Source organism: Vicugna pacos, chromosome 2 (assembly GCF_048564905.1).
Source record: "Vicugna pacos chromosome 2, VicPac4, whole genome shotgun sequence".
In the NCBI taxonomy this organism is placed as follows: Eukaryota; Metazoa; Chordata; class Mammalia; order Artiodactyla; family Camelidae; genus Vicugna; species Vicugna pacos.
This window is the reverse complement of record NC_132988.1, coordinates 52,540,184-53,116,899: the sequence shown is the minus strand read 5'-3', so window position 1 is coordinate 53,116,899 and position 576,716 is coordinate 52,540,184. Positions and strand designations below refer to the sequence as shown.

At 34.4% G+C, this 576,716-nt stretch overlaps 1 protein-coding gene, 2 long non-coding RNA genes and 1 pseudogene across 23 annotated transcripts; 3 read left to right on the top strand and 1 right to left on the bottom strand.

The window, feature by feature from the left end:
• Positions 1 to 105,844: 105,844 nt before the first annotated feature.
• STPG2 (sperm tail PG-rich repeat containing 2) lies at positions 105,845 to 542,482 on the bottom strand. Of its 20 annotated transcripts, XR_012060155.1 has the most exons (16): positions 542,141 to 542,482; positions 535,346 to 535,458; positions 530,020 to 530,178; positions 527,146 to 527,307; positions 519,963 to 520,075; positions 516,902 to 517,013; positions 452,797 to 452,904; positions 449,788 to 449,947; positions 444,828 to 444,985; positions 437,890 to 437,982; positions 377,729 to 377,888; positions 305,441 to 305,556; positions 226,842 to 226,944; positions 202,728 to 202,850; positions 114,849 to 114,969; positions 110,945 to 111,018 (listed from the first exon to the last, which is right to left on the bottom strand). XR_012060155.1 is itself a non-coding variant. In XM_072940179.1 (14 exons), coding segments are annotated over exons 1-14 (1,713 nt in total). In that variant the 5' UTR covers positions 542,250 to 542,482; the 3' UTR covers positions 105,845 to 106,311. The 20 variants fall into 20 exon arrangements, 9 of the variants coding, with proteins under 9 accessions (XP_072796280.1, XP_072796288.1, XP_072796337.1 ...); XR_012060157.1 differs by lacking the exon at positions 114,849 to 114,969 and having other exon boundaries at positions 110,932 to 111,018; XR_012060156.1 differs by lacking the exon at positions 202,728 to 202,850.
• LOC140686395 (uncharacterized) lies at positions 342,645 to 345,599 on the top strand. The gene is made up of 2 exons (XR_012060182.1): positions 342,645 to 342,803; positions 345,193 to 345,599. It is a non-coding gene; the product is annotated as an uncharacterized lncRNA (long non-coding RNA).
• Positions 421,129 to 422,072, top strand: LOC102530641 (ester hydrolase C11orf54 homolog pseudogene; annotated as a pseudogene).
• Positions 427,548 to 435,729, top strand: LOC140686398 (uncharacterized). Of its 2 annotated transcripts, none has more exons than XR_012060185.1 (5): positions 427,548 to 427,730; positions 428,091 to 428,261; positions 432,441 to 432,564; positions 432,839 to 432,895; positions 435,455 to 435,729. It is a non-coding gene; the product is annotated as an uncharacterized lncRNA (long non-coding RNA). The 2 variants fall into 2 exon arrangements; XR_012060184.1 differs by having other exon boundaries at positions 432,406 to 432,564.
• Positions 542,483 to 576,716: the final 34,234 nt, after the last annotated feature.

Genomic DNA, 576,716 nt, shown 5'->3' with positions numbered 1-576,716 from the left:
CAATTTTTAAAGTTTGTATCAAGATACTTATACTACAGGAGGAAAAAAGGAAAAAAAGATAAATTGCTTCTGTAACAGGAACAGCCACTATTATTTCTTTGAGGGCAGAGATCACACCTTATTCATCCTTCCCCCTCAGCATCTAACACAAGGTCTGACACATAATAGAACAACCAATTAACTTTGATTAATAAATAAACCACAAAAAGCAAAGGTTTATATTTTGAATGTTCTCACTCCCCAGATACCTCCTACATAACTTTTGGGTGTCTTTTAATACTCTGCTTCAAAGCTATATATTTACCAAAATTTTCCTAGGTACCCTCCACTCAAAGTTAAGTTCTTTCTTCTCTAAATTCTTATGGCCTATTTTTACCACTGTATATAGATCTTAGTGTGGCCTGCTACATTTTAAATCTAATTATATATGATTTTATTTTCTCTGCTAAATTAAAAGCTCTTAATGGTTAAGGGCATGCAATTTACTCATAACTGTGGTCACCATAGAACCTATAGGATAATTTTCATACTTACATGATCAATAAATCATTGTTCAATTTCAGTTGAAAGCACCATCTCATCATTACCTATTTCATTTCTGTCAATTCATGCTTTTAAAGGTATAAGAATGTCAAACATCTTTACATCCACTTTAAAAGCCATACATAGTAAGAGCATACCTTTACCTCATTACCTTTACTTATTTTATACTATAGTGCATCAAATGAAGAAATTTTCTCCAGGGAACTGATTCAGCGTATTTGAATCAGTTATTATATCAGTCATTATTTGAGATTTCAATATATGTTACACGCACTTGTTCGTGGCCCTGGATATAAATGAGTTATTTTTCCTTTCCTTATCAAAGCTGTACAGTGTAAATGAATCTTTTTGATACAAACACATTTTCAATGCATTTTCAAAACATTTTTCTCCCTCTTTGTCCTCGCTGAATCCTCACCTTACCCCTGCCCACATTATATTACTGCATGTCATATCCTTATTTTCTCCATCTAAGTGACCCATTGAGATTTATGGAGACTGAATGGTAATGGCTTTAATAAAAGATTTGACGTGAAACCGCCTCTGCAATTTAAGAGTATACCCCCCCCCAGTCTTTCCTGGAAACTAAAATAATCTGGACGTCAGCCTTACTTCTTCATGTACAAAGGCAGACAGTTGGAATTTCAGATGAAGTATCTAATTTCCCCCTGCTTCCAAGACTCCCTAAGCTCAAAGCAAGCGGCAATACTACCTGCCTGTGACACTAACATTGTTATGCCAGGACCCCAGTGAACAGCAGCTTTTCCAAAGTCCGATGAAAAAATACCAACAGAAAAGCTGTCAAAAAGAATGGTATCCAGCTTGACTCCGACATTTCTGTCAGAAACAATCCACATTGCTGTATTTCAGATAAACCAAGTCTAAGACGTTTTACAAGTAAGTGCTAAGTTTTTAGGAAAGAGTAAAGGAGTTTTAAAGCCAAGATGAAAAAAGTTTGAGAAAAATGAATTTGGCTGGAAGATACTGAGAAGATAAAATCCTCTCTCAGATGAAGATCCTCTCTGAAGAAAGAAAATAGTCTCAATGAAATGAAGAAAACATATCATTTACAAATACAATACCAGTACATATATCTTGTGATAGAGTTTGTTTTAAACCACACAGTGGCTACGGATATGGTTTCATAGACTAAGGATTCAAATATTTCAGATAACATTTGTAAACATTTTTCTTCTAAGAAAGCATAGGAGAAATAACATTTTGAGACTCAAATTGCTCATAAAGAAAACATCTCCACATCCCTCTGTAGAAATCAGTGTGGAAGGGAAGTAGTACCTCTTAGAGATAATGAAAGAGAATATGCTTTTAAAATATGGACTGTGGTGTGCTGGAGTCAGCTCATACTGTTTGATGAGTATTAAGATAATTCTGTAAGTATTAAGGAATTCTCTTAAACCATGGGTAACTTGAAATTGTCCACAGTGAAGGAATTTACACCATGGAAATTATTTACACATAATTATTTAGCACATGCTAATGTATGGAGCATTGTTTAGCCTACTGTGAGCTATTTTATAAATACTCGGAAGAAGGAAGTACATATTTAACTAGTCTAAATTAGCTTACTTATAGTTAGCTCTCATTACAGAGGTTTCACTACACAAGTTGATAGTTGTTTTGTAATTGTTATCCTGTTGTTTCATGTGTCTATGTTTTATTTCCTCAACTATCTTCTAAGGGTGTTATAATCAAGAACAATATTTTCCATTTTATATTCCTGTCTAGAAGACCTGCATGCTCTACTAGTTGTAAGATTACAATGAATGCTTAATTTATGTCAGATAATTGAATACATATTTTAAAAAACAGTAATATTCTCAAGAGGCAAATAAATGTAATGTTGTTTTGTGCATCTTGAGTCAAAAACTTAGTTTCAAAAGCAATAATGTTAAGAAAAATATCCTTTATTATTGTGGTAGCTATAAACATACAAACTTACCCTCTTTGGTACATATCATCCTTTATTTTACTAGGCTGTTCTCTTGAAGCAAAGCTGATATTTTGTCTTTTTGACAATTGTCTATGCTAATCACCAGGGATGGTGCTTTGTTGTATTTGTTTATCAATAAGTGTTCATTAAATGACATATTAGCTCTCTCTCTTAATAGCCACAGCAAGAATAAGAGACCAAATGTCTGAGTTCCTAAGCTTTCATGGGCCAGTTTCTGTGTTCTCAGTTATAGTTTTTAGTTGCTTACTGCTAGATCAGAAAAATGCTAATGATATTTGCAAGATTTTTTTTCTCTTCTAAGAAAGGAAGCATTTTCTTTTTTTAACATTTTTTATTGATTTATAATCATTTTACAATGTTGTGTCAAATTCCAGTGTAGAGCACAAATTTTCAGTTATACATGAACATATATATATTCATTGTCACATTGCAAGATTTTTTGTATTCAGCAAAATCTCTTTTTCACTTTAATAACTTTTTGATTCTGTTGAACTTTCTGTGTAGATAATCATGTCAACTTTCTATATCATGTTAAAATAAGAAATATTTTTTAGACCATGTAGATTTTAGCCAGGACCTCCAAACCTGCATTGTATAGTTGCAGTTCTATAGGAAACTATATTGTCCTGATCTTTAAAAAAAAAATGATATTTGCTTAAAATTCTTTAGTAAATACTCTATCAAGTGAATGTCCTTTTAGTTCACAATTTTCTTTTTTTTATTAAGGCATATCTAATTTACAATTTTATATTAGTTTCAGGTGTACAATGTAGTGATTCACAATTTTAAAAGGTTATTATACTCAATTTAAAGTTATTAGAAAATATTGGCTATACCCTGTGCTATACAATATATCCTTGTGGCTGATTTATTTTACACATAGTAGTTTGTACTTCTTTTTTTTTCATTTTTAAAGAGACTTTTATTGTGATATGGTCTCTGTACAGTAAGCTACACATATTTCAAATGTACAATTTGATGACTTTAGATAGATGTATACACCAATGAAACCATTACCACAATCAAAATAGTTATTATTGACATCTCTCCCAAGAGGTGCAATTTTCAAATTCCCAATTTATCCCTCCCAACCCCTTTATCCCCTGGTAACCATAAGTTTGTTCTCTATGTCCATGAGTCTATTTCTGTTTAGTAGATTAGTTCATTTATGTCCTTTTTTTTTAGATTCCACATATAAGTGATATCTATGGCATTTTTCTTTCTCTTTCTTGCTTACTCATTTAGAATGACAATCTCCAGGTCCATCTGTGTTGCTGCAAATGGCATTATTTTATTCTTTTTTATGGCTGAGTAGTATTCCATTGTGTGTGTGTGTGTGTGTGTGTGTGACTTCTTTATCCAGTCATCTCTTTCTTTCTTTAAACTTTTTTTTTATTGAGTTATTGTCATTCTACAATGTTGTGTCAAATTCCAGTGTAGAGCACAATTTTTCAGTTATACATGAACATACATACATTCATTGTCACTTTCTCTTTCACTGTGAGCCATCACAAGATCCTGTATATATTTCCCTGTGCTACACAGTACAGTCTTGTTTATCTTTACTTCTTAATCCCCTATCCCTATCATGCTTCTCTCTCTTCCCTCTCCCCACTGGTAACCACTATTTTATTCACTATATCTGTGAGTCTGCTGCTTTTTTTGTTTTATTCACTAGTTTGTTGTATTTTTTAGATTATATATATAAGTGATATCTTACAGTATTTGTCTTTCTCTGACTGACTTATTTCACTGAATATAGTACCCTCCAAGTCCATCCATGTTATTGCAAATGGCAAAACTTCATTCTTTTATGGCTATATATAGCCATATATATATACACACAGCATCTTATGTATCCATTCATTTGTTGATGGACACTTAGATTGCTTTCATATCTTGGCTATTGTAAATAATGCTGCTATGAATATTGGAGTGCATGTAGCTTTTTGAATTGGTGTTTCTGTTTTCTTTGGATATATACCCAGGAGTGGAATTGTGAGATCACATGGTATTTCTATTTTTGTTTTTTTGAGGAACCTCCATACTGTTTTCCATAGTGGCTACGTCAATTATTTTCCCACCAGCAGTGTACGAAGTTTCCCTTTTCTCCACTTCTTCCCCAGCATTTATTATTTGTGATCTTTTTGATGATAGCCATCTGACAGATATGACATGATATATCATTGTAGTTTTCTGATGATTAGCAATGTTGAAAATCTTTTCATGTGCCTGTTGGCCATCTGTATGTCTTCTTTGGAAAAATATCTATTCCAGTCTTTTGCTCATTTTTTGATTGGATTGTTTATTTTTTGATATTGAGTTATAAGGGCTATTTATATACTTTGGATATGAACCCCTTATTGGTCACACTTGCAAATATTTTCTGCCATTCAGTAGGCTGTCTTCATTTTTTTTTTTTTTGATGATTTCCTCTGCTGTGAAAAAGTTTTTCAGTTTACTTAGGTTTTGTTTAATTTTGCTCTTGTTTCCTTTACTTTAGGAAACTGATCCACCCCCAAAAAAGATATTGCTGTGATTCATGTTAAAGAATGTTCTGCCTATGTTTTCTCCTAGGAGTTTTATGGTTCCAATCTTGCATTTAGATCTTTAATTAATTTTGAGTTTATTTTTGCATACAGTGTGAGAAAATATTTTAATTTCATTCTTTTACATGTAGCTGTCCAGTTTTCCCAGCAGACTTATTGAAGAGCCTGTACCTTCCCCATTGTGTATTCTCACCTCCTTTGTCATAGATTAATTGACTGTAAGTGCATGAGTTTATTTCTGATCTCTGTTCTGTTCCATTGATCTATGTGTCTCTTTTTGTGCCAGTACCAAAATGTTTTGATTACTGTGGCTTTGCAGTATAGTGTTAAGTCAGGTAATGCAATACCTCCAGATCTGTTCTTCCATTTCATGTTCTCTTTGGCTATTTGGGTTCTTTTATGTTTCTGTTCAAATTTTAGAATGTGAAAAATGCCATTGGTATTTTGATAGGAATTGCTTTGACTCTGTAGTTTGCCTTGGATAGTATGGTCATTTTAACAATATTAATTCTTCCAATCCATGAACATGGTCTGATTTCCATCTGTTTGTGTCACCTTCAATTTCTTTCATCATTGTTGTATAGTTTTCCTAGAGCAAGTCTTTTACCTCCTTAGTAGATTTATTCTTAGGTATTTTATTCTTTTGGATATAATTATAAATGGGATTTATTTTTAAATTTCTCTTTCTGATAGTTTGTTGTTAATGCATAGAAATGCAGCAGATCTACAATCCTCTGCTCTACAACTGAGCTGTCGAAGTTGTTAGTTTATAATTTTCTGGTCATTTTATTATAAAATTGATTTTGAATTTTATCACATATATTGAGATAACCATATTAATTTAATAATTTAGACCATTTATGTGTTAAATTGCATTAATACATTTTCTGGTGAACCATCTATGCATTCCAGAAATAAATCCTACTTGGTAATGCTATATTGATTTTTAATATAATATTGTGGTCATTTTTAATAATTAACTTAGGAATTGTCTGTTTTTAAGTTAAGTAGTCACAATTTTGTTTTCTTATCTAGACTGCTCAGACTGCATTAGCTCCCTACCCAATACCATACCCTACATCTTCTTCACTAAAAAATACCAATTTACTCAATGCAGCAATCTTCCTAACTGTTCAAGAATCTTGATTTGTCTAAGCCAGCAGTTTTCAAGCCTTTTTTCTGCAGACCTTCTCATATTTTAAGACAGTATTGAAGACCCCAAAGAACTTTTATTTCTGTGATTTGAGTCTATTGAGAAAGGTCCAAAACACAGAAATGCATAAGCATGCATTCCTGGCCAACTGATCATTAACATTATAATTATCACATATCATGTAATCTGGAAATTCCACTGTACACTTGTGAAAAAGTGAGAGTAAAAGAGACAAATAACAGCTTAGCATTATTATAAAAATAGTTTTGACCTTTCAGATCCTCTGAAAATGGGGAGTTCCCAGATCACACTTTGAGACGACCTGATCAAAGTAAATCAAAATAGCCATGTCCCTGGTTTTCTAAAACTCCTTACAGCTAGCTGTGTCCCAGTGGTCTGATTCAACAGGGTTTAAGTGAAAGTCAACTGAGGAGGTTTCTGGGAGAACTCTTATTTTAGTGATAAAGAGTAGGAATGTACCTAGCTCTCTATTTCTCCCTTTTCATTGTCTTGAAGATGGTTATGGTATGTGGAGTTGCAATAGCACTTCCAACCACAAAATCTCAAGGATAAGGATGAAAGCCAATGTGCTATGATGGCAAGAGCGGAAAGATAAAAACAGTTATTTCATCATTAAGTAGCTGAATGAGTAAAAGATAATCATACCTCTGGATGTCTTTTAGAAGGGAAAATAAACCTCTATTTTTTAAACTATTGTAAATCAGCATTTCTGTTACTTGAAGCTGAACACATTCTCATTTTGATCTGTTGTCTTTAACCAGATCAGGAATCAAAGTTTTCCTAGTATCATAAAATAAGTTAATAGCTTTCCCACTTCTCTTTTGTAGAACAACGTGTAGAAGATAGGGATGATATTTTGCTGGAAAATTTAGTTGATATTACATGCTAGATATTACATATAAAACTGGATCTGGAGTCTTTTTGCATAAGGTGTCTCATAAGGTTTGCCCTTTAAATTACATTATTGCCATGGAAACTTCTTTCATGGTTTTGATATATTCAAGCATTTATTTATTCTTGTACAAATTTTGACATATATTTTGGAAGAAATGTTTTTATTTTATATACTTTTCAAATTTAATGCTGTTCTCAGTATTTTTTGTCATGTTTCATTGAACCTCATTATGTTCTCTTTTAACATTGTTTATTTATTTACATCTTTCTTTTTTTTTCATTTGTCTTGCCATAGGGTTGCCTAACCTATGACCCTTCTGAAAAGTGAATTTTCAATTTTCGATATCTGTTCCACATTTCTCTCTCTCTCTCTTTTTTTTTTGTTTGTTTATTTGCTGTTTTCTCATTTGGGGGGTTAAACATTTGTCTCTTGTTTCCATTTCTTCTAAAGCTAAAGCAAAATCTACAGATGTCCCTCTATGTACTCTCATGTCTCAAATGATTTAACATATAGTGCTTTCAATATTATTTAATTTAAATATTTTAAATTTCCCACTTCTTTAACTCAAAGTTATTAGTGTTTTTTTCAGTTTCCAGATATATAATCTTTTATTTATATGTAAAAAAGTTTACCACTTCTCTATTTCCAGTTTTATTGCATTATAGATAAAAAATTGTATAACATTTTTGTCATTGTTTGAAACTTTATGTGCAACCTTCAACATGGTCACTTTTTTGACTAGGCCATCCATGTGTGCTTCAAGTGGATATATCTTTATTGGGATTTTATGTTACTAGTTTGATTTTATAATTGATACCCTGTTTTTTTGTTTTTTGTTTTTTGTTTTTTGAAATTTGCCTGGTATGTCTTTTTCTATGTACTTATTTACAGAAAGATAATGAATACACAGTATTACCAAATAGAAAGTGGCCAAGTGTGAAAATATTTGACCAAGACTGAGACAAAACTCAAATATCACCATCAAATAATAAATGTGATAATCTAATGTGTCATAAGAATTAATGTTTTATTACAATTTTATTTAGTGGTCAGGTTGGAAAAGTTAAAACGTTTAATGCGGAAGCAGTTTCTCAGCACTATTGGCTGCTAGACTGCTCCTGCAGTCATGATTCTGCACACTTGGGATTTTGAAGTAGATGCTCACTTTCTGCTGAGGCCAGTGGAGAAGCAAGAGTGTCTGATGGCAGGTTTTTTCAGCTGTTGATGGTAAAATTGCCAACAAGTTATTTTACCCAAGTAAAAAAACTCACTTTTTAAAACTCAGATTTAGACAAAGTGATGGTGCAATACAGTTTATGCTATTTTAAACATAAGCTTCATTATCTCTTTAAATAAGATTTCTAAATATTTTAAAATCTATAATTAAGATTGTTGCATATAACATGTAGATATAGATTATTGATAGATAGATAGATAAATTAAAATTGACTCAGAATCTTCCCTAACAGAATATGACAGGAACACTTACTTGTGCAGCTAGAATCATGAACAAATATCTGAACTATTAAGGCTAAGAAATTTCAGCACATACCATCTACCAAACCACTTTTTATGTAAGCAAGGATTTGTTGTTACTAAATTTTGTTAAGCTGTCATAAAGAATGTATTTCCTTCAAGAAGTCTTTTATATATATAAAACCTGATATTTCATCTTGTTTGAACATCTTACATATATATATAATACAAATGACAAATTCTACTTTCTTTCAAAATTTGGGCTCCTATAACTTGGATGTTCATCCTTTTCAGTCTATCCTCCATACCCTAAAAGGTATTCTTATCTTTCTAGCCATTCCTAATGTTCCTAATGCCGTCTGTGAGAATTCCTCAACCTAATCTCCCAAGTCACTAATTTCTTTGTTGGCTTTATCCATTCTTCTTAGGGCTTTTTAAAAAGTAACAATTTTATTGAGACATAATGCACATACCATACAATTCACCCTTTTAAAGTGTACAACTCAATGGTTTTTAGGACGTAAACAGTTTGTGCAACCATCACCACACTTCCATCACCCCGAAAAGAAACTCAGTACTCATTAGCAGTCATTCCCATTTCCACCGAGATTCTTCAGCCCTAAGCAGCCACTGATGCACTTTCTGCCTCTATAGATCTGCCTATTCTGCCATTTTATATAAATGGAATAGTATAATATGTGGTCTTTTGTGACTGGTTTCTTTTACTTAGTATAATGTTTTCAAGGTTCAGCCGTGTCATAATATGTATCAATACTTTATTTCTTTTTATTGCTTAGTAATATCCCATTATATGGTTATACCACATTTTATTTATCTATTCATCAGTTGATGAGCATTTTTTTTTAGTTTGTACTTTGGGGGCTATTTTGAATAGTGCTATTAAGAATATTTATGTACAATTTTTGTGCGGACATGTGTTTTTCTTTTCCTTGGGTATATACCTAGGAATAAAGTTTCTGGGTAATATGCAAACTTCACCTTTAAATAGTCTGCCACTATTTTCCAAGGTGACTGCACCATTTTACGTTCCCATCAGCTAAATATGATGCCTCCAATTTCTTCACATCCTCACCAACACTTATTACTGTCTTTTTTGATCATGGCCATCTTTGTGTGGGTGAATTGGCCTTGTGATTTTAATTTGCATTTTCCTGATGCCTATCAGTGTTGACCATTCTCCATGTGCTTATTGGCCATTTATATATCTTCACTGAAAAAATGTTTGTTTAGAAGATTTGTCCATTTTTTAATTGGGTTATTTGTCTTTTGTTATCGGGTTTTCAGAGTTCTTTATATATTCTGTCACGTGTGAGTTAATAATGAGGTATACATTTTCTCCCATCCTGTGAGCTTTCTTTTCACTCTTTTGATGATATATTTTGACATGATGAAAATGAATAAATATTTATTGGATAACATGCATTAACTCATGAAACCCCCTAGTTATTTTTTATTTCAATTAATACATTCTTCATTTATAACCTACTCTTTTCTTGTGGGCTTATATTCCTCTGGATGTATCATTTGCAATGGTTATTAGTCACTTGGTGAGGGAACCAAACATGACACAGGGATTTTGCCCTTCTGGTGACTGAGTGTGGATATGTGGGAGACACGTCAGGTAAGAGAGTCTCTGCCTTTGTGATCTGCTCATCCAGCCCTGGTCGACTTCCCTCCCACACTCTACCCTTACAAGATTACTCCGTCTCAAGGAAAAATTCCCATATGTTGTTCTTCAAATTATATTTCTGTTAAGTTTAAAATCAGTATCACAGCTTTTCTTTTTATTGAATTTTTTCTGAAATATCTTGTTTGATTCCAGGCATTGTTCTTTGCCCTGAGCTGCTTCTTTCAGGTAAACTCACTTAGACAAAGAGTGGGGAGAAGAAAATTCTCAGCAGCCACCCACCTTGTTAGCTGTAGATACTATCTGCTCCCCACCTCAGCTGGACCCTTCTCTGTACTGATGTTACTCTGTCACCTCTGGCTGGTTCCACTGTGGTGCCAGCAGGTTTCCTGTCCCAGAATGGTGCAAATACAGGTAATTATCCCCCCATGCTTAAGTAGGGGAGAGAGAAAGCCACAATTGTAAAGCTCTCACCCACTTGGAAACATCTAATTCTCCTCTGACCTCGGCTCCTAATGTTCCCATTACAGTCGTGCTTTCAAATGTCTTCTCTCTCCCCAGGAATTTCTTACCATTTGTCTTAGATTACTGAGTCCAGCAGTGTCATTTTCTTTTCTATTTCTGGCTTTAGGTTTAAAGGATAAGCCATCAGCCATGCTAGATCTTCTTGTCAGGAATCAGAAGCATTTTGCTGATGTTGTTAATTATTTGTGAGTGGAAGTTTCCTCATACTTAAGTTTCTAATTCTGTATCACTGAGTATAGTTGCCACTTCCCCTAAAGGCTTAATAACATTTAACTAAGATCTAGAAATAACCTTTAAAATACTGTTATAAAGATGTCACCAGGAATTCACTAAAGACTTGCACTTAAAATACTTTTATTAACAATGTAGGAAAGAGAGTAAGAATGGAAAGGAAGAGCTTGGGAGACAGTGTGAAGAGAAAGAACAATCTTTTATCAAAGACATATTGTGGATAAAATTTTAACTGATGATAATACTTTAGGGACAAAAAATTGGGGGAAGTAGGGGCAATAGGGCATAAGAAATTTTTAGACAGGTTGCCCTTTTAGTGTCCTTCAAATATTGAATGTTGGCTATATTGTTTATGGAGAATTCTAGTTTGGTTACTGCATTTAGAGTGAGCTAGAGAGTTATATCAAATGAAAACTGAATCTTATTTCTAGTAATTTTTCTCTTATAGTTATTTTAAGAATTCTGCAGTCCATTAAAAAAAGTTTCAATTGAAGAACAGCCACGTTCTCATTCAAGTTATAAATAGTATTTTATGAATTTATTCTTCCTAGTAGGTTTTTTAATTTGAAAAAGAGGCAAAGTCTCCAGAAGAATGGATCCATCTGAGAGATTTTTTTCCCCTTTCTTTCAGTGGCATATAACACACTTGTCAAGAAATTGTTATGCAATTAATATTGAAATAAAAGCTACAGTTCTGTAGGGTTATTTATGTACCACGTTCAAGAAGAGAGGAGAGGGATGTGCCAGTTAGAATTTCAGGTTGTCTCCCACTACAGTAGATGATAGATGAGTTCCAGGGTTGTAGCTGCATATTGATAAAATTGACTTAGAGACACCCTGGATTTATAAATATAGAGTTAAGTCTCTCCCTTGGTATTCTGTGTACTTGGCTATTTCTATACCTCCCTAACAAGACAGGATGATTTTCACTCTTCATGAAAAAAAAAAATGTAAACCTTCATGTGGAAGGCATTCATTTCTGGAATCTTTTATGTTATTTCTGTGATTATTTACATCTGCCATAAAGTGAACTAAGAATCTGGGTAAAGGATATTCTACCATAAACCATAATCTGTGTCTTTTATTGAAATGACCCAAACTTTTTTTGTTTGTTTTATTGAAGAATAGTTGATTAAAAATGTTATGTTCATTTGAGGTGTACAGCAAAGTGATTCAGATATATATATGTGTGTGTGTGTGTGTATTCTTTTTCAGACTCTTTTCCATTATAGGTTATTATTAGATATTGACTATAGTACTCTGTGCTATACAGTAAGTCCTTGTTGTTTATCTGTTTTATATATAGTAATGTGTATCTGTTAATCCCAAACTCCTAATGTATCTCACCCTGCCCCCACCTCCCCCTTGGTAATCATAAGTTTGTTTTCATAAATCTAATTACATAAACAAATCTACATTTTCCAAAACTTGAAATATCTGTTACTACATGAAATTATAGTAACACAGAAATTTTAAGTAATCTATGTTCAAGTTTTTTCCCATTTTTTTCTAGTTCCATCTCTAAACACCAACATAAGCTGGTAATGCTAGTTGGTTAGTTGTTTGTTCATGAACTCAACATGTTTTTATTGAGCCAGAGATTCTTCCAAGTTCTGAAGATTTGGCAGTGTACAGCACAGTTAGAAGGTCCCTTTCTTGTGGAGCTTACATTTTGGGGGGAAGAGACAGACAATTAGCACGTACATAAAAAATGAGATAATTTCAGATCATGATTATAACTATAAAAAGAAGAAAACAATCAAATGATATATTGGTGTGGGTGGGCAGTGGGATAGTTGGCAGTGGGAGGGCTGTGGGGTGGATGGCATTACATAAGGTGCTCCAGAAAAGAGCTCTCTAAAAATTAGATACAACTGCTAAAATTTGAGTAAGAAGGTGTCAGGTATGTGCAAATCTGAGGAAAAACATTCCAAGTATGAAAGGCAAGAATATAAGAAAAAGAATCAAAGAAATCGAGCAATCAAACAAAAATTCCAAACTTGATTGAATTCAGTAATTATCTCTTAGTTACAGAACACTGTGCAGGCATGACCATATGCGTTTATTTGGCTGGAACAATCTGGGTTTATGCCTACTGCAGGCATGGTTACCCATAGCTCACCCATTCACTCCTAAAATGTTCTGGTTTCAAGAACAAATGATGTAGTCACTCTGATTATAAATCTGAGAAAATTGTAGCTATTTATAGGACAATATTAGAAAATATGAATGTTAATTTTATTGTACTATAAACTCAGAACTCAGAAAACTGCTTTCATTCATTAGAATCAACTGTCAGAAAAATTCTTTAAATTTAGAACAGTCCAGTTTATTTACCATCTTCTCTTGTGATCCTTATACTCTCCTTGTTAATTATCTAGTCATCTACTATAAAGCTGCAAAAAGCAAAAACAAAATTAAATACAAAAATAATTTAAATGCCTCCTTTTATTAGGTTTCTTTTATTACATTATCACTTTCTTCTTGTCTTCGTAATATACTTGGGAAGTAGGACTATGCAAATCAGAGTAATTGGTTAGACGTTTACCATGTTCCTTCATGTGTGCTCATCCATGGGTTATTTCCCAGTTTTCTGCATCTACACACAGAAAAATCCTGCATAATTGGAAGCCAGTTTGAAAGTATATAAAATATTGAAAACATCAACACAACATATGCCCCACAACTGGACTTGGAGCCCAGTAGTTAAAAAGTGGAATGTATGTCCAGCACAAATATGCCAAAGGAGCATTTTTTTTCAATTTTCAAGCATTTTAAAACCCTATTTTTTAGGAGAAAAGAATTGTGGTATATTTTAAAGACATTGTTTTATATATATATATATTTGCAGTTTCTGTCAGACCCCAGGTACAATAAAAGGCAAATGACATTAATTATTTTTATGTTTGAAATACTCAAAAATCCAGAGAAACCAAAAAGCATAAATGTTAAAATACACAATTCAAATAGCAGATGTGGACAAAATATTTCTGTGGCACTTTAAGGTTTGATTTATATCACCAACCAAAACATTGCCCACATTTAAGATTTTTATATTCTTTTTTCCAGAAAATTCAAAAAATTTAAAAGCTCTCATATGTGCCCTTGGCTTAAAGATTCCAGACGGATAAATATGGCAAAATCATACAGTTATATATCCTTTTAACATTCCATTTGTGCATATGCTAGATATTCAGAAGCTAAGCTATGAATACAGAGGTATAATTAATCTAAAAATATAATCTGTTTGTCAAAGGGCCAGTATGATCTTAGTCTGCATCAATTGAAGTACATTCAGCAAAATAACAATTCCTTAAATCCTGTACCCTACTATTTAGGAGGAATGTGAATATACAGGCAAAAAATTACTTACATAGATATTTTAAAATACAGTACTTGAAATATCAAAAATACAGTACATAGTATATTAAAAATACTGTATGTATCTAAAATTCATCCTTCAAATTATTCAGTATCTACTATGTATGAGACGTTTTGTCTTACCATGATTAGTAAATTCAATACTATTCACATAGAGTTTACATATTAAAAAAATCAGGAGTGTCTTCTATAGGAAATTAAAACTGTCTTAAACCATACGAAAGACTACATACGGAAGAGGGATTGTACTAATTATGTATTGTCTCAGAAAAGAGACTAAAGATCAAGAGACCTAGGCTAGGACTGGTAGGAGGGAGTAGAGAGGATAACCCTGTAGTACTTTTAATATCAAGGATTTGATTGACTCTATGGAAAATATTATCAATTTTTTATTGATTCAGCACACATTTATTGGGCACTTATACATCAGGATCCTTGGTACATACCAGGGGAAAAATAATATTCTCACATTTGTGCATTCCTAATTTTTATTTCTAAAATTAACTTCTTGGTTCCCACTAATAAACATCTGTCGTCATTAGGCTGTGGGTGGTACAGAAGAACATATTTTTATTACCAGTTTTATATAAGCTTCCTGCTATAAATTCACTTTCTTGAAATCAAAAACACTGAAGTAATTGTGTTGCCCATGTTAAAAGTGTCAAAGGTACACTAAGTATGAAACATGTCACACAAAGGGCAGGAGACACTTTGAGTGTTCCTGGGTATGGCAACTTCTAATGACTCTTGTTATTCTATGAGGAAGATTTGGAAAATTGGAGTCTCTGATACAATTTAATGCTTACCTACTTATCTAAATAAAATTCTAAATTACTTAATACATTTCTGGAAAAATAAAATCAATGAACAAGAGGTGGCCAAGATGGCAGAGTAGAAAGACCCTGAACTCGTCTTCTCCCATGGACACAGCAAAATTAGAACTACTTATAGAGCAACTATCTATGAGTATAACCTGAAGACAAGCAGAAAAGATTTTCCATGGCTAAAGACATAAAGAAGGAACCACAGTGAGAAGGGCAGGAGGAAAACTCACACAAGTGTAGGCTAAAGAAAATGTTACCAAACAACATGTTACCAAACAACCAATGCGTCATTGAAGAAATCAAAGAGAAAATTTTTAAAAAAACCAAAAAACTTGAGACAAGTGAAAATGCAAACACAAAAATCTAAAATCTATGGGAAACAGTAAAAGCAGTTCTAAGAGTGAAGTTTATAGCAATATAAGCCTACTTTAGGAAACAAGCAAATTTTCAAATAATCTACTCTTACACCTAAAGGGACTAGAAAGAGAACAACACCCAAAGTTAGTAGAAGGAAAGAAACAGTAAAGATCAGAGGGAAAATAAATGAAATAGAGACTAAAATAATAATGGAAAAGACCAATGAAACTAAGAACTGGTTCTTTGAAAAGATAAACAAAATTGGTAAACCTTTAAACCAGACTCAAGAAAAAAGAGAGAGGCCAAATCATAAAATCAAAAATGAAAAAGGAGAGGTTACAACCCACATCACAGAAATACAAAGGCTCATAAGAAATTACTACAATTATATGCCAATAATATGGACAACCTAGAAGAAATGGACAAATTCCTAGAAATATACAATCTCCCAAGACTAAATCAGGAAGAAATAGAAAATATGAATGGACTGAATACCAGTAATGAAACTGAATCATTAAAAAAAAAAAAAAACTCCAACAAACAAAAGTCCAGGACCAGATGGCTTCAAAGGTGAATACTATCAAATATTTAAAGAATTAACACCTGTCTTTCTCAAACTATTCCAAAAAAATTGAAGAGGAAAAGAATGCTTTGAAACTCATTCTTTGATGCCAGTATCATGCTGATATCAAAACCAGACACGAACACCACAAAAAAAAAGGAAATTATAAGCAATATCACTGATGAACATAGATGGAATAGTCCTGAACAAAATATTAGCAAATCATGTTCAACAAAGCATTAAAAGGATCATACACCATGATCAAGTTGGATTTATACCAAGAATGCAATGAAGTTTCAATATCCACAATGTAATTGGTGTGATACACCACATTAACAAACTGAAGACTATAAACCATATGATTTCTCAATAGATGCAGAAAAAAGCTTTTCACAAAATTCAAAATTCATTTATAATAAAAACTCTCTACAAAGTAGTTATAGAGGGAACATACCTCAACATAATAAAGGCCTATGTTATAAACCTACAGCCAACATCATACTCAATGGTGAATAGCTGAAAGCATTTCCTCAAAGATCAGAAACAAAACAAAGATGTCCACTCTCGCTACTTTTATTCAACATAGTATTAAAAGCAAATACTCACGTATATAGTATTTATAAATACTTATGTGGAGATCAGTAAGATTTGAACAGACAATTCACAGAAGAGGAACACACATAGCTATATCATTAGATAATCAAACTCTGTAAAATTTAAAAATAGAAATCAAACAATGATGATTTTCTAGATTACTTGTATTTGAATATTTATTGTGTCACATATGTACCACACAGTATGTAGCTGATTGGAATTTCAACTAGACATATTTGGTAAAATTCCTGCAATTATGTAATAACCTTTAGGACAAGAAGTAGCTATCTAGGTTCTTATTGCTGGGGACCACATTAGCAAAATGCCAGTAAACAAGCTTATGTATTTCCTTCATTATTTGTATGATTATTGCAAGTAAATAATATGGATGTGCCTCTTATAGAGACTTCAGATTCACTTTTAAGTGGGCTAAAAGGTAGTAAAGTACTGTATTATGTTTCTGAATAATCATTTGGCTGTGCGAGACATTGGCAGACTTTCTCTTAAATGCTAGATAGCAAACATTTTACATTTTGTAGGCCAGAGGATCTCTGCTGTGACTTTTATTTTAACATTTTTTATTGATTTATAATCATTTTACAATGTTGTGTCAAATTCCAGTGTTCAGCACAATTTTTCAGTCATTCATGGACATATACACACTCATTGTCACATTTTTTCTCTGTGATTTATCATAACATTTTGTGTATATTTCCCTGTGCTATACAGTGTAATCTTGTTTATCTATTCTACAATTTTGAAATCCCAGTCTATCCCTTCCCACCCTCTGCCCCCCTGGTAACCACAAGTCTGTATTCTCTGTCCATGAGTCTATTTCTGTCCTGTATTTATGCTTTGTTTTTTGTTTGTTTGTTTGTTTTTGTTTTTGTTTTTTAGATTCCACATATGAGCGATCTCATATGGTATTTTTCTTTCTCTTTCTGGCTCACTTCACTTAGAATGACATTCTCTAGGAGCATCCATGTTGCTGCAAATGGTGTTATGTTGTCGGTTTTTATGGCTGAGTAGTATTCCATTGTATAAATATACCACCTCTTCTTTATCCAGTCACCTATGATGGACATTTAGGCCGTTTCCATGTTTTGGCTATTGTAAATAGTGCTGCTATGAACATTGGGGTGCAGGTGTCATCCTGAAGTAGATTTCCTTCTGGATACAAGCCCAGGAGTGGGATTCCTGGGTCATGTGGTAAGTCTATTCCTAGTCTTTTGAGGAATCTCCACACTGTTTTCCACAGTGGCTGCACCAAACTGCATTCCCACCAGCAGTGTAGGAGGGTTCCCCTTTCTCCACAGCCTCTCCAGCATTTGTCATTTGTGGAATTTTGAATGACGGCCATTCTGACTGGTGTGAGGTGATACCTCATTGTAGTTTTGATTTGCATTTCTCTGATAATTCGTGATATTGAGCATTTTTTCATGTGCTTTTTGATCATTTGTATGTCTTCCTTGGAGAATTGCTTGTTTAGGTCTTCTGCCCATTTTTGGATTGGGTTGTTTATTTTTTTCTTATTGAGTCGTATGAGCTGCTTATATATTCTGGAGATCAAGCCTTTGTCGGTTTCACTTGCAAAAATTTTCTCCCATTCCGTAGGTTTTCTTCTTGTTTTACTTCTGGTTTCCTTTGCTCTGCAGAAGCTTGTAAGTTTCATTAGGTCCCATTTGTTTATTCTTGCTTTTATTTCTTCTAGGAGAAAATTTTTGAAATGTATGTCAGTTAATATTTTGCCTATGTTTTCCTCTAGGAGGTTTATTGTATCTTGTCTTATGTTTAAATCTTTAGTCCATTTTGAGTTGATTTTTGTATATGGTGTAAGGGTGTGTTCTAGCTTCATTGTTTTACATGCTGCTGTCCAGTTTTCCCAACACCATTTGCTGAAGAGACTGTCTTTATTCCATTGTATACTCTTGCCTCCTTTGTCAAAGATGAGTTGACCAAAAGTGTGTGGGTTCATTTCTGGGCTCTCTATTCTGTTCCATTGGTCTATATGTCTGTTTTGGTACCAATACCATGCTGTCTAGATGACTGTAGCTCTATAGTATTGTCTGAAGTCTGGGAGAGTTATTCCTCCAGCCTCTTTCTTTCTCTTCAGTAATGCTTTAGCAATTCTAGGTCTTTGATGGTTCCATATAAACTTTATTATGATTTGTTCTAATTCTGTGAAATATGTCCTGGGTAATTGGATAGGGATTGCATTAAATCTGTAGATTGCCTTGGGCAGTGTGACCATTTTAACAATATTGATTCTTCCAATCCAGGAGCATGGAATATCTTTCCATTTTTTTAAAGTCTTCTTTAATTTCCTTCATCAATGGTTTATAGTTTTCTGTGTATAATTCTTTCACCTCCTTGGTTAGATTTATTCCCAGATATTTTATTACTTTGGGTGCTATTTTAAAGGGAATTGTTTCTTTACTTTCTTTTTCTGTTGATTTATCATTAGTGTAAAGAAAGGCAACTGATTTTTGAACATTAATTTTGTAACCTGCTACCTTGCTGAATTCTTCAATCAGCTCTAGTAGCTTTTGTGTGGACCTTTTAGGGTTTTCTATATATAGTAACATGTCATCAGCATATAGTGACACTTTTACCTCTTCTTTTCCAATTTGGATCCCTTTTATTTCTTTCTCTTGCCTGATTGCTGTGGCTAGGACTTCCAGGACTATGTTGAATAGGAGTGGTGATAGTGGGCATCCTTGTCTTGTCCCAGATTTTAGTGGGAAGCTTTTGAGTTTTTCACTGTTGAGAACTATCCTGGCTGTAGGTTTGTCATATATAGCTTTTATTATGTTGAGATATGTTCCCTCTATACCCACTTTGGCGAGAGTTTTTATCATTAATGGGTGTTGAATTTTATCAAATGCTTTTTCTGCATCGATTGAGATGATCATGTGGTTTTTGTCCTTTCTCTTCTTGATGTGATGCATTACATTGATTGATTTGCGTATGTTGAACCAGCCTCGTGTCCCTGGGATGAACCCCACTTGATCATGATGAATAATCTTTTTTATGTGTCGTTGGATTCTATTTGCTAAAATTTTGGTGAGGATTTTGGCGTCTATGTTCATCAGTGATATTGGCCTATAATTCTCTTTTTTTGTAGTGTCTTTGCCTGGTTTTGGTATCAGGGTGATGGTGGCTTCATAGAATGAGTTTGGGAGTATTCCCTCCTTTTCATTCATCTGGAAGAGTTTGAGAAGGACTGGTATGAGTTCTTCTTTGAATTCCCCGGTGAAGCCATCCGGTCCTGGACTTTTATTTGTAGGGAGGTTTTTAATTGCTATTTCTATTTCCTTTCTAGTGATCGGATTGTTCAAGTGTTCAGTTTCTTCTTGATTCAGTTTTGGTGGACAGTAATGTTTCCAGAAACTTGTCCATCTCCTCTAGGTTATCCAGTTTGGTTCCATATAGTTTTTCATAATATTCTCGTATGATATTCTGTATTTCTATTTTGTTTGTTGTAATTTCTCCATTTTCCTTTCTTATTTTGCTAATTTGTGCTCTCTCTTTTTTCTTCTTTGTGAGTTTGGCCAGAGGTTTGTCGATTTTATTTACTTTTTCAAAAAACCAGCTTTTGGTTTGGTTGATTTTATCTATGGTCTTGTTAATCTCTATTGTATTTAATTCCTCTCTGATCTTTATTATTTCCTTCCTTCTGCTGCTTTTTGGGGCTTTTTGTTGTTCTTTTTCTAATTGATTCAGGTGGTGGGTTAACTGTTTGCTTGAGATTGTTCTTCTTTTTTGAGGAATGCCTGTATCGCTATAAACTTCCCTCTTAGCCCTGCCTTTGCTGTGTTCCATAGGTTTTGAGTGGTTGTGCTTTCATTATCATTTGTCTCAAGGTATTTTTTAATTTCAGCTTTGATTTCCTCATTGATCCATTGTTTTTTCAATAACATACTGTTTAATCCCCATGCTTTCCTTTTTTTCTCCTTTGTTTCTCTGTTGTTGATTTCCAGTTTCATGGCATTGTGGTCAGTAAAGATGCTTGAGATAATTTCTATCTTCTTAAATTTGTTGAGGTTTCTTTTGTGCCCAAGTACATTATCGATCCTGGAAAATGTTCCATGTGCACTTGAAAAGAATGTATATCCTATTTTTGGGGGGTGTAATGCTCTGAAAATATCCACCAAATCTAGTTTCTCTATTGTAGTATTTAATTTCTCTGTTGCCTTGTTTATTTTCTGTCTGGAAGATCTGTCTAGTGATGTTAATGCAGTGTTAAAATCTCCAACTATGATTGTATTTCCATCAATATCCCCCTTTATCTCTGTTAGTAATTCTTGTATGTACTTAGGTGCTTCTACATTGGGTGCATATATATTAACGAGTGTAATATCTTCATCTTGTATCACTCCTTTAATCATTATAAAATGTCCCTCTTTATCTTTCTTTATGGCCTTTGTTTTAAAGTCTATTTTGTCTGAAATCAGTACTGCAACACCTGCTTTTCTGGCTTTTCCATTTGCATGGAATATCCTTTTCCATCCTTTCACTCTCAATCTATATGTGTCCTTCTCCCTAAAGTGGGTCTCCTGTATGCAGCATATTGAAGGTTCTTGCTTTATTATCCAGTCTGCCACTCTATGTCTTTTGACTGGAGCATTTAGTCCATTAACATTTACAGTCATTAATGATAGATGTGTGTTTATTGCCATTTTGAACTTATCTTTGCAGTTGAATTGGTATATCCTCTTTGTTCCTTTCTTCTTCCTTTTGTGGTTTGGTAATTTTCCTTTGTATTATCATGGATTTTATTTAATTTTTGTGACTCCCTTGTAAATTTTTGACTTGTGGTTACCCTTTTTTGTAAATCTATTAACCCATTACTATAACTGTTTTTATTAAACTGATAGTAACATGATCTCAAATACATCCTACTGTTAAAAAAAATTTTAAAAAGAAAAAAATATTCTATATTTCTCTGCCTCCATCTCCCACTCTCAGTGATTTGTATGTCTTCTTTTATAAATTCATGTTTTCTTTATTTGTAATTTATGAGTTATCACCTTTCCTTTTGTGAGTTTCTCATTTCTGTAGCATCGTGCTGCTTTTCTATTTAGAATAGCCCTTTCAATATTTCTTTTAGCATGGGTTTAGTGTTGCTAAACTCCTGCAGCTTTTTTTTTTTTTTTTTTTTTTTTTTTTTTTTTTTTTGTCTGTGAAACTCTATTTCTCCTTCTATCCTAAAGGATAGCCTTGCTGGATAAAGTATCCTAGGCTGCATGTTTTTTTCATTCAGGGCTTTGAATATATCTTGCCACTCCCTTCTGGCCTGTAGTGTTTGTGTAGAGAAATCAGCTGAGAGCCTTATGGGGGTTCCCTTGTAATTCACTCTTTGCTTTTCTCTTGCTGCCTTTAGAATCATTTCTTTATCCTTGACTCTGGCCATCTTGATTATGATATGTCTTGGTGTGGGTCTATTTGGATTCTTCCTGTTTGGGACCCTCTGAGCTTCCTGTACTTGTATATCTGATTCCTTCTTTAAGTTTGGGAAGTTTTCAGTCATGATTTCTTCAAAAACCTTTTCAATCCCCTTTGATCCTTCTTCCCCTTCTGGGGCCCCTATTATACGAAGATTGGACGCTTTATATTATCCCATAGGTCCCTTATGCTATTTTCATTATTTTTTATTTGCTTATCTTGTAGTTCTTCTGAATGGGTGCTTTCTATTGCCCTGTCTTCTAGATCACTAATTCGTTCTTCTGCATTATCTAGTCGGCTTTGCACAGCTATTAGATCATTCCTCATCTCTTTCAATGTGATTACCCATTCTACTTGGCTCTTCTTTATAGCTTCAATTTCATTTTTGACATATTTTATATCTCTAAACACTATCTCTTTCAATTCCTTCAGCAATTTGATCACTCCTTTTTTCAAATCTTGATCTAGTTGGCTATCAATGTCTATTTCATTGATTTTTCTTTCAGGGGATTCCTCTTGTTCTTTTAATTGGGAAAGGTTTCTCTGCTTCTTCATCTTGCTCATACCTCTCTGGCACTGTGGTTTATGGAGTATCAGTTGTCTATTTTGGATCTTAAGGATTTTATCTATCTAATGCCTATTTAGGAATACAACTTAGGAAAAAAAAGAAAAAAAATAAGAGAGAGAGAGAAAGATTTTTAAAAGAAGGGAGAAAGAGGGTTTGAAGACAGTGTATAATGAATAATAGAAGAGCGAGTTGAAGCAGAGTATTAATCGGGTTGAGACGTCCTTTTAAAACCTTTAAAAAAAAGGGGGAGTGGGGAGATGAATAGATGTATTTGAAACCTGTGTCTAATCAATAACAGGACATCAAAACCCAAGAGAAATAGAAATGAATTAAGAAGTAAAAATTAAGAGAGTAATAGAAAATAGAACAGGTAACAACAGATTAAAAAAAGGGGGGGGAGTTGTCGGTGTTCTCCTGGAGTCTGTGTGCTTTTAATGTGAAGTCTTTCTGTCTTCGTCCTGTTTTGGAAGCTCAGCTTGTTTTCAGAGGCCCTCCGTTGGCGCCCTCTTCTCTGCTGCTCCCAGCACCTGTCGGCAAGCAGATCGCGCCTCCTCCTAACACGGGGTCAGATGCAGCGCTCCTCTGCTGTGGGCGGGCGGGTCACTGCCCCACCGGATGCCACAGTCAGATGTTGCAGACTGGCCAGGTAGGTGGGCGGGTCGTGCCCCCTCCCAGCACCTCTGTCAGGGGCTTGTGTTCCTGCCCGACAGGCGGGGGGCGCTCTCCCTCTACCTGCGCCGCCCTCCCTCTACCTGCGCCACTGGTAGCTCTGCTGCTCTGTGCGGCTGCGCGCTCCGCCCTGGTTGGCGCTCCGCCCTGGTCGCGCGCCGCAGGTGGGCTCGGGGAAGACCTAGGGACAGCCTAGTCCCTGCTCCGAGCCAAAACCCAGCTGCTTGTTTGTCTTTGTGGAGCAAGTTCTCTGAGGGACCAGGATGGAAGGATCCTATCTGCCCCGGGCTGTAGGCCAGTCTCAGTCTGGCCCTTGAGGCTGCTAAGCCCTTCGGTGCAGATGCAGGTTTCGCCCTCGCCCCCGCCTGGGTGCTGAGCGCTGGAGGATATGGCGGCTGTGCCTGAGCCCCGCCTCTCTTCCCCTGAAAAGTTTCCGCGGGTTTTCAGCGATGGGGGTATGCACCCTTCCCCCTGAGAGCACATCAACCTTGCTGTTTTATGGAGGGCCCAGGTTGTTCTGTCCTGTACACCCACAGCCACGGCGCCCAGCCCCTTGCAGTCCCCCGGAGCTGCCCCCGTGCAGCCGCCCCCGTCCTCCGCCCGGCTTGTGCAGCCTGGCCCTGCCCGCCGCTGCCAGCCCGCGTCTCAGGCTGGGTGTCGGGGGGACGCTCTGTGCCCATTTAACTTAGTTCTGTCAGACCAGGGCTGCTCTGTACAGATCTGAGCCTCGGAGGCTCCCCCTCCGTCCCGCTGGCCTCTCAGTTGGAGAGGGGAGACCCAGCGAGCGGGCGCCTGTCCTCCTTTGCCGCTCCCTCCCCACTGGACCCGTCCCACGCTGCTTTGCCTTTTGTTCTTTCTTTTTTCCTTTTCTCCTACCAGATTTTTGGCGTCTTTATCTTTTGAAGAGGGCGATGATCTGTTGGAGTTCCGCAGGTGCTCTGGTTGGCTGAGTGGGTCTGTAGATGTGGGTCTTGGTGTATTTGTGGGAGAGGGTGACTTACGAGCGTCCTTCTACTCCACCATCTTCTCATCTCTCCCTGCGACTTCTTGACAGTGCAGTTGTCAGGAAGGAAAACTTCCCCATAACCCTCTTAGATTTAGTACGTGGGGCCCTGTGAAGTAAACTGACAAAAGACAGATTAGCAAGAGAAAAGACAGTTTACTCATGTATGTTCACAGGAGAGCTCACAGAAACCCCGTTAGCATGTGGAGTTATATACCATCTCAGTAGGGGAGGAGGTGGAGGAAAAAGGGCATTTATGGGAAAACAAGTGACTTTTTAGGAAAGATAAATGGGCCCTGAGGAGAAAAAATGGGAGATATGATAGTTTTGTGACAGTTTCTGTTTAGGTGATTTCTTGTTCCCATTGACAACTTCTTGCCAGTGATTGGAGTCAATCTTCCCTGGTTGTGAAACTCCAGGAAGGGGATTTATGACAGTTGAATTCCTTTGGGAGGCTCTGCTTTTTAGGCAGATAAAGGGAGTTCACAAAAGCCTCTTCCTTCATTTATTGATTCTCAACTGTCTTCAACTCAAAATAATCCTTACACTGCAATGATATATTCTGGAACCCTTTATAGTTTTATCATGAAAGCAATCGTAGACAATATTTAAATGAATGAGGATGGCCATGGTTCAATAAATCTTTATTTACAAAGTCTTTGGCTAAGGGTTCATAGTTTGCAGACCCTGCTGTAGACTTTTAATAGTTCTAGAGACACATACTAAATATTGATAATGCAGTTAAGATTCATCTTGTTAACAAGAAGTTTTTTACTTAATTTCCTGTACTTAGTTTGTCAAGAGCCTTCAATATTATATTTCTATAGTATTTATAATGCTGCTTTTGGAAAAGTAGGAAATAATAGCATTTAATTTTCGGATAATTAGATAATTATCTACTTGAATGAACATAATTTTGGAAACAAATATAGCTCAGATTTTTGGCTCTGCCATTTACTTGTTGTGGGAAAATAATGTCTCCAAAACTCAGTTTGTTCATTTATAAAAGGGAAAGAATAGTATCTATTTCATAGAGTTATTGTCAAAATTGAATAGAAAATACATAAAATAAGTTAGCACACTCCCTTAGCATATAGTAACTTCTAAACGACGAATGGCTAAGCTGCTGTTTTTGTAGTTTATTGCTTATTAGTAAATAGAGGCTTTATTGGACAGACAATGAAGAAATGAGCATTTCAGTTGTACTGACATCCCTATAACAGATTTGAAATCTGCACCTTGAAACATTCAATTTTAATGATGATAGTTACCACTTAAAAACTACATGCTCTAAATTTTATAACCAGGAACATATCCATATTATTTTGTTCAGAACTCTGAACAAAAAGCTACTCCTCAACCCTCTTAGATTCAGTTCCTAAGATGAAAGTACTGAAATCAGAGTACTGATGAAATAGACCCAAGTGCCAGTTTGAAAACGTTATCATTTGAAAGATACAGAAGAGTCTAAATTGGCATTATCGTAAGTTCAGGATCCTGACTCTTACGTCCTTTTGTCTGAACTTACTAGCTTTATATAAGGTTGACTGGTGACTGAAAAAGAATAGCACATTAAACAGATTAGAATAGTGCATTGAATGGTTAAATTACAATATAATGAAGTAAATTGCTATCAAGCATGGGAGAAGCTGATGACATCACAGTCTCAAAACATCCTGTAACAGTCAAAAATGCTTTATTCATCCTTCCCTCTCATCAGAGAGCATTGACGACCCTAATGACATCTGGGTTTCTTTCAAGCCAGTGGGTTTTGGACAGGGTTGAGAAGTTTTTACTTTGGTTCACAACCCCAATTAGGAAAAGAATTAGCCACTATCAGGGGATGAACAATTCTTTTCACAGAAGACTTCTTCTGAGTATATTTGAAATGCAAATGTTAAAACCCCTGAAGAAAATGAAGGCAAAATAAATAAATAAGCAGTGCAAGTGTTCTTAAGAGCAGCAGTAATTTATTATGAAGCAATTAGCCTTGCAAGAAGCTCCCTTTCTCAGTTTAGAATATTTCGGTCAATATTGAAAGTATAATTATAATAAAGGTTGAAGACACAGTGCAGTACTCAAATGTTAACCATTTACAAACAATTTGTCTTTAATGACAGACAGGAGAGCATCTAATTACATTCAACATTTCAAGAAAGGCTGACTATTTGCCGAACAGCTCTCCATTTGATTGCCTGTAAAGTGCAGCCCTGGGTTGTTAAAGGGAAAATAGAATTTTTGGCTCCAGGTAATTAACTTTCCCGCTGTTCCTTTCTTAGACCCTAATGAAGGCCCTTTGAAGTCTTCATTTTACCAATGGGTATTTGTCAAGGCCAAAAAAATAATGTACAGCCCAAGTCCTTCAAATAATAGTTTTCTTTATCATTCCTCTGTAAAAATCTTTGAAATGACTAATGATGGCCTGAAAGGTGCAAAAGAGCAAGGCTCTCTGCTTGAAAGGTGGTCAGTCATCTGGAGGGCTGGGACAGGACAGCCTTGGAGAGGAAAGTGATACTGAGCTGAAGCAAGGTGGAGACGGATTATTTGAAATCTAGATACTTTCAACAAAGGCTCATTCTTCAAAGCATTGTGGAAGTGTAAAGGAGGAAAAAAGTATGAAAAGTAAAGATAAGTGAAAAAATTTAAAGCGTATTTTAAAATACATACATGATCACAGGAATTCTTTGTGGAGTGTGAATGGGCCTGTATTTAGAAGCATTTGCTTGAAATAGGAATAAGGGTGAGATCAGTCACAGAGTTGGCCTGCTGCATTTGTCTCAGAGATCACTAGATATCTTTCTAGCACTTCTTTTTCTCCTATGAGTCTAGCATTTATAGAATCCATTCGAAGAGAACTCAGAAGTGCAGCGTTTCTTGGACTCTTGATAAGCTGTCTGAATCAGGTGCCATTGTGCCACAGATTTCCTCAAGCAAGCCCCTTCCTTTATTAAGGTGCACGAAGAGACTTTGAATTACTGATTTGCTTTTGTTAAGACTTCCCTGCCTAGTTTCCTAAGTGGCCTATTTGAGATGAGTTTTCTTAGAGCTGATAATGAGCTAATTCTGACACATTGTGGGGTCTCACATTCTGATATATGTATTGCAGATTATTCAGAGAAGAGAGAACCAGCATTAATGGAATCCTCACTGTGTGCCACATTACCACTGTGTCACTTTAACCTCCCAGCTTTTGTGAGGTTGAAGGGATAATCTTAATTAGTTAGTCTCCTCCTGGACTCACCCCTAGTACCCTAAACTTGATTTACTTAAACCATTACATAAACCACTCTCCCAACAATGTCTTTAACACTCAGTACAAATATGCTTCCAGCAAACTCACTTGGAAAAATCTATAAACGTTTGAATAATGGAACCATCTGCTTTCTCCAATGCTTCACTCATAGCTTATTCTAGCTGTAGTATGTTCAAACGATGCCTCTAATCACTTGCTTAAGACTTGCTTCCCTTCTCAACATGCGAGTGTTCTTTAATTCCCCCACATGTAATTGTCAAAAAAGAAGACAACAGGCCCCAAACAGAGTCACTGAGCCGCACATCACCAAACTGAGACTTCAGTTGATTACAGTTTTGGCTCTCCCAGAAATGGAATCTTAAACCAGTCAGTGAGGAATCACCTGATCAGCACTGGTGAGGTAATCTTCCCAGTTACCTGCCATCCCCTAAATGAAAGTATCCGTGCAGTAACCACTCTGCTTTTTTGCCTAGTATAACTTCCTTGCTCCAGCTCCCTTCTCCTACAAAAGTCTTTCATCTTGTGCAGCTTCCCGGAGCTCCTCTCTATCTGCCAGATTGGAGCCTGCCCTGTTCAAATAAATTTTTGCTCAAGTAAACTCTTAAAATTTTTAATATGCCTCAGTTTATCTTTTCACATAATACATCTTCTTGGATCTTACATTCTCCTCTAAGCATCATCTGATCTCTCCTTCACCAAAAAGCCTGTACATCAGAAAGAGTGCTAAACACATGCTGTCCCCATTGCTTCACCTGCTATTTAACTAGCCCATTGAAATCTGATTTGTGTGCCTCACTGTCACATCATCTCTGGGCCTCTCTGCAACTCCATAACTATCCCTTCTAAAACCCTTGGGTCCCAAGATCTGATTTCTCCATGTTCTCCTGCCTTGTTGGCAGTTCCATCTCAGCCTCCTCTTCCAGAATGTTGTTTTTTCTGTATTAATAACTTGCATTCTGATATTTTCTAAAATCAATCCCTGGCTTTTTTCTCTCCTTAATTTGACCTCTTTCTGGGGTCTCCTATGTTCCCTGATGGCATCCATTTTTGTGGTCAAAGCCAGACCTCGCTTTGAGGCTCTGGACACAGACTTTAAACTTGAATTACAGCCATAGGAAATCTCTTCTTAGATTTCTTGTCTTTCCTACCCGCCCCCCAGTATATTTCTCCTTTATTATTCACAAACCTAATTAATGACACCATCATCCACCCATGAGCTAGTCTGGTAACGGCTGAAAGCTTAGAGATGACAAAGACTCAGCTTGTACTTTTCCACATTTTACTCCTGAAGCCACAATAAGAAGGGCAAAGTATACAAGTGGTAGACATAGGTCCCAATTTCTTCCTTGTCCTCATGTGAAGGAGTGCTCAAAATCTGGTGGGTTTGTTAGTTTGTTTACAGCACACATTTAGCTTGTTTTATTTGTTTTATGAGGGGGTGATAATTGTGTTTATTCATCTATTTCTATTTGGAGGAGGAAGTGCTGGGGAATAAACCTGGGACCTCGTGTACGTCAGGCATGCGCTTTACCACTTGAGCTATATGATCCCCCAAAATCTGGTGTTCTCGACCACCCACAGAGGAAGAAATGCCTGCCAGGTCAGGGAAACGCAGAATTCCGGGCATACTGCCGCTCTGCATGTTGCTGCATCAGCACTCTGAAGCAAATTATTGTATGAGAAGGCTGTGACCTCCTTGGGGTGCCTGCGCATGAGCAGTCTTCCTAGATATATGCCCCTGCACCAGGCCCTAGGAGTTTTCTCCGTATGTCCTTTTAGGAGGTATTTGTGGACAAGCCTTGTCATGGCCCACCAAAACCCAAGTCAGAAAATGTACCCTTGCTTTCTCCCTCTCCCTCACCTCCTATATTCAACAAAGGATTAAGTTCACCCACTTTTATTCACCAACGTCTTTTGTCTATCTATTCTTCCTTATTTCTGGTGCTATTGCCACCATCATTCTCAGATGAGATACTGCAAAATCTTCAACCTGATCTCTGCCCTCAATCCCTGCCCTCTCTCCCATCCGTTCTCCACTACTGTCAGCATTAGCATCCTACACTATAAATATGATACTTCCTCACCCCTTCTCAAAAATCCTTCAATGACTCCTCTTCACCTTCAGGATAAACTCTAACCTCCATAACACAGCAACAGGTCCAATATAAGCTGGGTCCTTTTGAGCCCTGAAATCTTTCTTATCATTGGCTTTTCTTCTCCTCTTCCTGCAAGGGATTTCCAGTTCCTCCAGCATGTGCTCTTTCCTTAACCTCCATGCCTTCTAATAGGTGTGGAATGCTGTCCCTTTCACTCCCACCTGCACCACGGCCCTCTTCACGGTGATGTTCACTTGTCTGACAAAACTAATTTCAGGTCTACCCACATACCTCATCTGCAAGTCTTGGATTCCATTTTCATAACACATATAGACTCCAGCTGCTTCTCATACTAGTTCAGGTGACTGTGATCTCTCAGATAGATTCTTGTAAGTCTGTTGACTTCTGCCATTGCTTGCCCCATGGTGTATTCCCTTACACAGCAGCTAGAGGGACACGTGAAATTCTGTTATATTGTATTACTCCTCTGCTTACAACTAACAGACTCACTTAAGAAAAAGCAAAAATTCTCACAAGGGCTTTAATAGCCTACATGATCTGGTCTCTAATCACCTCTCTGATCTCACATGACATGTTTCTCCCAATCATTTTATGTAGGCAATACTGTCTTGTTTGCTGTTCCAACACACTCTGCCTTGGGACGTATTTCTTCTGCCCAATCATTATACTGTCAAGTTTTTTATATATGCACACATATATATATGCACATCTTCTGATGTATGCATAGATCCATATGTATGGCTCGTTCCCTCATTCCAAACGCTACCTTACAAAAACACCTTGTCTGATAACTCCAACTAAAAGAACAATCCTTCCTTCAGTATTCTCAATCTTCTTATCTCACTTCCCCTTTTTTCACAGCATCTTCCAACGTGTCCTATATTTTGTGTTGTTTTTCTCTTCACTATCCCAATAAATATAATCTCCAGGAGAGGGACCTTCATTATATTGTCCACTGCTGTATCCCCAAAACAGGGGATAATGAGTAAATGAGTGAACAGATGAAAAAGTAGATGGTTAGATGAATCTGTTGTCTTTCCTTTTGTGTCCTTCAGACACTATAGATTCCAAGTAAAAATGTATTATCACTTTTTTATGATTCTAAAGACATTTTGCTCCCAATTTTGAGATATTTGGAGACAAAAGGTATCACATTCCATAAGTTACTATTACCCAGTAACTTGTAAATACATGTTATTTGTTTGTTTCACTTCAAAGAGCTTACATTTCAGGAGGATGCCATGTTGGGAGACCAATAACACTTTACAGAGCAGAGGCAATCTTTAAATATCATTTTGCTTTTATTTTCTTGCCTGAATCATTTCTATTTTAGAGATAACCCCAGCAACAAAAATAAGACAGCTTAAACGTACTAGGTTTAACATACTAGATGTTTTAGTTTCCTAGTACTGCCCTAACAAAGCGTCACAAACTGGGTGGCTTAAAGCAACAAAAGTTTATTCTGTCACAGTTCTGGGCACTAAAAATCTGAAATCAAGATGTTGGCCGTACCTGGCTCCCTCCAAAGCCACTAGAGGAGGATCTTCCTTGTCCCTTCCAGCCTCTGGTAGCCTCAGGTGTTCCTCAGCTTGCCGCAGCATAACTCTAATCTTTAGCTCTGTCTTCATGGCCATCTTCCATCTGTGCCTTTCTTCTTCTTATAAGGACACCAATCGTATTGGAATAAGGGCCCACCCTTCTCCAGAATGATCTCACTTTAACTAGTTACATCTGCACAAACTTCTTCCAAGTAAAGTCAAATTCTTAGATGTTCAAGGAGTCAGAACATTAACATATTATTGGGGGGGGGGACTCAATTCCACCCGTAGCACCAGGGAAACCAAGTCTTATACATTTCCTTCCATTGAGGTTGTTCCTTTATTCATTTCACGGACATTTACTCAGCAACTGTTTTTTAATAGACGCAATGCTAGATTGTGAGCAACAAAAATGAGTTAGACCTAGTCCTTACTTAAAAGGAGGTATAGAAACAAACACTTAAAATTCCATTTTTAGATGTGATACCAGTGGTATAGATCAGAGTGCCATGGGGGCATAGATTAGTGTGTGATTAATTCAGCCTGTGAGACCAAGCTAGCCATTACAAAGATAATTTTCTGAATTTAATATTAATGGAAGTATAAGAGCTAAGAAGGAAGAAAGATCAGAGGAGATCTTTCCAGATATGGGTCCATTCAACACATGTATATTGAGCACCTGGTATGTGCTAAACATAAGAGTTAGGTGCTGGCATACAAATATAATTTGGGTTGCTTTTAGGGAATACAGACATTAAATGTTTCTGTTTTATGGGATACTAATTTAGTGGGGAAGACAGAAAAGTAAACAGACAATCATAATCAAATGTGATAGGTACTATGATGGAGCTATACATGAATAGAGGAAAACAAATAATTTGGTTTGAATACCATGTTAAATGCTTTGGCAATGTCATGCAGACTCATATAGATGAGTGACATGATTAGACATTTTGCCAGAAAGAAAAAAACAAGACTCCTATAGAGTATTTTATTACAGTCTGAAGAATATTTCAGACAGTGCAGTGTCAATCTCTCTTTCATTGAAAGTCCAGATTTTTATATAAATATACCCATATGCTCTTTGCTAGATGTTGCTTGGATGTTGTGTTTTTATCACTATCCATAAATTAGCCACCCAGGGTCTAAAACAAACAGATGATAAGAAAGGAATAAAAAGGAGGGCCAAGTTTCTTTCTCTTGGGCATCAACCTATAAAAAAAAAAGAAAAGAAAAGGGAAAGAAAGTACCAAATCAAAAATTATTTGAATCTAAGGTTTTTCTATGCATTATGAAAACATAATCTCCTTTTAAATCACTGGATTCTGTAGTAAGAAAGGATGTGGGGAAAATCCTCACTTACCAGAGTCCACAGTTTTTACTAAACACAACGTTTTCTCATGGTCCCTTTTGTTTCAAGGGTATCTCAGAAATAACAATTTGACATAAATGGTCATATATGAAAATTGTAAAGAAAAGATTTACATATACATATGAGTATACATTTATAACTTTATCTTTTTAAACGCATATAAATGAAATTCTATAATATATTGACCACTGGAAGCTGACTTAAAAAATGGCAGAGAGTACTTTTGCTAAAATTGTGAAACATAAGTATAAAACCCCATCTTTGAGGAAAAACTTTTCCTCTACCATCATAAGTTAAGTTCTTGAGGGCCTGCAAATTAAATTGACAAAAGGCAGATAAGCAAGAAAAATAACAAATTTTAATCACCTATTTACATAAGGGAATTCACCAAGAAATGTGACTGGTTCGAATGTAGTGGTTAGAATTTAGAACACATAGGTGAAAGGGATGGGGAGAAGAAGACGTATGGGAAAAGAAAATGAAGAAAGGCACTTCTGGGAAAACAAATGACTTTTTGGTGAGCCCTTAGGAGAACAGACGGGACATAGGATAGTTTTGTGATAACTTCTTTTGGGTGTGCTGCTGACTTCTGTTTGCCTCTGGTGATAAGAATCAACTGTCCCAGGTTGCTTTCCAGGAGGGAATTTATGACAATAGAGTTCTTTTGAAGAAGGCTCTACTTTTAGGTAAATAAGGGGTTTCGGAAACTCTAATGCCTTCAGCTCAAAATAACGTATGCTACAGTGGCATATTCTAGATCCCTTTAAGCAGAGAACAGAAAGATGTGTACAAGTTCTCAACAGGAAAGCAGAGACAATAGGATCCTCACTCTGTGCTGAGCACACTAAGGCTGAGAAGAAGAATCTTTCTGTGCTTTCACTTTGAAACTAGGTGGCTACCACGTCCAGTGGAGCGTCTAAGGATAGACAGATCTCACCGCCAAGGTTTAACTCAGAGATTAATGGACTAGGAGCTTTTGCCCTTGTCCCTCTCCTCTTTCTTTTCTCTTTGCTTTTTGTAGGAAAGAATTATAAACAGCTTAAATTAGTCAAAACCCTCTTTGCTTCGGTTATTTTCTAACTACCTCTGCAGATAAAAAAAAGATCTACTCCTGATAGTTAAGGAATTTTAATTAGGACTTTGAAATCCAAACACAACAACAGCTCTGTGTGTGATTAAAAACTAAGGAGACCAGGGAGAACCCAGGGTGTGCGCAGTGAGCCTGGGTCTCTGAGATCGGAGAGTGATGGAAGACCTGGAGTGAGCCACCCCTCCTTGTGGCAAGAGGAGGGGGGCCTTCAGTGGCTCCAGAGCCAGTGCCAGGTAGCGGGAAGCGTGCAGTGCCCGCGTGACCTTCCCGCCTCACAGGCTGATTGATACCCCTACCATCGAACATTCTTTTAAATTATTTGTACTGAATATAGGTAATGCAAATCATAATCTGAAGGGATTTTTTTCTATAAAAATATTAAAAATGCGTTTGTCTTTCTTTAATGGACCATTGCCATCTTGCTCTCTGTATTTCTATCATAAATTCTGTGGTTGTAGCTTCTATTCACTTCTTTTCTATTTTTTACTCACTTTTATGTACAGTTGAGAGGTTTTAAAGGCACTCTCATTTGCTGAATATAAAAACTGAAGTGTAACTGAAATCCTTAGAAGAGCAAACTATGTCTGTCACGCACCATTACCTTCTACATTGTTTGTGATTACTGGGCTTGAACGTAACAAAAGGCTTCGTTAGAAACCAAGGGCAGGATCCCACCTTTTTGAAAGAATCTATTAAACAAAACAAAACCCATGAGGATTGGGGGAAAAAAACAAAGAAAGAAACACCTGACCCATTTTTAGCATGCTAAAATAAGCCACCAGCACCACCTATCAGGAGATTTCAGACAATGGCACTAGCACAAAGACTTCATCCAAATGGAAAGGTGATTTGAGTTGAACCGTTGGGATGCCTCAGCCTTTAAGTAATTCATTAGTTTAATTAAGTCATCAATTATGGCCCAGCTCAAACTTAAAAACTTTCCTTATATGCAAAATATACAAAAATACATGTGCATGTGTGCACGTATATATGTGTGTGTGTGTGTGTACATATATCTACATGCTATAGAGTGGGGCAAACACAAACACACACAAACACAATTAAGCCACATTAAGGTGAGTCTAAAAACACATATTATACAGACTTTTTCACATGTTAGGTAGGGCTGTTAGATTTTTAATGACAACAAAGAAACTATGATCAGTTATAAGATTTACAGTGGCCAAATAGTTATGAACCTATTTCAGTTAAAGCATTACCTCTATTTTGAACAAATAAATAACTTTATAGAGCCCATGACAGATCAGAGTTGCGCTCTGATTGTATCATCCAGCATATCCAGCAAGTTTTTATGTACTACCATTGAAATAGGAAAGTAGTGACTTAAAATTAACATAAGAATTACTGAAGATAACCATGAATGGCCTAGCTGTCATCACAAATTCTAAAACTCTGATGATTGCGGTCTTTACCTGAGTTCCTTTCAGAAAATAAGGTTTTGCAAAAAGAGAGTGTATAATACATGCATATAATTGTTTAACTTGTAATCTGGATTAAAAAATAGAATGACAGCAGGTTTTGTTCTTTTTTTTGGTTTGTTTTTACTAGTAAAACTTGTTGGTATTATTGGTTACATACTTCTACCTTCCTCAGCAATTTTCTCTAAACGTTCAGTTTGCACTTATCCAATCAAATGAACACACAGCAGGAGTGACTTTATAAAAATGATCCTTCACCCAGTCCCTTATGTTATCCTGGCCCATGTCAGTGTTTTGAAGGTATGATTTTAGGTGGCAAGAAATAAGTGAAAACACTGAAACTCCAAGCCAAAGCATTTTATTCATTCTATGTATGAACTTACTCTTGTCATAACTACCCCCAGCATTTGGGGAAGAGGTGCAAATTAGGACTATAATCCCAAGAGTTGTGCTCTTAATACAGATATCCGTAGCAGCTACAACATCTATTGTAGAAGCTGGTTAGAATCAGCACTACTTAGTTTTAAAGAAAGATCAAAATGGTCTTTATTGTCTTGCTTTGGTTCTGTATTAAAAGTGAGATATTTTATTCAGCAGTTTTCCATCTTGTTTTGACACAACCAGACTCATGATGGGTGATGGACAGGTGGATGATTGAGTTGTTTTTGAGATAAGAACTGCTTAGCGGAAGAGTTGTGGAGCAAAGCACCAATAAAACCATCTACAAAGAATAATGGACAGTGATGACAGAGCTATAAGCACAGCAGGAGACAGTTTTAGTTCCTTTCCTGTCTGCACTTTCCTCTGCATTAGCAAGGGTTGGGTCAACACCTGCAGTATAATGCACTTTAAATCTCATGCAAGATCACCCTGCTCAAGAGAAAAAGGTTCTATCAGATTTGCCTTCAACTTTGTGGAGCCTTTGTGATTGTGTCACTACCTAACAAAACACATAGGTCTGGGCATCACAAGAAGAGATAAGCCAAACTATGACAAATTCTTAGCATCTGGTAATCCCAACCTATTTACATATAGAGATTAAAAGATCTAATCAAAATGAGAGAACCTTACTTCTCCCTCAACAGCAAACAGAAAAAGTGCCGAGTGGACACACTTTTAATTTCTAAATCCTAATTTTAGTTTCATCTCCACATTCCCAAGTTATTGAAGAGAGAAGAGTAATCAGAGTACAGGAGAAACCCTGGCTTGAGCCTCAGCTGCTGGTGCTCTTAGGCAAAATTGGAAATTTGAAGAGAAGCCTAATTTTATGAGACTAAAAATTTCCTGGGAAATAACTCAGGCTGAGAGATACTAACAAAACCTCTTTCTTTGGAGGGCAAGAGCAAAGAAAGTCAGTCATTAAGATTGTCCCAATGGATATGTCGCTGAGTGAATATTTCATAAATTGAAACCAGAAATTCTGCTTTGCTAAGAATTCTACAAGACACAGACAAACCATCATGGGATGTAAGAGTTTCCTGGGCTGGTTTTATTTGTTACTTCTTCAAACAGGTTTAAAACATTTTTACATTCAGTGTCCAGTTAATGAGGGCAATGAGAAATTGATTTGCTCTTTAATTATGTAAAAAACAAAAGGTTCACTTATTACTTCATTTCCATTGTCTGAATCAGACCTGGCATTCTAGAAGTAGTTTACAAACCATCTCCGTTTTCTTTTGTACTTGTTCTTTTTCGGCATTATTGTGATTTTTCAAAACTTTAAGGAGGCACATTAAGCCATTTACAACTTAGATAATAAAAGAAAAAAATTAGTGTCAGTAAACAGCTCCATGCCATGTATTATTATTTTTAAGTTTTCAGTTAACTGTGATCACTGGCTTTCAACTAAGAAAGGTACTTGACCTTGTGAAAAGAATCAACTGAAACAGATCTGTGTTAGCAAGGAGTTGCTGCTGTTGCTGCATTGTGATGCCATTTGGATCACTTTTATCAAATTCCAGCCAATGGTTCAGTACATTTCACAGGGAGTAAATATCATAAGATACCAGTAATGTTTCATTTCTCTTACATGCAGGTAGCAGAGTTACACCCTGGTTGGCCTGCTCCTTTCTCAGACTCTTCTCCAAGACAGAGTAGTACCATCTGAAGACCCTCTATGTTAGAGCAACCTTTTAAGATGAGACCAGTTAATCCCCAACTTTGCCTTAGAGCCCTACACAGGGTTAGGGGCTATCTAACCTATTAGATATTCCATTTTCCTATTAGATGTCCCATTTCTCACGTTTACATGAGTTTCTTCCTCTAGCCTCTCTGTCCTTCCTTCAGTTCCAGTTCCTCCTCTCCATGGAAAAAGGACTGACTGATTTGATTGGTGAGATGAGGAGGATTTGGTGCCCATTATTCCACTAGTCTGTGTTCCTCCATTGGTTAGCAGCCCATGCCCTGGGCCTCACTCTGTGTCCCTGCTCTCAGAGCCCTGTGGGTATGAGACTCTGGTTGTCCCTTGCTGCTTATCTGTGTAAACAACCTGCAAACCCTGTATTTCTAAAAGAAGTTTTCCCAGATCTCAACTCAGGCAACAGCTATTAGGAAGTCCGTGCACAGTCACAAAGCCAAGCTGTCTTTTCTAATCCACTTCCAGTGATGATTAAGCTGGTATTTTAATCCATATTTATCAAGCTCCTGTGTGTTTTTCATCTGATTTTAAACTTGAGGAGGAGGGGAAGTGTATGCTATATTGGCTCTATTTAAACTCCCAATTCACAGGTCTGCCACCTCCAAAGCTCCAGGGTATTGTCCCCAGAGAAGATAATGGACCTGACAGGTTCCCAGGACCTCACACAGGGAGACTATGGCAGGAGAAAAGGTAAGAAACTGTGGGTGACATTTGGCAGTTGATTGAAAATGTTTATGAGCATGTGAAAGACATTCCTTGGAAGCTCACAGAAACACTCAGAGGAGAAAATTCAGGAGGAGGCGTGGTGAGCTTGTGAACTGTGGGTTCAAGCCATTCAAGCCATTCAAGCCATTATTATATTTGGGATTTCAGACTAGTGAAACCTGGGGAAATTTAGGTTACCTGTACGTACATCAAATAAGTTGTTAAAAGCAACGTATTTGTTTAAAGTACTTTGCTTTGGATTATATAATTTAACTGTAAGAATATGTCTGTGGTAGACAAGATAACCATAACTTCTCTATTTCACATGTACGAAACTGAGGCATGGAAGGCTATGAAATTGCCCTATGTTATATAGCTGGCAAAGAGTGGAGAGGAATTTTAAAATATGTATGTTCTCTCATTTATAGAAAGATTCAATAATACATTCTGTAGAATTTATCAAGCCTACAAATTCTCCATCAGAGAAGTATTTGTACAAAATTTTACAGGAATACAGAGTTATTTAAATGTAACTGGCTTCAAAAATAGAGAAATCGTTTAGGGCTTAGTGATTGTGATGGACAGACTTTAAGATGGTTCCCAGTGATCCCTGCCTCCTGGTAATCACACCTTTGTGTAGTCATCTCCCTTTGAGTGTGGATGGCACCTGCAACCTGCCTCTAGTAAACAGGATACAGCAATGATGTTGGGTGTGACTTCTGTTATTATATGACACAGGGTTGTAGTTTCCATTTTCTAGCAGACTCCCATTATTGGCTGTGTCTCTTGCTGGCTTTTATGAAACAAACTGCCATGTGAAAAGTCCTACATGGCAAGAAACTGAGGAAGACCACCAGTCAACAGCCAGCAAGGAACTGAATCCTGCCAATAACCATGTGAGCCTCAAAGTGGATCCTTCCTCAGTCCAGCCTCAGATGAAACCCCATCCCTGATGGACACCTTGATTGCAGCCTTGTGATACGCTAAAGCAGAGGCCTCAGCAAAGCCATGCCACAGAAACAATTAGGAAATAAATGTGTTGGTTTAAGCTGCTAAATTTGTGATAAAGTATTATGCAGTAATAGTAATTAAAATAATAATTTATCTATTTTCTTTTCAATAAAACAAGAATCCTCCTGTAGGTTAAAGCTATAAGCTGACCTAATAACTATGTTTGCTGTTATCCCCCTGTTTCATATGCTACCCTAACTTTTACCAGGTAATAGAATGAGTACTTGTGCCTGGTGATCTTGTACAGCAGACGTAGTCGTCTTATTGTGTTAATCTCTTACCTCCCTGGCAGAATTTAACGCTCAGCTGTCTACTACCAGGCACTGCAAGGCCAAAATCATTTATCATAGATTGTTTAAGAATATTTCTGTATTAACAGGTCCTTGTGGCATAAACATTAATTGAAAGCATAACTCAATCTCAAGGTACCTTATGGAACATTTATCGTGAATAGCTTTACCAAAGCCTGGAAACAAGTGATCAGAATTCTCCTCTGATGATGTATGCAGCCCAGGACTGTTGTGACAGATGAGGGAAAGAAGGGAAAGAAGAAAAAGATATCAATCTCCTTATATTATTCCCAGGCAACTTTTCATTTGGGGCATCTATTTTATTAAATGTCTTTTATTCCTCTTGTTTTCGTGCAAGAAGTGGAAATGAGAAAGAAATTGGTTTAATCATTTTCTGAGAAATCAGCTAAATTCTAATGTTTGATCACATGCAGTTGCAAAAATGTCAAGCACATTTCCATTTAGAGTGCTTGCTTAAACAGCCGTGCAAAATGGGGAACACCCGAAAATCAGCATATATCATAAGAGAGTTTTGATTTTTTTCCAGGACACACTTGCATTAATCCACTCTGTTACTCTTGAAAATAATGCATTTTTCCAGCACATCATTCCTTAAATGAGGGTGATCCATCACCACTGGAGATTCACCAGTGAGGCGCATTAATAAAAGCAGACAGCTTCAGTTGTGTTTTCTTTGGGAAGGTTTGCTCCTCATGAGTACATTTGGCTGCTTATGCCAAAAATCCAACCCAGATGTTTCTGCCACTTCTATTTTCCTTTCTAGGACATTTCCCTCGATAATAGTCTATCACAATTCAGTCTACTCTTCATTAAGGAGCTGTTCATCACAAAATATTCTGCGTGACGTAGTGGGATGGAATTTTTCTCCCCTCTTCTGAAAACTGAAGAATTAAAAGTGTGGTACTAGACATCCTATTCTATGATTAACTCAGAACTATTATGTGATTAAAACACACATTCAAACATCCATTTGAAGAATCATCAATGAGGCTCAGATGTGGAGTTTAAACAAATTTCACATTTTTATCGCATGGTTTTCAAATCTTAAATATTTCTGGATCATTTGCTTCTTGCAAATGGGTAATAATGTGCTATATGGGAGAACTGAATATTTAAATTTCAGTATTTAATTAGATTAAGAATTAGCTAAGTGATGTTTTATTCAATGAGAAATTATATGGTATTTCTTGTCCTAATCAAAACCCATTTTTTTCATTCCAAAATATCTGTATAAGTACATCACATGTTCAGGCAGTACCACTGATTTTGCAGTTTAATCTTTAAATCACACACTATATTTTAGAATCTAGACATTCTGTAGGGTGGGGTGAATTCTCCAGCATAGCTACATTTTAACTTTAATGAAAAGATTTCATTTTCTCTGAGTATTCATTCTGACGATTCCATACTTCAGCTATATATAATGATTGAAATGAATGTCTATGCTTATAGTGTTGCATCAAATATCTACTCACCTCAATAATACTGAAAGTAAAAATGTCTTAATCTATAAATTAATAAATAATCAGCACTCAATTATATGTTTATGAAATTTAGAGAAATATAAAAATATAACAATAAGATACATAGAATCTCCCTAGAACATACCACCTTTTTTTTATGTTATTCTTAGTAAATAGATTCAAAGGAATTCAGTCAAGTAAAGACAATTGATGAAACATGTGTTGATTAATCATAGCAATATACTTCCATGGTAGATCTATGAGGCCATGCATTATTTGAAACATAATTTACAAAATATTCTCAGTAGAAATAGTGTTGAGTATCTAATTGTGTGAAGTTGCCAAAAGATGGGGAGGAATTTATTTTTTTCTTCCAGTTTTATTGAGATATAACTGACATACAGCAACTGTATAAACTTCAGGTGCGCAGCATAATGGTTTGTGTGACAAACCAGCACACAAATCAGCATAAGCTGATTGTCACAATAAGTTTAATGAACATCCATCATCCCATATAGTTAAAAATAAAAGAAAAAGAAAAAATTTTTTCCTTGTTGTGAGAACTCTTAAAGTTTACCCTCTTAATTTTCATATACAACACACAACAGTGTTAATAATATTTATCATGTTGTATGTTACAGCCCTAGTACTTATTTGTCTTATAACTAGAAATTTGTACCTTTTGATTGTCTTCATCCAGTTCCCCCTCCACCCACCCCTGCCTCAGGTAACCACAAATCTGATCTCTTTTTCTATGAGTGTGTTTGCTTGTTTGTTTGTTTTTAAAGAATAATTGATGTACACCACTATGGTAGTTTCCAGTACACAACATAATGATTTGATATTTCTATACATTATAAAATGATCATGATCAGTCTAGTTACTATCTGCCACCATACAAAGATATTACATTATTATTGACTATATTCCCCTCACTGTATGTTTCATCCCTGTGACTCATTTATTTTGCAGCTGGAAGTTTGTTACTCTTCCTCTTCCTCACCTATTTCACTCATCAGGTTTTAAAAGAGAAGAATGTTACAATAAGACCCAGACTTAAGATCAGGAAGAGTCATATGTCCTCATATAAAGAAAAGCTGGCCTAAAGAAAGAAAGAATACATTCCAACCAATTGAGGAAGTCCACACGAGAAAACCTACTAAATAAATGAGTTGGAATGTTCAAAGGCAAATGCTTAGTATGAAAGGGAACATGTTGTGAAACAAAGGAGGCCCCTGGGAACAAATAAACTCGTGTACTTGGTTTTTCCCTCCAATTTCCTGAGGTTGGATATGAATTTCATAATGTCTCAGAGCACCAAAGTTCAAATTAGTAATACTAAATTTTTTATCAAGGTAGAAGTTACTACAATATACTGAATATAGTTCTCTGTGCATATAAACTTTTTTATCTCTTTTATATATAGTAATACTAGTTTTTAATCACCACTAGAGTTATTCTCTAGAAGGTGACAAGCAAGTGTCACTCTATCCAAACAACTAGAACATCCTGGTTAAGCTACAAAATCAGGGTTTAAGAAATCAGAGAATTGAGTATGTAAAGGAACAAAAAATGAACTAAAATCCTGAAAGTTATGAGCACTTGTGCACCTGATTTCACTACTAACAAAGATAGAAGAAGAGAAATATTTCAGAAATAAGTGCAAGACATGTAGAAATCTGAGCAACTTTTAATTAACTTTCCACATCAGGACATAGATCAATATGATGGATGAGAATCAAAAGCATCTCAGCCGCACAGTGGTCTGCACCCATTCACTCAATCTTTCCCCAAGAATTAATCCATGATGGGGTACACTGAAGCCTGGAGACAAAGCGGCAGAGTTGAGAGAGATACCACTCAAGGTACCTGGGCCTTTTCCAAAGGCAAAGCAGCTATCTGCTGAGAGCTGGGTCTAGGAGGGAGTAATGAGAGAAATTCAGAGGTTCTCTGGGCTTTTGTCAACTACATAGAAGCAGCATGCCAAAGGCTGAGGACAGGACAGGAGAACAGAGAGAAATCCCTCTGAGAAACTCTGGCCCTTCACCAAGTATACTGCAGTAGTACAGAAGCCTAAGTAGGCTGGGCTGCAGGACAGAGAGATTTCCCAAGGAGTAGGACCAGAGAGCAAAGGGAACTTCCAAATGGCCCAGAAAGTTGGAAGCTGGATGTTAATGAAAAAGAGATTAGCAGACTCTTTCCAGTGCTCAAGATCCCAAGCCTTTCTAAAGGGAAGCATTTTAAGTCAGATCTTCAAAGTATTTTAAGTCAGTGATGAACTGAATTTAACTAAAACTGCAAGAAAACTCCAATATAGATTAGGCTGAGTTAGCCCTCATCACAAATGGCTGACATTAGACGGCCATTTGTCTTTATGGAGATAAATATTATTTACTTTGGTCTCTTATGTACAAAGTCTGTCATATAAATAATAATAATAATGAAGACAAATAAGCTATATGACCTTTGATGAAGAGAGGAAATAATCAATGGAAACAGAACTAGAATTGGCCGTGATGCTAGCTAGCATTATCTATCAGACAGCAACTTTAAAATAACTGGAAAAAATATGCCTAGTGGAAAAGGCATGTACAGATGACGAATTTTAGCAGAGAGGTGGACATTATAAAAATGAAGAAAATGAAATATGCAATGTCAGAAATAATTTTTTCTACGGGATTAACAGAAGACCAGACACAACAAAAGAATCAATGAATTTGAAGACCTGTCAACAGAAATTACGTAAAGTGTAACCCAAAAAGGGGGAAAATGGCACAGAACACCTGAGGCCTGTGGAACAATATTAAATGGTAGGGCATTTTATGTGTAATTGAGGTCCCAGAAGATGAGAAAATAGAATCTGGGCCAGAAGAACTATTTGAAAAAACTATTGCTGAGGTTTTTTTTTACTCAAATTGATAAACTATATCAACCCATAGATTGAGAAAGCTCAACAAACTCAAGCAGTGTAAATGCAAAGAAAACCATAACTGGTTTCATCATTCACAAACTGATGAAAACTAAGTATAAAAGAAACAGCTAAAGAAAAAAGAATCATTACATGGAGATATATTGGTAGCTGACCTCTCAGAAACAATGAGAACCAAATACAATTGAATGACATCTTTAAGTGCTAGGGGGAAGAAGAACCATCAAAATGGAATTCCGTATCAAGTGAAAATACTCTTCAAAAATGAAGTCAAAAAAAGACATTTTCAGACGGACAGAAGCCAAGCAAATTCACTGCTAGCAAACCTGTACTGGACGGAATATTAATAACCTTCAGGAATCAACACCATAGGGAAGTCAGATATGAAGGAACCATTAAGGGCACCAGATAGTGTAAATATGGGTAAATATAAAATATCTTTTTACTTTAATTACATTCACACATAAAAATTTATCTTTAAATTTTTTTAAAAAATTGAAGTACAGTCAGTTAGAATGTGTCAATCTCTGGTGTACAGCACAGTGTCCCAGTCATGCATATACATACATATATTTGTTTTCATATTTTTATCCTTAAATGTTTTAAAAAGAATATTGGCTTATTAAAGCAATATGTTTCTAGCATATATAGAAGTAAAATATATTACAATAAGAGCATGGAATTATACCATTGTACTTTTTAGCATTGTTATTGAAGTAGTATAAACGGGAACAAATGTGAAGATTATAGACAAACTCAACCATAATATATTAAATTAAAATGAGTTTGATTATATGCTGTTCCAAGAAACACAGTTTAAATAGTAACAAAGATATTGAAAATAAAAGCATAAAAAGATCCACATACAAACACTAAGCACAAGGAAGCTGCCATGGTTATATTAACAAAATGGTGATTTTCACTAAAGACATTTCATAATGATAAAAGAGTACACTCATTAAGAAGAGCTAGCAAATTTAAATTTATAATTACATAAGAACAAAACTTTCAAATATCTGAAGCACAACTTAAACACTAAAGGAAGAAATAGACTAAATTCATATACAGTTGGATATTTTAAGACCCTTTCCTCAGGAGTTGAAAAGACAAGCAGAAAAAAATGTCAGTAACATTATAGAAGACTTGAACAAGAGTATCAACGTCTTTGGCCTGATTGTTATTTGTAGAGCACCATATCAACAGCAACAGATACACACTTTTTCTGTAAGCACACATAGAATATTCATCAAGAAAAACAATACGCTTGGGGCATAAAATGAATCTCAATAAATTTCAAAGGATCAAAACAATACAGACTAGTGTTTCTGACCATGATAATGTTAACTAAAAATTAATAACAATGTATCTCAAAAAATCAGAAAATATTTGGAAATAACACTTTTCAATGGCCCATTGTCAAGATGCAGAACTAGATCAGACTGGCAAGCTTCAGATGCTATTAGGAAACAAGATTTTGGGTATATAGCTGTATAGTTGAGTGGACCTTCCTTTCAAACCACAAGGAAATGATTAGACCTTCTAATGTGAAACAGAAATGTTCTTATATGTTTCATGATCACTTACAGGTTAATTAATACTTTTTGGTGCCTTGATTAACTATTTGTCTGAAATACTCTGGAATATTCTTTTATAATTACTTCCCATCTCCCCTATTTTATTCTTCATCCTCAGTAAAACAATGTATAGCATTACCAGAACAGAATGGGCAGCAAGTGGCTAATTCATTTAGTTCCCCCAGAAGTCCACAATGCTATAGTTATCATTCTAAGAACAGAAAGTTTGTAAGGGAACGTAGGCACCAGGAATGAATGTTATTAATGTAGTCAACTCATGATCACACTTGTAATTTAAATAATAGAATGTTGACATAGTTAAAAAATAAGTTCTCTAATATTAAACATAATAAAACAAGACAAATGAATGTAAAGAATGACATATTATGCAAAAATGAAACATAAAAGCCATAATGATTATTCAGTAAGTGCAGCTGCATGAAATTAATGTGCATAAAAATATTTTACTCTGATGTCTCTTTAGACTTGATGAAAATTGGTAAAGTATACAAAAGTCAAAAGATTTTACATCTGACTGTAATACCTGCATCTATAGAATGATATCTGATCACAAATATTTTGTGTTAAATTACTAGTAAGTATTGGGCCTATTTTGCATAAGTAATAAATTGTCTCCTTTATTTGGAAGTTGTTTTTACTCTTCAGATTGCTTCTGTAATCAAAGTAAACTTGCTGTTCTATTTTATAAAAGTAATGCATGGATATTATTATATATATCATATATAGAAATGTCTAAACTGAAGAATTGTATAAAGGAGAAAATGAAGTTGTTCCTTAAATCACCCTTCACTGTTCAACAGTCAGTAAATATTCATTCAGACTTGTTTATGTACATAAACAAAAATTGGAAATATATATGTATATATGTGTATTAAACATTCATAAATGTTCATATAACTATAAATACATATATACACATATTATCCTATAATCTGATTTATTCACATAATTATGCAATGTAGTCGTATTTCAAAATGTAATATAGGTAATAAAATCCAATGTTTATAATTGCTATATGCAAGATATCTTTCTCAGCACTTGACATAAATTAATTCATTTTATCTTTGTTATAATCAGTGTGTTAGATACAATTATTATCCTCATTTACAGTTGAGAAAAATGAAGTGCAAAGAGGCCAAGTAAATTGTCCAGGATAACATCACTAAGAAGTGGAATAACAAAGGGTCTTCATCCTCTTTAACAATTGCTTGACAGCCCAAATATAAATACACCTTGGTTAATTTAATTAATCCCATATAGATGAACATGTAAGCCACTTCTACTCTTAAAATAGATGTTGCAATAAACATTCAGTACATATAGCTTTGTATATTTGTCCAGTCATTTTCATAGGATAATTTTGTAGGATAAATATACCGGGTAGGCTCTAGGAAATTAGAAAGAGAGAGAGATACACATATATATGTACATATATGCACATACAGTTACACCTTGATCACATAGTGGGGCTCAGGGGCACTGACCTCATCCATGTATAACATTATACCAGGCCCTCCGTATTCAAGGTTACTCTATATCTGTGGTTTAGCATCTGTGTATAGTGTAGTACTGTAGTATTTATTGAAAAAAATGCACATATATGTGGACCCATGCAGTTCAAACCTGTGTTGTTCAAAGGTCAGCTATACATAATAAAACAAAAGAAAAACAGTTTTCATTCCTTGAAAGATTATTGGTGAGGGTATGTATGGAGAAATACAAACTTTGATGATAAATTTTATATATACATATAGGTATGTTATACAGGTGTGTATTCTTACAAATAGCTTTTATACAGACACATACTTATGTATCATGTAAGTATTGTGTATGTATCATGAGCATATCACATGTATATGTAGGTATATAAACATAAAATTTTAAATCAAAGTGTATTTTTCACACACATCTTTACCAATAACCTTTGCCAAAAAATCCCCATGAAATTGTGTTTCTTTTACTATTAGTGATATTATGCATCTTTTCATAGCGTTTATTAGCAATTTGTTCTTTCTTTCCCAAGGATATTTGATCCTGTGTTTACTTCTGCTCTGGGAGACTGCTGTTTCTACATTTGTGGTTGAAGTTGGGTAACTATGCTTCTCGGCTACTCATTGCTCTCAAAAGGAAAGTACTTGTTCCCTATAATTCATCTATAGTTAAAATAAAAGTGCCTGAGAGTAGGCCTCTGTGGGAAGAACACCTGCCTGGAATGCAGGAAAATAGATGCATAAGCCCCCACGTGTGATGCGCCTGCCTCTATTCGTAATGCAAAGTTTGTTAATAAGAGCCAGCTGTCTCTTACAGAGCCAGAGAGTTCCCGCTCAGAGCATGTTTACTAAAAGGCCCTCTCAAGATGACAACCAACTGGGCAAGTGTCCTCAAGCTGTTTTTAGATGAAAGAAAAGAAGGTAAGTGGGGGTTAAACATAACATTTTTTAGAACTCCTGCTGAACAACTTCAGAAAGCTTTCCAATAAATTTAAGGTGGTACTCAATAAAGGAAAACTTAATTCTACTTAGAAATTGCTTTCAAGACCCTTAAGAGCCTTCATTTTTCCCTTCATTTGGACCATTTCATCAAAGCAAGTTCTAATCAGTTTTAATCTAGTATGACGCAGATCTCTTTACTTGTTCAAAATATGGATCAATTACCTGTTTTTCAGTCTTACAGGAGTGTTTAAAGATCATTTTTCCTGGATATAAAAATGAATGTCTTGAACTTTTCAAAGTAAAATGTTACTCTTACCCAATGTGTGTGTGTGTGTTAAAAGGCTTTAAACAAAGGATAACATACATTTTATCTGGAAAGACACAGGAGGCCAGTAAGAAATGCTGTTTTTCATAGGAGGAAAATTGTGGAAGAGAAATTAAGCAAATTGTTTAATGTATGGATTGTAATTTGGAATATCCTGAGAAACTGGACCAGATAGAAGAGATCCTTTAGAAGGAATTGATATGGTAAACCATGTCAGCTCAAGCAGCATTTTACTTATTAGGAAGTCACAGATTCTGAGCAGTCTAAACTATTGATTTTCAACTTGTAGAAACTTTGCAGAATTCTATGGATATACTAAGTTATTGCACAAATTTGAATGAGATCCAAATGCAAATCAAAATGTAGTATAACAGAGTTGTTGCTTTACATTTAAAGACTTCTTAAAAATTAGTAACAAAAAAATGATGGTCCAAAGGAAAATATAGTGAGTAAAAAAAATAAAAGTATGGAATACATTTTATAAAATACCAGTTGCCAGGACATGAAGTTTTGAAATTTTCCTTTTCAGTGTGAAAGGTTGAATGATATATTGTTGAGATCACTAGCTCATAAGTGAGAAAGACTTAGGCTCTAGCTTTGTGACCTAAACCAAGATACTTACGGCATTTCTTTATTTATAAAAGAAAGATAGTATTAGTTCTTACCTCAGAGTGTTCTGTGCATTTTTTTTAAAGGAATGCATTGGTGGCTAATAATGAGATATTTTTCATTCATTATTTAGCCAAAGAATTAAGTGATGCTATTCAATGTTTGCATGATTTTGAGAAATGGACACACTATATTACATGTAGAAGTCCAAACTGAATCATCCTGCCATACTAGAAGGCAAGTTGGCAATATGAATCAATACGGGAAGTAATCCCATTTGTAGAATCCATAATAAAGAAATAAGAAAAGAATGAGGAGTGTATTTGCAAGGTTGTTTGCTAAAAAAATTCCTATAGCAGCAAAAAATAATTCTGAGGCTATAAAATTCAGGGATATAACCCATTGTACATGTACATAATGGACTATAACACACCCAATAAAGATAGATGGTGGATTGATTTAATTACATGGAAAGATGTTTGTGCTGTATTGTTCAATGAAAAAAAGATTAAAACAATTCACATAGGATAGTCCCATTTTTAAAAGGTTTAAAATACATACTTTATTAAAGTTTAGAATATATATGAAAAATCTTGTCAGTTATTTCTAGATAGTGAGATTTGAGTTGTATTTTACTACTTTTTCTAATTGTTCAATAATCAATGTATTTTATTTATATACTTTTTGAACTGTGTACTATATATTACAATGATGACATATATAATACATACTATATATTACAATAACAACACGCTTTGCTATGTAAAGCCGTACCTGTAAATACCTGTTTACATAGATTATATAATTCTATGACAATAGCAGTTAAATTAAACCTATTGAACTGCTATTTCTTAATAATTTCTTGAGGTCTATTTGCCCTGTCCTTAGTAAGATAAGCTAATTACAAAGATGGAGGAAATTTTTTAAAAATCTGACCTCCCCTCCTAGCTCAACCTTTCCCCTTGTGAGAAACATCTGAGCATTTCTCATGTTTTGAAAATGTTGGAAAACACACTGGTCAGGTTGCAAAGAATAAAAGTTTATCTTGATAATTTTGCTAAGGTTTCCTAACTCTCTTTTACTTAAAAGCATAAAAACCAATGCTAGGTCACGCTTCTTTTTATTGATCTAAGAAATGTTTATGGAATATGTACTGTGTGCCAGGTACAGATGTGGAGTCGAAGCCTGAGTGTAAATGATGCCTGGATGCATCAGTTGGTATCTAAAACAAGAGTGATACTAATGATTAAGAGAACCTGGTCATGAAAGAAAGAAATGGTATTTGCATTATTTTCCTCCCAATCACTAAGATACAGGAAGCAACTCAAAAAAAATTTTTATTCAAGGATTGATAGTCTGCTGAGCTTATTTAACAGTATTTTTTAAAAATTTTCTGTTGACCTTTATTTCCAACTGACAAACTTTTGACTACCAGATTTTATTTGAATATTATTTAAAAAGTTACAATGATAGCATTCCCATTACTCATACACAGAGAGTGGAGAGAAACAGGGAAAGGATGAAACTATCATAGTATTTGGTGAGTCCCAAGTGAGATGCTTTACATATATCAAAATCCCTTTCTAAGGGATGTTATGTATAACTTCAATATACAAGAAGAACCATCTTACCTAATCATGACTGGCTGAGCTAGAATTTGTGAATTCTGTACAATGACTTTTCTTAGTGAATTTGTTGCTTTCTTTATAAAATGCAGATTGTGAAGAGAAATGAACAACCACAGGAGGCTCAATTCAAGTTTGTTGAGTCAATTTATTTAAATTCAACAAATGTTTATTGAACACCCACTGGGTGTCAAATCTTGGTGCTGGAGTAATTGATTCATAATAGTTTGGATGGTCTTCAATTAAGAGAGTTTGCAATATTTTCTTTGCTGTCAGTGTGGTTGGGTGGGGTTCTGAGATAATTAACATATAAAAATCTTATGAATTCCTAGAGGAATGATACAGAAAGATAAACAAATGTTATTCTCTGCACTCATAACTATTATTTCTTTTGTGACAACATATTTGTCAGAAAATTGTGCCTTAAAAACAAATATGGAAAACTCGTAGTTGATAACAAATGCAGATGAAAATCAAATTTGCAAATTATTTTGAGACTTTACAAAAATCTTGACAAATCAACATCTGCTCCAAGAAAGTTAGTCAGACATGCTAATAAATAAAGATGAAATTATGCATAAAATCATGAGGCTAAATGAGACTTTAGGATGTATCTTTATTTTTTGTCCTCTCAGAAAAACTATATCAAATTCTTCACAGAAGATTTATTTATTCTATTCATGCAAACTTCCAAAAGAAGAGGTTTTTTTTTCAAAGCTCTGATGGGAGATTCATTTTTTTCACTAAAGTAATATTTGTTGAATTCTATGGCAAGCCACTTAATATCTCCTCATATGGTCAAAACCTATTAAATTTACCATTTACCTACCAATTTCTTTTTTTATTATGATTATTGAATTATCACTTCTCACAGATTATTCTAAAATGTTTCACACCCTTGTGCCTCTCTTCAGTACCCTTTTAAATCTACTCTTAAAATTCTCCTGTAGTTCTTTTAATATGAACAAGGTCTAAGCACCTAGAATTCAACCAGTGTACATGGTCATCGTAGCTCAACTCTTACAATAGCAGAAGCACAAAAAACAGGAATCCAGGTTTGCAATTTTATGTCCAGTTTTGTCACACCAATGGTTTATCTGAATTCTAGTCACTGTGGAAGGAAACTACTAACATAGGATGCTTGGATAGTTCAGATCTGGCACGTAAGGTTGTACTCAGGTTAAGCGAGGTGCCCATGGGTAAAAAGGAAGAAAAGTAATTCCAATAGAAAAGTCTCTGAGAAAGCCATTGACAACTTCGCCTGCTCATTTGCTTCCCATGACACCATTTGTTTTAGAAAACAGGTCTGCTCTCAGCACTGGGCAAATCCCAAATCCACCCCAACGAAAATTGTATATGTTTGGTTTTCACTAAGGGCCTATAGAGATAGGGCTCCCTTCTGGGACCTCAAATACTCAAATTCTGATACTCAAACACTCTCTACCCTCCCACTCCCCACCCTCTGCCAAAGTCCCAGAAAAAGGATTTTGACTGCCATAAATAGGCATAGCTTGGCAGCAGCTCCAGAAGTAACCACATGATAACACATTTACTCCAGAAGAAAGGGATTTATGCATTTTAGTGGCACAAGTAAATGTCTGGCATCTCTTTATGTACAAAGACGGAGGAAAGCCGTGATAGGGACGAGGTTCATTAGCATAGGAATGTTTCTGCCTTCTGGCTTACCTTAATCCTTTCCTTTCTAAGGCAATGATAGAACTTATTGTATATTTTATAAATAAAGAAATGGGATATTGGGAGAGGGTGGAGGCAAGAGTGAAGGATTTGATTTCAGGGGCTAAATCTATCAATGCAATAAAAAGCTGGGAGTGAAGGGAGAAATTGAGAAAAAGAAAACTTGGGATGGAAAGAATGGTGGGTGAGGTGTGAGAGACTCCAAAGGACTCGTGGAGAATGAATGGGCTATTTGAGATGTGTCGCCGTGGGCTCTTCAGGAGACATGAGTAAAGAATGAAGTTCTTTTTCCTTACATGAGTTGTTGTCCAGTGCTTCTCTAAATGTGCCTGTGCAGAAGCAGAACCCCAGCGCCCCAGGGTTTATGGGCTGTAATGTAGTACTCAGTCTATCTGTATTTCTCCCTTTCTAAATTTTAAACTTTTTAAGGGCAGTTCTGTTTTACTCATCTTTGATTTCTGGCCAGCAATGAATAGATTGTGTGATTACTTCAACATGTTGGATGCTACATTGACATTTCCAAATGCAAACCTTTTATTACAATATTTTAATAATAATTTTCTCTTGAAAGCGTTAATATATTTGTGTTACCTTAAATATATAAATGTATTCACATATATAGATATAGACATAGGCATAGATATAGTCAATGTATGTCTTAAAGGTATATATGTTGAAGGTATAGTCAGAATATTAGACTTTATTCTTAAGAAACATTACAAAGTTGTGATGATTTTGTGCTTGTAAAATCATATCTTCTACCTCTGAAGTTATACTATTTGGCAGTTACTATTTGAATAAAGGTATAATGTACATACTCTAATATTGAGGTTCTGAAACATTTTAAAATACCTTTTAAGTTTTATTACATTCTAAGTCTAGAATATCACCTAAGAAAATAATGTTTAATTCAGAAAATAAATTTATGTGCAAAGATATTCATTGAGCATTGTTTCTTGATATTGAGAAATTGGAAATATCCAAAATATCCTAAAAAGAGAATAATAGTTTAGTTAAATTTGGTATAATTTTAAACCAAAATAGCTAGAAAATGTTTTGTTATGATGTTGCTGAAGAAGGTAAGATTAAACGAATATAAGTGTATATAAAACAATCTTAGAGAACTTTAAAGTATAGATAGGAAATGATTAGAAAGTTAATGCAGTTGAATGTTAATGGTTTTTTAGTGTTCGTTAAACTGGGTTATTTTTTCTTTACTTTTACATTTCTATATTACCTATATTTCTATAATTATATAACTTTTGAAATTAAAAATAACTAAAAATCTTATTATTAAGGCGTAATTACAACACTACTTCAATTCTATTAGTAAAATTTATTTTTCACATTTCTTATATGCCTAATAAATTAACCTGCATAACTATCATTCAGTCAACATATTCTGAGCGCATTCTGTGTATGAGACAGTGTTTTAGATGCTGAGGGCACAAAGTGCCAGGCTTTGAATTAGTAATCTCTCCTGTGTTACTTCTTGAAATAATGAAAAATGACAAGATAATTATATGTATTATGGGAATTTAAAAAATGTAGTGTACTACCTTTTTGCATATGTTGGGTATTAAAAATACATGTAACATTCACAGTAAAATATCAAAAAAAAATTAGCTACAATTAAGTTCCAGATGATATTTTAGAAGTAAGCCAGCCTAAAAGTAAGTAATAAAAAGCATCCTTACACTAAACCTTCCTCATCAAGAGAGAATCAAACCAAAAGACACAAAGAATTTAAGAAATAAAAAGTCAACAAACCAAAATCAACCTTAGAGTTTAGTATCTTCTACTTCTTGTACAGTCTATACTCACTCCTTAGGTGATTTCATCCAGTTCAGTGGGTTAAATTCCATCTTTAGGTTCATGTCTCCAAATCTTATATATCTGGTTTAGATCACCCCCTGGAGTTTCAGACATCCATCCAACTAGCTCTTCATTCTCTTCACTTGGATATCTAATTGGCACCTCAAACCTAACATGTTCAAAACTGGCATCCTGAGAGATTCCCCCAGAACTGTTCTTTTCACAGCTTTTAGTTCTGTGTTCTCAGATACTTAGGTCAAAATCTTGATGGTCTCCCTTATCTTCTTTTTTTATTCATTCACACTCCTGTCTGATCTGTCAGCAAATCCTGTTGGCTCTACCTTCACAATATTTCCAGAATCTGGCCAATTCTCTCTACCTCCACTACTACCACCCATCTCTTACCTGAGTCATGATCTCTCTGTTTCTGTCCTTAGACTCTTCTCATTCTTTTCTCCAAAGAGATACCAGAGTGATGGTGTCAAAATCTAAGACAATGCCTCATCACCGTTCAAAACCCTCCACTGGTTTCCCCTCTCACTCAGGGTAAAAGCTGAATCCTCACAAGGCCCTCGAAGGCTCCCTGGGATTTGCCTCTCTCCCATTGCCTCTTTGACTTCCTCTCTTATTCACCTCATGCTGGTTCACTCTGCTCTGCCACACTGTTCTACTTGTTATTCCTTAAACAACAAGTGCTCACTTCAGGGCATTGGCGCTGTGCCTGGCTTCTTTCTTTTAATAGCTACAGGCTCACCCCCAATCTCCCTTTTGATCTCCCCTCAAATGCCCCCTTCTCAAGGAGAACTTCTCTGGCCACCCTGGCCAAAATTGCAACCCCCACCTCTCTCATTGATTTTTTCCTTACCCCTCTCCTTGCTTTGTTTTTCTCACTAGCATTTTTATTTAATTATTTTAATATCTTATACCCTTCCTTCCCCAAAATCCTCTGCCTCCCCAATATCCTCTGCCCTCATGAAGGCAGATATTTTTGTCTGTCTTGTTCATTGCCACATCTCCAGTGCCTAACAGAGATGCTTGGCAATAGCTGATACACAACAAATATTTCTTAAATTAATTAATGAATGACCCATGGGATGATGGTGGTAACTTGGGTAGAAACCTGAGTAGAGTCAAAAGAGGGACTGAAGAAACATGCTTGTTTAAGAATTGGGGAATATAGCTAAGTTATTTTTCCCATCAAATGGATTAATAGATGGTGAAAATAAATCAATAATGGCCAGTTTGGGTTATTTCACATTCTCTACCAACCAGCCTCACTGTGAAAATTGGCTCATATCTTCTGAGATCGAATTGCTTTGGATTGGTCAGTTTCTGACAGTCTTGCCACAACCAAGTTGTTCTCCCAGCTCCTGCTCCCAGATGATACATGAGTTAGACATGGGGCTCTTCAACAATATCTGGACACAGGGGGACATTTTTCAATGTCTTTGAATTTACACACTCAAGAGTAAATTTCTAAAGAGTATAAACACAATTATTGGCAACATCTACATTTGCAGGACTTTGAGCTGGAAACAATTTGGAAAAGATATAGTATATTCAGTGTTGAGGGATCTAACATTTTCAGTAATTGGCTGAAGATGGAAACATAATAAGAAAATTTGATTTAGAAGTTACACTTAGTTTTATATTTCAATAAGAATGATAGGTTCTTTTTTTTTTTTACTATGTTTTATAAAAATCAACTGTTAGATGCAGTAAGCTCAAGCAAACATATATATGATCTCTTTTTTCTATCTCTCAGGCTCAAGTGACAATGATTCAGAAGTGCCATATTCAGAATATAATTCACAGATAATTATGTTCCATATTTGTAGGGAATCTAGTACATAAATTCTTAAATGGAGCAGTTTAACCAACTTTAAAAGAATGGACAGCTGAATGGAATTGTGATAATATAATGTAGAAGCATAAAAATTGAAAGAGTATAGTCGCCTTGTAAATTTGCTCCATTTCATATTTATGTTCTCTCCTCTATTTATTGTATCATATATCAAATGATTCAGCTTCCTTGGAAACCCATTTTTATAAGAATAGTCCTAGTGATACAGCCATGGTAAATCTGGAGTAAGAACTTAAAGATACATGACCTCCTATATACTCCAGATGGCCTTGTATGATTTCTTCAATCGTTTTGAAATGCAAAGAAGCTCTATGGACATCAGTCAAATGGTGACATTTAAATGTTCACTAACCTAAGATTTTCTTGGATGAGGAAGGCGTCTGGATAAATGTGCACATTTGGAAAGCAATGGAGTCCCAGCATCTGCCACACAGCTCTGTAAAATAGCCAGAATGAGTCATGAATGATCTGATGAGCTCCCACACAAAAGCAAATCATGTTGAGTCAATTCTTCATCTTGAGTGTCAAATTAAAGTGGTTAATATATCCATTGGTCTTAGCAATGGCTTGATAACTGTTGATAAGACTGGATTATTTAAATTGCCACTGAATTTCCCCCTTCAGTTACTTTGCCATGATTAGTAAAAGGCTCACTACATTTTGTAAGGTGTCTAAGGCTATGTTTCATGATGAGATGTATGAAGCATTTAATATTACATTACTAAAAATATAGTTTCATTCAGTTCTTATATATAATTTTAAGATATATATAAAATATATTATTTTATTCTTCTGCCTGTTGCTAATAACCACTTTGTACTTTGAGTAACCATTAAAGAATATTTATATTTATCCTTCTATTATATATTTTTGGTCTCCCTTAATCTCATTCAAGCATATTCTTTAATTATAGAAATAAAAATGATTATTAGCTTATGTCACAGAGAAAGTTTTTTTCCTTTATCTGTAAAAATAATTCAGATTGTAAAATGTTTATAATTTACAAAACAGCTGTTTTACAAAGCAGCCATATGCCAGGAAATTATTAAAGCCAAAGCACATCTTTGCATGGCACTAATTTTACTCAAAGGTGAGTATAAAACAAAATTTTATTACACCTAATGCAATATATTAAAGAACAGAACTAAAAAGTCATATGTATTTTTTATTTAAAAACTGGGAAATCAAGGAAATTTTGTGTTTGGGTAGCTGGTTCAGACTTAGCCCAAGAGTCCCAGGGTTACATATCCATACCCTAGAAACTTAAGACTTACATAGAAACTATGAGACACACCAAATGTATTATTTAGGTTTTTAAAAAATCACTCTAACAACTGTTAGGTAGGTAGGGCAGACGTTTAACAATCTCATTTTACAGAAAAGGAAGCCAAGGCTAAAAAGAATTCCATGATTTGCCAAAATGATTAACTAATTATTAAGTTTTGAGACAGGGTTCCAGGTCTTTAAAGTCTGAATCTCGTGCTCATTTTAATAATAGTGATGAAGGATAAAACAATACAAAAAAAAAAAAGTAAAAACATGGACAAGAATAGACCAAACCCATCAAATCAGAAATTAACTTTCCTCCCTGATTCAAATATATACTTTCTCTGATTTGTAAAAATTGTATTTAAAAAATTTCTTAGTATAGAACTTTTAATATGGCTCATTCATCAAAATTATCTAGTATGGCTCACCCACAAGAAGTATGTATTTATCTATCTGCCTACCTACCTATGTAGTTATCTATATGTCTACAGTTAGTGAAGTACAGAAATAAAAAGCTGAAAGGAAATATTTCCAGGCCACAACAATGTTTACCATAAAACTGTTCTCTGCAAGACAGCCACAGCCTGGTGTGATCTGTATTGAATGCTATAATATGAACGAAATGCAGTATATTAGCCAAGGGATCTCAGCAGCTTATGCAGCTGTTAATTGACAAAAATAAATTCAGCTGGTACATGAATTCATACCATGAACAATGTTTTATAGTCCAACAATTTATGTGAAACTGAATGGGGCCCACATGGCATAACAAAACAACGGTGGTTAGAAAAATTGCCTCTTCCACCTCCACTTGATTTGTAATATTGAAGTGCTCCTGCGGATTCATACTTCATGCAGAGTCACTCCTTAAATGGAGATCAATGAAGAAGCAAAAAGAAAAAAATTGTTGAAGAGTTCAATCATTTTATAATGTCTTCTAAATAAATAAATGGCAATCTAGTTCAATCCAGTTTTAAAGAAGGAATTATTTAAAATGTAAGCTTTATGTTTGATATTTCTTATCATAGAAATTTGTGAAATTGAAATTTTTAAAATCTGGTGTCATGGGTTAATAAAGAATAATTTTAAATGAAATGTGTATTCAGTAAAATCTCTTTACAAGGCATGTTTTGTGTCTATTTGACAGACTGGTTTATGCTGCAGATACCATGCAAAACAGACACTATTTTTGTCCAGATACTAACTTTGACTCTTGCCTGAGGATCAGAAGGATTTTTTTTAAATAAAAATGAAAAATGTATAAAATAAATCATGTGTTTTCTCACTGTACTAAATATATTACATGTATTTTGTTATTTAATTCTCACAGAAAAACTATTAGGTAAGTAATTTTATCTTTATTTTCTATAGGAGTAAGTGGAGGTTTAGAGCAATAAAGAAACTAGTTCCAAATCACACATCAGAACTGGTATTTGATTCCAGGTTCTTGTAAATATTCCAAAGTCAGCACTTTTAAGCAATGCTTACAATGTTTGCCTTTAAATGAGTATAGGAATTTATTTTATTTTTAATCAACCCAAATCTGGTTATTTTTTAATTTTCTGAGTGTGGAAAAACAATATAAAATCATGAAATTTTCAACTGAGTGTGACAGACAGACCCAAGGTGACCCCAGTGGTCTCTGCTGTCTGGCATTCATGTCCTTGCATAATCCCCTCCCCTTGACTGTGGATGGGACCTGTGACCTGTTTCTACTAATAGAATATGGAAAAGATGATGGGATGGTGCTCCTATGATTATATACATTGTATAAGTCTTGCTAGCCAAATTGCTTCACAGCTTCTCCTTGCTGGCTTGATGGAGTAAACAGCTATTCTGAGAAAGCCGATACAGCAAGGTGGTCGGTAGGACCTGAGGGCAGCCTCAGATGAGAGCCAACAGCCAGTAAAAAATCAGGGCCTTTTGTCTTACAGCCATGAGGAATTCTGCCTGGATTTGCTTAAAAGGAGATAATATTCCCAGCTGAGCCAGTTGAAAGCACCATTCGGACAGCACCTTGATTGCAGCCCTGATTTATCCTGAGCAGAGAACACAGTCCTGTGCCAGGTCTTCTGACCTATAGAGACTTGAGGTAATAAATATGTTGTGTTAACCACTAAGTTTATGGTAATTTTTTTTATGGAGCAATATAAAACTAATGCTCTGGATGAGAAGCTGGATTGGCAGGAGTATTTCAGAAAGGAAAATGACATCTCTGTTTTAATTCACTTGCATGTGAACCATATCTGTGTGCATTTTCCACCTGACTCCAGACTTCTGGAGTTACCTCAATGATCTTGACCTTGAGGCTTCAAGCAAATCCCAAAATGAATAGTGCTCAGAGTACCATCATGCCAAGAGGACAGAAGTTTCACCTTCTCTCAAGTTTAAGTATTTTTATTCTGCAAGTGAGAAATCATCTCCTGAGTCATTATTATTCAACATCAAATATGTAATATTTGAGTTGAGATTTTGCTAAAGCACAAGGAGGAAAAAAGACAGTATTCTTTTATTTTTCTTATTGTCCCTTGATTTTCTTGGGTGCCCTTTAAAAAAGTCAAGACATACACAGGGAAAAATGAACTTCAGAAACTTTGGAGTTATGTCGCTTAATTTCAATGACTACTAAATGTCAGGAAACCATCCAAAGGGAAAGATGATGTTGATGTTAAATTCTGAATAGTGTTTGGAAAAAGTTTAGATGTATTTACAAAGTGTTCCCTGATTTATTATTTACATAGTTTCTATCACTACCTTAAAAAAATCACCACAATCTTAGCCATTCAAACAACACAAATGTATTGTCTCATAGTTCTGTAGGTCAGAAATCCAATAGGTTTGGCTGATTGCTTTACTTTGGGTTCCACAAGGCTGCAATCAAGGTGTCATCAGGGCTCTGTTTTTTCTGGAGGTTCTAGAGGAGAATCCATTTCCAGATCCTTTATAGAATCTACCCACTGGCAGAACTCAGTACCATGGGTTTGTGCTACTAAGGTCTTCATTTCCTTGCTGACTGTTGGCTGAGCTCCTCATGTAACAGGGAAGTACCTCGGTATTCTAATTTAATCACCGAAGGAATGTTGCCTGTAAGCTTAGATTTTGCATAATAGTCCGTGCCTGGGAACCTTGCCTCCCAGGTGATGAAGGTTGAGCTAAAATACCTCTGATTTGCTCTCCAGAAACATCCTGACTAGGCCCACCTGTGAGCGACAGTGGACAGGAATAAGTTGAAGCCGGAACCGGGCTTTAGTCCCGCCCCTTTCAGTATAAAAGCCGCCTGAATTCTAACTCGGGGAAGATGGTTCTTTAGGACGTTGGTCTGCTATGTTCTCGGTCTGCTGGCTTTCCGAATGAAGTCGCTATTCCTTGTCCCAATACCTCGTTTCTCAATCGATTGGCCTGTTGTGCTGTGAGCAGTATGATCCTGGACTCAGAAACGCTAAAGGTGAGTTCATTTCTTGGCTCCTTCCATCTTCAAAGGGGCTCAAGCCCTTCTCACATTTCATGTTTTTCTGCCTCATCTATCCACTGCCCTTCTGTTGCATCTCTCTGACAACAGCCAGCGAATTTTCTGTTTTTAAGGGTTCATAGGATTGGGTTGAGCACAGCTGGATAATCCAGGCCAATCTCCCTGTCTCAAAAACTAGTATCTTAATCATATTTACAAAGTCCCGTCTGCTATGGAACAAGAACATATCCTCAGGTGTGGGGGATCAGAGAGCAGCCATCTTTGGGGGGGTTTGTTATTCTGCCTACCAAACTAGTCTTCCAATAAGCTAAATTATAATTTAATAGACAGCTGCATGGGGCCACAAACAAACATCTTTAAATTGGGGGGAATGGTGTCTCAAAGGAGTTTTCGGTTGTGTAATTTATGTGATCTTTGTTTAGAACTGATTCCATCAGCCCAAAGTAGGGCATGCAGTCTCGATTAAACAGTAACAGTTCAAAGCAGAAAAGCACATAACTTATTACATCACTTTCTTTTCCTCTCTTGCCTGTTTGAAAGCTTCCCTGTAGTTATCAACCTTCAAGTTTTGTTCTTAGTATCAAGTTATTTAACAATGACACATTCTTCTTTTTTTCACTCTTTACTGACTCTTTTTAAATTGTGATAAAATTTACATAACATAAAACATTAAATTTTAACCATCTGTACAATTCAGTGGTATAAAGTACACACACAATGTGTATCTGTCACTACCATCTATTTCCAGAACTTCATTATCATTTCAAATGAAAACTCTGTAACCATTAAGCAGTAACTCCCTACTGCCCCTTCCTCCCAGCTGGTAAGAATTTCTGTCCCTAAGAATTTGCTTATCCTACATACCTCATCAGTGGAATTAGACAATAGTTTTTCTATTGTGTCTGGCTTATTTCACTTAGCATAATGTTTTCAGGGTCCATCCATGCTTCAAAACATCATTCCTTCTGATTGCTGAATCACATGTGTGTGTGTCACATTTTGTTTATCTAATCTGTTCACAGGCACTTGGGTTTCTTTTACCTTTTGGCTTTTGTGAAAATGTTACTATGAATATAAGTGTACAGATGTCTCTCTGAGTCCATATTTTCAATTCTTTCAGGTATATAACTAGAAGTGTACTTGAAGAATTATTATTAAAATAATTCTATTTTTTTATTTTTGAGGACCCACCATACTGTTTTCCATAGCGGATGCACCATTTCACATTGCTACCAACAGTGCAATTCCAATTTTTCCATATCCTTGCCAACACTTACTTTCCGGAGTTTTTTTGGTTATTGTTTTATGTTTTTATGATAATAAGCCATCCTACTGAGTGAGGTAGTATTTCATTATGATGTTGATTTGTATTTCCCTAGTTATTAGTAATGTTATCTTTTCATTTTTTATTGACCATTTGTATATTTTCTTTGGAGAAATGTCTGTCCAAGTCCTTTGCCCATTTTATAATTGAATTGTTTTTTTCCTTCTGCTGTCAAGTTGTGGGTGTTTTTTAGTGTCAATATTAAAACCACATTAGATATATGACTTGCAAGATGTTTTCTCCCATTCTGTGGGTTGTCTTTTCATTCTTATGCACAATAGTTTTTAATTTTGATGAAGTCCAGTGTATTTTTTTCTTTGTGATTTTTGATGTCATTTGAAAAATCATTGCCAAATTCAAGGTCATGAAGATTTTCCTCTTTTTTTCCCCTAAGAACTTTCTAGTATTAGCTCTTGAAATGGATCAAAGACCTAAATTTAAGTTTTCACTTACTCTTAAGCTTATGGTTTACTCTTTTGTTTTTCAGTATTTCAATTCAGATAGCAAAAAGTGTTGTCTTTTTTTTTTTTTAATGGATTGCTAGCAAAAAGGATTTCCCCTTAAGTTTTAAATGAAAACCTAGGGAATGAACAGTGTTTGATTACTTGAAAGCTGTATTTATTTTAATAAATGTAATGAAGAAGGAAGATACAGATGCTTTATAAACTATGGCCACTGACCTTTTTTCTCATTAGGTTTAAAAATGTACACATGGAAATCTAAGGAGCTAAATTTTCTTACCCTTGCTAAGAAAGTTGTTAAATCTGAACATTTATTATTGTATAATAAAGGATTTGGCTGGCCTTGTCCCCAGTTCTTAGGAAATAACCTCAAAAGTCTTGGAGCTTCCCAAGTGATAGGAGTATCTTTATTATCCAGGGTGGGCCCCTGGACCACATTTGATAGTATATGCTAACAAGGTGACTCATGGTACCCATTAGATAGTTTATGGTGATGAGGTGACTTAAAATAGGGGTTGGCCATGCCAGAAAGACCAATCATGAGATTGGAGAGTTTTGAGCCAGGTGATTTCAATCCTAACTCTGAGGAGTGTAGGGAGCATGGAGATTGAGTTCAGCCACACGGCCAATGTTTTGATCAGTCACGCTCACAGAATGAAGACTCAATGAAAACTTTGGACACCGCAGCCTGGGTGAAGTACCCTGGTTGAGAATACTTTTTGAGTATTGTCACACTTTGATTCTGAGAAGGTAACATATCCCTGGAAACTTTGCATTTGGAACTTTCCCCAATTTTGCCCTATGTATCTCTCCTTTTGGCTGGTTCTAGTTTGTATACTGTTGCTCTAATAATAAAACTAATGCTAAGAATGGTGCTTTTAATAATAAGTTTTTTGAGAAAAAGACTCACTGGTAAATTTAAAGGAAGGTTAATGGAAATAAAAGACAATTAATGGAAGAGAGCAGAGATGGAGTCAAGGGTTCAAGTGGAGAGTTAACTCTTACAATTAATGTATGAGAAAGAAAGATTACTCTGGGCTTCAGTGATCCAAGAGAACTTCCTGGAGGTGTCAAATCTCATTCAGGACCTTGAAGGTAGACCAAAATGAATGAGAGAGAAGATGTGAGCTTTCCAGGCAGGGAAACAATGTGAGCACAGTCACACAAACTGCTCATCAGTTTTAAGAGAAGCTTCATGATGTGAGGATCTAGAGGCGCAAATTGAAACTGAGATACAGTTTTACTTTTTCCGAGAATTTCTCTCCTAAATTAAATGATGAAAGTCTGATAGCCAATGGAATGGACTAGGCATATTGCTGTGTTTTTCTTATTAGTGTATAAAAGACTGAGCATTAAAAAGATCGTATGCCACAAACATACCACTTAGGCTCACCATGGAACTAGGATACTTAGGGGATTTTTTCCTTTTTATTTTTAATTGTAGGCTAATTTAATTTTTTTCTTATAAAAGTGTACAAGTATGGCATAAAAGCTAATTGTAATAAAGATTATATAAAGAAGCAAATAAAATCATTTATACTGCTTCAATCTAGAGATAAGTCATTATAGATAATAACTGTCTATTTTTAGGTAAATATCCTTCCAGTCTATGCATTTTTTTACATAATTGAGATATAGACAGAAATAGAGAATTCTCCTTTAATTGCATAAATTTATATATATGCAGTTTCCCGTGTCTTTAAAAATAGTCTCATTTTGAAGGACTGAAAAATATGCTCTAATATATTTAGTCATCTGCATATTATTAAATAGTTTGTGTTCCATTTTCACAATTCCAAATAATATTTATGTACATAAATTAATATATATTCTATACATCATTGCAGATTATTACCTTAAATATCTAGGCATTATATTACAGAAACAATGGGTGGAACTGGAACAAAAATCTTACTTTGACAATCAAATATTTGCAGAATTTGTTTTATATAATTCAGTGAATGACCATGAATCAAACCCATACCCTCAGATACACAAAGGGAAGACTACTTTTCTCCTCTTGGAGTTATCTCTTTGATACTATAATGTTAGAATGAGCTTGTGGAAAATTATTTTGTGAAAGCACTTTGTTCAGCTGAGCTAAATGAAAAGAAATAGTTTTACCAGATACCTGGAACACTGGTGCATATTGAATATAATGCAGGTAACTAAAAATGATTTATAATGATTTATAATTTAGAATGAGAAGCACATTCTATCAAGGAGCATCCACGGGAGAATGCTTACCAGGAATCTCAGTCTGCCTGCACCTCCCAAACCCACTGCCAAAAACTAAGAGTGAGCTCCTTATTACCCAGTAGCTTAATGTAAATCCCGTGACAAAACTCCTAGGTTCGTAGGTAGGCAGGTAGGTATATCCTTTTATATATCAACATGACTAGATGAGGGTGTCCAGTTTTTTGGCAATATCAGTTTAGATACTGCTGTGAAGGTATTTTTTAGATGTGATTAACATTTAAATCAGTAGGCTTTGAGTAAAGCAGTTACCCTCCATAATGTGGGTGTTCCTCCTCCAGTCGGTTGAAGGTTTAAGAGACAAAAGGAAGGCTTTCTCCCTCTAGATTGAACTTCCAACTCAAGTGTACAGCATCCACTCCTCTTGCTGGGATATAGGGATTTACCTGTATCTATATATTAATCCTATTAGTTCTTATTTAGTTATTATGTGTGTGTGTGTAGAGAGAGAGTGACAAAGAACATAGGATAGGAGATAAATCTAAATTTATTTATCCTTTTGTTTTTTTTCTCTGGAGAACCCTGACTAATACAAGTAGTTAAGTGAATGGAAAGATGGCCAGACAAAGAGGTGTTGCTCCCAAGTGATATGACAATGTGTGTTGAAAATTCTTTGGAATAATAGTCAAAAGACTGGGGTTTGAGTGTTAACTCTAGCATTTACAAGTTGTTCAGCCACAGAAAAGTCTTTTAACCTCTCTGAGTTAGTTTCCTCATCTATAAAATAAATCAATAGTCTCTCTGCCCATCTTGCCAGGCTGTTATGATTACTGATAAAAATAACAGGATAAAGTCTGCTAATATTGATTGCGTGCTAATGATGAGCCATGCAGTGGTACTCATTTTGCACATATTATCTCATTTAATCCTCAACAAAAACCTTCCAGGTAGATACAATTATCTTCATAGACAAAATCTCAGCCCAGATGTTATTTGCTCAGAGACCTTCTCGATTTTCTTACCTAAAGTAGGGCCCCTTCTATGCAGCTTTCACTCATCTCCCTATTTCATTGCTTAAGAGCACTAATCACAATTTAAGATTTTCTTGCTTAAATGGCTTTTTTACTGTTTCACTATTAGTCTGGCAGAGAGGAGGCTCTCATTTAATATTTGAAATATGAATGAGTGAATGAAACTTTGGGAAGCTATGAGTATAATGATAATTCAACATATGCAGCCATTCTAACATTTAGAAGTAAAGACTCTAGAGATGAGCAGTCCTGCAGTTACACTGATGCACTAGTGACGGGGCCTGAAAGATCCATCTCCACTCCTTCTGAAGGAGCCTGAAACACAAAGCCTCTTCCCTAGTTCTCACCTCCGTTATCCTCTGGAACCTGAGGGCGAGGAAGCCTGGCTAAGAAGGGAGTTGCACTCCAGGACAGTACTTTTCCCAGTGCAGCCTCACTCTGGAGAAGATATTTAGTGCATGGTGATTTTGGCCTCTTCCATCATAATAGCCCTTGTAATGTACCCTAGTCCTTCAGTAATACAGTCCTTTGGCCCTGCTGTCTTGGCGTTATGGTCTTAGTTTTCTTTGAAGGAACCTGATGACAAGGAGGATGACCTCCACCTCTCCACTAACTCCCGTGGACAGTTTGTGCCTGAGAGAGGAGGAGTTCTGGAGGTCAGCATCACCATAAGTGAAGGCTCCAGAGATGCTGGGCACATGTGCAAATCAAAAGGACCAAGATCTGCATTTCCCCACCACAGTCTAGGGTGAGCCAACCTAAAAAACAAAACAGCGGCTGGAGGAGGAGTGTGGGAAGAGGTATTTAAACTGCAGTTTTACTGGTGGGGAAACTGATCAGGCAGGTCATGAGTTGTCCAGGTTTACATGTTAGTGACCAAGGGTGGTCTAAAACTCTTAATTCTTTCCACCGTATGGTGCTTCACTTTTTTTCTTGATTGACAATGAGTATTACAAAGCTTGTTCTCAGTGAATACACTTAAATAATAAAGAGAAGAAGTGATATTTCAGAATATGATAGATGAATACCTGCATTTGGCAAGACATTCTCTTCCCAGAGGCTTAATTAGGTTATAATTTCAAAAGATTCTTCATGTGATTTTCTGAAGGTGCCTCTACTATATTTTCATGCTTCATTTCTTACCCACTGAAATGGAGTTGCAAATAGTCTAGCAGCTGTTACAATCAGGCATCACATTTGCCTTTTATTTATAATCCTGTAGAAATTCTGATAGTCAGTCTTATCTTTAAATGCAAATTCAAAGTAAAAATATTTCCCACCCTCCATGATTAATGCTTTTGGACACAAGTTGTGGGTGAAGGTCACTTTCTGTTTGGCTCACATTTGGTGTCTTATGGGTTGAATTTCAGTTCTCATCCAGCAAAATTAGGCATTACCAGGTAGCCTGGTGGTTCTCTTCCTATGGAAATTGTGCCTTAAAGTTGTGTGAATGACTAGTGACACAGTTGAGACCTTCAGGCTGCATGAGACAAACTGAGCTCAGATGGATGTGACACATGCTGGCCCCTCTGTGTTGGAGGGCAGCTTGTGAGCAGTTGGTCTCATGGCTGACATATTTTTGATGAAAACTCATAATTTCATCAGCTCTTCTTCACTATACACATTCATAACCAGAATCCCTGAATCCTTCCTTTCTGTTATTTTATATCACTTTTGCACTATTTTATCATTTTTACCTCCTATGCCCTTACCCTAAACTCATTTTTCATCATTTTTGAACAAATCATTCATATAAAGAAAACTTTCTTTTAATGCATATTTGACATGCTGTATTTTTACAAGAGTGTAACAAAAATGTGGAAGCTGCTATGAAGTATGCATGGATTCCCATAGGACTTACTTTTATATTTCTTTTTATAAGACAGGATAATCCACTGAAATAAAATTTTTCACAGTGTAACGGTGAGAACAGTAGCCATCTAGTTAAATCTTTCCCTAGGTGAACAGATATCAGGTCTAGGTGGGCTCCAGGTAACATTCAGTCCACTCTTTCTCTAATTTTCATTTATCTTACTTTAAACAAAGAGGGAGGAGGGATCACTTATTTGGGGAAGTCTAAAGAAAGCTGTAAAAGTAGCCACCAGTGACAGGTGAAACACGTTCCATAGGATGAAACAGAATGTACAGAAACAGCAAGTGCCTGTTGTTTCAATATTCCCTTCAAATATGTTAATGAAAAGACTGAAATGAGGCAAAACTAATGTAAATACCGTGCTCTGTACTGAGAGGAAAATATTTATAAATCAGGATCACTCTTGGGAGAATATGCTTATAAAAATGGACCACACCCACATGAATGTTTTCAGAAATCCTCAGTCTCTCAAGATACATCCTGCCAGTGACCTGATCTCACCCACTTCCCTGCTACCACCTTAGACCAAAACACTGTGAACTCACACCTCAGTTACATCAGCAGCATAACTGCCTTGGCTCTGCCCCTTTCCTTTGCAGTGTTTTAAAGGATCCTTTTAAAATAGAAATCAAGTCTTATCAATCTTTAGCTCAAATTGGCAGTCCCTATCACTCAGGGTGAAGGCTTCCCAATGGCCTAAAAAGCCTCACTGGATATAGAACTTGGTGTTGTGATGAGCTATTGCTGTGTAACAGAGTACCCCACAGTGATCTTTTTATTTTCGCTCATGGTTCTTTCTCAGGTCCTCTCCGGAGTGGTGGTGGGGGCTGGAGTATCTGACGGGCTTTCCCAGTTGGAAGTCTGACAACTAATCCTGGCTGTCAGTGGTCTGTTAGCTGCAGTGCACACGCGGCCTCTCCACATGGCCTGCACTTCTCATAGCCTGGCAGTTCTGTCCATCCAGGGAACAATAAGCAGAAGGTGCCAGTTTCTTCTGATGACACTAGGTCTGACTGGACCTAGAAACTGGCACAGTGTAACTTCAGCCACATCGCTAGTCAATCAGTAGACCTAGGCCCCACCTCTCCGTGAGGGGAGTGTCAAAGACTTTGAGAATTATGTTTTAAAGCCACCAGAGCTGGCTATCCCCTAGACCTCACCCCTATATCTCATCTCCGCCCTCACTCAATTCTAGCCATACTCGCTCCCTTGCTGGTCCTTGAACACAGGAGCCAGGCCCCTTCCTTGAGCCTTTGTACCACTGCGCCTCCCCACCCCCCACTCCCGCCTTGACCACATGCATTGTGTAAATTCCACAGTGTTCCTGAAAGCTAACTCTAAAATTTCTCTCTTGAAACTGCTATTTTCTATACTAGCTTATTCATTTCTTAAAGAACCTTCATCTAACTCTTCCTTTGATATGCTTAATGAACCAAGTCATTACTGAATATAGAGTGGGTTGAAGGGTGATTAATCATTGATATTTATAATAATGACTTAGAGTACAGAAATAACCTTGACTCATCAAAAATTAAATTACATTTGGTATGATACAATTAGTAAAGCAAGGCCCATGTTATTTTCATGTTAAGATTTTCAATAATGAATATTGATATGAAGAGAAAATTCTGGTTAACTAAGGGTTAACCTGAAAATGATTTAAAATACTTCTTTTAGGTTTCTTTTCATTCAAGTTTCCACTGAAATAAACATGTAAAGCTGTATCATAATAGATGAAAATTGTATCTTGTGTTTTATCTTATTTATACTTGAGTATTATGTTCAAGGCTTTTTGCTGGAAAGTGATGTGATAGTTTGTTCAAAGATACATTTTCTTTTTGCTGTCTTAGGAACTGACAATCAAAAACATTATAAATGGATGAACATTTTCAGGCCTTTAACAAGGTAATTGAGAAATACATCCTTGGTGAAGAAGTATGAAACACAGGAGAGTAACAGTGTTACAGGAACGTCCTTTGATGAACGATGGAGGAGGAAGGGCTAGAGCATAATCATCCTATGTCGCTCCTCATGTCCAATTAACGCTAAGTGCTCTCTGTTCAACCTCTCCAATCTGTCCCCTTGCTTCCACCAGAGCACCAGCACCTTGAATTATGGCGTCATCATTTTGCAGTCCACTATGCTAACAATTTCCTAAATGGTTTCCAAGACTCCTGTCTTGCCCCCTGAAGTTCACTTTTCACATTGTCACCAGGATAATATTTCTTAAAACAAAACTGAATCATGCAGTGACACCATTCCTGTCTTAAAACCCTTCAGTAGTTCTCTGCTGGCCTAAATGACAGAAAAATTTTAACTCCCCAGTGTGACATCTAGTCTTTTATGGCCTTGCCCCTGCATCCCTCTTCAGTTCCACCCTTCTCCCCTCCCTCCCACGCTGGCCACTCAAGATTCACTCATCCTGAAACATTAGAAGTTCCCTGAAAAAGCCATGCCTTCCTTACCTTCCAGCCTTTGCTTTTGTTACTCCTGTCAAAACACCTCTTCACTTCCCTTTCTTTTCTGTGGGAACATGTAAATGTGTTAGCATCTGCCTATTATCCAGCCTTCTCTAGATACATGAATTGGGAGCAGTGAATACACAAAATTATGAGCAAGTCAGATGCTTCCAGACGAACTAGGACCAAAACCAGGAAGGACTGATCAGGTGAGCGGGCACACACATTCCCAGGATTAAAGGAAGGTCCAAGTGTGTGTTGCAGTGCAAACTGAGCCTTGGCTCAGCTGCAGCAGGATACACACTCCCTTGCTCTCAAGTAGGAATAAATGAATATGTGTTGTCTCCAGCTTTTGCTGATAAAGAAGGCCCAGTACACATGAGGTCCCTAGGAAGTTCTTCTATAGCTACATGGGATTTGGTGCTTGTGACTTGCTACCCTACAGCAAGAAACTACTGGATTGCAGTCAGATCTGAGGATTGATAGTCACCTGCTCTTGGAAGACTTTGCCCACTTCCCCCCGGCCTCTCCTTCCCAGGCTAGGTTAATGCCTCTCTAGGTGCTGGTGGCAGCCTGTTTCTTTCTCTGCAGAAGACATCGTCAACTTCTATGTAAATTTCTGTTTTACCTCTTCCATCTGTCTGTATGGTCTTTAAGGAGAAGAAATATAAGTGATTCCTGATCACCTAGCACAGTGCCTGACACGTAGTAGACTCTGAATAAATAAAACAAATGATGTCCTGAGACCTTGAAGGACACCACAGTTTGAAACTATCACTACTATATATTTATCTTCAAATGCTAGTGAGAAAGATAAGACATGTAGAGGTTAGGACTTCCCTGGACAAGGATACCTTAGCTTACTTGGTGAGAACCTGTGATTCCAATATTAGATAACAGCATTATGTTATAACAGTGGTCAGCCTGCATCCTTGCATTATGCCCAGTATGATGATGGCTGTAGGTTTTTCATAGATGCCCTAAATTAGACTGAGTAAGTTTCCTTTTATTTCTCATTTGCTGAAAGTTGTTATTAAAATGATTGCTAAATTTTATCAAATGTCTGTTCTGAGTCTTTTGAGGTTAATTTGTGATTTTTTCTTGGTAAAAATTGGTAAAAAAAAAAAAAAGTTAGTGCTGAGCAACTTACCATTTCTGAGATAAACTTTGCTTAATCATGATAGATTACCCTTTTTATGTACTGCTTGATTTGATTCAATATATTTTGTTATGGATTTTGTATCTATGTTCACAGGTTTCAGATTTGATGACTGATTATCAATTCAAGTTCACTAAATCTTTCTCCACCTATGCCCAGACCACATTCACTCATCAAATTAATTCTTTATTGTTTATATATTTTTTTATCCCTAGGAATCCCATTTGGTTCCTGTATAGTTTACATCTCTCTCTATTCCTTTAAGTTGCTAATCTTTCCTCTAGAACACTTAACATTATTTCTCATAGTTATTTAAAGTCTGACTGAAAATTTCAACAACTGGGCCATCTCTAAGTCTCATTTTGACTCTTTCCTCTTTTAACTTTTTTTAAACTTTTTTATGTGTCTTAGAAGTTTTTGTCACACGACAGTAATTGTGTGTAAAAACAACAACAACCAAAGTAGGACATTAAATAAATAGTATTTGCCACCTAGAAAAGTTTGTGTCTTGGGAAAGGGAGTCTCGTGTTTACAGTCTTTTGACAACCCCCCGCCCCCAGCCTCATAAGAATGGCTCTTGGGCCTAGAACATTTCCTCATCAACAGAAAGGGAAGCTTCCTTCCCTGTTGGTGGAAATATAAATTGGTGTAGTCACTTTGGAAAACTGGGGATTTCTCAAAAAACTAAAAATAGAACTACCATACAATCCAGCAGTTTCATTCCTGGGTATCTATCTAAAACAAAAACACTAATTTGAAATGATACATGCACTCCATTGTTCATAGCAGCGTTATTTACAATTACAAAGGTATAAAAGCAGTGTGTCCATCAACAGATGACTAGATAAAGATGATACATATATATGTATCATCACACACACACACATATGTGTGTGTGTGTATATGTGTGTGTGAGCGTGTATATATATATATATATATATATACACGCACACACACACACAATGGAATACTACTCAGCCACAAAAGTAAATGAAATTTTGCCCTCTTCAGCAACATGGGTGGACATAGAGGGCATTACGCTAAGTGAAATAAGTAAGTCAGAGAAAGACAAATACTGTATGGTATCACTTATATGTAGAATCTAAAAAATACAACAAAATAGTAAATAAAACAAAAAAGTAGATTCACAGACATAGAGAACAAACTTGTGGTTACCAGTGGGGAGAGGGAAGGTGGGAGGGTCAATATAGGGGTGGGGCTGGGGATAAAAAGAGAAAAAAGGGTTACTATGGGATTATGTGAAATCATGGGTATGAAACTTTTGAAAATTGTAAAGCACTATAGGATGTAAAGAATCTTTCATTTGGTTAAAAGAAAAGTTTAAAAAAAAGACTTGAAAAAAAAAGGCCCACACAGCCTGCACCACTGATCACTTGTGTGTAAGTATCTTTCCCTGTTTCAAGCTCAGCAGGCGCTCTTTGGTTCTGCTCAAATGTGTGTGCCGTAGGGCACTTGTTCAACTCACTGCTGTATCTGCCCTTCACAGGGAGGGGCTCTTCCACTGCAGCGTGAGAGGGATGCGCATAGGAGAACTGCCCCACTTCGGCTGCTGAAAGAGACCTGCAGGCCGTAGGGAGCCAACCCACACTATAGAAGCTGATCTTGCTCCGTGCCTTCTCTGTGTAAGTAAAGCATTGTTTCATCCGGTGCTCGATGCATTGTTTTCCTTTGACTCTCCGATACCGAGATGCAATGGGTAGAGATGTTTGGATCTGGTTCCTGGTGGTTGTCACAGTGATGATCTCTGCTCTCTTCCGTGTAGCTGGGGAGTCTTCCCCTGGGACTGGGGACAAGTGTACGGTGTTCTTCAGGACGTTAGGCCTCTTCTTCTCTCAAGCTGTTGGTATCGGGGTCTGAGGAATTTATGTTTTATTTTTAAGTCTTGTACTTCTGGTTAGATTCAGTTCCCCGTTGGCTTCAATTATTTGAGGGGAATATCTTCTTTCCTTCAGAAGTTGAGAGGCTAGAAATGCAGGGCTCTGTTTCTGAAAACAGCGTTATGATTTGAGAATGATCTTTGGAGGATGTAATACATTTTTAATATCTTAGATGTTTATTCTTTAAATGGACTTTTGGTAGTTTAAAAATAAATCGCCATAAGTCAATTTGGTTAAATAAAATTTGTGTGAACAAAGGGTAAAATGTTGTGATTACAGTCAGATAATGTGGCCCCAAGGGGAAGATACTTATTTCTTGGGGTGCCTTATGATCTGTTCCAAAGCAAAGTTCATAGCAGATTTCAAGCAATGACAGTCACTTTGGACTAGGTATACTACTCAGGGCACTACTTTGAAAAAGGTCATGTGTCTGAATCAGTAATTTGTTCTAGCCTAGGGCTTCTCACAATATAGTGTGCATACAGATGACTTGGAGATCTTATTAAAATATAGGTTCTAATTCGGTAGGTATGAAATAAAGCCTGAGATTCAGATTTCTACTCAGCTCCTAAGTGATGCCAACCCTTGGATCACACTTTGAGTGGCAATGATTTTGTCTTCTGGTCCGGAAGTCAAAATGCCTGACTCCCAGCTTAGAATAGCTAGCTTCCAGCATGGCCCTGCATGATCTGTACCTCCTGGTATTAAACCTTGTATGTTCCCCGACTTTGACCAATTAAGTATGACGGAAGTGATGTACCATTAGGTTACCAAAGGCACTGTGGCTTCTGTCTTGGTTTCTTATTTCTAGCTCACAGTCCTCACTGTGTGGACACTGTCATATCATGAACATCCCTGTGGGGAGGCTGACCTGGTAAGGAACTGAGGCCTAAAGCCAACTGACAGGGCAGAGCTGAGAGGGATTCAGAGGGGATCCTCCAACGCTATTTAAGCCATCAGATGACTGTAGCCTCAGACACCAGTTTGCCTAAAACCTCATGAGAGACCCTGAGCTAGAACCACCCAACTAAGCTATTTCTGGGTTGCTAACCCTCAGAAGCGCCTAAATAATGAAGGTTTATTATGTTAATTGGGGGAGTCCTTTCTTAAGGGAGTTACACAAGTCGCTTCACTTCTCTATTGGAAATACAATGGTGTCAGTGAATTTTGGAGAAACGAGAACCAGAACTTTTTATTTTGGGTGCTTTACTGGGTTTAATTGTGTCACCTTCCTATCCACACCCTCCTCATATGTTTAAATCCTAAGGCCAGTACCTGTGAACATGACCTTATTTGGAAATTTGGCTTTGCAGATGTAATCAGGTTAAGATGAGATCATTCTGGGTTAGGTTGGGCCCTATATCCAATGACTGGTGTCCTTACAAGGAGAGATTCTGAGGCACAGATACACAGGGAAGAAGGCCATGTGACAACAGAGGCAGAGAACGGGGCACTGCGGCTGGACAGGGAGTGATAATGATCTCCAGCAACCCCCAGAAGCCAGGAAAAGGCAAGGGAAGATTCTTCCTCTCCAGAACTTTCAGTGAGAGCACAGCTCTGCTGACATCTTGATTTTAGACTTCCAGCCTCCTGAACTGTGAGAGAATGCGTTTCAGTTGTATTAAGCCACCCAGTTTATGATAATTTTTATGGCAGCTCCAGGAAACTAATACAAGTGCCCATCCGAATGATCTCTGAAACATCTAAAAATATACATGCCATGTTCCCATTCTTACTCATGCACTGAATAAGAATCTCAAATTTTTGTTCATATAGCTGGAGCTCAGATATACGTGCTTTAGTTACAAAGCTTATTATAATGTATAGGTGAGCTTGCAAATCACTGGACTAGATGATTTTGAAGTCCTAGCTTTAAAACTTAATGACTTCAAGTCCTGGTGGACTATTTTAAAAGAAAAAAAATTTAATATGTTAATTTATAACCTACTTTAATTATTCATGCAAACACATGAAAGCCATTTGCCATCGTTTGCAGGGGTACAGGCATGAACTCAATTAAATGTTTAGTACGTAGACATTCTAGGTGTTGAATTGTTCACATTAAATTGTTTTGGAGGTAATATCACTTTTAGAGGCAACTACATTTAAATATTTAAAGATTTATAATGATCCCAAACAAGAACAGCATCTGGTTTTGTGCCTAGAAGTGCTCCACAAAGAAAAACTGCCTGTATTTTGCTGCTGTTCTGAATTGTGTGATAAAGTGGAAAATTATCAGGATATGGCTCTTCAGTTTTTGCTAAAAGAATTGCTGAAAAAAACTGAACAGATGCCGGATATAAATAAATTTCATAAACTCAGATATTTAGAGATCTTCTGTGGATTCTGGGCACCACTTGTAGAGATATATTTATGATGGCCTCGATGAAACAGTTATTTTATACTTTTCCAGGTCAGTGCAATGAGGTGAATCTCTCCTCCTAAAAAACACCATGGCAACATGGAGCCTGAATGTCAGTTTTTATCTGGCAGTAGGAGGGCAAACAAGCCGCAAATCCCATACAGCCAGATCCTCGGTAGTCAGTCCTAAATGTGTTCCAACGTAATACTGCTCTCCTTTTTCTGTTCTCTACTGGCATTACCCAAAGCACAGGAAGCAAAATTTCCCTACTAAAAATAGAGTTCTTAAATTCGTTGCTATGATGTACAGAAGAAGAGGTGATGCCAAAACAATATGACCACACAGATCTCAGTACACTTGGTGAGGGTTTGGTGAGAAGGGCTGCCACTTCCACTGCATCCTCAAATTCACCAAAGAGGAAGATAAGGCCAGTGACGAGTGCCGTTCTTGGGAAACTGAATTTAGAACGGCTATCACTGCCACACTCAGGGTAATAATGGTTTAAAAAAAAAAAAAGATGAGAACACACAGAAAAGTTGAAAAGGGTTAAGACTGTGTTTCTAACAACAGACACTCAGAGGGCAACTTTGGATTTACGATGATTTGTGCATATTCAGGCAGAAGGAGTCAGCATGCAGCAGAAGATGGAATTCACATGTGGGCTTCAATTAAGGCTATCAAAGAGCACCAAGCGAACAAGATACAGGGGTAGGAAGGTAATTAGAACTTACTCTTAACATTCCTTAATTGCAACCTTTATCAGTAGCAGATGGTAGGTGAGCTGGAATTTGGGGTAATAGCCACCTTTTTGACATTACCTCTAATTAAAAAGGCTTTCTCAGTTATCAGGACAAACTTCGAAACCATTGTATTTTTTCCCAGGTCAATATTAACTTAGAAGGTGTGATAAAGTCTGTTCCCCTTCTGTCTATCATTTCCTGTAGCTGCTTCCATCTGCTCTAAGATGAAACTATGAACTTTCCAATGATTCTAGTCTGGGCTGCGTGCTCAGGGGCCCCCAATGACTCATGAGTGTTATTTTTCACTGGATAACTTTTAGGGGAGAACCATCCTCACTGCACCACTGAGATAGACCTGGGAGAGTGTAAAATGGGCTCTAATAGGTCAGACCACCATTATGTCACAACATAGGAATTTGATACAAAACAACAATGAAGCAAAACATTGCTACTTAGCATTAAGCTTGAATGCAATACTGTTTTGGAAGAAGAAACCATCCCAGGCCAATATAAGACTAGTGCAAACCAGGTGAAGATGTTTGTTTACCTCTTGACAAATCCCTTGACAAGACTCCAGTGTTAGATAATAATTCTGCCTAAAGTCTTTTTCTTAAAGGTCTGATAGGTGTCTCTGTTAAATGCCTCTGATAAATGTACCTGATAATGACATGATCACTTTGATAGCTTCTCTTTTTGTAGAACATATGTCAGTTACTCTATGGCAGTGATTCTCAGTGTGGTCCTCAAACCAACAGTGTCAGCATCACTGGGGAAATTATTAGTAATGCAGATTCTCAGGCCTCATCCCAGATCCACCGATCAGAAACCCTGGGGGTAAAGCTCAGAAATCTGTGTTAACAAGCCCTCCAGTGTTTCTGATGGAAACTAATGTTTGAGGCTATATTAGGAGGAGACACCAGTTATGGGTGATGCCTGTCTACCACACTAAACATTTCATAAGCATTATGTCAGTTAAGCCTCACAGTTACCATGAATATCAAGTTTTATCATTTCTCACATTGTGTCGGTCAAGAAGCAAAGATTCATCACTGTAAAGTAACTTGACCAAAATTGTGGAATTAACAAGTGGGAGATTTCTATCCGCATGCTGACCAGTTTAAAGCTCATAATCTGAACCACTGAAGAATATCCAAGCAGAAGCAGACAAGACAAGAATTTCCCCAGTGCTGTGCAAAGACACACTCTAGGCACTACAGGAAAGTCAACTGTAGGCCCCAAACAGAAAAGGCTACATAGAACTTTTCAAAAAACAAGCAAACAAACAAAAACAAGGCTCTGAGGTTAGTAATTGACCTAATGGTGAGGAAAAATGACTTTCCTTATAGACAAAAATTTCTGTATTGTGGAATACAATAGCTTTACCCCCATTTTAAGGCATGATTTAAGGTTGTATTAATAAGCATTTTCCCAATTTTCAGTTGGGAAGCCACTAATCTGAAAGTTTTAAGTTATGGTTTTGGAAACTGTGACAGGTGGCTCCCACATCCCACCTTTACTCCGTCTAATGACTATAGGAAAGTAATATACGTTAGCTTCATTCAGGACCACCTGTAACACATTGTATTTCAGTGTTAATCATTCAATTTAAAAAAAGTTGATGAAAGCATTTAAAAACCAATTCAGTATTTGTTTTTTGGATTTGTATTAAGGAAACATTGAGTATATTATTCAGTGTCCCTCTGAGGACCTACATTAAACAAGACTTTAATATGACTCTTCCATAAAGATGATTCATGGAGAATCATTAGTTCTACAAGATTTTAGTGAGTTTTCCAGAACACATTTTTCTGCTGTTGAGCGGGTCTGCAAATACCAGATCACACCTGGTTATACTTATGCCCTCATTGTACATCACAGAGCCTTTAGCATGCTGATAACGCTTGTGAATTTCCAAAGATACAACATGAGTAAAGTTCCCCAGTTCATTAAGCCATAGATCCTTTTCTGAACGATCATTCTGAGAGACTAGAGTTCTCCAGAGTAAGTGCAAAAACACCTTCTTATAATTAAATACCAAGAGGAATGCCTTCTCGAGGTATCATTATGCTCCATTTTTGCCCTACATTCTGAAACTCAGAATCAAGTCAGATATTCAGTTGTGCAGAGCCATAGCAGAACGTGGAGGGAAAGCATTCCTTCCAAAGCCTGTCTACCAACACTCAAATTCCAGCTCTATCTCTTGTTAGTTGTGTGCCCATAACGAGGTACTTAAACTCTCTGTGTCTCAGTTTCCTCAACTGGAAAATGTTACTTCTTTTTCAATAAGAGCAACCTCTTTGGAGTTCTTTTTTTCTTTTTAATTAAAATTTGCAAAGGACTTAGGAGAGTACCTGGCATATGATTAAAACTGCATGAGCATTTGTTAACTAGCCATTAAACTAGCTCTCTTGGGGCTAATGCTGTTGCTTTCTTTTTTGATCCACCTCCTGCTTGTTGGCATCTATTTCTCCTTTATTAATTTGAAGGTACCCAAGTCACTTGTGGGTGGCATACTTTTTTAGAATTATATAAATGATTAAGGGTATGTTTCAAAAGGAAGCAGAAGGGATAAAAAGGAACTTTCAAAATAAGCCTGGTCAGTCAGTGTTTCTGAGCATAGGGAAATAAGTGCTCCATCAGTTTAATATGAATATATTTAATGGAGACCTTCCAGAGGACTTGATTGGTCATTGGAGGTGACACACCTCCAAACTCAGTATCATCTAACTCTACTTGCTCTGACCTTAGTTTTCCAGGAAGACTTTCCTACTGGGATAGCTATTATGGGAATATTCCTCTTAACAGTATTTTGGTTTGTCTTTTGTTTTCTGACATTGGGTGGTGTACGTTAATTGACCAGAGTTTGAACACCTTGGGTAAACTGACAGAAGTGTGTTTTCATACTGACAAGTGTAAAGGTAGGAAAAGTTGCAGACGAAGCTGAAACAGAAGCAGTGCCCAAGTCCAGGGGTCATGGTCTTCACTTTACTAGCGAGTCAACTCTGCCTTCATACCAAGGGCTCCACAGACACTTGCTGCCAGAGGGCTGTGCTTTACAAGTAGATCTGGTGATGAAGGCATGTTATTTGAAGAAATGGAGAAAAAGCGTTTGCCACCTGACAACTACAATTGTGAGACAATAATTAAGATGGAGACCAGGTTTGGAACCTGCAAGTGTTAATGAAGATTTATTCACTCATGACATTTGACCAGATCTACAGGGTGGATTCTTAGGTTTCATTAGTTAAAGACATAAAGTGGTCTGTCTGATTAAAAAGGGGAAAAACAGTAGGGAGCACCCATAAATTATTATAGCTCAATTAGGTGCAGACAGTTTAGTGAGTGTTTATTACTAGTACAAAGGAAGATTTTCCAATTAGATTAAAAGGTTTTGAAAACAACAGTTATAGTCACAGTGATTTAGACCAATTGCTAGAATAATGCATCGTGAGAAGCTTTATTGATTAAAAGTAAATTGATAAGTTATTTGTAGTGTTCACGGTTTTTCAGTAGAACCCCTGCTATGAAGTACAATTTCCCTCACAAGATCAGTGAGAGGAGTGGGCTAATTTCTTCTTGCTCTGAAAATTGGTAAGAATATAAAGGGCAATGCTGAAAATACCAGCATGATTTATACAGGTTAATCATCAAGAAAGTGACATCGCATAAGTCATTGGGAAGCTACCTTCCCAGACTGGGCCCTTTAGGCTGATTTCACTGTCAAAAGTTGGGCCAAAGAAAGAGAAAACGAAACTTAGGATTTTTTCAAAGCCTTTAGCTCACTGAGCTGTCATAATCTGTTGTAAAACCTAGAAATGGCAAGAAACCAAAGGGAAGTTGCATAGACGCCTTCTCTGATAGTGCCCACTAGAATTTATGGCAGTAGTTTGGTGGGATGAAGTCTAAGATGCAGGTAGCTCATGTGTCTCTTTGTCTTGAAGTATCGTTTTGACTTCTGGGAGTGCTGGAAATGCCCTCCACCTGGCCAGAGGTCTTGGAGTAGGTGTTTCATTGGCCACAAACTACCACTTTCTCACTATGTGATTAAATATGAAAAGAAGAAAAGGAGAGCAAAGAATTGATAGCTGAGTTTCTGGATTCTGCAGATGCAAGCAAGACTAATGTATGGTATATGCAGATATTGATGCAGGAAAAACGGATGTGGGGCATGAGGAGAGCCATATCCCAGGCTTCAGTTGAGCCCCTGGGACATGCCCCGTCAAGTGTGGGTCCTTGGCTTCGCACAGGAAAGAATTCAAGAGCGAGCCACAGTTGAGTAAAGGTAGATTTATTCAGAGAGATACATTGAAAGGCAAGAGAAAGGCCACAAGGTGGGGGGTTGGGTGCTCAGATTAAAAGTGGGTACACACACTATAGGCAGAGCACAGGCCATCTCCGAAGAGAGAGAAAGAGGGAAGCCCTGAGGCACCATGTTGCCAGTTTTTATGGGCTCAGGGGCTTCATATGCTAATACGTGGAAAGATCAGTCTAACTAGCCTGGGGAAGGGGCTGGGATTCCCAGGAATTTGGCCATTTCCCACTCTGTGACCTTTTGTGGCTAGCCTTGGGACTGCCATGGTGCCTGTGGGCATGTTATTCACCATCCTAATGTATTACAGTGGGCGTATAATGAAGCTCAAGGTCTACCGGATGTCAAATCTCCCACTATCTTGAGCCTCAAGGCCTATTGGGGGTTGAATCTTTCACCATTTTGATGTTAATTGCTGTATCATTCCTTGAATGGCTGTGCCCTGCCCCCTTTCGTGTCTCAATATAATGATGTATATTACCAATATTCTGCAAAAGAATGGAATAAACAAGTACTGTTTCCCTTAAAACTCTTGTTCTTTAAAAAGCAGTTTAGAGATAAGCCCTATCTGGTTTTCATTTCCTTATTGAATGTACTGAATTTGTCTTTCTGATAGATTTGCTCCCTTGTGGTTCTATTCTTTCTCATCCACTTTTTCTTTTATTTCCTAACTGAAATTTTAAAGCTAGCAGCTAAGGGCAGAATAAGACAACAAACTAGCATTCCATCTGTTGTGACATTTAGTATTTGCTTTTCCTGAGAAATTGCTTAGTGAATCAATTTCATATTAGCATTAAGAAATTAAAATCTTTGTTCACATGATACACACACGTCTGTTTCCCCTGATTCTGGAATTCAGTTGCCTTGTTTGAAAACTGAACTGTTCTTCTTAGCTGTATGTGTGTGACATTGGATGAGTCTCTTAATGTCTCTAAAGATCAGTTTGCTTGTCTGTTAAATGGCAATGACAGTTTTTAACACATATTGTTGCCAAAGGATCGGCCCCCATCCTGGATGAACCAAATAACTCAGAGACAAAGTCTGGGAGCTTAGAAGAAAAGAGGCAATTTTATTGCTTTGCCGGGCAAAGGAGCCTTGCAGCAGGTTAGTGCCTTCAAAACCGTAAGCCCACCTTGGGGATGGGGTTGGGTGGTTATATAGCCATAGCTCAAACAATACAGCATCGATAACATTCAACAGAATCATCTTCTTATCAGAAGACAGAATGGCGTCATGATGCTTCTAGGCAACCAGTTAGCAGTTAGATTTCTTCATCTCGTAAGCACTCAAGATGTGGTCTTCTTGGTAATTCAGGCTATTTTGTAAGGTTATAGTCCTGTGACCTTGGAGAAGGACTCAGAGACCAAGCATGATTATTACTTTCAACAACTGGAATAAAATAGAAACAGTAAGATCAATAGCTTTAGTTTTAACAATAGGCCTGGAACTGTGAGTAGCAACCGGTCAGTCAGGTCAGTTGACCGTTTTAAGTGCGAGCATAAGAATGAGCAGTCTGTTAGCCTAAGTGTGGTCATTTTATTAATCCTCCTTCAAAATAACTGATAAAAGGAATAATTGGGAGAATATATGTGAAGTGCTTATCACAATACCTGATACATAGGGAGTATTCAATAAATGTTGATTTTCTTATTCTCATATTTTTCTATAACTACACTGTATAATAATTTACTCGTGCAGTTTAACATGTTCCAGTTTATCACATCACTTCTAAAATTGTCGCTATTAAATTCACTCTGACTGCATTTTCCTATGTACAGAAGAAATACATATACAGAAGCAGAAGATTCAGTCTCATTGCCTTTAAAGTGAATAGTCTTGAGAGAAAGGTGCAACAAACACTGCTCTAAGCTGGTCCACACACTCAGAAGTTCAGAGGTTAGAATAACATCAGATTCGTCACGAATACACTGCCTGAGGAATCCGCATCCTTCAAGGGATTAATCTGGGTAACCAAGTGCAGTAAGTGTCCCTTTGTACTAGCTAGACAATCACTTTAAGCAGACAAGTCAGTGATCGGTAAAAGGTATTGGTTAAACTAGCTAGTCCGTCTTGTTTGTGTAAGAACAGAAGAAAGGAGGGAGAAAAAGAGCCATGAACAGAAGCTAGCAGAAGATTGAGAGCCAAAGACCCCAACCAGAGATCAGGAGAAGAACAGCCATTATTCATGTACGAAGTACCTGAGTCAGTAGTTGTTTCCTCCTTGTAAACTGTGGAAAAACCACCGAGAACTCTATTGCCAGCTTCCTGGAAGAGCATATAGCCTAGTTAAGCTGGACTCCCTACTGAGCATTTGGAATCAATACATTCTTTGGTCTTGCTAATAATCACTTTTCACGGAAATAAATATCTTGTAGAAAATGGCCTAAGTTTTTCCCCGTTAATGACTTCTACCTTCAAATGGAGATATTTTGACTAATGAAATCAAAACAGCACATTCATTTCATTTCTGACTCCAGGTAAACACCGATTTAGGTTCTGGGACCTGGCAGAAGAGCTACCCAGAGCACATTTATTGAGATTTACTCTTTCAGAGAGAATGCTGAGTTGCCACAAACTCTTCAGATGTCCATCCTCACAACATTTGGGTCTGAGAACACGAGGCTATGGACAGCCAATTCTGCTACTGAAACAGATTTGATTCCCTTTCCAATATGCATGTTGAAATAAAACAAGTAGCCTTATACTGAACATCACTAGCACTCTGAACGATAAACTTGGAAACTAACAGTTACATTCTATCATCTAATCCTGCCCGTGATGTCTTTGAAATAGCACATAGATTCATTCTATCATTCCTATTTACAATGTTCATTTTCATTCTGTGCCATTATTTCTTGTATTCTAAACTGAAGCAGTTATCTCATGAGGGACTACTGCTTCCATTTTCTCTTCATTCAAATCTATGATCCTCAACCTTTTGTACACTACCATTTGCTGAGCACTTACTATGTAAGTTTTGACACACAGAATCTCATCTCATCCTCACAGTCACCCTGAGAGTTAGGAAATGATAATATGGATTGGCTCTTTCAACATTTCATCTTTTTCCTAGTGTACCTTCCTGGGCTGGAAGCTGGGAAAGTTAAATGCCACATTCCCCAGATTCATTTCCAGCTAAGGTTTCAGTGCAGCGTTCGTATGTATTCATGCAAAACTTGAATCAGAACTGAGTGAAGTCAGAGAGATGCAGAACTGGAGGTGTCTGTTTTCTGTTACAAACTGTAGCAGAGATGTCATGACTCTGGATCTGAGTGATGTGGTGGTGACTTCTCGATATAGCAGTGGCTTCTGATCATGGCGGGAGCAACAGTTTCTATGTTAGTCCAGTTCTGCATTGTGGCTTTGGGCATCATTTTTAAAAACTCCACATAAAGACTGTTTTCTTCAGTCTGGCCAGTGATTCCAAAGGCCATCCACTATTCTGTAGTAACTCTTTCCATGCTTAAAGTAGGCAGAGTGGATTATGGTAAGTGCAAATAAGCACTAAACTCTGTAGGTAAATTATATTCCCACTGTCTATTTGAGGTAGAGTAGTTAAATGTCTGCTAAATTTATACAGATAGTAAGTAATGGTTTAGGATTTAAATCCAGCAAAACTATATGAGACATTGCTTTTAACCACTATGGCATAAAGTGTTCTATTCACTGCACTATTCTCTCTATAAATTCCTTCTACGAGATGAAATCCACTTACCTTTTATTGTCACCAAAAACCATTTTTAGCTTAGTTCCTTTTCTGTTTTTGCTTGTTTTTCTCCTCCAAAGCACTCCATGCTCTAGTCATGCTGAACTTACTCCTGGCCTTGCCCTGCTATCTTGTTTTTCACTCTAATTCTTTCATCTGGAATTCTTTTCATTCACTTTTCTTACCCCAACTCTATACATACATTGAGAATTTATTCCTGAACTGTCTATTCCTCTGAGAAAAATGTAGTCCTTAAAGATCATTCCTTTTTAATCCCACATCACTTGCAGTATATCATTGCCTTGATAATTGAACATAATGCCTTATATCTCACTTATCATTATCTTATATATTGACTTTTTAAACCTGTGTCCACTTTATCTCATGGCTAAATCAGAAGGTTTTCGATAAATGAACTTCTTCTTATAGTTCACTGAATCCTCCTCCTCAACCATATAGATACCCTGGTGTCTTGCTGCTTTTATTTATATAATAATTTTAAGGTGATGGCTTTTAAGCTGAAGCTCTCACAAGGATTCCCTAAAGAGCTTCTTAAAACTATAGGTCCCTGAGCCCCATCCCCAAAAGTTCTTATTCAGTGGAGCTGAGATCTGAGAATTTGAATTTTTGACAAACTCCCAGGTGATGTAAATGCTGCTAATCCTGGAACTGTGTCAGCCCTATGGTAAGAATAATGGCCATTCCTATAAAACTTTAAAATTCTTTTCACAAGTACCATTTTATTTAACCCTCCATAATAGCTCTCTTAGGATTCTAGTATTATCCAATTTTAAAAATTAAGAAAGGATATGTATAAAGTTTAAATGATCCCCCTGGTCACAATGCTTGTAAGTAGCAGGACTAGATTTCTAGCTCAAATTCATTAATTTTAAGCTCTACTCTTTTTCTTAACATCATAATGCTACTCCCTTCTCTTGAAACTGAAAAATAATTTATAGTAAATTATTTCTTATAATAGTTTTTATTTCTTGCCATCATGGAACTCAAAAATTTTCTTATCATAGGGTAGATTTATTTACTAATACTTGGTTATGCTAACTTGATGTCAAGTGAATGAATAAAACAGTTTTCTAGAACTGATCAAATGAAAACTTACAGAAGATAAAGGAAAATGGAAAGGAAACAGAAAGAAAGCATATATTGTCATATTTTAGAAGATTTTAGAAAACTGCATGAGTCAAGGCTATTTTAATTGCAAATGACAGAAACCCAACTCAAACCACTTTAAGCAAAAAGGGAAATATATTGATGCACAAACACATCTAAGTGCTTAAACAATATTACTACTATTTTCTTTTTCTCTTCGGCTGTCAGAAATATTTTTCTCTGCTCTGGGTAATTCAGATAAGCTATCCCCTCATGGTGACCAGAGAGTTACTGGTAATTCCAGGTATGGATCTTAGTATTTCATAAACTCCATACAAAAGAGTCTTTTCCTATTGTCTGGCTCATATCTATTGGCTCTGTTTAGCTCGGCCTGATTCATGTACCCACCTAAGTGATGGTTGTTAATAACTAAAATTTAATTGAGTAAATTTGAGGACCAAATTGGCTTTATTAAATGATTTATGAATCGGACAGCACCTCAGTAAAGAGATTCTCCAAGGAGTTATACAAAACAAAGTTTTTATAGAAAATGGGATAAGAAAATCATCAACAAGAGAAATGAAAGTCCATTGAAGGAAAATAAGAGCTCAAGTGATGATAGCATCTCATTGGCTGAGCTATGGCATTTCATTGGCTGAACTTGTTGCTGGGCAGGAACAAAATCTTCCTTCCCCCTGCCAGAGTAGCAAAGTAGTTAGCACTTTCTGTTGGGGGTGCAAGGTAGTCTTTTCCAGTTGGGCTCTATAGCTGACCAAGAGCGATAGGATGTGAGAGCTCCCTCTAAGGCCTTCCTGACTCCAATTTTAGTTGAGGTTTTCTTTTATTAATTTTCATACACTTTAAAAGTACAGAATACTCAACTAAGACATGGGGACTAAAAATGGTTAAAGGGTAATTTTTTAAAAAATCAGAGTATTATTACCAGAAGAAGCTGGAATGTTAAGTAGGCAAAATCAAAAAAATGTCTAACAGACTGCTACATATTTGGGTATAAATTTTGGGAAAGGTGATATGAATCTGCATATAAGGAAACCTTAGGTTAATTTGGGGAGTTTGAAGAGATTAATCATGCATGTGGATAAAAGTAATCTGATTAGGTGTTTTTCAAAAGGCCTTTATAAGAGCTATCAATATTAGTCATTTCAAAATTATAATTACAATTTATCAGATTAGAAACAATAGTAACAACAAAAACCATAGGTGGATATAAAGGGTCATATCTATGGAGAGAAAAATACCAGTACAGGTATCAGAACTATGATTGGTGTTTGTAATAGACTGTATTCTGTTCCAAATTCTTTTCTTCCTCCTCGGTTAGATTATACATCTATATATTATGTGACTTGCAGAGCCTGTCTGTGGAAGAAGTGAACTTCCCAACCTCATGGCACTGTGCCAGCCCAAATGATCTGCTTTGGGCAACGGAATTTGAGTGGAAGTGAGAATATGCCAGGTGTGAGCAGAAACTTTAAGAGCCATTGCAGATGTGGTTCCATCTCTTTTCCTCTGTTACAAGAATAGAGTGTTCTAAATAGGGTCTTCAGGCTCTATTTTTAGCCTGAATTCTGGAATAGGGGGAGATGTGGGGCAGAACAGCACTACTGTGACAAGTAGCTCATACAAAACAGGAACAACGAAAAAAGCAAAAATTACAAAAAACCTTTGTTCTTATAAACTACTTGATTTGGGGGAGGGTCATTTGTTACAGCAAACTAACCTAGAACAAAATTGACACAGTCTTATGTAAATTTCATTAAATGACCTGGAGAAAGGCCTGCATTGTTTTCCCTTTAATTTGCAGGTAACACTAAGCTGTAATAAAATGAAAACAAGTAAATTACCTGAATATTTGCTAAATCTCAAGCATTATGCTAACAGCTTCACTAACTTTATTTTCAGTGTTGTGTTTAGTCCTCTCTGAATCCCTATTACAAATATCATGAATTCTTTACCAGTAAGGAAACTCGCTTGCCCAAGGTCATATACTACCAGGCAGACTAAAATTAAAATTCTGGCTTCAGGTGCCAGGCTTTGAAGCACTTATGAATTTTGGAGTGAATAAGTGACACATAATGCGTGTATGAAGTGATAATCCAAACAATGGTCATGGAAGCGAGGACCCAGAGAATGTGGAGATTACTCTAGAAATGGTAAGAAAGAGCGCTGTAAGGCACCTGAGTAAAAGCAATTGGAACTCAATAGACACTGAAAATAAAAGCTGAAAGAATACGTGTCAAATCTAAAAAGATATAAAGAGTATAAAAAAAAAGAATATGGCTTTAAATAGAAGTTTTAGACTATAATGAGTTCTTTCATGTGGCTGGAATAAATTTAACTTAGATTAAATAAAATTGTGTGTTGAATTACATGCCCTCCACTGCCAAATTCATGTATTGACGTCCTAACCCCTAGCACCTCAGAATGTGACCTTATTTGGAAACAGAGTTGTTGCAGATACAGTTAAATTAAGATTAGGTCATACTGGAGTAGGGTGGACCCTTAATTCAGTATGACAGACATCTTTAGAAAAAGGGGAAATTTGGACACAGACATACACACAGAGAGAAAGCCTTGTGAACATGAAGACAGAGACCAAGGTGATGCAGCAGAAGATAATGAAGGTGGAAATTTGCCACCAAACCACGGAAGGCCAGGAGAGAGGAATGGGACAGGAGCTCATGTGGCTGACAACTTGATCTTAGTTTTCTAGCCTCCAGAACTGAGACATAATGCCTTTCTGTTGTTTGAGCCACCTACTTTGCAACTTTGTTACAGCAGTCCTAGAAAATGATTAGAAGTTGATTAACTTAGAAAATAAGTTGTAAACTTACAGAACACCCAGCACTACAAAGTGCTAATCAGCTATCAATAAGATAAAAAGTTTGTGTAAATTCATAATTCATAGAGCTAAAATGAGCTGTGAAGGACAGTTGTGATGTGTTCACGCTTCAGTCTTTGAGGCTGACTTCAGAGGGAGAACCTGAGAGAAAGCATGAAAAGATTTTAGTTTATTTCATCAAAGGGATAAGCCTTCGAAGTTACTTCAATAATTGTGTGTTAGACCGGGATGACTTTCCAGATTTAATTTTTGGTATTTCCCAAGAGTGTCTAATATCTCCTTGTAAAATTTTAGTTACTTTAAAAATGTAGGCATAATGGGGAGGGCAGAAGTACTTTGGCCTCTCATGGAAATAGTGTATTCTTTCACACCCTCTGCACTCAGCTGAAAATGGTGCCCTGATGGGCTGAGAGAGTTAATTCACATCCCAGATACCTAACTTACTCCCTGGGAGTAAATTACTCATTGGCAGGACAAGGTCATTCTTCATTTTAACCATTACCATAGCATTTTATATTGTCAAGTGCTATGTGGTTTCTCAATCCATAAAATCCCCTGGTGAAGTAAGGGAGATGACAAATTATGTCTGATTTAGAGACTAGGGAGCTGGGACGCAGGCAAGAGACAAAGCCATCATTGGTAAGGACCATCCCAAAAGGCAGGAGCTGTGGCCGGGGTCTCCGTTTGTCATGCAGAGTACAGAAATAAAGGGGTAAGGGATATTAGCTATGTGTGCAATTCCTGTATTTCTGGGAAGTTTAGCGCCCCACCCAAGCTGACTCTTGGCAGCACCCATCTGTCAAAGAAAGGAAAGGTACAAAGAAAGTGAAGTACAAATTATGTACAGTGTGTTAGAATCTAAGCTGTAAAATCAAAATGAAATACACCGTAGCTTAAAGTCAACTCCCCAAAACAGTATCGGGAGGACAAAGGACACTTTTTATTATTTGCCACTATTTTGACAAGGGAATCGATTAAAAGTATCAGTGGAGGCATAGCAAGGGGGCCAGGAGAGACAAAGCTTAGAAAAAAAGCACAAGAAACAAATATTCCATTACTTAATGTAATTTCATCTAAAAATTTATATTAATTTAAAAAAAATCACTATTTCTACTTTGTCACTCAGTGATGAGGTTAAGCTGAGACTTGGCATTTATTCCAACAAGCGTATTTTGCTGACTCTTGCAGCATATAAACTTAGCATTTGTCAAGTTATTAGTTATTGCCTGTAAAACAACGCTGGGCTTTTTGTTGTGAGTGTTCTGGGAGTACTAGGATCCTACCAGGCTACCAACCTGGGATCCCAGTTCTTGAAAACTGATAAAAATTTCAAAATGAGATATCAGAAAGAGCCATTAAGAGTAAGTCAACATGGGAGACTCAACTGGAATGCTGAACACTGGGATACAAGGTCAGGGTGGCTGGCTGATTCTCAAATTTCTGAAGTTGAATGTTCACCATTTCATGTCTGCTTCAAGCTAAATCCTAAGATACAGGCGGCCAGAACAGATGTGTTTTCATGTATAAGGTTTTACTTGCTTTTATTTTATGAAGTTTGAAATGTTCTAACCCATTTTCCTGCTGCCAATCAGAGATCTAGTGTTGCCCTGATACCCCATTGATTCTAAAAATCAATGACTGTCGTGCCAGTGCTTGGTTAGGGAGAATAATTGCTCTTTCAAAGCAAGCTTGCTGGGTAAAGATGGCCCTTCTGAATTTGATCAATTTTTATCACAATGAGGCCAAAGAGTTAAGAATCCATGTGATGATCTCTTTATATTGATGTCACTCAGGTCTTGAGCTCTTCTGGCACAAAGACTTACAGATCAAAATTACAAATTGGGGGTGACAAGTGTGGAAACAGCTGCCACAAATCTGACAGCATATCAAAACTTATTTTAGTGATCTTATAATTCAGTGAAATGAACATATAATCAGACTTAATTGTAATTAATCCAAATCACACTCTTTAATACAATCACAGAATTTCTTGTTTGGTGGTAAGATCATAGGCTCTACTGAGCTAAAAAAAAAAAAAAACAAAAGAAAAAAACTTTCTAACAGACCAAGCAAATTAATTACCACTATGTGCTATCACACATAATAAATGAGGAAGAGTTCTCAGATACTCTTTCAATCGGACTTTACGATAAATTTCTGCCCATTACAAATATTTGGAAAGAAGTTTATACTTTAATGAGAAATTAAACTTCAGAAGAATGTACAAAATCCATCTGGTGGGGCATTTTATTCATAAATCATTTTTTATTATGGTAAAATTTACATAACATAAAATTCACTATTTTAACTATATTATACAGTTTGGTGACATTTATCCTAATGAATGTGTGCAATAAATAAATATACTATTCACAGCGTTCTAAAACCATTGCCACTGCCTCATTCCAAAACACTTTCATTACCCCAGAAAGAACCTCCTTACTTATTAGTCAATACCCATTCCTCCCTACCCACAAACCTTGACAACCACTGATAAGTTTTCTCTCTACAAATTTGTCTATTCTGAATATTTCATATAAACAGAATCATGCTGCATATGGTCTTTTCTGTCTGGCTTCAACTTTCACTTACCATAGTGTTTCTAAGGATATACATGTTATCACATGCATCAGTGCGTCATTCCTTTTTATGGCTGGATGAGAGTCTGTTGTTTACATATACCACACTTTCTTTATCCATCCATTGATGATCAACATCTGGGTTGTTTCTGTCTTTTTGACTATTCTGAATAGTACTGCTGTGAATAATCATGTATAAGTTTTTGTTTGAACATCTGGTTTTAATTCTATGGAGTATTCACCTAGGAATGAAATAGCTCAGTCACATGGTAATTCTGTTTAATTTATTGGAGGACTGCCAAACTGTTTTCACAAGGACACCACTATTATGCAGACCCACCAGCAATATATGAGTGTTTCAATTTCTCCAGGCCTTTGCACTATTTGTTATTGACTGTTTTTGTTGTTGTTATTATAGTCATCTTATTGGATGTTAAGTGGTATCTTATTGTGTTTTCATTTGCATTTCCCAAATGACAGATGATGTTGAGCATCTTTTCATGTGCTTGTTGACCATTTGTGTATCTTCCTTGGACAAATTTCTCCAAATCTCTTCCTTCACTCAATTTTTAATTGGGTTGTCTTTTGTGGTTGAGTAGTAAGGTTTCTTTATATATGCAGGATACTAGACCCTTTATATATATATATATATATATATATATATATATATATATACACATACATACACATATATATATGATTTGCAAATATTTTCTGTCATTATGCTGGTTGTCTTTTAACTTTCTCGATAGTGTCCTTTGACATAAATGTTTTAAATTTGAGAAAGTAAAATTCATCTATTTTTTAATTTGTTCCTTGTGTTTTTGGTATCATATCTAAGAAACCATTGCCAAATCCAAGGTCATGAAGATTTACTTCTGTTTTCTTCTAAGAGTTTTATAATTTTAGCTCTGACACTTAGTTCTTTGTTCCACTTTGATTTAATTTTTGTATATAGTAGAAGGAAAGGGTAATTTTATTCTTTTGCATGTAGATATTCAATTGTTAAAGACAATATTCTTTCCCATTGAATAGTTTTGGTACCTTCGTCAAAATAGATAATCTTAAGTGTATTGTTTTATTCCCAGATTCTCAATTCTATTCCATTAATCTATATGGCTATCTTTATGTTGGCACCGAACTTTTTTGATTACTGTAGCTTTGTGGTAAGTTTTGGAATTAAGAAGTATGAGTGCTCTAACATTGTGCTTCTTTTCCAAGATTGGTTTGGGTATTTGAAGTTCCTTGCAATTCTGTATGAATTTTAGGATCAGCTTTTCCATTTCTTCAAAAAAGAAAAAAAAGAAAAAAAAAGACATTTAGATATTGATAGTTTTTGTTAATCTGTATATTGTTTTGGAGAATAATTCCATTTTCACAATATTATGTCTTCCAATTCATGAACATGCAATGTCTTCCCATTTATTTAGGTCTTTAATATTTTTAGCAATGTTTTATAGTTTTCAGTGTACCAGTCAATATTTCCTTGGTGAAATGCATTCCTAAATATTTCTTCTTTTTGCTATTATAAATGGAATTGTTTTCTTAATTTCCTTTTGGATTGTTTATTGCTGATATATAGAAATACAACTGATTTTTGCATATTGGTCTTGGGTCCTCCAACTTTGCTGAATTAATTTTATAAAACTACTTTCCATGTTATAGTTACTAGTCAAAAACAGATTGGATAATTTGGGCACAATGAGTTACTTCAGAAAAACCATTACAAAAAAACCCCCATAAATACAAAACAGAAACAGACTCATAGACATACAGTACAAACTTGTGGTTGCCAAGGGGGTGGGGGGGACGGAAGGGACAGGCTGGGATTTTAAAATGTAGAACAGATAAACAAGATTATACTGTATAGCACAGGGAAATATATACAAGATCTTGTGCTAGCTCATAGTGAAAAAAAATGTAACAATGAATATATGCATGTTCATGTATAACTGAAAAATTGTGCTCTACACTGGAATTTGACACAACGTTGTAAAATGACTATTACTCAATTAAAAAAGTTTAAAAAAAAGAAAAACCATTACACATTTAAAAAATAGGACTCTTCTTATCATATTTCTATTTTAATTGATTTTATGGCTGTTATCATATACCTCTTCCATAAAGTAACAGTGAATTTAAAATAAACCCTTCTAAATGTATCCAAAACAATTATAATGTACTCTGGCTTTCAGAAGGACTATTATTTATGTTAACAAAACAGTTGTCTGGTAGGTAAATAATAAACCTGCCAGCCCAAGACCTATAAATCATTGAAGAAAGCAAAAAAGAACCAAGGAACTATGCAAAACAGATTTATAAACACTATTTTAACACTTGATACTCACATATATTCCTTGTTTAAATTTAAATTGCACTTTGATTCTGGTGAGGTCATAGGTCCTCGCTGTGAACATGTTGGTAAAACTTCATAGCATTTGCAGACAAGTTTAAACCAGAGCACCAGAAAGTCTGCCATTACAAAGAAAATAAATGCACAAAATTTATGTCATAAAAGGTTGAGCAAATTTAAAGCAGAGAGGATTTATAAAAAAATCAAAAAGTTTAGCAATGACAGAGAAGAGACCAAGTGCCACTGAAAAAATCTAGCTCAGAGATAATAATGTGATTAAAAAGAGTGGGAATAAGAACTTAATTCTCTAGCAATAGAGAAAGAGCTGAAGCAGAAATAGGTTGGCTCAGGGATGAGATCGATCACAAAGGAAAATTGAAGGAGCTAGATGGTTCATGGCCAAATATAAGGGACAAAATCCAAGGGAAGAATCATATTTCACAGGAAGAGTTTAATGAACAAAGTAAGCAGTTTGTGGAGAGCTTAAGCAGCAGAATTGTGAACTGATGACGTCCCTGTCTGTGGTACTGGCTGAACCGAACCAAGCTCTCTAGGCGGAAGTGTGAAGTAACGGGCTGAAAATATTTTAAGGCCAATAAAAACGATCAAGTTTATGGTGTCAAGGGCATGGCATTTAAAATAATTTTGTCTTCAAGTACTAGCTTAAATTCCCTTGAGTGGTAGCAGTTAAGAAGTGATCAGTGCCAAAATAACAGGGAGTCACTCTTTAGTTTGCTCTGTCTGCTTTATCATGCTGATCTAATAGTGTATGAAAGTTCAGGTCAGCATCCATCAGTGTAGGAAATCACTTAGCATTCAAAATTTCACAGGGTGTTCATACATAGAGGTGAACCCTGCCTCCAGCAAGGTCAACATGTGAACGAATAGATTGGCTATCTTAAAGCTAAAAATCTAAATTAGTGAGTGATTATTTTCTTTAATAAATAATCCTTTATTTCTGAATGTTTTAAGTATGACATTTCTTGTGTCATAATTAAAATGGTTCCAATATAAAATTCAGTCTCTGTAGAGTATTAGCAGAGTATCTTTCACAAGATAAATTCTTTTATGTAGTGGACACTGTAGTGCAGTGACCAGCTTCCTTTCAGTGAAGGACTTACTGCCTCAGCCGCAGGACGTGCTGTTGCCAGACAGCTTTGAACTGTCAGACCCTTCAAGGGATTGACTCAGCTGCAGAGAGCCACCTTGCACAAGGTCACACTCGTTCTGGGGTGGCCCACCCCAATGACTGATCTATGCAGGAATATAAAGGCCAGCTGTCTTGGGCCAAGTTATCACAACTCTGAGACCCCATTCTATCTCCAGAGAACCCTGCTGGGATGACCAGAGCTGCTGCTGAGCTTGGGCTGCATCTCAACTTCTCCCTTTGGTCAGTCCTGCTTCCTTCCCTCCCTTCCATAAAGTTGATCCCAAGGATCCTTAGAAGACATTCTGCACTTTAAATTGGGGAGAGGGTGTGGCATTTAGGTTTGTTTAATTATTTATTTTTTATTTTTTAACAGAGGTACTGGGGATCAAACCTAAGACCTCATGCATACTTAGCACTCACTCTGCCACTGAGGTATACCTGTCCCAACATTCTGCACTTTAAACTGCATACCAGAGACTGTTTCCCAAGGACCCCAACTTCTAACATTATAGAACACGCATCAAACACGTATGTAAAAAAATGTATCCAGATTGTAAAAATGCTCAGATTACAGAAAATATGCAAAGAAAAATTTATCCAGATTGTTGAATTATACACATATTTTCAGAGATAATACAAGATTGAAGGAAAATAATAACAAATGGAGGACCTAGATGATATTAAGTATATAATTAAGGTTCCAGCTAATATAAACAGTGGTTAAAGGAAGTGTGTGTGAGTATACTCAGAACATGTCTTTCCATTTTTTTTTTTTCACAATGAATATTGCTGGAAGTAAAACAGGTGTTGCTCTTCTCTTTTAGAAAATAGAACTCACCTACACTTTATTGGTGGGCAAAATAAAGATTATTCATAGAATTTAAAAAGGGCAAAAAGAATGGAAAATTGGAATGGGGAAAGAAAATTTCTGATCATTTTACAGTATTTGTTCACTGATGGTTCTTTTTTTCTATCTTCATTTCTAACACTGGTTTGTACACAGACTTTTTAAATTTCACCTAATTAAAATCTGATGTTGCATACAGATTTCTGTTGACTTTGTTTTTTTAATTTAAGTGAAGTTGATTTACAATGTTGTGTTTCTAGAATACATCAAAATGATTCAGTTACACGTGTATATACTTTTTCATATTCTTTTCCATTATAGGTTATTACAACATATTGAATATAGTTCCCTGTGCTATAAAGTAGGACCTTGTTGTTTATCTATTTTATATATAGTAGTGCATATCTGTTAATTCTAAGCTCCTAATTTATCTCTTCCTCCCCACCTTGGTAACTATGTTTGTTTTCTATGTCTGTGAGTCTGTTTCTTTTTTGTAATAGGATTATTTGTGTCACTTTAAATTCCACATATAAGTGATATCACATGATATTTGTTTATCCCTGATTTAGTTCACTTAGTATGGTAATCTCTGGGTCCATTCATGTTGCAGCAAATGACATTATTTATTATTGTTATAGCTGAGTAGTATTCCATTGTATAAATATACCACAACTTCTTTATCCAGTCACCTGTCTATGGACACTTAGGTTAGGTCTATGTCTTGTCTACTATAAATAGTGCAGCTATGAACATTGAGGTGCATGAATATTTTCAAGTTAGAGTTTCCTCCACATATATGCCTAAGAGTGAAATTGCTGGATCTTATGGTAACTCTATTTTTAGTTTTTTAAGGAATCTCCATATGGTTTTCCATGGTGGTTGCACCAATTTACATACCAGCCAACAGTGTAGGCAGGTTTCCTTTTCTCCACACCCTCTCCAGTATTTATTGTTTGTGGACATTTTAATGATGGCCATTCTGACTGATGTGAAGTGATACCTCATTGTAGTTTTGATCTACATTTCTCTAATAAATAGAGATGTTAAGCATCTTTTCATGTGCCTATTGGCCATTGGTATGCCTTCTTTGGAGAAATGTCTATTTAGGTCTTCTGCCCATTTTTTGATTGGGTTGTTTGTTTTTTGATATTGAGCTGTATGAGCTGTCTATATATTTGGGAAATTAATCCCTTGTTGTTTGCATCATTTGCAAATATTTTCTTTTAGTAGGTTGTCTTTTCATTTTGTTTGTGGTTTCCTTTGCTGGGCAAAAGCTATATGAGTTTGATTAGGTCCCATTTGTTTGTATTCCTTTTCTTTCTTTTGCCTTGGGAGACTGACCCATGGAAACATTGCTATGATTTATGTCAGAGAATGTTGTGCCTATGTTCTCTTCTAGGAGTTTTATGATGTCATGTCTCATATTTAAGTCTTTAAGCTATTCTGAGTTTATTTTGGCGTGTTGCCTTTGTAAGGAAGTGTTCTAACTGCATTGATTTATATGCAGATCTTCAGCTTTCCCAACACCACTTGCTGAAAAGATTGTCTTTTCTCCTAAGATTGTCTGCCTCCTTTGTCGCAGATTAATTTACCATAAGTGCATAGGTTTATTTCTGGGCTCTCTATTCTGTTCCATTGATTTATATATCTGTTTCTGTGTCAATAGCACGCTGTTTTGATTACTATATCTTTGTAGTACTGTCTGAAGTCTGGGAGGGTTATGCTCCAACTTTGTTCTTTTCCCTCAGGACTGCTTTGGCAATTCTGGGTCTTTTGTGGTTCTGTATAAATGTTATGATTATTTGTTCTAGTTTAGTGAAAAATATCATGAGTAATTTGATAGGGATCACATTAAATCTGTAGATTGCTTTGGGTAGTATGGCCATTTTAACAATATTAATTCTTCCAATCCAAGAGCATGGGGTATCTTTCCATTTCTTTGAATCATTTTCAGTTTCTTTTATCAATGTTTTATAGTTCTCAGCATCTGTCTTTCACTTCCTTGGTCACGTTTATTCCTAAGTATTTTTTTAAATGTGATTTTTAAAAGGATTTTTGTTTTTTACTTTCTCTTTCTGATATTTCATTGTTAGTTAAAGAAATGCAACAGATTTCTGTATGTTAATCTTGTATCCTGCTACCTTGCTGAATTTGTGTATCAGTTTTACTAGAACTTTAAAAGGTTTTCTATATAGAGTATTACATCATCTGCATATAATGACAATTTTACATCTTCCCTTCCAATTTGGATACCTTTTATTTCGTTTTGTTGTCTGATTGCTATGGCTAGGAATTCCAATACTATGTTGAATAGAAGTGGTGAGAGTGGGCATCCTTGTCTTGTTCTACATTTTAGTGGGAAAGCTTTCAACTTTTCACCATTAAGTATTATGTTAGCTGTGAGTTTGTCATAAATAGCTTTTATTATGCTAAGATATGTTCTTCTATACCCACTTTGGTAAGAGTTTTTGTCATGGATGAATATTGCATTTTATTAAATGCTTTTTCTACATCTGTGAAGATGATCATCTGGTTTTTGTCTTTTGTTGGTGTGGTATATCACATTGATTTGCATATGTTGAACCATCCTTGTGACTCTGGGATGAATCCAACTTGATCATGCTGTATGATCACTTAAATGTGTTGTTGGGTTTGGTTTGCTAATATTTTGTTAAGGATTTTTGCATCTATATTTATCAAAGATATTGGCCTGTAATTATCTTTTTTGGTAGTGTCTTTGTCTGGTTTTGGTATCAGGGTGATGGTAGCTTCACAGAATGACTTTGGGAGTGTTCACTCCTCTTTAATATTTTATAGATCTTTGCGAAGGATCAGTATGAGTTCTCCTTTGTATGTTTTGTAGAATTCCCTAGTGAAGCCACCCAGTCCTGAACTTTTGTTTGCAGGGAATTTTTTTTTTTAACAGATTTTATTTCACTTCTAGTGATTGGTCTGTTCAAATTATCTATTTCTTCTTGATTTATTTGGCGAGCTGTAAGTTTCTAGAAACTTGTCCATTTCTTCTAGGTTGTCCAATTTGTTGGTACATAATTGTTCATAGTATTCTTTTAGGATTTTTTTTTTTTTTGTACTTCTGTGGTGTCAGTGGTTATTTCTCCTCTTTCACTTATTTTGTTTATTTGGGTCCTCTCTTTTCTTTTTGGTGAGTCTTGCAAGATTTTTGTCTAGCCTTTCAAAAAAACAAGCTCTTAATGTTATTGATTTTTCCTATTGTTTTTTAATCTACATTTGATTTATCTCCTCTCTGCTGCTGATTTTAGTTTTTATTTGTTCTTCTCTTTCTATTTCTTTTAGGTGGTAGGTTAGGTTGTTTATTTGGGATTCTTCTTTTTTGAGGAAGGCCTGTATTGCTATAAACTTCCCTCTTAAGACTGCTTTTGCTGAATCCCAAAGACTTTGTACGATTGTATTTTCTTTGTCATTTGTCTGTCTTGAGGCTTTTATGTTTGTTTGAATTTCCTCTGATTTCATCATTGACCCATTGGTTTTTTTTGTAGCATGTTGGTTAATCTCCATGTAATCATTTTTTTCTTGTTCCTCTTCCTATGATTGATTATTAATTGTGTGCCGTTGTGGTCAGAAAAGACGTTTGAAATAATTGCAATACTCTTAAAATTGTTGAGGCTTGTCTTATGCCCCAGTATGTTGTCTACCCTAGAAAATGTTCCATGTGCATTTGAAAAGAAAGTATACTCTTTTTTGGATGTAATGTCCTGAAGATATCAATTAAGTCTCACTGTTGTATGGTGTCACTTAAGAGTGTCTGTTGCCTTACTCATTCTGTCTGGAAGATCTGTTCATTGATGTCAGTGGAGTGTTAAAGTCTCCTACTATTATTGTATTCCCATCAATTTTTCCGTTTATGTCTATTAGTCTTTGTTTTATGTATCTAGGTGCTCCTATATTAGGTGCATATATGCTAAACGAGTATAATATCCTCTTCTTGTGTTGATCTTTTTATCATTTTATAAGTCCTTTTTATCTTTCTTTATGATCTTTATTTTAAAGTCTATTTTGTCTGAGTATTGCTATCCCCACTTTCTTGTCATTACTATTTGCATGAAACGTTTTTTTTTCCATCCCCTCACTTTCAATCTATGTGTGTCCTCCACCATAAAGTGGGTCTCTTGTAAGCAGCATATTGTAGGCTCTTATTTTGTTATCCAGTCTGTCACACTGTGTCTTTTGTTTGGAGCATTTAGTTTATTGACATGTAAGATAGTTATTGATAGGTACGTATTTATTGCCATTTTAAACTTGGTTTTCCAGTTGATTTTCCATTTTTTCCTTGTTCCTTTCTTTTTCTTTTCATTTTTTCCTTTTGTGGTTTGATGATTTCTTTTGGTTTTTGTGAATCTATTGTAGGTTTCTGATTTGTGGTTACCCTGGTTTTCAAGTATATTAACCTAGTACTGAATCTACTTGCTTTAGACTAGTAGTCATATAAGCTCAAGCACATTATAAAAAAAAGGAAATCTACATTTTCTTAGTCCCCTCCCCCACATTTTATGATTTTGATGTCCTGCCAGCATCTTCATGTTTATCCTTGTACTGTTCATTTTAATTATAATAGCTTTCATAATTAAAAAGAATTATGTCCTGGCCTTTTTAAGTGATCTACAATCCTTTTATATATTTGCTTTCTCTGTTGTGATTTTTCCTTTCCTATAGATTCTTGCTTTTTTTCTATTTAGAGAAGACTTTTCAATATTTCTTTTAGAATAGGTTTAGTATTGCTGTATTCTTTCAGTCTTTGCTTGTCTGAGAAATTGTTTCTCTCCTTCTATTCTAAATGATAATTTTGCCTTGTAGAGTACCCTAGGTTGTAGTTTTTTTACCCTTTCAGGACTCTGAATATATCTTGCTACTTCTTTCTGGTTTGCAACATTTCTGTAGAGAATTCAGCTGATAGCCTTATGGGGGTTCCATTGAAACTAACTCCGTTTCTTCTCTTGCTGCTTTTGGAATCGTCTCTTTCTCTTTAACTTTTGTCATTTTAATTATAATATGTCTTGGTGTAGGTCTGTTCGGATTCATCTGGTTTGGGACCCTATGTGCTTCCTGAAAGTGGGTATCTGTTTCCTTCTTTAAGTTTGGGAAGTTTTCAGCTATAATTTCCTCAAATACATTTTTGATCCTCTTTTCTCTTTTCCTTCCCGGATTCCTATTATGCATAGATTGGCATGCTTTATATTTCATAGGTTTCATCTATTGATTTTTTTTCACTTGTTCTTATGTCTGCTGTTGTGATTGGGTGATTTGTTATTCTATCTTCCAGAGCATTTATTCACTCTTCTGCATTATTTAGTTTGCTATTTATTGCCTTTAGCTCAGTTTTCATAGGAATTGAGTTGCCTAATTTTGAGTGGCTCCTCTTTGTTTCCAGTTTCTTATTACATTGATCTGCATTTCTATTGACAGCTTTTTAAAATTCCTTCAGCATTTTTATTACGTCCTTTTTTAACTCGGGTTCTGGTAGACTGAAAATGTCTGTTTCATTGTTTATTTTTTTCAGGGAATTTCTCTTGCTCTTTTAATTGGGAGGAATTCCTCTGCTTCTCCATTTCACTTATATTTCCCTAACTCTATGAATTTAGGAGAAACAGCTATCTACTTTGTTCTTGAAGGGCTATTTTTATGTAGAAGCATTCCTGCGTAGCCTGTGTGAGTCTGTTACTTTTGTTGCAGGGGCTGTGTTTGGTCTGGATGCCTTCCACATCTTTCCTCAGGGTGTGCTGGCCATTAGTCATCTCTCTGATAGGGAGTGTGATTGGTGGTGTGGTAACTAGAGCCTGTCCTGGATATTAGACATGGCTTCCTCTTTGCTCTGTGGTCATCACAGCCCTCTTGGGGGCAGGGTCTGCTCCCTAGTTATTGGAGTAGAAGCCTCCAGGTCCACTACTAAGCTGCAGTGTGAGGTAGGCAGGATTGGAGCACTCTCACTTAGAAAGAAGCCACTGAGCATTCCTCTGCAGGAGCTGTCTACCAGGACATGTGCTCTGTGATCTCACCTGTCACCCATCGTGAGCTCACAAAGTACACCGTTGTTGGCACTGCCCTCAGCCCACCTCATCTGTGGGAAAGCTGGCAATTGGCATGGAAGTCCATTAGGCACTGCATTCACAAAGCTACCAGCACAGATTGGCTGAAGACGCACACCCTGACCCACTGTGGGAGTGCCAGGAATAAGCCCAGACTCCAGCCTCGCCTCCTCCGTGCACACACCCACAAAGATTTCCTTTGGCTTTGCATCACAATAACTTGTTTTTGCCTCCAAAGGCATATTTTAACTAATAACAGAAGGATTCAACACTGAATTCATTCTTACGTAGCCTAAGTATATAAATTTACATTTTAAGTTGTTTGTGATTTATGCATTCTGTGTTAGTTTGCCAGGGCTGCCAGAGCAAAGCACCACAAACTGGGTGGCCCAAACACCAGAAACTTATTATCTCACAGTTCTGGAGGCTGAAAGTTTGAGATCAAGGTGTTGGCAGGGTTGAGTCTTTCTCTGGGCTATGAGGGCGAATCTGTCCCATGCCTCTCGCCTAGCTCTGGTAGTTTTCTGGTAAACTTCCGTGTCCCTTAGCTTCTGCTACATTACCCTGATTTCTGTTTCATCATCGCATGGACCTCTCTCTGTGTGCATCCATACAGAGAAAATTCTCCCTTTTATAAGGACAGAGTCATAATGGAGTAGGGTCTACCCTAATGATCTGTCTTAACGTAATGATATGCAAACATCCTATTTCCAAGTAAAGTCACGTTCACAGATACTGGAAGTCTGGATATCAACATCTTCTTGGAGGACACATTTCAGCCATATATATATGAAAGATTTTTTCACATGCACAAGTAAGTTACAACAAATTCTAGTAAGATATATACATTGAAGATGACCTAGTAATTCCAGTAACATTGCTGTAATATTTAGCCTGAGCAAAAGAAAAAGAAAAACTTTATACTTTGTTTTGCTGCATGTCTTATTTTATCATCAATGTGACATGGGTAGAATTTATCTCAGTAAACTGACATATACTGACTGTTACTACATGCAAAACATTTTGCTACACACTTTGGGTGATATGAAGATACACGAGTTTAGGACTTTGCTTTTTAATAATTTATAATATTGTATTTATAAAAATAGCAAGGATACAAAGACATTTAAGTCTACACTCTGCAATTTAAGAAAAATGTTAGAGTCCTTCGGTTTTGTACACATTTCTTCATTGCAGAATTTTGTTTATACTCTGAGAGCTGGAAGTTGTGAAGAGACCTTGAATCTTGTAATTCTATGAATTTATACCTCCATTTATACTGAGACTGATTATAATAGAACAAGACCTTTTCAACTGATAAAGGAAATTTAAAGCATTTTTATTGCTGAATAAAACAGTGATTGATTGCACAAAAGTTTCAATTGGTAGTTAACTTCTTGTTACAGGATTAGAATTTTACATTTATTTGACATTCATGAAAATTTATCTTTAGGTATTAATTGCATGGCTTCAGTTGAGAGTGAACCACGTTAGGCACAGAATCAGGGAAAATAGTATTTCCTTTGCCTAAAAATTTGCTCTGTGACCCCTTAGCAAACAGCAGACAATATATTATCACTCTTACATAAAGTTCTGATTAATGCTATAGCAATTCAATTTCCTTGTCTCACTACTGTTTAAAAAAGAACAAAAATTTAGGCAAGTGAGACCACTCTCTTGAGAAGATGGGTTTAAGTGTCATGATGTGTATAATCCTATAGATTACATAGAATCCCTTTTCACTTCTGAAGCAGTTTACAAGATTAAATTCAAAATGATATCATTTGTATTTTTGGCATAGAGTCTTTTTACAAATCGTTTACAACAAGATTTAAGACATACTTAAACTTGGGAAGAGAAGATAAGCTTCAGCAAAGAATTTATGCCTCCCCTATGATATCATCTGCTAAGAATAATGTTAAATCCAACTTCAGATCTTTGTAGAGAAAATTATATGTATAGGCTCCAAGGTAAACTAAAGACAATTGATCAATAAGATCTACCTCACATAAAGAAAATACCATAATCCACAGGGCATATATCATTCTGGATATCTGAATTATCTAGATTCCTGAGCTATAACCTTTTAAATACTATCAATTAAAATTTTTAATTACTTTAAAGGCTACATTTCTTCAACATACTCTGTGCTTCACTGTCATGTTAAGTAGAAGATGTTTAATGAAGCTTTCTTTACACCATAGTCATTATTAGTTAATATTTTTTACTTAATACAGCAAAATATGGCATCAGGCACAGATGTATAATAAACAGGTTGAGTCCTGAGGGGGCCCCGACCAAGACATGGGCCCTGAATTTTCTTTCTTGATGTCAGTTTGCTTTTTAAATATGTCGCCTCATTATAGAAGCTGCCTTGTGAAAAATTAATTGGTATCTCATGATTTGATGTTACCTTCTATGTGGCTTTCTTATTGTTCAGAAAATTATATTCTTCATTACGTTAATCACCGTCACTCAAAGTTTTATCTCTGACTGAATACTGTTGGCTCAAAAGTCCTTCCCAAAATCTTGTATCGTTTCTTCTGTAGTAAGTATCTCACTTTCAAAAAACATAAGGAAAACACATGCCGTATCTTTTTAAGAATTAGGTTAAAAAAATTTTGGAGAGGTAGCTTACTATAAGTTCAATACATATAAGAGAGATTTTTGTAGACAAGACTCTAAAATATTCTTAGTGTTTGACATTTATTCGAATTCTAGGTGTAAGTAATATGGATCATACTTAACCTACATAAATATTACATTTAGTATTTATGAGTACAAGATTACAAATCAAAGAACCTTTTTTATCTTGATTTTTATAGATAAGACTCAGCTTTTAAAATACATAGTGCATTGAACGATGCAGGAGTTAGGGGCACCATTGTGTGCACAGTGGAAAATCTACATATAACTTTGCAGTCAACCTTACAAGCTCATGGTTCTGCATCCATGGGTTCAACTAACTGCAGATCTCTTCTGGCAATGTAGTATTTATTGAGGATAATCATGGGGAGGTCTGATTTAAAACAATGGAAAACTTAAAATAAGGCACATAAAATACATTTTTAGCAACCTTGGTGATAATGAGGTAGATAATAAATTCCAGAACTGCTAAAACTGAGTTACAACACTAGTTTTAAAATAGCTGCTGATTGGGAAAATAAGCTATATTAATTAAAATGCCAGAGAGCAAGAAAATAAATGTCTAATTTAAAGTCAGATACAAACTTAGAAGTCACAAGGGTAGATCATTCAAATAACAGATCCTGTTTGCAATTTAGCTGCTTCTCACACAGGGAACTTTAGGCAGCTGCCCCAGAGTGAGTAAGAGCAGGAATTTATGTTACCACAGCTGGTGATAACCTTGGGCAACTCCTACTTCTGAAATCCCTTGTGTAATAACATTTAATATCCTGAACATTAACATATTTAGCAAATATTAAATTGGTCAGTAATACTAAAGGACAAAAGATGATTAAAAAATACTCCTAAACAAAAAACTGCCTCCTCAATGAACTCTATAATCATTAAATAAGAGATGAGTTTCCTCAAGAAAACCTAATGTCAAATGATACTGATAATTCAATTGAAAGAGATGAGAACAAACTAAAGCAAGTAAGAGACTTATTGGATGAAATTATTGGAAAGGATTAGTTGGTGGTAGGGGGAAGGCTTTTCTAACTAGTTCTGTTTTTCTAATGAGTTCTGATCTAGAAAAATTTTAAACGATTTTTACAGATGTTTACAGATGTTAGAATTATTCAATTGAATAATTAATATGTTATCTTAAGAGTTGTGACTGGCAACTTTCTCCTACATTCTAAATTTTCATTTTTCTATTTTCCTTTTATGAACATATTTTCATATTATGTAATACAGAAGAACAGAATTAAGAAAAAGACAATAAAATTATAAAGTTTTATCTTAAATGAATACACGCAAGGGTGTTGCAACATATGTAATACACTTCAAATGCTTGATCATCTGAACTTCCTGTGACCAGAATTAGATTTTACATGATTCACATGGCATATAAAAAGGCAACTGCTGAAGAAATACCATATAGATAAAAGCAGTTGTATTCTTTTATTTATTTGTTCTTCTCCGTAAGTTGGGGATTATGTAGCTAGAGTTTAACTTCATCACATAAACACCTAGAGAGAAATACAGGTTCCAGGGCTCCACCCAAGAGTACAGACCATAGCAGCTGGGGAGTTGTTAGATGTTGGGGGGTTCTGTTGTGTTATCAACTCATTTGGTAATTGTTAAGCAGTATCTATGTTTGAAAACTACTGATCAAGCACATCACCTGCTTTATTTTACAGCCATAGAACAAAGAACTAGGTGATTGAGCGATATGCTCAGGGTTTACCTAGCCAGGACGTGAGCTGAAGGTTTCCATCAACCATAAGTTCTGTGCTGTTTTTCCAGCTCAGTTTGGTTTAATTCATCCAGGATTCAGTGACCATTTATTCTGAGTTTTATTGTTCCAATCTTGAATGATTAATTTTAGATAAAGTTTTCTTAAACTCGAATATATTGAAAGATTTCAGGGCTTGAATCCTCTGAACTTATGCTAAATTTTAGGTTATTTATTTAAGTCCATTTTTAATCAATGAAGTTTCCATAACTTTTATCAAAAATTTCAAGGAGAAGAAATTATACTACCTCTTAAAATGAAGAATTTTTGTTCCAAATCTGTACCTCTGATTTGTTGTTCAGGGCCACATCAGAAGTAGAGCATTAACCCCCCAAGAGGCTTGGTATTTAATATTTATCTTCCTCAAATATATAGGCTACTGGGGGAGTTGTTACTACACTTTAATCTTTTTCTCTTGCTCTCCTATTTGTACATAAAATTTATACAAATTAAGACATACTGAATATTCCTTTTATGATTTTTATTGTCCACTTTTACAATTTCAGAGAAATAAAGAGTAAGAAAATAAATCAAGTGGATAACACATACACAATAACATCATTGACTTTGTTTCAACATGCCTAGTGTTTGGAAAGTAATTGCATCGTCTGGTCAGGGAATGAGATTCTAAAGTAAAAAAGAAAGGCTTTTCATCAGATGTCTTTATTTGGCATTATATTTTATATGAAAGCATTAGTAATATATATTTAGAAAGAATGCAACAAATACACATACTGTTTTTGTGGTGGGAAATTTTTTGAGGAAAAAATAGAGACTTAAATGTTTTGCAAGAACAAATTCTTCTCTCTTGAGGTTAGAAGAGCAATTTATGATCCTTTGAGCAGTTGATGGAGGACATCATCAAAGTGGAATTACTTTGTGAGAAACCTGTCAGCTTACCTTTACATTAATAGATAATACCTGTGGAATCTATCTGTGGGGAAAGAAAAGCTGTTTCAGTAAGCGGTGACTCTGATGTACTTTTCAACCTAAGCTAGTTACGTTATCTCAAAGTGAAAAGAAAAACAAAATTGCAAAATACCCTTTTTTCTAACCAAATTGACTATTATTGATATCAGGTAGTTCAGATTATGTCAGAATCCTAGCTTTTGGATTGTCCTAATGACCATGCTGGAGACCCAGACTAGTTAAAAGTATGGATTAAAATACATATTATACCTGCAATTGTTTGGATGTTACATCATAATCATAGTGAATTTAATAAGTTGAAGTATCAACTGATAGACCAGAAAAGAAGTTGCAACAAAATAAGCTGCTAAAACTTTCAAAACATAATTTGATATACTGATTTATGCATTGATGAATATCTGGTGAGTGGTGATCCTTTATAATATAATTGGATTTAAAATGCCACTTGTAACAATAAAAAGCTGTACTACATTTTATCTTAAGAGAAACATCCATTTTTCTCACTAAGTTTCATGTATGTAAGACTATAGATGTCAGAAATATATTATATTCATTTCCATTATGGCCAGGAACACTTAACAAAATGTGACTTATTTGACCCAAAGTAAACCTGTGAAGTCCAGAGAATTTGGTGACATCACCCTTGCTATTTGACATTCAAGTGATGATTCCTTCCCAATTTTTAATCATCCAACACTCTTCTGTTATCTAGCTTGTTCCCCTTCACCCAAACATGGGTGGTGCTGACAGCAGCCATTTGAACATGTTTAACTAATGTATTTTTCTTTAGAGTTAGTGTAGTAGCTCAGCCAAGCATTAAACTCCTCTCTAACTGTAAAATATAAAATTGTTTTTCTTGGAAGTTAATTAAAGGAGGGAGCCTCTAAATGACACTATATTTACTGAAATGCAGAATAATTCTGAATGCAAAGCTGATGTCATTTTTTGAGGTTCTCTAGTGGTAATGGTAGGAGAATATATAAACAGAAAAGATGGAAGCTGTCTTTCTGTTCATCTGTCATAGTAATGTTGCACAGTGAGCTAGTCTGCTGTATCTTCTGAAGGTTTACTGCACAGAGGGCTTGGGATGTGGGTGGGCACATCTGGGACACAAAAACATATTTGAGGGTCTTATTTTTGTGTGACATCATGTAAAAATGAACATATAACCTTAACATGTTCTTTCAGTTTATAATGTGTCAATAATTCTCAGAGAAATTAATATGCAAGTAAGTTAACAAATAAATATATTTCCTTAAAAATAATGTATACTTCCAGTAGGATGATAAGTAGTTACATGTCAGGATATATTATGCCTAGGAAATACTCTTTTTAGTTATAAACGTTCATCAAAGACATAATAGGCTTTCAAGAATTGCTTGAGTGGTAAAAGGGAAACAGCTTAGCAAACTATAGTAAAGGAAGGATTTCAGATATGGCAGAGTAAGTTGTTGCAGACAAAGTCTCTAAGAAAAATTAGGGAATTTATTTTTGTTTCCATCTAGTCAGGAGAGTGGAGAACTACACAAACAACCATGTCTTGTAGGGGCAGGAACCTAGTGAGAAGGGTGAGGAGGGAACAACACTGAGGTGAGCATTACATTGCCCTGAAGGACTCTTTTAGTTCCTTAGCAGCACAAGACCAAAAGGCAGCCACAAAGTAGGTCGGACGCTAAGATGAGAGATTGGCCTTTTTAGGGTCTATAGAAATAAACCTTATAGTTCAAGTCCAAGACAGCAGGACTTGAGGGGACAAAGGTTCCAAAGAAAAGGGAAGAACGTGGATGAAAGTCTGGCATTGTGTCATTTGCTAAATTTTATTTGATGTACAGCCAAGAATATAGGAAGTAGAGTCAAAAGTGGCAGGTAAAGATCTGGGCAGCCTCACAGAGTGTTTGGCAATTTCACATGATAGAGGGAAGAAAACTGGAGGAGAAACTCTAGTCCTTATCACTGACTTCCTGTTGGGATCACAGAAAGGTTACACCCTACGAACATGGGTGATGAGAATTAGATCAACTCTCACAAAAATGGAAAGCTCAGTCCTAAACAAGCAAAATTCCATGCTGGAAAAAATTGATCTGCCCCATATTTAAGGTGCCTGAGAGAAAGCAGAAGGATATTCTGTCTGGAGGAAGATAATGTGATTATCTCTAAAGTTTTTCACAAGTTATGACCTACATTTGATCAAACTTATTAGGCATGCCAGGAAATAGAAAAGACAAACTAAGAAGATAAATAAACAATATGAGCAGATCCAAAGATGAACCAGATCTGGAGTTTCATACTATGGCCTATATGAACGGCAAAATGCTTAACAAAATTGACAAGATGGAAAATCTCACCATGTTATTGAGGTCTATAAATAATAACCAAGTGGAAATTATAGACATAATATAATAATTGACATTAAGAATGCAGTAGATGTATTTAATTACAGATTAGACTATTGAAGAAACGATCAGTGAACTAGAAGAGAGGTTGTTAAAAATATATATATACAGACTGGAGTAGAGAGAGAAAAGAGGGTCTATGATACAGAAAAGAACATACAAGATACATGATATCGATGAAAAGATTTAACAGCTGCAATTGCATATTCAAAATAAGAAGAGAGAGAATGTTACAAAATGTTATAAAAGCAGTATTTAAGAGATAATGGGTGAGAATTTCCCACAACTGATAAAGATACCCGTCCACACAATCCAGAAGTTTAGGAAACATGGAGGAGGACGGGGGCGGGAAGCAAGAAAACCTTAGGCATGTTAGAGTAAAATTAGTTTTTAAAAAATGCATAAGGAAAATTTGAAAAAGCAGCCAGATAAATAAAAGACACATTACATTACAAGAAAAACTGTTTCTTAAAGAACCATGGAAGGCAGAAGATAATGCAATGATATGTTTAAAATGCTGAAAGAAAGTATGTGTGAACTAGGAATTCTTTATCCAGGAAAAACACTCTTCAAAAATGAAGATGAAATAAAAATATTTCCAAACAAAACCTGAGAGAACTCATCAAAGCAAACTTGCATGAACCTATGTATTAAAAGGAGTTTATTAGACAGAAGAATACTCCCAAAGAGAAGCAAGAAATGAGGATGGAATGATGAGCAGTGGAGCATAAACATGTGGGTAAATCTAATCAGTGTAACTCAAACAATGATGATAATAACCCCTCTGGGGTTAAAAAAGAGCTACAGGATTGAAAATTATGACAGTTATAGCATAAACGGCAAAGCAGTAGTTTTAAGTGAAATAAGATAGGTTTTAAATCTTTGCATTTTATAGGAAGTACTGCATATTAACTAATAATGATTATGAGTAAAGTTAATGGGCTATTGCTCTCTGTCATAACAAAATATATAATAGAAGCAAAAGTATAATGTGTGAAATGGAATTGAAAATAAGACATTATTGTAGAAGTGTTTTCCAACATTAATTCAATATTCCTAAACATGGATTCTTTCTAACTAGTACTGTTCAATAGAAATATAGTATGAGTGTATGACCATATTAAACAAGTAAAAATAAACATGAAAATAAGCATAATAGTATATTTAATATAACATATCTGAAATATTACCATTTCAACATGTAATAAGTATAACTATTAATCAGATATTTTACACCCTTGTTGTCAAAGTCTTCAAAATCTGGTGTGTATTTTAGACTTACAGCACATCTCAATTTGAATTAACCACATTTAGGTGCTCAGTAGTTACGTGTGGTTAGTTGCTACCATTATGGACAGCGGAGGTCTAGACTGTAGCAGGAATAAACTTGAAGGGCATCTCTATGAATTTGATCTACTGCACCAATAAGTAGTCTAATGATATTTTAGATACAAAACTTTATATTGTATTGCTTTAATAAGTCATTTTCTGTTTAGAATCTGGAGTTCCCTAATAATACAATCTCAGTAAGTTCCTGAAATATAATGCCACTTAGTGATATGTATACTAAAATGAAAAGGAGTTTCTGTATGGACTACAATAACATCAGATAGTTCACATCCAGTCCCTTCTAAAAATCAAAGTCAAGACCACTGTCATAGTCATTATTATATACTCAGTGCTTAACCCATAAATCAGTATCTATTAACTATTTATCTATTCTTAGTGTAAACTCAAAAAATCCTAAATGTCAATGAGATGCAATCTACATAACTGACTAAAGCATGGCATTAATTTTTAGATTATTTAGTATTAAAAAAGATAAGTTAATTAAAAGAAAGTCTGTCACCTTCACCTCATTAAGGTAACTCTTCTATCTTGGTATCAAAGGTAAATGAAAAGCAGACTTTATAAAAATGAAAATGTAATGGCTATTCTTGACCAGATTAGCACTTATTTCTAGAGGCATGCAGACTGTCCTCTACTGTAATCTCTTAATTACTACTTGGGGCCATAAACATAACCAATCTTTAGAAGAGAAATGCAAATATATTGCTTCAAAGACAGAAAAATATTATCTGGTCCAGAGAGTCTGTGTGACAGTTAAATTATGGACTGTAAAAATGTAGCAGCCATATGATTCAGTGAGAACAAGTGAGCACACTTACCATTTAGAAGATTCTACTTTGCTGCCTGGGCGTATTTGTTTGGTTTTTTGTTTTATAATAGAAGCACTTTCTCTCTTAATTGGGAAAGGATTTGGTAGAGTGACATTAAATGTTCTTTTCAGAACGGAATGTCTTAAAAATGGACTGAGCTGTGGATATGCAAACAAGAATAGCATATTTTACTTATATCATTCATGAACTTTGAAAATGTATTATTTTACATAAATCAATGAACTCATTAATGTAAATAACTTGCAACTTATCAACACTATTCATTAATAACTTACACATTTAGACTCCTAGGGTTAATATCTATAGATGTACTTAAAAGTGTAAAAAAAAAAATACTAATCATGAGGTTAACTAAAATATGTTTAATAGTTTTGCCAAAAAAGTATACATATTTGAGACAGACAAAAATCTTTGGTGAAATCTTAACCATTAAAAAAAAAAGAAATATATAGTTTTTACATATGTTAATATCAAATAATTTTATTCTCAAAATAAATTTGCTTCCAATGAAGGTACATATTGATTTCCTAGATGTGCCTTCTCTCAACATTTATCCTTTCAACAAATATTTATTAAATGCTTATCTGCCCAAAACTATCTTATTATCTTTAGTACCGTGAACATAAAGTAACAAAAATCCATTTACATTCACCATTCACATACCAATAAAACTGAGAAAGACAAATTTTGAAACAACTCTAAAAAGTAAAACAAACACAACAACCCAGTGTCTAATTTACAACTGCTGTGAGAAATGTCCACTAAATCTCTTGCCAAAAGAAGATAATTGATGAACAAAATTAATGGAATATTCTTCACCCGATATGGACTGAGTGCCTTCTATGTGACTGATACCAGTCCTAACATAGCCCTAATCAACACTTATCCCTTTTTCTCATGCCCCTCTCCTAAACATTGTATCACAGGATATACAGAGAAGTTGGGAATTGAGATGAGTAGTTTATAAGTACATATTTTTGAGAATACTGCATTCATAGATTTATAGTGTTTCATTGTAGACATGTGATAGGATGACAGTTACAGGTTTAGAGTCAGTTTTATGAAGGATAATTAATAGATCTCAGTGAAAATTTGGGCTTGGACACTTAAAATTTCTGCAGCCTTTGGAAGGCTGTCTCCCCTTTCTGAACATGAGTTTCCTCATTTTTCAAATAGAGTCAAGGCTATCCACCTTATACAGAATTTCTGGGCATATTAATTGAATTAAAGTATGTAAAGTAGTCTTTGTTCTTGAGAGGCAATATAGCTTCGTGGTTAAAAGCATAGGCTTTCCATGGATTGGAACCCCACCCTTGTTATCTGCTTTCTGTGTGTCCATAAGCAACTTACTTAACCTCTCTGTGCTTTGGTTTTCACATATGGAAAATGGGAATGATACAATACTACCTATTTTGTAGCATTGTTTTGGGAAATAAATGAGTTAATATGTTTAAAGCATATCAGGCCTGGTATATCAACATCATTAAGTAAATATCAATAATAATAATAATAATAATAATAATAATTATTATTATTATTATTATTATTACTACTACTTGTATAGTGTCCCTCAAAAGTAAATATTTGCCTCCAGTTAGTTAAAAATAAACTTTCTCATACAAAGAGATGGAAAGATAGCCTGTGTAAATGCGTTTGAAGAATTAATATTGTTAAAATGTCCATACTACCTGAAGCAATCTATAGATTTAATGCAACCCCTATCAAAATACCCATGATACTTTTCACAGAACTAGAACAAATAATGCTAAAATGTATATGGAGCCATGAATAGCTAAAGCAATCTTGAGAAAAAAGAACAAAGTTGAAAGTATCACACTCCCTGACTTCAGACTATACTATAAAGCCACAATAATCAAAACAGTATGGTACTGCCACAAAAACATACATGTAGATCAATAGAACAAAATAGAGTCTAGAAATAAACCCCATTCACTTATGATTGATTAATCTACAACAAAGACAGTAAGAATACACAGATGAGGAAAAGACAGTCTCTTTAATAATTGGTGCTGGAAAAACTGAATGGTTACATGTAAAAGAATGAAATTAGAACACTCTCTAACACCATATACAAAAATAAACTCAAAATGGATTGAAGATCTAAATGTAAAACTGCAAACCATGAAACTCCTAGAAGAAAACATAGGCAGAACATTCTTTGACTTAAATCACAGCAATATATATATTTTTTTGATTTGTCACCTAAGGCAAAGGAAACAAAAGCAAAAATGACAAATGGGACCAAATGAAACTTAAAGGCTTTTGTACAACAAAAGAAACCATCAACAAAATGAAAAAACCTAAGGAATGGAAGAAAATATTTGCAAATGATGAGACTGACAAGGGATTAATATCCAAAGTATACAAAAAGCTCATACAACTCAGTATCAAAAAAACCAAACAACCCAATCAATAAATGGGCAGAAGACCTGAAAAGACGTTTCCCCAATGAAGACATGCAGATAGCCAACAGATAGATGAAAAGGTGCTCAACATGGCTGATGGTTAGTGAAATGCAAACCAAAACCACAGTGAGGTTTTTGCAGGGGAGACACATGATGGATTGTCTCTGGGAAATATCTGCTGGTGTCTATCCCAACATCTCCACCCTGGTGGGTTACTTCACTTCCCTCATCAAAACCTCCAACATTAAAGAGGGGAGGGTATAGCTCAATGGTAGAGTACATGCTTAGCATACATGAGGTCATGGGTTCAATCCCAGTATCTCCATTAAGAAACAAACAAACATAAGCCCCCCCCCCCAAAAAATCTCCCATGTTGTAGGAATAGATTACATTTTGTTTATTTTTTCTATTGGGTTGGGTATGGGGGTAATTTCCGTTTGGGGCTCTGACTAGTAATATGGCTATGACCATTTTTGTTCACATCTCTCTGTTCTACACATGTCTGCATTTCTGTTGGGTGTGTACCTGGGAGTGGAATTGCTGGAGGTGTTTGTTTATTCATCAGATGCTTTATTTCTTTACACTTTATGTTACTGTTGTATCAAAGTAGCCAGCAAAGTTCCTGGTGTATCCCAGGAACCTGCTACATATTTGTGAGGGGATAAATATATGATGGTAGAATCTCAAAGCTGCAGGTGGTTTTAGATTATCAAGGAATCCAACCCTCTGGTTATTATGGTTTATGTATCAAATGTTGGTTAATTATTCCTTGATTGGCATTTTGCCTCCCCAAATCGCACTATTAAACACAATGCTGATGGGACTACCTCTCCGTGCATATACCAAATTGGCCTGATTCTCGTAGAATCTGCTCTGTGTAGGCCTACTATCTAAATGCATTATATATATTCTGACTCACCCTGTCTGGGCATTTCTTTTCCCTTCACTTTTTTATGACTTCACATTTAGGGGTAGTGTCTGGCATTCTTTCCCAAGCTTGTCCATCCCCCACCAGCATGAGACTCTGACAGGCTATAAATTCATCTCAGTTCTGTCCAGAGGTGTAGGACCTTGGGCCATGTCTCAGTTCTCCCAGGGAGAAATGTGTTCCACACCCTCTGAAGGAGGTAACTTCAAAAGATGGCCAATTTTTCAACAGGGTGCTCCGGCAGTGGTCAGGCCCAGCTCCAGAAAACTCCCCAGAGAGACCAAGATGGCTAGGGGAAAGAAGTAATATTGGAGAATAACCGTCCTCCAGACCCCTGCAGGCATTTTACTTATCTGCTCAGGTGAGAGGTGAAACTCTAGCACTTTTTACAAAGGAGAAAGCTGATCTTAGGAAGTAACCAGTCACACGCATGCCTGGGAAGTAGCTGGGCTGCAAATTGATCTGCTCCCTCTGGCTGCAAGAGTCCTGGTTGTATGGCTCTTAGAAGTAAATTTCCAAACTCGGTTTATTCCAGCCAGACAGTGCAAGAGCCTTGCTTCCAAAGGGAGTGTTTCTCTTGGGGTTTGAATAAAATGGCGATAGATTTTGAAACCTGTTGGAGAAGCTGAGATGGTTGAAAATCCAGCCTGATTTTCCTATTTGATTGAAATCCAGCACATAGGTCTTGAACAATGCTTCGTACTACCTCCGGGTATGTGAGAGATTTAGTTTTCCTGTCAAAATGAGCAGAGGAGACAACAGGCATTTAGTCCCCAGGGGGCAGGGATGCTAAATAGCTTGCAATGCTCAGGGATGGTACAATTCAGTACAGACTTGTCCCTCCCAAATGCCAGCAGGTAAACACTGATAGTTTAGCGACTTCATCCTGGTAGATCTGGTTATAGGAACATCATAGTCATGAAGGCATTTTAAACTAAAATGAACAGATCCAAGTTTTGTGGGACTCATATAATTGGGGATAGGTGTTGGGAGAGGCTCTGTAAGAGAAAGGACGTAGATGCACCTTACTTTTGCAATCATTATAAAAATGTGACCATGTGAAAAAATTGCAAAGGTCCTTCACAGAGGAGGGGCCCTGGGGCTAAAGCATTTCAGTTTTGGTGCTCCTGGTGGTAAATTTCGCCCGTGGCTTTTACTGAGTCTCAAAGGTTTCATCTTCTCTTTTTCAGTGCTTTCCAAATAGTATGTTATTTCAGTTTTGATTTCCTCTTTCATCTCAAGGTTATCTGGATGTTTCAAGTATCTAAGAGTTTTTGGTCACCCTTTTATTCTTTATGCCTAATTTTATGGATTGTGATTCAAGAATGTGATTTTCAAAAATGATTCCCTTTTTTGTGATCAAGTTAGTACATGATGATTTTGTCAGTGTTCTGTGTATACACAAAATAATGTACATTGTCTAGGGGATGTGAGCTTTATATCTTAACAACTAAATTAGGTGAGTTGACTGTTGTATTTAATTTCTCCATGTCTTTTTTTAAAAATTGAAGTACACTTTAATTAAAAAAAAAAGAAAAACAACACAGTGAGGTATCACCTCACACTGTCAGAATGGCTATCATCAGAAAGTCTACAAATAACAAATGTTGGCCAGGAATGTGGAGAAAAGGGAATCCTTGTACACTGTTGGTGGGAATGTAAATTGGTGCAGCCACTTTGGAAAACAGTAGGAAGGCTCCTCCAAAAACTAAAATTAGAACTACCATATGATCCAGCAATTTCATTCCTGGGTATATACTGAAAGAAGAGGAAAACACTAAATTGCAAAGCTGCATGTACCCCAATGTTCATAGCAATATTACTTGTAATAGCCAAGATATGGAAGCAACCTAACTGTTCATCAACAGATAAAGAACAAACAAAATGTGGTGTACACACACACAAACACACTGGAATACTATTCTGTCATAAAAGGAATGAAATTTTGCCATTTGTAACAACTTGGATGGACTTGGAGGGTATTATGTTTAGTGAAATAAGTCAGATAAACACATACTGTATATCATGTATATATGTAATCTAAGAAATGAAACAAACTGGTGAATATAACAGAAAAGAAACAGACTCCCAGATAGAGAGAACAAACTAGTGGTTACCAAAGGGGAGAGAGAAGGGATGAGGGACAAGATAGGGGCAGGGGATTAAGAGGTACAAACTAGTATGTAAAAAATAAATAAGCTACAGGGATATATTATACAGCACAGGGAATATAGCCAATATTTTATACCTTTAAATGGAGTATAATCTATAAAAATATTGAATTGCTAGGTTGTACACCTGAAACTAATATAATATTGTAAATCAACTATACTTCAATTAATTAATTAAATTTTCATTCTGATAGAGAAGCATGAAGCAGGGCAGCTGGAATTAGCCCTCAGTGTGGTGGTCTGCAAAAACACTGGAAGTTTGTTGGGATACATGACTCCAGCAGGATAAAATTAAAATGAAGTTATTTCCACAATCAGATGACAGAGAGCAGTCAGGGCAATTCACACATCCTGCTATCAGAAAATGCAGATTTTTCACAGATCTCCTCTTTTAAATGCATGAGGAAAACAAATATATTTATACAATTCCTATAAATATAATGCAGCCTAAAGGAAAATAACAATAATCTGAATAACAGAGTAAAGGAAAAGCTCTAATATTTATTTAAAATATGAACAAATAAGAGTTTCAGAAAAAATATAATAAAATTAGAACTAAATAGGCTTCAGGGATAAACTCTCAAACAGTCAAAAATCTAAAAAGAGCATTTTAAGTAACTACTGAATTAAAGAGAAATACAAATATAAATACAAGTGCTTATAAAATAATACAAAAGAACAATGAACCAGTGTTCATAGAATTACCCCCAAAGCTGTAATACTAATCTAAACTGTTCTATGATTTAAGAAAGGAAGACTGGGGCAATTCCATTTATTGCCCCTTCCTTTCAATTATTCTATGAGTGGATATCAAGTCCCTATAATATGCCAATCACTGTACTATGGTCTAATAATAAAATGGTCAAAAAAAAGACAAAATTCCAGGCCTTCTAAAATCCACTATCAATAAAATAATTTTAAAATCAGTGATAAGAACTCTTAAAGAGGCACACAAAGACAAGTAAGATTTGACCAAGTAAAGGCAATCAAATGGTTCATTAAGGAATCGGTGATTGAACTGAAGTCTGAAGGACGGACAGAACTTATCTAGGCAATGGTGATGGGGGAGATGGTGGGCGGTACTCCAGGCTCAGCGATCAACATAAGCAAAGACCCTGTAGCATTTTCTAGTAACTGAAAGAACACCAGTGGAACTGGAATAGAACAGGAATCATTAGAAATGATGCTATAGAGGTAAGTAAGCCAATATAAGGAGTCTTTATGATGAAAGCAATGAGAGACCAGTGAAGTTTATTAAAAAGAGGGTGAGAGATGATTTTGGAAAGATCATTCATTACTGTATTTTGCATCAATGTTTTTATTATGTAAACATTGAATATCATATGTAAATTTATATAATTAAATAATTGTGTATCTCTAATTTCAGTGAGAATGATTTGTTTATATTTTCTTAAATAAGAATTACTCAGCAAGAGATTTTTCAGGTTATGGTTACCTTCTGGAAGCAGGGAAGTCTGTATTCTGAGGGTCAGAGAAGAATGGGTTAAAGAAAAAAACTTGTAGGTTTTCTGCAAATAGACCACAGAGATTATAGCACAAGAGAAGGGCGCAGGGTAAAGTTTATGGAGCCAAATTCATGGGGAAAGATACAAAAGATATAAAAACAGAACAGGTAGAGATGTAGGTGGAATATCAGAGTAGTTTGTCAGCCAAGCCAAGAAAAGAGTTTTCCAAGACTTCAACACTGCTGAGAAATCTAATATTAAATGGACTGAAAATGTTCTTCATATTGAAAGAAAAGTATACTGATTAATTTGGTTGAGGTGAAATAAAGTGGTGTAAATCAGATTAGAGGAAACTAAGAGGAAAGGAAGCAGAGCAGCAATGAGAAAATTTTTCAAGAAGTTAACATCAAAAAATAGAAAAAAAAGAAAGAAAAATAACCAGAGAAAAAGAGCCTATAAGCTAATATTTCCAATTTTAGGGTTTTTTTTTTAATGGAAGAGGTTTGAAACTAAAGACAAGGGGAATCCCCCTGTTAATGAGAGTAACAGCATAAGTGATAGGCTATGGATTTTATCCTCTATTGGTAACTAAGATACTTGCAGATATTGGTGTTAGATAGGAAAAAGTAAGTGATTCTGTTGTCGCAGTTGGAAAGGATTATACGATAAATCCAGAGGTATGTAAGTTTATGAATTAAAATGTAAATGAGACTTTTCATTTTGTTTGTTTTTCTCTAAAGCTGGCATCAAGTGTTCCCCCTACTCAAATTCCCAGGGAAATAGCCAAGGAGATACATGAATGATTAGGGTAAATCCCGTGTTAATGTTGAAAAACAGGGATAGGACATTTCTCTGCTGAAATTTTCAAAGAAGTACTGTTAGATACAATAGTGAGGGGAGTGATCTGAAGGGCTGATTCAGGCTTCCTATCTCCCATCCTCAACCAGCTTCCAAGGAAAAATACTCACTTCAGGAAGTTGAAATTTTGTTATTCTCAACCTAGAAATGATGAAGTAGTGTAGTATCACTGAAGGTGGAATACTGGCGTCAATACAGTTTTGAGAGGCCCCTCGTTTCAATCCTGGTGCGGCACACACAGCAAACTTAGATGTGAGCACGGTCAACTTTGTTTCTGACAACAGGAGCCAGACAAAGCTGAGATAATAGCGTGTCTGAATCTGGGCACCAGGGAAGTAGAAGTGGAGTGGAGGCATCAGGCTTTCTCTAGAGCAGTGGAAAGAAACGAAACTATTCTAGTGGCAATTCTCTCTTACAGCCTTTCCCTGAAGGCTTCTGGATCTGACAGGGTCTGAAATTGAAGGTCTATCTGACAGAGATTTGGGGAGGGGTGGGAGATGGTACCAGATACTATAAAATAATATAAATCTATCATACTTAATGTGGTTCGAGCCCCCAAATAAGTGTTAAACTTAAAGTAAACACAGGCATTTAGCATATGGTAAAACTGGCATTTCAAGTCAACAGGAAAAGGGTGTATTCAAAGGTGTTCGGTATTGGAATAATGAGATTTGTAAATAACTATATATTATATCTTCACATTACGGGCTCATGTAAATTTAATTTTTTTTTGAAAAATGGAACATTAGAATAAATAGAAGAAAACACAAGTGTATATAGCAGGTCTAGAATTTTATTTTTAGGAAATCATCCTGATTCTTCACAAAATGGTATCTGAGATGATACTTATTATATTGTTTTATATAATAAGAATGCTATAAAGTCTTTTAAATTTTCTAGAAAGAACATCTGATAACGTTTTATCAATTACTCCCAATATAGCAAAACATAGAGTGGTCATTTTATAAAATTACATGTGTGATTCTAAAATGTGGCTACCATTCACTATGAAAAAATGTCCAACTTCAAGACTTACCATGTATTACAACTGACATAGTAATCAAGATAATGTGGTATTGGTGAAAGAACAAAGAGATACATGAATAAAGCCCAGGAAAAGATCCACACAAATACAGTCAATTATCTTTGACAAAGGAGCAAAGACAATACAACAGAGCAAAAATTGTCTTTTCTACAAACAGCACAAATATACACAAAATGAATCTAAATACAGACCTTACTCCCTTCACAAAAATTATCTAAAACTGGATCATAAACCTAAATGTAAAATGCAAAACTGTAAAACTCCTAGAGGATAACACAGTAGAAAACCTAAATGACCTTGTGTTTGGCAATGACTGTTTAGTTAACAACACCAAAGGCATAACACATGAAAGAGATAACTGATAAATTAGCCTTAGTTAAAATGAAAAACTTCTGTTTGCAAAATACACAATCAAGAAAATGAGAAGACAAACCACAGATAGGCAGAAAATATTTGCAAAAGATGTATCTGATAAAGAACTATTATCCAAAACATACAAATAACTCTTGAAATTGAATAAACTGATTTTAAAATGGGCAAAAGGTCTAAACCTATCTCAGAAAAGAAGATATACATATAGCAAATAAGCATATGAAAAGATGCTCAGTGCCATATGTCACTAGGGAATTAAAGACTAAAACAATGAGATACCACTACACATCTATCAGAATGGTCTAAATCTCAAACACTGACAACACCAAATACTGATGAGTATGTGGAACAAGAACTCAAATTCACTGCTGGTCAGAATGTAAAATATGTTTACTTTGGAAGAGTTTGTTGGTTTCTTACAAAACTAAACTTATTTTTACTGTACAGTCCGCGTGAGCTGTATCTACCCAAATGAGTTGAAAACGTTTGTCTACTAAAAAACCTCCCCACAGATGCTTATAGCAGTTTTATTCATAATTGCCAAATCTTGGAAGCAACAAAGATAACCTTCAGTAGGTGAATGGACAAATACACTGTGGTACACCCAGACAATGAGATATTATTCAGTGCTAGAAAGAAATGAGCTATCAAGCCATGAAAAGCTTTTGAGGAACCTTAAATGTGTAATACTAAGTGAAAGTTGCCTAGCTTAAAAGACTTCATATTGTACAGTTCCAACTATGACATTCTGAAAAGATACAACTATAGATACAATAAAAAAGTGAGAGGTTTCACAGGGTTAGTGGAGGCGGGGTGAGGATGGATAGTTGGAACACAAAGGATTTTTAGAGTAGTAAAACTATTCTATATGTTATTATAATGCTGGATACATGTTATTATACATGTGTCCAAACCCAGAGACTGTACAACACCAAGAGGGAACGCTAATGTAAACTAGGAACTTCAAGTGATAATGATGTGTTGGTGTTGTTTCACCAGTTGTAATAAATGTACCACTGAGGTGGGGGTGTTAATAGTGAAGGAGGCTGGGTGGGGCAGTGAGTATATGGGAACTTTGTATTTTTCACTCCTGCTATGAACATAAAACTGCTCTAAAAATATTCTTTTAAAGATGTGGAGTGATTCTGACATTTATCTGAAAGAATAGACAAGATAGAATAGATTGGTAAATTTTTTAAAATAATAATAATGAGGATAAACTTGCCCTGTTATAAATTAAATCATTTAAATAGCCTTAATGATTAAAACAGAAATATACTGGTATGCTACTGACAGACAAATTTTTGTGTGGAAACAACTTTTATCGAACTCAAATGTTACCAAGTCTTACATTTTCCACCCTAACTCTTACTTGTCAAACATGATTAATTCATCCTACTGGACTATATTTAATATAATTTCATGTCATATTCTTTAATATAAGTTAAATAAAAATACATTCATAATTAATTATTCAAGAATGTATCTATTTGTTATTATCACTGAAAATACAAACTTTGATGCCGCGGATGATATGCAACATAAAATAAATGGTTAAAAGCCATTAATACTGCAAATAAATTGCAGAAGAACAGTAAACAAGTATATGAAGAGACAGCTTAGTTTTGAAAAAGACTAAGCTACATGATGAAGTGACAATATCTAAAGAACTAAACTTTAGTACTCATTTTATCATCAGAAAAAAAATGAAGTCTTAACTATGCAAAAACATCTTCTAATTAACAACTTGCTTTTTCTTAAATCATATGCAAATGGGAGAAGTAAAAAGACTGCCATCTTGGTTATATGGAAATAAAAACATTTATTTTGTATTCCAAGCATTTTCCACCTGAAGTTAGAATGAATATGAAATGGCTCTTAAGTGTATTTGATCTGCATTGAAACTATGTTCAGATTGTAGCTTTCAGAATATAAAAATATCTGAAACTATTTGTCTGCCACAAAGAGTCGTCTAATGTCCATTTAGACTTTTTACATTATGTACTCTATGGTCTGCAAAACTGATTTAAAATTAATCTGAACTAAAGAACAATTTATACATGCCATTTCATTGAAATTATGATAAATGTGTTTCAAATTTGAATTGCAATTGAAATAAAATCAATACAACTTAAAAGCTATATGTTTTCTTTCTCAAACTCATAACGAAATAAAAGCTAAAATGACTGTATTGTAATTTGCCATGTTTATAGTTTTCATTGAATTTGTAAATAATATGGTACATATTAATTATATGAAAGAAAACATAGTGCCCAAGACGTTTTAGTTACAACGAATCATTAGGGTATTTTTATTCATATGTTTGGTAGGATGGCAACCATTATATTTTTCCGGGGGTGATGAATGTCTTTTCAAGCCACTGTGGGATATTAAAAAAAAAATGCATAACATCGTTCACTGTCAGAGAAGGCTGAAAGGATAATGGCTGATAACTTTTCTACTACTGATTAGAAGTACGCATTTAGAAGAGAGAATAAACAAATACTGAAACTAAGTTTACTAAATGGCTTCAGAAAGGTCAATGTCTTGAAAGACAAGAAGACTGAGGAGCAGTTATAGATTAAAGGAAACATGATGATTAAAGGCAACACATGATTCTGGATACAGAATATTATTAGATCAATTAGAAAAAAGTAGAATAAGGACTGTAATAATGTAAAATTTCCAGGATTTGATCATGTTTTGTTGTTATGTAAGAGAGTATCTTTGTTAGAAGATATGTACTGAAGTATTTAAAGGTGAAAGACTACAATATTTGCTAGATTCAAATGGCTCCATAATAATATATTCCACAACAAGAATAATAATGTGAAATATGTGTGTACACATGTGAGAGTAAGTGTGTGAGACAGAAAGATAAAAAGACCAGGAACAAGAGTGCAAATGATGCGATATGCTAACTGGTTTATCAACGTTTGAATTTTTCTCAAAATAAACGTTGAAACAAAACTTAAACTCAACACATGCTCCCTTCTTTAGGGCTTCAAGTATTCAACTGCCTTTTAGCTAATATTCTAGTTACAATTCCTCTTTTCCTGGAATTAGAAATCCACTCTCCTTTACTCAGTCTTGTACCATGAGCCTCAAAGAATGCCTCTTTTAAACGGTATCAGCTTTCATGTTAGCCTCAGATTTATTTTCCCTCCTAGAAATTTGTAAAATCTTTATTATTGGGCTGGTTGGGTCCTCCTAATCATCTTAGTCTATTTGCATGAACTCCATCCAACACCTTTACAAGTACTAAAGAGAAGTGGGTTTTTTTTTTCCTATTGTCTTTCTGTCTTCTTAAATAGCATGGTCTTTTGGTATTTTCCTCTTTCAAATAATTAGAAGATGATGGTGAAAGCAACATTATGCTTCATTTACTAAGTGTATTGGAGGAGAAGGAGGACAGAGAGGGTGAGGGAGACAGACAGGGATAGGGAGATGCCAGTGATACAATCTGTTAAAAACTGGTGTAAATAATGAATCTACATAGTCATTATATAACACCATGAAATACCCCTCACAATCAGGTAATAGGCAACTGAATTATAATTTAACTGTAGAGAATTAGCTACAGTATTTGTAGAAGGAAGTCTTACTTTCTCCTATTCTGTCAACTCTCACAACCACATCTACCCACCTACATGACTTGTATGTTTTATGCCGCCTCACATTCAGTAAGGCTATCCCTGGAAACTCCATTTAAGATTTCAACATTGCTTTCCAAACCCAGTATTTCATAGCCTCTTTCTCTGCTTTTTCTACTTACTACTAACTTGCATATCATATGTTTTATTTTGTCTTGCTTTATTTCTTATCTAGCTTACTAGAAGTAGTTTTTGTCTTTTGCCCTGTAGTTCTTGTAACTATGCCTCATACAGAGACCTGAGAGGTTTTATGTTTGTCTGTTTCAATATATTTTTATTGAAGTACAGTCAGTTTACAATGCTGTCAATTTCTGGTGTACAGCACAGTGCTTCAGTCACATAGGAACATACATACATTCGTTCCTATATTCTTCTTCAACATAGGTTACTACAAGATGTTGAATATGGTTCCCTGTGCTATACAGTATAAACTTGTTTGTTTGTTTTAAAATTCTGAGGATTTCAGGTCTTCATTCATTTCTGGAAAATTCTCAGCTAAGATTATGTGTGTCTCTCTTCATTTTCCTTATTTCCATTTTCTCGAACTGGTATTAGATACTGTTTAATTTTCTTACACATTCTCTATGTATTTAAATGTTTACTAGAGCATAACATACATAGAGAAAAACGTAGAAGTAAGTATAATGAATCTTGAAAAAGTGAACAGTGTTGTGCAAACAGCACCCAGGTCAAGAAATAAAATACTACCGGTCTTCCAGAAAGTTCCTATGTGCCTGCACACAGTTGTTAACTCCCCAGATCCCCTTCAGAGCCTGCAAGAGGCACAAGTATCCTGACTTCTAAGACCATTATTAGATAAGTTTTGCCTGGTTTTGAGTTTTACTTAAATGGAATCATATAAGAGAATCTCCTTTTGTGCCTTGCTTAATTCATTCAACAGTATGCTTGTGATATGGATCCATGGAGTTCTGTTTAACATTCCTTCTCCATTCTCTCTTGCATTCCACTATATAAACAATGTATTTCATGCATTCTGCTTCTGAAGACCACTTGTAGGTTGTTTCCATATTTTAGCAATTATAAATAGTGCTGCTATCCGTCATGATACATGTTCTTTGGTGTGCATATGTACACATTTCTGTTGGTTATATACTTAAAAGACTAACTGTTGGGTCATAAAGTATCTGTGGTTCAGTAATCATGTCTTTCTGTGACTTCAGAGCTCATTCCTTTTTATCACTAAATATTTCATTGTATAGATGTATCATAGTTTGTTTTTCTATTCACCTATTGAATGACATATTGATTCCTTTTAGTCTTTGGAAATTATGCATAAAGCTGCTTATAAACATTCATGTGCAGGTTCTTGTATGGGCATTAGTTTCAAATCACCTGCGTAAATACCTGGGAACATGATTGCTGGATCATATGGTAAGACTGTCTAGCTTTGTAAGAAACTGTCAAATTATCTTTCAAAGTAGCAGTACTATTTTGCATTCCCACCAAGAATGAATTTTGTTCCTGTCTCTGTAGCTGCACATTCTCACCAGCAATCTGTATTACCAGTTGTCTGAATTTTAGTAATTTGACTAGGTGTGTAGTGGGATCTTATTGCTTTTAATTTGCATTTCTCTAATGATAAATAATGTTGAGCATATTTTTATATGCTTATTGGCCCTGTCACTATGCCTGGTATATATCACTATATTATAGTAGTGATAATAGTGAGTGAACTGAATTATTTCACAGAATATTTGCAAGGATTCTAGATGCATTAGGCATCACTTAGGTATATATTAATAGTCATAAAAGGTTACATTCATGTCCACTTCAATAACTACAGCCCTTTTAAAAGATGCACTCTAAGAAAAAAAGAAAGTCATCTTTTTTTTTTTTTTTTCCTGACTCAGTCTTCTTCACCTGGGATAAAGTTTCAGAACTGCGTCAGGCAAAGTCCTTTCCCCTGGAGAGCAGACCTTATTATGGGGAAGGCTCAATGGTTACTCTCCTTGCTGGGCTGACAAGAGGATCTTTCTAGGATCGTTACCAGAAAAACCTAGTTGGAGTAATTGGAGAGAAAGCCCATGAAAGTGTGGGGCCCCCTTAAGCCTGCAGCCCCCATAATCTTCTCAGTTTTTAGGCTGTTCCACTCTCAGTCTCCAGCAGTTTCTTGAATTTTCCGTGTAAGTGTCCCTACCGGTTTATAGCTCCAGTGGCTTCTGCTGCTGGTAAGTAGATCTTGGTTCCTGAATCTCTCTGGATGTGTCTGTCTCTTCAGATTTCAGAGTGCTGGTTGTCCCTGCAACTTCAGTTTTTAGATGAGTCTGATGAGTCAGAAAAGTTATCAGTTTGCACTTTGTCCAGCTTTTTCTTGCTGTGAAGACAGGAGTGATGATTTCCAAGCTCTACACGTATTAGAGCTGAAACCAGAACTCTATGGATACTTTAAAAGTCTTTAAAATCTTTGTATGTTTCCTAGATTTTTCATTCTGGTTTCTAATAAATCTTTGATATTACTAAAATGTACTTTATAGTTTCAGTAGACTATTTTATCATATATTGTTTTCCGGTCTGCTAATTCTCCTGTTGTTTACATATGTTTATTCTGTCATAGTGGTTTGTAATGTTTTATTGTTAGCTCATTTTCAGAGGTTAGGGAAGAAAAATCTTTTCAAAACTGAAAATAATCCTAGAGAAGTGGTGTTTGCTTTTACAAGATTCTAAGGTTGTCAAAATAATTCTTTATATCTATTTATTATCATTCCAAAAGGTAATAAAAAGTGAGCCCACATCTATGACAATGGGAGGCTTATGGTTCAGATTTCTTCTGTTCAATAGCCAGACACACACCACCTCCAGCCTCAACATCACAGAGCCTGTAAATTTTGTGGGTTTATACAGCCATTCTGAAATGTAGTTGGTAGAAGCTGGGATTCATCTGCCTCAGTTTAATTTAAAAATATCTAGGTGTTTCCTAATCATTGTTCTACGTGTTGCTTTATGGGATTTGTTATTATTGCTGCCCACTGCATGCTTGTTTCTGTGTAATGTCACAATGGTTACACTGTTTATACAATGCCAGGATTTCCCCAAGGCTATTCAAACCTTTCAAAAACACGTTTTAGGGCTGCATAATATGCCAGTGTTGTCATGTCATGTTTTACTTCTACATTTACTTTACATATATATATAATTTATATTGTTTTCAGTTTTTTACTTGTATGATAGATGATCAGACATAGAATTACTTAGCCAGAGGCAACCATATTTTGAATTTTTTAAGAGGCCTGATTCATACTGCTCTTTTCATCATTGTGTATTTTTTGAACAAAAATTTTTTTGTTGACTTGATTGATAGGTAATGTCATCTGCTTCTTTTAATGATTTTAGTTTGATTACTAGTCTAGGAGAGTCTAAATTTTACCCTTACCCCATTAGAGTTCTTTACAACTGGGCCTTAGAATTAAATTGACCTAAGACAGATCAATAGAAAAAAAAAATACAAAAGTTTTTTAATAAAGTTTTGTGTGACATGGGCACCTTCATAAGGAGTGAAGACCCAAAGAAATGGTAAAACCTATAGGCTTTGATATTAGGCTGAACAAAGAGAAGCAACTGTGGAAAAGTAACAAGACTTTGTGGAGAAGCTAAAAGGGGTAGGAATGATGTTAACAAGGTCTGAATTCTCATCCTTGATGACAGGGATGTTACTTTCCTTCCAGTATAGGGAGGACATCTTTCACATGGGAATTCATCTCCTACTTTTACAAAAAAGAAGGAAAGTTTGAGTTTTTTGTATTTGCCATTTTGCAAGTGCCTTTAACTCAAAATAGTCAATATGCCAGAGTGGCACATTTTGGCATGACATGTTCTGAATGCCTTTACTCATAGTGGAAATAATTTTGTATTTTAACTCTTAGTGGAGAGATTAAAAGCATGTTCTCTCGAGCTATGTTTTCTAGATGTAGAGCCAGAGCTGCCTCTGCATACTTCTGTGAGCAGGAATAGGTGATCGGTTTTCTTTTCCATTGACGGGAATAAGTAGTTCTTAGAAGAGAAGTGGGCATGTAGTAAATGACTCACATCTGTCAGATATCTGTGGTATTTCTTAACAGTAGTTTTCTACTTCTTTCTGAGGATTTTAAATGTTTATTTTTCACATGAAAGTTTTTGCTTTTTAGATGGATATGTCCATCACAAAAATGTCTTTTGTGGCATTCTTCCATTTTATGGTTACATTATTTACACCCTCCTAGAGTTTAAAAAAATCATCCAAAAAGTATATGAACAACATAGTAAAAATTTTAGAATAAAAAAATGAATTATTTTAAATAAATAATAATGAGTAAAGAAGGAAACCAAAGATATTTTTTGGTGTCCTTTCTGAAGACTAGATCATAGATTATTCGATACCATAAATCATGCATTGAAGTGTGAAACGGGATTATCTACAAATTGAGAAAGTTACAGAGTTTGTTAAAGATATTTGCAATAGACTTTTTAGCACCCATGTTAGTATAGTCAAAACCCACAAATGTGTGAAGAAAAAAAAAATAGTTAACATTTTAGTGACATTTTTTAAAAGTTCACAACATTCAAAAGAAATATTATAGCTGAGAAATGGAAAATGACTAAGTTATCTCCAGTATCTGAAAAAGGTCATGAGAATTGCATAGCCACTGAATTTAACCCCATCTTATGGGGAAGTATTAACCAGACAGTACTTCAACATTACTGCAGATGGAAGTTATAAGCCAGATTCACTGAATATACTCAAAATCTTCCAAAATAAACATTACTGGTTTTCATGGCAACTATAAGAGATTTTTTTATTTTATTTTTAAATTAAAAATTTAAAAAGTATATGATTAAAAGAACACTAAGTATTTTAACTGGATAAAAGCATATAAATTCTCAATTATATATTACTATAATTACATTTTATTTATACAGAAAAAAATTCCCAAAGCATCATCATTCATTTACTAATGACAAAAGTAAAACAGAATCACCAGATGATGATTCACGAAAAGAAGTTTTCAACTTTAAAATAAATCACATGTATAACATGTTTAGGAATTCATTTTACATTTATACGGTACTCATGTTATATGAACCACAGGGAATATTAATAATAATTTTAGAGCCTACTGAAAGAAGACCAGTCTGTTAGCCAATTATATTAAAAATGGAATTGGAGAGGGAAAAAACGAGAAAGCTGGTAAATAGGTTAAAATATTTAGACTGTTCTGGTGACTGGATCAGGAGATAAATGCAAACTCAGAGGAGACAAATTGTGCTCAAGGAACACTGCCAGGAACTCTACACTAAATAAAAGTCATTCTGTGGTTTAAATAAGAATATGGCTGATAGAATTATTGAAACTGCTTTGCTGCTTTTTTCTTAAAGACAGAGCACAGTATACTGCAGTGAGAATGGATTCTCTACTTGGTAGGGCATCTGTCTGGAATACTGTAGACTACAGAGAATAAGCTTTATATTACCTCTAAAAGAAGAAAGTCAGGTGACAGCATATGTAAATGACTTTACTATATATTCTCTTTAAGATAAATCCTGTGATTAAATTGTACTTTAACAGCCTATTGTCAATGTCTTGCATAAACAATGAAAACTAAAAGAAATGAATGTTTATGACTCCAAGAAATTACTGCATAAAATATTTCTGGTAAACTTTTTTCCTCATTTAATGATTTCTTTAAAAATCTGTGATAGTGACAAACTTGTGTATTGTCTTACTAATATTCAAAAGCAATAATGAAGGGTGATTTCTTTGGGTTTTCAAATTCATATTTATGTCCAAACAAGTTTTGTTTTCTTTTGTTTTAATTAATCACAGGTAAGCACTATGTTTTTCTTTTCTGATTAACCATCAGGAAAAAAGTAAAAAGCTCCAGTGACCTCTGTGCTATGTAGAAATGAGAACTTAATTGGATAGGTTGCTATAACTGAGGTCATCTAGAATGGGAGCTCTTAATCAGTCCTCTCTCCTTCCATGCTTTACAGCATTTTCTCTCTCAAATCCAAAATATATAACATGCACTTCCATGTAAAGTTCTATATCTGGAGGCTTGGAGCTTTTTAGAAGGAAAGATTCTTAAAAGTGGTAATAAATAGTTCGAAGTTTCTCTGGAGGTGGCCATTATGAACTTGATCCTTAAACTACTAAATTTTTTCGTCTGCTCTATAAACACTATAGAGCAGCAAATCAGCTCCCTCCTGGTTGAACTGAATCCCATTTCCTTCCCCTGAGGCAGAGAAAGTTCTTCCATGTGTCAAACAGCCTTGTAGTAATTTGGCCCATGCAGTGGAGCTGGGGAATGAAGAAAAAGATATTTGAGAAATGTATTTCAGTTAGTCAGGCTGCTTTCAGATTCTTCACAGATAACTAAAAACTATAAGCTCCCTTCTCTCTACCAACTAGCTTCTCTTTCCACACAAAAGCAAAAACTATAACAGAACTCAAAACCACATACAACCAAAGTTCAAAACATTCAAAACATTATGGTATTTTGGTCAGGCAATTAAACAAGCTGCCATTTTTTCTAGGAAACATGGGTCAGAAAAACAAAGATTAGAAATCATCCCACACAGCACGAAGCATTTTTTAAAAATCAGGCAAAATATATATATATATAATCATGATATTCAGGTAGTACTATTAAAAATCCACCTGTTTATTGGCCTAACAGAGGGCTCACTTTTCTATAGTAACAACCCAATAACATTTATAAAATTTTAAAAATCCACATTAGTATGCTATAGTAAAAACTCAGTTCACTCTGAAGAATTTGGATTTGGAATTACTGTGGTCATTTGTCTTCTTTTGGAATAAAATGAAATAAAACCTGAAAAGATATTGAATAAAGATAGTCTATAATAACATCTAGAAGAGAAAACTAACAGTTCATTGGAAATATTGTGTGCGTTGCCTCATTAGATATGACCGTGGTATGGAGGAAGGAGTCCAACATAACAGGCAGGATGTTGCTATAATTCACCAATAGAGAAGAACAGTTGGAGAGCAGAATCAGGGAGGAAGATGCTAGGTTGAGTTCTGGACATCGGGAGTCTGCAATACTGAGGGAGGGAGGGCGATGAAGGCAGTAGGCAGCAGCATGCACAAGATAGGAGAGGTAAAATTAGTTGTTTCTGACCCATGACTACAAAGAAGACAAAAACCCAGAGATGCAGGCAAAACTAAGTAGAAAGACCAAGCTTAAAGAGCCAAAAAGGAAGACTGGAGAAATGGCACATAAAGACACAGACAGAGAAGAATAGAAGCTACAAGAATCTCTTTGTCAGGGTGTCAGGAAGGCAAGAGGGAGTGCAAGTACCTAGAACAGGTTTTGTCACTCCTTGCTCATTTTTATGTGCTGGTCAGGGCATTGTGAGGGAATGATCTAACAGAATTTAAAGGCCCAGTAACCAAATGGACAGACAGTTAAGGATATTCTACGTTGAGCATGCCTCATTTTTAGGAGCTATGGGTATACACAGAAATAGAAATTAACAGGTGAGTAAAAAATACTACGTAATAGTGGATTCTGTTAGAACAACTGTATTCAATAAGCTATGGTTATGGGAGTTTTTGGCTTATAAAATACATTTTCATTTTACAATATAAAATGAAAGTAAGATTGAGACAATTATTTTGTGATTTGGACCTAAGTCCTCTCTCAGGAGACAGAATTAACAATAAAATAAAATGTGGAGGCCATGAGATGAGGGAAATGTTGTGGACGAACTCTTTTAATGGAGCCACAACTGACTGAGATCTGAGGCACATCTGCTTTGCTGGTACGTGCTGCTTTGTCAAAGTTTTTTTTTTTTTACATATTCTCTTTGATTTATAATGTGGAAAAAATCTCATTATTTTGCAAAGGAGAATCTGATATTTCTATACATATATAAATAGTATTTAGTGTACAATCTGAAATATATACTTCTTAAAATTCACGATTTTATGGTACAAAATGCATCTTTATAGAATTTTCATACACTATTATGTCATGTAGAATATATTGATGACCATACAGTTTAAACTTTAGTCTCATTTATCTGAGGAAATGTCTCCTGATCATAGTCTCTAGTTGAAACAATAAAATGAAATAGCAATATTCATATTATTCAAATAATGTTATTCCTATTTCAGTGTTTCTCAAATATTTCTCAGAACGATGTAGCCATTGAAGTGATTCCTTAATATGGCATACATTTCAGCCACAGTGAAATACTAAAATACTGCCCTGGGGACCCACAGAGATTCTGAGACGGTGCCTCAGAGACTCCTGGACATGGGCTTTAGGGAGAAAAGGAGGGCAGGTTAGGATAGCCACCCAGCCAGTCCCCACAACAGCTGCAATTTTATCTGTTTATCCTATTTGGCTTCTTATTTAAAAATTCGTTTGAAAACAATGTTTCACTGTTGGGAAAAAAAATGAAAAGTAATATTCCAAGAAGAGGTTCACAGCAGTTAAGGTTTAATACTGTAAATACAATACCACTCGAATTTGAAGAAAATATTTTCTAAGTGTTTACTGACTTATCTAAGCACTGTTATTTCTTCAGTTTCACATATAATGCAAAACCAACTTTTATAAGGCAAGCAGATCTAAATGGTAAATAAAAAGCGTTCTTCCTTTTGAACTCTCAAATTAGATATGCATACAATATACATCATACAAAATTTCAAAATGGCTGATTGAGAATATGTTCATATTGAGTGCATATAGTACTTTATAAAAGTCAAGCTATTTGGAATATATGTGAAGTCAAGTTACTTAATCTGATAAATGGCACAATAGGGGATAATGCATATTTAAGAGCACTTAGAAAACTATGTTACTGAATTTTGAAACGGTTGAATTTGTTTATATTTAGTCTAAGGTTAACACTGGTTTTCCTTTTGAGACAGAATTGGAAATTCTATGAATTCTCTTGAGGATATTTTCTTTTTTAAGAACATATATTTTTGTGACTAAAGTAGATTTAACAGAAGAAAAATGTAGTTCATAATAACTACTAATTGCCACCCCCAAAACATATCTATACTCATACATATATCTACACACACAAACAATATATATATTCAAACACGCACATACACACATTTGTTAACAGCAAAGATTAACTAGAGAAAGAGTGGTCTAAAACTGAGACAGGATAGAAGAAGCTAGAGGTCAGTAAATTCATTACCTAGACAAACTTTTTTATTGAGATATAACTGACATTTAACATTATTTTAGTTTAGTTTCTTAACTACAGTTGGGACATGGGAAAATGATGCTGTAGTGGGGGTGACAATGGCAGAGAGAGGCACTATCACTGATATTTTTTAGAATTGCCAGCTCATAGTGATGATAAAAATCCAACTGACTTTTAGTGGGTTTGATTATTGTTTTTAAATTTTCTACAATATACTTACTTATTGCTTGCATGTAAGACAAACTGTTCCTACCACCCCACCATTTAGTACACCAGGGACAAGGGAGAAAGCCTTGTCAGTGGACCAGAAGATTTTACGATTTTTAGGGAAAAGCCTAAATTAATATCATCTTCCTTTTTTATTTGATTTTTGGAATAAATGAAACAATTGCAGGTTTTGAAAGTTACTAAACCACTAACCCTCCCCCAGCAGGTAACAACTTTTCCACGTGAATCCATCTGTACTCTTCTCTGTGCTGAAAAAAATTATGCATATATAGATTTATCTCATAAATACATGGCATTATATAATACAATTCTTTAATATGCTTGTTTATTTCATGCTGTATTATGGATATCTCCACAAGTCAATTAACAGAGCATTAGTTCACTGTCAATCTTACTCATTTTCTCTTTCAGCATAGTTTTCATAGATCCACTACTATCACTTATTCAAACCTTGTCTTTCGATAGACGTGAAGATTATTTTGACTGTGCTGCCTGTAAAAATACCGAATAACCATTTTCAGAAATAAATCCTTATATAAAATTTTATTTTTTAAGGATATTTTCTAAAACTGGATTTTGGTAGGGCAAATAAATACTGCTTTTCCAAAAAACGTTATAGCACTGGATGCTTTTATTCTTTCTTGTGCCACACATTTGGTGAAAACAGTAGCCCATTGTTTTGACTCATATTTCTCTATTAAGGAATTCGAATTTCTTACTATGTTTATTGGTCATTTCCTTCCTCCATAGTAAACTTCATACTAATATAATTTCTCCTTTTATATTATGGGTTTTTTAAATTGATGTATATTTAACATACAACATTGTCCTAGTTTCAAGTGTACAGAAAAGTGATCCAGGTATAAATATACATATATAATATTCTTTATACATGTAATAGTCTTTATATTCTTTTTCAGATTCTTTTCCATTATAGGTTATTATGAGACATCAAATATAATTCCCCATGCTGTACAGTAAGTCCTTGTTTTGTTTATTTTATATATAGTAGTGTGTATCTGTTAATCCTAAACTCCTCTAATTTATCTCTCCCCTACCTTTCCCCTTTGGTAACCACAAGTTTGTTTTCTATGTTTGTGAATCTGTTTCTCTTTTGTAAATAAGCTCATTTATATCACTTTTTTAGATTTCACATATAAGTGATTGTCTTTCTCCGTCTGACTTCTTAGTATGATAATCTCTAGGTCCATCCATGTTGCAGCAAATGGCATCATTTTATTCTGTTTATGGCTGAGTAACATTTCGTGTGTGTGTGTGTGTTTATCACATCTTCTTTACCCATTCATCCAGCAGTGGACATTTAGGCTGCTTCCATGACTTGTCCATTGTAAATAGTGCTACTATGAACATGGGGGTGCATGTATTTTTTCAGATTAGAGCTTTCATCTTTTCTGGATGTATGCCTAGGAGTAGGATTGCTGGAACATATGGTAATTATTTTTAGTTTTTTAAGGAACTTCCATACTGTTCTCCATATGGCTGCATTCCCAACATTTCTCCATACCCTCTCTGGCATTTATTATTGTAGACTTTTTGATGATGGCCATTCTGAGCAGTATGAAGTGGTACCTCATTGCAGTATTGATTTGCATTTCTCTAATAATTAGCAATGTTGAGCATCTTTTATTGTGCCTCTTGGCCATCTACATGTCTTCTTTGGAGAAATGTTTATTTAGATCTTCTGCCCATTCTTTAATTTTTTTGATATTGAGCTGCATGAGCTGTTAGTATATTTGGAAATTAATCCCTTGTCGGTAACATTATTTGTAAATATCTTCTCCATTCCATAGGTTGCCTTTTATGGTTTCCTTTGCTGTGCAAAATACTTTGTTTTGTCCCATTTGTTTATTTTTGCTTTTATTTCCATAACTAGAAGACATCAAAAAAAAATACTGCTGCAAATTATGTCAAAGAGTGTTCTGCCTATCTTTTCCTCAAGGAGTTTTAAAGTATCTGGTTTTACATTTAGGTCTTTAATCCATTTTGAGTTTATTTTTGCATATGGTGGTAGAAAATGTTCTAATTTCATTGTTTTATACACAGCTGTCCAGTTTTCCCAGCACCACTTATTTAAGAGACTGTCTTTTCTCCATTGTATATTCTTGCCTACTGTGTCACAGATTGACTGTAAGTGTGTGGATTTACTTCTGGAATTTCTATCCTGTTCCATTGATCTATGCATCTGTTTTTGTGCCAGTACCAGACTGTTTTGATTACTGCAGCTTTGAAGTATAGTCTGAAGTCAGGGAGCATGATTCCTCCAGCTCTGTTCTTTTTTCTCAAGATTGCTTTGGCTCTTCAGGATCTTCTGTGTTTCTATACAAATTTTAAGAGTATTTGTTCCAGTTCTGTGAAAAATGGCATTGGTAATTTGATAGGGATTACACTGAACCTACAGACTGCTTTAGGTGGTATGGACATTTTAATAATATTGATTCTTCCAATCCAAAAACACAGTATGTCTTTCCATCTGTTTCTGTCATCTTCAATTTCTTCCATCAGCATTTTACAGTTTTTTGGAGTTCACGTCTTTTGCCTCCTTAGGTAGGTTTATTCCTAGGTATTTTATTCTTTTTGATGTGTTAGTAGATGGGACTGTTTCCTTAATTTCTTTTTCTGATATTTTGTTGTTAGTGTATAAAAATGCAATCGATTTCTGTATATTCCTTTTGTATCCTGCAACTAACAAATTCACTGATGGGCACTAGTTTTCTGGTAGTGTCTTTGGGATCCTCTGTGTACAGTATCATGTTATCTGCAAACAGTGACAGTTTTACTTCTTCCTTGCAATTTGGCTTCCTTTTATTTTAGTTCCTTGCTTTTTGTGGCTAGGACTTCCAAAACCACGTTGAATGAAAGTGGCGAGAGTGGGCACCCTTGTCTTGTTCCTGATCTTGGGAGGGAATTCTTTCAGCTTTTCACCACTGAGGATGATGTTAGCTGTGGATTTGTCATACATGGCCTTTATTATGTTGAGGTATGTTTCCTCTATGTCCACTTTCGGGAGAGTTTTTATCATACACAGATGTTGAAATTTATCAAAAGCTTTTTCTGCATCTACTGAGATGACCATATGGTTTTTATTCTTCAATTCTTCAGTGTGGTGTACCAAACTGACTGATTTGTGGATATTGAAAAATCTCTGAGCTAAGATGGCAGCCACCAGCAGCAGTGTTCACACAATTGAATGTTCCTAAATAAGTCTGCACCAATGTCTATGCCCCAGGGTGAGCTGTAGCCACCCTCTGCCTCTCCAGGAGTCTCTAGGAGACTCTCCAAGACCAGCAGGTAGGTCTGGCCCACATTCCTAAGAAACTACTGCTTTTGCCCTGGGTCCTAGTGCGCATGAGATTTTGTGTGCACCCTTTAAGAGTTAAATCTCTTTTTCCCCTAGTCCTATGGGGCTCCTGCAGTTAAACCCTGCTGGCCTTCAAAGTCAGATGTTCTAGGGCCTCCCTCTACTTCCTAGTGCTGGACCCCTAGGCTGGGGAGCCTGATGTGGGGCTGAGAACTCCCACTCCTCTGGAATAACCACTGCAATAGAATTATTCTCTAGCTTGTGGGTCTCCCACCTTGGGCGGTATGGGATTTGATTCTGTCTTGAGTGTACCCTCCTACCTGTCTCACTGTGGTCCCTTCTTTGTCTTTGGTTGTAGAAAATCTTTTCTGGTAGGTCCCAGTCTTCTTCAACAATGGTTGTTCTGCAGGTAGTTGTGATTTTGGTGTGCTCATGAGAGGAGGTGAGCACAGAGACCACCTACTCCACCATCTTGGCCACTCTCCTATTTAATGTTTAAGAACTGGTTTTTCTTTTTTTTTTTTTTTCGGCCTACTAGGAATATTTACCTTTTAATTATAATGTATTAAAAAGTGTATCCAAAAGTTTAAATATAATACAGTGCACATATATATACATACGTGGGTGTGGGTCCTACACAAGTTTTCTTTTAACTAGTCACCCAAATTCGTTTTCTACCACATTCCCCTTCTGCTCCAGACACTCTTAATTGTTTTGCTCTTCCCAAACATATCACACACACTCTGGCTTAAGGGCTTTTGCACTTGTTGATGCTTCTGAGTAGAAGGTGTTCCACTCATACTGTTCCCATAATGACCCCTCAATGCTTAAATGTCTCTCCTGAAAGGTCCTCTTCACAGAGACTGTTGCTGACCACCTCTACTTTTAAAAGACCAGCCCCACCACCACCATCAGGCTCCTTTCTATGCCCTTACTTTTTCATTTGTACCATCTATAATTCCCTAAATAAATACTTATTTACATTTTTTGTCTCTACCATTAGAATGTAAGCTATGTGGATGGACCTGGAGATCATTATACTAAGTAAAGTAAGCCTGAAAGAGAAATAAAAATACCGTATAATATTGTTTAAGTGTGGAATCTTAAAAAAAAAAAAACTGATACAAATGAACTTATTTACAAAACAGACAGACTCACAGAGACAGAAAACTATTGATTACCCGGGTGGGGAGAGAGTGGGGAGGATTAAATCAGAAGGTTGGGATTTTAACTACTATATATAAAATGGATAAACAACAAGGTCCTACTGTATAGCACAGAGAACTATATTCAATACCTTGTAATGAAACACTTATACGAATATCACTATGTGTACACCAGAATTTAATACAACATTGTAGATCAACAGTACTTCAGATAGATAGCAAGCTCTAGGAGGCTAGAATCTTAGTCATCTTCCTCATGCCTGCATGCCTAGTGCCAGGAACATAGTGGGTATTCAGTTCAATAAATATTTGTTGAATCGGTAAATATATTAAAAAAATTGCCTTAGATTTATAATCTGGTAAATATTTGCATGATGTTCATTTTCCCTATACAGATCTGTGGCACATATATTTTCTTATATATGTGCAGGTTTTGGTTTATATTATACAACAAACTTTAACAATTTTATTCCCTGATATACTTTTTTTTTTTATTTTGGACATTATAGTGTCTAGTGTTTTGTGTGTAATCAGAATTTCCTAATTTGTTATTTTAACTATGAAGAATTTGTTTCAATAATATCTTTTTCTGGCAACTTTGCAATATTCTCCATATAGTTTCAATACTGCTTCTTGTTTTTGTTTGCCATACACTCATGTCATCTGCATCTCTTATTTTAATATTGGCTCTTCTTATTTCATTATTTTTTTCATATTTCATTTTTTAGAGCCTCTGGAACAAAGTTAAATGATGGCTGAATCACTGTCTTCATCCCAGTTTTAATGGGAATAAGACTAATATTTTAATATTTAATATTATGCTTGCTATCAGGATTTTCTACATAGTTTTAAAATCATTTTAATGCAGTGTCAAATCCTATTTTAGTTCAGCTTTTTATTAGGAAAGATCCTTTAACTCTGAAAACAATTTTGCAGTATGTTTTAAAACAGTTACATTATTTTATTCTTTAATTTGTTAATGCAGTTAATTACATTAAAATATTTTCCAATGTTGAGCCATTTTTCATTCCAGGAATAAACTCTACTTGGTTGTAAATATCATCCTTTTAATTTCTTGATTTGTTAAGTATTTATTGATTACCTGGTAAATACCTGACACTATTTCAAGTGATGTCTCCAAATGAAGATATCAAATAGGCAGTTGGATAAATTTTGTGGAGTTTTGAGGAGAGAACTAGAACCAGGTTAGAGATATAATTGGAAATTATCAGCATATGGGTGGAGCAGATCTATAATTACCTAAATAAATACTTATTTACATTTTTTGTCTCTACCATTAGAATGTAAGCTATGTGGATGGACCTGGAGATCATCATACTAAGTAACGTAAGCCTGAAAGAAAAAGAAAAATACTGTATGACATTGTTTATATATGGAATCTAAAAAAAAAAAAAAAAACCCGATACAAATGAACTTATTTACAAAACAGACTCACAGAGACAGAAAACAATTGATTACCTGGGTAGGGAGAGATTAGGGATGATTAAATCAGAAGGTTGGGATTTTGTCTGTGATGTAGTTTAGTAGGGAAAGTTTTAGGTTAGTGAAGGAGAAAAGGTCCAGCAAATGTGTCATGGGCTCTCCAATGTATTAAATCAAGTTGATGAGAGGAATTAGTATAGGAGATACAGAAGCAGCAGCCAGTAAGATAAGAGGAAAACAAAGAAAGTGTGATATCCCAGTAGCCTAGATCTCATCTGATAAATCTGACTAGAAAGATGAAATGAAGACTCAGAACTACTATGAGCGTTAGCTTATTTTGTTTTATTTTCAGTATGTCTTAGTGATAACCATGACTGTTTTCTCAAATCAAAGCAGCACATAAGCCTGCATCATCAGGGAGCAATCTATAACAATTTCAAGGTCCCTGTTTCTGATTATGAACAGCAACTAGTCTTCCATCTTTCATAGTTGTCCATTGGCTGTATGTCTGAATGTGACTGTGTGGTGTGTGTATAAACCCTCAATAATCATTAACTGTTGTTGTTTTGCCATTGTTATTATTTCATTTTATATAAATTGTTGCTATTATACAAGTCACACTTGTTCTCTGATACATGGTCATTTATAATTTATAATTTGGATAACAGTTTCCCATGTACAGCTCTGAATTCCTTTTGCCTGGCTAGGTACCATGAGTTCTAGGGATTGATCTACCATTGTCTCCCTAGAATAATTATAACAAAATATTTCATATTATTTTCATCTACCCTCAGTCATCAAGTATTCCTAATGATTCTATGATTCTGTTTGTCTGTCTTTTTTTAATGTTTACAATCTCTTCCTTAACTTATTGTCATCATTTATTATACTTTTTTGGTATCTTTTTAATAAATCATATCTCTAGTTTATATTAATCCAACAGATAGTGGTAAATCCACTACTATATGATAATAGACACTCTGAGTAAATAAAGGTGAACCAGACACAGGTATGGCTTGTAAAGAATAGACAGTCTATTAAGAGATGGAGCTATCATATAACTAATAATAAGAAATTCATATGTTTATGATACAAAGGGAAAAGATAAAGATTCAAAGGAAGCAGTCAGTATTTATGTTAGTGACAGGCAAGTCAACATTTAAACTGGGCTTTAAAATATAAATTGATTTTTTAAGTGTAGAGATGAATAAGTGATGCTCAAAGAAGAGCGAACAGAAGAAGTAAACAAAGTGAGCATATTGTCATCAAGTAATATGGTGAATAGCAAGCACTTTAGGCTAAAATTTATGCATATGAAATGAAATAATAGGAAGTATTGTTTAAAAAGTATATTAGGATCAGGAAATGGAAAGCTTTGGATTAAGTGAAGAATTTACTTACAGTGATCTGGTTGAATTTTGCTATATAGGTAGAGTAAAATGATATGAACTTGAAATATGAATTAGAAAAATTTATAGTAGAATACTGCTATAATTTTCTTATGATAATCTCAATGACTGTCAATTAGCAAGGTAGGGTTTGCTTTTAGATTGGATCTCACTTTGTCCTGAGTCCTACTAAAGTATTTTTAACACAGTCTTCAAGTTAATGTTTGTTGTTCTTATTTTGTTATAGAAGAGTAATCCTAATAAACTTATCAAAGAGTTATTTAATTTTACTAAAATTAAACTAAGATATTCAACTTAATTATGCTACTATTTCCTAATAATTCAAAGAGTGATAACAAGGTAACTGCAACAAAATGAATAAGGAATAGTTTGCCATACTAGACTAATTAAAATCACTAATTTATTAAACTGACTGGCTTGGTTTCAAGGTGCCTTACTATTGCAATACTTGTCAATCAAATGGAGCCTAGAAACCAAGACAAGGCACTATAAACAATTGGAGCATGGATAAGAAAACAATTATCTACACTGAAGTATTTAAATCCCTATAACAAGAACATACAAACATACTCACAAATAATAGATTTGTTAAATATCAAAATGTAAAAACAAATACTTTAAAACTATTGGTAGGATACATAGAGAAGAATGTGTTGTATGTGGGGTAGAAAATGATTATTTATACAAGAATCAGAAAGTAAAAAGAATAAAAATATTGCTAATTTCCTGAAGTGCCAATAGTGTGCAGCGTAGGTTCAGAGATTATCAACTTTATGATTAAGGAACAAAGCTATTACTCTGAAAATGCTTCAGAGTACACTTAGCATGACCACTTTATCCTCATCAAAATGCAGCAGATCATAAATGGTACAAAGTGCAAAATCTTCCACACTATAGAAATGCCATAAAAAGTTCTCAAAGTTTACTCAAAATTCATGATTATATAGTACCTTATAGAGTTTATTTTTAAAGACAAACAATTTTATGGACTATGAATGCTCTTTAGAATCTGGCATTCTGGTATTCTGATATTTAGTGCTAGATCTACATTCTAGTTCAGTAATAGAGATAGCTACAGAACTGAGTAGCATCACTCTCTCTCAGATGAAGTCTCAAAAACATTCCATCAATTTTAAACTAACTGGATTTAGAGCCTTTAAGGTTTTAGAATTTAGATATCCATGGTTACTGTAAATGGATCAAAATATTCATTATGGATGTGACCAAGATGTGAAGTAGTATGACCCCCTGAGCACACCAAAATTATAACTATTTACAGAGAACTATTTATGAGAAAGACCTGAAGATTAGCAGAAAAGATTTTCTCAACTAAACATATAAACAAAGAACCATGAGATGGGTAGGAGGGGCGGAAATGGAGTATAGTCAAGACCATATCCCTGGATAGGCAACCCACAAATGAGAGAATTACAATTGCAGAGGTTCTCTCCATGAAGCAAGGGGTCTAAGTCACACATCGGGCTCTGGCAGTCATGGCGTTTAAGTTCCAGAAGACAGATAAATGACCTCCAAAAAAAAAGTTTAGGGAATATTGAAATTAAAATAAATGTAGAATCCCCTGAGCCTTGCAGACAGCTAAACAGGGAACCAACCATGCCCTCCAGCAGGCTGGCAATACATGCCTCCCTAGGGACACAAAGATAGCCACATGTGTACCCAGCCCCACCCAAGAGTTGGCTGGCAGCAGCTCATGCCTCCTCCAGTCTATGCAGCCAACCAGATAGGAAGCCTACCCTGCACTTCAGCAGGCTCACTGCACAAGACACAATACTGTAGCAAACTGGGCCAGGAGCCAGGCCCACCCGCCAGTGTACCCACAGTAGTCAGCCCTGCGACAACAGAAAGGCAACAGTAGCCCACATAGAGGGCACTCCTAGAGTACACACCTCTGGTAAACAGAGGGGAGTGTGCTTCTAGGCCTCATGGGACATCTCCTACATAAGGCCACTCCAAAATCAGGAAACCTACCTAACCCATGAAAATAAACACAAAGAACTGGACAAAATGAGACACAAGAATATGTTCCAAACCAAAGAGTAAGACATAAACTCAGAAAAAGACACCAAATGGAGATAAACAGCCTACCCATGAAGAGTTTAAAGTAATAACCATAAAGATGCTCACCAAACTCAGAAGAAAAAAGGATGAACACAGGGAGAATTTCAAAGAGTTAGAAGATATAAAGAACCAGCAGAGCTTAAGAATATAATAAATTGATTTTAAAAATACACTGAAAGGAACCAATAGTAGATTAGATGATACAGATCTGGAAGGAACAGAGTAGTGGAAATCACCCAAGTTGAACAGAAACGAGAACAAAGAATTTTTAAAGTGAGGATAGTTTAAGAGATCTCTAAGACAACATCAAGCATACTAACATTTGCATTATAGGGGTCTGAAAAGGAGGAAAGAGAGAAAGGGGTAGAGAACATATTTGAAGTAATAACAGCAAAAAAACTTCCCTCATCTAGGAAGGGAAACAGACTTTTGGGTCCAAGAAGCACAGAGGGTCCCAAGGAAGACCATATCAAGACACATTGTAATTAACATGGCAAAAAATTAAAAGTAATCATAAAACAACAAGAGAAACTTATGTGCAAGGAAACTTTCATAAGACTATCACCTGAGTTTTCAGCAGAAACTTTGCGGACCAGATTGGAGTGGCACAATAAACTCAAAATGATGAATGGAAAAAACCTACAACCAAAAATACTCTATCAGGCAAGGCTACCATTCAGCATGAAGGAGAGAGAGTTTTATGGAGAAGCAAAAGCCAAAAGAGTTCAGCATCACTAAACCAGCTTTAAAAGAAACGTTAAAGGGACTTAACTAAGTGGAAAAGACCACACATAGAAGTGTAGAAATTAGAAAAGGAACAAATCTCATTGGTAAAGGTAAACATATGGTAAAGGTAGCAGATCAACCACTTATAAAAGTAGAAAGATTAAAAGACAAAAGTAGTAAAACCATCACTATCCACAATAAGTAAAGGGACAATCAAAACAAAAAGACAAAGCATGATGTAAAAAACACTGAACATGGTAGGGGAAGAAAAAGTGCAAGGTTCTTAAAAAATGTGTTTGAGCTTAAGAGATCATCAACTTAAAGTAATGTGTAGTTATATGCATATATGGCCATATGAACCTCATGGTAACCACAAACCAAAAATCTAATACCTACACATAGAAAAAAAGAAAGGAAACCAAAAATAACACTAAAGATAGTCATCAAATCATAAGGGAGAAGGGGAAAGGAACAAAAAAAAAACAGTAAAAAACCTTCCCAATACAATTAACAAATTTGCAATAAATAAGTACATACCTATCAATAATTACATGTAAGTGGACTAAATACCCCAATCAAGACAGAGTAACTGAATGGATAAAAAAAGACTCACACATATACTGCCTACAAGAGACTAACTTCATTTCTAAAGACATGCAGAATGAAAGTGAGGGAATGGGAAATAAAAAGAAAGCTGGGATAGCAATACGTTTTTTCAGACAAAACACGTTAAAGACTATAACAATAGAAAAAGGACACTGCATAATGAAATAGGGATCAACCCAACAAGACGACATAAAAATTGTAAATACATATGAGCCAAGTATAGGAGCTATTAAACACATAAAGCAAATATTAAACATAAAGGGAGAAACTGATAGCAACACCTATTAAGAATGTAAGTTGGGGACTTCCGGGCAAGATGGCGGAGTAGAAGGACGCTTGTAAGTCACCCTCTCCCACAAATACACCAAGACCCACATCTACAGACCCACTCAGCCAACCAGAGCACCTGCGGAACTCCAACAGATCATCGCCCTCTTCAAAAGATAAAGACGCCAAAAATCTGAGAACTTGCTCCACAAAGACAAACAAGCAGCTGGGTCTTGGCTCGGAGCAGGGACGAGGCTGCCCCTCGGTCTTCCCTGAGCTCACCCTCGGACCGCGGCCAGGGCGGAGCGCCGGCGCAGAGCTTGCAGCCGCACAGAACAGCGGAGATACCCGCTGGGCAGGCAGGGGGAGAGCGGCCCCCCGCCTGTCGGGCATGAACACAGCCCCTGACCGAGGTGCTGGGAGGGGGCACGACCCGCCCTCCTGCCTGGCCAGTCTGCAACATCTGACTGCGGCATCCGGAGGGGCAGTGACCCGCTCGCCCACAGCAGAGGAGAGCTGCATCTGACCCCGTGTTAGGAGGAGGCGCGATCAGCTTGCCGACAGGTGCTGGGAGCAGCACAGAAGAGGGCGCCAACGGAGGGCCTATGAAAACAAGCTGAGCTTCCAGAACAGGACGAAGATAGAAGGACATCACATTAAAAGCACACACACTCCCGGAGAACACCGACAACCCCGTTTTTTTTTTTTGTTTGTTTTTTTGTTTGTTTTTGTTTTGTTTTTTTTTAACCTGTTTTTACCTGTTCTATTTTCAATTACTCTCTTAATTTTTACTTCTTAATTCATTTCTACTTCTCTTGGGTTTTGATGTCCTGTTATTGATTAGACACAGGCTTCAAACACATATATTCATCTCCCCACCCCCCCCTTTTTTTTTTAAAGGTTTTAAAAGGACGTCTCCACCCGATTAATACTCTGCTTCAACCCGCTCTTCTATTATTCATTATACATTGTTATCAAACCCTCTTTCTCCCTTCTTTTAAAAATCTTTTTCTCTCTCTATTTTTTTCTTTTTTTTTCCTAAGTTGTATTCCTAAATAGGCATTAGATAGATAAAATCCTTAAGATCCAAAATAGACAACTGATACTCCATAAACCACACTGCCAGAGAGGTATGAGCAAGATGAAGAAGCAGAGAAACCTTTCCCAATTAAAAGAACAAGAGGAATCCCCTGAAAGAAAGATCAATGAAATAGACATCGATAGCCTACTAGATCAAGATTTCAAAAAAGGAGTGATCAAATTGCTGAAGGAATTAAAAGAGATAATGCTTAGAGAAATAAAATATGTCAAGAATGAAATTGAAGCTATAAAGAAGAGCCAAGCAAAATGGGAAAACTCATTGACAGAGATGAGGAATGATCTAACAGCTGTGCAAAGCCAACTAGTTAATGCAGAGGAACGAATTAGTGATCTAGAAGACAGGGCAACAGAAAGCACCCATTCAGAAGAACTACAAGATAAGCAAATAAAAAATAATGATAATAGCATAAGGGACCTATGGGATAATATAAAGCGTCCCAATCTTCGCATAATAGGGGTCCCAGAAGGGGAAGAAGGATCAAAGGGGATTGAAAAGGTTTTTGAAGAAATCATGACTGAAAACTTCCCAAACTTAAAGAAGGAATCAGATATCCAAGTACAGGAAGCTCAGAGGGTCCCAAACAGGAAGAACCCAAATAGACCCACACCAAGACATATCATAATCAAGATGGCCAGAGTCAAGGATAAAGAAATGATTCTAAAGGCAGCAAGAGAAAAGCAAAGAGTGAACTACAAGGGAACCCCCATAAGGCTCTCAGCTGAGTTCTCTACACAAACACTACAAGCCAGAAGGGAGTGGCAAGATATATTCAAAGCCCTGAATGAAAAAAAGATGCAGCCTAGGATACTTTATCCAGCAAGGCTATCCTTTAGGATAGAAGGAGAAATAAAGAGTTTCACAGACAAAAAAAAAGCTGCAGGAGTCTAGCAACACTAAACCCATGCTAAAAGAAATACTGAAAGGGCTATTCTAAATAGAAAAGCAGCAGGATGCTACAGAAATGAGAAACGTACAACTGGAAAGGTGATAACTCATGAATTACAAATAAAGAAAACACGAAATTATAAAAGAAGACATACAAATCACTGAGAGTGGGAGAGGGAGGCAGGGAAATATAGAATATTTTTTTTCTTTCTTTTTTTTAAATTTTTTAACAGTAGGATGGGTTTGAGATCATGTTATTATCAGTTTATTAAAAACGGGTATAGGTTAATAGATTTACAAAAAAGGGTAACCACAAGTCAAAAATTTACAAGGGAGTCACAAAAATTAAATAAAATCCATGATAATACAAAGGAAAATTACCAAACCACAAAAGGAAGAAGAAAGGAACAAAGAGGATATACCAATTCAACTGCAAAGATAAGTTCAAAATGGCAATAAACACACATCTATCATTAATTACTGTAAATGTTAATGGACTAAATGCTCCAGTCAAAAGACATAGAGTGGCAGAGTGGATAATAAAGCAAGAACCTTCAATATGCTGCATACAAGAGACCCACTTTAGGGAGAAGGACACATATAGATTGAGAGTGAAAGGATGGAAAAAGATATTCCATGCAAATGGAAAAGCCAAAAAAGCAGGTGTTGCAGTACTGATTTCAGACAAAATAGACTTTAAAACAAAGGCCATAAAGAAAGATAAAGAAGGACATTTTATAATGATTAAAGGAGTGATACAAGATGAAGATATTACACTCGTTAATATATATGCACCCAATATAGGAGCACCTAAGTACATACAAGAATTACTAACATAGATAAAGGGGGATATTGATGGGAATACAATCATAGTTGGAGATTTTAACACTGCATTAACATCACTAGACAGATCTTCCAGACAGAAAATAAACAAGGCAACAGAGAAATTAAATACTACAATAGAAAAACTAGATTTGGTGGATATTTTCAGAGCATTACACCCCCCAAAAATAGAATATACATTCTTTTCAAGTGCACATGGAACATTTTCCAGGATCGATCATGTACTTGGACACAAAAGAAACCTCAACAAATTTAAGAAGATAGATATTATCTCAAGCATCTTTACTGACCACAATGCCATGAAACTGGAAATCAACAACAGAGAAACAAAGGAGAAAAAAAGAAAAGCATGGAGATTAAACAATATGTTATTGAAAAAACAATGGATCAATGAGGAAATCAAAGCTGAAATTAAAAAATACCTTGAGACAAATGATAATGAAAGCACAACCACTCAAACCCTATGGGACACAGCAAAGGCAGTGCTAAGAGGGAAGTTTATAGCGATACAGGCCTTCCTCAAAAAAGAAGAACAATCTCAAACAAACAAGTTAACCCACCACCTGAACCAATTAGAAAAAGAACAACAAAAAGCCCCAAAAAGCAGCAGAAGGAAGGAAATAATAAAGATCAGAGAGGAATTAAATACAATAGAGATTAACAAGACCATAGAAAAAATCAACCAAACCAAAAGCTGGTTTTTTGAAAAAGTAAATAAAATCGACAAACCTCTGGCCAAACTCACAAAGAAGAAAAAAGAGAGAGCACAAATTAGCAAAATAAGAAAGGAAAATGGAGAAATTACAACAAACAAAATAGAAATACAGAATATCATACGAGAATATTATGAAAAACTATATGGAACCAAACTGGATAACCTAGAGGAGATGGACAAGTTTCTGGAAACATACTGTCCACCAAAACTGAATCAAGAAGAAAGAAACTGAACACTTGAACAATCCGATCACTAGAAAAGAAATAGAAATAGCAATTAAAAACCTCCCTACAAATAAAAGTCCAGGACCGGATGGCTTCCCCGGGGAATTCTACCAAACATACAAAGAAGAACTCATACCAGTCCTTCTCAAACTCTTCCAGACGATTGAAAAGGAGGGAATACTCCCAAACTCATTCTATGAAGCCACCATCACCCTGATACCAAAACCAGGCAAAGACACTACAAAAAAAGAGAATTATAGGCCAATATCACTGATGAACATAGACGCCAAAATCCTCACCAAAATTTTAGCAAATAGAATCCAACAACACATAAAAAAGATTATACATCATGACCAAGTGGGGTTCATCCCAGGGACACAAGGCTGGTTCAACATATGCAAATCAATGAATGTAATACATCACATCAACAAGAGAAAGGACAAAAACCACATGATCATCTCAATCGATGCAGAAAAAGCATTTGATAAAATTCAACACCCATTTATGATAAAAACTCTCACCAAAGTGGGTATAGAGGGAACATATCTCAACATAATAAAAGCTATATATGACAAACCTATAGCCAGCATAGTTCTCAACGGTGAAAAACTCAAAAGCTTCCCACTAAAATCTGGGACAAGACAAGGATGCCCACTATCACCACTCCTATTCAATATAGTCCTGGAAGTCCTAGCCACAGCAATCAGGCAAGAGAAAGAAATAAAAGGGATCCAAATTGGAAAAGAAGAAGGTAAAAGTGTCATTATATGCTGATGACATGTTACTATATATAGAAAACCCTAAAAGGTCCACAAAAAAGCTACTAGAGCTGATCGAAGAATTCAGCAAGGTAGCAGGTTACAAAATTAATGTTCAAAAATCAGTTGCCTTTCTTTACACTAACGATAAATCAACAGAAAAAGAAAGTAAAGAAACAATCCCCTTTAAAATAGCACCCAAAATAATAAAATATCTGGGAATAAATCTAACCAAGGAGGTGAAAGAATTATACACAGAAAACTATAAACCATTGATGAAGGAAATTAAAGAAGACTTTAAAAAATGGAAAGATATTCCATGCTCTTGGATTGGAAGAATCAATACTGTTAAAATGGTCACACTGCCCAAGGCAATCTACAGATTTAATGCAATCCCTATCCAATTACCCAGGACATATTTCACAGAACTAGAACAAATCATAATAAAATTTATATGGAACCATCAAAGATCTAGAATTGCTAAAGCATTACTGAAGAGAAAGAAAGAGGCTGGAGGAATAACTCTCCCAGACTTCAGACAATACTATAGAGCTACAGTCATCAAGACAGCATGGTATTGGTACCAAAACAGACATATAGACCAATGGAACAGAATAGAGAGCCCAGAAATGAACCCACACACTTTTGGTCACCTCATCTTCGACAAAGGAGGCAAGAATATACAATGGAATAAAGACAGTCTCTTCAGCAAATGGTGTTGGGAAAACTGGACAGCAGCATGTAAAACAATGAAGCTAGAACACACCCGTACACCATATACAAAAATCAACTCAAAATGGATTAAAGACTTAAACATAAGACAAGATACAATAAACCTCCTAGAGGAAAACATAGGCAAAACATTAGCTGACATACATTTCAAAAATTTTCTCCTAGAAGAAATAAAAGCAAGAATAAACAAATGGGACCTAATGAAACTTACAAGCTTCTGCAGAGCAAAGGAAACCAGAAGTAAAACAAAAAGACAACCTACGGAATGGGAGAAAATTTTTGCAAGTGAAACCGACAAAGGCTTGATCTCCAAAATATATAAGCAGCTTATACAACTCAATAAGAAAAAAATAAATAACCCAATCCAAAAATGGGCAGAAGACCTAAACAAGCAACTCTCCAAGGAAGACATACAAATGATCAAAAAGCACATGAAAAAATGCTCAATATCACTAATTATCAGAGAAATGCAAATCAAAACTACAATGAGGTATCACCTCACACCAGTCAGAATGGCCGTCATTCAAAAATCCACAAATGACAAATGCTGGAGAGGCTGTGGAGAAAGGGGAACCCTCCTACACTGCTGGTGGGAATGCAGTTTGGTGCAGCCACTATGGAAAACAGTGTGGCGATTCCTCAAAAGACTAGGAATAGACTTACCATATGACCCAGGAATCCCACTCCTGGGCTTGTACCCAGAAGGAAATCTACTTCAGGATGACACCTGCACCCCAATGTTCATAGCAGCACTATTTACAATAGCCAAAACATGGAAACAGCCTAAATGTCCATCAACAGGTGACTGGATAAAGAAGAGGTGGTATATTTATACAATGGAATACTACTCAGCCGTAAAAACCGACAACATAACGCCATTTGCAGCAACATGGATGCTCCTAGAGAATGTCATTCTAAGAGAAGTAAGCCAGAAAGAGAAAGAAAAATACCGTATGAGATCGCTCATATGTGGAATCTAAAAAACAAAAACAAACAAACAAACAAAAACAAAGCATAAATACAGGACAGAAATAGACTCATGGACAGAGAATACAGACTTTTGGTTACCAGGGGGTCAGAGGGTGGGAAGGGATTGACTGGGATTTCAAAATTGTAGAATAGATAAACAAGATTATACTGTATAGCACAGGGAAATATACACAAAATGTTATGATAAATCACAGAGAAAAAAATGTGACAATGAGTGTGTATATGTCCATGAATGACTGAAAAATTGTGCTGAACACTGGAATTTGACAGAACACTGTAAAATGATTATGAATCAATAAAAAATGTAAAAAAAAAAAAGAATATAAGTTGGGGACTTCAACATCATACTTATACCAATAGACAGGTTATCTAGACAGAAAATCAATAAGAAACACTGGCATTAAAAAATGCATTAAATGAGGTGAACTGAAAAAACATACATAGAACATTGCATCCAACAGCAGCAGACAACATATTCTTTTCAAGTGCACCTGGAACATTCTCCAGGATAGATTACATGTTAGGCCACAGAGCAACACTCAATAAATTTAAAAATTACTCTTCAACAAAGGAGGAAAGAATACACAATGGTGAAAAGACAGTTTCTTCAGCAAGTGATGTTGGAAAAGCTGGATAGCTGCATGTAAATAAATAAACTTAGAACACTCCCTCACACTGTGCATAAGAATAAACTCAGAATGGCTTAAAGACTTAAATATAAAACATGACACCATAAAACTCCTGGAAGAGAACATAGGCAAAACATTTTCTGACATAAATCGCAGCAAGCTTTTCTTAGGTCAGTCTCCTAAGGCAAAAGAAATAAAAGCAAAAATAAACAAAGGGGACCTAATCAAACCAAGCCTTTGTACAGCAAAGGAAACCATAAACAAAACGAAAAGACAACCTATGGGATAGGAGAAGATATTTGCAAATGATGCAAATGACAAGGTCTTAATTTCCAAAATATACATATAGCTCATATAGCTACATATGAGAAAAACAAACCACCCAATCAAAAAATGGGCAGAAGACCTAACAGACAGTTCTCCAAAGAAGACATACCAATAGGCACATAGAAAGATGCTCAACATCACTAATTATCAGAGAAATGAAAATTAAAACTACAGTGAGGTATTCACATAAGTCAGAATGGCCATCATCAAAATGTCTATACATAATAAATGCTGGAAAGAGAGTGAAGAAAAGGGAACCCTCCTACACTGTTGGTAGGAATATAACTTGTTGCAGCCACAATGGAGAACAGCATGCAGTTCCTTAAAAAACTAAAAATAGACTTACTTTATGATCCAGCAATCCCATTCCTGGGCACATATCTGGAAAAAATGAAAACTCTAATTTGAAAAGACACATCCACCCCAGTGTTCACAGAAGCACTATTTATAATAGCCAAGACATGGAAGCAACCTGAGTGTCCATCAACAGATAAATGGATAAAGATGTAGTATCTATGTATACAATGGAATACTACTCAGCCATAAAAAGAATGAAATAATGCCATTTGCAACAACACAGATGGACCTAGAGATTATCATAGGAAGTGAAGTCAAAGAAAGACAAGTATCATATATCACTTATATTTGGGATCTAAAAAAAATGAAACAGATGAACTTACTTACACACAGAAACAGACCTATGAACATAGAAAACAAATTGATAGTTACCAAAGGGGAAAGGTGAGGAGAGGAATAAATTAGGAGCTTGGGATTAACAAATACACTCTACTATGTATAAAACAGATAAACAGCAAAGTCGTACTGTATAGCACAGGAAGCTATATTCAGTATCTTGTAATAACCTATAATGGAAAAGTATTTGAAAAAGAATATAATATATATGTAAGTGAATAACTCTGCTGTACACTAGAAACTAACACAACATTGTAAATCAACTATGCTTCGGTCAAAAAAAGTCAAGCCTCAGCCTGGGGCGAAAAATACTTGAAAAAACATATTGTTGAGAATTATAGGCAGAATGAAAAAAAAAAAAAAAAAACCTACAGCTCAATGATAGGAGCCAAAAAACAATTAAAGACAAAGATCTCTTCTTGACCAAACTCTGTCCAGGCTCTCTGAGCCCTTTCTCTACTAGGCCTCAACCTTGGCCAATAAAGACTTGAACAAAACTGTAACATGCTTTCTAACAGCTCAAGGCCATATCCCTAAAGTGACCCTAGCCTCACTTAAAGTGCCTGCCTGAGAAAACTGCCAAAATTTTGCTCTTTTGAGTGCGAGGCTGCCAAAAGAATTTTCTGTTAGTTTCAGTCAACACCTGCAGATGGAGTCCCTGTCTTCCAGTCTCTGTGGGAGGGTAGAAGCCTAGCTTCCCCAAGTTCTGGTTAACAAGCCAATGGGTTCTCATGGACCAGCACCCTTCTGATTTTTCAAATTTTCACTTCCCTGACGAGACTGAGCCCCTGCTCACCTCCCTCCCATTTCCCTCCTTTTCCGTTTAAAACACCTAATTACCCCTGTACAAACTGAGGTTGAGTTCAGTTCACGCTGGATTCTTTTCCCCATTGTAATAGTATATTACTGATTAATATCTGTCCTTACCACTTTAACTAGTGTCTGGGTTTGTTTATCTTTGACAGTAGGCAAAATATTTGAATGGGAGGCATTTTACAGAAGATTATAGGCAACAAAGAAGCATACGGAAAGGTGCTCAATAATATTAGTCTTAAGGGAAATGCAAATTAAATTACACACCAAATACAATAGCTCAAAGTTTAAAAAACAACATCAAATCTTGATGATGATAAATACCGGTTGGTACCCTCATATGTCTCTAGTGGCATGTATGATTTTTCAGCTACCGTGGAAAATTCTTCAGCAGTCTTTTGTGAAATTAAACGTACACTCCAATCTCACTCCTACTATTTACCCAAGAGAAATGAAAACATACGTTCATATAATGACTTGTACTCAAATGTTCATAACTGCTTCAGTCATAATAGTAATAAACTGGAAGCAACTCTAATTCCTTGTCAATTGTTGAATAAACAAAATATTGTATAGCTTTATAATGAAACACAACTGAACAATAAAAAACTGCTAACTCATTGAACAACACAGATGGATCCAAAAACTATTATACCAAGTGGTATATATAAACGAAAGACCACATACAGTAGTATGATTCCAGTTACATGAATTTCCAGAAAATAGAAAAACTACAGTCTTAGGAAGCAGAAAAGTGGCCCTGTTCAGGCAAGGGGTCACTGAAAGAAAACTTATTGTAAAGAAGTGATGAAGTGGTGTAGGGGAGTGGATGAAATGGGTGAAGGGAATAGAAAGATACAAATTTTCAGTTATAAAATACAGGTCATGGAATGCAATGTGCAGGATGGCAACTGTAGTTAGTAATACTGCATTGCATATTTGAACATTGCTAAGGGAGCAGATCTTAAAAGTTCTCATCACAAGAAAAATTCTGTGACTATGCACGGTGACGGATGTTAACTAGGCTTATTGTGGTAGTCATTTTACAATATATACAAACACTGAACCATGATGTATACCTGAAACTAATATAACATGTGATACTTCAATTATAACTCAATACAAATAAGTAAATAAATAGTGATGGAAATGTTCTATTATGTGATTTAATAGTGGCTATACAACTATCTGATTTCATTGACTTGAACCTCTAAATTTAAATTTTTTATATAAATCATACCTCAATAAACTTGATTAACAAATAAATTAATAATTTCATGATATTTCTGTCTATTGAAGGAATAAAAGCTGCTATTAGGGAAAATAATATGTACTTTATTGATTCTTAGACACCCTTTTTTTCACATTTTAACATCTCTAAAACTAAAATGCACCTTACAATGGATGGTTTCTTACCGTGAGAATGGGTAAAACATTTTTTTCTTCTCTTGGCACTACATAAAATAATGAGTCTTCTTACCTTTGATGGCATGCTAGATTCAATGAAATATGGTAATATATATTTAGTATAAAAAGTTGAGTTAAGCTAATTCTGCTATGTCATGTTTATACTATGTGTGTTTCAGGGAATTGAATACCCTGAGGTATATTTGAAACTGTACTATGCCATTAATGGTACATAAAAATACTAATCTTGTAAATGTTTTTAACTATTTAGATAAAAAGTTACCCATAAGCAAAGTATACTGATTAATAGGAAACTTAATTATTTATCAGTGTATATAATTATATACAAATATAAAATATCATAAGAAGTAATTTGCATTTTAATTATGTATTTCAAAATGAGAGACAATGTAGAGTATAATGTATAATATAATACAAACCTATGTTTACCATCCACAATGATCAAAAACAAAAAACAAAAAAACACAATTCCTTCCCTACTCCCTTTACTTTTCTTTCCAGAAAAACAACTATAACCCTCTTAACACCTATATTCTTACACTTGGTATTCATAGTAAAGAAATAACTAAGTTATGAGTCTTAAAATAATAGAATACTACCTAACAGTCAAAATAAATGAACTAAATCCACATGTATCAATAGAGATCAATCTTGAGACCTTAAATTAGGAGAAAAATCAAGAAATGAATGTATAATAACAATATCAAAGTACTTTAGGCTTTTTCTATGTGCTTACGCACTGTTCTAAGGACTTTACATATGTTAACTCATTATATGTAACTCATCATATATAACTCAACACATATATTAACTCCAAGACGAGCCCAGTTTACATATGAGCAAAGTGAGGCATAGAAAATGTAAGTATTTCACTGAAGATCAAACAGCAATTTATTCAGTCTACCCTCAGAATCTGAGCTCTTACCCACTCTATTACGTGTAAATATAGTTTTCATATAAACTGCTATAATAAACAGACACAACATAAATTGTATCCTATTCAGCTAAGAGTGAAGAACAAATGTTTCGGGTCAGCCTGGTGGATGAAGCGAGGGGAGTGGGTAGGTATTCAGGACCCCAGACTTATGGCCAATCAGCCATCCTCAAAAATTGGCTTCCAGGATAACTCTGACAATCACAATTAAACAGACAGAAAGAGCACAGAGGACAACAAAATGCTTAAGAGCCGGGCCTGGAAGTGGCAGACACCACTTCCATCCACATTCCAATGACTAGAGTTGTCATTTGGCCAAAGTACCCATATAAAAGCTCCTTTCAAGAGCTCAGATTTATGACCTTTCAGTTTTCTCTTTTCTAATGGTAACTACCCCATTTCCTGAACACTAGTCATTGGCAAAAAGCATACAAATAAATGCACTAAAAGGCAAGTACCTATCTAACTAAATCCGATTTAGAGAATAGAGAATTTAGTTTACAGAACCTCAGTTGACTTAGCAAATGCATTTTGGATTCTGTTTCTGATTCACAAACTTAAGATTTTTTGGATTTTATTTTTCCTAATTGTGACAGTTGAAATTACAGTCTTTGTTAACTCATTCTAAATCTATAATGGGATGTTAACCTCACTTGGGCTGAGCCCTAAATCCACTATTTCAGGTTTTGGCAGAAAATGATCTTTCACAAATCACTCTAAACTTACTTTTTAGTTAGTATATGCTTCCTACAGAAAGTCCTTCATATATGCAACCCTGGGCTTTTGTCCCCAACCCCACACACTCCTGCCTGTGAGAAATAAAATTGTTTTCAGCTTTTTCATGTCTCTCTGTAAAAACTGAACATTCTTAAGTAAGTTCTTAAATAAATTCCCAGCTTCTTATTTCAGCCTCCAACAGCATCAGAGAGCCTACTTCCAGTAACTCATTTCTTATATTATCAAACATTTATTTAATAAAATCTCCACAGCAAAGGTTTTGTGCTTGTGTCAGAGTTACAAAGGCGTAGAAGACATAGCAAATTGCACAGAAGAGGGTCTCTGAACAGAAACTAGAGATGTAAAAGAACAGCCTCTCAGAGGACATAAAGCTTCAACTGAATCTTTGAAAGATAAGCAGGTATGAACAAATGGAGAAGGGGCAGGAGGATACTTAACATGAAGGGAAAAGTATACGCAAAGGCGGAGAGACTTCAGATGGCATGATACCCTGAGGAAATAAAGATTTTAACTCATGGCTAAACAGTGCTGCAAGCATGAGAAAGCAGGTTAGACAGGTAGGCAAAGGAAAGCTTACAAAGGTCTGCATATGATGTGAAAAGACGTGCGAAAAATGTATTCTCAAAGCATTGAAGACCTAATGGATGATTTGAGAAGGGAAGTGACTATCAGATTTGCAGAGAACTCTTGGATGGCACTGATGAAGATGGCAGGGAATGATATTGGAAGCAAACAATTAGAAATTAAGAGGATAGGGAAGGAAATAATGAGGGGTAAATGGGTAACACTGGTACAACTTCTCTATTAAATGTAAGGAATACTTTTCTGATGTTTAGTGTTGATGGTTGTTTTTATGTATCAACATGACTGGGTCAAGGATGTCCAGATATTTGGTTAAATATCTTTCTGGGCTTTATGTAAGAGGCTGTTTCTGGATGGGCTTAACATTTGAACCTGTAGACTGAGTAAAGCAGATTACCCTCCCCAGTGTGAGTGGGCCTCATCCAATCAGTTAAAGACCTCAATAGAACAAAAAGTTGAGTAATAGAGACTTCACTCTCTCTGTTTAACCGTCTTTGAACTGAGACATCAGTCTTCTCCTGCCTTCATATTCAGACTGGAACATACATCACTGGCCCTTAGCTTTCTACTTTTATTACCCTAAACATGAAAATATTTTCATAGAACCTACTTAAATGCTCAGAAAGGAAAGTGTTTTCAACCAGAATATATTGTAAAAAAAAAAAAAAAGCAAAAATTATTTTGCAATTTTTCACTTGATTTTAACAATTACAGTTAAAAAAAAGTTCTTGCCTACATCAATATAGAGTTTTAACAGTTGAACAGAATGTCTTCTGTATTACTAGACAGACAAAATAGAACTGCCTCAGGGAAAAAAATTATTAAACACGTCCCTCAAGACACATGCTGGACTCAGAATTACGCAGCATGCCTCTAGTCTCAAAAGAGTGTGATTTGCTTTTCAGTCAAATGTTTCCCGCTGCTAGAAAAAAAAATGTAAGCTTTGTTTCATGAAGAAGCTTTAACCAAAGAATTACTGCACTGCCATGGTTACCCAGTGAAATACACTGCATAATCTAGAAGGTGGCAAGAAAACATTAGGTTTGGAAATGAAATGATCTTTCTGTTGGAAAGTCATACACATGCCCTCCATGCTTGCGTAGACATCTGTACAGTTTAATGCATTCTCTTAGAAACATCCTAACTCTGAAGGAAGTTCCCGCAGAGCAGTATGTGCTTCCCAGCGGTGTGTGAATCATTTCTCTTATCTAATAATCTCCTACAAATATACCTGTGTTGTCTCTGACTGTCCCTAAAGGTGAGAATCACCATGGAGCATTCATTTTGTCTGCCAAATATTTCTTTAGAAGTTGTTTGTTTTTCTGCTGTTACACTTTAGCTGGAAGTTCACGACTCCATGAGAGAAAAGAATGCAACATTTATATTAAAATGCTAAGAAAAATAAATATCTCCTGTGTAACTCCATATTTTTTTAAAAAAGCAGGAATTCCTGTCACTGTTTTACATAGAACAAAAGAAGCATTATTTAAGGTGAGTTATACCAGAAAAATAGCATTATTTAAAATAAAAATGATTAAGTAATTTTGAAGTATTACTCATTTCCATTACTTCCTCCAAGTATTAAGGATAATCCAAACAGAAAATAACACATGCAGGTAGCATATACAATTCTCACAACTTGTCAATTCAACCTAAAAACAGATAGAAATTAATTATACAGAGCTTTTGATACCACGTCCTTTACTACATGTCCAGTGACAATCACTTCACTGTAGTATCTAGCATAACATACTTAATAAATGCCATTAGCATTATTTATCAGATTACATAAACAAAATATGTAACATTGATATAAATGCCCCAGTTAAGTTCTAATATAACAGGAAAAAAGGCAATACTTTTCTGTCCTTTCGTATGTTTTCCCAATCATCCTTCACATCTTGAGGAATCATTTACCAAAAGAAATCAACCATCTCACTAATAGTGAAAGATATACTTCTTTTACTTTAAACAAACATATATTTCTGTTCATTTCTTTGTTAGCTAATTAAATTACTTTGAATTATGTTACACTCATTGCTTGGAAATGATAATTAAAAGATTATTATGGTGAGTTAATACTTTTAAAAAATTTCAGCAACATTAACAGTAATCCCCCAAGTGTCCACGGCACCTTACTTTGTCTCCTTTTTGCAACACTCTTAGAGTTGGTGTATGCTATGTCTGTCAGGGAAGTGCATGTCGTTTCAAAATATTGATAAGGAAAACACAAATTAACAAGCTATCACTATGAATTTTTCCATTCTTAGCACATTCATGTGCATGTTTTCCTGATTCCTATATTTTTCATTATTTCTATGCTTTCTGTTACGTATTCCAAGTCTCCTGTTGCCTCAACGTAATTGATTGATGCTGAGGCTTAACAAATTCTAACGGTTAACAGCCTGGGAACCAGTTCTCTTGACCATGCGCAGGAAGCAGCAGTTACACACAGCACTTATTAGCCAGCCCTGGAGAGAAATCAGAATCCCACAGACCTCTACTCTTTCCTGAAAATAAAGGTATGTAATTAGGGCATATGTTTGTTAAATCAAGGAATTTTAAGAAAGAAATACTCAATTTAGTCTTTGTGGGTCCTCCATGCGCTAGGCACTCTCAAACAATGACTAAGTTTTCATTTCTGAAGCTGCCCACCTTTAAACAGTAGACTTTTAAAGTTGTAGAGAACATTTTCATGAGGAGTAATGTTCCTTAAGTGGGAGGAGTATTTTTGAAATAATATTATGTGTCATTTTCATGCAAGGTATTAAAAGAGTTTTAATAAAAAGTCCATTTGCTCCCATTTTTATATTATGAAGTTTAAGACTAAGGAACATCTTGGGGAGGGTGTAGCTCAAATGGTAGAGCACATGCTTAGCATGCACAAGGTCCTGGTTCAATCCCCAGTATGGCCTCCAAAAATAAATAAATAAACCTAATTACCTCCCCCTCAAAAAAATCTAAAATAAGTAAAATCACCAAGAAAATGTAAAGAAAAAAAAATACTTCAATTAAAAAAAAAGATGATTAAGGAAAGTCTCATGAAGATCTGCTTTTGCATTTGAGAAAACTTTTTTGCTCTTGGTGATAAGAAATACTTGCTGAAAGTTCTGTTATTTAATTATAAAGACTTTTATAAATCACAAAACAAGTGCTTTCATGTATAAAACAAAAGAAAAGTATATAATCATACAGTTTAGAAAAATGTTAGCTAGAAATTCTCACAGTAAAATCTACAGCTGGAAAAATAAAAAAGCAGCCTAAATAAAAATATAAGGGTCTTGAAACTTGCAACAAGTAACTGCACACTTTAGCTAAAATAAGAAACAAAGAAACAAAAAACATGCCAATAGCACAGACTGCTGATTTATTTTTAAATATTGCTTCATGTTTAAAAATAAAATAAAACAAGTAGACTTCCTGCAAAGATAGAGGATTAACACAGTACTGAAAACATCTTACTCCTTTGGTATTTAACAAAATGAAGAAAAATAGTAAAAATAACAAAAAAATTCACCAGCAAGACCAAAGCTATGAGAGGGATACAAAAAGATGCCCAACCTAAAAAAAAAGTAGTAGCCAACAAAAATAACACAGATGATCTCAGTTTAAAAAAAAAAAAGAGGGATTTCAAAATTGTAGAATAGATAAACAAGATTACACTGTATAGCACAGGGAAATACACACAAAATGTTATGATAAATCACAGAGAAAAAAATGTGACAATGAGTGTGTATATGTCCATGAATGACTGAAAAATTGTGCTGAACACTGGAATTTGACACAACATTATAAAATGATTATAAATCAATAAAAAATGTTAAAAAAAATACTACAGAGAACTGAAAAAAAAAAAAAAAAGAAAGTATTTTTTTGCCCTGTCTTGCCCCCAAAATGCAATACTTAGGAAACTATGAGTCTAGAAAATCCTGCAAATTCTCATTTATACTTTCTAATTTTTAGCAAAGCTGACTGGAGTGTCCCAAAGCCCTGGGACAATCAGGATAAGTACAAATAACTTCTGTGATGCAGGAAAACATCTGCAGAGAGAGAAAGTATCACCAGGAATTTCCAAATTTCACGATACTACACTGAGTTAAGTAAGAGATCTAAAACTATGGGAGTTCCACACCTTTACCCGGGATGAGTGCACCCCAACATGGCAATTAAACAGTAAGAAAAAGAACCCAGATTCCATAGCATGGATTGCACTTAGCTGCAGATGAGACCTAGCCCTTCCACAGTTTATTCATTCATTCATTCTTTTATCTGTTCATTTAACTGCTCTTTATTGAGATCCTAATAAGCATATGGCACTGTTCCAGGCACTGAAGAAATGGCAGTCAACAAATCAGACAAAAATATCTAGTGTTATGGAACTTACACTATAATATTTAGACAGATATTAAAACCCAACAAAACCCAAGTATGTCTATAGTTTATTAGAATATGACTACATAGAAAAGAAGAGAAAAGAGAGAAGTCCTTGGGGGAGAATAGCTCCAGTTTTTCAGCGTGGCCAGGGAAATCCTCTGTGAGAAGGTGACAAGTGAGCAAAGACAAAGAGAGTGGACCATGTGGACAGGTTTCCAGGCATCAAAAGCAGCAAGAACAAAAGCAAGTATGAGGAACAGCCAGCTAGATGGTGTCACCTACATGCAGTGAGCTGCGGGGAGGTGAGTAGGAGATGAGATGAAAGAGTAATTGGCTTAGAGGTGGAAGCAGGTATATTGCATAGGGCCTTGTATCATTGTAAGTATTTTAGCTTTTACACAGGTTGAGAAGTGAAGCCATGGAGGGTTTTGAACAGAGGAGAGATTTAATCCAATTTATATTTCAGTTGGTACTTTCTGACTATGGTCTTAGTCTTGAGAATAGACATTTGGAGGAGCAAGCATAGAAGCAAGGAGTCCCATTAGGAAGTTACATCCATAATTCAGAGAAAAGCTGATTACAGTGGTAGCAGCAAGAGGTTATAAAAAGAGGTTGGTTGAAATTTGTATATATTTGGAAAGCAGGGTCAGTAGGATTTTCTGACTGACTCGATGAGGGTGTGAAGGAGATGAGTCAATGCATAAGTTAGGATTTGGATATGGAAATTTTGAAATGCACATGAGACATCCAACTAGGGGTTTGATATTTGAGATTCAGTGACGAGATCTTCACTGGGGGTAAAATATGGGACCTTGTCAACATAAAGATAGCATTTAAAACTGTCACCAAGGTTGTGAGATAAAACAGAAATTGAAAAGCATAGCCTTAGAGCACTCCACCTTTAATAAAGTTAGGGAGATCAAAAGGAACTGGAAAAGGAAGTTGAAAAGGCTGCTCAGTGGGACAGGGAGTTGTCCTGGATGTTATGCACAGAAAGAGTGTCACGTGCTCAGTCAAATGCTGTTAACAGGTAGGAGGGAGACTGAGAACCACACTGGATTTGGCCACATGGCAATTATTGCAGGTCATGACAAAGTGGTTTCTGTGCAGTGTAGAGAGTGAAAGCCTCTTAGCTTCAAGGGAGAATAAAAAAGAGGAGTTGGGGAGAGTGAGCACAGAAAATATTTTAAGGAAGTTTGCAGTAAATGGAGACAGAGACATGCAGCAGTGACTGGAGGAAAAGAGGGATCAACCAAGAACTTAAAAAATGTGATAAGAATCTGTTTGTCTGGTGCTGGGATGATCTAGAAGAGAAGTGTTGATGATGAAAGGGGAGAGGAGAGTTGCTGAAGAAATGTCCTTCTGTAAGAGATGCCTGATCCAGTACATGACGGAGTTAGGGAGCCTTAGACAGGTGCAGGAAAAGTTCATCAATACTACCTAATAAGCAAATACAGAAATTGCGTAGATGAGAATATTTAGCCTTTAAATCTAGTAAAATAGAGAAAGTAGTCTCTAGAAAGTAGAAAAAGTGCCAAGGATAATTCACATTAAGTCAGAGCAAATACAAGATCTGAACACAGCTGCTCATTTTAAGACTTTTTTTTTTTTTAAATAAAGGAAATAGCACATGTAAACTATGCAAACATACTATAGTAGGAAAAAGGAAAAAGTTAGAGGTGGGGGAAAAGTTAAAAAAAAATCATATGCAAAATTAAAACAAATGATTCGAAACATAATCCAAGGACTAACAGCATATTCTCAAGATCAATTTGAAATATAGAAGAATTTAATGGGAGAAATTAGGAGTCAATAAGATGGATTACAGAAATAAGAGGAAAGACAACAAAATGAGTTGGAATGTAAGATTTCACAGCTAAGGAAATTAATTGAGAGCCAAAATATTCAAATTGAATGTATAGAAATAGAAAAACGCAAAAGTCAAATCAATGACATAAAACAATATTTGAGGCAGTTACAGAAAAGAGAAAATAGAAACAGATATTAAAGATTCTCATTGAGCAATGTTGATAAGCAGACACACTATGATAATCAAATATATGGACAACAACCTATTAGAAATTTGGTAAATGGAATAAAAAATTGAAGACATATAATACAATAACATTTCTCTGAAGAAACGAAGGAAGAACTGAATCTAAATATGTTACAATATATACCAGAAAAAACTTTAACGGAACATTCAGAAATGACACAAACTCTGGTTAAACTATTTTGTGTCCATGATAAAAAGAGTTTCTCAGTCATGAGCAGAAAACACAAATCAACTTCAAAGAGGAATAAATTCAAGCTGGCCTCAAATGTCATCACCACAACATTTAATACCAGAATTCAGTGGAACACTGTCTTCAAACATCTGATGGGAAAAAAATGTCTGAGTGAATATTGTTATTCCTCAACAAGTTGCATTTTGGATATAAAGGCAAATGGCAAACATTTACATACATGAAACAACACATGAAAAGTACCCAAGAGTTTATGGATGTTTAAGAATTAAGTATTCAGTATTTAAATCCGGACAACCAAAAGATGATTAAAAAAATCAAGAATTAAAAAGGCATTAATGATATAGTTATGGTTAGTAAAAGGATGGTGGTCAATGTTGAATTCACTTAGGGTACTGGGACATACCTTCTAGAAAAATTAAGGCATAGGAGAGTCTATAATATAAATCCTGACAAAGAAAATTAGTATTGGCGACATAATTAGAAAGGAGGAGGAATGGTAAAACGTACTTTAATTTATAGAGCAAGGAGTCACTACATGCAGATTAAATAAAAACACATAGTTAAAAACATTTCTTTAATTGTTGTTTTCCCCTCCATTATACAGGCAATAGCAAGGACCATGTCTTTTTACTTTCTGTGTAGGCTGTCTTCCTCACTCTTTCTCTTCTATTGATGCTCAAAGTCTATCATGAACTCAATGAAGACAGAAAAGTTGAGATAGTTAAGTCTATTATTTTGTTTTCATTTGTAGCTGAAATAATTATTTATAAAGAGATACTTCTTGATATTACTTGGTTACCAAGGGGATAATTCAATTGTAAAGGATTATAAATATTTGATTCTTTCCTTTTACGGGCCTAGTTTTCAGGATAATTAATTAGATCTCTGAAATGCTAGAATGACTCATACCAGCTTACGTAACAGTTCTTAAATTTTCAGAATTTTCACCCACCAGTTGCTTAAAATTTGTCACAGTGAAAGTATTTACACCACAGAAATAGTCAAATGCTATCAACAGGGCTTATAGATAATAATACTTTTATTAATAATTTAGAATCATTGTTTCCACTGATGAGACACCGTATTTTTCAAAATGCTACCATAAGAAAAATACTCTTTTGAAAACAATTAGAATAGCAGGGAAAAGGAAAATATATTTCAACTGTATCAATTAATCATAACAGCCGCCAATATACTTGCATATTTCCTTATAAACTCTTAGGATGTATGTTTTTTAAAATGAAAATGCTACTTATTTTTTCATCCTTTACACTGCAACACAACTATTTCCCTATGCTTAAGTGTCCAATGAGCAACATTTTAATAAACTAATCTACTAAGTGGAAATAACATTATGTGAAAATATCCTGAACTTGTTGGATATTTAAATATTTTCAAAATATTTGCAATTATACAAAATTATCTGAGGAATGTTTTTGTGTACTTTTTTCCCTCCTGTTTTCTAGTTGCTTCTTTAAAATGTATTCTAGAATTGGATTATACAGGAAAAGAATGTTAATTTCTTTAAGATTCTTATTACATATAGCTAAAACTGGCCTATAGTTTATAATCAATAAGATTCTGGTTTGGTATTAAAATCGTACTTCTGCATTTAAATAAGCTGTATAGATCTTGTGGCAGGGGAAGTGGGGAAAAAGAGCATCACTGAAAAATAATGAGAAAAATTTAAAAAGTACCCATGGGAAATAATGTGAGAAAAATAATTATCTCAAAGTTTTTAAATTCTAAGCCATGTTCCATATAACCAATTATTACATTCAATAGAAAAATAATAATTTCTGGTTAAACTTTTTATCCTTTAGGATCTTAAAGTCTGAATGTTCTCTTTTCTCAATCTATATTGTCATTCAAAAAATAGAAACAGCCAAAACTGCATACAGTGCAGCAGATTAGCAATGAAAGTGCTTATATGAAATTTCTTATGGGATTGTTAAAATGTACACACAGCGCAAAAAAAAAAAAAAACAAAAAAACAATGTGCTTGAGGTTTTAGTTAAAAAATCATTTTGCTTTACAAGTAGCTGAATGCCCAAAGAAAAACCTGTTATGTCTCAGGAACTATTCAATAGCAATTGTAATGTAATATGTTTTGCTTTTCACAGTTCTGAAAGGAAGTTATTGTTGTCACCCTGTTAAAGACAAGGCAAGGCCAACATTCATAGGAATTAAGCTTGCCCAGAGCAGCAAAGCTAAAAAATGGAAGACTGAAGCCCATGCACAAAAGGGCAGTCACTAATGGGGACATGTTCCAGAGGTATTTCTTCATTTAGGTAATCTGAGTTGGATCGTTAGCCTACAAGCAGCTAGTGAAACAAGACTGCACTCAAGTACCAATCTAACCAGCAGTCAAAGCGTTTACTCAGGAAGAGCCCAATGATGAGGAAAGGGCCCATTGCCCCAAGCAGCATTCCTCCTGTTTTCACAATTATTACCCTCAGATGCTCTTTGCTCATTACCACTCTTACAATGAGCAGCATCAGCAAATACGTACTATTCAAGAAACTTAACTTATCTAACCCAGAAGATGAAAACAGAAATTGAAAGTCGTTGATACAAGATTTCTGACGATAATGTTTACTGAAAGGATAATAGTTGGAAAGAAAGGAAAATTACCACAAAAAAGCAGAGTGATTCAAGTACAAAGGGGTTAAGGTGACAAAGGCAGATTTAATTGGTCACATGCTGGAAAATGCAGAGGTCTGAGTTCTTGATGGCACTGTTCTGACTACTGTGCTTTGAAACTGTGCACTGATACTGCTCAAATGATGAGTTATCTATTGTGAATGTGTAATTTCAGCACTTAGCCTATAATAGTTGCACATGTTTTGGATAATCCACTTTACATTTCTTATTCCTTACTTCAAAATGTAAAAATCAGCTAACTACAGGTCAGTACTGCTGCACTGTGCAACACCATGGGCCACACTGCCCCCTATCTAAACGGTGACCATGGGCTGTGCAATGGGCACATCCTACCTTAGATGTTTATGTTCATTTTGAAGAGGGTTTTTTAAATACAAAATTGAACAGCTACTATTTTTACAGATATTTTCTCCATGCTATCGTTGTTAGCAATAATATACTTTTAAAGGCAATGTGTTCAGTGCAGCAAATAAAATATTTCCTAACACCTGGAATATGTATTTTTTTGTATAGTGTGTTCATTTATTCAACAGACTTTTTTTAAATCTCTAGCGTGTTCCACACAATCAGGATCAAAAATGAAGAAAACACTGTCATGGTCCTCGAGAAGCATCTTAACCTGAGGCTTTTAAACTTCAAATCACATAACTAATCTGCCTTGCCCTGATTAGATGTTCACTAAAATTCCTTTCAATTATAATAGTTTCTCACATGGCACCTAGGGAGAAAATGTGCTTACTAGAAGACTCAAGTGTCTGGTTCCCTGGATAGTTGTATTTCTTACTGTAAATTTATCAACTGGCTCCTTGATTACAATCAGGCTTTGTAGGTAGCTTTCCTTATTTGGTTCCTTTAGCAATTACAGTTCTTATTGTAAGGTGATATTTGGGTTTTATATATCAGTCTCCTGAGCTTGGTTAGTATAAGTTTGCCCATGAAAGTTATTTGTCTTTGGTGTACTAGATTTCTGAAATAGAATAGCTGAGGTTCAGATCCTGGGTGACCATAAATTTACTACAGTAGTGCCACATTTTAAAACCTCTTGGGAACTAGCCACCTAAGGTTTCCCTAGTGAATCCACCTCTTCCTTTAGATCAGTTGAACCAAGTACATATTTGATAGTAAACAAGTTAAAATATTAGGTTAAATACTAAGGTTTCCGAACAAATCTGAACAAATCTATGCATATGAAATTATAGTTCTAACTGACTCAATTTTTTTCCTCTTAAATATTTAGATATTTCCTTTGAATAACTCTATACTAAAAGCCTATTTAGCTGACTGTGTCTTCCTACCATACCACTATAACCCAGAGAAGTAGAAACTATAAAAATAGGTAATATATTTTCAAGTAATTCATGGATCAAAAAAGTTAGAATGCAAGTAAGATAACATTTTGTATTGAATGATGATGAAAATACAACATATCAACAAAAAATGAACTCAGTATTACTGTGATACTCAAAATAGTTTGCTGTTTCCCATTTCATTAACTTGTGTTTTTCATTTGACGAGCATTTATATTCTATTTTAAAGTGTAAAACCACATATTATAGGCTATTAACAAATCATTTATTTCAAAAGAAGATTATATTGGAAAAAGAAAGTAGGAAGCTTTATAGACAGTCCTTGGAACCTGACTTCAGATATGTTTGTAATATCACATTATTACTCACTAATTTCATGATTTATTTTCTTTCCTAAATAACTAATGAAGAGTTTTGTTATTTAAATTAACAAGAGTTTTAACAGAAAAAGTATAGTAAATATAATTTGACTACATGAGGAATATGAAATTAAAAAATATCCAACTAACTCCAATTCATCAGAAAATTCTAAGAAGCCTCAGATGCAGTCAGATAACACAGAAAAAGGTTCCACTTAAGTTTTTAAGATGAAACTTTATTCCTCCTTATGAGCTTTAGACATCCAATCTATAAGATTAGAATTGATGCACTAAGTTTTAATTAGGTTCAGAAAAATCTTACAAGAAATTGTAATAGTGTCTTGCCTTAAAACAAACCATAAAGAACAACAAAGTTTATTAGCACATTGTTCAGAGAATCATAGAGAATTTCCAAATGAGAAAGAAGTGTGATAAAGAATAACTTAATTAGGATTTATATCATTAAAATATAAAAATCTAAAAACAAAGCCTTATGTAGGTGTTAACATTAGAAAGTTACTCAGTATTTGATTTTAAATCAAGAAAATCTGCACTTTTAGCATTACATAATGTAAGGGCAAATTAAATATAAAACACTGCTGTTGTGTCCCCTACTTTCGCCACACGTTAAAGAGAAGAAGAAGGGCCTCCACTCTGAAGAGGGAAAACAGGAGTCTGTGCTTCAGAATTACAGATGACATCCCATAATAGTCTAACCCAGGTAACATCTGTCATACAATTGATTAGAATTAATTCTTGAAAATTCAAGAACACTAAAACCACAGCAATAGCTTTACATATAAACTCTAAGTGTCTAAGAACAGAGCCCTCTACTGAGCCCTGGGAAAGACACACAGCAGGGGAAGTACTGTGGTTACCAGGGTAAACTGGTAAGTCTCGTCAGGATCAAAGTTCCTCCTTTGCTCTAAATTATACATCAGTGTGGAGACAGTGTGGAGACTGTAAACCTTTACAGCAAGCTGTTTTAAACATTTCAGGCAATGGCTGATTCCAAACTTCTAATAATCTGTGTCCAAGAATGAGGATAACTGCCGATCACTGATTTGTTCCACGTGTATACTTCACCTTCCATCCAACACAGACGCAATGCTGGGGACACTGACTCTAGAAACCCTACCATCTAGGGACAGAGACAGATAAACGTCAGCAGTATTCCCTGTCCCCTAAACACACACATGCATACAGATACAGGAAGGATTATTATTATCAAATGAGAAAAATATTATGACAAAGATAAGCACAGAGTATTGCAGTGTTATGAGAACCCTAAAAAAACACAAACAGGCTTCAGGTTAGGGTGGGGAACTTCCGTTTCTGCACAGGATCAAATACCTTGTGAAGGCCAATGCTCACACTGCAACAACTAGTAAAGAACAATTAGTAAAACAGATCATTTGAAAAAGTCTCATGCTTTTAAAGATATTAGAGTGTTGAGGAAACAGCAAAGACTAGACAAACTAAAATACCAAAGCAATGAGACTTTTCTCAAAAGATAATCACCATCTGTTTTCTTCTCTAGGGTCATTTGTTTCTGGGTGTGATCTGAGGACCAGAGTAGGCTCACAAAAAGTGACTTTACTGGAGTACGGAGAAACCAGCAGAGTATTTGATGGGCATGTGGCACCAGTGTGATTGTTTGGAAACTGGAGAAACCACTGGTAAGTGGCCAGTTTTCTGCATCAAGGGTAAATGGACAAGGATGGTGCTGGGCCTGAAAGGAAGAGTAAAATCTTTTCCATCTTGCTGTGTTTGGGAGGCAAACACTAAGAAGGGACAGTCCCATCACATATTCACATCTGGCATATTTTGAAGCTCTCTGGGGTAAAAACTAAAGCTAAATCTCCCACAGTTTCACAGCTAAGGAGGCAGGATCTACGAGGCTTTGAATTAAAAGCTCATAAGGACCATGTCCAAGGAACAGGGATGAACCAAAGGTGAATTGAGTATTAACTAAAACTGCAGCCTAAACCTGATCCTGCTCTCTCCTGGACTGGACCGAAGTGATTAGTCTCTCATGGGTAAACCTTCCCTGTTGGCAAACAGGACAAAAGCTTTTACAGTCACTTTATACACAAATCTGACATACAATTAAAAATTACTTGTTATGCAAACAGGCAGGAAATTGTGACCAGTAAGGACAAAAAGTAAGCAAGAGAAGGATATGAATAAATGATTCAGACCCAGCAGTTCTCCAAGAAGAACATTAAAATATCAAAATGTAATTATTAACAATTAAGGAAGAGAAAAAAAATCATAGAAGGATGAAAACTGCTACAGGGAATTGGAATCTATAAAATAAACATCAAGTAGGCATTTAAAAACATCAAGTAGGCATTGTACAAGCACAATATTTGAAATTTAAACCTCATTGGATGAGATTAATAGTAAACTGGATGAAGAAGAAGAGAGGATTAATGAACTAAAAATAGGTCACAGGTCAATTAAAAAAAAATTGTAACCGAAACCACAGGAGAAAAACATGGAAAGAAAAAAATAGAGTGCAAGAGAGGTAAGGGACACAGCAAAGGTCTAACATACTTGTAAACAGACTACCCAAAGGAAATGTCAGGGAAATTGTGCCAAAAGCAATCTCTGAACAGATAATGACCAAGAATTTTCTAAAGCCAATCAACACTATCAAGCCACATATTTAAGAAAATCATAGGACCACAAGGGTAAATAACATGAAGGCTATAACTAGCCACATCAAGGTCAAGCTGTTGAAATCCAAAGACTGAAATAAATTGTAAAAGCAGTAACAACAAAACTGATAACAGACTTACCAACAGAAATATGGCAGTCAGTAGAAAATGTGCTAAGCTCTAAAAGATTGACAAAAAATTTCCAACCTAGAGTTCACCCCAGTGAAAATATCCTTTAAAGATAAGAGTGCAATAAAAATATTTTCAGACAAAGAAAAGATAAGAGTATTAGTCAGCAGCTGAGATCATTGACTGCAATATAAAAAATACACAGGAAGTTTCTCAGACTGACAGAAAAATGACCCCGGATGGAAAGATGAAACTGAAGGAAGAACTGAAGAGCACTAGAAAAGGTGACTTTGTTGATACAGAGAAAAAAGATTGGTTGTTTAGAAAAACAACATTATTTGTGTCTTGTGGATGTACACTGCAGAAAGAAAAATGTCTGACAACAACAGTACAAAAGGTAAGAGGAGACTAAATGGAGCTCACGTGTAGTATGGTTTCAGCACTGTTTACGAAGAGCTAATAGCACTAGCTTAGGGAGCCTCTAATAAGTCAAGAATGTATATTGAATGACTGAAACATTACGCTGCACACCAGAAATTGGCACAACATTGTAAACTGACTATACTCCAATAAAAGAAGAAAATAAAAGAGAATGTATACTGAACCCTTGAGCATAAGCACTAGAGAGGAATACAAGGAAGAAACGAGAATAAACAAATTAATTAATTAATATAATTAAATACAGTGAATATAAATATAATTAACACTATAAGAAAGAGAGAAAAGAGGAACAAAAACAGCAAATACTGCATGGAAAAAATAGACAATATATAGTAAGATGGTAGATTTAAATGCAAATATATGAGTAATTACATGAAATCTAAAAGCACCAAAACTATAATTAAAGGACAGAAATAGAATAGTTTTAAAAAATAAGATAAAGCCACATGCTACTTACAAGAAACATTTAAAATATAAGAACATAGAAAAGTGCAAGTAAAAAATGGAAAAATATACCACAAAATATTTATTAAAAGAAAGAGCTGTTGAAAAAAAGAAAGAGATGTGACTATATTAATATCTGACTAAAAGGACTGTGAAGTAAAAATAATCACTAGAGATAAAAAGGGCTAATTTATAATGAAAAAATAATTTCAAAAGAAAATAAAACAATCCTTAGTTTCCATTTAACTTAAAACAATACCTAAAGAAAATTTTAGAGGTAAAAGGAGAAATACGTATATCCACAGTCGTCATAGGAAATTTTAAATGCACCTCTCTCAAAAACTAGTAGAATATACAGAAGGGAAAAAAAAAAAAACAGTAGCACAATTGAAAATTTGAATACTATACTTAACCAATGTGACCTAACTGGCACATACAGAACATTATGTACAGCACCTGCAGAAGATAAATTATTTTCAGCTTCACATAGAAGATTGACCAAAATGTGTCATTAGAAGCTCATTTGCCATAAATAGAAAATAATCATCAAAATTAAAATATACAGAAAACAGAACAGTTATGCACTTGATGTGCATACTGTGTTAAGAAGTTTTTAATTTTTTTAGCCTGAGATTGTACAGAAAACAATTAAAAATTAGAAAATTATATAAGAAAATCAGATTTATACTTAAAATGTTAAAAAAAAAAACTGGCAACACAATTTGAATATTGGATTGGAAGTGCACAGTACCGTATAGCAGGTCATTGTACTCATATAGGTGAATGATAATAAGATTATGAACTGGGAAAGGAAGAGCGGGCATGGAAGAGTTGATGCAGATTTAGGAGATAGTAAAACTAAAGAATTTCCAGGGCTAAGTGATTGGCATCAACAACTAACATAGGAATGGTAGGCAATGGAGCAGAAGTGAGGTGAGTTGTGAGATAGGTCACTTCAGTTTGGAACATGCTGTCCTTGAGGTGCATAGGGAACCCCCAGCTGGAAACGTCTAGCATGAAATTCAATATGTAGTGAAGCACTTGGGGAAAATGGGGACCAGATAAGCAGTCTGGGATTTATCAGTAGCAATAGCCAGGATATTGATCAGAGCATCTAAGAGCACTAAAGAAAGAAAATCAGAAGAAGAGAGGAGGAAGGTGAGGATAGACAGTGACAGCAGAAGAAAAGGAAGGAAAAAGAGGAAAAGGATGAAAGGGAAAGGAAAAAAGGGAAGGATGGCAGATAAAGAATACAGTATGGAGAGGGAAGAGCATCTTCATGGTTTAAAAATATTCATAAACAGCTATCACTTACTGAGGACTCAGTATGCACCATAATAGGCTCTTTAATAATTTTTTCAAAATAATTGATCTTTACAACCCATTATGTAGTTATGATTACTATCTTTACCTTAAAGAAAAGCAAACTGAATTTGAAGAGATTACATAATGTCCTCAAAGTAAACCAGGTATTAAGCAGCAAAATAGGGACAGTAAATCCAGATGTTCCTGGCAGGTTTCATGAAATCAAACACTATGCTATAGTGCCCACTCAGCCTACGTCACAGAGCTAAGCCAAAACAGGAGAAGAACCGACCCTGAGTTAGTGGCCACAGTGGCCCGTACTGCAAAACAAAACAAAACAAAAGAAACAAACAAAAAATACAAACTAAGAAACAATATTTTAAAACATGTTCTTTGGATTTTGCCTTCAAGAATTCACTAATGTTCTTGACAAAACAGTTGCCCCTGAGTGGTAGAAGACAGACTAAAGCAGGTGGAGGCATCCACAGAAGGTAAACAGATGAAGACAATAAATTTGGACTCTTCTTTAAAGTCTAGCCATGAAGAAAGGAAGATTGAGCATAGTTAATGTGTAGTGGAAGGAGATTTTGTTTTTGGTCCAAATATCTTAGAGTCATGAATATACTGTATGCTGAAGGGTGCGTAAGCAGCAGAGAGATTAAAGAGATAGGAGAAAGACGATAACCTAATGAGGGTGTCACCTGAAGAAACAGGACACCAAGTGTGAGAGCCCTGGGGGATCACGTCAAGAGGACTGAGTTAAAACTTGTCCTCAAATCCAAGGAAGAGATTTTCTTTTCACTAAGAAAGTCGATTCCCAAAGTGTCTATAAAAAAAGGAATTGAAGAAATTCTTCCTGAGATGATTATTTTCTTACGGAGGAGAAAACAAGTGAGTTGCGTTTTATTGGCAATAAAAATATTTTTCATACGGCATGTGACTTTGTATTACTTAAACTAATAGTAACCAAAACTCTGCGTCACTTACATTTATCCTTATAATTTCTTAGCTTCCAGAATACAGGCTTTTACACACTTGCAAAATACTATTTGTAAATATTTAGATAAAAGTTAAAGTTCCAGTTCTTCATGTCAGTTGGCTCAATTTTTGTTTCAGCCCTCGACTACCTTGTACTTTTATCCTCTTTATTACTACCAAAAATTATGTACACAATCAAATCTGAATTTCTTTAGTTGTAGCTTCCTTCTCTTGAACATACCATTATCCTGCAAGGGCTTGTTTACGATATATATATGTATTTTAACATATATTCCTCATAACCGACGTATTCTCTTTCATTAGGACACCTGAGGATGAAGCGAGGCTGGGGAACGTGGTCACAAACTGAAATGTCTTATCTGAAAGTGGATAAAATACCATGAATAGAAACGCTGAGGGTTGTTTTTAAAAAACATTCATGGGTCTTTAAGCCCAAGGTCTCAGTGAAATTAAGCTAAGTGCAAAATAATCAGACCTTTGGACAAAACCAAAAATGTATCTGGAACATGATCTCCCTAAGGTGAACATGGGGCATGTCTAATACGTGCTACAAAGATATACAGTCATAATTAAGTGAACTACAAATCTGTTTTGTTGTGGTGTGGAACACTTTCAGAGATGAAAACTTGACTTATAGGAATTTACACGACTGTAAATCATGGCCTCAGTAAATCTATAAGGCTGCATTTTTATAAGTAGTTATGTATATTACAAGCAAGTCATTTTCCCTTCTGGCTTTTCAGATTTAGGGTCTTGTATTCAGAAATGTATACTCATTTGGGACACAGCATTCTGGAATTTTTAACAAGATATAAAATTTCATTTTCTCAGAAAGACAGCCTCATTGTAAGGACCACATATCAAGTAAATGAGAAAAGACACGTACATGTGTTTGTGGGTGCTTAGAGGGGAAAAGCAGAAAAGGGAATTGAAAGAAGAAACAACTGGAAAATAATCACCCCATAAAAAGTCAACCACTGTCTCCAGAGTAGTAAATTATAAGTTGAGGGAGTAATTTGAAATAGGAAGTTAAGATAGAATGCACAGTTTGTAAAGTTAAAATATTGTAAAGTTGGAGTAAGGAATTTTAAAGCAATTTTAATGTGTGAAAAATTTTGGAACTATGCCATATTGTTTTTCTTCACTTCTAAGAAATTGTACTCTAATACTGAGTATAAAATTCCCTGTGTATTTAGCCTGTAATTATGCTAGAAAAATATTATTTGCTTTATAAAAGCAAACTTTATATATATGTATGTACACATACATATAATTTTGTTGAAATCTAACTTTAAAATTTTATGTTGAATATTTCTCATTTTGTTCTGATAGTGCAATACTATGTTTTCAATCTGATTTAAAAAATTGTTTCAAGAAGTCACTTATTTCCAACTACTTAATGAAAACCATGAAAACATAAAGATGGAATGAAGAGTGGAGGAAAGAAATAAAATATAAATGAAGCAAGTCATCTTCTTTCCCACGGCACTTTCCCCAAATACACCCTGGGAAAATTCAAAGCTCTTTAGGGTCTCCCTGAAATTCCCTCTTCCTTGTCACTTGCAATGGAATAAAATCCATGAGCTATGAAGCTACCTGTTACTGTGCTCAGCTCATTTACTACTGAAAAAGTACTTTTGGATTCATTCAAAATAGCAATTTATTTGCAGTTCACTATTATATGGTTTAGCTGTGAACTTGAATCGGAATCAGAGTTACAAATTGTAGGGTTAAACATAAACTCTCAAATACTCTAATGCGACTTACTTGTTTTATGTGCAAATTTCAATGTCACTGAGTGAAGTGTACTGTACTACTGTGTTCTTCCTCTCAACAACTATCCATATGGAGCAAGTTTTAGGAAATCTGAGACATATGTTCATCTTACTTGAATTATCCTTTGTGCCATTCTTGTGACACTTATAAAAAACTGCCTTATATTAAAATATGGGTTGGCCCTTGAAGGAGCACACATTCCTTTCTATAAAAGTATTAATTTGGCTCCCAGTTTGTGCTATAAATTAAGCTTAGTCCTGGAAGCCACAAGAAGCATGATGGGGATAACACCTATTCTAATGGAGCCCCCAGAGAGCGAGAGAGACAGACTTAGCCCAAACAACAGCAATATAGTGTTAAAAGAATCTGACTGCCATATGGAAAAACAATACAAGGACATTTTAATCTAAAACTCAACATAAAATGTATTAGGTCATTTAGCCTGGGAACTTTGTATACCCTTAGTTTTAAAACATCTTTTTAGTTTTAAAAACCAATACATAACTATCTACTACATTATTTCTCATAAATTTATATTTATGAAATATATCTCAGTTTTCAAATATTTTTCTCTTCAATTTTCTAGGTGTCAAAAAGCTATTAGTTTGACAAACCACATTACCACATCCATTTCTATTAACCACAAAACAGTAACTTATAAGATTACAGTGCAGTTTAAATGTTAACAACTGAATTAATTGTAACATGTTGCTACCTTGTTAGCTTTCCTATTTGAAATTTTCTATTGCTACTTTAACAAAAAGAACATCAACTATATTGTCTTTATTGATTGCTTGCTTATTCAAATAGCTATTACTCATTTGCTAAAAATAAGGTGAATCATAGAACAAGGCTTTCTGAAACTATATATCAAGGAGAAAGTTTTATAGCCTCAGTATTGCTTACAAATCAATTCTTTAGAGTTGGTCTGCCATTAGTAGCTTTTAAGACTGCCTAGAGCTGTGTCATTCACTGCTATTTTGACACGTTAATGCACTAATGGTATGTGCAGGCTGACATAACTTCTTTCAAGTTCTATTACAATAATTATCAAGACCTTTCTATGAGACATGCAAAGTTAAGCAAGGTGACAAAGAGTATGTAAATACTCAAGAATTCCTGGAGCATTCATTTAAAAATGACAGTGAATAATTAAGAAACTATAAAAACACAGAGATAAGAACTGTCTGCTGAGAACCTCGTGGGAGGAAACAAACCATGAATAAAAGAGACAGTCACTTAGAAATGATGGCAGGTGCACTTAAGTATTCAGTTTCTTTTTATAAAATAAGGTTAAAAGTTATGATAACAGAAATCACATATTAAAACCCTATGAGTTATTGGAAGTTTAATTAAATGAATCTATATTTAAGAAGCATATAATATAGTAAAAATGAAATTGTCAAAAATCATTTCACCTTTAGTGGGAAGGCAGACACCACTGTTGTGTGAAAAACAAAAGCATTAATATAAACTAGTAAATACGACATACTCAGGAGGAAAACATCGGCGAAGGCAATAAAGTCCTTAATAATCTGCCTTCTGTTGTCTCCCTCCTTCATTTTGTCATATTCCAGGCTAAAAGAACAAAATTACTCCACATAATCTTCCTGTTAGGTTACTTTTGTCAAAAATATGAAATGCCTTCCAATGATTTATCTTATCACATTAAAACAACATTTTCATCATCCTAGCTCCCCACCAGCTCATTCTCATCAACATTATTTTTGGCCTCCAGTCTGATGCTAATGTGAGGGAATGACATCACAATCTTTTAATAGAACTGATTTTCATCCTCCCTTTCTTCTTGTCCTATAAATGGCCTAGCTATTTGTAGAAACTTGGTGCTCTAAGGGACAGTGGAGCCAAAAATACAGACATCAAGTTCCTGAATTTTAAAACATTAAAACCAACAAACACATAAAAATGGTGGTTCAAGCTTAAGACAGGAAAATTGAAAATAATAACTGCAGAGCTACCATCACAAAAGAGATAAGAAATTAAAGAGATGGAGATGTGAGAGGCTTAGAACCGGAGCTAGAATACAGGACATAGTTGTTCTCTTCCCTTGCTTGCTCTAGGAGTTATCCAGGTCCAGAAGGTTCCCCAGAATTCCATGTCAAACAAAACAAAACAAAAACCAGAACTGAGATAGCTGTGTCAAGGGATTGGTATAGAAAAGCCCAGTGAGACTCCCAGAATGCCAGTGAGGTACAGAAGGGTTGCCAAGTTTCCAAGGAAGGAAGAGAGGTGGATAGAGCCAGCAGACACCGAGGAGCCCTAGTGGCCATAATGAAGGATGCTGCAGAGGAAAGTGGGAGTAAATGAAGATGCAGATACCTCTGCAAATGGCAGCACAGAAGGAAGATCCCAAGCAGGAATGTCCTAACTCAGGAGATGACAGCTCGGAGTAGAAGATGACATTGAAGCAAATGTCGCCTTGCATCTCTAGCCAGGACACTACACAGCTAGGAACTTATTCCTAAAAGAATGAGAAAAGAGAAAAGGGGTGAAGGAGAGAGAAGAAAGAGGGAACAAGAAGTGGAGAAAGCATGAAAGAGGAAAAAGGAGGAGAGATGGGTATATCTTGAAATCAAGTAGTTGAGAGATCAGATTTTTGAGTCAGAATGTTAGAGTTTAATTCCCAGGTCTTATTTGCTGTGTAACCTTTTAGCAAGTTACCTAACCTTTCCATGTCTCAGTGTCCTTATCTGTAAAACTGTGATATCGTAGTATCTAACTTATAGAGATGCTATAAAATTAAATGAATCAATACATATGCTGAGCATAAAAGGAATCCAAGTAAAGCTTTTAAACAAGAGGAGAGGATATTCTGGTTAAAAAAACAATAGCGTAATTATAGAATAATTCTGGCATGTCCGGGTAACCAGTGAAAGACAGCTGGCTACAGTGGAATAATCGTATAGAGAAGAAAAGGAGCTGAGTGTGGAGTACAAGATAGTAACTAAGTACAAAAAGGCAGGACAAGGACTTGGGTCTAGATCTTGTGTTCTACACACAGAAGGTCTGGTGTAAGTAGGACTGTGACTGATGCATGAAAAAATGGACAGTGGGGAGTCAATGATCAACTCCAAATAGGAGGCTATATGTATGAAGCACTAGATTTTGGAAAAGCAATCTTGAAAAGTTAGATTCAGAATAAGAGATGAACTAGAAAATTAAATACAATAGAAGATAGCGTATTATTATGAAAACTTGTGTAAGACAAATGAGAAATGCTGGAGAGGGTGTGGACAAAAGGGAACCCTCGTACACTGTTGGTGGGAATGTAGTTTGGTGCAGCCATTATGGAAAACAGTATCGAGATTCCTCAAAAACTAAAAATAGACTCCATATGATCCAGCAATCCCACTCCAGGGCATATATCTGGAAGGAACTTTAATTTGAAAAGATACATGCACCCCAATGTTTATAGCAGCACCATTTACAATAGACAAGACATGGAAACAACCTAAATATCCATCGACAGATGACTGGATTAAAAAGTTGTGGTATATTTATATAGTGGAATACTACTCAGCCATAGAAAGAATAAAATAATGTCACTTGCAGCAACAAGAATGGACTTGGAGATCGTCATTCTCAGTGAAATAAGCCAGAAAGAGAAAGGAAAATACCGTATGTTATTACTCATATATGGAATCTAAAAAAAAGAAAAAAAAGATGATACTAATGAACTTAAAACAAACAGACTCACAGACATAGTAAATAAACTTATGGTTACCAGGGGGAGAGGGAGTGGAAAGGGATGAACTGGGAGTTTGAAATTTGCAAATACTAACTACTATATGTAAAATAAACAACAAGTTTCTTCTGTATAGCACAGGGAACTATATTCAGCATCTTGTAGTAACCTATAATGAAAAAGAATATGAAAACAACTATATGTATGTAATGTATGACTAAAACAATATGCTGTACACCAGAGATTGATATGCTGTAAACTGACTATACTTCAATTTTAAAAAGCTAAGAATACTGACAAGGATAATGACTGAAAATTAAGAGGAATTTATCAGTAGAAATCTAAATCAGAAAAAAAAATAAAGATAAATCTTTGAAAATCATATATTCCCATATACTGTGACTTCTATAGACTGAAAAGACAATAAAAAAGAAATATTTTGTACACACTTAAGCTATTTTTACATTTATAGAAGGATCTAAACTACTTGCCCCTATAAATTGTACATTATGGACCAGCATGGACCAGTCCTCAAGTTAATAGTAAGATTCTCCGCACCAGTCTCTGTGAACTTGTATGATTAAGTGTGCAAGTCAGAAAAAACTCATATTCCAACTACGTGTGAATCATCTTACAAAAATAAAAAATGTTAAGATCTGACTATAGCATAAATATGTTAGTCATATGTAAGGACAACAAAAACATTTAGTCACATGTAATGAAGTTAGGCCCTTATAAATTTCCTCTGTGTATATACTGGTTACAGAATTTTTTTCAGTTCCTGGTCTAAAATACTAAGGAATGCTACCCACCGTGCCAAGACAGTTTAAGCTTTGTGCTCTGGAGAGGACAGTACTTCAGAAAAAAAGTGATTACAACATTTCCACTCCAGAGATCTATCATAAAGTTTTATGAATCTTTATGTGCAATTATAAGAAACACAAATACTGATACTTTTTCTTCCAAGAATTTATCCTATACAGATAATAAAAAGCTAATCATAAATCATCTGTATTTAAATTTAAAGGGCAAATTTTTATTTCAAATAACAGAGTTTTAGAAAGTTTTTAGAGTATGTGTAACTATGAAATAAAAGAAATAATAAAACTGAACTTGGTTTGAACAAATAAGTGTGGGGTCAAATTTTGCTTTAAAACAAAGAATCAGTTAGGATGCCTAAAAATTAACTCCAGACTTCTGAGGTTTATGTTGTCAGAATTTATTTTTTTGGAATATTTCATGTGTGATACTGCAATATTTATATTCTGATAGAGAAATGTACACTTAGTTCACTATCTATTACTATCATACATTATTAGACAGTACACTGAAAAGAATAAAACTACCTGTGTCATTTCCCCAGTGTACTCCCTGATCATCCTGGAGTTTGCAATAGCATCCCTATACGATCATTCATTTTTCCCTAAAGAAATAATGAGTGACTTAACAGAAGGTCAGCAAATCAACAACAGCAAGTCAAAAAATTTTAGCGAATAAAGGAAATCTGATGTGTTGACTAGGCCAGTCCACTAATTTAATTAATTGGAAACCAACTCTGTACTGTTAGGTAAATTGTTCTGTTTAATACAGTTAGAGGAGAAGTGGTTTCCCAGTGCTCCTCTGCTATACCCCTCAAGACCATTATTCAGAACTGACAAATCCATAAGTCAATATTCAGAAATGTACTCTGGACACCATGAGATAAACATAACAGTGAAACTGGAATTAACAACAAAAACAAAGACCCATTATTTTACATTACTTCACCATCTTTGGAAAGGTTTTTGAAAAACTAAACTAGAATCTCATTGTCAACAGAAATATACATATAGTCTAATCTGTTCAGAAAGAATTTACACCAAAGATTATATTTAAAGATTGAACTAATATTAACATACATGCCTAAGTACACTAGAATAGAATCCTGAAGTTAAAAACAGGATGAAAAGAAATTCACTTTAAAGAAAAGTATTTTCCATGGATAAACTTAATTTGTCATTTTAAAAAGTCAAAAAATACCTAATCCAAGTATATTTTATGAAAAATGTTCGTTCTAATGGAATTTCTGTCAGTGCTAGGAAACACTAGAATTAGTTACCCTTTCAATCTAAAGACTGAACTTTGCTATCCCTGTAATTAGAGGATACACTTTTTTTTAACCTGTCTCTACGTACTCCATGAGGGGAAAAATGGTAAAATCTAATAATTACAGATAGCTAATTAATTGAAAAATTTTACACAAATATTTAATTTGATACATTGGACTGTTATTTAATAATTTGATACTACAACTAAAACAGGAAAAGAATATTAGGGTTGAAACACATACTTGGAGAATTGCTGGTACTATAATTGTATTTTTCATGTTTCCATGTTTCTTCTATTGAATAAAAAGAAAATGTTGCTACTTTTGCATAAACTTTACTAGCTATTTTTAAGTATATAATTTGAGTTTTTTATTGGTTTTCAAACTTTTATAATTTCAAGTAGCTAAAAACTTCCCAACTTCCAGTTTTACAGTGGAATCTGATGGAAAATCAAGTAATTGTAGAGTAAACTTTATTGAAATTAATTTTCCACTATGCAGCTAATATTCATTTAGCTTTTGAAATTCAATATGTTACCATAAGAGCTATTATTGTATACTTACTTTAGGCATCACTACTAAAACTCGAATCATTTATAATGACACAAATTTTACCAGAGAAACTTGACAAACATCCTGCAGGAGATGTGCAGTCTTTGTCTAATTTTAAGTAATATTCTTAGCTCAGAGAAAAGAGATGATTTAAACACACACACATATAGATATGCTAGTGAGTTGTCCTAATTGTGGACAATGAAAAGGTTGAAATTAGACCAGGAGAAGTTTTGGTGGGACAGTCGAAGAATAGTATCGGTATGACCTGGAGGGGTTTTAAGTTTAAAAACAATTGTTGACCGTCTATATTTAATAATTTAAATAATATTATGACTTAAGACAGAAGCATGGAAAGGATAATCATTTACAAGTCCTTTCTGCTATGATATTACAATTTTAAGTTCTTGAAATACCATATACTGTTTTACCACCTAGATGTTAGTCACATGTGAATGGAAGAGTGTCCTCCACTGTAGTGAAGCAGCTCCTTAAAGAAGTCAGCTAGTCAAACAATTTAAAATGTCATGCTACTTTAAAGTTACAACTTTAATGTAATGCAAAGCGGTTTTATCCTCTGTATAAATAGCACATGGTATTTGACATTTTCCTACTATTTTATGGCTTTAGCTATGTAGCATAAAACTTTCAGAACAAAAACTTAGTTCAATATTCTAGAAGAGTGGAAAGAGCACACAAGACATCCTTATTGGTATGAGATAGATTTGGATTGTAATATAAGACTCCTACCAGCAGGACAGGGGTTTTAAACAGTCTCATTTTCAACATCTATGAATAGAGAGGCCATATTTATACGTCCTAGGGTAGTTGTAAGGATTAAGTAAAATACTTATTATATAAAAGCCTAGAAGGCACATGATAGATGCTCAATAAATATGAGTTCTGAGCTCTCTTATTTTAATATCCTTCCTACATCCCTTCAAGATGGAGCTATATAAAATATAATTTGTGATTATAAGCAAATTAATAATAATAAAGGGTGAATAGACAGTCAAAATTGTTTACTAGACTTGACAGTCCTCAAAGGAATGATTATTTATCAGAAAAAAATGTAAATTATTAGGTAACAATACAGTTTACAATGTAATTACTTGACTTTCCACCAGATTCCACTGTAAAATTGAAGAGGTTGGGAAAATACCGCTTAACATCGGAGGAAATACATTATTGCTCGGTGAGTACTATTTTCTCTAGGCTGAGGTAATTCTGTTTCACTCAACCACAAATTACGGTACATTGAGTTGAGCTAGATATTGCCAATACAATAATAAATACAGATACAGATCCTGAGGGCATGAGATTTACAGTAAAGTGCAGGGCACAGACAAGATTAAAATAATCACCCTAATGAGTACATAATTAAAATTCAGGTAAGACGTCTTAGTCTCTACAGGAGGAATCAGACCGGGGTTCAGGTGACAAGGAAGACTTTCTGAATGAAGAGGCCTTTGCTGATGAGGTATGCAACAAAGTAATACAGTTTTGGTGACAAGAGTACACAGTGGAGACTCCAGGTAAACAGCACAGCATAGTTCAACTACAGAAGTTGAACTGCAGGAAAATAGGAGGTCTATTTATTTCACAGTATAAAAGCTGTCAAAATGTGGCGCAAAGGAAATCAAGATCAATTTGGCTAACAACTATTTATTATGCTAATTATATCATCATTTCTCTCTAGTAAAATTACTTCAATAAATCCCTAAATTTATCACTACAGTTGTACCAGACTCGTTTCTTTTTGGTTGGTGCTCTCACTTTAAAACACAGAGTAAACAGATCCATAAATTTATGTAGTGCTATTCTAATATTCTTGAGTGCAAACTTCAAAATTTCTTTGATGAACAAGATCCATTTGGTGTTATATTGGTGTCATTCATTTTTTCAAACTATAGGAAGAAAGCTCCCTATTTTGTCTTCCTTAATTTATTTTTGACTGCTGTTCATATTAATAATTCTAACTGTTTTGTTGAAACTCAAAAGATCAGCAATGCTCTTTTCCTAAGCATCTTATTCTAATGGGTTCAAAGAAGCTAGTCCATTATTATTATTTTTTAATGAAAGGACTAACACATTCCTCATCCTATAGCAACCCTCTCTTTTGGAGCATTACCTTCTGATATCTTCCTAGTAAGGATCATCTTGTCTCCATCCTTGGGTTTCAATCTGGAAAAATTTTGTACAGCCAATCACTGTATTTCTAAGCTGAAGCAAGCTAACGTTCCAAAATCACAGACTGATTCTTCACACTGTGAATTTTTTTGTTCTTCTTAAATAGAGGCCTGCATTCCTACACTTCCTTTTCAAGAGTTTAACTTCAGTAGCTCAAAAGCTGAGTGAAGCAGCAAGCTGATTTTCAAATTAAAGACTTATCTTTATATGGAACTTACACATTATATAAAATTAGCTATTTAATAATTAAAAACAAACTGTATTTCATCAGAGCTCTTTCTATATTTAAATATGTGGAATATTTTATATGTAAAACCCAAATTGATGGATGTAGAAAGTGAGTAACTCATTGAACTATATATTATAATATTATATAGCATAATAATATGTAACACATATGCATATTATATATAATACTATTTTTTAAAATCTTAAGTACTAGTAGAGGAAGAAATAATCAAATATTAATAAAACAAATAAACATTTTTATTATTATAGAGATAATTAATACCATGAATAAAATATAAGGTAACACTTCAGCTTGAATTCAAAGGAAAAGTCTTTCTGAGGAACTGATAGTTGAGCAGAGACACTAAAGACATGAAAGAAGGTGGTCTTTAAAGATGATGAAACAGGAGGCTCCTGAACTCCCCTCCTCCCGTGGACACACCAAATGAATAGCTACACATAGAGCTATTCCCTCTGAAACTAGCTGAGCAGCTCCTATACACTGGGCGAATGAGAAAATGAAATGGGTAGGAATGGCTTAGATACTCTCTTGCTATAAACCTTAACCCCAGCACAACACCACACAGTGAGAGAAAACTCCCAAATCCCAGCTTCTCCCTGAAGAGCAGGGTTTGAACCCTACATCTAGCAGCCCAACTTTAAAGACTCCCAACTGAGGAACAGGTCTCTAAAACATCTACCTGTCAAAGCCAATGGGGTTTCTCCCTGAAGAGCAGGGCTGGACCCTACATCTAGCAGCCCAACTTTAAGGACTCCCAATTAAGGGACAGGTCTCCAAAAGATCTACCTGTGAAAGCAGTGGGGACTGAGTCCATGAGACCCACAAGACCATAGCAAATAAAGAAGTAATTAACAGGAGCAAGCATTTTCTGCAGTTATCACCCCAGCTCAGTACAGAAAGAGTGACAAAAATTGCCCATCTCTCAGTCTTTCTCTGATGGGGTCTCTTTGCATACTTTAAGGCTGCTGTCTGAAAGCTGGGCTTCTAATTTAATGCACACACTAGGCTAGCTGTGACCCTCACCTGAGAACAGGGAAGCCAGTGGAGTGGACACCTCCTTCACCATCTCTCTCCTGCCCACCCCAATTCACCAGTATTTCCCTGGAAAGAGTTTGTACACAGTTCTGCAACCTGGCTTTAGCAGCTGCTACCCGAGGGACAGGTTCCAGATCATCTGGCTCTGACAGACAATGGGGCTTTCATTAAGGAGCTGCATAGAACTGTAGCAAACAAAGAAATCCTTAATAGGTTCAGGAGAAAACCTCCCCCAATCCAAAGATATATACTGACGTCTGGTACAGTAGAAGAAGGTAAAAACACTCACCTTCCAGTTTCCCCCAGGAAGGAGGCTAACTACATACTTTCCCCAGCTATTGCTTGGGATCAAGCCTCTAACTGGCCTGCATCTAGTTGCTGACTGCAGTCAGTCTGTATTTTTGGGACATTGATGGATCTTGGCACACACCCTCAAACTACCGGGAGCCACTAAGAGCAAAGAAGGAGGATTGGACAATCATCAAGGTTTGAGAGACAACCAGGCACATGGGCTGGGCTAGCTGATGAGGTTCATCTCCTACACCAGACCACCTGTAAAGACCAGGAGAGGTGATGTTTTATCTAATGCACATAAACCAACACAAAGAGTCAAGGAAAATTAAGAAACAGAGGAATATGTTTTAGACAAAAGAACAAGATAGAACTACAGACATAGACCATAATGAAATGGAGACTCAGAGAGAATCAAAATAATGGTCATAAAGATGCTCACTGAGGTCAGGAGAACAATGCACGAATAATGGGAGAATTTTAACAAAGATCAAATATTAAAAAGTACTAAACAGAAAGCAAGAACTAAGATTACAATAACTGAACTTAAAAATTCAATAGAGGGATTCAATAGCACACTAGGTGAAGCAGAAGAAAGGATCAGCAAACTTAAGGACATAGCAGTGAAATTAATTAAGTTAGAGGAACAAAAATAAAAAAGAATGGAAAAAGTGATGATAGCCTAACAAAACTCAAGACTTAACAAGACTATTATTATATGCATTATAGATGTCTCAGAAAAGAAAAGAGAGAAAAGGGGGCAGAAAACTCACCCAAAGAAATAATGGCAGGAAACTTCCTTAACCTGACTAAAGAAACAGACACCCAAATCCATTTATCTGGAACAACAAAAGACCCCAAATAGCCAAAGCAATCTTGAAAAAGAAGAACAAAGCTGGAGGCATCACTCTTCTTGATTTCAAACCATATTACAAAGCTATAATAATCAAAACGGTACTTTTTATTGGCATAAAAACAGACACATAGACCGATGAAACACAGTAGAGAGCCCAGAGGTAAATCTGTGCATATATGGTCAATTAATTTATAATAAAGAAGCCAAGAATACACAATGGAGAAAGGTTCTTCAGTAAATGTTGTTGAGAAAACTGGACAGCCACATGCAAAACACACAAACTGGATCTTTATCTTACACCATATACAAAATTCAACTCAACATGGATTAAAGGCTTGAACACTTGAATGTAAGACCTGAAACCCTAAAACTCCTAGAAGAAAACATAGGAGGTAAGCTCCTTGACATTGGTCTTGATAATGATTTTTTGAATTTGACACCAAAAGCAAAGGCAATAAAAGCAAAAATAAACAAGTGGGACTACATAAAACTAAAATGCTTCTCCACAGCAAAGGAAACCATAAAAAAAAATAAATAAAAAGACAGCCTATAGAATGGGAAGAGACTATCTACAAATCATATCTTATTTAACAATTCATACAACTAAACAGAAAAAAACAAAAACAAAAACTAATCCAATTAAGAAATGGGCAAAGGAGCTGAATTGGTATCTTCCCAAAGAAGATATATGAATGGCCAACAGGTACATGAAAAGATGTTCAACATCACCAAGCATAAGGGAAATGCAAATCAAAATTACAATGAGATATCACCTCACACCTGTTAGAATGGTTACCATCAAAAAGATAAGAGATAACAAGTGCCGATGAGGATGGGGAGAAAAGCGAACCCTTGTGCACCATCGATGGATTGTAAATCAGTGCAGCCACAATGGGAAAATCTATGGAGGATCCTCAAAAAATTAAAATAGAACCACCATGTGATCTAGCAATTCCACTTCTGGAAATAAATCCAAAGGAAATGAAAATACTGTATCAAAGAGATATGTGCACCCCCATGTTCATAGCAGCATTATTTTCAACGGCCAAGACACAGAAACAACCTAAATGTCCACTGACGGGTGCATGGAAAAAGAAGTGGTGATATATATAAAACGTGCAGTATTATTCAGCTATTGAGTTCTTATGTAGATATATTCCCTTGAAGTTCACTCTGCAAAACAAGTTACCAGTTAAGACTCTTCACTAGCAGACAATCATAAACCCTACATCGATAACCTAGGGCTTTCTTATACTGCTCGAGGCATGCAGCATAGAAAAGAAATGTAATGTGTAAGGAAGAAACTCATTTTGGCAGAAATATGTGGAAATAAATCAACTTTTCTGACTTAATAAAGAGAGAGACTAATTGCTTATAGCTTAGAAATGCATTTGTGAAAAGGAAAAGGCATGTAAGTCCATGTAGTCAATTTTCTTACCTAAGGTAACTTCTATCTCAACTCTGAAAATACAGTTTTAATGTAGTAATAAAATGTAAAGCTTAAAGGATTTTTAGAAATTATATAATCCTAATTATTAATAAATGTATAATTTATTGATGCCAGATAATTATACAAGCCTTCATTTTGCCTTATAGTTTTGTCCTTTTTATTTAGGTCACTATATTAGATGGCAAAATTCCAATAAGAGAAAATGTCCTGCCTAGATTTGAGTGATAATAAAAAGTATACATGATTTACTAAAGCCACCGTTTATTTTATGTTTCAAATACACAAGATTTATATAATTTTATTTTGTAACAATAGATTAAATATATGACCCTTAACCTTGATAAAGTCCTCTTCAGATTGTAAGTAAAATCTTTTAAATGTCACCAAACTTTAGTAAAAATCACCTGGTGAATTTATTAAACACATAGCTGGCTGGCATCAATAGATTCTGGTAGGACTCAAATATTTGCATGGTTAGCAATGCCCTAGATACACGAGGTCTACTGCTCACATGTTAGTATACTGTATACAGTGAAAAACACATCCAAAAGAGAAAAACTGAAAAGCCTTTTTTCCCCTAGTCATAACGTTACGGAAACGACAGGCCAGTCAAGAAACAAGCACCACTCGGAGGGTTGGAGTACTCAGATGTATTACGCCAGCGGGCTCAGAGGGGCTTCTGCTCCGAAGCTCTGAGCACCTCCAAGGTGTGCGCATGAGGTTTTATAGGGTAAAGTACAAGCTTGGGGTATTCGGCCAATAGGCATGGAACAGCTTTAGCAGCATTATCATCACAAAGGTGGAGACAGGGAGTCAGCAAACCAACATTCCAAAGCCAGATATGTATCTTTGAAAACCCAGCTGGCTGGCAAAAAACATGAACAGCAAACCAACACTAATTAACTTAGATTTACAAGTTAGTCCAGCAGAACTCAGATCAGTATTCCTATACTTACATTTGTGAGTTATCTTGTCAGCCCAGCCCAGCCTCTCCACATTCCTAGACTTGTGAGTTATCTTGTTAGACCAGCCCAGCTTTTCCTTCACAATAACATAATTTGATTTATCTAAAAGGAAACTCTGCAAAGAGGTCATGGGAAGTTTAACTTAAAATTAAACATGTTTAAAAAATAGCTTCCTAACAAATTGGACTAAGCAAGCACACTTCATCAAAAAATAAGTTCAAAAACAGAGCTCTGTGCATACAAAATTATAAAAATACAATTCCAATTAATTACCTTATAAGTCAGTATCTCCAAATGTGTGATCTCAAAGTTCATATCTGTACAGAGATGTCCAGAAAGTCATACAGTTCAGATTCAGATAACAGGACCACTGGGAAGTAGGGCTTTTCAGATTATCTATAGAATATTGTGCTTTACTGTAGGATTCACAGGTTGAAAGAAACTCAGGATAAATGGATTAAGTATTTTTTAAAAGAACAATGGGAATCGCAGAGATATCTTCAAATATCCAAAGGATATTTGAATAAAGGAAACACAGCAGCTACATAACTGCTGCAGAGAACTAGAAAAACTGAAGAAAGTTGTGAGGATCAAAAGCCTGCGGCAGTTAGGGCCGCCCAACGAAACACCGGAAATTAACAGAGGGAGGAGCGCAGCAGTCAGGAGAGGGGCTCCCGACCTCGGTGAGATGTTACACTTGATGACCCTCATTCTCCCTTTCAAATCTGTGATTTCATGATGATTATCAGTGAACAAAATAAGAGAATAAATATAGCACAAATAGAGTAGTATAGTTTGCAAAGCAGCAGTTCAAACATAACAGGCCTGCCCCTTAGAGTAAAGGAGAGTTGAACTGTGTAGCCGTATTGTAAAAGCCTGGTATTAGCACAAACTCGCATGAGCTTGTGGAAGGAAGAATATCTCTAAGGAAGGCCTATATCCTCACAAGTGTATATCTTAAAACTGAACTCAACACTTCCCAATATCTCCAAAATACAAAATCTTCTCTACAAAGCATCAAGGGGCAGCAATTTATAGTTTTTACTGAGTATTTTGGTAGAGTTATCCAAGAGAAGGCATCTCACTTAGTACAGAGCAAGTAATTTAATGATAATTAATGATATTTCTCTTCTATTCAAAAAGAAATCCCTCTTGATTCCCAGCTTCCATACCTCCTTCTTTCCATCCTTCCCAATAGCTTCTAAAAATTTCTCAGGCTCAAGTCTCTCCCTCCACCTACTTATACCTCTCTATATTTTTGGCTTTCAATGCTAAACTTTTTAGCTAAATCTCAGTTCCCTTGATGTTCATTCCCCACATTATTGCTCAGAACCAATCTGATGTGTATGAAAGGCCACTGGCTGTAGAATGACTCTGTACTCAGAAATCCTCAGGCTGGCTTATAAATAACAAATACCTTCTTCTATTTCACTTTATCTTTTTTACTCACCAGCATAATTCTGGTATGTATTAAATGTACATTCACTTTTTAAAAATATTCAGATTATCTCTCATACAACTCAATTTTCATATCAATACAACTCTATTAAATGTGCAGACTTCCACTTAAACTTTTGGTTTTAAGTCAAAATCCACATATTCATTTGGATTGGTACTTTTGAGACAGACAGTAAACTACAAAATATAAGTGGGAATGGTTAATGAATTTACTATAAAATGTTTAGTATATGATTAAAAACACACATTTGCTTATATTTACAGATGAGCAAATGGTTATCTTATATACTGTGGAATCAGAATCTCAACTTAAAATTTGTTAATTATAAAAAATAACAAATTTTTATCTGAGTTGTTTAATAATACAGGTTAAAACTAAGCTGTCCTAAAAAACTGTAAGAACAATGAAGACCAGGCAATTTTGAAGAAAGTAAAATACTATGAAAGTGGAAAATTAACATGGCTTTTAAAATTCCCCAACATACTGAAGGCAATAAAACATATATATAACACTTGACAAAGACTCTCTCCTTGACCAGACTTGAGTCAGGCTCACCTGAATCCTCTTGGTGACTAGTCCCCAAACCTGGGCTGTGTCTTTGGCCCACTTAGTTCAGTTTTAGCAAGAAACCTTCTGCGTCAGCTTAGTTAAATCTCCACTCATAGTATCTGATCAAATTCCTCATCTACCACCCTCAAGTCCTCATCGCCCTGGCCTGGCTTCAGCAAGAATACTGCTGAGTGGGTTTACGAAAAATCCCCCTAGCTTTGATGTTTCCTCCCAGTCATTTTCTATCTACCCCCATCTTACTCCTTGGCTATACACCTCCACATACCCTGTTGTACTTGGAATTGAGCCCAATCTCTCTCTCCTACTGTAAAACCCCATTGTATTAGTCCCTTTTGAATAGTCTTTTTCATCTTTAACAAGAGTTCATTAACGCTTTTTTTTTTTTTTGGCTTTAACACACCAGGATAAAGGAGACATAGTGCCTAATCTCTACTTAAATCTTTCTTAAAAATGTAATACGAAGTTGAAATAGCTTTCTAGACAGTAAGTTGTAGCAGGCAAGAGTCATTTACATATAGCATATAGTTCAGTATCCAGTAAAAAAACAAACCATAGATACTGCAAGTCTTAGATCTAGGTAAACTGGTAAATGCTAGAGAAGAGAAGGGGGTTGAGAAGGAAATGGAATCTAGAGCTGGTACTAAAAATGACATGTGATTGTCTTCTTACACTGCAGCATTTTCTCTAAGTGTGGTCTAGAGTGCTTCTCAAATTGTAATGAGCAAACATCTAAGAACAGTGTTAAAATTTTTAATTCTGATTTGGTGCCTGGGAAGAGATCTGAGGTTCTGATCTAATAAACTGATGTTGCTGATTTTTCTAATCCTTGGACAAGATTTTGCGAAGCAAAGCACCAACAACTAGTATTTATCTAGATGGTTTCTTAAAAGGGTAAAATGAGTCAGCCAAACCATTCTGATTCAGTAGATCCAAGAGGAGGCAAAGGAATCCACATTTTTAACATTCTCCCCCAGGTGATTCTCTATGAAATCTAAACTTTGAGAAGCACTGACTCATTAAAAAAGCTGGAAGAGGGGTTGGGAATGGGTTTGCCACCAAAAAACAATAGTCTTATTTATATACAGCTCCCAGGAGCTTTAAACTCCAAGGATGTCCTTGATGTTAACTTTCACAGGGTTTCATATGAATAAAAATGTTAAGCAGTGAGATTGTGAAATGATTTGCTCAGGGCCTCTACCCCACTGGGGATGGCCCTAAGCCATTAAAAACAAGTTAAATGGTAGAAATTGAGTAGAAATAAGTTCCAAATCCTCAGGAAGCAAAGAGGTTAATTAGCAAGGTTAGTCTAGGATCCAGAACTGTGTCCCCTATTCAGTACTTTTGTTAATGATCTGGAAAAGAAGGTGAAGTTTTAAAATTTGCAGAAAAAACTTATTTTAATTTTCTTGAGATTAGGGAAATTGGTTGAATTCCAAAAGACCTAACAATATAAGGCAATTAAGAAGCACAAAGGTTGATAAATCCATTTAAAATATGTAAAGGCAAAGCACATTTGAAAAATAAATTCAAATTATTCATACACATTGATGAGCTCTGAACTAAATGTAATTTTCTCAGGAATAAGATTTATGTATCTCTTTGTGCAATTCAGTGAAGACATTTGTTCACTACCTAGAGGCAATAAAAATGGAATGAGGTATTAAGCCATATTAAAAGAGGCCAGAAATAGGACACACATATTATAATACCTCAATTTACAAATCAATAACATCTCTTTATCTTAACTATAGTACTCTAGCAGTCATCTTAGTCATATCATCTTTAGGAGGCTATGTGAGAACCCAAAAGCAATGAGGACTATTACACTTACAAGGAAAATGAGGCAGTCTTTATGATAAAAGATTAAAGGACACATTTAGTTGAGAAAAGGAAAATTAAAAGGATATGTAATAGTATATAAAGTAATGAATACTAATGGCAAAGCCAATTGGGCACTCTACATATATTTCTAAAGACCATTTGCTAGTAATAGAAAAAATGTAATCCAATTATATCAGGAGGTAGACAAATATCACAAATAAAGGCTATATTAGTTCTTAACAATGTCCTATGAAAAATTCATTGTAAAGTGTATTGTATTATCTAGGTAAATAAAATGACAGAATGAGATTAGCAGACATGGTTTAAAAATAATGGCCTATAGCTATATCTGAAGATGATATGCAGTGTACTAAGTATGATCAGTTAGAAGTACATAGTTTTTCCTTTGACTATTCCTATACTTTACAGTATAGAGAAAGAAAAGAAAATGGAGAGAAACAAAGGTTGCTACTTTGCCCTGATGAGTGAAGTGGATCTAGTTATTTCCATCTACTGTTACTGAAAAATATAACTTCAAAAACCTCATTTATCAATTCTTAATAAATAGACTTAAAATTAAGTATATGCCATTAAAAAGTCTAAAACTGATTAAATAATACCCAGTATTTGACAGTAATTGTGCCAGATGCTGGAAATAAACTGATGAGCAGGAAAGACATTGTCCCTGACTTCATCAAGCCAACCCCACAGGCGATTACACTCCAGTGTGAGAAACGGTAAAACAGAAGTACATGCAAATATGATAACACAGGAACATACAGAAGAGACACATAACCAGATTTAGAGTATCAGGCAAAGCTTCCTAGAATACCTAATTCCTACTAAGAGGAGCTAAAAACTATTCAAGTGAAGGGCAGCAGGGCCAGGCTGTTCAACAGTCAATGACATGGTACATTCTTGCGAATGAAAGAGGTTCAGTACATTCAAACTGAAAATGAGAAAGGAAAAGAGGCTTGGGAGATAAACTAAGGTCTGGTCACACATGCCACGACGAGGGTTTGAACTTCATCCTAAAAAAAGATGAGAAACTCTTGAGTGGTAGAAATTTATCACTACGTTTTCACTTTAGAAAGTGATCTGGCTGCAATGTGACTCATAGGCTGGGAATGGAGGATGAGGAGAAAGGCTGGGAGTCTGTACAGTTTTTCTGGTATAGATGATTATAGGTAAGGTATTGATGTTGAGAATGATAGAAAGAGACAAATTAGAGAAATGTTTAGTGGGTAGAAACACCAAGTGTCTGCCTGACTGGATGGGGGGGCCCAGGGGAAGAAGAACAAACAACTCCCAGGTTCAAGTGTGGTACTATTAGCTGACAGAGGAAAGCCAAAGCAGAGGACACACTTGGGGCAGGAGAGTGGACAGAGATACACGCTGCTCGAGGCACCTACAAGCACTCCAAGTGAGACGTCAGGAGGCAGTTAGATATGGGTATTAGAAGCAAGGGAAGAGAGCTCCTTGAATATGAATATCCAGCCATATGATGTAGGGTGCCAGCATATGCCACCCCAGACTTCGCCACTTTGGCATAAGGATTATTTTGAGCTGAAGACAACTGAGAAGACGCAGATACAAGAAAAGCTCCTTGCCCTTTCCCGATTTCCCTAAAAGCAGAACATGTATTTCCAAAGGTGTCTCTCCTCCTCTGTCTACCAGGAAGGACAAAAGTTAATCACCAGAGACAACTTTAGACCCCATCAACCTGAAGGCAGCACCAGAGGAATTTACATAGCAAACTTTACTAACTAGCCTTTGTCTACTATCAGTTTCTTCCCATATATATTTACTTTCCCACACCTTGCAGTCTTTGGAAGCTTAAAACTGCTTTCCTTTGTCTTGCCAGTTCTCCACAAATGCATCGTTATTTGTGATGATGTTATACAAGCCTGAGTTTTAAGACACTGCTTTGAGTTACTTATTCTTTCCTGGTTGTCTCCCATGTATACACAAGGTTTATGTGTTAATAAACCTAAATTTGTTTTTCTCTTGTTTCTTATATTATATAAACTCCAGCTGAGAACTTAGAAGGGTAGAGGGAAAAATATTTTTCCTCTTCTATTGTATAAATCTGAACAGAGTATCTGTGCAAAAATATGTGGAATGAGAAGAGAAAAGAGTGTAAAAAAGAGGTCTGAGAAATATCAACCATTACAGTATGTGGAGGAAAAAGAAGACTAAGAAAAAATAGCCAGACAGATAGAAAGAAAATTAGCAAAGTATGATGCTGATGTCATGGAGGCAGGAAAAAAAAAAAAAAAAAAGAGGGATGTGGGAGCATCAACACTGCCCAAATTATAGAGAGATAAGTTAATGTCTCTCCACCAGAATGAGGCAGCTATCTGTTCCATTTTGTTCATCACAACATCCTCACTGCATAGAACTGAGCCAAAGAGAATAAGCATCCATTTATGATTAAAGAATACATTCCTCATCATTGTTTAATGGTCTTTAACTCATTTGAAGTCCATATCTTATTTTACATTACTGATTTATGCCTCGAATCATTACTATATAGTAGTGAAACTTTTACAAAGGAAAATGATGCATGCATTTGTTTAGAATTTGTTTCTAAAGAGAAAAAGAAAAACCTTCAAAAATCTGATATTAAAAGAAACACAAGATATGTTACATATAACTGTATAATGTTTTTAAAAATGTGTACCTGAGATTGTGCTGTACTTAGGTATTGTCAGTTTTATTGAAAAATTATCACGTATTAAAAATTCTCTACTATTCCAGATTATAAAAAGTATTTCAATTTAAAACTTGTTTATCTGATTATGAGATTTTATTATAGTTGTACAATATCCACCACTATAATGTTGTTTGAGGTACAAATATGGTACCCCACTTCACTTCTCAGGTTCTGAGAAAACTCTGCTTTTATTAGAAAGAGCATACAAAAGAGAGTCAGTTTGATAAATTAGCATGAGAAAAGAGCCTGTAGGCAGAGAGAAGAGATTGAAAGAGAGCCTGTGTGGGTGGAGGAAAGGTAAACTAGGAAACAGTAGAAGATACTGAGTTGCTTTAAAGAGAATTGCTACTCTAGGCAAATTGACTTCGAGAGCTTATGAGACACCTAACATATGACTATACTCAAGGTATGAAGTGGAATAAATGAGTTCAGATACAGATATGAATGACTTATATAGTGAACAGATCAGGGTACCAATTTAATCACTCTGTTTACTTATGGCCTTGGCATATTACTTAGCCTAGCTGAGTAATGTCTCTATCTACAAAGGTAGGATAAACTATATATTACATTGTTGCTGTAAGAATTACATAAAATAATATATTTATTATATATATTCACTTCACTAGCACATGTCTAGACCTAGTAAAAACTAAATAATAATGAGAATGACAATGTCATTTTTCTCTGACCTGCTCAAAGATAATTTCACTACAATCAAGAGGATGAAAGTCATTTTAAAATATCCTTTATCTTGCCATAAATAGCTTTTGAAGCCTCGAAATAAAGACATAGTATTGGATTTGGAGTGTGAATACTTAAGTTCAAGTCATAGGATGTGTCTTATTCGTACTTGAAGATGTCGTGGGCTGAAGTGTGCTTCCCTGCAAAATAATGTCATTATCCATTTATCCAAACCTGTAGAATGTACAACACCAAGAGCAAATTCTAATGTAAGTTACAGACTTTGGGAGATAATGATGTATCAAAGTAGGTTCATCCTGGTGTGAACGAAAATACTGCAACCATACCAGTAAACAAAGAATGCTGAAACCAAGTCATCAGCAGCTGCCACCACCCCCCAATGAGGACAGCCCCTCTGCAGCCCAGCCTCTGCAGCCACTCACAATGGTGCAACTCTGAGCTGACTCAGAATAATAAAGGACAAAATAATGGCCCTAGATAGCTAGATGCTTGTCAAAGGAATGAATTCAATGAGCCCAATGTTTGCTTCCTCCTATACATAGAAAAGCACTAAATTCTTTAACTTGAGATGCCTGGTTTTCTTTAGATAACAAGTAATCTTTTATTGTTTCAACTACCTGGTCTTTGTTGTAAAGCTCCTATACATCCTAGCTCCTCCCCTACTTCTTTGGAGCAGTCCCTCAGAGCCATCTGAGGGGCTGTCACCCCAGCTGGAGTACTCCTGCCAAATAAAACAACAAATAAAACTTTTAGGCTGCGCATTTATTTCAGTCAACCCTGGTAACAAAGGTACCACCCTGGTGGGGGATGTTGATAATACAAGAGGATTTGCATGTGTGGGAGCAGGAGAGAATATAAGAAATCTGTGTCTTCTGCTCAATATTTCTGTGAACCTAAAGCTGCTCTAAAGAATAAAATTTATTAAAAACAAAACAAAAAAGCTAATAAAATATAGATAAATTAAAAGGGAGAAAGGTTACAGAGGCGAGTGGCTTATAATATGGAATAACCTAGTTTAGGAAACTCTTATGCTAGTTCTATATTTATTTACCACCATGTATGGAATGTTTAACATTTAGTTAATAGTTTAATAGTTATAATTACCTATGTTGTTAATGCTATCCACTGTAATGAAAATACAGAAGAATAATGTATTCCTTATGATTTCTAAAAGGGAAGTCAGTTCACTTTGAAATTAATAAAACTCTAAATGCACTATGATTGCAGAATAAAAGTAGTAAGTAAAGCTCGTTTTAAGCAGAATAATTTGTTGTGCTAAACTCTTTCTGTGTGACAGGGCTTTCAATTTGCTTAGACCATACACACTGCTAAATACAACACTTAACATTTCTGAGAGGTTTTCACTTATAACTTTTTTCCTTAGAATGTGGCTTTATAATCATTTTTGATCCACATCTGCTGTTGAATTTTTTTAGTTTGCATTAGAACAAAACAAATTTCAATCTACTGAGTATCTCCACAGGAGACCTAAATTCTAGTCTCTGCTCTCTCATTATTAACTGTGACTGCAGTTATTATTATGCAAATTATAATTTTAAAGTGAGGAGTTCCTACTTGTGTACCTGGACATATATACACTTATTATTCTTACAAAATTTCCTTTTCTAGCTGTCTTTGACAGTTGTCAAGCATGCAGATAATGGGTTCACAAAAGCATTCAAACTGGTGCCTAGGGTGGGTGGGCCCCTTATATCATAGTTACTTGCTTATGGGCACTTTCACTGTCACAGACCGAGGTACCTCTTACTGTGACTATTAAATGAATTTAAGAGTAACTAAAAGCTTAAAGGCCTAATCAGTATTACATGATATTATCTACATTCTTAATATCTCAGTAAACTAGGATACGAAGAATGTGAAATTCAATGCAGATAAATATAAAGATGTATTTCTAAAGAATACAAGCAGAACGTAATAAATATCTAAACTAATTTAGTTCATGTCAGAAAGATCTGGGGATTGTCTACAAGCCCTACTGGTGCCAAGATTATAACGGGACTAGAAAGAGAACTGAATTGTAGTCCACACATAGAAGAAACATTATATAGCCAGGATTCAAATCAAGATTGATATGTATTTCGTTCTATTTGTATCACTCAGACCATAGTAGGACAAATTTGGGAAAGTATTTCACCTCTTTTGGTCTCAGTTAAGTATGTAAAATACATTTAATAAAAGCAGTTACCACATATAGTTGTTATAAGTGGACAAACATGAGACGCACTTAGTTCTTGCATAGAATAGACACTAAAAAATGTTCATAAGGAATATATTCTCCATTAGAATCATGATGGGGCTAGAAATTGATGGGACGGTGAGCAATCTTCCTGGTGCTCACTTCTGTCTCTGCCTTGTCACATTTCAGGAATGGAAAACAGGGAGAGTTCAAGACTCCAGTGAAAATACGCCTATAGGACACGCATGTATGTTTATGCTCGATCTGGTCTCCCAACATGAGCACTCAAAGAGCATCTGTTTTTAAAGGCTGCATCACTTTTCTTTAAATTGGCTTGGTTACGAACTGTTTTTCACCTCATTCTGTCTCAAGAGAAGACACTGGCTAGGTGATGTGATACAGTAGGTAGAATCTCCCTGAACCTCAGTCTGCCTTAAGGGGCTGAAATTCCTATAAGATTAATTACCCTGTTAGGATTTTTTTTCCCTGTTAAAGTAAAAGAACTGTAGAAAGAATGATGGTAAAAGGGAGGCAGATAACATAGTATCTGTCATTAATACATTAATGTAATTTTTAACCTAAAAAGTAACTCAGAACAGTTATTTATGGTTATGCATGCTATCATAAGAGTAGGGGATCAATTAATTTGTAAAATCAACATTTATTAATTGAATGTTCACTATATGCCAAGTACCCAATATATACCAGATTCTGTACAAGTTCCTAGAAGCCCTGAAGCAGGCAGTACAGGACAGATTGGAGCAGCATGAAAATACAATCTCCTAGAAATAGGTGGGTAAGATAAAAATCTAACATGAAAGATGGGAGACAACAAACTCTCACTCTGAGTAAATCATTCTTGTTGATCTGTATCACTTCATCACTTACATCTATCATTCCACAAAGGTCTTTATCATTCCATATTTTTTTTAACATAACACATATCCTTTTTCTGAGCATTATAAGGCACAGCAGAGTCTTACTTCAGGTTCCAGAATGATTTTTTAAAACACCTAAAGTGAAGAGAGTCATTATTGGGTGCCTCCAAAAATAACTACTTTGAGTGATAAAAATATTTTTATGGAAACTGGTAACATCTCTTACATACATCTGCAGAAATAGAGATTTTATCGCATAACCCTCAGACAAAGCACTCATCATCTACTAAAAGATAAGAAAGTGGTGATTAGAGTAAATGGTGAAGTTACTTAGGTTTACATCACTAATGCATGGAATTAACCATATTTGATGTTATTAGAGAGGAATAAGCCATCTCCCTAATCATAATCATCTTGATCCAATTCCATCCTTCAGAAATTTTAATTCATCTAACTTATAAGAAAATGTGTTAAACAAAGGCACTTCACAGTATTAGTGCAATTTGCATCAAATGCACTAGAGAAAATTACCTAATACAATTTTCTAAGCCATTTAGTATCATGAACTTGGCACTAAAAGGAGAAAATTGCATTTTATGATTTGTAGGCTGTTGAAAATATCACACACCTGAATTCACACAATCTACATATTTTTATGCAGTTTCCTCAACAAAAAAACAAGTCTTTAATAAGCCAGAACACTAACTTGAAGATTTTACTGCATTAAACTAAAACAGAAAGATAAGACATCTAGCTCTATTTGAGAAACAAACAGTTAACTATAAAAGTGCTATCATCATTTCTCTCCCTCCTTTGGAATAAAATTACAAGTCTCTTCTTGTCTCTATAGTTATTTTTTGTAAGACTTAAGGAATAAAAAGATTAAAAGGAGTACTGAAAAAAAATATATGTGTATGTATTTTATCAATGTTCATCTCTACTCGATCAAAAGTTACTGAAAAAAAGGACCAAAGAGAGAAGACCTATATATTAATAGAGAACATTAATTTCCCTTGAAAAAATACTTATACTTTCTTAGAAGGTTTGTGTCAGTATAAAACTAAATTATATAAACTAGACAGAGTTATTCATTTAGAAAATGGATCTTATAAAAAAGGTCTCTGGATTTGTAATTCCTTAGTCAGTTATCAGAGAGAGGGAGTCAAAAAAAATGAAGCACACAGTATTTGGAATTATGACAAAAAATGCAAGTTTTTCAGAATTTGTCTATTGAGTTCAACAGAGTAGCTATCATTTCTATCTTATCTTCATGTGGCACATAAAATAGTGGCAATAAAATGCTGTAAAGAGAATTATTCCTGAGAGTCTTCTGTTGTCTTGGTACTGCAAACACGGCAGGGTCACATTTCAACTTAGACACCCAAAAACTGACTCATCTTGCCAAAGAGAATAGAATGTAAAACATCACTTTAACCTCAGCATCAGAAAGAGAAATCAGATGGCAGAAAAGACACAAGGGCAGACACAGATTTCTCAGGCAAGAGAAGGAGCTGCAGGGCCATGCAAACAGAACAAAAGGCATTCCTGAGGTGAACAATTAACACAGGCAGCAAGAATTCTGCGGGACATATTAGAGCAAGGGAAGCAAAGACTCTGTAGAAATCAATTTATAAAGACTGTACTTAATGTGACCTCTGAGCAACTGCATTAGCAGGGACTGAGAATTTCTTGCAAATAGAATAAGGATCCTGAAATAAGAGATGTCAACACCAAGGAAGAAAGGCATAGAAACAAGAGCAAAGTGACATATACAAAAGAGGAATCTAGATTAAAAGGGAATGCAGGCTACTTCTGAAGCCAAACTAAGCCTTCCTTAGCAAGAAGTACATGAGAACCCTACAGCATACTTTTAGAATGCTGCATATACCTGTGCCTGAGGTAGCTACAAGATAAAATCCATAATGTCACATGCACGGTCATTCCCTGGTAGAGGTTCTATTATATATTTATTCATTTATATATAAATATATGTATAGTTCATTAATTAATGAACTTGAGAATTAAAATGCCAATCTGGAAAAATGTTAATTAAAGATGTATGGATCATGTAACTCCTACCTGATTATAAGTCAAAATCCCAGAATGTGGGGAAAAAAACAGTAGGTGGCCTTCTAAGATGGCCCTAAGGATCCCCATTTACCTGTATTTACAAACTTTTATGATCCCCTTCACTTGAGTGTGGGCTGGACGTGGAAAAGGAATATGACTTTTGAAAATAGGTTACACAAGTCTGTGACTTCTGTCTGTGGCTCTTCTTGTTCACTTCCTCTGAGGGAAGCCAGCCGCCTTTGTGTGTGCTGCTCTACAGACAGACCCACGTGACAAGGAACCGAAGCCAGCCTCCAGCCCACAGCCAAGGAGAAACTGAGGCCTCAGTCCGAAAGTCCATGAGAAAGTGAACTGTCCCAACGGGAGGAGGCATCATTCCCCAGTTGAGACATCTGGAGGTAGCCTTGCAAGACTCGGAGCCAGGGGACCCAGCAAAGCCTCCCCCAGATGCCTGAACCAAAGAAATTGTGAGATAATAAATGCTGCTATCAGTCATTACATGCTGGAGTCACCTGTTAAGCAACTACAGATAACTAATGCAATATCACTCTTTAAAGAAATTTGTCTTAAGATTTACATCTTTGCAGTTTTGTCAAATAGTCACTAAAGTTAAAACAAATGCCTGAACAAGTAAAAAACTGTATCTTCATTACATCTAGATTTGGAATAAACTATATTAAAGTTACTGGGCAATGAGCACCTAACTTCCATTGAAGGGTATCTTTTTTTTTTTTTGCTATAAATTAATATCACATTATCAGTAGTCATCTTACCAATGAGATTTTATTTTTTTCTCTCATATCTACTTAATAAGAAAAGAGAGAAAAATCATCTATTTAAAGAAAATAATCTAGAAATTGGAATTAATATCTGACTATTACTTAAGTATTACCAAAGAATAACAGTTCTCATACAGCTAGGAGTTAAATACACAAAATGAAACAATATGTTTAAAACAACAGAGTCTGTTTTTCATATTATTTCATTCAAAATTTAATTAAATGGTTTTGAGAACAGAATAAACAATCAAAAATATATTTTACATCTAAATCCAGTACTTCAATTTTTACATCTGGAGGAGGGCTGTGTCCTTACTGCCTAGTAACAGCTTACTGTGGACACCCCCGTGCGTGGAGCAGAAAGCATACAGTGAGTGGAGGTGAGGCACCCCTACCCTAGCAGAAGAAGGCTTCCCTGGTGTTTCTATTCACTGAGGAAACTGTTTCAAGCCCCCAGCCCTTCTACAAGCCTTGTTTTTTATTCGGCCTCTGAAATCTGCAAGAGCTATTGAGCCTCAACTGGCTTCTCCACTGACTTTAGAGTTTAACTGCTCTTAAGTGTGACCTCACTGACCTCCATCCTAACTTCGGATTTCAGAACTTCAGTTATTCTGTGCTAATTACTGTATTTAACCTTCGACCCTCTGTTTCTAGACTAGAGTTGTGACTGACTCAGTTTCAGCTCCTGCCTGAGTTACCTTGTTTGTATCCTATGCCACCTGCGGTTCCTATTGCCCTTTTGATAAAAAGAGCAAAATATTTTAATGAGCATTTCACTGCTCAACAATAAATATTTATACATACATTGGAAGGACCTACCTTATACAAAGCATTTCCAGCTCCTATTCTAATTTCCTCGTCTCTTCTTTCTGCAGTAACCTTCAACTGATCAAAGAGACTTGTCCTCCATATTTCTCAATCCTTCCTACTCACCAGACAAATCTGAATGACAGGAAAATAATATTTAGACAGTGCTAAATGGTGTGGAAAAGATTGGAGGGGGTATTTCTCTGTATGTATATAGTTGTTTAGTTTTGACTTTTAAAAGCATATTAATGTTCTACATATCAAGAAGATATCACTTGCAAACAGAAACAAATGAACCTAACTCTATTTAAAACGAACAACACAGCCATATTAAAAGAGAAAAAAGTATCCACCGTGTTTGAACATAGTACAAAGAAAATTCGGTACAAAGAAAAAGAAAACTACAAACTAATCTTGAACTCTTTTGGAAGCCTTGTTCGGCAGGTATGGATACAGCAATTCTGAAACTATGCATGGTACAGTTGAGCAAATGCATAAATGTGCTAGTGTGGCCCTCAGAATGGAAGAAGTAAGTAATGAATGTGCAATGAAGAAAAACAAGGAAGAACTCTGTGGCAGGTGACTGAAATCAGAGGCAAGCATGAACTTAAATAACTAACTAACACACACACACACTCTCTTTCCCTCTCCCCCTCTCCTGAAAGGGCTAGAAACAACCACATCATAACAGCAATGAGCACATCTAGTACCCAGATACTGATTTCTAAACACCATAACTTACTAAAGGAAACTCGCTCCTTGGAAAAGTGGTTGAGTCCAGGACTTGACCAGGGAAGGTACAAAATGGTTCTGTGATATTTTCCTATACCAGAAATGAAATGCCCAAAAAGTGCAAAAATAAATGATGGGGGAAGGCACGGCAAAAGATCCTAGGAGCAGTTTGAAGGGGCTAGCACTGGCCAAATCTGAATGAGCATCAGAAATAATTTTTGCAGTCATGGGTTAGAATCAAGTGACTATAATAGAGATCTATCAGTAATAACGATCATAAATACATAGGCAGAAAGATTAACAAATAAAGAGGAATGGGGGGTTCTTCTTTTACGATAAATAGTTTACTGATAAATATGGACTGAGTGTCAGAGTTAGAAAAATCCCTGTTTGGTAACCACTATAGTAAAAATTGGTTTGGGCAAGAATCATCAATTGATGCTAAATACAGGTAGAGAAAGGATGATGAGAAATAGAATATTTATATAATCTCAAAGTATCTCCCTATATTACTTATTAATTATAAAAAAGAATCATAGTATCTATACAGTAGATAAAATGGACAAATCCTTAACCAAATGACCTTACCAATAAGGGACTAATAGGCACCCTGTGCCTCTAAATGTGATACCCTCAAAAATACACATATCATATACGTAACATTCCAACCATAAATGCATAATCTGAACCTCATCATGAAGAAACACCAGAAAAACCAAAAATGAGAAAAAAAAAATCTCTCAACTTCTCAAAAAATATCACCATACTGAAAGACAAAGCCTATGTTAGTTTAAAGAAGATTAAAGACACATGACAACTAAATGCCAAGCACGATCTTGGATTGGATTCTATAGCTCCCAAAAGTGGTATAAAGAAACGGATTTCTGGGATGATAGAATATATTTGAAATGTAATTAAAACAATTTAAATTACTTTTATAATTTTGTTACCAAAAACATTAGTATAGTATATTGAAAGTTTGACATAGTAGTGCAGGGATCATAATTTCTTACTGATATTAGCTGTGGGTTAGTTTCGTTACTGTACACATGTGAAAATAAATGACAGCTTTCAACTGAATCTGATGGAAGAGGAAGTATCTTCTGCAACTGTGTGGATGATGTTGCCCTCAAGTTATTACATGATTTTAACTGACCAAGATAAACGTCTGTGTTCTCTTTAATTTCTGGACCTGACCATTTGCTCCACAATGGTGAGGCAAACTAAGAGAAATAATCCCTCAAACTGAAGTTTGACTGCTTGAATACAATGCTTCCTAAAGAATTTTAAGACTAGCATCAGATTGTTGCCCTTAATTATATATTTTATTTCTAATCTTTTTGCATGTGTTTGCTTTTTTAACACTCGTTATCATTTTAGTTTTCATTCAATGCATATTTTCAGAATGGCCTAGGAGTCTAATGGCAGAAGGGTTTCTAGAGGATATAATCTATTTTCTTGGCGAAGGGGGGGAGTATTTAAATTTGCATATTTGGTTTTCGAGGGCATACTGGGGATTGAATCCAGGACCCTGTGTATGCTAAGCAGGCGCTCTACCACTTGAGCTACACCCTCCCCCCTCTAGAGGGTATATTATGTAACAAACACCTGCACTTTCAAGGCTCAGCCATTTGGTTACTTCTTTCGTATTCTCCATCAGACTGTTGCCTCTGCTAGTAACCACTGCTTGTTAGTCATTACTCTTATCCTGTATTTGGTAAGTTTCTTTTTTTCAAGCAATAGCTTGAAAATGCTTTTTTCTTACATGCAATAGTTGTTATTACATCTTGACTGAACATCTTGCATAACAGTTTCCAAAATCTTTTAAGTCAAGACAGAATTTCAAAATATGAAGCATATTATAAATTATATTTTATGTGTTTACTTCTATTTGGAAACTAATCTTTGGATATTAACATAAAGGCAAATGTCACGCCTTGTTTGTGCTAATGATAATGTGCTTTGGAACTCTGCATCTTCCTATGACTACTAGTCAAGGCAAGTTCAAGGATGTCAAAAATGATTTTGAAGTAAGCAGTTGCCCACTCTATCTTCCAAAGTCTGAAACCTGAAGTTGAAGCTGGATTGCAGGTTTTGGCTAGATATCAAAACAGAATCCAAACTTCCATTCATTTCTAGTTTGCATGAAAGTTTTCAGAAACATGTTTTAAACAAATGTGGGAAATGAGAAAGCGTAGTTATTGTTAGAGATAGTAACTGTTCATAAATTTTAACTACTATTAATCAAATTCATATGTAAATAAATTTAAAATGAGTTCAATGAAATTTTAACAAGTTTTATCCCTACGAGAGTTAAGTATTTGATCTTTAACACTAAAAAATCCTCAGGTAATTTGTAGTTGTTAAGACAAAAGCCGAGTTTATCTCCTCTCTGCAGTGGTTTAATGAAAATGCCTCAGACATCTACAGAGCCTAAGTACAATGTGAGATCTCAGTCTTCTATATGTGGGTAATTTTTAATTTTCTTCTTTACTTTGAGTTTCTGAATTCCTTCTATTTCTATAATTCTGCCTAATTTCTATAGCAAATTGCTTTCAATATTGGAAAAAACCCGCCCGCACATACTACATTAAAAATATTTTGATGAAATAAAAAGTGCTCTATATATTTTGAAATAAAAACAGTAGCTAATATAATTTTTAAAATATGCTCTAGAACTCAATAGCATATTCATTCACTCAAATTCACCCTAGTAATCACTACTTTGATATTGGTAATTGCATCAGATACTTGAAGTCAAATAAAACATGAGATAGCATTAAATCAGGATAGGAGAATCTGAAGAGGAAGGGAGGAAAAAGAGTGCTATAGTGAAGGCTACATGGCAGAAACAAGGCTTTACTGTATATTTATTAATACCATCAGGATTATTTTATAATCAAGATTTAAAGAAAAAGATTAAAATACAAAAGAAAAGATCTAAACTTTCAGTTAACTGAAGTTTTTCTGCATTCTAATATTAGGAGATAAAGGCAATTTAAAACAACTTTTATGAATATATAAATAAATGATTAATTAATGCTTACAATGTCCTCAGTATCACCTGCATTCATTCACAGTCATTGTTTTTTTCATCTACCAGAAGCACAGATTAAGCAGAAACTGTATGGCACCACAAGCCCAGCCAACTGTGCTTTAGCTTTAACGCTAACAAGTGATGGGCAACAGACTCTGCCATGCCAAAATACGCTAGTTTGGCATAAGGATTATTTGAGGCCAAAGGCACCTGGGAAATAACAGATGCAAGAAGGGCACCCTCATCTCCTCTATTCTTCCTGAAAGCGGGAGATAAAGCTCCCAGGCGAAAGATGTCCTCTGTAAACCAGGAGGAAAAAAAAAAATTTTTTTGTCACAAAGATGGGGAGTTAAGGCCAAGAGAAAGATGTACAAATTTTGTCAAAATAACCCTTCTTTAGTCTTCCCTGTATATTTGAGTTACTTTTTCACAATTATTGCTCTTAGTTCAACATAGTATAAAATCACTTAGGCCTAGCTGTTTCGGGGTCTTCATTTTCCTGTGCAGATTCCCACCTACATGTGAAAATATTAAATAAAATTTGTATACAATTCCTCTTGTTAATCTGTCACATGTAAACTTAACTCTTGGGCCTAGCAAGAAATCCTAAGAGGATAAAGGAGAAGTTTTGCCTCCCTTACAAAAGTAAAAAATATTTTGAACCTGTCAAACATCTTTAACATCACTGGGCCTCATTTTTTCTCATCAACAAAAGAAGTTAGAATTAAACCAGCATTTCCCAAATTACTACAAATTTAGAGGCTGGTAACACAATTTATTCTACAGTTCTATGGGTCTAAAGTCCAACATAGATCTCCCTGAGCAAAAATCAAGGTGTCAGCATGGATGCATTCACTTCTGGAGGCTCCAGGGAAAAATCAGTTTCCTTGTGTTTTCCAGCTTCTGCAAGCTGCCTGTATCCATCCCTTGGCTCACGCCCCACCTTCCTTCATCTTCAAAGCCATCAATGGCTTTTAAAAAGTCATTTGATTATTCTGGGTCTACACAGATAATACAGAATAATCTCCTCACCTCAAGGCCTTTAATTTAACCTTACTTAGGTTGCCATGTAAGGTAAAATACTTAACAATTTCTGGGGATTAGGACATGGACATGAGGGGCCACTGTTCTGCCTACACATACTATTTCATGTGACTACAGTTTAAGGACATGATTGCTGATTGCTGAGAACAAAAAATTATGCAGCCCAATGAGCTTGTGAAATCCTATATTAAAAGACGTCACTTTTGGGGAGTCAAAGTATAGATTATTACTTTAAGAACTCTAAAAGTCTTCAAAAATGTTTGTCTAATAATTATCTTATATATTTTCACACCTTTGGGAAGTTTTTCTCTTAACACTAGTTGTAAAATGCTTAAATAAAATGTCTTAATTGTTTCAGCAAAAACAGTCTATGATATGTGAACTAAAAATAATCATGAATATTCAAACTCATGATCCAAAGGATGTTAAAAGTCCTCAAAAAAAGGGGGGGGGCATAACACATGTACAACTACAGGTATGTGCCCATTTTGTAAGAATCCTTTAGAATTACTGATTGAAAGACCATGGAAACATCATACATCTTGTTAGATTTATTTCTCAAGTTAGTCTGTCAAAGAAAGGGAATTCAAAGCAAGCAATGTAACGTTACTTGGCAAGGCATTTCCTCAGTCTCTATTCTCTTAATAAGCTCAAAGTTGCTTAGTTAACTTGTCTAACAAGACAGGAACCTGAAAGGCAAGAGATTAGCCTAAATCCCACTCCCTCAAAAGCCATTTTTATAAGCAAAACCTCAGACTCTTCTGGTATATGAATCAAACTCATCAGAAAAGCCACATCCTCATCTGTGCACCTATATCTCAGACTTCAGTTTTCCTACATAATAAAAAGCCTCTGTAAACTTCTCTGTAATTTTCAATAGAGGTTAAAGCAAAAAACTGAAGTTTCTGAATCAGAAACTCTAATAATGAGAGCAGCCCTCCTTCCTATAGCAATACAAAATTGAACATGCCTATGTTAAGCACCTAACTGTTTAGGTACTTGGTTCGTAACTATGGCACAGTCATGGCCTTCACTGTCCAGCAACTAAAAACTAAACACGTAGGGAGACAGAAGTTGTTAAGACTTAAGAATTTAGAAGTTTCCTATTCATTTATCATCAAATGAACAATATCTCTGTAATCAAAGAAATAAAACACCCATCTGTTTCCAACCAAAAATTCAGGATTAAGTGAGAAAAGGAGACAATATCTACAATAAATAATCACTATGTAACCTTCAAACTGCACCTGTCTTCTAGGCAAAAAAAGAAATCTACTTCTACAAATAAATTGATAGTAATGATCATTAGTTATAGCTATTAAATGATATCCAACATTGATTTCTTATTCATAAAGAAGTACATATCAATATACTCAAGAGTTTCATACTACACACATACACATAACACTCAGAAAATACAAAACATTGCCTATGTGGGTTAAAGCATTATTTTTATGCACTATCTTAATCAGGAAAACAGAAAAAAAATACCAACTAATATATTTTTTCTTTTAGGTATTAATATATGGCTCTTGAAAATTCAAAGTAAAATATTATAATTGGAGGCAAAATATGTTCAGTCCTCATCCTTTAAGAAAGATTTAATCCTAGGCTTTAAAATATGCCAAATAGGAGCTTGGCAGTAAATAAAATGTGTACCTTCTCTTTTCTCTGAAAGATTTTTGTGCTGCTAAATTTATTACTTCATTTTATGAGCTCCACTTTCACTTAAACTCTATTTTAAAGCAATTACAAGTTTAAGAAGGAATTAGAATTGACTATTTCTGGGAAAACTTCAAAATTATGGCTTTTTCATTTCCTAAGAGGGAGGCTGAGACTTAACTGTTCCTACCTTTATAGGAGAAAAGAACTTTTAATTTTCTTTAACACATTCATTTACTTGTATAGATCACTCTTTACGCTTTCAAGTGCACCACACTAAGATGATCTATAGTCATTAAGCTCATGCTTTGGTGTTCAGTAATGGAGGTTCATTTTTTCTCATTTAATCAGATTTACACAATTTTGCAAACTAATTGGAGTAAACTACCTAATTAAAAAATTGTATTTTATAATTTACCAAATCTCTTATTGAAACCACTATTCCCCCATACGCCATTGTAGATTTATACACATGCAGCCAGCAAAATCGAGTATTATATACGAATACTGTATTTAATCATCAATTATAAACCTACCATCAGTTGGACTGGGCAAGCAGATATTGTGAAAGAAAGTTTGGACTGACTGCATATTTACTATCTTTATCACTATAGTAAGTTTATTAACTTTTTCAGTGGGTATTCAGTACATTAGAATAAACTACACAAATAGCTAAAGTCAAAATAGTACTGTTCCCCATAAGAATTATGCAACTGTTCAGTAGTAGGCAAATGTAGACACTCATTACCTGTATCTAGTCTGCAATCAAGTCACAAGATAGTACTCACTCATTTTAGAGGACACCCTATCAGAATCTTCACAAGATATACACATGTAATGTAGATAGTACAAGCTATGATTACCTAAAATAATCACCAAGTTATTAATATAATCACCAGCACAGAACAAGCTATAAAGATTATCTGATAGACCATTACTTAGAATAGATAGTGTGCACCTATCCACAGGTGAAATTTATAACATTCTACCTATTTACTTGACAGTTTAGGAAGGATCAATCACTGATAGTTTTCTACATAAGTAACTAGAAGCCATGATAAAAATTTCTGTCTTTCTCTGTGCATGTTCCTTTTTTTCTCTCTGTTTCTGTCTGTCTCTCTCATACACACACACACACACACACACACAAACACACACATATATAAACAGAGTCATTTGAATTCCTTAAGAAATTCCATTTTAGATATTAATCAAGGGTAAGTGCTTCCAGGTAAGTACAAACTATCTTAGGGAACAAGGAGTCTATTAATAGAAACCTGCTTATACTAGGCAATATTTAAGTATAAGAAAATGATAATTTGATGGGGGTTGAGTCAGTTAACAGATACTTTATTCTCACTACTTTTTCAGATATGTTGATGAATGGGTCCAATTCATTATGTGAAAAATTGCTGGACTTTCACGGAGATACGATTATTTCAAACAAACATCAAAGATCCTTTTCATGCCTATGTTGTAAAGATATGCTTTTCTTAGCATTTTCCTCTGAGTAAATATCATTGTCATTTTTATTTTTTGTGTGCATTTGCTATCTTTTGCACTTTTGCTTTATTGAGATATAACTGTCTTATAAATTGGGTAACTGTAAATGTACAATACGTTGACTTGGTACAATTTTGCATTTCAAAATAATTACCACCATACTGTTTACTAACACCCTCATCAAGTCATAATTACCATTTCTTTTCGGTGGTGAGAGCATTTAAGATCTATTCTCAGCAACTTGCATGTTTATAATAGAGTATTATTAACTACAATCACCATGCTATACATTAGATCCCCACAACATCTTTGTCTTAGTACTAGAAGTTGTACCCTTTGATGGATAATTCCTCCATTTTCCCTACCCTCCAGTTCCAGCAAAGAGCAAAAGCTTTCACCCTTTCACCACTGAGCCTGATGTTAACTATCAGCTTGTCACATATGGCCTTTAGTATGTAGCAGGATGTTCCTTCCATTTCGAATTTTTTGGGCATTTCTGTCATGACAGGATGTTTTATTTTGTCAAATGCTTTTTTTTTCATATCAGAAGAAATGCAATTATAAGCTGTTTTGATTAAAAACTGCTAATGATTAAAAGTTAAGCTTCTCTCATTCTTCATTTTATTTTGTTATTTTGGGTATGATTGCAATGGTGGTTAATTTTTTACTTTTATACTCTATAGCTCTGCTATCCAACAGAACAGACACTAGCCATATGTAGCTATTTAAGTTTAAAATTAAATAAAATTCATTTCCTCGGTGGTCACCCTATCTACACTTTAATTGCTCAATTAACTGATATTATGGAACATTTTCATTATCTCAGAGAATTCTTTTGAGCAGAGCTGCTCTAGAAGTACAACAAAGAGTGAAAAGATCATGAGGTTGGGCAATCAGCATTCCTCAGGGCTTCAGCCAACATTCAAACCCAGGCCTGTCTCCAGAGTCTGCATTTCCCACTGCAGCAGGTATTTGGCAACCAGTATTACCAATTGGCCAAAGATACTCTGGTCAACAATACCATTTCAGCAAAATTTATACATATGTAACAGCCACTAACAGTTATATACAATTTTGACACAACTCACTGTTACAGATAACACTATAGGAAAATTTTAAAAGAAAATCAGGGAAAAGAAACATAGATTGATTTATACTTAACTAATAAAAATGATAGTTCCATGTGTCCGGATTCAACCTACTTTCAAAAATAATTTGGAATTAATTATACTACGAAATCTAAACATCTAGCATCTTATCAAAATATTGGAACTTAACTCATCAATTGTTTTTTGAATTTAATTTTGTAGTTCAGTAAGTGAAAAATGATTATTGTAACATTATGAAAGAAATGTTCCCAAAGAAAGGAGGATATCATAGTCAATTTGGGCTGCTATAACAAAAATACCATATTTTGGGTTGCTTAAAGAACAAATATTTATTTCTCATAGTTCTGGAGGCTAGGAAGTCTAAGATCAAGGTGCTGGCCTCTTGGTTCCAGGTAAGAGTCCTCTTTCTGATTTTCAGAGGGACATCTTGCTGCATCCTCACATCCTCTTCTGAAAAGGGCACTAATCCCATCTGTAATGGTTCTACTCTCATTACCTAGTTACCTCCCAAAGTTCTTATCTCCAAATACCATCAAATTAGGGATTAGGGTTTGAACATATGAATATTAAGAGGATACAAAATTGTTTATAGCAAGAAAGGACAACTGTGTGCCCTGAAACCAGATCCTTGCAATTCTTTTAAAAATAGTTCCAATGTGCTTTAAAAAAAAAAATCAGAAATGGAATTATTTTCTAAAATGGGAAGATTCTGAAGAAGCCAGAGTTCTAAAAATGTGTACTGTAGTTGATCTGATCTGAAATTCTTCACTTAATCTTTCCAGCCCAGCCATGAGTCCCTGTTCCCTAGATCTAGCTACACTAGGAATCTTTTGTTGACCTAAAACAGACAGACCTCTAGACATTTCTCAAGCAAAGATGGGTTTACTTGGGATCAGAAGAGAAGTAAAATTCAGTGTCTGTAATCATGGTAAGCCACATGCAAGAATCCACACAGCAAGGGAAGGAGAACACTTTAATAAAAAGGAAAAGGAAGTTGGGAGGGCTACAGTAAACAAAGAATCCATGGCTTTCCATTGGCTGAGTCTCCCTTCTAGTCTCCCAACTCTATTTAATTGAGGTTTGTGTTTACTAATTTTTTTACATTTTTCCCCTTTTAATCAAGATCTTTCTCTGAAAGCATCACTGATCAAGAGTCAGATTTTTTAATTTCAGTGGCTTTTTTTCCCTCAATGTCAGGAAGTATCTTTCCTGGGTGTAGTGTCTCACATCAGAGGAAAAGTACACAGACTGAAAACCTGTTAAGGTCACATTTGAGTAACAAGGAGGGGTAGGAGGGAGAATTCTCAGGTATGTTTTATATAAAGTCCATATGTTATCAAGATAATAGTCATTACAGATCATCTGAAGCATTATGTCATCATCCAAGGTTTGGAGACAAACTGCCAATAGGCCTGGTCCAGGTATCTTGGGAAAGCTGTCTCATCAGATATTATCTACTTCAATTCTGGAAAACGTTTACTTTCATGTCACCAGATGATGTGTAGTTCCAGTCAGGGTTTGGTGTGTTCTATAGGGTGTCATGTAAATCCAAGAGTCTACTTCTTGAAGTTTGGCGGCAAAAGTTTTGGTTAGTGGTACCTGATAAGGACCTCTCCAGTGAGACTGAAAACAGTTCTTCTGGAGGTGTCTTTTCCAACACACACAAGTCTCCAGATTGTAAGATGTGATGCTTAAGGTCTTCATCTCCCAAGGGTGCACTCTAAAAAGATTGCTCTACCAAAGCATGATTATTTTTAACAGAAGCAATTGGGCTCTTGCAATATTGGAGTATCTCTCCTTCTTTTAGTTGTAAATCAAAGGAAGCAGAAGCCACATACATTAAGCATCCTGTGACTATTTCAAAGAGTCAAAGTTTATAAGCTCCAAAAAGAATGGGTCTCAGATTTAGAAGGACCAATGACAATGCTTTTGGCCAAGGTACTTGGAGGAATTCTATAGATTTTGCCAACTGAGTCTTTTTTTTTTAATTGAAGTATAGTCAGTTATAATGTGTCAATTTCTGTACAAAATAATGTCCCAGTCATGTATATATATATATATATATATATATATATATATATATATATATATATATATATTCACTTTCATGTTCTTTTTCATTAAAGGTTATTACAAGATATTGAATACAGTCCAGTGTGCTCTACAGAAGAAATTTGGCTTTTTTTTAATCTACTTTTATATATAGTGGTTAACACTGGCAAATCTCAAACTCCCACCAGCTTTTTCCCTTCCCATTAGTGCATTTGACTAAACCAGAGGACTGAAGGTCTGATAAGCACAATGAAAGTGGTATAAAACCAGACAAACAGCACAGACCTGCTGAAACACCTGAAGGCTATCATTTTGACTACAGACCAAAGGCTTAACATATGTGCAGAGGTGAGAAGTAGGAATTTTAGTTTCCAGTAGAATTGGGTTGTTATTTGGTCCAAACCAAGGCTTTCTCTTTTTATCAAACCAATTGTTGAATTTCCAATTTTGTTTCACCTTTTCTGAGGTCAACTGTTAGGCTTCTCTAGAGAGCTTTTCTAAATTATCATTTGTATCCTTTGTATCACGACAAAGGTTTGGCTGCTGTTGTCCCTTTACAAGCAGCATTCCTTTTTGAAATGTGAGCAAGGTGATTTCCCCTAGCTTCCAGAGAGTCAAATTTACAATGCCCCAGAATCTTAATAATAGCAAAAGTGACAGACAAAAAAAGTATTGCATCCAATAACTCTTGCACATAGGGGCCATTTAAAATTTTATTTCCACTGGAAGTAGGAAAGCCATGTTGCTTCCACAGCATTCATGAAAATCATGAAAATCAGCCACTGTGAAAGCACATCTACTATCAGTATAAATCATGGCAGTTCTGTCCTTGGCTAAAGTACAAGCCCATGTCAGAGAGTAAAATTCAGCCTGTTAGGCTGAAGTAGCCATAAGTAAAGATGCTGCCTCAATGACATCAAAAGGAGTTGTAACAGCATACCCAGCACAGTATTTGCCATTGTCATCTTTTAAATAAGAATCATCAATGAACCATGAGAAGTTAATGTTAACCAGTGGAATTTCTTGCAGATCATTATGAGAAGTCAGGAGATGGTCCATCAGTGTTAGAGAGTTGTGAGGGACTTCCCTGATGATGGAGGGGAAAACAGTAGCTGGATTAAGGTTCTCATAATATAAGAGAGTTATGTGAGGAGCAGTTAACAAAAGGACTTATAAGAGATAAGGCAGCGTCTGAGAAATGTTGAGTGCGATGAGAATTGAGGAGAGCTTCTACTCCATGAGGTACCAAAACTGTTAAAAGGCATCCCACAGTGACTTTTTTTTTTTTTTTTTTGGTGACTTTAACTGTAAGGGCAGTGGCCATAATGGCTGTAGGCAATGGGCATATCCCGACAGCAAAGGGTCCAGGTGCTGGCTATAATATCGTATGGGTTGATGGTGTCTCCTGTTTTGGGGTTAGTACCCCAAGGGCATTCTCTTTCTTTTCATATAAAAAAAGAAAAGAGAATCTGATCATTGGGATGTCCAAAGGCAGATGGGTTTATCAAACTCTCCTTTAATGTCTCAAAGGTTATGTTGTCTGGTTCCTCCCATAAAATGAGGTCAGGGTTGTTATTTATGAGTAAAACATAAAGAGGTTTGTCATTAGAAAGAAATTTGGAATCCAATTTTGGTAATAACAAACTAGCCTGAGAAAACTTTGTAAGTTGGTACTTAGTTTTGGGTTTTGGGAAACTTGGGACACCATGAAATCTACCTGGATCCAGGTGTAGCCATTGTTCTGATATCAGATGCCCTAAATATCAAACCTGGGTTTAGGAAAACTGCTATCTTTCTTTGGCACCTTATTTCCTTTGAGGCTAAGAACTTTAGCAAGTGGATGCTGTCTTCCTGTGAAGTGGCTGAAGGAGGAGAGTAAAGAAGCAAATTGTCCACATATTGCAACAAAGCAGAACCTCTCGGGAACTTTATATCATCCAGATCAACCTTCAGGATTTGCAAAAAATAAGGACTCCCAGTAAAACCCTGAGGCATTATTGTGCAGGGGAACTGTTTTCCTTCCCAAGCCAAGGCAAAAAGGTACTGACTAGTTTCATCAAGTGGAATAGTAAAGAATGCACTACATAAATCAAGTACAGTAAGGAACTTACTTTCAGTGGGAATGAACGTTTAGTAACGTATGAGAGTTAGAAAACAAGGTGTTCAGGGATAACAAGGTTGTTTATTGCTCAGATGTCCTGCACAAACCTCCACCTTTGGCCTTTAGATAAAACAGGGGTGTTGCAGGGACTGGTACAAGGGGTAAGGAGGCCCTGAGCCCTGTAATCGTCTATGATGGGCTTTATGCCTTGAAATGCTTCATTACTTACAGAGTATTGATTAATTTTGAGAGGAGGTTTTGAGAAGTCTATTTGAATTCTGATGGGTGGTGTGGTATGAATTTTGCTAACATCATTTGCAGATTCTGCCCATAAGGAAAACGGTAGCTGATTCAATAGGGACAAATGATCAGTGCTTCCAGAATCTGCTCTAGAACCATCAGAAACAGAACAAGTAAATTCATTTAATTCACTTAGTGTGCTACTTTGACGACTACTGTCAAATTCTAGAATTATCTCCCCCTTTTGGGAGAAATTCTGGCATGACAATTCTCCAAGAAGCCTTAATATAATAAACAGGTAGGGGTGGAGGAATGAAAGAGAACAGGGTGTGTGTCTCTTTAAGGACCTAAACAAAAGGGAACAGCTCAGAGACAGGAACCTCTTAAGGTTCATTAGAGATCCCCACTATTTGAACTGTTTTAGTACTACAAGGCGGTGGCTGTTTTACAGTAGTGGGGTTGAGCACGCAAAGTATGGCCCCCATGTTGGTTAGAACTGGAAGAGATTCATCCTTAATCTGGAGAAATGTTTTACCAAACTGATTAAGAGGGAGGATTGGGAAGAGTCCCTGTAGTTCCTCAGAGTCCTGCTATTGAGAATTGGAAGTTGGAAAGGCTGGTCAGAGGTCTGAAGGCACCTAAAGCACTTACATTTGCAACAATCTCTTTTCTAATGTCCTGGCTGTTTGCAATACTAGCAGAAACTAGAAGAGTTTTGGTTTTGTTTCGGAGCCTTCATTTGCTGAAGTTAAAGTTTAAGAATTCTGGCGGTCTTGCTTTGAGGTGGGTCATCTGCAGAGCAAGAGCGCTGGTTTGCCACATTCACAAAATCTGGAGTAGACATAGTTTCCCATTCCATCCTGGCCCTTTTTACTAGAAGGGAAAGTCTTGGTTCAGCCTGTTAATAAACAGAGTTAAAAGCTACCCGAGTGAAATGAATACCCGAAGGAAGACTAGAATTTTCTTTAAAAATAATCTGAAGTTGATTATACTAATCAGAAACAGGTTCATCAGATTTTTGTGTACAAGCCTGAATTTTGTTCCCATCAACAGGCTTTGGAAAGTTCTAGGAATTGCTCAATGAAATCCCCTAATAATGGATTTAGCCTGATAATATAATAGCTTAGTAAGCTAATCTCTTGGTTGCAATTCTAATAACCTTTCAGGATTTTCCCAATTAGCAGTTTTCATCCAATACTGGGCCTGGTGTTTGGCGAATGGCATATGAATTGTCTAAGCAGAGAACCGAGGCTGGTGAGTTTAAATGACTATATTCAATTTCTTAGCAAATCTGAGGACTTTCAATTACTTTGGGAAAATCTTTGACTACAGCTCGCAGTTCAGCTTTAGTCCAGGGAGCATAAGAAATTAAAGGTTTAGCTTCTGGATCCTCAGAAAATTTAATTTTAAAGGGATGGTTTCTGACAAGTTCAGAGGAAAATGAAGTGGGGAGAGTTTTATGGGCAAGCAATTAGTATGGGAAAATTGCAGAGGCAGAGGTGGCACAGAGGGAAACAGGAAGATGGAGCTAGAGGTGAAGTCTGATGGCGAGAAGCCAAGGAAGAAGAGCCTGAGGCTTCGGGATTCATTTTATCTTTCGTTAATCCTCTGTTTGCCTCAGTTAAACTTAAAATTTATTTGGCAGGGAAGCAATTTTAGACTCCTAATAACACTGGGAAGCCTCAAAATACCTATTCAAATAAGCATTCCACTCAGTTTTGGAATTGTTGAGCTACTGTAGCCCAATTCAATTACAAGGAGATTAAATTTGGGGATTTCAAAAGTTCCCTATAATGGCCACTGATATTCTCAGTTGCCTTTGGTCAGGTTGGTCCATTTACTTAGAAATGCATATGAGGAAGGACCATGGTTTTGAAACATAAAATCAGAGCTGAAGTCTCTGTGGGTGGGAGAGTGCCCTCAAAATACTCTGATAACCAGGATTCAATTTGTCAGAGGTTTTCCCTCTAACGTAAAGAACAATTTTCAAACAGCTCACCCAGCTTACAGCACACATGGCTCGTCTCAAAAAGCCTGTGCACTAATTGCAACCAGTCCCAAGGAGATGGTTTGGTCCCAGAGAAGCCAGGCTGAAGGCTCTTTTCGCCAGTCTCCAGAGGACAGCCCCTTCCAAAGGAACAGGTCAGAGACTGGAAAACTGGCACAGTTTCATTTGAAGCAGCCCCTTCCTGAAGGAATTGCGCCAAAGGCATTTTCAGCCAGCTTTGGTTCAGTCTGATCTCAAGATCAGACCAAAGTGCCAAACAAGTACCTATAAACACAACAGGACCTTAACCAGAACGATGAAAACTTTAAGAAGGTCTTGAATAAAGCCTGAAGAGCTTCAAACGCAGAGAGTGTATGAGCTCGAATCCAGGCTTAACTGTGGGTATGCACCTGTTTTCTTACCAGCCCTGGAATCGTCAGGAGCCTCCTTTGGTCCCAGTATGGGACACCAAAATGTTGATCTGAAATAGACTGCCAGATATTTCTCTAGCAAAGGTGAGTCCACTGGGGATCAGCAGAGAATTGCAGCTTGGGAGTCTACAACCATGGCTAGCCAAGTGCAAGTCACAGCAAGCAAGGGAAGGAGAATGCTTTTATAGAGGGAAAAGGAAGCGGGGAAGGCTAAACAGAGTCCATGGCTTTCACTGGCTGAGTACCTGCCAGGAAAGAGCAATCTTTCTTCCTCCTGTTGGGCTCTGCTATGTTGCAGGGGGTGAGACCTCCCCCTTCTGGTCACCCAACTCTATTTACTTGAGATTTCTGCGGTTTTGTTTTTGTTTTTGTTTTAATACTTTCCAGATACCAAAATGGGAAAATAATTGTACCATTTATTCTGTTCCCATTTGTGATTATTTCTTTTTTTGACCTTATTATTTGATAATTAACTGTTTTAAGTAGAAATTTAGACCATAAAGTGATTTTCCTTTTATCTAGGATCTATAAGCTATAATCAACACTGGCTCTGGGAACCACAGCCTCTGTCCCAACCTCATCTCTTATTTCTGCCCTACAAGTCTCCCTCATTGTGTAAGAAGTCAGGCATTGACTTTAGAACCCACAATTACTCCAAATGTTTTCCTAAATCACAAACTACTAAGACCTGTAGAATGTGCCTACACCTACTCGGTGCATTTGTCAAATTGCAAGTTAAGTCCATTTTAGTGGGTTAGAAAATCAATTTAGTAGATAGGTAAGCCTGAAAATAGTGAGTATCAGAATATAATATGTAAAAATTTTTAGTTACAAATTTCATGGCAAATAATAGTGAATTAAGACAAAAATGAGCAAATCCAGTAACTAATAGAGGATATTGTTTTATTATTACAATAAAAATTCACTTGCTTATACTATTTAATGTTTCTCTTGAATCATCTACTTATACTCATCATTGTCTTTTATTCTGTCATTATGTTCTTACCAACCATCAATAGGTCAATTTCTCTAACAAGAATTTAATTTCTTATAATTTCTTAAAAAAGAATGTTTTTCATATATTACGGGGGGGGGGGGGGGGGAAGCCTAAATCAAAACACAGTATTGGTAACCGAGTAAAAGGTATAGTTTAGAATGATAAATTGATTGGGGGCACAATTATACCTTTAACTGTTTTATTTACTGAATGCATCCAAATGCCAGGAATAATCCTAAAAGCTATATGAATATAAATTTTAGGTTACTTGGATAACCAGCAAGGTCTGTATTATTTACACTGCAAGATGGAGATAAATGATGTCAGGGCTGTGTGAACTGCTGTCATAAACTCAGAGAAGAGAATGTCCACAAAGTGACAAATATTATCAAGAATCTGACAGTCTCCTGATGTTTCTGAGACACTATAGTATGCTTATCAATGATACATACCCAGGGATATATTTTTTGCATAAACACACGATTCTTAACAATACTGATGAAAATTCCCTTACTTTATTACTCTAATGCTACTTTTTAAACCTTCATCATTTACCAACTTATAAACAAACATAGATTTGATGATCTAGGCTGTCATGGTTTCCAGCCAAGGCTACAATTTCTTCCATTAGACGAATTTCTCCCACCAGAAGAAAAGATTTAATGTCCTGATTGCCAGTTTCACAGTTGCCACCTAGTTCAGCTCCACCCCATTACCAGCTACAAAAACTTCCAAAGCAGCAATATAAAGAGGTCTATCTAGGATCACTCAGAACAAGTTGAAGGAATAGTAACTGTATATTACTGGTCACTTGCCAAGTCCTTTGTAATGTTGGAATAAAGTGCCAAACTACTCTAGTCATAAGGCAGGTATTAACAGAGATTAAGTTGCCAGAACCTCCTTTTAAAAATAACAACACTGAGCCTTCATTTTACAAATTTGGGGAACGTTTTCCTTAAGAAAAACAAACAAGTCAATTTTTTAAAAATGGGGAAAATTTTGCTTAGGAGTTAACCAAGAGTTCCTGCTGTTTTCATATGAACTAACTAATAGGGAATAATTTTAGGACAATCGCTGGCTCTTATACCCAACTTCAGAGCATGAGAATTATCCCCAGTGCAATAATCCATCCAGGACTATTCAGCTAGGGGGAAAGAAACAAGACATGATGTGTTCTAGCCAGATGGATTAGAGGAGCAAAATCTAAAACACAGTCTCTTAATATCAGAAAAAAAAATCAAAGATACCTGCTCTCACCTCTTCTATTTAACATTTTACTGGAAGTTCTACCTACTGCAATAAGGCCAGAAAAAGGAATAAGCTGCATCCATAATGGAAAGGAAGTAAAACTTTCCTAATTCGCAGAAGGCATTATCATGTATGTAGAAAATCCTGTGATATTTATAAGAAAAGCTATTGGCACTGACAATTGATTTGAGTAGAATTGCAGGATACAAGATCAATACATAAAAATCAATTGCCTTTCTACATATGAGGAATAAACAATAAGAAATTAAAGTTTTAAAAAATGCCACAGTATTTACAATAGCATCAAAATATGAAATACTTAGGGAGACCTATGAAAAAAGATGTGCAGTAACTACAGACTAAAATGTGTCGTAAAATATTAAGAGGAATTGAAGAAAACTTAAGTAGTGTAGAGTCATATGTTCATTAGTTGTAAGAGTCAATATTGTTAAGGTGGCAATTCTTCTTCAATATAACTACACATTCAACACAATCTCATTAAAAAGCAGGTTTTTTTAAAAGATGGAAATTGAGAAATTGATTTTAAAATTTACATGCAATACAGAGAATTTGATGCTAAAACAACTTTGAGAAAGAAAAAAATTTGGAGAACTACTTAATTCACAATTTACTATAAAGCTACATTAGTTAGAACAGTGTGCAGCACTGGCTACACATAGTCAAATAGATCAAAAAGAATGGAATAGAAAGAATAGCTACAGTAAGTCTAGAAATAGACTCACAAGTGATATCAACGGTGAAAAGACAATTCAGTAGACAAAGGACAGTCTGTCAATGCATGATGCTAGAACAATTGGATATTCATATGCAATAAAATAAACTTCAGCTCAAAGCTCACATTATATAAAAAAAAAGCTACAAAACTTTTAGAAGATATTAGAGAACTTTGTGTCCATGGATTAAGCAAAAACTTCTTAGATATGATGCCAAAAGTACAATATGTAAAACAAATATTGATAAATTAGACGTCAACATAATTAAGAACTTATTTTTGAATGAATTATTAAGAAATTAAACAGATAAACCATAGACTCTAAAAAAAAATCACAAAACATATCTGATATCCACCCAGAATATATAAGAAATTCTCAAAACTCAGTAATAGAAGTCTCTTCGTACCTGTGGATCTGAGACTGTCCTTTCTCAACCATCTACACCATAGCATCAGAACCAGCTAGAAGAAACCAACCACAACACAGATTGGATCAGGAAGCCCTTTTGTTGTCAATAGGCCGAGACACCTCCCTCCCTCTAAGAGACATAGGACAGCCAGTAAACACCATCAAAGAGATCAAGAGCTCTACTGATATTAAGTGACCAGAAATGCTCTCTTTCACCACCAGGCCTGAGATTCATCTCACCCAAGAAAGAAATATCAAAGTAGCTCGGTTTCCACTGGCAAGAGGGATCTAGCCACTAAACAGCCCAGCCAAGAAAGCCATTTGACCCTGTTAAGTCTGAGACTCTCTTTTCTAGCACACAGGAAATTAGTATTTCCTGAAAATACTAAGGGGGCCAAAGGGCATTGGTAGGGAAGGTCTTATTACAAGTACTCAAACTGGAAAGTGTTATGAATCACTCATAGACAGGGTAATCCTGAGCCAACAAAAGAGCCTCTTTATTTCCACATATCTAAGACCCACCCTCCGTGCCCCTGAGAGAAAACTATGGCCCAGTCTACCAAACACCTTGTGCCTCCTCAGGTAGCATCAGAAGGGCCCAAGAGGAGCACCAGTGGTGCTGGATAAACAAAAAAGATCACTGTAAAGCTGTAAAGTCTCTAAAAATTAAACTCTCTTTACAACCATAACCCTAAAAAATTAGTCAGAAACGGTCAGCTGAATCTAAACAAGGTGACTGCCTGCTAAAATAGGACCTAGACAAAATAGAAAAATTTGAAAATAAGTAAACTGTCTGGGATATACAATAAAAAATCATCCATCATACCAGAAACAAAGTTAATCAATCTTAAAGAGAAATGACTGATGCTAAAGTGAGATGAATTAGATGTTGGAATTATTTGACAAGAATTTTAAGGAAGCCCTCATGAATGTTATCTAACAATCAATCACAAGTTCCCTTAAAACAAATAAAAATAGGAAACCTCTGAAAATAAATTATTAAAAATGAGCAAATGGAAATTATAGAACTTCTATACAACTGAAAAATTCAGGAACAAAGCATTCACTGAATGGACTTAATAGCAGAGTGGAGATGATATAGGACTCAATTAGTGAAACTGAGGACAAATCAGTAGAATTCATCTAATTCAAGCAATAGGGAAAATATATAAAAAAAAAATGAACAGAGCCTCAGGGGCTTAAGGGACCTGAGAGACAATATAAAATGACCCAATATTCATATCATCTGAGTCCCATAAGGAAAACAGAAAAAAAAAATCATGCTAAAGGTATATTCAAAGAAATAATGGATGAAATTCCTTGATGAAAGACAAACCTGTGTATTAAGAAGCAAAACACTCCAAACCTGATAAACTCAAAGAAATCATGACAAGGCATACCATAATTAAACCTCTAAAAACTAAAGAAAAAAAAAATCTTGAAAGCAGCTAGACAGAAATGACATTAAAAGGGGAACACCAATTTGAATAATAGCAGATTTCATGGAAAAAAAAAATCATGGAAACCAGAAAGAAGTGGCACAGTGTTTTCAAGTGCTAAAAGAAACGAAATGTCAACATGAATTTTATACCTGGAAAAACCAGCATTCAGAAATGAAAGGGAAATAATGACATTTTCAGATGGAGGAAAACTAAAAGAATTTGTTGGTAACCAACTTACACTTAAGTATCAGGTAAAGGAAGTTATGCAATTAAAGGAAAGAACTTGGAGCATCAGCAAGGAAGAAGAAACCACAGAAACTGCAGAAATATGGATACATGCAATAGACTTCCTTTTCTGATGGGTTTCTTAAATTACATTTGATGATTAAAACAAAAATTACACCAGACAGTATACAGATTTTGTACCCCTCTTATGTATGGGCCATATCAATGTGGCCATATAGATAATGTTTATTTTGTCTTTGCTAGTAAAACACAGGTCTCTAGAGAACTGGGTCCATAATTCATTCATCCATCATATCACTGAAGTATCTTTGAGAATTATTAGGTCTTACTATTCAACAAATATTTATTAAGTGGATGAGTAAAATGAAGAATAAAATACATATTTATCATTACCCTCTCTCTTCATCTAAACATTAGGGAAATATTTCAAATATTAAAATGATTATGAAAAGCATTAAGAAAAAGTAATTTTCTGAGAAGTACTACCCTCTATAATTAGATGCCAAATTAATTAGTCACTATTTTTCATCAACATGTTTTCTGTATTATACTATGTTTAAGACAACACGCAACAATATTTAATGGATAGATGGCTTTATAACTTCTTGGGAACTGAAGAAGTACCAAGAGGATATTAAATAAATTATAAAAATATTCAAATTTTCAAACTAATAAGAATCTTCAACTTATTGTATATGAACCCTTCTTCCCTAGCCAATTTCAACAACAGGTAACATTATGAATTAATGTGGGTAATACGACTTACTACACAAGTCCGATGGCCTTATTTTTAACTTACAGTGTTTTTGATGGAGGTTAGTGGCCCAAGTTTCTATTCTGAGTCCGGAGAAGATGGGAGGCATTTTCTAGAATAGTCTTTGTAGCCCTAGAAAGTCATAGGTTTCTGTTTCACACTTCAGACATCTAACCTTAGCCCCAACCTCTATTCCTATATCTCTAGCCCTGTCACATCGCAGAATATGAAATATAGTAGGTGCTCATTTTCTAAAAGAATCTCTTCAGGATGTTGAAAAATTACATATTAGGACTTATCCTGACACTCCTTGATATGGAATGAATTCCCAACGGCTGTGTGCATCAGTAAATTTATAGGAATATCCAAAAGTAAAGAAAAATTAATTTCATACTCCCATTCACCTTTGAGCAGTTTTAATCATGGTTGTGATGCTCAGAGGAGATGATCCTGAGATCGCTTTCTCAAGTCAAGTAATCAAATGCATGGTATCACAAACAGTAATATGATGTAAAAGGGATGTAAGACATAAATCAGGATTATGTTCCCCAGAGCTTGATGAATTCGGTAAAAGTTTAAATACTCCAATATAAGAAAAATATGACAAATGCAATTAAGAAATTTACAACATTCCAGGAAAGCTTGTTTATCTCAGATAGGATATCCATGTAAGCATTTTGGTTAATTTATAAAGGGATCACTACTACTATGAAGGAAATAAACTATCCTAGTGGAAACTGGGTAGAATACGAATAAATATTTTATAGACCAAAAATATAAGCCAACACGGAATATATGAAAAAAAAACCCATTTCATTACAATAAGTAAATTTAAAAGTCATCATTCACCAGTCTAAACGACAAATTTTTAAAGTTTGATGATATCCACTGCAGGCAACGGTGTGGTGGAAAGAGTTCACACCATCAGTGAGAATACAAATTGGAGTACTATTTCTGAAAAATAATTGGGCAATAATTTTTGAAAATTGAAATGGACATTCCTTTTGGCCCAGAAAACCCACAACTTGGAATTACAGATACGACTATCAAAGTTTTCCAAGGTACTATTAAAAAGGTATCTTTTGCAAAGCTGTAATAGCAAAAATACAGGGAACAACTAAAGTGTCCAACAATAGCAAAAAACAAAAACAACTAACAGTTGCTACTCACTCTTCTCAGCATTTAATGTGTATAATTCTACCTAATCCACACAAAAATATTGAGATATTATACCTATTTTAAAGATGGAAAACACAAGCATGAGGAGTTCTTGCCCAAGGTCACACAGCTAGACAGTAGTAGAAGTGGGATGTAAACCTGCACTGATTATAGGTTGCTTCCTCTTAAGGAATACCATTCAGTCAGGAATAGGAGGTTACGTATGTATTAATGTGAAAACATCTCCAAGAAGAAAAAGGTGTAAAATAGATGAGGGTGTGCTCTCACATGTGTTACTGAATGTGTGTGTAATTATTATGGATTGTATTTTCTGAAAAGAATAACAAAGACTTCATAATTACAGTTAACTTTGGATTATGTATGTGCATTGCTTTTATTTAGAAACATCAATAGCTACTGTAAAGCAAGAAAATTATTACCTGTCTTTATTAGCTTCTTTGTCATTTTCTATATTAAATACATAAATGTCATATTTTAAAATAATGAAAGCAATGTTAGTAATAATCCATGAATCAGAAATTTTAACCTAACAATCATTAAATTCATCCACATATTAATTTAAACGTTCATTTATTAAGCACTTAACAACCATATAAACAATTTTCTAGGTCAGGAGTTGGTAAATTTTTTCTGAAAAGACTAGACAGAAAATAAATCAGGCTTTGTGGATCATAAGGTCTTGGCCACAACTACTCAGCTCTGCCTTTGTGCTGCAAATGTCCAATACACAATATATATAAAAATTACTATAGTTGCATTTCAATAAGACTTTATTTACAAAATAGGAATCCCAGTTTAGCCCATGGACTATAGTTTGCCAACTCCTGTTCTAGGTGATCATTTTTAATCTATCGAGGTGTTCTTAGCCTACAAACACATAAATATGTATAGTTATAATAAATACATGTCTATATAATTTATATATGCCTTTTGATCATGTGCACACACACACCTATAGTGAAAGAATCAAGAGGTTATACCTGACTTAAGTATAGGATGCAGATGTACTATCACAGAATGATATAAAAATTAATATGAATGATTATATACTTAACTGATACCAAATAAGTTACTAAAAGCAAAGAATTTAAAGTAGAAAATATGATGCAGTTTTACTCTCAGGTTTTGCATAGAGAAAGCAGGTGATATACAATTTACATTAAAATGCATCAGGAAAATAGGCCATTTCTATTTGGGGATAAGTAAAAGACCTCACATACCAAAATTAGGAGGTGAAATTCTTCACTACACAATTATATTGAGTCTGCATCTGGAATACTCAGTTTAGTGACATACCTCAGTACCAGCAACATACAGAATAACCTGCAAGTTGTTCAAGGAACAGCATTAAAAATAATTCAAAGACAGAAGAAAGTGATTTTAGTCGATAAAATGATAAATATGCAACTAAGAAACAACTGAACAACAATAAAGAGACTTAGAAGTAGAAAAACAGTGGGTCCATTTATCAGAGTATTTTAAAAGAATTTAAATGAAATTGTAACATTTATATTTTATAAATCAATTTCCACTAACAAACCCTAGTATTTAGAATTAGAGCAGGAAAAAAACAGTTGACTACATAACAGGAGTGTAACTGTCAGAGAAAAAGATGAATATTTGCTGTTTCGTGTTCTCTAACATTAATCACTTTACATAATACTGGAGACCCAATTTACATAACGCTATCCCCATGCGAGACAGCTCATAAGGTGACTAGCTCGATTTTTGAAACATAAGGCTAGGAAGTTTTGTAGCTTGGAAAATTTTGTAGTTATAAATAAATGGTACACTTTTGGATAACCCGATCCTTCCACAGATCATCACACTTGAAGATGAAAAATGAAGTGAAATAAGAGATAAGGGGATAAAATTCCGAACAATGTACCTTTTATTTCTTTCAAGCACATGTTGTACCCTAGTCTGCCATGGTTCACTGCAACCAAATTGGTTTCTTCTTCTTGTATCAATATCCAAATCATGATTTTCTGAGAAGGTATAAGCTAACCTTCTCATTAATCCTGTGAATGTCGTAAGTCAGGATGTTGGTAGCTAATCCATGTTGCCTTCTCATAGATGTACCTTAAGATTTCCAGAATATTATTTGTTGTAAATAGTAAGAAAAGCTTTAAAACATGCTTTTAGCTAGGTCATAGATATATACCTGCATTTTTTAACAATTCTCTAAGCATACTATTCCTTTGATACAAAATTAGAGAAATGCCTGAGTGTCTTAAATCATTTTTTATGATTAAATGTTTAAATTCAAACATGTGATATATATAAAAAGAAAATATATTAAAATATATTCTTCTAATAAGTAAATTGCACTGAATAAAACTCCAGAAGAAACAGCAATCAGAAAGGCAACAGAAAAACAATAATCATTCTGATAAGTATAATTAAATGATAACATAAAATGAATAAAATTTTTAAATTACCATATTTTGATCTGAGAACCCAAATTAATGTCAGCAGTTCTTTTTGATTTATTAACTAAGAGAATATATTTATCCACTTTTAAAATCTAACAAATGAAAAATAAAATATTAGAATGTTTAGGTTTGTTTCATTAAAGCTAATTACTTAGTAGGATTAAGAAATGATTATACACATATCTTTTTTATACATAGGTTCATGCCAATATATTTTTGTGAGGTTTCAATTCATCAAACCCAAATAATTAATATATACATATAAAATTTACTTTTACTGTGTACATAATTTGGAATTTTTAATCAAACCTTTCCCTCTTTTTGAAATTAAAAGTATATGCTAATTGAATAAAGTTAAGAATTTTATTCAATAAGTAAATGTTTATCAAATGCTTCCTTTGTGTAAGGTGCATGCTAGATGCTGGAATATAAACATGTATAAAATAAAGCCCTTTCTTCAAAGGGCTTAAAATCAAATACTATAAGACCAGCAAACAAATAGTTATAATATAAAGCAAAAAAAGGGCAAATATTTTGGAAGTGTTCAAGTAAATATGGATCTCCAATGAGATACATGCTTATTTCACATTTGTTAAGAGCTCAAAAAAGGATTCATAAAGGAGAAAGCTTTGAAATGGGCTTTGAGGCTAGATGGAATTGCTACAGAAAGAGGTACACAGAGATGACACTCTATATTGGATGGCACAACACCTACAGAAGATTAGAAGTGACTATGAGTCAGTAACTAGAAGATATAGTCACACATACATCTTCCCCACAAAATAGCTAAAGAACAGGTATGCATATGTGCAGTGGGAAAAAAATTCAAAAATTAGAGTTGGAGTATTTCTACACATATCCTTAAAAACCAAGATAAGGATTTGGACTTAATTTAAGAAGCAACAGAAAACAGGAAGTAATTTTGGGCACAGTTAACCTGACTGTCTAGGTGCATAGGACTAATAAACTAAAATTGCAGAGAGATTTTAGGCAAAGATTAATTTGGAGGTTATTGAAACATCTAGAAAAGAGAAAATAATGATCAGAACCACACAGCAGCAGAAGGAATGGAAGGAAAGGAATGATGTGAGAAATATAGCACAAATAGAGTCTAGAGCACTTAAGCTGGTTTAATTAGGGTTGGTCATGGAATGGATGAGATGGAGCCAAAACTGACCTTAGATTTTTGTTGGTATAATTACTCCAATTGTTCTGGGAACTTCAAAATAATGTGCCTTTGTTTCTTTGTGCATTTGCTTTTGTTTGCTTTTTCTTTCACTGTACCAGGACATTGGTAGTCCTTTTCAATCTGGAGATCACATCTTTAAATCCAGGGAGAAATGTTCATATTAATTATCTGATAAATTTCTTACCTTAATGGGCTCTGTTTTCTCTTTCTGGAACTCCAGTTAGTTAGATATTTGGTTTCCCAGATTTCCTTATGTGCTTTTTGTGAATTATTTTAAAAGTTAAAACTCTTATAAAGATAGCTTTATGTATTCTTCTAAAAGATTTAAATTATACTTTTCAAAATAAGTATTTAATCTATCCAGAATTGAGTGTTGCATATGGTGTACTGTAAAGATTCAATTTCCTTTTTTTCCCCGTATGGATTATTTTTTTTCTGCAACAAGTCTCAAAAAGTCTATCTTTCACTCAATGATCTTCAAAGGCCAGCTTTCTCATATATCAATATTTCATTTTATATATATATATATACACACACACATATAGATGTCTATTTTGAGGGATTCTGTTCTGTTTACTGGTCTGTGTGTTGATCCCTACACCAGTACCACACTGATTTAATTACTGTAGCACTATAAAATCTAATATGGTCCAGGAATCTCCCTGCAATTTCCTTCCTTAGAATTTTCTTCCTTCCTTCTTATATATTCTTTACTACTTCAAATAAATTTTAAACAATCTTGTCAGGTTCCTTGGGAAACATTTTCTTAAAAGCCATAAATTCACAGATCAAGTTGAAAGAATTCAAATCTGAGAAGCTTCCTATTCATGAACATAATAAATTTCTTCATTTAGGTCATTGTAATGTCTTTCCATATACTTTTATTTATACTTCTTTTGTTGGTTTTGTTTCTATGTACCACATATTTTATTGCTATAACATATTAACTTTTAAATAATTTTACATTTTCTAATTACTACTAGTATATAGAAATGCAATCACTTTTTGCATAATGATCTTACAATGGGAGGTTGTCAAAATTTCATAAAATTTATTATTTGTATATAGATTCTTTTATTTTTCATGTTAATAATATCATTTTCAAATAATGCCAGTTTTGGACTTCTTTATTTTATTAATTTTCTATTTATCTATCACTAATATTTTCCATATGTTCCATCAAATCCAATGCCTGATGTCATTTTTTTAATTCTAAAATAAATCTGATAGCCTTATCATAGTTTTTGCTCTTTAAAACTCCATCCACCCTTCTGCTCCAATCTTTATGAATCAATTTCCACACTAATCTTTATCCACATTTTTTTCCCTTTTCTCATTGTTCAAGATAGTGCCTCCATTATTCTCTTAAATTGGAGTGGAAATCATAAGACATCCTTGTCATTTTCTTGAATTTGAATAAAATGCTTCTAAGATTGTAACACTGAATACAATGTTCATCCTATGTTTTGGGTAAATATTCAATTAGATTAATGAATTTTCCGTCTATTATTAGTTTCCTAGGAGTTTTTATTGAGCATGGGTAAGACTCTGCACCCAGTTCCAATGTGTGGGTATTTTCTCCACACAACCAAGCAATTCTCTGGCACCAGCTGGTTATCTTACAATTCAATTCAATTCTGACACTGTGTACCTAGAAACAGCATCAGATCCCACAGGTTAAGGGTTCAGTCCCACAAGACTGAACACATCAGTTACAAGTCCAGGTTGTCACCCATGCTTCTGACTGACTGGTTACAGATTAAAAGTCCCAATGAACCCAGCCTTGGGCTGAATAAGAATAGTGACTCATTTCACCCTAATCAACAATTAACTGATGACTGATATGTTATTATATCATCATTATATGTAATGAAATTATGATTTTACACTGGGCTATCCATAACCTATCAACCTTATCATCTTTTCAAAAATTAGTCAATTCTTGACTGTGAAATGGCACATATTTCCTTTGTTACATATACTACCTAAAAAGAACTGGCTTTCAGGAAGAATTAACAAACTTCAAATATCTTAGCAATGACTTTGGAATTCCAGAAAATATCTGACCACAAGAATGAAAATAGAGTAAAATAACAGAAAATAATTTTGGGGTAAATTCTGATTTATATTTTGATCTATAGAGTACAAAGAAAAAAAAACTAGAAAAAAATTACTGATCTCTTTACTAAAGGTATTATGGCCAAAGAAAATATGAAAAAAAAAGACAAAGTCAACTGTAGCACAAGTCATGGATATTGAGAGAAATGCTTATATTTTGGGATGATAAAATAATCATGCTCATTCAGTTCTTGAGATAGGAAGTTTACTACGTTACATTTATCAAAGCAGGGCCAAAGTTTTCCTGTAACCTGACAAAATATGAAGTTTGCTCTAATCTTTAAAAAGGCCTAAAGAGAAGGGATGCTTCTTGACTATTAAAGACCAGCTAAGTAATAGTTCTAACCTAAGGACACTTGAGTGACTTGAATATCAAAACATGAATACCAAAACAATCTTCTACCCTCAATATATGAAACATACATAGCTGCCATGTTATTAAAGTGTGACCATCATATTCATAAATCACTTTATAGGAGTTCTAGTTATAGGTACTACATAAAAAGTCCTTGTACACCAGATAAATTGAATATCAAGACTTCATATTTTTGCTTTTTAACAGACAACACTACACATGAGGGACATAGGGAAAAAATGACACATAAATTGACAAGCAAAGGACAAATGGGAAAAAAGCAGTAAGGCTTCAAGATAATCATATCATAGTCTTTTTTTTCCTCGAATTTCCCCAGAACTCATGCTTCATGTCTACTAGGGTATATCAAAGTAGAAGGACATATGTCCACTCCTCTTACTAATGAATATGCTACAAGATCTGAAAAACTGAGGGATAAAGTAGGGAAGATGAGCTGAAGTATCCCTCTTCTCTCTGTCTCCTCATTCCTCCCTCCCTCCCTCTTTGATTTAAAAATTTGAATAAGTGAAGTCATTAATTATACTGTTTCTTTGAGCAGGGTCAAATCTCCTTGGCACATTCTCAGTAAAAAAAAAAAAAAAAGAACTCGAGTAAGTAGAGGAGTAGATCTGAGTATACTTTGAAATAGAAATAGAAAATAAATCAGTGATTAAAAAACAGGTTCCAGAAATGGATTAAAATAAATATAATACTCATATAACATGAAAAACATGAAGAAAATGGCTGCTTAATAATGTCCTTGGCATAACTGCCTATATATACCAAAATATATATATACATATGTATATTTTTTTACCTCAAGCTAGACAGAGAAAGTCATCTTCCTATAAAGCAAAGGTATAACAACAATTGATTAATTTTTTAAAAGTTAGGAAAATAATTTTATACCTTTGGAATGAAAGGATCCTTTTTAAATAAAGAAAACCAGGCACTGTGAAGCAATGGATATCTATGTTTAAATATATATAATTTAAATATTTCTGAATGCAAACGGTACCATAAGCAAACAAGAATGACAAGAATCAGTCAAAATGCAGTCATAAAAATCTCCTTAGCAAGTGATATTGGGAAGGCTGGACAGTCGCATGCAAATCAATGAAGTTAGAACACTCCCTCACACCATACAGAAAAATAAACTCAGAATGGCTTAAAGACTTAAATATAAGACATAAAACCATACAATTCCTAGAAGAGAACATAGGCAAAACATTCTCTGACATAAATCACAGCAATACTTTCTTAGATCAGTCTCCCAAGGCAAAAGAAATAAAAGCAAAAATAAACAAATAGGACCTAGTCAAACTTACATAGCTTTTGCATAGCAAAGCAAACCAACAAAATGAAAAGACAACCTACAGGATTGCAACCGACAAGAGATTATTTTCCAAAATATACAAACAGCATATATAGCTCAATATCAAGACAAACAAACAAACAAACATTACAATCAAAAAATGGACAGAAGAACTAAATAGACATTTCTACAAGGAGTTATGCAGATGGCCAACAGGCACATGAAATGATGTCAACATCATTAATCAATAGAGAAATGTAAATCAAAACTGCAATGAAATATCACCTCATATAAGTCAGAATGGCCATCATCATAAAGTCTACAAATAATAAATACTGGAGAGGGTGTGGAGAAAGGGAACCCTTCTACATTGTTGGTGAGAATGGAAATTGGTGTAGACACTATGGAGGACAGCATGGAGATTCCTTAAAAACACTAAAAATAGAGTTACCATATGATCCAGCAATCCCACTCCTGGGCATCTATCCAGAAAAGATGAAAACTCTAATTTGAAAATATACATGCCCTCCAATATTCACAGCAGCACTATTTACAATAGCCAAGATATAGAAGCAACCTAAATGTCCATCAACAGATGAATGGATAAAGAAGTGTGGCATATATGTATATAATGGAATATTACTCAACTATAAAAAGAATAAAATAATTCCATATTCAGCAACATGAATGGATCTAGAGATTATCATATTAAGTGAAGTCAGACAAAGACAAATATGTATCACTTACATGTGGAATCTAAAAAAATGACACAAATGAACTTATTTACAAAACAGAAACAGACTCAGACACAAAAAACAAACTTATGGTTACTATAGGGGGAAGCAGGTAAGGATAAATTAGGAGCTTTAGATTAACAGATGCACACTACTATATATAAAATAGATGACAAGGACCTACCATGTAGCACAGGGAACTCTATTCACTACCTTGTAATAATAGAAAAGAATTTGAAAAATACTATATGTATAAGTGAATCACTATGTTGTATACCTGAAACTAATACAACATTGTAAGTCAATTATACTTCAATTAAAAAAAAAATCAGTCATAAGAATAAATGTTGTATCTCTACTACATGGTTAACTCTCTGTTACTTGTCTAGTCAAAAGCAATTAAATAAATTTTTTAAATGGGCAAAAATATTCCTACTCATGTAGAGGAGGAAATACAAATAGGTAACACATAAAAAGAATATAAAACCTCAGAAAAATATAAATTAAATCAAGTATTTTTCTTTTTTTAACTGGACAAAATTTAAAAATTTATAATATCTTGTGCTGATATTATTGTGAGGAAATGGGCACTTTCATACATTTTTGGTGGATATATAATTCATACCAGTTATTTGGTAAGTGATGTAGCCATTTCTATTGAAATTTAAAATGTGCATATACACTAAATGAATAACCCCATTTTTAGAAATTAACCCATTAAGATTAAATTTCAGCATGTAAGTTGGGTGTTTTCTGTACATCCAAAATTTTTTGTTATCTGTATCAATAACAAATATATGGAGACAATCTGAATGACCCCAAATAAGGAAATGACTAAATGAAGTTGTAATATCTAATCACATATATGTTAAAGGTATAAAGTTATTTAAAAATAAATTAAAATGTTAAGGAAAAATGTTTATTATATATTGTTAAGTGAAAAATACAAGGGGATTTTAGGGAATGTAAATCATAGGAAAAGGAAAAAGAAAACAAATATATAACCTTACTCAGACATAACCAATATTATAATTTTGTTATATTTCAAATCAGTTTATCTATCTAGCAAGTTCAAAAGTTTCCCTAAATTAATTTTGAGGGATACACCAAAGGACACAATCAACAGACTGAAAAAGCAACCTATTTGGAACAGAATTGACAGCCCAGAATTAGATTTCTGTATATACAGTCAACTGTTCTTTGACAAAGGAGCAAAGACAATATTAATGGAGCAAAGACATTGTCTTTTTGACAGATAGTGCTGGAACAACTAAACATCCACATGCAAAAAAAAAAAAAAGAATTTAGACACTCATTTTGTATCTTTAACAAAAGTTAATTATAAATGAATCACAGGCCTAGCATAAAACTCAAAACTATAAAACTCCTAGAAGATAACATAGGAGAAAACCTAGATGACTTTATTTAGTGTTGTATCTAAAAAGGCTTCACAAAAACCAAACACACATCCATGATAGAAAGAACTGATTAACTAGACTTCATTAAAATTAAAAACAAATGCTCTGTGAAAGACAATATCAAGAGAATAAAAGGACAAGCCACAGGCTGGGAGAAAATATTTGTAAAAAACACATCTAATAAAGGACACTTATCCAAAATACATAAGGAACTCTTAAAACTCAACAGTATGAACATAAACAAATCAGATAAAAAAAAAAGTGGACCAAAGACCTTAACAGACATCTCATTAAAGAAGACATACAGATGGCAAATAAGGATATAGAAAAGATATTCTACATCATGCAGCATGAGGAAATGCAAACTAAAACAACGAGTTGCCACTACACACCCATTAGAATGACCCAAAACTGACAACACCAAATACTGGCAAGGACGTAGAGCCACAAGAACTTTTATTCATTGCTTGTGGGAATGCAAAATGGTACAGTTACATTGGAAGACAGTTTGGCAGCTTCATACAATACATATTCTTATCATATGATCTAGCAATCACACTCCTTGATATTTACCCAAAGGAGTTGAAAATTTGTCCGTACAAACTGTTTTTTTTTAAACCATACAAATGTTCATAGCAGCTTTCTTCATAATTGCCAAAACTTGGAAGCAATCAAAATATCCATCAGTAGATGAATGGATAAATAAACCATGTCATACAGGCAATGGAATATTATTCAGTGCTAAAAAGAAATCAGCTATAAAGCCATGAAAAAGCATGAGGGAGGAGTCAGAAGTTCATAGTACAAAGTGAAGGAAGTCAACCCATAAAGGCTACATACTGTATTAAATTTTGGAAAAGACAAAACTATGAGACAATAAAAATACCAGTGGTCATCAAAGGTGATGGGGAGGGAAAGGATGAACAGGCAGAGCACAGAGGATGTTTACAACAATGAAAATTCTCTCTGTATGATATTATAATAATGGATATATGCTATTATTCATTCATCCAAACCCGCAGAATGTACAACACCATGAGGGAACTGTAAGGTTAACTATGGGCTTTGACTGTTTATGATATGTCAACGGGGGTCATCCATGGTAACAAATGTACTGCTCTGGTGGGGAATGTTGATAATGGGAGAGGTTATGCATGGTTTGGAGAGGGTATATATGGGAAATCTCTGTTATCTTCTACTCAATATTGCTGCGAACGTAAAATTGCTCTTAAAAAATAAATTGTTCAAAATAAAAGCAACCTGTGAAATGGGAGAAAACACTTGCAAATCTGAAGAGAGTAATGTCTAGAATATATAAAGAACTCCTATAACTCAACAGCTATAAAAAAACAATCCCATTAAAAAACAGGCAAAGATCTTTAGACATTTCTCCAAAGAAGATCTACAAATGACCAACAAGCACCAAGTGTTCAACATCACTCATCATTAGGGAAATGCACATCCAAGCCACAGTGAGATACTACCTCACACCAAAGAGGATGGCTATTAGTGAAAATCAAAAAATAAAACATTTGGAGAAATATGTGGAGAAAATTATACTACCACTGTTAGTAGGAATACAGAATGGTGTAATCACTATGGAAAACAGTATGGTGGTTCCTCAAAAAATTAAAAATAGAGTTACTATATGATCTAGCAATTCTACTCCTGGGTAGACACCACAAAACAGTCTCAAAGAGACTCATATTCACAGCATTATTCACAATAGTCAAAAGGTGGGAGCAATCCAAGGGTCACTGATAGATAAATGGATAAACAAAACATGTTACATGTATACAATGGAATATTATTCAGCCCTAAAAAGGAGGGCAGTTGTGACATATGCTACAGTATGGATGAATCTTGAGAATACTATATGTTAAGTGAATAAGCCATTCACAAAAAGATAAGTACTGTATGATTCCCGTTATCTGAGGTATCTTGAGCAGTCATATTTATTGAGGCAGAAAGTACAATGCTGATTGCCAGGGGCTGAGGAGGGGGAGAATGGTGAGTTGTTATTTAATGGGTACAAAACTTCAGCTTTGCAAGATGAAAAGTTTTGGATATTGGTTGTACTTAACATTATAAAATTGTACACTTGAAAATAGTCAAGATGATCAATTTGTGTTATATATATCCATAATTTAAAATTTAAAAAAAAAAATCTTAAAAGATACTATCCATTTCTGAACACGTTACATGGGAAAATCGTCACAGTAGGAAAAATCCAGTCCTGAAACTGAGAATCTTGGTATGTTCTTATACTGATCTTTGGCTTCAATTTTACTCTAGGGTAGTTCCATATTCTAAATGGTAAAGTAGTAATCCATATTCTGAAAGGATAGCCCCATATCCTGCAAGTCTCTGAGTCTGTGGGAGAAATCTGGCCAAGAAGAAATGACATAAAAATCTTTTGTAACATACCCACATTGGACTGAATTGAGTACTCTTAACAACTGTCATTTAAAAGAGAACATACAGCCAGATAGACATTTAAATATGCTAACTGAAATGCAAAGAAGAAAAAAGAATGTAGCAGCCCTGAAAATTTAGCTTCCGAGTTTCCAATTCCTAGTTCCAAGGCATAGTCTGAGCATTCTCTCTGAGAATGAATGTACTGAATCATGTCCCTCTTAAGGCATTATTTGACTGAAAGTCAAAGTATCATCTGAATGAGCCTAATCCTCTGACAGAATTCTCTCATTTCCTCTGCTATCCAAAAGAAAAGAGCCCAGCCTTCACCAGTTCCTTTCAAAAGCAGATGCTCATGTTTAGTTGACGCATTTTTCCCCCAAGACCCGTTCAAAAGACTAAGACTTCAACATTCTAAGGGAGACAAACTTATTAATACTTGAGAACAAAAATATTTTAATGGCCAGTTCCAGCTGCCAAATAAAGATTACTTCTTATTTATCTTACATTCAATCCCCAAACATACTAAATATTTGAGCATAATCATATTTAATATGCCTTTCTCTTTTTCTCTTCAAAGGAAAGATAATCACTATAATATTTTTGAATAACTACCCCAGACAGTAAATATCCTCTCCTTTTCCTTTCTCTTCTTCAGGAAAAATAAACAAAATAGAACTTTAGAATATACTGCTACTTTTCAAAAAAATAAACCAGAGCTGCTCCAGTTGACTTAAAACCCTGTATCAACCTTTTACCTGCCTATAGTAACTGAAAATAACCTGTTGAAGAGCTAAATCTTCAGAGTTGTTCTCAACTCCATGATGTATGCATTTGCAATTCACTTGGTTCAACCATCGCACCCATTTGCTTCCCATCTTTCTGATACAAAGAGATATAAATCATCTAGCTCCAAACTATAATATTTCATTACCTTTTTACATTTTACTACTAAGAGAGGCACAGGGATGTGAGCTTCTATATCAGATACATTTTTTTCAAAATAATTTCCAGAAGCATAAAAAAATTTCTAACCCACTGAAAAAAATCTACATATAAAACTTCAGTACACAAATACCTGGTAATGCTGAGAGTTTACATTAGAATTTAGAATATACTTACATACAGTTAATATATGCAATCTCGTTCAATTTAACTATCTCATGAAATGTTTCAAGAAGTATGTATCAGAGACCTAAAGAACTCATGCTAGTTGTTCAAAGTTGCAAAAATATTAACAGATTGACTTGGGATTAAGACCCAGTTCATAATTTCAAGACCTGCACTCTTTTGTTTGAATGAAATATGTTGCCACTTATTGTTAACAATTAAATTAATATTTTGGAAATGAGCAATGACTCAGAAATGTCTATTTTTTCACAGTAAATTACTAAGGAAAATTAAATAATCACAATACATGTAAATTTAATAGAATCATCATGATTCCTATACTGTAATCATATATTGTACTCATAAATTTAGAGAACTTCAATACCATTAGCTAATTTAGACATTTACCAGATGCAAATCAAAGATTTGAATTTTATTTGTATTATTACTAAAAAAAAAAAAGAAAACTGAATTCTATATGAAAGGAAGGAAGAAAAAGACAGACAGACTCCAATACAAGTTCCTCAGTCTCATCTCAAAACATTCCATAATCATTTGAAAAACTAGTTTAAAGTCATGGCTGTTTCATTGCAGTGAGTTTTATATATGTCATAAAGCCTACTGCTTTGAAATCTTTAGATTTAATTTTCATTCCTAGATAAGAACTGAAAGATAAATTACTTTCAAGCAGCAACTCAGCTCTATTCACCTTTTTCAGAATGATCTGGAACAGTCTAGGAGCTTCCAGAACACAGGATGTTAATGATGTCTATTTTTAAATGTTTGCTCTTCCCATTGTATGAGGCACTGGAGTATTCCGACTTTGTGATTTTGGTGCATGACCTGTGACTGCATGTGTTCTTAACAGTAGCAATGCTTGCGAGATGAACACTATTCTCTAAATAAAGACTGTTCAATAGCCTTCTTTTTAAGCAAGTTTTAATTATTTTACTTCTCAACTGATACCCCTACTGAATATGAACATAACCACTGAGCACTTAGGAGCTCTGCTCTCTAGGGCTGTACATTTCCTATAAATCCCGTAAGTGGAACTCTCTATCAGGGAGCTTCACTGTAGCCAAAATAGAGAAAGTATAAAAATATTTTATTGAGAAAAGGCAAAAAAACCCCATAACTATATAGATCAAGTTCAGAGATATATAAAAACTCTGTGGTTATTTTCTCTTATAGATGGGCTTCAACAAGAAGACTGATTAAATACAGTACACATTTGATTCGTCCACTGGTTTTTATTTCTAGCATTGCAATTTTTGAAAAATTTATTTTTTAAATCACAATTTACTACAGTATTTTTATAATGTAAAATTCAATCCAAATGAATAATTAAATAAATATTGTGACAATTTATCTTTAAAAACTTTTATATTCTCTCATCTTTCACCTTTGAAAATATCTTTAAAGTTCTGGTATTCTATCAGATGTTTCATCCTTTCTGTTACGCCTATAATTTCAGAAGTACAGTTTACGAAGGTAGTTCTGAGAAAAATAAGAAATGTTGTGCAACTTTTAAAATCAAATTTCAAGAGTACTGTCATATATGGGATAAAATTTAATATCACAAATAATGCTACAGAACTACATTAGCTCCCTTCTACATGGTAAAATAATAAGGACAAAACAAAGAAGATTTATAGCAAAAAAAAAAAAGGTTATGAATATTTCTGGCTTTGCTTCCAACAGAAAGGAATCTCAGCTGAATAACTTCATGGAGATTTTCAAGGTATTGATTTTGCCCACAATTTGATACACTTTGTGAAAATGTACATCAGCTACTGCAATAGTAACAGTAGCAAAGGTAAGATCTGCCGATGCCACTACAGAATCCAGTACCCCGAAACATGCATGTTCTTTCTTTCTCTCTCTGTTTCTGTGTCTGTGTCTATGTCTTTCTCTATCTCCAGAGCAGCCCACATTATACAGGGGATTGGACCTCTTCCACTATATTGTAAATATGAAGAATCTGCAATAGCAATTTTTCCATGATTTTGGATTTACTTGGATTCAGTAAATTAAGCATATTAGAAGGCATCACAGAGGTGAGAAAAGAAAATTAGTGGAAAGAGCTGTCACTATGCTATGAATCCCCACCTTACTCGTGTGGGGGGTGAGGAGCGTGTATCCTTTTAACAAATCCAGAAGGAGTCATTAAAAAAAAAAATCAGAGACTTTTGAAATGCATTCAGTGAATTAATTAGACTTCTGCCTAGGATACTGGGACTGGCCTATAATGCCAGACTTGGAAGGGACCAGAAATGCTTGAGTTTTTTGTCAAAATCAGGTTTGTGTTAGAAGAGAGAGAAAACCAGATTGAAGTTGTGTTGAGTCCTGTCTAACAGAGCCACCTAGACTGGCATCAGGCAGAAAGTCTAGAGGTCAGAGGTTACCCAGTGACTGCAGAAGGAGAATCAGTGGGTCACTCGAAACAGGTATCTATCTGCCTGGATGAAGAAAACAGAGAGAGGTCTGAGAGAGGACTCCTGGTCCCCACAAAAGTGTCCACGAGATTCAGCTTTACAAATGGTGAGGGCTTGAAGTCATCCCAGAGGGCTTGAAGTCAACTTATTATCCAGTTCAGATAAGAATTATTTAACTCAACTTTTTTTTTCTTCTCCATTTCCTACCTCTGTGAAGTCTAAAGCCACAGCTAAAACGTGGAGGCAGGAGAAGGAAAAAGCAGCTTAAAATCTAAGAGAAAGAGACGTCAACCACACTATATCCTCATTCACACGGCAGGTTCAAGCTGGAGCAAGAAGGGAGGAACAATGGCAGCCAACTGAATTTCACAGTTCTGGGATTATAAATGAGACTGGGATGTTTTAATTTCTTGTTTGAGACTTCTTTCAGGATAAAATTTCCATAATACAGCATTCTGTCTAGTTATTTAAAGTGGGCAGAAAAATCATGAGCCTGCTTCAGTTTTTAAACCAAGGACCAGGAAATATTGCCCCTAATTTAAAGTTTAAAGGAAAAGCAAAGAACAAAATCAACTCAATGTGTTTACTAAGCAGATTAGTTACATTTACATTTTATAAAGTTTACCTACGAGCCACTGAAAAGAGGCAATATTCCTTAATACTGTGGACAGGAAATTCCCAGGGCAGCATCTGATACCCCCTTCTGAGTCTTTTGGTCTTCCTCCATCACTCTGCGTAAAGGACTACAGTACTCTGACCAGGCATGCATCGTTTCCCATTTATTCAGGAAAAGGGGCTCTGTCACCACGAGAAAGGTGGAAGAAGTGAAAGACAGACAAAAGCAGCAAATGTCCACCAGGATAAGTATCAACCTAACATCGTGAGTGTATTGGTTAAGTAACTAGATGCTTGAAATTAAAAGTTCTAGAGTTAGTACGTGAAAGAAAGAATATCATTATACCCTGCTCCTATGGCCTTTCTTCTACGTGGCAGCTATCTAGTAAAGTGTTTGTAATGACTTATACAAAGGGAATTTAATAGAATTATTTATAAGTTCAATATTTTTCTAAATTAAAATTAAACTTTTTTGTTCTATCAAGGGATCTCTAAAAATTTACAGGATGAGAAATAAAATTCAGATTATATCACATTAGAATTTACATTTAAATTAATCTTATGTACATCCTGAATTCATTTCATAACTGTTTGTCTTCTGCACCTAAGTGGGTTTATATTAAACATCATAAATAATTTTTCCCCTCTTGATTTATGATCACTGAAAAATATACATGCAAAACATATACATTTATTATCCATGTTATATATATACATACATATATATTAGGACTACTTACAGATTGCCAAGAAAATCCCCTTCGATTAGGAAAAAAATACTTTCCTGATGAAGTTTAGGTTAAAATTTCGGCTAGCTAGGAGTTCCTAATTTTTTTTCTTCAATTTTCCCACAGAAAGATATTAAAAACTAGGAAAAAACAAAGCCACCAAAGCTGTGAAAATCAGGATAAACAGCCAAGCACCTGCCTGACTCCAGATGAAATTTCCAGTAAGTAAAGGTTAGATGAAGCCATTAAACAGAATCATTCAGGAGAAGGTAATAAATTATATCTATCAAACCTTAATGCATATTCTTACCTCAGAGACATGGTACCATCAAGTGAAGCAAAATAAGTCATTGTTTAATAAGTAGGACAGTTTTCTAAGCAGCTCAAAGCCGTTCTCTGTTACCCTCTATTCCTACAACTGGGACTACAAATCTAATAATCAACAGATTCCATGACAAAACTGGACTGGAATTAACAAATTACTCCCCAGAAAGAAGTCAGAAGCAAGGCAAGATGAAGGCAAGAATAACCACGAGAAGAGTGTATACTGTCGGGGCTACAGTTTTCACAATTGCTTCAAATTATCTTAAAATTAATTCCTATTTACACAATACCCAGTCAGTGAGAGCAGGAGGGTAGTGTTTGCCAATTTCTGCACTATAAAATTACTGTTTGTTCCCTTTCTATACTTTATCCTTTGGAAGTGAGTCACTAGGTCCAGCCAACACTCAATAAGTTGGGAGGTTGGGGAGAGAAGGGTTGTATTTTACCTCTTGGAGTATGGGGTACTTACATAAATTATTTAAAATTTTTCTAAAGAAAGATTTGTCTCTCCTTCCTCACTTATTCAATCACTATTCTGTGTCAGTCTGGACACATATATATTAATTTTATACTTTCAGTTATAATCCAATGTGTATTTGTTTTATTGCTTAAATTGTTCCAGCTTTGGCCATTGGGATACTCCTACCCTTTGATTTTTTTCCAGCACTTTCTTACTTTTTAACTTTCTATCACTATAAGATGTTCTAGATTCATGCTGTATTTTCTTTGCCCCAGTACTAGAATGAATCGTTTTTCCAAGGAGCTCTGGTTTATTTTATGGGAAAATGACATTTAAAAACCAAGATCTGGGTCTCGGCCTGACTGAGCTTATAGCTACAATTAATAAACTGCTTATTGCTGGTAATGATGGTGACATAAAATGCAGTATCAAGGATTGTGAACTAGTGTAAAATGAATGTGTGTGGTGTGTATATTTTTATATATAATTCATCTCTGATTTGGTAATATATTGGTAAATTCCTTGGTATAATAAAATACACTATTCTTTCTTGTTCACTATTTTAGTAATAGTATCTTTAAAATCCCTAGCCTTACCATGGCACAGCATTTGGTAAATAAACTGTATTTTATAGACACCTCAATTGTTTGTGGCTAGAAATAAATGAAATGTTGGAATAGCTAGTGAGTTACAAAATGATATGCTTTGTACCATTAAGCTGGCAAAAATAAAAGATATTTAACATCCTTCAATAGTAAGATAAAATCATCCCACTTTATGTGCAGTTTTAACAGAGGATAAAATAAAGATGGGAGCTTCTGAAAAGTCAGAGAGAAATATGAAGTTACTTTAAAAAGTCATGATGATTAACATACCCATTCAATGTTTTGTCTTTGGTCAAATTCCACAATATTTCCTATATTCTTTTAGTGAGATCAGAAAGAAAAATATATATTAAGTAACATAACTTACTTAGCAAGGAAAAGAATGAGATCAATACTTTCCTAACTTTTTCTTTTCTTTTCTTACTAAGGCTCTGATTTCTGTAGCCCTGTTTTCACACGTAAAGTAGCAATAGAGTACTAACTATCCATAACAAATTTTGAGAAATAACATGATTTTCCACTTATCTAAGCAAAAGAGGGCTTTAGAGCCATACTTTAAGGTTCCCTTTCTGTTATTTGTGCATTCTCTTGGGGACTAGGAAATCATTTTTATTTTATTATTGTTCTTGTCCTTTTCTACTCGGCATTATTGATTTGTTTCTACTCCATTTATTCCTGTGCACAGATTGAACGAGGACTGATTTATTTAATTTGTTGTTTGTCAAAAACATCACTAGTGGTGATAAAAGTATGGCTTAGGGAATAGAATTTGCTAGCTAGGCTTACCGACGTGTTATCCCTAAATTCCTTCAAAAAATAAAAATAAGTTTGTACAATAACAGAAGTTACTTTCCCAAGAATCATTTCTTAGCAAAAGCTTGTTCAGCTTACACTAATTCATATGTGCATCCTCTGAAAACTTATTAAATTATAAAATGAGCAAGAGTGATCTTGTTTGCAGGATAAGAAGGGGCATACTACTTTAAACGTATGAAGCTTGAAAACATTTTAAGTACAATGAATAAGTCCTATCAGATTTCCTCAGATTAAAAGAAGTTAATTTTATATTATTTTTGATATATTGGTTTATAAAGCTTATTAGACAAATTATTTCATGTTCATATTGTAACAGACAGTGAAGAACAGGATTATTTAGATACAATGTACACACTATCTTAGCTTAAATATTTAACTTAAATAAATGCATATGAATTTAAATATACATTAAATTAAGTTTAATCCCTCTTTTAGAATGGAAGGTTCAGGAAGGCAAGGATTTTTGACCCATTTTGTTCAAAGCTGTAGCCCCCATACCTGGTATTAAATAGGTGCACAAATGAATAAATAAAATGCAGGAAAAATTATCATTATCCCCATTTCAGGGATAAGAAAACCAAAGTACATATCCATGAACTGAATTAAAAATATGACTTAATTTTCTGACCTGATATCATACGAAAAAACTAGGTTTCACATTGGAAATGATTTGTTCTTGTGGGTAATTTAATTTTAGGAATCAGAACCAATGACATCTCTAGAATAAGAAAAAGGGACAAAGATTTCACAGGAATTGCAAGGATACTTTTTCTGGAAGATTCATTTGCATTGCAAACTTTAACTTAAATTATATGCTTAAATTACATGGTCTTAGTAGGGTGGATAGAGATTATTTAGAGGTAAAGTAGAGATAACTCCAGCCACCAAAATATCTTTTGCACTTACTCCCTTTTTCTCTCACTGACTGGAGAATCAGAGAGAGGATATGCCACGTAGGTAGTAATAACAAGACACACAGACTATTCCCTTCCATTCTCTGAGCCATGTAAGTTCTTTTACGTGTTCGAGAAAGTGATGTACTTTCTGTTTCCTTCAGCCTAGAAAAGGAGAAGTGTGAGTTTGACACCAGCAGTAGGTGCAGTCCAGGGAGTATTAAGAAAGAGCACCAGAGTAACAGAGGAGGGCGTGCAAGCTAGAAATTGTGGAAATCTGGTTTAGATTATGTTGATACCCCAGCATGGTTTATAAGAATAAGATAGGTCTCTGTTATCATTCAGTTTTGTCTAATTAGTATTGCTAGCGAGTCCTATTTAGTATACAAATCCAGACTTGCTTACCAAGGTGAGCAGACCTAAGGAACTGCAGCAGAATATATTTTCCAAAGGGCATCCAAAACGCTTTTCTGCAATGTGACCTTGCTCTTCCTTCTTCAAGAGATGGAGTCTCATTCCCCTTTCTTGAACCTCAGCGGGCTTTTCTGGCTTGCTTTACCAACAGAATGTGGCAGAAGGGATAATACGGACCTTCCAAAGCTGGGTCATAAGAAGTGTACAGCCCTCTGCCTGGGACTCCTAGAATGTTTCTTTTTGGGAAACTCCCTCTGGGAATTCAGACGCCATGCTGTGAGAAGCCAGCATCAACTTCCAGTCATGAGAGTGATCCTCCCTGGACATCTAGCTCAGTCAGGCCTTCAGATGACACCAGGTCTAGCTCACATCTTATTGCAACAAATGGGAAATGCCAATTGAGAACTGACCAGCTAAACCTAGTCAACCCACAGAATCATGAGAGAGAAAAAAAATTTTTTAAGCCATTAAACATTTCAATATTTTGATAGATAGCAAAGGGCAATACAAAGAGGAAGAAAGCTCTTTTAACTCATTAAGAATGTAAAATATTTCAGGGTATTGAATAAACAAGGCCTTCCAGGGAACCAGCTCATTCACAGAACAACTCATGCATAAAATCTTAATACCATCCAAATGAGTGACCTGAGTATAAGCACATGATTACAGGATGCACGGTGTTTTTCAGTAGAATGCTGTTTTCTTCTTAATCAAGTGGTTTGCATTCACTAGAGGAGCTTTCTTGCTAGAATCAATTTGAGGACTCATGCTGTGGTGGCTGCTTTACTGTGTATTTTATATTCTCATCTGTTGCTAGGTAAGTGGAAAAGCAGCAACGGCACTCATTACTAGTAAGCCTTTTACTATTATGAGTTGTTACTTCACATCCATCAACAGAGTGTTGTCAGATATAAGTGGGACCTAAATTTCTATCTTCATAGAACATAGCTTAATGACTCATTCCTAAGTTACTTACAGTAATCAGTTCAAAAGCGACATTACCGTGACACAGGATCTAAGTAGGGAGTCATCTGTTTTTACTGTCTTATTTCTTTCCATCCTCACAGATGCTCCTTCTCACCTGTCCTAAAAGTGCACACATCTCTTAATTGAGCATGAAAGAGTAATTACTGAAGACTGTCTAAAAATCTATTTTTGCATAAAGAACAGCATCACCTCATTGCTATCTCTGTTCAACTAGTGGTCAATGGATGGGAGAAGGAAAAAATAAATGTGTGTGTGTGCATGTGTGTGCAAGTGTATTTGATACTTACAGCATCTGGTTATCTCAAAATTCAAACTGAAAAACCTCATTTTGTTCAAGGTGAAATACAGAGCAGCAGTCTCTAGGCACAACTTCGAAAGTCTGTCTAGAGGCTTTAACATTATGGTAACCTGCCAAACTTCATAACTATCCTACTTTGAACATGAGCAAGCTACTCATTTGCACATGCCAACATATATGAAAGGGTAACGCAAGAAGATATTAGATAATCAGGAACAGAAAAGCACAAAAGGGAAATTTGTTATTTATTATAGAGCATAGATCAAGACATATTGCTCCTAGCTTAAGAAAAAAAAAAAACTTCTTTCAAATAGATTCAGGTAAGTATTTTCCCAAAGAATTTAGTGTTTCCTACTGTCCCTAAAAATGTAAAAGCTAAAAGCTATTCATCCCAAAGGCATTAATTATCTGAAAAATTTTTGTTAAGTAGCATCTATGTATACACATTATAAAAGATGTTGTGAAGCATTAAAAAAAAAAAAAGTAGGGCATGTTCTCTGGCCTCACCAAGATTATAGAGCAAAACGAAAGACAAAGTTAGGCTGAACTAAATAAATACTAAAGATATGAAAATTATAGTGCCATATCCAAGTACAGTCTTCCAGATGTGAACTAACGCTGGTTTAAGTTGCAGGTTTCAGAATGCTGAAGACAACCTACCACGCAGCCCAAGGATTCCTGCACACTCTTGCTCTGTAGTAAAGAAGGCAAGGTCCTGGTCTTTCTTCCCCTGGTCCATTTTACAGGGTTGATTTGCCTTGTTTTGTTTTCAAGTGAGCAACACTGAGGGATGAAGTAACATCTCTTTTCAAAGAACAGCCAGCCTTATTTCCACTCACTACAAAAGCAGTAAATCTCCCAAGTGGTGGTTCTCTCTCCTCCAACCTGTAACACAGCCCACAATCCATGCAGACATCCATCATGGGCCCTCTACAGCCCACATGTAAAGCTGTTGGTCAAAATACAGGATGTCTAGTTAAATCTGAATATTAGATAAACAATGGACTTCTTTCATGTCTCAAATATTGATTGTACATATGTACAATGATAAAATACTTAACTAGAATTCAAATTTCACTTTTTTTTTTTGGTTGCTAAATTTGGCAAGCTTATCTCCATGGTACACGGTGAACATGGGAACCAACAAAAACAAACATGAAGCTCTGGCTACTGCTTTTGCTTTTGCTGTGGGTGGTAAAGTCCTTTGCTGCTGACCAATGAGCCTCATGTCTTCCCAGCATTCATGATATAGTAACAGGCTAACATGTTACCCTGTAAGGATGGAAAAGTCTGAGATTCTGCATAGTTCCTCATACAGAGAAAGGGAGCCTTGTTTGCATTTGTGCCATTTTAGTAGTTTACAGCTAAGAAGAAGAAAGGCAGGGGTTTTTCTAGACATGGAAACTGAGCTGAAATGGAACACTTTTTGGAGAATAAAAAGAAAATAAAGCTGCATATTCAGAAAAAATAAAGTCATAGAGGGTCTTAAAATTGTTGAGAAACAATTCTCTACTGTTTCTCTATTGCACTTTTCACAAGCAGAGGCACTGACTGTTTTCATTTGTTAACTAACTTTTCAAGAATGTCGAGTGAACAGCCTTGAAAGATACAATATATACTTCCGGAGCAAAGGGCAAGTTTGTTTACTGTTCTGTGTAATAAAGATGATGTCTCCTTCTTGTGCAAAATTCAAGCAGGCTTACTACACCTTATAAAATATTCAAATTCCCTAAGTTAGGCATTCATCTCACGTAATGCAGCACACTGTATGCCCCAGCATCACCTGGCCTTCTGCATACCACCCTAGACAAATTGGGCCTTAGGGAGATGGCGCAAATGCTGATGTTCTTGCTACTGCTATTGCTTCGAGTAATAAAAGGTCTAGGTCTCTGTCCCATGTGTCTCATGCCTTCTGCCAGCACCCATGAACTGCGGCAGGCTAACTTGTTAGCCTGCAAACAGAAAAAAAATCAAATTCTATGCAGTTCTTACGATTATAGAGGGTTTTTAATTTTGAAGAACGAATATGTGATGTGATAGTCACTGGAGGACTATTACATATTTTGGTTTGAGAGCTGACAGGAAGAAAATGGTATTTTGACATGATTTTCATGCACTTTCTCACCTCCAGGACCTTCTCACATACTGTTTTTCGGCTGGAACAATGTTACCCTGTCCTCTTCTTCTCAGTACACAAAATGTATCCCCTACAAATGCATACGTAATTCCAGGTTAAATATTTCTCCTCTATGAGCTGTCAACCATTCCAAGAAGCCTTTCATGCCCTTCTCCAGTTCCACTCTTCTGTTCTAAGTACTCCAAAAGTGCCCTGTACATCTAACATCAGAGTCTGCATCACATTATTGTAATTTCCTGTTCCTATTTCCCCCACTGGACTTTAAGCTCTGTAAAGACAGGTTTTAAGTCATATTCTCAGTGCTTAGAATGATAATTGGAATATAAAAGAATCTTGATAAATATTTGTCAAATGAAGAGTCATAGAAGTTGCAGGAAACCCCTTTCCTTCTTTGTGATATACTTGGCTGAATTTACGAAGAAATTAATTTTTAGTACTAATTTATGATTATGCAGTGCTATGAAAATCTAATGAGTGAGGAAAGACAAGGGCCCAATATTTTAGTTTCAGATTCTATTTCCAGAAAGCTTTTCCCTATTTAGTCAGCTCATTGCAAGACTTAAAAGATATCCTTTCTAGTCTCAAAAAGTACTTATAGTGACTAATTTAAGGACAGATTTTTTTTCCACTAAAGATGGGATTTAAAATGTAATTACTAGAGTAATTATGGGGAAATAAGGGGAGAAGTCCATTTCAAATGAATAAAGACAATGTACTATAGGTACTACGGACTGAATCACGACCTCCTCCAATTTGTGTTTTGAAACCGTAATGTCTAATGTGATTATCTTCAGAGACAGAGGCATTAGGAGGTAATTAAGATTAAATGAAGTCACAGGGGTGGGGCCATAGATACCCTAGGACTGATATCTTTCTAAGAAGAGGAAGAGAGAGAAGTCATGCCCTTTATCTCCACTTGCACACAGGAGGACAAGGCCATGTGAGAATGCAGGGAGAAGGTGGCCATCTGCAAACCAGGAAGAGAGCTCTCACCAGAATGCAGACTGACTGGAAACTTGATCTGGGACTTCTAACCTCCAGAACTGTGAGAAAATAAATTTCTGTTTTTTAAGTCATGCAATCGCTAGTATTTTGTCATGGCATCCAAGTAAATTTATACAGTAAACACCTTAGAAAAGGCAGCTTATTACCTTTTAATGGGGAAAATGGTAACAATACTGGCATATATCCTTGAATGAATTTGGTTATAATAAACAGGGTCTTTTATAAGTAAAGTAAAATGATTCCAATCAGAATTTTTGTCATTGCATCATGTAGAGGTGAATGGCATAAGCTAATATGGATTTATCTCACAATAACTGTTAGATATCAAAATTCAGTCATTAATGTCTGTATGTACATGAACTTGGCTATTACTCCTAGGGTCATGACTGGATAATTGAAATGCCTTAGTCAACAAATTATTTAAGGACCATAATTAAACTGGTAGTACACTTTCTGTTCTTAGTATGTAAAGTAATAGTCCATTTTACAATATTTTCACTCATGGTCAGATTGCCTCCAGATTAATCACTTGCTGACAAATTGCATTTTGTTGGGTAGCACCTCCAATTGTTCATCATTTTTTAAAGGAGAAATCTCATACCAAGCTTTCCAAAGCAAAGACTAGAAATATTTTGTCTCTGACTAGACATTTATATCTTTAAATATCCAATGTTACCTGATTTTGATCTCCCAAATTTACACATCAGTACACTAAGCACCTTAAATCTGTGTAGGATAGGGTGTAAAGGGATTAGAAAAATAAATTTAGGGTCAGAAGGCCATAATAGTAATAGCAAAAATAACAGTAAGAAAACTTGAAAACCATCAAAACGAATGCTATTGAAAGAGCTAAATAATTATTTTAAAATGCAAATTTTAGATAAGAAAGCAAAATATTCTGTGAAGGTAACATTAGTAATAAATCTGAGCAAAGGGTACACAGAATCAATGATTCATTAATAATGAAAGAAAAAGTTTTTTGGTTGTTGTTTTTGCCATTTTTGCTACTTGAACACTGCTGATAAATGCTGAGATTAAAAAAACTGGGTTTAAAAAAACATATGCTACAGAAAATTCAATAGAGAACTCCAGGGGTGTCCTTGAGAATCAAAATAAGATACAGGTAATAGAAAACAGTGGCTTTGTTTCAACACTTATTTAGTTGTGTATCTTGAGCATACAGCCTAAGAATGTCAGTGACAGAAAAAAAAAATCTAAGAGTGATTTAAGCCAATACAGTAAATTCATGAGCGCATTAATTTGCACCAAGTAGGTGTTCCATGAAAATTGGTTGAATGAATGTCTGAAACAGGAGAAGGATTACAAGGAACAGTAACCTTGAAAAGAATACAAATACATTTGGTTACAAAATAATTTCATCTAGATCTGAGAGTAGCAGCAACATTTGAAATATGACAAGCATAACAGAATGAAAGAAATTAGGACGCCAAATAAACAAGATGGGAATCATCACTAACATGACCAAAACAAAAGGACATTCTGTAAGTGAAACAATTTGTGAAAGCACACAAACTTTGGAAAGCTCTATGTGAGGCTGATGTGCCCATTAATCCATAGACAATACCAAACTGTTAATCAGACAATGAATCAATCTTCCCTGACATTAATTGAGTTGTTGTGAAATAAATTAATAATTATCTACACATTAAGCACCAGCTGTTAGTCTATAACCCATATAAATATGTTAACACTTTCCAAGCAAAACTAATTCAATTTATCAATGCAAAATAATAACAGAACTCATTGGCTAATTCCAAAAACACAAAAAAGATGATGCAGTGTGATATGCAAATTTTGCTGCAGAACTGCAAAATGCTTAGATTCACCAAAAGCAGAAAAAGCCAAGGAGTCTATTTGAATTGACTTGCTTATCTCTTAGAGTTACATTAATCCTGAAATAAAATAATTGTGGTTATTTTACTACACAACAATCAGTCTCAGTAGAATATCTGAAGCAACTTTAGCTATTGTCATACAGCATTCATTATGTTAAAGAACTATTAGCTACAATTCAGTAAGGACAAGAGCAATTCAATTTTTTTTACCAACATAAATTACCATAAAATATGTTGAAAACTGACTCTACTTCTTGGCCCAATATTATATTCTTCTGATTTTTCATTGTTAATTACAATTTTACATTGTTAAATAACTCCTCTAGCATCTCTTATTCTTTATGTACACATTTAACTTACAATTACATCTTGCTCATGCATTTCATCAGAACACTAATCTGAAATTCAGATTAGATATAAATAAAACACATTTGTTCTTCTGCAGAAATAAATATTAGCTTTCCCTATAAAACTATTGGATAGAAGGCAGAAATATCAAAATAATTAAGTATATTATAAAATATTATAGTTATGAAAGCGTGCTCTATAAGAGGATGTCTTATCCAAACTCAAAGGTGACTAATCATATTTGTTTTATTAATCCTAAAAAATCTTACAAAATACATGAAAAAAAATAACATAATGAACTTGATTTTAAAAATAGTCTCCAAAGATAATAGACCACATAGTCACTAAGAAAAACTAAACATGAAACATTTATAAAATTGTCTGTATAAAAACAATGAATGCATAATATAGACTGTTTATGGTTTTATTATCAGACAAGAGGCAAAGACTTTTCAGACTACATTCTTAATTTGAAAAATATAAAAACTATTCTAAAAATGACAGCAATACATATATACACACATACTCATCTAAATGTTATTCCTAAAACCAAAACATTGCTTGCCTTTTTTTAATTGATATTTTACGATAGTGGGAAAATATATCTTATTGAATCTAAGAAATCAAAAATAGAGAGGAAAAGTATTACAGAGTCACTATTTTAATATGATTATTTCCTTGACAGAGAAGGCAAGATATTATTCAATATCAAATTCAGGACAAAGAAATGGCTTTAGAAATATTCAAGTGTCATAACTTGTTTAAATTTCCGTCAACACAGTGAGAAATATTCCTCTCAAAGATACTCAGACTCATTTACCAAGTGACCTGGGCAATGTTTCCAAGATTTCATATCAATCCTGATGCTCAATCTAGATTTTTAGTATTAAAAAATAACTAAGGTTATGTAAGCAAAAAGTTAGGGAATTAAAAATATATTCAGTATTTTTTTTTTACAACTCTTAGACCATAAAAATTTTAAAGCTGTCTATTGTTTCTAGATAATCTTCAGGTTAGTTGAAAGTAAAAGAGTACTCTGTATATTTATATTTAATAAATCATTGTTAAATTCTAAAAACTCTTGTCCTTGATTGAATACTGAAGAAATCTAGAGCAGAAAGTTTCTGTACAAAGCTACTGCACACTAAATGCTCTCACAGCCACCATATTAAAGGAACAAAGGCCGAAAATGTCACCTGGTCTAGGAAGAATGTTTTTGCTAGATTGCGCTAGGTTGGTTGAGTTGTCAGAATAAGATAAATGGAGCTGAGCCGTACCATTAACCTGTGACATTTCTGACAGTGTGAGGCTATGGGCTATGAGAAAAGTAGACTATTTTTTTCCTTCCTATTCCTCAATTTATAATAGAAATAAAAAAAGATAGATGAAATGTTTTAATAAAAGACAGAAACAGATCAGAAGTCTATCTTGAATAACAGATGCTTTCCATTATATGTAAAAGCATATCACCAAATCAGAATATATCAACAAATATCACACAATTTTATCTATATTTAAAGGAGATAAACATTAAAATAGTCCTTACTTTTATCTAGCCATTTAAGAGCAACAAAATCTATTTTTCCTTATTGACATTTTAGTATTTTCATCAAAAAAGGTTAATCAAAACTGTCATAATTTTATGACAATAAATCTCATTCCATTCTTAAAATCACTATTAGGTTTAAATAATAGCATTTTTTTGTTGTTGTTTTTAGGTTTACTGAAATTACATAGAAACTTTAATATGCTTATGGGTTTTTTTTCCCCTGTTTCCCATTGACATGGAAAAAGTAAAACAGATAGCGAATATTTTAGAAAGAGTGAAATTGCAAGATACAATGAAGACTAAATATCAGTTACTGTTCATAATAAGAGTAAAAACTCTAATAAAATGAATTAGTACTGATATTTACTCATAATTTGGGAATAAACTCTAAATTGCCTAATATGACTCTACGCCTTACTTATTATATGTGTATATATATATGACAAAATGACATTTTTATGATCCTCAGTCCTTGCAATGCATATGCAAAAATTTCAGTTTTCAAGAACAAGGATGTTACACATATACTGACTCATAGGAACCAATATCTTTCATAAAATCATATCATAACTTGACTTTACTTGGTATTTAACTTACCTACGCTCTAAACAATAAACCATAACCCTGTTTTCTCTCCAAATTATTTTATTGTCAATAATGACAAATGAAAGTAACTTGCCTGTGACTTTTACTGCTCAACATAAACAGATCCATAGATATTGAATTGGTAACTACTTGCAGAGTACTTTTAGGGAAATGTAAACTGTACTTCAGTATAAAAATAAGAGCAGGATGATGCACCATAATACATTATTTTCTGATATAATAACATTTTCTAATATAATACATCTAGGATATACCAACAAAAATGCTTATGAAAAATAAAACATACTAATGCCTTTAATATCACATATTTTATAAGTATAATATGTTTAGTATTTAGGAAAAAATTAATAGCATTTTTTAAATAGCATTTGGCAAAAATATAAAAATACATATTTTTGATACAATTTTGATATTTTGATATACTTATGATTTTAATCTATAGTTTGTATAACCAAATGCATAGAAATATTAAATTATATCAATTTCTCATAATCAAATTAGTGAAAACATTTTATTTACATTTTAATGTTAAAAGATTTTATAGAAAAAGCAATAGATAAGTTGTTTTCATGGAGATCTTACAGTGATTTACTCAATGTAACAAAATAATTTTACTTAGGAACAGTTATTAACAAGGAATGTAGCTATAACCTCAATTCTGTTTCTATATTGATCAACTTAAAAATGAAAATATTGCACAATAAACAAAATATAAGAAAACTCATATTGTGTATATTATCTCTTTCTCCATATGATATATATACCTTAGGTCACACTGGAAGATATCAATTGACATTTTAGAAAATAATGAAATAATCAAAACAAAGGAAGATAAAATTAAACCTCAGAGAATAACTGCCAAATAAATTCAAAACAACAACAGAACTTCTCAGAATCAATGCAATATTTATCACTTTGAAAAATGCTTGGACCAGTTTAGCAATGATTATTTCATGAATGAATGAATTAGTCAATCATGCAATTACATCATTTTCATTAGAACTGATAAAAATTACTCCCACTGCGCTCATTATTCAGTGGATATTTACTGAATGCCTGTTATGTGCCAGAAACACTAGAATACAACCTCATGAAGCTTATAGTCTAATAAAAATTTTAATGATACAGTTTTAAAAGAGGAAGTTGTTTGATTTGAATACACAAGCTTTTAAAGACACTGCCAAAATTATCTCAATTCTCTACTGGGGCTATTTAAATTACTAATGGAGAATTTCTTTGGTTCTGCTCTCCCATTTTATTAAACAGTTTTATTTTAAAACTCTTTACATACATTTTAAACATTAACAGCTTTCTCACTGGATAATCATTTTTTTTGGTCACATAATAGCTTCCTGGTGCATATTATTCTCACTTCTATTTATGTAATTTAACATACAACCATTGTTTAAACAAATTTTGATTCTATCACACTAAATTTTATTCTAAGCCACCTGTGCTTATCTGTATATCATAGGACAGTAGAAGTGTTTTCTTCATTCATTCTGTAACTCTATATAAATATGTAATCTCAACATATAACCATTTAACTCTTTAGTTCTCTAAGTTACTTTAAATGACTATCATAGGACAGTAGAAGTGTTTTCTTCATTCATTCTGTAACTCTATATAAATATGTAATCTCAACATATAACCATTTAACTCTTTAGTTCTCTAAGTTACTTTAAATGACTAATTTGCAACAACATTAAACATACAGTTATGAGATCATTCACTCAGATATATTTATTAAGTTAATGTAAAATTTCTTTACCTCTTTTTTTTTTTCATGGAACTTAACTCAGTGGACTTCTATAAGCATATCTATCTAGCAGTGATTAAAGTTTGTGTTAGATTAATATATCTTTTCCAATGAGAATTTGTTTCAAGAATGTCTGATATAAGAGAATTTGAAATGGTTCCCTCTATTCCACAGTTAATTTTGGTAAAATTCACCTTATTTTCAGCCGCATTTACTGTTCTAACAAAACTTGTAGGCTGAAACTGGGCCACACAAAATGGAATCAGCAAGAAATGAGATATACTGAATTTGCCCCAAACATCGTTGATGAATATCTTTAAAATGTTTTTCAGTGTTTCCAATCTCAAGGATTTTAGAATCTGAAAATCTAGACTTGAAATGATATACCAAATCCATGTCTTTCTAATCTATGATTCAAGAGAATAAAATTGAAAGAGAATGTGATGTTCATTTGATGTGACCTTTGATCTTTTGACTTTCAGAAACTCTTGAAATACAACTTTAGTAAAATCTTTCATTTTAATATGGCATGTGTAGATATGCAACAAGCTTACACTGTATAGCACAGGAAATTATATTCAATATCTTGTAGTAACTTATGATGAAAAAGAATATGAAAATGAATATATGTATGTTCATTTATGACTGAAGCATTGTGCTGTACACCAGAAATTGACACAACATTGTAAACTGTCTATACTTCAACAAAAATATATTTAAATGGGAAAAAATATGGCATGTGTAAACGTTATTTAAGAGAAGCACCTGACTCAGATATTCGTTTTGATAATAAAATGACATAAATGTTTTTAAAGCATCTAGAACAAATTAAGGCATCAGAACACGTTAGTTCCTTTCTCTTTCAAAGAAAATAAAACACAAATTGTCACAAGAACTCATGAAGAAAATAAGCATTCCATCTGTCCTGTGTTACTGGTTTCAACAAAAGACTTACTTTTCTCCAGTCCCCAGTCAAGCAAATAAGCACCTTAAAAGAAACAAACATTCCACAAATGAATCATTTTCTCTGACAAATGGATATGGTGCCAGAGAAATGTGTATTATTTGACCCACAACTTGCTGCCATGTCCTACCTTTTAAGACCAAATTCAAAGAATCAGAAGGAAAGCAAACATCACATGGCTCTAATCACTTGTGAGACTGGGTTAAATTTGACATTTAAGAGACTGGGAACCCTGGACATAATATAATCTATTTTTCAATTAAGCCGATCTCACTTGGGAGGAGTGCAATGATGTTCATTCAATACTGTCACTTGAAAGGCACAATTAACAGATGAGGAATGTATTTTTTAGTATTCTAGTTTTCTCAAGCCTTTTTATTTTGAAATTTTGGTCAAGACAGGTAAATTTGCTTTGCTTCCCTCTTCTCAAGAACAGGTTTAACTTTTTGTCAGCGACAACACCACATTTTGGATGAACTGCTGTCATCTTTTGTTTTCCACAATGTCATGTTCAAAATTGGATTGAGAGTACAAGCAAATTGCATGGCACAGCAGGGTCAAGGAAGTTACAGGGAACTGCAGTGTCCATTTTCTCAAATCCTAAAGGTACAATTATGTAATTTCTCTGATAACTTTAAAAACTAGCCTTCATCAAATATTATTTAGAGTATAATATGGGGGTTATAAATAAACTGTTGCCTCTAAGCAATCCAGAGGGACAAAAAAGACAGATGGAGAAATGAATGTGGCCTATTGTTTTATACAGCTCTGGTTAAAAAAATTAGCCGACTCACAGGCGAAAGCCTCAGCTACAGGGCAGCTGTTGAACAGAGTGGGCTGAAAGCATCTTGCTAGCAAAACAACGAAACCAGCAGCACAACAATGTGAGCTCAGCTCTAGTCTTCTTAAGAGGAAGGACTTGAAACTTGGGTTTTAAAGATACAGTTCATAAAATAATATCCAGAAACCTTTTTATTTTGCTACTGATTTCCAACTAGGCTGCAGCTATCAGCGCTTTAAACACTGTAGCATCCTTAGGCTTCACTAGCTGCATTTTAACCTCTGCCATGTGGCAAGTGAATGTGGCTTGTTTAGTTAGTTCTATGACATAATTAATAGGTGTTGTCAGAGACTCTCATTTTTGACCATGGGGGGTTGGCAGCCCTTTCTTGCTTTCATTCCAGGCTTTGAGAAACTGGCCAGATGGTATGTCCTACTACAAACTGCAATGTGGAAGACATCCTTTTTAGGGCACTTTCAAATCCTTTTCGGCCAACTTCATGACTCTTGGAGAAGTTCAATTAGTTAGTTTTACTTAATTTGCTACAGGAACCTAGATTGTTTCTAGACTCCCTCTAAAACTTCATTGAGGTAAAAATAATTACTGTAAATAATCTGATTTTTTCCCTTATATTTGGCTTGGGAGGAGCCAATGTGAGATACTGGTAAAGTGTTCCCACTACACATAAATTCTAGTCCAAGCCCTGCCACAGACTTCTTGAGCCTGGGGATGTATTTCACTCTCTCCAGGTCTCAGTTGCTTCATCTTTGTAATGAGGCACTATGCTGAAGGATCTGATCCTCCTCACTGGAAATGTCCATGGCTCTGTGGGTATTCCTATGTGTAATCAATCACAGACTTGACGCGGCTTGAAGTAGACCCTTGCTTGGCTTTCACAAATTAAAATGTGTGGTTTTAAAGATTTGTGAGAGTCTTTGATGTTCTATGACAAGTAGCAATTTTTAATTTTGCTGAGAAATTTTATTTGCACACATTGCAAGGCTATATGGAGGAGTCAGATTTATTATAACAAAACCAAGCCCTCCACCCACTATTTGTATCCCAGTGTTGAAGTCTCATGTTTATCTTGTTATCAGTGTGTCAGTAAAATCCCAAAGGGATCACTTATTTTTTTTCTTTTTTTCTTTTGGTATACCTTGCTTCATTTTTATGGTGGAAAATTCTAATATGCTCTATTACTTTGAACAATTAGTCTTTTATACAAAACTTCAATTATGTATCAAAATTAACAGAACATGGCTCTAGAATGGAAACCAGAAACATAAAAACCCTTGGTAAAGTCTCACGTGCCTTCACACTTTCAATTCATATCAGAATCACCTAACTTCTCCATCTTAAGCATTCAGATTCCAAAAGCTTTGATGCTTTATGTAAATCAATATATGCTTACACTGCTTAAAATATATGCATGTTTATTCTCTAAATTAACAGACATATATATTATAAAACCTTAATAAATGATATAAATTACAGTGCAATTACCCTAATACTTTCAAAACCAATTACTGATTTTTAGAAATGCTTGGTGTAATCTTTTGGTTGGCATGACTATCACTAATTAATGCTCTGAGGTAATCCATGATTTGACACAGAAAACTACATCAAACTTTTCTAACTATTTCTCATATATAATTGATAGTCATTAGATGTCTCAATAAGCAGAGAACTTCTCTTCAGATCAACATTGTTTAGAGTCCTAACTTCTCCTTCAGCTTCTGTTAAACTGACAGCAAATGCATTTAAGTATTTTCTAGCCCATGTCTGAGATCCTTATAGATTCAATTTTCTTTTATAACTAAAACATGACAACAATAAATCTGAATCTCATATTTAACAGCATTAAACTAATCCTTCAGGTCTCTCCTTCAGGAGAGAGGTGGCATAAAGTTGTAGTTAAGGACATGGGCATGTGGCCAGGCTGCCTGAATTTGAATCCTGGTTCTGCTCTTTAAGTTTTAAACAAACTCTCAGTGCCTCAGTTTCGTTGCCTATTAAATAAGGAAGACTCAATTGTGTTGGAATGGTGTCTGGCCCTTGATTTACTGTTAATATTGATGTGCTCAATTCCCTGTGACTAGCTGTCATGCAGTGAATGAAACAGACGTAATATTTAACTAAAAAGGTTGAAAACAAGTATTTGCACTCTTGGCATCACCTAGCCCCATATTTTTCCCACAGGGTCCTTCTATCTTCTGCTGCTTCTCCATTTGCAAACATGTCCACTCTGCCAGAAGAGTCAACGGCTCCTGGTCTTTGCATGAGGGGTGCCAATTGCCCCCTATCCACTAGCTCTCTCCAACTCTGTCTGCTTTCTAAACATCCTACTGAGGCTACAGTCTACCCAGAACTCTTTTACAATAGCTCATGTAGGACCATTGGTGGGTGGCCACAAGTTTATTCGGCGAGATGAATAATAAGCATTTGTCCTCCAGATGCTAAAACTGCCTCCAGAGATGCCACCTTTCCACGTTTCCTCCTGGTATGTGGGCTTGGCTTTGAGCACAGGGAAACAGAAGTGCCAGTTCAAGAGCTGCAGTGAGCCATCAGGCAGTTGAGCAGACTGGCTGGGACCCGGGTGGCTCTAAATCGTGACTACTCTGAGGTCTCTGTAACATGGGACATAAGATGGACGTGGGATAAGGGAAGATCCCTGGGCATCACTAGTAGGGAGCCCATGTTGTCGCCTAAGGGCAGATCTGTTGGTTTGGTCAGCAATGGAATTATCAACATAATAGCTGCCAACCTTAGAGAAGAAGCAGAATTCTAAAGGCCCTTGTTAAAGCTGATATCCTTAGTTGCTGGGTAGGTATATAAAGTAGTCCCAGGAGAGGGCTGGAGATATTTATGAACAGATATAGATATATTTAAACAACAGGTAAAGCCATGTCAATGTGTGTTGACCAAACATCAGTTCTATCCAGACTAACACTGGAATTTCCACTATTCCCTCATCCCTCAGGCATGGACTAGTATTCTGCTGCAATATGGGAATATCAAAGGTATCTGTCTGTCTTCAAAAACAGGCTGGTGCACAGAAGATACTCAATAGTTATCTACTGAATTAGTGACTGAATTATTTCCTGTCTTACCTTGTTGAAAAGTTTGGACCACTTGCTATCAATGATTATTTAAATAGATCTTACGCTTGAGGTGTGCTGAAAACTCTCTTAACAGTGAAATATAAGACTGCTGAAATAAGTATAGGCCTTGAAGTCAGATACATCATAATTCAAATCCCAGTTTCATTCCTACCATCTGTAGTGATCATGAACAAAATCATTTCTGCTCACTGAGACTATGAAACAATAATAGTCATTTTCTCATTATGTTTACTTTACAAATGTGTTAGGACATTAAGGAAATGTATATAAAGTATATGTGTCTAGTGCCTGGAAAAATAAACAGTACTCGTTATTGTTGTATACTGGTATTATTAACACACTGCATTACACTGTCAGCCTTCCCTTGACTGGCAAGGAGAGTCTTAACATTCAGGTCAATCTCCCATAATTTCCATTAGCTAAATTCTGATTTCTTTTCCATCCTACACATCTAGGTTATAAGTTCACTGCATACTTAGAACCTAGGCCTGTTTGTCTAAAGATAATTCAGAACCTAGTCTTTGACACCTTCTTTTTTCACTAAAATCTAGATGTAATTACAGAGGTGTCTGCTAGTTGTCAGAAAATGCTTTGAGGAAAGATAAGAAACATAGGAAAAGTATACCCTGCTGATCTGCCAAGCATCCTGACCATTCTTATCACTACTGAGTATTAATACTTTTTATCTTAATTATGTGTAGAACTTCTCTAGAAGTCAGATAATTATTTTACTCTGTGGACCTGGGAACCCAGAGTCCAGGATAAAAGCTTCAGGTAAAGGTTATTTTGTTTCTATCATCATATTAACACTTATTGGGAAAAAACAGATATTCTAACACTGCTTTGTAAAGCATTTCTCTATCTCTAGATCTTGAATTGGCTTTAATTTGAAATGGTCTTAACTATCACAGGCTACTTAATGTAAGAGGTATGTAAATGTAAAGGTATGTAAACTTAATGTAAAAAAGACAAATTATCAAAGCTGGAAGATTAGTCTCTAGCCAGTAAGAGCAAGAAGTAGCACAGGGACTCGCAACACTGCCTGCAGATGGATGGGCCACCAATGCGGGTGAAGAAGCTTAAAGGAATGTTTCAGTACATAACTTGGAGCCGACATTCAGATTTCTGTTATGAGATAGGGAATTAACCAAGGAAACCATTTGAGATTAAAAATGATTTTAACATCCCAGTTCAGTTGTATCTCAGTGTCATTTGCTCCTACTAGAAAACAAAGAAAAATAAAATAAACCATATGCGGTGTGTGTATGTAGAAGAGTAAGAAAAGCACAGGCTGCTCACATCATTTCTTCCTAAGAATGAAAGTATAGTTACAGAGCCCTTAAAACTATTTCCATTTTTAGATCCTGCATATGTCAATAACGTTCTTGTATACATGTGATTCCTGCTGGATAAGTACAGGTTCCCAGTACAAGGCAGAACTTAACTATTTATATCTCCTTATTTATAAAACAAAAGATTTCTAAATCCAAAAATACAAAGAAAATTCATCAATGGAAGAGAATGCATTACTATAAATGCTCAGCATCAGAGTATTAACAGGTTAAATCACTATTATAAAAATCAATCTAGGGTACAAAGTAGCTCCAAACTGAATATTATGAGGAAAATCTTTCATAAATTATGTTGCTCTAATTTATGTCATTAAATTAGGCTACCTGGGACATATAAAATTAGAATCATCAAGGCAGAATTTGAATTGAATAAAAATTCCTAAATGATGTGGACAAACATTTGAAAAAGAAAATCTAAACATCAGAATGTTAATACACTTTGGTCAGATAAACTTTTATTTTAGACTTTGTTGTAAATTCTTTATTTTCTAACTAGCAAAACAAGCACTTTTTCTCTCTTTTATTATTTCATAGGTAATACTTGTAAAGAAGACAGGTGACAGAACAGTGAAAGATGAGTTATAATTAGAGGAAGATGGATGAAGTCTGCATGAACTAGGAAAGAGTAGTTTGAATCTGAAAAGTAAATAAAGAAGAAATGAAAAACAGGTTCACATTATTTAAAATAATTGTCCAGATTTTTTTTAAAAACATTGGCCATTACATAATGTGAAATACATTTGAAGTTTCTTTACTCTTAGTAAATTCATAGGAAATTACTTTTACCATATGAAAGGACTCACATTTTATGATCATATTTATGCTAAAAATATCTTAAATGAAATTTTTGGTAATGCTTATTAATATGAATTGCATTGCCTGACATATAATAAAAACAAGTATATAATCTTGAACAGATAAATGGATACTCTGATGGTAATATTACTATCACAAATTTGCACAAGCTCAAATGAGTTTTTATCTGAAGGCCTTGAGATATCATTCATGATAAAAGTTTTATGGGGTTGATGACAAATATTTCCATTTACACATCGTAATGAAGAAAGTGAAGCATAGAAAAGACTGTTAAATTGCTAGCGTGTCCTCTACCGTGTCCTACATTGTTTGGAGGACACTGATTCATCAGTCTTTTAGATACAGAATTACAATTAAACAAACAAAAATCCAAGAAGTAGAGTTTTCTTATCATTCCATTTTATAACTATTCTCTAACTTACAAGGAAAAAATATAGAAAGCCTAGAGTGGTTAAAAGGCTGATCTTTAATTTTTACAATGTACTGAATTCAACAAGCATCAAACAAACATTTGAAAATGTCTGAAACACTTGTATATATTATGATACTAATTTACAAATTTTTAATGTAACCTAGACTTTAGAGTTGCATTACTGAAGGCATGAGGACTAAACTAGTTTTACTAAATAAAGCTTGCTAATGGGATATATTTTGTGTGTTATTTTGTAGGGGAAAAAACACTAAAATTAAAGTTGCTCTCTTACCTTTTCGAGATGTGCTATAACTATTAAACTAAAGTATATATTTTTTTACTTTGGTTACTTCTTAATTTATAGTGATGTCAATGTCTTACATCAATGTTTTGGATGCAATAAAATCTCAAGAGGACACATTTCCATTTTTTAAAATCAAGATCAAAAATGTATAAAATCCACTATAACAATATTTTAATAATGCCTAGAGCAGCAAACAAGAGACTTTAGGTACTCACTTGAAATAGCTGGCAGAATTATTTGTTTTATTTCCTACTTCAGTTTTAACAGCATATCCATCACTGATGTTGCTACAATATTGCATATTAGTTTTTTAAAGAGCAGAAATTATGCTATTCTTCATGTCAATGTAGTCTCATAATCCCCTGTCATATCTTAATAGAATAAGCAAAAAGGAACACACTTTAAGACCAACTAGTTGATGCAAAGCTAGAACTCAAATTTAGGGTATACCTTCTTCTCTAGTTTTTAAGTAACATTTGTCATTATTCCGTATTTTTAAGATGACTCATTTGGGGGCAATCACGAAAGCTACATGGATGTATATCTTAATATATAAGATCAGTTTTCTAGAGGTGGTGGTTGCAGTAGTCACATATTAAAAATCCTCAGGACTATTCATAGAACCAGCAAGAATAGCCTCTGCCTGATGTTCTGTGCTTAGAGACCATGTGCATCCAAACTCACAAAGATAAATGTGTTAAAGGATGCAGGAATGTCCTGGTCACTGAGATGCAGTACTCGGTACAGGCACAACATGACCCATTACATTACAAATCCACTTCTAGGAGTAACATCATTTATACTATACAAACAGTTTATATATATATATATATATATATATATATATAGTTTACAAATATTTTCTCCCATTCTGAGGTTATCTGTTCAATCTGTTATCTGCCCCTTTGTTGTTCAGAAACTTTTTGGTTTGATGTAGTTCCACTTGTTTATTTTTGTTTTTGTTGTCAGTGCTTTTGGTGTCATATCCAAAAAATCACTGCCAAGAGCAATATCAAAAAGCATTTCTCCATATTTTCCTCTATAAGTTTTATGATATGGGATCTTATGTTTATATCTTTAATCTATGTTAGTTGATTTTTGTATATGGTAAGAGATAAGAGTCCAATTTCATTCTTCTGCATGTGGCTGTCCAGTTTTCCCAACACCATGGATTGAAGAGACTATCACTTCCCCATTGTTAAAGACATCACAAAAGAAGAAAACTACTGGCCAAATTTCTATGCAATAGTCCACAAAATACAAGCAAACTCAATACAATAGCACATTATAAGGATTATAGACCATAAACATGTGGGATTTACCCCTGGGATGCAAGGATGATTCAGTATATGCAGATCAATCAACGTTATTATCAGAATGAAAGACAAAAAACACATGATCATCTCAACAGATGCCAAAAAGAATTTGATAATTCAGTATCCATTTATGGTAAAAGTTCTCAGTAAAACAGGTATAGAGGGAACTTGCCTCAAAATAACAAAGGCCACATAATAAAATTCCATAGGTAATATCATACCAAATGAGGAAAAACTGAAAGTTTTCCTGAATATCTGGCTGTAAGGCAAGGAAGCTCACTTTTGCCACTCTTTTCAACATAGTGCTGGAACCAGCCAAGAAAAAAAAAAAAGTATCCAAATTGGAAATACAGAAGAAAAATTATCTCTGTTTGCAGATGACATGATCATATATATAGAAAAGCTTAGACTTAACAAAAAGCTGTTAGACTAATAAAAGAACTCAAAGTTGCAGGATACAAAATCAGTGGATTTTCTATATCCTAACAACAAATTATTTGAAAAGAAAGTTAAGAAAACAATCCCATTCACAATAATGAATAAAAATACTTAGTAATAAACGTAACCAAAGAGGTGAAAATTAAAAATTTTCACAATAAATTATAAAACATTGATGAAGGAAATTAAGAAAAACAGATAAATGGAAAGACATCCCATGCTCATGGATTAGAATAATTAACTGTTAAAATGTCCATACTACCTAAAGCGACCTACAGATGCAATACAATCTCTACCAAAATTCCAATGGAATTCTTTACAGAAATAGGAAAAACAATCCTAAAATTCATACAAAACCACAACAGACTCTAAATAGTCAAATCAATCCTGAGGAAGAAGAACAAAGCTGGAGGCATCACACTTCCTGGTTTCAAAAGTATATTGCAAAGCTACAGTAATCAAAACAGTATGGTATTAGCATAAAAACAGACACATAGACCAATGGAACAGATTAGAGCCCAAAAATAAGTCCACACATTTGCTGTCAACTGATCTTTCACAAGGGTGCCAAGAACACGAATGCAATAGAATTTTACATAACAAGGCATCATTTTCAGTACCACAGAGCATCTCTTTTTCTCTATTCTCTTTATATGCCACTAATTGGCATGTTCCTCACAATAGCTTCAGGTTACATGGTGGCACACAACATTTTGTAGTATTAACAACTCATACTACTCTTAAATATGTACATATGTGACATAACATGCAGCAGCTTGAAATTATTTCTTTATATTGGCAACTACATGAACACTGAATTCTAGAATTGTGTATAGTTTCATTTTTATAAAAATATTTTAAATGATTTAATTAGATTTTCATATTATTAAATAAAAATTTCAGCTCTATGTTTAAATTTTGATATTCACTAGTTATGTTGTATTTGTATTTCAATTTTAATAACTTGAACATTTTAGAATACAATTATTTTTATTTTAATAATTTAAAATTTTAGAAGAAAAACATTTCTGAAAATATACATGAAAAATAATTTTAGTAATTTCACAGTTATTTTAAAATTCTGAAAATATATAACCATATTTAATATGCTTTTAACTTTAAAAAGACTTTTGTGGGGGAGACAATTAGGTAGGTAGATAGGTAGGTATATGTATGTATGTATGGATGGATTTATTTATTTTAATGGAGGTACTGGGGATTGAACCTAGTACCTCCTGCATGCTAAGCACATACTCTACCACTGAGCTATACTCTCCTCACCAGTATCCTTTTTAATACAATTACCATGTATTTTACATTCCTAACTTAAATCATTACTATCAAGAGAACAAAATTATTCAAAAGATCTTGATTGTAACATCATTAGTGACTTTGCTGAAATGAAAACAAGAAAAATAAATTTAATGGAATAAAGGTGTAATGATTTTGAATTACATGTCTTTATTAGTCATGCAAACTCTGCTGATCAATCATCAGTTCACTCTGGTAGGCATCTTTGATATTTACCGACTCCAAAACATAAAAGCCACAGCTTTACACATACTTTTCTTAATTTTGTGGTTATAAAAGTATATCTTTTAAGACAGGATGATAAAACATATTGAATTCAAAAATTCATTAGCTTGATACATAATTCAGTCAACCTTTATCTATTCTTTGACTAATCAATCACTACGTGGTTTACCTACAGATTTTAGCTTTACCAGATTTTCGATGTGAACTCAAAGTATTACTTCAGTCAGTCCAACTTACTGTCACTTATTTTCATGATATTCCATGAAAGCTGAGTTGTACCTAAAATTTATCAGTTAGGTCATCTGTAAGGGTACTGTTATTTTAAGGAACAACTTGGAAGGCAAACTAACTAAAATAACAAAAACCTCCAGTATGAACATCTGTTAGTTTTCAATTTGTGTTTGTGTAGCAAAGCAAGGAGGCACCACGTAAACTGCTCCATACTGTGGGAGAAATGTGGTCAAAGCTGCTTCTTCAGAAGATGTGACTAGCACAAAATGACGAGATACCACAGGAAGAACATACATAATCTGTTTAATTTTTCCTTTTCAAGATGGATTTTTTTCATGATGATGGATTAGTCTAAAAAGTCCAGACTTTATTACACTTTATAGATTAGGTTTCCAACAATCAGAATGCCAGTATTTTGAAATAACAGAATATCTGCTGTAATATGCTTTGATAGTTGGGTCAATACTAAATATGATATATGCCTGCAATATTTAAATTTGGGATTTTGTTTTTAAGGAAAAATGTACAATAAATTTCACTCATTGTCTTCAAGTACATGCATTAATAACTTCACAACACTAGCTCCAAATATATTAAGTAGAACTGAAAACTAGTGAGAGAAGCAAGATCAAGCAGAATGAACCATGCTTGTGTCAATATGTAGAAAATATGCCATATGTTAGTCAAAAAAACAAGAAACAAAAAACAGGATGGCTTGGCAGACTGCAGGGAAATGGGGTATACGTGGGAGGACAACTGCCAGGAAATAGACCCCTGAAACACCTTTCACGGCAGCATAAGTTGTAGAGCAACTGCACCAGCAATATTACTGGAACAAAGTCTAGCCTTTTCATAGAATGTGAAACAGTAAAGGGCATCTCAGCAGCACTTATATTTCCCAGATAACGAGAAAGATACCAACAGGAACTGGGTACCAGACTCGACTAAGAAAACATGAACATTAATAGGACCTGTTGTATTATTGCACAGAGTTCTTGACCAGAAGACTATGTAAAGGACTGCTTCTTCTAACAAATTAAATTTTCTTTAAAAAAATCACTAGATCAGATATTCTTGCATACACATAAATATGTATGTAAATATGTACTTACTAAACCTAAACTTTAAAATATCAGAGACTGTTGTAACCAGTGGGCATATTAAGGAACTATACACACACATTCAAAGTAAATACACATACTTCAGAAACAACATTTTAAAAGTATAAATCCTAGAGTTTTCTGTCCCTATTATCCACACGCTCTTCTTCTACTCACTTGACTAGGCATTCTATGTTCCTTGGGGAGGAACAAATTAGCAGGAAAACAATGAATTAATAGATACTGAAAGAAATTATCTGTTTTAATACTGGCATAACCCACATAAAGAAAATCTCTTTGAAGTCCTCAATAGCTTTTATGAGTGTGAAGTGTTTGGTGACCAAAATATTTGGGAATCACAGCTAGAAACCAATGCGGTTCCAGATCTCTACTTATATGGTGCTGAAGAGGGCCTGTTAGAGGGCGCTCATCAAAGAATTTATTCATTAACCATTTATATATGCACAACAAACATCAAAGTCACTTCAGTGTATGAGTGACATTTTAATTGTTGTTTAATTTGTACATACGGGAGCTCTGGACTAACTACTGCAAATCATTTAAAGACAAAATTATAGCTTAATCCAAGGTTTTCTTGCTTCATTTACAAAAGTTAACTTTAGATCCCTACAGAACTGAGGAGGGATCTACTACATAAAAAGAAGTAAAGTTGTCTTCTAGGATGTCTCTCATAAGGCAGTGAGTTCTTACATACTCTTGGACTTCACGTCAGCTCATGAAGCTTATTGGAAAGTTTGGGGATGAATTATCTTTTATACTTCTGCAGTATTTCAGATAAAGCTTTATCTGCATGATAAGAAGAAGAAAAGAAAAGTTTTTTGGTCCACTACATATACCTTATAGGTACCAAAGTCAGTTCAGGGATATGATAATGATTATTTTTGGCTTCTGAACAGTTTACCTAGAGTACTAGACATGACCCCCCTTGTTTTATATAATAAATAGTAAATAGGGAGAAAATGTTGCGAAGGCTTAACTGACCTAGTGGACACACATTTAACAGAACTGGAAGAATAAGCTATCGCACACTAGTGCACGTTTTGTTAACTCGTGACAGAACACATTTATCATATCCCAACAACAATTCATCATAATATGGTTCCTTTTGGCCTTTGACCAGTAATTTGGACATGATCCTCCTAAGGGAGCAGAGCATTTGTAGATGAGGCTTCATATTATATTGATGGATTTGTTAAATTATGTTTCACCTAGAAGCTATTGAGCAATTGAGCTACTAAGATTCACCCCCAACCCTCCTTGACAAGAGCTTCCATGTACTTTATCACATACAACTACCAGAACTAGAATACTGCAATTATTCTATCGGAATTAAAGCAGAATGTAACACATGGTATTAGGGACTTCTTAAACACCTCTCAGCATGGATGAAAATAGGGTGTCCTTTACTCTTATTCTCTCGTGAAATACATCTACTAAATAATGGCAACATTCCCAGATGTGGGGATATTGGTATAATTGTTCAATCCAAAGACAGAGCAAGTAAGATCAGGCTAAAAGATTTATTGAGCACTTTCTGGGTCGGGCATGATGCCAAGTATTTTACATCTATTTTGTCATGTGATCTCCAGAAAAACTTTATAAGGGGTTTACTGTCATCATCCCAATTTTATAGGTGAGGAAATAGAGGTTCAAAAAGGTTAAATAAATTGCCCTAAATCACAAAATTAGTAAATGGAAGAGGCTGGGTAGTTCACTTTTTCAATTACAATTATTTCATAGATCAACCAACATACATAGTAATTCATTACCAATATTCCAACAATGAGATTTCTTTGGATTAGGGATTCACATTCCAGATGAGAACCATGAAACAAACTTGGCCAAGCTACTTAAAACAACAGCACACAATTTGGATGGAAAGATTATTCTCTGAAACAATTTCATGAAATATTTCTATGAAGCCAAAAATGACTTAAACCTCTATCTATTATTAAAGTGATGAAAGAAAGCCTAGATAAAATCTATTCATCACTAGTCCAAATACAACAAGAATTCCTTAGTTAAACTGTCATTCTTGACAGTTTAGGAAAACAATAATAATATAGGGAGTTTAGTGTAGTGAGAGCAAAACAAAACAAACACAAATGTTAGCTTTGACATTCTGGAAAAAGCAAAATTCTTGAGACAGCTAAAGGATCTGGTTGACAAGTTAGGAGAGAGGGTAGAACGAGTACGTAGAGCATGGAAGATTTTTAGGACAGTGAAACTACTCTGTATGAGACTATAAGGGTGGGTACGTGTGCTTATAAATTGGTCTAAGCCCACAGAGTACACAACACCAAGAAAGAACTCTACTGTAGACTATGGACTCTGGCTGACAGTGATGTGTTAATGTAGGCTCATCAATTACAAAAAAAATGTAGCACTCTGGTGGCGGATATTGATAATAATGGAGGCTATGCATATATGGGGGCAAGGAATTTATGGAAGATATCTAAATTCTCTGCTCAAATTTTGCTGTAACCCTGAAAGTGCTCAAAAAATAAAGTCTATTAAAAAGTACAGGGAAGAAGATTCAAGATGTGCAGGACTTAAAGTAGGAAAATTTTAAGGATTTGAAATAGTAGGCATGGTTTTCTTGTCATTCTAAGACAGTCTTATCCACCTAAGGTAGATATTTCTCAAGAGCTGATAAATATGAGTTGTTAATGAATCCTAAACTAAATACATAAATAAAATCAAAATCTAATGTATTAAGTGCTCATGTAAAAACACTATGCTAAAATGCTCTCTATAAAACAATAGGGATTTATTTCATAGTATTCTCTACCTGGTTTTGTTTTAAATTATATATATATATACACACAACTTGTACATACATACACACACACACACACATATATATATACACATCAGTTACAAGTACTATCTCTAAAACTTGCTACAACGTTAGCTCAAAAATTCAACACATGTAAATTAACATCTGTTCCAGTTTCTAACACTATGTAACAAATTAACCCAAAACGTAGTGACTTAAAAAAACATTTATTAAACCCCTGGGTGCTATGGATCCAAAACTTGGGTAAGGTAGGATCTGTCTCTATTACATCTCAACTAGGAAAATTTGAAGCTGAGGCTCATTTGTCAGCTAGAGGCTGGAATCATCCAAGTCTCGTTCACTCACATATCTAGTGCCTGGGAAGGAATAACTCAAAGACTAGGACTGTGGACTGGAGTGTGTGTGTGTGCGCGCGTACATACACACACACACACACACCCCTTCCATGTGTCTTCACTTCCTCCCAGAATGCTGATCTCAAGGTAATCAGACTGCTTGTATGGGATCTTTGGACTCCAAACACAAACATCCCAGAGGAAAAAGTAAAAGCTGCATCACCTTTGAAGACCTGACCTCTGAACTCATGCACTGTAATTTCTGCTATAGTCTGGTGGCTATAAACAATTTAGAAGCCTAAATTGGAAAGAGTATCCAGGAAGACGCACACCCCCTATAACCTGAAGGAAGTGTGAAAGGATATGTGGCAATTCTTCTTCATTTCCATACCATCTAAAGCACTGCTGTCATGAAAACAGCAGCCTCTACTTCCAGATGCGCTGGTTAAGCCTACTTTTTCTCAGGAAATTATTATTTCTCCTGGAGTATTTAAGCATTTTAACCTCATTTTTCCATCATCTTTATATATTCTCTTTCTTGATTGGCTGTAGTGCCTCTTGTAACTTCCATTACATTCTCACCTGGGGACCTTCCCCTAAATTTATTACTTTGATCACTATCCCATCATCTTAATAATTACTTCAATTACTTCTCTCTTCAGCATTCCATTAATATACGTTAATATAATATTTACCTAATACTTTAGCTATAATAAAAATATGTAAAGAATGTTTTAATAATTCTATTACATTTCTAAGTTTTGCAGATGACCTTCTAATCTCGCCCATCTATATTCTAATGGACTTGTAAGACTTGCATGCTAAGACTGAACTCTCAGTTCTTTTCTTCTCCCATATTCTCATTCATTCTCAAAGCACCAACTATGACTTCCACGTCAAAAGTCTCTCTACTTGTCCGTAAAATGCTCCATAGCAGTTAATCAACAGAACAAATGAAACTTGTAAGCCACTAAGTCCACACCACTGATTCTCAAACTATCTGTGGTTGAAGACTCATGTTTTAAAATTTACAGTCCATGTTGCAGACCAAAATTCTTAGAAAATAACAATAAAGTGAACTAACAGAAAGAAAAACCATGCCCTTAGATTTGAAAGCAATGCCAAATTGCTATTAAAGTTTCTAAATAATAGCTTCAATATCCATTCCCATCTGGTCATGGACTGGTAATAAAGAGTTCACCCACCAGCATGGGTCCTCACATTATGCTTCAAAGAACAGTGTTCTCAACAGTCCTGTTCTAAGGCCTTCTCTAATTGTTGAACATTCCTTAGCAAACAGGTGTTACTACTTGGTTTCCACAGTTCCACAGCCTAGTTTATATTAGAAGGTAACTATTTTTTTTAAATGAAGAAAATAATTAGCTAGGAATAAAGAAATAGCTATCTCACATTCAAACATCTAAATATAACTTGAAAAATCAATATATCAGAGGAGAAAGTAAATTAAATAACAAAGAATAACAGAAAAAATAGATTTTAAATTATCACAAAGTTGGAAGTGAATGAAAATCAAACTTATAGGACAAGTAATAGTAATAACAAATAATGATAAAATAATAATTTTGAACATGATGATTTTCTTCATTTTCATTTTGCAAAATATCTACTCTGGGGAACACAATTTTACTACTTTTTAATTTAAAATATAATTCAATCTACTTTAATGGCATTTAACAATTTTGAGCTCATTGGCTTTATTTTAGAGCCTGATGAAAGCTAAATACAAATTCAAACATACAATATTTCACATTTAATTTCATGGACTTTTAAAAATTCTTAGATCACTGATTAAGAATCCTTCACAAAGTTACAAGTAAAAACTTTTTATAAGTTCAAAAATGATTTAACTTTTAAATTGTGAATTGTTACTTTGTTTTTTAGTGGAATGGTATTTAGACTTTGAAATACCAGACAAACTAATGTGCAAGTCTTCAGGAAAGTGAATCTTTTATAGTTTACTAATTTTTCACATGGTCATTTTCTAGAATGCATTTGTATAAATTTTCTGTCATTCTGAATCACACCAAATGGGAACATAAATGTATCTATCTCACAGTCTATCAGGATTATAAACTGAGATAAAGTAGGTAAAGTCAGCATATTTAATACTCAGTACATGTCACCCATTATTATCCTCATCATTATTATATTAAGCTAAGAGCTCATGCTGGAAATAAAAACCCAGGCTTGAAAATGTGAAAATAGTATACAGAAGAAAGTAAAAGAAAATTAATAGAAATAAACAAGTTTTTAAAAGACAAATAATTAGAGGTATCAAAAAATGAATTTAAAATTTTGTATCTTAAATCATTAATTCAATCAACTAATGTAGCATAAAAATTTTTAGTAAGACGGAACAGCGAACAATGGTGTCACAATTTTAAGTATTACATTTTATGAGATAAAAGGTAAACTTTTTTTGTATAGGACCTTTTTTTTTTTACAACCAGAACTTTTTATAGCTAAATTAAAAATTCCAGGAAAAAATATATATTGAAAAATTTAGAATGTCATTAGCTCTAATACTGGAAATAATCACCATTAAAAACCCACAAGTCTTTGTCAATATTTCTGTATTATTAGCCCTTTTCTGGGAGCTATTCATTAAATCTGAGTAGTGTCAGTCTTCTTCCCTGTAGACCTACTGATTCCTGGAATGTATCATTTGATGTTATTCCAAACAGCAGCCAAAAAAGACAAAACTAAAACGGTAAGAGAACCCTTGAAATATGGCAAACCCTTAAAGTTTGCCACTAATTCCATGGTTAATAGTCAAAACACCATGTTATTAGTTTAAATTGTTGATTACATAATGCATCCTCCATGTAAAATTTCCCGATGTTCTTACTAAAATAGCATATCATAAATTGAATAAACTTGTTTATATCTGTGAGTATACTTGATGTGACAGTAGGAAGTATACATACAGCTTAGTATATTCAGATAGGAAAAGGGAAATAATAATTTTTATTATTAGGCATATAATTTACTAACCATTACCATATAGCAGTCATTTTTGCAACTCTTCTTCATCCTTTATTTTATTTAATCGTTTAAATAACCTTTTAACCTTTAAAATGTCACTACAATTATTGTTCCCATTTCATAAACAAAAAACCTGCACTTAGAAGGCTTAAGTATTATTTAAAGTTACTCAGCCAAGCAGTAGATAACCAGGATTTAAGTCTGTCTGATTCTAAAGCTCATGCTTTTAACCACAAAGCACATTGCCTTCCACAAGGAGAATGAAATTAATGACAATCTAACATGTGCCAGGCACTTTATATATTTTTTTAATTTTACAGATGAAGAAATTCACAAAGGTTAAGTTACTTATAAATGTTACAGTTCCAGAATTCTTTCTCTACTTCCCTGTATTTCTCAGAAGTATGGCCAATGGACCACTCATATCAAAGTCATCAGATGCTATTTTAAAAGTTAGGTTCTTGAGCTGTAGTTAGAGGTATAGATTTGATATATCTTGGGCATGGCACTTTTTTTCAATTGAGGTATAGTTGACTTAAAATATTATATTAGTTTCAACTGTACAACAGAGTGGTTTGACATTTTATAGATCATATTTCATATAAAGCTATTTTAAATATTGGCTATATTTCCTGTGGTATACAAGGATGAGTTATTTATTTTATAACTAATAGATGTACCATTTAATCCCCCTCACCCATTTTGCTCCTCGCCTCTCCCCTGTGACAACTACCAGTGTATTCTCTGTATCTGTGAGTCTGTTTATGTTTTGTTACATTTGTTCATTTGTTTTATTTTTTAGATTCCACATATAAGTGAAAACATACAGCATCCCCCTGTGAGGTACTCTGGAGTTCTCAAGAGTGTGCATGTATGTGTTTCTGATGCGAAGCTTTTGTAGTTTTTCACTTCAGTTATCTCCTATGAGAGAATAAGATATTCACTGATTGGCAAAAAAAAAAAAAAAAAGTGAAATTTAGTCTCCAGAACATGCTCTGTTGACATGTGACCCTTTTATTGATTCCCATTCAGGACAGAGAAGAGATACTTAAACAATACTTCCTTCAGAAATGCCTTTTAAGTTTTCTGATGTTAAAGTGTCACTAAGTAATATTTACAGAAATGAAGTTAATAGGATACCCAAATACTCTTTGGCTTTGGTTTATGAAACTCAAAGACCTAGAGTTTTAGATATATTTCTGCTCTTCCATAAAAAAAAATCCACCCTCAAAATGTTGTTTACAAAATCAGAAAAGAAACAAAGCCACTTCAGGCATATATAATGGTTGGCACTTATTATGTATTTATTACAAGGCTGGGTATTATGCTAAACCTTATGAGTTATGTAAATTATTATCATTGGTTTATACATGAGAAACCTTAAGGATAGTAAGAATTAAAGCTTGGATTCAGCTTGGCTGAATTATGCCAGCTCCATTCCATTACCACCACCACCATAAACACCACCTCCAACACCGCCACCACCAGTACTGTTACCACCACCGTTATCACTATCAATGCCACCATCACCATGACAATCAACATCCCATCTTTTGCCTCAACCTGTGCTTCTGAAGATGTCAGCTTCCACAGCACAACTGGAGTGGTGGTAGTTGTAAGGACAGGAAGAACGTGGAGTTAATATTCAAAATATACTCCCCCAAAGGATCTTCCATAGTAGAAACTAAAAATATATACTCCCCAGGCAATTCTTATACAAAGCAAAATGAAAAGACCATTATAATATGCAACAGTGCTTCAGTTTATATGGAAGTATTTCAATTATGAAAGTAAGAAACATTTTTAAGGCTAAACAAATATAAATGGATAAATGGTATAATATGTTAAGAATAGATGCAGTTGCTTACTTTTTGGTATTTTGTGGCATTTGAAACAGTATGGTCTAATGCAATTATCAAGCAAGTATATAGTAAGACTTCAGTGTAAAAAACAATTAGGTTTATTAGGAATAAATGACTCTCTAAGCACTAATCTGTTTCCTTAATTTAGAACAAAGAAAGCAATACAGTATAGATTAACTTTCAAAATTTTATATCTGCACCTGCAGTTAAGGTATGTTAATGAGAACCTTATTGGGTAAAATGGTATCACGTTTTGACATGGTACAGAAAAAAACTTGGAGGAATAGATTTTTTTGAAACTTTCCATTCCTTACACTGATTTGCTTCATATAAGTACATACCAAACCAAGCATAACATGGGAATTTTGACACTATCATCCTTCACACAAGGACATTTCAAGTAAAGAAAATCTGGAAAATGATGACAGCTGTCTACATTTCTCTAGTCTCTCATTACTCTCCACAGGTCCCCAGATTAGCCATTTGAAACTAATTCATTAATTACTTAATGAATTGTGCACATATGCTCAAAGATACAATGGCAAGATTGTTCTCTGTAGTTTTTTTCATGCCAAGGAGAAAAAAGCAAACATGACCTATTTGTCCCTCACTAAAAGAATGGAAAACAGTGGATTATTCATACAACAGAATGTTATCGACAACTAAAATAAACAAAATCTACATGTTTTGACAAGGATGCACCTCAAAAAAATTAAGTCAAAAGAACTAGCTGCAAAAGTTTCTACACAGTATGAGTCAAGATTAATGTAAAAAATAAGAATAAGGAAAAGGGTGTTGGGAGGAAAAAGTGGGTAAGGCATTCAAGGCAGCAATCAAAGCCAAAGTAAAGGAAGAAACACACACAGATATGTGCCATATTCTAGGAGTAGGCAGCAGTCCAAGAAATTGTCAGGAAATGATGCTAGAAAGATAGACAGTGACCAGACTGTGAAACATTCTGATGGCTGTGCTAAGGAATTTAGACTTCACTATGTTGGAAATGGAGAGACAGAAAAGTGATTTAATAAGAGGGTGAAATGAACAGATTGATGCCTCAGGAAGATAACAGTAACTATCAGATGGAAAGGTTGGTAACAGAAGTAGGAGCCTGTTGAAATAATCCAGGTAAAAGATAGTAAGAAGCTCTCTGAGTGTTGGCCGTATCCGCAGGTCTTTCAGGAGCAGATTTCAGTAGAGGATGAGAAACATATACCCAATCCTCATAATAAAAGGGGATTGTGAAAAGCTATAAGCAGCAGGTAGAGAAAGGAGACATCATGGAAGACAGAAAGCATGACCAGAGAGGTGAAAGAAAACCAGGAGGAAGTCTTGTTTCAGAAACAAAAGGAAGAAAATGTATATTTGGCAAATAAAGAAGAGACTAGATAAATGTCTTTTAAGGATCTTCCCAGACATTTCGAAGGATATCTAAGTGGATTTTTAGTTAAGAAAATACTTCTCAAACTCCGACCTAACTAGTCAGCAAAACCTATATATCCTATTGGACACTGGTTCATGAACTCCTAAAGGTCACCAGGATGCACAGGTTGCGGGCACATGTGTAGAGTACTGAAAGTTAGGTACAGCTCGGAAGGAGGTGACTAATAATGCTTCTAATAAAGACATCATCTTGTAGAATCAGACATGGGAGTACAGTTTGAGAAACAGTAAGGAAATCAGAAATATACTGATAAAATGTAGTTTTGACTTGAATCATCACTGACGCTCTATTTAATTCTCATTGTAATTTTTCCTTTGGAAGCTTGTCATTATAATGCTAATGAGGTCATACATATTAAAAGAGTTATAGTAAAGCAACTCTACATGTGCAGTAATATACAAAAATTCAATTTATTCCCAACATGTGGAGGGCTTCTCATTATAGATAATTGCTATGAAAAGTACATTTTTTATTACCAGTATATTACTAAAAACTTAAAGGGGAAGATATCCTTTATAACAATTTTTTAAAACTCTATCCAAGAAAAACAAACTTCATTAAATTGTTGATAACATTTTTAATGAGTAATAAAGTCCTAATCTGAAGAATTCACTTTTTAAAAATTTAACTTGTTTTTATTACAATGTTACGTTTCACCTCTACACTGTAGGTTTCCTACAGTGATTTTTCTAAAACAATTCTCAGATGGACAATATTAATTAATTAATAAGTAATTATAAAATAAGCCTAAATATAGAATTAAAATAAAATATATTTTCTAGCAGTTCCTGAAAGATTCAATCATTTTCAAACAATTGTTAAGAAAGAATTAGTGTTTAGTCATGGTTTGCACATTCAGCTGTTTTGCTCAAATATTTAAACAGTTCAATCAGATGATCTATATAATGTAGTATTTCTTGAAACAGAACTTTGAAACTCTTTATCTAAACAGTGCAACTAGAGAAAGCATGTCAGTGAAACAATGAGCTTTAGACGACAAAGTATTCTTCTGTGGCAGATTGAGAGCTCACAGTATGCTTCTCTCTCACTCTGATAAATTTATTCTTGAACTTGCTTATTATTACATAAGAAACCACTGCTGGGAATTGCAGTTAACACAGCAATGAAACTTTAATATCATCTTCCCTTGTTACAAGTGGTGTGATTTTCTGTCATTACCAAGATAGCTTAGATTGAGATATGAAGGCAGATGGACTGACATATTAGATAACCATATACTATTTAAAGGACACAGGAGTAGTTTCAAAGGAGGAGAAGGAAGCCTCACAACAGGTCCCATGTCGTGTCATCAATTACAGAACCTGTCATGCTAATGACTAAGGAAATGCAGGGAGCAGTGACAATGAGAACATTCATCTTGTTCTTCTCTGGAAAAGGTGCACCTGTATCCCACTGCACTCTGTCTTCTGCTACCTCCCGCCTCCCTGACTTTTGTTCTCCATGACAGTGAATGTGATCCTGAGAATGCGACCTATCTATCATCCTTTCTTCCTGAAAGGCACCTTGACTGCAGTTAATGACTGTAATAAGACCCAACAATAGATACCACACCCCAAGCTCTTATATTCAGCTTCTCTGAAAATGGGCTTGAGACAAAAGAAGATCAAAGGCAAGTAAGTGTTTTATACAATCTCACTTAACTTGCTCCTCTAGTTCACACCATAATCAGATAGGAAATGTAGCTGAAAAGTAATCGGACTGATTCTACACTTACAAACTTAGGTACACAAGCATCGTACTTATTTATCAATAACACTGTTCATTTTGAACTATATGTTACCAGTGCATCCCAACGTTAAAGCACAAATGTTTTTAAACAACAAAAAATGTGAGAGAGTCTTTTTATAACATTATAAAAGAAAACTTCGGGCGGGAAGGGACAGACTGGGATTTCAAAATGTAGAACAGATAAACAGGATTATATTGCATAGCACAGGGAAATATATACAAGATCTTACAGTAGCTCACAGAGAAAGAAATGTGACAATGAATATATATATGTTCATGTATAACTGAAAAATTGTGCTCTACACTGGAATTTGACACAACATTGTAAAATGACTATGCTCAATAAAAAAATTTAAAAAAAGAAAAGAAAAGAAAAGAAAAGAAAGGAAAACCTCTACCTAGCAGCTATTGCCACCACCACCACTACTATTATCACCACCACTACTATTATCACCACCACTACTTCTGCTGCTGCTGCTGCTGTAGCTACCTGCCAGGCGCTGTAAGGCACTTAATTATTTTAATTACCACAAAAAAATTTATGCAGTAGACTGTTACTTCTATTTTACAGAGTAAGAAACTGAGTCTCAAAGGAGTTCAATTACTTGCAAACTAGCAATTCTCAAGTTTCCACTCTACATCAGCTTTAGGACTGCTAGAGGATAGAAAAATTAAGGTAACTTGTTTCTAACAAGCAAGAACCTTGCAATATAGTAAGAGGAATAAGCAATATAAAATAGTCTACACATAGCTATGACATAAGGTAATATTTGAATGAAAGTTTGAAGAGGGGTATAAGATATACAGAGCCAAAGGAAAGGAATTTTAGGGGTGGATCTCTGGAGAACATAACTGAGTTTATCAGAAGGTCAGTATGCATTTGAACCGTGTGGAGCAAGGAGAGTTATCTTCTCTAGTCACTGGAAAGCACAGTGATAACAGTATGTGTAAGACACTAAAAGACTGTAAAATTCATATTAAAATCCATTGGTGGGAGTGGGGGAGGTATCTTATTACTGGATTCTGTGTGCTGGTGTTTAAATCCAGGAAATCAATGCCTTTTTGAACTTCCTTAGTTACCTCTCTATTTGCAGCAGTTTCTGAACCTGAACCTGAGCAAAAATCTGTACTGTGTGCAATGCATCTTAACGTCTAAAGAAAAAAAAAAACTCAAACAGGTGATGTTTTCCAGAAATGAGTGAATTAGAGTCATTAGGTTTATTGTAAGCAAGACTGTAGGGGAAAAAAACCCTGATGCATTCTATCTAAAAAGCAAACTTATAGGAAAGTTATAGGAAAAGATGTAAGTGACCTCACCATTGATATAAGTGTGGTAGATAAAATCAGCTTCCAGTGAACAACTGAATTTACAATTTTAAATGAAAAGGCAGGAATTTCACACAAACATTTTAACATGTAGTCTTCTATAATGAACACGATAATTTCACAATCACAAGTCAACAGCCCTTGGGAATTTAAAAATAATTGATTCAATATTACTAGAAAGATCCTTTGGCCTTAATAGCCAATAGACTTAAAGAAAAATTCAAATTTATGATAACTAGATAAAAAATAAACATGTATTTAACTTAAAATGTTTTGGTAACTGATATAAAATTATTTACGAATCTTTTCTTTGTCTAAACAGATAAAATAACTTGCTCAGGGCTTGTCTTAAAGCACATAAGAGTCTCCCATTCGTTCAGGAGTCTTCATTAAACTGTCAACTGAGGCTTGTAGCCTCTGGGTTAAGTTACATTTTCCACCAGGATTAAATTAAAGAATATGAAGCTTTATATTGTTTTCCTTTCCACATTGGTAGGGTCCCATAACTAAATATGAAAGGAATTAAAGTGCAGAAACATACTTGATTTTTCTATCACATCTTATCTTTTGACTGTAGTGTATAAAGCATTTCTGGCATTTTGTAATACATATATCACACATATTTTAAGCATATATTTTTGTAATTATTTTATACCATCTGAATGAAATTGCTCATTTTGTGTTTTAGATTTAAATTTACTTGAAAAGTTTTTTTTATTTCATCATAAATTAAGAATGTCAAATAGTTTACCATAAATGCACTCAAAATGTCCATCAGGATCTAACACTGGCCCCAAGGATTTAGCACAATTTATGCAAACTGCAAGATATTCTGATCAAATCCTTCTAGTCTAGTCTATAATAGATATTTCTCTCTAAAGTGTCTATCAGTTGACTTAGCCACACACCAGTGATCTCCCCCTTCTCTTACCTTCTCTAATACTTACTATTCATACCATTTTTTTATGTTAACTAGTCTTTGCTAAGATAAGTCCTGTCCCTCTAATTAGACTGAAGTTCTTTGATGACAAGGGTACTTTACTTTTTCACATCCCCAGTTTTAGAGAGTGATAGGTCACTCACATAAAAGAGATTTGTAATTTTTCTAAAGAATTGATGATAATGAAAAAAGAGAAGAGAAGGGAAGGGGCAGAAGCAGGTATTTAGGAAACATACTACTATAGGGATATTGAAAATTCGAAGTGTAATTCACAACATTTAGAACATGGGAAAGTAAGACTCTAGTTGCTTATTTGGGAAAGCTGATATAGTATAGCAGCAAATTGGTCAAAACAGGTCAAAATGCTAAAGCAATAGTCATATTTTAGTTGGGTATATTTATTTTACTTATAATTTTCTAGACCCCAAACTGAGTTTTTCACACTTAAAACAGAATGGTATAATGAAAAGGATAGTACCAAATCCTCTGCAATCAATCCGTTAATCATGTCCAGAGTTGCAGAATGAGGGAACACTCAACTCTCCCTAACTTTAAACGGTCAATTCTGTCCTTTTTACAATCTGCCTTAACACTGCAAAGCACTGCATTGCTACTGATGACATTACTGCTAGTTTTGAAAGACATTAACCAAAAAAGGCATTTATTCATTCTCACATTTGAAACATTTATATTTCTAAAAATTTTGCTCTGAATTTTGAAATTCAAAGGTTACATAACACAAAATTCTTGATATGTTAATGATGGTAATACATATAGTAGAAACAGTGCAACAGAAAGCATTAAATTAGAGAATATTTTGTTTTACCCTCAGCACTGCCACTAACGAACCATTATGACCTAAGGTAAAGTCACTCAACCTCTTCTGACCTCAAATGTCACATACTGAGAGCATTAAGTCTATAGTCCCAAGGTGTCTATAAAATCTAAGTTTCTATGATCTTATGAATTAATTTTATTTACAAACCTGGGAGCAACTTGGTAAAAATTCAAGGCCCACCTCCTTTATGAAAGCTCTGGGGCTCCACTGAGCTGATTCAGTCAATGAAAGGTTAAAAAAGAAAAGAAAAGAAAACCACCTCTGTAATAATCCCCATCATTAAGAAAGGCAGGCCTCTCTGGACTCTGGAGCAACATAGTCCACATTTCCACACGTGAATGTGCTGCCCAGCACTGCTCATGGAGTGGTATCTACCTGAGTGCCCCCAAAATAAAGGAAGGCTCTCCAGCTGAAGCCATGGCAGGAATTTTCCTCTTTGTTGTTTTGTTTTTCTCTGTGTGTTGGTGTGTTTGTTTGTGTTTGTGTATGTTTTACATATAAAGCCAGTTTCCTCCTAAGCACTTCTTCTGGGGTGCCTCCTTTGCACTAGACAGACTGCAAACTTAAAGACAACATTTATCGGACTTCTTTACAGTTGAGGTTCCGGATATAAAGTGGGTCCCAAGAATTAATTGCACGTATGTGGGATGACAGAAATACTGAAGGGGAGGCTATTATCTTTGGCAGACATAGTTGATATATGGGTTTTTCAGCTGCAATATTCCAAAGTCCCCTCTATAGCTTTATGCTTGTCAAGTGGCAGTGTGGCTCACCCACCACTATTCTAGATTCTAGTCACTAGTTTTATGCACGTGAAAAGTGTGGCAACAGCCTCGGCTCCCCTGCTAGATTGTACCATGGTGTTCTGCAAGTTACTTCTAGATTCCCAGCCTAGCGTTCCCTCCACCAACTTTTCCAACAATGTTATAAGCACCTTATTTGCTGTATTATTTTTTTCCATAATATATTGATTTTCTTTTTACATATGAACCTGGTATGATACACAAATAGTTTAATGGTAATGATAATAAAATATAAGGAGCAGAGGAGGGAAAGAACATAGGAGGGAGGGAGAAAAGGAACAGGAGATAGAATGCACTAGATTAAAAGACAGTAAAACCTTAGTCCTGGTGTTAGCACTGCCACTAACTCAGTAATGTGACCTTGCCAAGTCACTTGAACTTTCCAGACCATAGTACATCAGTGTAAAATGATGGCCCTGGAGGATGAATTCTCAAAGATTTCCACAAATTTTTAAAGGCTATGTATGCCTTGCTAAATTAATTACAGTTAAATCATTAGCTGTACTGCAACAAGATTCTTAAATTCTAAGGGAAATGACTTGTTTCCCTTACAACAAGAACAGACAAAAACCTGCTTTTTCTAAATTTTCTGATGATTTCTCTCATATCTGAGTAGTTTCATCAGAAGGCAAGAACAGGCAGTGCTACTTTGAATAAAGAGAATGACTCATGTGAACAACTTCCTGAATTAGAAAGCTACTTCATTTTCAATCCTTAACAGATTTAGATTAGTAGTTTTCTATGCTTTTTCCAAAATTAAAAGTATGAGGTAAATTTTTTTTTCTTGAAAGTCAATTACTAAAGCATTTTAGTCAATATGAATATTGTCTTAAAACAACACTCCTAATGGATAGTCAGGTACTCTCAGTTCATAAACCATAAAATGCTCTCTGCAACTGAAGATTGTTACCTACCTAGAAAAAATGCTTTAAAGGAATTCTAAAATGGTTTGATGTATTACAAGGTTGAGTAGTATGACATGGCATTTACTGTTTTTTTAGTAACTCTACCATTTTCTTAGCAGATGATGCAGAACCAATTACAGCTATTATCACAACTGGATCATGAAAAAACAAATGATGACTAAGTTGTAATAGCCTGACCAATTTTCTATAGTTTACAAAGTCAGATTTAATGTTGTTTTTAACACTTTTGAGGGCATATCTTTATTCTTCAAAAGACAGTGTGGCAGAGACTGCTAATTGGTTTTAAAATCCCAATTTTTAGCTGGGCCCCTTATAGCTGAAGGGAACCATGTATCTATTAAGAACTGGCTACGAACAAGTAAAAGGAATTGTTGTCCAATTACAAAAGTAATTTGGGAGGGCAAATTTGGGTAGTATTTCCTTCAGAAGAAGAGGGGATACCCTTCCTTCCTACCCCCACACATGGAACTGGATGTGATGTCTGGAATAGCACTCATGAACTAGGAAGGTAAAGACTACATGGCCAGGATCACTAAGTGGCTGAAGCCCCTGTTCCTGGTGACTTCATGGAGCCTCTATATGAGCCCTAGACTGCCTGTCTCTTTTGCATGAGAGAGAGACATCCATAGTTACTTTGAGTTTTCTTTATGTGCATCTGAGCCTACCCTTTTTATTTTATTTTATTTTATTTTATTTTATTTTATTGAAGTATAGTTGATTTACAACATTGTGTTAGTTTCTGGTGTACATCAAAGTGGTTCATTTATATATGTAGATATATACATATTTTTCATATTCTTTTTCATTATAGGCTATAACAAGGTATTGAATTTAGTTCCCTGTGCTATACAGTAGGACCCTGATGTTGTTTACTTCTTCTGTATATAGTAGTTTATATCTGCTAATCCCCGCTTCCCCCTTTGGTAACCATAAATTTGTTTTCTATGTCTGAGTCGTTTCTGTGTTGTAAATAAGTTAATTTGTGTCATTTTTTTCAGATTCCACATATAAGTAATATCATATGGTATTTGTCTTTCTCTGTCTGATTAACTTCACTTAGTATGATAATCTCTAGGCCCATTCATTTTGCTGCAAATGGCAATATTTCATTCTTTTTTATGACTGCCTGTCTCTCTTACATGAGAGAGAAAGAAATTTCTATAGTTACTTTAAGTTTTCTTTTATATGCATCTAAGCCTACTCTTAATCAACACAGACATTTTTAAGATTAGGAGGTTGTTTTAGTTCTCATTAAAATTGTACATAAAAATCTTCTTAAAGAATCATGAAAATCAATATATACCATTAGATAATGTCATCTAGGGAAAAATTATATAAAATCTTTTCTTAAATTTTTTTGTAGATGTTATGATTTGTGTGTGAATATACTGAGAGAAAAATAGTAAATGGAAATGCTGGATACTGCAGGAAGCATATACTTCAACAAAAATATCCAAAGTTCATTTTAATCATACATATGTAGCATATTATTTAGAAATAATACTTGGATTGAATTTTTTTTCAGTTTTCTAATTGGAACCACCATGAAATATATAGTTCTCCCTTTATGATTTCCCCACCTCCAACATCATCTTGAACTTGGCTAATACATGATAGTAACTGTAATCACAGCTAAGAATTTGGCTTTAATGAATTTATCACAGAAAGTTTTAATTATTTTAAGCACTTGTAAAAAATCTATGATTTGTGATTCTCCTCAAGCATATACTCACATTCCCTGTTGTTAGGATGTTAGTATCTGCAATTTAATTTAAACAGGTTATGTTCTATTTGTTTCTTCATATGTAGTAACACGGATCTATTACAACTGTATTTCCTGGACAAATATAGACCAAAGAGAATCCATTAGTGCCAATGGAAGTAAAAAAGAAGTGAAAAGGTCTAAGAAAATGATCATTCTTAACTAGAAAACATAAGTTTTAAATAATGTGTAGATGTTGAATTGAGCAGTGGTGCTGACCTCTAATGTGAATAGCCTCATTTTATGTTCTATATAGAAACAAGAAAAGGAAATTTACTAGACTCTTTCAGGAAGTGTTCCAGGGTGCAAAAAATAACATTTATGGGAGAAATTAGATGCTATAGCAGGGATCAGTGAAGCTTGATTTTATAACCATTTTAGGTGCCCAGAATACCATAAATTTTGTTTCCTTAAATTTTAAGTGTGACTGATGTCACTAGGTTCTCAGGATGTTCATAAATTGGCATTCTAAGTTTAGGATTTAATTTTTAAAGTCTCTGTTTTTAACATAGACCATGATAGCACACATCTCTTTCCTTTGTTTCTAGTGATGTGGAACTGACTGCATAAGCAATTCAGCACATTACAAAAGGCATGCCTTTTTTGAAAAAATCAAATCGAAAGCCAGAACTTTACTAGTTTATCATCTTCATTTTAAAAAATCAACATAAGTGTTGAAACAGCCTTATGTGAGAATTATTTAAAAGAGATTTCTAGGTGTGGCAGAGTTACTCTAATATTGTTCAATGTAATTGCTCTATTTATACCCTTGTTTAATTTCTCTTGTGATAAAACAATCAAATCACATAGTGATCTGCAGCATCATTACCGATTTAGGATTTGTAGACAGCGTTGGATGTACTCATAGAATCAACTTTCTCTTTGAATTTAGCAACTACTGAATTAAGAACTATTTGAGTCAAATGCTATTTTTCTAAATCACCACTAATAATAAAACACTTGTTCATACACTAGTACAGAAAATGTTCGGGTTCAAATTCTCAGTATCTTTATAATGTAGGTATTTGTCTACTTTATGAATTTTTCCCTATAGATTACTGTCAATTGCAGAAAGTTCATTATACCACATTTCACAAATTATATAGGTCATAGTAGGCTCTCTACCAGGGATCCAAAAAAGCTGTAACTTCAAAAATATGTCATTTATAAAAGAATGTGGCCAAGAGAGCCAAGATTACAACCTCAAAAAAATTGAATGATTAATTTATCTCTGACATTATTGTAAATTGACAGATGGAAAATATCTTGAGAATCTTTTACTCAGGGTGAAATACCAAATCATATTTAGCTTTTCGGTTTTTGAAAATCTGAATGGAATGAATTGAGCATTGGTGCTATTTCTAAATCACTTAATCATTAATGGATGTTCTGATAATATTTGGAGGTAGTCTTTTATACCGTGAAAGCTTAGAATATTCTATAAGATGCTCCTTTCTCACTGTTGAGATTATACCTAACTTTCTGTTACTTTAAGTTTCTGCCAAATTTTAAATTTCTAATGTAAACTTCCATAAAATCTAAAAATAATGACAAAAATTAGATCACAGGGATAACCATGTAATGTTATGTTTCCAGCTTGCCATTATTACCTGGAATGTTAATAAATTAATTTTCCAAAACAAATACACTTAGCATAAACACAAGAAAAATCCCACAAATAATATCTTATTCCTAATTTCTGACCTAAATATCCCTTCTTTACTTTCTCATTCTAAATAGGGACATGGTTTTGAAGAGTAATAACTATATGGTCAGCACAATTCTAAGTACTTCAAGCATATTAACTCAGTGAACTAAGCAGAATTCAGTTAGTACCTAAGTCAGTGAATCTGTACAACAAACATAAAGAAAGTATCATTATTGTCTCCATCATCATTATCAGATGGGAAAGCAAAGGCACAGAAACCTTAGGTAGCTTGCCTAAAGTCATACAGGTTTATGCAGTGAAATTTAAATTTGAACATAGGAAACATAGTTTGAGTCCTTAGTGCTAATCACTATTCTACAATGCCTCTTAATTTTACAATAAGAAAATAAAAACTCAGATATAAAAAGAGGTAACTGACAGTGAGCCACAGTAGTGGAGACCATGGGAAACCGGAGAAAACATGATTTATTGAAAGGGGCAGCTGCTAAGTAGCACCAGCCAACTGTTGCCAGTGATATGCACTGGGTTGAGATTTCATTTTACTCATTTACAAGCTAATAAGATGGCCAGTTACTATTTTATGATGCTGGCAAAAACAGTGAGATTCCTAGGTCAGAGACAAAGAACTCTGCAACTCAAGGCATAGCAAACAGCATGATCATCAGCATATTTATGTCAGTTTCCCTTCCTTGTCACATGATGGGTCTTGGCCCAGACAAACATGTGTGGTTTCTAAATGATGGCATGCATAACATTACTTACACAAAAGGAAGCTATTTAGTCATTTCAGAGCTTTATTTTATATGCCCATAATTGCATAGATTCAGTGACATTTTCTGGAGAGCTGCGCTGTATAAATCAATAAATTTCAGATTTATTAACAATTAGGAGTTTTGACAGACCAGGTCCATCCTGCTATAAATGCATTCCATGGGTAAGAGCTCTATCTAGTAAATACTACTGGTGTGATTGCAAGGATGTCTGCTTTTAACATGTTTACAAGGAGATTCAACCAGAAGAAAAATCATATGATCATATTAAAGATGCAGAAAAAGCATTTGACAAAATCCAACACCCATTCATGATACAAACTCTCAGCAAGTTAAGAATAAACAGGAAATTGCCTACCTTGATAAACATCTACAGAAATCTCTACAGCTAACATTTTATTTAATGGTGAGAAACTACATGTTTTTTTCCCTATGACCAGGAACAAGAGATGGATGTTTCTGCTTACCATTCTTATTCAGTATCTTACTGGAAGTCTTAGCCAAAGCAATTAAAAAAGAAAGCAATCTCAAATCTATTTACCCAAATGAGCTGAAAATTTACTTTCACACAAAAACCTATATATACACAAATAGAGGCAGAAGACCTAAATAGACATTTCTCCAAAGAAGACATCCAGGTGGCCAACAGGCACATGAAAAGATGCTGAACATCGCTAATTATTAGAGAATCGCAAATTAAAACTATAATGAGGTCTCACTTCACATCAGTCAGAATGTCCATCATCAAAAAGTCTACAAATAATAAATGCTGGAGAAGGTGTGGAGGGAAAAAGAAACCTCCTACACTGTTAGTGGGAATATAAATTGGTGCAGCCACTATGGAGAACAATATGGAGATTTCTTACAACACTAAAAATAGAGTGACCACATGATCCAGTAATCCCACTCCTGGGCAGATATCTAGATAGATAGATAGATAGATAGATAGATAGATAGATAGATAGATAGATAGATAGATAGACAGACAGACAGACAGACAGACAGACAAGACAGGCAGGCAGACAGGCAGGCAGACAGACAGACAGACAATGAAATACTACTGGGCCATAAAAAAGTATAAGATAATGCCATCTGCAACAACTAGATGGCCCTAGAGATTATCATACTAAGTGAAGTCAGAAAGGCAAATATCATATGATATAATTTATATGTCGAATCTTAAAAAATGATTCAAATGAGCTTATTTACAAAACAGAAAGAGACTCAAGGACATAGAAAACAAACTGTTACCAAAGGAGAAAAGAGGGAAAGGGATAAACTAGGAGTTTGGGATTAACAGATACACACTACTATATAAAAAATAGACTAAAAAAACCCCAAGAACCTACTGTATAGCACAAGGAACTATACTCAGTATCTTATAATAACCAATAATGGAAAAGAATCTGAAAAACAGTATATATATATATGTATAACTGAATCACTTTGCTATACATTTGAAACTAATACATATTCTAAATCAACTATACTTCAACAAAAATAAATACATACATACATAAATTCATTGGTTGGCAAATAATAGTTTTATTTCCTTGATGATTTTTAAATTATTTTTTAGTTGAGGATCTTTTTTTATCCATTAGATGAAATATTATCAGAGCAGCAAAGTACTGCACTTAGGTTTATAAAATGTTATTTACTTTTTCTCTAAAATTATTTTATACAACAAATTTTACAAATGGAAGTGTTCATTTTCTCTCAAATTACAAAATTAAGATTTTATTGTTTTTTAATTTAAGTCCAGAATAAAGAGAACAAATGAAAGTATATGCACGGAATCTTAAGATTCTCAGCCTTTCCTTCCAGCTGCCTGTGTGGAGTGGAAGAGGGATTTGGAAATTGGTCTGCTTCTTAAAAAATCAGTAGTGATAAGGTCAGAATTAAAAAGGGACCTTCTGACTATATTATAACATGTATATCACATGCAAAGAAAAAAACTGGTATATACTCTGAAATTGTTTGGTACTAAACCACTATCTTTTTAATTATACACTTGTATTTTTTATCTCCCAATTCAATTGTGAACAACTTAGAGACTAATCTACTTATGTATTCTTCACAATACATAGCTCAATTCTTTGCATGCTAGATAGTCAATGAAAGAATAAAATTAGAGAGCAGAGTAAAGAACTGAATTAGGTAATGTTCCAGGATACTTCAAAAGTCCCAAATTTTGTAACCTAAAGTCAATTTTCATATACTATGTACATGAATATTAAGTTATTCCATTTAGCGATCTACTACTTCTGGGTTTAACCTTTATTCAAGTATTAGGATATAACATGAGCAAATGTTCATTTAAAACTCAAATGAAGAAAATCTTTAATAAATTCTTTTAAATCAGTTCAGCCAAATTATATTAAAAATTTGAAAATCTGCTTACTTATCTGCTACTTGTATCAAGTTATTAAGTAGACTATATAAAATGTAATTGGAATTATAAATATTCACATCAAAGATCTTAAATATAATTAAGTTCAATTAGGGCAAGTGCATATCAAGAAGAAAAATATACAAACAGAAAAATGCTAGATTTCTAATAAAATAAAACAATTCAGAATTTTTTGAAATGACAATGAAGCCAAGGTTCTTAATAAGATAATATGAGATCTTATTTATGTCTAATAGGTATCAGATTATTTACAAATACTGGTCATACACACACACACACACACACACATATACAATGGAATACTGCTCAGCCATAAAGAAGAATGAAATTTTGCTATTTCCAACAATATAGATGGATTTGGAGGTTATTATGCTAAGTGAAATAAGTCAGACAAATACCATATGCAGAATGCATTTACATGCAGAATCTAAAAAATACAAAAACTAGTGAATATAACAAAAAAGAAACACTCACAAATGTAAGAAACAAACTAATGGTTACTGTGGGAAGAATAAGATGGGAGGGGCATAAAGGGGTAGGAGAATCAGGTACAAACTATTATATAAAGTAAGCTACAAGAACATATTCAATATAGGAAATATAGCCAATATTTTATAATAACTAAAAATGGAGCATAATCTTTAAAAATTGTGAGTCACTATATTGTATATCTGTAACATACAATATTATACATCATCTGTATTTCAACTTAAAAAAAAAGGCCACATATGTGTCTGACTTGTCAGCAGTCAACTGAAATTACTGAAATATAGAAATGAAGGTAGAACAGTCTTATAGAATAGTGAAGAAAAACTGGCATCACATTTACTAATTCAATAAATAATCATTAATTATTACACCAGGAAATCTAACTGAAGATCTTTCACTCAGAGATCAGAAAGACATTTATACATCTTTATTAACTTATATATTTTCTGCTACAGAAATAAAACAATTTTAAAGCTTGACTGCTTATTCATCCAGCACTGAACCACTACACGTTAGTCACAAAAGAAGGTAATAAACAACTTTTTCATTCATCTGAATATGCTTTCTGATGTTAGTTTTACTTTTTTAGTCAATCTTTGGGCTACAAAAAGGAAATAATACAAGATTGAGAGAAAAGCATCTGAGGACTTAAAATAAATGACAGGAGACTCTGTATTTGTAAGCAGCTATAGTCACATCTTCCTTCTTACCATCAAGAAACTGAAAAATACTTTGATCCATATAAGGTAGTATGTGTCATACATAGAAAAAGGTACTATTTAAAACTGTCACTTATATATGAAAGGCTTATTTAGGATATTTACTTCTCTCTTAAGTGAAAAGGTTGATTTACTATTGCAGGGGGAAAATACAGCAATCATTGATGGTGGCTGTGATACTTGCTATTTTATTTACAAAACAATTAGTAGCTTCCAGATAGGGAAGTAGATAGACAGTTTACATGATTATTAAACAGTGTATTTGCTAGAAAAGTTTAGGAAGACTTCTCTCCTTTTTGGAACAAAAAAATGACAACATAATAGTAATATAACAGCAAGAGACATTAACTAATGGTATAATTTAATTGTAGAGATGTTTGGAACTCATGATATTAAACAGAATAAGCTTTAAGAACTATGTTTAGATTTAACCACTTAACTTCATTTAAGACACTGGTCTTTCAGGAGGAAGTCTTACTGAGGAATTCTTCAGTTTTCATGAAAATTAGTTAAAAAGAAAATTCAGATCATCAACTTTGACATCTCAAAATTTTGTAAGGAGAGAAAAATGCCAAAATTTCATAGGGAGAGAAAACGCCAAACCATATATATCTTCTCTCTCCATAATTTTATTTATTTGCATAAAATAATACCCATAAAATTTTCAATTTTTCTTTTGCCTTATAATTGGAAATATTTTCTCTAAAACTTTCACTCATATTTCAGGGTTTGAGGAGCCTTAAAACTAATTTTACACTTAAAGGATATTTAAATCCTTAAGGCAGTTACTGAAGCAAAAGTACTTTTTCTAGGCCAGCACTTTTTATATATAGCTTCCAATAGTTAGGAATACAAAAGTATTTACTTCTACAGGGTGAATACTATCATCACCTTTCTTTCCCAGTAAATTACAGCAGTTGATTTTTTTTATGTTTTATTGACAATAGCAAGTCAGAATGACGTGTATTTCAAACTCATGAAAATGAAGTTCAAGCTACTATATGAGAGTCAATTATGAAGAAATTAATGTTTTCCACGACATGAAATGAACTATCTTACATGATTTTAAGACAACTGATACAGGCGGTAGCCAGAAGGTGATCTATTCTAATCCTTAGGGGGATAATATGAATCCGGGCAAGTGAGGACTAATCTAAGACCATCTTTATATAAAAAGCAAGGACTATTCCTGATTCCTGATTCTACAAACTGATATGGATATGCAAGGTCCAACATTCCTAATCAATGTTGAGGAAACAAATAATTTAATAGCTCTCTCCATAAAATATCTGGTGGGCAGAGAGCTCACTCTGAAGGAGAAGAGAATTTAGGGTACCCTAGCTTGTTTAAGCAACCTGGCTGAACATAGGTGGCATTAGTTTGTACATGTAGCTACTAATTTACAGGATCCCATTAAAATTGCTATCTTCTAGCTTGTAGAGCTAAGAAAGGAAGGAGCTAAGGAAGAAAAAGAATGTTCAAGGCAAATAAAGTAACTTGAGACTGAAAAACTCTGAGTGAAAGGATGTATTAATTTGTAGCCATAATTCCCTTTGCTTAAGAGAAGAACCATTGAACGTGAGCATAGACAGGTCAATATCAATTGTCCCAGGAATTACTAGGTCAACATCAATGGCAGAATCAGTGAAGAAGAAACATCACTGCACTAAGTACCAATACCTAGTCAGAACATAATCAGTGAAGTAAAGGCTAAGGGAGGAGCACACTGAAACTTGAAGGGCATCATCCTCGGAACGGGGTAGTAGTATCAGGAGAAAGAAAGGGCCAGAGGGAGCACATTTTGGCACTTGTCAGTTATTAACTGTCACAGAGGACACAAAACTCATCTCTGACTTTCTTGGAGAAGAAAATAGTTGATATTTCTAATGATTTTACTGTTGAGAATTCAAAGCAAAGCCTCCTTCCCTTACTACTTCTATTATCACTGATTCTCCTCCAACAATGATTCTAATCCACAAACCTCAACTTATAAACAAGGTGCTATGGCCTGGTAAACCAGAGTTTATATTTTAGGAGAATATGAAAATGAGTTATTAGGAGAACCAGAGATAAGAATTTGGTAACTGTTGAAAAAAGTATCTTTTCCTTGGCTACAAACATGGTAGTTTATCAAGAAGTTGACGTTGAAATACTACTTTGAAGAAATAATGAAACTTCTACATTGCAATCAGAACAACAGAGTAGAAAAGAACATAATTTTCATTTGGGTAAGATTTTTTTCTGCCTTCATAGATCCTTAAAGTATACCTTAGGCAAAAGCACTTTTTGGTAGTAAAATTAGTGATGGCTTAAATAAGTTTTAGGCACACTGAAACTCACACAGAAAAGAATATATTTCAATGTAACTGATTAAAATAACATTAATTCATGTCAAAAATAGGTTAAATCGATGTGGATCTGGTTCCTTTCTACTCTCCCTATTTTTGATACTGTTACCTTCAAATCATCACCCAATACCATTGCAAAAATCATATATTTCACCCAAATTTTTGACCACAGTAATCCATTGTCTATGCAAAATACGTGTAACCTTTCCAGTTTTAAAAATACTTTAGATAGATAATTCCATGAATTAAGTTCTGTGTTAAATCAAGTACACATATATAGGAAAGAGGTTTGCAATATTGCAACTAGCATGGCCAGAGCTTCATTGTTTTCTTGACAACATTGCCTCACGCAGGGTAGAAATTGTCACTTTCTACTCCTTCTCTGAATTATCAAAGATAAAGGTATTTTTTGCTAATAAGCTATGATTCTTAAACTTCATAGTTTTGGTGTTAGGGTGAGGGTTACAGTTCCCTGTGAGGATATTATGAAAACTATCCACAGAAAAATACCCAAGGGTTTGAGCACACAGTATTTTGCTTTTCTTTTAAAGGGCTTATGGAGTCCATGAAAATGATCCATAATATATAATCACCCAATCTCTCTAGGTTGAAATCAGTTCTTAAGGTCCAAAGATCTATCTCTATTTCAGTATAATAACTAGCAACAGGATTAACCTGGAATCCTTTCAGGACATAGTAGAGCAGATCATACCTCTGACAGGCACGTCAAGACCTAATATGATAGGCTGAAAATAGATTTCCTGGGATAGACCTTAACTAGTCTCCCAAAACTTAGTAGGAAGTTCATAAGATTATCAAGAGCTCTGTAAGCAGAAATGAATGGGAAGAATTAAACCAAGACTGTAGTCCATGGAGAGTCAAAGATCTCTTTTGGAATGGCAAATGACAGGCACCTTTTAAGAGTTAACTTTGGGGTTTTAAGTAATGTATTACGACCTTTCTATCTGAAGAGCAAAACTGATTTCTAAAACCGAAAGTTTAAATCACATTTCCAAAGGAAATGAAATACTATCTCAGAAACTTTAAAACTATGGTATAAAGCTGGATTTTTATTTAAAAATGAAAGTTTAAGTCACATTTTAAAATAATATATTTTATAGCTATAACAAAATATTTTCTACAAAGATAATATGGGTATTTGGAAATAAACTTAGGAATGAACCTTCATCCAAAAAACTTGTAATTTAAATCAACCCTTATCATTTTCTATTAGCAATTTGTCAAGAAAAAATAAAGGAAATAATATTTTAAAATATTAAAAAGTTAAAACTGGGTTTTACTTAATTTATATTAACATATAACAGTCTATTTCTACTCAGAAATCATGAGTGTCTACCTATAGTTCAGGGGAAAAAACAAAGACTACATATTGTTTAATATACTTTGTTTCTAATATTGTCTACATGTCTAATGTCATACCATCTACCTTATATTTTAGCAATACTGAAAATGAAAGCTTACTAAAAATATTTTATTCTCTCATGTCTCTTTGAGTTTGCATATATCATTGCTTTTATCTAGAACATGCTCCTTTTTCTTGTACAAATAAAAAACTCCCATTAATTTCATATTTCATGTAAAATATTTTCTGAAGATTTCCTGACTCCATTTGATTGACTTACATCTTGGTACTTTTCATCAAATCCAATACAATAATTATTTTATTATAATTAAAATATTTATATTTTTTCTCCTTATCAAATTGCTACATATTTGAGAACAAAGACTTCTCATTTTTGGATCCTCAGCGCCTAAGCCATTCTGGGTGCCTATTTATAAACTAGAAATAAATGAATATAGCCATGAAATAAAAGCATAGTAACTATGACTACAATTTATGGATTCAACTATTTATCAAGTATAGCAATAAATGGTTTTTGGTACAATTTTTGTATGACATTTTTAGTAATTTTTTATCCTTATATCTCATTTATTAAATGACTGAAGGGAGACTGAGATTAAATTTTTCCCTAATCCAATGAACCTACCTTTTCTCTGTAACTGTGGCTTTAAATTTTTTCTTTTTACCTTTGAGCAGTGAAACTGTTTCTCTAACGTAATTTTATGTAATTGTATAATATATTAAACATAGAAAATCAAGCCACTCCAGTTGAAGCAGATAATGGAGGTCTAAACACATACCTCGTGTCTTTTCATCTCTTGTAAGTGGCACTTTGGAGGCAATATGAACAATCTAATGCCCTAGAAAATTTGTTTTCAATACCCCGATCATATACTGCCTTATTTCTTTTTATTTACTCTCAAGATTGTGCATAGGCAATTCTGTATATTAGAAAATAATCTAGATAGCAGTTTCTAAAGCAGTCTTCTCAACTTTCTTCTGTAATATCTACAAAGTCCCCCCAAAACTTGAGAAACTTCTTATAATAATAAAAGCCTCATCTGTCAGAATCTGAGAGGAAAAGATACTAATATCAAGCCAACTGGAGCTCATCTGAGACTAACAATTGGTATCTAACATGTATTTTTAGCAAGTAATAATGAACAAAATCAAAGAAAGAAAAGATGATTTGGAGATATTTTATCACTCTTCAAATTTTATATCCTCATAATCAGAAGTTGAACAAAAATTATGAGACTCAAATGGTAAATTTCTGAAACTCCTTTCCAATGTATTTACACTTCTTTTGAAAAATCTAGAGAACTGTTTGTCTTTCATTACATTAATATATCAAGAAAGCTAAAATATAAAGAGCAAGAGTAGAATCTTAAATGCATAAAACTAAATGAAAGAAGTCAATCTGAAAAATCTATATACTGTACGATTGCAACTTTATGATATTCTAGAAAAAGCAAAACTATGATCCTAAAATTATCAGTGGTTGCCAATGGATAGGGAGAAGAATAAGCAGAATACAGAGGATTTTTAGGGCATTGAAAATACTTTGTGTGATATTAAAATGATGAGTATATATCATTGTATATTTTTCCAAGCCCACAGAATGTACAACACTTAGAGTAAACCCTAAGGTAAACTATAGGCTTTGGGTGGTTGTAATGTGACAATGTACGTTCATCCTTGGTTAAAAATATAATATTCTGATGAGTGATGTGATTAATGGGGGATCTATGCATGTATGGGGGACAAGCAGAACATGGGAAATATCTGTACTTCCCTCAAAAATTCATTGTAAATCTAAAACTGCTCTTAAAAATATAAGGTCTTTTAAAAAAGCAAGAATATAATTTAAAATGTTGCTGATGGTACTAATGATGAGAATTACATTAATAAAGTATCTAACTAGTAACATGGGATTGGAAAAAAAGTTAAAATTCATTCAAAAATTGAACAAATTATTACTGAGTCCCTATTATATACCAAGCACTGTTGTTAAGCAAAAGAGGAAAAAAGAAACAAGGAAAAGACATAACAGCTAGGAAACAGTAAGATGGCATTAGTAAGTCCTTACCTATAACAGTTAAGTTAAATGTAAACTGATTAAATTATCCAATCTAAAAGTATGGAGTGGCTAGATCAATAAAAAAATGAGACTGAAGCATATGCTACCTTAAAGAAAAAATTCACTTTAGCTTTAAGGACATATATAGACTCAAAGTGAAGGAATGGAAAAAGATATTCCATATAATGGAAAACAAAAGAAAACAAGAATAGCTAATTTACATCAGGTAAAATAGACTCTAAGTCAAAAATTGTAAAAAGAGACAAAGAAGTCATTATATAATGATAAAGAGGTCAATTCATCCAGAGGATATAATGATTTTATATATATGCACCCAGTATCAGAGCACTTGAATGTATTAGGAAAAAATTAACAGATCTTAAGAAAGAAATCGACAACAAAACAAAAATAGTAGAGGGCTTCAACACCATACTTTGAAAAAACGGATAGAAAATCAATGAAGAAACAACGGATTTAAACTACATCTTAGACAAGTGAACTTAAGTATATAAAGAACATTCCATCTAACAGCAGAACACACTCTTCTCAACGCACATGGAACCGTCTACAGAAGGAATAACATGTTAGATCACAAAACAAATCTTCACAAATGTAAGAAGACTGAAATACCAAATATCCTTTCTGACCACAATGGTATGAAACTAGAAATCAATAATGGGGTAAAACTGGAAAATTCACAAATATGTGGATTAATTAAACAACATATTCCTAAACAATCAATGGATCAAAAAAGAAATCAAAAGGGAAGTAAAAAAAAAAAAAAAAAGCAACTTCAAACAAACAAAATGGAAACACATTAAACCAAAACTTAATGGAATGTTGTGAAAGTTGTTCTAAGAGGAAGGTTTATAGGAAAAAAATGCCCACATTAAGAAAAAAAATTATAAGTAAATTATCCTTACTTCTTATGGAATTAGAAAAAGAACAACTAACTCCAAAGTAGTAGAAGGAAGGAGACAAACTTCAGAGCAGAAATGAAATAGAAACCAAGAAACAATGGAAAAGATTAACAAAACAAAGAACTGATATTTTGAGAAGATAAAGAAAACTGACCAACCTTTAGCTGGACAAAGGGAAAAAAGCGAGAAGATTCAAATAAATGAAACCATAAGTGAAAGAGGAGATATTACAATTCACACCACAGGAATATAAAGGATCCTAAGAGACTACTGTGAACAATTGTACACCACTATATTGGATAACCTAGGAAAAAATGGGTAAATTTCTAGAAACATACAAACTATCAAGACTGAGTCATAAAGAAATAGAAAATATGAATAAACCTTAATGACTAAGGAGATTGAAATGGTAATAAAAAATTTCCCAACAACAGTTTAGGACCAGATGGTTTCACTGTTAAATTCCACAACACATTTCAAGAATTAATGTCAATTCTTCTCAAACTCTTCCAAAAAATTGAACAGAAGGGAATACTTCCAAACTCATTTTTATAATGCCAGCATTACCCTCATAGCAAAGCTAGATAATACGGCTACAAAAATTAAAAAGTACAGGCCAATATCCCTGATGAATATACATGCAAAAAGTCTCAACAAAATATAGCAGACGAAATTCAACAGCATCTTAAAAGGGTCATAGACAATGATCAAATGGGATTTATCCCTTAGATGCAAGAATGGTTCACCAAGAACAAATTAATAAATATGAATGCACAAGATTAATGCAATGAAAATAAAAATCATATGATCATCTCAATATATGCAAAAAAACTATTAGACAAAATTCAACATTCTTTCATTTAAAAAAAAAAATCAACAAATTGGGTATAGAATGAATGTACCACAACATAATAGGGGCCATTTATGACAAGCCTATGGCTGATACCATAATCAACAGTAAAAAGTTGAAACTTTGCTGCTATGATCAGGAATAAGACAAGGATGAGCACTCAAAACACTTCTATTTAACATAGCACTGGAATAGAACAATTGGGTAAGAAAAAGAAACAATAGTTATTCAAATTGCAAAGGAAAAAATACATTTTTTTCTGTTTGCAGATGAAATGAACTTACATATAGAAAATACAGAAATAACAAATAAAGTCAATAAAATTGCAGAATAAAAATGACATAAAAGTCAATTATATTTCTATACACTAACAACAAACTATCTATAAAACAAATGAAGAAACAATACCATTTATAATAGTATCAAAAATAATAAAAAATTTAGGAATAAATGCAACCAAGGAGGTAAAATATCTGTACACTGAAAATTATAAGACATTGATGAAAGAAATTATAGATACAAATAAATGGCAAGATATCCCATGTTCATGGATTGAAAGAATCAATAACAAAATATCCATTCTACTTGTCATCTACTGATTCAATACAATACCTATCAAAATTTCAATGGCATTTTTCACAGAAATAGATAAATAAAGCTAAAATTTATATAAAATCATAAAAGACCCTGAGTAGCCAAGGTATTCCTGAGAAAAAACAACAAAGCTAGAGACATCACATCTCTTAATTTCAAACTATATCACAAATCTGTGTTAATCAAAACTGGCATTAAAAACAGATACATAACCAATGGAACAAATTGAGAGCCCAGAAATGAACTGTTGTATGTATGTTCAACTAATCTTTGACAAGGGTGTCACAAATACACAATGGGAAAAGGATAGTATCTTCAATAAATGATGCTTGGAAAATTGAATATCCACATGAAAAAGAACGAATGAAACTGGACCTTACACCACTCACAATAATTAAATCAAAATGGTCTAAAGTCTTAAACTGAACACCTGAAACTATAAAACTCCTAGCAGGAAGATAAACCAAAGTTTCCTGACATTGGTCTTGGCAATGGTTTTTCTTGATATGACATCTAAACTATAAGCAAAAATAAGCAAATGGGACTACATCAAACTAAAAAGCTTCTGCACAGCAAAAGAAACAATCAATGAAATGAAAAAGCAACCAAAGAAATGGGAGAAAACATTTGCAAACCATATATCCGAGAGGGGACTAATATTAAAATATAAAAGTAATTCATACAACTCAATAGCAAAAATAATAAAAATAATCCAATTAAAAATGGACAGAGGACTTGAATAATATACAAACAGCCAAAAGGTACATGAAAAGATGCTCAAAATCATTAATCATCAGGGGAAAGCAAATCAAAACCACAAAAAAATATCACCTCACAACTGTCAGAATAGCTATTATCAGAAAGACAAGAATAATAAATGTTGGCAAGAATGGGAAGAAAAGGAAACCTTTGTGTACTACTGGTGGGACTGTCAACTGGTACAGCCATTATGGAAGTTCCTCAAAAATTACATATAGAACTGTCATATTGTTCAGTAACCCATCCCTTGGTTTATATCTGAAGAAAGTGAATCACTATATTTTAGAGACTTCTGCACCCGCATTTCATTGCAGCATTATTCACAATAGCCAAGACATGGAAACAACTTGTGTCCATCAAAGGATAAATAGATGAAGAAAATGTTATACACATGGCACGTGCACGCATGCACGCACGCACACACACACACACACACACACACACACACAGAGGAATGTTTTAAAAAGAAGGAAATCCTGCCATTTGCAATAATATGAATAAACCTTGAGGGCTTTATGCTGAGTGAAATTAGTCATCAGAAAAAGATAAATACTGTATGATCTCACTTTATCTGGGATCTTAAAAAGCTGAACGTTTAGAAATAGAAAATAAATTAGTGATTGCCAAAGGCTGGGGAGTAGGAGAAATTGGGAGAGGTTAGGTAAAAGGTACAAAGTTTCAGTTAGAAGATGATTAAGTACTAGGGATGTAATGTAAGCATGGTAACTATAGTTAACAATACTGTATCATACAATTTGAAGTTGCTAAGAGAGTAAATCTTAAATGCTATCACCACAAAAAAAAGGTAATTATGTGAGATGATGGAGGTGTTACCTTATTGTGCTAATCACTTTGCAATACACATGCTCACAAAATCATCATGTTGTACACCTTAAACTTACACTATATGCTAATTATATCTCAATAAAGTAGAAAAACTATACTAAAAATAAACTTGTACTACTGAATTTTAATTAAGTTCAGTAGAATTTGCTTTTTTAAAGAAGTATACTTAAATTTTTCTGTAATATTTAAATGAAGAATATTTTAAACCTGAATTCATTGAAGTTTCTTCTATCTCATTTTAATATTGTCACATAATAATTAACTTTAAATTCCAGAAAATAATGTGTAACCTTATCTAATCTTTAAAAACACATGTTTCTAGTCAGAAGACTTCCTCAACAAGAGGATGTGAATCAATCAATAAAACCTACTGCTATTTTGAAAGAACATTTCCCTATTTTTCTACTGAGAACTAAGTCAGTAATAAATCTTTACTTCTAGATAAAAATTAGTAATTTAATCCTAGGAAGAAAATCCATTTTGCTAATTTATACTATAAACATTTATTGATATAATACTATGTGCCAGCTTCTGTGGTTGAAACCCTACTAAATTAAATAAATTCTTACCCTCATGGAGTTCAGAACCTACCAGTGGGAGCTGACTGGCACTATAAGTGAACTTCATAAACCTTCTAAAATTGTATGCAGTTTTTGTTAAAAGTATATATGCATTTGCCCTCTAAGTAAAGAGCTTCTAGGTTTTACTAGCTATTCAAAAGTGTCCATTAGAGTGAACTAGTAAATGTCAAAAACTAGAAGGAACATAAGAGACAAACAGATTAGCCTGTAACTGAAATATAATGGGTAAAGAAATGTTCTAATGACAACTTAGACCCCCCCCAAAAAAAGGAGAAAACTAACTCTGTCTACAAAACTCAGAGAATTCATGAAAGAATAAAAATGGCAAGCAGACCCCACAAATGCAGCTGCGTAACATAAGAAAGCTATAGTTATTGTAAATATTATTGTAAAGACCACCGACATCTGACAGTTTGGGATCCAGAGGGGACATGAGATACTAAAAAATCTCTAGCAGACGTCATACATGTTTAAGTACTTTTCAAAAATATCGCATGTTGCAATCTTAAAACAGTTTTATAAATTTCTAGAATCACATAAGTAGAAAATCGAAAAAGTAAAATAATTAAGGCAAACACATTCTTAAGAGTCACCAACTTAAACTTATTAAACATGATAAAGAAAAAGAGAAGCGTCAAATTAAAAAATTAGAACAAGCTATAACAAACAAACCTTGTAATTAATTCCTCAGCCTGTCAGCTTAAAAGAACTTTTCCTTTAAAGAAGGAAAATCATGAAAGAAAATTACTTGTTCAAAGGAAGTTTTCAATTATTAAAAGAAACAAATGGTGCTGGGAAGACAAAACATTACAGGGTCAGTTCTCAACAAAACAGTTACCTTGGGGTGCAGTATTTAGAAGATACATTAGTTTGAAATTTCAGGCAATACTTTAATTAAACTTCATTATTAAATCCATAAGTAGTTTTCCCCAAACATGTAGAAATAATTTTCTACAATAAATGACTAGGAAGAAGTATAAATATGTTTATAAAATCTTAATGAAAGAAAAAGGAAAGGCATCTTTAAATACTAGAAATACTAGTGGGTACATCGTTTATGACAAACGTATCACAAAATGAAAAAGGATAACATTAGATTAACTGGCATTTATCATCTATGGACACCATTAAAATCACTTTTAAAAAGGAGTGGGGAAGTACTCAGCTAAAGATTCAATATGATTTAATATGACCAGACTATGAACAGTTCTAATACCCAACTTATCAAGACTAACAGCTTACTGCTAATACTTACTTAAAGATCCTTCCTCACTGCACCCAACCATCCAAACAAATCCACGTAAACATGTCACAAACTTTGCCAAATTCTTACTAGTTCCCTGTTTGTAAGACTTGCCTTACATCAGGCAGCCAATCACACAGCCGATCCTAAAATATTATGCAATCTTTTCTTGACTTCCACCTTCTGAAATACTACTAACACTGTCTAGCAGTCTCCCTTTCTAAAGTTAAGTCTTATAAAATTAGCTTTGCTTAATCTCAGTAGGCATTAACAGTTATCTTTTTGGGAGTCAACAGCCAACAAGTAACATCTCCATTATATATTTGATTTTCTTTTTCTTCCTTTTTCTGATATTATGAATCTACTTTTGAGAGAATGTTGAAAAAATTATTTGGAATATGACATTTTAAATAAGCAGAAAAACATACATTCAATAAAAATAAACTTGTCATTAACTAACCCAAAAAAAGGACATTGACTGTGGTTTGCACTGAGTATTAACTCTTAAATCAATTGCTATAGCCAGTGGGAAAACTTTTTCCCACCAAATGGGGAATTAAGGCATATAGTGAACACAATTTCTAAAACCCTGCAGGTTTATTTGAACCTCCTTCTTACAATCAGAAGACCCATAGCATAATGAGACATTTATTTATCATGAATCTAAACTAAACCAACTACATTGATTAAAAAAAAAGATCACTACTTGATTTTATTGGATCCACAGGGCTTCTTCTTCTAAGCTCTCTTATAAATTCATGAGTTCAATAAATACTTGGAAATTTCAATGTGTGTATGTAAACAAGTAAATATTAAAGTTGCAGGGATGTAAAAAATTATATATATTAATTCTGTAGAGAATATTTATAAAGTATTAATTTTTAAATTCTTAAATAATTCTTTAAGAAATGTCAGAATATATCTTCAAAAAGTCTTTCTTAGCCAAAACATTTTGATTAGTTAGTAATAAAAAACCATAAGAAAAGGACTTTAATAAGGACATTTTCAGCACTTTCTGGACATTTTTCTATTCTTGTGTTGTTATTAAAAGAGAAATATCATTGACAAACCTCATATGTCGCTGGACCAGGAGTAGTCTCTTTGGAATCTTTAAAACGCTTCGATGCTTTAACAAATAAGGGTATGGAGCAAGATTTCTGTAAAACAGGATTGTACGTTGCAGGCCCTAAGAAAAACCAAATGTAAAAATAATAAAGCATGATTTAAATGATTGATTTTGGTCACATGGATATTATTCTTAGATTTATGATCTTAACATTTAGATTTAACATCAAACAATCTTGGACCATTCCTTTTGAACACTTATTCATTCAGGGATTTGAAATATGATAAGCATGAAATACAGGAATACTTCATTTTATTGCACTTCGCTTTATTGCACTTTGCAGATACTGTGTTTTTTACAAATTGAAGGTTTGTGGCAACCTTGTTTCTAGCAAGCCTATCACCACCATTTTCCCAACAGTATTTGTTTACTTCATGTCTTGGTGCCACATTTTGGTAATTCTTACAGTATTTCAAACTTTTTCATTTTATATCTGTTATGGTAATATACAATCAGTGACTTTTGATGTTACTACTTTAATTGGGCACGCCACCAACCATGCCCATATAAGATGGCAAACCTAAGTGATACATGTGTGTGTTCTGAATGCTCCCCCATCTCTCTCCCTCTCCTTGAATCTGCCTATTCCCTGAGGACAATGATACTGAGATAAGGCCAACTAGTAATGTTACAATGGTCTGTAAGTGTTAAAGTGAAAGGAAGATTCACATGTCTCTCACTTTAAATCAAAAACTAAAAATGATTAAACTTAGTGAGGAAGGCATGTCAAAAGCCAAAGCAGGCCGAAAGCTAGACCTCTTGTGCTAAATAGTTGGGGAAAGTTTTTGAAAGAAATTTAAAGTCCTCCTCCAGTGAACACACAAATGATAAGAAAGTGAAACAGTCATTGCTCACATGGAGAAAGTTTTAGTGGTTGGGTAGAAGATCAAACCAGCCACAACACTCCCTTAAACCAAAGCCTAATCGAGAGCAAGACGCCAACTCTCTTCAATTCTATGAAGGCTAAGAGAGGTGAAGAAGTTGCAGACTTAAGTTTTGAAGCCAGCAGAGGTTGGTTTGAGTAAAGAAGCCCTCTCCATAACATAAAAGTGCAAGGTGGAGCAGCAAAACTGATAATAGAAGCTGTATCAAGTTATCCAGAAGATCTAGCTACGACAATTCATGAAGGTGGCTACACTAAGCAACAGATTTTCAATATAGACAAAACAGCCCTCTATTGGAAGAAGACACCTTCCAGGACTTTCATAGCTAGAGAGGAGAAATCAATGCCTGGCCTCAAAGCTTCAAAGGACAGGCTGACTCTCCTGAGAGGGGCTAATGCAGCTGGTGACTTTAAGTTGAAGACTGCTCATTTACCAGACCGAAAATCCTAGGTTCCCTAAGAATTATGCTGCATCTGTTCTGCCTGTGCTCCATAAATGTTATAACAAAGCCTGCATGATGGCACAAGTGTTCACAACATGATTTTTTGAATATTTTAATCCCACTGTTGAGACTTAACTGCTCAGAAAAAAAAATTCCTTTTAAAATATTCCTGCTCAGTGACAATGTATCTGGTCACCCAAGAGCTCTGATGAAGATGTACAAGATTAATGATGTTTTAATGCCTGTTAACACAACATCCATTCTGCAGCCCATGGATCAAGGAGTCAGTTTGACTCTCAAGTCTTATTATTTAAGAAATTCATTTCATAAGCCCATAGACAGTGTTTCCTATGAAGGATGTGGGCAAAGTCAATTAAAAACCTTCTGGAAATGGTTCCTTATTCTAGATGCTATTAAGAACATTTTTAATTCACAGAACTAGGTCAAAATATCAACATTAACAGGAGTTTGGAAGACACTGGTTCCAACCTTCATGGATGACTTTGAGAGATTCAAGACTCAGTGAAAGAAGAAACTGGAGATGGGGTGGAAATAGTAAGAGGACTAAATTAGAAATAGAGCCTGAAGATGTGATTCAGTTTTTGCAACCTCATGATAAACCCTTACTGGATGAGAAGTTGCTTTTTATGAGTAAGTACAGAAAGTGGTTTCTTGAGATGGAATCTACTCCTGGGGAAAATACAATGAAGACTGCCGACATTTCGACAACAAAGGATTTAGAATAATACATAAACTTAATTGATACAGTTGCAGCAGGGTTTGAGAGGATTGAGTCTAATTTTGAAACAAGCTTTTACTGTGAGTAAAATGCTATCAAACAGCATGCATGCTACAGAAAAATCGTTCATAAAAAGAAGAGTCAATTGGTGCAGCAAATTTCATTGTTGTCTTATTTTAAGAAATTGCCACAGCCACCCAGCCTTCAGCAACCACCACCCTGATCAGCCAGCAGGCAACATCAAGGCAAGACACTATACCAATAAAATGACTGTAACTTAAATATTCATTATAATGATATTGACATATTCTGTTGGGAAGAACAGGGCAAATGAGCCTGCCTCCTCTTCCACACTGAAGCCCAATACAAGTTTTACTTCTCCTTTTGTTAAATTAAATGGGGATCTGTTGGTTTCAGCTAGCATAGAGAGAAATCAAATTATGGGCATGGGTCAAGATGGGGAAACTGGTCACAGGTGTTCTTCTGCAGTAATTCCCACTGAAATATATATGATCCATACATCAGTAGGACTGAGAGGATAAGAACTGCCAGTGTTACTTCACAGGAGATGGTCCGTGCTCTTCCCTGTACAGCTCTGATTAGTGTGTATTTGGATCTGAAACTCATATAGATCAGAAGATGAAAGCAGCAGCTTAGGCTTGATATAGATATTATAAATAGGACATCTAGGTTTCTATGAATTAGTGGATAAGGTACAAGAAGTGGAATTTATATTGTGAGAGCCAAAGTGGAGGCTAGAATTGATGCAATAATAAATATATAAATTGATTAAAAAAAACTGACTTGCTGAAGGCTCAAATGATGTTTACAATTTTTAGAAATAAAGTATTTTTTAAAAGTAAGGTATCTGCGTTTTTAGACATAATACTATTGCACATTTAATAGACTACAGAGTAGTGTAAATGTAACTTTTTCAGTGAAGACATGGTAACTGAACTGCATTTGGAGACATGAATAAGATTTAAAGAAGCAGAAAGATAGTTTAACAGCATTCTGGGCACTAAACATGATAGAAGTCAAGGCACAAAGGTGGAATTTACAGGCAACAATTGAATGTAGTAAGCAGACTGGCTGGATGGAATAGAGCCTAATCCTAAATAAAGATTTTGTACTAGAGCCCACAGGTTTAAAATTGTATTCTAAAATGTCCCCAAAATTCCACAGATGTGCCCAGGGGCAATGTGTAGGTAAAGCCCAAAATAAACAGGCTTTAAATATTTTCAGTCAAAAAAACTTACTATTTTGTTTGGGTCCCATGTAAGATTTTATTTAACCAAAGTTGTTGAGTAATTTTTTTAAAGGGTAGAAAGCCATTTCCTTAATCTAGCTCTTCACGGTTTTAGACTAAAGGAGACCCATGAAGAAAGACATAGTTTAAGACATAAACTCTGGCAGTAGTTTATAGAATAGGATAACCTGAAGATGGTCTGTTTCAGGGTCACTAACAAGGAGTTTACTAACATTGATAAGGGAAAGGAAGAACAATTCAGGGTATTTTCTAAGGGATGCAACAAACAGTATGTATAGTGATTAGAAGAAGATAAAAATGGATAGTGGCTATGCAAAAGGTAACACTCTGTGACAGAAATAAGGAAACACGGAAGGAACAAGGAGAGGAACATCTTGTGCTTGATTTTGAACCAGTTATGTCTGAAAAATGCAGGATATTGAAACAGAAATGTCTAGAGAACAATTGCAGATATGTAATTGAAGCTCGTGAGAAAGCTGGTGTGGAGAAAAAGAATGATGTTATTCACACAGAGGCAATAACTGAGGGTTCTCTAAGTGAAAGAATGTGGAGTCCAAGAAGCAAATAGTCTGGTGAGTAGAATATAGCTATTACAACAGCCTAGAGAGAAAACAAGGAGAGGTTATTTTTCTGCTTTTCCAGGTTAACCAGGCTTATTGCGTGTCTATTCCATGACACGCCCTGTATATGAAGAATATTAGAGGTCTACTATATCAAATATTTCAAGAGGACACTTATAGAGAGGTCACTGTAGAGTATGTGGAATGTAACTTTAGAAGAGTGGTGATGAGGGGTGAAACTAGACATCATTGAAGAAACACTGTGTGGGAAGAGGGAATAAAAAATTGGAGCATAGAATATTGACAATGAACATAAACAGTGAAATAGAGGAGACATAAAGATACTAATAGAATACAAAATTAATGTCTCTATCTCATAGTAAACATGCAATTCAAAACCACTTACTTTGGAGAGTAGATTCCTGTTAATATTTTAAACTCTTTAATATTTTAGAATTGATAGGTTCACACTGAATGTTTTATCTTCATTAACATAGGACATTTCAAAATTTAAAATAAAACATAGCATTTGGCTCTAGATCAACCATTCTATTATCAATTCAATTAATACGAAAGATATCCAAAGTTATCAAATGCTTGTGGGAAGCTGCTATAGACTGAATGTGTCCCTTGACAATTTATATGTTAAGACCTTAATCCCCAATTTGACGGTATTTGGAAATGGGGCCTTTGAGAGGTAATTAGGTCACAAGGGTGGAGCCCTCATGACAGGACTAGAGTCCTTTTATTAAGAGACATAAGGAGCTTATTCTCATTCTCTCTCTTTCTCGTCCCATCATCCCCGTGTGAAGATACAGCAAAATGTCTATCTACAAACCAGGAAGAGGACCCTCACTAAAACAGAATTGGCCAGCACCTTGGGCACCTTGATCTTGAACTTCTCAGACTCCAGAATTGTGAGAAATACATTTCTATTGTTTAAGTCATCCAGTCTATTGTATTTTTGTTATAGCAGCCTGGATTGACTAAAACAGAAGCTAATGTGTTTTGATCTACCAAATGTCAAGTATTATAGCAGACGACATCTTACTATCTAAAAAAAAAAAGCATGCATGACTTTGAAATAATACAATTGACATTTATACTGCAGAAAATAATGTATATAGACATACATAATCTTAACAGAGTCTTAAATACACAAACCAAGTTATGCATGGGAAAATGTACCAGTTACTGCAGTATCTAGAAATAAACACAAACTATCATCAGGAACTAAGTACACAATTCCACAGTCAATTAATTGAAAATTGCAACTTTAACCACAAAGATTTATAAAGGTTAATGCAATAGGTAAGGATAGTACCAAAACAGTAAATTTTATTTTTAGTTATGAAGAAATATCATCTAGCCTGTGCCTTTACCATCATGCTAAAGCAACTGACAAGTATTTACACTCATGGTTATAACTCATTAAAAAGAAAAGAAAATATTCAAATATAGTTGTAAATTTCCTTTTATTGGAATTCCTTTGAGGAGCATTAAGTGAAGCAAAACTTTCAATATGCACTTTGCTGTATTTTAGCACTTAATTTGCTTTAAGATACAGAGCATGAAAAAAGGTTTACTGCACTTAATCTTAAAATGTACTTCCAATTACATATGTTCCTGTTTATATGATACAAGTCAAAGATTTACATTGCTTCACCAGCTCTGATTCACAGCTGGATTATGCAGAAACTATCTTCTATTTATTTACCAAAATGCCACATTTTAATAGCAGGTCATGGAAGAAGAAAACTCCTCATTCTAAATCAAACACCTATGAAAAGTCTGCCCAAATCATGACTACTATATAATGGGAAATTCAAGAGCAGGTGATTCTTATAATTACGTTTTCCAGCCCTATGCCAACTTACTCTCTCTGAAATGTCAACCAATGCTACAGGGCAAAAATGGGAGAGAACAGGAACCATGAGTAATTTAAAATAAAAATCATTTTGGTACATTAGAGTGGACTCAGACATAACTAATTCTATGAATAAAGCTGCAAAATCTTGCATTAAAAAATGGCTGTCTTCACAATGAGCTAAAATTTATAAATCATGTTGTCAATTCTGCTTATGAATATCAAGTTCTTTTTTTATCTAAAGGCGACAGAAACATACTGAAAAGTAAATACCCCATATGTGAGCATATCTTTAGAAATTAAAAAAGTCATCTAGAAAATTGTTCATTGAAATGGACTGCATGACTTTAAAATGTCATTTGGAGAGCTTAGATTTTTATGGAATGCATTTTCTCACACTGATTTTATTCGTCAACTCTACAAATGAAATAAAAGTAAAGACAAAAGATTAGTACACAAGGAAGTATCATCAATGCCAAAACCACATTTAGGTTTAATGTTCTCCTGCTTCTAAGATTTGATTTGATTAAATGGCACTTCAGATTACAACCACAAAACTGCATAGTCTATTAAACTGAGCTTGTAAGTGATGAAGCAAGAGTTTCAATAATGCATAAACCTTTAACCAAAATTTTCATGTATGTTTTACCATATTGTTGACTTCTCTTTCCAAAAACAAAGTGGGTATTATATATTTTAAGAAATAAAATCTTAAATACTTAGGGATGATACCTTAAAGTTACTTTAGAGTATCTCAGAATTATTGCCAACACAGTCCCTAAGACATGGACTATTATTACCCATTTCAACCTAAGTTGACTGAGAGCTGCGTCTATTGGAGTCTTCCTAAATTATCCACCTGTTAAAACGTGTGTCCTAGTACTGAGTAAGGAGTAGGGCTGCACTCCTGTGACACATAAACACAAAATCACAGGAATTTGGCTTGACTGAAATAAACCTTCAGACAATGATGTCTGTTTATCTGTGTTATCTGTGTACCTCGAAATATATACTTATAAAAACATGCATCTAAAACCTTATCAGATGAAGTCTTTGAACTGCTCCTACTAAAAAAGATAATTTTGCTCTCTGATAACATAAGCACATTGTACAAATCTGAGTGACTTTCACCAGTATAGTAAATGTAGGCACAACACACTTCCTGTATGAATTATTGGAACCAACTGGAAGGATGATCAACTTTCACCCAATACCATTTTGAGTAAGTAGTATATAAATATGTAACACATGAAGATTTTTACTGATCAATGAACAAAATTATCAACTGATCAATAAATTCAATAAAACATGAAATTATCTTCAAGGTAAATAAAACACCTCACAGTTGGTTTGACATATTAGTAGCAAGTTTTCTTAACTGAATTTGGGTTCTATATTCCAACTGTCCATTTTTAAAGGTTTGGAGCCAGAATGCTGAGAACATTAAGCAAAACGTAGAAGAGTCTCAACATATATTCCAAGTCCTCTTAGATCACGATCATTACGTTAATAGTCAATTAGAGCTGAAATGGTAAGGTATTCCCTCTTAAAACTGGCACTTAGCTCTGTGAATACTGTGTGCAAAAATTGGGGAAATGCTATACATTTTTGAAAAACATGTCATGTCATAGATCAAGTTAGGTAGAGTTCTTTAAATATAAATACCTTTATTTTTAAATAATTAAAACATTTGATTAGTATTAATCCAACTAAATTATCTAAGAAACTATAGTAAATGAGCTATGATTTGAAGCAAAACTTTTAAAATGGCTAATTTTTACCATTTTAATGGTGACTACTGCCATTTTCTTAACATGCTAAAAATTGTTAGTCTCCTAAGTGTGCTTAGATTTGAATCTTTGACTAGGTCTGCTACAAATTGCTACAACAAAGCTAGACTCACAGAGTTCAGACTTTTCTGAAAGAGCTTACATAATTTATATAATGACTAGTCAATTAAAGGTTATTATCAAAGGTTAATATTTTTATTTGCAACTTAATTGAATAAATTCTGCATCTTAAACCCATGAGTATTATGAATGAGAGAATGGGATTTTCAGGTTTTCATTCACAAATGTTTTGTTTATATTCATCAGAAATCAAACAAAAACAGGTTAACCATCAAGTATGTCAGAGAGCTTCTTGCTCATTTTCAGTAAATTTAAATCTATCCATACATTTAAAGCTAAATAAAAATTTTCTTCACCTTAATAGTGTTCTCTGTTCATTCTGTTCTTGCAATCATATAATGTAATTTTCCAACCCTGTTCCCATACCTTCATGGAATAATAGCAGGCCACCTCATAAACTCAGCAGAATTCTTCCCTTTCAAGCCTTCTCATCAACTACCACTAATTAATTTAACAAAGATAAATAACAGTGGGATTTGTTATGTTAATAATGTTTGTTTCCAATAAAGGGTTTCCTCATCTGTCTTCAATACCCATGACCCACAGGACCTATTCACAGCCCTTCCATAGCTTTAGGCAAGTTTCTCCACTGGCATCTGGCTGAATTGTGGCTTGAAATATTAAGACTAAAAATCAAAGAAGATCATATTCAGCACCAAATATTTCAAACTAATCTTTCTCAAAGTGTAGTTCATGGACCACAGGCATCAGAATCACCCAGATTAGTGTTAGAATGCAGATTCTTTGGATTCATGACAAAACAGTAAATCATATTCTCTGAAAGTGGAAACAAGAAAACATAATTTTAACAAAACTCATTGCTTTAGACCTCTCAACTGTGACAATTTAGTATGTAGCTATTCTCAAATATACTTAAACATTTAATCATTTTCCCCTAAATCTCAAGAACTCGCGATCCAAAGAATTAACCTTAAGAAAGTATGGATGAGACTATTCTTTCCCCTAGAACACACCTGAATCTCTATGTCTCAGTGCCTGCTTATGGTAGAGTCAATGCTTGCTGAGCTGAACTAAGCCAAACCAAGGAAGGCTCAATTTATGAGTCCACTAGAGTCTAGTCTCATGACTTATAAGCATTTTCACCATTCTTTTTTCATTTTATTTTCTTTCTCAGTAATTGTCTATGGAAAAAATGAATACTGTGAATGCAAATTACTATAAATAATGTGAAAATGGCATTTAGATGATATATCACATAAATGTTTGTAATAAGTTTAGAATAATTGGTTCCTGAGAGGAAAGAGATTAGTAGGAGACTGGCATTATTAAGATAGGAAAGAGATTTACTCTTCAGTGTATATCCTTTAACATATCATGAATTCTGTCATGGGCATGTCCCATGATTTCAATTTTGGGCCAAATAAGTGCAAAACTTATTTCATGATGATAGAAGATATAATTCTATGAAATATGTATATTTCCATCTCTATTTTATCTATTATTTTCCAGAATAATCTTTAACCTAAATTCAAAATCAAGCTTTCTGTATACTGGTCATATAAGCTCCATATATTCTGTAAATCTTGTTAAGTTTTAGTTTCCTTCTTTAATCAAAGGGGGATAAAATGGCCCAGGAAAGTTAAGCAACTTCTACAAAGTCACAAAATGAGTAAGAATCAAATCATTCAACCACTTTTAATCCTTAGAACATCCCTGAGAGGAAAGAGGGGAAAATCAAATTATTTAAATTTTACAGGAAATTGAGTTAATAGCTGAACTGTGACTTGCTCTATGTTTTTTAAGAATGCTTTCCAATATTTCACACTGCCTTCTTAATCTTCTTTTGCTGTCTCTAGCACCTTCCAAAAGCAACAAATTTGCCAAACAAAAAGCATGTTAATTAAATGAGAATATTAAGCTTTTATCTGAACATTACATTTCCCTAACAGGTGAATTAGGCTTAAAAGATGGAATAAATTAAGATCTATACAATAAATTTAGAAACTTTGTTCCTGGATTATTAATTTACTAGCATATCAAAGTGGATATAAGTTTGGTTTTACACTTACACTTTTAAATTTATAAATGCATACACACTTAAGGAAAATAAAAATGTCACAGTTCTGAAAACCAAGTTGTCTTCACATCACCATACTGTCAGACTCCTAATTGTCAAGGCTGCCACACACTGCTACTTTCTAAACCTGTTATAACTTTTTTTTTAATCTAGAGTTAAATATTATTTTCCAAAACCAAATGGCCCTAAGTTTTAAGTTTTGGTGAAGGCTGCCTCTCTGTGGCAGAATGCAATGTGTCATGTTCTCTGAGGGACAATTTTCTTTCTCAGTCTTTTTAACGGGTAGAAAAGATCTGTATATATTTTAAAATACATAGATTTAAATACAGTGTTTTTACCACTTCTTTCAGGATACCTTGGCTCCATGTTTGGAAAGGGCTTTGGACCCTTAGGAACCACCTCACTCCTCTTGGCAAGCATATATATATATGTAAGAATAGATGAAAATAGTATTTACTCAAGTAACAAAAATCAAGTAAAACAGAATTGCTCAAATAGAATGGTCATGTTTCCTGTCTTTTTTGAAAGCTGAAGTCATTATTCACTTTCCACTGACTCACTCTGCTGGTCAGAAAGACACATTTATTAATAGACATTGTACCTACCAGAAAGCAGCTGTTATCTTAATTTTTATTTTCTGAAAGAATTACCTAAAAATACTAAGTGTGTCACAAGATAATGCCTCTTATTCACTTAAAGAACAATGATAGAGAAATGTAACCTATTTCAAACACTGAAAGTCAAGGACCAAACATCAAATAGATATCTTTTAAAAAACATTAAGTGAATTTTTCTTTCTCCACTAATGACCATCCTTAGTTGAAACAAAAGTAGGCTCAAAAAACCATTTTGTTATAAGACATATGTTCTAATAATTAAATTTAATTATTAATAATTAAATTTTTTTAAGATTTCATACTTTAACCATATGATAACTGAAAGATTTAACATTTACACATTTTTAACTAAAAGGAACAAAATATATCTATCATAAGTGTGTGAGCTGTTATATCTCAAAAATAAGGGATTTATTTAATTAAGCAATATGGTCACAAAAATGACATTTACTTTCTCTAAAACAGAACATGCTAACCTATCAGTGAAAACAGCAAAAACTAATTAGGAGAGGATACCCAGAGGGTCATTGTAAATATTTCAATAACCAGTATCAAGCTGTTACATTGTTTTTGTTTGAGGCATAGGTATATAAAAAAAAAAAATCACAAAGAAAACTGAACAGATTCTTTTTTTTAATGATTTTAATAGAGGTCAAAACCTTTGAAATGCAGTATATCAATAAAAACACCAAAGAAAGTTGCCTGCAAAATTTTTTGATCAATAAAATTATTTTAAGTATCAATTGCTAATTATTATAATATTCCCATCCCCTCTTTTTATTCTGTTTAACAATGTCCAGGGGGAAGGGGGAGAGAAACATGTTTGGTCTCTGCTTCAGCAAATACTGAAATCTATTTAAATGCAAATAAGCTATCAATAATTAGTGTGAGAAGACACTTGTGCATAAAGAGAGAAATAAATTATCACTAGAAACCATTAATGAAATCTATTTCAAAACATAACATTTTACAAGAGCCCTCACTCATGTACTATTTCTTAAGCCTTGAGGAGAAATGGTGAGTTTACACTTAGATGAAACCCAACACTATATTATTTCTCATGCCAATTTGTTTTGTAAAATGCATTATTCCTTTCCTTAGAAATGACTTGATAATTATAACTCCATTGAGTCTTTTTAGAGAACTTTATTACTGAAGTCAGGGTCCTGCGTGTTTGTCACATAATTGCCAGACTTTTTAGGGGAATTCATTTTTGCTGTTACAATAACTGTTACTCCCTTAGGTTTAAAAATGTTAACATTCATTTTTATACTCTAATAGTAGTAATGAAAGAATAAATGTGCTTTAAGAAGAAGAAAGATGAGTCTTTCTGGAATAAGTTAAATTTCCATGGAGAAGACTAAAATAAGCAATAATCAGTAGAGACTATAAAATCATTTCATGTGCTCTGCCAATTTTTCTCTTTGGGTTTCTTGTTTTGTTCTTCTTAAATTCATAAATTCCTGTTTTAGTCCAGATTTAAGTCTGTGTCAGTTTTAAACACTGCAGATACATTCTTCCTTCTGTTAGCTACTTAACTTTGCCTAGGGTGCCCAACGTTGAACTGAAGTCCTTAGTGTTTGATACAGTCAAGCTCATAGCATTTTTTGCCTTATGGTTCTTACTTTTCAAATTTTTAATAAGCAGTCTTTCACCACTTTTTCAGGTGCAGTGGTATTCCCAGTATTTTCTTCTACTAACTTTGTAGCTTTATCTTCTGAGTCTTTAATCCATCTGGATTCCATCATTGTATGTGGTGTTTTGTAAGGCTCTAATTTTACTTTTCTTTGGTTACTGTGTCTGTTTTCCTAGCGTGTCTGACTTAACTTTTCCTTTACCATTAATTTGTGGTGACACCTTAATAATAAATTGTCTTCATATATGCATAGCTCCATCTTTGCACTTTTTTGTCTCATTATTCATTTATCTTATTTTTTGCCAAAACCACAATGTTTTTATTAATATACCTCTGTAATACATTTTAATAAATGATACAGGAATTCTTCCCCTTCCTTTATTCTTTCTCTTAAAAATTATTCACATACCTTTATGTTTTAAAATATGTTTTGGTGTGTTTATCAATTTCTTCAAAAAGTCCAACTAGAATTTTAAGTGGGGTTACAGTTTATAAATTAAAACAGGAAAAATTAATATATTCATTAGATAGTCATCCCACTCAAGAGCCTAGAATTAGCTCTTCATTTATTAAGACCATTATCTCTGTCCATTGTTAGAATTTTAAAATTCTCTTTATGGAAAAAAATAGAATTCCTTAATTCCTAGAAACTTTATTCCTTTTGGAAATTGTATTTACCTTAGTTTTTTTTTATACATGATCACTGCTGGTATAGAGAAATATTACTCACTGGTACATCATTCTTACATCTAGCAAGTGTGTTGAATTTTGTTAGTTCTAGTAGTTTCTGGATTTAAAAAAATTGTTTTGCTATATGATGCTGTAATCTGAAATTAAAGATAGTTTTATTTTTCTTTCAACCCTTCTATTTCCTCTGTGTTCTTAGGAATTCTATCCTTAAGTAACAGCATGAAACACCTACTTTGTTAAGAAGGTATGATTAATAGTGGATATCCCTGGCTTCCTTCCCTTAAACACTTAGTTTAAGTTTTTAGATTTATAACCTTTATCAAGTTAAGGAACTTACTTGTATCGACAGTTTTCTGAGTTTTTGTTTTTTAACATGAGTAGACAAATGTAATTAAAATACTGTTTCTGCAGGTCTTTATTAAAGCACTTTTTTAAAGAGCACAGAGCAGTGAAAACATCTGAGAATGCACCACTACATAAACTCTTCTTATCTCTGTCAAGTTGACTTATCTTTGCTCTTAGATGACTAAGCAGTTTAAGATGCAATGTTCTTCTACCCATCACCCTCGCCCATCCTTCACACTGGCGTTTAAGAAAAAATAGCACATGGAACTGGAATGAGGTATTATAACGAGAAGGAAGTCACCTGGTCTGCTTATTCATCCTAAAGCAAAGCTCACTATTCATATGCCGTACCTCTGCCAAACAAGAAAGAGTTGAAAATCAGAACTGTTGTTAAAAAAGAGAAAAAGAGAATAGTACCACTTATATTGGTGCACTCAAAGGGCACCCAAACAGATAATTTTTTAAAAATATATGAACAGACACCAAAGATCAGTTGGCATATGAGTATTGCTAACACACAAAAGAAAAAGACCAAAAAAAATTTTAAAAACTGACCTTAGAGGAAAACAAGATTGTTAGGAAAACAAATAGAACTTTAAAAAATTAACGAAATAATTAATAGGCTAAAATACATTTACAATATTGCATCTGTAAAACAAACAACAGAACAAGAATGTATTCTAAAGGCACTTAACTTGGTATAGAAAATTCAGTCAGATAAAAATAGCTAAAGAAAAAAAAAGAGAGAGAGAATATGATAGAAAAGTAAAAAGATATTTTTTTGAAAAACCACCTAGTACGTCCAAAATCCAGAATTCCCAGAAGGAGAAAATAAAAAATTCTAAGGGGAAATTATGAAATAAATTCTAGATTTCTGGAAAGGGACATAATTCTTCAAATGTAAAAGGACACTAAAAAATGTACAGAGCCTGAATACAAATTGATAAAGATACTCAACCACAGATATATCATTGCAAAATTATAGAATATTGAGGATAAACAGAACATCCTAAATGTTTCCACAGAAAGGAATACAAGTCACCTACAAAGGACAAAAAATTCAAAATGCCACCTATCTGTATTTGCATCAGCAAAACTGGGTATTAGAAGATAATGGAGCAAAGGAAGACAGTAAGAGAAAAATAAAGGCACTTTGAAATATAAAGTCCTGCCACCACTTCAATAAAATGTTAGCCCAACACTAATACATATCCAACACATCCATTCCCAGTGGAAAACCAATGCAAAAAAAAAAAAAAAACCAAAGAGGTCAACAGAGCTCTCAGAAAAAAAGTCTCCAGGTTAAAAAAAAAAAAAGTATGATGGACTTTTTTGGATAAAATGATAACCAACTCAAGAAAAAAGAAAGATAATTTGCATGATTTCACTTATATAAAGTACTTACAGTAGACAAATTAATAGAGACAGAAAGTAGAATGGTGGTTTCCAGGGACTGGGAAAATTAGTGTTATAAGGGTAGTGTATCAAGTTTTGCAAGACGAAAACAGTTCTGTGGATAGATGGTGGTGATGGTAGCACAACAATGTAAATGTACTTAATACCACTGAACTCTACACTCAAAAGTGGTTAAGATAGTAAATTGTTACATGTATCTTACCACAATTTTTAAAAGATAATTTAAAGTTTCAGACAACTATAAAGACAGTTATGCTCTAAACATGAAGGTAATCAAAATGTGGTAAAATTCAAGCAACTAATGGAATATAGAAGATAAAGTCTACGTGATTTTTATTAAAGAATATTCTACTTTGAGAAGCCTAAATATCATGGCATTATAACCACAGAAAGAAGCCATCCTTACATTCCACTTGCTTCAAAATGCAATAATTTAAAAAGTTTGTCTCTGGTTATGTGAAAGATGCGGCAAAAGCCTATTGCTTTTTTCTAGGCTCTTCTATACAATTTGGTTTGTTATCATGTACATGTATTATACAGACACACACACACACCTCTCTGGCTTCTGTTTCTAAAACTTTATGTTCTGCAGAGACAGAGACAGAAACAGAATTTTTAAAAGAAGAGAATCGTGCTATAGGCTGAAATATCTCTCAATCCTCTAATCAAAAAAAAAAAAAAACTTAGAAGCCTAGTGGCTATAGTCTGTCTGAAATTTTATTTAAATTGCTAAATGATTTGTTAAGGAACATGAATATTTTTAAGGGTAAATGTAAAGCAAACATGGAATTATTATATAGAATAGCAAAAGCAAATATGGGTAATCAGAGAAATAAAATAACTTCAGGTCAAATAGTTCATTATTTACAAATATTGGTTAAAAAAAGACTTCCATTCTATTGATGGCATCTTTACTTTTACTAGTATCTTTAAAATGTCATAGGAGGCAAAAAAGTCAACTAAATTGTTAGAAATTGTTTGGTTTTAGGTTAAGAAATCTATATGTAGAAGCATTTTCTACATTGTTATTATCTTGACAATTTATTAACTTCCTCTGCTATATGTTCAGAACAATTTATTATAATTATTATAATTTATTTTGATCCTCACGGAACAAATTTCTAGATCTAATCTTGGTAAAAGGCTTAATCCATGCAGGAAACAGAGTCACTTTAAAAATCTGAGCTCATCTGTTAAAGCAGCTGCCCATAGCTGAGAGAAAATGTTGATAAGGTAAAAGCTCAGTTGAAGTCATGCAAATCATTTGACCAAATCGAACAAACCTCTCAGCAGACTCTCTGGAAAGGCTACAGTATCATCAGACTTCAGAAAATAACATTCAAAATAAAGCAAACAAAGAAAAATACCTCATCCCTAGAAATACATCTACTGAAGAATTTTCATCAAGGAAACTGTGTGAGGTGTGTGTGGGGGAGGGGTGACAGTGAAAGAAAGAGACAGTATTTGGGGGGAAATGAAAAAAGAGAAATAGTGCATAACTTTAGATCTTAAAATTCTCATCTCATTTCTGGGACTTGTGCCCATAGCTAATTTCTAGGAAAGAAAGCACATATTATGGAGACTCACAGGATGCTCTGATGGACACTGGTAGACTACAGGGAAGAATATGACTTTTGCTATCTTTCAGAGTTGAAGAATGGTATATAACTTGCGTCACCATAGTTATTTTGATGAAGCTACCTGAATGGAGTGATCTAGTTGGAACTAGAATCTAGTTGGAACAGAATTCGATTAGTTTCATCAATCATTGAACTAGAATTGTGAATTATATAAAATAGAAATTCAATTATTGATTGAATTCATTATTGACTTAGAAACATATTAGATATGCTCTGTGTAATAACGCTGTGCTGTGCAGACTGGCTTTTGGAGGAGGGGTTCTTTCCTCCCCTATACAATCAGGGTCTTGAAACACTGAACAAGGTAGATAAAGTGGACTAGAACTAGCCCACATATGGAAGACTCAAAACCACGATGCCTACCTTCTATTCTATAAGGTGTTAATTTATTTAGCATTTTGGTTCACAGGAGATAAAAAGAGGAAGAATAATCAAGTTCTACCTCAAGGAAATTCAAGCAGAGTATAAAGGAAAATAAGATACATGCACAAATGTCTATATTGTAAGAGAAAATAAAGATTAGTACCATTAGTTCCATGGGGATCTAAAATGGTGAGAGTATTTCATCTGGTTGGAAGAATTTGAGTTGGTCTAGAAAATGAGTAGGATTTTGCTAAACAGGTCTGAGCTATTCCTAGGGGAAGAAACCACACCAACAAAATCTTTACACAGCAAAGCATAAAGCATGATTTGAGAACTGAATAGTGTAAATTTATTAGATGATACAGTAGAACAGAAAAAAGAGAAGGATGAATAATAAAGCTGTGACTGGAATGGAAAGTTTGGGCCAAAGTACGTAAGTTGAAGACTTTGTATTTACATAATAGTCAACAGTAAGCCATGAGATGTTGGTGAGCTTGGGAATGGGTATGATCAGAACTGTTTTAAGAGACCCTTGAACCACTCCTCTTCCCACATACATTAGAAAAATAAAAAATGACTTCTGAGATGATGGTATTCTTTTCCCTTTTTCTGTTAACATTATTTCTTACAGAGTAAACTTGGCAATTTATCCACACTACTGAGAATTTGTAATATGTACTATTCTAAGTAGTGTAGAATATATGGTGACAAGAATAAGCCCCTAGATAATTATTATGTGACCTTATCTTAATATCAAATGGTTCTTTAATTGTTGGAGGAGAGAGATAAAGAGGAATGATAGTATCCCCTTATTTGTATATATTAAATTTCTAAAATATTGCTCTAATTTTATTTAAAAGTTATCAAAACAGCTCATTTTTCTGTATTAATAATGGTTTTGATTGTTTGACCTGATTAATGCTATATCCAGAAAATGAAGTTAAATTATAAGGTTCATATGGAAGGCTCCAGTAAATGACTTTTTCTCTTTTTTTTATGATCTGTTCTTCATATAAAAGAGCAATTCAATGCTTTTAAAAGTGTTAGTCCAATTACCAACGAGATGCCTATTCTTAGTTACGCTGAGTTGGTACTTCCAGAAATAGTTTCTTATAAAATTGCCTATTCAGTCAATCTAAAAACAAACTACCAATGGTTTAAGAAGACATTTAAGAAATGTGCCTGCAATACAGTATAATTTATGAACTTGTATTAACACTTCAAAACTAGGGCCTAAACCAGAACTGCTTTAAGTCAAATTTAAGTCATCCTTACCTTCTCTTTCAGAACCCACTGCACAAAAATAAATAAACAAATAAAACTGTACAGAAAAGTGTCCTTAATTGGTCCAATAAATCAAGTTCACATCAATAAAAAACAATTATGGCATATTAAATTTTATTCCTGTTTAAATCAATCTATAAAATGATGTGTTAATCTCTGTACAAAAGATATTGTTTTAAAAAAAACTAAAGGTATTTTTTTCTTCTTCATTTTTCCCTAGTCTATTGATTTAATATCATCTCATATATTCACAAAGTCTTTAAACTATGCTACAATTATAAAATATCAAAGCTTGACATCTCATTAAACATTTTTTACCATGAAAGATCTTTAGTAAAATTAATACTGTCATAAATAAAATGTCAGAAAAGCTGTTATCTTATTATCTATGGGAAAACACTATTTATTCTATTAGAATTCAGGAAAACCTTGAATGAATTAAAAAAAACACTTATGCTGATTTATAGGGGACTATAGTATTCAATGAACTTAGATTAAAATCAGTTAAGACAATTCAGGACGAGCTCATATCTTATTTGCTTATGATTTAAATCTTTACAAAACATTTATGGAGTCAATTAAACAGCAGTTAAGAGTAACAAAATGAAGGCTCTCAAAATACACTGCAATTCAATACTTGTTTGAAAAATAAAGAGTTAATCTTAACATCTGGATTTCTAATCTTCTATAAGATGTAGTATGAGAGGATGACAGTCATTTGAGTTAATTTATCTTTTGGGCTTAAGTACCTCATCTTTTACTCTAAAAGTTCTTGGATGTTCCAGGTGCCCACTTCTATGTAATGTTATAACTTCTGCATCAGGTTTAGTTTTCCTTATACAGATGGTCATTTGATACTCATGGATGAAGTGTGGCTGAATAAAAAGTTACGAAGCAGACATACTCATGAGAATGACAGATAGTACCAGTATTTTATGGTTAAACCTTCAATATATTCTGCTACACTGTACACACATAAAACCGTATCAGTAATAAAATGCTGTTTGTTCCAGGCTTTACCCAATGGGATTCCCTTTGCAGTATTCTTGAAATGATTACCTAACTTAACAGTTGAACTTCTCCAGTATGTTCTCTTATTGACAGAAACTCAACGGACAAAACTTTATCCACAAAGAAAATTGCTGAGAAGTAGCTGTATTTCAGCCATATCACACATGGAAAAGATCAAAGTCCTGGGACATGGTTGTGCCAGGATTTAATAGACAGTGGATACTATTGTAAGATAAGATCATATCCAAAATCTAGTCAGCTAAATCTTAAAGCTATCAATTACTAGCAGTAGGTTTTTTTTTAAAGGGTTTTAAAGAGCTTAAATTATACTGACATCTTTTTCAACTTTTGTTTAGTATGTTTAGTATGATAAAGGACACAGCAGGCTCAACTATCCATGCACCTCTAAGATAGCTCACAAATTATCACAGTAATAGGGAACTCATAAACTCTTAAAACACCCTATTTCATCTTCTGATTACTGTGTCTATTGGAACTTTTACTGTTGTTACATTTAAAGACCTGTAATCCTCTAACTATAATGGATTGTCTGATCTTCAGATGGACACATAATTGTATTTGTCAGCATGCTTTGAGTTCTCACATATGCCATCCCCTAAAATAAGCACTTTTGTCAGTTATGCATAATTTTGTCTGCAAGTAACAGAAAACCCACCTACTGGCTTAAACAAATGGGTATTTATTTCTCTCACATAACAAGAAGTCTTAAGTCTTATGGCTTCTAGTGATGAGTCAACTGTCCTATGTGTATGTGATTCTACCAGTTGTTCTCTCATGTTGGCAAGACAGCTGCCACAGCTAAGTTCTCACATCTGTCTCTGACTTCATCCCTCGCTCACTTCAGTCACACTGACCCCTGTTCCACTGCCAGAATACGATTACAAAATCAACCTAACTGGAGGAAAGGATGGAAAAGACAGTATTTAGCTCTTCCGGCCCCTATGGTGGACAAAGAAAGGGATGGGGAAGGGAGTGGGGGGCATAAGTGTGATGTTAGCCAACCAGCAAAAATCTTCCATGTGTGTAATATACCTTTTTAGCTAAGCTTTAAAACTTCATGGTAGGTACTTTTATGATATCCCTTGATTGCTTAAGTAAATCAAAAGTTAAGGTTATCAAGCAACTTACCCAAGGTCCCACAACTATTAAGAGTGGCAATGCTAGAGTTTTAATCCATGGTGGCACATAAGAATTTCTGTCCAAGTTTTTTAGTGTACCTTCCTTTATAGCCTTTGTACTTGGAACTTTCTACAAATTTGAGGACCTTTTTTTTTTGCCAATTCTGCACATGCTGGCGTGTTAAAATTACTTTCCCTTATCCTCTTTATTGGGATCACTTTCCATTTCATACTTGTACAGTCTTTAAAGTAACTCTTTCCTCATGAGATGTTCTGTTTTAGGACTTCATAAAGCCTATATTTTCTTATTTTACATGTAGCCTAATATTTCCTTAAGACAAAAAAAATGCATTTTTACATGGAAATTTACAGAAATGAAAATATAAATTTAGAAGTGAGGCAGGTAGTCTTGATTGCTTGTTCAACAGCTGTTACTCGCTCTTTACCTTTGCTTACAGATTCATTTTTTATTCAGAGGTTGGGATATCTGTTAGCCTCCCGAGTCCCTCATGACCCAAAGCAAAGAACTTGACTAGGTCTATTTAATGTTCCCCCAATGAATATTCAGATATGGTCATGTTTCAAAATCATGGGTATTAAGGGCTAAGGGAAAGTCTTGAGAAGTTTTTGGAAAGTTTTACTTTTTTTTTTATAAAGTTAGACAAATTAGTGCCTCCCCTATTTCTACATTTATTCATTGTCATATGAGGACATGATGTGTGGAGCTGCTGCAGTCTCTTTGCCATGAAGTAAAAGGCCTCTAAGGTTCACAGACCAGAAAGAAGAAAACCACTTGCATCTTGACTTGTTGCTGATTTACTGAAAACTGGAAGCACAAACCTGTAATATTACTGCCATAGTAGAAGAGAAACTCTTAATAATCAAGAAATGTTAAAATATGTCTCATAGTTTAAATGTGAATGTTATTATTTGGTCATTGTTCATACAATTTAATGAAAGTAAATGTTATTAAAGTGCACTATAGATGCCAGAAATAAGAACCGTAAGTCAGAAAAAACAGAAAGGTTAGTTCATTGAAAGGAAGCCAAACTGTTCAGAGATTTACCATAATAATCCAGAGCTTTCTTCACAAGAATAATTTCATTTCCAACTTGTGAAAAATCTGATTATTAAACAAAGAGAACTAAAAATGATTTGAGAAGAGGGGTGCACATAATATTTCTAATCATGTAGATCAAGGGTCAAAAGGACTAGGTAGTAAATACATGGTGTCTGTTGCAACCACTCAATTCTACCATTGTAGCACAAAAGCAGCAGCAGCCAATTTGTCAACAAATGAACATGATTGTGTTCCAAAAACACTTCTATTTATGGACACTGAGATTGAGTTTCATATACTTTGGCACAAAATAGTACTCATATTTTGACTTTTTTTTTTTTCAAACATCAATGCTAAATTATTTTAAGCTCATAGGCCATACAAAAATAGCAGAATTTTGGTTTGCAGGCCATAGTTTGCCAAATCCTGGAGTAAGAAAAAGAATTTTAGTAGTCTAATTTCTTTCTAACTACTTCCTTACTACCACAAAAAGAAGTCTAATTCCATATCTCTCCAGGGCTTTGGGAAAGTCTGTTTTGGATATCTATTCTCTTCTCCAAGGAAGGCCTTAGTATAAAGAAACAGTTTCCAATCAGCTGCCAGAGGAATCATTACAAGGGACAAATCAATGTACATAATGAACTATGTCTATGAACAGAATAAATAAAATGATTCACAAAATCACGTGAAGCATAAAGTCAAGGAGCTTCCATGCCTCTTACTACTATTAATTTTGTCTTGCTTTACTCAAACCTAAAAATGTGGAAGCTCTGAGACATGATAAAGCTGAAGGGGTAAGTACGTTTACCCTTTACATCTATACTGACTATACTAGTTACATAGTACATGTTCACACTACTTTTTCATATTCAGTATCACTACATGAGTGGCTTTTACTCACTCATTATTCACTATTTTATTCTGTATCTTTTGCTAACTAAACATACTAGGGAAAATATCTATGCCAAAATAGAAATAGCAATATTATAAAAACTTACCAACTTAAATTAGGAAATAGCTCAGTCTGAATTAATAAAAATTAAAATAGAATAATTTAAATAAATGTATTTAATTGTTGTATTGATGTACAGACAGATCCAAGGGAGAAAACTTTTGGGAGATTTACTTTAAATTAGGTGACCATACATCTCAGTTAGCCCAGAACAGTGCCTAATTAGTACCCTTGTCCTGTGTGTAATTATTTATAATGGCCCATTTCATTCTGAAAAGTACATTCCTGTGGAGAATGAATATATGGTTTCCATAACTCTAGGAAACATATTAGGCTATTTTGTAGTCTATATCTAATAATTCTACTTTCTAAAGGTCTTGGAAAAGAACTATTTCTGATGTTTGTTCTTTCTACAAACATATTATTTACATGTGCAACTTTTAATTGTGGATTGTGAACTTTTGTTCAGCAGGGTTTATTTATGAGAATCCTGTGACGACTGGGTAAAGGGTAGTTTCGTGCAGACAGGTTTTGCTTCTGCCAAGCACCCAAGGGATAATACAACATACAACTACTTTATATGTCATTTTCTCAGGCTGAAGTCAAATCATGAAAGTAGTATATAATGCAAACATGAAACTTCAGTACAGACATAAATATGCATTCTCAGAGAAGAATTTTTTTTATTCAGGTCAAAATAAAATGCTTTCTTATCGTCTTTATTTGCTACTAGATATTTTTTCCCAGCCCATCCTTTAATTGATAATGCAGCCCTTAGAAAATTCTGGTTTTGTGTATACATATCGGTTTCCGTTTACTCTCTGTAGTTATCAAAATGCCTACCCCTTACCCTCCACGAGGCAGTTAGTACATTAATAACTGTTTATGACTCGAGATAATACTTCTTAGAAGCTCTTGATTTCTCTAAAGCTCAGCTCTGCATCTCAAAGGATGCTTGTTATATCTCATTCAGCATTCCTTTCTAATGTGAGGATTTTCAAAATAGCTAATTTTCCACATTTCAAAAGCCAAGTGGAATGGAGAGTGGAGAAGAAAAGAGTAAAACTAGCTAAGGATAAGTTGAAGAGGTAGGAAGAAAACTAAACAGAAGAATAAACAAAATTGATGTTAAGTGGGGAGAGATCTTCAAGAAGGATCTGATCAACCTATGCAGCAACAACTAGAAAGATTAAATATGAGAAAAAGAACTTTAGCTTTATAAAAAAGACTGCTAAGAACTTTAGTCATTTAAGAGCTATATTTCAGGTGGTGATACCTAAAAAATACAAACCTTATATATTTGAAGAAATTAGCTGAAAATAAAAACACAGTAGTCTCTTAAGGTAGGGGACACTTCATTAATAAGATTATTATATAAATAAAATAATTCATGGAAACCTTAAGCATGGTGCTCTGTAGACACTTAATGATCATGGTTACTTTGTCTAGTCCCTTTTCTTCTTATGAGAAAATACTACAAATACTGTAAGATGCTGTATGGCAAGAACTTCAGAACATAAAATTCTCAGGTATCAACTACTGCTCAGGAAAGGGTTAACTCAGCAGGCTGGCTTGCTCAAACCCTGAGCATTTCAAAGAAAAGTCCTGTCTTCTGTGACTGACCCCAAATAAAAACTGTGGACACCAGGCTCAGGTGAGTTTTCTTTTCGACAACATTTCTCACATGCTGTCACACATGACTGCTGAAAAATTAGGTGCCTCCATGCCACTCCACTGGGATAGGACACCTGGGACCTTGTGCCTAGTTTCTCCTGGACTCCATCTCAGGTACCTTTTCCCTTGGTTGATTTTAATCTGTATCGTTTCATTACAATAAATAGTAATTATGAGTATAACAGTTGTACCGATTCCTAAGAGTTCTAGTGAGTCACCAACTCTGGGAGTAGCCTTAGGGACCCCTAACACAACAGCAAAATAGTTTCGTACGTTTCTTAAAGTTATGATAACCACGCAACTCATTTTCCAAATGGAGATACTTTTTGGAGGAAAATAAGATACTATTAATGGTTAGACACAAGATGGATGAGGGTCAAATAGAGGGTATTTCTATTAAGAAATTTCTATCATAAGTGAGAGGGAAAAAAAAAAAGAGTTCAATAGGGAATTAGAGATTTTTAGGAAAGAGCCAAAAGTTTGGAACAGCTACTGTGAAAAGTATTCATTGAGTCGAATAGATAGATATAAATGAATTGCCAAATAGTCAAGCCCTAATTGTATTTATGAGAATCAATTTGGAGTAGGTCAGATATGACCAATAGATAGAAATTTATTTGAGGTGCCCTGCAGTAAAGAAACTGAAGGAAAATAAAGTAGATCATGTGATGACTTTGAATTCTCAACTACTACAACCTGCCAATCATCCTTAGATTTTTCTTCAGATCTCTTTCTATACATACATATTGCCATCTTCCCATTTTGGGTCCCCAGCACCTTACCAATAACACTGTAATACTCCAGAAGCTCAAGTTCTAATCTAGAATCAAAAACCCTTTTATTACTTGTTTTTCATTAAAAAGTAGTAGATGCTCATTATATTTACAAACCATAAAAATAGAAAAACTAATTAATAAAAAATCAGTTCTTATAGAACTGATGATTTTGCTGCATTTACTTCCATGTCTTTTAAAGTGAATAATATTCATTATTAACACACGATTTTGTTTTACTTTCTGATGGAATCATATTCTGTAGAAATTGTTATATATTCTTTTTCTTCAATTAATATTTTACTAAAGCATCTTATCAGCAGATCCTAAGAGTGTTTCAGAACACTCTTATGTTTTTTTAATGACTTTATTATATTCCATCATAATGAAAAACCTAATACCTTCATTTTACAGATGAAAAATCTGAAGCTTAGGGAGGTTAAATGATTTCCTCAAAGTCACAGAGCTAGTCACATTAGATTTAGGATGAGAAAAATAATTTCTCTATATTTCTTGTTTAATATGTTCTAACTTCACTTTAATCCACCCAACGTAGCACTACTCATTTAATACTATTCCTAAAGTACTGATCATACCCTATCACCTCTCTGCTTTAAAGCACTGGCTCACAGTTCCATAGAGAAAAATATCCAAACTCTTCACCCTACTTTTCAAGATCGTTTAAAATCTAGTTTTATACCACCTTACATGTCTTCACCCCACACATGTTCCATAATGGCTATCCTATAATGTCTATACATTAATCATCTGCTCAAATTAAGCCTATATCACTACTCTAGAATACAGTATGCTAATTACAGAATCAAAGACTTATATACCTTATTTCCCTTACCAAGATTTAATTTCCTCTTCTCTCATATATTCAAATACTAAAGTCCTTCAGGCCTCTATTCAAATCCTGTATCCTTCACAACCTTTTTCAACCACTCTAACTCATTCTAATTTCTTAGTTCTCTGAACTCCTAGAGCTTTTTTTTTATATATATAAATAGTAGAATATCTTCCTATTAGATGTAAATTATCTCAATTATTCATTGATATGTCAATCATTCCTGCAACACTAAAGAAAAATACTCAACCATACTGATTGGACTCACTCTAAATTCCTGAATGCAAATTTCAGATGGGTTGCTTTAAAATTTTTAAAAAAAGCTGTATTGTAGTAAAATATTCAAAGCATAATAACAATTTGAAAGAGCACAACTTAGTATCATTAAATACACTCACAATGTTGTATAATCATCACCACTATCTATGCCCAAAACGTTTTCATCATCCCAACAAAATTCTGTACCCATTAAATATAATAATTGCCCCCTCTGCCTTCTCCTCAACACCTGGAAATCTCTACTTTCTATGTATTTGCTTATTCTAGGTACCTCATATAAGTAGAATTATACTATAGTTGTCCTTTTGTGTCTTATTTCATAAAGTATGATGATCTCAAGGTCTATTCATGTTACAACATATATCAACATTTCATTCCCTTTTATGGCTGAATAATATTCCATTGTATGTATATAATATGTTTTATTTATCTACTCATCCTGGATGGACACTTGGGTTGTTTCCATCTTTTTAGCTATGAACATGGATGTACAAACATAAGTTCAAGTATATGCATTCAGTTCTTGTGGATCTATACATAGCAGTGGAGTTGCTGGGTCACATAGTAGTTCTATGTTTAACCATTTGCAAAATCACTACACTGTTTTCCATAACATATGCACCATTTTATATTCCCATCATCAAAACACACGGTTTCAATTTCTCCACATCCTTGCCAACATTTGCTATTTCTGTTTTTTTTTTTAAATTATTATAGCCATACTAGTAGTTGTGAAGTGGTATTTCATTTTGCTTTTGATTTTCATTTCTCTAATGTCTAGTGATTCTGAGCATCTTTTCATGTGTTTATTAGTCATCTGTATATCTACACTGGACAAATATCTACTTAAGAACTTTGCCCATTTTTTTTAAATTGGCTTGTTTGGTTTTTTGTTGTTGAGTTGTAGGAGGTATATATAGAACTTCACTCTTTTGCATGTGGATATCCAGTTTTCCTAGCACCATTTGTTGAAAAGATTATCTTTGCCCCCATTGAATAGTCCTGGCACTTCTGCTGAAAATCAACTGATCATATGTATGAGGGTTTATTGTTATGCTTTCTATCTCATTGGTCTAACTGTTCATATGCAAGTACCATATTTTTTTTATTACTACAGCTTTGTTTTAAGTTTTGAAGTCAAGAAATGTGAATCCTCCAACTTTCTTCTTCTTTTTTAAGGTTGTTTTGGCTAACCAGGGCCCCTTGCATTTCCTTATATATTTGAGGATTGGCTTTTCAATTTCTGAGAAAATGGCTGTTGGAATTTTGACACAAATTGTGTTGAGTCACTCTGAGGAGTGATCTAAACAATATTAAACCTTCCTATTCATGAACACAGTTGAAAGCTTAAGGCCGTCTCGGGTCTTTTGTAAGCCTGACTTTTCCTGGGCATCCCCTGTGTGCATGGCTGTTTTTGAGTGACCGAAAAATAACCAGGTTCTGTACTTTTAAATACCCTGGAAGGATACTAGGGACTAAAAGAATGGTTATCTGCCTTTGGTGCACCAAGCTGATCAGTATGCAATCAGAACACAGAGTCCCAATATTTGAAATACAAAGTCCTTACTGCCCACCCTGGCTCCAACAACTCAATCCAGAAATAGGTTTCCATCCCCACTGTTGCCTGCCATGGGCAGAGTGTGAGGGTTGGGCAGTTGCTACTGCACTAAAGGCTGCAATGGAAAGATATTAACAGCAATTTACTAGCCAGGCTATCCTCTTGATACTGCTGTGTTCAAATAGACACTTAAATTTCTGCTAGCACAACTGTTTTGTAGTAGAGGGACATTCCTGGTGCTTCCTACTCCATCATCTTTCCTGACTTCATTCCTCATCAGATGGGTTCTTAATTCCCAAATTTCTATGTCTAGACCAGACTTCTCTCCCAATCCCCAGACTTAGATATCTAATTCCCATCTCTATGAACTCTTAATGATACCATTCATCATACTACTTCTGTCTGGTCTATGTAGTCTCCTGCTCCTAAATGACTATTTCACAACTTCTCTCTTCTCAATCACCCAATAAATCCTCACTCTCAGCCGGTTATAGTATCTACTGTCTCATTGAGAAAATTAATTGGAGGAGATTTCCATAGGCCCTCCATTACCATCTGCCCAACTACCAGCATTAGCACATACAACCTTTTCTCCCCTGTCTGTTATCATAGATCTAAACTCACGGCCATGAATGCCAGACCCGAGAATCATCAAGGCCACCCTAGAATCTGCTTACCTCATTCATGACACAGGAATATCCTGTGGCTAGTTTTGCTGACCATATTTTTGGAAACACCACTCTCGGTAAAATGGGTGACTGAGGTTAATGAGGTCAAATTAAACCAACAAGGTTAATTCTGGCTTCTGCTCATCTTCAAACTTCAAAAAAAAAAAAAAAAAGAGAGAGAAAGACAGAAAAAGAAAAAATCTTTTTTTGTGTGTGGCAAGTTCTTGGGGGAAAAGGTGTATTTTTTCATTTTTATTATTTTCATTTACCTAATAAATACCTAATAAAAATTGAGTCTTTACCTATAGCTTCTCAAGTATAAAATATTTTTCAAGTCTAGCAGAGAATTGTACAACATATCTATTAGTAATTAAGGCATGTCCTCTAACAATGTACTTGTAACTGCAAACAGAGCATAATGTATAAAACCCTGAAAAACATTCTACCTGAATAAGTGGTTCATGGAAAGCAACATAATAGTTCAAAGGGGAAAAATTATGCTCATGTTGTATGCTCTAGGATGTTTTGCTGTTGTAAACATTTATCAATATCTGCTCTACAACTGAGTTATCTTTATTTTCTCTGACATAAGCCTATTTTCCACAGACATACTGCATTTTCTTTTCCCTAGTAGTATAAATTGTCCATTTCCTCAAGAAAATAAACTTTATATTCCCTTCATTTCTCTCCATCTTTATTTGTTATGTTTATAAAATATTTAGTTCTCAAATACAGACTGGCATTGTATGTATATCTAAATTTGACCAATATTGTATTAAACAAATAAATCAGCTAAGCCTTTAAATTAATTTATATTTACTGGGCTCCCTGAATATGCTGAAGACTGGTTGAAAGCTCTAAATTTGAATTCTTAGAAAATTATCCTCTATGAAAGATGTATAAGATCCATCTTATTTTTATGTATTCCTATCTTTACTCCATGCTATGTTCTTTGGTTTTAAACATTTAGAAGTCCATGGATAAAAGTCTTAGAAAACACAGCTAGGTCAGAGATGCTCTAAAAATGTAAAACAAATACTCTTGACACCTGGCGTTAGATTCACATCAACAAAGAAAACTGTGTCTTCTATTGGACAAACCAACATTGCCTGAGTATATCTCTAATTCGTTTCCAATCAATTTTTCTCCTCTGTATTCTCTTTACTCTGCCTCTGCTTTAAAAAAAATAAATTATCTTTTTCTCTCCTTCCTCTTCGGGGACAAGAGTTATTTCAAATCTTCCCACCTGTTGAAGGACGTGAATGAATCACTCCATGACACATCCTACCTTAGCATACTGTGATGTTTTATATTTAGAAATCATTAGATGGATAAACTTATTAAAAATGCAAGAGAAGTATCCCCTCCTACATTCTTTATAGATTGTTCCAATTCACTGTCTGTTCAGAAAATGATTTTGCCTCCTAGTTTAAGGAGAAATTAGTGTTTCTTAGGAGGAATTCCCTCAATTCCTTGTTCCTTCCTCTAATTTCAAGAAGTACAGGAGCATTTCCACTATTTCTATTTTCCTCCTTTCAATTTCAGCAGAATAAAACTGGTAATAGACCATTTAAAACAGTTTTTTAAATCTGCATACACCTGATTAAATCTCTATGTGCTTATCACATTGCCTCCCTTTTCTATTATCCTATCTTCTCTGGGTAGATGGACTCCTTTTTGCTATAGTAAGCGACTAGGAAATAAGGCAGCAAGCTACTACTGTTGATTATAACTCAAAACAATCATTTGTAAGAGCCGCTTAAGAATGCACCTACTATTTCAAGACCTCTGGACTTTCTTCCAAGTAGTAAAAACATCAATTGAAAGATGTGTTCATAGATACGCTCTGTATTTATACTTGCTGCATATGACATGTCGTATCCATTAAGATGAAAACTTGGTCCAGGACTTTTAATTGATAATTCAATTCTGTCTCTTCATTAACTCATCCTTTCATCTTTTCTTCATAACAAAAATCGTCTGAAAACTCCTCCCTGACCTTCCCCCAAAATAAAGTTAATTATATTACAAGCATCTCTTCTCCTAATTAAGCACACTATAATCACAAATGCATTTTCTTACTATAACTAACGCTAGGCAGCAATTAGGTGAATGCTCTGCTCTGTGAGATCGACTCTCAAGTGCAATATGGGCTTAACTCAGACTTGTGGTTACAAGAAAGTAAATACTTTGAAAGGAAGTCCTTCTTGAAATATTCTTTGACACTAAAAACTTTCCAATTAACACTATTTTTACTTCTAAACATATGTATGTACATACACATACACATATACATATATATCCCTAACACAAAACAACAGATCTCCTTCTGATTAATATTTACTTTATGTACAATGAGACCAAAGCATCCACTAACTCAAAAATACCAAGTTTCCAAACAAATGTATTCATGCATTATTAGTGGTCAGTGAGTTCATCCTGTTTCTGTGTAATGTGTGTTTTCCTTGTCATTTTCTTATACATATTTAACAGGGATGTAGGTAGGTTGAATAGGTTGTGAGTTTAGCATCTGTTACTATAGCATTGGTTTTACATTAGCCTTAATTTACTATATAAAATTAAGAGCAAGACACCTACTTTCTCTGACACACAGTCACCTTCACTGAAGAAAAGAAAATCTGCATTACAAAGTTGTTGGTAAACATTACTAAATGAGATATATTGTAAATGTAAGTAATTTTAATTAAAGTTATTTATAGTTATTATTTTCACATACTATTTGAAGTTGTCAGTCTAGGCTTTAGGGGAACTGAATTACTGGCCTCCAATTTTTTAAACGAGAAATAAAATGGTATGTGAAGAGGTGGTGGCAGATATTTCAGGAAAAAATTATTTTAGTTTTTCAAACCATTTTAGAAGGACATTTGTGTGAGAATAGAGAGGCCCTAGAGGATGATCTGTAAAGAAAGGATATTTTTTAAAAGGAAATAAAAGATTCTTTTAGAAAATGAAAGATATTTGATTTTATTTTGTTCTGGCCTTCCAGACAGGAAAAGTATGAAGAACCCAATAAATTACAGAGACAAGACATTTGAGATGGGAAAACAGAAAAAGGATTTAGCAAGATGACAGAAATCTGGAAATAATATACCTGCTAGGGAAGGGCACTGCAAAAGACCTAGGAAAATGGCTACATAATATTTACATTTGAATTGTTACCTAATGAGAAAGACAAAATACACTGGACAATTAAGGAAACAGTTATTCAGGCCATTGCAGAGAGTGTCATGAGAAAAGATGGAGTTGGTCTTGTATCAGAGGATGTCAGGGGAGGATGATCCTTTGCCATTAGCCTTTGCAGAAAACACGGAAGGGTGGGGGGCTAATGCAAACTTATGTTCTCATAGCTCTAGAGGTAAGAAGTTTTAAAATGGATCTCACTGGGCTAAAATTAAGATGTCTGTGGAGCTGCATTCCTCTCTGGAAGCTCTAAGAGAGAATCCACTTTCTAGCTTCTAGTGTTACACTCCTTGGCTCACAACTCCAGTCTTCAAAGTCAGCAGTAGCATGTTAAATCTCTCTCACAATGAATCACTCTGAGCCTCCTGCTTCCCTTTTACATTTATAAGGATTCTTGTGATTATACTGGTCCCCCTTGATAAATCCAGGATAATCTCCCTATCTCAAAATCAGCTGATTAGCAACCTGTAACCTTAATTATTCCTGCCACATATTATGGGTTGAAACGTGTCACCCAAAAAGATATGCTGAAGTTGTAATTCTCACGACCTCAGAATGTGACCTTATTTGGAAATAGTGTTGTTGTAGATTAGTTAAAATAAGCTCGTACTGGAGGACGGTGAGTCCTTAATCTGGTATCAACTTGCTCTTATAATAAAAGCAGACAATATGACACACAGAAGGAAGATGGCCATGTGACCATGTAGGCAGGGACTGGAATGACACATATACCAGCCAAGGAAGGCCAAGCAAACACCAGAGACTAGAAGAGGCAATAATGGATTCTCTTCCACAGGTTTCAAAGGGAGCATGCCCTCTGCTGACATCTTTATGGGAACTTCTTGCCTCTAGAGCGGTGGCTATAAATTATTGTTTAAGGCATCCAGTTTGTGATTGGTATGGCAGCTTTAGCAAATGAGTACACCTTGTAACAAGACATAGTCACAGGTTCTGAGGATTAGGATATATCTTTGGGGAGGCCACTATTCTACTACCACAGTCAGTTGGGGAAATGATAAAAAAATAAAAGACATTTTCCCTCTAATTAAGAAAGAACAAGATAAAAAATTTTTTTTGAAGAGATGGAAATGATGGCCTTTTTTCCTCCTAGTTCACATAGCATCCTGAGGGTTTTATCTTCCTGGAACCTCTATTAAGAATTCCAGAATTCACTTAGGAACAATTTTTCACCACCACTTTTTTGCTGGTTTTACTATTAAGTAAATTAAATGTTTAACTAATATATATGGCTACAATTTAGGAAAATACAATTAAAATAAAAAAATGCATAGCCAAAGTACAGACTAGTAGACTGGGAAAAAAAAAAATCTGCTCCATCTTCAGGGTCCTTGGGTTTTAAAACATGGAAACATAAGTTTCCACTTCAATTTTTCAAGGTTATTTTCAAGATTTCATATTGTGGTAAGAACACAACATAAGATCTACTCTCTTAAAAAACATTTATGTGTACTTTATTGTTGACTAGAGGTATATCTAGATCTCTAGAGCTTATTCATCTTGCTTAATTGAAACTTTGTGCCATTGATTAGAAACTACCCCTTTCCCCTCCTCCTAGTCCATGGGAACCACGATTTCACTGATTCTATGAATCTATTTTAGATACTTTGTACAAGTGAGAACATACAGTATTTGTTGTTCTGAGACTGACCTATTTAATTCACTATAATGCCCTCAAGGTTCATCCACGTTGTCCCATATACAGAATCTCCTTCTTCTTTAAGGCTGAATAGTATTCCAATGTATATATATAATACGTTATCCATCTATCTGTCAACGGATATTTAGGTTGTTTCCACACCTTAGCTATTGTAAATAGTTCTGCAGTAAACATGGGAGTACTAAAATCTCTTCAGAACTCTGATTTTAATTTTTTCAGTTAAAAAAGTAAAATAGGATTGCCAGATCATATGATAGTTCTTCTTTAAATTTTTTGAGGAAACTTCATATTGCTTTCCATAGCAGCTGCACCATCTACATTCTCACCAACAGTGTGCAAGGGTTCCAGTTTCTCCACATTCTTGCCAACACTTGTTGTCTTTTGCTATTTTTGATAAAAGCCATCCTGACAGGTGTGAGATAATATCTCATTGGGGTTTTGATTTGCATTTCCTTGATGATTAGTGATACAGAGCGTTTTTTAACATACTTGTTGGGTCATTTATATGCCTTCTTTGGAGCAACATTATCTACTTAAGTCCTTAGCTCATTTCTTAATAGTTATTAGAGTTTTTTGGGCTATTGAGTCGTAGGAGTTCCTTATATATTTTGGAGATTAATCTCTTATCAGATACGTGGTTTGCAAATATTTGTTTCTGTTCCATAGGTTATCTTCTCATTTTGCTTCCTTTGCTATAAAGAAACTTTGGAGTTTTTAAAGATATATTTAAATATGTATTCAGTGCAGCTAGTGTCTAACAACACTTTTATTGGTGGCAGGATTTCTTTCCTTTTTCTTATTTTGAAAGAAAAATATATTTCTAAAGATCTTTTAACCCTACAGAAACAAAATGACTCATTTTGTATTTTTCATTTCTGTCAGATTTATCTTTCTTCTTCTTAATAGAGTAGGATTAACACATTTGAGATAAAGCACATTCTATGCGTTCCCTAGTGACCAATCTTTACAGGAGCATTAGGTTCAGACCTGTTCTGCCCATAAAGCTAGCAGCTGATAACAGAAGGAAAAGGAAAACATGACTGGGGACAGCTAAAAAAAATGAGAGCTTTTGTCCTAATAGGAAGCATTCTCCCTATGAAAAGAATCTCATTTGCCTTATAGAGGTGAACACCATTAACAAATACACACACACTTACTTCAATTATGAGGAGCATGAAGCTAAAATGCCCCAGGGGTAAAAAAGATACAGAAAGAAAATCTTATTTTACAACAGCAGTGGAAAAGAAAATCAAAGCTATTGCCTCTCTCCTATTTGAAAAATACTTTACATTAAATCCAAACTAAACACAGACTAAAAGTATTCCAAACTGAAAACTAAAAATTGCCTCAAGACAAAAAAAAACAGAACGAGTCATTCAAGAACTCTTCAATTTCTTGTGAAATATTTTCATTTCCTTAGCTATCATTATCAGATTATGCAAAGATATATTATTGTTAAAATCTTATTGCTAAAAGAGAACAATGTATTACAGTTTTTGCGTAAGTGTTAACACATCTCTTTGCTCTCATATTCAAAGCTTCTTGATTAAATCTGTATAATGTTCTCTTGGTCTTGACTCTCAGAAGACCTAACTGCAAATATAATATTCTGTGTTATATATTCAAAAAGAAAAACTGGATACAAATATTAATACCAGAAAATAAGAGCCTTCTACCCCAAGAATGAAATAAAGACCAGCACGTAGTTACCTATACAGTGTTAGTTACTTATGTAGCATATAGGTGCTAATGGTAAATTTAAACATGCTGCCCAAACATCTGGACCTTGGATTTTAGAAAACAAAAGACTAATCATTTTAAATACAAAGACAGGCTAAAACACAGGCTAAAATTCTATACAAGCAAAAGATCATTTAAATCTAATGGCAAGGATTTTAAAGCCTTCCAGTATATTTAAATGTTAAGTAATGCTACACATTTCTGTTGTGTAGTTTACTGAATTTCACATCAAAGCTTTATGAGATGCATTTAACTAAGGACAAATATAGGACCTATAAATAGGGTAACCAAATGTTCCAATTTGACTAGCATAGTCTTATTTTGTGCCTTTTGCCTGAACATTATTAATAGAGCCCTTTTTCTCTCAAAGGCCTCTTAAATGAGTAATATTATATGATCACTCTATCTAAAAGAATTAAATTAGGAAGGCTACGCCCCAAATGAGTTGTACCTTCTGAAAATGTTTTAAGTTATGTTTATAACTTAAGAAATTAAAAAAAAAATAGGTAAGACAGACTATTTACATCTAGTGATTTACTCATAGTATGGCACGACTTAACTGGTAGCAGAATCCCCTGCTCTAAGTTGGCTGCAACTCCAAATTGTTTTTCTTGTCTCAGCTTAGTATATTTTAGGTAATTGAAAAGGGCAGGGAAAGGTTGATAATAAGGGAAACAGAAATCCAAACAGGAATGCACATGTCTTCTCAGAAATCCAAATTTAGGAAATTCAAATCTATCAGTTTAGATGCTCAGGAAAGTGAAGCAAATTGAAATTTAAATTACAGGAGCATTACAGTGATATGGGAAGGAGTGTAAAGAAAATGAGAGGTGTGAGGAAGCAGAAATGGTTTAAAGTAATTTCAATTGCTTTTTCTAATTGGAAAAGGGTAGATTCTACAAATAGGTCAATGTTCCTCAGTTTGCTACTCTGTGGAATAGTGAGCCATAAATATGGTCTATCTAGACTTTATCAAGGCAATTGAATAATTTCTCACTATATCAATGCTACAAGGGCTATATTATTTAATGTAAATATACATACTTCACATTTGGCTATTTCACATACCACACTATAACTCTCGTATGAATCAGTCCAGACAAAAGCACACCTGTTCTAGGCAACTATTTAGACAAAGTCAGATTATGCTCAGCCTTCAGCCTTCACTCTTTGACCCCAGTTGTTATTTTTTTAATACCTATAGGAATTAATATTTCTCTAGACTCATCTGATCTTTGCTTTTACAGCTTATTAAGCTCAGCTTCAAAATTCACTTCAGGGTCTTATTCCCGTCATATAGTCATTTCTGGCATTCCAGAGACAGGCACTCCCTCTTCCATGTCCAGCTCCATACAGTGAACCCGTGACCAGCACTACCAGGAAAGGGAACTCATTCTGTATGATGTTATGCAAATTACTGATTAATTATCAACACTAACCAGTAGGATATTGCTCTTGATTTTCTTGACATCACTGTGTTCAGCATTTTTTATCTTCATCTTAAATGATGTTACTGAAGTCACATTTTTCATTGCATAAAGATTAAACATTTTAAATACGGTCTGCAAGGCCTACATGATTTGATGCAAGCCCACTTCTCCACCCTTGTCTTGTACCTCTCTTCCCTACTCTCCATTTTAGTCACACTTCCCTTTTTTCAGTTCTTTGAATGTGCTCTGCTCAGAGTCATAGAACATAGAACATAGTGGTGCCTCTGCCTGGATCACTCTTCAAACCCAACCTCCACAACACACTGCACACATACACACAGAGCAAGCTTTCATAGACCTCAATTCAGTTGGCAATTACCTAGGGTGGCCTTCCTAATCTGAAGACTAAAACAGACCCCCTCTCTATACACTTCCACAGTATCCTTTACTTTTATTCACAGCACTGACTTTGGTTTGCAATTATAAAGTATTTGTATAGTAGCTGATCTCCCTGTCCAGACTATAAGACATGTTAAGTCAGAGGCTGTATGAATTTTGTGCACTACTGTATCTGTCATATTCAGCCCAATGCCTTAGTACAAAGCAAATATACCACAAATAATTGTTCTTTTGGAGGTTAAAGGATACAAGGCTGGAAGGATCGAGGATATATCTTATGAGAGAATTGGTATCCAAAATAACCTCAGTAGACAAGTAAACTACACTACAAAGGAAATACAGCAGGAATAAAGTTTAGGTCCTGCAGTTAAGACTAAAGAAAGAATTGCACAAGACGAGTGGGAGTAATTAAAAGTGTATGTGTGTAAAAGAAGTGGTGATGGAATTTTTACTAATATAGTAAGAAACATGTCTGGTTTTTTTCCTTACCATCTATCTTGCTCCTCTCAAGAGAAAAAAGTGTGTTGATTGATATAATTAATAGCATCTAAATTCCTCATTAACCAAGAAATAATGCCATGGCATTGAAAAAAACATTTGGGCCTATCTTACTTACCCTTTTTCTTCGCTTCTTAGACACAGATGCATCCAGACCAAGGGATGCCAAGTGGTAAGTGATAAATGGTAAATCTAAACATATCACTTACCCTCCACATAATAAGACTATGTAGGGCCCTGTCATAGTCTCCAACTTAGTGTTTAGTGCTGATACTCTATTATAATTCTTAACTTTTGTCCTATATTTGCGTTCAACTAAGTATGGAGAATATAGCTAACATGCAATCACAAGTAATCATACATAGTGCAGAGACTTTTCAGGATGGTCATAAAGAATAGCCATGATCAATAACAGAGGCCTAGTCAATATGACTGCTAAAGAGCTGTTGCAAATCTTGGTCTGAATTAAGAATGCAGAATGTAGAACAAGAACAATAATGAGACTCTACTCAGAACTGCTCAGAACACTCCCCGTGTTCTGTCTAATCTTAGGAACTTCACTTTAAGTGACGTATTGAGAAAGACAGGACGTGTTCAAGATTGTGTTATTATTCTTAATTGTTCACTGTCCTTCCTTTAAGAGGCTTGTAGATCTCTGCCCTTTGCTGTGTGATTTAGAGTGCATTCAAGTGGCAGGTATGTATTTCCCTATCCCATTAATGTTAGATATGACTATACGACTTGCTTTAGCTTAAAAAAAATGAGTAAAAGCAAAATATATGAGCAAAATACATGTAAAAGATATACAACAGTTTGGAGCAAATTTTACACTTTTTCCTCTATTAAATGGCATCACTTAGGGGCTGCTCCTTCAGCCTACATCCTAAAATGAAGATATATGGAGGAAAACTTCAGCAAATAAATAGCTGACCTATTATATGAGTGAAAAATTAACCTCTGTTTGTATAACCACTAAGATTATAGGGTTGTTTGTTACCACAGGAAAGCCTAGAGAAGTTGGACTAATAGTGTCAGATAAACTGAGTAATTAAAAACTTCAAGACCATTTCATATTAGGTACAGTTGAAGAAACTGGGATGTTGTATTTACTGAAGAAAAAATGTAGATAAACACTGTAGCACTCAATATTTAATGAGTGGTCAAATATAAAAGCGGTAAAACTATTCTGGGTATTCTTACTGGGTTAAATTAGGACCAATAACTGAAAGCTTTAGGAAAATCCAATTCAGCTGAATATTAAAGAGAATCTTCTAACTTGCAGAGGTGGTAAAAAAAAAAAATGAAATTAGCAGTTTTAGGGTGCTTGAAAATTTTCCTGACACTGGGAGGTTCAAATAGCTCAATATATTTAGTTGGGGATATTTTTAAAGGATTTAAATATTGGTTGGGCCAATAGACTATATGGCATCTTTTAACACAAAATGCAAAATTTATAACAAAATACAGGACCTCCAAACCAACCTTTCTCAAAGACTCATTGTCCATTACATGTTGGTTTTCTTCCCCTCACTACTGTTACTTATTCAGTCATTATGAGCAGTTGTTGGTAAACAGAGGAAAGATTCCTATTAAATAAATCATATGCTTCCAAAATTAATAATCTAAGACTGGGTATAGCAGTCAAATATGAGAAAGGAACACCATTCACAAAGATTTAGATTAAATATTTAAAATAGTTGAATTTTAAATTAAATTAGGAAATTACAAATACAAAATTGCTTTTGTTCCTAAATATTTAAAAATAAAACACTCTTACTAATGAGTACACAGAGATTAATAAAATGAACATTCATTGTATGTAGAATATGATTTCTACTACTTCATTAATGAGTCTACAGTGTATTTATAGGCATTAACATAACAACTAAAAGGATATTTAATGATTTTAATTTTTCCATCCAATATAGAATTTGTTACATTAATTTTAAAATCAAAATAAACCAACTTTTAATTAAAAATTAATGAATTACATCTTCAGAAGAATGTTAATTCTTGCTTTTATAGGAAAAATAGTTAGCAATTAAGTTTTCTTTTAGTACTTGTTTTTTGTCAAACAGGTCAATTCAATGCCATCTTAAATAATTAACATGTTTAACTGGCTGCTAACATCTGCTTCTTCTATCTCTTCTAATTATTTTTTATATTTAATTTAGCTATCATAACACATGTTCAATTTTATCACATACAATTTGTTTCAAGTAGGTAGTTCACTTAACAAGTAAATATTCATTACATTTCAGTAATTCAAAATAAATGTAAGTATTTTTAAGGTGTGAGAAATACCTCACTATCATATCTATAATCATAAAATATTCAGCATGAGTAATTGTAACACATCATTGGATACTCATAAGAAAATTTTCTTTTGGCCTCAAATTTAGAAGCTCAGTGATTTTATGGCCTAAAAAGCAATTGAACCTCAGCTGTTGATAATTCAAGAAGAGGCTTTATAGTGTTTATTCCATTACTAATTATGCTTCTCTTTTTCCTCTATTAAAATGCTGACTAAATAGCAAGTACAATGCATTCTTTTAACCAGTTTTTCCATTTTATACCTATAACAAACCCAAAAGGAGTGCAGTAAATGAACCAGGGAGTTTGATTTTATTTTCCTTTCTTCTAGTTTAAATTTTCTTAAGGTTCTGTCATTTATCCTCAATGATTCCCATTTCATTTGGAAATGGGAAAAAATTTTAGAAGATACTGAGTATCTCTGACAACTAAACATGGCAGCCAGCTTTAACAATAAACTATTGTTGCTATTAGAGTTTAAATTTTACAGTATTTGCTACACTTAATTACAAAAGATAGCAAGGAAAATATATCTTACATAATTTACATTTCCATGTAGTTTATTATTCATCTTTAACACTTAGAAAATTGGTATTGTGAAAGCAATTTTCCCTAAAATCAGATACCTGCTTTGTCTTCAAAGTTAGGAGATCACTTTACATTAAATGAGCATTTGAATAATGTGTTAATCAGTTTTTCCATGTTATACTTACAACACGTCCACATCTTTTGTTAGTCTGATTGGTCTTTTTCTATAAATTTGGCATTTTAGAGGAAAAAGAAGTTACTGAAACTCAACAAAGGTTAAGAAGGAGTCAAGTGATGAGAAAAGAAAATTAGAAACACTGCAATGAAAGTACAATGTAAAGGAAACCCCTTGATTCTAGGCCCATACAGATGCTATGCCGATGAAAATTTTAAACACAGAGCAAATAGAAGCTTGAAATGGGTGGATGCATACAATGAAGCTCGCTCTCTTCCAATCTTGCCAAGAATAGAACATGCCTAGGTTAACCTGATGGAGAATGAGAGCCACATGGGGCACATCTAAACTGCTCCACTGGCCCCAACAACAGCCAGTCTAGATCAACGAATTATCAGCTGACCTCCAGCCAACATCAGCTGAGCCTCCTCCTCAACCCCTAGCTGTCCCTGGAGCAATAAACAGTTGCCACCCAATTCTAGGGTAGGTTGCTACAAGATAAAACTGAAAAAAAAAAAATCAGATGGTTTGTAATTATTAGGTGCAAATTCTGGATATTCTAAACCATAATTGTTACCCTAAGTAGAAGAAAATACACCCACTATAACACTTAACCACTAAAGGAGCCCACCCTCACAAAATACGGGGCAAAGAAAATATTCTTAGTTTCAAGTATACTTAAAATAGGTACATATTCTTAAAATTTTTTTAGAGGGAGGTAATTAGGGTTTTTATTTTTTTTTTTAATGGAGGTACTGGGGATTGAACTCAAGACCCCACGCATGAAAATATGTATATATTCTTATATTGTCATACATTTGATTATATCTATTCATAAATGTTTTAGAAACTCTGAGAGATACTATGATTTAGTTGAAAGTGATGCATGGGTTTCGGTTACAGATACGCCTGAATTCAGATCCTCTGTCTCTGCCATTTATTACTATTTATTTATTATTATTAGTGGTTTATTTATTATTGCCATGGGTACATAATTAAAATTTTCTGTGCTCCAGTTTTCTTCTATAAATCGGGACTTGATATTACTCCATAAAATCAATACTTGAACAAAATATTACAGGCAATCAATTTATTAATTCTTTCATTAATTCATTAATTGACCAAATATTTATTAAGCAGTTTTAGGTCCAAGGGTTAACAGATTCAGGACATTAAGGACAGTTTTCCCCTAAGTTATTATGTGAAGTAGCAGATGACTGCATTAAGAGCAACAATTTTAAGCTGGCTTTGAGAAATAGAAAGATCTGTTTTGTGCATTAATGAAACTATATCATCATCACTGTTTTTATAGTCAAAAAACATTTCTTTCATATGCCTTTTTTTCTATGATTTCCTAGTTTCAAGCTAACTTTTAATTTCTTTTCAGAAGCAACGCTTTGTATTTTCCTTTTTATAAAACACAGCACCAAACTCCATGACTGAAGGAAGACTACACTTTCAATGAAGCATTTATGGAAGACTGCAGTTGATGTTATTTCTAACACTAACATTGAAATAACTATATCATTTTCATAAGCATACACTGCAGTATTTAAAGTCAATTCCATAAAGAAAAAAAAAACACATACTATAGGAATGACGAACTTGAAAGATAAAATTATCCAATGATAAGGACAGTCTTTAGCATTCATGCTATTACATTCATATTTATCACAAAGCAACAAAGCAAAATTTTATTATTTTACCACTTAACATAGTTTAATTCAGAAAGTAAAACACCCTTTATATGTAAGACATTCATATTGCAATACTCAAAAAAGTTTTTAAGGTGTATATTTTATTACCAGAATTGTTAGATTTATGACTTTCACAACATCTATAAACATTAAATGTGAAAAACTCACATTTCATGGGATAATTATTTTTAAAGTGTTATCTCCTTATAAAAGAATTAAAAATATGTTAGCAAAAACAGTCACATTTCACTCTAAAATTAATACATTCATACTTTTCTTTGAAAAGTTCAATGAAAGAGCCCCCCCCAAAAAACCCTCTAATTGAATTTTATAAATGTGTTGTGGAGCCGGCTGGCATTCTCTGGAATCATAAAACCCCCACCCCTGGGCTCTCAGGGTACCCATTAACACCTTAACCCCCACTCCCCACTGCAGGACCCTTCACATACCTGCATTTCTGCAAGATATAAAACATCTCCTCTTGATGTGTGTTTACCATAACAAAACTCATCACCCCAGGAGATAGCACATCTCACAATACCCTAGGCAGACAGACCTCACATCCTGCCATTATCAAAGTCATAAAACCTATTATTCAGAGAAGTCCCTGACAGATCTTACAACCAATCAGGTACTTGTGCATAAACTGATCATGCAGCCCCCTGTGTTCACGGCTTCCTCCCCCCAGTAAAAGATCCTGCACACCCATCCCAGGTGCTCACACAGGTACCTCCTTCCTGTGTGGCCCCTGTTGCCTATAGTGGCGCACCTATTAAACTTTCCTAATGTTTTTTCAGTCTCTGGTAATTCTTAACCAAGCCGGGTGTCACCAACATCTTGTTGTGTGCCCATAACATATGTTAAATACTAACCACTGCAAGTTGATGCAGGAAATGCAAGAAAGAATAATACAGTGCAATGACCCACCCTCAAATTTCCCACAACCAATTGAGGAAAAGAAAGGCACAAACAATACTAACAAGAATGAGAGAAAGACTAGAATAACTAACACAGTGAAACTTCACAGATCATTTCCTTCCCCTTTAAAGCAACTTAAGTCTTTTATTTATACAATTTTCTATCAAAATATGCTTACTTTTATAGCACTTTTCAGCAGTTAAGATTTTTATTTCATTACAAATGAAATGGTAATTGTAACCTACTCTTGGTGTAATTTTTATTCTCCTCAAATCATTTTGTGGTCTTCTTACCTTTTTGAGTTTGAAGTAATTTTGGTATAAAAACATATTTTACAATATCTAGGATATAGGAGCTTCGTACCATCTCTGTAAATTCTAGGACTTCCCTTATGACTCTCTTTCAGTTCATTTAATTTTCATTTAATTTTCAGTTTCATTTAATTTTCCTCACAGTCATCACTCCTTCAAACCAAACCAACAAATACACCTTTCCAATACAACGCAATTCTACTATTTAATGGCTTCCAAAAGAAATTCACTCACAACAATCTCTCATGGTTGTATTTTTGCTGAAAATGATCAGGGTCACAGTGAAAGGTAGGATCCAAATCAGGGTGTCTGCTATTGCCCATTATCTTACTGGTCCCCTCAACATTCTATTCTGTTGGAGTTACTTTGCTCACTCAAACAGGATTACTTTCAAGTATACACTTGTATAACCGAAAACTCAAATGAGACTTCTTTCTTTCTCACAAAATATAGAAATCAGCAGTCTATAATGAGTGTTGGCTCAGCACTAGTGAGAAGCCCAGTTCCTTTCCATCTTCTCTCCCAGCATACATGGAACATATCTTTTCACCTCAAAGTCACATGGAGCTCTAGGGAGAAAAATGGCTACTAGAGCTCCAGGGGTGGGGAAAAAAAGAAGATGAAGTGGAAGGAGCAAAGAGCATCTTCTGCCAGTTGTCCCAGATGTCCCACACAATGATGTTCAAACTGAGACAATGCTGACATGTTAGCTGCAAAGAACTACTAGGCTTATAGCCTTTTATCTGGTACATTACTGCTTTGAATAAAATCAGATTTTAAGGAATATTGAAATGTAACTGGTCCATCCTATATATCATCTTCCTATAATAGAAAGGTTTGGTAAATAGAAAAGGATATAAAGCATTTGATAGAGGAAAAAGTAGAGTTACTGTGACCAACAAAAAAAGATGAAGTCAAGTCAATAGGGTCCTGGGAGAATGGCACTTCAATGTAAAAAGAATTGACTGAGGGATAAAGGTGAAGAGAATAGGGTAAAAACAAAAGACAATCATTTATTTGTTTGTCTACCATGTATCACGAACTACACTAGGTTACTAGCATATAATGGCCAAGAAGAGAGATATAATCCCTGCCTTCAGGGAATTCACATTCTAGTGGATACATGAGAACAGTAAAATCACAATGACTCTAAATAAACAGTTGGTTGGAGGACCAGAAGAATAAAATGACCCTTGATATCTGTATCATCTAAAACAAAGCAAAATGAATTCTCAAAGTCTCACTAAAACTCAGGGAAGGAAGAATCTTTATTATTACTAGTGAACACAGTATGGTAAAGGAATCAGTACTAATTATTACCATTTTAAGATATGCATAGTTTCCCTTATTTTCTACTCCCATTAATCTTAATTCTGTTACTAGTAAATTTTCTTTAACCCTAGCACTGTAAAGGGGCTGAACTTTAAGCAAAATATTATAAGGGGACTGAATGGTTTAGAGAGAGGATTAAAGAGAGCAAAGTTGAGATCTGCCAAGAGTGTGGAGGAAGTGATATTTAATACGTTACTGGAATGATGGGTGAGATTTCAATAGAAATGTGGACAGAAGAACATTCCCTCCAGTGAAGAAGAGCATTTTTAAAAGCATTAAAGCCTTTAATATCTATTGTTTAATGAAATTTAAGTAGATCAATCAAACATAGAAAGATTCTCTCTGAAATATCTCCAAAAGACAAAGAATGTTCTTTATTATTACTGTTATTTTTCAGTGTAATGGGGTTTGGAGAGGCAACACTGTGAGACTTAAAAAGTACATGCTAAAGGTCTAGAATTTTGTGCTGGTTCTTCCATTGATTAAGTTTAGGAATAGCAGAATAATAAAGTCAATATATGCAGCCTACATCATAAGGTTATTTTAAGAACTAAAAGGTTTTTTTTTTTTCAGTTCTCTGAGAACTATCAAATGCTACACAAAAATAAAGTTCAGTCATTATGCTTAATCACCATCATTATACATGAGCTCAGTAAATGACGGTTAGAGGATGATCACAACGCACTTTACACTAGAAAACTGATCCAAGAATACTCAACAAAAATGCAGAAATAGATGTTCCCATATAGTTATGGGGGAAACGCTGTTGATCTTTCAGTTTATAGTTAAGGTGTAATAACAACTACCTATACAGGTTTGTCAGTTTTTCTCCCTGTCAATTTTTAGCCAAAATTATACCATGAAATAGTTCCCTTCTATTAGGTCAAACTGATGGTCCTATTCATATGACTTAAAAATGGGGTCAAGGGGCAATTTAATCAGGTCTCCTAGACAACAACAACAAAAAGTTAAAAAAAAAAATCCAATTCCCATCAGAGGTCTCCCAGATGGACTCTGTTCTGTGAATATAAAGCAAGGTGGTTTCCTAGTCCCACACAAGATCTTTCCAGCCATGTTGCTAAACCAGGTGCAATTAGCTCTAGGGAGCCAGGGAAAAGGTTGCAAAATCAATGATAAGTTTGGTTTTCTCTTTCTGCTGCAGAGCTACTCATTGGTTGGTTTTATAAATATAAAAAATTATTGTAGACCCCTATCTTTTTGTTGACTAAAAAGATACAATCAGTAACTTCTCTACCTTTCATTATTTCAACACTATTTGCCCTAATACTTGCTTTACCTAGGATAAAAATGATCTCCCTTCAATTGTTACTCACAGTGGATTAATCATTCTCCTTTCTTTCTCATATTATGCCTCTGGTAGATTACCAACCTAAGGTATCAAATTACTGTCTATTAATTTTCTGATTTTAGAATCCATCAACCAGTGATGAAATTAAATGCTTTATCTATGGTCTATTCTCATTTGTAAAATTAAAATTTAATTGTATAAAATTAGAACTAATGTAATAGAATAGCTCCATAATTTGGGTGATTTTCTATGTGTCAGACTTTTTTTTTTTTTTTGCTAAAGGAGTATCTGCTACTATTTTTGAACCAAGTTTTCTTGATTCACTTTTAAATTGCCTCTGCCAATTATGTATGATAACACTTCACTAGTAGAGATTTAAATAATGATGTTCATCTTGCACTAATGATACTGTGATGCTGAATATGGGAAAATATCACTAGAGAAATTAAGACACTGAGATACACTGCCAAGAAAATTTTTGTTTATCATTTCTCAATGTGAATTATCTCTTAAACAAAACAATTACAGATAGTTTAAGTGTAGCTCTATATTGAATCAGTAAGAATAAGCAGAATCTTGACTATGGAATTTCTTCTTGCCTTATTCAATGATTCATATTATTTAATGTTATTGTATTATTCAGGAAAAAACTGAAAATATTTTTTCTAGTTCAAATAATTTAGACTTATATAATCAATTGGCAATGATTAAAGAGAACTACACAATGAGTTAAATAATCTATGAATGAATCCTTGTTAATTGTTTTATGGATATACTGAACTATATTTCCTTAAACTACAAAAAGAATGATCATATATCCTGTTATGTTGTTTTTATCTACACTCATATCTATAATGTAGCTGCTGAGAAATGAGAGAATCTATCTATCCATCCAGCTATCTATCTAGATACAAAATTTTTCCCTTATAAAGTCTATAGTCAGGGAGAAAGACCATTAGACTAAACACTGGAATACTTGGCTCTTTTTCTCACAAGCTATGTACAGTTAGAACATCCCTTAACCCTTGGACTCTCACATTCCTGATCTGTAAATGGAGATTAGATCAGATGATATACACAGTCCTGTCTACCTTTGGGATTCTACAATTCCATGAAATATAGTTTAAAGATGGGCTTTAAGCCTTTATCCTGCAAAGATAAAATTCACATGAGTCATCTTTTTTTTTCACTTTGATCAAAGATGACTAAGACTGATAAAAGCAATTTGTTCAATTCTTTATGATGACAAGGCATTCCATCAATTCTGACCTAGATGCCTATCAAATACAACTTCTGATTTAACAGTTTGCCAGTTACATTCTTAACTACCATAAAGTGCTCATGAAAGGAAATTTTCCAATAGTTCATTCCACTCAATCCGTTTATAACTTTAATACAAGTAATATATATGGGCCTTAGCAAGATTGTACCATAACATGACCTAATTCTATAAATGTATTGAATAACACATTTAAAGGAATGCATACCGCCAACTTTTTTTTAATCAGTAGTTCATTAGAAGACTGTTTTCCAAATATGAATAATTAACTTTCTTCCCCTAGATGCTTTATAAGCTGAACTTTACTCTGTACCATAGAAAACAACTGAGATAGCTCAGTGGTGATATTTACAATATTAATCTTAATAAAGAGCAGAGACAGATACACAAGATACAGAAATTGTGCTCCTTATTATGTTGTTTCATGCAATCAGAAGAACTACTAAAATGTAAGATAACATTATGATAGAGATTTATATGTTATTTTTCAAAACTATAAACAGCATTGCTAAACAACAAAAGGGAAATGGGTGAGAAGTCTTATGTGAATTCAATCTATAATTTCTGACAAAATTTATTCTAATTTAATCTTTCTACATTACTTCAAAAGGACAATCATCTATAAAAATGTTTTTTAATGAACTCTGCCTGAGATGCTTTTGAACTTTGCAATCAAAGATAAAAGAAAGTATTTTGCATGTGAAAAAATACACACTACAAAGTTCTTATTCGCTATAACTTGCCTAAAGAACAAAAAATACCTATCTTTTAGAATACAAGCAGTGTAATTTTACTAGTCTTTTAAGTAGATTATAATTGTTGTGCTAAATTATAATATTTTTCCAGTAAGTTTTTTAATTAATGGAAGTTAGATAAAAACAAAGCTTGGCATACATTTAAAAATTGTTCATCTAGAAATACATAGTATCCTAGACAGAAGGTATTGTGAAAGGCAATTCCAAGTCACTTGCTTATTATAATATAAAAATGTAATACATGAGAGCATCATTTGATAAACAGTCTGTTTCTATGAGAGGATTTCTCCTTAAAGTGTATTACCACAGATTACTCTTATTAACATGAAGAAAATGATTTTAAGTCATTGTATAAATGTTTCCAAGCATTTTCCATTTCACGTTATACTATAATTTGTAATAAATATAATTTTATATAGGTTTGTTTCCATACAAATGAAGAAGCTGATGACTGGAATAAGAGAATGGATCTCTTTTTAAAAACTTTGTGTTCAGGTGTTAGGGTGGTTATGACAGAAGATGAATGTGAAGGAGAAAATGGCAGAAGGGTTAAACACACACACACACACACACACACACACACACACACACACACACACACACACACCCCTACAACAACAAATCTTTTTCCCCATCTGGCACCAGACTTCTCTTAGGAAGAGAACTGCTTTAGATTAGAACAGTATCTTGATTAGCTGCTTAGAGTTGGAAAGAGAAAATTCAATAGGCTAGTCATTGTAAAGACAGTAAAACAAGCATCCAGCAAAGTTCAATTTGATCATATTTTGCTAAGGATTTTTGTGTCTGTGTTCATAAGGAATATTGATTTGTAGTTTTCTTACTGGAATATACCTGCATGCTTTTGTTAACCAGAGTGCTGGATATCATTAAAAAAATAAGTAATATTCCCATCTTTTCCATTTTCTAGAAAGTTTCTGCAGGATCAGTATTTTTTGTTGCTTAAATATTTGTGCCTGATATATTCTTGTCAGAAAGTTTTGCTTTAAGAATTCAATTTCTTTAGGAAATATAGAATTGAACTAGTCAGATTTTCTATGTCTTTTAAGACAGTTTTGTTAATTTATGCCTTTCAAGAAATTTGTCCATTTTATCTAAGCTGTCAAATTCTTTGGCACAAAATTTTTCACAATATTATTATCCTTTTAGTGTGTGGAAAATAATAAAAGACGTACATTTTTTCATTTCTGATGTCATATAGTTTTTTTGTTAATTCAAGTTAAAAATTTTTATTGTTCGTATGTAAAAATAAGGTTAGGTTCTGTCGCCTATATCCCTTGTATCTTTTTAATGAGTGTCACTTCTTTATCTTGAGGAGTCTACCTAAAAGTTTATCGTACTAACTTTTAAAAATTAAGAGTTTTTCATTTCATTATTGTCTGTTTTTTGTTCCATTGAGTTTAAACCTTTTTTCTTTTCTAACACAAACATCAAAAACAAATGATTACAGTATGGTTTATAGAGAAAAAAAATCACTGACTTTGTAGTTAAGATAGACCTTGGTTCTAATCTTGACGCTGCTAGTTACTAGCTATGTGACTATTTCCTTAATATGTAGTTAATGAAATGGAGAAAATGATACCTCAGGTAACTGAGAGAATTAAAAGAGGTAAGAGGCATGTCTAGCTTCTTAGCTATTTTGGTTATAAAATTCAAATAAAATGTGTCACATCTAAAACTAAAATATATCAAATATTTATCAATTATATTAATTCCCATGCTAATTAAAATACACTGAACAGATATAACTTGTATATCATTCACAATAAACAGATGTTTTATCAACTAAAACATAAAAATTTTCACGAAAGGACAACCTGCAGAATGGGAGAAAATATTTGCAAAAGATGAGACTGATAAGGGCTTAATTTCTAGAATAGACAAACAGCTCATACAACTTAATAAGAAAAAAAACAAACAACTCAATCCAAAAATGGGCAGAAGACTTAAACAATTCTCCAGTGAAGACATCCAAATGGCCAATAGGCACATAAAAAATGCTCAATATCGCTAATTATCAGAGAAATGCAAATCGAAACTACAATAAGATATCACCTCACACCAGTCAGAACGGCCATTATCAAAAAGTCCACAAACGATAAATGCTTGAGAGGGTGGGGAGAAAAGGGAGCCCTCCTGCACTCTGGCAGCAATTTCATTGGTGCAGCTGTTATGGAAAACAGTATGGAGATTCCTCAAAACACTAAAAATAGACTTACTCTATGATCTAGCAATCCCACTCCTGGGCACATATTTGGAGGGAACTCTAATTCAAAAAGATATAGGCACTCCCATGTTCATAGCAGCACTATTTACAATAGCCAAGACATGGGAGGAACCAAAATGTCCATCAACAGCTAACTGGATAAAGAAGCTGTGGTATATTTATATAGTGGAATACTACTCAGTCATAAAAAGAGAATAAAATAATGCCATTTGTAGCAACATGGATGGCCCTGTAGATTGTCATTCTAAGTGAAGTAAGCCAGAAAGAGAAAGAAAAATACCATTTGATATCACTTATATGTGGAACCTAAAAAAAAAAAAAAAAGACAAATGAACTTATTTACAAAACAGAAATGGACTCACAGACATAGAAAATAAACTATGGTTACCAGAGGGGAAGAGAGTGGGAAGGGATAAATTGGGAGTTCAAGATTAACAGATACATAAAATAGATAAATAACAAGTTTGTACTGTATAGCACAGGGAACTACATTCAATATCGTATAGTAACCTGTAATGAAAAAGAACATGAAAATGAAGAAAAACAAAAATTTCCAAAGCCAAATATTAAAAAATTATTTCAAGACCACTTAGATTCCATTAACTTAGGGAAAATCATTTTATAAGTATTATACTCTTTCATTTACTGCACATTCTATACCATCACTACATGTGTCAGTAATCAAATGTAAGCATCATATATTCACTATATTCAAATTTTATTAATTTTCAAATTCTTAAAATATGGATACTTATTTAAGAATTATTATATAAAACTAAACCTAAGTCTCACAGTTTTCTGGTGAATGGATCAAAATTTTTACAAAGTTTCTGAAAGGATTTTTAACTTGTAATTCCCTGATGGATTTCTCTTTTAAACCCCTACTAATCAAGATTAATGTGTAAAATGTTAGCCAATCTATGACAGTGGACTGCAAGAACAGCAAGCTATTTTTTCCTAACTCATTCCATCCAAATTTCCCTTCTTCTTAACTCCAAATATGTAAAATTTCAAGGTCACTGAAGAAATGGAAGCCTACTTTAAGACAGTAAGACAGAACTCTAACCATCAAAGTCAGCCTTATACAGAAAGTTTAAAAAGGGAAAAAATACTGTTTTAAATCATTGTCAGTCTTTACAGTAACTTATGACCCTACATTTGTTTCTCTGAATATTCATTTAGTTTCTGCTATTCCCACTAGAGTGTAAAATCCATGTAGGCAGGGATCTTGTCTACTTTTGCTCATCATTATAGTCCAGCATCTAGCAACACATTAGGCACAAAATGTTCAATGCATTTATAGGGTAAATAAATGAACTGATTAACAAATATAAGCAGTTACAGGGGAAAAAACTTAATTTCCCTTAAAATTCCCTCTTCTCTTGGAAAACTGAAAATTCTCTGCCAAAACAAAAACAAATAAATAAATAAAATAGAAACATCATCCAAGTAGTTTGGTTAAATAAGCTATTCTGAAAACTGACAAAACATCCAGTTTATACAGAATTCTTAAGATGCAAGCCAAAGAAGGAAGAGATCCATTTTTGTTTCCTTATCTCTATATCCCACAGCTTTCTGACTAGGTATATAAAGTGTTCCACTGAAACCGGTCTGGGACAGATAATTACAAAAATACACAAAAAGGATTGATAACTGGAGGTCCTCAAAGATGCAGGTCTCACTTCGATGCAGAGTGCTATGTAAACAGTCTTTAGATTAAATCAAATTCTCTTTCTGACACTCCTGACAGATAGTAGCAAGTAACTGGGATTAGAGACGATGTTTTCAACCTAAACTTTGGAAAGTAAGATTGCAATTTTTATCTGTACAGCATGGAAATTAAAGTGACAAAGTAAACCAAGACATTAGGGAATTGAGATTCTTAGTGAATTCTTAGTGAATCCAAGTTTGCATTTTAATATACATTTATAAATAGATTCTATGCTGCTGAGTGGTGCTCCACACTGCTTGACCCTATGATGGTTCACTTGGATACAAGTATCATAAACTCATTTATAGTATGGTATATTTTTTTGCTCGATTTTAAAAAGTGATGATTTACATTGCATTCCCCAGACACCAGCCCACTCTCCCTTGTAAGTCAATTGTTTGTATCTAGAGAAAGTTTAGGGAAAGCAAAAGTAGGATCTATTGTGTTCAAAGAACTGAATTTTCACCTACATAAAGAAAATGAACTTCAAAGGAATTCAGCTGGTGATTTGGGGCTCATTAACACCAGCCTTTAATCAAATGTGCCAGATTTTCCTAAGCAGCCAGGTTTCCCGAGGTCCACAGCTACAGAAACTGTATTATCTTTTTTTTTTTTTGCTTCGTTGAGGTATAGTTAACAAAAATTATATATATTTAAAGTATACAACATGATAGCTTGATATACATATTCACTGTGAAATGATTACCACAATCAAGCTAATTAACACATTCATCACATAGTTTTCTTTTTCTCTTGGTGAGAACATTTAAGATTTACTCAGCAAGTTTCAAGTGTACAATACAGTATTATGAAATAGTCACCATCCTGTACATTAGATCCTCTAAACTTATTCATCTCATAACTGAAAGTTTGTATTCTTTTACCAGCCTCTCCTCTTTCTGCCCAAACCCCATCCACTGACAACCAACATTCAACAGTCTAGTTCTGTGAGTTCGATTTTTTTAGATTCCATATATAAGTGACATCATACAGTATTTGTCTTTTACTGCCTGGCTCATGTCATTTAGCATAACATCCTCAAGTTCTACCCGTGTTGTTGCAAATGTCAGAATTTTCTTCTTTTTATGGCTGAATAATATTCCACAGTGTATATGCATGTTACCTTTTCTTTATCCAGTCATCTCTCAGTGGACACTTAGGTTGTTTCCACATCTTAGCTATTGTGAATAATGCTTCAACAAACGTGAAAGTTTAGATATTTCTTTGAGACACTGACCTCATTTCCTTTGGATATACACCCAGTAGCAGGATTACTGCATAGTATTGTAGTTCCATTTTTAATATTTTGAGCAACCTCCATACAGTTTTTCTGTAATGGCTATACCAATTTATATTCCATCAACAACACACAAAGGTTCCCATTTTTCCACACCTTCCCCAACATTTGTTAACAATTGTCCTTTGGGTAAGAATCATTCTAATAGGCATGAAATAATAGCTCACTGTGGCTTTGATTTGCATTTCCCTGATGATTAGTGATGTTCAGCATCCTTCCATGTACCCATCGACCATTTGTGTATCTTCTTTTGAGAAGTGTCTGTTCAGGTCTTTCACCTTTTAAAGTGGGTCATTAGTTTTTTTGCTATTGAGCTATAGGAATTCTGTACCTATTTTGGATATTAACCCTTTATCAGATACATGGTTTGCAAATATTTTCTTCCATTATACAGACTGCCTTTTCATTGTGCTGACTGCTTCATTTGCTCTGCTGAACATTTTAGTTTGATATAACTCCAGTCATTTATTTTTGCTTTTATTCTCTGTGCTTCTGGTGTCATATTCAAAAAATCACTGCCAAGACCAATGTGATAAACATTTTTCTCCATGTTTTCTTCTAGGATTTTAGGATTTCAGGTCTTTTGTTCAACTATTTAATCCATTTTGAATTAATTTTTGTGTATGGTGTAACAAATTGGTCCAATTTCATTCTTCTGCATGTGAATATCCAGTTCACCAGTACCACTTATTAAAAAGACAATCCTTTCCCCACTGTGTATTCTTGGCATCCTTATCTTATAATGAACTTATTTACAAAACAGAAACAGACTCACAGACACAGAAAACAAACTTATGGTTACCAAAGGGGAAGGGGAGGATAAATTTGGATTTGAGATTAGCAGATACAAACAACTATATATAAAACAGGTAAATCACAAGGACCTATTGTATAGTACAGGGAACTATATTCACTATCTTGTAATAATCTATAATGGAAAAGAATCTGAAAAAGAATGTGTGTGTATGTGTATGTGTATATATATACTGAATCACTTTGCTGTACACCTGAAATATTGTAAATTAACTATACTTCAACTTAAAAAAAGAACATACAACCCAAGGCAATCTACAGAGTCAATGCAATCCCTACCAAAATATCAACAATATTTTTCACAGAATTAGAATACACAGTTTCAAATTTTGTTTGGAAACATAAAAGTCTCCCAATAGTCAAAACAATCTTGAGAAAGAACAGAGCTGGAGGAATCACACTCCCTGACTTCAGACTAAACTAAAAAGCCACAGTAATCAAAACAGTGTGGTACTGGCACAAAAACAGACACACAGACCAATGGAACAGGACAGAGAGCCTAGAAATAAACCCACACACTTATGGTCAATTAATCTATGACAAAGGAAGTAAGTACAATGGAAAACAGATAGTCTCTTCAACAAATGGTGCTGGGAAAACTGGACAGCTATATGTAGAAGAATGAAACTAGAACATTTTCTAACACCATATATAAAAATAAACTCAAAATGGATTAAAGATCTAAATGTAAGACCTGAAACCATAAAACTCCTAGAAAAAAAATACAGGCAGAACACTCTTTGATATAAATCATAGCAATATTTTTGTTTCTGTCTCCTAAGGCAAAGGATATAAAAAGCAAAAATAAATAAATAGAACCTAATTAAACTTAAAAGCTTTTGCACAGCAAAGGAAACTGATACAAAATGAAAATACAACATACAGAATGGGAGAAAATATGTACAAATGATATGACCAATAAGGGATTAATATTCAAACTATATAAACAGCTCATAAAATGCAACATCAAAAAAATCAAACAACCCAATTAAAAATGGGCAGGAGACCTGAGTAGACATTTTTCAAAGAAGATATACAGATGGCTAACAGGCATAAGAAAAGATATTCAACACTGTTAATCAGCAAAGAAATGCAAATCAAAACCGTATCGAGAGATCACCTCACACCTGTCAGAATGGCTATCATCAAAAAAAAAATAAAATGAAATAACAAAAGTTGGTGAGCATATGGAGAAAAGGGAACCCTTGTGCACTGCTGGTGGGAATGTAATTTGGTGCAGCCACTGTGGAAAACAGTAGGGAGGTTTCTCACAAAACTAAAAACAGAACTACCATATGACTCAGCAATTCCAGTCCTGGGTATATGTCCGAAGAAAACAAAAACGTCAATTCAAAAAGACACATGCACCCCAATATACATAGCAGCATTACTTACAATAGCCAAGGTATGGAAGCAACATAAATGTCCAGCAACAGATAAATGGATAGGAAGATACAGTATATATATGCAATGGAATACTTCTCAGCCATAAAAAAGAATGAGATTTTGCCATTTGCAACAACATGGATGGACCTGGATGGCATTATGCTTAGTAAAATAAGTCAGACATAAAATAACAAATACTTTACAGTATCACTTATATGTGGAATCTAAAAAATTAAACAGGGGGGAGGGTATAGCTCAATGGTAGAACACATCTTTAGCATGCACAAGGTCCTGGGTTCAATCCCTAGTACCTCTATTAAATAAATAAATAAATAAACAAACAAACAAATAAATAGCAATAAATAAAATTTTTAAAAATAAAATAAAAAATTAAACAAAGTAGTAAATAGAATAAACAAACAAACAAACAAAACAAAAAACCAGACACAGATATAGAGTACAAACTAGTGATTATCAGTGGGGAGAAGCAATGGGGGAGAGCAAGATAGGGGCTGGGGTTTAAGAGCTACAAACTACTGTATATAAAATAAACACACTACAAGGATATACTGGACAGCACAGGGAATATAGCCAATGTTCTATAAATACTATAAACGGAGTATAATCTTTAAAAATTGTGAATCACTACGTTGTACACCTGAAAGTTATATAATATTGTAAATCAACTCTATCTCAATTTTTTTAAAAAGTAAAAGACAATCTGATTTTTAAAAAACACATTCACAGGCTCTGGAGATTATGGGATAGGCATTTTGGAGGGGTGAAGTAGGGGGACGGTAGGGCGTTATTTTCTCTACAAAACCTATGATTTATGACAATTAGTTATTCACCACTCACAATATTCAAAACATAGCATTACTCAAATTCTATCAATGCATAGTCTCTAAGTAACTATGAAGTACAGCTGATGGTCCTGCTTTAAAAAAAAAAAGCAAAGCAGACCTTTGAAGATGTGTTTTTATTATTTCTTACTGACATAAGTTCACTTCAATTTGTATTTAATAAAACCTTGTGGTTGAGGTACGAGAACTATTCTGAAAAGGTGCACTGAGATGGAAAACTGTCTTTCTGAACCTTTTCCTACACTAAAAAAAATAAAATTCACAGTATAGTTCCAACAGATAGGAAATGTTAAAATCTCTGAAAGCTTGTATCCTGCAATGAATTTAATTTAATCGATACAAAATAACCTACTGGAAAATACCGTTCAAGAGGCCATGCTGAACAATGAATTTCATTTCTAGAGAAATAAAATGGCTAAGAGTACAACTATTATCTCTACTTCATACACTACATTTGATGTTATGATTTTATGTAACACCATTTTTCTGCCTAGTACTGAATGCAATTTTAAAGTTGTCAAAGTCAAAAATACTTTACAATACAAATAATCTCTATGATATATAGTCTATATCACATTGTAGTCTCAAGCTGATAGTTTTCCTTTCAAATTTTTTACAAATAATCTTATTTTGCTTATTATATTCAATTAAGAAAGATTAGGCACTTAATACTTTTACTATTATCAGGATTGTGAAACACATAAATAGAACTATTGTGAAATTATCAAGATAGTAATCATATAAAAAACTATTCTTGCAAGGTGACCTCAGTATACAGGAGCCTGTTTTTTTTTTTCCTGCAAATACACATATTACGATGTACTTTATAAATTGTGTGAATTGCGTTTTTTGAAAATAAATAGACCTATATACCCAATTCTACAATGTTGTTTACCAAGACTAACCTTTTAAAATAAAACTAAATTCATATTACACATCACGTTTCTAGAGAAACTACTTTGCTAACTGTATGAAATGTATATATCATAAAATTCAACTAGTCCAGAGACATCAGAGCAATAATGAATAGAGCTTGAATACTATCCTAGTGATATCAACTCTAAAAGTGACAGTTACTAGACACCTGGAAGTAGCTCCTAAACAATAGTAACAACGAAGTAACAACTGTCAGGTTTAAGATGCATACTCTAGAAATGAAAAAGTGTGTGTGTGTGTGTGTATCATATATATGTATCATATATATGATATATGTATCACATTTTTATGAGTATGAAAAATTCCTGAGACTGAAAGCAGGTAAGATTGAAGGAAACCTCAGTCTAGAGCATGCACTGAAGGAGCAAAAAGCATGCAGGATAGAACTCAGAGAGAACTGACAGGGTTGTTATCTGAACAAGAACAATTAGGCACTACCACTTCTCTCTCCTGAGAAGCCAGATAAGCCTGGTCCTGTGCTGGGCCACAGGAGGCGGGGAGGGTGACAAGAACAGAGGGAGTAAGTGGAAAGACAAAGACACAGGCGAGTGTCTCAGATGGCTAGTGAAACACAGAAGATAAGGACCAAATGTCACAGTACCCCATTTATTGGCACATATTAACTATCTCTCCTTCTCACTGGAAACAGTTCAGAGAGCAAGCCCTAACAGCAACAGCTCCTCCCCTTAGCCCAGCGAGCTGCACCAGCACAGACACTCTAGAGTCTAATAACTGTGTGACCATGTGTCCTAGTTTTGCCAGAACTTCGGTCTGTGTAGTTCTGGTGTCCCATCCAACCTAGCATTTATTTTGAAAATAACAGCCAGGTTTGAAAGATCTATAAATGCTCTACCTAGCAAGAAATCTCAACTACAAAAATGAGCACAAAATCAAGTTCTGACAAACATTTGAAGAAAGACAACTCAATTACAAGGATATTGCTAAAGACTCATAACCAGAGAATTAAAGTGAAAAGATCATTCAGAATAATTTAAAACCAGAATATTTAATGTCCCAAGAGAGAGAAGCTAGTATCTGTAAAAGATTAGAAAATGTTGGATCAAATAAAAAGACTTTTATGAAAAATACAAATAGAGGTAGAAATAACTTCTCAGATTGTAGAACAAAAATGTAAATACATGGCTTGAGTAGGAGAATCAAAGTTTTTGTATGAGTTAGCTGGAAAAGGGCCAAATTATGCTCCAAGAACTTACAGTAAAGACATCAAGAGTTACAATATACTGAAAGGAAAAGTGATCTGGAGGCTAGAAGTTCCAACATTAGCTAGCAACAAATAAAATAAAATATAAAATAAAATAAGAAGCCTGCGGAGTCAATACGAGAAGAAATAATTGCTGGGAGTGAGAGAATGGCACATGAACTCAGACTGAAAGGGCTCAGCCAGGTCCAAACAGAACAAATAAAACAAATAAGCAGGTAAACAAATAAAACCCTCATATCTATTGAAATTAATAAAAAATAAGGGCAAGGAAAAATTCCTGAATGATTACAAGAGGTAAAAATTACATTAACAGAGGAATGCAAGAGAAGACCACTAAGCAATGTGAAAGACAAAGAGATCTCAAAAACAGGTAGAGAAGACAGATTATCTAAAAAAGATGACAGCCTGATGACTGAATTGTCAGCTGTGGTAATGGAAGTTTGAAGTCAGTGGAAGGACTCCTTAAACTGCTCAGAGAAATTAAGTATCAAATAAAATTATATAGCCAGCAAAACTATATTACCACTAGAAGGATGGAATTAAGATAATTTTACATGTTTTCTAAGTTAATTTTTTCAAAATTGAGCTCCTAATAATCTTCCCCAAATCATCATCTCTTACAATTGCTTTCATCTCAGTTAATGGCAAATCTCCCCTGGAAGTTGTTTGGATCTAAATCTCTAAGTCATCCTTGGCTTCTCCCTTGTCCCACAATCTACATCAGAATCAATGGCATATCCTATCAGCTTTACCTTCAAAAAAATACCTAGACTGTGACACTTCTCACCACTCTCACTGCCAACATTCTCCTCCATCATCTCTTACTGATATGGCAATAGCCTATTAATTGCTTTTATTTTTGTTCCTCTCCAGTCTATAGCATATAAAGTGAAGCTGCTAAAAAAGATCTTATCAACTGTCATTTCAAAACCCTCTAATAGCCTTCCATCTCACCATAAAGCACGACCTATCAAGCCAGGTGTTACTGAGATATACATTACATCTCTGGGCACATCTACTAATCTCCAAATAACTTATTTCTACTATAGCCTTACTGGCTTCCTTGCTGTATCTTAAACCTGCCAGGCTCTCGTGTAGAATCTGTTCCCTTTGTCTGCAATGCTTTTTCATTAGATACTATCATATTCCCTCAGTTCTTCTGGTCTTGATTAAAAAGCCACCTTCCCAGGAAGGTCTTCCCTAACTGCACTACCTAAAATTTCATACCATACTTTTCCTGCTTTATTTTTTTCTCCTACACAATGTAACACACTACTTACTATATATTTTATGTTTTATCTTGCATATTACCTGTCTCTCTAGAATTTTAGCTCCATGAGAGCAGAGATTTGTATATATATTACTTTATGCCCAGTACACAACGTGTACTGGTATGGAAGAATGAATGAAAGCATTTATCACTGTAAGTCTGTAACTAAAGGGGTTTCCAAAAGATACACTTCAATAAGAAGGAAAATGACCCTAGGAGAAATGTCTGAGATGCAAAAAAAAAAAAAAAAAAACTGAAGAAAATAATAAATATGCGTGAATCTAAACAGCAGTTTATTGCATAAGACAATTTGTAAGGTTAAAGAAAAGTAAACAAGTTAAGGCATTGTTCAGGAGAGCAAAGATCTGTAGGCAATCTAAACTTTATTAAGTAAGTGTGCATGTAGGAACACCAAGGGTATTCTCTAAAACAGCAAAAATAGAATATATAGGGGTTCCAAACCAGTAAAGCAAACAGATGAAATAGGGATGGAGGTAGAAGTTGGTAGGAGGGCCTTGAATCAGGAAGGAAGGAAGGAAGGAAGGAAGGAAGGAAGGAAAGAAAAGAAAGGAAAGAAAGGAAAGAAAGGAAAGAAAGAAAGAAAGAAAGAAAGAAAGAAAGAAAGAAAGAAAGAAAGAAAGAAAGAAAGAAAGAAAGAAAGAAAGAAAGAAAGAAAGAAAGAAAGAAAGAAAGAAAGAAAGAAACTGCAAGCAAGAAGGAAAACAAGGAAATACAGAAAATAATAGAAAAAAAGAGATTTAACAACCTGGTTATCAAAATAAAATACACTTATCTCCTGAATATTAGTAACAAGAGACAACCACTACAAACATGGTCAGAAAATAGCTGAAAGTAAAAGGATGAAGAATGATATACCAGACAAATTTTAACTAAAAACAAAAAAAGGCTGATATACCTAAAATGCATGAGTAGAGATAAAGAGGGTCATTATAACATGATAAAAGATTCAGTTTAACAGAAAGCTATAATTTATTGTCACCTAACAGTAATGATTCAAAAATTATTAAGTAAAAATTAAACAGACCATGAAGAGTAATTGTAAAATATATCATTACAATGGGACTTTTTGACATGCCACTCAAAGGAATTAATATATTAAGCAAGATGTAAAAGATATGAAAAATTTCATTAATAAGTTTAAACTAGCTGACAACTGTAGAGCATTATATCCAATTGCTGACAAATACGTTATTTTCAAATGTAAATGGAACATTTACAAAAGTAGTACGTACTTAGCTACATACCAATCCTTAAGAGATTTCCAAAACTGAGCAGCAGATAGATCATATCTACTGACTACAAAACTTACAATTCAGTTAAGAATCAATTACCAAAAAACACTATGATTTTTTAATAAGGCTGCAAACATTTGGAAATTTTAAAACACTATTTTAAATAACATAGGCCAAAGAAGGTATGATAAAGTAAATTAGGATAGATTTAGAACTGAATGATACTGAAAACATCATAAGCAAAGAGAAGTAGCATTAATTAATTAATTATTGTTGTTTAAGCCACTGAGATTTTAAAATTGTTCGTTTACATACAGAGCAATAGCTGATTAAAAACTACCCAAATCTTTTTTCTTGAAGCCAGAAAGAAACAAACAAAATCTGATAATAAAAACTGACAAGAAAATTTCAAGGATATTACAGGCTAACCTCATTATAATAGATGTGCAATATCCACTGAGATGATACCATAGATCTAATTGCAAAACAATAAAATGTCTATAAAAATTATTTAAGAACTATAAGAATTCTTAAATTGATGCTAAAATCTGTACTAAAGGGAAAAAAATGAATAAATTTGATATTGAAATTACGTTACGTTCATCAATAGAAATCATTAAGTAAAAGTCAAATCACAGAAGAGACATGTTTATAGTAGGTATAATTATCAAATACAGCCATAATTTTTAAGAACTACTACAAGTCAATAATAAAATAATCTAATAGATAAATAGGCAAGAGACTTTAAAAGGCAGTTTACAACAGGTTATCCAAATACCCAGAAACTATATGGCAAAAGTATTAAACTTCAATAGCCACCAGGAAAATGCATATTAAAGACTCAATTAAATACTCCTAAAGCATGACTAGCATTTAAAAAAAAATGACAATATCATGTGTGTTGGTGAGATTATAGAGCAACTGCAATCCTAGGTATATAATTAAGGGAAATGTATATTTATGTGCACTAAAAAATATCTATAAAAATGTCCACTGTAACAGTATTCATAAAAGCACTAAACCAGAAACACCCCAAATTTCCACAAGTAATAAAATGGATAAAGAAGTTGTGATGTATTCTTATATTGAGAATGAACTAATTCTCAGGTAGTAACTGCTGCTCCCTGCAACAACAAGGATTACAGTCTACAAACCATAAGGCTGAATGAAAGAAGACAAGCACAAAACAGCACTCACATATTCAATTTACACATAAGTTGAAACAGTGAAAATAAATTAATGGTGTCTGAAGTCAGAAGAGTGGTTATTTTGGGGCGCTGGTACTGATTAAGAGAGAGTAAGAGGAGGGTTAAGGAATGCTTGTAACGTTCTATTTCTTTATTTGATAATGGTTACATGGGTGTTTCATCTAATGAAAACACACTGAGATAGGAATTAATAATTTTGTACTTTTCTATAATTTTTTAATGCAATAAATGTTTTTTATTATAAAAATGCATGGTGTGAAGGCTTTTGATCATAATTAGCAGGTAAAACAATAAGGCCTTATTGCCTCCTGGAAATATGAATTTAATATTTCTCTTATTGCTTTGTAATATATTTATAATAAAAATTATATATGATTCCCAAAATGCTAAGATATGGACACATTGAATCTATGGTGACATAATTTAGCTTTATGTGTAAAAAGAAGGCTTCTTAAATATATTTTCAATATACGAGCATTCCTTAGAATTCCACATTTCATTACATTTCCTCAAAATGCAAATCACTCTGTAATGAAGAATAATCTGCACATATAATCAGAAGTTCAGACAACGAAACCTTCTAACATCATCAAATGTTTTAAGAGAACTGTAATGTATTCAGGTAACCAATGCTGACTCTACAAAGTGCGCTGCAAAAAAATCAATTTTTATCACTTGAAATCTATTGCAATTAGAGAGCAATGCCAAGTCACTGACACACTAATGGGTTTCAAAATATTTCAGAAAGAACAAGGAAATTGCTAAGTGTTTTAATTGAAATGCAGTTTCAATAAGTATAACAAATTGCATAATATAAGCTTTCTGTAAAGCTACCATATAAAACTATCATATAATATACAGTGTCGAGTTTTAATAAATTTGCAGATCATCTATATACAAATTATATAACAATTATCCTACACTGAACTACTTAAAATCTTTTACTATACATTCTAATTTGAAAGGAATTGTTTTCCCATGTTCCAAGTGTTTCAATTTCAATTCACTTTTAGAACAATAGTGTAGCATTTCCAAAGAGGATCTGCTCCACAAAATCCAACATGGCTTGCTTTAAAAGAACGTTATATTTGACTAACATATTTTTCATGTATTCAACTGCAACGTTATCCTATATGGAAATGATTAAATTTAAATTAGGAATTGGGTTTTCTGATTCCTGGGGTGTTAAATTAATATTCGAAAATCATAATTTCTGAGAAAATATGTTGTAATAACTAGATATAAAACGTAGAAACACTTCAAGAATATCATACTCTTCAGTTTTCACATTTCCCCCTAGTCCCTTAACTTTGTCTTCTTGTTACTTAGTTTGTGGCCTTTCATCCTTTGATTCTTCTTATTTCTATGATTGTATCTCCTGGGCTTAGAAGGAACATCTCCCTCTCCAACAAATACATACATTCCTACACTTTGCTATCATTCGACCAAGTCAAGATTTGTCTTCCTCCTTCCCTTCTCACCGTTCCTTCCTCCTTCCTACACCTCTTCCCCAACCCTAATGCTTACATCACATTATTCTCAACAAAACCCTTTCATTTTGGAACGGTCTTTCAAAGACTAGTACAGCTTGTGCCTGGTGCATTCAGATTTCTTTCAGCCAACAATATACAAGCTGTGGGGAATATGTAAATCAGACGGGAATCAAGGATATAGTTTGGCCAGTGAAACAGCTGGGTACTAGTCAGAATTTAAATTACAACAAATAGAACTCATTTTAAACTCTCCGTACCCCCAAATTTCTTTCTTTTTTCTTTCTCCTTTAAGATTCACTTCCGTATAGTAAGGCATGAGAAAAGCAGAACAGAGATGGTCTCACATTATTTTTTACTTTCTCCACAGCGCAGTGGCCACTCCATCTACTAGCAGGTTTGTAGGGGATGTGGGGAGGGGCTATGGGAGTTATTGTTTAATGAGTACAGAGTTTCAGTTTTACAAGATAAAACAGTTCTAAAGATGAATGCGGGTGACGGTTGAACATTATAAACATTTAATACCACTGAACTGTGCACTTAAAATGGTTAAGATGATCAATTTTATGTCATGTGTATTTTGCTACAATGCAAAAAAAGAGAGAAATAGAACTTAATAACCAGTATGCTAACAGATACTGTTCCCACCCATTAAAAAGAGTACAGTTAAATTTCCACTTGCCATCAATATCATCCCATCCTTTGTAGCTTTTAACTCTAGAGATAATGCTTCTTTTTTTCTCAAGAAAATAAGACTTGAGGGCATTTACTCCTAATAAAACTGGTTCCATCAATAATAAAAGTCTGATCTGAGGTAAAGACTCCATGAATCAAAGTTTGTCTTGAGGGGGGGTGGTTTGGCTTTTTAATACAAAGAGAAATGTCTTTGCAACCTCTTTAACTGTTCCCTTAGCTTCCTTAAAATCTTAGCATGGTGAAAAGTGTAGCAGGTTAGTGACCAAAAGCACCAAGGCACAAGTGTGCAATCTTCATATAGTGCTAAGTCTTTATCTTTAATCATAAAAAAGCTTGATAATGGTTGCCTAAAAACTAGTACAACATTATAGATCAACTATACTTCAATAAAAATAATTTTTAAAAAAGAATGCAAAGATCAAATTATATATAAAAATACATTTACATATATATATTACTTCTTTATATATTACCAGCTCATTACTTGCAATGGCCTAAAATTCAAAGTACTTATCACCTGTTATACTGAGTCATGATTTTCAAGTGTCTTATTCCTACCTGCATATTTTATACTAGTTTATAGAGTTAATACTATTCTCTATTTCCTTCAAACTTAGAGAAATGTTTTTGATAAGTTAAATTATGTTTAAAATCTGTTCTATGTCTATTTCTAAAATTGGAAACTATAAAAGTAAATTTTATCCACTATGTTCATAATTATTTTGCATAATGAATTAGAATAAATGATTTGAACATTGGGTTGGGTTACATGGGTTTTCAACTACACTAAAACATTAGCTGATTTGACAGTTATAAAAACTACTTAGAAGTTTTTTAAAAACCTATACAACAAAATATATGTCTAGTCTTTATTTTTCCCTCCTCCTCACATGAACCTCTGAAAATCGTAATGCCGAGAGCTCAGTTCTATGCCCTCTTTTCTTACTGATTTCCCTAGCAGATCTCCTGCAGTCTCATGGATTTAATGTTATCTATACTAAATGATTCTCTATTTTTCATTTTCAGCCTCAATCTCATCCCTGAAGTTTATAATTTGTATACCCAAATTGCAATTTAAAATTCAAATACTTTTTTTAATATTTGTACACTTGATTATATGTAAATTTTTTAATTGAAGTATAGTCAGCTTACAATTTTGTGTCAATTTCTAGTGTACAGCATAATGTTTCAGTCATATATATACATACATATATTCCTTTTCATACCATTTTTCATTATAGGTTACAAGATATTGAATATCTATGCTATACAGTAGAAACTTGTTGTTTACCTATTTTACATATAGTAGTTAGTACCTGCAAATTCTGAATTCCTCATTTATCCCTCCACCCACCTTTTCCTCCTAGTAACTGTGTTTGTGTTCTGAGTCTGTTTCTATTTTGTAAATAAGTTCATTTGTGTCCCTTTTTTTTTAGATTCCACATATGAGTGATATCAAATAGTATCTTTCTCTTTCTTGCTTACTTCACTTAGAATGATGATCTCCAGGTCCATCCATGTTGCTGTAAATGGCATTGTTTTATCATTTTTAATGGCTGAGTAGTATTTCATTGTATAATATACCACAACTTCTTTATCCAGTTGTCTGTTAATGGACATTTAGGTTGTTTCTATGTCTTGGCTATTGTAAATAGTGCTGCTATGAACATTGGGATGCATGTATCTTTTTGAATTTGATTCCCTCTGGATATATATGCCCAGGAGTAGAACTGCTGGGTCATATGGTAAGTCTATTTTTAGTTTTCTGAGGAATCACCCTACTGTTTTCCATAACGGCTGCACCAAACTACATTCCCACCAACAATGTAGGAGGGTTACCTTTTCTCTACACCCTCTCTAGCATTATCATTTGTGCACTTTTTAATGATGTAGGCTTCACTTCTAAATCTAGTTCTCTCACTATTGCCATCTCTGCAGTTTCTTCCTCCACTGAAGTCTTGAACCCCTCAAAGTCAGCCATGAAGACTGGAATCAACTTCTTCCAAACTCCTCTTAATGCTGGTATTTTCAACTCTCCCCATTAATCACAAATATTCTACATGGTATCTGGGAAGATAAATTCCTTCTTGAAGGTTTTTAATTGACTTTGCCCAGATCCATCAGGCGAATCACTATGGCAGTTATTCCTTACAAAATGTATTTCTTAAATAATAAAACTGGAAAGTTAAAATTACTCCTTGATCCATGGGCTACAAAATGGATGTCGTGTTAGTAAGCAAAAAAAAGTATCATTAATCTCACTGTATATCTCCATCAGAGCCCTTGAGTGATCAGGTACATTGTCAATGAGCAGTAGTATTTTGAAAGGAATCTTTTTTTTTTCCTGAGAGGTAGGTCTCAACAGTGGGTTTAAACATTCAGCAAACCATGTTGTTACCATATGTGCTGCCATCTAGGCTTTGTTATTCCATGTATAGAACACAGGCAGAATAGATGCAGCATAATTCTTAAGGGCCCTAGGGCCTAGGATTTTCAAAATGGTAAATAAGTATTACTTTCAACTTGAAGTCACCAGCTGCATTAGCCCCTCTCAAGAAGAGTCAGCCTGTCCTTTGAAGCTTTGAAGCCAGGCATTAATTCCTCCTCTCTAGCTATGAAAGTCCTAGAAAGCATCTTCTTCCAATAAGGGGATGTTTTGTCTACATTAAAAATCTGTTGTTTTGTGTAGGCACCTTCATAAATTATCTTAGCTAGATCTTCTGGATAACTTGCTGCAGCTTCTACTCGTTGCTTCATCTTGCACTTTTATGTTATGGAGATGACTTCTTTCCTTAAACGTCATCAGCCAACCTCTGTTAGCTTTACTCTTCCTCTGCGGCTTCCTCATCTCTCTCACCTTTACAGGGTTGAAGAGAGCCAGGGCATTGCTCTGGTTGAGGGTTAGACTTAAGGGAATGTTGTGGCTGATTTGATCCTCTATTCAGACTACTCAGGTTTTCTCCGTATCAGCAATAAGGCTGTTTAGCCTTTTTATCATTTGTATGTTCACTGTAGTAGCACTTTTAATTTCTTTAAAGAGATTTCCTTTGCATTCACAACTTGGCTAATGGAGAAAGAGGCCTAGCTTCCAGTCTATCTCAGCTCTCAACATGCCTTTCTCACTAAGTTTGATCATTTCTAGCTTTTGATTTAAAGTTAGAGACGCGATATTTCCTTTCACTTGAACCCTTGTAGGTCACTGTAGGGTTATTAATCGGCTTGATTTTAATATTGTTGGGTCTCAGGCAATAGAGAGCCCTGATAGAGGGAGAGAGGTGGAGGAACTGCTGGTCAGTAGAGCAATCAGAACACACACAACATTTATCAAGTGTTTGCCATCTTACATGGGTGCAGTTCATGGCGCTCCAAAACAATTACAATAGTAACATCAAAGATCACTGATTACAAATCACCATAACAAATATAATAATAGTGATAAAGTTTGAAATATTACCAAAATATGATACAGAGACAGGAAGGAGCTAAATGCAGTTGGAAAAATGGTGTGGACAGACTTGCTGGACACAGCATTGCCACAAACCTTCAATTTGTTAAAAATGCAGTATCTGCAAAGTGCAGAGTAAAATAAAACAGGTATACCTGTCTTATCTCTATATATAAAACCTATATAATTTCACTTATTTTCTACACCTTACCTCCCATATCAATAAACTAAGTCCATTTTTAACTTCAGACTGATTGTTACCCTTTATGTTATTAAATATCTTGCATCAGTTCTTTCCTCCCCTTTTTTTGCATACTCAGTCCCTCTTCTCAAATGAAGCTTTTCCCAGTCTTCAAACATTCTTTCATATGCAAAAAGTGAATAATTCAAACAGCTAGTAATCTATACACAACATATAGGATAATTTTACCTATAACATAGTGCTTATTAATAAACTGATCATTCTCAAATTATATATAAGACTTTACTTGAAATATAGAGTACCCAAAAAGCAAAAATAACCTGAGATTAAAAACTAATGAAGTTAGCTCATTTTCAGCAATATAATTTCCATCATTTTAAATAAAGATAAAAATTAACAAATCCACAAAATTGATCTGATTTTTGCCTACAGTCAGAATTATCTTGCATTTTAACAGCCCAAAAGCATTTCTGGAAGCCATAGAAAAACAGCAGAAAATTACATATTTACTGCAATATGTTAGGCAAGTGGGATGAACTGCATTTTGATAAACTCCAAAGTATTTCTGAAGCTATAATATAACAAGCCACTGAGAAAACAGAATAACTCATTTTCACACTACACTGATTTTTATATCAAAGGTATCGCTTATGTTTATTTAAAGTGAACAAAAATACCTTCATAGTGTATGTTCAATTAACTTCTAAGATGAATTATATTTGTTTCCTAAAGTAATTTCCCATGGGGATGTGATGTAGAAATCACGTTATTTTCATTAGAAATGATCTATACTTTCTACATAGAGTAAGTCTCAGTACCTGTTATGTTCAGCCTACAAATGTTGTCTCAGATGCTATGTTTTGCTGAGTCTATCATTCATTGAAATACTTGATTTCAATTAAAATTGTGCTTTAAACTTCAATTGTTTTTCTTCATTTAAAAATCTTAAATTTTTACTCACTATAAAGTAGTGAATGTTCATTTAGAGAAAACAATTAAAAATTGAAAAGCAAGCCAAAATCTTTAACAAGTCTGTTGTTTACTCACATAATGCATTTTAAGTGAGGCCTTCACTGATAACATTTTTTAAACTGATGCAGGACACACAATGAGAGTTCAATCCTTTTCTCTTATTTTTCTCCCGAGCATTTATAACCACCTGGTATTCATGCTTTTTCTTTCCCTTCCTTGGTTCCTTCCCTCTTTTCTCCCTCCCTTCCTTCCTTCATCTATCAATCCACTGATCTATTTCTTCATTCATTTAGTAAATGTCTCAACCCTAAAATTTCATTCTGTGAAAGAACAATGTTTAGGTTTTGTTCACTGCTCTGTCACTAGCCCCTGGAACAGTGTCTAATACAGAAGAGGCTCCCAGTACATATTGTTAAATGACTGATCAAATGAATCCTACCTTGTTACCAGGCTTAAACAACATATACCATTTTAAATTTTTTCATAGGACTCTATTCAGTTTTTGCATTAGAATTAACTAAACCTCATTTTTCTTACAGTTAGGGCATTTGAAACTTTTTATTATTTGTGTTCTTGGATGACTACACTTGATGCTTAAACTTTGCACATATTAATAACTGTTTCTTAGGGTCATATCGGAAGTAGAATTTCAGAGTTAAATGGCATGTACATTTAAAACATTCTGCCAGAGAATTACTGATACTACTTTATACTTCCACCATGATGTATGAGAGGCCCTAATTTTCCACACCCTCAATGTTTCATTTTCTGTTTAAATTTGCTGAGTATTTTCTTCCTCTAAATGTCCAAAAACAGATCAATATACGAGATAAAATAATGTTTAATTCCTTTTCTACTTAACAATTTTACTTTACCTGAGCTGGATCAATCACAAAGTCATTTACATATCCTTGAATTAAAACTCGGTGCATAAGAGGAGATTGCTTTATAATGTGATACACCTCATTTAATAATTTCTTCATTAAATGACTGTAATGTGTTTTTATTGGTTACACAACATTTAATGGTATATAGTATACTGATTGCAAATATACTTCCCTCTTTAATTTAGACTAATGAAAATGAGTTTTATCCTTCTTAAATATCTTCAAAGACTTCATTTATAAATAAAACAAAATCACTTCTATACTATTAATAAAAGTTCGAAAACAACTTGAAATAAATATATGGCTGTAAATTGTTGAGTGATTGAATGAATGTGCTATAAGTTTTGTGAGTCCCACGAGAAGACTATTATTCATGTATCAACAAACTCATAACTTCTAACACATCATTTATCAACCTCAGTTCTTAACACTTTTTCCTCCAAATATAAGATAGTCGGTAATTAATTTTAAGTTGGCAATTATTTTATCTATAGGTAGAAAGATAACAATATAAATGTACTTTAAGTTCTATAAGGCAAAGCATTCAATTCGGAGTGATGTCATGACTCAAGAACAAATACGCGTATCATGTTCTGCAAATTAATTCAAACAATCTTATAGTTTCACTTATGTGTGTGTGTGTATACACACATAATAACAGAAAATAATTTTATCTGACTCATAAAGAATGTGATATAAAACCCAAAAAGGCCCTTCTCATTGGTATTGCTATTGGTATTAGGGTAAAACAAAATTACCAATGTTTAAATGACAAATAACGGGGTTAAAAAACACTTTTTTTCTTATTTTATTTCTAAGAAGATATGACAGGAAAGGATATCATTCATAGGATAAACACTGACACAAAGCATACAACCAACAGAACTATTATCACTGTACCTTTTGATTATAGGACAATGATTTTTTTTAAAAAATCAGAAGACAACAAATTAGTTGTCCCCAGTGAAAGTCAGATAATATTAAGAACTGTAAATAGAAGTGGGCTTTTCGTATTTTAGAATCAAGACATTTGTCATATTCATCAATAAAAATCTAATCCAAATAAGAATCAACAAAAAGTGAGAAATCTGTCTAGAGAGTTGATAACATCAAATTTGACTTCTTTTCCCTGATTGGATCAATGTAACAGAGAGTCTGGACAAATAGCAGTTAATTTTCAATTACCAAAACAAAGCATGGATATTAACTGAATTGGCCCTGGTCACCTATTAAGTCTATGTTAGAGATGTATTTGGACTCTATACCTAAAACAGCAGATTAAATTTAAAAGAATGAACAGTTGCATAATCATTACAGCATCTACATATGGCAGAGGCAATCAAATTTCATACATCACGGCATCAGGTAATTGCTTCAGAAGTCCATATTTTTTTTCTTATGTGGTAATTATAGAGGCATGTGGAATTTCTGCTATCATTTCTTTGAAGTATAGGCTATTTTAAGATGCAGGATGGCAAATGATGAAATATTGGTTTAAACAATGTGATAAACATTTTTTATCTAGCAAGCTGGCTACTTTACAGTTGTATAGCGACTTTGACAGTCCATATGTCTTTGACTTCCAAATAATAATTGTCTTCATAATGAAGCTATTTCCCTCTCTCAAATTCTTTCAGAAGCTACTGTTGGCTTGGCATTAAGAAGAAACATGTTTCTTATTATAAGATTTTATACTTCTAAGGGGCTTAAGGGGTTCTGAAAATGACTCTGAAATACAGTCTTATTAATCTTTACTATTCTCATGAGAGCCAAGTAGTTGGAAAATATTATCCCAATTTTATAAGAGAAACTAATAAAACAATTAGTGAATTTACTTGCCCAAGGCTAAACATTGAAACAATGAAAAGTCAGAGTCCCAATCCTGGCACTCAATTGAAACTCTTACTATGATTTCCATCTGTAATAATTTTTATGGAGAATAGGGTAAAGACAAAGAAGAAAAAAAAATCTTTAAAAATTATGAAGATCAACCTAGTCTACCTCAAGAGACTCTGGAATACATATTTATTTGCTACATGCTTGATTGTGCTTGGTCATGGTGACTGATGGTACCTGAACTTCAAAGAACCAATTTCCCTGCACCAATTCTGGGTAACCACATATTGAGTGTGGTCAGGGACACACTAAAGGTGTTTGAATTCTACTTTGAAAGAAAGCTGAAACCTGACAAAATCAACAATGGTACCATAACTCAAGAGAAGAACAAGATAATAAGAAAAGTTAAACTTGGACTTAAAATGGACCTTTTAGTTGGTAATATATTCAATTCTTGAAAGACAATGAAAAACAAAGCAATCCTCTATGACTCTCAGCATCTCCAAATATTTTAATTTGCTTGACCTGTTGTATTCTCCTGCTTTGATTTTCCATTAAAAACTCTCAAGTGTCTCTATCCTGTTTCATTTTTTTTCTTCACAGTCTCATAAAGATTCATTACAACAGTCTGGTTGTTTAGTGGCAATATGTTTGTAAATTACTGTTGGAAACTATTGTTCCTATTCTCTGTCTAGTTCTTCGGTGTGAAATGTGTGAAATAACATACTTACTGATTTATCTTCATTAATAAGCAAAATTATTTCATTCAATTTTAGTACAAAAATGCTATTCGTAATAGCTAAACTCATCCCAATTTTAAAAATCAAAATTATTTTTGGAATTTCAACCACCCAAATAAATGTTTACCTTTTATACCGCTGCTTAATACTTGAGGAAAATTAAAATGATTCCATTGAGACTGGAGTGATGTATACCTTGTATGCAGCTGATTTCCAAATCAGTAGTTATTTGTCCTCTAATAACTGTAGCATATTAAGAGTTTGATGTTTTTTCTTTAATAGCAAATGACTTGTTAGCTTTAGCAAAATTAGTAAAATTGTCTTTGGTAAAATTAAGACAATAAAAGTCCAAACAAATCTTCCTACAGTTGAAAAACTAATCTAAGATCTTTCACTAAATAAGCAGGTTTTTCTTGAACTGCATACTTAAAACAGACATGGTAAATGCAAATGTATGTTTACAATTGTCTATTTTAATAAGGAAATCTTAGTTTTTTTTTCCCATATCTTTAAAGTGACAGCCTACACTTACCTGGTCCATCAGTGATTTTGTCCAGACACCGAGGAGTTGTGCTAAGAAAGGAGGCATGTTTTATTTTAGCCACAGAACTACGAGGTGGCATGTATTTATGCTGAACTTGAGACATCTCATATGATTTCTGAACATCATAGGTGCCTGGTGCTGGAATACCCTGAAACAAATTTCAATAGGTAAGATTAAATATATAGAAAATTTCCAAAAAGACATAGCATAGATGCTCTCACTAAGCAATGGTATACACAGAAAAACTGGAAATTTTTATTTAATCATTAAAAATAGAAATCTAAGAGTATGATTAAATCTATGCCCTTCTAATAAAAGTGTAAATTCACTTGTCAAAATTTAAGATAAAATAAACACAATTATGAAATATAAGTTACATTTTAAAAATAGCCATCATAAACTCTAATTTTCAAACTTCATAATGAAAATCAAACTTTATACAGAAGTGAGAGCAGTGATTATTTGTCTTCTTAAGCAGCAAAACTATTCCTGCTTTACTGTCCAAAGTGAGCATACTTTACTTATTCTACAAATGAGTCTTACTTCATTTTTAACAGATTTCAATTAAGTTAAAAGGCTTCCCCTTTCATCACTTATGGCTCTTTACATGCTCCACAGTTACATTAACATTTCTAATCAACATAAACCACATAGATATTAATAACGGCAATAATAATTTTAATCTAAATTAAATTTAAAAATCATGTATTTGTTGCACAATTAATGCCTGTAAACCATTAGCTAATTACCTCAATGAAAACTTTTTCAACTCATTTTCTTCAAATTACTTTAAAATACAACATATTATATATAACAAATCTGTTCATCTGTACTATGTATAAAGACCATGGTGTTTAAGTTTTAATGATTCTGGCAGGCAGGACACTTGTACTGTGGCTAAGGGTGTAGACTCTAGCACTAAGACTTCTTTGGTTCCAAACATTTGCTCCTTACTTGCTGTGGGACCCTAAGCAAGCCACTTAACCTCTGTGATCCTCAGTGTCATCTGTAACCAGGGAAACAACAGAAATCATATCATATGTCATAGGGTTACTGTGAGGATTAAATAAGTTAAAACAAGTAAAATACTTACCTTGGTCCCTGATTCTATAAAAGGGTTAGCTAACCTTACTATTCTACAAAAGCTAATTCTAACATAAAAAACAAGACTGAACAATCAGGGTCTAGGCTATGAGAGAAGAATTTTCATGTTTCAAATAAGTCAAACAAATTCGGATACTGAAAAAACAAACTTTTGAAGTCCCTCTAGAAGCCATACTTTATAAAACATACTTTCTCCTGTTCCTTATATCCCTATTAACACCCTCAAGCATATGCCCACAACATTATCTTCCACTTCCAAAGAATCACTAAATATGGTAAGAGTACTGATCATGACTAGCGGAGGAGATTCTTACATGAAACCCCATATTTCTGGTTTAAGGACTGTGTCAATCAGTAAATCAACTAAGAAATATCAGCAGTTATTTTCTCCTTGCTGGCATCAGGAATATATTTAGTAAAGGTAGGCTGAGGGTAAGCATCGTAGCAACAGTTCAAAAAAGATGACATTTGGGTCTTTTGAGGCTGCTTCTGCAGTATGTAAAAGGAAAGTGGAGCACAAAAACGCAAAGAAATCATGAGTACACAATGTACCCAGAGTATCTGGGAAAGCTTTCCAAAGATCTTGATTACCCTACTATGCATTTTCATTTTCTTATCAGAAACTGTCATCGTTCCTGCTTCCCTTAACACTGTCTGGAGTCACGTCACCACCTAGTCCTCTTCCAGTTCCGAGCCTAGATATAACTGACGGGTTTGGCTGCTGCCATGCAGGAAGGAAGCTTTTTTTTTTTTTAATGCCTTGAAGCAAAAGTAAGAAATTGCACAAGTAATCAGTTTTCTTCAACAACAATGTGTTTCCACCAAGGAAATTTCAACAAACTAGTTACCCTAAATTTCATTAGATTCATTGGCTCCTCTACCAAGTGAAAATATACTGCCCTCATTCATGACCACCCCTTTTTATGGCATTTTTACACTTCTCTGAAAACTTATTCCCTATTTGTGTCCTTTATTGATGTTTATAGGCTCTTCTCACTCATCTTCAATTCTCTGAACAAGAAATTAACATGTCAAGTAAATTTCCTAGGCATTAATTAATTTTCAGGACTTAAAACAAATCTGAAATCCTGTCTAGTAGCAATAACTTAGACATACTTATACATAATACTCTACTTCATTTTAGGAAAAAATAGTATGTATAGATAAGATCACCAAATCTCTGCTGGTGAGCCTTTATACATCACAGAAAATAGGGAAGGCTGGTGATGCGTGACTATAATAGACATTTCTCATGCCTTTTTTTAACCCAGAATCTGACTCCCATTCCTGTGTTTGGGAAATTCCACATGCTTTGCAGCAGAATCTGAATCCCAGCACAAAATCTAAAACTATCTGATTCTCATTTTCCTGATCTAATTTTAGAAATCTAGGACAAGAATCTAGGTCACAGGCTTAAATGACAGCCTTTGAACTGGCAGCCAGTTTAAAAACAAAACAAAAAAAACCCAGAACATTTAAAATTCCATTTTAGATTTTATTTATTTTTTAGTTTAAATAAATTGAATTTTTTTTTAAATTCTATTCTAGTGATGGCGCTGGCAGGGCTAGCAGCTATATCCAGTGCTCAGAAGCAACAGTGGGAGGACAAACTGAAAGAAGCAATTAAGAGACTGAGGGAAAATGCCACAAAATGTCTAATGAAATAAAAGCTATGCCTCAAGGCAAATTAAAGTAAGTCTAAAATGTCCTGACTTCTTCATCTGGAAAACCAGGACCCTACCTAAAAATGACATAAATAACAGGGTTAAAATAACTGATGTATGCAAAATTCTTAGAATGGTGTCTATAAAAATAATGAATAAATAAAAACCTCAACTAAATATGGTCAGATCAGAAGGGGGAGGTCTCATACACTATGACAACTGCAGAGCCCAACAGGAAGAAGACCCTCTTCTCTCCTGACACGGACTCAGCCAATGAAATGCCACCAACTCTGTTTCCTATCATCCTCCGAACTTCCTTTTACTCTCTGGAAAGTGTTCTTCCCTTGCCCTGCAGGAACTTGCACGTGGCTACCATTGTCGCAGACACTGAATCGCAATTCTCTACTGATCCCAAATAAACCCACCTTTGCTGGAGAAATATCTGGCAGCCTATTTGTTTTAGGTCAACATACCTGATACGTAACAAGTACTAGTGTTTGCTTTCATTGTCATCATCATTACCAATATTATTATGTCTATTAATTGTGGAACTTTATGAAACCTCAGTGGTATCTCCCTTTCCTACAGAGAGATGCCAACAGGATATTTAAAAGGAAAGCTCCTAATATTTTAAGCCCCGAACAACAACAAAATCAAATTAGGTAAGTTGTTGGGAATCACATGAAGACAGTGAATCAGGCAGCTAAAAAAATACCACTGGTGGCAACCAACTTGAAAGAAACTTTGTATTTTGGAAAAACCTTTTCCCATACTTTGTGGTTTCATTCAATTATGTCAAGTTGAAGTCCCTGTACAATTCCCCAGGCCCAGAACTCCTGCATTAACCACTTAAAATCCAACCCTAACTGATCTATAGCCCCAAAGACCAGCTCCTCATTTCAAAAAATTCAAAAATTTTCCCATCCTTGTTTACTGCCATTTTGACATATGACTTTCCATATAGTCTCTAACTTGGACATATTAAACTACATGTATGCTCTGATGTTCCAAAACTTTGATTACCAAACACCAACAATTAAACCCCTCAGCCTCAGCAAGAAATGGAGCATTTGAATGCTGAGTTGTCTTACAAGCTGTAAGACACTGCAAATAAATACTGAACTTGAGTTTTAGGCTCAGTTTTATTCTGGTAAATTAAAGCTCTTTTAACATGTATTTATATTGCAATCCGCTTTCTTCTATATGGGCATTTACCAAGTCAGGGCAAGAGCTAAAGATTAGGTTTTTCATAGGCAGACAGATTATTCTAAGGGAAAGAGGAACTAGTGGAGCTTTCAAAGGTCACATAGTCTATCACAGCAAACTGAAGACTAGGGGAGCCCAAACTCATCACCTGTGCTTTACAATGTAGTAACTGCTAAGTGCTAGAGCAGGCAAAAGGACAGAGGTTTGGGCTGAAGAGACAGAATTCAGTCTACAGTCTAGTGATGCTTAGGAGCCAAACTCACACTAGAGCAAGGGCTGACAACAACTACAATCCTCTTCCTCAAGATACTTCCCACATTTTGAAACTGAATGGCATAAAAAACTAAAGAGTAAGCTAAGTATTTGTAAAGAGTAAGACTTGCAGAAAGAGAAGAGACCCTCAGGCACTCAACCAAAAACTCAGAAGGGCAACGTGAAAGAGGGCACAGAGCCACAAAGGCAGAGTGGAATCTCAGTCTTGCTGTGCTTAGGAGACAAACTCTCACAGCAGTATACATCAGGTCTAACAGTAATAGCTATAGAAAGAAATTCATACACTTTATGAAAGTTAAAATTCTAAGCAATTAAATCAGAACAACTTCTTTCAAGTTATGAAATAAATGTTTTTTCCACTTCTGCTTCTAGTACCATACACACACTCACACACTCACACGATGTTAGGTAGCATAATATAATAAATCACTCACTAGCTATGATTTGGACTAAAATAAACTTTAATTATGATTTGGGGTAACTTATTCTAGCTGTTATTTCATAGCCAAGTACATTCTAGTCTAAAATTTTATTTTAAAATTCCAAATACATGATTATTAAAAAGTCACTTAGGCCTTTTACAATGAAACTTGTCACATTAGTGAAGCAACTTAAGACAACATCAAGGATACTTCCCATCAAAGCTTCAAATCAAAATCTTTCATCAAATATATATGGTGAAAAAAATTATAGGCCGTAAATGTAGTGAAGTTTGCCTGAATATGCAGAAAACTTTGATTAAAGCAATTTACCAATATGTTTAACCAAGTTGTTTAATTTTGGCTTTATAAAGAAAGGCATTTCGGATGATAATCAAATTATCTTTGTTTTGAATATTGCAAATTATAATTACAAACATGTTACCCTTGCCATTTTTCAGCATTCCTAATATTCATCCTTCTAAACATACACCTTTTTAAGTATATGACTTAGAAAATAATGTGTTATTTTACAAAGAAAAGTATTTTAATATAGATATGACATAATGTTAATTGTAAATTATAGTAAAAATAGGAAATATTTATTCCATTTTCTGTATTCTCCTGGTATAGTGAAAAAGACCCTTTATCCTAATACTATTTTATGAAAGCAATTGTAATTGTCAGCTGTACCATGATTCTTCAAGGCTCAGTAAAGAATAACAAAAAATGCTGATGAACAGAATCATGTAGGCAATAAAACCATTGATTTCACCTAATTTCTTCAACATAACATTATGCAACTCAACACTTGAGTCACAAATTTCCAGTTGTCTGCTGTACATTTCCACTTCATTATTCTCAGATAGCCTTAAAATAAAACTCATTATCTTCCCTTCCCCAACTAGCCAACCATCTGTCCTTTCTCTCCTGCCTACAGTAACTCCTTATCTAGCCAGGCCTGAAAACAGAAAGCTGGCTCTCACTTTTTTTCACCTTCTTTCTCACATCTGAAAAAAAAAAAAAAATCAACCAATCAACCCTCTTTCCCTTACTACCAAAAAAACCCTGGAAAGCACTCTAAAATACTACTTGACATCTGTACTAACCACCTCTTTAACCTTTAGGTGTTCCAGTCTCAAACCTCTGGCATCCCAGCAGCAAAATAGTTATTGTACCAAAACACGGCAGACATCTGCTAGAAGCATTCATTGGCTCCCAAGTGTCTATAGGAAAAAAAATTCAGAAAATTCTCCTTGATATGCAAAGCCTTTCTAAATTTGAAGGTAAACTGACAATTTTAAAATTCAGTTCAAAGGGAACATCTTCCATGAAGAATTCTTGATCACTCTAGCTAGAATTGATATCCTTTACTTTTTATGAACACCTTTATTGTGGTATGATTCCTGTACAGTAAACAACACATACTTCAGACATACATTTTTATGAATTTTGATAGATGTAGACACCAATGAAACCACCACCACAATCAAGATAGGTAACATTTCCATCACTCCCCAAGAGGGGCAATTTTCAAACTGATATCCTTTACTTTTTAATTCTATTACTGTTTGTATAAACACATAAACATAAATAGCATATTAAACAAATATACCATATTTACTTGAACATCTCTTTCTTTCTTTGTCAATATAAGAGCAGAAAGAAAAAAGCCACCTGACAAGAAGGAAGGCAAGGTTTCCACAGATAAAAGATTCTGTGTACCCGACATATCTGCAGATCAAATTTTCTTTTATTCTCTCAAATTAAAAACTCACAGTAGGAATCCAGGAGCCTAGGGGCTCCACAGTAACACTGGGAATCTAGGTCCTTTCACGCTTTCTGTTTCACCACTTAGATTGGACTCTCATCCTACTGTTCTCAAGATACTGATCATAGCTCCTGCATAGCATTATCATTTCAGAAATAAAGGGACAGGACAAAAAGCAAAAATTGTGTTTAACAGCTGAAACACTTTCTAAGAGGAACTTTCCTAGAATCCCAAACCACTAACTTTTTGCTTTCTTCCCATTGGTTAAAATTGTGTCAAATAACCACCTAATAGCTATAAGGGAACTTAAAAAAAGTAGTTGTTTTACCTGGGCATTTTGTTCTTCTAAATAAAACTGGGTTCTGTTAGTAAGAAAGAAAAAGAAAATATATATGGGGTAGGCACCTAGTAATCTCACACGTAACTGCTGCCTTTGAGGGCACTAGAACCATAAAAAATTAACCCATTTCTAGAATACTATCTAGGATATTAGACTACATAAAAGGCTATTTTGACCCATGGCTTATTGGCTTAGTTGTCTAATTCTCGCTCCTCCTTTGGGTCTCAAATCTTCCCTGAATCTATTTGTTCTTTCAATAAGCTTTCAGAATACATAGCTCTTAAATTTGCAGCCACTGTTACACTTTGAATTAAACAAGTCTTTATTTGTTTATGTCATTCATTTCAATAGAAATGTAAGCTTCTTGAAGGTTCAGAAAGCATCTGTTTTGTTCATCATCATATCCTCAATGCTGGAAATGCCCAGAACACAGAACGTGATCAATGAGCATTTTTTAATCAATGAGTAGATATATGAGCTAACGAATGAATGAGTGAATGAATCTATCAGTATCTGTCTACCTCGAAGCTTTCCCTTTCATGTGTGCCCTTATCATTGAGTTTCTCCATAAAAGTAGGGTTGACACTGTCTTAAAAGTCTTTTCAACCCCTACCAGTGCTTAAATTTGCCTCAGATGTAAGCAGTTCTTTATAAAATGTCTGTTATGTAAAGACTGCTCAAGTACTGCTTTCCCTAAAGCAGAACACCAGCTTCTGGGAAAGATAAATGTAATTTATAATCTCAACAATGATGTAGAAGTATGGACACTTCCATTTAAACTGACCAAGGACTAACTTCCACAAAATCATTACAGTGTGTCTCTAGGTAGTTAAATTTGATTAATATTTTATGTGAAATGTATTTCTTTCTCTTTGCTATCAAAAAAGTAGACTTTTACTTTTGATGTTTGAGCTTTTCATGACCACCTCTGACACTGGTTTTATAGAAAAAAATGTGTATCTCAGCAGATTTAAAGTAAAACATGTGAACAGAAATGGCCTATATAACCTTTCTCTTCCTGTAAATGCTAATGCTACTGAGGCACAGAAGTAGATCATTGCTAGTTATACTAGCTCTGACTGACATATCATTTCTTCAGCATTTCATCAACTCAATAAAAATTCAAAAGCTAATTATTTTCTAAGTTGAATGTGAAAAGGAAGAAAGTTAATGTAAATTATTCTTTAAAAAGAACATGATTGCTCCCAGAGCCAGTTGGACAGATTTGGATAAGGCACTAAAAATCACCTTGATAAACTTAGAAAACTTACGAGAGGTAAAATTTGAATGTGATTTGTGAGTTATCTATGAATTTGAGTACAGAACTTTGAAAATTGTTCATTAACTGTAGAGAAATGTGTACAACAGTCAAATCAGTTTGTTATGTTCAAACTCTGTGAAATCAAACAACCCGTATTATCATCTACATTATGTTCAGTATGTCAAGAATTATCCATTGTTTAAAAAGAGGAATCATTTCAAGGTACTGCTACTGAAATATCACAGAACTTCAAGTCAGAATTGCTGGGTTATATTCATAGCCTTATTAATAGCTTCAAGAAGGCCCTCAAGGATCTCACCCACTCATGCAGTCCCCTTCTACCACGATGTATGCTGAAGGTCATGTTCAGAAATATTTAGCAGGTCACCGTGCAAAAACATGGCATTTTTTTTTTCTCTTCTTACGAGACTGGCAGTAGATGAATAGAACTATTCATATTTGGAAGTTGCCCCACCATCCCTAGCAAGCTAAGAGTGGGCAGAATGATCCAGGCTGGCTTTCTGTAAGCTAGAAATATCTTAGCATCCTATTACCTACTTCAACAGTAATTATGGTTATATCTAGACAGAGAAGAGTAAAAGTGATGACAGAGAGGAATAAACTACAAAAAACACGAAAAGAGAAGAGAAAAAGCAAATAACTGACAAGGACAGTGTGGAACAATAGGAAAGGAACATTGCTTAGACAGAGAGAGAAGGAGCTCCAGTACTGTTAACTGTACACAAAAATAACATTTTATGGCACATAGGTTGTAGATCTCTATAGCAAAAGACAACCTGTACATCTGAAATGCAGGGAATCTAATTATTCTCTCTTCATGTTCCCTAAACATATTTTCTGATAAATGAAATATATTATAATTAGCTCCTCTTCTTCCAGATGGTGCCTATGTGACAGTAAAGAATTGTGCAAGTTATCTTATACTTGGTGTCAAATTTCACAGCACATTTTTTTAGAAACACTATATGTTTGTTGACTGACAAAAATTTACTGAGTCTTTACTAAGCACTGGGATTAGTGTCCACCAATAGCAAAGATTATGGACTCTGAAGCTATTGCCTGGGCTCAAGCCCTGGCCTGGCATTTTTGCTAACCATATAACTATGGGTAAATCTTCTGTCTCAATTTCCTCACACATAAAATAGGTATAATGACACTAGTTCACATCCCCTTAGTGTTCTTTTAAGGATAAATGAATTAATATATGTGTAACACTGAGTGCCACGCACTAAGGTGAGCACTACTTGAACAACTTCCGGTTATTATTATACTTCATTATAAATATTTGAGTTCCTAATATCTCAAATATGTAGGTAGCACTTTATTTTTCCCCCAAATCTAATACAAGTGCTATTTGAAAGTAATATATTCTTCGATGTGATAAATAAATTAAATTTTAGAACAGTTAAAAATAATATCAATAGATCTGTTTCAAATGACAACATGTACTAAGACTGACATGAAATTGTAAACTTATGGCCAAATTTAACAAATATCTATATTAGACGTAAAAAAACCATTTATTAACATTACTGAAGAAATGTCATGCTAAAAAATCTTATTTTAACCTTTTCCCATGCATTTTAGGGTATTGTTTACTGAACAAGTTTAAATGTCTTTGTTATAGTTATGGAGAATCTATACTTCAATATATTAAAGAAAAATGTAAATTTTCTAGTCCCAGGTTCCGGTTTTGTGAAACACAAACATTTTTAATACCTTAAAGATATGACTACCTTGAGAAAACTAAATTTCTGATTTATAAAATCCTTAGCCTGTATCAATGCCTATACAATAAACAGATAAGTCAATTAAGCATGTACAAAAGCATGTGAAAAGGAAGACAAGTGTAAGAGAAGGAAAAGCTTGCAGTTTCAGTTTGGAAAAGCATCTCTCATGATGTCACTCCAAATTTTCCAGGGAATTCATGGCAAATATAAAAAAGAAAGAAAAATATAACAAACTAAAAGCAAAATGAAATAAGCCAAAAAAGCCAATAAACCAGAAGCAAAGAGGAGTATCTGATAAATTATATAGTCCAGAATAGCAAACAAAAGTTGGTAGACAATGCTTATCTTGTTTACCTGAAATAAGTAATACTAAATTGATAAAAAGAGAAGAGACGCTGCATCTGCCTCTACTGTCTGCTCCTGGCTCAGAGATCTAAAATCGGTATCACACAGTAATCCGTGTGATACAGTATAGATCATCTTGGATGCAATCTTTGATGCAATCAAGTACTGTTCTATTTTCCCTTCTATCACATTCCTGCATTTTAAATAACATTCTCATTGTAAAAAATTGAAATAAAAAGTTAAAAAAGAAACTCCCTCCCATCAACCCGCACAGTCTCACTTGCCAAACAGTACTGCTGTATCATTCTATGGTAGTACTTCAACCAGCCTTTATCAATGAACATTTAACTCATTTCTACTCTTGTGCTGTCATAGACAGTGACAGAATAAATGCAAATGTGTATATTTTATGCACTTCTATGCAAATGTCAGTAAGATAAATTCCTGAAAATTTGAATTGTAAAGCAAGGGATATTTGTAACTTAACTTTTGGATGAAATCATCAAGTAGCTTCAGAAAGGTTTTAACAATTTAAACTCTCCCAATAGAGCATATATTTCTCCAACTCTTGACAAATAATATTACCTTTTTTAAAATCTCCTGAATGATAAAACATATTTCCTTTTTAAAAAATTAATTTCATAATTTCAGTGAATTTGAGAATGCATCTATTAGTATTGCTCATTTTCTAATTGAGTTTTTCATCCTTTTTCTTTCTTATTTTATAAACTCTTTTACATTAAAAAATAGCCATCTTCCATACATATTTTAAATATTACTCCTAGTTCATAATTTGTCCTTTGCCTTTGTTTATGGCATTTGTTTTATGGTTTGGAAATTTTCAGAGTTTTCTTTATTGTCAGTAAGGTGCTTTGGAGTAACTGTTATTTAGTTTTCCTTTCAGTAAAGTGTTTAACTTTTTAAAATCACATTTATCTGATGTTTCCTTTATAGTTCCCCTGTTTCATGCTTTATTCAAAAAGCCCTTTGGAATCAAGGATTATTTTTAGTCCAAATCTTTCTATAATTTAATGTTTAAATTTTTCATTAAAAATTTCCTTTATAGGAAACATTACCAACTTTTATTTCTCTAACTATTTGAAACCTGTCACTCTCAAGTTATACAAGTAACCCACAGAGAATAGGGAAACCAGCCACAGAACATGGCCTTGTAAGAGGACCCATCATAAAAGCAAAACATTACAGTCAGGGATAAAGAAAAAGTACTCTGATAGTAGCCCTTAGCACTGCAGTTTTCTAGGAACTCCACAGGTTCAAAGTGCTGAAAAAATGGGCTGGGGTGGGGAGTCCGGTGAAGGAATGGTGGAAATTTAATCTGGCAGAGTTGCTCTAAATGAATGCCTACTAGTCATTGAAAATTGATTAACAATATATATAAATAAATTAGGAGTTTGTAATTACCATAACATACTGCTATATATAAACTAGATAACCAACAAGGACCTACTGTACAGCACAGGGAACGATACTAAGTATCTTATAATAACTTATAATGGAAAAGAATCTGAAAAAGGATATATATATAATATATATATATTTTATATATATATACACACACATATATATGTATAATTGAATCACTTTGCTGTACACCTGAAACTAACACATTGCAAATCAACTATAATTCAATTTAAAAATAAATAAATAAATCAACGTGAATGACAGCTGTAGCTTAGATGATCATGATCACTCAATTACATAGTAAGTAGGGTAAAAAGAAAGCCACAAACCCTAAATGCTGATATATATTGGGTCGAGATTTTGTATCCTTGTTTGAGGAGATTTAAAATGTATGGCAGCATGTGAGTCTGACAGAGCAGGATGATTAGTATGAAAGTCTTACTGTGTTATTCTCTGTCCTTTTCCCTACATTTGAAATGTTTCCTAAATCAAAGATTTTAAATGGTGTACGGAAAAAAATAACAAGAACTAATATAAATGTATTTCAAGATAAGGATCCTATAATCACAAAAACTGGAAAAAGAACAGAATAAAGCCAAAGGAAAAGAGTAATAAACAATAAATGTATAAATAAAAATTTAGGACTTTCACATGCAAAGATTATTGCAAAAAAGATTAAAAACAAACAACAAATTCCAACTAGCAATTAACTATTAGTAGTGGTATAGTTGTTGTTATTAATGGCTTCTTCTCTGTTACACATGAAAACCTCCCAGAAAGCAGTTAAAAAAAAAAAAAACACAAATTCTGCAATAGAAAATGGAAAAGAACATGATTATTTTCATACAAACAAATAACATTAGCCAATAAATAAAAATTAATGAATAATCAAAATAATGGAAACTGAGTATTTACTGGGCTTTGATCCTGAGCTCCCCTCCTCCCAAGAATGCACCTAATGCACAGTTCCACAGGAAACAATTCCCTCTGATCCCTCAACTAGATCCAGAAACTAGCTGACTAGTTCTTACACATCAGACAAATGAGAAAATACATCGAAATGATTAAGAAAGGCTGAGACACATTCTCACCATAAACCCCACTCCCACCACAGTACCAAACAACTTGGAAAGAACCTCCAATGCCTAGCTTCTCCCCAAGGAGGGAAGGGTTTAGACTCCACAGCCAGCATATCAGATTTTAAGACTCCAACCAGAGGGAAGGGCTACCACTTAGCTCGGAAAGCAACAGACCTATGTCCACCAGATTCACAAGACTTTAACAAATAAAGAAGCAATTCTTAACTCCCAGGTGAGAACTCGCCACAGCTACTACCCCAGGGCTCAGCCTAGATGGAGCAGGCAAAATCATTCACATCTCACTTTTTCCATCAAACAGGGTTATCTGCATAATGTAAAAGCTGTTGCCTTAAAGGTCAGGCTTTTAATTTAGCAGACACTAGGGGCTGGCTGTGATTTTCCCCAGAAACTGAGGAATTCAGCACACACCACTTCCACCTTCTCCCTCCCATCTTCTCCAAGTCACCAGTATAAATATATTCTCATGGATAAGAGACAAAACACTGTATTACATTCTGTATTTCATTATATAACACTGAAAATTGAGGTGAATTTCTTTTATAAATTATTGTTAATATCACTTCAAAATACAAATTATATATTCTGAAACTCTTGGTCATTCTATCAGATTTTTCATTATTTAAAATAAAGTACAAATTTTAAAAATCTTTAAATCTGATTTCAACCAGTATTTGATTAAAACTACTATACTTAAAACAATACAATGAATTTGGAGATGAAGTATTCAAAAGATTCCTAAAGCATTCATTTTGGCAAACCAATGTGATTTTTTTTTTTTTCAAAATGAAAGTGTTCAATTTTACTCTTGGTATCTCCATTATACCATTATTCCTCCTGTCCTTCCTTCCAAAAGTTAGTGAAAACAACTAGCTTTGCCTTTGCCTTTCTCTTTTTCCAAGGAAAATATTTAATCTAATATTATAAAACATATTGCACTCTGAAAGGCTTTTAGGCCAAACAATATAATATTATCTAAGATCTACGGAAATTTGATTATTTGAAGGCAAATTAAATAATTTTCTCATACCAATCATTTTTAATGTATGCCATTAAAACCTGGAAAATACAAATTAAAGTTGATGTACAGTGCCACTTGAAAATGCAGGAAAGCTCTAACCAAACAATAGCACGATGTGATATTCTTAAGTATTACCAGAAATGTTGCTGAAAATCTAATAATTAATACACTATATTTTCTATTCTTGGTTTAGTGAAGATGTTTTATTCTCAGTTTTATAAAGTATAAGTTGTCCCTGTTTTGTTTTTGAAGTCAATAAAGACATCTACTTCTCAGTATCTGTATTTCATTATCATTTCTGCATTTTCAGAACTCATTTTGTCCAAATGGTGTTGTTACATTAATCGGTCATTACATCATCATTTAATGATGTTCCTAAGAATAAAAAAATACTCATAACTATACAGTTTTTTATATATGAAGTACAGAAGATAATCGAATTACATTTTAGATGAGCAGGGAAGTGTAAGTATGAATCAAAATATATGCTCCTTATTCTATCTTTTAAATTTAAAGCATTTATTAATTTGAATAGATGAAGTAAAATTATTTCTTAGGGATGTTAGACACATTTAGTATGAAAAAATAAGGGTCTCACTTTCTGGACTAATGTATCAGATTTCTAATGCTGAGTAACAAATTGCCACAAACCTAGTGACTTAAAACAATGCCTGTTTATTAGCTCACAGTTCTGTAGGTTAGAAGTCTGGGGCAGGCATGGCTGGGTTCTATTATCAGGGTATCACAGGCCCAGAATCAAGGTGTCTGCCAGGCTGAGTCCTTCACCTGAAAGCTCAGGGAAAGATTCCCCCACCAAACTTGACGCTGGTTATTCACAAATTTCAGTTCCTTGCAGCTGGAGGTCTGACATCCCCACTTCCATGCTGGCTATTAGCTGGAGGCCTCTCTGCTCCTAGAGACTTGTGCGTCTTCTTTTTCACATGGCTGTCTCCATTTTCAAAGTAGGAACGACCTATTCAGTCCTTCTCACAATTCTAACTTCTCTGGCTTCTCCTGCCTCCAACTAAAGAAAGTTCTTGGGTATTCATGCTATCATAAAGCTGCTGCATCAACCCTGGGCTGCCAACTTTCAGATATCATGTTATGCGATAAAAATAAATTTCTATTTAGTCAACACTGTAATAGGGCTTCTGTTACATGTAGCACGGTAATAGCTTAAAATGATAAATAGTTTATGAGAGAATTAGCATACTGTAAGACAGAGGTGAAGAAATCAACCAAAATACTAAAGAGACAATTGGTTGGAAAATGTAATCGAGCGATTAGAAAAAAAAAAAAAAAGACTGAGAATTCCCAGAATACATCTAATAGGAATTTCACAAAGAGTTAATTGAGATAATTTGGAAGAGATAATATACGAAGAGGTCATGGTTAACATTTTTCCAATACAAATGAAATGTGAATTCTCAGATTCAGGCAGCTAAATCAAGTTCCAATGAAGATAAGTAAAAAATAAATGCACACCTAGATGCACCATAGTGAAACAGCAGAACACCAAGGAAGAAATTATCTAATAGTTATCGATGCTTCCCATATTATGAGGGATTCAAGTTATCTAATTTTACATTATGCCAGAACTTTGATATAATTTTCAATATTAATTAATTTTGTGGTTTTGTATCTTGATCGTGTGATTATACGAAAAATGTACCTATAGTCAGCAGATTTTTATGCCAGGAATCAAGGCAATTTGAAGAGATCATAAGTTATTCTGCTCTATTGTTTGTTGGTGAGTTTAATTGTTAAAAATATTACTAGATCCCTACACTCTCAGTTTGTAAATAAAATACCTTAATACTATTTCAAAAATTTAATAAGTAGAAAATTAGGATAGCATTAATAAATATATTCTCTATTATTAAACTAGTTGAGAATTTTAAAACTAAAATTAATTCTAGAATGCCTTCAGGGTTATCTTTATTTATTAATGGAAAAAATAAAGAGACAGAGGGACTAAGTTACTTGCTCTAAATCAGAACTAGACTGAGAGTTGTGTGGAGCCCAAGTAGACAAATTATTTAGTGGCCCAAGAAGACAAACATTTTGATGCATTTTTAAACATATAACCTTTTGATATTTTAAGACATTTAGATATTTTTAAGCATTTAGGTTTTTTGAAATATTTGCTTAGAGTTTGAACAACAGTATGTGAGATGTATAGAAGAGGTAACCCTTGATTAGCAGGGTTCAGCCTTTCTTTTCCACCCAGAACGTCTTCTCTGTGGCCCTAAACTTGCACTTAGAGGCCAAATTGCTATAGTTAACCAATCGCTGCCACTTTAGAAAGCAATTTTGTCATCATCTATTATTAGAAGGATAACCATTAGAACTACTGACCTTCCCTCCAACATCAAAAAGCTAATCAATCAGCACTCAGTAATTTCCTCAAAGGATTTCAGATAAATATAACTTTAAAATTCTTTTCATATCGAGTAATAGCTTAAGGCCCTGAAATATTTATCTCCAAGTTGTAGGATATTTTGTCCACAAATAATATGACCTGGCTTAATATTACTAGTTATCAGTAGCAAAGTCAGGACAAGAACTCAGGTCTTCTGCTTACATTTCAGTGCTCTATAAATTACTATCTTGCTCAATAATTTAAAAGTCTGCTCAGGCATTTCTTTCAATGAGCATACAATAATTTCTCCTCATTGTGCTAACTTGTATCATCATAGTAATCTGATTTATTAACATCAAATATAAGATCTTCAGTCACATGATCTCTTAAGATCTTCGTGGCACATGCTACAGGATTAAAATGACTTTCCCCAGAAATTGACAACTATGTATGTTCTTGATAAATTGTTAATAGCTTAAGAGCTAAATCAAAAGGAATGAACAGGAAGAAAGAAAACTTTTTTCTATTTATTTTCAAGCAACTAGGCCCCACACATATTGAAAGAAGAAAAAGATGAATGTGATCAGTTTAAAGCATTTTAATGTATTCTGAGATACACTAAACCACCAAGCCTATCCTCAAAATGAATATGAACTCAGTCTACACCTCTACAAGCAAAAGAGAAGAAAAAATAACAGAAACAGTAGTTAATGAATGTCTCCCCAACACACACACCCACACCAGAAGAAAACTCTAACACAAAACTCCAAACTCAATTAAATTTCCACGATAAAGCTTCTGAAGATGAAAAAATGAATATAATTTAAAAATTAAAAACAGAAGTGAACAGCAAATGAAAAAATAAAAATTGATTTGTCATAAGAAAAAAACTGGGAGGAAAAAACGCAACCATCTAAGAAATAAAAATAAGTTACAAGGTAAACAGAGAAGAATAAGTTCACATAAAAATTTGAAAAGAAGTGTTGACTTAAATCAGGAAGTGAACCAAGAATCAAAATATAAGATAAAGGAAGAAGTGATGAGTCAGAGAAAAAGTGGTCTTAAATCAGAGGCAGAGATATTATATATACAAAGGCTTATAAAGTGAAAATAAGGAAGCTGTTAACCTTTACAGTGATTGGTTATTACAATGAGGGTTTCTGAATGTCAGAGGATTGGTTAAAAGTGATTATCTCAAACTATTTTTAGGAATATGACAAGTTATTTTTTAATGATTGTTAAAGGATTTACAAGAAACGGCCTAAGTTAGGTTTCACTTATATTCATGAAATATGGTAGATTTAATTTTGCTTATGTGGCTTAAATGGTTTTATCTGCTCAGAAAATTCTCAAGTCAGGTCTCCATTTTACATGTAATTTTAACAGAGCAAATTAATATGTAAAGTAGTAATGAGAAAAATAATATGGAAGTTAAAGAATCTATTTAAATATATATTTATTTAAAGAGACCAATTTATACATAGCAAAACTGAAATTGAACTGTTCAGTTCTGGAAATATGCCAGTAAGTCTGCTGGACTTTAAATATCAAAAAAAAAAAAAAATCCTCAGGACCTCCAAGCAAAGACCAAAATACAAAGGCAATCAAATTCAACTGGGTACAGACCTCTCAAGAATAACATAACAAGCCAAGTAATAACTATTCCTTTTAATAAACAGTAAAAATATGTATCAACCTACAATAATATATCCAGCCAAGCTGCCCTTAAAGTATCAAGACTATAGGTAAACAACCCCAAACACTCAAGAACTCAGGTAATACTGTAATGAAAAATCTACACAAAGATGGGTCTCACCCAACCAAGATATGACAGGTAAGACTAAATTCAGCAAAATTATTTACAAACATCACTAGCATATGCAATAGTAGATCCAAGACTAAAACAAAGTAGAAATAATGCAATTGAGTAATGGCAAGAGAAGGAAGAGGGATAAAAGAAAATATAAAAGCCCATTGACTGCTATGCAGGTCACAGATGATAGTCAAAGAATACCATTAAAAAACAGCAAACCAGATAGTAAAAAGATAAAGAAAATGGGACTAATAGAATTTTCAAAAAGTCTAAGTACAAAAGTAACAATTGCAACAAAAATACAAATATCCCTAAATAAATAAACTGACATTATGATAGACCAAAAGAAAAAGCAATGCTGAGAAAACACAGTAAACATAATATATACTAACTATAACTATTATAAGAGTAGAGTCTACAGGCATTTTACTTCATTTTGTTTTATTATGCTTCACAGATACTGTATTTTTTACAAATTAAAGGTTTGTGTCACCCTTCTTTAAGTAAGTCCATCGAAGCCATTTTAACAACAGAATTTGCTCATTTCATATCTGCGTCATATTTTGTAATTCTCACGATATTTCAAAGTTTTTCATTATCATTGTATTTCTTACAGTGATTTGTGATCAGTGATGTTTGGTGTAATCGTTTTGGGGCACCATGAATTGCACCAAAATGGGACAGTGAACTTGACTGATAAGTGTTGTGATGACCAGCTGTTCCTACATCTCTCTTCCTTTCCTTGGGTCTCCTTATTCCCTGAGATACAATATTGAATTCAGATCAATTAATAACTCTACAATGACTCTTAAGTTTTCATGTAAAAGGAAGCATTTTAATTTATTCTGAGATATACTAAACCACCAGCAGACTTCACTGTTCTCTTATTTTAAGAAATTGCTACTGCACCCCAACTTTCAGCAATAACCACCCTGATCAATCAGCAGCCATCAACACTGAGGCAAGACCCTCCATCAGAAAAAAGATGACAACCTGCTGAAGGATCAGCAGTCTACTTAAGCAATAGAAATGAAAGCAAAAATAAACAAATGGGACCTAATTAAACTTACAAGCTTTTGCACAGCAAAGGAAACCATAAATAAAATAGAACGACAACCTATGGAGTGGGAGAAAACGTGCAAATGATGCAACTGACAAAGGTTTAATTTCCAGGATATATAAATAGCTCTTACAACTTAATAACAAAAAAACAATCTAATCCAAAGACGGTCAGAAGATCTAAACAAGCAATTCTGCAAGGAAGAAATACAAATGGCTGATAGGCACATGAAAATATGCTCAGTATCACTATCAGAGAAATGCAAATCAAAACTACAATGAGGTATCACCTTACACCACCAGTCAGAACGGCCATCATTAAAAAGTTCACAAACAATAAATGCTGGAAAGGGTGCAGAGAAAAGGGAACCCTCCTACACTACAGGTGGGAATGCAGTTTGGTGCAGCCATTATGGAAGACAGTATGGAGATTCCTCAAAAAACTAAAAATAGACTTACCATATGATCCAGCAATCCCACTCCTGGGTATATACATGAAGGGAACTCTAATTCAAAGATACATGCACTCCAATGTTCATAGCAGCACTATATACAATAGCCAAGACATGGAAGCAACCTAAATGCCCATCAACAGATGACTGGATAAAGAAGTGGTATATTTATACAATGGAATACTACTCGGTCATAAAAAATAAAATAATGCCATTTGCAGCAACATGGATGATCTGAAGATCATCATTCTAAGTGAAGTAAGCCAGAAAGAGAAAAAAAGATATCACATGATATCACTTACACGTGGAATCTTAAAATAAAAAAAAAAAAAAGAAGAAAGAGGACACTAATGAACTTACCTACAAAACAGAAACAGACCCACAGACATAGTAAACAATCTTATGGTTATGGGGGAAAGGGATGGGTAAGGATAAATTTGGCAGTTTGGAATTCACAGATGTTAACCACAATAAGTAAAAATAGATTAAAAATTTCTTCCATATAGCACAGGGAACTATATTCAATATCTTGTGATAACCTTTAATGAAATGAATATGAAAACAAATGTATGTGTGTGCACTTGTGTGTGTATATATATATGCACATGACTGGAACATTATGCTGTACACCAGGAACTGACAGTGTAACTGACTATACTTCAATTAAAAAAAAATAACATTGGGCTCTACTAAGTTCCAAGTGCCTCTGAAAATTTCTATTACTGGAGCCTGCCAAGAAAACAGTTAAAAAAGAAAAGTAAAAGTATGTTTCCTAAATTATTTTTCTCTGAACATATAATTGAAGTAAAATAATGGATAACCAGAAATGTAGATAACAAAAGCTTAAATAGTCAACTTCTTTTGCAATGAAGAAATTTATATCATAAACACAATAAAAGCAAATATGAAAAGTAAACTGTTATCCCATCAATCAAAACAAAGGGGTCACTTTAAAACTGTGAACATGTGAAATGAAAATTAGTTATTTAAAACTCCACTGGAAACACTATGAAACCTATTAGTCCCTGGGGTTACCAATTCATGCAATGATCATCTTAATGACTTATTTTTGTTTGTCATTAATGTGTTTTTCTCTTTATTTTTATAACTTATACCAGTCCATCTTATCTCCCTAAGTAATTTTTTGCAATTTTGTTAATGTATACTTGACATACAGTAAACTTCACATAAAGTGTACAATTTACTAAGTTTTGACGTCAGTCACATGAAATAATCACAACAATCATGATAATAAACATTTTTTCATCCCCAAAAGTTTTCTTCTGTTCCTTTGTAAGCCATCCCACTTTCTACCCACATCCACATGTAAACACTGATCTGCTCTGTGACCATACATTTCTAGAATTTTCTATAAGTGGAATCATGTATTATGTATTGTTTTGTCTCTATCTTCCTTCATTCCTCATGATTTTAAGATTCACTACATTCTTGTGTGTATCTGTACTTCATTCATTTGAATTTCTGAGTAGATTGCATTGTATACATACCCTAGTCTGCTGATTATTCACTGGCTGATGAACATTTGGATTGTTTACAGTTTGGGGTTAAGAATAATGGTTTTGATAAATAACACTCTAATAAATATTTACATACATGCCTCCCATTTCTCTCGAATAAATACCTAGGAGTAGAACGTCCGGGTCAATGGTGAGTGAATTTTAAACTTTCGGACATTTGAAGGAACCGCCAAACTGCTTTCCACGGTGGCTTTACATGATTATCTCTTTACAAACCTATTTATATTACAAATACATTGATCTTGGTATATATTTTTATTTGAAGGTCAAAGACCTCTAAAAAACTAAGCTACAAAAAAAAAAAGATCAGAACCTAATGACTTTTAAGAAAAAAATTAAGATTCCATCATAATATTAATTACAGGTAGAATATACATATAAATGAAAAAAGGAAATGTTCCGGATAATATAAAAAACACAAATTATGTTCCTCAGAATTCCTTTTAAAGGCATTAATTCTACTTTTGGATGAAGTTCTTCTAGAGGAAAGATCATATTTATCCTTTTATTCCCCAATACTATCACAGTGATTGGAACATAGCAAGGTCATAACAGTGTTTAATTAGAATTAGAATCATGAACTTAGATAAGCTAATACACAAGACAAAGGGACAGAAATTACTGCATGTGTAAAATATTAAGAACTTATAAGGTAAAATATTTTACACCACAATTGGCCTCTAATTTATAATTTGTCTTACTGCCATTTCCCAGCATTAAGTCTTCAGATCAATATTGTTTTGTCTTTCTTTCATTTCACAGTCTTGTAAGTATACAACAAAATTTTATTAAAATATTTGAGTTGTAGCATATTAGAAAGACAGTGACAACTGTAAAAAATAAACAACAGCACTTTGAGAAACAACATTATGTACAGGATAAAGAAAGACATTATATAAGAATGAAAGTAAAAAGTTAACCTCATTAAAAATTTAGCCGATACACAGTTCATCTATTTACTGTGGCAAGCCATCAAAATAATTATGATTCCATGAATGCAATCTAATCTCAGGCGAATGCTAAAAGTCTGTTTTCCAATTAGCACATTAGTGGGACTTGTCTAATTAAATCAACTGAATACCCCTAAGTGTGCACTATGAGACTCATATGAAGAAACAGATGTAATCATGTATTTACAATGCACATTAAGAAACTGTAGGCAAATGTTTAATATGTGATTTCCTTTCTTCATAAACAGCAAATCAAAAGTCTAGGAAAGGTCTTAAACCCTAGTGAAATGCTCAAATGTGCAAATTCAGATTTTAAAAACCTATTCTGTTAATTCTTTTATAACATATAAGAATGATGTCTTAAAAACATATTTCTAGAATTGGATGTGGGACTATAAAAATGAGTAAATTAATTTTCTAAATATAAACGCCATATTAGAAAGTAATTAGAAAGTCCTCAGAGATACTTATCACTAAATTACATGCTGCTTCTTTATTTTCTACTGTGTAGAGAACTGCTTTCCTTTCCTTTGAACATCCATACTAATCATCACATACATTTAAAAGTTAAGGATATCTTACTATATAGAAGTTTTAAAAATGTCTTTTAAAAAAAGGCTTGTAAGTTTCTTAAGGGATGATAAAACTATTAGAAGAATGCATAAAATCTCATTTTTCCATTTAACTATTATCATTACTTAATATTTCATAAAAGTTTGCATTTTATATAGATAAGAATTAGGATTGTATTTACTTTCTTCAAAGGGACTCGTATTCTCTTAGTATGGGGAAAAAGAAACAAAAAGAAGTTTAGACTGGGACACAGCAGCATTTGAATAAACTGCATTTTATATTAATGGCATCAGATTCATGAGAGCTTCTATTTCTGCGGATACAGTGAAAAAAAGAAGGGAAAAAGCAGAGATAGCAAAAGAGCAACTAGTAAAGACAGAGAAAGTATGCCCAAATATGAAATAGCACAGATAAACGATTATTGTTGTGAACTAGCAATAATAAGAAGGTCCATTTCACTTGGAAGCAGCACAGTGTAAAAAAATAAAGCCTTGAGAAGACAATCAGGACTTCAAATTTCTTATTCAGGGTCTATTACAATGTAACTGGAGCACTAGAAAAGCCCCAGAGTCACATACTCCTCAGAAAAAATAACCTTGGTGGTTAAGAAATTATGTCCTTATTGGCATGTATATGTATGATTGAACTATTATGCTGTACACCAGAAATTGACACAATATTGTAAACTGACTATACTTCAATATTTAAAGAAAAAAAGTTACGTTCCTTAAGAATTGATCACATATGAGGTAGGTAAGGAGTTGACATCACTGTATACGGAGTCCGTAAGAAATGCAAATTACCCACTTGAATTTAAGTACAATTTTGTTCTTTACTGGATGTTTTGGCCTTTTTTTGCACACTAGGAAGAGAAGTCTTCCAGGAAAAGGGAATAAGCTTAAACTGAGGAGCAGGAATGAATACACTACACACGTGAGAAAAAACATGTAATAAGCCCACTAAGACTTCCATTACCAATTCAGAAGGATGACAGCCATTTGTTAACATAATTTTTAATAACTGATTGCTTAAAATGCCTTTATTATTGCTGCTATCTTCAATCTGTTATCCTATAAGGATTATCCTTAAAAGGAAATAGTCTATTTATCAATTCTGAAGAAAAAAAGAAAAGCAGAACTGAAGAGTGCACCTGGACTCAGCCACAGAGAAAGCCCAGGAAATAAGAGAAGGGTTAAATAAGTTTAAAAAAATCTGTGCTTTGGGTCTCCTAAAAACCAGAAAAGAAAGCAAAGTAGGGAGATCAAGTCTGAGAACAGGTCTTTAGTCTTAAAAATTAAAAGTCTTAAAAATTAAAAATTAAAGCTTTTCCTCTGACGGACATCATCTAAGACAACCCTCTCCTTTTTTCCAAAAATTTCATTGCAGTATTTTCTGTAAGTCACTTAACCTTTTGTCCCCTTAATTTTCTCATTTCTTAAAGGTAAAAATGTTACTTTAAAAGTTTCCTAAGTCCTTTCCATCTCTAATGTGCTATTAAAGTAGTCATTCTTCCTCAAATCCTCATTGAAAGGACATTGTGAATGTGTATAAAAATACTTCTGGATAATATTCTTGAAATAGGCAACCAAACTCATAAATGGACCAGCAAGAAAATGCCCCCCAGAGTTTGAAAAATTCATATAGTCATATATAAAATGACTTAAGAGAGTCTTTGAAAAATGATATAAGGAAAATAATATTCTGGCTCATTTAGTATGAAAAAATGACATTCAGAAATAAACTGCATGGTTTAAAAGAGTGACTTTATCAGAGAAGATTCAGACTAAAATACTTCCTTCTTAAGTACACCTCATAATTGTACATCCTGAAAACTTCTAACTTTTATACTTCTCCCATTACTCTGGTTTCAGCCATCAATACCTAACACAAATATTACTGAAATAGTATCCTAAGAGTACTCCAACATAATCACTGAATGTATTCTCTTTTAAGTCAGACGGAATGTTTTTGATGTGAAAACTTCCTTTCAGCATCTACTTAGGATGTAGAAAGCTGTAATCAGTGTCATTTACACTCTAACAATAAGAAAAAGCCAATTTATATGATTAAAACTTTCTCATACCTATTCGAGAGATGAAGTCACTGGGTATAAGTTAGCCTAAAATTTAAAGAAAGACAAGTGTCCCCAAGAAAAGACATGTTATAGCATTGATTTATCTGGTGTGAAGCATAGAAGGAAGATGGGAAACACTATACAAGCTGGTATGAAAAAATTTTAATAAACTGCTTAAGGCTAAGTTTGGGCTTGCCGTGAGACCACAGAATAACAGAGACTACAGACACAAGAGGAGTTAGCACCCACTTGTGGGCTCTATACTTTGGACCATGTGCTCACAAGAAATACTACGTCAGGGAGGGAAACTAAAGAAAGCCTCCTCATGGTGCAGACCTGGAGAAGGAAAGTCACTGTCACTGTAGAACAGGCCAAAGCTCTACCTAAATCATTCTTCCCTATGGGACAAAAGCCTTCAGCTCCAAGAAGAAGGGCGGTAAGTGCTGCCTCTAGGGCATGGGTGAAGAACTATTATGGCTGGAGAAACAGGACAGGGAAAAAATCCTCTCCTCTGAGATAGGTGGGGACAGAAAGCCACAGAATTGCTGCAGAAATTCAAAATGACTGTGAAAAATCCACTCAGACACCCTGGGACATGGGTCTGTCTAAAACTGAGGCTGATCCAGGACAATGTAGAACATCCATCCCATGCCTCCCAACAACACTAGGAAGACCTCAGTAACAGGCAACATGAGGCATAGCCTAAAATGAGGGTAGAAAAGAAATACTGAGGAAGATTATTCTGGAAGCCAATATTCGCCCTAAACATAAGGTAAAAATGGACATGAAGCTAGCAATGCACTAAATACTAGCAACACAAAACCCCAAACCAACTCAATTCCTGATAAGACTAGCACAACCCTCTGCACTGAGGCTTATCAGAAGAAAAGGTATGCCAATCTAGACAAACTTTTTATTTACTTTATTCTCTCCCCTATATCATGTCCAGCTTTTAACCAAAATTAATGAAACACAAATAAAAAAAAAAAAACACTTTCAAAACACATACATATCACATGCACACGCACACATACACACACACACACACACACCTGTCAAGAGAGAAACCAATCAACAGAACCAGACACAGATATGATCCAGATCCAGATGTTGGAACTTTCAGACAGGGACTTTACAATGACTATGTCTAATGATAAAGGCTTAGTGGAAAAGTGGGTAAGAGAATAACATGCACAGATTGATGGGGAATTCCAGCAGGGAAATAAAAATTATTTTAAAAAAGAATCAAACAGAAGTGTCAAAACGAAAAACACAGAAACAGATGAAGGCTGCTTTCTATTAATTCGCCAATAGATTAGACACAGCAAAGGAAAGAATTAATCCACTGAAAGTAGGCCAACAGAAATTATTCCAAGTGAATTACAACAAAAAAAAAAGGTTGGAAAAAAACAGAATCCAAGAGCTGTACGACAAAAATCAACTGGTCTAACTAATACATATGTAACTGAAATCTTAGAAGGAGGAGAGAGGAGAAGGGACAGAAGAAATATTGAAGAGATAATGTCAAAGGATCTTCAAAAGACAATGATCAAAGAACCTAAGAACACCAGGCAGAGTAAGTAGGAAGACAGAGAGAGAATGCGAGCAGTGACCTCCTGTGGTAGGCAAAATGGTTCCCCAAAGACATCCATGTCCTAATACCTGGAATCTGTGCATATGTTGCATTATGTAGCAAACCATGGACTTCTGACTCACGGAAACTGTGAGATAATAAATGGATGTTGTAAGCTCCTAAATTTATGGTAATTTGTGATAACAGTTATAGAAAGTCAACACATTTCCTCACTGGTCATGTTGATTCTGTGTATCCCACTCCATCTCATTCTCTACACCAGAGTAATCATTCTAAAATTTGAATCTATTTTTATCATTCCTCTGCTTGAAACCACCACTGAAACTTCACTGCCTTTTAAATAAAGTTCTAACCCCTATGCATGGCCATACAAGCCCCTTGTTTAATATAATATTTTTACTCCTCCAGCCTGTTCACTCACCGTAATGTCCTCATAGTCTCTGTTCTAAATATTCTGAATTATTTTTGCTCTGAAAAATAGAAAGTAAAAGAGCCTTTGTACATGCTAAACACTGCATGGAAGACCCTCCTTTTCATTCAGCTCACTCAGCTTTCAGGACCCAGATTAAATACTCCTGAACTCCCTCACTAATATTTGACCCCTCTGGCTGGGTTAGATGGTCTGCCAATGTTTATTCCTATTTTAGTATCTTTCATTATTTATTGCAAATTACCTATATTTTTCAATCACCCCACTACCCTGAAAGCTAAAGGATAGGAGATTTGATGTTTTATTCTTCAAAGTAGTTCAACTAATGCTTGACACATACATATGTATACATATACAAAAAAAATGGAAGGTAGAATTTTAAAGAATCTATTGATTTGAAATATATTAAGAGAGAAAGTTAAAACAATAAGCAAGTATTAAAGGCAATCTTAATTTTTCTAGATTGGTGGTATAACTTCTTCTGCCTTCATAATATTTAAGAATATTATATTTTTAATAATTTGAAATTATCCTGAATTTACTTTAAATTTGAACTTAATAACTTCAAAATGTTTTCCCCTAAGTCTATTTCTAATAATAGTAATCATTTTTTGGGTGAGGCATTCATTTCTAAGTAGAAAATACCAAATCTGTGGTCTCAAAAGAATAGTCTATTTCTAGCTAACTTTTTTCCTAAAGCCTCTTGACCTAAGAGCTTTTCACAGTGCTCCCAGTGAGTTACCATGGTAACCTGAAATGTTTCCCACCATCACATAGATCAGGTTCATCATGATTGCCATGACAAGACCATGGAGAGTAATTAATGGGTGAAAGCAGTGCAAAAGGATCTGTAAAAATAAGAGTGTTATCATTCACAAGATCTGCCAACACTAAATTTTAAAAATACATTAATTACTTTTTAACAGAGTAAAAAGCATACTAGCAAAAGATAAAGTGCTTATGATTCTCTTGGAGGATAAGACTTGTCAAACATTTTTGCCAAAAAATTTATTTGACCTTAAATATTTTAAGAAATCCAAAATAAGAATAATAAAATGAGCTTAAAAGGTAAGTAATATTTCACATAAATCGAAAAAAATTTAATTTTACTCTGCCTTCCTTGTATTCACGGAGACAAAGGAATTAAAACGTTGATATAAACATATCTTTTTCATAGATTCACCACAGAAGACTGTGAGTCAGATCACTGAGTTCTACTTTTTCTTTCAGAGCAACTATGCACAGTAGTCATTGAATTGACTGTTCACTAAATTGGGAATAAAGCTGCTAAACTGTTAGTTAGCAATTCTGATCCAATGCACTCTCAGAGAAAACAAGGATGCCATCAAAAGAGAAAGAACTTCTGCTGAAGGCTCATGCCAGTTTCTGATTCAGATGAGGAATGTGATATAGATAATACTGGTTTATTAGTTGCTATTTGAATCTCTCTTATTTCAGTACTTATGAAGATAAGAGAAGAATTCAGATACTAACTGCTACAACATCATGCTGATTTTCATTAAATTTGGCAAAAGGGGGCCCAGCATGGAAATATTAAACTACTTTCAGACCATATGACTAAAAAGGTTCTTCTATTTATAGCCATTATGTTTGATTTGAATTTTTTTAATAATGGCACTCCCTGAAGTCTAGATAATTAAAGTCAGCTACAAATACTTCTTTTCAAATGTTCATGCCTTAATAATAAAAGGACCCTTTAATAAAAAAAACTTTGAACTTTAGATTAATGTATTACATAAAACAGAAAATTAAATTATACTTTCACAATTATAAATATAAACAATTTTAAAGTATATTAATCACATAAACAAAAGACCACATTACTTGACAATTCAAAAATGATAATAGTATATGGAAGTCAAATATCTCAATCTGTATTATACAATGTGTCTCAAAATACTTCTGAACTCCCACAATTTTCTAATTTATAAATAGCACTGTTTTAAGTTTACAGATGTTGAATTGATTGAGAGGACTCAGAAGACTAAAGTAAGGCAGTAAGACTTAAAAACTACTTGAACGAATTCTGTATTAATGTTGCTAAGCTTAATTCAGATATAAGTTGACATCTGTTAAAACTTTTCTCTCTCAAATTGTGAGACATTTCAACTTTTTATGAGTAGACCTAATAGGTTTTCTAAATTAATGTGGAAATAAGTCACCTGATATCCACAGTGGGTCTGATTAAGGAAACAACTAACACAAAATACGGACAACACAACCTCAAAAGGAGAGAACAGTATTTTGTAATTTAAATTATTTATCTGACACTTTAAAAAATTATGCCTGTAGTACTTGCAGTGTTAGCCTCTACCACGAAGGTAATGAATAGAAGTCAGTCATCTAAATAAAGCTTTGGCCAATCTAAGTACATGATGATGCCATCTGGCCTGGAAAACATTTTAATTCATATCAGGTGCATATGACAGCAGCTTTCCTGGCTTTCTAGTCTAAGAGGTTGTGGTTTCACAGGTAAATGAATAATATACTGCCCCAATTTGACTTTACACAGTCCCTGACTCCAGTCAGTCCTCAGTCTCCAGCTGCAACACTGACTCTGGAACCAAGTCAAAGATGGGAACTGTATCTGGAGATTCTGTTTGGAATTCAGGGGCTTTATTTTCTCTGAATAAGAGATCCTAGATGCTAGACAAGATGTTTATGGTTTATATGTGAGAGGTATCCCAAGTCCACCAATTGACTTTTAAAGTTATCTCAATTGGTTTTGGCTTCAGTATATACTTGCCCTACACTGTCAAACCAGTCCCCAGCATTATGAAGATATCCTTCCCCATACAATGCCAGATCTTTTGACCTCTGAAGATATCCTACTTCTAGAACCCTAGCCAGGAGGTGGTCAAGAGTTTCTCTTGGGAATCAGAACTATATGACACTGAGGATTTCTTGCAACCATTGTGGCATTACCTTGAGAGAGGTAAGCCTACTATAGTTTCATATAACAGACTAAGAAGCTTTGTTTGAACAAAGTCAAATCAAGCTTTAATGCCAAGTGAGGGTAGTGGTGGTAACTTCTAGAGAAAATATTTAGAACTGAGAGTGTTTCACCTATTTAATACTGCATACCTCTAACTGATGTAATCAACAACACACTTCGAAAGACCTAAGGCCACTGGAGGCAGACAATGAAAAGAGTGGTAGCAACCGTGATCATGTGCTATTAAAAGCAATACATTAAATCAAGAAGGTTCTATGCAAGTTGCTCATAATAATGATAGTAATAATAATAACAGAAACAATAGCACAATACTTTTTTGAATTCTACATTACTTTTCATGTCTTAGCATGAACGTTCTGAATTTCACAATATTTATTATTATTATTGGTATAGTATCGTATTTAAATAATACGGCAGAATAGCAGATAAAAGTGAAAAAATTCAGTTTCCAAATTTCTCATTTCAAAAAATTCAGACTGTATATAGTGTTCCTCTTTTTTGTGGCATGACTGTAATTTTGCTTTAGTGATAAACATCGACTAGCAAAAACACACATATTTTGCTGATCATAATTTGAACATAACAAGATCATACAATAGGAGGCTAAATAAGTCAAGCAGAATCACAGAGTTCATAGTCCATGATTCCCAGGATCTGTCACTGATGCTTACTATTTTCCTGCCTGCTCCTGTGGATTAATAAAATATGAGAGTCCCCAGAGCTCCTCTGGATCCCTTTACTAAGTAACTAATGCTGTTAAAAATGTAATTATCTTACATTATGACTGTCTGAGAAGATAATTCTTTGGAAGCACTACGTTTATGCTATTCTGTTAACATAAAAGATTCGTGCTACTTTTTATATTGCCAGTCTAAATAAAAGAAATTGAACTAATCAGTTTTGACTACTATCAAACTTCCAATGAAAACAGCATCAGTAAAAGTAAAAAAAAGAAAAAAAGAAAAACGAAATCTAAATATTCAATTTTATGAGTACCCTACCACCTAGAATTGGGGGGGGATTATATTGTTATAAGTATATAAAATGAGAGAAGAATCTTAAAAAGTAGTTTTACGCTATACAGAGAATTGTGCAGTGCAAGTAAATTTCAGAGTAGAGATTCTTCCAAAATATCTTATTTCAATTGTATTATATATCACACAATTATTTACTGCAACTTCTTTCAGCTGTAAAATTATCACTTTTGTACATTTTTCTTTCCAACATGAGCAGAACCAAAAATAATTATGAATTGTAACAAACTAAAACTTCACACTCACTATTAGACAGATAGTTTCTGTTTGGGGAATTTGTTCAATGTAATAAAACTGCTATCACAAGCTTTGCGTAGACAGATAGACAGACAGACAGATGAGCAGGCATGCTATCAGCATTGTATTTTAAGGAAAGAAACTGCATCATTTACTAAAATGTGACACAGAGACAAAGTGAGCAAATGATGTTGGAAAATGGCACTGGTAATTGCTCAGACACAGGCTTGCTACAAACCTTCAATTTGTAAAAGCCTCAGTATCAGCAAAGGGCAATAAACCAAGGTATGCTGGTATGTGTATGTATGTCATATATAAACATATATATATATATGCTTATGTATGCTTATATATAAGTAAAATCATTGACAGCGATGATACAACGGACAGGAAGAATAAAGTATACAATGGACAGGAAGAGTAACTTGGAATTTGCTTTTGACATTAACAATAAATCCTGGATCTGACAACTTAAACCTTTCCTCTCTGGGTGCTAAAAATTGCAGGCAAATGTTTAACATATTATTTAAAAATAAGAAACATAAGTTGGATTGATAATAATCTGACACAACTCCAGAAAACCTCTTTAATAACTCATTGAAACACAATAAATTTAACTAGATCAGCTTTATATATGAGCACTAGTTTCAGTTTTATGTAATTCACTTAAGATTTTCAAGAAACTAGTAGCAGTTTTCTATAAACAACAGTCTATTTCTACCCCTCAACCTTTTCAGTTTAAAGGTAGCATATTATTGCATAAAGCTGGATTCCCTGAATAGCTCCTATTTTCAAAAAATATAAAAATTAAAATATTTGTAAAGATTTCTTTAACCTATCTAAACTTCCAAGTATCTCAATAGCTATGGAAACTCAGAAGAAACACTTTCCAGACTGTATGAGAATCTTTTCATTCAACCTAATTTCTAAACCTATTCAACATATAATAAATTGGAGTTGGTTCTAAAAGAATATTTTAAGTAAACAAGATTAGAAGTCATTCTACAGACTTCCAAACAAGTATTTTTCCATCTGTGATCTATTTGTAATAATATGCTAATTTTATATATCATATAACAACCAACTTTAAAACTTGTTTAGGATTCCCAATGTTTTAAAAGGAAGACATTAAATTAGCACATCTGTAAAGTAACTTGCCCAGATAAGTTATTATTAATTTTTTCTGTCAAAGTAGTTAAACAAGTATGATTATAAAGATGTACAAGAAGTATTTTCACTTTCAGTACTTTCTTCTAGGTAACACATGAAGTATGTATACAAATGTTCTCTTCCCCATTCTCAGAAGCTTATCTACTAAAACAGCTACTATCAAAATATTGCACATTGTATATGTAATTACACAACACTGTATTTACACACAGAAAATCCACAGCAAGAGAGCAAATGACAGTAAAATGACACTTAGAGAATTTTCTCTTTGGGTTATTTTAGGCAACATATGCCTGAATTTCTGAAACCCCTGCTATTTCTTTCAAAATAATGATTTTTAAGACCTTTAATACATGACAAACTACGTGATGTCCCACATGAGGCAACAAGAAAAGAAAACGTATAATCCTTAGGGTTCTGGTTTTGGCAAAACATTATCTGACATAATTCTTAGCAATGTTCTCCTAGGGCAGTCTACCCAAGCAATATAAATAAAAGTAAAAATAAACAAACAGGACCTAATTAAACTTACAAGCTTTTGCACAACAAAGGAAACCATAAACAAAACAAAAAGACAATCTACAGACTAGGACAAAGTATTTGCAAGTGATGCTACTGACAATGGCTTAATTTCCAGAATATACAAAAATCTCATACAAAAAAAAACAAGCAACCCAATCCAAAAATGGGCATGAGACCTAAAAGAGCAATTCTCCAATGAAGACATACAAATGGCCAATAGGCATGCTTGATATTATTAATTATCAGAGAAATGCAAATCAAAACTACAATGAAGTATCACCTAATTAGATAGACAGACAGACACAGACAAAAAGACACTACCCAAGAGGAGGAAGAATACAAAACAGTTTTTAGTCTGTGGAAATCAAGAGTCACAGTGACATTCTTCAGAAAATGTTCTACTTTAAGGTGACTATTAACTCTTATATATAATACATTTGAAATAAGAAAATAACTTTTTCCTCTTCAGTTGAAATCATGCTTCCTAGGCATCAAATAAGCATAGAAAATAAGATCATTTTAATAAATTACTGTAATCCATACTTTAAAAAGGATATTCTTATTTTCATAGAAGGTAAGCAATGTAATTTTGAACTGTATTAAAGTAAGATTTAACACTGAGTGACTCAGGAATGCCATAATGTGATGTAATTAATTGCAGACAACTATTGTGTTTAAATTACTTACTTAATCTCATTTTGGGGTCATGGCTAGTTTATCTGTATAAGATGATTAGTTTATTAAATAAACAAAGAGACTTTTATGGAAGAAACATACGAGAAACTCAAGCAACTGTAAGGTAGACACATACATGCCAAACTCACCTTGGTGTAAATGTTATGGAAGAGCTTTGCCTAAAATCTGGCATTTTAAGATTAGTAATACTCTCTCACTTTCTGTTAATATACAGTCATTCCTCAGTATCTGTGGAGGATTGTTTCCATAAGCAAAGAGCACCAAAATCCACAATGCTCAAGTCCCTTATAGAAAGTGGCACAGTATTTGCCTATAACATTGCATATCCTCCTGAATACTTTAAATCATCTTTAGATTACTTATGATACCTAATACAATGTAAATACTATGTAAATAGTTGCCAGCATGGGGTAAATTCAAGTTTTTCTTTTTGGAACTTTCTGGATTCTTTTTCCCAAATATTTTCCATCTGCATTTGGTTGAATTCAAGGATGAAGAACCCATGGATAAGGAGGGCTGACTATTCCATTTAAAATCAAAGGTGCACTCTTAAGAAATAAAGCTTTATCAAAGCAGGCAACTGAAGAAGTAACATACCCAAATATTAGCAACTGATAAAAATGAATATGTTGTTATTTTGTGGCAATAATTAACCTATTGCTTTGTATGTATATTTCCTTTGGGTATTATCTGTCCCATCTGAAACTCAAAAATATATCTTTCTCTTATTCATTTTCTTATAATAAAGAGAAAAATACCTTATGGGATAGGAAAAGAACATAAAAATTCTCATGCACTTCATTATTCAGTCTTGTTTTTTTAATGAAGAGGATTATCTTCTGCACTGGAATTACATAAACCTCTGAAGGAATAATAAACTTAATAATAAAACAATATTTCATTTGAATGAAAAGAAAAATAAACTTAATCACAAAACCAGAGAAAAACTTAAGTAAGCTCCATGAGACCAGAGACTTTCATATCTGTGCTTTTCACTAGAACAGTATTTCCCCAACACTAGCTACCTGGTATGCAGTGGAGATCTCCTCTACCTGAACTATCTTCCTACTCCCATGGTCCCCACCCTGTGCTCCTCACTACAGAGGTTATTTAGATAACTCCAATCAGGTGTCAAGTTTTCTGTAAAATTTTCTCTACCAATGCGTTTATCACACTTTATCATAATTTTCGTACAACAAAATGCAGAGGTGTAATCATGGGTTTTGGAATCAGATAATAAGTGTTTAAGCCCCAACTTAGTTTTAGTAACTACAAAAATGTGGGCAAGTTACTTAAGAAAATTGAGCCTTATTTTTCTCTATATTAAAAAAAAAAATAGAACTCCAGAAGAGTGTGATTAGGAGGATTATTAAGAAAATACAACTGGTGGCAAAATTAAGTTTTTCATTTTTGGAGGTTTACAGCTCTACGTTTCTCCTCTGATCACAATATTCAGATACTACCTATTTACCTCCTCCCAGTCAGAGAGGAAAGCCAACTACATTCCTCAGTAGACTGCATGTGGCAGGGGTATCACATGACCGTGAGTATGACCTGTAAGGAAAGTATCAGTGAAAGAGAATTCTTCTGGGAGAAGAATAAGTGTAATTCTACATAAAGAATTATAATAACTATTTACTTGGAACCACAGAAAAAAAAGACACAAAAAAGGATCAAAATGTTCTTTTGGACTGAACCACTTTAATTAAAATGTCATTCATATGGAACCATTTGGTAACCAAAATATAGATTGCATTTAACATAGAAATACAAAATACAGCATCTTAAGTAAGGTAGAAGCTATTTCTCTTTCATTTTAAATAATTCTAGGGGTAGGAAATCCAGGAATGCTATCGATCTCCTCACAGTTGTCAGAGATCTTAGTTCTTCCAATTCACTGCCCTGCAGTCCCTAGGTGAGGCACTTGTCCTCGTTGTTCAAGAAATGGAAAAGAAAAGGTCACATCCTCTCTTTTAAAGAAATTTCTCAAGAGTGAAGAAACTTATTGCAAGTGTCAGTAACATATAAGAAGACTATTTTACAAAAGAGAAAACTGGACTCAGAGTTAATATGTAAATTCAATTTATCATTCATTGGCAAGAAGTTAATCATTGAAAACATCTAGCTACAAATGATGCATTATTGGTTCAAAAGAGTCAGGTTCTGCTAATAAGGAGATGGGGGAGAATAAATGTTAAGGGAGACGGATGGCAGTTTCTGCCACATATGTGTTAAGCATTTTTCTAAGTCCCCTAAAGTATACCATTTATAAATATGGAAACCTAAGATGATGGGTCCTGGTATCAGTAACAGAAAGAATAAAAAATCAATGGAGAATAAAACAGAGAATCAAAAGAGGAAAACAAAGCTTGTATTTTTTTTCCTGTGTCAATAACAACAAAGTAGCTATTCAATTACATCAAGTATAAAGGTCTACCTGTTAGAAATTAAAATGTAGGGCACTTTGCAGAAACCTAAGTTCCTAAAAGTCCTACTTATGAAATTATGAAAGGTGAACCATATTCTAAAAGGTATGTTTTATGAATAAATTCATTTCTAAATATTATTTGAAGTTATTTTTCACAATTTTTCTGTAATGTATATAATTCACAAATTCTTGCTATAATATTTATGTTACCTTGTTTCAAAAAGAAATTTAAGGTGGTAATTTCTTTCATAAAAATATTATCATCTTCTCTCAGAACACTCATTAATGAAAAAATAAAATGTAGTACAAATGCCCTTTGTACGACTTAGAAAACAGGCCATTCAAACCAAAGCAACTGTTTCTGATTCCTAGTTTCAACAAAATAAAATTTATTTTCTAAAATAATTTACTTTCTAAAGTAAGAATTCCCTCCTGTCTACTTTGGCTATAACTTCACCTTCTAGCTCCTCTCTTTCCTTATGATCATCTCCAAGAGCTCAACGTTTCTCTTCTTGGTTCATTTATCTCAGGATTCCCAGTTCACTGCTCTACTCAGTCTCAACCACATACGTTAGCTGCTGACTTACATGAGGTAATGTTTAATGTGATCCTCAGTCATCTCTATGCCTACTAGTTTACATGTCTGGATTGAAGTCTTCCTTGATCTAAATTAATGCTAGTTCAGGAAATTTGCACAGATTTTCCAATACTGGTATCCCTATTCAGAGGCCTAGATCTCAAGAATAACAGTCAGCCTGGGACTAGGGAACAAAAGCAGCTCAGAGAAAGAGTAAGAAGTGGATCTCTGTATTGGTTTAAAAAACAAAATTGAAGTTCAGAGGCCAAGAAAAAATTCCCAAAAGTCACAAGATGTCATTTGCACTCTCAATTTTATGTTTTTCGACCATCCTGTGAATTTTTTATTCACATTTTTAAATAAATGTGATTAGGAAATCACACCACTCAAGCAGAAAATAAGAATATGGTATTTATTTTAAAAATCAGAAAAATATTCGGCTCAAGGTATAACCCAAAAGAAAATGCAGTTCTGATATACAGTTAAGTGACTGGAATAAAGTCTGATGATGATGATGACCCAGCAGCACAGAAGAAATGCTGTACCATTTTGCCAGTAAAACATAAAAGAAGGGTTTGTTACTAAATATCTCCTTCGAAGTAACTAATCTGCCCTTAAAATACTCTAAAGGAAATAAAAAGTCTATAGACCTACAATGTAAAAGAAAAAATTATAAATCCAGTCTATGAACACATAATCTTTCAAGGGATACAGTCAACTTTATGACAAAATCTCTCTTTCTTGTCCAACTGAAAAGATCTTGGAGCATGCAGGTCTAGTTCTGTGTATACTCCATTAACCATCCAATATGAAATAGAAATATTTTTATAAAGCCATACTTAAATCTTCTTAATAAGACTTACCATGTTCTTATCTCATTGCAATGGTTTGCACCATTGCCTTTTTTTTCAATTTTCCTAACAAACTGAACTGAATAATTGTTAAATTCTTTTAATGAGTCCTAAGGCCTAGCTGGAGTCTGGGATATTAGTATAGGAATTCTTCACTGATGTTTTTCATGCTAACCGTCCTTCCTAAGTTTTTCTAATGAAATCTCCTTTCCTTGTGCATTACTGAGATTGATTTCAGTTGCATATAACAGAAGAAGAAACATATGCAGACTTAAATAATAAAGAAAATTATGGGCTTATATTACTGAAAATCAAAAGCAATAGTTCTCACACTGTCTGTATTTTAGAATCACCTGGGGAGGTTTTTAAAAATGTCTTTCCCCAGATTCCAATTCCAGTGCCTCCCTCCCCAGAGATGATGTTTTAAATGGTCTTGAGTACTCCAGGTATACACACACACACACACACATATACACATGTGTGTGTGTATCTATACATACACATGTACACACATATATACACATATATTATATAATTATTTTATAGGTTCCCAGATAATTTCCAAAGTGTACACAAGGTTAAATAGCACCACTTTAGAATATAAGACTGGGCTTCAGATGTGACTTAATCATGATTTCAAGTCTATGTCTCTCTGATTCTTTAAGCCCTGTTCTCTTCCATGTGTCAATTCCTTTTACAGGCAGGCTTTCTTCATCAGAGAATAATGGCTGCAGCCTTATCTCCAACTGTTATACAATCCAGAAAAAGAGAAAGTTGTTTTTTTATCTTCAACCACAGAACACAGTCCTAGGCTAGTCTCTGGGCCAGCTTAGTTTTAATTCCCACCTGAACCAATTACTGTGGCAAAAGAGATAGAATCATAATTATCATGATTAATCTAAATCAAGTAACATAAAATGAATACAAAATTTTATGTCTCGAACCAATGAACACTATAACATTCTAACTGAAGCAAAAGTATCAATTACTCCTTAAGAAGGCCTATGTATCTCAGGACACATATGGAAAACAAAACAAAAAAGGCACGAGTAAACAAGTATTGAAAGTAAACAAGGAGAGACTGCAGATGCTTGATTTGCAAAAAGCACTACATAACTAGTTAGGGATGATGGAAAACTTTTTTAAAAATCTGTGGCGGATATGGCTCCAAATTAAAGCTACTAATCTGTTCTTAAATTACAACAGATGGTCACTAAATATAAATAAACCCATAGCTTTCTATTTATTCCTATGTGAAAATTATTAACTTAATTGAGAGGTGAATTTTAGGGGATTTAGCAATGCATTCCTCAGAACAAATGAAAGATTCTTGTATTTTATAGCCATTAAATAATGATATGCTTTATATCATTTTGTGATATAGTCGTTTAAAAATTTTTTCTTATTAAAGTATAGTAGGTTTACAATGTTGTGTTAGTTTCTGGTGTACAGCATAGTGATGCAGTTTTATATATATATATATATATATTCCTTTCATATTCTTTTTCCTTATAAGCTATTACAAGGTATCGACTATAGTTTCTCGTGCTATACAGTAGGACTTTGTTGTTTATCTATTTTATATATTGTGATACAGTCTTGATTGAAAAAAACAAAATACCAAAAGAGGTATTTTATTATTACTACAATGAAAGAAAAATTTACTGAAACATTAACAATTGCTACTTTTAGATGGTGGAACTATATAAACTTCTTTTGCTCTTTGTCCTTTAATATCCTCCAAAATTTCTTCAGTTATGTATTATTCCTATAAATAAAAAAACTAATAGACCAATAGCTATCTCAATTACAAAATCAGTGGAAATATTAAGGTAAATAAAACAATGGATCACCAAAACAAGAAGTGTGACAAGGAAATAGCAACCATCAAAAAGAAAAACAAATAAAAAAAAATAAGAAACCTACAGTTAAAAAATACAATTACTGAACTGAAAAATTCAGTAGAGTTTTAAATATAGACTCAATCATATGGAAGAAAGAATCAGTAAACTGAAGGACAGGACACTGAAATCCACCTAGTCAGAGAAGTAAAAAGAAAATAGAAAGAAAAAGAGTGAAGAAAACCTACAGGAATTATGGGACACAATAAAAAAAATATTCATATTGTGGGAATTCCAGAAATAAAGGCTGAAAAGTTCCCAAACCTGTGGAGAGAAAGGAACATCCAGATCCATGAGGTCACAAGTTCCTCAAATAGGTTAAACCCACATAGGGCTATACCAAGAAACAATTTATAATTATCAACAAAGACAAAAAAGAGAATTTTAAGAGCAGCAAGAGAAAAGAGAGAAATTACATGTAAGGTGACCCTGTAAAATGACTAATAGATTTCTCATAGGAACTTCTCATGTCAGGAGAGAACGGAATGACATATTCAAAATATTTAAAGATAACAACTTTGAACCAGAATTCTATACCTGATGAAGCTGTCCTTCAGAAATAAAGGAAGGATAAAGACTTTCCCTAACAAACAAAAGCTGAAGGAGCTCATAACCACCAGACTTGCCTTGTAAGAAATGCTAAAGGGTATTGCACAATACAGAGAATATAGTCAATATTTTGTAATAACTGTAAAAGGAAAGTAAGACTTAAAATTGCATAAAAACTTTAAAAAGTAAAGGAAAACATTCAAAAGAATTTAGGGTGGCTACTGCTTGAGAATGAGGGCAGGGGACTGCTCTTTTATGAAAAGCCTTGAAATTTTGACTTCTTATCACTTTGAAAATAAATCTGTTTAATTTTAAAGGAGACAAAAAATGCTGAAGGGAGTTCTTTGGTGCAAGTAAAAGAATGATAATTAACATCATAAAAACACAAATAAGTAGTATAAATCTCACTGGTAACAGTAAATACATAGTCATAGGTAGATTCTGCAACAAGGTAATGAAGATGCATAAATTCACAGCTCTAGTTTAAATTTAAGAGGTAAGAACGACCATAAATACAACTATCTGTTAATAGTAACACAATATTAAAATGTGGGAGAAAAAGTAAAAGTGTAAAGTATATGAATTCCATTGAAGTTAACAGTTTAAAATAGGCTGATAGTTTAAAATATTTCACGTAAGCCTAATGATAACTACAGGGGAAAACCTTGTAGTTATTACACAAAAGAACACAATAAAGAAGTCAAAGTATACTGATACCAGAAGACATCAAAACACAAAAAAAGACAGCAAGATAAGAAACGAGTAACAATGGATCTACAAAACCACCAGAAAGCGTTAACAAAATGGCAATACTAAGTCCTTACCTATCAATAATTATTTTAATTGTATATGGATTAAATTCTCCAATTAAAAGACTGAATGGATTAAAAAAGAAAAACAAGATCCAACAGTATGCTGTCTACAAGAGACTCACTTTAGCCTTAAAGACACAGAAACTAACAGTGAAAGGATAGAAAAGGATATTTCAAGCAAATGGCAACCAGAAAGAAAGCAGGCATAGCTATACTTATATTAGACAAAATAGATTTTAAACTAAAAATGGTAAAAAGAGAGGTCATTATATATAAAGATCAACACAGCAAGAAGATAAAACAATTACAAATATTTATTCATCCAACATTGGAGCACCTAAATATATAAAGCAAAAACTAACAGCTAAAATAAGAATACAGTAAAACAATAATAGTTGGGACTTTAATACCACAATTTCAATAATGGATAGATCATCCAGACAGAGAAGCAATAATGGCAGTTGATCTGAACAACACTACAGACCAAATGGATCTAACAGCCGTAGACAGAACATTCTGTCCAACAACAGAAGAATACACATTCTTCTCAAGTGCATATGAAACATTTTCTAGAATAGAGCATATGTTAGGCACAAAACAAATCTTAGCAAATTCAAGAAGACTAAAATCATACCAAGCATCTTCTCTGACCACAATGGCATGAAACTGGAAATCAATAATAAGAAGAAAACTGAAATTTTAATGAACACATGGAAATTAAACAATACTCTCCTGAACAACCAACAGATCAAAGAAATTAAAGGGGAAATTAAAAAATTTCTTGAGATCAATGAAATGTAAACACAACATACCAGCACTTCTAAAAGGAAAGTTTACAGGAATAAACTATATTAAGATCCCAAATAAACAACCTAACTCTACATTTAAAGGAGCTAGAAAAATAAGAAAAAACTGAGCCCAAAGTTAGAAGAAAATAAATTACAAAGATTAGAGCAGAAATCAATGAACTAGACAATAAAAAACATATATAAAAGATTAACCAAACTAAAAGTTGATCCTTTGATATTTGGGATATACTTGAAGTAAGAATGTACTATTTTGTTTTAATTTTATTTATTGTTAATGGTATCACTGGGGACTGAACCCAAGACCTCATGCATGCTAAGCATGCACTCTGCCACTGAGCTATACCTACCACCCCAAATTAGTTCTTTGAAAAGATAAAATTGACAAACCTTTACCTAGACTAACCAAGGAAAAAAAGGAGAAAAGGACTCCAATCAACAAAATTATAAAAAGGAAACTTTACAACTGATACCACAGAAATTCAAAGGATCATGAGAGGCCACTATAAACAACTGTACACCAACAAACTGCACAACCTAAGAGAAATGGGAAATTCTTAGAAACATACAACTTAACAAAACTGAATCAGTAAGAAATAAAAAATTTGAATAGGCTAATTACTAGTAAAGAGATTGAATCAGTAATTTTAAATATCCAAAAACAGAAAAGCCTAGGACCAAACGCCTTCACTAGTGAATTTTACCAAATATTTAAAGAAGAATGAACACCAATCCTTCTCAAATTCTTCCAAAAACTGAAGAGGAGGGAATATTCCCAAACTCATTTTACAAGGCCAGCATTATCCTGATACTAAAACCAGAAAAGGTCAATACTAAAGAAGAAACATACACAAATTAATCAATATGAAATATCACATTAATAGAATGAAAGAAAAGAAATCATATGATCATCTCAATAGATGCCAAAAAAGCATTTGACAAAATTCAACATACATTTATCCGATAAAAAGTCTTAACAAATTAGGCATAGAAGGAACATTATTTCAATAATAAAGATCATGTATGGCAAGTCCACAGCTAACACCATACTCGGTAGTGAAATGATGAAAGCTTTTTCTCTAAGATCGGGAACAAGACAAAGGTGCCCACTCTCACTACTTCTATTCAACAAAGTAGAGGAAGTTCTAGCTAAAGCAATCAGGCAAAAATAAGAAATAAAAGTATCAGAATTGGAAAGGAAGGAGCAAAGTTGTCTCTATTTGCAAATGACATGATTTTATATATTGAAAACTAAAGACTCAACCAAAAACTGTTAGAGATAATTTAAGTAAAGTTGCAAGCTATATTAACATACAAAAATCAGTGCTGTTTCTATACACTAACAATAAAATATCTGAAAAGGAAATAAATAAATCAATACCATTTATAATAGCATCAAAAACAATAAATTAGAAATAAATTCAATTAAGAAGATGAAAGATCTCTATGCTGAAAACTGCAAGGCATTGATGAAAGAAATTGAAGACACAACTAAATGGAAAGATATCTGTGTTCATGAATTAAAATAATTAACATTGTTAAAATGTCAATATTATCAAAAGCCATCTACAGATTCAATGAAATCCTTGTCAAGATTTACAGAAGTAGAAAAAACACTCCTAAAATTTATATGGAACCCTAAAAGACCCCAAATAGCCAAAGAAATCCTGAGAAAGAAGAACGAAGCAGAAGGTATCACACTTCTTGATTTCAAGCTTTACTATAAAGCAATAGCCATCAAAACAGTATGATACAGGCATTAAAACAAATAGACCAACAGAACAGAATCATGAGACTAGAAATAAACCCAAACATATAAGGTAAACTAATATTTGACAAGGGAGCCACGAGCCCTCAAGAGAGAGAAGACAGTCTTCAATAAATGGTACTGATATAATTAGATATTCACATGTAAAAGAATTAAACTGGACCTATATCTTACACTACTCACCAAAAAATTACACAAAATGGATTAAAGACTTAAACACAAGACATGAAACTCCCAGAAGAAAACAAAGGAACAAAGCTCCCTGACATGGGTCTTGATAATGATATTTTGGATATGACATCTAAAGCCCCAGCAACAAAATCAAAAATAAACAAATGGGACAACATCAAACCAAAAAACTCCTGCACAGCAAAGGAAACTATCAACACAGTAAAGACTGAGGCAAGTGGAGGCTTCAGGTGTAGGCTTCCCTAACCAATCGGAGCAGCAGCTGTTCAAGCTCAGTGCACTGTGAACTCCTGTGATAATCAGCCTACAGTAGCTTTATTTTCTACATCCTCGCACCTAAGGAAGAAAGAAAATGGCTTGTGCTGAGTATTCTTCCCATGTGCCAAGTCTAGAGGAGCTTGTTGGAGTTCTGCAGAAGGGGCTGAAGGAGAACTTTGCTGATGTCCAGGTCTCTATAGCTGATTGCCCTGATTTGACTAAGGAGCCATTTACCTTTCCTGTAAAAGGCATCTGTGGGAAAACTAGAATTACAGACGTAGGAGGTGTGCCTTTACTTACTGCCTCTTGTAAATCAAAAAAAAGATTTATGATCTAAATAAGATCGCAAAAGAAATCCAGTTTCCTGGGGCTTTTATTCTTGGTGTGGAAGCAGGCCCATTTCAGACTCTTGGATTCAATTCTGAGTTTATGCCAGTTATTCAAACAGAAAGTGAACACAAACCTCTTGTGAATGGAAGTCACTTTGCTCCTGCTAACCCTGCAGATAGAGGGTGCCTACTGGAGAAACATAGTGAGAAATATCATGACTTTGGGTTTGCACTACTGGCTAATCTATTTGCCAGTGAGGGCCAATCTGGAAAGGTCGTTGAGGTGCAGGACAAAAGAAGAATTGGAAAGCTTAACTTTGGGACTTGTATGAGACAGACTCTTGAAAAACATTATGGAGGTAAGCCTGTAGGGATGGGAGGTACTTTTGCAATTCAGAAGGGAAAAGTGAAGACTCACATTATGCCTGCAGAATTTTCTTCCTGCTCATTGAACTCTAATGAAGAGTTGAATAAATGGTTGCATTTTCAAGAGATGAAGTCTCCTTTGGTTTGTCTGCCAGTTTCTGTCTCCAGAGACCCAGGGTTTGATTTGCAGTTGGAGCACACTCATTGTTTCAGTCATCATGGAGGAGGTGGACACTACCATTATGACACTACCCCAGATACAGTGGAATACCCTGGATACTTCTTACCTGCAGAGTTTCTCTATCGCATTGAGCAACTAGAATAGACCCATTCATTTGGGTGAGATTAAATTAACTGATACTCACTTAGAAAAACAATCAACTGAGGTTGATTAACTCATTAATTGATACTAATATAAAATCTAATAGAAATGATCTCACTACTTAACCCCTATTTTTTTGGCCTTTGAAATGCAGGGTATATTGACATTGCGCTCTGTATTATTTCATAGATCTAACTGAAAGAGATCATTGGGAACAAAGATACATGATGGAGATGTTCGTTTTTTATTCTAAAGATCAGTGTTATGTTTATACCTTAAATATAATAAACATTATCAAGAATTTTTAAAAAATCAAAGTAAAAAGACAAACTACAGGATGGGAAAAACTATTTGCAAACCATATATTTGATAATAGATTAATATGCAAAACATATAAAGAACTCATAAAGCTCAATAGCAAAAATACAAATAACCCACTTTAAAAAGTGGGCAAGGGACCTGAATTTCTCCAAAGATATACAAAAGGCAAACAGGTACAGATGCAAGACAGTGGATAGGGAAAGCCAGCTGTGAAAACTAAATAGGAGAGTTTCCGTTTCAGACAAAATGGAATAAGCACATGCCACCCTAATCCTGCAAATTAAAATTAAAACCCTAGATCAAATATAGCTATTAGAAACCCTGAAAAGTAGAGAAAATAAAGTGGACTAAGAACCTCAGGACTCAAAGGAAGACCTGGTAGTTAACCCCCTAAGTGTTTTTCTTTTTTTCCCTCCTATACATCCTAGCCTAGACACAGTGCAGCTCATATCCTGAAAATGCCAACTGACACATGAAGGAAAAACAAGAAAGAAAAAAAAAAAAAAACAGCCTCAAGAAAAGCCTGTTCTCTCTAACCAAAGAACCAGGAAGAAGTCCCTGTGGGACTTTTGACTATACTCATTCTACTTCAAAATAATCTGCACCCTGCCTCTTCCCCATCTAATGTTGCAGGGAGACTGTCAGGCAGAGCCCTATGGAGCATCCACGCACTGCACAAAAGAAATGATACCTCTCCCATGCCCCACTTGGTGCTGTAGAAACTATAGGGCAGAGACAGGCTTCAAATTGGCCACTGGGTAACATACAAACAGGACAGAACAGAATCACATTACAAAGATTCTCCTCGAAAGGAAAAAAGAAAGCGTGCAGGGATAATGTATACATTTGAAGGAATAATTACTAAAAATTCCTAAATCTGATCAAAGATAAAAACCAACAGATCCAAGAATGTCAAACAAGATAAACCCATGTAAATCTCTACCCAAACACATCATAATCAAATTGCTAAAAACCAAAGACAAAAAAAGGAAATCTTGAAATAGATCAGAGGGAAATGATACATTATCATTGAAGGAACATCAATTCAAATAGGGACTGATTTTTCTCATCTGAAAGTTATCCATCTAGTTTCCTTTCTTTTCCTCAAAAATATAAAGTCTTTCCCTCCTCAGGGGTCTGATACTAAATGATCCTTCTGTCTGGTTCAAACTTCCTCGGCCTCTTCTCACCATTGGCTTCTTCTCATTCCTTAGATCCTAACTCAAACGTCATTTCATCAGAGAAACATTCTGGGAGATTTAACTCACACCCAATCTCCGTCACTCTTCTCTTTCACAGTACTCTATTCTCTTACTGACTCACAACATCAACAACAACAAAAAGATCACATCATATAACTTTTTTGACTTAAGGCCTTTATTACTTCTGCACTAAAGTATTACTTCCATGAGAGCTAAAATCTATATCTTGTCTTGTCCACCTCTGTGTTCATACCACCTAGAATTACTCATGATAGACCCTTAATAAGTATATATTGAATGTCTGAATTAATGAATAAGCAAATGAACTAGTGAACAAGTGTTTGAAATTAAACTAATTAGAAAGTAAAGAGGGTTAACATTGAGTAAAATTTAGTGTAAATTATAGGATAGTCCAACTCAGTTTTCAATAGGCACTTATCTTAACATTGTCTGAGAGCTTTAAAAAATATGGATACTTGGGCCCCACCTCACAACAGTTAATTTATAGTATCTAGGGGTGGGGTCTTGGCATCAGCATTTGTTAAAACTCTCTAGCTGATTCTAAGAAGCTTTTTAAGCCAGGGCCAAGAAACACTGGCCTAACCAGCTGGCATACAATTTTGGATCTACCAGCAAATAGAAAATCTAGTTGTAATAATAATCCAATAATACGATTCTGAAAAGGAAAGGGGCAACTTTATGATAAAACTTTAAGTAATAATAGCTTCTAATAAATAACTCTTTTAACAAAATAAATTCACACTGGTATGTTTCTTCCAAGAATACTGACAACAGAACAGGTATTTTACAATGATGTTAAAAATAAGCTTCATCCTGAAGAGAATTTGTGCAATTTAGGCTTCAAGGAAAATCCAGATAGTCATGATAGAAACAGGAACAAGAAATGAAAGAGGATAAACAGATATCCTGGGAAGATAACAAATGTGTCCTTTTTGTACATCTCTCTCAATCCACTAAATTAAGAATCAGCTCCAAGTTTACTTTCTACAAAAACTTTCTGACTTATTTCCTCACTTGAGTTGTGTTTTAAGGTACTTTTATGCTATTTGTCTGGAATTAGAGGAAATAAAAAAGTTATAATAATTAACTGGGTTTGGGTCATTAAATCCAAGTACTAATTAGAAATCCAAGTGGAGATATCAGATAGGTAGTTGAATGTATGTCTGAGGTCAGGGGAAAGGATGGGATGTATACATAAACGATCTACTGTCTCCTTGAACTACAGAGCAACTTCTGCTCCTCAATGGTGTAATGACAGCAGTACAGCTTTAAAATCTCACTTAAGATTACAGTTCAATGGTAACAAGTAACTCTAAGTGTTTATATTCCCAAAGGTCATTAATGGTGGGCCATACACCTACACATTACAGATTAAATACTAAAATCCTTTTTCAATACAGGGGCATCACTGTGTTTTTAAATGTAACAAACATCAGACAGAATCAGTGTGTTACAATTTTAAAACTTCTAGTGCATATATAAACCCCAAATTTTTCTATACAATCTTATGCTAAATTTGAAATTGAAGTGTGAAGATTTTAAATGTAATAAGCAAATTTAAATGAGCAAGTTGAAGACAAATTTTAACATTTACAATAATGTATTTTCTAGCTTGCTTCGTGATTTTGAGTGTTTATTTTAATCAAAAGTAACATAAAATTATAATTGCAAATCCTAAGAATGTTCAAGCTTATATCAAAACTGTACTTTAAGAACAGATACTAAAAATAAAATTTTCAAAATTTATAAGTTATAAGATCTAGATCTAAACATGCAAAATAACTAACTCTTTGAAATGATTTACCTGAACTGGATAATTAAATAATACTTGAATACCAACAAACAAGAAAACCTCCATCTACAGAGTTGTTTTCAGAGTAATCTTTATCTAAGAGAAAATTCTTATCAAGTTAAGTTGATGCTTATCATATATTTCTAGAAATTACTTTTAAGGTAAACACAACTAATCTCAGGATTCTCTGAAACTCAGCTAGAAGCACTGTAATGGTGGCTCACGACCATATAAAAAAGAATTAGCACATTGAACTAGCAAAAAAGTATAGATGAGATGGGATAAGTGACCAGGAAAATAAAGTGCTAGGTCAGGGAAGGATTTTGGAAATAGGGGAACAAATTGAGAAAATCTGCACACATATATAACACCGGCAAACAATTTTAATGACTTTCATTTTTTTTTTCATTTTTATCTTACCTGGCTAAGAAAAACTCAAAACATAACAGTGAAAAATAAAAACAATATACATGGTAGCATTTTATATAAATACAATAAATTTAATATTTAAAAAGTATATTCATATTCATGTAAAGATACATCTTACAAGCTGTATTGATACGGAGGCTAGAAATACTCTAACCTCAAGCAGCCTTGGTCCTCAGAAATTCTAGGCACAGAAACACTAAAACAGACTAAGTGAAAGGTATAATGTGAAAGATAGACCCAGTCTCTAAACTTTCATGTAAACCATGTCAAGTGTTTCTTTTAGATTATATATCAGTTTGTCAAAGATTCCATCTCTTTTTTAGACTAATTAAATATTTCAAAATTATGTACATCTATCCTTCCTTTGAGGCAGGTACTACTTCTCAGAGGAAAAGAGCAGACTTCGATTTGTATTTTCTTTTTCGGTTAGTTTTTTTTTCAAATTGATTTTAAAAAGTTTAATTGATTTATATTCTTTCTTAAATGTAAAAGTATATGCTGAGAACCAACTGTGTACTTAGCATTGATACCAAACCATGAAGGGCAACAATGAAGATAGAATTTTCAACTTTAGGGTATAAATCATCTCTCTAAGGCTAAGATATGCATATATAAAGACATTAAAAACCAACCATATAGCAATGTTCTTAAATAAATGTCCAACAGAGTGATCCAAAGTGAAATAAAGATGTTTTAAAAGATATTCTTGAGTAATGATATTCCAAAAGACTGAGGAAAAATACTCAACTCTTATTTAATGCCCACCTTTTCTGTGAAAAACTTCACTACTGAAAATTAAAATCCATATATTGATTCAAAAATAGATACTGAAAACTTAAAAATAATTGTTGGAGATAATCAGGATGTTCAAAATAAAGTCTGCAGCTCCTAATGTGTTCTATCTCATGAGATTAGAGAGCCAGCAGGTGAAATAGTATGCATTGTTAGGAATATTTTTATGCATTAAGGAAAGGTCTACAGATATCACAGTGATGGGTCATTCCTTTCACATACACACAAAAAAATTGATCATATGCTCTATTTCCATAATGGAAGCAAGCCTGAAATCACTAACAAAGAGTTAGAAAAAAAGCCAACTCCATGGAAATTAAACAATACTTTTCTAAATAGGCCAAAATGTGAGTTAAAGAATGTTTTAACTAAGTGAAAACAAACAAACAAAAAAACTTAAAATGTGTGGAACAAAGCAGTGTATAAAGGAAATGTATTGCCTTAAAAATACATATACTCAAAAAAAAGGAAAGCTGAAAATTATTGATTTAGAGTCCATTTCAAAATCCAGAAAAAGAACAAATCAAACTTAAGGGGAAGTGCAAAGGAAGAAATTATAAAGATAATCAATGAAATAGAAAATAAACATATAATAGAAAAAAAACCAACAAAGTCAAAGGTTTCTTTTTTTAAAAAAGATAAATATTGATTAACACTTAGTAAGACTGATTACAGAAAAAAGGAAGAAAAGAGAGAAGGAAACACAAATTACCAATATCAGGGGGTAATAAAAGGGCATTGCTATAGAGCTTAGAAACCAAAAAAAATAAAAAGGAAATACAATTAACTTTAAGAAAATCTACTTGACAATTTGCAAGAAATGGATATATTTCTCTCAAAGTTGGATTAATAAAAGTAGAAAAAAAATACAAAATATAAGTGGTCCAATATCTACTAAGGTATTTAAAATGCAGGTTTTATTATTATTTAAGTATGGAAGCCGACAGGTCAGTAGATGACCGCCACTGAAAAGAGAGTTTGTTATACTCACCCGTCCTCAAGAGGAGGAAGCGTGCCACGGCATTGGAAGCCACACCGGGAAGCAACCGGCTGGTCAGGAGGCAGAAGTGAGGGGAAAACACCGGTGAGAGCCTTTACTGTGGTTTCCACAGGAAGGAACAGGTGAGGCGGGGTATACACGCTTAGAATTGGCTAGTTTGAAAAATTTCAGCAGGGTCCTGGGCTAGGGGGCTAACCTTAGCTGCCTGGTACCTGGCCTGGGGTGATTAGAGCAGAAGAACGGTGGCTCCAAGTGAGAGTGTCCCAGAGAAGAGGTGGGTGGTGGTGTGAGCTCTGGATTGGCTTATCTGCATAGAAAAGGCACGTTGGCAAAAGAGCCATTGGCTGTTTCTATTAACTGGCTAAGCCTGAAAGGGGTTGGTCTATCCAGAGTCAACAAGGTCCAGATACCAAGCCTCAGAAACAAGTGAAGAATACGTGAGGGAATTGAATCTTCTTAAAAAATCTTCCCACAAACAACAGGTCCAGAAGTCTTCAAACAGTGAATTCTTACAAACATTTCAGAAGAATATCTCAATCTTGAAAAAAAAAAATTATCTGAAGGAACTGGTGAATTAAGAACCCTTACTCTCTGTCGGCAGCCTTAATTGAGTACGTCGGGCCAAGGCCGAAGTTCACAACAGCTCGCACCTGGTAAGTGGTAAATGTACGCATGCGCTAGGAGCATGAGTCAGCATTATGAACAATACGCATGCGCCAGTAGTGTGACTCAGCACTATGAACACTACGCATGCGCCACTAGCATTATAAAAGGACAAGTGCCTACACCTGAACGCCGCCAGCTACGTGGGCCACTTGTTTATACTACAATAAAGTGCTGTTTTGCTCCATGTTGGCTCCTTGCGCCTTTTTCCAGTTAGGCAGCTCACCTCCTCAGATCCCTCTCCAGCCTCTCGCGGCTGACACTTACTTTTGAGAACCCATTATAACATTGACTGCAAAGCCTAAAAAGAAAAAGAGGTCATGATAAGGAAGGACCTCATTTGTCTTCCCTGCCAATAATTCTTTTGCCAACACTGCCCTCCTTGGACTTACAGAATGGCTTACTTACTGTTACAGTATTCTAGACAACATTATTTCTGGTAAAGGAACTCATTTAACAGCTAAAGAAATGTAGCAATGAGTTTCTGCTCATAGAATGCATGAGGTTTAATAGACTCTCACCACTTAAAAGCAGCTGACCTAAATGAACAACAGAAGGGCCTCCTGAAAACTCAATTATGGTGCCAATTGAGAGACAAGACCTTGAGAGGAGAGTATTCAAGCACACATGTGGCAATACCTCTTCTCATTATTTTACCTAACAACACACTCAACAAAGTTTTTGCCTCTTATCTGCATAACTTTGAGCTCTATTTATTTATATAAAGACTTGATTCCCAAAGGAGGAAAGCTTCCACTTAGAGACATGACTCTAGTTCTGCAGAACTGAAAGTTAAGATGGGCAACTAGCACTTTGGGGTCCCTATGCCACTGAAACAAAGTACAGCTTACTCTATTGACTGGGTGATTTGTCACAATTAACAAGTAGAATCTGAGCTGCTGCTACACAGAGAGGACAGGAAGAACTCAGAATATTCTCTGAGATTCCTCTTAATACTTCTACCTCCAATATTAAGAATTGATGGAAAATTGTTATCAATCGGGAAAAAAAAAAAAAGGATCACTAAGGATTTGTATCCTTCAGAAGTGAAGGTTTGGTCATCTATCAGACAACAAACCCTGAACAGCTGACATTCTTATTGTGGGCCAAGGGAACAATGAGAGGGTGATAGCAGAAAGAAGTCAGAAATACCATCTGCAGCCTTGAACCAGTTAAGAATAAGGATTGTCAGTCATTCATATAAATTTCCTTGTATGTGCATGTGCGTGTGTGTGTTGTTTTCATTTTCCCTCTCCACCTCCTTTTCATTTTCTAAAAGGCTTATTAAAATTAACAATGTATGATTTAGCATTTAGGTAACAATTATACCTTAACAATTACAACAGTATTTAGATAACAAAGTATTTAGATGGGTTATGACTAAATTTGCCCAGAGATGAAGACAATCACTGCTGTAAACTTGTGTCACCTCATTTTGCACAGTGAGAAAATTTTTGTTACACAAAAGACAGTTGTACTGTTTTAGTAAGAAACACAGAGTTGTTTGGAATATCATATATAATTTCAAATATGAGTAGAAGGATGAATATGGATGCTAAGTAGTCAAAATGTTGAAATGTACCAGATTGATCTGTTCCAGCTCCAATCCTGGAAACCTGCAAAACCTACCAACAGGTGGTGCTTGCAGAGGGTCTTTACAAGGCCGGTAAATGAAGGAGTTTCTTCCACTGGGTCTGCTTCATTCCAGAAGCAGCAGTTCCTTCCCATAGTAGCAACTGAATCTAGTTGCAAGTTTTCCAACATGCTTCTATTAGTTTTTTCTTACGTTACTCTGTACCCTTTCAGACTTAATAATATGAGTACTTCTTTCCATTATCTCTCTTCTTTATATTCCTCTTCACATCTCTGGCCTTTATCCTTTCCCCTCTTTTTCTCTCTATTTTTCTAGCAATGTCATTTTAACTTATAGGAACCTGTTTCAGTTTTCTATATTTGTTCCCTATGTACTTGTGATGATGATACTAAGATAATGTTACTTAGTAGCTACATTTTAAATTTATGTGATGGAAAAATGCCCTTTCCCTTAGAAATCCATAATAATACAATAGAACTATTGTTTGCCCCCAGAGATGCCAACAGAAAGGCTATTAATATAATGATATATATAATGATGACCAGACACTCAAGAGTTTAATATTCTGAATTGGTCAAAAGATGACTATGATGCCCATGTCAGTGAAATCAGATTTCTATAATTAAAGTCAGAGTTGCAGTCTATAGCTTTCTTCATCAGTGGAGGTAATTTTGAAAAAAGATGAATTCTTAAACATTTAAATATACTAAAACAAGGTTTACTTCTCATGAATATGTGCATTCTAAGTAAGATAATTAGACATTTGAAGTCAATTTCTAAATGTCATGTTTCATTAGTCATGAATTTATTATATAGAGGTTTCAATAGTATTAATGCCTTCATTACACTACATGCTGGGTTGCATATAAAGTCATGTTGGCATCAAAGACTTAAATGATGGAGTTAAGGTCATGACTAATCTCCATACCACTTTTAATGTATTTTTCTCTTTCAATTCTCATATAAGCTAGCAAACAGTGACTGGTTGCTATAAAATGTAGGAATCAGTTGGAATGGATGCCACAGTCTAAGTCTCAGAGATTATGCAGAGTATGAGTCATTCTGCTGTTGTTTATTTTAAATGAACGTGGTGTCTTCAAAGTTAGGACAGATTTCATTCTCAAAACATGTGAAAGTGTACAAATTTTTATCAGCCAAAGAATAAAGATAAAATCATTTGTTCATAAAGTGATTATTTACTTCTGAGATTTCTGTAGGACAAGTAAAAATAATAAAAAACTAGGGAACTGCCTTCTCACAGTCTGTGTAGTAGTGACAGGCAATTGTACCCAATCAAAAGGCAGGCTACTAGAATCCAATTTATCAGTGTCTCTTGCTCAGCAGTTGCCTTCACTGCTCTTTCTGTGCTTTGATGAAGTGGCATCCAGTGGCACTTGTTCTTGCTGTTTATAAAATGCATTTTCTGATCTCAGGAAATTAGACAATTAAATGAAAAACTTATATAGAGACATTAAAATGTAATGGAAGGACAGGAAGGATCTAAGTGCACTGTGACCAACTCACTCTTCAGTGTGTCAGAAATCATTTGCCTAAAATCCTTTATTTGCATTGATGGGCCTGCAGTAAGAAAATTCACTTTAATGTGCCCTCCTCCATCAATGGTTAGGTGACTGACAGAAGATACCAACAAGCAAACTGACTAAACAATACAATGAACTCTAAAAACTATCTAAAAGTCTAAGAACTTTCTATGACTGTCCCATCAAGATGTTACAAGAAAAGAAAGATTGATTGAGGGTAACAGAGTATAGTTTTTAGTCAGAAGAACTTTGATTCTTATGAAAGAGTTCAGCTGAAATCCATTTCTAGTATAGTTTTACTATCTCCTGGAACCCAAGGGTCTGTGTTCCAGGCCCAAGGGATCTTCTTCTGAGCTCCTGAGACACTAGCACTGGCTAAGCTGTGCTACCTCTTCAGAAGTATAAATCCCATTAACAAAAGGTCTCTCCAAGCTTCCAAGTAATAATAATAATTCCAACCTATTCCCTTTTTTCCCCAAGGTCTAGGGATGGTAGCATTGCTTGTTACTACTACTGTGATACTTCAGCGTTCTCTCTTTGCCTTTTTGAGTTCTCCAATATCCACAATTCCTTGTATTTATTTCAAAATAACTAGTGTGGTTCTGTCTCCTGACTAAACCCTGATTGACATTGGCCCTCTTTGCCTGAATAGAGCACAAAAACTCTTCTGTCGGCAGGAGCTACACTGTATGAGGAAAGGAAGGTATTACTCTAGCACCCTCCCAGGCTTTCAGATATGAGTGCAAATAACACTTCATCATCTCTGGGATTTCTCAACCTGAGTCCCCACATATTCCCAACAATACTACTCAACCCCCTATCTTACCGGAGTTCACCTGCAATGTGGGCGAGCATGGAACAGGCCTCAAACTCATATCTCAACTCCCTTGCTCTGCTGCCTTTCTCTGTCCTTTACTTCTAGTCTAGGAAGGGCTTTTTCATTCAGTGTAGCAGGAAAATTCCATTATCCTGCCATTTTCCTATTCTCTTTTCCTATAGTAATACCCTTATATTTCTCCCATCCCCATGAGAAGAACATGCCCCAACTATCCAACTGGTCCCAAGAGCCACATCTATCAAGTGGTAGCATGAAGCATGGTTTCCCCAGCAAAACTGCAGCTTGAAGCAAGCTTCTGTAGCAGACCTGCAAGCTTGCAAGTAAGTAATAAATGCTTTTTAGTATATGCCACTAAGATTTTGAGTTTATTATTCAGAAATAGTTAACTAATACAAAACTTGAACTTCTTAGCCTACCTCTAGTTCTAGAATATTCAAAGGAAAGTGAAAATTAGAAGACACTTTTCATTATTTTTAAAGCTCCGTTATAGAGCCACAGCCCCCACAACTATGGTCTCTGAAATAAGCTTCAAGAAATGTTTCCAAAGTCAAATATTGAACATTTTTCTTTCTGTCTCTTTTCATCCTGACCTAGCAACACCATGCGAGACGGAGGGTGCCTCTGGTTGAAGAGGGTGAATATCACTTACAAGTAAGTGTAGAAATCAAAGACATTACCATATTTTTATACCTGCTCCTTATTAATATTATGGAATGATGAAAAGAGACCATAGGCTTTAAAATGGGATTGACTTAGCTTTGAGCCATAACCTGCCATTCACAATTTTTATAACTAAATAACTTACAGCTTACTATGGGTAACACAATGAAATAAGTATTGTAAGCAATAATACACTTAGTTCTTACCATGGCCCTATCAGGTTATCCCTACTTAATTTATTATTCCTATTTAACATTTGAAGAAACAGAGATGTTGCCTATGCTAATACGTCTAGAAGGTGGAGCAGAGACTACAAAAGCATTTCTCTGATGCCAAAGCTTTTGCTCTTAAATTTTTACCTATTCTGCAGTGATATTCAAAATATTTAACAAGTCAAATGAATATAAATAAATATATAAATCATAATTTATTTTTTAAAAATCCCTTCTCAACTCTAAATATTATAAAAACATTCATCAGGTGATAAGAGTTGTGGTGCAATTGTTCATCAAATAATTCTAATACATTTCAAGTCATTTGTTAATTTTTATAAAATGCTGGTGTAATTTGGGGGATATTTTTTAATACCGGTTGTCATTCGCTAAATGATGCCCCTTTCTGAGCCATGATTCAATCTAAGCAAGCATACCAAATTCTTTCAATGACTTTCCCACTAAATTTATAGCCATTAGTTTATTTTTGGCCTCTAAATAACTGGAGGAAAGTTATTAAATTCAGTATTGTTCATGGGTTCATGATGCTGAATCCTCCATCAGTTTCTGTGAAGCAAGTTACATTTCCAAAAAAAAAAAAAAGGATGTATCCCTTATAATAATGTCTGAGATCCTTACAGTCATATCTCTTTGTTTTAGATGACAAAAATCATTTATTATACTATCATATTTATTTCAGTTGAGCTAATTCTTAAAGCCAGAGAAAAACAGTGCAAAAAATACCCTTAAAAGAGTAGATTCTATTGATGGACTCCCTTGGTTTGAATTCTAACTGCCATTTAAAAACTTTAAACTCTGTGCCTCAGTTTCCTCATTTTTAAAGATGATCATAATTACAGTACTCAAATGAATTAATATACATGTGGAATTATGCCTGGCATAGAACAAGCACTATCTGAGCATTAGTTCTTATTATTAATAAAATTAATGTCATTAATATCTGTGACAGACAGGCATTTTGTGTTTTTTAACAATTCACCTCACTGAATGAAGGTGAAATGTAACAGTATCTCAGGCGTGATTCCCCTAACATACATTCACAACTAGAAAGTTCAACACCAGCCATCTTCCTTTAAACCATTTGGTGTGTAAGGACAGAATTGCTTGCATTTCACTCTTAACCTGCCTAGGTTACCCTCTGAAGTCTTAGCTGTATTAAGAATCTTCTTTGAGACTACCCACTGTGAGAGTCTTAGGCTTTGTTTCATTCTCTGGAGGCCTTTAAGACTATGAAAATTAAAACTCAAGGTCACCTGGTTGGCAGGCAAATGTCCTCAGGGTGAAAGTTGGCTTCAGTGCTCTACTTGCCATTCTAGGTCCCTCCTTAATTCAGCCTTTAGCCTGAGTACTCCTTTCTTTCTAATTCTTGGAAGCATTCATGTATGTGTTTTGTTTCTATTTTGTCTAGAAATTTGGTTGTTTGCAGAGAATGGGTCAGTCCATGTACCAGTATGTGATAATACCACTTCAAATGCATAAATACCAAAAATAAAAATCCAATCATATACAAGAGTCTAAAATAAACAGTAAAATTGTCCTCAATCTCTCCCTGGTTCCATTCCGAGAAATAATTCATTTTAATAGTAACTGGGTTTTTTAGTTTGTTTGTTTTTTTGTTTGGTATTACAAGTTTAGTATAAGGACCTATACTGTAATTTGTCAATTTTTTGACAACATCTGATAACTCTGCACTAGGAAATAAGAAATCTAGCATATTTTACTGTCTCCCACCTTTCACCTCTTGATTTTATTATTTTATTAATGACATTAAGGTTTCTAGTATTTATATTTTTATACTATAATTAAGTCCTCTGCAATGTGTACAGATTGCTTTCAAATCAATCATTATTAAAACAGAATTTAGAATATCATAATTATTCCCTATTGAACCAATTAGTGTAGCCAAACACAGAGACTTAAATAAAGCTCTGTCATCACCAAACCTCTGATTCTTGAAGAATGTCTCAAGCATGAACTAAAAATCCCTTCTTTGTTACTTTGTACTCACTTTTCTCTACTTCATCCAGAAATGCTCAGTTTCTATTCTTCTCCAAGTTTATATCACCCTCTCGTTTGCTTTTTTTATTTTGTTGGAGCATCTTCATATATGGGGTGTAAATTTCCAAGCTCTTGTGTGTCAAAAAATTATTTTCTTGATTCATTTAACTGAAAATTTGAGTAGAGGCAGAATTCTATATCCAAAATTATTTCCCCTTAGAAATTTTTGAAAATGCTATTCCATCATTTCCTAGCTCTGAAATGTTGTTAATGCTGCTGAGAAAGTGTTGATGTGATTATGTTTCTCATCCCATTGTAGGTGACCCTGTTACTTTTCTCTGTGGAAGCTTCAAGGGCATTTGCTTTATTTCCAGCCTTCTGAAAATGCAAAAGAAGGTAAAAAGAATGTATGTCTTTTAAAGTTTACCCTACGAGGCATTTTGTTGAGATCTTCTAATTGAAGACATGTCTTTATTCTGCTCAAGACAACTTACTGCTTTTTACATCAACGACTCCCAACTACTGTCTCAGCGTTCTGCTTCTGGAATGCCTAATAAACAGGTGTTTGGCTGTGTCTAGCCTCCATTTATCATATTTTCAATCTCTCTGTCTTCTTATATTCAATTAATGCTTATGTTGTAGTTTAAAAAAATAATTATTTAATTGGGACCTTGTAAAAGGGAGAAGTATATGCTCTCTCACATGAAACCAATGTCTGGGTTTTTAAATATTTTTATGTAAAACTTATATGTAACATGTTGAAAATTAAACTATATGCCAACCTTCAAGACTGCAATATATTGATAAATATAAAATTTAAATATGTAGGAGGTAAATTTTCTAATACTTTGACATAAAAATTATAAAATTAATTCCATTATTTCATAAGTTTGAGATCAATATTGATCCAAGATAAGTAATTTGAATTTTTCATTAGACATATATAAGACACTTACATGTTTGAAGGGTATTTTTGTTTGTGAAAGGGATTCAAAAACCAAAGTGTTCTATAGAACTAAACTATTTTACTTCTTGGGTAAGCAGAGTCCCACTCAATACATTTTTTTAATGTTTGAAGGGGTTTTTTTTAGTTTTTTGAGGGGGGAGGGAGTCATAATTAGGTTTATCTGTTTAACTTTTTTAATGGAGGTACTGGGTATTGAACCCAGGATCTCATGTAAGCTAAGCACACACTCTATCACTTGAGCTATACCTTCCTCCCAACCCAATACTTTTAAATGCAAGTGTTTCATACTGAAAAAAAAGACAGTACTTTAAAGGAGTTTCCAGATGCAGTGAAGACAAAGATAAAAGAGGAAAATGTAAATTAGATGAAAGTAATTGGCTAGAGCAACTCATCTTCCTTTAGAGCAGATCTCCATCATCTTTTTTCACTACAAACATGAAGTATAATATATACATACGCATTGTTATGGGAACCATCAGAGATTTCATTGTCTTTTCCTAGTAGCTACAATATACTGACAGAAATAACTATGAATCCATTCTGAATATCTCTAAGCTAAAAAGCTTTATATTGGTAATAAATTACTTAAGACATAGTTCATACTGGATCCAAAGGTGCATACAAGTATGACTCACTTGGGAAATATAACACAATCGTAAAATTCCTCAAGAATGAGAAATAACCTATGAAAACAATACACTTATTTAACAATTATGAGAGTCTCTTAAATGTCAAGACACTGCTAGATGATTTTAAACTGTCTTTTGAACTTTAAGTTACAAAAAATCTCACAGACCATGATGCTAACTTTGATGCCATCTCTCAGATTCAGTCAACTGATGTCTCAGAAAAAAGTAAGTCCATTCCTGAATGGCTCCTACTAAATTAATCTAGTTCCTATGATTTCCTAGATATTCACAGCTATATTAACTTAACTAGCATTGCATTTATACTTCCTTTAAATTAGTTCATTCTAAGCTTGTACCAGTTACTTCACCATTAAAAACATTATAAATGAACTCCTGGCATTGTGCAACTAGTAGAATTTCATTTCAGCAAGCAATGCTACTTCTCCAGTTGACTGGCTACATTTCAAAACCTGGTTGATGATCCTGTTTTGTTAATTTGTTACTAATAATATCTTACAATGACAGTCCAATTTCTATAAAAATTTATTTTAACAATACTTATACACACAAGTCTAAATTTTTTAATTTTAAATTTCACTTTGATCTTTTAAGTAAACTTAATCTGAATCAAATAGTTAAGTACACATTTTTAAATTTCAGCTGCTTTACTTATTTTAATTTATTAAATATTAGCTATTTATAAAAATGGAAATTTATGGAAAAATGGAAAAATTTATATCAACACAGTTAAAATACAGATTAACAGAGTAAAAAATGTCACTGAAGCATCTTAAGTTTCAAGATAGATTCAAATTGAAAAGGGAAAAAGTTTGCACTTATGAGTAAACTGAGTTGAACCTAAAGTACACCTACTTTATATACAACACAAGTCAATTTTTCTATATGTCCTAAGAATGAATGCTCTCTGACCCTCTAGGAGATGTCTATGTAATGTTTTCCTACAGAGCAATGTTACACTTCTGTTTAGCTTCAAGAATTTCATTGAACTTTAAAAATATGGAAGTATCATACTAAATGAAGATGTTAGAGCAGGCTACCGGGTACCTCTCTCAGGTCCTAATGTAATGTTTTTGTTATTCAATCTCTTCTATGATTCCTAGATTATAAAAACATTTAGTTATAGAGGAGCCTTCTTACCATATCCGATGGTTTAGTAGTTCTTTCTGTTCTTGATAAGAAAGCAGCATATTGGTTAGTCAAGTTAGATGGTTCATCAGAAGTTCCACCGACCTGTGAATTCCAAAAAACATGTTGAAAGAAGGAGTAAAAGGTATATATCATTTATTTTTATCAATACAAGGTGCACTATAAATAAGTCTGCAATGAACCTCATTAGCATTGCTCTGTCGTTAAATAGACATATATTCATTTTTTAAAATTTAATGGTTCATAATAAAAGACTTTAAGTCAACAAGACATTAAAATGGAAAAAGGGTTGATTATATGAACCTCTAGGAAAGTAAATAGATCTGCATACATTATCTAAACATATTGGGGGCAATTTATTAGCTATACTGTAATGTCAAATTCTGACAACAATTCCTGTTCAGTTTCATAACTACTAGGTTGTAATCTCAATAATATGTATTTGGTCAATTACATAGTATTATTTGTCAATACTTACTTATAAATACATGAAATAGAAATATATGCACAATAACTATTTAAATTGATTAGGTGGCAATCCTGGGTTAATAAATACTCTTCCTACGCAAAATGATCCGAACTCTCTTACATATCATAATTCCTTATATGTACTGAAGATATAAACAAACAGACTAGAGAATGCTGGTAATCTAAAAACTTAATTAGCAATTAGTTAATCCTCGTGATATTATACTCCTTCTGATTTATTATACAATTTAGCCATTTGTATTCATTTAATAAATTAAACCATAGAACCAGCAGTACTATTCTTTGTAAATACAAAAGGGATAATTTATTTTCCCACTTTATATATTCACTGTTTTTATTTCAGAATTTGATTTTCATATTTAATACTTCAGAATTTAACACCTGGTAGAATACTTAGGTATTTCTTTGTTAATTTTTTGAGGAACACTAATCTACTAAAAAATCCATCTCTCACATACTGTATCTTTGAAAGTATGTGCTTTGCTACCCTAAATGCTGAAGTTGGTGCTTCTCCACTCTTTTCCTCATGATATTATTCATATCTAGTCACTCAAAAGAAAATAGACTCTACCACTTTCAAAAACTGAAAAATCACAGTTCACATTTTGTAAAATGTGGAATCTTTCAAATATCTATGCCAGCATTATTATTTCATGTGATTTTTGTATTTATTGAAGCTGAAAAATAATTTGTCTTCATGAAAATTTTATTATTATCATGTGCAGTATTAGAAATTATGAAATAAAGACATTCAAAAGCATTTTTGTCATTTTTACTGTGTAGGGGTAGAAGTTAACAAGTTCAAGGAATGAATTGCTCATTGGATGACTGGCTTTAGAGGGAATGAGTAGTTTGCAGAAGACCACATTCTTACCAAATAAATCCATACAAAATATAACAATAAAATCCAGATTTTTTATTTGTTATAAATGACTTATTTGTTAAAATCCAGGTTATAATATAACAAAATTCTATTTTTAAAGGCTTCATAGAGTTGTGGATGCTTCCAGCTATATGAGCTGTCAGCATAGACAAGCACTAAGATTCTGAACAGGATAGAACATCTGAAAGGTTAGTTATCCATTTGCAGGTGCTTTTTTCCTGGGATATTTGCTGATGACAGGCAAGAGAGAAAGAATCTGGGTTTAGGTCTGGCAGAGGGCTGTTTCTAAGGAGCTGGAAAATAAGCTTATGGTGGTCTTGTTAGGCCACATGACAAAACTGCAGATTTGAGAAGCCTCAAAACATATGGTCTATTTCTGCATTAAGATGTCTGCAAGGGGATTAGGAGTAGGGTGATGCCAAAATTCTAAGCTAAAACTCTAAAACACAGAGTCATTAAACATCAGAGTTCAGAACATGGTGGGGGGGCGGGTGTTTAATAAAACATTTCAGGATCACAGTTGAAATCCTCAGAGGACTAACCTTTACAAAATGAACAAATCAGAGGTAAACTAAGCCTTAGAAAAACTGTAATCACCACAATCCATGATTAGGCTAAGGTAATCTCTTTTGACTTCTATCCGCTTTGCAAAGAAAAGTATGAAGTCTCTCTAGTAGAAGATAATGCCATTTAGAGTCTCTGTATTATACACAATATCTAGTATTCTATTAAAAATTATGACTGAAGCATTGTGCTGTACACCAGAAACTGACATGACATTGTAAACTGACTATACGTCAATAAAAACATATATAAAAAATTATGGGGCATGCCAAAAGATAGATATGAGTGATCAAAAAACAAGAGAAAAAATAATAGAAAATAACAACGGACCCACAGGTGATCCAGATACTGGAGCTAGCAGACAGAACTTTAACTGTGATAAATGTGTTCAAGAAAACACGGGAAAAATTTGAAAAAACAAACAAAAACCTGAAATCATAGAGAATTCCTCCTAAGAATTTAAATCATAAGAATTAAATAGGCATTCTAGAACTAAAAAATAGAATATCTGAAATTAGAAACTCAATAGATCAATTTAATAGCATTTGAAACAGCTGCAATAAAAATTTAGTGAACTGAAAGATAGCCCTGTAGGAAATATTACAATTGAAGCATAAAGAGGAAAAAGGAGACATGATACAGAGTGCTTATAATATGTGCTTGGATCATGATAAATAAGTGTAACATATATATTTATTATTGTTCCAGAAAGACAGGCAGGGAAGAATGTGACAGAAGAAATATATGAAGATATAATAGTCAAGAATTATTTAAAATTGATGAACGACATCAACCCAGAGATTCAAAGGCTCATAAACCTCAAGCAATATAAAGAAAACCATACTCTTGATACATAAAAGACAAAGATCAACAATAATAATAACTTTCAAAAGGGAAACTTTCAATAATTTCAATAACTGCTTTCAAAAGGGAAAGTTAGCATTATTGGGAAAGTGGTTAAAATAATCCTGTTATTTGGACTGCAAAAAGGATGCCAAAAAAAGGATGCATATTGTAATTATTATAGCAACCAATAAAAGAAGAGTAAAACAATGCATAACTGAAAATATAATAGCGGTAGATAAATGGAATAATATAAAATATTTCATTAATTAAAAAAAGGTGAAGTAAGAAAAAATCTAAAACAAGTGGGCTAACAGAATATATGAGATAATATGGTTTATATACACACAAATGTATCAGTAATCACATTAACTATAAATGGACCAATACTACTGTTAAACACAAAGTTTATCAGACTGGATTTTCAAAACTCAGAAGTGTTTAGGGTATGTCTTTTATTCTTGATTATAGTTTGTCAAATTTTATATAAACTACTAGTGGCTGAGTTATACCTATACAGTTTTTAATTGTCAATACTATATATATAGCACATCTTCTTTATGCATTCATCTTTATATACACACAGGTTGATTCCATATCTCAGCTATTGTGAATAATGCAGCAACGAATATGAGACAGCAGATATTTCTTCGATATACTGACTTCATTTCCTTTAGAAATATAATCAGAAGTGAGATTGCTAGATTATATAGTAGTTCTATTCTTAATTTTTTGAGGAACCTCCATACTGTTTTCCACAGAGGCTGTACCAATTTACATTCCTACCAACAGTGTACAAGGGTTTCTGTTTCTCCACATTCTCACCTCATCTTTTGGACAATATTCTTTCTAACAGGTGTGAAGTGATATGGTGTCGTGATTTTGATTTGCATTTCTCTGGTGATTAGTGATGTCGAGCATTTTCTCATATACCTGTTGGCCATCTGTATGTCTTCTTTTAAGAAATGTATTTTCAAATCCTTTGTCCATTTTTAAATCAAACTGTTCATTTTCTTGCTATTGAGCTGTTGGAGTTTCTTAAATATTTTGGATAATAACCTCTTTTCAGATGTATGGTTTGTAAATATTTTCCCAATCACTCTGTTGATTGTTTCCTTTATTCTACAGAAGGTTTTTAGTTCAATGCAATTCAATTTGTCTATTTTTGCTCTTGTTGGCTGTACCTTTGAAGTCATATATAAAAAAAATTATTGTCCACATCAATGTCAAGATGATTTTCCCTATGTTTTCTTCTAGTAGTTTAACAGTTCCAGGTCTTAAATTTTAGTCTCTAACTCATGTTGACTTCATTTTTCAAAATAAAAATAAAAGTTCCATTTTATTCTTCTGCATGTGGATATCCAGTTTTCCCAGCACCATTCATTGAAGAGACTGTCTTTTCTCCACTATGTGTTCTTGGCAGAAAATGTATGGATTTCTGAGGCTTCCTATTCTGTTCTGATGGTCTATGTGCCTGTTTTTATTGTTTTTATTACCATAGCTTTATAGTATATTTTGAAATCAGGTAGAGTGATGTGTCCAGTTTTGTTCTTTTTTGCTCAAGATTGCTTTGGCTATTTGGGGTCTTGTGTAGTTCCATATGAATTTTAGGATTGTTTTTTCCTGTTTCTGTAAAAAATGCCATTGGAATTTTGATAGGGATTGCACTGACTCTGACTATCACTTTGGGTAGTATGGACATTTACACAGTATTAATTTTTCTAATCCATGAATATAGAACATCTTGCCATTTATTTGTGTCTTTTTCAATTTTTTTCTCATTGTTTTATAGTCTTCAAGTGTACAGACCTTTTTCCTCCTTGGTTAAATTTACTACTAAGTATTTTTTATGCTATTGTAAGCAGGACTGTTTGCTTAATTTCTTTTTTGGAAACTTTGTCATTAATGTGTAAAAATGTGATTGATTTTCTAATGTTGATATGTAGCTTGCAACTTTACTAAGAACAACATAAAATTTTGCAAGAAATTATGAAAATCTCATGTTGTGAAATTTTAACAATTTCTGTTTAAATAAAAACAGAAACTATTGAATTTTATTCACTTCCATTTTTCTGATATGCCTATAAATCTGCAGCATCACTCAAAGATTACTGACAATGATTTCACAGCTGTTCTTTCATTAGAATGAGATGTATTTCAGCTACATTTTGAAGTTTTTAACTAATTCAAAGCACTAAGGTGCTCACTTTGACAACATATATACTAAAACTGGAACCATACAGATATTAGCATCCTGTACGAAGATGGCGTGCAAATGTGTGAAGCATTTCATCAAAAAAAATTTTTTAAGCACTAGGGTACATTCTAGCATTACCACCACAAGCATCCTAGTATTCAATTTCCTATAAACCATGTGTGTTCCACACTTTCTGGGTTGAAAATCATTTTCTCTGATAGGAAGGGCCAATCCAATTCAGTAATTCAGTGGTTCTACTGAATTATCTAATCTGTTGTTAATCACAGTGTACTTTTTTCCATGATGCACTTTCATCTCTAGAACTTTAATTTGTGCCTTTTTATTTGTTCCATTTATCTACTTAATATGTTCAATCTTTTGTCTACCTTCTTGAATATACAGAATATAGTTATAACTGTTTAATGTGCTTGTCTACTAATTTTATTATCTGTATAATTTCTGGGTCTCTTTATATTGATTAATTTCTTTCCTGATTCTAGGTTGTATTTTCCTGCTCCTTTGCATACCTAGTAATTTTTTTTAATATTTAATGCTACACTCTATGAATTTTACCTTATTAGGTTCTGGATATTTTTTAATCCCTATGAACATTATTGAGCTTCGTTCTGGGATGCACAAGCTCAGTACAACAAAACATATATACATAAAAGACAAAACCAATGGAGAAAAAAAGAAACTGCCATTCACAGAGGGCATAAAAGTGCTTGAGGAAATTTTTTTAAACTAATAATAAATTAGTAGAATTAATCATTTAAAATAGCAAGAAGTTTGGATCATTGGTAACAAATCTTTAACAAAGACTATAATATTTCTTTATATCAATAACAGAAAGCTAAACAACGAAAATATTTTAAAGATAACATTTCAATAGCATTAGAAAACATCAAATACCAAGGAATAAATCTAACAAAGATGAGTAAGACATCTACGCAAAAATTATAAAACCTCAAAGAACATTTTAAAAAGAGCTAATTTAAAGAAAATCTAAATTTACTGTCAGAAAATAGTGGCATAATCTTAAAATAAACAAATATTTAAAGAAATACATATGAGATCCTCAAAGAGATAAAGAATAAGATCTATTTAAAAGAAATTACACTGATACTGGCGAGTTCCATTTTAGAATTCTCCTTCCAGCTCACTAGCACTGGGACACGGCCTGGCCCACCAGCCTGTTGACCTCAGTCCAAGCAACTATCTGGGCAGAGACATAGCCCCACCCACCAGCAGGCCTGCTGCCTTAAGACCTTCTGAGCCCAAGGCCATCCCAGGACCCATCCCTCTCCACAAGAGGGGCCAGGACCAGTCCTTGCACACCAGTGAGCCTCCACTAACATGGGGAAACCCACAGCTCTACAGCCAGAGACCCATAGTCCAGCTCATACCCACCAGTGGGCCAGCACTAGCCCCAGAACCAGCCTCACCCACCAGTGGGTAGACAGACTAACCTTGGGACCAGCAGGACCCTATAACCAAATATAGGACCAGTCTCTGTCTACCAGCAAGCTGGCACTAGCCCCCGGAATGTCTGCCTTGACCCTGCCCACTGATGAGCCAGCACCAGCTCTAGGATTCCCAAAGCCCTACAGCTAGAGACCCAGAGACCTTGCTCTTGAGTGTTAGTCTGGAAATTTGGGATGGAAGAAAGACTCATATTTTTCAACGCAAATGCATTTATTGATATGAAGTTTCTTTACCAAGTATGTGCCTGTTATTTTTCATAACAGACCTTAATAAATCAAAAAACAGTCTCACTAAATAAAAAATAAAATTTAATTTCTGTTCTTATGCCATGGGTGACCATATGTAAACAATTTCAACAATATTAATATGGCTTATAATAATGAGGCATATATATCACATGTAATTTTTTAAACCCTAAATTCTTAGGATTAGACATAAAGAACATAATTTATGATATTCACATATTACCTGATAATCAGCAGGCCCAGGAGTAGTAAAAACTTCCTTCTGAATCAGGAAGAAAGTCCGAGGAACAGAAGAACCAAATGCACTTTTCTTTTGTTTCAAGTAGGTATTACTAAAGTTGTCAATTAAAGTATTGTTTAGGATATTATAAAACCCAGGACCTAAAAGTATGAAGAATATCATATATAAGAATAAACATGCTTTTAATTCTTTTAAACTGAGTAACTTTAAATTAAGTTAAGTAAGTAATTTTATTTTAGAAAGAATTATCTTATATTGGCTGGCAGGAATGCAAAGTGGTCTGCTACTTTGAAAAACAATGTATCAAAGTCTTATAAAGTTAAATGTATACTTTCCATATGACCTAGAAATTGTACTCCTAGGTATTTCCCCAAGAGAAATGAAAACAACCCAAATGTTCGATGTGAATGGATGAACAAAATGCACCATCCCCAAATAATAGCATAGTAAGAATAATAAAAACACAAGATAAATGCAACAACATGAATGAACCTCAAAAACAACATATTAAGTGAAGAAGACAGACACAAAATCCTAAATAATGTGTGGTTCCATTTAAACAAAATTCCAGAAGATGCAAAAATCACAGAAACACTTAACAGTTACCCAGGGCCAAGAGCTGGGGAGAGATTAACTGCAAAGGGGCATGAGAGGACTTTCTAAAAATGATAGAAATGTTCTAACACTTGATTGTAGTGATTACCTGAGTATATACATTTACCAAAACTCATCCAACTATACTTTAAATGAATTATTTTTATTGTGTAAATTATACCTCAGGAAGGAAGAAGGAGGAGAGACAGAAAATTCTTGATGCCAAAAAGCATTGAAAAGTTGATGCAGCAACATTAAAACTCAATTTGGAAAAGAAAAAAAATCACCTATCATCCAATCTTCATATCACAGTAGTTATTTTAATTTTGCCTGTTACATTTTAGTGCACATTTATAACCAGGAATATTTTCCACAGTGGCAATACAAGTGAATAACATTGTTTTCATTCAAACCAATACAAACAACACTTTTGCCATTGAAAAAAGTAATCAAGACATTCATATATTTGAAGCAGAGATTTCTATATGTTTTATTACTCAGTACTTTCAAAAAATCAGTTCCAGTGACCAGCAACATCTTTAAAATGCAATATAATATACTTGAAATACTTGAGTAGATTGTACTCATGTTTTCTGGATTGCACTAAATTAGATCTGCAACAAAACAGATATGAACCATCACTTAAATCTCGTTTGTTTCTCTGGGCTTCAAGTTCCTGTCTAAATATAATAAGAATTTATTAGATCAATGCTACTCAAAATGTGGGGTGAACTGCTACCTGTCCAAGAACAATCTATAAGAAAAGGAGCTTCCAACTAAATGCAAATTGACTATTTCACTAAACATTTTGTAACTGTCTTTCCCCATGACAGAAGCATGGTGTTGCTTCTTTACATTCTGGCTCAATGTCCTTTCTCACTGTAGGCAGGAAACAGACGGTTGACAAGGGGGCACTTTGAGTAGCATGAGGCTAGATGATACTTTAGGTTCCTTCTGGATTAAAAGTATCAAGTCGTTCTATGTAGTCAAATCCTCTGTACTCCTAATATATACAAAGTTTTTCTCAAAGAAGCTGCCTACAAACTCTTCCCAATTTTTCAAATATTCTAGTTCTAAAGTCTATTCCCCAAAAGTCTGTACCAAAAATTCACTGTGTCAACTTTGAGAAAACCTGAATACTAACACATTTTATTTCTGCCATCTTCCAATGTTCCTCCACTGGTAATGTTTGGGGAAAAGATAACTAGAAATCAAAATGAAAATTATTTGGGCCATCATTTAAGGGAATTAAAGGACAAATATCTCAGATTTGTCTCTCTTCTGGCATGGGAAGACAACATAATACATGACAGGTAAGCTTAAGTACTTATACGGGGCCTTCAAGGTGTGCACATCTCAGTTACTACCTTGTTAAGGTTACGATTTGAAAAGTCACCCTGATCACTATAAATCATTCACATTTAGAGGTTTTTTATATTCACTTCCCAGTTATTAAGTGTAGAAATGCCCAGGAACCCTATTGTTAGACAGTTTAGGGATGCCTTCTAGTAGTAACCTGCAACAGCTCTGAGCTATATATGAGGTGGTCAAATCTGTTCTATGAATGATGGGTCTAATTCATTACTGTACCCTAATATCTACATGGGAAAAAAATAATGTTCCATGAAGGCCATTCTTACTAATTCTTAAAATATGTAAGATCAGGATTAGATTTTAGAGATCATTGTAATTCAACTTTATCCTTAAAAATAAAATAACCTTTGGGGAATTTATAAAACTTTATTCATAATACATTAGATCATCAAATTAAGAACAAGGCCCAATGTTAAGGCAGTTGAGTCACTCAATATATTCATATTTTGAAATAAGTTATAGTTCAGATTCATAACAGACACTACTGAGCCAGGCTCTTCTGGGATGGTGCCTAGCCCTTACACAAGACTTCTCCAGCATGGCAGTCTTAGACTAGGCAGACTTCTACATAGAGCCCCAAGATCAAGTGTTTCTCTAGGCCCAGGTACATGCTGTTAAGCTTATGCCTTTGCCTGAGAAGTGGTAGAATATCACTTCCACTGCATGTTATTGGTCAGGAAAGCCATCAGACTAGCCAAGATTGAAGAGGGAGAAGAATAAGACTCAACCCCTCGATGGCAAAAGTAGTAAACAATTTTATCCCAGGAGTACAGTATTACCATAAAAAATTACCATATCAAAACTTACGGCAATGGTCTCGGATCAACAATGGGCCAGAAGCTGAAACAATTCAAGACTTAGAGAAATGGCCTTGAGGAGTCTATTGGTAATGGCTTAAAAAGAGTGATAAAAATGTTACGGAGGTTGGAGAAAATATAATTTGTATTTTATAATGGCAGAAAGTTTAGCAAAACTAATACTTGGGATAATGAAGAAAATACCTAATAAATTAGTGGCTTCTAACTAAGGAGATTTCTAGGCTGAATATCAAAAGTGCCAACTAATTGCTTTGAGCTGTGTGTGAGAAGGTTTGGATAGGAAGAAATAGGCCAAAACTGTTCAGTTTTCACACAGAATTTATAGGATATAAAAAAGATTTTCTGGGTTTGAAAGTAAAACTGTTTTTCATCCCCAGTCTCTCCACACAGCAAAAAGCTCCCAAAGCAAGAAATGACTTGAGATCAAATCCAGGGTTTGGTTATAAGACCCTTTGTTAAGACCCCAAAAAGATTTAAGATAGTACCGCATTGACTGACTCAGTTAAAGAAAAGAGCCCCTAAGAATGTTAAGGCCATATGTCACAGACCCTCTAAGCTAAAACGACAGTGTCCCTAAGAATCTAAGAGTACTGAAACACAGCAACACTAGAGGCAACCCAAAGAGGACAAAGGCTTTTCTAAAAAGTACATGTGAGTGTGGCTTTTGTCCAGTGTATCTGATTATAAATTAATACAATGAGAAACCTATAAAATTTTTATAAAGAACTGAGCAAACTTGGAATGAAAGAGACAACAGTACAAAATTATAAGCGGCTCATAGACCCCTGATCTTCTCTGGACAGGAAGCAGGCTAAGAAAGCTCCAGCTGAAAACACAGCCTGTTTCTTACAGAAGAGGAAGGATGATTCAAAGGATGAAACCAAGAACCCAAAAGATAGAACAAATGACCACAGAAAATCGTATTCCCAGGGAGCCCAAATGGATCCTGAAAAAGGAAATGGCAACACGTCCCTGGTTGGATTTCAGAATTGCCATAGGCTATAGGCAACTGCTATTGGTCCCCAGTTTCCCTCTTTTTTGAATAGGAGAGACTAATATGATTATCTGATCTCTCCCCCACCACTATGTGTTGAATATATGGGGCAGATGACTTGTATCTGTAGTTCGCAGCTCTTCTGATAGAAAAGAGAGATACCAAGATGATCTAAATTACGACACCCTAGAATCCCCATGTGTACCTATACCTGACTTAGGTAACAGGATCCTGGTCTTCAAGATTATATCATAACTGTATGAATCTTTGGAGGCCTTGAGAAGACACGTAGGAAAAATGTAAATATTTAGTGACCAGAGGGTAATCTGTAGTAGATTAAAGATGGCCACAAATCCTTTCCTACCCCTGTCACTGAGAGATGAAATTTCATGTCCGTCAATATATGCTACCCTGAGTCACTTGATTGACTAATAGAATGTGGCAGAAGTGATGTCCTGGGAGTTCTGAGGGTAGGTCAGAAGAAGCCTGTGGCATCCTGCCAGGTGTCATGGAGCCCTGAGCTACCATGTTAAAAAAGACCAGCTCCCCTGGGTTAGCAATGCTGGAGTTGTGCATGCACTCTGATGACAGTCCCATCTGAACTCTGCCCTCAAGCCATTCCACAAAATAAGGAGATATAATAGAAAAAAAATCTGGTTTTTTAAGCCACTAAACTTGTTACACACAACAGACAACGTGTATGTTAGTAATTATATGTCCTTTTTGTGTTATAGTCTTAGATATATATAGAATCCCACTGTATTCTAGAATACTCACTGAGAATACTAGAACATGTGACTGGACATCCCAAAATATAATAGTAACAAAACTGAATATCGTAAAATATATTACTGGCAGTGACCACATAGTTAATATATTATATATGCTCATCTATCAAGAGAAAATTAGGAAATTTACTGAATAAATGAAAACAATAGAAAATCACAACTAAGAGATGTGACACGTTAAACTAAAACCTTCCTAAAATTGTTCATTATTTTTATCTGTATTTAGTGTATAGTCAACGCTTTAAAAAATGTTGACTTAAAATGACAATACCACCCATAGAACAAAAAAACTGTACTTTGTGGTGCATCCATCTTGTTAAGAATGTTAAGTTACATAAGGCTAAAGAGTAGATATACATGAATTAATTGCTAACCTGGTATTTTCTCTGTTCTAGTGTCCTGTGTGAATCGAGCAGCACATTGACCAAATGGGGTATTTTTCAGTCCTGCTATTTTTTTCAAGGACTTGAAAGCAGTTCGAGATTCATTATATGTGCCAGGAGCTGGGGTGATTGATTTCAAAAGTACAAACCTCTAGTGAAGAACAGGAAAATATGGCAATGAGAAACTATGGTACATTTTAACATTTTTGTGAGTTAAAAGCTACCTTCTTACTGATATAACATCTGGAGTTTAATTTATTTCTTAATGGAGTGAAGAAAATGTAGATGAATTAAGATCTTATACCTATCAAAACATAAAATATATACTTTTAGTAAAATCATCTATATATTAATACAGTAATATATTATGTACTTTACTAAGCCAGATAGACTTTTCAAAGGAAATAATCTCAGTATGAGATCCTACATGATAGTGTATGGACAATCTTCCCATTTAAAATATTCTGCAAGTTAAGATAATAGACAAAAACTATATGATCTAATATGGTTTCTTTTACATAACAAAATTGCACAAATTGACAAAGTTATCCAACATATATATTCAATTATTTCAACAATACCATTACGTACCTTAAGAAAAATCTTTTTTTTTTAAGTAATTTCTTTTTTTGGAGGGTGGGGAGTAATTAGGCTTATTTATTTTTTAAGAAAAAATTTCTTAGATTCAAGTGGCATATAAATCCACTTTAACTTACAATGTTAACCTTACTATATTATAAACTTGTAATAAAAAGTTTACTTATTATAAATGTATATTCACTCTATTAATATTAAGTATATATGGAACTATATGTAAATTATGAAATCTTATGAATTATATCATTGTATAATCTATTTTTAACTTTTTACTTAGAATTAATTTCAAATTTGGAATATTCAAATATATGAATAAAAATAATACAGAAAATACCTGTGTAACATTTACCCAGATTCACGTACTGTTAACATGTTACGTCGTTCATTTGTTTCATTTGCCCAATCTATTTCTGTCTCTCTCTCTGTTTGTATGTCCATTCCACCCTCTCTTTCTCTCTTTCTACACACACACACAAACACACACACACACACACACACACACACACACACACACACAGAGGCATATCCAGAGAACCATTTAATGGAAAGTTACATATATCTTGGCTTTTTAACCCTAAATACTTTAGTGTGTATTGACTAAAAATAGGCATATTTTCTTACATATCCAGTTATCAACTTTATTAAATATCTCAATGACATAAGACTTTTGTCTAATCTACCATTCATATTGCAAATCTGTCAGTTGACTTAATTATACCTCTATGGCATTTTCCCTCCAGTACATAATCTAGTCTAGGCTCAGATACTGCTTTTAGGCCCCTTTCATGTAGGAACACTTCCAAAGTCTTCCTAAATGCTATTTTATTATTTAAATGCTGAGTACAATATTTTTTAAATGGTAATACTCAACCCTGGCTGCACACAGAATTACTTGAGGAGTTAAAAAAAAAAAATACTGATGCCTGGGTCCTAATCTGGACCAGTTGAATCAATCTCTGGGAGAGAGGGGAGAAGGCATCTAGGCATCAGAATGCATTAAAATTCTCCATATGTTTCTAATATGCAGCAAGAGACAAGAATCATTATTATAAAGTCTTATGTTTTAAAAATTAATACTTGAAGACAAGAGAATTCAATGGACTTAGAGAAAATACCAGACAACTCTTTAAATCAATGATTAAAGTAAGTATCCCAGAAACATATCTTTATTCCTATAAACCAAAAAACAGGTGTTCTAAGCCCACCTTGTTAATTGAATTATTGCTTTTTCGATCATAATCATTAATATATCTGTTTGTATTCCACTAAACACTTAACACTCCCCCAGCAGGCAGTCCTGTTGGCTTTTGCTCCTCCATATCTTTCACCCCAGAACCATTATTCTTTTCCTCATCATCCCCTTAAGCAAAATTGATATCATATTGTTTTTCATTTCTGAAAATATATTTAAAAATATTATTAACAAGTGATGTCAAATTAGACTATGTATCAGATAAACAGGAAGAGCATAAAAACTAACAGTTCTAGCTGTGAAAAATGGTATCTTTAAAAATCAAGGGCGCACACACACACAATATCCCATTCCCACACATCCATTTTGTGCAGTACCTTAAGTACCATCAAGTTGATCAAGGCAGAAACCTAGTATTCATTTTGATTCTTCCTAGTCCCTCACCACATCTATCCTATTAAAAAGTCGTGTTAATTATGTCTCCAAAATATACCTGCAATCTATCTGCCTCCAAGGAGGTACCTCTTAGGTACAATGAAACCAAAGTAGTCAACCTGTAGTCATCTGAAGGTTAATAACCTTCCCAAGTTAAATAAGATAATCAGAGCTCTACATAGTACAACTGGATGAATATCACAACTACTTGATCTGGAGACTGCCACGTTATAAAGGTTTGCTAGGATTATAATGTTCCTGCCTTAGAAACATCTTCGATACCTTCAAGCCCTCTAAATACAGACCTTGGAAAACGTGAAATGTTTACTATGAAATAGACTCTCATACTAATAATGGCAGTTTTAGATATGACCTATAGCCAGGCTCCAGAGAGCCTTCAGAACCTTCTCTGAAAGATATGCATGTCCTCACAGATTACACGTTAACACTTCATGCATTCATTAGCAAAGCATATTTTAAGACCTAGACGAAAATCTCTTATAAGCTAAACTGAACTTTTACATATGCAAAGTTGCTTATTAGAAAATGTTTAATAGACCGTTTCAATTTGAATATGCAAATTATTGTTAATATTATAACCTTATTTCATTTCATTTTACCCACATTTTTGGCAATATGATTTGCCCAGGCCATGTCTGTTCTCAATTTGCTTAAATACCACTTTTTAAAAATAATCTCCCTAACACCACTGGATTTGTTGCTGGGGTCACATTATACCTATTATACCTATATATGAAATGACTATAGAATATTACCTGGGATTGAGAAAGAAACGCAGGTGATGCATCATTTACATTTGATGTCATACTTTTAGTCTTCTGAAACTGACTTTTAATGTCGTATTTCCCAGGCCCTGGTACTCCCTAAATCACAAAAAGAAAAAAAATGCATGCTCTCATTAAGAAAGCATCTATAGCACCTAAGGGAACAGTTGGCTAAATATCTGAACCAAAGTTACAGGGCTTTTAAGTGATGTTACCAAAATACTTCATTAAAATGCAAGCCAGAACAAACTTAAGAGAAAGGGGGAAAAAAGGATATGTCCCTCAGGAAAGCCTCCCAGAAAAACCTGAAACTACACTACTTGAATCTCTGCTGCCATCTACTGAGAGAGCTCAGAAAAAATCATCTCGCTCTTCACATGATTAAACGTAACTGACTAGAAAAAGTTTCCGTATTTCTTCCATTTAAACCAGCTCCTCACTAAAAAATATTTTACTGCTTTTTCAAACTTCTATTAATCAGTAAATTGCTTTGTTTCCAACAAATAAGCCTCAGGATACACATTAACTATAAATGTTAGAAGCTATAAGACTTTAAGCTTTAACTAGATACTTTACAACTGACAAAAATTAATACAGTAAATATTAGGATTGAGTTTTGTTATCTTGCTAATAAATTGTAAATATATCAAGAAGTACTATTTATTCATCATCAAATATTTTAATTACCTTGATAAAGTACCTTTCATAGTATAAAAATTAGATATAAATTTTCTGCTTCATATATATCTCCCCTACTTTTTCATAGTAGAAAGAATTATTCTTTGATTAATGAATACTTGGCTTATATATAACTTGGACATATAATAAAGTTCTATCAGCAAATCCTGTCAACTTAAACCATTATATTATGTCCAAATCCAACCATGTCTCTCCACCTTCACAAATACTCTGACCCAACCTAGTATCTCTTACCTGGATTACTGTGAAATCTCCGCTGCTTCCATCACTGCCCATCTTCAGTCTATTTCCACCACAGAAGCTAATGATGAATCCAGTTAAGACCCTTAGTCAGACTGCACCACTCCCCTTCTCAAACCCATTCAATGGCTTCTAACTTCACTTTGAGCAAAAACCCAAGGTCCTTAATATGAACTGAATTTCAACCCTAGACACACTACTACCACTCTAACCTCCGCTCATACTATCCTCCCTACTCCACTCACTCTGTTTTCAAAAAGATCAGTCATATATCCACCTCAGAACCTTTGCACTTAATCATTCTTTTTGCTTAGAATGTTCTCCTAAATAGCTCCAGGGCTCACTCCTTCAGTTCATTCAGGTCACTACTCAATGTTACCTTCTTAATTAGTCATCTTCAGGCCACCCAATCTAAAATTTGAATGCCTCCCCCAAACAACTCCTGTCACCTCTTCTACTTATTTTTTTAACCTTATAATTTTCTGCTATGTTGTAAGCTCCAAGAGGGCAGGGTTTTTTTGTTTTGTTTACTGTTATGTGTTTAGAGTATAGAAGAGTATAGTAGGTGCTCAGTAAATATTTGCCAGATGAATGGATGAATGCATGCACTGAACCCTACATTTCACTGACTATATAATGAATTTGGAGATGTGTTCTTCTGGGAACCAGTGTGCCTCCAAATAAGAGCATCAGCCATTTCTAATTATAGTAAAACTACAGTAAAAATAATTTGAAAAATTCTTTAGAAGAAATTCTTATACAAAAATACCTCTTCTTATAAATGAATTAGATTCTAAAAATTTACACAAAGGTCCATGTTATCTTCTCTCAGATTAACAAACCTATGCAATTATTTGGTGGCTGGTAGAAAAAATTCACTTTGGTCATGGCATGTAAGATTGTTTTTACATATGAACTTGTAGAAAACTACATTTAGAAGAAAATTGTGTAATTCTGTCTTTATATAAACCTATGAAATATTCATCAATACAGAAATGAGGAGAAATATTCAAATACATGATATTAATCGGTTTTCTTAAACTTTACAGATATGCTATAGCCATCTTGTCTCTGTATAGGCGGATATGATTAAAAAATAATCAGCTGGGATTACTTTCTGACTGTTTTCAATAGTTGGCTAAGTGGTCATTACTGGGGAACAGAGGGAAAAGGCTACATATGAATAATCAGATAAGTGAATATACTTAGTCTTGGGAACTGTTTTGCATAAAAGGAGAAATGAAATCTTGACCTCTTCAATGAATACTTCCTTTTCCTCTTCTTCTGCTTTTTCATAAAGTTCCTAATATTATTGAACTTTGCTTCACTAAAATATTATGGAGCAGCAAAATGAATTCCTTACTTCTAAAAACTTAGACTTACGATTTAATAAGTTAATCAAAAATAAGCTCCAAAATAGGAATGTGAGACACTGTCCAGTGAACAGCAGGTCTCTGTTCATGACCATAGAAAGAAGGCAAAAAGGCTTTGCGAACACAGAACCCCAGGCACAGGCTGAAAATGCTGTTATGCTTAGCTTGCTTTTCCAAACTGTGATCAACAGAGCACCTGCATTGGTAACAACTGATTAAACACATGGCCCCCACAGTGTCTCATCTGAGATCTGGTGAGTCAGAACCTTGTTGGGTCCAGGAATATACACTTTTAGCAAGTTTCACAGATGATTTTCATGTACAATAAAAAACCACAGCTCAGCCCAAAAGGGGTCACTACTACAGCTTATTCTATTAAGCAATCCATCGTAAAGTAGAAGACCCAGATCTTGAACGTATCTTGCCTTGGGAACAGAAATTAAAGACTACTGAGGCAGGCTGTTGATGGCATTTTTCATGTTTAATCTAATTTTAAAATGGGCTTCTTTCTTTAAAAACTATGGTATAATCATTCATTTGATGAGATGGCACGTAGGAATTAGGAGGGCTGAGGAAAGCCATATAGGTTTACTCTTACTCCCCTAACGTGGAGCCATCATCAGTGATGATTACTATTTCTAATCAAAATACTAAAAGTTTACTATGTGCAAAGCACTGTTCACAGTAATAAATAAAGCATGGGCTCTGCTTTTGAGAAACTCACACTAGATTAGTGGTTCTCAGCCCAAGCTGCACAAGAGAATTACAGGGGGAACTTTTAAAACAGCAATGCCTCATTCCACCTCATTCAAATTAAAGCCAATGGAAATGAGATCTAGGCATTATTAAAATTTCTAAAATGTTTAAAAGCTTTCTGGTTAATGCTAATGTGCAGTCAAGACTGAAGCTTAGAACAGTTTAAAACTCACATTGCTAGGCCTCATTCAGGTAGTCGCTTTCCATTGGCTCTGCAACTGCCATTGTTTTCAGAGTTTCAGTCTCCCTCATATAAATAAGAACTATTGTGAGACCAGGCTGCCAGGTACTCCTTTCAGCTCATACTCTATAATTTTTAATTCTGTAATCATATTTTTAATTTTCAAATTAGCTTTCTTATTCTCTAACTCTTCTTTATTCACACATACATTATCCCCCATCCTTCTGTGAACATTAATAATAACTTTAATTATTTATCACTTTGTTCTATTATCTGTTGCCTTGAAGTTTCATTGATGTTGGCTTTTGGTTTGTTTTTGTGTTTCATTTTGGTGATTCCTTGCTCCTCATTCACATGTAAGGGTCAGTCACTAAAAAATGTGATTGAAAATTCCACACAAGAATAGATGTGATCTGAAGTCTACTGGACTTCATTATGCTGTGATGGAATCACAATCCAGCAGGCTCCCAAATGTCATTCTTTCCTAAATGTCATTCTTTCCACAAAATGAGTGGGAAAGGTGCCTGGAATTCTCTCCCTATTCTGTGTATAAACTTTTACTTGAAATCTCCATTTTCTTCTTGCCTTACTTTTAATTATGAAAAATTTAAAACACACAAAAAACAGAGAATAGTATAAGAAATTCCCATATACACATCACCCAGGTCAATAATCTTCAATTCATGTCTGTATGTTTTCTCTAATCCTACCAACTTCCCCAGTTTCTCACTCCAGTGATGTAGAGGCGAATCCAAAATATCATATAATTTCATCAGTGAATACTCTAAAATATAAGGGGCTCTTTTTTAACGTAACCACAAAACCATGATCTTTTCTTTAAAAAATCAACAATTATTTGATTCCTTAACTATTCAGAGTTCAAATTTTTGTGACTGCCTCATAAATTTATGTGTACATTAAATATACATATTAAATATAGAAATAACTTTTATACATTTGTGTGTTTTAATCAGGACCCAATTAAAATCCATACTTATAAATGGTCAATACACCAGTACCTCAGAATGTAACTGGACCTGGAGATAAGGTATTTAAAGAGGTAATTAATGTAAAATAAGGTCTTCAGGGTGAGCCTTAATCCAGTATGACTGGTATCTTTAATAAGAGGAGGAAATTTGGACACAGATGTGAGCACGAACAGAGGAAAGGCTGGAAGAAGACAGCCATTTACAAATCAAAGAGAGATGCCTCAGGAAAAAAGTCACTGCCAACACCTTGATCTCAGACTTCCAGCCTCCGGAACTGTGAGAAAATAAATTTATTTTGTTTAAGCCACTCAGTCTGTGGTACTTAGTTATGACAGTCCTAACAAACTAATAGAGGGAGGAAGCTAAAATACAAGCATGGATTCAATCCATCTTGTTCAACCAGAAGCTCTTCTATCACTTTCTATGAAAACTACAAACTATAAAGAGTTGTATGAAGCTAGGAACGCAGCAGAAAAATACACCAGTGAAGGCTAAGAGCCGTGGTGGTAGTAATTTTGAGAAGGAAAAAAAATCAGTTTTACCACACTTTTAACACATAATAGCTCAATAATATTAATTGAGTAGATGGGACTATAAAGACAGACTAATGAATACCATCCATAGCTCTTGACTTTTCTGCATCTCTCTCTCAAATACAGAAGATACGTTGCAAGACCTGATATTTGCACAGAACGGAACAGTATGCATCTAGGACCTAAAAGTATGCCATTGACTTAAAAGTGAGGCCCAGCCAGCTTCCAGTCATTACAGCCAATCCAGCGTCGGTGCCACACATATGAATGAAAGCATCCATCTTGGATACTCTGGAATGCAGCCAGATGAGTGATCCCAGCTGATACCACATGCATGAGAAAAAGTATTCAAATGAGTCCAGGGAACCCAGAGAGTTACTGTACTGTGAAGGTGAATTCCAGCAGGCCTGGAATCAGTATGAGCTGTTCCGCCACAGTATCTACAAGGCACTGGTCAAGATAAGAAACTACTGATTAAGAGTCTTGCTTTGCAATTATGGAACTCCCATGAGTTTCAGAGTGGTTTGTATGGGCCTGCTAGCATTGTTCACTGATGATAGTGAGACCGATGGCCTGTACCTGGCCTCAGGGAGACTCCTGGAGGGTTCTACAGTTTGTGCTGGTTACATAACAGAATATGCCTATGTCACCAGCAGAGTATAAGAAACCCTGATAAAACCCCACTTTGAGCTCCCAGATTCTGAGATGTCTGTGCATGTGTCAGTGGTTCCAGATCCAAGACAGAAAGCATGTCCTGGTGTGGCCTTAGGGAGGGAAGACAAAGCTCACTTCCGGCCTCTCTGAAACCCTTGCAGCCTTTGATTATCAAGAATACTTTTATGCTGTTGCTATTTGTATTCTTTTTCTGCAATAAATTGTAGAATTAATTAAGCATTGTCATTTTGGGCCCTGAGTCTTCTTTAGCAATCAATCCCTATTTGTCACTATAATTATGAAAAATAACAAATTGCTGCTGTTTAAAGCACTACATTTTAGGGTGATTGGCTATGCACCAATAGGTGACCAAAACAATAGCTAACATTTACTAAGTACATACCCTTTGTCAGCATTATTTTAACTCACAGGCAAGGAAACTATGACACAAAGAAATTATTTCCAAAACCAACAAAGCTTGTAAGTAGCTGAGTCAGCTATTATTGGTTGCTAGCACAATTCTAATTTCCACCCTCCCTTTCCACAGCCATCTGCCAGATGGGGGTGGCCTTGTGACACTGTCCTGGCTAATGAATGCAGGTACTTGTCAGAGAAAATAGAAAACAGAAGCCAGAGCAGAGTTGGAAGAAAGACAAATTCAATTTTGAAATATTAGTCTTGTTCCTGTAAAACATCAAGAAGGTGTCATATAGATAGTAATTCGTGGAAGACCAGAGCTCAGTGGAGAGTTCAGGGCGTAAACATACATCGGAAGTAATGCGTGCATTTGGAAATGATCAGTATATATGGGTGGTACCTGAAGCCGTGAGACTAAAGGTGGTTTCTGAGGAAATTGTGTAGAGAAAGAAGAGAAAGGGAATATTAGGTAATACTTATGTGATTCTTAGTATTAATTTTAATATTATATTCTTTATATTACTAATCTTTTTTAATGGCACATATGAAGTTATGAATCACTCTACCCTTTTAATCTAATAATTTTTAGATGATTTACTATAGTCTTCAGCTAACATCTAGACTGAATATTTTGGTAAGCCTGATGATTATTCTATCTTCCAGAGCTAATTAAAATATACTTATTCTAATTTCTAAAAATAAGATGATATCCATTATGTCATCTTTTAGTAAGGAGAAACAAATCTATAAGCACCTTAAAATGAAGGTTTGCAACTTAAAATATTTTTAGTATGCTTACAGCAACATAAATTTTGCTATATGATTATAACTGGCATTATCTTCTTAAAAGAAAATCAAATTTTAATTTAAAATTGAATATATTTAATAAGTATGCCCCAGAGATAGTTAACTCTTTAAGCTACTCAATCATAATGATTGATTGGACAGAGCAATATGTAAGTTTGACTTTAGAGTATGGAAAGTAACACATGTTTATTATGTTCATTTTCATAATTGTGACATAAATTGTGGTTCATTTAGAAAGCATAATGCTTTCTTTGTTTCGGATCTCAAGAAACAAATACACACTGTGATTTTTAAGAACTAATTAAATTTAAACAAAACTAAATCAAATAAACATGGTAAGGAAAGCTCAAAGTGAATAAAAAAGATTTGAAAAGGAATTGTATTAATCAATAATAGTATTTTAAGTGTCACTTGCTCTTAGATACAGCACTTAGGTTATCCACCATTGATATGAGACAAATAAGTGGCAGGAAGTGCTCTGCGGAATAAATGTACTAGTTAGCTTACCATATTTTCAGTAACAGAAATAGAAAAAAGCAGCTTTTCCGTGTAAAACTAGAGACATTGTATATCAGAAGAGGCAGGATTCAAATATAAACTACTAGATTTGACTGTATATTGGAGTAGAGGGTTGTTTAACACAATTTCAACCATTCCAATATTAAATAGAGTAAAGCTGATAAAAAGCTAGTTAGATTCCTTAATACAGATGTTGAAATAACAGTTCATGTCAACATTGGTATCAGTAATTCAGTTGAGTCACAAATTTAATATAGCATATCTGATGCTACACTGCCAAATTCTAAGCTAGAGTAGATATGACTAAATATGGCTATCCTGAAAAATGTCACTACAATGATCAAGAATTATAAGAGTTTTGTGCTCAAAAAATTTTCACTAAGAGAAAATGTATACAAATAGTTTAGATAGTTTCCATGTAATTACTATGTCCTATATGGTAGATGATCTAGTAGCAGTCAAGATTTATAATGCCTATTTTGGTAAATTCATGCTATGTAAATGTTCAGAGTTCATTAACATTTATTACTGTGCAATGCAACATGAATTTCAGCATAGAGTTACTTAATATGAGTCTATTCTTCCTGCTCCTTAAAAATCCAAATTCCTCTTTTTTAAAGAAACAATTAACACTTAGTGAATAATACACAGGCTGTTAAACACATCCAAATGAAATAATGTTAAGGATTATAAATCTTACATGAAGCTAAAGGACCCATATAAGATTAATTGTTACTATACTCACAAGGATGGAGAATTCAAATGCCTACTGGGGCAAGGAAGGCAAAGAAGTGTTGAATGGGAAATGGTGGACTGGAGATCACTCACCCTCACCCCTGGGTTTACTTTACTCAGCCCCAATTGACTGTTGTTAGTTTGGGGTTTTTGTCTTTTCATTTTAAGAAAAGCTGAAAATCTAGACTTACATATGAAATCCTACAAGTTACTGATATTGGTAACCAATTCAATTTTTTATAATTATGAATTGGCCACAATCCACTTGTTGATTAAAATCAGCCCGTAAGGAACTAGATTCCACTCTGCTCTTAGTCTATCTATATCTTAGTCTAAGTATAAATAAATTAATATCTCCATATATAAATTTCTGCGTATACCTCCATATCTTGCAAAATCAAAGTCCAAAAGAAGTTTGATGAATGAGTTGGAATTTTCCATGCCTAGCTGTAGTACCATCATGATGAAATCATAATTTTCATAATTACAAGTGATTAGCAGAGACGTGATCTTTACACAGACTCATAGTTCTGAAACTAGGATTGCTTAGGTCTGAAGGAATCTCTGAAATGCTGTGTAGGAAAGAGCAATTACTCATCTTTAGCTAGAATCTGTAATTACTGAAGAGCACTGAAACAAACAAAACATTTAATATTCAAGTTGAAGGAGATTCCTTACCAATAGCTTCAACAGTAGTGTTTCTTAAAGTTTGGCATCTACACAGCCCTTAATGGGTAATCAGTGTACATGAATATCATCAAATTTAGGTAATTTTTAATGTATCTTTTAATTTTCTTAACAACAAAAAAAATCATTTTTTAAAATTAGCACATAAAAAGTTTTATTTCAATGAGAAGGATAATTTTATTTGCAGTCTTTCACCAAGATAGCTTTATGCAGCTCAATGGTAGATAGCTTAATTTATAATTTAAGTTATATTTGCAATTGATTTCTCATGCTATCTTCTATTAAATTGGAAATTTTAAATTCACATAGATCATTGTAAATGGCACCAGTGTTTAGTGGCTGCCAGATGAGTCTAGATTTTCATATTAACACAAGTGGTCCAGAATTTATGGAGAGATGACTCACTGAAGACTATTTTTAGGACTCGAATAGATAAGTTCTAACATTTTACAGCCAAAAGCTGGAAGGTTGGATGTTTCAAGTTGGAAGACAACAGCAAGCATATTTCTAACCCACTCTTGTTTTCAGGCCTCGAAATTATTTCTTCATGCTCTGTTGCAGCATTTGGATGTGGTTTATGTATTAGCTAAATAATGTATCATTAGTTTCTTTCTCCAGACTAAAAAAAAGACATTGAACTGGGAAAAGATCCAAATGTCAGTCTCAAGGTATTTGTATTTCAGTTTCATTGTCTTTAAAAATCCTGAGAAAATATTCTCAACATTAAAAAGCACAGTATTTTGGCTTGAAAACAATGAGTTTAGACCACTCGAGATACTAAGATATGCCACTTGAAAAGACCACATGAAATCATAATGGTCTTTACTGGCAGTAAATTTATATTTTATTTCAGTAGCTCATATGATCATCTGTCCCTTATCAGCATTCTTACTCTCATGTGATCAAACAGTTATTTCCATTACTCATTTCTTCATTATCCATACTTAAAGCACACATACACACTGACTGCAAATTTGAATATATTCATACTTTTCACTTTTTAATTCAAATCCAATTTAAAATCGGAAAGCATACAATTGGTTACCAATTGTTTTTCATGAACAACACAGAGTATGGATTGCCACTCAGGTGGAATCTCTTTTACTTACATAATACTCTCCCACACTGTGAATATGGAAGGTGCTATGCATCCCATCCCAACAGTTCCATAAGTCTCAATTCAATATAGCGGCAACTCCAAGTGTGAAATTTCATCTAAATCTCAACTCAAAAGTCCCAAGCTGCATCATCTAAGTCATATAAATCAGGTATGACTGAGACTCTGGGTATGTTCCCTTGGAACAAAATTTCTCTCCACCTATGGACCTGTAAAACTAGAAAACAAGTTATCAGCTTCCCAAACACAATGGAGGGACAATTATAGGACACCAAACATAGACATTCCCATTCAGAAAGGGAGAAAATGGAAGGAAAATATGAGTCAGCCATCCCAAGCAATTTCAAAATCCTGTCAGGCAACTTCAGTTAGTTCTCAAACCCTGAGAATAATCCTCTATGGCTCACAGCTTCACCTTCGGGAGCCCAGGCTCCACCTTAGGAGTCAATCTCCCTTCTCATAAAGGGTAGCAATGTGCTTCCAGTCCAGGAGTTTTATCAGCCTGTTTCCAACCTATAGAATCTGGTGTTCATTGTCTTCTTTCAGTTCTCCTCCTCTCTGTCCTTTTTAGTCCAAGCTGGCATTGCTTCTGCTGATGTAAAATTTTCATGAACCCTGTGGGTCTCCTCCATCGGATACAGGGATTCACTCCACAGAAGAGGGTCCTCCAAAAGTCTTTCCTAAATTATCTCAGCTCTATTTTTGGCTTCTGTGAGATGGCTGAAGGGACCCATGAGTCACACAACTACTCTCTTCAGAGAGACCTCTGTGTAACTAAATACTCAGATCCTTCCAAGCAAAAGATTGCTCAGTTACCTTAGAAAATCTTAGCTTTCTCTTCAGGTATGCTGTCCTGACAGTGAACCTCCTAATATTAGCATCTTTTTCAATCTGGATATTTCTTAAATCTTTAGTCCTTGTTCCTTTGACATGATAGTTCTTCCCTCAATTTATCTTTTTTCCTCTCACATTTCACTGTAAGCAGCAAGAAGAAACCTGAGTATACCTTCAACACTTTGCATGTAAATCTCTTCAACCAAATATCCAAGAACATCTCTCACAAATTCTACCTTCCATATAATTGAGTAGGACACAATTCAGCTAAGCTTTCTACCACTATATAACAAGGATTTGCTTTCTTATAGTTTCCAATATGTTCCACATTTTCTTCTGATCCCTCACTTGCAGTGCTTTAATGTCCATATTTCTACCAACTCTCTGTTTATGATGATTTAGTATTCTCTAAGATTTTTCTAGGTCTTTTCTACCATGCTTCTTATTTCCTTCTGAGCCCCTTCTGAGTCATAAGATTCTTTAATATTCATATTTCTACTAACATTCTGTTCAAAACAACCTAAGCTCTTTCTATTATGTTTCTCAAAATTCTTCCAGCCTCAATTTTTCGATCACCCAATTCCAAAGCCACTTGTACACTACTTCCACATTTTTAGGTATCTGTTTCAGCAGCACCCCAATTTCAGGTACCATAATCTACACTGGTACCTATGGTTGCTCTAAAAATTTATGACAAGCTTAGTATATAAGATACACACACTTATTATTTTAAAATCATGGACATCAAAAGTCCTAAAATCAAGGTGTTGGCAGAGTTGCCTCTCTTCCAGAGAATCTAGGGGAAAATCTGTTTCCTTACCTTTCCAGTTATTAGAGGTTGCCTACGTCTCTTGGTTCACAACCATATATGATTCCAACCTCTGCTTCCATCACTGCATTGCCTTCTCTGACTCTGACTCTCCTGCATCCTTCTTAAGAACAACTGTGGTTACACTGGGTCTGCCCAAATAATTCAGGATAAATCTGCCCATCTCAAAATACTTAATTAAATCTACAAAGGCCTTTTACCATGTGAAGTAACGTTCATAGGTTCTAGAGATTAGGACATGGACACCCTTGGAGGGTTATTATTATGCCTACCATGCAAGGCTTGCCTCCTTGGGCCTCTTTTCTCCCCCAGTCATATCATGCTTGATAAATTTTTACTACCTTGTTAGCGCTGTAATATATTCCAGAAGATTTTTTATTCATTTTTTAACTGTCCTTAACTAGAAAGTTCATCCAATTACCTACTCAGTATATTTTCTTAGTAAACTGTATTTTCAAAACCCTGTGAAAATAATTCAATACTTCAAGATTCCTGTCTTTAAAAACATTTTACTCTTTTTAGCTTTTTAATCTTATTGATGCTGTATGTAAAAAGTCTGTGCTTCTAAATTTTAATTCTAGACTGCTATGATCTTTGCATATATTCATTTCATTTACTTCTCATCATTATGACCTTAAAATTTATCATCTCATTTTACATATGAGTAATCTAAGCATTAAATCAGTTGAACAAGTTGTCTTAGTTCACACAGCTAGTAAGGACAAAAAAAAAAAAAACCAACCTAGGAATTAAACTTTTCAGAGATACTAATAAATGTATCTTATATTTTAAAATAGACATTTTAAACCTTAGAATTTCCTTATTTCCTTGTGGAGATATAGATGCTACAAAATTTTATTTCACCTGTGTCACCTGTTATTTCCTCCCCTTGTTTTGGGTTTGAATTTCTCTTCTTTTTTCTATCTCCTAAAGGTGGAAGTTGATTTCATTGATTTTTATATATTTCTTCTTTTCTAACATAAACACTAATTCTACATATTACCCACTAAGTACTGTGTTAGCTCCACCCCACAAATACTGATAGGTTGTGTTTTCACTTTGATTCAGCTCAAAATATTTTCTAATGTTTCTCATGATTTTGTCTTTCATCCCAAGGTTTATTTAGAAGTCTGTTCATTAACTTCCAAATATATGACAATATCATTGTATGACTGGTTTCAGTTAAATGTGTTATGATCAAAGAGGATACTTTCTATGATTTCAGTATTCTTAAATATACTGAAACTTGTTTTATTGCCCATAATACGGTCTCTCCTGGTGAATGCCCTACGTGCACTTGCAAAGTTGTGTATTCTATGTTTTCAGGTGCCGTGTTCTATAAGTGTCTAACAGGTCAGGATGGCCAATAATACTGTTCAAGTCTGCTATATAAAGTCACTGATGTTTTATCCCCTGGTTCTATCAATTATTGAGTCTAGAGTGGTGAAATTTCTAGCTTTAACTGTGAATTTCTCTATTTCTCCATTCTATTCTTTCAATTTTTGTTTCATGTATTCTGAATCTCTATATTGCATATACACTTAGGATTACTGTGTCTTCTTAATGACTTCTTTCTTTTTTTATTAGAAAATGTCCCTCTTTATCTCTGGTCATATTCCGTGTTCTCACATCTACTTTGTCTGATACGGCCAACACAGTATTTTCTGTGCCGTTTGCATAGTATATCATTTTTCATTCTTTTATATTTAACCTGCATGGGTCTGTATAATTAAAGTGCAGTTTTTAGAGATAGCATAGTTGTTTCTTGCTTTTATATCCATACGACAATCTCTGAATTTTATTTTTATTAGACCATTTGCACTTAAAATAATTCTTGATATGTTGATGTTAATCTATTATTGATATATGCATATTTTTTCTATTTTCTCCATTTGTACCATCTGTCCCTCAGTATTTTCTTCTCCCTTCCTGCATTCTTTTGGACTAGCTGAATATTTTTTAATGATTCTACACTATCTAATACTGTCTTATTAGCTATTCCCCTTTGTTTTTTTTTTTTAGTGGCTGCTCTAAATATCTTTAACATCATAGTCTACCTTCAAATAATAGATGGTACTACATGTATAGTCTAAAAATCTTATATCAGTACACTTCAATTTTCTTCATTCCTTCCTTTGAGTTGTTATTGTCATACATTTTGCTTTTACATATGTCATAAACCCCCTAAACATTATTGTTAGTTATACTTTAGACAGTCAGTTATCTCTCAAAGAGGTGAGAAGTCTGAAATACTACTCATATTGATTCATGTATTTACCATTTCTGGCATAGCAGGAGTCAGTGTCAAAGGAATCTGAGCATATGCAAATGATTTGTATCTCCTGAATATGTCGGAGTCTGGTCTTTTATATGAATTTCCACTTCATTATAATTACTGCTGCATTGTAATTACTGCTTTATAACTATAAAACTACTGCATTATAATTACAACAACCTTATAGCTATTTGGTTAGAAAACACCCAATTCATGATAGCAAGCTTAGGCTACAAGGTCATTTGATGTCCCGTGATTAAGCATTCAGTTTCTATCAAGGCCCAGTAACAATCCAGAGCTGTTTCTCATTAAGAAAATAGTTACCTGCAGAAGAGGACATAAGAAGTGCTTGAAAGTCGTAGATTTACTCTTGTTCTTATATTGACACTTGCCAGAAGTTTCCCACAGCATCTCAATTTGCAACAGGCATCTCAAGTATAATCAAAACTGCTGAATCACAAGGCCCAAGTGAAAGAGCAGCTTGCAATGCAGACTGGACTTACCATAGAACCTTCTCTCACTCTAGTTTTCACTCAAAACAAGTCCCACTTATTAGTATCTCAGTAGATGGATCACAGGTATACACTAAAATGTGACACATATAGTCCCCCAAAACCATAAAGGCCGCCAAGAGTTGTGCCTCTCTTTCACAGTAGGGAGTGAAAGGAACAACAGCTTGTCTTTCACCTCGGAGGGGATATCCTAACATGATCCAAACCACTAGATCCCCAGAAACTGCACTGAGGTGGGAGGCCTCTGAAATTTTACGGGGTTTATCTTCCACTTTCTGGTTCACATATACCTTCCTAAGGCATATGAAGTTCCTGCTACTTCCTGCTCATCAAATCTAATGATCATAATGCTATCAATATAGTGAACCATGTTGTTTTGCTCCAGTAAAGATATTATATTTGAGACAGCAGCTTTAACCTGCATTACAACCTAATTAAGTTTATGATGATCACAGTCATTCTCCAAAATTCATCTGACTTCTCCACAGATCAAATAGAAGAAATATAATAGGTTCCACCACCACTTTCAAGTCTTTTGATGGTGGCACTTATCTCCACAATTCCCTAAGAATTCAGTATTGCAGCTGGGTTAATACCTTGGCAGAGAAGGGAATTTCCAAGGACTTCCACTTAGCTCTTTCTACAATAATGGCCCATAACCCATATGTCAGAGAGTCAGTTTCTAAAATTATAAAAACAAGGCAAATCTGACAGACTGTGCCCTCTGTGAGTCTAACTTCAGCTAACACTCCATCTACCAACCAACTAACATAACCTCCACTTTCACTGTTGGACCACAGTGGCATTTTAGTCCCTAGGAATTAGCATCAGTTCAAAGCAAGCAACTAGTATTCCTCACGTTTTCTTTTTCCCTAGGGTACTCAAACAATTGGACCCAGACCTCACTGTAGAAGGCTTGAAAGAGGATTCATAGTACATTCTTCTGGCAATATTGTTGGGTCTTTCTTTGAGGGACCTGCATCACAATCCTCCACAAGTAATGGCTCAATGTGATGCCACTGCATGCCATAAATTACTAGTACAGTATTTCTCATAACAAGGAAATCAACACTGCTCAAGCCTAAGGATATGGCCAAACCAATCCAAATTTCATCTTTATTGGTACATCTTCCTGGTATTGATCCTGGATTAGACAGGATCCAGTCAAGAGACAGAAGCTACGTTAGTAATTTGAACAGGAAATATTTAGTGTAAAGATTTTTCAATTAGTAAAAGGTAGTCGTCCACTGAAAGTAGTAAAAGATGACTCTAACAAATATAGTAATTGCTAATAGAAGAAGCATTTATTATCTCTAGGATTGAGGGAGAGTAAACATGGAAGGAACTAAGACTTTGAAAGAAGGCAACCTCAACAAACTAAGGCTGAGATTCTGACCTAATTGGAGAAGGTGTGGCTACAGCAAACTGAAGGGGTGGGAAAGTATGCCAGGTTCCAGAGGACTAGAGCAGCTTCCTAAGAAGCTGCCCACTGGAACACTCGTGGGCCAGCACTGGTCCTCCAGAAACCACTCCCTGGTGCATGGGTAGGCCTAAAGCTGATCTGCAGGAAACTGTCCACTGATGCAGTAGGAAGCTGAGGCTGGTTCTCAGCCTGCTGGGTACCTGAGAAGCTAGTGGAGAGTGAGAACCACTAGTCCTGCACACTGCTGACATCATGTCACAGAAGGAAGAAAACGCACACCAGAATCAGGAAGAGAAGCCCCTTCCCCTGCTATTCCTAGCTCTGTCCAACCAGTACCACCTATTGGCAAAATCTAACATCATGCCAGTTGGCAAAGAAGAAATGTCTACCTATCCAACGCTTACATCACAAAGCAGGGCAAGAAAAAAAATAAATTTGGAGCTGTGAGATAAAAGATCTATGGCTGGCATATAGGGAGCCAAGAGGGGGAGTCTGATGAATATCCCCTATTTTGAAGCTAAATTACTGGAGGTCCAAAGACAAATTGTAAAAACATTATCAGTAAGACATTTTGATTTGTCTCTCTTCCTCCAAGAGATGAAACACCTTTTGTCAGAACCTGTGGCAAACAGCTAAGCCAAATCAGAAGAAAATGAAGTCTTAAAAACTCTAGTATTAATTAAGAGGACATCAGAATTACAGGTATAAGGTAAGACCGTGCAAAATGGGACATGTGGATCCTAGAAGCAAACCAAAAACCTACCATAATTTAGTAAGTGATGAAAGTAGCATCTAAAAATGGTGGGCAAATGAAAGAATTTTTCCTATAAATGAATCAAAATATGATTTTTAATAAAGCCACAGAAGTACTAGAATAAACCATGTGATAAGTATTTTAGAACAGGAGAGAATGGAAGGCATTTTAAATTATGATATAAAACTTCAAAACCATAAAAAGGAACAGGGAAATTTGATCATGAAAATATCAAAAACACCTGTACCATAAAAATTATCATAAGCAAAGTCAAATGGAAAACTAGGAAATAATATTTGCAATTCAATCACAAAAGGGCAAACTTTGATATATACAAAGTTCCTGTAAAACTGTAAAAAAAAAAACAAACCCTAATTTTAAATAGGATACCAAATAGAAGTATACAAATAGTTGTTAGCTATATGAAAAGGTGCACAATTTTTCATAATAAGAGAAATGAACTGAGATTCCATTTTTAACCTATAAAATTAACAAAGATTTAAAGTTTGGATATACACCACTTTGCTGACCATAGGGTAAATAGGAGTGCTCACATATTTCTGGTGAGAGGGTAAATTTATACAATCTCTGTGAAAAGCAGTTTGGAAATATCCATCGTAATTGCAAATGCACATATCCTAAATGTACAGACAGAATTATACATATGAAGAAGCAAATACAAGGTTATTAATTTCAGCATTGTTTAAAATAGCAAAAGACTGAAAAATAACAACGATTTGACATTGTATGGAACCAGCAGAGTAAAGCATGATTTACTTATGATGCAGTGCTATATAGCTGTTTTTAAAAAAGAATATTCTTTGTGAACTGATACGAGAAATATCTACATTTATTGTTAAATTTTTAAGAAATGTTTCAGAAGAGCATCTAGAGTCTTACCCTTTTCTATAAAAACAAACACAAAACAGTAAAATGTGTACTTGCATTATGTGTGCGTAAAATTTTTCAAGAAGTAAATGCTGGAAACTAACATAGGTGGTTTACTTATTGGGGTGGGTTTTAAGATATGGACAAATAGGAAAAAGTAGGAGAAGGAAGACTTTCCACTATGTGCATTTCTAAATATGTACTGATTTTGAACCATATGAAATGCATTGTGTATTCAACATTCTTTTAATTTATTTTTATAAAGAAATTAGAAAGAAAATTAACAACATAGTAAACCAAAAGTTTAAAAAAGGAAAATTAATGTAAAAAAATATTTGAGATAATCAAAGATCCAAAAGCTGGCTCTTTGGAAAGATTAATGTAATGTATTTTTATAATTTTTTTTTAAGTCCTGAGATTTAAAATGTTAATGATGCACAGATTAATTTGAGCTTAAAGGTGAATGAATATATGATACATAAATATGACTGAAAAATTTCTTCCTGATGAGGAGGAAACTCTCACAGCATTTAGAGTCCCTGGAACACTACTAAAATGTAGAATCAGAACAACTAGAAAGACTCCCCAAAAATATATAAGTGAGGCCCCTACCAACCCTAATGACTCAAAAGCTAGGGATAAAGTTATGTTTTCTTTAAAAATGCATGGTTCTAATGAACATCCTACATTAAGAACAACTGCACTGGGGAATGTACAGAGCAAGGGGGCAGAAGGAGTAACTCTCAAGGCTGGAAAGGATGAAGCAATATATTATAATCTGACCTGGTTTCTCATGGCTTTCTCTTTTAACTCACAAGATAAAAGAAGATAAAATAAGTACAAGAATGTGCAGACGAGCTCTAGATTCTTGAGAATAATGAGGCTGTATCCTGGATAAGAGTTCATATAATTAGAGATAGCAGTAAAGCAATTAATCCTAGCTGAAGAACAAAATTTCTGTTAAACTAGAAATGGAAAGAGCAAGTACAGTTCTATGTAGCCTTTTTTAAATATAACAAAGCAAAAGAAAGCACACATGGAAAGTTCTAAGTTCTTTTTTCTCTTAAAGCAGGATTTGTAGAAACAAACTAGTTAAACAAATGTTAAATAAGAATTGAGTTCATGGGGGTACTCTCCATGTCTACAACAGCTCCTGGACTTGAGGTTTTAGAATAAAATGGATCTGGATCAGAATATCAGGCCCATCATTTATGAGCTGTAAAACCTTGGCTAAACTTTAGTTTCCTCAGCTTTAAAAAAAAGGATAACACTAAAAGGAACTAGGGTTCAATTAAGAAATGCTGATTATCTGTCTTATAAGGATGAGCTTGGAACATTTTAGTACACCAGAAAGAAAGAAAGGGATCAAAGATCGCTAGGTGTGAATAAAAAGAACTCAGGAGCTAAGTCAGATTAGGCTCCCAACTGCCAGGAATGGAAAATGTTGGGCAGCAATAAGAATACTGATTAAACACACATAATACATTTAACTCCATGAATTCATAATGATATTTTTCAAAAAAATCATTGGACACTATCAGAGGATGCTAAGCAACAACACACTGTTGAAAAATGGTAAATAAAAGGAATAAATCAAGCATTTATATTGACTTTTCTATATGAACTATGCCACAGCATAACCAAACAGTTGTATGTATTTCAACTAATAAACAATGTGGAACATTATAGAGTATCACAATTTTGCAGCCCCTAATAAATACCTAGATCTAGATTATGATCATCAATGGCCACCAATATCACAAAAAATAGAGTAGATATTACATACCTCCTGATGGAAGTACACAGTACCACCTATGAAGCAGTCTTGCCAAAAGGACTGAACCATAATCAGTCTAAGTACTAATTTGTAGAAAGTGCAAAGGTCTAAATACTAATTTGGTACCAAGTACTAGGTCTAAGTACTAATTTATAGAAAGTACAAGAGACAAAGAAACATTAAAGGATACCATAGGGAAATACTCAGCAAAGCCAAACTGTGGGAAATTTAAGAGAAAAATAACATTTTTTCCCAATAAATATGTAAAGATATGGAAAGAAAGCCTATGTATTAAAAGAAAGTTAAGAGTTATATCAATCAATTATAATGTATGACTCTTACTTGAATTCTTATAGAAATAATTTTTTTAAAATATAAGACAACTTGGAAAATTTGAACAAATGACTAGTTGAGGATATTAAATTATTTTCATTTTGTAGGTATAATAATGGGATTGTAATTCTTTTTAAGTATATTGAAATTTACAGATTAAAATATACATTATTTGGAAATTGCATCAAAACCATTCAAGAGGGAGAATACAGAGATAAATGTGATTGACTATGAGCTGAAAATTAGTGAAGCTGGGTGATGGGTAAGTGGTAACTCATTATAATAGTCTCTTCACTTTTGTATATTTTTTATATTGTTCATATTAAGTTTTTTTTAATTTAAAAAAAAAAGTTATGCCTCTCTCCATCCCTGGTAAGCCTTGCTCACCCTGACCACGCTGCTTGCCAGCAGGGAGGCGCCCCTCAGCACAGCCTGCTGTAGCCTCCAGCACTCTCAGGATTCAAAGGACAGTGAGTCCAAAGCAAAGCCCAGGCTCCTGCAGAAGCTCATCTGCAAGGTTTCCATCATAGGCCAGATCTGCTAAAAGTCAATCATCCGAAAAACTGATGCTAATGAAACAGAAAAATCCATACCAGCATTTTTAAAAGGAGGGTGTGGGGAGATTCTTTAAGCCTTGAGGACTAGTATTTTACTATATAAAACTTGCAAAGGCAATCATTTTGGTGAGGTGGATCTGACAGATGCTCATGTGATTGACTCCAACCCCAAGTTTTGTAGTCAATGCTCCATGTAAAAAGTTCAATCTTATATACTAATAACAAAAAAGAAATGGAAGACTGGACAGAAAGACTGAAAAATGTTCAGAACAGGGAACATTCTGAGTCTCCTCAGTACCACATGTACCATTTCTCAGGGATGTATAATTGGTATTCCCGTTCACATGCTAGGCCAATGTATTGTAACTTGTGTTAAGTTTAATCCAGGGTCACATCACAAAGATCAGGAGTTGACAAAATTTTCCAGTAAAGGGCTAAACAGTAATTATTTTAGGTTTTGTAGACCATATATGGTCTCTGTTACATAGTCTTCTTTATTTTATTTTACAAGCATATAAAAAAATGTAAAATCTATTTTTAGCTCAAGTGTCTGTACAAAAACAAGCATAGGTCTTTAGGGCATGGTTTGGTCCATGTACCACAGTTTGCCAAAACCTAAGGATTGTCTTGTGAAGTGTGGTTGTTTAAAGTCCACAGACATTGTGCTATGTAAGCAATCAGTAACTGTAAATGGACCACAGTCATTGACTGGGAAGGAACGCCTCAAGGATGAAGATGGAATAGCAATGCCTTACCAGTGGCTGGAAGGAAACTTCCTCATGAAGGTCAAGTGTACAATGAGTTGCACTGCAACATCATGTAAAGAATCACTACTGACCAAGCATCTCCTTGACCTGTATATTAAGTGTTGGCCCTACATCCTTTTTGCAAAGTCCATCTTTGTCAATTCAAAGAGAGGGACAATAAAGGTATGAAGTTCCAAAAAGATTCAAATAACTGATGATTCTTGTTTGGGTCTTTGCTTAATTCGTGGAATATCCCCCCTTAGACACCTTAGGCATGGCTAGGCATGTGGAGGAAGTTCCCTAACCTACCAAAGTTAAAGTTGATTCTATCAAAACTAGAGTAATTAATGGTTGATTTATGTTCATGTTGCCTTATCATTCTTTGCAAAAGAATTTTTCTGGCACAGAAGTAAAAGAATCATTAGATAAAAGTTTTGGAGGCTATGCAAACTGTTGAGGAGAAGAAGAAAGACAAGACAGGAGGCTTGATAGCAGCATGGAAGTGAAAAGGCTCGGCCGTTACGTATAAATGGGAAACAAATTCACATTTAACCAGTAAAATGGTTTATAAAATTCATGTTTTTACAAAAATTCCAGAGGTGGAAGAGGAGGATCTTACAGAGATTGATCCTCCACCTCCAGTGGCTCTTCTTTTTGGGCAGGCATATAATTTATGAGTCATTTTTTTGGAGAGAACTTTCTTATTGCCCCTATTTCTTTATCTCTTAATGAGAAAGAAATTAAAATGTACTTGAACTTGTCTAGTCAAAGATAGGGTTCACTGGCCTTAGCCTTTTGTACTAAAATTAAAATAGCTTATTTCTTTTATTTTAAAAATCTTATGTACACATGAATTCTCACACCTCCTTCTTCCTGGCCCCAAGAGAGTGCTAATCACTTTGAACGTTTTGATAAAAATCCTTTAACACCTCTATCTAAGCATATACTATAGTTTTAAATGGGTTTTTCTATTTTGCTAATGGCTTTTTAGAACTCAGTAATATGCTCCTGACATCTAGAATTCAACTTTAATAAACACAGATCTACATAAATGGCGAAAAAAAAAAAAGAAAGGTCAACAAAATACACCTAATATAGTTATAGGAGAATTAACAGAGACAGATATTTGGTAATTAGAAAGGATTAAATAAGATCATATATTTAAAATAGCTAACACAGTGGCTATTACTTAGCAGACACCAAACTGATGGACCCATTCTGGAGAAGAATATTTATATGTTGATACAGCCATAAAAAGCTATCACCTAGTAAAAGAGAGCTAGTAAATTCAGTGACCAAATCCATTCTTTCCCTCCCTAACATCACTGAGGGAGGGTGACACAGTCCTATTCTCAGAAAGAATACTCCAAGTTTACTTTAGCTTTCAGGGTTGAGGCAAAACACCAGGACTGATGAAACATCAGAGAACAGTAGTTCTCAAAGTCTAGTTAGTTGGTGAGTTTCTCTGACAGTTTCCTAAGCTAGACAAAAGATCTGAGGCTCATACCAAACATTCTCCATTTCTTATAACAAATTGATAACAAGAATTTGGGAAAAATAAAGTGGTATAAAAATGCAGGTACATTAGTAAAATTTAAAAAATTTATTCTGTGTTAACCTGCAAAATAGTATCAGAATAGCTGCCCAAAATGTCACTGATTTTGGCCAACAAGAACATGCAACTGGAGATTAGTTCTTAATACTTTATGAGAATTTTTCTGCTGGTAATCGCATCCTAAGAATCTCTTGCTTAGAATGTAGGTACACAGCATCCCATATCCTCTAATATTCTGGTTTCTAGATACATCTAGCAGGGACCTGACTGTACAAAAGCCATTAACTATACCTATATAGCAACTTTAAGAATCAATCCCTAAGATACTTACAGAGCAAATAATACAAAATCTAAACTGGAGTAATGTTAATACAGGTTCTTTCACTTCAGGCTTTTATTAGATACCTATGTCATAATGTATTTTCTCATCCCATTTCCTTCTGTACAGAAGGAAAGTTTAGACAACCAATAATTTTATCTTTGCCCATCACTTGAACTTTATGAATTGTCTTGAGACAAAATCATGGAAGCACTGACTGATTTCTTTTGGAAACATTTTGTGATAAATACATTAATTCCCCTGAAAGCTAAGAATATATCAATCTTATGTATATATCTTATTTTACAAAGTAAGCAAGGATAGCTATATATCCAATTTTTCAGATATTTTAATCTGAAAATTCATTTGGTAAATGATGTGCATGAACTACTGATGACTCTCATCAGTCATGAATGTTGTAGCAGTTCCATTTTTAAGCTTTGATCATGATTGTGCACATTCCTTTTTGTGAATTACAATTTCCTCTAATTTAGATAGCCAATTTCAGATAAAATGTATATCTGCTTCTTGAGTTTATCCTGAAGACTCTAACTGGTAGCTAAATCCTTTCTCTGATCTCTTTCCTTATAAAAAAACTAAAATTTATAATACAGAGGGGGAAAAATCAGTTTCAGAACGTAATTTTTTACGATAAAAATAACTTAGGTTTTCTCCTATTTTACTTTCACCATTCCTCATGATCATCATGTTCTCATCAGTTTCATGTAAAACAGCAGGTTTTTAGCAAGAAATCAAATCAAAATGCGTAACCTCATTCAAGAGGCTACAAAAAGCACAGGTGTTACTGATATGTTTAATTTTGCACTTTCATTTTTATGCAGTTTACTCCAAATAACCAAAATACAAATGAGGGAAGTCAAAAGGAGTACCCTGAAGTCATTACAAATATGAAAAAAATAACCTTTGCATTACTGTAAACTTGGATCATAATTGTGAGCAAAATAAATCTGCATAAGGGTTTACTCTGTTAAAGATTAGTAAATGTGATTTTTAGTAGATATTTAGAGCTTAAAATTCTTTGGTAAATCATCTTTATTTTATCTGCTAAAAGTTTTAACTCAGTAATTTTACTAAAAATTTTCACTAATCTTAATAAATTTTACACTCATCATAAAATGAAATTCTTATAACTGAGATCCATTTTGGAGCCTATCCAGAAGCTGTTAATTATTGAAAATATTACCAAATCAATAACTCTGAAAATAATAAAGATAGTGACACTTTGGTGCATACTATTCAGTGATTTTGTTCTTTTCACAATGTTTCAATAGTTAAAAGTTTAGTCATAAAATCAGGACTTAACAATTCTAGCAACTAGCACATAAGCAGGTAGTTAATAAATGTTTTTTCTAATAATTATGTACAAAATATAGTAAAAAATTTTTTGAACCTAGGGCTAGAACAAAGCTAACTGGAGTGCTGTTCCTGGGACGAATGTTGGGTAGAGGAATCTGGGACTAAGCTGGATCACAAAAGGTCTGAGAGAGGACTGGACGATGGAAACCTGAAACAGCCAATGGAGAATCCTGGAGCCAAGGCTAAAGCCTGAAAACAGTGCCAAATAAGGGGCACAAAGACTTATATAATTTTGAGGTACTGTGCAAAATGAAAATATGGTATTGTTTGTTTAAATATTATTAAGAATTTCAAGATAACAACAATTGAGCATTAAATCAAGTGTGGGGCCCTTCTGAATATGAGGCTCTGTGCAACTGTCCTGGTTGCACACCCATGAAATGCGCCATGAACACAAAAACATATGGTAAGTCTATAAACAGGAGAATGAATAAGAAGGTCAGAAATTAAAAATTCCAAGATCAGCTCAGAGTTCATCACATGCACAGGTCAGGTTAAGTAGTTCAGGACTGAGTCTATGAAGGACAAGTGAGCACGGAGAAGGACAAGCGAGAACTGAGGCCTGCTTTTATATGATATTAGTTATGCAACAAAGGACCGTCTGCTGTGGCTTTTCCTCATGGAATATCCAACATAATCCAAGCATGCTTTAGGTGTAAATTTACATCAATGCCCTTACTAACCATACTTCTCTCACCAGGTTATCCAGTAAAATTAGTTTACGTGGCATAAGAAGTCCAGTGTGTCTTGCGGTATATTTCAACTCTCTATCCTTGATCATTCTTTGATTCTTTTAATAAATATTTACCAAGGATCTACCATATGCCAAACATTTTCCTAAGTTTTCCAGATAAAGTTAACAAAATAAAATGCCTGCCTTCATGGTGCTTAATTTCAAACAAGTACATATATATATATATATATATATATATATATATATAATGCATAATATTACCTATAATGTTGAAAAATGAAAAATGCTACATGAGTGTAGGTGATTAGACTGGGAAGTCAGAGAAGGCCTCTCTGAAGAGGTGATACTAGAGCAGAAATTTGAATGAAACGAGCGTTAAAGCCTTTCAACAGCAAAGGTATTCCAGGTAGAAGGAATAATAAATGCAAAATAGCTGAAAACAGGAACCAGCTTGATATGCTCAAAGAAACCAAATAAGGACAGCAAAATACTTAAGAGTAAGCAGGGAGAAATGTGGAAGAAAATGAAGTTTAAAAAGTGGGCTGAATCTATAATAATTAAAGACCTTATAGACTATGATTAAATGTACGGGTTTTATTCTTAAGATGGTAAAAATGAGTGGAGGGTTTTGAACAAGAGCAGGACATGATGTGATTTTATTTTAGAAAGACATCTCTTAATGATATGTGTAGAGTAGATTATACAGAGAGATCAATTAAAACTCCTAAGTTTTTATGAGGAAAAATGGTACTGGCTTGCTGGATTGAATGGGAAAGACAGATGGAAGAAATCAAAAGTTCTGTTTTAGACATGGGTGATTTGAGATGCCTATCAGATACCTGAGTAGAGGTGTTGAATCCACAGTTTAAAAATATCTAAACTCTGATGTCTGGCTTGGGAGCACACAAGCCTCAGAACCTGTATTTGTGACTACTCTTATAAAGAAAGGGTGGGATCACACTCACTCAAGCAATGCCTCTGTGAGTGTGTCAGCAAAGCCAGGCAGGAGTACCGGGTGGCCTTACTTGATCTATATCTTCTGCTGCCTTATTATGATTACCAGTCAAAATAAAGAAACCTCACAAAGTAACTTCTACAATGGCTGAGTGTTTTATAAGCCCAAGCCAACAGGATAAAGTAAAATCTTGACTATAGTGTCAGACTGCCTTGACCTCCTGGTTAACTGATGGTATATTTTTGAAGTATACCACCATAAATGAAAAAGACATGTTTGATTAAAAGTATATAAAAAGTTACCATACTATGTTTGGTTTACTAAATACTCTCACGTATTTTTCCCTGTTGTAAATTTACCTGTGATCTACAGAATTAAAAGATATGGTGGGCCCTATAAAACTAATTGGCCAAAAGACTATTCTATTTAATTAGGGTAGAAAGTGAACATTAATGCCCCAGTGAATAATGCAGATACTGGTGGTCATAAAATGTGCTGACTGTCCTTTCTCCCTGTGTTAGCCAAAGCACAGGGAGCAGACTACAGGTAAGGGATTAATAAAATCTTTTCCCCTTTGTAGCTCTATTCCCCGATAACCTGAAAAGAGAGTATGTCCATTGGGTTGCTAGGCAACATTACTTGAAGTAAAATGCTCCCTGATTGGTAAGATGTAACTACACGTGGAGAACTATGAATACCTAAAGGAACACCATGGCTTTATCGTTTGTAGCAGGCATGTCCCTTATGGGCATCCTGGAAGTTATTCCTACGAAGTAGTTAAAAGAGATAGTAGTTCCTGTGGGGCATGAGACTTTTAAACCAGGGAGAATATCACACCCTCCTGATAAGTATCAAATCTCCTTGCACCTGAGCTATATAATCCTGTGTGATTGCTGAAAGGACTCCAATAGAAGAATTCCTGACACTTTCCGCAGGCAAGGTGTGGTTTCTGTCCTATATTCTTCCAAAGAGGCCATGCCAAGTATGGCCTATGATAGTTTTGTGAGTCTGAATGTTTAGTTGAGCCTAAAAAGAGGGTATTTAAAGCCCAAGATATTACCTTGACTGGCCATCAGTCTTCAAGAGCTGTATAAAGAGCAGTTAGATTTCTATACAAAGGGACTAAAAGAGAATGCTCCAAAACTAGGATAAAACATAAGGCTCTGGATCTCACACACTATGTTTGGAGAGGCTGTGGAAGGAAATAATAGAGCAGTCATAGCTAAAGCTAGAGTTGGTCAAGATAATAAAGTAAATAAATAATCTTTATTAGGCCATAGACTACAGAACAAGAATAAAACCACAACCCTAATGGGGAAGTCCAAGAAAATCCTAAGGTTATAATTTCTAAGTCTGCTTTATTTCTCACACATCCCATGTATTTTTGTATGTTTCGAGGCCTGACCTAGGTAAGAGTTACCAAATGTCTCAGTATGTCACAGTAAGTATTTGAAGGGGATCACATAGTCCACTATAAGCACCATGGTACAGGGGAACAGAAGCTAGCTCCGATTTCCCCCGCTGAGGATCACAAGTGGCTATGTTAGACAGTAAATGCCACCAGCACCAGTCTCACCTTAGCTTCACCACTTCGCTTGCTAAAGAAATATGGCAAAGTGTGGTACCACAAAGTCCCCATAAACAAGAAATTCCAAATGGAAATAACTTTGGAGGACATACAATAAAGATCCTTAACCTAAAGATGCGGATGACTGACGTGTACGCAAAATTCAAATGATAGAAAAACCAAGTCATTTCATATAATACAAGTTTGCTCTGTCAAAACTGCTCCAAAGTATATTCTTCACTGTTGCCTCCAGACTTCAAGCAATACTTTTTCATAACAAATAACCTGTATCTTATATGGAGCATTTCATTTAGTGGGAAACAGTACATGTGAAAATTATATATTTGAGAAGTTATCATTCAGAAATCTTCCTATGAAAAACTCTCCCCCAATAAAAAAGTTAAATGTACCTGTTTCTCTTCCGAATGAATAAAACAAAAAACAAAAAAACCCCTAAGGAACAGAGGTGACAGTATCTTTTTCCATGTATTGAGTAACCAGAATTAAAGTACAACTTTGCTCTTCCATTATACTGTTAGTCATTATGAAAGTACACACAATCATTTAATTTTGACAATTTAAGCAGACAATTCAAAGAGGGAGAGAGGAACGGCATCTACGTACAAGTCCTAATAACTTCCCAATAATGTACTTCTCAAGGCAGATCTTTTTAAAGGAAAAATAAAACCATCATTGAGAAATGGGAGTCAGAGGGAAAACATCTAAAAGGAATCTAACAATAATTACCATACGTTGCAAGACACAGACACAGAGCAAACCTGAAATAAAAGGATGACATCCATACTTCCCTATTATGCTGTCTTGCTAAAAATCATGAACTAACAATGTGGGCAACAATCCTTCTACTGGGTGTGTAATACTTTTTGAGGCACCCGGAGCACTACTTCACTCTACCTCTCTCCACTCAACTACGCATCTCTTACCCTGTCCACAGAGAGACATATCTCAAAAAATGTAAGTAGTAGGAATAAGGAAGGTTATATCCTAACATGTAAAGGTCCCTCAAGTAAAGATGTTTTAAAAGTGCTGCTAAACATAGGTGCTGGAGATTGGCATTTTACATGTATTGTAACCATTTAGATTGTCAATAAAATTCTCTTAAATTTTCCTCATTCACGGGTAGAATAAAAAGATGCCATTTTGCATATAAGTGTAATAATTAGAGACATAATAATTTAAAATTTTTGAAAACCTCAAAGCAATTATGAATAGGATTAAAGCCAACAAATGTATATATTTGTCTGAAGAAGACTGACTCCTTCGCCTTACCTACAGTATATACCTATTTGAATCCTTTGAACTTTTCACAAGTTAACTAATTATGAGCCTAACACTAAAGAGATATGTGCTTCAATATGAAAGAAAAAAAATTAATCCTGCTATTCAGATAGAGTAGTTCTATATCCCCTGCAAACATAGTCTCAAATCTCTGCCACAGGTGCACTTTCTACTGCTGCTTTATTAACCTTAGAGAGAAAGCTGTCTTTGCCTCAAGATCTCCTTGAAATGATTTTGCCTTGAATTTTATTTTGTAGGAAATGAATGTGGTTACTCACATTTTATTTTCTGTTTTCATTTACCTGATATATCTTTGTCCATCCTTTTATTTATAACTATTATATACCTTTGTGTGTGTATGTGCCTCTTGTAAGTAGGGTTTTTTATTATAATCCAAAGTCTCTGCCTTACATATGAGTTTAAACCATTTATATTTATTGCCATAATAGAATTAATTCTGATTTCCATTTGCACTCAATTCAAGTTTGTACCATAGCAAATAATGGCCTTTTTCTCACTTTGAATGTGGTCGAAGTTTCCAACCAATGATGGGTTTCAAATTTTCATTCTCAACAGAAATTTTAAAAATTAAATTTCCTGTATGTTGGAATCATTCCATCAGGAACAAAGATCTGTAATCCATCCAGCATGCAGAAATGTAACTACTCTCACGTCCTGCTCCAAGTAATGTCCAGATCAGACACAACATCATGAAGAGCCACAAGGTGACTATGGCTTTTGTAAAGAAACCATCCAAAATCGACTGCTTCCTCTTCAATTGTAACACTGTTACAAACTAATATTCTGTCATATATTATTGTAACCCTTCTTGTAAACTCCACTAAAATAAAGAACTTGACTCCATTTTCTGATGTTCACTGCTGACAACTTTTAAAGCCTCACCACTTCTTCTTCCCCTTCTGCCTACATCTGGGCAAGCTGATAAGAAAGTCTGAATGATCCCTCTTTCGGTACTAGCAGGAGTTTCAAACTCTACCAGCATGGAGGAACCCCCAACCTGACCCCACCTGCTAATCACAACAAAAAACTCAAGTCAACTGATTCAAAATAAAGTAGAAAAATCTGATTAAACAAAAAAATTATAAAAGGTGAATTATAAAAGTTAACTAATAACTCAAAAATTATTTGGACTAGAAAAATTGCCACCAAGTTCTTTAAAAAAACAAAATTAAATTATCCAATTTATTTTATGAAAGAAATCATTCTGATATCATAATCTGACATATTTGTTATCACTACTACAGACTGATCTCAGAGGTACAAATCCAAATTAAATATAGGCATCAACTGCATAACATCATTCCTTCCTAAAAATTAAATGCTCTGTGCTAAAATAACAATAATTATAATGTATTATGCATCAACCTAGAAACTCTAACAATTTTTATGTAGTAACTAAAACCCTAGAAAATGCCTATATATTTACCAAACTATGTTTAAGATGTAAAATGTTAAAACATAGCTTCCTGATAAACAGTTCACATAGCTATTAACAAACAATTGCTTTGCATGTTTTAACATTTTCTTATCCTAGCAACATTGAAACCTCTGCTTATAACTTTTGTAGATTCACAAAAGACCTACTCTACAGGTGAATCTTATATTCTACCAAAGTTGTATTAAGAATATGCCTAGAGACTTTCCTTGCACATCATTTTGTTAAAATGTTTGTATTGGGTTTAGAGGATTCGCATTTTATGACATCACCATATTCATAAGTAAGAGGCAGTCTCTACTGGGAAAACATTACCAAGGAGATGTTCTGTGAGATAGCTGCATACTTGTAAATTTGATTCAACAGTATTTTACGAGAATTGCCTACCATCATTCAAAAATTCAAGATGGCTTAATAGAATAAAATCTCCTAACAGATCTATCATGTCGGTAGGTTTACCATGAGATCCTCCACATGGTGACCTCATTAGATAACAAAAAAAGCACTAAACACGTTTCCCAAATTGAACAATATTACACAACTAGGAATAAAACGTATTTTAAATGATAAAGAATAATCATTTTAAACTAGAAGCCAATGCCATCTGAGAGGGGAAAATTAAAGTCACTCCCATTAAAAACAGAACAGGATGCCAGATATCACTGTTATCATTTAATATCATCCCATAATTTCTGTCCAAGGCAACAAAACAACAAACCAAAACAATGCTAACACAGCTAGAAGCCAAATTATCATTTTGATGACAAGATTATTCATGTAGAAGAGCTAAGAGAATTACTTGAAAATCTTAGAATTAAGAAAAAGAGCTTTGTAAGGAATCCAGTTATTAGACAACTATTTTACATAAAATCTTTTTTCTATGCCACTTATAACCAGTGAGAAGATTTTTTCTTCACTTAAAAAAGTTTCATTTGTGCCAAGAAGGTACAACTCATAAACATCATTGTTACAAGTGCTTACAAACAATTATCTGATAACATTACAAAAGAGCTATCACATCCATTCTCTAAAATAACACTTGTCTCAAAGTTAGAAGTTCTAATAATAGGGGGAAAAAAAGACTTATTCCATAATACCCTAGCACTATATTAGCTGTGTGAACAATCTAAATATAAGAACTTAATACATTATAAATAAACATCACAAACCAATACAATATTCAAAATGGAATTTTTTGTTTCAATTATCCAGGGGCAGAGATACTATTTTCTCACTATACTTGAATAAGACACTGTGAGGCTATTAGGTGCAATAGCCTTCTTGCCACTATTAGGAAAAATCCTACCTATGAACAAAACAAGTACAGAAGAGGTTCTCAGAAGCAAAAGAGAGAATCCAGGTCCTGGTGACATCACGGGAGCCTGAAATAGTGCCTAAGCCAGACCTACTCTAAAATATACCAGTAAATTACTTTCCTATTTAAGATAGATTGAATTCAGTTTACTGTTATCTGATACCAAGCAAAGTATATACCTTTAAGGAGTACACAGGGTAAGCAAATACATATTTGAATAATTCCACTCAACAATACAGATAAATCAGAGACTCACTCACCACCAATCTCTCATTTAAACAAGAAAGAGCTACTTTGCCTAAATAACTACCCCATTATATAGGCTATTTCTGCCATTTAATCACAAGCCAAAAGAGTTGAAATACAGATGCACTAAGAAGACCACTATCAGTTATGACACTGATTTATACTATTACACTATATATTTAAGCCATATGTTTTTATAGCTGCAACTTTATCAAAATGAGTAAATTTATAAGTATACATATCCATGTTTTAGTTTGGATATCTATCTAGAGTTCAGTAAGGTACTGCATTATAGTGTGCTTCATAAGTAACAAGAGGTTAAGACATCTTTCATTTTATTTAGTATTTTCTACTAGTTATGCTGACTCAAACATAACTCAACAAATCGCTGCTTCAGAGCCTTTAGCTACTTAGAAGCAAAGCAATATGCATTTGAATATATATATAATTCATATTATATTTGATATATATATATACATCAAAGTTGAGGGAAGTTTGTTTCATATACCCAAACTATATTGTTTATAATATAATCAAATATATTATCTGTATTAATATTTAAATAAATTTAGTAGCTAATAATTTTTCAAAATGAGCACTCAATGGAAAATGTGATCCAACCTCTCACAAAAGGCAAATTGAGTATGGATATGCAGTATTCCTTAATGCAAAAGTTATTCATCAAAATTTAAAGAGAAAGCTACACTTTAATATTTGTTCCATTTGGAAAAGTGCTTATGCCACATCCTTTTACCCGTATCTAACAAGAATATATATCTTCATCTGCAGGAATACTAATGAAAACTGCAGAAATGGCAGCAAATGTATCCCCTTTCTAGTAGACCACCTCTAATGCCATCATTCATGAGTCAGGAAGATATAATATCCATAAATCACCTTCACTATCAAGTGAAAAGCATGTACTCAAATTGTCTAATTCAGTCTCTACCTGTAACTGAACAAGTGACTGCTTTGTTTATTCACAAGCTTCTTTCTTCTGACTATCAATATCAGTTATTGTCCTTTTTATTAAATGTATAATATGTTTAAACATGAAGAAATTAAATGTATAAACATGAAGAAATCTCATTCTTTTTTTGAGTTTAGCATTTATGGATGTCAGAAGGCTCAAAATTCAAACATGGCCTCATCAATTACAGCAACACACTGAGGAAATGTTTCCTTCTCACCTGTTCTTTTTAGGAATCTAAACAATCAATCTAGTTCATCAAGCCAAACATTCTCGTCATATAAAAACACTTATACAATAGAAGATTAAAACTGCTTATAAGGTTATTATACAGAGAAATGTGGGCTTTTAGAAGGCAATCTGGAACTGTATCTCAGACAAGTGCTTTTTGAATTCCACAAACAAAACACTAAAAAAAAATCACTGGGACCTGAAATAAACTTATAGAACTATTACTGATCTAATTCCTATAATCAGTTATACAGAAAATTTCAATCCAATGAGCCAACACAGAAATTAAGCAGTTAAAAATAATTAAATGATTTAACCTTTTGATTGCTTATTATACATCTGAAAACCAGAGAGTCTGTAAGTTAATGTCTTGTCTTTCAAGCAAAAATATCAAAAAGATTCAGCTGCTTCATGAAGTTTCTGGAGCAGGAAAGGAGAGCAATATCTATATATAAAATACATTCAACATCTTATTTCATATCCTGAAAGCACCCATTTCCAGATAATCTATATTTGTACTATACTACTTAGGTATAAAGTTAAAAGAAATAGGGGTGGGACTAATATATTTTTGAAAGGTTTTCAACAATGAGCACTGAACCCAGAGAAGTTTCCTGATAAACCTGGACATTTCAACTTACTTTTTGTGATTAAAGCCTTGCAAATATTATTCTTTATTAGGTATTATGAAGAAGAATCCTTCTGTTCCTAAGCCTATATTTTTTTCTATCAACATCCAAAATCCTATGTGCCATTTATGACTGAAGTTAAAATAAAACAAAAGCAGTTTAAAATTTTTCACTTCTCTGATAAAAGTTTTCCTGGTGGTATGCATACATATGTAAAATATGATGTCAAAAACAGTAGTCATGAGAGGAGAGTACAAATGCAGGGTTGTTACAATGGGTTTGAAATTAAAATATCAGCAACTTAAAATACTCATAGATAGATAGATAGATAGATAGATAGATAGATAGATAGATAGATAGATAGATACTGCTATATATAAACCTTATGGTAGCTACAAACCAAAAAAATCTGTAACAGATACAGACACAAAAAAGAGGAAAAAAACAAATCTAACACTAAAGATAGTCATCAAATCACAAGAACAAAAGAAGAAGAAAGGAACAAAAAGAACCATAAAACAACCCCAAAACAATTGACAAAATGGCAGCAAGAACATATACATCAATAATTACTTTAAATGTAAATGGACTATGCTCTAATCAAAAGACAGAGTAGCTGGATGGACACAAAAACAAGACCCACATATCTGCTGCCTATAAGAGACTTACTTCACATCTAAAGACAAACACAAACTGAAAGTGAAGGGATGAAAAAACACATTCCATGCATACGGAATCAAAAGAAAAGCAGGGTAGCAATATTTATATCAGACAATATAGACTTTAAAGACTGTTACAGGAGACAAAGAAGGACACTACATGATGAACAAGGGATTTATCCAAGAAGAAAATACAATTTAAATATATATGCACCCAACATGGGTACACCTAAATACATAAAGCAAGTATTAACAGATATAAAAGGAGAAATTGACAGTAACACAGTAACAGTAAGGGACATTAACATCCCACTTACATCAATGAACAGATCATCCAGACAGAAGATCAATAAGGAAACACTGGCCTTAAATGACACATTAGAGTAGAAGAACTTAATAGACATATATAGAACATTCCATCCAAAATCAGCAAAATACACATTCTTTTCAAGTGCACATGGAACATTCCAGGATAGATTACATGCTATGCTACAAAACAAGCCTAAGTAAATTAAAGAAAACTGAAATCATAACAAGCATTTTTTCTGACCACAACACTATGAGATTAGAAATCAGCTACAAGAAAAAAAAAACTGCACAAAACACAAACATGTGGAGGCTAAATAATATGCTACTAAGCAAACAATGAACCACTGAAGAAATCAAAGAGGAAATTAAAAAAAAAAAAAACTCCTGGAGACAAATGAAAATGAAACACAATGAGCCAAAACCTGTAATACACAGCAAAAGTGGTTCTAAGAGGAAAGTTACAGCAATACAAGCTTACCTCAGGAAACATGAAAAATCTCAAATAAACAACCTAAACTTACACCTAAAGCAACTACAGAAAGAACAAAACCCAAAGTTAGTAGAAGGAAAGAAATCATAAAGATTAGACAAGAAATAAATGAAAGAGACAAAAAAATAGAAAAGATATATGAAACTAAAAGCTGCTTCTTTAAAAGGGTAAACAAAATGCATAAAACTTCAGCCAGACTCATCAAGAAAAAAGAGAAAGCTCAAGTCAATAAAATCAGAAATAAAAAAGAAGTTACAACCAACAACACAGAAATACAAAAGATCATAAAAGATTGCTATGAACAACTATAAGCTAATATAACGGACAACTATTTATCTTTGATTTTTGCCGTTTTAATTACAATGTGTCCTGATGTGTTCCTCTTTAGGTTAATCCTGTTTGAGACTCTGTCTGTGTCCATTCTCAGGTTAGGGAAGTTTTCATCTATTATGTCTTCAAATATGTTCTCAGCCCCTTTCTCTCTCCTTTCTCCTTCTCAGATTCCTATAATGTGAATATTAGTGCATTTGATGTTGTCCCAGAAGTCTCTTAAACTGTCCTCATTTCTCTTCATATTTTTTTTATGTTCAGCATCAGTGATTTCTGCTATTCTGTCTTCCAGCTTACTGATCCGTTCCTCTGTATCATTTAGTCTACTATTGATTCCTTCTAGTATATTTTTCATTTCAGTTATTGTTTTCTTGATCTCCATTTGGTTTTCCTTTACATTTTCCAACTCTTTGCTAAAAATATCTAACTTCTTGCTCTGTGCATCCATTCTCCTCCTAAGTTCTTTGATCATCTTTACAATCATTACTCTAAACTCTTTCTTGGGTAGATGGCCTGTCTCCACTGCACTTAGTTCCTCTTTTGCGGTTTTACCTACTTCGTTTGGAACATGTTCCTCTGTTGCCTCATTTTGCCTAATTTGCTGTTTTTATTTCTATGTATCTTGTAGGTTGGTACGTTTTCCAACCTTGGAGAAGTGGCTTTTGGTGGGAGATGTCCTAATGTGTCCCAGCAGCACACTACCCTTTGGTATATGCTCTAGGAGTGCCCCTGTGTGTGCTATGTGGGTCCTTCTGTTGTGGTGGGCTGCCTACTATGGGTGTCTGGTAAGCATGGCTGGTCCCTGGTCCAGCTGGTTGACAGGCCCTTCCTTGTGCAAGTGCTGCCAGCTGCTGGTTGGTGGGGCCTTGTGTGATGGCTGTGGAATCCTGGGTGGCCCCAGGGCTAGAGCAGGCTATTAGGCAGATCCTAGGACAGAGCAGTGGCTGTCTGGTGGCTGGTGTCCACCCACTGGTGTGTAAGACTGGTCTCAAGGCTAGAGCAGGCTAATGGATGAGGCCAAGAATTCTGGGGCTGGTGCCTGCCCAATGATTGTTATACCTGGTTCCTAGGTCTCTGCCTGCAGGATCCTGGGTGTCCTGGGTCTAGTGCCTGCACACTGGTGTCTGGTGGGTACAGCCATGTCCAGGGGCAACTGGCTGTGGGTTCAGTCCCCACCCCATTAGCTGCTTGGTCTGGGGAATCCCAGTACTGGTACCTACAGGCTATGGGGCTGGATCCTGAGGCTAAGCCAGAAGGAGGATTCTAAAAAGGCGCTTGCCAGCACCAGAATCCACAGGAAAGAATGAGCTCCCCAAAATAGCTGTTGCCTGTGTCTATGTCCTCAGGGTGAGCTGCAGTTGCTTCCTGCCTGCCTGGGAGACTCTCCAAGATCAGCAGGTAGGTCTGACCCAGGCTCCTTTCACATTATTGCTTCTGCTATGACCTGGAGCATGTGTGATTTTGTGTGTGCCCTTTAAGAATGGAGTTTCTCACAAACATAGAAAACTGTGGTTACCAAAGGGGAAAGAGCAGAGCGAGATAAATTAGAGGTTTGGGACTAAGAGACACACATTACTATAAACAAAACAGATAAACAACAAGGACCTATTGTATAGCATAGGGAACTATTCAATTTCTTATAGTAATACATAATGGAAAAGAATCTGAAAAGAAAAAATACATATGTATGTATATGTATAACTGAATCACTTTGCTGTACACCTGGAACTAACATTGTAAGTCAACTACACTTCAATAAAAAAGAACAGAGTGTCTATTCCCCACAGCCCTCTGGGTTTCCCAAACATAAGCCTCACTGGCCTTCAAAGCCAAACATTCTGTGGGCTTGTCCCCCCAGCACAGGATCCGCAGCTGAGGAGGACAATGTGGGGCCAGACACCTCAGTCCTAGGGAAGAACTTCTGCAACTGCAATTTTTCTTCCATTTGTGGTCACCTGCCTGGGGTTATAGGTCTTGACAACACCGCAACTCCTCTCCTATCGAACTCATTGTGCTTCCTTCTTTATATTCTTAGTTTTAGAAGAACTTTTCTGGTAGGCTCCCAGCTTTTTCATCAATAGCTGTTCTGTAAATAGTTATCATGTTGGTGTACCTATGAGAGAATAGGTTAGCTCAGAGTCTTTTTACTCTGCCATCTTGGGAACTCCCCTCTGGCCATGTGTTAGTTTTGACACTAAACACAGTTATGGGTATTTCAAAGCTTATTGCTTTGCCTAAGACTGCCATTTGAAACCAGTCCATCCTCTTGCTCACCACTGACAGCACAATGTTCAAAGAAATTTGATATGAGTTGCAAATACCAGCAATTATCTCTAGAGGTCACTATAATTTTAACAAGTATAGTTGGAAAACCTATTCTCATTCCCAACCACAATTTCACTATATTTAAATGAAGGATTCAACTGTACTTTATTAACTAAAAAAATAGTTCTATTAAGAGCCACATATACATTAAAACACACAACATTATAATATATATGATGCTAGACATGTATTAGCTGACATGTATTAAAGGCATTTAATCAAGAAACAATATGAGGCTACTCACAACTTCAAAGGCCCTATAGTCACAGTTCTCAGTTTGTTCCAGTGATCCCCAAGGAGCCCCTGATATCCTTTCAGGGAATCCTCAAGATTAAAATTAATTTCATAATAATACTGTCTTAGTCTATGTGGGCTCGTATAACAAATGAAATTTATTTCTCATAGTTCCAGAGGCTAAGAAGTCCAAGAATGGGCATCTGGTGTGGGCCTGCTTACTGGTTCACAGATAGCCATCGTCCCACTGTGTTCACACACGATGAAAGGGGTACAGGAGGTCTCTGGAGTCTCTTTTACAAGAGCATTAATCCCACTCATAAGAGTTTGACTCTCATGTTCTCATCGCCTCCCAAAGGCCCTCCTCCAAACACTATTACATTGGAGACTAGGTTTCAACTAATGAATTTTTGGGAGACATATTCAGTCTCTAGAAAATAGCTAAGATTCTGGTTTCCTATTTGACTCTTGCTCACTCATAAGCATTTGTATATTCTTATATTTTAAATATTTCTTAGTTTCAATTTCTAATACAAGTGGCATGAGATACAACCCACATAAATATTCTCGAGAGTCCTCAGTCATTTTAAGAGTATTAAGCAGTCCTGAGGCCAAAAAGTTTGAGAACCAGTGACCCACAACCTAAATGATTAAAATTAAAGAGAGAAAATGATCAAACAAAAAAGTGCAGCTATATATATAGAATTACTTCTAAAATATCACACAAGTTAAAATACAGTTGATCATTGAACACCAGAAGTTTGAACTGCAAAGATCTATTTATACAATGATCTTTTTCAGTAGTAAATAGTACAGTACGACACAATCCAGGGTTGGTTAAATCCATGAATGCCAACCGCAGATTCAGAGGAACTATGTATAGAGAAAATCAAGTTATATACAGATTTTTGGCTGTAGATTTTTGACTGTGTCAGCACCCCTAGCCCCTGGGCTGTTAAAGAGTCAACTGTAGGAAAAACTTAATTTCACAAGTTGTATTCATAAATCCTAAATGGCTAAGTGTACCAATAAAATATAATAAAAATTAAATCAAAAAACAAAATTCACCAATATTAAATGTTCCTATTCTCACAGGATGTTATGGACTGAATTCTGTATCCCTCAAATTCATATGTTGAAGCCCTAAACCCTTCAGTGTGACCAGACCTAGGGCCTTTAAAGAGGCAACTATGCTTAAATGAAGTAATAAGGGTAAGGGTGGGGCCCTGATCCAATAGGACTGGTATCTTTATAAGAAGAGACATCAGGGATACATGTGCATGAAGAAAGGCCATGTGAACAATCAGCAAGAAGGTGAACATCTGTGAACCAAGGATAGAGCTCTGAGAAGAAACCAAAGATGCTAATTATCTTAATCTTGGAATTTCATCCTCCAGAATGTTGAGAAAATAAATTTCTGTTGTTTTCACCACCAACTCTACAGTATTTTGTTACAGCAGCCCTAGCAAAGTAGTACACAGTACTGAAGTTTTTCATGTTATTCTAGGGAAGTTTTGTGGCTTTTAACTATTTCTGTGAGAATCACAATGGTAGAAAAAAGACATTGTGCAAGTCCCCACGACATATTCCTAGTTCTTTGATCCTCCTGGGTCCCTTGAAAACTTAAAACCTAATATAAGAATAGTTTTTTGAAATAAAGTAAACTTTATCTCAGACACAGAGCTTGAATGTCATCTCAAGTATGACCCTTAAAAATCTATATTTTTTATCTCCCCAACTATAAAGCAAGTTGATTACTAAAAAAAACAAATATGAAGGAAACATTCACTTCTTAACAAAAAGTGGGGCACTATGTTTGCAGTATACCGTCATCTGGTTCCTTAGGCAAAGAATATCTTCTAAGAATATTATAAAGGAAATTTTTGATTCACAATTATCATTATCATCATCATCATCAGTTAGAAGCCCTCATAATATTTTTCTTTTAGAAACTTCATGAAAGAAACCAGATTCATCACTAGCCAGCTGATTAGATTTAAGAAAAAATTAATTCCTAATTGCTAAGTCTTCCAATTCCTCAGGACCCTAGCCTCCAGATTCTTAAACTCAGAACACTAGATTTAAAATACCACTTTATAGTATTATGGGAAGAGTAACTATTTCATAAAACAGTTTTCCTGAGACATTGTTCTAAGTTTATACAGGTAGCCTGCATTTTTGATGACCCTGAATTATCAATGAACAAAGGCATCTCAGTAGATTTTAAAAGAGCAGAATGCAAAGATAAATATGCACAGTATCTTCCCATCATTTACACCCAGGATATTACAATGAACATAATTAATCTGTCCCTACAAAAGTGTTTGCTGCCACTGAAAGAAATAGACATTCTCAGATATAATTTAATACTAAAACTGCATACTTTAAGATTATAAACATGATTTTCCTTTTATTTAAATCAGTTAAATAAGTCAAATACATGTCTTGTAAGTTTTTAATATCTTAAATTTGGAATTTAGTATCATATTATAAGGTATAATCTTATCTGAACTCTATTATATAAATGGAAGAAAATATTGAAGTACATTGTATTTATGATGTAAAAACATCATCAATAATAACCATGTCTATTACATATTATGTTTCTATTAAAGTCTTTCAATACACTATTAAATTCAAATAATCTAAATGAAAGTTTACCATCAATTTATGCCTAATTTATAATTCAATTGTATCCTAGCTTTTACAAATGTTCAGAATAGTTCTATTTTAAATAGACATTTAAGTAAATTCCGTCTCCTCCAAAATAATATTTTTGCATAAACAATTTACAAATATTAATCCACATGGACAGCCTTTTGGCTAAAAATATCTTAATATATCATCATTACTCAAAGTATTTTGCTCACACCCTAGTAGGTAAATATGAATGTGTCCTGTATAGGATGACTTTGCATGTCCTCCAGGTAGGCCCAGAGGGCAGTGTCGGCAATAATGACCCATCTGTTCACTACCGGCAACCAGAAAACTTCTAATGAAGACAGATGTGGGTCACCGTGTACAAGCAGGCTGCAGGGTGTTAATGAATCCACCTAATGGTCACTACCTGCCACTCTTAACTGATTGATGACCTAAAATGTTTAGTTTGAAAAGCAAAGATGAGTATTTCACGTACTCATCAGTCTTACCAGGACACTGCTTTCACTTTCTCTTACATACTCATTCTTTACTACTTGTCTTTATCAATTCCTAGAAAATATTACTATTATTTATTAGACTCAGTCTTTTAAAGTAACCTTGCTACTGGCACTTTTGAGAAATCAATTCCTCCTAAATTTCTCCACTGACTGACTCACAAGATATCAACTCCATATGGTGATACAGCAACATTATATATATGAAACACAAACGGTAATGTTTTCCTATGTCATAAAATTCATTATGTACATTTATAGATAATGTTGTTATCAATATCAATCTCTCTAAAATGTTACTTTTTAAAATATTATTTCATTACCTGCTTTGAAATAAAATTGTTATTTCACTCCAGATTCCAAAAAGAATGTTTGCTTATGGAGACCAATTGATGTAATATATAAATATTTTATATACCCATAGAAAATGTATAGAGATGGTCATTTTACTTTCTGATAGAAGCTGTATGACTCAAGAAGTATAATTTATGCAGTTGTTTTTCAGAATAAAATCTGTCTGTATTACATTATACCTAAACTCTTAAAGAAAATCTATATTCAGCCATAAAGTGGTTCTTAAAAAAACTGTTACATATAAAATGTAAATATATACAATCAAAAACTGAAAACATACAACAGTAAAATACACATTTTATGTATAAACAAAACTATAAGAAGTATTATTTAATGTAAACTAATTGTTTAAACTAAGTTTGAAGGAATTTCCATAGTTTATAAACTATTTTGTTGTAAATCTCTCTTTCTATATAGAGATTTAAAGCAACCTGGTGTTGCTTCAGTCACAAATGGACAATCTATTCTAATAGCAAGTCCATTTACTAGATTGGGAACCATTATCAACCACTATTGAGATTACCTAGCAATCCTTAACAGTAATAATTCATACGTGAACACATGCACACAACATATACATACACATATACACACCACCTCAATAGCTACTTTTAGAGAGAAAGGTATTCGTTTTAGGCTAACAAATTAAAAATATCCAATAAAAATTCAATGTGAATTTTTAAAAACCAGAGCAAATAGGACCATTTGAATAATTTTAAATTAGATAAATTCAGAGTATAATTCTAAACACAGCAATAGCACAATAATATTATGAAATACAGCAAACATTTGTTCCATTCATATAAGGCAGTGATGTAGCTATCACAATTTCTATCTTCAAAAACAATACACAAAGACAAATTACATGTGGTTGCTTCTGTCACTCAATCTTAAGGTGTTAACTCAGAAAAGTAAATCGAGATATTTTTTCAAACAGCAGCAATACATGTAATGCCTTAAATGCAGTAAGTGCCTTCACATGCATTACCTCATTTCTTATCCAGTTCTGTAAAGTAGGAATTATCGTAACTCATTTTATAAATAAAAAAGCTCAGAGAAATTGCGTTACTTTTCAGTATCCACACTTAATAAGAGATGGCTCAAAATGTCACATTTCCTAATTCATAATTCCCATAGTCTTTTTTTCTACACTTCAAAATTGAAAATGAGGTCTTGATTTACACCATAACCATACCTTATTTTATAGTAACACTTCACTTACCTAGGGGCCATTTTTTCAGCTAACATGGATATATGAAATAAAGTCTAAACATCGCAGAAAAGCAAAAGATAATTATGAGTAACTGTAAGATATATCCCACAGCAAAAAATTCAGATTGTGGGGTTTTTTTAATACCCAAGTACTGGAATCTTCATTCAACTTCTGTTTGCTTATATCATACTTCCTAACCTAAGTTTTAGTGATGCAAGCTGCATATAATCCTTCCAAAAATATGAAAACCAGGAGACTACAGGGTCTCTACTAAAAACCACAAAGTTAATGGCAGGCTTGGTGTATTATCTAATTGACAGGGGGGAGAGTGGGGTAAGCACAAAAAGTATAGAAAGGGTGCGATATCAGAAATAGACAGTCAAGGCAATGGAAGATCAGAACAAAAGAACAGATCTCAGAGCAATCTAATCCTGCCAAAAGTCCCTCCAAAGCTGCTCTCAGTGGCCTTAGACTTGCCTTGGCTCTTGCTATGCAGTATCTTCAAGTTGTCTCCTGATATCTGACAACACAGGCCCCTGTACCAGCAAATCTCTGCTCTCTTCTTTAACTAGGGTAAGGCATGAGCTTCAGGGGCAGCAGTGATGGAAGGTGCCCACAACATCAAGAGTTCACCAGGAATGATGAAGGTCCATTCTGATGTTTGTGGAATTCCAGTTTATTTACTTCTGTTATAACTGACTTAGGGTAATAGACTCCTTGATCAATTTACCAACCAGTAAAGTATACTTTCTTGCAGCTGGCAGTAGAAAGCTACTAATGACAGAGAAGACTTGCAGAAATTTTCATTTATTTTTTAAAACAACAGGATGGAATTGAAATCTTTTGTTTTCCTAGGAGAATCCTCTAATGATGCACAGAAATGCCGAGTCATTACACTATGGTTTTTCAAGACAAAGTACTGAATCTGTAAACTTAGAACTACTTGCAATCCCAAGAGACCCAGGAAATCTTAAATATCATCTTACTACTGACTGAAGAGTGTGGGATGTATCATGGCTCAGTGATTCTATACAGATTGGTGTGTACTGATCTAAGTTCATGTGTCACAGATTATCATCCAAGAAAGCCCATCACAAATGACAAACGGAGTTGGAAACATTGGAAAATAGGTTGGTGAGCTTGTGCTTTGGAAAAGATAAGGTGAAATTTAAGTTCAGTGGACTGTTATGTAATCCAACCCTTAAGACATTATGTTCATCTTCAAAACATACAGCCAACAGTGCATAAAGATGGGCCTCAATATTTTCACACTATTTGTGATTTCTGTTCTGACTCTTTGCCTAAACTACCTCTCATTACTATTACCAACCTAATACTGATTTTCCCAGATTCTGAACTATTTCCTTACTTCCCTACCTATAATCTAACCCCATTCTTTAAACCTGATAATCAGCTACCTTTGAATTTTTCCCTGCCTTCTTTATCTACATTTTAGATGCTGCCTTGGTGACTTTTATGTCTGTGCCCTGGCTCTCAAAGGTATTGCCCACTACCAGATCCCTCAGCTCTGAGAGCAGGACTAAATACGTGGTTGCAAAGTTCTCACAGAGAATGTAAATCTTCTGTGGATTTAAACCCTGATGAAAAGATAACTTTAGAATTTACATGAGTATTTAGAAATACCTTAATTATTGTTTTCCAAATCATTGATATAAATATCACATTGATATAAATTTCCCTTTACTGTGAATAGGTCAAGCAGATCTTTAGCAGAGTTGAATCCTTTTATTCATAGAAATTCTTGGAAAATATGAACTAACACATTATTATAATAGGAAAAAAAATCCAAGACTGACAAGTGGAAATAGATTGTAGGAAGAAATACTGAAAAGCAAAGGTTTATGTTTATTCAATTCAAATGTCCATCAGATTTACCAATTCATTCATCAAATGCACAACGTGGTAGGCACTGAATGACTGTTCTAGGAAGTGGGGATACTACAGTGGACAAAAAAAAAAAAAATTAATCTATGCCTTCACAACTTACATTCCAGGAAGCTATATAAATCCTACAATTTACGTACACTATAATGTAATTTACAAACATAATATATGCATTTCCAATGTACACTCCAATGAGTTTTGACAGATCCAAAACTTCTACAACCATCATCATAATCAAGATAAAGAATATTTCTATCACCACAAAAAGTTTCCCTGCACCACTTCCCAGGCAATCTTCCTACTTCAGGCTACAGGCAACAGCTAATGTGTTTTCTGTTATTATAGACTGAATTTGTCTTTTCTAGAGTTTTATATAAATGGAATCATATAGCATATTTTTGAAGTCAGGTGTCTTTTGCTCAGGAGAATATTTCTAAGATTCATCATGAAGTTTTGTGAATGAGTCATTCTATGGGTAGTTCTATTGCTGAATAGTATTATATTGTATAAATATTCACAACTTGTTTTTTCCATTTACCTTCTTATGAATATTTGGGCTGTTTCCAGTTTGGGAAATATTCATAATAATGAATAAAGCTTTTATGAAAATATATATATAAATATTTTGTGAACATGTTTTCATTTCTCTTACATAAATAATCTAGGAGTTGATTTGTATCATAGGGTATGTCTATTTTAACTTTACACACAAGAAACTGTGAAAAATTTTCCAAAGTGCGTTATTATTTTACATTCCCACAAACAACGTATGAAGAGTTCCAGCTGTTGCACACTGTCACCAGCAGCTGACATTATCAGTCTTTTCAATTTCAGCCATTTAAATGAGGGTACATTGTGGTTTTAGCTTGCATTTCCCTAAGGCCCAATGATTTTAAGCAAATTTCTCATACTTATTTGTCATTTCCATACCTTCTTTTGGGAAGTGTCAGTTCAAATCTTTTGCTCATTTTTATGAGCCCTTAGTCTTATTGTTATCAAGTTTAAGAGCTCTTTATATATTCCAGATACAATTATTTTGTAAGACAGGTGTGTTGCAAATATTTTCTCCCAGCCTGGGCTTGCCTGTACATCTTCTTGACAGTGACTCAATAAACAGAAGTTTTTAATTTTGATGAAGTCCAATTTATCACTTTTTTTCCTCTATGGTTTATGCTTTTTGTGTCCTGCCTAAAAAATAGTTTCTCATCCCAAAGTTGTAAAGATTTTCTGCCTTATTTTTTCTTCCAGAAGTTTTATAGTTTAGCTTTTACATTTAGGTCTATGATCCATTTACCTCAGCCCAAAGTTCATTTTTTTAAAAAAATATGGATAGCTAGTTATTCTAGCACCATTCGTTGAAAAGACTTTCCAATCCCCTTGAATTATTTTGGCACTTTTGTCAAAAATCAATTGATCACATACGTGTGGGTCTATTTCTGGACTCTCTCATCTTTACTGTTGATCTATATGCCCATTCTATGCTAACACCATACTATTTTGATCACTACAACTTTACGGTACATGTTACGGTGCATGTTGAAATCATGCAGTGTAACTTTACCAAATTTGTTCTTTTTTTTTAATATTGCTTTGGCTATTCCAGGTTCCTTCCATTTCTACGTAAATTTTAGAATCAGCTTGTTCATTTTTACAAAAAAACTTCTGTGATTTTGATCGGGTAGATAGTTTTATTGTATTCAATCTGTAGATTAATCTGAGAACAGATATTATGAATAGTAATTAAACTTTCAATCCATAAACATAAGATATTCAATATTTTTTAGGTCTTTTTTAAAATCCTCTCAGTAATGTTTTACAGTTTAATGTATGTTGTGCTCATATTTTGATAAATTTATTTCTAAGTATTTCATGCTAATTTAAATGATGTTTTTATTTCAATTTTTAATTTTTATTACTAGAATACTGAAATACAGTTAATTTTATGTATTGAATTTGCATTGTGAGATCTTTTAGATTCACTTATTAGTTCTATTAACTTTTTTAGGCACTCATAATACTTTATTTTATTATGTTAAAGAAAAAGGGATATAAGGAAATGACTGTACTTAGGTTTTTCAAGAGTATTAAAATTATCAAATGAAATTGATCAATCATAATCAATAATCATCACAGTTCTCATGTTCCTTTTATAAAGACTTTGCTCCAGTATAAAGACAGAATATCTTGGGAACAGGGGTAGGCAATGGTTCAGAAGAACACAGAAAAAATTTAAGAACCCAATATATCACTTTGACTAAATTAAGAAGTTTATTTGCAGGGTATAATCCAAAAGAAAAAATTTACATACTTGGACTTTAAATGTGCTATATTTTTAGTCTTACAAAAAATAATAATAAATATTTGAGTATTAAGTATTCAGCACTATGTTAAGTACTATAGTAAAAACATCTCCTTCGCTGTTTAATTCTCACCGAAAAAAAAAAAATAATGACATACTCCTCATTTTCTAGGAGAGCCTTATAACAGCTGAATAATTTTCCCAAGGACCCACAGCTAGCAAACATTAAAGTAGAACTCAAACCCAAGTCTGACTTCCATAAAGTCCATGCTAGTTTTTAGTGTTTGTGACCTTAACCTAAGAAGACTCAGAGAAGGTTGTTTTTTTTAAATATTGAATGCAAGGAAAAACTCTGCTTTTTTTTATATTAAGAATAACAAGATTTAGCAAATCAAAAAATCTCTAAGTCCACAATAAAAATAATGTATTTCACTTCATTTTAAAAAAAGGACCTAATTAAATACATGTCTTCACCGCTATCCAAACTCTCAATACCTGAACACAATTATTTAAATGACTTGCCAAACATCTTACCCAAAGTTCAATACTTAAGAAGAAACTTCTTATAATGAATCTGAAGATGCATGCCAGCAGAAAATGTGCCCTGTACAAATATGTTTTTTGCAAATTAAAAAGTAATATCTGCTACAGAACAGTATCACTGTCTACTACACAAATATACTAATTTTTTAAATTAGGTAACTGGTGTTTTAAATACCTTGCTGAAATCCTTGTGCAATTATTATATAGCTGTTTAAGAGCTCTTGGGGAAACTGACATAGGACTTTGCACAGACTGGTTAAATTATTTTTTTGTCAATGAAAAATAACAGAACACAGGTTCCTGCTACCCAAATACTTGCTATCCACCATGATATCAGGAATGGATTAAATTTGGAAAATGAAGTTATGCAAAATAAACAACTATCAGAATAAACAACCTAAAAAACTTTCCCATACCCTCCAACTTAAGAATGACTATTACAATTTATATGGAATCTGGACATTTCCAGCTTGCCTTAAAAGTCCTCTATTTCCACCTTCAGGGTTCTCTCAGTACTCATTAAAACAGTCTCACTTAGAATAGTCAGATTAGTCTGCCAGCTACACACACAATATGTTTCCTACTTCTACTCAAAATGTCCTCATCTGCTATTCTACATCAATCTGTTGTCCAATATTTCCTCTAAGAGCTAGCTCAATATAATTTTATCTCTTCTTTCAATAATTCTTTTAATGTACCATGTGTTCAGGATTTAACTTCAATAAGACATAATCCCTCAAGAATGGCATGATTTGGTGGCAGAAACAGACATGGTAATACAGTATGATAAATGCCATGATTGAGAAATCCATAGATAACCAGGAGCTGAATCTCAAAGAATGAGTGGGAGTCAGGGGTATGAAGAGAAAGGGAGCATTCTAGGAGAAAGGCTACATTATACAGAGGGAGAGAGGTAAGGGATGAGAATGAAGAATGGCAAATTCAGGGAAATGAAGGCAGTTCAACAGGACTCAAGTCCAGTATGAATATAGAAGAATTATAATACGTGCAGTTGGAGTAGTTGCTAAGGGTCAGATTATAACAGCTTTGTATGTCATGATATGGAGTATTAAGGCCCATTTCACTCAATATATCCCTGTGTTTTACATACACTCTATTTTTAACGTTCATAGCTTTATGTCATTCACTCGTTTAGCAAATGTTAGAGGAAGCACCATGTATTTTCTCTAATTGTTTCCGCCACGTGATTTATGTCTCCAATTAAAAAAAAAAAAAGCCTGTTTTTCATTTGTTTTTAACTTCTGAAGTCCTAAAGCAACTAGTGTAATACTAAGCACACAATACTCACCTCAGTAAATGCTTCCTGAATTTAAACATTAAAAACCTAATTATTATCAGGTTATTTAAAGTCATTAAACTAGCTTTTATCTTGGCAATAATCCTAAATTAGCAAAAGGTAAATAACACATGCAGAGAATTACAGTGTCTCTCCTCCAGAAAAATAAATAAATAATTCAGTAAGAGCCTCCCTTCTCTGCCTTTCATTTTCGGCAAGCTCCCTGAAAGAGCAAATAGTCTATATTCACAGGACCCTCTTCCTTATCATCCATCCATTCCTCAGTCCACTGACACCTTGCTATCTTCAACCCAGTCCATCAGAAGTGCTTTGCTAAAGGAACCAGTGATCCCAAAATTCTGCAAAGTACAGTGGATCATTTTCACTTCTTATCTTTATTAACTTACCCAAAGTACTTAACAAGTGGCAACTACTTTCTTGAAATACAATCCTCCTTTGGCTCCTGTGAGATCACTCCTTCGCTATTCCACCCCTACCATTTTTAATCCTCCTTGTTCCTTTCCTAGATTCCTCTTCCTCCATTTATCCATCAAATGCTGTCAGTCTCTCTGGTTCAAGCTTTACCATTTTTGGATTATATAACTTAACCCAAAGACTAATTCCTTAACTTCCAGCCCATATTTTTCTCAATATTTTAACTACCTTCAAAACATTTCTGTCTATATAACAAATAGTGCTTAATACAATGTGACTCCCCAGTATTATGCAGGTATGCACACACACTGTGGTAAGCCATCTATCTCTCTAACTCTCTACAGCACCACTCACTTAGAATGCCAAGTGAGAAATCTAGAAATCATCCTCAATACTTCCTTCCCACTCATCCTCCCACATCAAATTAATCACTAGATAAAGCCAATGCTAATATTCAAATATACGTCATTTCACTATCCTAATACAGGCATCCACTATGTGAATCACTATGTATCACTGCATGACTTCTCCCTCCCTCCCTTTCCCCATATCCCACCTATTTGACACACAGCTTACTGTCCTATTATTCTGAAACTACAAAACTGTTCATGAATTTTCTGCTTATTTATTAATTTACCATCCCCTATTGATTAAAAATAATAACTGATCTTCTCAAATCTTGATGGCTTTCCACATCCTTTTGGCCTATAATATTCTATACCATTTGACAAACACCTATTCAACCTTCAAAACATAACTCAAATATACTTTGGAATTCTTTCCTGGCTTGTGTCATCCCCCAAGAAGAATCAATGGCTTTCTATTCTGAAGTCTCACTGTATCTTATTTGGATATCATTGTATAATTGTTTACATATTTGTATCTTCCATCAATGTGTGAGTTCCTTGATTCAAAAAACTTTGTACTATATTCATCATCTTTCTAACCACAGCATGGGGCAGGTGTTCATTCAATAGTCACTACATGAGTAATAGTAATAGCTATCACTTATTGAGTATTAACAAGTGTCACACACTGTGTTAAGCTGTGTGTGTATGTGTGTGTATATAATCACATTTCATTGGATTCTCACAATAACATTTTTGTTATATTTTTGTATATAGTATTAATTCATATTTTAGAGATTTAAAAGAAAAATATATAGGTTTAAAATGGCAAAGTAACTTGCCTAAGGTCACAAGACTAGTATGTAATGAAACAAGAAAGTGTATTGTGATTCCAAAGCCTGAACTCTTTGCCACAAAACTATGAATAAGTCAAAGAAAGCTTTATTTTATAGTTTTCAAATTTTTACCATGAATATGACGTTAGCATATATAAAACTCACTAATAATACTACAATCTATTTTACAGTTAGACTTGAAGATATCAGATTGTCTTCCAAAGGATATTCAATGTTTAATCAATAAATAAATGTTTCCAACTTCATCCTCACTGCTTTTCTCACACATAATTTTGTCTATTTATATTTTAACGATTTAATCCTTTCATCCCATCTTTCTTAACACCTTTTTTCTTTGAAACCCATAACTTAAAAATTGGAAAAGTTTTATTAGAAACTAAGAAAAGTGAGCACTTAGATTTCTGGATACAGTAACCATAATTCAAACAATTAACTTGTGTTTGGGGGAGAAAAACATACTGAACTGAGTGCAAGTCTTCCTAAATCTTTGTTTATCCTCAAATTTCCACTCTTTCAAGGTCACCACTACATATTGCTAGCTACAATAAATTGCCAAGTGTCTGTTATAATGCCCACAAATTAAGTTGTTTAATAAATATTAAAGATGAACAGTGAAAAATAAAAAAGTGAAATTTTTGCATCAGAAATAATGGAACAATCCACTCATAAGAGAAAATCATTAATAATATGATAGCAGGCTTCAAATAATCACAAAAGACTAAATATTATTACTGCCTTATTAATTTTTTAGCATATTTTTACTAGTTTGAAATTACAACATTCTCCTTGAGATCTACTTAATATCTACTGAAGATTAGTAAATTATTTTTAGGTATATATTAATCCAGAGAAAAAGCAAATTTATAAATTGCACCTTCAAAATACAGCTTTTAAAATTCTAACAATTTTGATAAATTTACATACATAAACAAAGAGAAACAAACAGCTCTCTTAGTTTGCAACCAGAACTTAACATTTTAAAATATATAGTTCCAAATTATTTCAATTTGGCAGAACTTCCAAAGAACTAAAACTTCCAATTTAGGTTTGTTCAGGAAAACTACAAGGCAAATTTTCATACCTTACCACATACTTGTGAACCATCTGTTTTAATGAATATGGGAAATAAATGAATAAATAAGGTTTTGTGTCAACAAAGATCCAAAGTATTGGCGCCACCTAGTGAAATTTTACTCCATTTTTTTTTAACTGATCAGAAGTTATTACAGCAACTTCGTAAGTTTTTTCTCACCAAATCAAAGAACTTCAATAGAAACTATCATTAAATATTTTTGTATGTTAAAGACTTCATTAATGTTAAGGAAGATACTAAAAAGAATTTTAATTGCCAAAGGCAGAACATACTTCTGTGGAAAACATTCAGTTTGAGTAAAAGTTAATGTTTGTGTTTCTTAACAAAAGTTCTCAATAGAGTAAAATGCCATAATACATTCAAAATATATATTGTAACAATACCATGTATACAACAGAATTAAACAGATCTCAGGGATATGATAAATAAAAAACACTATCATTCATATTTATACTCACATTAATATATACTGTATTTTGTTGTACAATTTAAAAAATGCTTAAATCTAAAGACATTGGAGCACTTATTTGTTTAATTTATTGCTTTAAAACTTATCCTCCTAAGATAATATTATAAATGGGATGAAAGAGAAGACATAAGAACTTTTTCTCTAAATTCAAATTTTAAAATAAAACTGCTCATTTTTTCAGATCTGTAATCAATTCATTCAAAAATCATTATTAAACATTACATATCTCACTTCACTAACTATATGTATACAGAAAAACAAGTAGAATAAAAGATTCTTGTCCTCTAAGAACAATGGTGTAACTGGAGACCTAAGATAGATAGATACATTTTTTAAAAAAGATTCCATATATAAGAAATAGTGTCAATCAAATTAATCATAAGAGAAAATCAAATCAAACTTATAAAATTCTTATAAGTCAATAATAAAAAACAAATACTCCAATTTTAAAATGTGCAAAAGATCTCTAAACATCATTAGTTTTCAGGAAATGCAAACCTAAACCACAATAAATTATCACTTCACACCCACTAGGATGGCTATGATTAAAAAGATAATAGCAAGTGTTGCAATGATTTAGAGAAATTAGAACCTTCATACTTTGGTGATTATAATGTAAAACAGTGCAGCTGCTTTGCAGAACAGCTCCACAAAAAAAGTCAAACTTGTAATATTATTCAGCAACTCCACTCCTACCCAAGATAAATGAAAATGTATGTCCACACACAGCCTTGTACACCAATGTTTATAGCATTATTACTATGCTCATTTTTCTTATGCTTTCTTTTAGCATATTTTTATACTTATTTTTATTCTTAGCCAAAAAGTAGATATGACTCAAATGTGCACCAACTGAGGAATGGATAAACAAAATGTGGTAGAACCATACAATGGAATATTATTCAGCCATAAAAAGAAATGGAATATTGATACATGCTACAACATGGAAAACATTATGTCAAGTGAAAGAAGCCAGTCACCAAAAGACAATGATCCCATATATGTGAAATATCCAGATAGGCAAATCTACAGAGAAATAAAGTAAATTGATTGCATACAGCTAGGAGAATTGGGAGTAAATGGAAATGACTGCTAACTGGGGTGAGTTAAATATTCTAAAATTGATGTGGTGATGGTTGTACAACACTGCAAATATACTAAAACATCAAATTATATACTCTAAATGGATGAATTATATTGTAGGTCAATTATATCAAGTAAAACTATTTTTTCAACAAAGCAAACTTCTAAATTAAAATGAAGTGTATTTTGAGGTTAAGGCAAGATGATAGAGTAGAAAAACCCTGAACTCGCTTCCTCTCATGAGCACACTAAAAGCACAACTATCTGTAGAACAACCATTGAGGAAAAAGAATGGAACACACCAGAAAAAAAATATTGTACAACTAAAGACATAAGGAAGAAACCATAAGATGGGTGGGAGGTACAGACTTGCAATATAATCAAATCCCATACTCACAGGTGGACAGCTCACAAACTGGAGAATAATTATACTGTAGAGGTTCTTCCACAGGAGTGAGAGTTCTAAGCCCCACATCGAACTCATCAGTTCAGGGGTCCCCTGCACCAGGAAGACAATCCCCCAGAGCATTTGGCTCTGAAGGCCAGCTGAGCTTAATTTTGGAAGCCACAGGACTAGGGAAATAGAGACTTCACTGTTAAGGACTAACATAAAATCTCATGCACACCAGCAACCAGGGAAAAAGCAATGTGAGCCTGAGCAAGACTTACCTGCTGATCTTGGAGAGTCTTCTGGGGAGGTGGGGGCCAGCTGTGGCTCACTCGGGGTACACAGACATGGGGGGTAGCCATATTTAAGAATATTATACCACATGAACACTGCTGCTGGTGGTTGCCATCTTGGATCATTAGCACCAAGACCTGGTCCTACCCAACATCCTGTAGGCAACAGTACTGAGATACCTCAGGCCAAGTAACTAACTGGGCAGGGACACAGCCCCACCCATCAGCAGACAGGCTGCTTCAAGACTACCTAAGCCCACAATCACCTCTAGACATGCTCCTAGACGCGGCCTTACCCAACAGATGGTCAAGACTCAACTCCACCCACCAGGGGGCAGATACCAGATGCAGGAAAACTATGATCCCATGCCTATGGATCCAGCCCACCACAACAGGCCAGGCTCTATGCTGGAACCAGCTGGGCCCTGGCCATGTTCATCAGAAAGCCAATGCAAGATTCAGGACACCCTGGACCACATACCCAACTGTGTCTGGAACTGGCTCCACCAACTACCAATGATCTGAAATGAGCTCGGGCTCCCTGGGCCTTGTAGCCAGAATCCATGAAACAGCTCTGCCTGCCAGTGGACCAGCACTAACCATAGGACCTGCCTTCACCCACCAGTGGGTGGGCAACAGCCCTGGAGCGCTCAGGACCCTGACTCCATCCACCAGTGCGCAAGCACTAGCTGCAGGACCTCCTATGGTTCTACAGCCAACCATTTTGTGACCAAGCCCTATTAAACAAGAACAAGTAGCATCTGCACAAGGCAGAACCTGGCAAACAACTGGACTAGGGGCCAATCAAGCTATCAGACCACCCACATAATCAGCCCACCACAACAGAAGGATCCATGCAGCCCTCTTAGGGGGGAACCCTTAGAGCATGTAACTTTGGTGATGAGAAGGTACTGCTGGGACAAACAGGATGGCTCCTACAGAAGGCCACATCAACCAGGTAAATGCAATTAACCTACCACATACAGAAAAAAAAGGGGGGGGCGGGGGGCAACACAGACAAGATGGCTGGTAGAGGAACACTTTCCAGATGAAGGAACAAGATAAAACCCCAGAAGAAGAACTAAGTGAAGTGGAGATAAGCAATCTACCTGAGAAGGAGTTCAGAGGAACAATCATAAAGACGATCAAAGAACTTGGGAGAGGAATGAATGCACAGAACAAGAAGTTACAAGTTCTTAACAAAGAGTTAAAGAACAACCAAACAGAAATGAAGAATACAATAACTGAAATGAAAAATACACTAGAAGGAATTTATAGTCGATTAAATGATACACAGAAATGGATCAGAGAGCTGAAGACAGAGTAGTGGAAATCACTGCCACTGAACAGAAAAAGAAAAAAGAATGAAAAGTTATAAGGACAGTTTAAGAAACATCTGGGACAACATGAATCACACTAATTCACATTACAGAAGTCCCAGAAAGAGAAGAGAGAAAGGGCCTAATAAAATATTTGAAGAAATAATAGCTGAAAACTTCCCTAACCTGAGAGAGGAAACAAATATCCAAGTCCAGGAAGCACAGAGAGCCCCATGCAGGGTTAACCCAAAGAGGAAGACACAAAGGAGCATTCTAATTAAAGTGACAAAAATTAAAGATAAACAGAATATTAAAGGCATCAAGGGAAAAGCAACAAATAACATATATAACAAATAAATAACATAACATAAGGCTATCAGCTGATTTTTCAGCAGAAACCCTGCAAGTCAGAAGGGAATGGCATCATATATTTAAAGTGATAAAAGTGAAAAACCTACAACAGAGAATACTCTACCCAGCAAGGCTCTCATTCAGATTTGATAGATAAATCTAAAGCTTTACAGATAAGCAAAAGCTGAAAGAGTTTAGCACTAACAAATCAGCTTTACAAGAAATGTCAAAGGAATTTTTCTAGGTTGAAAAGAGAAGGCCACAACTAAAAACAAGGAAATTACAAAATGAAAAAGCTCATCCATAAAGGCAAGTATACAGTAAAGGTAGGAAATCATCCACACATAGAAAGCTGGTACGGAGGTTAAAAGACAAAAGTAGTAAAAATCATCCATATTCACAATTAGCAGTTAAGGGATACAGAAAACAATTATATAAAAAATAGAATACAAAAAACAGTAATTATGAGGGAAGAAGAATACAAATGCAGGATTGTTACAACATGTTTGAAATTAAAAGATCAGCAACTTAAAACAGTCACATACATATATATAGACTGCTATACAAAACCTCTTGGTAATCACAAACCAAAAATCTACAATAGATGCACACACACACACAAAAGGAATCCAAACCTAACACTAAAGATAATCATCAATTCACAAATGAAGAGAACTGAAGAAGAAAGGGGAGGAAAAAAGACCTACAAAAACAAATTCAAAACAATTAACAAAATGTCAATAAGAACATACATATCAATAATAACCTTAAATGCAAATGGCCTAAATGCTCCAACCAAAAGACACAGACTGGCTGATACAAAAACAAAGCCCCTATATATGTTGCCTATAAGAGACTCATTTCCCATCTAGAGACACAGACAGACTGAAAGTGAAGGGATAGAAAAAGGTGTTCATGTAAATGGAAATCAAAAGAAAGCCAGTGTAGCAATACTTCTATCATACAAAATAGACTTTAAAATAAAGACTGTTACAAGAGACAAAAGACACTACATAATGATCAGGTGATTAATCCAAGAACAAGATATAACAACATATATGCACCCAACATAAGAGCACCTAAAAATATAGGACAAACATTAACAGACACAAAAAGAGAAATTGACAGTTAACACAGTAATAGTGGAGGATCTTAACACCCCACTTACAATAATGAACAGATCATCCAGACTGAAAATCAGTAAGGAAGCATGGGCCTTAAATGACATATTAGACAAAATGGACTTAATTGGTATTTATAGACCACTCCACCCCAAAGCAGCAAAATACATATTCTTTACAAGGGACTGTAAAAAACACAAACATGTGGAGGTTAAACAAGATAATAATTAAAGAACCACTGAATCAATGAATACATTAAAGAGAAAATCAAAAAACATGTTGAGACAAATGAAAACAAAAACACAATGATTCAAAACCTCTGGGACACAGCAAGAATGGTTCTAAGAGGAAAGTTTATAACAATACAAGTTTACCTCAGGAAACATGAAAAAATCTCAACTAAACAACCTAACTTACACCTATAGCAACTACAGAAAGAACAAAACCCAACATCAGCAGAAGGAAAGAAATCATAAAGATCAGAGAAGAAATAAATGAAAGAGACTTAAAAAAAAAACAGAAAACATCAATCAATCAAGAAACTAAAAGCTGGTTCTTTGAAAAGATAAACAAAATTGATAAACCTTAGCCATACTTATCAAGAAAAAAAGGGAAAGAGCCCAAATCAATAAAATCAAAAGTGAAAAAGAAGTTACAACCGACACAGCAAAAATACAAAGGATCATGAGAGACTATGAACTATACACCAATAAAATGGACAATCTAGAAAAAATGGACAAATTCTTAGAAAGGTACAATCTCCCAAGTTTGAATCAGGAAGAAATAGAAAATATGAACAGACCAATTACCAGTACTGAAATTGAATCAGTAACTTAAAAACTCTCAAGAAACAAAAGTCCAGGACCAGATAGCTTCACAGTCAAATGCCACCAAACATTTAGAGAAGAGTTAACACCTAGCCTTCTGAAATTATTCCAAAAAAACTGCAGAAGAAGCAATACTTCTGAACTCATTCTATGAGGCCACCATCACCTTGATACCAAAACCAGATAAAGATATCCCAAAAAATGAAAATTACAAGCCAATGTCACTTATGAACATCTATGCAAAAATCCTCAACAAAATACTAGCAAAGCAAAGCCAACAATATATTTAAAAGACCATACACTATGATCAAGTAGGATATATCCCAGGGATGCAAGGATTTCTCAATATCTGCAAATCAATCAGCATAATACACCACATTAACAAATTGAAGAATAAAAACCATATGATCATCTCAATAGATGCAGAAAAAGCTTTCAATAAAATCAATATCCATCTATGATAAAAAAAAAAAACTCTCCAGAAAGTGGCACAGAGGGAAAATACCTCAACACAATAAAGGCCTTACATGACAAACCCACAGCTAACACCATATTGAACAGTGAAAAGCTGAAAGTATTCCCTCCAAGAGAAGGAATAAGAAAAGGATGCCCATCTCTCCACTTGTATTCAATATAGTTTTGCAAGTCCTAGCCACAGAAATAGAGAAGAAAAAGTTAAAAGGAATCCAAAGTGGAAAGGAAAAAAATAAAACTGTCACAGTTTGCAAATGACATACTATTCACAGAAAATCCTAAAGATGCAACCAGAAAACTTCTACAGCTCATCAATGAACTCAGCAAAGTTACAGAATACAAAATTAATATACAGAAATCTTTGCATTTCTACACACTAACAACAAACTATCAGAGAAATTAAGGAAACAATCCCATTCACCATTGCATTAAAAAGAATAAAATACCTAGGATTAAGCCTACCAAAGGAGGCAAAAGACCTCTACTCTGAAAACTAACACTGATGAAAGAAACTGAAGACAACAACAGATGAGAAAATACATTGTGTTCTTGAATTGGAAGAGTCAATATTGTTAAAATGACCACACTACACAAGGCAGTCTAGAGGTTCAATGCAATCCCTATCAAAATACAAAGAGCATTTTTCACAAAACAAGAACTAATAATTTTAAAATTTGTATAGAAACACAAGACTCTAAATACCCCAAACAATCTTGAGAAAGAACAGAGCTGGAGGAATCATGCTCCCTGACTTCAGACTATACTACAGAGCTTCAGTAATCAGGGGGGACGGTATAGCTCAGTGGTGGAGTACACGCTTAGCACACATGAGGCCCTGGGTTCAATCCTCAGTACCTCCATTAAAAAAAATTAATTACTAAACCTAATGACATCCCTCACCCCCCCAGAAAAGCTACAGCAATCAAAACAGTATGGTACTGACATAAAAACAGGGACATAGATCAAGAGAATAGGATAGAGAGCCCAGAAATAAACCCACACACTTATGGTCAGTTAATCTACAACAAAGGAGGCGAGAATATACAATGGAGACAAGACAGCCTCTTCAGTAAGTGGAGCTGGGAAAACTGGACAGCTACAGAAAAAGAACCTGTAATTATAATCCTGTAGTTACAACCTTCCACTTTAACTTGATAACAACTTAATTCCAATCACATAGAAAGACACTAACCTTTTCCTACCCCCACCATACACATATATTTTGTGTTCTTGTACAGAGTTTGCTCCTTTTTATATTGCATACCATTAAAAAATACATTTACCTATTGACTTTTAGGGTTAAAATAATTTATGCACATCTTTACTGTGTTACATTAATCTGTATATGGTTATACACTACCCAACAGATTTAAATTTTCACATTGCTGTTCAGCATGTTTCTATCATAATTTGAAAAAAAAATCCCTTAAGCACATCTTGTATCTCTCCATTTCTAAAGAATAATATTTCCAGGTATAGTATTCTTATTTGGCAGGTGTTTTCCTTTCAGGACTTTGAGTATGTCTTCCCATTCTCTATAAGCCTCAAGGTATTTGCTGAGAAACGCACTTATATTTCTTATGGAGGAAGGTGGGGAGGGAGGGAGGAATTCCTTATAAGTGATGAGCTGTAGTTCTCTTGCTGCATTTAAAATTCTCTGTCATTGACTTTTCATAATTTGATTATAATGTATCTCAGTATAATATTTGTTTCAGGACCTTTGAGCTTCATAAATATGCATGTTCTTCCTTTCCTAAATGATTTGGGAAGTTTTCAGCCATTATTTCTTTCTGCCCCTTTCTCTCTCTATGCCTTCTGAGACTCCCAAAATGTGTACATTGACTCTCTAACAGTGTCCCGTAAATCCTGCAGGCTTTCTTCACTAATTTTCATTCTTTTACCTTTTTTCTCTTCTTCACTTCAAATGACCTCTCTTCAAGTTCATAGATTCTATCTTTGACATGAATAGGTCTATTACTGAAGCTCCCTACTGCATTTTTCATTTCTCATTGTATTTTTCAGCTCCAGAATTTATTTGGTTCTTTATGATTTCCACCTTTGTTAAACTTCTCATTTTATTCATGTATTACCCTGATTTTGTTGAGCTGTACATCTTTGCTATCTTGTAGCTCACAGAGTTTCCTTAATACAAGTTTTGAATTCATTGACAGGCAATTAGTAGACCTCCATTTTGAGGGGGCCGGTTACTAGAAAATTATTCTTATCCTTCGGTGTTGTCCTGTTTTTTTGTCTGTTTCCTGTAGCTTTGTTGTTGTCTCATATTTGAGGGAGCAGTCACTTCTTCCAGACATTATGGGCTGGCTTCAGTGAGGAAAATACCTATGGATGGTTGTGAGGGCACCAGCTAGGTGGGGTGTGGTGGCTCCTGCTCCAGGGGACCAGAGCAGAGGTTCCAATTCCAAAAAGATATACACTCCAAGAAAAAGAATACCCTCCATGAAAGTCCAACACTTGAGGTAAATGTCTTCCAAGACCGTAGGGTTCTTTGTCAGCCAAGGCTGCAGGTACCCATAGCACCTGGATGTGGTACTGCACCAAAGGCTGTCGGGATCCTCAATGTCAAAGGCTACTGCAGTATTCCTCAGCAAAGTCTCCCCAGGGGTACGTCATGGCCAAAGGGATCCCTCATGGATTTGGTCTGGTGCAGGAGCATACTTACTGCAGTGGTGGTGGTACCAGTGTCTGAGATGTGGACCCACAGAGAACTGCCACAGAGCCACGGTCTTGGTTGTGTGCATGGCTGTGAAAGGTGGGTAGTGGCTAGAGCCCTGGGGGGATAAGGGAGATTGTGGCAGCTCCTTCTCCAAGAGAGACACAGTGGCATGAAATCCAGGTAGCTCCATCAGCTGGCTTAAGCATTGATGAACACTGAGAGTATCCTCCCTAGTGAAAGTTTCAGATGTCCGTGGTAATGACAAGGGCTGCCAGGTTCTGCCTGCTTTCCTTTCCCACCTTGGGGGAGGTCTCACTGATAGGATCCTTCTTGACAATGAACTGTGATGGACTGAAGGATGAGGTGACGTAGGTTAAATGCCTCCTACAATTTTCTATGTAATCATCCTTAGTTTTTGAGCTCCTTGGGGTTTCTATAGCTTCTTCACTGTAGTCCAGAGCTTCCCCAGAGCTGTTTTCATCAGTATATAGTTGTTTATTGAGTGCTATTTTTTTTGTGGGGAGAGAACAATGTTGGGACTCTGAGTTCACCATATCATTGATGTTGCTTCTAGAAAATATTTTACATTTAAAAAACTTGTTTCCCAAATTTGAGTTTCCAGTTTCACATGTAAGAAACTTGAAAGTTGCCACTCCTCCCTAATAAGTAAAAACCTGAACAGAATGAAAAACCAAACTCTTCTTGGATCCATGAGACAGCAGAGAACTCAGGACAAATGGCTGTCCCCAAAATTGGAGAGACAGACAAACACAAGGAGTCATAGCTTACCAGAGTAGAAACTTCCTACCCTGGCACTGTGGGAACCAGTGCCAGGGTAGGAAAATCTGAACTGTAACTGATGAATTGCTGCAAGCTTAGTGCAGACAAGCCCGAAAGTTAAAAACTCCAGGACCTTAGTCGTAGAGGAGGACCCCACAATTCTGATTTACCTCCAGGAGCTTTGCTGGATTCTCACAGTAAATATTAGAGTAAAATTCCCTTATCCTTCCGGCAGAGTCAGAGGGAAAGAAACCATTCTGAAATAAACCAGAGCACTATGTTTTTCTTAACAATGCCTACTCTGAGGAGAATCTAATTAACCGCAGCCTAAACTGCTGGAACATTCTTAGCATCTAATAGACCTTGGGGAAGGAAAACATTCTTGTCAATCCTAGCTTTCCACAAAGATAAAGGCAATACCTAACTCCAGCCCACATCAGCCACCCTATGCCAACTAAGGGAGAAAAAAGAAAAAAAAAAAAACTGAGAAAACACTTTTGATGCTCACAGTCCAGGAGCATGGGCTCACAAAAACACTGAGAGCTAGTCATAGGATTATAGCTCTTCCAGACCACATTACTAAAGGCATATTTTCAACAGTTCCTTTACGTGATAAATCCTATCAAGTGCTAGAGACTGAATCTTTATGTTCCTCCAACATACATGTTTAAACCTATTGCCCCAATGTGATGGTATCTGAAAGTGGTGCCTCTAGGATGTGATTAACTCATAAGGGCAGAGTTCTCATTAACAAAATTAATGCCTTTATTTAAAAAAATAAACAAAAACACCCAGGAGAGTTCCTTTGACCCTTCCACTATTCAAAAAAACAGCAAAAAAAAAAAAAAAAAACATGACCGTCTATGACCAGGAAGCAGGCCTTGAACAGATTATGAATCTGCTGGTCCCTTGATCTTGGACCTCCCAGCCTCACAGAACTATAAGGAATAAATTTGTCTTTTTTATAAGCCAACTAGTCTATAGTATTCTGTTATAGCCACCCAAGCTAAGACACCCAGTTATCAAGAAAAAATTACAGCAAATATTAGAAAGCAAAAAGCACCATTAGAAGACACAGTAAACAACAGAACTAGGAACCAGGCACTGCAGAGAGTGCAATCAATTAGATCAGGAATTTAAAATATGTATATTAATGTGCTAAGGGCTCTAATGGGTAAAAAAAGAGTGCAAGAACAGATGAGCAATGTAACCAGAGAGATAGAAGTTCTAAAAATAAATAAAGAAAAAGAAAAAGAAATGCTAGAGATCAAAAACATCATGACAGAAATGAAAATGAAGAATGCCTTTATAGGTTTATTAGTAGACACAGCTGAAAAAAGAATCTCTAGCCTTGAGAATATATCAATAGAAACCTCCAAAACTGAAAAGCAAAGAGAACAAAGACAGAAAAAAATCAAAACAGAATATCTAAAGACTAAGCGACAACTATGAAAGGTGTTATATATGAATAATGGGAATATCAGAAAGGAAAGAAAGAACCAGAAGAAATGTTTGAGAAAATAATTACTGACAATTTCCCCAAGTTAATGTCAAACAACAAACCACAGATCCAGAAAGGTCAGAGAACACCAATGCCTCCAAAATAAGGATAACTGTAAAAAAAAAAAAAAAAACTACACTAGGCATATCATCTTCAAAATACAGAAAAAAAAAAGATTAAAAAAAAAATTCTGGAAGAAGCCAGAGGGAAAAAAACACCTTCCATAAGGAGAAACAAAGAATTACATCTGACTTCTCCAAAGAAATTCTACAAGCAAAAAAAGAGTAGAATAAAATATTTAAAGTGTTGAGAGAAAAAAACCAACCTAGAATCCTATACCATGTAAAATTATCTTTTAAAAGTGAGAGATATACTTTCTTAGACAAATAAAACAAAATTAAATTTGTTCCAGTAGACCTGCTAACAAGAAATGTTAAGTTTCTTAAAAAAGAGGAAAATAATATTAGTCAGAAATTCAAATTTGCATAAAAGGAAGAGTAAATAATAACCTTCCAAAACAAATGCACCAGACCCTGATGGGTTCACGGGTGAATTCTACCAAACATTTAAGGAAAACTTTTAAGGAGATTATAGTTCTCCATAATCTCTTTTAGAGGATATAAGCAGAGGGAATACTTCCTAACTCATTCTGAGGCCAGCATTACCCTAATACTAAAATCAGACAAACACACCACAAGAAAACTACAGACCATTATCTCATGATTCTAAATTAACACATTTTATCCTGTTCGAGATTGTAATTGTTAGTCCATGAAAATAATTGTATATTACTCTGTTATTGTATCTTTTTCTAATACTTCTATAAGTAATATTTTTCATAGCTGACTAATAATTCAGGGGAAGATCAAGAAAATCAAGTACAGAGAAAATTCTTATTGACATACTTATTTTTCAGCTGATAATCATTTATCCTTACTCTAAATGGATTTACTTTAAAATTTGTATCCTATAATTTTTACCTATAATCTTCAAGTTTTTAAATTTAAATATAACAATATACTAGAGGAAAAAAATTCCAAAGTGTTTCTGGTTGTTTTTTTTTTTCTTTTGCCTACAAGTTCCAAATGATTAAACTGAAACATAGCTATAATAAAATATGCAATGGCATTTAAGGTTTTACATTAATAAATATACACTATCTAACAATGAAGATAAAAATCTTACTATGTACTAACTGGACTACACCAAGAATATTATTCTTAGATCTCAACATCGTATTTTTTAAAGAGAGAAAGATTCAAAAACTGAAGAAAATCCCTAGATAACGTCAAAAGAAAATAAGGTATCTTTAAGTTAAATAATAATAATAGTCAAAGATATTTAGAACATTTATCCTCACTAAAAAGATTTAAAGGGAGATTGAAAAGAAGTCTTCAGAAAAGGGAGAATAAGTAGACAGCAAGCAGGTAAGTTTAGGTCAGTTTAAGAAGGAAATTGTAAAAAATAGAGTTGTCTGCTACTGCATCAAGAAACCTCAGGGGTATTGAGTTCTTTATCACAAGAGGTGTTCAAGACAGATGGTGAGTGATCACTTGAAGATTTAAAATACAGTTCCGTCAGTTCCGTCCGCAATATTCTTTGAGTGACAACTACCCACCAGGCACAGTATATCCAAGAGTACTCTAACTTCATGATAGTAAGACATACAATTTAATGACCTTAAAATCTAAAAAGTAGATGAAGTAGCTGTTTTTCAACTTACTTTTTTTTCCTCCTGCTGTATTATTACTTCATAAAGTCGTGGAAGATTTAAGCAATAATTTTGCTGTTGATCTTTCTTGATGTTAATGTTTTTATAATGTGGTGCTTTTTTCCTTTGGAAAAATTAGAAAGAAATTTATTCTCAATTTCAAATACATAAATGTTTATATAAGCTAAGGGAATATTTTTACACCAACATTTCTTGATTAAAAAGTATTCAACAATAAGATCATCTAGGTGTGTTTGGCCAATATATTCTAAATTTTGTAAAATGTATACATTTATGTTAGTTCTGCATTTTCCAATTCAGAGCATAATATAATGATTCCAAAAAGAAAATAAAATGTGAAATTTATGTCATGAGTTTAAATAAAAAGCTACCAAAGTTTCCTGTTTATTTTATTTACCATTAAGTCTTTAAAATTTCCAATCACTTGGTATTTCAACTATTCACTAAAATAAAGGGAAAGCAGTTAACGCTATTTATATCATAAAACAATCAGGAAAAGGGCATAAAGAAAGATCTTTGAAAATGAAAGAGAAGCTATTTTCACTGAAATTTACACCATCCCAATTAAGAATAAGAAACTAAGCAACAAGTAACAGCCCAAGATTTGGAGTCAGATAGCCTGATATGAATCCTAACATTGCTATCTACTAGCTGTATGACCTTACACAAATCATCTAACTTCTCTAAATTTCAGACTTGACTCTTCACCTGTAATTGGAAATAGTAATAACCTACCCTCATGGTTGTAATGACCACAGTGGACAATACATGTGAAGTGTTTAGTGACACACATAGCCCACAGTAAGGACAAACAATAATGGTTAGTTATCATTATTATAAGAATATATTTAAATAGGCTACACCAACTATAATACTAGTTTTTTCTAGTTCTTAAACAAAATTTTGGAAAAAATATCATATTAAACATTTCCAATGAACTATACTGAGCACAAGCAGAATAAAAATTGATAGTAGAAATGTGACAATGAATATATGTATGTTCATGTATAACTGAAAAATTGTGCTCTATATTGGAATTTGACACAGAATTGTAAAATGACTATAACTCAATAAAAAAAAGTTTAAAAAAAAGAGGGAGAGAAAAAACTTGATAGTAGAAAAACACAGAACCAAATGCTTCAGTTACATAATTGCCATTTTTTTAGACATTACTATGATTTAAATATGCACTTAACATCTCCGTTCACTGTCAAATGCTGACTTCACTGATTTTCTTGCACAAAATTCAACAAATGAGTTTATTTTCAAAATCTCAGTTTTAGGGGGAAAAAAATGTATATTTAGGATATCAGAAGGGTCACATATCATTGAGGTCTGTGTTTTCCCAAAAAGAAACCTATAAACTCATTCTTCCATTTGGAGTAGCTAATTATCTCAATTTTTATACCATATCAAATCTTTCAGAATAATTATGACTCAATCAATTTTTTTAAAAAGTCAAAAAAAAAAAAAAAGATAGAAAATATCAACTGCCAGAAGGAACCAAGGCAAGTCCAAATAAAAGATACAGTGAAGGCAGCAAAACCCAAGAGCAGACAAATTATGGAAATGGTGAACTATCTGAAGCAGTTTAGAATGCAGTCTATATGGACAAAATCCTTTAAGTAACAGTGAAAATACCAACAGAAGAAAGGAAACAAGGGAAAAAACAAAGATCAAAGAGAGAATAACATTTAAAAAGTAGGAGGAGAATGGGAGTGGGACAAGGTTGGAGAAGCAAAAAGGACGGTTAGGAAAAAACTCAAGGAAAATCAGAGCAGGCAGGCAGGCAGGCAGATAGACACACAGACAGACAGACAGACAGACAAGCAAACAGCCAAACTGGAAAAAGAAAATGATAAAACACTAAATAATAGAAGCATTAGGACAAGGCGATAAGCAGAGTTAGAGCATTTGACACTTTGTTTTATTTGGCAGAATAACAAAGATTAAATTTAGATCCCATTAAGCTACATATACATCTAAAATTTCTAATGTAACTACTAAAAAAAACAAAAAACAGTATATTTCCCATATTAGGAGAGTGAAAAAATGAAAAGGACAATAGCATATTGTATAAATTCCAAAAAACAAATAGCATGTTTTATTCTTTTTATTCTCAGTTACTAAGTTTATTACTAGGACACAGCAAGAATTCAAACAGTGTTAATTCAATGAATGCATAGTAGCAAAGGGAGTTTAAGCAAGAGCCTCAGCTAGGTCCACTGCTGGTATACAGATGCGTCTGAGTCTGACTAGCACACTAATTGGATAGGTAATCACTGTGGGACTTCCTGCGAGACAGCTCATTCTATGAGAGAAAGAATCAGGCAGGTAAGCTGGATCCTGTTAAAAAATTGAACCATGATAGATTCTGAGAACAACGTGGTATCTGTTACTCAGTTTTGCCTTCCATGGACTTGTGTCTAAGGTCTTACTGTAGGAGTAGGAGAAAATAAAGATAGGAAGAGTTATTCTACCAGAAAGGTATTTCCTAGTTAAACTTCACATATATCACCTCCAACTTAATGCTATGGCTCTGACTCACACTGAGAATGCCTAAAATCTCTCACGTAGTCAGACGAGTGGACACCAGAGCCAGGAACATAATCGTGGGTTACTTTCTTTTATATTTTCTCTGATCTTTTGTCCATATTATAATTAAAAACAGTATTTTTTTGTGCTTAGATACATGGGCTGCATAATCGACGAGGCCATAGCTAATGTCAAGCTCTGCGACGTAATAGCTATATATTAAATATGCAATTTATTCTCCTTGACCCTCACATTTTTTCCTGATAAAATAGGTACAAGAGTAACTACACAGAGACTTGTGAAGATTAATGAGGTAATACACGTAAAACAGGTAGCCCCAGGATCTGGCTCACAGAAGAGCAATCATTTTCTTACAGGTCATTCCAAAATAAATATTTCTTGGAGTTTTTCATACTGACTTTTCCTTTCATAACAGCATAATCTAGTCTGAATTATTAGAATACTTTATAGTCAAGAACTATATAGTAAAGGTACACTTTTTTTTTTTTTTACTTACTGGGTTATATCATACTGTCCAGGACCAGGCCCTGACTTTATAGGTAACTCTAGTCTTCCCAAAGAGTTGCCAAAATGTATCCCCTTGTATTTCAAAGTTACACTGCAAAAACCCTTCAAAAAAAAAAAAGTGAAAATGAGACACGGTTTAAGTAAGACATGAAACAATGCTGAACTTAAGTCTAAAGCAAGGATAGCCTTAGTCAAGGAGGTTCCAATGGGAAATGCTAAAGTCTCCCTTGATACAACTCAAGCTAAGTTATCACTGCTGTGCCCCATCCCATTCCTGAGTCAGCCAGGATTCCCAGAAAAGTGCCTGTAGTTCAGCATATCCTCGACCAATATGAACAGCTTTGCCCTTGGCAGCACAATCAGCAATCTAAAACCTTAAGGGCAATGAAAATTAGCTCCTCATCATTTAAAAAGGGGAGGAAGGGCAGATTTGTACAATATAGGGAATGCGAAAATCTAGCAAAAATGATCATTAAATAGAAATTAATTTTAAGAGATTAAACACCATCAGATGTTAGACAACTTCTAATTACCTAGTTTTTAAAACTATAAGATATTCATGTACAGCTTTCAAAGAGTAACAAATATGTAACAAATATATAACAGAAATTAAGCACTAACTCCAGTTCATTATCTTGTTAATACTTGATCAGTTCCTTAATGCCAAAGAAATCATTTTGTGATGTGGGAAATCAACAATCATCTTCCTTCTCATTCACTATAATGAATATCAAAATCAGGCACTACCCACTAAAGTATTTACTTTAGAGAATTTAAAACACCTAGTTTCATTAGAAACTAATAAAATGTAAAACAAGAACAGTCTCCTCCCTTAACAGGAATTCTCTTGTGTTGATCTAATATTTTCTCAAGTAAGCAATCATTTAAGAATTTTTTCAATGGTAAAAGGTAAACTTTAGTCTATTTAACTTATTTAGTTCATAGTTGTAAAATTTTGTATAGGCATATGTGATATGCCTATATAAGCATAAGTATATAGGCATATAATTTATATAGGCATGGATTATTAAAACAATTAACATACAAACTGAATAAAATCCCCCTAACATAAACTTTAGGTTAACTGCATAAAACAGCATGTCAGTTGTTCTAGGTGACCAGCACTATTCTACAACCGTGGCACCAATCTCTCTCAATTACCATCATAAACAATATTAATGAAATAAATAGCAATTAGAGATTAGAAAGCATAATTCCAGTTCATACTGGATAATTAAGCCCGTATCTGTCCTACTCCCACCAGAATTTCAAAAGAAGTATATAAAATGCACATAAATTAACAGTGCTAGAAACTAAAAGAAAGTTTAAGGAACCTCTGGAAAATACAGCACAGCAGAGACTAGAATCAGGCAAAGATCTCACTGCATGTGAAAAGAACCTCAGCTGAATCCTACTAACATCCCCAGAAAGATAAGAACTAGAGGTAAGGATGGACTCATATTAAGTAGGGAGTATTTCTCAAAACTGCTAATAACCTTAGAGATTTCTTTGCACCAGTGCCATTATATGAAGTGATGAAAGAATGTTTAAAAACCCACTTTATTCTCACAGTGGATGGTTGGAATAAATTGGAAGCACTGGCAATGGCCCCTAACAAGAACAGACTTTCTAGAGAGCCCCACTCCAGAAAGCTTTGGGATGCCACAACAAAACCCAAAATAAGCTGGAACAGCACTAAATTCCTACTATATAAGAACATCTTTTACTTTCTAGAACTTCCCACTAAAAATCAGCCCTCAAATATTATAAAATACAAATGCAATAAAATTAAACTTTCCCTTCTACACCTACTTCGTTTAAAGAATTAAATTGGGACCAAAACAATCTCTGACAGAAATTTGATGTTTGCATAAAGTGAAACGGGACCTTTGTTGATTCTTTTTTCATACACACAATCTCAAAGAGAAGCTGAATTATAGTTTTTCTAAAGGTTTCCCCTGCTTTAATTTTAGTAAATCTCTTTGTTCCTTGCTTGGGGTGGTAGAGGGTGTTGGAGCTGAGGATAGAAAACCAGGGTGTTACATACTATGTCCAAATAAGATTCAGACATATTTTGGAATGTCTAGTGAACTATTAGTGCAAATCAACCAGATGAACGTGAAAACTAATCCTACAAGACGCAGTTAGTCATGATGACCCACACCTAGTAAGGAAATCTTACTGTTAAAAAAGTAGCTAACTACTGGGTGTTTTCTGTTGACTGGATTTGCCTTCTAACAGACAATCCCCACTGGATTTTATGCCTGTGTCTTGTAGAGTAGGGGCGATGACAAAAATCTCAAAGACCCCGTTTCATTAAAACAGTGGTAAAAATCAGTGCTACCTCTAGAGCACTCTGTCCAATAGAGTATAACACAAAGAGAGAAGAGCCAATCTCCCCACCATCACCTCAGCTCATCATGCAGCTTTAGCTGTGATGGAGGACACTGGTGGAAATGCCCAAGAGAGAGCAGCATCTGGCAAGAGACTGAAATGCCTAGGGGAGCAGAAGCTGCCTATTATAATGTAGCCACGTTAGATATTTTACGTATTTCAGACAGGAGCATACCTAATATGCTGATTTACTATAACACAGAGATTTTTAAAAAGAACATCAGTATTTTAAAACAGAGGATTTTGACAAATCATCTTTAATATATTTTTATAGCTTAAAAAATATGTATTATGGTTTTATATTAATTCTTTTAACACAGCATTTCAGGACCTCTAGTAGAATTATGTCCAAGAAGCTTTCTTCAGGTTAATTTAGATTATTGTGATTTTTGTGGTTCAACTATTTCTTAAGGTAATCCAGTAGAAGGGAAGATTACACATACACAGATATATACTCACCACTCAAGACAACAGCAAAATCCGTTTTCTGTGTATACACTAAAATTCATTTCATTAAACCATGGAACTACTTAACTCACTAACCTCTGCAGTTCTTAGGTAAATGTTCCATCAGAAATTTAATCTAAAAGCCTTTTTAAAATACAGACAGAAAATAAAGAATAAACAGATGTAGTCTTAACTCTAAATCACACTCTCCTTATATCAAGTGTTGACAATACCATCTTCAAGGTCACTGTCAACTTGGAAAATCATTAACAAATAAAATATGACTTAATTGAAGCAAACTCAGCATGGAGCTGCATTATTTCAAGTGAATGTTGTAATATAACTTGAAGAAGAATTGCTAACTGCCACTTTCATTGACAATGAAATAAATGAAGGGGCTATGCAACTCTCCCCACCATGTCTTTTGCATAATTAAGTATAAAAATAGAATTTGTGAAGAATTAAAAGTCCCAAAGTGCACCAGTTCCAACACTAATGGACCATATTCCAGTGTGGCAGTTCCCAGCATGTTATCATTAGCAAATATATCAGTGTCATAATTCCAATCGCAAACTTTGCTTGGGAAATTCACCTCTGAAAAATAGATTTCTAATGGCTACCTGAACTCTTCTTAAAAAAAAAAAAAAACAGAGAGAGAAGCTAAATTTTATAATTCAAAATGTTATACAAAATAATTTATATAGAGAATTTCTCTTTACAGACTAAATATAGCTAAAAATTATTTGTTAGCTAGAGTCTCATACAACTCTTCATTTCAGAGTTGCTTCTTTATTTAAGCTATATAAGATACTTTCACAGATGTTATCTAAACCGTTCAGGGAAGAACCACTATAATTAACTATCTGTTGGATTATTTTCTCAAATTTTCTATTAATATTTACATCTGGAAATTGAGCCCACATTAGTATTATCTCAAAAAGCAGCTAAAGAGATACGAGAATTATCAGAAATTTGGATGATACTTGAATTAACATTACTACAGTATTAATTTCACAGTAGTCTGTGAGAACCTGTGGTTTTTGTTTTTGTTTTGTTTTTTTCCTTGCAGGAAAAAAATAAGAAAATGAAGCCTTCAGCTATTAAGTTCTGCTGCCCTCTCTCTAGTTCTCTCAAATTCAAGATGGAGATTTCAGAAAATACCACAATTCAGTTCAAAGTAAGTTTTATTGAATCTTCTTGAATATTAACAACTATGTCTTTAACTTACATGTAAATCTGTTTTTACATGTTTTCTTAAATTCAATCTAGATTTTTATTCTAATAAATACAAGTTTTATTCTAATAAATACAAGTATTCTAATAAATATAAGGATTGGCTCAATAATTACTAAAATAGGTCATCAAGTTAGATCTATCAAAACTGTAGAATAAATTTTGTCTTCTATTGAACAATAATTTAGCCAGAAAGAACCAAATTTTAAATGTCAAAGTAACGTTTATTCACATGTGAAAAAGATTTTGTATACTTGGAAAACTTGGAGGCATTATTTTGGCCTTCTAATAGATGATACATTATTCTGAAACAAATAAAGAGTATACATAAAAATATAATTTTAAAGGAAGAATAATATTTTGAGATTTAAATTAAGAGTAATCAGAGAACTGCTTAAGCTAAGGCCAAGGTTCTATGACTACTGTGGGAAAAAAAAAAATTGCTAGTTTCAATATGTTAGATCAAAGATTTTCCCTGGATATTTTGGATAAAGCAGAGAGAGCTTAAGTAACTTGGTCAAGGACAAATAATTATTAAGTAGCAAAAGCCAAGAGATAAACCCAGGTAGTCTGGTTCCATTACACTACCTCTCATAATTGTCCTTTACCGTGGACAGAATATACTGATATTAGACCACAGGACTTCTATAAATTTCATTGTAATTTTTACAGAATTATCTCCATTGTTCCTCTAAGCATACCTTACTCAAATATCTAAGATACTGGCACTGTCTGTTGATATAAATTAATTACTTTGGTATTATTAACAGGATGATAGGATAGCCAAGGCCTGGAAAACTAGGTATGGCATGAGGGAGAGCAAAATACTCCTGGGACAAAAAAATCCACATCCAGAAAGAAATGGGAATTCTCAGGGTGTGAACGGGAGACATTCTATAACTTACAATATCCTTACTCTCCATTTACCTGAGGTAAGTTAGTTCTTCTTAAGTTTTATAGTATGCAGCAGCCTATCAGGTCTTAAAATATCTGTATTTGAGCATCAAAAGTATCATTTCTAGTGTGTTCCATAATCAACAAATAAAAAAGAGTTACAAACCAAAAATAATACTGGCTTGTGAATTTCCCTTTACCTTTGTACTTTAAATCTTTAAAGAGAATTTGAGTTATTGTCTAATGAACTTTCATTTCAGCCTGAAGGACTTCAGTGCTTTTAGAGGGTGTACTAGAGATAAAATCTACCAGTTTATCTGGGAAAGAAGACAAAGACTGAAGAACTGTTCCAAATTAAAGGAATCTGAAGACACAACAGCTAAATGCAACATGTAACAACAGATTGGGCTCTGAACCAAAACCCATTTTTTAAAAGAATATCATTGAGATAATTAGCAATATTTTTTAAATATCTATAGATTAGATCATAGTATTATATGAATGAATTTTTTCTGATTATGATAATTACACTGTGATTATAAAAGAAAATTCTTGTTCTTAGAAATTTTACATTGAACTACTTAGGAGCAAAGGGGCATCATGCCTGAAATGTACTCTGAAGTTGCTTAATTAAAATGATAATATAAACATATATAGGGGAAAATGATAGAGCAAATGTGATAAAGTGTTAACTGCAGGATCTAAGCGAAAGGTATACAGGAATTATTTGTATTATTCTTGTAACTTTTCTACCAGTCTGAAATTATTTCAAAATTTTATTTTATTTTTAAAAAGAAACTAACTAGAAGCAATAAATGAATTAGATCTAACACATTGCTATAGTTAAATCTAGAAAATACAACGTAAGTAAAATAGCAAGCAGCCTACATACCAGATGATACCATTTACCTAACTGTTTTAAATCATACAACAATATATATTGTTATTTATATGTAATAAAGATTTACTGTTTACTTTGGCAAAGGGAGAAGAATAGAGGGAGGGAAACTGGGTAGGGTAACAATTGTAATAATATATTTATTTTAAAATGTAGCTAATTAAAGTGTGATTAAAATTTTAATATGTGTTATATGTGATGGTGGGTACATGAGTATCTGTTTTTAGGTTTGTACTAGCCTATGTGTAATTACATAAATTACAATAAAAATACTTTAGGAAAAAAACAAGTATCTAGGACCCCCAAATGCTCCAGTATATCTATTGCCAAAAAGCAAATGGTTTCAGAAGATGCTTGAACCTAAACCCAAAGATGGAGACATGTTCAAACAAAAAACTACAGAATATTGGGAGTAAAAGTCAAGCTAAATCCTGAGAATACCTTTTCTTTGCCCCCTTTCAGCCTGTCCTTAAGTCTACCCTAAATTTTTGCCATTTTCCTCACTGGGATTATTTCCTTTAGATCTCATGAAAATACAAAAATACAACAGGTTCAAAACACTGTTACTTCAGTCTTGTAACTAAGTAAAATCAGATTTATCTATATTCATGGGTAACTCATACATTTCAGCTGGCTGAATAAAACTTTTGTTCAACTCTGGCCAGGTATGAAATTTAAAATCTGGATGAAATGGATCTGCTACATTATGTTTGATATTTTAATCAGAGAAGCTCTGTATTTTTTTTTACAATCAGTTGTGAAGTTTGGTAAATAATACTTACCCTATCAGACTCAAATTCTTTTATAAATAAAATTTTTTCCTTTCAAATTCAGAAAAAGAATGTCTATGTATTGCATATGCTTATACATTATAGCAGAGACTTTTAATAAGTTAAACTTGTTTCCTCTTTTTCCTAGATACAGTTAGACCGTATTTCCCAGGCTCCTTGGCAGTTATGTGCATTCATGTGCCTGAACTTGAATTCCCAGGCCTGGCCTGCAGAAACCCCCACTAGCAGTTCTCTGTCCTCTTTCCCCTTCTGCCAGCTGGATACAGATGACACCAAGGCCCTTAGACAAGACAGTAACATGAATGGAATAAACCTGGATCCCTGAATCTCTACATGGAGGAAAGTCTCTTATCAACTAGAAATGCCCATTTGAATGAGGAAAAAAAGAACTTCTGTTGATTAAGCCACTGAGATTTGGGGATCTATTTGTTACTGGGTCTATTTGTCACATTAACTAAAATACGCATAAACATAAACAATCTTCCAATTGTCAACATGAAATGTATTATACTTACAAATTGAGGTTTATAGTACGCTGGACCTAGTGTGCTGTCACTTGCAGGTGGAAAATGTTTTATAATACTGTCATCCTCATTAATATGATAACCGTACGACCGTCCACAAGGAATTGAAGGAACATCAACACTTCTGGAAACTGTAAGTGCCCTTGAAATTTTCTGTTAAAAAAACATACTATATTATGTACTCAAAGTAAGAGAAGGAATGAAGAACCTAATATTAAAACTTACTAAAAGACAGCTATTAAATATTGACTTGACTTTTATAATATAAACCAAAAAATTTGTCTATAAAAGTAATTTAAAAGTTAGTCTTATCTCATAACGTAAACCAAGATTTAACCAAATTACTATTAAATAGTAATATAAATCAAATCACTCTGAAAGCCATCTTTGGAGGCATGGAATCTTTCACTTGGCTGTTATTTATCTTGCTTACTAAAGCAAGTAATACTGATTCCAAAAAACAGGCATTAATTCCTACATCCACATCACCAATCAGCAGTTCAAGGTGGTTATGTGCGCTGTGCTATCATAGTATCTGCCGGGCAAAAACAAATTTTATACTTTTCTGTAACATTTCTCGGCTTCATTCTTTCCCAGCTCCTGACTTACATCCATCTTACTGGTGCCCTGTATAAATATCCTAATTTTGCAGACTATGTAGCAAGGGAAATATCTATGATATAATGCTAAATGGTAATTAAAAAATATAAAATATAACACTCAATTTATGACTATAGCTAGGTAAGCTATGTAAAATTATATATAAATGTCTAAAGTCATATACATGTATGATTTGAATCTGAAAGGAATTATGCAAAAATTAACAGAATTATCACTGTTGGAGTCTGAAATTTTAGGGTGATTATCTTTTCAAAATTTCCTTTCACGTAAAATATTTTGTAACTTAAATAAAAACAGGAAGGAATAACATATGTTAGAAGTATTAGTATAAAATATATCAAATAAAATACTGGCATTTAAATGATTTACTTATCTGAAAAATTATTAAGAATGTATTGATCCTACGTAGTTTTTATATAAATAACTAAATGCTATAGTTGAGTGCACACATGTCCAATATACAATTATGTTATAAACATACCATCACTGGTAGGATTTTTTTTAACCACTAGAGACAACTATGAAGTAGTTTCAGTGATATTTATGAAACTGGCTACCAAATTAAAACAGGAAAGTATTGAATGGTTTCCTTCCCATTCACTGCTTTCAAAAAGTATTTGCACGATGTCAAGACCTTCCAAAATGTAGCTTCAACCTCCTTCTCAATCCTCTATTCCTATCACTCTCCCTTAGATCCTAAATTCCAAATATTCCAAAAGAACTTTGTTCTTCCCTGAACATTATCACACCATTAAATACTTTAAATGTCTTTACTCATAAGGTTTTCTCCATCTGAAGTGTTTTCTCAAATTCTTTTTAACTCCTCAGTGAATCCTTCAAGATCCAGTTTGACTACGATATCACTATTTCCTCAAAAACTCTGTACTTTGGACCCTTAGTAAAAAATTTATTATGATATATGTTTATCAAAACAGCATTTCATCAACTGTTTTGTACTAGATTTCATTCACTACTTCCCTGTTAAAATTATAGATTCCAAGGAGCAGTGATCTGTCTTCTGTGTATTATCAGTGTCTAGCTTTATGTCTGACACACGTAATTACTCAAAAAATATCTAATAAACACTTGGCATGCATAAACAGACATTTACTTTGTCCCCATGCATTAAAGAGCTGATATTTAAATATACTTATAAAGCTTAACCTCATTGTCATTACACTGACATTATTCAACTGAGAACTTAGCACTAAAATATATCCTCCTAAACAAAGAACTGATTAAAATTTAATTAATATAAACTATGTGAAGGACTTGTGTAAAGAGGAGAGGGAACTACCCTAAACAAACTATGACCAAAATCTGCTAGATTATATTATTTATTTTAAAGGGGTAAGCCTTTGGTATAAAAGTTATTCATTATATAACACCAATGTACCTTTCTAAACGTGTCACCTGTTGGTCTGCTACACAAATCCTTCACTCCAATCAGAATCATCTTCTCATTGTCCTCCATAAGATCCCACTTTTCTATCTTTATTCATGAAGTTCTCCATGCCTAGAATGCATATTCTAACCCTATTCTTCAAAGTCAACCTCATCTATAAATCCTCTACAAATTATATCTTCCCATAATACAGCAGTCTTCCTTTAAATTCCTATGGCATTTAATTACATGATCATTCATTTAGCACCTGTCACATTTCATCTTGCATTAGTAACAATCTATATATCTCTCTCCCATTTTAAGCTTTTTAATTTCAGGAGTCATGTTTTAAATTCCACTGTATTATTAACAGTACTTAACACAGAGTTTCCTCTTTATAATATAGAGGTAAACCACTAAGGTAGTTTTTTAAATCTCCCTTACTTTCTATTCACCATAGACATTAGAAGTGATTACAGATTCATCAAAAGCAAGTATGAAGTCAAATGTTAATACTAAGGTTTATAAACATCAAATACCCATTTAATTATAAACTACAATATACTAATAATACTAATAAACCTACTAATTTTTATAGTAAGTTTTTTTAAATGTACTTATAACATAAAATATTAAACCTTTTCTATTTTATTTTAAATTTCAAAAAGTCATTAGAAGAATAATTTAAAATCCCCCCAGGGAACTATATTCAGTATCCTGTAGTAACCTATAAAGAAAAAGAACATGAAAACGAATATATGTGTGTGTATGTATGACTGAAACATTATGCTGCACACCAGAAATTGACACACTGTAAACTGACTTTACTTGAAGAAAAAAGAAAAAAAACTGCAACATACTGCCTGAAGACGCTCTTTAGACACCAGCACTTCTCTGTTTATGAGATCTAATGTTCCAGGATAAGACCGATCATAGCTTGCTGGTCCTGGACCATCTGAAATAAACGTCTTAAAACGCTTCTCCCGGTTTTGTAGACTATGGCCTCCTTTTATATTATACTAAATTGGAGAGGAAAATATGAAATAATTAAAAGAAACACTCTTTAATTAATATCTATTTGATAAATATTACATATTAATACGAACAAATAGTTTTAAAACTCAGCCTAAGAAAGTTAAGGCTGTTGACTGAAGACGTTCTTTAATGAGAGAGGATAATTAATGAGAGAATGACAATTATAGCCAACAGTTTTAACACCGAACTCAAACTAAAATTTACTGTACTTTGAACACTCTGAGAGAATGCAACACTTAGTTTGAAAACAGGAATCAGAGACAAAAGAGTCTCCAAAGTTATAGAGCAAAAATAAAGAGAGTTTATAGGCCCCTGGAGAATCTGTACCTCTGAAATAAGCTAAAAATGCTCATATTACAGGGAAAAAGCAAACTTTCCAGGCTTGCTTAGCATTAATCATTTTCATGAAAAACATTTTGGTCACGTTCAGGGATGTTTATGCAGTCTTACTGACAACAACTTGATTCTATGCTCAGGCTAGTTTTAAACACTGCTTATTGCAGAGAAGGTATGGGGGGGAATCTTCCAAGGCTCTCCACGCCACGTATCTGGATTCTTTAGAAGCAGAAAATTATCAGCTGGCTAACAGCCAGTTAATTCACATAAAATTCCATCGTATTAGTTTCAATAAACAGTCATAATGCAGTCATTTCAAAGATAATTCATATTAATAGTTGTTGGCATTTGATAAGGGTTTTTTTAAGTTACTGATTTACCAGCAGCAGTCTTCACATGGGGTGTACATGGCAGCTGTTCACAACCACTATTAAGTGAGCCTGTCTCTGGTTTGTGTCTTATTCAGCTGCAATCAGCTTTTAAGAAATGCACAAGAGGTCTTTTTAAAAATGAGTCAAATTATATTCTTAGACAGAATTGATTACTGTTTTAATTACTACTTGATTACTGTTTTAATAAGATCACAATTCCCATGTTTAAAGAGTTTGGATCTGTAACAATAGACTTGAATACTTTTGTAAAACATTAGCATTACAAGTTAGATTTTAAAAAATCATGTGAAAAGAAAAGATCTCAAATTGTAATTCTTTGAAAGCCAATGTTATAGTCTCTATCATGTGCCATTTATATCAAATACTTCAACAGAAGATAGTAAAATCAACCTAATCTGATTTTTTTTTAATCTGTGGTACAAATTAACCAAGACTTTTTTTTAATTATTCATACTTATCAATTCTACTAATTTTATAAAAGGTTACAAAAGGAATTTCCACGTCAGATAAGTGACCTAAAAATTATATTACAAAAAAAGATACATTTTATATCAAAACCTGTAAGAAAAAAGTCTTACTACTTTGTGAGTACTGTGCTTTGTGCATATGCTATGGTTATCAGGTGAATTTATATTGTCAGCAATCCCCAGCACTACAGGAGGCAGAGCCTCATCGGAAGGGTGAGGCCATGCACTGTATCACATATGCTAGCCTATCATTCAGCTCTAATCAAAAATAAAGCCTAACTTGGACATCTATTCCTAGGCCTGGCTAATGAAAAATAAGAAGTAAACTATTTATCTGGGAGATCACCACATCTAAAACCATTCTGTAGTAAGGAACAAAATGATAACTGCTATGTAGAGACAGGTCAGAAACTAGAGAACAGAACCAGAAAACATAAGTGAAATCTGTACTGACATTTTAGAGTGGGAATCATCTTAGGAAACAGGATATGTTTGTTCTGTGTGTGACTTAATAAACACATGACTTAGTAAGCTAATTATCAAAGGATAAGAACCTACATCTTGTAAGTTTGATTTTTCTGCTTATTTCCTTAATTTCTTTTATGTTCTTTCCTACTAAGCAAAATTTCTTTTGAAAAAAATTAACATACTTCAGATATGCTACAGGAAACAAAAGAAATTATTTTGCCTATAACTGGGCAAGAGCTGTAAAGGCAAAAATTAGACCCCAGCTTTGGAATACCAGTCACAACCATAACCAAAGGAAAGCAACTGTAAAAGGAAGAGAGAAATAGAGAAGATCAAGTTGGGGCATACAGCTTCCATTCCTAAATGTTCTGCCATTATAAAACCTTCGAGCATTCTGTATTTAACAGTGGAGACAACTATCACAACTACAACCCCCATTTTCAGTTTTTTAAATTTCATTTGAAGTCTCCAAGTAATATTTACTGACCAACTGCTGATAGAAAGCAACATTTCAACCTACAGTTCCAAAAGAAAAGTATAAAAATAAATTGTTAAATATATGCATTAATTTCCAGTAAGATTATCTCTTTAATTAGCTAATATACTATTTACAGAATTAATATGTAACTTATGTCACATTATAAACATATTTACTAATTCAGCTATTTAAAATGAAATGGACTTTATTTTTCAAATATGATAAATTCACACTTCCTGAACTTCTAAAAGTTCTGCAAGAATTTAGCATAAAACTACAAAAAAAAAAAAACCCAGCAACTGTGTAAATAAGTAATAAGTCATTTTTTAAACCAAGGAAATCAATCTTCTCCTGGTATTTGTTTTTAATTTTAAGAAAAACAGAGAATACTAGAACTCTTTTTCTTAGATCATCCATCATACAAAAAAGCACATTTTTTTAATTTTTTATTCTTGACATCTAAAAAATGTACCCAATTTGGAATAAAATAAAATTTGACCTAAACTGCACTTTATATTATTTTACATGTGGAACCAACTATATGAGAATTAAAATAATATTCCAACATCCTGATACTTGTCATATTTAACAAGTTTGAAATCTACATATTATATATTTTACTACATCTCCCTCTTGGAATACTGGAGTTATACTAGGCTTAAGAAGGGAAATCTTGGTAGAACTAGCAAGCCCATACACCCGTAATATGCTGGTCTGATCTGTGAGCCATGGAGCGGAAGCAGGAGTGGCACTTCTAATGACCACTATGGAATGTTGTGCTTTTTGTGCCCTAGGCTCTAGTTTTATGGAAGTTTTAAAACCCCAGGGAGAAGAAGATGTGTTCTCCTGAATTGACAGTTGAAACTACCAACTGGCCATTCCAGGTTCTTTATGCTACCAAGCAGAAAACAAAATAAGCAGGTTTGTGTATTGGCTGGGGTGATCAACTCCAACCAGGACAGAAAAACAGGATTAATGGGAGTCAAGAGGAATGTGGTGGAATGGAACCCAAGGACACCCTGCAGAGCCTCCTAACACCCAGTAAAAATGCTAAGAGCAAGTTTACTTAAAGGTTTAAGAAGTAAGCCTATGAACTAACAGCTCAGACATCTTGGATCTAAAGATTCTGGTCATCCCACTAAGCCTAGAACTCCACCAGACAAAGTTCTTGATGAAGAGATGGGGACCAGGGAATGAGTAATGGAAAAATCTTAAGCTACCTATAGCTTCGTGATCAGTTGCAGAAACAAAACAGGTCCCCACCTGTGTTTCCTTGCTTCGTATATCACTTTCTTTCATTTTCCCTCTATTTCTTTCCCCTTTCTATTGTAAAATGGCAACACTAAGAATGGTTAAAATGTATTGAAGGCCAACTATAATCAGGCACTATTCTTAATGTTTATTAATATATTTAATCCTTAGAAAAAGCCTACAAAGTTATTACCCCTACTTAATCAATAAGGAAACCACTTAATCTCCTAGAGCCTTGGTGAGTCTCACAGCTAGTTAAGTGGCAGAGACAGATTCTGAATCTAGGTAGTCCAGCTCCAGAGCCCACAATCCTAACCACTTCTTCATAATGAGACATTAATCTCATGTTATAGTTACCATTTAATCTATAAGTTGCAGAATAATGAAATAGGAATATGAAAGAACAACAGAAGAAATGGCCTTAATCAGGATTCATTTGGTAGTAACACTGTAATTTCATCTTTGAATGCAGTAGCTAGACATTTGTTTGACTGTTTCTGAGAAAGTACACTTGAAAACTGTACATAAAATAATAGCATTTTTAAAAATTACATAAATGGGAAGAAGTGTGTGTATTTTGTGTGCATGAGAGAGAAGAGAACTGGTCAGTCAAGGGGTGAAATGTAATGGAAATCTACTGCTTTTAACTGTCCAGCATCCCTTCTATTATCTACTCATAATAGCATATTTGCCACCCTTGGGACAATCAAACCTCTCCTATACTTTGTGGTTTTAAAGGAGCTTCCAAACACAGGAATCCCTGACCCAGGAATCACAGATGTGGGTCCATAATAACACTGGACCAGATTCTTCCTACTGGTTATTTTAATCTTAATTTAGTCTTTAATCTTTAATCTTTATGCTATCACACATAAAAAGTGAAAGGAAATTATAGAATTAAGTTACCTAACAGCAGCTTCCCATTGAATGATGCAGAAGTTCTTACTACTGAAATACCTAGAATTATCTTAGTCCTATCCTTAAGATCTGACTGTTCAATTCCTCCTTTAAGTCTATGAGCCACTCAAGTACTTACCTATGAATTTATTACAAACCTAGTATCTGTCTTAAAAGTCTATTTTATTGTTTGCAACCAAAAACCCCTAATGGTTAGAATCATTTCCTTTAACAATTCAGGAAGTCTAATGCAAAAATTAAGGCATCAATGCACAGATCCAGGCCTCCAACAGGGAAGATAAAGGTCTGCTAGGGTCAGGTAAGAGTCATTATGTCTGAGTGCAAAACTGAAAAGGGTGAAATTTGATGTTAATGAAGACATTGGAGTTACAGCCACTGTTTCTGAACATGAATAAACCATCGAGGATATTCTGGGCACAGACTCTTAAGACTGCATAGAAAGAGGAGACAATGGCAATAAGTATAGCTTTAGAGGCTGGCACACAAACCAATTCCTTCACTCTGCTGCCATCCTTATTCTACGTATTTTGACCATTCGTACAAGTTTCGTGGGCCTTAATTCATTCAACAGTCTTATTCTCCCATTCAGGAGTCTCAAGGACCATGAAGCATGTAACAATGGTTTATGTCTTATACAATATACAGAAGAGTGATCAACACCCAACCAGACAACCAACATTGAACACATTTATTTTTCTCTTATTCTAATTACAAAATACAGATTGAAGGTGAAAGAAGGTAATATGAAGGGAAAATAAAATATGACAAATGACATGTTAGTTTATGAGAGGAAGAAAGCATGACTTTATTAACTCAATTATAGTAATGATTATAAATTTACCTGCACTTTTGAAACATCATAGTGTCCTGGACCTGGAACAGCTTTCTCAGTGTTAGAAGCAACAGTTAAAGTACTTTCTCTGACAGCCAGAGAAAGGAATGGTGCATAGCCACCTGTAAAAGTAAAATCACACCACTGGCGGATAAAATAGGATTCTAGTGATTTCAGAGAAAAAACACTCAAAATACAAAAAATCATTTAGTAACCTCAATTGCTGAAACCATATTATCAAAACTAATGTCTAGCTACAGAGGTTGTTGCATTTTAAAAATTCTCTGCATGAGCCAAATTTGTGTTAATGTATATTAAATACAAAAACCTACAGAACTAGGCTTCCTAAACAGGAAAAAATACCTAAAGAAAATAAAACAGGGGTGGAGGGTGGGAAGGGATAGACTGGGATTTCAAAATTGTAGAATAGATAAACAAGATTACACTGTATAGCACAGGGAAATATACACAAAATGTTATGATAACTCACAGAGGAAAAAATGTGACAATGAGTGTGTATATGTCCATGAATGACTGAAAAATTGTGCTGAACACTGGAATTTGACACAACATTGTAAAATGATTATAAATCAATAAAAAATGTTAAAAAAAAAAAATAAGTAAACTTTTTTTTCCTCTAAGCATATCTGGCTGGGATGAAAATGGCAGTCATATTTAACTGGTAAGATATTTTCATCCTCAGAAGACCACAGTTTTATATTCTGGAAAAACATATATTATTTATAGAGAGTAGAATAAATGAATTTGTAGAGAGAGCCTAGATAGAAACAATTTAAAGTGAGCATACAGCAAATAATTAATAACGTTTTCTTGCTTTGGTACATAGCTGGCACTCAGTAAATATTTCTTGATTGCCTGACCCCAAACAAAGATTTATAAATCCAAGACACAATCGTAAGATTAGACACACGCAGTAAATAGTAGACATACTCAGTCTGCTGAAAGATTGATAAAGTTTTTAAAGAAATGTATCAAGGAAATGAGCACAGTTTAAGCAACATAGATACTAAGGAAGAAATGGGAGAAACTAGAGCAGTTATGTTCAACAGGTAGTAAAAGAATCACAAAGTGAAGACTCAAAACATGTAAGAATCTTACACACCTAAGAAAAACGTACACTATGAGGATATATGGTGATAATTAGTAAAGTTCAAAAGCTTGCTAATCTAGACTAATAAGATATTTTTAAAACTAGAAATAACATTTCTTGTGAGGCCCTCGTGTTTTAAAATACAACTGAAATCAAGAATTATTTATTTCTGTTAGGTACTGAAGCACAAAAGTAGTAAGTAAAACATAGACCTTATCCTTAAAAAGCAACAACCTACTGAAGCATTAAGAGAAATATTTAATTTTAGACATGGAAAAATATCTGAAGTGCTAAAATATTCAGAGGATCAATAAGAGGGGAAGTTCTCAATCACACTGAAGTGATTAGAAAAAGTATCAGAGTAAAAATAAGTGTAGCTGGTAAACCCAAACTGGAGATAAAAACAGAGCTATTTAAAAAGAAAACTCAAATCATTCAGCTACGATAGGGAAAGAAGAAAAAAGAAATGAGGAACAGAGAGATAAACAGAAAACAAGTAACAAGAGCATAAATTTAAACACAACAATATTATAATTAAATTAAATGTGGAGAAGTTCTCAACAGCCCAATTAAAAGGTAGATTGTCCAACTGGATAATAAAGACCCAACATTATGCAGTCCATAGGATACCCTCTTAAAACAAAGACACAAAGGTTAAAAACAAAAGGATAAAATATATGTATACCATATACCCATGAATCAAAGAAAGCTGGAGTGACTATATTAAAATCAGACAAGGCAGATTTTAGGGCAAGGACTACCAGGGCTAAGAGAGACATTTCATTATGATATGGTTTAATAATCCATTAAAAAAAAGCAAAGAAGTAATTGCCATAAAAATTGGAATAATGCTTACCTGTAGGGGAGACGGAAAGGGTTATGATTAAAAAGGAAAATTTTACAATGTTATATTTCCTGACTTGAGTATTCACTTTTTAAGTTGTACATGTATATTTTATGCAATTTTCTGCATAAATATTTCATCTCACAGTTAAAGGTATATATTTTTTTTTTTAATGTAGGTTCATACAGACACTGAGGAAATATGAGATAGATATGAAAGCTAAGAAAGCTAAGCTTAGGCTAGTTCTGAGGTAGCTGTCATCAGAACACGGCAGAGATTCTAACTGAATCTACCTAAACAAATGCAAAATTAATTACAAAATACTGTAATTCATATAAAAATGGGGGGAAGAAAACCCCACACAGTAGCCCCATGTATGCAAGAAAGCCAGTACTCATAACATCCTCACTGAAGTTTTCCAACATTAATCATATAGAACCTTTCATCAATAGGTTAAAAGTTTATATGAAATATTGAGCTCAAGTTGAACCACAAGAAAATTAAAATGTTTATGCTGATAAGCTCTATAAGAGAAGGGACTTTTCTGTTTTATTCATAACTGTATGCCTAATGTTTACAGTTACGGGGACAAACTGTCCTAGTTTTCCAAGGACATAGGACTTGTAGTGCTAAAAGCAGTACATTCCCAGGTAAACCAGGATGTTTGGTCACTCTATCATATATCCTCCATGTTAAACAATAAATACAGGATTAATAGGTGATATTCTAAACTACATCTTTAGTCATTCATTCAGCAATACTGAATGCTTTTTTATGTGTCATAGAGAGATAGTGAAGGTACAATAATGAAAAAGCTAAAACCCTGGCCTCAAATAGTGGGGAAGCCAGACAAATAAACAAATAATTACAGTGTAATTACATTATACATTATAGTCCTGCCAATAATTATGGTAAAAAATAGTAGAAGAGGGTTCTAGAGAATTAGAGTTGGTGGAATATGAGATAAAAAGTTCGACTTGAGACATATGAATACACTGACATACGAAGTGCTAATTGCAACCGATATATCAAACTGTCAGATAAAAGGAAAAAGTGAAGACTATAGGAGAGGACAAGATCTGAGAAGCAAGAAATATGTTCAATTTGGTGTATATTAAGTTTGAGGCACCACCAGCAGAAGATAAATCAAACTGGCATGAAGCAATTGAAGTCAGTCCATTCTGAGAAAGCAGACAGACAGCATGTGAATAAAGGACAACTTCCATAGCCACAACTACAAAACAAAAAAGGCCTTCTTTACAGAAAAGCAGTAACTAGATCTTTGAAACACACACTCATCTTAAGAGACATCAACAAATACAGCAATCACATACAGTTTGTTTAAATTTAAATAAAGATGGATTGCATCCTCTGAGATGGTTTCCCTAAATTCTGATTGGCTAATAAGGTAAAATCATTCTTGTTGACATAAGCACACAGACAGGAGTGCAAGACCGTGGACAGCTCATGCTTCCGTGGTAAAGTTAACTGCACTCCATCAAAGGAGAAATCAGGGAAAGAATATATTAAAGAACCAGTGTCCCCCAGCTTACGTGATTTGTATAGAATCAATACATATAGCTAATATACAGCTAATGTGGGTGTCATTTATTATGTAAACCAAGCTCAAAGAGCAATAAAATACTCCTTAGCACAATAATACCAGGAACAATCACATTATTAAGAGGACTACATTTTTGTCATATTTCACTAAGCTGGTTGTCTCTGGGAAAGATTTGCTTGCTTCTGCAGATAACTGTGAGAAAATGAGAAGTAGCTCTCACTAATTTGGAATTGGAATATCCATTATCTCTCCCACTCAGGAAGTCAGAGCAGTTCAGTCCTATTTCTTTCCTGCAAAGCCTAAGTACAAAAGTCTCCCTGATCAAATGGACAAAAGCCAAGGCAATGAAGTTTGCAACTTAATGTGGAAAGAATTTCCTGAGGAAAATATGAAGACAGTACACTCGAGGACCGACAAGCAGGCTACAGTAAGAAGATAATGGTCATTAAGAGAGAAAGATTGGGAATAAAGAGTATCTGCACGTTTCTTTTTAAGTTCTAAGACTCTAAGGTCCTCTCCTCCCGTGTAATTCAAGGTAACAAATTATATAAAGTCACATCTGCTCTTTCTACATAATACTCCATAAAATTCACCGGATCTTTAAATGAACTGATTGTGTATTCTTCCGCATGGTCCGATGCGTTACTGATCTTAAAAGAGGGGGAAAGTAGAATGTACCTCGGAAAGAGATAATAGCTACTTTTAAATTATCTTGCCAGAGAATCCTGTAGAGAAATGACTAAAGAGAAACCTACACCTTCTGTTGATTACTATTATTAGCATGTGGCTGAGTATTGCTAATGGGATGCAGCTGCTCAAAGTTCCCAAGTATGGAATCTTCTGTTTTCCTCCATAGGTCAACAAGACACAATTCTCTAAAAAAAAAAAAAAAAAAGTCTTGCAACCCCCAGTTACTGATCTCTAAGGAGAGTTCACACAAGTCAGGTTATAAGAGTTTTTAATTCTGCTATGTGCAACTCATTCTTTTTTAACTTTATTTCAAGAATGACTTTCTTTCAAAAATTAAGCACTTATGTGTTAAGGTATTGAGATAAAAACTGAGAATAACACAGTAGAGATAATGATGATTGCTCTCAAGAATCTCACGCATTATTGTGGCAGCCAGACAAGTTAACAGACAATTACAACGTAATATCAAAGTGCTTTGAGTCATTAAGGAGTCAAAGGAAGACCTGAGTCAGGGTGGAGTCAGAGAATAACTTCACTTTACCTGAAGCTCAGAGAATAAGTAATTAGCCAGGAAAGAAAGGGAGAAAGAGCATGCTCAGCAAAGGTAGCAGCAGGTACCAAAAACATGATGAGTAAGCATGAATTTATAGATAACTTACACATCAGCAATTCTAACCTTGCGTTAAGTGTTGGCGGAAGTGTGGGTGCCTGGAAAGATTGAGTAAAGAGAGAAACCAGATCAGGAATTAAATCATGAAGAATTTTATGCACCATGTTTAGGAGTTCATATTTTAACCTTAGTGTTAAAAGGAATTTTTTAAACAAACAGCATAATTGTATCTTAGATGACATTACCCGTAAGACAGAAGTCGAATTAGAGACTGAAATAGAGGAACCAGTAATATTTTATTGGTTTATTTCAGAATAGAGATAACAAAGCCCAAACTACGTCAAGGGCAGTTAAATGAAGAAAGGGGACTACTTTGAGAGATGAGAAGAATCAACCGGTCTTAATGATCAACGGCAGTGATCAGAGAAGAAAAGGGAGTCTACAATAATTCCAAAGCTTAAAGTTTATAATTGACTGACAGGGAATTTTTTCAAAGGGGCCAGTAATGGCGAGGAAAACGTTAAGTTCAGACACTTGGAATTTCAGGTGCTAGAGACCACCCAAATAGAGATATCCGAAAAAGTAATTGGTAATGCAAAAGCCTTAGGATCAGGAGAAACCTCATCTTAGAGATAGGAATCACCTGTAACTGTAAATGCTTTGTTCTAGGAGTCATCAGACTCAAAATATAGAGTAGTTGAAGCTATGGATTTAAATGAGAAAGTAAATATAAGAGCAACAAGAAAAGGATGGGAAGTATTTTGCGAATGTTTAAAAAGTGTTTAGAAAAATTAAAACTTTTAAACAAGACTACGGAAGGTTGGTTGGAGAGGGGGAAAAAATAGTACCTCAATTCAGCAAGTAGCAAATATTTATTTGGTCCTAACCAGTATCAGGGACTGTTCCAAGACAACAGTTAGAAAAAGAACTAGGAAAAAATGATACAGATACCAGGGATTATTCCTAAAAGACAGTGGTCAGTTGTGTCAAAATAAAATAAGGGTTGCAAAGTATATATATCGGAAGTATAAGCATTTTGAGTGGTTGTTGGTGGCTAAATGGTAGGGGTTAATGCTTATAAGAACTCAGCTGCATTAAATAAACATGTAATTAGCTCCAAGATAATTGATATCAATATCAGATGCTGAAACACATTAAAATTCAAGATTAAAACCGATGACAAATGACAAATTTGTACTCCACCCAAAGAAATCAATCTCATACCCTAATCTTATCAGTTATGTCAACAAAATAATGGTCCTGGGACTCATTTAAAAATACAGATATGGTGTAGGAATAGGGGAAATGCAGGCTAACAAAGGAAAAACTATAATTTGGATGGTATTAAGAACCACAAAAATCATCAGATTATAAAAAGCAGAATGCAAATTAGATTTATTAAAAGTTAACCCTAGTCACTAACTGCACACAAATTATTTAAATTATCCATTCCCACTCCATTTCTCAAGAGTCTAGCTTTTCTTTACAGATTGTGGGATAAAGGAGCTCTGATTAAGTATGTTCAAAGAGAAGATGGGTATAGTCAGATAGGAAGCACCTACCTGAAAAAATACATGGGACTATCTTTAAACGACATTGCAAAATAGAAATAGTTGCATCTTAGTAAATAAATGTTTCTCTGGCTAGTTAGGAAAGATGTGTGAGGCAGGCAAGATTACAAACAAAAGATACCCAAGGCAGTAAGAAGTACACAGGAGACTCATAGTCAACAAGGCCAGGAAATCAAAATCCTAGATCTAACCTGTACAATTTAAAGTATGATGTAGACAACCACTGTAGAATCAAAAGCCTTGCCATACGCTTACTGGCCTTGCGAAATGGGACAAATTATTTTACCAAGTACCTGTAAAATAAGGAAGGATATTCCCTGCCTACTTCACGTTTGTCATACTTATGAAGTGAACTCAGACACATAGAAGCCGAGCAGGCTGAAAGTCAGGAGCTTGCCTTTCCCTACGTCTTACCTGTTGCCTGCTGCTTCAGGAAAGGTACCTGGTAGGATCCAGGACCCACATGATCCTCAGTGCTGCCACCCTCAGCCAATCTAAGTAAGCGCGGAGCCCGGTCATACATAATGACGGGCGGGTGGGTGCTGCAAAGGGATTAAAAACAGGACGGCGGGAAGAAACGCGGGGCAAAAGGAAGCTGCCAACAATCCGACCGGGCCGGGGAAGAACCTCCGTAACGGAGGAGCTAAAGTAGAGGCTACTGCCCTACCGGCTCATTGGTGTCAGACTTCCCCCAGGTCGATTTCTAGCCCCGTAGAAAACTGGAAAGGAGTGACACCAGAGATCAGACAACCCACATAAAACTCCACTCACCAACTGAGAGTGGCAGCGATCCTGCAAGGGAGGAGATTAAGTAGGAGTAGGAGCCCGCCCCTGTGCTTCCGGCCCTGGCTCCGCCCATTTCTCTCCACCCGGAAGTTTCTGGGAGAGAGTTTGAAGCGTTTTTCCCGGGCCGAGCCCTGGGAGCATGCGCACCAAGCCGCGAGACTTCCCGGCTCCCGCGGCCCCGCGCTATCGGCGTCCTAAGGGAGGGGGCGGGGCCGAGCCTTGGAGCTCCTTCTAGTACGCTAATTGCTTTAGATCCTGAACTCGTCGGAAATGCTCTAGAAAACGCGTTAGGGGGTATTAGGGCTAACTTAACCGTGATCCATTTTCCCTCTGAGTCAGGGCGGCTGGGAATAGACTAGCAAAAACTGTGAAAGAAAAGTGAGCGAAGGGAAACACGATTCCGCAACTCACCTGCCTCCCTCCCGCCCCCCACTACGGCTACACTCGCACCCACCGGAGGAAAGCAGCTCTGACTTTATCCCCTAGGTAGTCCAAACCGTGCTAAGAGAAACAAAGGATGTGGCGGTGAGAAGAAACAGAACCGAGGACAGGACACGAAAAACTCTCCAACCTAAGCAATGCAAATGTAGCTAACCGAAAGCTGCTTCTGTTGTCAGATACCAGGCAACGGCAACATTGACTCATTTATCTGGTTATAAAGTAAAGCGAAGACGTTGGGAGAGCCCAGTCCACCCCAGTAAACGAAGGGGTCTCTTAAACTTAGGCAAAAGGAACCAGACTCCTGCAAAGGTCTTAAGGAGTCTATGTCAGAATCCACCTCAAAGTTGTTTTAGGCTGTCTTTCTTCAGCAAGGATTCTATCCAGAGTCTAATCATCCTGATGGCTTAAACAAATGCTATCTTAACCCCCAAGTGAGCTATGGTACTTTAATTTTTTCCTTTTACAAATGTGTGCTTATTTATACTCTAGAGGACACAGTTTGATAATCCATTCTGTGGGTCATTTATTGTGGCTTAATTGTCCCATACATGCTAGAATGCTCTCCATACGAGGCTATCTGCTTCTCAAGAATATATGTGTAGTACCTTTTCCTCCTACTCAATAGCTAGCTGAATAATTATTTACTCACTTAAAAACACTTACTGGTATACACTGTACGTTCAGTAACCTGATAGGTTATGGGGATACAAAGATGAAGTCTTCATCTTCAAGGATTCTATATCTAATTGAGAGAGGCATGTGTAATCCATAACAAGAGATGACAAGAAAGATGAATAAAGCAAGAAAAATATTACAGTACTTTGGATACCTCCTCCTCCTCCTAAGAAACTAGATACTCAAGTGTTTCGTGACCCCAGAAAGCAAATTTAGGTCCAGGCCATTTTGCTGTAGGCACTGGTGCAGGCTCTCACATCCGCCTTCTGGTTTTTCACGTCTACAACAACCTAGATTGCTCTTTCCTGGGCTAGAGTTGGGTTTGAAATTGAAAATGGAAGTGGTAAAGCAGGCTTTATCTGCTTCCTGTCTGATTTGATATTTGTTCACTGAGCCTAACCTAATTTAGACAAAAGGAGTTCTTCGTAGGGTCTATTCTAGGTCATTTACAGATCTCTAAAGGAGAGTTTGTAACCCATAAGACCTATGTAGCAGCTAGGAATACAGAATTTCTTTATCTTGCCTGCCTCCTCAGTTCATGTTCTTTCCTCAAGGACCTCACACGGAGGAGTAGTTGATCAGTGGCAGGATTCCAGTGTTTCTGTTCTGGGTCTTGTGGCAGGATCCTATCTAAATAACACACTCTTCATAATTTTGTTAACACTTGGTCTCTTAGAATTCTGTATTCCTAACAAAATGCTTTTCTTTTAAAAGTTTTTATTGTGAAATTCCGTCCTCTATTTCCTTGATTACTGTGGCTGTTCTTCTAACTTGTCCCAGCTATAATTTCTCTCTTATGGTTCAGTAACCAAAATGATAAACAATATTTAAAAATTGGAAAATATTTTTAAATGAGAACAGTAAATCTTTTTCATTATCTCTCATGGTAAATATTTCTTGAATAGTTTAGAATGAATGTGCTGCTAAAAAAAAATTAACACAATTATAATTATATATGAGCACAAAATAAAGAATTTGGTTCAGCATTTCTCAATTCCTACAAAATAGTTTTAATGCTAATTAACCACACTACAACCATTTCCATCATGTTAGTAAGAAATGGAAACTATAATTGAACTAAGGCTTATTTTATTATAAAATTTAGGTTCTTTATATTTCTCAATGCTGGCTCCCAGTAGAATAAACTTTAAAATGAGGCTTGAGGGGAGGGAATTCTGCCCTAAGGAGCATTAAATACGTTATAAATATTATGAAACTAAATTCGTTTTGAAACTAATTTCTTTTACCCACTATGACTTACTGGTTTTCCATTGTTATGCTTTTTGTCAAAAAAAAAATTAAGCAATGGTAATAAATCATTTGGCACGTATCATAATCAACTGAATATACTTTGTCAGTTGTCGGCAGTCTTAAGGGAGAAGGTCGTGGGACCCAGGTCAGAGTTCACAATAACTTGCATGTGTATAGGTAAGAAGTAAATATACACATGCGCTGGTAGCATGAGTCAGCATTATGAACAATACGCATGCGCCACTAGCATTGTAAAAGGACAAATGCATACACCTGAGGCGCGTGCGTGCCACCCGCTTGTACTAAAAGTGCTGTTTTGCTCCTTGTCCGCTCCTCGCGCCTTCTTCCAGTTGGGCAGCTCACCTCCTTGAATCCCTCTTCAGCCTCCTTTAGCTGACATCAGTGTTATTAGAGGTCATATTGTAAAGTGAGATGCATTCAAATAAAATGGTAAAAATTTTATTTATATAATGATTTGAAGCTTACAAAGTATATTTTACGTTCAATACTTGGTTTAATGTAAATTTGTGTTTCTCTAAACTGCAGACATAATATGATTCTGAAATCACCAAATTTCATGAAATGTGTTTTTTAAGTTATGCTGTATTATCCAGTGACCACTTGAGTTTTTTCACTTGCATTGACTGAGTACCTGCTATATGCTAGCACTGTGTGAAGCAGTTTACATGAATAATCAAAATTATTTCTCATAATGCATGAAGTAGGCTCTATTAATATCTCTATCAATACGATGGGACTTAGAGCCATTCAATTCTTTATTCAATGTCACACAGTTAATGAATAAATCTAAATAGTTGCCAGTGAGCAGCAAATTCAAGTTTTGCTTTTGTGGAATTTTTTTCAAATATTTTTGATCTGAAGTTAGTTGAATACAAGGGTGCAGAATTCACAGATAGGGAGGGCTTGCTGTACATGCATATTTACTTATATCCATATGTTTAAACACAAATTTAATTCTGCATTGTGCAAAATCTCAAAGAAAAAGTACCTATTAATAAGGGGAATGACTGAGTAAATCATGTCACCATGGAATACTATGAAGACATTTTAAAGACTAAATTAAAGTCATTTACTTGGCATGATTTCCATGAGGTATTGCTGAAAAAAAGCAATATTCAGAAAATATATATCATACCATTTTTCTAAAACCAAGGAATTACAAAAATAATTCTATTTATGTTAAATGTACATGTGCATATATACTTAGGTATACGATTAGATAAGCATAGAGAAATGTGGAAGGATGCATGGTAGGTCATTAATAGAGATTAAAATGGGCACAAAATGTGTTGGAAGAGGGGAATTGTGAGGGAGGAATAAATAATAATCAAATTTATTAACTTTATAAAATGGGGGAGATGCTTCTCGATTATTTAATAAAATTTAACATATAAAACCTTGGTTAAAAGAGACAAAACAAGGAAAGAAAAAAGGCAGAGCTGTGAAATGTTTGTATTGTTTTAATGCCATGAATGAGGCAAAGCAAAAACAATGGTGAGAGCTAAATCAGGTAAAATTTGCAATCAAGGTTGGAACATGCACCCATACACTATTTGGGCTCCTTTGGAAAATATGCCTCACCCGACCTGATTCAAACAACATTATAATGAGAAAAATCTACTGCCAACTGAGGTAAACAGTAATTAGAGGCAGAGCCACATGTGCTCCAGTGAGGTCAATTACAAGGGAAGATGGGAAGATTTGGTTGGGAGAGATTTTACCACAAAATGTAGAGGCATGAAGGCAATCATTTAAGTTCTATATAAATGGGTTAAGTAAGTTTGCATTTAGGAATTTTTCAGGAAGGGACAGATAAAATGTTTCTATTATTAACTTTGAGCAAAATCCAGTATAGGTAATAAATCATCTGCCTGGAAGCAGTAGCGACTGCTCGTTCTTCTGATGCCCTGTGGAAATTGGGCTGGAGATCAAGGCAAATGCAGCAACCCATCCTTAGATTGCTCTCCTTGTCCCTCTCATGGGTTACTCTGGGCTGAGTCCTCCCAAGAGTATGTAGTTCCAGGTAACAGTTTACTGTAATACGCTTTTTCTGGCGTGACAATAAGGGAAACAACACCAAAGGCAGAACTTTAGTTTTAAAAGGTATGAATGAAATGCTAAGGCATTTTACTTTCCTTTTTAGGAAGTAAAATGAAGGTTAAATAAAGTCTTTCTGAAATATGGTATGTGTTTTTAAAAGATTGGAAATCAGTGAATTAATTTGACACTTCTCATCATTGAAATTCAGTATTCTAAAAATGGAAAATATAGTACTGAGATCCAAATCTCATGTGGCTCCACTTATAAATTGTTGATAAAAAATTTAAGAACATGTTTACGTGACATTTAAAAAAACCTGTTCTCTTGCATAATGGTCCCAAAGGAGCTTATTAAAGTTTTAGAAGATTCTTGATCATTAGAATTCTGTCTCAGCATAGTACAGTGTTTTACTAAATATATGTAGCTCTATACTTCTGTTATATATGCAGACTATATTAAATTGATTAGCAGTTCTCACTGATTAATTTTTCTGACTACAATCTAAGTACTTTAAAAATAATTACCTTGAATATTATTCAGCCTTAAAAAGGAAAGAAATCCTGTCACATGCTACAAAGGGGATGATCATTGAGGACATTAGGCTAAGTAAAATAAGCCAGTCACAAAAAAGAAAAATAGTATATGATAACAGCGGTATATGAGGTATCCGAAGCAGTCAAATTCATAGAAACAGAAAGAAGAATGGTGGTTGCCAGAGGCTGGAGGAGGGGAGGGGCAGTTTAATGTGTATAGAGTTTCAGTTTAGCAAATGAAGTAGTTCTGGAGATCCACTGCACAGCAGCATGAATATACTTAACATTACTGAACTACACACTTAAAAGTGGTTAAGATGGTAAATTTTATGGTATGTATTTTTTAACACAATAAAAAATAAAAAATAAAATAATTACCTTAAGTTACTTAAGTGCCTGTGAAATCCCAAATGTGCTTGACGAAATATACTTTCTTTTCATGATTGCAATAAGAAGGATTTGTTGACAGCATGTCTTCACCTCGGTAAAGGAAAATTCTACTGAAGCCCAGTATGTAAGGTTAAAAAAAAAAAACAATTATTTATTAACTGCCTACTATGAACAAAACATTGGGAACTATGTAAACATTTTTATAGATACCTAGATAAATATATCTCTAGATATAGGTATGGTTATTGACACAGGTCCTAAAAACATAAGTTAAAAAACAATTCAAAATAGAAAAGTGTCAAGAAAATAATAGACGTCACAAGATGGCACATGATTAATAGTTAAAAAGAGGTGGCTAGATAAAAGAAATCTTTAGCTTAATTGAACTGGCATAATAGCTAACACAAGTGATATATGCCTGTGTCTCACATATACAAGTAGGTAGTTGAAGAAATCTTTCCTAACATATTTGTGGTTGAAAGGAATTGATATTCATTACGTCATTATTTCTACACATTTTATAAGGTACCTGAATTTGCTTTTCTTTGCATCCATCCCTACCCTCTTTTTTTTTTTTTTTTTACCATATGAAAATTAAGTCTCCAAAAGTATTTCAAGTTCACACAAACCCAAACCTGGATAACTGAGTCCAAAGCTTTCTGTGAATTTCAGCTCCCAAAACCCTAAAATATAATCTTTCATTTTCACTTCCTTCTCCCTCCCATTTCCCCGTTTGTTCTAATACAACTTATGACTCCTCTTATCACAACATGTGCAGGTGCGCGCGCACACACACACACAAACACACCCTCTGCTTCCCCTAGTTCTGAGGATAGGGCAATATAGCAGGGAAGAATCTTCAAGCCCCAAACTTCAAGATCTTCCCTCCCTTCCACCAACTACCACCAAGAATCTCATCATCTAGTGGTCTTCAGTCTCCCCACTAATACGCACACTACACAGAGAATGCTGTACTAGATGTAGTAAGCAAATCTAGGAATACTTGGAATGACCACACCAATTCCTAGGGATTGGCTAGAATTTGTTCCTGTGCCAGGAACACACTCTTCCAGTAACATGTGTCCTAACTTTATTTTTATTTTTGTTCTTATATTTCTTATCTATAATATTTAGAGTTGGAAAAATAGATTTCTAGACTCATTTTTAATTTGTAACATTTACAATTCCGGGAACTGAAAAATAAAGTTAAATAAATAAATAAATAAATAAATAAATAAATAAATAAATAAAGCAACTTTTTTCAATAAAGGGCACTAGATGGCACAATTTCACCAATTTATGCTAATAAAGTCCTTTGTCTTCTTATAATTCACAAATAAAATAATTTACCATTATAAATAGCTACACCTAAATAACAGAAAACCTATATAATAATAAAGAGAAAAGTCCTTGAGAATATTATGTTTCCAGGATACCATGTTTTATGGCTTTATGAGTTCATAAACCCATAAACAAGGGTTTAGGAACACAGTAACCAGAATTCTAGCATTGGATGAATAAGTAACCCAAAGAAAATACCAATCTCTCTCTATAGTGAAGTATATCAAAAACATATAGACAGTGAACATTTTTATAGAATTACTAACATACAACAAAACTCTACAATACAATAAAGTGGTATGGTGAGTCCACGACTATGAATGCTTATATCACCTACTGGACAGACTAAAAGTTCAAAATTCTGAATTTTTCTTACTTCAATGTTTACCTTATGCTAATTATACACAATTAGGGCCTTAGTTTCCTCATGCTTAAAAATAAAAAAAAAATTGATCTAGAAACAATAGAAAATGATTAAGTTGTAGCTGATTTAGTATCCAATTGACCCTTTATTTGTTTAAAGTACCATGTTTACAGCAAAATTTCCAGATCTATCCAGTATTTTCACAATCACTTCATTTCCTGGAACTATCTATCATTCAGAAAGTTTACCAGCTTTCTTGAGCCTGACATATGAGACAGCACATCAGCCAAACAAACAGAAGGTACAGCTCACCTGGATAATCTAACCCTGGCTCAGGCCCTTGGAGAAGTCTTGCATAATTATACACACAGTGAATACTCCTGCCGAATGGTGCAATCAACTGTGGTAGATCTTTACTTAAGAGATTCTAACAAAGAAATGTCCCTACTTAGAAACTCTTGCCTAAAGAACACTTCTCCTCTTCAAAGGAAAGTCATCATCTTGGGCAAAGGGAACAGATTCTGGAGGGTCATATATGAAGAGGGGAGTAGGGGACATGACATCTAACTTGTTAGCTAGACTGTCCCAAACTCTACTGGATATTAACAGAGTGACATGCTACAATCATATTGCCCGTACCTTCCAACAGGTGAGGCAGAACAAGGTGGCAGATGGGCTAAAGGAGTGAAAGAACAAGAAGTTGGACAATTCCTAGAGAGGAACTCTTAAAGCAATCCTGGGGGTCCTTGAAAGTTGATGAGTCCATAAACAGCTCATCAATGGTAATGCTAAGTGGACAGTGCTTTCTTATAGAAAGTTGCTCCCACACATCTAAAGTGACTTACCTATGACAGCTGAACTAATATCAGATCTATACCTGCCAAATTCTACTACATGTTTTACAGAAAGTCCTTTAAGAAACTCCAGATTTGTAACCATAATGCTGCTGCCATCCACGAGTTTAACAAGTTAATCAGCTGTCTCGTTTTTAAGATAGTTTACCACGATAGGGTAGGAAACCAGACTATCTTCTGTTGCTCTGAGGTGCTAGGCTTCATTTCAAAAAGTCTCTTTTTTCCCTTCCCCTAAAATGATGTTTAACTGACATGCTGACCAGCACATTCTATGCATTATGATCAATAGGCGGAAAACAGAGTACTAACAAGATAATAGTATTCTTTGTAAGAAAAAAATATGTATCGTAGACAGATATGTGAACCCGTTTGGCACCTCTCAAGAGAAGCATTATTATGTGAGTAAATAATGTACGCTGCAGTTTATTCCCCAACATCTCCACTCCATCCCAGAAAACTGTCTGAGCAAATTATAATAATTCTTTCCCTTGACAACAATTACTTTAGGAAAGGGCATGTGACCCAACTGTGGCTATTATAGGCATAATTCTAAAAGGGTCCCCCAAAGATGTCCCACCCTAATTCCTAAAACCTATGAATGTGATGAGCTTTCACTCTCATGATTATGTTCTGTTATTTGGCACATTTGGTCCTGGGATAGGGAAATTATCTCTGCGGGCCTCATCTAATCACACAAGCCCTAAAAAAAAAAGCAGAGAGGTTTCTTCAGCTGGTGACAGAAAGGAAAGTCAAAGAGACTCAAGGATTCAAGGGAAGCACTTGATGAGGAATGTGGGCAGCCCCAAGGGGCTGAGATCAACCCCCAGGGAACAGGGACCTCAGTCTCACAGCCACAGGGAACTGGATTTTGTGAACGACCTGAGAGAGCTTGGAAGTGGATTCCTCCTCCAACCCTCCAGCTAGAAGTCAAGCCCAGCCTACTCCTTGACTTTAGCCTGTGAAGCCCCAAACAGAGAACCCGGTAGAGCCTGCCTGGACTTCTGCCCTACAGAACTGTGAGGTAATAAATGAGCATTGTAATAAGCTACTAAGTTTGTAATCATTTGTTATGACAGCAATAGAAAACTAATACAGTGGACAAAGAGTTGTAGATATAGACTACTAGTGTTTCTGAGGAAATTTTATATACTTTTATGAAAAAGCCACAGGACAAAAGGTGTCTATTCTTTCTTTGAATATTGCTATGTCTGGATCTAATGACTAGAGCTGACCTGTGGATGTAATGGATTATATTGATGGGATTCTTAAAACTAAATCAGCACAATCACAGAATAAACCTACTTAGTAATAATGCATAGGACATAAGTGTATTAAAAAGTGGAGCAAACCTAGATCCTCTTGCTACTGAAGAAACCAACCCTGGAGCCCACTCTATCTCTGGAATAATTGATATGTGAATAACAAATGCATTTATTGTCTAAATCAGTTTGAGTTAAGGTTTCTTTTATAGACAAAAATTTCTAACTGACAGAAGGGGCATCATTAAAATTTAACAAACGATAAATGCTGGAGAGGCTGTAGAGAAAAGGGAACCCTCCTACACTGTTCCTGGGAATGTAGTTTGGAGCAGCCATTATGGAAAACAGTATGGAGATTCCTCAAAAGACTGAAAATAGACTTACCATATGATCCAGCAATCCCATTCCTGGGCATATATCTGGAGGGAACTTTAATTCAAAAAGATACATGTACCCCAATATTCATAGCAGCACTATATACAATAACCAAGACATGGAAGAAACCTAAATGTCCATCGACAGATGACTGGATAAAGAAGTTGTGGTATATTTATACAATTAAATACTACCCAGCCATTAAAAAATAATATAATAATGACATTTGCAGCAACAAGGATGGACCTGGAGATTGTCATTCTAAGTGAAGTAAGAGAAAGAAAAAATTGTATGTTATTACTCATATGTGGAATCTAAAAAAAAAAAAGAAAAGAAAAAGGAATAAGAGGAGACTATTAAACTCATCTACAAAACAGAAACAGACTCACAAACATAGTAAACAATCTTACGGTTACCAGGGGAAAGGGAGTGGGAAGGGATAAATTTGAGAGTTTGAAATTTGCAAATGATAACCATTGTATATAAAAATAGATTTTTAAAAAAAGAGATTTCTTCTGTATAGCACAGGGAACTATATTCAATATCTTGTAATAACCTTTAATGAAAAAGAATATGAAAATGAATATATGTATATATATATATGCATGACTGGGACATTATGCTGTACACCAGAAATTGACACATTGTAACTGAATATACATCAATAAAAAAATTTTTAACTGATCGATTTATTGATAAAAAACTAGTAGAGTTACATCTGGAGACATAGCATTGGATAAAGAACACTAGACACTACAATGAGAGATACATATGTCTAGCTGCAGTTATATAATCTTTAATTTCTTACATGTTTAAGAAAGTATTTCATTTTCTCCCTTTTTTAATCCACAAATCAAGTGAAATATAAAAATCTCAGAAGACTATATGGAATATGCCTCTGTGATGATGTGAAAAATTTCTACCTAATACTAATAAATATAGTTGAGGAATTTAAAGCTTGGTCAACAAAAATGATGCTTTATTTTCATGGTATGAAATACTGAAACATAACCAATGCTCAGGAACTTGTAAGTAATTGGTTATATAAATACAGGAGAGATCAGGGTTGAGATAGAGATTTGAAAGTCAGCATATAAGAGGTAATTAAAATCATGTTAATTGTCACCCTACATGAGAGAGAAAAAGAGACGAGTAGTGCCTAAAAACAGAAAGAACTCTAAGAAACAACCAAGTTTAAAAATCTGTGGGCAAAAGAGAAGGGGCCTGTGAAGGAAAATAATAAAATCAGTTAGGCATATATGATTAGAGTCCAAATAAATAATGTCAGGAAAGCAAGAGCATAAAGGATGTTTTGAGAAGTGCTTGCCCAGCAATCAGAAGTAGAGAAGAGATTCATTAAGATAAGTATTGAAAAGAATCTACTGAATTTGGCAATTTTAATGCATTATGTTATTTTAGTAAAGATAATTTCAGTCATGGGGTGAAAGGGGTGGGGGATAAGCAGAAGCTAGATTGTTGTGGGTTGAGCTGTGGGAGGGATGCTTCATCTTCTAAGACAGGAGGGAAAGAAATAAGGATGAATGCAGATGTTTATCACAATGGAAATATGCAAATGTAGGCACATGGAAATAATATAACAGCAGGGGACCTAAGCTCAAGTGAAATAATTACAAGGAGGAACAATGCTTAAGAGATTTCCTAAAACACCATCTCACACAATTAAAATAGCTGTTGACGTCCGGGATATGGCGCCAACCTCAAATGCAGCTATAAGTAGAGCATTACTGTCTACAGTTGTCAGTACAGAGTGCTATAGTGGGTGGTCACACAAGACTTTGGATACTGGGAACACAGGACTGCCCTCAAAGTGTTAAACTAGGTACTTACATATTATCGATTTATAGGCAAAGTCACCTGAAAGTCAGAATTCCTGCCAAGTCAAGTCTGCAAGATTTGAGGTAATTTATTGAATATATTAACATAGGTAATGAAAGTCTTCATGAAAAAGAGAAGGGTATATTGATTAGCCATGAGTAACCAGGAATCAGTCAGGCAAACCCACTCAAATACAAGGATGAGTATGTCCTGCTAACACGGCTATTGCTGATGGAAAACCAACAGAGAAAATATATGCATCGAAATTATTATAATTCATATAGCTAGGTACCATAGGAATTAAGAGGAAAAGAAGAGGACTTGTACTTGATCAAAGACATATGAGACTTGAGTCAGGGAGGGAAAAAAAAATAAAGGTTGCCAGATACATGGCAGAATTTGCTGCTGTTCTGTAAGTTTTTCATTTCTGTCTGTGTTTTGTTTTCCCAACCAGGTTGCCAAGCTCTTTCTTGTCAGAGCCTCACAGTAAGATTGTAGTGAAAAAGAAACTCTCAATATCACTTTGCTTTAGAGCAGAATTACAGTTAAACTCCAAAAAGTTCGCCAGCATATAGGCAGAATATGCTCTTTCCAGTGGCCTCATGGGAATTTGTCAACTTGGTCCTTCACATGGAGTAATTATCAAATTTCTTAGTTCTGATTTTCACAGCAGGCTTACAGGTAGGAATAACTGATGTCATTCTTACCATTTAAGGGTGAAATCTTGAGACAATGGAAAGAAGTAGCAAGTAATTTGGTCAAGGTTATACTGTTACAGAAATGACAGGCCAGTCAAGAAACAAGCACCACTCAGAGGGTTGGAGTACTCAGATGTATTACGCCAGTGGGCTCAGAGGGGCTTCTGCTCCGAAGCTCTGAGCACCTCCAAGACGTGCGCATGAGGTTTTATAGGGTAAAGTACTAGCTTGAGGTATTTGGCCAATAGGCATGGAACAGCTTTAGCAGCATTATCATCACAAAGGTGGAGGTGGGGAGGCAGCAAACCAACATTCCAAAGCCAGATATGTATCTTTGAAAATCCAGCTGGCTAGCAAAAAAACATAAACAGCAAACCAACACTTATTAACTTAGATTTACAAGTTAGTCCAGCAGAACTCAGATCAGTATTTCAATACTTAGACTTGTGAGTTATCTTGTTAGCCCAGCCCAGCCTCTCCTTCACACTCCTAGACCTGTGAGTTATCTTGTTAGACTAGCCCAGCTTTTCCTTCACAATACTATCCATGAGAATCAAAGACCCAGATCCAAGGTGGAGAATGGGCACATCCAAGATTTGTGCCCAGAGGGAAAAGGAAGATGCTGTAGGTGAAGAGAAAAATCTCTTCCTCTAAACTTCTTAGCATTACCAGCTAGGGTCCTGCAAATTAGACTGACCAAAGACAGATTAACAAGAGGAAAACAAACAGGCTATTAACATGTGCATTACACATACACACAGGGGAGCCCTCAGTGATAACTTAAATGGATGGTTAGAACTTGAGTTTAAAGACCAACAAAGGAAAAGGAGTTTGGTTGGAGGCTTTGGGGCAGGGGAGGCAAGTTATATGAAAGTGACCCGGAAAAGTATGGTAAACAAGGTTGTTTAGTAAGTTTTGTTATGCAGTTTCAAGCTGGTGCTTTCTTCGTTGATAAGAGTTAAGAGTCTTATCTCCCTGGTAGGAGAGAGGGAGACATTTCTACAAATGCAAATTTCCTTTATGAATGTAATTTCCCTCACAGAAAGTAAACTTACGTTCTGTCTTTTGTTTGTTTGTTTGTTTAAAGTTTTTTGCACTTGTGTCCTGTTTTTTGCACTTGTGTCCTGTTGCTTTTCCTGCATCTGCTGGTTCTAAATGGTCTGTAGCTCAAAATAATCCAAATGCCAAAGAGGCATATTTTGGGTAGTATATTCTGATACCCTTCAAAATCTATAAGGCACTAGAAATTCTACTGGCTTTTGCCGTGGTGGGAACCAGAATACAGCTCAAGTTGCCAGAATCTGGTTGCAAATAGTTTTGGATGGTCTTTACTCTTTCCTTCTGTGAGATGAGCTGCAAAGAACATATGCCTACGGGGCTTCTTCAGGTCACACCCACTGTGTTAGGCAGGGCATGGTGCTAGGAAACAACAGAGAATTTACACAAACGAGAAGACTTCAAGAAATTTTAGGGATAACTATTATTCATAGTTTATTATTTTCATTTTTATTGTGGTAAAATACATACAATATTTACCATCTTAACTTTTTTAAGTGTGTGGTTCAGTGGTATTAAATATATTCATAATACTGAGCAACTGATGCAGGAAAACAGATGTGGGGCATGAGAAGGGCTGTGTCCCAAGTCTCGTTGAGCCCCTGGGACATGCTCCCCCCAAGCATGGGTCCTTGACTTCATACAGGAAAGAATTCAAGAGCAAGCCACGGTTGAGTAAAGATAGATTTATTCAGAGCGATGCATTGAAAAGCCATGAGGTGTTAGGGCTGGGTGCTCAGATTAAAAGTAGGTACACATTCCATAGACAGAATGTGGGCTGTCTCTGAAGAGGGAGAGAGAAAGGCGTCCTTGAGACGCTGTGTTTTCAGTTTTTATGGGCTTTGTGGCTTCACATTCTAAAAAGTGGAAGGACCAGTCTAAGTAGCCTGGGGAAGGGGCTGGGATTCCCAGGAAGTTGGCCATTTCCCACTCTTCGACCTTTTGTGGTTAGCCCTGGGACTGCCATGGTGCCTGTGGTCATGTTATTCACCATGTTAATATATTACAATGAGTGTATAATGAAGCTCAAGGTTTACTAGAAGTTAAATCTCTCATCATTCTGAGCCTCAAGGCCTACAGGAAGTTGAATCTTTCACCATTTTGATGTTAATTGCTGTAGCATTCCTTGAATGGCTGTGCCCTGCCCCCTTCCATCCTGTCTCACAACCACCACCACTAACCATCTCCAAAACTGTTTTCATCTTGTAAAACTCTATACCCACTAAGCAACTCCTCATTCACACCTCCTCTCAGCCTCTGGTAACCACCATTCTACTTTCTGTCTCTATGATTTTGACTCCTCTAAGTACCTCATGTAAGTGAAATCATAAGCATTGTCTTTTGTGACTGGTTTATTTTACTTAACATAATGTCCAACTTAAGTTTCAATCATGTAGTAACAAATATCAGAATTTCCTTCCTTTCTAAGACTGAACAATACTTCACTGCATGTGTATACCACATTTTGCTTACCCACTTATCAGCTGATAGACACTTGGGTTGCTTTCATATTTTAGCTGTTGTGAATAATGCTGCTCTGAATGTGGATATACAAATATCTTTTCAAGATCCTGCTTTCAATTCTTTGGGGTATATATCTAGAAATGAAATTCCTAGATCACATGGTAATTCGATTTTTACTTTTTTAATGAAGCATCATACTGTTTCCACAGTGGATACAGGATTTTACATTCCCACCAATAGTGCACAGGGGTTCTAATATCTCTACATCCTAATAGCTATCATAATGGGTGCGAGATGGGCTCTCATTATACTTTTGATTTGCATTTCCCTAATGCATGGTGATGTTGAGTATCTTTTCATATGTTTATTGGCCATTTGTATATCTTCCTTGGAGAAATGTCTATTCAAATCCTTTGCTCATATTTTAATTGCACTGTTTGTTTTTTTAGTATTGAGTTTTCGGAGTCCTCTGTATTAATCCCTTTACAGATATATGATTCCCAAATATTTTCTCTTGTCCTGTGGTTTGCCTTTCTTACTCTATTGATACTGTCTTCTCATGCACACAATTTTTTAACTTTTATAAAGTTCACTTGGTCTATTTTTGTTTTGTTTTGTTTTCTGTGCCTTTGGTGTCATATCCAAGAAGTCATTGCCAAATCCAATGTCATGAAGCTCTTGCCCTATGTTTTCTTCTAAGAGTTTTTTAGTTTTAGGTCTTACATTTATATCTTTGATCTATTTTCAGTTAACTTTTGTATGATGTTAGGTAAGGGGTCAACTTCATTCTTTTCTATGTGGATATACGGTATTACCAACACAATTTGTTGAAAAGACTGTCCTTTCTCATTGAATGGTCTTGGAATCCTGGTCAAAAATCGGTTGAAATTATATGAAAAGAATCTATTTCTGGGCTCTCTATTCTATTCCACTGATCCACATGTCTGTCTTTATGCCGGTACCACACTGTTTTGATTACTGTTACTTTATAGTAAGTTTTGAAATCGGGAATGTGGGTATTCCAGTTTTGTTCTCCTTTTTCAAAATTGTTTTGGCTATTTGGGATCCCTTGAGATTTTATATGAATTTTTGCATAGATTTTTCTGCTTCTGGGAAAAAAAAATTGCTGGCGTTTTGATAGGTAAGTGTTGAATCTGTAGATTGCTTTTGGTAGTACTGATTTCTTAACAGTATAAATCTGCCAATCCATGAACATGGAATGTGTTTTCATTTATTTATTTTTCTAAATTTCTTTAAACATTTTGTAGTTTTTGTTGTAAAAATCTTTCACATTCTCAGTGAATTCCTAAGCATTTTATTCTTTCTGATGCTATACACAGAATTGTTTTCATTTCTCTTCAGATTGTTCACTGTAACTGCATAGAAATGCAATTTATTTTTTTTTGTTAGCATTGTATCCTACTACTTTGTTGAATTCATATGTTAGTTCTAACAGGTTTTTGGTTTTTGTGTGTGTGGAATCTCACAATTTTTCTATATATAAGATTATATTATCTGAGAACAGAGAGCATTTTACTTCTTCCTTTCCAATTTGGTTGCCTTGTGTTTCTTTTTTTTACCTAAGTGCTCTGGTTAGAACTTTCAGTACAATTATTCATAACTTCAACATTTTTTTGCAACTTCATAAATTCTCCACTGTTGTTATTGCTTACATTATTTTTTTGTTTTGCTTTGTTTTCCAATCTTTGCTTTTAATCAAGCAATTTTAAGAATTGGAGGCAGTGTTGGGGGAAAAAAAGGCAAAGGTATTTCAGACATTTATTATAGCTATCGATCAAAGGACACACTCACATGTATTTAGGAAAGCTCAAGTAAGCATGGATTTTTCTGCATTGATATTTTTTACCACACTCATTAGGTCAATTCATAATTAAGTATAAAGGAGCATCATTTTAAAAACAATATACAGAATGAGAATTAACATTCACTGATTCACTGAGTGTATAATCCATGATTTGGCACTATCTAATTCTTGGAAGAATCATGTAAAGTTTTTATTTACAGAAGAGAAAGCTAAAGTTCAAAAAGATTGGTGATAAATGTGTGACATAGGTTACAGGGGTAAGATAAAAGCCCAGTTCTGATTTCAGAATTCTTTTCACAATGCTACAGTGCTTTCATATTACATTCAAACCAGCAAGTGTTTTTTTGACAGCAACAGAAGAAAAGGAAATGACTAAAGTCAAAATGACTTGTAAAGTGATTTAAAAAGGCTATTTACACATCTTTCAATTTGAGTTTGAGTTGTAAGAATCTTTGGTCCATGGAAAGAAATTGTTCAGCGTATCACTGAAATAGTATCTAATGCTAATAGATACTACTGATAGTTCTGTCTAGCTATTGTTGCTGTAGAGAATTCATTAGCATCTCCATTTAAAAGGTAAGGTATTCTTTTGAGTGAATTCCCAAACACTATAAAGGTATCAAACTCACACCAACTACACAGATACAAAAACTAAAGAATTAAAAAAAAATTAAAGAAGACATGTTGTGGTCATGGGATTATGGATAATTTCACTTTCTTTTAACAAAAAATGTCCTGTGTGTTATTATCTTTGCTTATTTTATATTAAATAAACATCAGTAGGAAAAATATTATAAGGGAGTTTCCTTACAAATTGCTCTTTTAGTGTCATTTAAAAAATTATTTTCCTGAGTCTTGGGACTGATCGAATTCTGGATGAACTGATTCAATTTCTTAGAATTAATTTTTTACAATGCAAATCCTTTGGTCTGTGCTGAGACAGTAAATTCTGTCTCCCAGGCAACTTTGTGTAAATCAAAGCTGAAGGTCAGACCAAAGTTAATGTATTACATTAAAGTAAAATAGGATTGCTTTGCATTTCAATTGGTGCTACTTGATTTTGTGTGTTTAAATGTCCCTATTACCATTGTTGGTTAATTCTAGGTAATTTGAATCCCTTGTACATTTAAGGTCTAAAGCATTTTATAAAAGGAAAATTAAATTTTAAAAGTTAAACAGTAGTTAAATAAAATAATTAATCAAGTGATAAATTTTTATCTTCATTTTTTAATAAAAAACATTAAAATCCAAACATCAGTAAGATAACATTACTCACCTATAAAATAAGCAGATTTACAAAATAGTACTCAACACCAGTAAGGGAAACAGAGAACTGTTTCCTGTTTTGCTCCAGATTTCTACAGCCTCCTAATTCAGGTCCTCATTTCCTCCCACCTAGACAACCTCAAAATCTCCCTTCGAACTAGTCTGCCTGATCCCCAGTCTTATATTTCTTAGATCCAGTCTCCACACTGCAGCCCGAGAAATCTATCTAAAATATAATTCTAACAATGTTATTGCATGTGTTTCTCAGCCTCTCAGTTTCCAAGGTAGAATAATTAACGATGTAGCTGTAGAGAAATAGCTAAATACATAGTTGCAGCTCAGTTACGCCATGGTTAGCACTAAATCCAGGATTTGCTCCTCTGACAGCCACAGGAAGGTAAATTAGAATTTCAATGTTGTTTAGTAAGCATGGGATTAGACTAGGGACATCAGTTATACATTTCGGAAGGTTAAGGGAATCCAGTTAAAGCAGCCTGGGGCACTCACCTGCTCAGTCATTTTTATCAGTCTGAGCGTTCTCTGCCTGCACAGTGCTTGGGTTGCCGTTAACAACTCTGTCTTTGGGGGTTTCATATTCTCGACCCCACACAGAACTTACTTGTTTGTTTATGTAAGAGAGGCAAAAATTTTCCTCTATCCTTAGAGTCTCTGACTGGACCCGAGAATAAAATTGATACAGACAGATTAATAGGAGAAAAGTATACAAATTTTACTTTTACATGTTCACTGATGTCTTCACAGGAAAATGAAGATCCCAAAAGTGGTTAGGCCTATGTACTTATATACTAGAGTGAAAAAACTGTAGTAATTGTGGGGAAAGTAGCTAAAATATACAGGGAGACTAAAGGAAGATAAGGGTGATTTTAACAAGGTGTGTTTGTGCAGTTTCTTCACAACCTTGACTCCCTGTCTCTGGTGATAAGAAGGTTCTTTTCCTCCAGGTGCAGGAAGGGGCAACATTTACGTGGGAGATTTCGCTCCAGTTTTCAGGAAGCAAAAAGGGGATAAGTGTGCCTTTCTTGCATCTTTTGTTTGCCTAGCATCTTTAGCTCAAAACAGTTAATATGCCAAGATGGCATATTTTGAAGTGGCGTGTTTTGACCCCCTACATTTACATCATCTCTCTAAATAAGGTATAATACCACTGCTTAGGGTTTTACTTAATAAACTTTAATCACATTCCAGTCTTGCCTTTCAAGATTTCATCTAGGTTGTTTTGGTTAGGGTTTGAGGCATTCCCAAACCCCCGAGTCCTGTAGTTCCACACAGGCTCCAAGTTTACTCCTTCAAAGTCACTAATTTAAGCAAATAATGAGTACCTACGCTCTGAAAAACATAATTTGATGCTCTGGGGATAACCTATGACCCAGAAAGACTTGTTCCTATTTTTAAAAAGCCGTAAGAGTAACTTTCCCTGAGAGCAATCATTTTTCTTCTTCTTATGTTCTTGGGTGGCCTCTCATTGTTGATACTATTAAAAACACAAACAAACAAACAAAAAACATTGTGAAGTTTGTTAAAAACTTTAAGTAATCATTTTGTATCACAAGTAACCAGTTGTCTGTCACATGTTGTCTTTTCTTAAAATGTAGCACTGAGGATGATCCTAAGTTTTCCATCCTCCTTAAATTTAACAACAGGTAATTTTGGATAATATGTAAAATAATAGGCTTTGCATATAATTAATGTTAAAGAGTTTGAATTAGAGATGTAGAATTTGGAAGTTATCATAAAATTGTTTGCTACATTCAAATACTTCTTTCATTCTTCATTCACCAGACAATGTTGAACTTTTATTTGAACCCTGTGTTTTGAGAAGCAGTGACTGAAAAATCCTTGTACCCTTTTGTGTTCCAGGAAATGGCTAACCACAAAGCACATGTCTGGCCTCACATATTCCAAGATGTCTCTGCCATTCCTCATAACCCCAAAAGGGCAGGTGATAGCCTTGTTTATCTGCCTCTATAAAACCCCAAGCCCTCCCTTTTCTTTGAGATGTTCCTCATTAATAAATATTCTCTTTACTGCAATCAGCCAAATAAAATCATCTCCTTAATTGTCTAGTATATTTTGTCTTTCACACACCAAATCATAATTCTCAAAGCTGCCTTAACACAAAGTTGGTTGGGTTTTTATGACGATTAAGAGTTAATAATTGTATAGCACTTTGAATGATACCAGACGTCCAGTATATGTTCAACAATATATTGTCTGTAATACCTATGTTATCTACAGTAATAATTAGTATTAAGCATTGTTAACTCCTAATCAATATTAGAGTAAAAAATTATTCAAATTGTTGAAGAAAATATTATTCATGACCCTTGTTGAAGATGGTAAGTAAGGCAGATTTTTCTCATGGGGGACCATTGCAATGGGTATAGGGACACCTGCAATGGGATCTTGCAGTGGGAGAGAGAGATTGGATTCAATTCCCAATGCAGCCTGGGCAAGTGGGAATTTTTAACCAAGGAGCAGAGTGGGGTGTGGTCATTACTAAGAGGAAACATCAGGGGTAAGGGGAGATTCTGGCTAAACTGACCTAACAGGATTCTTGCTGGAGGCAGGCCAGGGGGATCAGATACCACCTGGGGGTGGGGGTGGCGGATAAGAATCAAATTAGATATTGAGGGTGATCAGATATGGAGGATGGGGGATTCTAGTTCAACTGACTTACTAGGATTCTTGCTAAAACTGGAAAATGCTGAAAGGAACACTCAAGTCCAAAGTCAGGCCTAGTTGAAAAAGAGTTCAGCGAAGACTGAGTAGAGTTTCATCAAGGAGAGAACCTTTGACGTCAGGGAAGGGGATTTGGAAAAACCTACTCAATCTATATATTTTAATTTCAGTGCAATGCAACCTAAATTGTCCAGAGGAGGAAGAGCAGGAAAAGGTCTGGGAAGGTGTGTGGGGCTGCAGGGGGAGGGGAGGAGTGGCAAGGTTGAGAGAAGGAGAAATATATGGTCCATTCCTCAGAACTGGTGTTCTCCTAGGTTCCCAGTGCTGCTTCTAGACTATAGAGTGAGCACCTTCCCTTCCAGGCTCATCCTGTGGAAGTGAACCCTCAGTCTATGTCCCCTGTCCCATTTCACAGCGTTACAGTTCTCATCTAGCAGAGACCTCTTCCTGCTCCTTGGATACCTTCTTTCCCTACACAGTATTCTCTACATCCTAAGGTAATTTAACAGCTGCAGTTCCCTTAGTCCTTGATCGTGTAGACCCTCATCTCCATTCCACAGCCAGGCACCTGCCAGACCTTTGATCTTCTCACTCCTCATCACAATGAGCAACCCTCTGATTCTTTACATCAGCAATCCCTCCTTTTTGACAGAATTTCTTTTTTATATGCCACATGTTCACTGTTACCTTACAGAGGCTAACTTGCTCTTTACCTTCATCAAGAATTTCCCTCTTTCTCAGATTAAAAGTTACCTTCTTGCCTCCTAAGACTCTCTTCAAACTCTAGTGCAATCAAAAATGTGTTCAGCTTCAGGGAAAAGAAACCCCAATGGAAAGCGGCTTAAATCAGAATTCTCTGAGAGCTGCTGATGGTTAAAAATAAACTGAGACAGTGATCGTTTGGTCTTTGGAGTAGGCATTTAAGGAGAGATTGCCTCCAGTCCTAAGCAGCTTTGTCCATCTACCTACATTTGGAATATGAAAATTAGCATCTCCTGGTGTGCTAAGATATGGGAAATGATGAGAAGCACTAGCTTAACGGAGTAGTTTACAGTCTCACTGGCACAAGTCCTAGGATAGGCAGTTCCAGATGGTGCTACAGCTCAACAATGCCATGGGACACCCAGGCTCTTTATATCTTTTTAGTCCATCATCCTGACCGTGCTGTCATTTGTCCTCTTAGTTGTTGCCTCATGGCATTAGTGCCTCCAAGCCTCAAAACCACAACCCAAGCAAAAAGAAGAGAGGGAGAATAGTGGCAATAAATCACCTCTGCTTATACCATGTTGGCTAGAACCGTATCACATGGCCACTTCAGTTTCAAGAAAGGCTGGGGGATTGAGTTTTCAGGTTTCACAGCTGCTATAATAGAGCCAGGTAAGAAAAAAATCAGGGAGGTGGGTGGAATGGGTATTATCTGAGCCCATCTGTCATATCTGAAACACCAAGATTCCAAGATGATAATATTTAATACAGCCATTTCTACAGAAGTTCAACACCCTGGCCTTTCCTAACCATGCAGTGGACCTATGTTATCTCACCAAACCCTGAATCTTCCCCCAGTATCTGCTTCTTATCTCTTACTGAACAGCATGATGGTGCTGGAGGGAAAATGAGGCTGATCCAATGATTAATTGTCATTCTCCAGTTGAAATCTGATCCTCATTGCAGCTCAGCTTTTCTAATAGTCCTACTTATGTTTATTCTGGGTATTTATTTAAGATATCCATCCTTTTTCTTAATAGGAACAAAAACAATACCAAAACTGTCTTGTGTCATATCCCATGTTATATAGTAGGTCAAAATCCCCTTTATGATCTTAATACAAATAATAAAAGCAGAAAGAAGAGTGGTGCCAGGTCAGGAACCCACTCAAGTGGCAGAAGCAGCGAGACTGAAGAGAGAGCTATTGTGAAAACTTAATATGAAAGAGAATGATCAAGACTGCAGCTGTTATCACACTGACAACGATGTGAAGAGGCAGGACAAGACATTAGAAGGGCCTGCATTAGACCCCAATAGAGCTCTGAGGACTGCGTTATCTTCGAACTTGCATTATGCTCCAACCTAGTGTTTTTTGAAGGCTTCTAGTCCTGTCCCCAAGAATGTGCCACAGGTGTCCTTAAAGTCACCGTACTCTGAACCCACCATACGACAGATTAATTCAACTAATTACCTCCACTGTAGTTTCTCCTGCTTCTGTTTCTTTCCTTGGCATTTCGCTTTCAGTCCTACACTTCTAACCAGTCACAGAATAACCCCACTCTGATGTTTATGATCTGCATAGGAACTTTATATAATGACATCTGGAGTGAAATGGAAAAGAAAGCCACCTGCCAGTGGGTTACATTCCAATTGGTGGGGCATAAGCTGTGAAAAGGTTCTTGCACACACTTGCACAGGAGGAAAAACGTTGCAGGATACCTTGAGCTAGGGCTAGGACTGAATCTTGACATCTTGGTTTAGAAGAGTAGAGGCTGAAAAAAAGGCCATTTCAAAGTTGCCAATAATTTTTTGTTGTTGTTTCACAACAACACAGAACCACATTTGGGACAAAAGGCCCTTTGTTTTGATTAAACCTCCTGAATTTTTGTTACATAAATATACAGCAAGGACTACAGTTTTCAAAAGAAGGATTTGTTTAATTATACAAAGGACTGTTCACCTGGTAAAGATGGATTTCCACAGATTTGGTTCCCTTAGTGGATGTCTCCCCTGAGATTACAACTCCTTTATACATAAAAAGAGTTGCTTTTCTTGGGGGATGTGAGTTGAGGACATTGCTGGTTGAAGATAAGGACCTGGAGGGCAGAGGTTGAAGGAACTGTTTATGTAAGACATATTCTAAGCCCTGGGCATGAACAGTGCTGCTTTCAGCTCCAGATGGTGAATTTTGATACAGAGCTGAGGAGGCAGCCGCCTGTGCCCAGAAATTTTCATTGACAAACACCCTGAGGAATGTCAACTTGTAGAACCTCAGACCTGGAAGCAGCACTCAGTGTTTCTTGGTCTCTGTCTGCCTGCCTCTCTCTTTCTCTCTTATGTCTCACTGCATCTGTAACTCTGCTGTCTCTCCGGTGGTTTCACTATCTCCTACTGCAAACAGGCATTCTCCACAAGATGAGAAATAAGATCACTGGCATCCATTTTCACAAACTTCTGACTAGCATTCGAAAGCAAGGTCTTCCTCGCCACCTCCATCTAGAACAACCCTAGTGAGATACTGCGGCTTGGATCATATGACTTACGTCACCAGAGGAAGATGCATTCTGATTGACCTGGCCTGAGCCACGGGCTCGGGAGTATAAGCTTTGCATCTGGAAGGTATGATGGGAGTGGGCATCAAGTACTGGCATACTTGGCAGCTAAAAACAATAGCTAGCACTTCTATTATGTTTAAAGCTGAGTAAGATTTATTTCCCAACACAGAGCACGTACCCACTGCTTCAGAGCCCCATCTGTGCTGCCTCGTACTCTCAGGCAAGCCCTTAAGGAAAGAACAGACATGTTGTTCAAATGCTTTTAGAAGCACATCCAGATATTTGTGAAAAAAGGAATGAGTGAAAATCCTGAATCCATTATTTCCTGGACCTTCCCCATCATTCGCTTTATTCACCTTGCTCCTTTTCTTCATGGAATGAGGTTGGCTATGGCAGGGGATGCAGTAAGAGGAGTGGTCTTATCTGCCCTGAGTCTTGACTGGATAATGGGGGAAGAGGTTTGAGGAGCACAATTCATTTTCAACAACATGAACTTGAACAATTTAATCCCCATACATCTGTGAAGTAGGAACTCAAGATCTTGGATTTTTAAATGTCTAAATCAGTCAGCCTGAATGTGATCAAGTTTAATCAGCCTATAGAATCAGAAGATTAATATTAACCATTTTTATTTAAAAAATCAAGAAAATTAATTTTTAAAAAGAGGGAAAAGCAAATTGAATCTGTAACAGTGATATAATTGTAATCATTAAAAGAATCGTTTACCACAGATTCCTAATTATCATTCAGGGCACTCTTTAACTCTTTTGAATTAGTCAAGTAATTTTTACTGTTCATTACCCTCCTTCCCACTGTTAGCTTATTAGTTATATAATGTTTAACTTTTATTATCGGGGTTACTCTAGAGCAGGGTTTCTCAATCTAGTGTTATGACTGACATTTTGGATTGAAGAATTCTTTATAGAGTGGGAGGGGGATGTTCTGTGCACATTATAAGATCCTTAGCAGCATCCATGATTTCCACTCCCTAGATACCAGTAGTACTCTCCACCCCCCTGCAATCATGACGATCAAAAATGTCTTCAGACATTGTCAAATATCCCCTGTGGAGCACAATCTCTATTCTTGAGAATCATTGCTCTAGAGCTGGGGAATTCATCCTCCTAACCCAAGAACAAAATTTGTATTTGGCCAAGATGACAACTTTACACTTGAAACCAATGAATTTTAATGATTCGAAACCTAAATGCTTGCTATTTTATCTCAAGATAATAAGCAAGTTCATATTCAGTAGTGATTAACTGAAGCACTGATTTTACTTTCTTTTGTCATCAGAGATTTTTAAAATATTTTTTACCTCTAATACTGTTCCCATCTGAACATGCTTGGCACTAATGCATTCAGAAAGCATTCTTTTTTCTTCAAGAAATCCCCTTTACCTGTGTGCATGGAACAGAGGAAACTTGTTGGCTCTACATTCTCATTTTCCTTACATTTTACAATTACAAATTTTGAAAATGAGATTGCTACCTTCCATTCTTAAGACTTTCAGTTATAGATGGTAGAAATGCAATACAAATTATTTGGTATTCAAAACAAATATGTCTGTCAAGTAACTGCAGTATGCAGGGATGGTGTTGGCTTAGACACAAATAAATCAAGGGTTTCAAACTGCATCATTACAATCATCAACATCGTCATCTTCATTTACTTCTCCATGTCTCTTTCCCTATTCTCTCTTATCTCTCTGGGAAAAAAGGGTGTAATACCATGACTTAATAACTTAACACAAATTTATTCTTATAAAGTTCTGGAAGTCAGAAGTCCAAGATAAGTCTTTCAGGGCTAAAATCAAGGTGTGGGCAAGGCTAATTCTTTCTAGAGTTCGCAGGGGAGAATTTTTCCTTGTTGTGATGGTTAATTTCATGTGTCAGTTTGATTGGGCCATCAGGGACCCATATACTTGATTAGCCATTATTCTGGGTGTGGCTGTGACGGGGTTCTGGATGATATTTACATTTGAATCTGTAGACTGAGTAAAGTGCATTGCCCTCACCAATGTGGATGGGCCTCATCCAGTTCATTGAAGGCCTGGATAGAATAAAAAGGCAGAGTTAAGAGTGAATTTCTCTCTGCCTGTCTTTGAAACAGGACCTTGGTCCTCTTCTGCTTTCAGAACTTACACCATTTGCTGTCCTGGGTGTCTCCAGCTTGCTGACTGAAAATCTTGGGATTTCAGCCTCCATAACCACATGTGCCAACTCTTTGTAATAAATCTCTTAATATTTTTTTCTGTTTCTCTGGAGAAGCCAGATTAATGCACTTTCCTCCTCCAGCTTCTAGAGGTGGTCAGCATTTCCTGATTTATGGCCACATCTCTCCAATCTCTGTCTCAATGGTCACCTTGCTTTCTACTCACTCTGATCTTCCACTTTCTTCTTAATAATGACTGTTCTGATTACATCAGGCCCACCCTGCATGAAATGTCCAGATAATCCAGGATAATCTGCTCCTCTCAAGATCTTAATTGTATCTGCAATATCTTTTACTGTGTAACATATTCACAGGTTCTAGAGATTTAAACATCAACATCTTTGGGTGGAGGGCATTATTCAGCCAACCACAGAAGGTGTCTTGTTCACTAAATCTAGCAGAAAAGTCCTAGGAAGAACTCTTATTGGCCCAGCTCATATTTCATCCCTAAGCCAAACAGCACGGCTAAAGGGATGTCAGCCTAATTTGCATTCCCACTCTTCCTGAGGGGTGGAATGAGAATGTTGTGACAATAGGACCACCAGGTCCCTAGGAATTTGGAGAGGCATGGCTCCCCAAAGGAAGGGCTGCTATTACCAAGAAGAGAGAAGGGATGATGAGTAGGCAAAAACAAAAATCAAAACAAAACAGATGTTCTAGCTACATATTCCCATTGGAACCCCACTGTCAACACTCTGGTAATAACACCAGGACTGTGCTTATTTAAAAATCCTCTGTATGAGAATATGTACTTGTCTATGTTTTCAGTTTAGACAAAAAAAGCAGTGAATAAGGGTATGGGATTTAGAGTCATTCAAACCTGGATTTATTGCCTGACTCTGTCCCTTCCAGCTGTATAACATTAGATGTGTTATTGAAACGTGCTCATTTTCAGTTTCCTCACAGGTAAAATAAAGTTGCTTACTCTATTGGACAGGGACATTTTTCATGTTTTTTGACTACCCAGCACATTTTAAAAACATCTCCACCATAGTCAAAAGTCCCAGTTTTTGTTTTGTTTTGTTTCTGTTTTTGTTTTTTTGTAAATAAATAGGATTTTTAAAATTGAAGTATGGTTGATTTACAATGTTGTGTTAGTCTCTGGTGTACAGCAAAGCAATTCAGTTATACAGATATATATTATATATATATATATTATTTTTCAGATCTTCCTATATTGGACATGGACATTTTTCATGTTTTCTGAGGACCCAGCACATTTTGAAAACATCTTTACCACAATGGAATAGTCCCAGTTTTAAGAGTCCTGTTCCACAAAGAGGAATGCAGAAAACAAAATTCCCAATTTCTCTTGTGTTGGACCTGGGGATATAACACTGGTTCTAGCTTCTCCAATCAGACTCACACACATCAGAATTTGATGATTAAATGAGCAAGAAGAGGAAGGAGGCTGCAGTCAGAATCCATTTTTGCTGGCATGAAAGGCAATAATGCTGCTGCTTTCCATGGTAGCGGCAACAGTGAATACGGCTCCTCAGTGGTTTCAAGGTCTAGTTCTAGCACAGAGGTGGTCCAGGTGGGGAGCTGGGCACTGGTGGCACCTTCCCCAATGCTCTGTAGGACAGCAACGGGGGCAGCAGTTCTTCTTTGGGCCAACTGTGCTGTGTGGTGTTCAGAACTGTTCCCAGGAGCTTAACTTCAAGTTTACTTCTCCAGGCCTCCCATCAGTTTCATGAGCTAGCCAAAATCCTTTTAATAAACTCCTTTTTCTGCTTAATCAGCTAAAGAGAGTTAGCCTCATGTGCTTGAAATTGAGGGTGATGACTGCTACATCAACCTCAGAGAGCTGGTGTTGTCATTAAAGAGAATAACATATTGTCACACAAGCTGGCATCCTCCATGTGCCTGCTGACCATCCCCCAAATACACTGTCTGCACCCAAGCTCTTGTTTCAGGGTTGGTTTTGAGGGAGCACAATGAAGACACACCATATTAATGGAGGCCCAATCTCAGGAAAATAGTGCATTTTGACTTAGAACATTTCAGATAAAAAAAAGGCATTTGAAACTAAAATTCCAAAGTGATACCTCCACTTTCATTGTCTTCAAATCGAAGTGCTAAAATACTGAATTTTCCTTTTTAAAAGTTGGGATCACTCCCATGATTTTCTATGCCATTAATGTATCTGGTGTACATTATTTATTTTGCAAAAAATGTTGGTAAAATTCCCTAAAAGGAATAGCCTTTTTAATATATCAAGTCATCTTTTTGTTTATCCCAGAGGTAAAGGCTTAATATGTGTTTGCACTGAATATAGTGCTGAAATTTGAGAATACATTTAAAATAAGATTAATATTTTGTAATATCCTACTGGTTGAAATGTAGTTTACAAGAAAAACTAATTACTTCTACAGAGCGGTTGAAAACCTTAGACCTAGAATGTGTGAATGATTTTCATTTGAACCAATTAAGAGAATTGATTCATCTTTGTTGCAAAGCAGTCCGGTTACATTTAGTCAGGAAACATTCACAATGTTTGGGTCAATGTTTCTGGAAACCTTAAAAAAAAAAAACAAACCAAAAAACTAGAACACATTTTCCCTGCAGGCTCTAACTTGAAAATTCAATTAAGATTTATTGATAAAAGACTGCACCAGCTAAAATATATTATCCTAATTTAGGAATCAATAAGCATTTCTGTGATTTTTATGTACTATAAATTATATACTTTAATTTATGCCTATCTGATGTCCAAATGTGTCAGTAAATGAGATGCCTAAAGCAACACGTGGGGATAGAATATAATTCTGTTAATGTTGAAAAGAGGTGGCATTTGTATTCTAATCATAACAGAGCTTATGTGGACTGTTTTAACAACTTGCATACTAGACTCATTTTATTAATATAGTGTCCCTTCTGTCTCTAGTCTTTCACACCTGGTTAATCCACCCACCACCATAAAGACAAACTGAAAATACCAACAAAAGTTTCAGGCAATTGCCTCCACACTTTTCCATTTCTCTTTCCCCAATCTCATACCTCCTTCTAACCAGCTTTGGTTTTGTGATAGCCTGCATGTGTAACAGAGTTTCAGGTGAGCTGAATTTAGAGCCTTGAGTGACAAGCTGGCAGCATCTCTTGGGTTAGGTACCTGTAGCCAGTTCCCTAGGAGATCTCCGGTTTGCTTTTCGTTATGTAAGATGTTCAGGCACCTGTTCTCTTGGGTATACGTCTCACAACCTGATGTTTTTCCTCAAGATTTCTTGGTCTACAGACCTTGCCTCCAGGATAAGAGACGGGAAATTTTGCATACTGATGAAAGAGCCACTTGGGAAAAACATGAATCAGAATCTGAACCACCTCCTTTTTGAGCTTTAACATTGTTAGAAATTTTCTGATAGATTGAGGTGGTTCAGTCCAAGTTTTTTTTGTTGGAGAAGCGTACCAAGGGCTCTGAAGTAGAACTCTCCCTCAGTGATCTGAGCTTAAGACCCAGCCAACCCAAGAACCTTGCTGTCCAAAGGGACCAGTTTTGATTTAAGTGTATAGGAGAAACAGGAAGCTACGTCAGGAGATTCTGGTAATACTCTAGCATGTTCTCAGCTTTAAGAACCTAATGGCCGGGTACGTACAAGTATAGACTTGAAATGTAACTGTGTGGGGTTGAAGGGGTCTGGCCAAGAAAAGATATCACTGTGGCAGTAGACAGGTACTTCTCAGATTGTGCAGAACAGGTGCTTAGTAGAGACACCAAGTATAACAGTAGAGGCCTCATTAGACTTTTTGGTTCTCTCTCCTCACTTCTTTTGGAAGCTGAACACACCATTATGGACAATTTGTTGTGGGGAGGCCACAGAAGGTAGACATTGGTCTTCCAGCAAATGTGAGAATGAGGCATGCCAAACTGATTAATTAAGTTGTGGTTTCCAGTTCTGCTTACTCCTAGAGTCTTGGCCACCTCCTTTTACTTTTGTGTCTCTGAGTATAAGCTACATAGATTGCAAAACTTAGATCACAGTTCTATTTTTTCTGGAAAAACAATTAAGCAAAAAAAATTGGTAAGTTTATTTTTTAAATATCCACATAAAACTCAAAATTTTAAGAATTATTTTTTAATAAAAAATATGTAGATTTATAATAGCGTGTTTTACAAACCTCAAAGTGTTTGGGTGAACAGTAGGGAGTTGGCTAACTGAGAAAGATGCTGAGATACAAGATTGATTGACAATAAAAGGGCCCCTCTCAGTTAGAATGGATAGGGGGCAAGTAGGAGATGACCTAGATTAAAAACAAGACCAAATATAGCCCAGAATTTGAAGTTGTTTGTCTTAACTCTGTTCAAACCAGATTCACACTTCCACTCCTTATGTGGCTGGCACCCAATGAGAAAACAAATCTTTGGACAAAATATGTTAGGAAACAAAAATGAAAGAAAGCCTCCCATTTTACAAAATCAGATTTTTAAAAGTAAAATACTTAATAGTAAACTTAAAAAGAAAAATATAAGATCTACTTGGGAAAAAAATTGTGGGACATAAAAAATTAAATAAATACAGATATATAGTTAACTCTTTTTAAAAAAATTTGGGAGAGTAATTAGGAAGATTGAAAATCCAGAAGTCATTAAGGAATAGATTAATACATTTGACTACATAAAAACTATGGGCTCCTGCAAGACAAAAACAAATACTACAAATAAAGACAAAACACAGCCAATTAACTGAAGAAAAAACTATTTGCAACACATAACAGTAAAATTCTAATTTCTTTAATATACAAATAACACTTGCTAATCAATAAGACAAAGAGACAAAAATTGACACAGAGTATATACTTGCAAATTAATTTAAAATACTTTAATTAACAAAGAAATGATGCAAGCAAAAACAAAATCTCCTTCATGAGTCTTAAATTCTAGTAGGCAAGCCTGATACCCAGCTGGTAAAACCTCGTAGGGCTATACTAGTTGCTTATGATTTGTGCTCAGTCTGATTGGTCAGTACCTGTACCTTTCCAGTTGTTAAATATTTTAAATATCATCCCCGCTGGTAGAGGATTGACAGACAATAAATTAATAAATTTCAGAGTTTCTCACCCTCTGCAGTACTGACATTCTGGATGAGGTAGTTCTTTGTTAGAGGCTGTCCCGTTCATTGTAGGATGTTTAACAACATCTCTGGCCTCTACCCATTAGCTGCCAGCAGTAGCAGCTCCTTTGCTCTAGTTGTGATGACCGAAATTTTTTCTAGACATTGTCAAATGCCTCTCCTCTGTTCATAAACATCAGTATACATAATATGCCAGGTAGAGTGTTATGAAGAATTATACAGAAAAATGAAGTTGGGTGAAGAGAGACAGAACAGAGGAAGCCATGTGATACTTTCAGCAGGATAGTAAGGTAAGAGGTCTCTGAAAAGATGACATTTGAGCAACGACTTGAGTAGATAGAAGAGATTTCCAAGCAGAAGGAATAGGGAGATCAAAGACCTTGAACCCTGAATACATCTGGCATGGTTAAAGAATGGTGAGAAAGCCACCACAGTAGGAGTAGAGTGAGAGAGAAGGGGTGTAGATTGATAGATGAGATCAGAGAGGAAACCAGGACACAGATCTTTTAGGGTCTCATAGGCCATGGTAAGAAGTTTGTAGTTTCTTTGGATAAAATGGAAAACCAAAGGAGTGATTTGTGAGAAGACCGATATGATACATTTTCTATTAACAGGAAAAAAGGAGTAAAAATAGCTAAGAAGCTTATGAAAAAATAATCAACTTCATTTGTAATTAATTCAAAGGACTTTAAAAAATTGATATGCCTTTTTTTTTACCTAGGATATTAGCAAAGATTAAAAAGTTGAAACATCCAGTGATGATGAATCTTTAGGGAAATAGGAAGATTCCTCTGCTTTTACTGGAGTAAAATGGTACAACTTCTTTGGAAGACAATTTGTTAATACCTATTAAAACTTAAAAAATGATGCAACTGCACTTAAAAGGAACTTAACATACAGATCTACTTCATAAATGTATAAAAAACATTATAAAATTACCTCTTTTAGCATTGTTTGAAATACTAAAAACTCAATCCATGTTCACTAACATTGGACTAATTGTGTAAATTATAGAAAATCTATATAATAGAAGCTGTACAGCAATCAAAAAGTTTAAGATAGATCTAAATAGGCCTATATGGAAAGATCTCAAAAAAAAAAGTTGTTAGTTTGAAGAAAAAAGTTACAAACAAACGCAGCTTATAGTATAATTCCATTGTTATTTAAAAGAATAAAAAAGGCATATGTGTGTTTGCTTTAAGGATATTCATTTTCTATATATCTGGTTCCAATTAACTGATCTGTTTCCTATACTTTTCAGTGAACATAATACAGGATGATTACTAATGAATGGTTCCTTTTGCTTACATGCTTGATTTTTAAAAAAAAAAAAACTAAAAGTTGAAATATAGTCAGTTTACAATGTTGTGTCAATTTCTGATGTACAGCATAATGTTTCAGTCATACATACACATACATATATTCCTTTTCATATTCTTTTTCATTATAGGTTACTATAAGATATTGAATATAGTTCCCCACGCTATATAGTAAAAACTTGATGTCTATTTTATGTATAATAGTATCTGCAAATCTCGAACTCTCAATTTGTCCTTTCCCACCTTCTTTCCCCCACTGGTAACCATAACTTTGTTTTCTATGTCTGTGAGTCTATTTCTGTTTTGTAAATAAGTTCATGTCTTTTTTTTTTTAGATTCCACATATAAGTGACATCATACGGTGTTTTCTTTCTCTTTCTGGCTTACTTCACTTACTATGATGATCTCCCGGTCCACCCATGTTGCTGCAAATGGCATTATTTTATTATTTTTTATGACTGAATAGTATTCCACTGAGTATATATATACACCACAACTTCTTTATCTATTTATCTGTCAATGGCCATTTAGGTTGTTTCCATGTCTTGGATATTGTAAATAGTGCTGCTATGTATATTGGGGTGCATGTATCTTTTTAAATTAGAGTTCCCTCTAGATATATGCCGAGGAGTAGGATTGCTGAATCATATGATAAATCTGTTTTTAGTTTTTTAAGGAATCTTCATGCTGTTTTCCATAATGGCTGCACCAAACGACATTCCCACCAACACTGTAGGAGGGTTCCTTTTTCTCCACAACGTCTCTTACATTTATCTTTCGTGGACTTTTGATTATGACCATTCTGACTGGTGTGAGGTGGTACCGCCCTGTAGTTTTGACTTGCATTTCTCTGATAATTGGCAGTATTGAGCATTTTTTCATGTGCCTGTTGGCCATTTGTATGTCTTCATTGGAGAATTGCTTGTTTAGGTCTTCTGCCTGATTTTGGATTGGGCTGTTCGGTTTTTTTGTTATTAAGTTGTTAGAGCTGTTTATAAATTCTGGAAATTAAGCCCTTGTCAGCTGCATCATTTGCAAATATTTTCTCCCATTCTGTAGGTTGTCTTTTTGTTTTGTTTACAGTTTCCTTTGCTGTGCACGCTTGATTTTTTTGAAATTTGTTTATTTTGTAGATGTATATTGAGAGATTCTGCTTTTTTAAGGTATTATATTTGTTACATTTATATTTTAATATAATTTCATAATAAATATATTAATAATTCTAAAAGTAGAAATTCTATGTACTAGTATATGTTTAGAAAATTCTGGAGGGATACATAAGAAACTGTTAACAATGGTTATCTCTGGAGAGTGGAACTGGAAGTGAATGGTGTCAGAGACTTTACATTTCATTTCATGTCTCTAAGTACTCATTTATGATTTTTATGTGCATATTTTCTATAATATTCATAATAATTTAAATTACAGCAAAAGAATACAATCTTCTAGAATACCAGTGCCATTCCATAAATAGTCTCTACTCCAGTGGCTTTGAACCCCTCTCCTCTAGGCCAGTCTCCCATTCCTGGTGCAGGCAATGATAACAGATTTGGCTTTCCCTGTTTTTATTCTCATTTCTCTGCCTCCCTTCACATTTGGTTTGGCTCCTGCTTCTCCCAGCTCTCCAGGTGGCCACTTCATGTGATTTAACCTGTAGTCTATCTGCTTGCTTAACTGGCACTCAAACCTGAAAAAGGGTCAGACCAAAGTTTCATAAACTACAGGAACAAGTAACATTATCACTTAGGAAGAGCTAATGTTAAAAAAAAAAAAAGTAGTAGTATTTAATAGAAATTAACTTCATTAAAATGCTCAATAATTGTACCATATCTAATTTAGTGTTAAAGATAAAAAACTGGTTGTTATTCTTGTCATGCTTTTATTATGAAATTAGAACATTATTATGGATCTCATATGGTTTAGAGCTGGGTGAGCAGATGCATGCCTAGCTCG

Excerpts from the sequence above, each read along its gene's own strand:
- STPG2 (XM_072940179.1), bottom strand. The coding sequence starts at position 542,249 with ATGTATGACCGGGCTCCGCGCTTACTTAGATTGGCTGAGGGTGGCAGC. Across the intron at positions 535,459-542,140 it reads CCTGAAGCAGCAGGCAACAG|GTGGCTATGCACCATTCCTT; the intron begins GTAAGACGTAGG and ends TTACTTTTACAG. Across the intron at positions 520,076-527,145 it reads CGTACTATAAACCTCAATTT|GGTTTTTGCAGTGTAACTTT; the intron begins GTAAGTATAATA and ends TTTTTTTTGAAG.